Source organism: Amphiura filiformis, chromosome 6 (assembly GCF_039555335.1).
Source record: "Amphiura filiformis chromosome 6, Afil_fr2py, whole genome shotgun sequence".
NCBI classification, from domain to species: Eukaryota; Metazoa; Echinodermata; class Ophiuroidea; order Amphilepidida; family Amphiuridae; genus Amphiura; species Amphiura filiformis.
This window is the reverse complement of record NC_092633.1, coordinates 39663109-40206170: the sequence shown is the minus strand read 5'-3', so window position 1 is coordinate 40206170 and position 543062 is coordinate 39663109. Positions and strand designations below refer to the sequence as shown.

At 35.5% G+C, this 543062-nt stretch overlaps 5 protein-coding genes across 6 annotated transcripts; 2 read left to right on the top strand and 3 right to left on the bottom strand.

The window, feature by feature from the left end:
• Positions 1 to 14798: 14798 nt before the first annotated feature.
• Positions 14799 to 29395, bottom strand: LOC140155413 (ribosome biogenesis protein SLX9 homolog). 2 transcript variants are annotated; one of them, XR_011859379.1, is made up of 6 exons: positions 29216 to 29395; positions 21983 to 22190; positions 21131 to 21290; positions 20427 to 20483; positions 15794 to 16017; positions 14799 to 15741 (listed from the first exon to the last, which is right to left on the bottom strand). XR_011859379.1 is itself a non-coding variant. In XM_072178255.1 (5 exons), exons 1-5 carry the CDS (start codon positions 29303 to 29305, stop codon positions 15882 to 15884), a joined length of 651 nt encoding a protein of 216 aa, XP_072034356.1. In that variant the 5' UTR covers positions 29306 to 29395; the 3' UTR covers positions 14799 to 15881. The 2 variants fall into 2 exon arrangements, 1 of the variants encoding a protein (XP_072034356.1); XM_072178255.1 differs by having other exon boundaries at positions 14799 to 16017.
• A 128-nt stretch (positions 29396 to 29523) lies between these two features.
• On the top strand, positions 29524 to 42219 carry LOC140155410 (uncharacterized). Its single transcript, XM_072178253.1, is given in 10 exon segments — positions 29524 to 29749; positions 31358 to 31562; positions 32944 to 33112; positions 34028 to 34201; positions 34611 to 34687; positions 36227 to 36340; positions 38974 to 39045; positions 39048 to 39149; positions 39325 to 39418; positions 39947 to 42219. Coding segments are annotated over 9 exon segments (1248 nt in total). The 5' UTR covers positions 29524 to 29749; positions 31358 to 31364; the 3' UTR covers positions 40195 to 42219.
• A 528-nt stretch (positions 42220 to 42747) lies between these two features.
• On the bottom strand, positions 42748 to 50031 carry LOC140155412 (transmembrane protein 53-A-like). Its single transcript, XM_072178254.1, has 2 exons — positions 49486 to 50031; positions 42748 to 45136 (listed from the first exon to the last, which is right to left on the bottom strand). Exons 1-2 carry the CDS (start codon positions 49624 to 49626, stop codon positions 44237 to 44239), a joined length of 1041 nt encoding a protein of 346 aa, XP_072034355.1. The 5' UTR covers positions 49627 to 50031; the 3' UTR covers positions 42748 to 44236.
• A 5260-nt stretch (positions 50032 to 55291) lies between these two features.
• On the top strand, positions 55292 to 68794 carry LOC140155409 (SEC14-like protein 2). Its single transcript, XM_072178252.1, has 11 exons — positions 55292 to 55403; positions 56219 to 56262; positions 59289 to 59351; positions 59613 to 59709; positions 63162 to 63256; positions 63537 to 63635; positions 64247 to 64391; positions 64976 to 65082; positions 65834 to 65979; positions 66780 to 66931; positions 68371 to 68794. Exons 1-11 carry the CDS (start codon positions 55325 to 55327, stop codon positions 68517 to 68519), a joined length of 1176 nt encoding a protein of 391 aa, XP_072034353.1. The 5' UTR covers positions 55292 to 55324; the 3' UTR covers positions 68520 to 68794.
• Positions 68795 to 77826: 9032 nt separating this feature from the next.
• Positions 77827 to 372825, bottom strand: LOC140154521 (prolyl endopeptidase FAP-like). Its single transcript, XM_072177091.1, has 20 exons — positions 371899 to 372825; positions 370494 to 370538; positions 127562 to 127676; positions 106263 to 106355; positions 105069 to 105163; positions 104205 to 104332; positions 102792 to 102882; positions 101508 to 101628; positions 100737 to 100992; positions 99466 to 99628; positions 97166 to 97273; positions 95632 to 95688; positions 91683 to 91819; positions 89945 to 90487; positions 89092 to 89158; positions 88746 to 88845; positions 88019 to 88083; positions 87389 to 87461; positions 86477 to 86550; positions 77827 to 81256 (listed from the first exon to the last, which is right to left on the bottom strand). Exons 1-20 carry the CDS (start codon positions 372148 to 372150, stop codon positions 81134 to 81136), a joined length of 2706 nt encoding a protein of 901 aa, XP_072033192.1. The 5' UTR covers positions 372151 to 372825; the 3' UTR covers positions 77827 to 81133.
• Positions 372826 to 543062: the final 170237 nt, after the last annotated feature.

Sequence of the window (543062 nt, the reverse complement as noted above, 5' to 3'; positions counted from 1 at the left end):
CATTTAACATGCAAGGCATATGTTCAATCCAAGTCATGTTTTTAAGGTTGGCGATATTGCCTCTTTACATGAGGAGATCTGTTAACAATGACAGATGAAGATTAGATTTAAACGAATAGTTATACAACTCGAGCGCAAGAAATATTTTTAATATAATAGACACCACCGTGTTTGTTACAGCACAGTCGTCAAATATGTTTGAAAAAATATAATAAATTTAGCAAAAGAGATTGACATTTAATTAGTGGGTTGCAAAAGATATAGAATATATTATACAAATATTTACTGCTAATGAGGGTTCTGGTGGAATCTATTGGTCCCCGAGGTAAACTGGAGACTGTCGGCCTTCTATTTTAGTAAATTTTAGTTAAATACCAGTAACCACTGGGTATAAGCCCACCCTCCTAGATGGGCAATTTCACTTCAAAAATGGGGTGGGCTTATAACCGGGAGGGGCTAGTAGTTTAATTTAAAAATAAGAACAATCTGCCCCATTTGAATATGCCCAAAGTACCAGTAATTTCTATCATCTATATCATTTTTTAAAATTATAAGTATGGAATGTTCATTTTTAACTGATATTTTTTTTATATATGTTCTAGAATGTGAAAGAAAAGCATTTACATGATTTAAGAACTAAGCCAAAATTACCACTGGGCTTATACCCGAGTGCACCCTTGTTCTCAGAATGGTTTGAAAAATAGGGGGTGGGCTTATAGCCGAAGGTGGGCTTATACCCGAGTGGTTACGGTAGTAGGCTCACAGTCTCCAGTTCACCAAGGGGGCCAATAGATTCCAAAAGATCCCAAATATAGAGCAGTAAATATTTGTTTTATATCCTTTATTAAAGGAGTATTTCGTGATCCTAGCATCCTCTATTTATGTCATTTTTCATTAGATATCCATGAAAAAAACCCATTCCCAAAATTTCAGTTGCTTCCGATTTTGCGTTCGCGAGTTATGCATGAATATGTGTATTACACGGCTCCATAGACAATATGTTGTAATTTCGTTCTGGTGCACCAGAACGAAATTCAAATTTCACGATATCTTTGCTAAACGAATTAATCTGCAAGAAATATTTTGTACATAAACATTATGTAGCCAGAGGTTTCCAGTGATATAAAAATCTCAACTTTTTTTGAGAAAAGTGGGGGATGAGGCTGTGGATCACGAAATGCCCCTTTAATATATTCTTTGTTCATTGATTGGTTACAATATTAGAAACATAAGGCCTCTATCATAGACATAGGCCTAAACATACATGTAGGCTAGGCCTAGTCAAGGCTAGGCTGGCCTTGCTTTGTTTTGATTGAATGCACATGCACGCAGCATGCATACAGTTGAGTGGCTAAAAAAAGCTTACCGTGAAAATGCTGTAACCTCTGCAATACCGCCGTGAAATGAGTAACCATATTAAGATACTGATCCTGATGTAACTCGGATTATGCCTGATGAAACTGCTGTATTCTCTGCAGTTTTGTGCTGCTTGTGTGCTTCGCAAAACGACATGACTTGCTACACATTAATACCCCGGGCCGGTACTGAAATTCCAGCGAGTTGTACCGACCACTATTAGAACTGCGACGTAGAAATGAAGTTGTACGCGCTCAGAGAGGAAATAGTACTTCCAATAGTACCTGATTCCCTCATCAATCAGCTTTTTGACTATTTTGCAAAATAGTTCATACTATTTTTGGTCACATGATACTAGTTTAAGCAATTAAAAGAACAATCTCGAATATATTAATGAAGGATATAAATCAAGATATAGAATTTCTTACAATCTTATCGATATCTATATTCAATATTGGCTATGTAATGACATTTTATTAGATTAATTGCACACAGTCTGAAAATCAATACTGAATTTTATTAATCAATATAGGGCCTATATTATAGGCCTACTGTGAATATAGCAGATTAAAGTATAGGTGACCCCGGAGTGACGTTATGCCTGCCACTTCCACATACTTGTGCATAATACGGAAGGTCGATTTGTGCCCATAAATGTTTAGGCCTATGTTAAACTGTATGTTATACAAATTGTACAGCTATCATTTCTACCCTATGACGAACCGACATACCTGTAAATCCAATAGCCCACAAAAAACTGGTCATCGCTGGTATTTTTCATGAAGAAAAACGACACTTTTTTACGCGAACATGTCCAAAACACGCCAGCTGATGTACAAGCCTCCCCACGCATGTACATAAACAAGCCGTGTGTTCATTGTTTAATTGTCACCTGCAGCTGTTCGCAAGAAAACTTTCTGCATAAAATTACCTGGGGTCGTTATCAGGCCTGAGACACACTGGCGCTAGGTTGATGACAGTCACTATGAGTTACTAATGTCGGCACATGCAGAAAATGCGCGATGGGTCGCCATTTTGTGACTCGTGCAAACTAACACAAACAAATTATTGGACTTAATAATCTTTTCAAGTTTTAATAAAACGTGCATCTATCATGATAATATTACATTTTATTATTTTATTATTTGAATTACATAAGCTATGTCAATTTTGTGTCCATGTTAATTTTTATATGGATTTACCTGTGTTGATTTTAAACTGTTGTGAACGTGGAGCTACGCAAATTGGCAGGCGATTACCCACCATGCAATGCGAATACACGGAAACGATCCAGTTTAGGATGCATCGCAGTTCCTGTTGTGTAAACCAGGCGTAAACCGCCCATCCAACCTGATCGTGTGCACAGGATTTGTGCTGGAGGCTAGTTAATGCGCACAACCAATGCGCAGAAGAAGACCTTGATACTAGGCGGAGCTTACGTTTCACAAGAATGATTGACAGCTGTGAGTAAGTGAAATTCTGTTCTGTGATTGGTACAAAAATATGGTTCTCGTATAAATGAATATATTATCCATGGCTTCAAAATTAGGAACCGTTTCTTCCACAGAGCCCTATATAGGGCTCTATAGTCTCTACTCATCATACACGATCGTAGAAGATCTGGCCAGCGACGGCGCTTGCCAATCAGGCTAGCTATTTGTACGGCGTGGCCTCTCATCCTTTTATTATCTCTGGTCTTGTCACGCTGGTAGATTCGCCCACCTGTGATTACTGACCTGGATCTGACAGAAGATTGTGGAATTTACGATTTTCAGCAGCAGGATTTTATGAAACTGCCAATATTTGCAAGTATTCTGAAGGATCGGTAATAATTAAAATATTTTTCATGGTGTCGGTAGTGCAAGTTGAAGTTAGTGAATTTGTGGTTTTGTATGTTATGTGCAAGAGTGTTTTCAGGAAGCGTAAATAGGCAGGCCGTTATGCTAAGCTCTCCATGTTATATGCAAGTTCGGCGACGAACTGGACACATCACACGGTAGTGTGATGTGTCCAGCCTGGATATAGAGTGACGTCACAAGCCGTTGACCTCCGTTGACAACAAATCCGATTCAGAAGTCAAATTTGTAGTTTTCTGTGGTTTGTCCCTTTTCAAATCGGCCAAAATACTACCATTTCTATAACTTCTTGACATGGGCCTCCAGCCAACAACAAAAATAAAGACTCTCCTCTACATGTTCATGTGTTCAGCTTCACATAAAATGCAATTTTCCCCAAGTATTTAACCTTGATTTTACTGAAATCGGCCGAGAAATTTGCTCGATTCAAGGTCAAAACAGAACGTAAACAACTCAATGAGCTCTGCTACAAGTCTTCAAGTAGTCGCTCAGCTGAACGATCTATTGTGGGTTGAAAAGCGTAAGTGTAGCCGACTGTAGCGTCATGTAAAATAAGTACCCGGATGACCGGGGTGACCTATAGCAATGATAGCATTGAATTTAGCTTTCATCAAAAATGTGTAATTTGCAATCATTTTTGGGGCAACGATTTCTTCATACTGACGGCTAAGTGTGTATGTAGGTATCCTAGGTGAATTCAAATTTGCCATCAAACTGCATCATTTTATATATCAAATTAAAGCCCTTGAGTAAACAAAGCCAAAACTGAAAACCATTTTTTCATAGCACTTTCCGTAGCAAAGTTACATCTTGTCAAAGATTGACTTTCATCAAAAAGTTTCAGCTAGCAAAATTCCCCAAAACGACATTTCGGGGGTGTTTCTAGATCTTAATTTCATTATGATAACAGCTTTTTTTTAATGGAACTGCTATCCAAATCCCTCTAAAATTCCATGTGCGAGTGACTTATCACCATAAAGAATCATATATTTGGGTCAAGTGAAGTATAGAAAACATATTTATGTACGTGTCCTTCTTCGAACAGTTGTTTTAAATTTCTATGTAAATATGCATTGACATTGTCGGCGAATTTGACTGACTAGCAAACGTGTTAACTAAGGTTTGCCTGGGTTACCTAGTGTATGTGAATGCACATTAAACACATATAAACACACACACAGAGCACCTGTTGGAACTCCCGTCGCCCCAACTGCAAGTGCAATAAGCCCTTTCGCAAATTCAGAATCGTGATGCATTGTGGGTAATATTTGCCGATTTTATGGAGATAAACACGAGGAGGCTGCAGTGCATTTCCAATGGCGGCGAACTTTGCACTTCCTTCAAAAACATATTTTTGTAAAACATTTTTTATTCATTCCTACATATGTTAATATTTCCTGTGAAATACAAATATAAATTTCCTGCGAAGACCAAACTGTCAGCGAAATTCCAGGACAAAACATTTTTATGCAAACGGCAAAGTTCACCCCATTGAAAATGTACAATAGCCTCATCGTGTTTATCTCCAATTTTATCGGCAAATATTACCCATGATGCACCATGATCTGAATTTGCGAAAGGGCTTATGCCATTGAATAAATAATGTTGTTTTTCGGACGAATGGACCATATTTTTCTCATAAAATTTGGGTCACGGGTAAAAAATTTTGGGAAGCCCTGATATAAGTCTCAGAACTTAGTCTATTCTGTACTCACCCGTCAACGCCCTGTTCACTTGTAAAATTAGTTAAATTACTGGATTTTTATCGACAGAAATTGCCCTGAACTCTTCCAAATTTGGCGACAACAGCTAGAGAAAGCCCGAATAAACATTTAAACAGCTCGTATGAAAACATGAAAACGAAATGTAGCGCCCTCCTCTGATGTTGGTATTTAGGTCGAAACTTTTATCCAATCAAAATGCTCTCTTCTTTTCTTCTTCTTCTTCTTTTTTTTTTTTTTTTTCACTCGGTCATTTCTGCAATCTCAAAGTTTAAAAAAAATTGCTAGAAATAAAAAGCAAAGAAGGTCCACTCCCAAAAATCGTATTAAATAACTTCAATATAAAAATGACGAATCCTTGAAAAACATCACATGATGAATGTTAGTAAAACCCGGCTTTCGCCCGGTGCGACCTTCACTAAGATTGCTTTAAAGGGCTACCAATTTGAAATCTACCCGGAATCTACCCCTGTAGAAGAGTAAGAAAAGTCTTCTACAGCTGAGATTAGTATACTAGTCTCAGTTCTACAGAGGGAAAATGTTTTTCGAATTTTAATGGCTAGGGTTAGCAGTTAGCTATAGAAGCCTATACGCCCCTGATATAGCTTTAGCTATATCTTCCATAACTGGAATATTTCAAATGGAGGTTACCCAACTGTCTATTCTATTTGAAACACATCCTCCCTCTGCTGTTCATGGCGCATGTTTCAATTTACAAAAACAAATATCCTATACGATTCTACATAATTCATTGCCTCACCAAAGTTGACTTTATTCTTTATCTTTTCTTTATAATTATAATGGCACACAGTGGTACTGGTATGGGCAAGGTTAACTTACATACTTAGGAGAGATAATGTCCGATTTGTTCGATCAAAGATAATACTTTATTCAAATAAGTAATACCCTCATGTTCTGTAAGTCTGCTATAACGATTTCATTTTTGAGTAGGTCCTAATTGGTCCCCCGTCCTTATGGGGCGCCGAATTGACCAATTCGGGATTGATTCTGCGCCTCCTCCTATAGCGATGAAAGTCAAAATTTTTACATGTTTTAGCACAAAATCATTTGCAAGATCATATTCAACTTCATTATAACCAAAATTAATAGGCCCTATTTGTGCACATTTTCGCACGCTCCGCGCGCATTTATTTGAAAAATTGGGGGAGGGGCGCCATTATGTATCCTTAGCTCTGGGTGCCACAACATCTAGCTACGCAACTGGACACTTCTCATGCTTGTACCCACAAAACATTTTTACAGAAAGTGTTTAAATGTTGGGCTATGAAGGGTATATGGGAGCGTGCGGGTAAACCCTTTTAATAACATCCAACAACATTTTCGAAACGTTCTAACATATTCTAACATAGAATTTAGTAATGAAACTGCATGTGGACAAAATATTTTGCAAACACGCTTGTCCAAGATATTCAATTTTGTAATAACATTTTGACAACATTTTAAAAATGTCGTTGTCCCAAGTTTGTTGTATAGGCTTGGTGGCTTTTCATATAAACGTTTTAAAAATGTGACAACCTTTACACAATTCGACATTTAAATGTTATTAAAACGTTTTGACCACAACCAAAACATATGTTTATAACATTTACACAAGAAGAGTCTTTAAAACAGGCAAAGTCCACGTATCAGGTGTCTAGTAGGCCTAATTTGTTCTAACTTTCAATTTTCGATCTAATGGATGATTTTCAAACTATACGCTCAGCATGGTCACATACGGGCGACTTGCCCATTTCGCATATGCCATTGCATATACCGACGGGCAGTACATACAACAATATTTTCAACGTCTTGCGTGCGGTAGGCGCCTCCTCCTATAGCGATGAAAGTCAAAATTTTTACATGTTTTAGCACAAAATCATTTGCAAGATTATATTCAACTTCATTATAACCAAAATTAATAGGCCCTATTTGTGCACATTTTCGCACGCTCCGCGCGCATTTATTTGAAAAATTGGGGGAGGGGCGCCATTATGTATCCTTAGCTCTGGGCGCCACAACATCTAGCTACGCAACTGGACACTTGTCATGCTTGTACCCACAAAACATTTTTACAGAAAGTGTTTAAATGTTGGGCTATGAAGGGTATATGGGAGCGTGCGGGTAAACCCTTTTAATAACATCCAACAACATTTTCGAAACGTTCTAACATATTCTAACATATAATTTAGTAATGAAACTGCATGTGGACAAAATATTTTGCAAACACGCTTGTCCAAGATATTCAATTTTGCAATAACATTTTGACAACATTTTAAAAATGTCGTTGTCCCAAGTTTGTTGTATAGGCTTGGTGGCTTTTCATATAAACGTTTTAAAAATGTGACAACCTTTACACAATTCGACATTTAAATGTTATTAAAACGTTTTGACCACAACCAAAACATATGTTTATAACATTTACACAAGAAGAGTCTTTAAAACAGGCAAAGTCCACGTATCAGGTGTCTAGTAGGCCTAATTTGTTCTAACTTTCAATTTTCGATCTAATGGATGATTTTCAAACTATACGCTCAGCATGGTCACATACGGGCGACTTGCCCATTTCGCATATGCCATTGCATATACGGGCAGTACATACAACAATATTTTCAACGTCTTGCGTGCGGTAGGCGGAGAAGATTGTGTCAAAGATTGTAAATCGCAGCCTCTTATTGTTCGGGGAAACAAATCAATCGGACAATCTGCGCGTATGTACCGCACATATAGGCTTATATGAAGTCAGATTGTCGCACCTGACTGTTTCTCTATTATACACTTCTAGTGCCCGTTTCTATTCATCGTTATGTATTCTTCTCCCGTGCATTATTTTCGCGAACTACCCTTCACAGCCCAAATTATATAAACCTGCACGCTAAACAATGCATTATCTAAAACCTGCACGCTAAACAATAGATTCTAGATAATACGTGCACGCTCAAATACTAGAAATACTACTTTCACATAACCATATAGTAGAGTTAGGTGACGCTTTCGACACAGAGGTCACATAACTATATAATTGTCTGTTCGATATATATACCATCAACTCAGTACGAATATACATTCTGTGGTGTTAAAATGGTATAGTTACAAACGGTGTTCTATAATAGGGTACAATTACCGAATAGGGTGCAACTCGCTAGACTTGAGTCCAGTCCTCGTTTACGGAGTTTAGGGTTAGGGTTGGGGTAGGGCAGTCTTGTAATAAGACTAGTAGAGTTGCACCCTATTATGCAAATAACGTTGTCATACATTATGATTAATGACCTCAAATAAATCAAACATCAAATGAGAATAATCGAGCTTCTATTAATTAAAAAGGGCCAAAAACAGGTGGATCATAATTATACAAGATGACACCATTGCAAAATATTCAGCATTTTACAAATGAAATACATGTAGGCCTATATCTAAAATAACATAGCCGGGCACGGGTTACACACACTAGCGCATAATATCATGATCATGCTTTATAATACCATATGCCTTCAAACACATGTGTTTGAAGGCCTATGATAATACTGAACAAATTGTTAAATCCCAATGTCGTGTGTTTTAATATAAGTAGATTTTAAAGTTCAAATTATAGAGCTATAAAGTCCAGTTGATATTCACCGTAGTACTAGTCGGACATCTAAATCGATCGTTTCCAGATGAACTGGTTCAGTGCTCTAAATGATCACAACATAAAGTCAATTGGTTACAAACCATGCGTGAATAAGTTACTAAAGTATGACGTATGGCGCAATCGATACCATTGATAGCTAACTTATACAGGAATTGATTTTCTTTACCAGTTAAATGCTACGTAGCTGGTCAATCTCCTGACGGTGTTTTTAAAATGTAAGATATTTTCCATAATATTAAAACTAATATAATGAATGCAGCAATTAATATTGCCTATTGTTTTAATAGGCCTACACTCAAAGTGTATGACGGATAATGTACTCGTAGCAAATGCATTCGTCAAGATAATTGCACTTGCCATGGAGTTATTGCATTTAGCTCTTGAGCCTATCGGCTCTCGAGCTAAATGCAATAACTCCACGGCGCGTGCGATTATCTTGACGAATGCATTGCACTCAGTTCATTATCCTTATCATAATGATTTCTTATACAAACAATATTTTTGGATCTTATTAATAGTAGGGCCTACTTAAACTTTCCATCGTATGTTCAGTAATCTTGATTCTTTATGGAAGCTTTATTCTTTCCATGATTCTATTTAATTACAATTATTGTAAAACGGACACAGTGCATTTTCTGTTTCGTCTGTGCGTTCATTTCGTACGTGCAAACTGTTTGATATTGCTAGATACGCGACATCGCTCCGTCCCACAGGAGAGTTTATTTATTAAGATATAAAATAATCCAGAAAGCAGGTCACAGACCTGATACGCCTGGGCAACCATGGTAACAAATAAAAAACGTATAACATCAACAGAGAAAGCAAAAACAAGAGCGAAAAAGTGGTCATTTTTGAATAGTTGGACGGGCGTACGATCATGGCGTGTGGAAATCGCAACATCTCAATTAAAAGGGCATTTCGTGATCCACAGCCTCACCCTAGGATTCAGGCTAGCCTCACCCGCCCCCCAATCGGAATCAAGTGACATTTTGGGAATAAGCTTTTTTCGTGAATATTTACTGAAAAATGCCATAAAAAGAGGATGCTAGAGGATCACGAAATCCTCCTTTAATAATCATATAGGATTCTAGAGTAATAATATTACTAATAATATACTACAACCCTGGATTAAACCGCTACGCCAACGTAAATGATGATTGTCAACTTAGTCCTCAACAATTTTTGTCACAGTTACATTTTCATAACTAGCTTACAGAAGCGTGCTGCATGCTTGTGGATCATGTGGATCTTCAAATACCGTATAGTTACCTTCCACCTTCTTGCACGTGCATCACGGCCGGAAGAACATCATCCCTGGATAGGTCAAACTATACATTTTCTGAATCCTTAGTATCATCATGATCAGTGGCGTAGCATGAGGCATCCTATGGGGGAACCGACCATTAGGGGGGGGGGGCACCGCGCCTGATTGGAGGCACAAACCGTTCAGGCAATTATTTACCTATGGGATTTTCTAAATTTCATAAAATAGATTGCTGGGGCACGTGCCCCCTGTGCCCCTATGATGCTACGCCACTGCTTAGGATCATCAACCCTTAGAACATTTTGTGTGATTTAAACAAACTTTGAGCAGTTTTGACGGCATTTTCAAACGCACACTACAATTTGTGGTAGAATTTCTCATACATAAATGAACTTACCTGCGCAATTGGCGGCAAACAGTAGCACCAAAAATGGTAGAATCCAACTAGCACACGAAACCTTCATGATTAAAATAATGCGTTAACAAATCAATAATATTTAATAACTTATATAGTCAATGGATTTTTAATCATTCAGTTCCTCATTTTGTTAGGTGTCCCAACCAAACCTTGAGTGATGCAGGTTTGCACCCTTGACGCATCAGTTTCAAAGCTGGAATAAATTGATACGGCTGTTTGAAATTTCGTCAATCTATAGGGCGGTGGCCCCTGAGGTAGGCGCAAATCGACATAATTCTGTTGACTTAAAAGTTTAATTGATAATGATTCTCTATTTAGCTTGAGTCCAAGATGCCAAAACAAATAAGACACCAAAATAAATAAGACACTGATTTAATCTTGTCGCGTTTTCTTTCGCCCATATTGTATTTATTGAGAAATTAAATATTAACAATTACAGATTGTTTTTACTAGTAGCATGCATATACACTTAATAAACATGATTAAAACTATGTACCATGGTTACAAAACTAGCAATAACATGATACACATACATGAACTATGAAATTACATTATATCATTATCTTTAGCCTTCAAAAGTCTTTGCACATGATCTTGCAGATTAATGTGCCGCTTGCAATTTTGAAAACATACCATATCCCGCGACCATTTCACACTCCAGACTCTAGACCTATCTTACTTAAAATTACATTATCATATAGGCAGTGTTAGAACCCAGCAAATACAAAACGTTTTCGACATCATTCGCAAAAGGTTATAAAAGGTTGTCAGAAAACGTTTAAATGTCGGGTTATATAAAGGGTATATTAAGAGCATAAAACGTTTTCATAACCTTAAAAACATTTTTCGATAATCTACTGCTCAGCAAACAAAAATGTTTTACAGAAAACGTCGGGTTATATAAAGGGTATAAAAACGTTTTAATAACATTCCAAAAACATTCTTGAAAACTTGATACAAAACATTCTACGCAGAATGTTATTTTGGGGTTGAAAAAATATTTTGCGAAAATTGTTTGCCCAAAATATTTGCAATAACGTTTTAAAAACGTTTTCATGACCTTTATATAACCCGACATTTAAATGTTATTAAAAGGTTTTGAAAAATACATTTTAAGAACATTTCTGTGTTTGCTGGGTTCAAATATTTTAACATAATATTATTTAAGTATTGACAAAATATTTGGCAAAATGTTTGCAATAATAGTTTAAAATAACATTTTTGAAAACATTTAAAAATATTGTTGTAGTGTGTTTTCATACAAAACGTTTTAAAACGTTATCATGACCTTTATATAACCCGACATTTTAATGTTATTAAAACGTTTTACCTAAACCAAAAGCCAAAATAATTAATTTATCCCAGCTATAAGTTCAACGGAGAAGAGCAGTGTAGCAACAGTAGCATACTTCTGGAAGGGTACGAGTTCATATACGAGGGGCAGTCAGTATGTTTTAAGAGTTGACTCGTGACGTCATTTGCCATGAAAACAATCCACATATGACGTCACGAGTCAACTCTTAAAACATACTGACTGCCCCTCGTATGTATAATATACATTATCTAATATACATTGTATATTGTTCTCATTGACGTATATAATTGACGGCTCACTATAGAATTTCGCGTTCACTTCGACTTCTAGAGGCTTTAATGGCAGATTGGTTTTGAATAGATAATCCGCTATAATTCCTCTAGACGTTGAAGGTTGTGCTGTTGAACCGCATTTCGCAAACTCTCTATTGCCTTCAAATAGATGTGAGCTAGGAGGTACATCTATTGCCAAACAAATTCTGGAAACGCTAAAGAAAGAAAGACATGTCTCTATCCACTGGAACTTCGTCAATTTCACAGCAGTCTTGGGCCATTAGGCGCGAAGCTCTTTGGATGAATACCCGAGAGCAATTATTGGTGTTGATCATGTCAAACTAGTTGATCTCATCGAAGTCATGTAGTAAGACCAAGTGTGATATGATTGTCAATGGAAAGATATGAAAATTTAATATGAGTAATTTAAAATTGGAGTAGGGGTAAGACAAGGATGCCTATTGTCACCAACCTTCATCCTTTTTCTGGAATGTGTCATGAAAAGATATGAAAGAATTACAACATTTCCATGATCATATGAAACTCTGCACGGAATTTCGACAGAGTGTACCAAGCGTTCCAAGGACTTTTTTAGTAGATTTTATGCCATCTTTAAACGCATATAGTGAGCCGTAAACTATACACGTCAATTTAAGAACAATAGTTTCCTCATAGACTACAAAATTACCTCTCATGATGTATTATACTTAAAAACACGCCACATGTTATTGAAAATTACTGATTGAATTAGGTTAAAATAATTTTCTGTTCCAAATGTCAAGTTTGGCGTGTGCTCTTGACGTACAAAAATTCAGTTTGCGAATAGCTTCAACGGCAATGGGATTAAGTTCCTATATAAATGGTCTGGTTTTTACTGGAGTGAGCAGTGTAGCAAATCATACATCTGGAAGAGTATACCAGGTTCATATATTTTTTATTTTTGTTCATGTCCATAGGTTGTGTCTGGTAAGAAAGGGGTAGGGAGGAGAGGGAGGGCATTGGAAGGGGACAGGATGGTGCAGTGGCAGTAGCCAAGGGGGTGGACAGCTCCCATACCATGGGGCATCTTGTCCTCTTATTTGCCCCCCCCCCCTGTTGAATGCTAACAGCCGTGATATACGTTTTAGGCCTGTTTTGCCCATTTTCTGTCAAGGTTCCCCGTTTGAATGTTGCCTCCTTACGCCCCATTAATTCCAAAAGTGACACAAATGCTCCAGTCCATCATTCTATGCCAATAAACAAACTCTCTCGTTTCATGTCACCAGGTAATTCATAGCCCAAATTACATTAAGGTGTGGGATTGTAACTATCAAAATTATCCTGACAAATATCTAAATAGCTTAAGCCTTTAGATATTAGCCATCATTTTTATATAGCCATTTCAGATACTTGGATATTATTTAAAGATATTATGGATAATAGTTGCACCTAATCGCTATTGATATTTAGATAATTTGAATATTATCAAAGCTATAGTGGATATTTTTATATTTTAGATATTTGGATATTTTAAATAATTTGGATATTATCATGGCTAATTTATGATAATTTGATATTTCAGATAATGAATATTTTAGATAATTAGGATATTATTATGGATAATTTGAATCCTTTCTATTGCAAAAAAAGAATTTTCTTTGTTCCTATATAAATGGTCTAGTTTTTACTGGAGTGAGCAGTGTAGCAAATCATACATCTGGAAGAGTATACCAGGTTCATATATTTTTGAATATAGAACTTGTCAATAGGTTGTGTCTGGTAAGAAAGGGTAGGGAGGAGAGGGAGGGCATTGGAAGGGACAGGATGGTGCAGTGGCAGTAGCCAAGGGGGTGGACAGCTCCCATACCATGGGGCATCTTGTCCTCTTATTTGCCCCCCCCCCCGTTGAATGCTAACAGCCGTGATATACGTTTTAGGCCTGTTTTGCCCATTTTCTGTCAAGGTTCCCCGTTTGAATGTTGCCTCCTTATGCCCCATTAATTCCAAAAGTGACACAAATGCTCCAGTCCATCATTCTATGCCAATAAACAAACTCTCTCGTTTCATGTCACCAGGTATTTCATAGCCCAAATTACATTAAGGTGTGGGATTGTAACTATCAAAATTATCCTGACAAATATCTAAATAGCTTAAGCCTTTAGATATTAGCCATCATTTTTTATATAGCCATTTCAGATACTTGGATATTATTAAAAGATATTATGGATAATAGTTGCACCTAATCGCTATTGATATTTAGATAATTTGAATATTATCAAAGCTATAGTGGATATTTTTGTATTTTAGATATTTGGATATTTTAAATAATTTGGATATTATCATGGCTAATTTATGATAATTTGATATTTCAGATAATGAATATTTTAGATAATTAGGATATTATTATGGATAATTTGAATCCTTTCTATTGCAAAAAAAAGAATTTTCTTTGTTCTTCTGTATTATTCACTCGTGAGTGATTTGAGCATCAATTAATTATTTTGTGCTCAAATCTAGTAGCGATAATGTGGCAAACATACAAATTTGTTAAAACTTTAACTGAGTCGCTTCAATTCTCAGCCCACAAATGGGAATTACCTGTAACCTGTTATTTATCCTGAGTAATTTCAAACGGAAACATCAGTTTGATGATATATTTTATTCAACTTTCAAAATGAACAATAAGTTACAGATCTGTTTCAAAACAAGGTTGCAATGTTCATTCTTGAAGTTGTGTTTCCTTTCTACCTTCTTATCATAATATACACAAAGCCACATATCACTGCATGATATCATGCACCACCCATAAACAAAAAACATTACCAGAACATTTCATATCCAGTCAGTAAGGTCAACATCATCCCTTAGTCATGTTTGATTTGCTCCACAGTAACGCCCTAAATTTGTCTTGAATAATTTCTACTTTTCGCAGGATTGTAATGCCCAATGGTGTACTAAAAAACCATGTGAAAGACTAAGCCTGAAGTTCTTTAATTACAATAAAGTTTAGAGTTTTTGTAATAAAACCGGGACAAAAACAAAACCGGGGATCTCTGGTTTTATTTGACAATAAGCCCAATCGCCATTGTAACTTCTGGTTTTTGAGAGCAGTTTTGGGACACTTTGACTTCTGACATATCGGGGAAATTGCTGTAATCCTGCACCATCTGACCCAGAGAGAGAGAGAGAGAGAATTTATTATTGTCATAATGTTATCATTAAATATATTTAAATAATTAATTTATTCAATAATAATGTTTTTTTGGGTTTGTTTTCATTCTTGTAAAACATTTTAGATTATATTTTGTACGCACAAAAAACAATTTTTCTGAATTTTTCCAATAGGTCTGAGGGCAAAGTGTCCCAAAACTGCAAAAACTGTCCCACAGTTGGTTTGCCATTTTTTCTTTATCTTTCGACAGCCATGGTGTTACTGTCTATGATTTATTAAATATTTTCACATAAAAGAAAGATGGCTGATTTTATGATATTATTTTTTTGCCAATTGGTTTTCTTTAATTTCTTTAATCATTGTCTTCTTCCAATTTGTGATGCAATTGTTATACACTAGTATTTCTGCAAGCTACCTTATCTTGCTGTTAAGTCAATTTGCACACAACAGGCGCTGTTTATATTGTAACAGCCATCTTAATTATTGCTGAGTCAAGTTTGAGTCGTTCTTATTGCAAGAACTGATGAAAAAATATCAGATCCTATGATTTTCATAAAAAATGTCTGCTTTACCTTTAGAGATAAACATGTACTTTAGTTTGTTATTTCATGTTAAATTATGCATACATGTGCCCCACCATGAAGTCAAAATAAGGATATTCTAAAAATCCTCATAAAATCAAGGCAGAGCCAGAAGTTAAAGCGATGTCCAGAAGATGTCCAAATGTACACGGTTTTGTTGTGATGCAAATGACAACAAAAATCAACGCAAGCACCCTGTAATTTTTCATCAGAACAATGCACGACCACAAAGTCAACAAATGCTCATCCTTGGCATTTTCTGGCAACAAATGGCAGCAGAGTCGCATATTTTGTAAAGTTTTTTAAGTTTTTGCATCTTTCATGTGTTATCATCCATCTCTTCCGCTTGTTCTTTCTGCATCTTATTCCGTAAGTGTTCATTGATGGTAGCTAGTGGGTTGACTTTAAATTTAGAATGTGACATAACCTGCTTAAAATTGGCTTGCTCTTGTATTCTGTAAAAGATAAAAAAAAAAAAAAATAGTATTAACATAAAAATAATATGATACACATTGGCTGAATACATATGTATTTACTGAGGAGTTATTAACATGACTTCTCTCTAGTCCGAAGGGTCGCTAGTCCGAAGGCTCTCTAGTCCAAAGGGTTGCTAGTCTGAAAACCAAATTAAGTTTGCTATTAAATCCAAGCTTCTAGTCCAAATATATAAAAGGGTTAGTGTTAGGGTTTAGGGTTAGTGTTTGGGTTAGCGAGTCTTATTCTATACTTGGACTAGATGTGGGCAATTCCATGTTAAAATGACATTTTTTCAAAAATATGAACTTTGCAATTGGCAATGATTGATGATATATTTTGATTATACACCCTTTAAAGTTAACAAAAAGAAATTTTCAAATGAATATCAGCTGCAGTATTTTTTTTTTCATTGATTTGAAAGATTTAATATATTTTCCTACATTTTGTTAATAGCAGATAGTCAAAAGTAATTAATTTTTTTTCTCATTAATATATGGAACAAAAACAATTCTTTTTTGTGATAGTGTTGTTTAATACATAAATTGTCAAAATAAAAATAAAAAATTAGGAAGCCGTGTTGGTAATGGTCAGGATGGCACGGCAAGTTGTATAATGTTAAGCATGTAACGCGAGTCACAAAAAGAACAACTTTTTAATGCAGTAAAAAATATAAAGGGTTATAAATGTTCCCTTTCATTTTCCTCCTGGTTTGGGTCATAACTCATAATTATTTCATAAGGTTTTTGGTTTGCTACAATTGTACCACTAGAGACAGACTATTCAAAAAGGTAACGCGAGTCACAATGTAACGCGAGTCACGATATTGTAACGCGAGTCACACATATTATACAGCTCTCTATACAGTAGGGCTAGAAAATAATCCATAAATAATCACTAAAACTTCTCCCTCCCAATTTTACCCTCCCCAGGACTCAAAATTATTGTACATCACTTAACAAATTGCAGGACTGGAAACTGTTTTTGAACCCATCTGTGAATTCAAATTCACAATTTGACTTTCCATTATAAACACCCATTATAAACACCCACTACCACCATTCCACCCTAGTTTCTCCACCTAACCCCAGAACAGAAGGTCATGTTTAAAGTTGAATTCCACAATATAAATTAAATAGAGCATGTTTAGAGCTTTCAAATTGGGCTGTGTTATCAAATAGTGAGTGTAACAGTCATGTAACGTGCGCTGAGTCACACACTAAGTTGGCCATTTTAAAAATACCAAACTCAAATGTACTTAATGTTTGCTTCTGTAGTATAGCTGCAGTAAAATGTAATTACTTAGTGGTATCAACTTTTGTGTGCAGCTTCTTGTTTGAGGAGAAATATTGAAAAAGTAAAAGCTCAATTTGGAAGGGGTAATTTTAGTAACAAAAGTTGCAACCATATTTTTGCCAATAAATGTTACATCGTTACATAGAGTTATTCACAAATTATACAAGTTTACTTGATTTGATACATGTAAAGAGAAGATGAATAAATCAAGTCTGGGGAATGTGTTCCACATTAATCAGCGGCGGCCTTTTATATTTTGCTACTAGGGGCTATGCAATAAGCAGACCTCCCCTCTCAGTCTGCCATAAATTGCTTGATCCTCTTCTCGGCCTGCCAAAAAATCCTTACCCCTCTTTGCACATATGGAAAATTTTAGGAACCCATTTTGCAAACCTTAAATGGTCTATATCAGTTTTGCATATACACCAGGCACAAAAAGAAACTTGTCAGTTACATGTATAGTCACCCTTGCTGTTCAACAACTTAATAATTTTGCATTATTCTGAAATATACATTTTGTTAGTTGGATTTTGCTTTCTCGTTTGACATCCTGTTCATGAAAATCGAGCAAGAATTGACCAAGATATGTGCCTCCAAACCCAAAAATCAAAAGTTGCAATTTTAACGATTCAATTGTGCCTGTTACACTGTGTGCTTAATTGATCAGCCCGTGGTGCTTGTGTACAACACAACGATGCATCCCATTGAAAATCATTGAAATTGCAACTTTTAATTTTTGGGGTTTGAGAGTTTGGAGGCACATGTCGTGGTCAATTCTTGTTCAATTTTTACGAACAAGGTGTCAAGTGTGAAAGCAAAGTCCAATTAACAAAATGTTTATTTCAGAATAATCCAAAATGATCAGGTTGTTGAACAGCAAGGATGACTATAACTGACAAGTTTCTTTTTGTGCCTGGTGTATATGAATGTTTCCATGCAGTTTTTCAATGCATTTTATGTAATAAATGTATATGAAAATTGTTGTTCTTATTCAAATTGCCAGTTTTTTTAAATTTCCATCATTGGCACCCATTACCACCACTCCCACCCCACCATACCACCACCCCACACCCCAGAGGAGAGGGTCCTTTTTAATGCTGAATTCCAGTATTTTTATAGTGCTCAAGTAAAACTGACCACAATGGAAATGAAATTGAGCATGTTTAAAGCTTTCAAAGTGGGTCCATGTAATCAAAATAGTGAGCGTAACGCGAGTCACGTAACGCGAGTCACACACCAACTTAGCTAAAGTTGGCCATTTTAAAAATACCAATCTCAAATATACTTGGTGTTTGTTTCTGTAATACAGCTGAGATATAAGGTATTTACTTAGTGGTATAAACTTTTGTCTGCAGCTGTTTGTTTGAGGAGAAATATTGAACAAGTAAAAGCCTAATTTTGAAGGCGTAATTTTTCGTAACGCGAGTCACAATCACATTTTTTGCTAATAAATTTTCATCTAGTTATTTACAAAATTAAAGTTTATGTGATTTGATACATTGGGTCAGTAAGTACATGTGGAAAGAAGATGAATAAACCAACTCCTTGTTCAATTGTATTTATATGACATTGAATGTGCTGATTTTATCAAAAATGTAACGCGAGTAACGTGGAATTGCCCACAACCTTATTAATTATTCGGACTAGCGAATCCTCGGACTAGAGAACCCGGAAAAAGTCAGCAAAATATGATTGGTAGGTATGTCCAAATCCGGGTCCAAATTTAAAATGCTCAGATTGTCGGCTTTAAAATGATATATCTCATATTTTGATTACTCAATCTTTTGCCCTTCCAACATACATCTTTAGTAACAAAATTCCTTTGTTTTCTATTGAATTTGGGCATGATTATTGGACTGTATCTCAAATAAAGCATAAAGTATGTGAGTACATCAATTTTACATTTTTATGCTATTGTGTTCCTAAATAGAAATTAAACTAGAAGGCTTTATATTTGTGTACAAATACAACTTTACCTGCATGTTATCAGTGCACAAACTTAGAGTCCTGAAGCTACATTATTTGCTGAGAAACTTGGCTGGCCTTTCGCTTTTAACATTTGGAGTCCTGGGGCCATATTACTTGACATATGGGGCTCATGTACACACGTTAAGGTACAATGCTCAAGTGCTATCAGGACAGCCCGTTTTAACATTTGGAGTCCTGGGCCTATACTGTATGGGGCTCATTTACACACATTGAGGTACAATGTATAATGCTCAAAAGCTATAGACACCAACTTGGAGCACTGTAGCTGCATTATCTACTGATAAACGGCCAGCCCTTTGTTAAACATTTGGGCCTCTGGGCCCCTAGTCTTTACAGGTTTGGATACATGGTGCCATATGTATGAGCCCTGGAATCCTTGTAGTTTAACAGCTAGCCTTGTCACTCTGGTGCCCCTTATCTTAACATCTGGACCCATAATAGATGACAATGGGAATCATATTCCAAAAGGACAAAATATTTTCCATGCAAATGTTACCATGGGTACAATTATTGACTAACACAAAAATATTAATTGCTTTAAAGTGTGGGAATTTATTTAAGAAATAAAGGGTAATGCTTTATCCTTTACACCCAAATAATGTGTCGAGGCAGTAAAAGCGTATATAATGGGTGCGGCGCTTGGCAACCCATTATTTAAACGCTTTTACTGCCGAGGACACATTTATATTTATGTAAAGGATAATGCTGCACCTTTATTTCTATTCTATTACCAGAAAATAGTGCGATTTAAAGAGAAAATATCATTTTTGGCACAAATATTTTAAGTTGTTTACTTCAAGGTGGAGCGCGTGACGCAGAAGTGACAGCGCCAGATCGCGGAAATATTGCACGCCAGTAACCAAGCGTAATGCTGTGCGTAGAATGTGTTATGGCGCTTTCGACCCATTATTGCAGAATAATGGGCTCTCATGTGACGCGCTTTCAACAAATCACAGTCGCGATTTTGAATAATGGGTTGTGGAGGTAATAGAATTTAAAATAAATGTATGGTGCCGTTTACCCAAACAAGCAAGCAAGCAAAAAAGCACACAAACAAACAAACACATAAATACATAAATAAAGGCAGGAAAATACAGCTACTCACAAAAGCTTTTTCCTATCATTGGTTTTCATGGTCTGCTTTTTCTTTTTCTTTTGAGATCTGGAAATATCAATAATAATTATTATAATAATGAGATCCATGTATTCAACTCAAGTTGCAGCAATCAAATACAACACTTCTGTTAGCTACAACCTTTAATTAAAGGCCCATTCAGTGATTTGCTCATCTGGAAGAGTGTAAAAATCGGCATAAATCAGATTTTGGCACCTTTCCAAATGTTATAGATGTAACATTTAAAAATATCAAAAATACCTTATGACAATTGTAATGACTTATTCTTCACTTTTAGACAATTTATACACAATTTTAATTTTTTGATACTTTCACATTCCTTGTATCAAAATATGACTGCTTTGTGTGTTAAAAAGCAAAAACTTTGCTTGACTAAATGGTAAAATAGGCAACAATCAATCCACATCAGTCAAAAAGTTTATAAGAGTTTATATTATACTTGAGCTACTTCCAAGTGACCATGCTGGTTTCATTTACAAAGGTAAGGTACATGTAAGGTAAAGGTCATGCTAGTATAAAGTTCACACTAGTCTGAAGTGTACCAACAATTTGAGAGAGACAAGAGCGGTATAGATCCTAGCCTAAGTATATATTGGCACTGCCAGGTTTAACATGCAAACCTCTGGCCATGAGTACTTCCTGTACCACTGTACCCTCCTCATTTTGAAACTCACCTGATTTGAGGTTGTTGCTTTTTTGAATCTCCGAGTCTTAAGACTTGAGATAACTCTGGCAATGCTTGAGATAGTGGATGCAAATCTCCTACAATGGCAACCTGTGATCTCTGCTGTGCGGCCTGTTTGGTCTTCTTAGCTTGCTTTATTGTCTCAATTTCTGAAAACAGTAAATATAGGATAAGAATGTTTGGAAGATCGGTATAGTAAATGTTGTATTCACAAGAATTATGTTTCTAGCTATGGGGAAAATGCTAACTAACTATATTTTATTTAAGGACAATGTTCAGTACATTTTAAGTAACTGTCTAAAATCTTAAAATTCCACACTTCATAGAACCCCATCAGTGGCGTAGCGTGGGTCATCACATTGGGGGCACCGGGTCTGATGGGGGGGGGGGGTTCACAAGCCATTTTTTGGTAATTTTCCTATGGGATTTTCTAAAATTTCAGTTCAATTGCCCCTGTGACTGCCCCTACATTGTATGATGCTACGCCACTGAACCCCATGGTGGGGATGTAACATGTATAAATACTACCTGGGGTCTGTTATCATCCTTTAGATCATTGAAAATACAATATACATGTAATACAATGTAAAGCAGACATTGCAGTTAATAAACCTACATACATGTTAGAAAGAGAGAGTAATAGAGAGAGTGACGGAAGGGACTAGGGAGAAAGGGTAGGAGAGAAGGGAAGAGAATAAGGAGGAAAGAGAAAGAAAGACAGAGACAGGGAGAAAAGAAGGAACAAGTGAGCAGGAGAGGAGCAATGAGAGAGGGGAGAAGTTTTGTAATTCCTTCTCTCAAAATACATACAACCATGTGGATATAGTCATAAAATACTTACTTTGCAGCCACCTTTCATGTCGGATTTTTTTCCTATCTTTCTTCTTTAACTGTCCTTCTTCATGTACGCTCTTCTTGGAGATGTATGTCATGCGATCATCTTCCTGTGCCTCTGGTAACTTCTGTCCTAGAAAGTTTAAATTGCTGGTATCTTCTGAGCTGAACAATGCCTCCGTTGGGAAGATGACATTGTAAGGTACAGGTAGTGTCTGAAAACCAATATATAAAAGTATGGGATAATTGAGATTATTTAATGGAATTCTTATCATATTTTGAAGGCATTATAAGTGGAGGGGAAGATCCGAGAAGCCGGGGTGTTAGCCGGTGAGTTCAGTTTATATTTTAAGGTAGGACGTATGACCATTCCAGGATTTGATGACCCCCTATTTTACAATTTGCAATTTTATCCCCTATTTTGCGCGAAATCAAGGAAAATTTGCCCCCAAATACCTCCCCTATTTTTGTCATTTTTGAGGATGCATTTTTATAACACCCACTTATCACGAGGAATCAAGGACATTTTTCTGAAATAAATACCCCTATTTTTACCATTCCAAGGACGCTTTTGAATTTCCCCCCTATTTCATGGGAAAATGAGGACAATTTTTTTCGGAAAAAATACCCTATTAATTTTTGTGTGGAACTATTAAAAAAACGGACAGAAAAAAATGGAAACTGTAGCGGTAAATCGCGGACGAAAGTCCTAGAAATACACCATATTTTTCATATCAAGGACAATTTTGCTCCAAAACACCCCTAATTTGGACAATCATGAACAATTTTTTCCTCGAAAATTCATGGACATTTCTTGAAAAGTACCCTAATTGGAACCATCATGGATACACTTCGTCAGTGAAGACTGAACCCACCGGGGTGTTAGTGGATTGAGAGGACTTCACAGTGGGAGTGTTCAGTTCATAACCCTTTTTGCACATTTTACACTGTTTTATACCCAAATTAAGGTGTTTACCAAATGTGTGCATATATTTAAACAGTAAGAACAAGGATTTGTTCCCTTTGAGTTGGGGGAGGGGTCAAAGAAAGAACTTTAATAAGAAGGAAATATTTAGTCCCTACTTCACTGGTTGCCGGTTAAGGAACGTATCACATTTAAGATCCTCCTTTACGTGTTCAAATGCATCAATGGAATTGCACCGGCATATCTTTCATCTTGCCTAGCCTTATACTGCCCAGTCCGGAGAGGGTTACGCTCATCTTCTGATATAACTCGCTTGGTTGAACATAGAATCCAGAATAGGACACTGAAATCTGCCGCTAGCAAGTCATTCTTTTACACAGCTCCGTCATTGTGGAATAAGTTACCCATTGCCATTCGCACTGCCAACTCACTTCCATCATTCAAGAAGGCTTTAAAATCACATTTGTATAATTAATCATGTTATTATGATCTCATGCATTTTGCTATCTTTATTGTATATATTTTGTTTCACATTTGCATTATTGTATTTTTCATTGTTGCTTGTTGCGCCGTGGTCTATATGAAATGGCGCATTATAAATGCCTAATGTATGTATGTATGTATGTATGTATTTAATATTATAGTCGGCTTCTTAACATGTATCTGCGTCTTGTTCACTTTCTTCAATCCTTCTACTTCCGGGGACCACTGTGCGTATTGTTCACACTAAACATATACTATTTTAACCCCCAATCAATGTTAATTTGAATGTATAGGATGAAGTGTGCGCGGAGTGAGAAAAAAATTACAATTCCATACTACATGTATGGCCAAAAATCAAGGTATAATACCAAATATTGCCTGTATTTTTATAGTAAGTCTACTTTATATAGACCAAGGAAGTATTTACCGAAATGTGTGGCGTGTGTGGGGGGGGCATTTGATATTGTGCCCCCCATCCCAAAATGTGGAGGATATTCCCCAGGATTGATGCCGGTGGTCCCAATCAATCATCACTTCTCAGGACCTTGCAAGCTCTTTTTCACAACTGAGAGCAGGTTGAAGCTGTGGTCCTTGTCCTTGACTGCTGCTGAAGCTCCCGGCTGAAGCTCCACCACTTCCGTCAAAGGGGATAACATAGATAAGCTATGTCTTAAATAGCAGACGACCAGTAGCGTAGCCAGCGGGGGCAGGGGGGGCAGGGGGGCAGACTGCCCCCCGGACAAAAAAGGAAAGAAAAAAGAAAAAGTGCCCCTCTGACCAAAGGGCAAAGGAAAAGAAAAAGGGCAAGGAGCCCCTTTTGCATCAAAATTCACCCGATCATGAGCCCAAATAGTGTAAAATACAAAAATTTTGCGCGCGCACATTATCACAATAAAGCAATTTTCGTCTCGATGATGGGCAAAAATAATGTCAAATTCAAATTTTTTAGTAGCTTACTGCTGCAAGATATCACCCTAATAAAGCCTTTTTTGGAAGCTCGAAAACATGTACAGTCTCTCTAAAAACAAAAATTTCATGTTGCAACTGCAATTTTTTTCAGCTGTGCCCCTGAATTTTTTTTTGCCCCCCCCTGACCAAGAAAGCTGGCTACGCCCCTGCAGACGACTCTCTGGTACATGTAGGCCTACATACAACCTAAAATGCGTGTTGATTTAAAGCAAAATGGAAATAAATGCGACAAAGAAATTTTCACTGGGTTTGCTTCCAAGTTATGAATTTATACAGACATGCCAACTTTGAAATCCAGATTTCCGTACTCAGAAGAACAAAAATCTGTATTTTGCACCCTAAAACCGTATTTTTTAAATATGTACCTTTTGCATACCTGCCAACCCCAGAAACTCCAAAAGTAGAACACATAATTGAGAGGGAGCACTTGTGCGACCGAAAGCACGAACGGCTCGGGTCCAGGGGCCCACTTTACAAATTTGCAATCAAATTTGGCAATACCAAAGAACCATTCCATCGAAGTAATAAATCAATACAGAAAGATGCTTCCTTTACGAGTTATCACTCATTGAAAGTGCTACTTTGCTATACTTTACATGGAAAGCGGCCATCCTAAAGTCGCATATTTCCTTAATTACATACCTGATCAAGCTGAATTCGGATATATGATGCACAGTTGAAAATTAATTTTTAAAAGATTTGGTGACCTCAGTCGACCTTTGACCCTGTATGTGAACTTTGACCTCACAAAATTGGATAAAGTATGTAGACCAAACAAATTGGGGTTTGTTACTTCTAATGTTGTTAGAAGCATGCTTTGTTAAAACTTTCAAGTTCAAAAAATCATTGATCATCATCATCTGAATCTGAATAAACAAAGTGGGAAAGCATCTTGTAGGCCTATACATATTTCTTTAATGTGCATGCATGGTGCCAAAGTCGGAAGTAAAAGGAGGTCAGAAACCTTCTTGTAGGTTTATTCTTTTGCACCAATAGAGCTAAAATAGTTAACTAAATACCTTCAGAAGACATAGCATTAGGTGGTTAATAAAAAAATATTAATGTGCATGAAAAATCTGCAAGTCAGAAGAAAATTATTTTGGAAACCATCTTGTAGGCCTATTAAATATTTCTTTAATGTGCATGCATGGTGCGAAAGTCGGAAGTAAAAGGAGGTTGGAAACCTTCTTTTATGCTTATTCTTTTGCACCAAAAGAGCTAAATATAGTTAACTAAATACCTTCAGAAGACATAGCATTAGGTGGATAATAAAAAACATTAATGTGCATGAAAAATCTGCAAGTCGGAAGAAAATTATTTCGGAAACCATCTTGTAGGCCTATTAAATAATAATTTTTTAATGTGCATGCATCACCGAAAGTCGAGAGAAAAACGATGTAGGCAACCACTTTAACAGACCAAGAAAGTGGTCAAATGATACCAGTAATTCAGTCGGTAGTCTAATCTTGCAGCTGTTTATCTTTTTAAGACACAACATTTTATTATTTTGGTCAAAATTCTGGAATACCGTATTTTTTTTTGGGTGACCGTACTACCGTATTTATCACGTTTTACCGTACAAAATACGGTGAAACCGTACAAGTTGGCATGTCTGTTTATATGTTTTACAAACAAAAATATATGTTTCCAATTGCTAAAACTGCTAAAAACACTGATACTTTGAAAATAATGAATTATTTAGGCATTTTTGAAAATTTGACGCTGGTATTTTTGGTCTCCAAAAAGTGACGCGGGCGGGGGACGATAAACTCGGAATCGACTTTCACGCGCCTAACAGGTAACTTTTATAGGTCATAGGGTAGAAACGATAGTTGTACAATTGTACGAAAATATACATTTTGTTATAGGCCTAAAATGTTTACAAAAATATATTGGTCCGTACGTTGTGCATGTATTCAGTTGTTCGACGTATAGTAACATTACTCATATAGGCTGATACCATTTCATGGTTCAGCAAAAATCATCGTCATTTTAGACTTAAGCTACCAATTCCTTATCCTCTTAAAAAAGTTTTTCCATCGCTAATTGTAAGAAAACGTCTACTTGCTCTGTCCACCGTGTTTGGACGTGCATGCGAACATCACGTACATCATTCGTGCTCAGTGCGTAAATAGCTCGCGAGCATACGCCGCATGTATATCCTACTCCCGTGTCGCACTTAACATTGGCTATGTGTACGCATGATCGTTCCCAATTTCGTGAAAAAAGGGGTTATTTTTTAACTATGTTCGCGGTTTTTAAAAAATAGGGTTGTTTTTGACGACGGTGTACTCGAAATTAAAAAATAGGGTATATTTTTGTGAATCATGATAATGTTGAAATCCCAAGAAATCTTACCATTTCTCGCTCAATTTACTCGCGGATTTCACTTTTGTGAAATTTTTTGCCTTTCTAATATCCCGCCTAATATTCAGCAACACGCTTTCGACTCGGTTTTATTTGTTTCATGGTTTGTTTACACCGATTACGTCACTGGGGACTTACCCAGTTTGGCTGTTGATTTCAAGGGACTTTTTTCATCGGCTTTATTAATGACGCACCCGGCCTCCGGAGCCTTGACAAACTGGGGACTCACAAACCGGACCACAAACTCTTCGAAATGGCACCTGATCATAAAAGGAATTGTTCGTGGCAAATGCCAGAAATGCCGCGATTGTGACTAGTTTCTGCTAGAAGCCGGTTCGATTAAGTGTGCATATTGTGATTGCCCTCCGGACCATAAGTATTGGTCACATTCAAGCTTTATTTTGCAAAAAAAAAAAAAAAACGGGAGGAAAGATTACATTGTTGATAACTGTATGATCATAAAAACACATGATGCATCCTATTGGATGTATTTGTATATATTTTTCTGTTATTTTCCTCATTTATATATTAAAAGGACAACAGAGTTCTCCTCAGAAAAGAAAATGAATCAGAATAAGTGTTTTTGTGTGTGTTCTTGAAATGTTAAAAAAGGGGTACTTTTGTAAAAGTGTACTTGAAATGCAAAAAATAGGGGCATTTTTAAGGCTAAGTTGTAACGGTTTTAGTGTAAAATAGGGGTAACAAATGACGAAAATGTTCTTGAAACCGCGCAAAATAGGGGGGTATTTTTGACTTGGGGAACGATCATGCGTTACGCCTTCGAATGTTAAGTGACGACACCGGGATCCTACTCGCTAGCATCCACCGGTTCTAATGCGGCATGTTTACGACCGGAAATCAGGCATAAACGCTGATTTGTTTATGCCCGCCGATCGACTAATCACGCAAGCTGTTATATAGCGCGCATGTGTTAACTTGATAATATGTTGGAGTATTCGTCAGCAGCTTGGAGCCCATATGCCAGTGGTCAAGTGAATTCCTTAGAATCTGTGCAGCGTCAGGCGGCTCGGTTTGTCACTACTAACTACGAAAGGAGTCAAAAGGACAGCCAGCGTTACTGAGATGCTCCAGGACCTTCAGTGGGATTCTCTATCTACTCGTAGGCTGCTTCAACAATGTTCTATGTTTTATAAGATCAAATATGGACTTGTTAACATCCCCTTTCCGAGTTGTGTTATTCCATCCAACCGACCGGGAAGAGTCTCCAACATCTGCTGCTACCAAAACATCCAGACCAGGGTTAACTCCCACAGATTCTCCTACTTCGTGCGCATCATACCTATTTGGAATAGGCTTCCTACATCTGTGGTGATAGCTCCTTCACTTCACACTTTCCAGAGTTTGGCACTACCAATCCTGAGGGATATGCAGCCAAGCTCAACGCATCACAAAATCTAAGGAGCAGTGGTTTTTTACTTGCACCCCCTCAATGTATATTTTTTGAGCACGATTAGCACGTCAGCACAGCACAACTCCTTGGACAAGTTTTCAGCTTCTTCTGGAGTATACAATTCAAGATTCAAGATTCAAGATGTACAAGATACAAAACCAGCAAATTGCCATCAATGCATAACACCTGACCTGGACAGTCATCTGGTAGAGCCCTCCCCACTCCTGATGGGTTTTATACTGTAGTACATTTTTCATTTTTGTAGGATCTGTTGTGTCGCTGTAGTACATCCCTTGCAAAGGGAACCGTAAATAAATCAGCCGGTATTCAGTTATTCATTTTAAAGGAACTTAAACGATGCATTGATTTTGATACTTTCAAAGCTTCTCAGGGCAGAGTTAATCAACAATAGCTTTAATACACCATGATATTTCAGATCATTTGTCATGTATTGCCTGCAATGACATGAATGATAATGATTGACAATTTTACCAGTCATGACATTTAAATTACCGTACAGTATATATAGGTATCCTAGGTGAATTCAAATTTGCCATCAAATTGCATCGTTTTATATATCAAATTAAAGCCCTTGAGTAAACTAAGCCAAAACTGAAAACCTTTTTTCATAGCACTTTCCGTAGCAAAGTTACATCTTGTCAAAGATTGACTTTCATCAAAAAGATTCAGCTAGCAAAATTCCCCAAAAGCGGCATTTCGGGGTGTTTCTAGATCTTAGTCTCATGGCGATGGCAGCTTTTTTTAATGGAACTGCTATCAAAATCCCTCTAAAATTCCATGTGCGACTTGATTATCACCATAAAAAATCATATATTTGGGTCAAGTGAAGTATAGAAAACATATTTATGTAGGTTTCCTTCACCCACCTATTCTCGAAAAAAATTCAAATTTCTATGTAAATATGCATTGTGTTGGGGCCCCGGTCTCGGCGAATTCGCTGACTAGTAAATGTGTTAACTAAGGTTTGCCTAGCCCTAGGTTACCTACAGTATTATACATGAGTCCATGACAAAAACATGAAAAACGGCAGAGTTCTAGAACTAGGCTAGATGCCCTCGACTTACCCCCTCATTTTTACTCGATTCATTGTTGGTATTTTGCTTTCGTTTGGCGAGTAAATGAAACTTTTGTCTTTGTCGGCGTATTTTCCCCATGATTCTAGAAAAGTGTCTCTCCTACAGTAAGCTTACACAACACAATTCAACGCAAACACATGGGTTCACAGCAAGAACGTGAATTCTGTCCTAGTCCCAAAGTCTTTATCACGTGACTGTATACGGCTGCTATACGGAATCAATTACACATTTTGGGAAACTAGCCAAGATTCATGTTATTGATGTGCCAGAGGTCATAGGTCATTTAGGTCACTTTGTAAACATTGCATTTTTGCGATGTTGCAGAGATTGTTGCTCATCAGTCATGCAGTGTAAAACATTTGCATAGTTGACTGTTTCTGCATCTGCTTGCTTCCATTGTTTTCTGCTCTCCAGCGGCACGAACGAGAACCAAACAAGGAGGATTGATTACAAGCTCTGTACGATCTGTTTGTTTGTTGTGACTGAGTGAAGTGAACACTGGAGCTGGATGCAAAAATTTTAGTAAGCTTATGAATTTCACATGCATGACATGATGATAGTCTCATGTCAAAATTGAGTCATGATTTACGACAGAACAGCTTTTTTGAACTGCTATAAATTCCTTGTGTGATTCTCCTATCACAAAAATAAATTATATATTTGGGTCAAGTGAAGTATAGAGAACATATTTTATATGTAGTGTAGACTGCGGAACTCAGTCCTCAATGATCATGATGATAGTCAGTCATTTATCTTTTGGTCGTTATATGACTATCATTTGAGGGACTGAGTTGTTATAATATATCTTCCGAGGTGCAATTTCAGACAATAGCTGGGGATTAGTGGGGCAGAGGTTATCTATTGAATCCTTTCATGACCACTGAAGCATAGTCAAGTCTGCCAAGGACACTCGGCACAAATTGAAAGACCATCACAAAAGAATGCATGCATGTCAGGTCATCGACACCAATTTGGTGTTTGTTATGACACCAATTTGGTGTCTGTTATGCACCTCGAAATATGTACCTTAAAGTATGTATCTATATGTAGTGTAGGTTTCCTTGACCTATCGTTTAAGTTTTATTAAAAAATATATCCGTGTTTGGGCGTATTTTGAGCAAGGCCCAATACATGTGCTGACAGCCAAGTTGGTCACTTCTCGCTCAATGTTCAAATGTGACATGTACACCAATTACAGTCTCGAAATGGTCTAATTTTTAGCCGACCGCAATTCCGAAACAGTTAGTGATATAGTTAAAAATGCGATCCCCAACCCTTTGGTTACCTTTGGACAAATTTGTTGAAGTCTCCGTGTCTGAAATTCCCCGGTACAAACATCGAAAATGTTGCATAATTTCTTAGTCCCGGTGATGAATACTATATCCGCATCGCTGTTTAGCCAGCAGCCATTCATACATGAATATGCATATCTCTGACCTCTGTAAGGTCAAGCATGTCGCGAAACAATGGTATAACAATATAAATCATGGGTCTGTCTCTGTACATGTATATTTGATTCTTGAGGCATGCACTTGCCCACCAAAACAAGAGTTTCTGGGTCCTGGGCAAGTTGGGTGCAGCGTTCGAAATAAGCATGTATCGCGCGGTACATTTTGCTCCCCAAGGTAAAAAAATAATAATTTGAAAACTGGTTGGTTAGCAATTGTCGCAAGAACACTTCTGTGATTGTCTGCTCACACACTCTGTGTTGATCTTTATTTTCCCTTTACTGGTATCTTTCTATTACAGGTACTTAATGCATGTTGGCTATAGGATCATTAACACAAGCAGACTGCAGCCAGGAGCAATTTGTTTCGAACATTGCTCCTGGTTCACTGGGATTTTACAAGAAACAGGAGCAATTTTCAAATATTAAATTCTTTTCTGCATATACAATACAGCATACCAGCACTACTGCATCAAGTGCAAAACTGTAACCAGGAGCAATTTATTTTAGAAAATTGCTCCTGGTTCATGTGAATTTTACAAGGACCAGGAGCAATTGGTGGCTTTACAAGAGCAAATTTGCTCCCCGCGCCTGCTTATTTCAAGGCTTGCCAGGTGGATGGGCAAAGGGAACTGAAGGAAAGTAAACACGATGATACTGATATTCCTTTTTATCTGTTACAGGTACTTGATGCAGGTTGGCTGTAGGGTCATTCACATCACACCAGGTAACCAAACCATCTCAAACCAGGTGACCAAATTATCTCAAAATGTCAAAAAGAAGAGTGCAATCAGTGGATGGAGAAAAGATCTGAAGGAAGTTAGTAAACAGGATGATACTGACATTCCTAGGGGTAAAGGAAATTCTTCTTTAAGACCAACACAAAAGGTAAGGTTCTGTACCACGACATCCAGAAAATATTTGAACTATTGGATGCAGGGGTTTAGCCAGAATCCAAAAACTGCACATCCACAGATTTAAATGGATGTTAAGACGAGATCGACCTGTGCTACCACATAGCAAATTGCAAACAACAAGTTTTGCTATAGTTACAACATTTGATGACCCTTCATCTTGATGCAATCACAAAAATACATACAAAATTGCCTCCTTAGACATTTGGATGCTTTTTTTGGAGGTAGGTCAGAGGGAAGCATGGCCTAGCGATGTTTGCACTCAATATTGAAACAAATGAAGCTGATACACAAGATGAATGGTATGGGTTCTATAATGAAGATTCCAAGGCTTGATTATAACGGGTGTTATTTCCGCCACATGTATGTGATTTTTCTTGGGAGGGGGAAAACATGCAAACTTTTGTTTTGATATAATATTATTTGTCTTTTAAGACCACAAGATATATTATAATGCAAATTTGACTTGATAATACTAATAAAAATAAAAAGAGATTTAATATAGAATTTAATTAAGATTCCTTGATTCATTTGATATTCAGATGTGCTCCACAGATTTTAGTTAAAAGAGCATTTAAGTGATCCACAGCCTCATCCCCCACTTTTCTCAAAAAAGTTGAGATTTTTATATCACTGGAATACTCTGGCTACATAATGTTTATGTACAAAATATTTCTATGGAGCAGTGTAATACACATAATCATGCATAACTCGCAAAATCGGAATCAACTGAAATTTTGGGAATATGCTTTTTTCGTGGATATGTACTGAAAAATGTCATAAAACGAGGATGCTAGGATCACAAAATACTCTTTTAAATGGCATTTTTTTATTATTTTTTTATTTTCACCAACTAGATAAATTTGAACCAAAAATGACCGAAAAATGCTCAATTAAAAAAAAAAAAAAAAAAAAAAAAAGCCAGATTGTTGCCCAAATTAAAAAAGAATTTTGGTGAAGTTGATCAAAATTCATAAAAATTAAAAAAACCTGTTCTAGATATTTATATCTAGTCTTTGAAAATTAATAAAAAAAACTATTTTTTTTTACTCAAATTGTTTTTTGTTCCATGGTCCAAAAATATTTTGGTCAAAGAAAACAAGTTTTTTTATAATTTTCTTGAAAGGACATACCACTGCCAAATACAGGTGTATTCAAACAAAGAACAGCAACTCAACAGTTGGAATGTCTTGTGACTTTACACTCTCATCTTGTGGGAGCAGGTCACATATTGTATGTGTATGTGTGTGGGAGGGTGGTTCTCATAATCATATTGTATGTCACTTCATACATGAGGCTTCCCTGCCTAGCTCTCAGATATAACAGTCAGTTTATTTTTGTTATTTTTTTAACAGCCTGGAACAGGAGCCTCCAGACAGGATGTCATATTAGGAACCATAATGGGGATCACACTACCACTGTCTCTGCTGGCTATGTGGTATATTACAATTCCACTTCTAGGCTACTGTACAGTGTCTTTATTAGGAGCAGAAACAGTGGAAACATTATTTTATGTCAAAGAAGGTGAGTTTATTGTTGGAAGAATGAATATTTTAACCCCATGAGAACTACCTGCCGTTTGGCCAAAAAGAAGTTTTCATTATCAATTGGACCAATCAGTAACATTAGAATAATTTCGCTACACAAAAAAATTGGGGTGAATTATTTGCAAAGCTCCATTCTGATTGGTGATTAAAGTGAAGATATCATGTAATTGACCATTCAGAGGCAATGTTAGATCGGCAGGTAGTGATCAGGGGGTTAAACAGTTTTCTCAACAAAATAGTGACTTACTTTAATATTTCATCAGTACACCTGGCACTTCATCAGAATTGTGACAAGAGAGGTAAAGCTAATCATGTGACTCACAGGAAAACCCGGAGTCACATGACTTGATGACCAGTTTGTAGACAGAGGTAGGTAGTGTCGTCCCTTGTCTTGCATGTGACTCCGGGTTTTCCTGTGAGTCACATGATTAGCTTTACCGCTCCTGTCACAATTCTGATGAAGTCCCACGGATGTGCACGTGATGATGAAATATTAAAGTAAGTCGCTATTTTGTTGAGCGAACTGTTTAAAATATTCATTCTACCATGATCAACCTCAACAGTTTAACCTACACAAATGAGTTCATTGTTGTATCATAACTTGACAGAATTATGCTAATGCTGTCTCGTAACATAATGAATATTGAATAATGAATATTGATAAACACATCCCAAAAAGTAATTACAAATGCTTTGTGTTTGCTGGGGACAGATCATTGGCATGTCACATGTATTATGTTGTCATTACTTTTCAAGACCACCTACTTGTATTGGGATCACAAACTTGTAGTTGCCTGCTCCGCAGCCGAAGGATGATGATGATGATGGTAAACTGCATTAAAATTGATCTGTATATAACTACTAACCAATCCATTGTATTATCCATTAACAGATATGATGAGCTACTTAACATCAGAATGTCCTCTATGGATAGCTGCAAAGGAAAGAGCATATTTAGAAAATAGATCGGACCAAGAAATTAGACGGGTGACCAATATTACACAGAGAGAATTCATAGAGATTGTAAAACAAGGAGAACCCATTGTTATAAGTGACGCCTTAAGAGGTAAGGAGTAACAGATTGTGGGATTTACGACAAGAATTCATAACAATTAGTGGGTTTTAGCGGGTTCGCCGTTTAGAAGTGTCAAGCTTTCGTCAGGAGTAGCTCTGACTTCTTCAGGACAAAGTACCAAAGAATGAGACATGTAGGCCGTCTCTTGTCTACTTATGGCTTTGAAAAGAGGCGTTCACTGAAGACTGCCCCTTATCAACAGAGAACAAGCAGATCTCTCCTATCTGCTAATTTTAAAGGTTTTGTTGGCCGTTCACTGAAGACTGCCCCTTGTCTAAAGTTTGTTTTCTGCAAGGCAGCTTTAGGGGGCAAACTTTGACAAATATTGGCTAAAATGTACAAAAAAAATGCAATAAATAATAAACAACACATTATCTTCAGTATTATTTTCTGTTTTCAGATTGGGAATCATTTGGGCTGTTTAACTGTGAGTATTTCATGGATAAATATCCTGAGGCTGAATATTTTGATTGGCAGGTAAGATGAAAGTAATTTTATATGACATACAAATGTAATTTATGTGACTTGCTACCACCAGGGATGTAAATCTTCAGGAAATTTCCTGATTTCAGGAAATTTTGCTTGGATCTTCCTGTACAAAGTATAGGAAATGCACATTTTCAGGAAATGTTACAGCAGTTTCAGGAAGTTATCAGTGCCTGTACCACGAAATGTTGCAAGTTGGGAGTTTTGAGACATTCCATCTGTTGAATTGATGTTCTTTGCTTTAAGACACCTGTAGTGGTAGTGATATGTTTTTTGTGAATTGGAACGAAAGTGAATACCAATTACAGCATATTATATCCCATTCACAAAGGACATACCACTGACTATATACAGGTATCTTCAAACAAAGAACAGCAACTCATCACTTGGAAGAAACCACCAACTTGCAACTTTACACTCATTTTGTGGGAACATGTCACAAGTGTGAAAATGTCAGAGGAGTTAGTTCTGTCACAGAGATCAAAGCAAAAACCATCATGTAAAAAGTGCACAAAAAATCCTAGACTAAAAAAACCAAAAATCAGTACTTTTACCCAGTTACAAGGTATGAGAGCCAACAAAGCACCCATATTGGGGGGTGTATGTGTATGTGTTTGCCGACAAACGAGGACACACACAAGATTTTTCACCCTAAACTGTGGACCTACTTCCAACCGAGGACTGTCCTCGGTCTCAAACTACTGCAAAAGACCTCAAATGCATGGTAGATGCTTTAAACGCTATTTGCCTGAAACCGAGGACCACACGTGTAAAAACTACCGTCCACAGGGTGATGGCTAAAATTCCGTTTCAGTATTATACACAAAAAATCCGCCATTTTAGTCCACGGTTAGGCGATGAAAACATCATACACACGTCCTCGGTTAGATAGCAAAACACAATGTCCACGTTTAGAGGCAAACACAGACAGGGGTGTGTGTGTGTGTATTGTGGCTCTGCAGGATTAGGATCCAGTCCACACTATCGTCATCGTGTTGTAATTTCCCAATTATGACACAATTATGATAACTGAATGATGAGAGCACACATGGTCAGTATTTCGTCATCGTGTTGTAATTTTCATCGGCAATTACGACATGATTCTTGTATGAAATGGCCCGATGATGGATATTCCATCAAACAAAATTATATAAGCCAATCATGATCCAATACTGCAACCATCAACACCTATATACAGGACTACTCAAGATGAAACAACATGTACATGCACATAAGGCTAATAAAGAAAACAGTTTGATTGGCGTAACCCGACCGACAAAAGAAAAATTTAATTAAAAAAAAAGAAACAAAAAAGTTCAAGGCCTTTATCATATATGCAATTTACCGCTTAAAATGTGTATAATTTTTTTGTTAATTGCCAACCGACCTACTCTTAATTTTTTTTTTTTTATGTTACGCCAATCAAACAATTTTTTTAGGCCTAACTGTCATCATTTGTTGGCTGTCTGTATGTAGAAGCATTATCATATTTGATGGCTGATATCAGGATGAATTGTTTTATTTGTACAGGGACAAAAACAACTCACTTTGGGTAACATCACACATCGAGAAGGTTTTAAAGGCATGGATTGCGCCAGTGGCTATATGGACATGAACTGGGAGTCCAATGACAAGTATGTCAAGGTAAGTAAAAACAAATCCAACTTATGACCCACTCTGACTGAGGGGTCTTGGTAGGAAGATGGGTATGGAGATGTGCAGCAGATTCGGTCAGCATTTGCAGACTCTTTGGTTTAAATTTGAGTAGTACATTTCAGAAACTTGGTTTAGAGAATGATTAAAGTTTAAAACTTTTGAACCAAACCCAAGAAAGTTATTCCTACCTCTCGTAATTTTCAGATGGTTACTCCATCTTTCATCAACAAGACTGTGATGTTGATGATCAGGTCGTGACCTTTTAACCTTAGACTTGATCACAGTCTGGTAGACTCCTGGAATTTTGAACGTGCCCTGTCTTTGTTGGCGATGGCTGGTTGACTTTGATTTCCACTGCTTCCTTGATGCCTAATTCAAACTACTTGTGGTCTCTGTCCAAGATCTTGACCTGGTCTAAGTCGACTCAATCTGATTTAGAGAAGTTGTGCTTTGCCAAAATTTTATAAATTATTTATTTATGAATGCTATTTTTTTTTGGCAAAATTTTCCACAATTTTTGCAAATTTACCTTCATTCAAGTTTTAGATTCAGATTCCTGATTATATTTCATAAAATACATGAATATTACATAATTAAAAGACATGAAAATAATACATATAAGATTGTTGTTTGGAATAAATGAAAATTTAGGACACTAGCGGGATACCAGCTTGTGTGGTCTCCGCTAGATGGGGCGTTCACCATAACTATTATTACTGAACAGGTAGAATCATTGAAAAGGTACATTTTATTTTTCTAAACCTGTCTCTTCTTACACTTTCTTTTTTAGTTTCTTTTGCTTAGCTTGTGATTTTCCGTTTCCATGTTATTTATTTATTTAACCTCGTTCCCATTATTTTCTAAATCTGTTCTTTCTTACATTTCCTTTAGCTTCTTTGTTTATTTGCTGCTTGTGATTTCCCGTTTCCATGTTTTTTATTTAATTCTGTTCTCATTATTTTAGCTTCTTTTATTCTTACATTTCCTGATTAGCTTCTTTCCTTCTTTGCTTTGTTCCCGTTTCATTTAGTTACTTTAACCCGTTGGCCTATTACTCGTACTTTTTTGTCCTCATTTTAATTTTATTTTTCTTTATAGTACCGCTTCATGTTGGTTATACAACAAACATCTTTTTCCCGTATTTATTAAGTCCTCTCATAACGTGTATGCGGACGTGTTCCCAGCAAACACAAAAGCGTTTTCGACATCATTCGCAAAAGGTTATAAAAGGTTGTCAGAAAACGTTTAGATGTCGGGTTATATAAAGGGCATATTAAGAGTATAAAACGTTTTAATAACCTTAAAAAACATTTTTTTATAATCTACTGCTCAGCAAACAAAAATGTTTTACAGAAAACGTTTAAATGTCGGGTTATATAAAGGGTATACAAATGTTTTAATAACATTCCAAAAACATTCTTGAAAACCTGATACAAAACATTCTAAACAGAATGTTATTTTGGGGTTGAAAAAATATTTTGCGAAAAATATTTTCAATAACGTTTTAAAAACGTTTTCATGACCTTTGTATAACCCGACATTTAAATGTTATTAAAAGGTTTTGAAAAAAACATTTTAAGAACATTTCTGTGTTTACTGGGTTCAAACATTTTAACATAATGTTATTTAAGTATTGACACAATATTTGGGGAAAATGTTTGTAAAAATAGTTTACAATAACATTTTTGAAAACATTTAAAATATTGTTGTATTGTGTTTTTTCATACAAAACGTTTTAAAAGCGTTATCATGACCTTTATATAACCCGACATTTTAATGTTATTAAAACGTTTTTACCTAAACCAAAAGCCAAAATATAACTTATTTAAAACGTTTTTGTGTTTGCTGGGTTCACCCGTTATCATAATCCTGTGACCCGTCCATGTACCTTTTTGTCCTTTATTTTTCCTTCTTTCCGTATTATCATGTCCACTGGTCTCTGGCTCGCAGTCGCGTGGCTCTGCGCCGTTTACGCGCCCATTGGCGGAGTGCGCATTACGCACGTGGCGCCGACTTCGCTGCCGACCAGCTGCAGTGACGCGTGGGCTGACAACTTATTTTCATAACAAAAAACCCGTTTTTACCCATATTTTCACTGTTTTTGCAGCCAATTCTTGACCGTTTTCAACCAAATATAGTTTAAACACGTTCCCGTCTATTCATCGATCTCCCGTATGAATTTGGCGACATTTGGATCGAAACTGACGGAGCCTTTATAGGCATACATAGATACATAGATAGATACATACAACATTCCCCTATTTATAGTAAGATGGGTTTCAAATCTACAATGTATGGACTCTCATCAATTTTCATGAGCCCCAGCTCAAATTTTACTGTCACACTTGTCCACATTTGCGACACTCTGTGACTCGCAAATTAAAAAGAGGTAATGCCATGGTCAGATGTTGAAGTCAGTATTGCATCCTTGATGCTGACTTTTGTGACAAAATAACATGGGCCAGCAGTGATTTTCATTGGCTTCCTGTCCGAGTGTCCGCCTTATTTCGAACACTACTGTCAAACGAGAAGGGAAGGAAGGAGAATGTTACCGACACAAATGGTGTAGCATTATTATGAATATGAAGATTACCTTGTATGTATTTTATGTGTGGCTGCAGGAATGGTTAAGTAAAATGAAGCTACCCTACTTCTACCCTGAAGATACAATCATGGAGAGTGCCTTCAATTATATCAAGGGAATAAGAGCCCACCAATGACTGGCTTCCTAGGAGTCCCTGGAACAGGCGTGTCACCACACATCGATGAGACTTGTGAGAATTTCATGACTGTACAGGTATGTGTATATGAATAGTTTCATCGCAAAATGCTATAAAAGCCATTTCTGACATTTGAGTTAAAGATCACCATCATCATTCAGTGTTCAAGATATTTTACATAATTATTATTATATAGAAGAATAACATAATGTCTTTCTATATTCAATTATCAATATTGTTATTATTTTGTAGCTTTCTGGTGTCAAACACTGGAGTTTATCATGGCCTGTGAGAGAGGGAGACAAACTTCAATGGTCTAAACCATTGGTAGTAACACTATACCCAGGTAAGAAAGTCAATGTAGTAACGATATTTCGAGGTAATATAAAGAAAATCAATGGTCTAAACCAGGCTTCCTCAATCAGAAGTCCCACATGATGAAATGTTTTTGAGTTGAATATTAATGAGCTTATTTGCTTCTTTTGCCTACATTTTCATTAATCCACTCTGTAGCTTAAATGCAATAACCAATCAACTTCAAATGTGGTATTGTGATAGTATATGGTGGCCTGATGTGCTGTATAGTTTTGTGTTATGTTATTTGCATATTTATGAATATTAATGAGCTTATTTGCATAATATTGCATATTATTTGTATTTACAAACCTTAGTTATTTAAATACCTTTGTTTGGGAGCCACCTTAAATACGAACCGCATAATTCTATTTAAGAATTTACAATTATTGTAGGTAATCAAGTATCTCCTTACTGGTGACTATATTACTAAAAGTTTTTACCATGGTACAGACAGCTTGTCTCCCCTCTTTGCGTAGTCCACTGCTAATATAGCCATAATATCATTCTTGTAATACAGGTGAAGCATTGATGTGGTATGTCAGCATGCGTCATCATACAGAAGTAATCCAAGACTGTTCGCTCAGTTTTAGCTTCACACTAAAACATCCACCACCAAAGGACTACTATGAAAGATTGATACAAGACTTCAAACGTGTGGAAAAGACCGAAAGGGATAACCTTTATATAGACACAGGAGTGGCCGACATAGATTTCATTGATACATGTAATTTGTTTGAGACGCAAGGAAATGTGTATATAACGTGAAAAATTGGTTTGGACGGCAGGTGTATCAGTCTTTCTTTGTGCAAGTATCATCAAGATTTTTTATTCACAAGATGCATGCATTGGATGTTAAAGATAGTGAAAGAAAATGGTTTGAAACATATCCCACCAAATGTACCCAATGTGTCTTTGTTAATGATTCCATTTCTGTGCCTTATGTTATATCATCTGAAGTTCCACAAGGCTCTATCCTTGGGCCACTTTTATTTCTTTTATTTATTAATGACATTCTAAATGATCTAAAACACTCAGTTGCTGATAATGCTTCGAAGATCTTAATACATTCTGTCAGTGGTTTGATCATGATTATCTTATGAAAGCAAATGTGAAAACAAAAAGTTTTGTTACTTGTACACCTGATAAAACGAGTAAAAGTGATCATGTTAAAGTGTTTATAAATAATTTTATTAATTTATTATTATGAATAATGTTGATATTGAAAATGTCACATGTTTTAAATATCTTGGGTGTTCAAATTTATGTTAACTTGAAATGGAAAGAGCAGATAAACAATATTTAGCATAAATTGTGTACAAGCATTGCAATCATGAGAAGTATTGAGCTTTTGCCCGTTTGTCCCACGAAGTTCACTGATTACTTTTTACCACACTATGGTTTTACCACATTGTGACTTTGTAATTATTATTTGGTCTAACTGCAGTGAATATTCATAAGCTTCAGAAACTTCTAAAACATGGCAAAGTATAGGCCTATAATATTAAGTGTATTAATCAGAACTCATGTAAACGACATGTTTTGTATTTTAGGATGGAATTTTAGAAAATTCCTTAGGAAAATTGCTGAAAAAATGGCTTGTACCCCTTCCACCACGTCAGGCATGTGTGGTGCCTCCAATCAAAACCGGTGCCCCCACCCATAGGATGACTCATGTTATGCCACTTTTTTAGTCTTAAGTATAAGAGACCACATAACTTATTCAACTGAATGTATTATGTTTAAAGTTACAAATGAAATAGCACCCTCCAACCTCAATGATTTGTTTAGACTAGTATCGTTTATTCTGTTAATACTAGAGGTAGTGTAAATGGTCATCTGTATGTTCTAAAGTGCAATACTAATTATGGTCAAAGTTCTTTCCAATACAAAGATGTTCATCAAGTCAACTCATTAATGCAATTCAAAAAGAAACTCTTAAGAAGACCTGAAATTGTAGTTCTACTGATTATGCAGCTCATACATCATTGTAAATGTGAAATGTTTTCGATACTTTGTATTTACTCATTGTACTTACCCAGTTACTCATTTTAATATTATAATTTGGGTTTTTTGTTCCCCTCAAACTGTACAATGCATTGATTGTAGTATAACTAGTATTTTTTAATGATTTTCTTAAACACTTCTGGTTATCACGACACAGTATTTAATTATAGGTTGAAGAATGCATATTACTTGTTGGGAGAGAAATAATGCATGGGCGGTGATGTTGATGCATCTAATGCATGAGCCCGAAGAAGGGGAGTGCATTAGACATCAACATCAGCGCATAAGTGCATTATTTTGTCTAATTCCTCGAGAAAAAAGTAATACATGTTCATTAACCTATTTCATACACAAGAAAAAACACACATGATTTTTGCTGTTTTTATAACAAAATTATCACTGAAATGTTGGAAAATACAAGCAAATATAAATGCATCAACTCGCAAGAAAAGTGAACATGTCCAAAAGCACTGCGTAGTACGCGCCCATGCATATATACACAATCAATGCATGGTTTGCATTTTTCTAACGCTTGCTCTGATTGGTTCTCGCTATCTAAGAGTGTATGAATGCTGTATAGGCTATATCTATGCAAACTCAATTCTTATCTGGTTTTTATAATAATGAATTATGTGTGTTTCAATGTTTTTGTATGTTTTTGTATGTATGTATGTCTCAGGGCCCTACTGAAAATCAACTTTGTAATATTTGTTGAGGAGTAGGTTACCCTGTTTAAATATTGTTGATAAATAAATAAATATACGGCAACATTCTGGTGCCAAATGACTAGCTTTGTTTTCAATATTTTGTTGCAAGGGGAGCCTAGGTAAGAGGTATGGGTTGTGCTTACCGGGGACAAACTAATTCATATCAAATCATCTCCATCATCATGTATCGTTTATGTTTCATACCAACAAAGCCCCCTCCCCTCAATATACGCGCCGTGTGATTATATGGTGACATGAAAGTATGCCACCTACGACACACTTATCTGAAGTAAGACTAAATCAGATTTCAAAGAGCATCAACTGCGGCCCACGGTGATAGATATCCGATAATAATTATGTTAGCACAATAGGCCATTATATACTTATGGCTATATACCCTAATAATACTGTGTCCTCCCAGCACAATAGCGTTGTGATTGCAGACAAGATCTGCTTCACTATTTAATCCCTTGATTTTTGGTTTCTGAACAAAAAAGAACCAAAACTTATAATTTGAAATGAGGGAATGTATGAACGGTGGAGTTAAATTAAACAACATCACCAAGACAAACTCCATACAAAGAACAAATACAACAGGACACGGTAATCCTATGACCTGCTTTGTGACATGTTATTGAGTTGTTCAGAAAGCTGAATATCATAACGATTAGCCTTCGTTTGTCATATGGACTGCACATTGAAGATGCAAAATAAAAGTCACTATATAATATATTATTCACAAGTATTGGTATTACGACATGCGGTATATACATCATTATATCCCGTTTGTTTCTCAAAAATTCATTAATATCTGACCCATTCATATGTACACAGGTTAGGCTAGGTGGGTGATACAAATATGCTTTTAAACGACATTACTAGTTACAATGCGACGTCGGACTCTTGCTGAGAATTTAGCCCAAGTCCCACGGCCTCCAAGAATTGATCTCCGTACACGAGTCGCCTCTGTAGCCAGTTTGGTTCCGAAGGAGTGGACCCAAATTGGCTGGCACTGCGTATGAGACTAAATGGAGGGGTAATTATGCTATACAAATTTCAAGTGTCATTGTTTTAATTAACTGGTATCGATCGAACTCATTCTTTTGTACACATGCACACCATGGATTTGTATGTCTTCTGGAGTGTACCTGGATGATAATTTTAACTAATGATCTTCCGTGCAAGCACTATATAGGCCTATGCACTTTATAAAACATTTTTACTTGATATGTAGCCTATACACCTATCCGACTTCGCCATTACTGCGGTGTCCCCGATGTAAAACTGCGGTGTCCCGAGGTCGGGGGTTCCATCCATTATTTATTGTGTATACAGAATTGTACCCGGGAATTGTACACAACAGTGATATTCAATACACAATCATGAGTATTGAATTACGAATTAAATCTCCCGCTCTGGTACATCTGTGTTGCCGTCAATAGAGGGCCAAATACAGTAAACGCTTCTCGGATTGGTGTATATAAAAATTCTATATACAGAATAATGCTGCCGGAAATTTCCGCAAAATGACCGCATCTTAAACAGTGCTTAGAAGAGCTAAGCACAAACAAGTTTGTATTCTGCATTCTTCGTAATATGCATAATGCCGAATATCAATTGAAATCGTTCATAGTGACCAACGGTGGGTGCCTTAATTAATTCCGACGCCGCCCTAGTAATAATACGAATAGGAGTGTGATTACGGACGGTACAGATGGATGTTCTTCGTCAATATGCGGTGAATAGAATATCCAGAAAACAATTTACATTAGTTCGCTGAAAGTCAAGTAATTTACAAATATAGTTCACAACGACAAAATACGGTTAAGAATAGACAGACTATACCAAATTGTGATGTCCCTTCGCGAATTATCGTTTTCGTTTTCACTGTACCGTAATTTTTGGAATATTGGCCGCACGGAGTATAGTATAAGGTCCGAAAAATCGGTAGATATCTTTAAACAATATTCATCCAAGAATTCAGGAACTCCCAATTTTCAAATCAACTCAAATCCCCGGGCTCAAATCTTCTTATTTCTGCGTGGTATACAAGTACGCATGGACAACAAGATTGAATGAAATTAAAAGTCTTGACTTTACTTATTCTTGTTTTTGACGCTGCTTAAGAAGCTCTGGATCGCCTGAACATATTCATCGTGATGCTTTTGCAGGTGAGCTACATGAGACGAACTTTTCCAGCACGTAACGTGCACATCTTTACCCAACGTGTCCCGCCAATGAGCCACTAACGCTTCGTTGTCTTTGGCCGTTCCAATTGGATCATCTTTAGAGAACACTACTAACGCGGGAGATTTGACTGGATTTTTCGTCAGCAGTTGGTTGATTTTCAAGATCGTGTCGAGAGTGTATTTGCGAGTAAACCAAAAGTACGTTTCGATAAGACGCTTCAAGAAAAAAGATGTGAAGGAATTTGCGGTAGCGGCGTCGTAGATCCCATCAAGTCCATCTTCTGAGAGTGCGCAGCTGTCGAACACCTGACCTAAGACACGATCTTTGATTGGTTTGTAAATGGTTGGTTCTTCATTCATGATTTGAAGCATCTCTGCATACACGTGGGCACTGACGGAAAAGGCATGGATGACTATTGGACGAGTGTCTGTGCAAAGGTAATCTAAAACTTCGCGTGCTAACAGACGGGCATTTGCGGGCCACATGAGGTGAATCGGTTTGGGTTTTATAACCAAGACATCGTACCCTCTTGACGTATAGATGTCAACGTATTTATTGACATGACGTGGTTGCGCCATGAGCCAAGAAAACATGACCACAACAGGGCGCAGAGAAGGCGGGATGTTTGACGTTTCTGATTGGCTGTCGTTGAATATGCTTCCATCTTCTAACCAATGATCATCGGTCTTTAATTCGAGGTTATCCGATATATAGGTGGTATTCAGTTCCAACAAGGATGATCCATCCAAATCGCCAACAACATCGAAGAAGTTAGATGCCGAGGATGATAGTCGATTTCTTTGGACCTGAAATTATAAAAGAGGGAAAGTAAAATTTAATTTGCTGTATGCATGTACTTCAAGAACGTTTTAACAGTGATTTCATCATTATCAAAGCTTTTGATGCACTGATGGCCAAATATCAAAATATGATACAAAAACAATGCTGGCTCCAATGGCAACAGACAGCAGAGGTGTATTACAAAAACGATAACACAGGTGAAACTTCAAGTTTTCAGCATTTAACTTATTGCACACAGGACATCCCATGCTTTCAACATTTTTATCTTCCCGACGCTAAACACGATACTATAGACAGTTTACGTAAACCATGCGATATAGCTAGACCATGGACCGCAACGATGTCGGTCGTATATAGGCCTATGCTAAAATTAAGCCTGTGGGCCGCACACCGAGCCCTGTGGAACACCCTTATGAGCCGGGTGTTCATCCGATAAATCTATATACAAATTAATGTCCGTTTCATTAAACGCGTAATTGTGACTCACTCAATGTGAACTAATCTGTCATAAACTCATGAGGTCATTATTCTATTCATGATTAAAAGTATAAGATTAACTACAAGTTAATCTCCAAAAAAGAGAGTGGATTACGTATTTAAAGGGCAGCTGACCTGCAGGTGGCCTACATTGTCTAGCTGACAAAGGGACACCTTAAGTGTATTTCGCAATCTTTAACATAAAGTACTTTAACATAACGTGCATGGGCAGTCTTAATTTGATGTATTTCTACCATGCATCATGATGACCCATATTTACAAATATATCGGCATCATTTCCTATAATGGGTATCACTCTAGACTTCCATAACACATGCAGGAAGGGTTTTAAAGAAAAGTGTTTATTCTGACAACGTAGGCCTAAATTAGAAAGGAAAATAGTTGACATGAACTATGATACAGCGGATGCAAAGTACAGCATTTTCAGTTTATTCACCTTTCATCATGTTCTCGCCCGCCCTTCATGATTATGACACGGACCATTACTATAGGGGGCCTACGTGACACATCTTAGGCCTATGATTCATGTTGAATGAGAAAAAACATTGTTTTCTACGAATGCGAATGCATGGGATTTGTTTTTAAGTTTGAATCATGAATAGGTCTTATCTCCGAGGCCTAAATGGATATTTTGTTGCAGAAAAGAGTGAGAAATTAACAACTTCCTGCCATATCTCAACTTCTCAGTTTTCAATGGTATATGCCAGTGTCATATCTCAAATGAGCGTCTCACTTTGCATGATTGCGTGCGTCATATTTGGCTTCCCGCCTACTGCTTGCATTAACCTTTTTGAACTGGTTTTGGCTGTCGATTTTGGCGTCGATTTATCAAAACATTGTGTGAAAAAAAATACTATTAGGGCCTATTAATATTATTATTTTATTATTATCATCTTTGTTTTTTTGGTTTTTTTTTGTTTTATTATGACTATGATGACTTATTGTTATGTTGTTGTGTACTTGAAGTTGTAAAGTTAACTATTAAAATACGTGTCAGAAATTTAGCTGAGGAGCGTTTACGCTCCCCAATTGCGTAAACGCTCTCCAAAATCTGCCGCACATAATATTATGATCCCCACATGATAATATAAAGAACACCGCGGCATACGCCTAATTATCATGATATTTGGAAAGTAGGCCTGCACGTGAACATACGTATTGGCTGGCCCCTGATTTCAATAACAGACCCTGCATGTATGATGTGTGTTACTGAACTTTCGTAAACGAAACAAATTATAAAGGTATTTTGCACTTTGTAAATGCAATCTTATACAAGTTGGTGACCTTGAACAGAAATACGTGCTTCGGTTTGCACCCGTAGGCGATCGACTTACCAATGCAATGCTTATACTTTCGATTTTCAGGTCTATGCTTATCGGTTTAAATACAAAAATACTAGTTTAAAGGTACAAACCGGATATTTTTCAAAATAAGTGGCATGCATATCCTTTAATGTCCTTTATGATATTTTGTCTAAAAAACTTACATGTAATTAAATGATATATGATTTGCACAAAAGAAAAGGCCAAGACAAAGCAAAGGTCACGTTTACAAAGCAATCGCGGCGTAATATGAACGGACATCAAGAGATTGCGATTGGCATCTTGATATAAACGCACGGAATAACGCACGATGGACGTTCAAAGTTGTTGTTCCGTACACCATTGATGATGAAAAAAAGTGTAAGGTCAGTCTTTGTTTCATTAGAATACATAATGCTATTTATATGACATCTACATGTATCTTTCAGCCAAGTAACTATCAAATCCCCTTAATATTCAAAACAAACTTATGTAGTGGCTTTAGCTTGTTATGTGTTGTTGAACAAATTATTTTATCACTACTAAGAACATCTGTCGCGTGAAATTGATTGTTTAGGGACCGTTCAATATTTACGCGGGTGGGGTGGTTTAAGGGAGGATTCTACATTTTTTGGGATCTTGAGTGGGGAATGTTAAAGCCACAGGGGCCTAATGTAGAATCTTTTAAAATGAGTTTGGTCAATTTGTTTTTCAAACTTGATTTTTTGACCTATGACCTTAAATCCCCCATATAATCCTACAGTTAAGTGGCTAAGATAGATAGTGAGTGAATTTTCTTTCAGTTTACCTCATTAGTTTGGCTGGACCAGAAACTTTCTCGTCATTTATAAGCAAAGTAAAAGTTGACCGAAATCTTATATTAAGGCTTTAAGTTTGCAATGGAGTAGGGGAAAACATTGGGGTCCGAAAATTTTGAGCGGACACAAGGGGAGAACGCAATTGTTTTTTGGTCGAAGTTGTCAAATGTCCCACACTCCCCTGGCATAAATATTGAGCGCTCCCTTAATAGTAACATTTGTTCATCGCCGTTTAATATTATCAAAGGATCAACAAAATACATAGGCATATTATATTATAACATCACCGATACCATCTGCCTTACTATACTAGAAGCGGAGATATGTGTTATAATTACTATGCTAATGAGATATTCCATTATACACATTATACCACTGTGGAAGATTGTCTAAAATAGGCCTAAATGATATAGGTAGCTCTATTGAAATTTATAGACCCACAGAGGAGGATGGTTTTAAATAGAATTGGTTAATATGTTTTATTAAAATTCCATTTGAATTTCATGTGCACGATATTCTAGTATCTTCCAGGGGTGTGGACTTTAAATGGATTAGCCTAATTAAACATCATCATCATCACCATCAATTATAATTAGATGCGGCAGCTGTGGGCATGATGCAATATCCGAAAAAATGAGAAAGAAGGTGTAGGCATGACGCAATATCCGAGAAAAGAAGTAACTAACACATCAAAGCATCGCTTTGTTTGCTTTTTAGCTGTTTTCGCCTGTTTTAAAACTCTTTTAAAAAACTCGTTTAAAATTCTGTTTAAACTCTTTCAAAAATCTCTTTAAAAAAAACTCTTTTAAAACATGTTTTAACTCTTTTACAAACATGTTTGAGATAATATGAAAACGCTTTTATATGGCGCCTTACGATCTCATTACTTAACAATTTTAAAGCTACCATCAAGAGCAATAAGATTATAAGAAATATATATATATATAAAGACTTTAAAGAAAAACGTTATCAAATTGGTAACCATGGTAACTTAACATGGTAAACATGTTAAATCAGGACTAAAACAATGATAATAATACCCAAGAATCAATTGTACTGATGTAAGATGTAAGTTAACACAGAATTTGGGTGGATTAAACCATAGATAGGTCTAATATGATTAAACTGTTCTTTTCTATAATTATGTAAAGAATTTATACCGGCGGTGATGTTCATCCATGCGCGTATTTTTTTTGGGGGGTTTGGGGCGCCAGCCCCGGGTGAAAGTAGGGGGGCGGCAAAAACGAAGGGGCGGCGGAAGAAGAAGGGCGGCAAAAAACAGGGGCGGCAAAAACGATGGGGGCGGCAAAACGAATTAGCAAAGAAAAAGGGCGCAAAAAATTGAAAAAGCATTTTTTTTTTTTTTTTGCTCTTCACTTTTTCAAACGACCGTGAAAAAAATTAGGTCAACCTTTTCGGGCTGTTAAGGAAGGGGCGGCAAAATTGTTTCTTCTTCAGCCCCCCGGGGTTGGGGCGGCCACGGTACGCCACTGTTCATCAGTGCTATTTCATGTGCAATAAATCACAACGTTGTATACTAGTACTCTACGTTAAAATGCGTATTAATGTAATTGGCGCGTAACCACACGACCTCTTTGGTACCTTAACCTTCATATTCAAATGTTGTTTTGTTAATGTATGTTTATTGTTGTTTGGCATGTTTTCATATGAATAAATAGACATGTTCACATGTAATTAATTCAAAAGTATAGCTTTGCCTTAACATGATATCCTTACCTTTTTGCCGTTGAGCTGATCGGAACCTCTGCAATAGAGATCGTAGAAAATAATGCATAAAACAGCAGCTGTCAAGATGGTATATGAACTTGCTGTCAATATGTCAGGCAAAAGACTCTCCTCTGCTGATGATGCCGCCATGATTTCAAGAGATGCAGTCAAATGTTACGTACTTGCATTAACCATGGAAATAACTACTTATTTCCATGCATTAACAAAGAAACGCGTTTGGTTCAATGAAAGTATATATTGCTACACGCAGTTTGAGAGTATGAAGCGTCACACAATCTGTAGTGTCTCAAATTTCACGTTTCTTTGTGAAATTTTACTACCACTTTTGTACCAGGTTGCTGTACCCTGTGAGAAACTGTCGAGAGCAGAGTTCAGAATGAAACGCACAAAAAGTAAGTAAAAACTGATGTGGCTTCTTCTAAAATTATAACGTTACGAGCTCGCGTTTAGGGTCATTACCCTCAGCTGCAAAAGATTTATGTAAGGCTGCTGGAAACAGTGGAAACTCACTTTCAAATGAAATGCTTATTTACATCTCTGTGATCCAGGCACCATGAAAATAATCACGCTGGAAACAGCTGATCGCTAATGTTTACATTGGTGTTTCTAGTATTTTCATATTGCAAAGACGACTACAGCTGTGAATTTAGATATTTTTAAGTACGCCAGCAAAAGTGATTTAATTCTTGAGCATAAAATACCAAATTAAGACGATATCTCTGAATAATTTTTTCAATATATAAAATCTAAGGTGTCACATTCGCAAGAGGATTTCACATTTATAAACACTGCTACCAATTTGTTTTCTGTGCGTGCTACTTTCTAGCATATAAATATACGCATGCGCAGGGAAAAGTGCATAATTTTGGACCAATAGCTAGTATCCTCCACCAGTCAGAGCAAATTAATGTATGCAGTTGCTATATACAATGTAGGCCTGGTCAACAATTATAGCAAATCATTAACATTCAACGATAATTAGCATCTCTTGTTAAAATCGAGATATTAAAATAATCAGCCAACCTACCCAGCAAACACAAAAACGTTTTAAAAATGTTTTAAATAAGTTATATTTTGGCTTTTGGTTTAGGTAAAACGTTTTAATAACATTAAAATGTCGGGTTATATAAAGGTCATGATAACGTTTTAAAACGTTTTGTATGAAAACACACTACAACAATATTTTTAAATGTTTTCAAAAATGTTATTGTTAAATTTGTTTGCAAACATTTTTGCCAAATATTGTGTCAATACTTAAATAATATTATGTTAAAATATTTGAACCCAGCAAACACAGAAATGTTCTTAAAATGTTTTTCTCCAAACCTTTTAATAACATTTAAATGTCGGGTTATATAAAGGTCATGAAAACGTTTTTAAAACGTTATTGAAAATATTTTGGTCAAACATTTTCGCAAAATATTTTTTCAACCCCAAAATAACATTCTGTTTAGAATGTTTTGTATCAAGTTTTCAAGAATGTTTTTGGAATGTTATTAAAACGTTTTTATACCCTTTATATAACCCAACATTTAAACGTTTTCTGTAAAACATTTTTGTTTGCTGAGCAGTAGATTATCAAAAATGTTTTTAAGGTTATGAAAACGTTTTATACTCTTAATATACCCTTTATATAACCCGACATTTAAACGTTTTCTGACAACCTTTTATAACCTTTTGCGAATAATGTCGAAAACGTTTTGTGTTTGCTGGGTATCAATGCCTCCTTTGTCATCAGGTAATATAAAAATTATGTAAGATGAAACATAGTGCATCATACACTTTCGTCTCTGATTGTATTATAATCATGATAATACAGCCTGGATAAAAATAATGTTTGCGGCCTACCCATCTCGGTTTGGATATTGAAGAACATTGTCTTCAAATTGCAATATTGGATCATTTTACATAAATCTAAACATTAGATACGATAGATCTTGTTTCATTTTGATGAGGCAATCTTGTCCATAAGCATTACTCACGAATTCTACGGGTTGGCTTCAGTAGGGTAGGGTTAGAGTTTATAGGGTTTGAATTAGGGTTAAGGTTAGATTTAGGGATATAAAAATTTCGTGATGCTTACTTCAGCAATAATTAAGCCTACAGATTAATTCAATGTAAAACTAAAAGAAGCTTTAAGAAATTTTTCAGTACATATCCACGAAAATTTTTTAGTTGATTCCGATTTTGCGTTTGCGAGTTATGCATGATTATGTGTATTACACTGCTCCATAGACAATGCGTTGTAATTTCTTTCTGGTGCACCAGAACGAAATTCAAATTTCACGATATCTTTGCAAAACGAATTAATCTGCAAGAAATATTTTGTACATAAACATTATGTAGCCAGAGGTTTCCAGTGATATAAAAATCTCAACTTGTTTTGAGAAAAGTGGGGGGATGAGGCTGTGGATCACGAAATGCCCTTTAAGGTTACTTAATGTTGTGGACGGAATCTTGGACCGAATGTATAAGTGTGGGTAGTTGTCCTCAACGTGATTTTTTTAAAACTATAAATGAAAAGGCCCATTCAGGGATCCCAGCGCACGGTAAGTATTTTTTTTTAATCAAAATTGTTTATAAAGCGCCTAAAAGTGAATGATAAGTCATTCAAATTGTCATTAGGTGTTTTTTAGATCATTAGGCATTCATTAGAATGAAAAATTTGGCAAAAAATGAAAAAAAAAACACACAAAAAAAACCCAGTAGGCTGATAGTTAAAAGCACATATCCTGCGTTGAAGCCCATTCAAATACATATAGCTAATTACGTATAGAAATTACATATTCGTGTAAAATGTCTTCTATTGTCTTTCAGTTTAATAGCAGGCCGGTATGTTAGTACATCTATGACATAACAAAGGTGCCATAACCTGAATTTTGATGATTTTTACGATCCTCCCATGTGCAAAACTGACTCTGAATGGGCCTTTAACGCGGTGACGTCGTCTTATAGGTATAGATAGCAATACATATTGATGAAGTAATGCTACTTAGTATACTCATTGGTGACGTCATCTTAGGTAGATAGTAACACGTATTAATGAAACAAGTACCGTCGGATCCGTAGCGGTCGCTGCGGGACAAGGAATTCAATTTTGCAGTGTTGGTGTCTTTAAAAAAATTTCAAAAAAAAAATAATAAAAAAAAAAAAGTCGGGAAAAAAATTATCGGAAAAAAAAAAAATTAAAAAAAAAAAATTTTGGAAAAAAAAAAATGTCGGAAAAAAAAATTTCAAAAAAAAAAATAAAAAAAAAAAGTCGGGAAAAAAAAAAAATTTCGGGAAAAAAAAAAAAAAAAAAAATTTCAAAAAAAAAAAAAAAAAAAAAAAAATTCAATTTCCTTAATTCTCTTCAAAAAAAATCCCAATTTCCCTTAATTCTCTTCAATTTCCCTTAACTTCCCTCAATTTCCCCTCATTTTCCCAAATTTCGGGACGAAACTCTTTTCCAGTATGGGGCCGGTATAGGCCCTCCCCCTCACCAAGTATCATAGCCATGCGACAAACAATGTAGACGTAACAGCATTTTTTAGCGTTTGTTACTAACAGACTAACGGACGGACGGACGAACAGACTAACAGACGGAGAGACATGGTGACTTATAGAGCTGCTACCCGCACCGCAGCTAAAAAAGTCATGCTATAAGTAGTATAGGCCTACTCATTGGTGACATCATCTTAGGTGAAGTCATGCTAAGTAGAAAGTATACTCATATTTGGTGACGTCATCTTAGGTAGATAGCAACACGTATTAATAAAGTCATGCTTAGTAGAAAGTATACTCATCAGTAGATAGTACTCATTGGTGATGTCATCTTTAGTAGACAGCAACACGTATTGATGAAGTCATTTTAAGTAGACACTCATTAATGGCGACGTCATCTTAGGTAGATGAGGTTTTATTGAACGATACAGAACGGACAAAATTAAGGTACTAGTTATTTTCACCCCCTGTATATCCTAAACAAAGACAGGTGTGTCGTAATTAGAACTACTGGCCTCTTAGTGGAATAAACTTTAAATTATTTGTTGAAATCGGTCAAGAAATGAAGACACGATTATTCAAAATACCAAGGAAGATGCAAGGAAGATTGCTCCATTGGATGCCCTATTGATTTGTATACACAAAGCGTTCTGAGAACTATTATAGCCGTGCTTTCCTTCCTTAGGGTTTAGGTCAACCGATTTCAAGAAATGAGGTGTAAAATCAGAGCTTAAGGGTACAGGTATTGGCTGTTGGTTTTAATTTTGATATATTTGCCTTTGTTTAGAATATAGGGGTGAACATACACCTAATTTCTTTCATCGGCTATCTGTACCTACTTTTTGCCGGGACTTTTTGTGCTCGGTGCACCAACCTGCATGCCATTGCCCACCCTTCATACAGGTATAATGCAGTATAGATATTCGAGGAGATAGAAACAGGACTTCAATTAATCAGCATTTGCTTAGCGATTAGATTATTTTAGTTACTGTTTTATCTCATAAAGCACTGCTTTGGACTCGACCTTTACCTTTACACAGTGTCTCGATAAAAAAATCTGTGAAGCACATACATGCACTATTATTTGCATCGTTATTCTATCGAGATGCTTGTTGTTTACGATGTATGTATATCAAAACGCTTGAGGTGTGTACAAAATGTATAATTAATTCGTGAATTAATAGGCCTGCTGTTACAATATGAGTGGACGAGTAGGGAATTTAAGTGCAAAACAACAGGAGAAATTAACTAAGGTAGGTGACATTTATACATGCTATATACAGTAATTCTTGTCGGCCGTGTCGGCGATGTGTATGAGCTATATAATTTCTAACGTTATCAAAATATGACGTTCCGAAAATGAGAAGTCTGACATGCTCTTGGATCGTGCACCCCTATGTAGCTGAAAAACAACATCAACAACAACAACAACAACATCAATTAAGGACAACAATTAGTATTTAGCTATAACAATAACAACATAAACAACATATAACCGCTTCAACAAATTGAGAAAACAACAGTAGACTTATAAAATATGTTAATGTGTCGAAATCGTTGTAATGTTGACGACGAGACCTCATGAGAGATGAGATTTTGGCTATCAGGGCCATCATCACGTTGAAGTTAGAATTTGGGCCTCAAACATGAACGTAAAAATAAAGAGAGGGGCACGGGTCCGGTGTGCCCATGCCTAAACACCATCACTTGTTAGAATTTGGACCTCAAACATGAACGTGAACGCTTTCATTACCTTTTTATATAACCCGACAATTAATGTTATTAAAACGTTTTTACCAAAACTAAAACACAACGTTTTAGAAACGTTTTGTGTTTGCGAAAGGCGGTTAATCTTTATATAAGGTCAAGTAAAAAATAAAACATGTTTCACGTCCGGGTTTTCGAAAAAAAAAGGAGGAAGAGGGGGCTTTTTATTTTCTATTTTTTAATCGCAAAATTGGTGTAAATACCCATACTTAGAGCTGTTTTAGCGTACATAGGGAACCTACAATAATGCCTGCAAAAAGGAGGAGGCCCTTCTTTATTTGTTGTTCTGAGAGTTACACCCTCTCTAATGATCACAGAACCTTCCTAAAATGTTTCTTGTATCTTAACAAGGCTATAGAAGGCATCTCAACTTCCTAGACATATTTTTTGAAAAGTTGTAACTGAATTTCAAAAAATAAAATATATTTGAGGAAACCTCAAAAAAGGAAGCGGGGAGGGACGTGAAACATGTTTATCTTTTTATTTGGCCTAACACCTTTTTGTACTTGTCGACACAATGTTTCGTTTGCTTTTTAGTCATTATCCAATACATTTGTGGTTTTTTTTCATTCTTATAATGACCAAGTTTAAGGAAAACCTTCAAGATGTCTTGGAAACAAAACATGACGACTACTGTCTTCTGAGATTCTTACGAGGTAGGCCTAAATGATAAATAAATAAGGTATAAATAAGGGATACCGGTAGGCCTGTTTCATAGGCCTATTCCTTATGCATTGAGGAACGGTTTTGTCCAATTTTGGTCAAGCTAAACCCAACCAGGAAAATTGTTTTCTCTTTTTAAAATAAATATTAAATACAAAATCTTGTTATAGATTTTAGGTATTTCTCAAAATATCTCAAGACCCATCGGACCAATACTGTGCTTGTTTGTACTCATTTTTATGCATTTTTCACACTGATTCCATATATGGTCATGAAAATGTGCAATTCTGAAATACTTTGAATTTTTAAAGAAAATGTGTAAGGCTTGTCGTCTGCAGTCGACACCCGCGCCGCGTGCGTGGAGAGTGTAAAGATGTTTTACTAACATTAAAAGAAAACTAAAAAATAGTGTATAATCTCAATTAGAGGTGTTTTTTTTATTTCAGTATAAATAATTGCAATCACTATTTTGTAAGCACAAAATTAATTTTTTTCGATAGGGTATAGTTCAGATGTACCAAAGTTTTTGTCAAAACTGGCCCACAGTGCATTCTAAATTGAATGCCGATATCGCTTATTGAACCCGAAAGAGTATCGTATATATAATTTGTTCGTAAAAACGTACAAGTGGCAGCAGTTAATTTTATCCGAACCCGGATATTTAATTAGAATTATATTTATAATTATATTTTTTCGTTATATTTATAATTATATTTATATATATTAAATTGTTTGAAGTAATCATAGTCATCGAAACCGAATACATATTGTTTATTTTCTTGTTAATATTATCCTTATTTTATTTCAGCTCGGGAGTTTGATTTACAAAAGAGTGAATATATGTTTCGTCAGGTAAGAATGCAACATGCCTAAATATCAGTGGTAGGCCTATTGACCATTCCTATAACTGGTACCGTAAAATGGGGTAACTTTGAGCACTTTTCAGAGTTTTTAAACCACTACTTCCAAACAAAACCAGTTCTATTTCTAATTATATCTTTTTTTATGACATTAGGGTTCCCTTCTACACCTTGAAGTTGAAAAAGATTTTTAAATAATTTTGTAAGGGTGTCCTAGGGGTTAAGAATAGCCTGACCAAAGTTACCCCGCATTTGGGGCAACTTTGGTCAGAGTATTACATCCCATGAAGAAAAAAAAATCAAAATAATTGATCTTCGCTGTATATGGACAAGTTGGTATTTTTTGTGACATTTGACCCCTTGAAAAATTAATCAAGCACACGTCCATGCTCATAAATATCGATTTTTATTTTTCTGAAAAAATGTAAAAAATGCTCATTTTTGGTCAAAAATCCTGATTTTTTCGTAAATTTCGAGGATATTGGACATGAGCGACTATTATTTCTTCCAAATATATTTCTTAACAATTTGACACCAAATATGACTAAAAACAATATTGCTGTATGAAAATATGACCATTTAAAAAAATATATTTGACCGACCAAAGTTACCCCGCTGACCGAAGTTACCCCATTTTACGGTACTTTCCTACCGTTGATGGGGTGTGCTTTGATATCATGCCCTTCTTGACCTCACTTTCGTTATTTTAAAATCACGTGATACCCTTCTTGACCTTGCTTTTGTTGTTTTATAATACGTGATATCGATGTAGGCCCTACATCCCATCAACGACAGGAAAGTGCCAATTATAGGAAGGGACTATAGCGATAGTGAGATGATGCTTCAATCAGGGATCCATCATGTGATCTGTTCTTACGAAACCCGCAGCATGTCGGCGAACCTTATTTTGAGGTAAAAGCCTCAATGGACCCGGTCTGATATCGGCTGTAGGCCTACTTATTTCAAGTACAAATGTTAATTATTTAATTAATTATTGCCTTTTGTTTTTTGCTAATCCATATTCTGTACTGTCCAATTAATTAACTGCTTAATTTCTCAGAAAAATTGCATTTCACCGACGCCCAAGATCCAAAGAGCTCTTGATAAGTCGTATCATATTTTCAAAATTATACGTTATCTAGTGCCATTTTAAAGCTAAGGTTATTTACATTAGTTAATAAACTAAAAAAAAAAATCCAAAAAAGTAATATTTTGACATGTTTCCTGGTTTGGAAGAAACATGTCCCAAGTTCAAAATTGTTTGGATAATTATACTTTTTGGAAGATTGTTACACTGCAAAAACAGTGGAAAGTGATGGCAAGAATGTTTTTAGAAACGCTACGTTTAGAATAGGCCTATCAATGGATGTCAGATGTTAAAAATATTGAACACCATAACTGACCAATGTTCAGAAATTTGACATTATGATATTTAGCTTCTAAACGTGTTTACAAAGTGATGGGCAAAATTGTGTTAAGAAAAGTGTTTAAGACACGGTTTCAGATTTGAAGCAGGTTTGACTGCCAAAAATGGCAAAATATAAAGTTTCAAAAAATATTGTTTTAAATATGTTTTCTAGACTGAAATTTTGTGCAGAATTCATTTCTGAAGTCAGAAATGCACAATCTGTCATTGTTTTCCTGATATGAGCATTACAGTAGAGGCATATGCTTTTGACGGAGCTAAAAATATGAGATCCATAAGTGACAACATCATCACAACATATCTGAACTCTATTGGCACACTTATAAAGGCTCTGCAAGGCTCACATCATGTTGTAGTGCAAGTCTGACATCTGATTGGTGCACACACATTGAATATAGGTCACATGATTGCGCAATATTACAGGTACTAATTGTTCCCGATTTTGCTCAAAAATGGGGTGGCGAGTAAATTTGATAAAAAAATTAGAACTCAAAAAATATGCATTTTAGCACAAGTTTGGTACTATATCCCTGTAGTACTGTATCATGGGAATAACTGATTAGTTTTTTAAACATGTCGCCCTCATATTTTTTTTTTTGCGATTTTTCGAAATGCCAAATTTTACGTAATTTACAGATGTCACAAATTGTTAAAAAAATTAGAAAAGAAAATTGAGAAGGAATGGAAAGATATTAATGTTATACCCAAGTAGGAACTTATACTGTGCATAACTGATTAGTTTTTCAAGCCTATAGCTCTTGTAGTTTTCTTGTAATCCCGATTTTTATAAATGGCGGGAATTTTTACACACATCAAAATTTTAAGGGGTAGGGGAAACATTTTTACATTTTGCAAGTTTTTCCCTTAGTTAAAATGAACAAAGTTAGGTATCAAATGGAAGCCCATTCAATACTGCATAGACTGGTAGGTCAACCATCACTGTAGCACCTTCCTATCAAGAGTTATGATTTTTCAAATAATTTTTTTTGCCGAAAACAGCTTATTTTGGCATGTCAATTGTCACGAGGCATGTCGTATTTGAATGATTCTGGCACGCAAATGATTAAGTCAATCACAAAACAAATACCTGAATCCATCAAATAGTACCCTCAGCTGATATGTTAACATTTTAAAGGGCCATATCTATGTATATTGTAGACTCTATGAGTATACAAAGTTGGCATGTGAAAATTGTTGTCACCCAAAACGTGCATTTTTCGGGCAAAATCGGCCACAAATCAACATTTTGTAGCAAAACGATGTACGATGCACGCGTTTTGACAAAGAAATCATGTTCTACAAACAACTTTACCCTAGAAAAGACACCTTAGAAATTAAACATAGCTATTTTCACTCTGGAGTGAATTTTTACACACTTTGGCAGTGAAACCTGCTTCAAATCTGAGACCATGTCTTAACCCCAAAAACTGTTTTTGCTGTGTACGGAAAGCCATATCGGATGAATCTACAGCATAAGTATATGGCTGGCATACGGGTTATACTTGCGTTTCTTAATAAATGGAGTGAAATACAAAAACATAAATTTTAATAAGCGTAATTTGATTTTTGTGTAATTTTGTATATTAATTTAGGACATTGAGTGGCGAGCAAAAACCAAGATAGACACACTAGTTGATGATTACAAAGCTCCAGAGGTATGGTCTATTTTATTTTATATAGCCTATTTATTTTTTGCTTCTGTATCAGAATAAATTTGAGCGTGTCGGTGCGTCAAGTTCATAATCATTTAGGCTCACGCTCTTAATTTATTTTTTATAAAATTAAAAGAACCATTTTTAGGTAAGTTATACACAGCTGAAGTCGTGATAGTATTGGGATACAACAATATCAAGGTGTAAACAAGAATATGTTCTTTTGGTAAATATGTCTATTGTATAATTATACTCTTAATACAGGTTTGTGAAAAATATTGGGCTGGTGGTGTTCTAGATGGTTATGACAAAGAACAAGGGCCCATATGGATTCTCCCGGCTGGTACTATTGACCCAAAAGGTATGACTAGTGTATGGTGGGTCACGATGTTTCTGTGAGTTGCATCATTTAAAGAAAGATGGAACATGACTTTGATCAGGGTGGGGTCATGTTCCACTTTATTATGTGTTTATACTGAACAAAGTATAAGCCTAAACAACTTATTAGGATCATAGACTTCAGAGACGTATACAGCTGTTCAAGGGGGGGGGGTGCAAATAATACCAATTCCGACGGCATTAAAAGAATGCAGATTTTTTAAGTTGCCTCAGGAAAAGCAACATTGAAAAGGTTACAAATACTGACTTTGGTCAGTATAGCTCTGGTCAGTATAGCTCCCCAAACCAATTTAATGGGGCAAATGCGAGCCAAAATGGAACTTTTGAAACGGACTTGGCCCATTAATTTTATTGGTTAACGGATAACGTTCGTTACGATATACCCTCACCGGCTCCAATACTGCACACTGTTTAACCAATGATAATATTTTGAAGGCCTATAGCTTAAAGATGAGTGATCTGATCGACAGTATACACCGACACCGCCTGGCTAATAATTATTTAGTGGAGCAGGGACACTAAAATGAATACACGGGATCGATACACGTGAATTGCTATGCACGATTTTGATATCAGACGAAAATCTTCGAATACTGGGTTAGAAATTGATGAATTTCTCCCGCAAATGAATTTTTCTCAAGAAACCAGATGTGGTCTCATACACTCGAAAATACGTGTTGAACAGATATGATAGTCGCTAGAATGCGCTTTGAAAATTGGCCGTGCGCTTTGAACTCAAAATCTGCCCATTTTATATTGCGTTGGTCCCATGATGCAGTCATGTCTACAGTAGAATTCATCTCGACCTTTGCAGGACTTAACCCCATTAAAAGCTATTAAACCAAGATAACACTCATTGAAACAGCTCAACTGATTAAATCGGATCTTCTCTGGTTGTGCACAAGTGACTGTTTTCATGTGCGATATCGCAATAAAGCTGGTATTCATAGCTTCAGTTGGGTAACCGATTATAAAGGAAACGAAAGGAAACAATGTTATGTGTGGCTTTGTTCACGAAATCAGACAATGACGTGCTTTTTGTAAACCAGCATTCTTGAAAATGAGCAACATAATGATTTTTGACTTAACACGGTTTGGAAATAATTTCTTCATATTTTTGGTGTTATCTGTCGTTTACATGTCCTTCCTAAAACACAAAAGTACGACCCTCTCCAAACACCTAAATTAGCTAAAAATTTAGGACATGTTACAAAACTATATTGTCTAGAATTTTAGAAGAGTACTTTTAATATTGGCCGGTTATTTTTCACACAGCGACGTTAACTAGGCAATGTACTATTACCTATAACATTAACTAAAACACCAAAGTACGAATATTTCCAAACATCTAAATTAGCTAAAATTTAGGACATGTTAAAAACTATATTTTCTAGAACTTTAGAAGAGTACTTTTAATATTGGCCGGTTATTTTTCACACAGCGACGTTAACTATTGTCTGTCCAAATAACTTAGACACCCGGTTTTTAGGATATATTTCGAAAAGTTTTCACTTTGGCAAAAAGTCATGAAAGAAAAGTGGCTAAACACGGTTAGACCTAACAGAAATTATTGGTAAAGCGATAAAAAATATTCTTCCTTGTCTACTTTTATTCAATTTTGACCAATTTACAGCAAGATATCTGGGTCCAGCCGAATATTCCTAATGACTTGAAACTTTTGATGGGATAATCTATTTACAGTAAGGGGTGTTTGAACATTGTAATCATGCATATTGATCAGTGATTCCACCCTTTTTTCGTTGTTCCTTTTACTAATTCACAAATGCATTCAACAAAAGCATGTTTGCAATCTACCGCGAGAGGTCGTCACATGCATAACAAATACACTATACGATCAAATAGGTTGATGACCATATTTGATTGAATGGACTACACTGTGCCATGATTACGGTGAAGGACACCGGTTCAAATCCTTTGTTTGGAGCCAATCAATAATTTCATGCACAACCTCTATAACTCAAAAGATGTCACAGTTGGGGCATTATAACAAATGATAGGGCAAGTTACTATGCGTCTGGAGTGTATTGTGAATTATACTCCTCACCAATAACATCAGAACATTCATATGGCATACAATTTGTATTTTCTTAGAATTGTGCCAAGCCAAAAGCATGCACAGAAGAAGATTCAAATACCGCGCCGAATTGTTGTAATTGGTTGAGGGACAGCTGGGATCACTGAGTTAATACACTAAGAATAAATATATGCCAATTAGAAACACTGTCTGCATTTTATGACCTGAATTATATTTTTCATTTTTATCAAATGTTTTTGGTGAGGAGTATAATTAATTTACTGCTCATCCATTCACTATCCAAAATCACCATACCTACAAATCTGTATAATGAGACCTTCCAAAATAATGGTACCCAACTTCTACCAGATTATTTTTAAAGTGTTGAGAAAAACCTTCCAATTTCAATAGAATTTCTGGTAAACTTTCACTCAATGCATTGGAAACACAAAAATCCCGTTAGGTCTCAGCGAATGTTAACACTTTTCTTTCATGACTTTCTTTGAAAGTGTATATTTTTTCAAATAAGTAACAAAAACTGGGTGTCTAAGTTAATTGGACAGACAATAGTCATATCCCCATACTGTTAACGTAGGGCTATTTGTAAAGGTCACGCGTCAATGGGAAAGAGCACTGTGTATTGTGTATAGGAAAACGGACAGTAACTGCAGTATGCTGTAAATAGTGTAATACCCTGTATTGACTACAGCGTGTAGTACAGCTGCACTCACTGTAGGCAGTATAAAAGTCGATGACCATTGACTTCAATGGGGTATACAAGCTTATTCACGCACAACCAAGATCAATTACCCAGCTATTGTGAGTAGCCTTAGTTATGTCCCTCGGCTAATTATTAATTCTAAAGAGCTTTAAAGGTTTGAACCAAATGGCTAATCGTGGCTGTGGATTTAACCTACCATGGCGATTCCTGCCATCACTCTAAATTTCAAGGATTTAAAATAAATCCCAAGGGACTGTAGTTAGGGACCAATCAAGTGTTAGATTTAAAATTAAATCTTTAAGATTTAAAATTAAATCTTTAAGATTTAAAATTCAAATCTATAAGATTAATTTTAAATCTAAAATTGATTGGTCCCTAACTACAGTCTTAAGGATTTATTTTTCAATCCTTGTAATTTAGAGTGTGAAGATATAGGGTCGATGACACTGTGATCATCCCCCCCCCCCAACTTTTTCCTATCAAAATTTAGATTTTGGCATCACAAGAATGCTCATTTTTTTCCTCATAATCCTAAAATATTTTCCGTTTAGATGTTATGAACGGAAAAGTGACATTTTGGTACAGACCTCAATGTGAGGTAAAATACAATGCAGACAAATCCGATCTACCTTTAATTTTTGTGATTCTCAATTTTCAGGACTATTGTATTCTTGTAAAACCAGAGATATATTGACCTTCTTATATATGCAAATCACCAAATTGGTAAGAAACAACGAGACCAGATGTAAACAGGTTGGTAAGATTAAAATACAAATTCTTCTCCTCTCAACAAAATATTGTTTGGAAATCCTGAACACATGGTTAGCATTCAAATATAGCCTAAGCTTCTTATAGATATTCATTCCTAGCTCTGTGCAATTGAGGTACATGTATATCTCTATCCGTCTTACGTCTTGTTGTATATCCCAGTAGCGTGAAGCTCCGCCAGTAATCATGATAATAATACGATCGGCATACGACATTGTAGGTGCTGGAATTAACAATGTATTTCGTATTATGTATGTATCTATAGGCATGCCCGCGTATAGACTGGGGTACTACTGTGATCTTTGATGCTGAAGGCATTGGACTTCGTCATTTATGGAAACCATTTATAGATGTCGTAACAGAGGTAATAATATGAGTAGATGCATTTAGTTCATCTTTCTCCATCCATTTAGCATATGGGCCCTAAAAGATCAGTGCAAATTCTGCTCCACCATGTTACGTACATTAAATCAGATTGATGAACCAGGAGAGTGACCCGTCCATGACGGAGGAATGTTAGCCGTGAATTACATGAAACATACATTAATAGGCCTATCAATAGCTTGTAGTTCGTTTCAAGAATATTAGGTTTTATATTTTCAATCCATGATGATATAGATAAATATGCGATTGAAGAGGGCTATTGATACAGGACATTTAAAAGTTAACTAGGATACAGTGAGTGTTGATTGTGTTAAATGTTGACTGTGTTAAATGCTATAATCTTGGTAAACATGCTGGAAACTTTAATTATAGAATAGAGGTTACTAACCATCATTGCCTCATCGAACTAAATAAAACTAATACAGCACATAACAACACTGCTTTTTGATCAATAGAACTGCTAAGTATATGATAGATAATCACTTTCGTGCAAATGCTTACTTTGGAGATAACCAAGACAGTTGACTAAGGGTCTGAATTAAAATGAACTTCATTTAGTCATTCAATTAATTATCCGTATCTTACTTGCAGATACTGTCTACAGGAGAACTGCATTATCCAGAGACGGGTAAAAGAATATTTATCATTAAAGCACCAGCCATTTTCCCTGTTGCATTTTCTCTCTGCAAACCGTTTTTGAAAGAGCACACAAAGGAGAAAATCAAGGTCCTTGGTGGTAAGTTAAAGAGCTTCTATCAGGGTTATTGGTGTATCAACACTGCTGCATAGGTTCCTGAACTGGGGGCTACTGGGGGATAATATTTCAAGTTTTGGTAATCTATGGCTAGGCTCTCCCTTTAAATTAGATTTTTTTATTAATGTAATGCAACGGTTGAATTGGGATCAACTTTACTGCCCCCACCTCAACCCTAAGTCCTAATCCTATAAATACTTATCCTAATCTTAAATAATTCTAACCCTAACCCAATAAATACTAACCCTAACTCTAAATCCTATAAATACTATAATCCTAACTCTAAATACTATAATACTAATCCTAACCCTAAATCCTAACCATATAAGTACTAATCCTAACCCTAAATTATAACCCTATAAATACCAATCCTAACCCTAAATTGGAACCATATAAATACTAATCCTTAATCCTAATCCTAACACTAAATCCTAATACCTTAGAGTTGTGGCAGTGATAATTAACTAGCATGGTACAAAATGTGTAAATGTAGGTGTTTTGCATTATTAATTACCTTTTGACTCGAGCAGTTGGCTCCTCTTACCCTCCTCTGATCTCAATTTCAGGTAACTGGAAAGAAGTGGTATTAGAGCACATTGATGCTGATGTTTTACCTGTTCATTGGGGAGGGACTAAGACTGACCCTGATGGAGATCCAAAATGTCCAAGTATGGTGAGTATGTCACCCCCAGAGGATAATGGGTGAGTAAGCCAGGATTCCTTTGAATCAAAGGCATTTGGAATCAGTTACTTGGTAAATAAGTAATATAGATTTGTTTTTTCTGTATTTTTTTTAAACAGGGTCTTTAATTATAATTATTATTTTTCACAAAATTTGTTTGTGGATTTTTTAGAGCCACCAAAACTTTTAAATTAGCAGATAGGTGAGGTCTGCTTGTGCTCTGTCGACAAAGGGCAGTCTTCAGTGAACAGCTCTTTTCAGAGCCACCAGTAGGCAAGGGGTGATCTACATGTCTCATTCTTAGGTATAGTGAGCTACATGTACTCCTGCTCCTGACCAAAACTTGAAAGTTTCAAATGGCGATCTTGCCATTCCCCTGTCATAAAAGCCTATCCCACAATTAATTTGTTTGGTTGTGTGGGGTTTTTTTTTTTTTTTTTTGGGGGCAGCATTTGCTTATTTAATAGATGCATAATTATGTAGGTGTGTACAAAAATGATGAGTACAAATTGACAAAACCAATTTTCTACTCACATCTGAAGCTTTCGTCTAAATGTATGTTTGATTGCAAGAACCTCTGCACCACTGGTTTTCCTGTTGGACTTGCTGGTAGTCTCTTTCCCATTTACTTAAGCACTGATGATTTCATTGCTTTAGAACCCATATCATCTCAGGCAAAGCATAAACTGCATCACATGTCAGGCTTTCATTGCAAGACTTTTATTGCTTATTTTGTTTTCAGATAAAACCAGGTGGAGAAGTTCCAAAGAGTTATTATAAAAATGTAGACCGCTTTGAAGATGACACCAAGTATATAACTAAAGATATCTCCCGTGGTGCTGTACATGAAGTTGCTTTTGATGTATCACAGAGGGGAAGTCTGCTGAGGTAGGGAGCAATTCAAGACTTAGCATATTAGTACTATAAGTACGTCATTTAGGGGTTTAGAACCACAAGGTCCTATCTGCATTTTTTTGGTGAAATTGAAATTTTGGTACCAAAATGATAATGGAAACATTTTGGCCACAAGGTCTTATCTGCAGTGATTTTGAACAAAAATGAAAAATGTGGCCATTTGTATAAGGCCCATTTTTTGCCATAGATTTGTGTATGCAGGGGTCTTGATTGTCCAGAGCCACAAGGTCATATCTGCACAAAATTAAAGAATTGCTGTTACATGTACCTCAAAAATGAATGTCTTATTTGCAGATAGGACCTTGCTGCACTAAACCAACTGAATGAACTATAGCAGATTCAACCCATCGTTGGACATTTTTCACACAAAATCAAATTCAGGCTACCGGGCGATCATGCATATCATGTATGACTGGCAGATGATTAACCGGCAGCCTGGATTTGTTGGAAAAGAACGTCCCATGATGGGTTGAATATGCTATAATAAAAACATGTTCCTTGGACAGACCAGACCAGACTGAACCCTAACTGAAGTCAAAATGGGTGACATTGACATAAGGGTGGTCATTTTCTTCTCTGGAGGGGATTCTAAATAAGTGCTTTAATAACAGTCAAATTTTAAGAGTTTTTGATTAAAGCCAGGGATCCCTGGTTTTATTCGCCAATTCCCCCATGGAGCAGTGCAAATACTGTGCAAATCTTGCTATCCGATCCCTTGACAAGTCTCTCTCTCTCTTTGTGTTTGCTGATATTAATCTGAATTTGCTTCACAGATACCTGTTTAAGAGCAATGGCCACGATATCAGTTTTGGTATAAACTATATTGATGCTGCTGGGAAAAGGACTTCCATTTTGGAGATCAAACGATATAACAGTCATATGGTACCTGAAGATGGGGAAATGGAGCTAGAAAGACCTGGAAAATGTAAGATGCTACTATTCGCTGTCGTAGTGCACATTAGTAACCATTGGTTACTGCTCCAAGACTGGGCTCATACACCTGTTCCGAATTTTGATATGCCATATGTTTTGTGTTGTGATAATTTTGAGTTCGTAACAAAGAAAGCGTGATCCAGTTGACCTAGCAATGGTCATATTCTAATGTGCACTACGACCCGGGACTATGACAGCTAATTATCTTGATGTACCCACCATTTCCACTTGAATGACATCAGTGACACACACACATTTCAATTCCATACACCCATGCACAACACCCCCCCCCACCCCCCTTCCCGGTAAAAGCAGGAGGCAGAAAAAGGAAGGAATTTAAAAATTGTGAAACATTCAAGACTTGAAGATGTTTAAGATTATTCCTATCACTCTGGTTTGGTGAGTGGTAGTGTTTGTATATGTTATCGGCAATCTTTGTGACTGATCTTGATGACATCAACATGGGTTGCTTGCTGATTGATCATCTGATGGTAGATCTGATTGAGTTTGTACACCCTTGTTTATAGTGGTGTTACCCTTACTCCTTATCCATATGGCCTCTTTGAGCCAGCGGGTTGTTTTGTTTGCCTCTTGGTCGATGACTTTGGCCTCTCCCACCTAAAAAAGCATGGTTTTTCAATATCCCTAAAAAACATTCCACCATCCGCAAAGCTCTCGTACACCCTAAGGACAAACGAGACCCACTCCAGACAGCTGAAGCAGTCTGCAAAATTTGTTGCAAGAGCTGCCCAAAAACTTTCAATAGGGAAACAGGCCGCTTATTGTTAACCAGATTATAGAACACAAGACTGAATCTGAAAAAGCTGGCGAGAAAACTTTCCTCAGAGTGCAGAGAAAAGCATCAACTTCAGAAACATACAAATCAGCCATAGCAGACTGAGCAGAACACACAGCAACATATAATCACATAATTGGATGGGAGGAGGCCAAAGTCATCGACCAAGAGGCAAACAAAACAACCCACTGGCTCAAAGAGGCCACCATGAATAAGGATGAGGGGCATACAAACTTAATCAGATCTATGATCATATCATCAAGCAAGCAACCCATGTGATATCAAGATCAGTCACAAAAATTGCCGATAACATGTAGAAATGAGTGAACGAGATTCCTGATAGGAATCAAAATATTTCTAGTTAGTACCCAATTTATGTGTTTTGGACAGATCTGTTTTGAGAACTTTCGCTTATCAATGACTTTTCTGAACGATCCTGATGAATCAGTTTAGAGAACATAAGTTCATGATATTTTTGCCAGAGATATGAAAATCTTTTTTGAAAAAGTGGGGGGATGAGGCTGTGGATTATAAAATGCCCTTTTAATTAGGTTTAAAATACATAATTGAAAATTAAAGGAAAAAAATCATCAATTTTGTGTCAAACTTATTTTTGTTTTTTGTTTTGTTTTCAGATATAATGGTATTTGACAATAGTTACAGCTGGACAAGGGGTAAAAGAATCAGCTATTGGTTGGAAATTGTGGAACCAAGTTTAGATTTGATGGAAGGAGATGACGACACAGACTTCCTACAAGCTGTCATCCAGGAGTCTGATCCATAAGCATACAAGCGTCCCTTACAAAATATCAAGCATTTTATGGGCTTGTATGAGCATAATTTACGGGTTCTTGCCAGCTACCAGCATTCTTACAGGACTGTTAGCTTTTCAGAATTGCTTGGTTGGAGTGAGATATTGTTTGCTGACTGAAATCGTTAATTGTTGACAATTTTGTAAGGGGCAAAATGTCCTTGCAGGAGCGAGGACATCAACATAAATTATTGAAAACTGCAGCTGCACCATTAATCATGCCAATAAATGTGACCCAATTTTGTACCCTGTGGAACTCAGCATGAGAGAGTTTACCATTTTGAAGTGGTAGAGTGACAAGAAACTCCCTGATGCTGTGAAGTGAGGAAGTCTCAACTCAATTTTACACTTATCTAAAACACATAGGGTCAGTTTCTTGAAGCATGGCTAGTGGCCAGGCTTCCTAAGCCATCCGGCTTAAAAGCCCAATTAGTCCTATACCAGTGCTCACAATTTCACACAGTAGGCCTACCCAGCAAACACAAAAACGTTTTTAAAACGTTTTAAATAAGTTATATTTTGGGTTTTGGTTTAGGTAAAAACGTTTTAATAACATTAAAATGTCGGGTTATATAAAGGTCATGAAATCGTTTTAAAACGTTTTGTATGAAAACACACTACAACAATATTTTTAAAATGTTTTTGAAATGTCATTGTAAACTATATTTGCAAACATTTTTGGCCAAATATTTTGTCAACACTTAAATAACATTATGTTAAAATATTTGCACCCAGCAAACACAGAAATGTTCTTAAAATGTTTTTTACAAAACGTTTTAATAACATTTAAATGTTGGGTTATATAAAGGTCGTGAAAACATTTAAAAAATGTTATTGTAAATATTTTGGGCAAACATATTTTGCAAAATATTTTTTCAACCCAAAAATAACATTCTGTTTAGAATGATTTGTACCATGTTTTCAAAAAGGAATGTTATTAAAACGTTTTTATACCCTTTATATAACCCAACATTTAAATGTTTTCTGTAATACATTTGTGTTTGCTGTGCAGTAAATTACCAACAAATGTTTTTTAATGTTATGAAAACGTTTTACACCATTAATGTACCCTTTATATAACCCGGCATTTAAACGTTTTCTGACCTTTTATAACCTTTTGCGAATGATGTCGAAAACGTTTTGTGTTTGCTGGGTACATCACCTATAAAGATAAACCAATCAAATGGATCCGCATGGGACTTGGTTGCTATACAACATTTTGACAACAATTTTAAAATGTTGTTGCAGTGTTCTTTCATATTTCTCCTCACTATAAAAAAGTTTCAAGCATCCTCTTTTGTTGCTAAAGCAGATGGCAAAATGGTCCACTAATTATGACACTTTGGCTATAGTCTTTTAAGATTATATTCAAGCAATTAAAATTGTTAAAAGATGCATATATGATTTCTACTCACTTTAAATCAGTTGTATGCTCATGTTAATAGACACATTTGTTTCTTAGGGGTCGTTTTGAGCATTATCTTTTGTTGGTATAGCTAGTGGCATAATGGTTCATTAATTATGACACTTTGGATATATGTGACATGATCAAGGGGAATGAGTCACATGTCGGCCCTGGTCAAAAATGAATTTTACACATGCGTCTAAAGAGGACATTTAGAGCTGAAAACAATATAAAACAAAAGAATTTTAACACTTTCTTTGTCAATATCTCAAAATCAATATTAGCGACATCCGACTCATTTCCCTTGATCGTGTCACATATAGTCTTTAAGATATATTAAATCAATTAAAATTGTTTGAAGATGCATATGTGATTTCCTCACTTTAAATCAGTTGTACTCCAATGTACACATTTGTTTCTTTGGGTTGTTTTAGCATCTGGCAAAATGGTCCACTAATTATGACACTTTGCTATAATGATCAGGCATCGGAGTGACACGCATTGGCTACATCGACGCTGGAATTTTTAAAAAAAAGCTTCTTTTTCTTTGGTGTGTGTATGGTCCATCCATCACATGTCACTTTGGTGATCTTCTGAAATGTCTAATGGCAGCACCCATGGCTACTTAACGAATTGCTTAATTTGGATTTGGTGACAGTGAATTGAATAATCTTTCATTTTGAAAGCATGTGAGAACCAGGCATGGAAACCCTGTCAAATTCTATAACCTTCCCACCATTTTCTATACATAAAAATGAAATAATCACAACAAAAACAATTTATATGATAGAAAAATATTATTATTCAAACCTGTAGAACAATGGAAAAGTACAATAATTTACAACTTCAGAAATATTCCTCTCAAAGTTTTCAATAATGAAGTCTGCAGTGGAAGATGTGCTCAAGAGTCATAGCTGCCATGTGCAGTTTTATAATAAATCAGGAAAATCATTATCAAAATTTATTTGACCACATTCTTGATCCAAATATTTCAGAGAAACCGTTTTTCCATCAGTGGTGTAATATTCAGATTAAAACTGCAAGTGCTGTTGACCAGCTATAGATTCTATTACCAACATTCTCGCAATTGCAGGATATCTTACAATTAAAGTGTAGAAGATTCAATTGCAAAAGTCGAAATCAAATCTTTACAATTGGACAAAATTCCAGCTTCAGCACTTCTTCCACTAGAGTTTTCAATTTCTCTTATGTTATACAGTAGGCCCATTCCATGTCAACTCCAGGGATGTGCACCGCAGCACCTCTTCAATTTTTTTCTTTTTCTGTGTGGTGGTAGATATTGATGAGAAAGTAAAATCCTGAAAATTTGAGCTTCATACTCCATTTCTTTTTCCCGTGGCATCAATTTGAAATTTAGGGGTCAGCGTAAAAATGTGTCAAGAACTTGAAGCCAATTGGAGGTCCATAAATGTATAAAGGAACCCTTTAAAACTTTGAAAAGTATGTATCCTGGGGTACTTTTTTGGTGTAGAATTCAAATCTGCTATCAAAAACTTGTAACTCCTTTACTTTAAATGATATATAGGCCCTCAAAATGCGACTTAGTCCAACCAGGACCAACTTTGGGGGTCAGAACTCCAAAAGTAAAAATAATTTTAGCGTCAATTTTTGGCCAGTCAGAGCCCTTTGGTAGGACATTACTCTTATCAATATTGAGCATATTAGAATACATTTAGCTGAGATATTACCCATGGAAAACCACTTTTTTTTGCATTTTGACCCCCCCTGAAAACCAATGTCAGACAATTTGCCCTACCATCAACTTCAGGTATGTTGAAGATATGTTCTTGGACAACATTTCTGAGAGATATTACTTTTCACAGTTCTTGATGGCTTCCTTTACACATTAGTAAACATCGTTTGCCTACTCCATAGAGTTGTACATTTTTTGATTTTGCATGACCCCCAACTCTATGGAGAAATTTCAAATTGATGCCACGGAAAACGAAATGGAGTATGAAGCTCAAATTTTCAGGATTTTACTTTCTCATCAATATCTACCACCACACAGAAAAGAAAAAATGAAGAGGTGCTGCGGTGCACATCCCTGGAGTTGACATGGAATGGGCCAGTAGTGGATCCAGGATATGAAAAATGGTCAATTTATCATCGGGGAGAGGGAGCTGAGAGGATAAATTTGGCTAAAATCATTAAAGTAGGCCGATTTTCCCTCCCCGGATCCGCTATTGTTATAAGTTAATAAAACTCATTAACAAGTATATAATATTTATAAATATGGCAAGAAACAATTATGCTTTTGAATTCTTTACAATATGTTGTCATCATGTCAGTTTGTTATAATACTATCTTATATTAAATACAATTTTGATGACAATTGGACAATGTGAAACAAATCAATTTGAATATATTAACGAGATGCTGTCAAAGAATGCATTCTGAAGATTCAGGTTGAATCTTTCTCAGAGGTTGTATGAAATTCAAATGTAGCTGCTTAATGTGTTCATTCTATTTGCAATTCATACCCCCCCCCCCCCTGTGGAAGATATTTCCAAAATCTTCCACAGGGGTAGTGTGGATTTTAAATAGAATAGCCCATTACTTCAAAGACTCATAAGGCTAAAAAAAGTTGTCTCATAGCCACTGGCAGTTAATTTTTTTCTTTTTAAAACAATTTAATTTAAATTAATTGTATGAAAATTTGTGAGCATCAAAGTCAAGTATATTTTCTTCAAAATATTTCTCAGAATTTCATGATTTTACAGCAAAAAAAATGAAATAAAAAATTTGCCATTTCAGCTGAAATGGACGTGCTAAGAAAATTGAACACATGTGGGGGCTTTGAGACATAACATTTTTTAGCCTTTTTATCATAGTGATATTGCATATTGCCAAATAATAGTTTTTTATAACCCATCCTTATACAACCTGTATAAGCACCTTATGCGAATCACAGAGCATGACAAAGTCATCGCATCGTAAAAAAATCTGTAGCATTGCCCACTTTAATCATAATACATAGGGGTATTGTTTTTTAATTATAATAGTTTGGATGCTATTGTCATCATGTGGTGATTACAATGATATATTATAACCATCTAAAATCAAATTTGTTAAACTTTGTTACTTTATGGCTTAACATATGTAATCACATAACAATCAATATAATAACAATTCTCACTATTGTTTTGATCTTGTTGGCATAATTAATTTTGATATTGTCATTCATGTCTAACTCAGGGAGATTCGTAAAATTCATTTGAATTATGAAATAACTTCATATGATGCCCTTCCCAGCAAACGCAAAACCTTTTACAGAAAACGTTTAAATGTTGGGTTATATAAAGTGTACAAAACGTTTTAATAACATTTGGAAAACATTTGTGAAAACTTGATGCAAAACATTATAATATAATATTATTAAGTGTTGACAAAATATTTAGCAAAAATGTTTACCAAAAATATTTTCCAGTAACAATTTGACAACACACGTTGCAGTGTTTTGTTTTGTTTTCATATAAAACATTTAAAAATTGTTTTCTTAACTTTATATAACCAAACATTTAAATGTTATTAAAACATTTCGACCAAAACCAAAAATGCTTTTGTAACAATAATTTTGTGTTGTTTGTAAAATGACAGGACGTACTTTTATTTTATTGACACTGATCAAAAGTTTCGTTTGTGGCACTAAGCCCAAGACCCTTTTTTGTATGCGGGTGATATACAATTTGATATACAACTGGCCTCCGGTGGGTTAACCCATTTTAAACACATTTTTGCCTCACAAAATCAAAACAAAACATCCTTCTGCCCTTATATTTCACAGGCTTAAGGAATCGGAGAGCAACGTTTGCACAGTATTTTTTGTGGGACCTGAGAGCACAGCACTTGCATAAAATGTGTATTATATCGCAAATTTCAAAAAATCAAAATTATTTGATATCATCAGGACATTCCTCATATTCAAAATACAATTCGATCAGTAGCATAGCCAGCGGGGTGGCAGAGTGCCCCCCTGACAAAAAATGAAAGAGAAAATCTGTAGGGCAAAGAAAAAAAGAAAAAAAGCGGCAAGGAGCCCTTTTCCACCAAAATTCACCCGATCATGGGCCAAAATAGTGTAAAACTAATTTTGAACCTAGAAGAGTACAGTCTCTCTAAAAACAAAACCAGTATATGTATTTTTTTTTCATCTGTGCCCAAAATTTTTATTTTGCCCCTCTGACCAAGAAAGCTGCTACGCCCCTGAATTCGATATGTCTGATGTGCTCTCAGGTCCCACAAAAAATATGTGAAAACATCATTATCCTTAATATGAAAAATATGGGTTTTCCACTGATACCCAAATCTCAAGTTCGATGAAGACGTGAGGATGAGGTTGTTGATCAATCCATCCTCATTGGGCTATATTTCAGTTGAAATCCATACACCTCCTATGGAAGACATGACCTTAATCTCCTACACAAGGAGAGTGAATCTCAAATGGGGTAACCTGGATGGGTGACTCTATTTGAATCTACACTCCCTCTGTGAGAGATTAAGATCATGTCTTCCATAGGGGGTGTATGGACTTCAACTGGAATTGCCCAATTACCCGTCAATTACAATAAGTAAAAAACAAACAAATACAATACTGTGGTAATATCTCTATACATAAATATCCAAATATACATAGTAAAAACAATATGCTAACTCTGCATGGAACTTCAATTGTGTAAACCTGTACTTAGTCTGTACTGAGCTCTACAAAATATATTCCAAAATGATAACCCCATGAGAACTACCTGCCGATTGGCCAAAAAGAAGTTTTCATTATCAATTGGCCCAATCAGCAACATTGTTAGAATAATTTCACCACACAAAAAATTGAGGTGAATTATTTGCAAAGCTCCATTCTTATTGGTGATTAAAGTGAAGAAATCACATAATTGATCAATCAGAGGCAATGCTAGATTGGCAGGTAGTGCTCAGGGGGTTAAGATAGTTTTATGTACATGATTAGTAGCAAAAGGTACAAAGTCAAAGAACAACCTGGGAGTACAACTTTGTAAGTTTAGACTACAAAGAAAAAAATGCTTTCATTGCTTAGAAGCATGATATGTGGTGTGATCAAGCAAAAGCAGAATCAGTCTCAAGTCACACATATTCAAGTTCAGTTTTTTATAGGATTGTTAACAACATTGCAAAACTACATTTTGCAGAAAACCCCATTGAATTTGGACAACCTGTTCAAAAGATATGAGCAGTTAAATCATTTCCGAAACAATCGGAAATACTTCTTTTGTTTGGCTATATCTCAAAATCAATATTTCCGACATCCGACCGATTTTGCTTGATCATATCACATATAAGCATGACATAAGCATGATGTAAGCACAACAACAAAATAAAAATAGTTGAGAAAGTACCGTAATGGTTTTTTTCCCAGATCTTGCTGCATTTGCACAACTTTAGGGCATTTCAACTGAAATGGTATAACTTGTCTCTGACTACAGGATAATACAATATTTTCAATGCATAAATAAATATATGCTCTAAGCAGTGTTCGAAATATGCCTCAAAAAGTTACCGGCCAGCCGGGCTTGACCTTAAAAAGTTACCGGCCAGCCGGGCCGGCAACTAGATGCCAGTCAGAAAAGTTACCGGCCAGGCCAAAAAGTTACAGGCCAATGGCCGGCTGACCGGCCCTATTCGAACGCTGGCTCTAAGGTAGTTAATTTGAAAATATCAACTGTTTAAGGAAAGAGAAAAAGTGCAAGATAAAAACTACAATAAAAAGTCACTTAAAGACAACTTGTGTCTTAAAAACATGTACAAGTCAGCCTGGCTTGGAAATAAAACTCTTCATATAAAAAGAATCAATAACTGTATAATGACATTTTGCTTTCCTATTTTTTATATATAATAACCCGCCATTGTAGGGCCTAGTATGACTTTGCTGAAGTACATGATATTGTTGGATTGGCCCTGTTCACATTGGAACCTTATTCTGGTATAAAATGAAACTCTCATGGTGTACCTCAGGGTTACATATCAGGACCAGTATTTAAAATTTTGTCAAAATTTGGGGACCAGTCAAATTTTATGGGGTCCAAACTCCAAAATTGTTCATGCAGCAAAACAATTCATGGGACACTACCTTGGTATTTGCTCCCGAATTTGGCACCTTCAGTTTAGTATCATGTGCCTTTGCTATATACCACTAATTTTCCAACATTTTGCCTAGTAATTGAGAGAAATCTGTAAATTCCCACAAAAGTCCATGCCAAATATGATGTATTGCAGAGTAAAAATTCTGACATGGCAGAGATGGCTGCCAGAGCGCAATGAAATGATTTCCACAGTCTGGATGGGGAAGTAAAAATAGTAAAGATTGCAAATTCACAATAAAAAATAGATGGTCACACTCATTCATTTGCCAAGCCTATACCCTTGCATAGTTTAATAACCAATCAGAAATACTCTCTGTACTATGGTTCTTGGAGTGTTTATTTGTGACATATCTTCTGAAGTGATCGTAAACAATGTTGAAATTTCTCATGCTTGAAAAACACAGTTTTTTTTACCAAAAACTATTACGTCCAGACATCTACAATAATATTACATGCTGTAAATTTAATGCGTTCCAGCCAGCAAAACTGTGTCCGTGACGCAAAAACATACTTAAGCATTAACCCTGATTAGGACCTATTTTGCAATTTGAGTGTAGGCCTACTCTCCTTGAGTACACAACCTCTTGTAGGCTACTCTTTTTGAGATAACAAAATTGGACAGTAATATTGGTTTTTAGTATCAATTTTGTACCTATTTTGTAATTTGAATGTACTCTCCTTGAGTACACAACCTCTTGTAGGCTACTCTTTTTTGAGATAACAAAATTGGACAGTAATATTGGTTTTTAGTATCAATCACTATTATTACCTAGAAATCATACACATTTGATCAAATTTGTTCTGAAGTAATTTCAGTATTTTACATGGAATGTAAAACTTAAGTGATTAAGACAAAATGAAAATAAAGGTTTGAAATAAATGCAAACTGAAAAATATGTGCATTGGCTTGTCAAGCATCTTTAGCTGCTATGCACAGGGGCATCCCCTTTTCAATTAATTGCCCAGTTGGTGCAATCAGTAAAGTGTCAGATTTATAATCAATGGAAAATGGAAGTAACATATTGCTGGTTCGAGTCCCACTGAGCTGAAGCTGTGCACAATTTTTGCTTCATGAAATTTTGAGCAGCAGCATCACTAGTACCCTTAAACAGGAACATAACCAGTAACAATTTATTACTCAATAATGAGTAGTATTACTCAAATGAGTATACTGAGTTTCCTCAATTGGGAGCAGTTTTTTTTAACTTACAGGTACAATTACTCAATTGAGAGTAGTATTACTCACTTGAGTCACATTACTCAATAATGAGTAGTATTACTCCAATGAGAGTAGTTTCTTTGACTGGAAGCAGTTTTTATTACAAGTACAATAATATTACTCAATTGGTAGTATTACACTTGAGTATAATATTACTCAATTGGCAGTAGTATTACTCACTTGAGAGTGATATTACTCTATCAGGAGTAGTATTACTCAATAAAGGGTAGATTCATGTATTCATCTAGGTGGCGTATCATCATTTGGTACAAATATTTCTTCTCTGGGTCTACGCTGCTTACCAAAGCATGTGCCTCGTCAGGGAAAAACTGTAGAAGAAAAACGTCCATGTAGAACATTTCCCAGCAAAAAGGAGATAAAACCAAACAAAAAAATTATTTTATGTACAGTAGACTTTTACGATGACAACTTTGATCTGAGATAACTGGTTTAAAATACTATTTTGTAGTGTTTCCAAATATTGTTTATCACACTAAAAACACAACTTTGTTTTGGTCATGTACATGTCATAATTATTAATAATCAAAAACAGTCTCAATCTGCCAGAATTTTTTGACAGATACATATAAATTCTTTACAATACTGTGATGAATGGAAAATAAATGTACCCCTAACCTTACTCTTAATATTACTCTATACTTTTAATATTCCTCTAGTGTATACAATTTCTATTTAGGCAAATCCAGTTGCCTTGCCAGTTTTACAACCATGCTTACAGTACAGTATATAATTACAGAGCTAAATGGTATGTTCGCAAGTTCTAAGTTCCCCTGTGACTTTTTAAAATAGCTCAAAAAGTTTTCTTACAAAATTAAATTTTTTTTACAAAAAATTACTGGTAGCCTATTTTGTTTTGAACACTTGGTCTAATTTACAATGTCTCACATTGTTGCCTTTGGTTAATACAATAGCTTGTGACATAAGAAAAGATGCAGTTTTGAAAGTTTTACTTTGGTCCATCGAAATCTCACAAAGCATGCAGAATGTAACCTGCAGTAGGTCAAGCTGACAGCATTGTTTGAAAGTTGAAGTTCAAAACTTCATCTTAACCCTAACATGCCTGAGTACTACAAAATACTACTTGATATATGCATTGTTCGTGCGTGCATCCCACATGGTGTGATGACGCAATCGCCCTAAGTGATATATAGGCACGGTTTCGTTGGCCAGCAAAGCCCAAGACTTGTGGCAAAGTGTCGCCGATCCAGTGCTTGGCATGCGAGGGGTCTCTCTACAACTTCCTTTCTTTGTTTTCTCTCTTTACTCCTTCTTTCTTTCCGTTCCCGTCGTCAAAAAGCCCCTGGCGGGTTAGGGTTAATGAGCCATTATGACCAAACACAAGGGTATGTGTTAGCAAGTTATTCTACAAAGGTTTAAAGTTTAGGGGAGAACGTAGAACTTGTGAACTCATAGATTCCAAGAAGTTTTACTTTACACTGAAAGCCGTTCTGCTTGGATAAATTAAACTCCAGTCATAAATTTACATGTATATATTGTTGACTGCCTAATTATTAATGTTATTCATTAGTGTTTGCTATATAATCTCTAGCGGGACATTTTCGCATATTTTTTTTTTCATGGTTTATTTCAGAACTGCAAATTTAAAAGCTAGTGAAAATATATTTGACCTATACATTTTAACCCCTTGAGAACTACCTGCCCATTGGCAAAAAAGAAGTTTTCATTATCAATTGGACCAATCAGCAACATTGTTAAAATAATTACACAACACAAAAAAATTGGGGTGAATTATTTACAAACCTCCATTCGGATTGGTGATTAAAGTGAAGATATCATGTAATTGACCAATCAGAGGCAATGTTAGATCAGCATGTAGTGCTCAGGGGGTTAAGGTGTTGATGTCTGAAACTGCGAAAACAAGAAACAGCAAAACTACCCAGAATAATTCAAATCACAAAAAATGAATACTGCCAAAACGTCCTGCTATACAATATTTTTCCAGAAGATGATCTTCCAGATTCAAGTTAAATCACTTCACTTCTTATAGACCTACATTTATACATTACATAATTATGACACAAAATTTATGATACATAACTTATAAATACCAGAAAGAGAACAACATGAAAGGAACTACAAATATATATCTATATACATATGCATATTTCAAATGTTGTTAATTTATAATAATCATAATATAATATGGAGAATGTATGTAATATGTATAATAAATATACACAAAATGGAAAAGATTTGGTAAAAATGAAAATTCAGAGAAACGAAGGAGAGGGAAGGGAAGTTAATAAACCTTGTAAAAAGAGTTGAGATAATTCACTGCAGAATTTGTGAAAAATGTCTCTACAATCTTCTAAATGTCATTCAAATAAGATTAGTTTTGTCTTAAAGCTGAGTGATTGATAAATTTTAAATATTTAAGTCAATTTTTGACAATTTGTGACATTTATTTACTGTTATCCAATCCATATTTTCATCGGGATTTTCATATTTAAAATATTACCACTTTGATTTTACATTGTAACTCCTCCATGATTAATTTCCTTACCAAGCGAAAAAAATTCTACATAACAAGCTTATGAACCGGTTTACACAGAGCCTGAAGTTGACTTTAATCTAATTTGAACTTGACTTGAGTGTCAACACGGCCCGTTATGTTTTGTACTCTACTTCAGAAGTACACAGACCCCTAATGACGACCTGGACCAACTTTTATTGAAATCAAACTCGACTTTTGCTGTATAAATGAACGAAATGATCATGCAATAAGAAGTCGAGTTCATAATGGTTATCAAAGCATAACAAATACGATTGACCAGCATCATTTGGTATGACCAGTAACTGGCCGCCGTGCTCCCTTACTTCAGGTATTACTAGCCCCAGGGCAAGGGGGTCTCCCTGGTTGCAGGTGTATATGGGGATGTGCTACAGTTTGGGGGCACCTTTTCAATTAATAGAAGTGTACAAGTTAAATAAATTCACATTTTTCAAATTAAATACAGTTCTCTTTGTAAACCCCATCAGAAAATAATTTATGCTAATCCTTAGTCCCAATATGAATTCAATGTCACATTTTAAACTCCTCTCTGTGTAAACGGGTGTTTACCATTTGTCTTATACGTCTATCAAATTGATCTGTAAAATAATAAACTTGACTTTTCTTCAACTTCAAGTATTTAAATAAAACTTAAAAAACACAAAATAGGGAAACAGATAATACATGAATTATAGAAAAAAACACTTGAATATTGAGAAGTTCAAGAGAACGGTAAAAGATGGCAGAAATCTGGCTGGTTTCTAATGTAATAGAGTAAACAAATGACAGAAAGAACATACAGAAAAATAAGAATATAAAATAGAAACTATAGTATGTTAAGTCATACCAACTGATATATTCTATAGTAGCCTATACATAGCAAGGCATTACTACATATTACACCATAGATAGTAGAGAAGAGATGTTATACTTAATGCAGGCGTAAAGATGAATTTGATGTTATCAGAATATTATCGGAACTTCTGCGCTACACCACTTCCACCACAACGACAGTGCACATCACCATCCTACTAGCTACCACCCATATCATTAACCAAAGTTGAAGACACAGCAAGTTAAAAATTAGCTTGGCCTGGTCGAGAGACCACCTTAAAGAGTTAGTTGTTAGGATACACACCTGTACAGGGTGCGTCATGTCGCGAATCAAACAGGGTGTCAGTCAGCATGTTATTATTGCATGGCGGCATTTTGTGTTAAATCATTATTGGGAAGAAATTACATCATAGATGTAGATGCAGCAGCTTAGAGATATAAAATTTGTACGAGATTTTTCCGTCAAGCATCGAGTTTGTATCTGTTGTTGGAGACAAGGCGTCTCCATAGAAACTCTGACATGAGTTGATATAGCTCTAGTTGGACATGCTCGTTTTCCAGTAAATGTTGTTGCTCTGTGTAATACTGCAGAAATGGATAAACAGTGTGGCCATGGTTATAATTCAATTTTTGTTCATTTGTAGAAGACATCTCAATTTTTTTTTTTTTTTTCCACATGACCATCGTGCCACCATATTTGTTACAAAAGGATGCAGTCTAATACAGAGAGATGACAGGGCGACGGACTAAGTGTGATTAACAATGTCTCCGCTGCTGCGTCACGATTCAACACTGACTTTCTAGTACACTACACTACATATGAAGGAAACTAAACACTACTTGGATTAAACATCAGTTGTCATGACAACAGGGTCAAAGGTTAGTCTGAAAATGTTATGTCAGAGTTCAACACAGGCCAAGATGACACAAATGTTAGAGGTGCATGACCACAAAAGGATGTCAACACAGGAGACTACTCTAGAGTTGAGAGGTCAGAGGTTACTACTCGGAGTTCAAAGGTCACGGGAATCTAGTCTTAGGTGAAAGATTTAGACAGCCCTCCACAAATTGGACCATTAGTTCATATAAGTGGTGTTTAACGTGCACATTATCCAGCGAGTGTCTTTTATCAGTAAAATACTGTAGAAAGAGAGAAAATTTGACTGTTGTTTTAGTATTGAATTGGGTACATAGCTGCCATGTTGAATATAGGAATATTTAATATTTTTAACAAGTTTTTCATTTTTTGGATATCACATGTTTTCATCATATATTTAAATTATAAAATTGCCAATAGATTTTATGTTTGAATTAAAACTACATAGCAGCCATGGTGAAGATAGTCAAAATGTCTGGTAATTTCAAATATCCTACAAGCTACAAATAGCTTGACATAAAACAACCTGAAATATTCATAAAATCCCTGCCTGAAAATTTCACTTCAGAGCTAATGCTCCATTATTCCCACTGAATCAAAATACTTGTTTTATCTTAATTTTGAGCCAAACTTATAAATTGAAATTACCAAATTTCATTGTTAGCTGAAAAATAGATATAAAATCGTGGATAGGTAGCTGATAGTGTATATGCGGGTTTGGGAGCTGATTGCGATAGGATACACTGGTATAGACATAGAAAGCTTTGAGATTACATGCTTTTGGAAGGACTTGATGATTGGTTTGTTGTTATAGAGGCTGATATTGAAGTCAAAATATTACAAATTCCTTTGGAAAAGGGAGAAAACAGTAAAGAATGTCCCTGTCACTGTATCGTCACATAATACCCCAAATCACATGACTTCACAACCATCTCAATCTGATAGAACCTAAATCTGTAGAAGAACCATCTGGGAGACATGATCCACGAATCCTCCTTCCAAGGAGCACCACACATATTTCTTGAAACTTTGGCATAACTATAGAGTACCCTCTGCACCAAATTTGTTAGGGTTAGTGTTTAGGGTTAAGGTAAGTGTCAAGGGTTAGGATTAGTGGCAGGGTGCAGTGATATTCTACAGTTATTCTGAAATTTACTTCTTGCATAATTTCATAAACATCTTAGATAATTATGCAGCTTTGTAGATACCCAAAACAGAACACCGTTGGTTTTGTCCAAGCAACATAAAATAAAATATGTGATAGACTACTATTAGTCCTAGATTCAGATTTCAACTATTCCTCCATTAATTCAGATGCTGGTATACTGCAGCTAATAGAAATATATGGCCCAATGTCAAAAGGATGAAGTTGTAAATGCAACATGAACATCCCTTCACCAATGAAAAAGTAATATCCTAGGAATTCCCAAATTACCATGGCAACCTAGCAATCCTATTCATCAACCATAAGAACCTACCAGATACCAGATTCTCAAACAAAAGATGACACAAATGTTACTGTTATCCTTAAAGAACTCATCCGAATATTTGGTAGAGAAATGTAGTTTTATACCGATACCAATACTGAGGTGAGCTTTTTGGGCTATTCCATTTAAAATCCACACTGCCCCTGTGAGCTCCTGTGGAAGATTATGGAAATATCTTCCACAGAGGGAGTATGAATTTCAAATGAAATTAACACATTAGCAGCTCCATTTGAAACTCACTCTCCCTCAGAGGAAGATTCTGGTTGAGTATTTCTCAGAGGGTGTATGAAATTTAAATGGAGCTGCCTAATGTGCTCATTCCATTTGAATGCATACTCCCCCTGTGGGAGATATTTCCCAAATCTTCCACAGGGGTAGTGTGGATTTTAAGTGGAATAGCCCAATTTCTGATACCACGAACAAAGATGAGAGGGCATAACATCTTAGCAACATGCATGATCTGCTTCTTGCTAAACCTTGGATATTATATATATGAAATTTTGACATAATACCACATGATAAAGAAATCATGGTAAAATGAGTAGTTTTTTGGAGTCGGCAATAATTCTGTATAAACCATCAAAGTAAGGCTCTCATCTTTGCTTGTGTCAGCATAGAACTTCTTATGGTACTAAAAGGTCAATTAAGAGAGTAAAAGATAGGAAAGATTGTAAGGAAAAGTATAGAGAGTCAAACATCAAGAATATCCAGAAAATGTGATCCAAGACTTGGCATATCAAATATGCTTGTACTGGGTTAGGACAATGATATTTATGAGAATTATTATAACCAATAACAATGCATCTTTTGGGTTTACAACACCGTATGAAAAACTTAAGCAAGAGTTTTGAAGCTGGGGAATAATATGTTGAAAATAGGTTTCTGGAAAGTTTTGTTGTATAATGCAACTGGTATGTTAAAACAATTTCTCATAAAAATCAAATTTCAGAAGAAGCTTGCGATGTCCAAAATATAAAAACATTACGCCGTGATGGCAACATTCAGGTTTAACTCATAAGCAGCATGCAAAACGAAATCATTAGCAGCATGCAGTTATAGGCCAGATTTCATAAAGCAAGTCTTATTAACCATGGCACTGTTTCTCAAAGGCCCCAAAATATTTGTTGTCTTTGTGTCATTTCGTCCAAAGCCTCTGAATCCAAGTGCAAGATCTTGCTAAGTCATTATGGATGTGTCATCATTATGTGGGCCTGTTTCACAAAGACCTGTTCTATATCTTTTGTCTGGTCCCTATCATAAGTCCATCATAACATTACTGTGTGCCAGATTCAAAAGTGTAAATGAATTCCACTCCCTGATTTCAAAAAGAGAAATATCTGGTCTTCCAAGAATGTCATGAAGAATACTACTGAGTATTGACCCAGTCATACATTCTTCATCTTCACTGAAGCCTATTGAGGGTTTAGTGTAAGAAGGCTCTATCTCCATTATAGCTGCCAAGTATTATATTTTTAGTTTTGTGTATAATATAGAATGCAGAAATTGTCCAATGTCTATAGGGCAGCTATTACCAATGAGGGCCTTCCTTCATGCATTAACCCATCAATATGAAATCTTGATTGTAGAAATCTGCCCTGTGACCTGCTACAACAAAATAAACGTCAAGTTGTGGTAGTTTCGAGACATCCTGGCTGCTGCGATGGTATTCTTTGTTTCAAGCACCTGTTCAAGCCAATAGTACGTCCTTTGTGAATGGGGGTACAATGGGCCATTCACAAAGGACACACAACTGACTTTTACAGGTGTGCGACAAACAAAGAACACCAACTCAGCAACCAGGATGCAGGGGCGTAGCCAGCTTTCTTGGTCAGGGGGGGGGGCAAAATAAAATTTGGGGGAAAAAAAAAAAAAAATTGCAGTTGCATCATACAATACATAGAGACTGTATGTCTTGAGCTTCACGAAAAGGGCCTTATTGGGATGATGGTATTTTACACTATTTTCGCCCATTATCCGGCTAAAAAGAGGCTTTATTGTTACAATGTAACAAAGGCGTAAGCGCTGAAAAATTTTGTATTTTACACTATTTTGGCCCTGAATTTTGCTAGAAAAGGGCTCCTTGCCCATTTTCTTTTCCTTTGCCCTCCTGATTTTCTCTTTCATTTTTTTTGTCAGAGGGGCACTTTTTCTTTCATTTTTTTTGTCAGGGGGGCACTCTGCCCCCCCTGCCCCCCCGCTGGCTACGCTACTGCCAGGATGTCTCGAAACTACCAACTTGCAACTTTATGTTTAGGTCACATATAGCATGCAATTGATATAACATAAATGATGTGCATGCCATGCATTTCTTCATCTAACTTTACATAATGCTAATACAAACTACTTTACAGTACAAGTGCATTACATATACAATTTTACCATAGCATATGAGCCTTTCTTGTACACATTACACAATATGTTTTCACAGTCTTGGAATAGTCTATAATGCTTTTGTCACAACAGTGTAAACTAGTGTCATTTTAGACTCAACCAGGCCTGTACGAACAATTTTTTGGGGTGGGGGTGCAGGACTTTCAAAAACTGGATATTTTTGAAAATCCACAGAGGTCCACTATTTTTATTTAATAAAAAGGGTCCCACGGTGAGAGAAAAAACTAACAAAATGTCCACTTTTTGCAATGAGACTTTCAAAAAGTCCAAAAAAGAATAATTTTGAGTGGTGCAAATTTGTAAAAAGTTGACCTAACCGGTAAACCCCCTCAAAATTACCCTAATTGGACTTTTGAATGCCTCATTGCCAAAAAGTGGTCATTACATTAATTTTCCTCTCACTTTGGACCTTTTTATTTGAATAAATTACAAAAAGTGGACATCTGTGGATTATTGGGATGTTGGGGTGCTCCCCTGCTTGCATGCCTGGACTCAACACAAATCATTAGTGTTTTCAGAAAAGTTATTGAATGGTGATCAGAACACTAACATGCAGGAGCTTATATTTTTGCAAAAGGCCCTATATAAACTGATATCTATATCTTCATTTCAATGAAAATTGGCTGATTCTTTTAATCTATTTTAAGACCAGTGCCATTCTTAAAACACCACGATTTGATGATGTCCTGGACATGCTGGATGATGTTTAACATAAACAGACTTTCAAATTTGGTTTAGAAAATACTTAAATATTAAACTTAAATCTTTGAAATTAAATAAAGCATAATTATCAACAAACTTAAAATTGGTTTACAGTACTTAAACACATTGTACAGATTTTAATTTACTCAAATGAATAGCCATATACATGTAGTCAGCAAATTATCAAAAATCCTGCTTTAATAAACTAAAAGTAAATAAACTGATGGACTTTTCAGGTGGTTTGAAATTGTTTGTTTTCATGCATGTTTGCAACACAGTGTGAATACATTATAGACCTGCTGTGTTTTTTTGTTTTTTTTGGGGGGTTGCATTGGTATTCGTACTTACCTGTACTTGGTGCTGAATTTCTTCCTCAACTAACGCCCGCACTAAATCAGCTGAATTCTGAAAATGGACATTATCTAGAGAGGAAAAGAAAAGATTAAAAAAGATATTGATGCAAAATATACTTGTATCATGACAATGCTATGCAATATTTTTTGCCTCAAATATGCCCTGATGGTCACACAAAAATATCATACATTGCTCCTTAAATAGTTTGAAAACCAATTCCAGATTTGTGAGCTTAGAGAGAGAGCATTACACCATATTACTTGTGCCTATCCCAGCATGGGAAGGCGAGTTGGCGCAGTGGTTGTTCCCTTGCCTTGCACCACCGAATCTCAGGTTCAAGCCCTGGTCATGCCCAAGGACTGTATGTGCACTTGGTTGATCTCAATCCATGCTCGTGTTCACAGGTTTTCTCCGGAATCTCTGGTTTCCTCCTGCTTCAATATCAGCTTGGTTTGGTTATCAAAAACTTCCTTCACAATTGAAATTTGGGGAGCTTCATAGGTAATTGGTGGATGTTACAATCCAAGTCAGGATAGGAAATGCACTTCTGCTGCAACCGTCCTAGTCAGGCCCGTAGCCCCCCCCCCCCATTTGCAAAAGTATACAAAAAGTTCCAAAATTTAAGAATTTGCAAGCGTAGTGAGCCAAAAAAGGGGATTTTTAAAGCCTTTTTGGTCAAAAAATGTCCAAATTTAGGAAAGAAAGTCCACTTTTCACAAAATCTCCCCCTGGAATAAAGTCCACTTTTTCAAAATCAGCACCCCCACAAAAATCCTGGCTACAGGCCTGGTCCTAGTTGATGCGATCTGATTCTGATGATTCACCAGTGACAGCGAAATTTCAGTGCTTTGAATCCTCTGAAAAATGCGCTATATAAATCCAAAATTTATTTATTTATGCACTTACCATCAGCTGTGCCGTGTATAAGTAATAATCTGGAGTTATGCATATTGCTAACTTTGTCTGAAACATTGGAATTCTGGAAAGAAAACACAACCACAAATACTGATACATTAAGACTAGCAAAGAATGAAACAGAGTGGAGCTGAATTTGTTTTACCTGCACCACTGGAAATATTTTCAATTTTAGAGTAAGAGATTATTGCTATAATGTATTTCACAGCCATATATCAAAAACTTGTTATGTAAAGGTTGCAGAAACCTGAAAAACATTGAAACGCTAATTATGAAATATTAAGAGCCAACCTTTAAATACGAACATCCAAAAGTTCTGTCACTCTATCTGCAGATGATAACTAACTTTTTTTTTCACGCCCTAATAAAATTAATACCTGTGCAAAATGTTTACCAAAAATACATCACAGGCTACTATGACCAACTGACCACCAAGTTTATTGCAAATTAATTGATTATTAGTACAGTGTAGATTCGCAATTTATACTTTATATTTCAAGAAAAGGAATTTATTTACTAACAAACAAAAAATATGTAGAAAATACCAAATATTATTAAGAACTAACATGATCATACATCACCAAGGATATTGTTTACATGATCAGAAGCTAGCCAACTTACTATATATGCTTGTAAATTATCGAGTTTTTCTGGAGTGCCCATGTACCGTTCTGTATAAATGGAATCTGTTCAATAAGAAATAAAGACATAAAACAATTTTCCATTTAGATCAAGTAGCATAGACACTGACACTTGAAGAAGTAGGAGATATAATCTCATAACATGCAGTGCTCATCATCATTACATAATTATCTACTTAAGAGATGGTGGCTCTGAAAAGAGTCCTTTATAGTAGGTTCCACTTTGTTACTGAAGATTGGTGGCTCTGAAAAGAGCCGTTCCAGCAACCTTCCACTACTAATGTTATTCATTACATAATTATTTAATTAAAAGATTTATAGTAGGTACTGCTTTATTACTGAAGATTGGTGGCTCTGGAAAGAGCCATTCTAGATACCTGCCCCTAGTACTGTTATTCTAGCACAAATGAGACTTTTTAAGCCTGCCTTGGGCAATTTGCTAAAAGCATTTTTCTATGTTAAATAGCTGTTCAAACGAAGAAAGAAAGATACACTTCATAAAATGAGCAAATAGATCATTCCTATAATTGGCACTTACCTGCCGCAGATATTATGTAATACAAAATAACAAAAGCGAGGACAAAAAGGATGTGATATCAATGTCTACACCATCAACAGCAGGAAAGTGCAAATTATAGGAATGGTCTGTAGTAATACAAGTTGTTCTCTACCGGCAGCATACATTTTATTGTGTTATTCTTACGTACCATAATATCTCCAATCTGTAACTGGTGCAACCGCAATGCCACATTTGAATAATCCAGAGCCTCTACCCAGCACTGACGTAGCAGCGAATCCACCATACGACTATCAAATAATAAAATATACATACAGATGTCAAGTAAGCTCTTCGAATATCAAAAATCACAGAATATCTCACCCAAACTTTCTGACTTTTTATTTGATCAGTTCATCAGTGTCTGGCATCAGTGGATAACATAAGTTGCCTTGCTTGTTTACTGAAAATATACGATGGGAAACTAAGAATGAACTTTACCACGCCTTACTCAGATTTAACTTTGCCACGCCTAACTCATTTGTGTGAGTACTTACCCATCCCCATATTGCTATCTTATTGCGATCAATCTTCCCTGCTCTGGTTTTGTTCTCAATTAGGTACCTGGAGAAAAGAAGAAACATTATTCCACCAATCAACAATATCTGACTGTCCACCTTGAAACACTCATAAAGTCGGCCTGGTCAATTTTGTTTTATTTTGTGTTCAGAAAATGTAATATCATAAGCTTTAAACTGATATATCATTTGACTTCAAATGACATCCAGAAGCGGGGTTACGGTTTGTTGAACTTTGCTCCTTTAGCAAAAGAGTATCTATTTTTTGCTACATGTCTCTTTTTTCCACATTGCTGGTAATAACGATCATAATTGGCGGTCACTTCAAATCATCACCAAATCAACAAGAGGAATGTCCTCTTATTGTTATTTGTTGGTTTTAACACATACCTAGACAAAATACAATAATTTGTAACCCAATTAACTTGGCTACTAAAATTTGTTACACTCTTCAGAGGATGGTATTGCTCTGAAAATTTGTTGTTCCTAGTGATATTGCGATACCTCCGATGACATCACAGATGTAAATGATGTCAAACAAGAAGATGTTGTGGCACCCCTTGATTCCAGAGGGTCAGCGGGCTGTCCCAGAGAGGGTCAAGGTCTTACTCTTTGTCATGGTTCAGTTCAGGTCTTTTAGTTCTAATATGAATTGCTTCCAAGACCATACAAAGGAAGTCCTTTGACTCACTCTCCAACACCTTTTTGCTTTCCCAATCAATCTAGTGTACGTCCTTTGCTCCTGTCATCTACCCCTGTGACGTCATCGGCATCTCAACATCACTAGCAACAACAAATCTTCATAGAAATATGACAATTTGTTAACACTTACTGGACACCCTTAATCTGGTCTTCTATTTCCACTGTTCCAAGTTTCTTGTAGACAGAATACAGGTTGTCTTCTCCATAAAATCCTGCTCCGCGGCCATCTATGCTTGCCACTATCATGTAATATCTACTGGACAAGTATGCATTCCATCCTAACTCAAAGATGTTATTAACACTTTGAGATCCTGGTCCACCATACACATCTATTAACAATGGATGTTTTCTGTTCGGATCAATGTCTCCCAAATCCGGTCCTGGGAAATATCTCTGTATGTGGAGAGTCCTTCCATCGTCCGTTTTAACTGTGTCTATGACTTTGACTGGGTATGATTTTTGTTTAAGAAGTTCAGAGAGTTCGTTGTTAGATTCAGCCATGTAAATATCTCCAGTCTGTACATTGTGGAGCGTGGTTTGAGGTATGCCAGGACCGAGACATGCGAGTCTGTACCATGTGAGGTCTTTGCTGAAGGTCACATCAAAGTATGTGCAGTCTTCACGGACATTGCAGGACAGGCAGATCCTGTGGTATGGTTCATCTATGGACACACTGGAATGACAAAACAAGAAAAGATATTATATTCCAACAATTTTTCCTATATCTTTGTACAGTAGCCAACCGTTGTTAAGCGGTGATGAATCCACACTAACAGTAGCATATACGCATAACGCAAGTTCACAGAAGTGCATATCGCCTTACATGTGAGCGTGAAAAGTTTGTCATGCCTGTAACTTGTGTGCTTATATAAACTTACATGTTGAATTCTTTATTTTGGAGGAAGCAGCTAAATATTGCCATTTTATTTTGTAGTTTCAACAGAGAAATCATTGATCTTCTTTGTAATATTGAGTGGTAATGACTAACTGACAGTGGCGTAGCCAGGGGGACAAAGTGGGCAGCCCCCACCCTCCCAAGTCTTTCCCCCTCTTTTGCCCCCCTGTGGAATGCTGGCTTCACTGATATATGATTTTTAGTCCTTTTTGTACTTTTCCCCCTTAAAGTTGGCTTGCCCCCCCCCCCCACCTTTGCACACCCTCTGAAAAAGTGCTGGCTACACCACTGCTAACTGACATTCCTTATGAAATAAAGTAGAAGATCTTTAGCTTGTTTTCGTCATTGAAAGGGATTCAATCATGTTTCACAGTTGTTCACCACTGTTTAACAAGTCAAACTTGTGTCGGGTGCATCAGCGTGGTCAGTGGCATAGATTTCTTTTTGACATGGGGGGGGGATGGGGTTGGAAAAAATTTCTTGAAGTAATGTGAATCCAGCAGCTTTTGGCGACAAAATAAGTTAATTTGCACAAATGCATGCAAAGCGTGTGAAAAATTTTGCAACATTGAATCTAAACTGGTGATATATGTTTCAAAAAGTGGATTAAATTTGCACGAAGCGTGCAAAAATTTGCACGATTGGAGCTAAAATGGCCTAATATGAGAATAAATTACAGATTTGCCCCAGTCTTAGACAGACACCTGTCCAACCACTAGAGACACCATACCCTCTGATCCCATGGCAGCAATATATATGAAGCTATGAATCTAAGACTGCTCATTTTTCTAGATTCAATTAAAATAATTTTGGTTCATATGTGTGACATTTCATTCTCCAATCCAACTCTATGCTACTGACATTTCCAATAAGATGGATTTGGATTTCCAAAATGGAGACTATATTCATTCTCCATTCTAACTCTATGCTACTGACATTTTCAAACAGACGAACAAAGAAACAAACTACTCACTTATACAAGTGTCTGTCATGGGGTGATGTTTCTGTGCTGACATAATACACAATTCTCCGGTCTTCATCATAACCCAATATTTCAGTGACTTCCCACATGCCCCCAGTTAAGAATATCCTGTCGTCTGCTATTCCACCCTTGAAAAATAACAACCAAAATAACATTACATGATAAATTTGACAAAATAATTATATTTTTCATTTTGGACTTTTCTAAAGCCATGGTAAGAAGTTAATATATAGGATGATGACTTGGATGCTATCTATATGCAAAGAGAAATGTGTCATTGTTGGGGCAAAGAAATAGAAATATAGAACATGATGCATTATGGGTTAAATATACTACTAGCAATGCATCATGGTATAGAATATACATATGGTTAGTTAGTATGCACTATAATGAAAAAAATAGATTATTTAGTAGTATCATTAGTAGAAGTAAATTGGTTAAAATAAATGAGTAATATTTGAATGGGCTATTCAGTTGAAATCCATACACCCCTATGGAGACATGACCTTAATCTCCCACACAGGAGTTTGAATTTCAAATGGGGATACCTGAATGTGATGCTGACTCCATTTGAAATCTCCACCCCTATGAGAGAGATTAAGGTCATGTCTTCCAATGGGTGTATGGATCTAAACTGGACTAGCCCAACACACATCTTGAAATGGAAACAACAAATTGATATAACCTTTCCTATAGTTGTTTAATTTTGCCTTTTTTTCAAGAAGCAACAAACAACCTTTTGCATCTAATAATTTTTGGAAATTTTGAAAATAAAATACTACAGTTGAACAAAATTGAAATATTCCATGTATTTGGAAGATGTTGGTGACAAGCTGGAAACATTGACATCATATGATATTACTTCAAAAAACAAATTTGCAAAAACCTGAAAGAGTTTGAAATGATGCGTTACTTAATAGGTTAATAACTACTTGTTGGAAGTGAAATTGTACAAAATAATGCAAGCGTGCAGAGATGTTGATGCATCTAATGCACAAGCCCTATGGAGGAGTGCATTAGACGCATCAACATTGAGCAATTTCTTGAGCAACAATACCCAGTTATTAACCTATACATGTGAAAAAAATCTTGTGATTTTTGCTCTTTTTACAAACTGTTACTAAAAAATGTTGGAAAATGTGAGCAAATATAAATACATCTGAACCCACAAGCAAAATGAATCAATCCAACGTGACACAAACGCATACAAAAGTGGAGTACACGCCCATGCAATAATACACAATTAATACACTCATGGCATTTTGCTCTGATTGGTTCTTGCTTTCTAAGGATCGATAAAAAATAAAATCATTGATGTATTAATTCAGATACACCTACATACACACCCCACTATATGGTTTATAGTAATGTCAACTGAATGGACGTATTAGCATAGATAGTTTGGGTGCTGACAAAAGCAAATTTTGTTGATGACCTGATCTGAGAGTCAGAAAATTTTGCCAAAAATAGGTAAAAAACATATCTGGTATCTGATATTCAGAGGAAATCAGGTTATATGCATATTAAAGCCAAAAAATATACAGCTTATAATATGAAACTGTTTTTCTTCTTTTTTCAAACCTGATTTTTGGGGGCATATTTGTAATGTTTACAAATGTCCCAACTTACACCTAAATGGAATCAGCCAAATTAGTTGTAAACAGAGCAATTTTGACATTAGTAATATTAATACAGTATTTTTGAGTAAAAAATAACAAAATTTAAAATGTCACGGAATTTGTACATCATGGCTTTAACTTGATATCATCAAGTCGTGATTACATTTAATCAACATGTAGTATATCAATTTTGTGTGCTGTAAAATGATGTCAAGCTCTTTAACATGACATTTCACATTCTTTGATAGTAACATGCATTTTTGGCTGTCACACATGCGCATACACACCTTTGTGAAACCACCCCAAACAGGGATGTTGTTTTGGACTATGCAAATGAGGACATATAATATTACTTCTTGACTTTACTAGATGTTACGCAAATCATAAAATCATATTTTTATGACAATTAACTATCAAATGAAGATTTATTTTCAGCAGATCACCGAAAGGGGACACACAATTTAAATGTTTTATTTCTATTACTTGCAACCCATTGTAGATATTAACAAAACAGGATATACCCTGGTTGGAATGTTGGGTATCTACATCCCTGTTTGGGGGCGATTACATATGTACACACACACCTCACATTTGGGTGTTAGCTAGCCACCCGTCCACTTGGACAGGCAGTTTGCTCCTGGTACAGGCAAAATTAATGCCTGCTAAATACTTAAAATAATGCTTGAATATTCAAGTTCTGTTAAAGGCCCTTTCAGTGATTTCACAGGAACATTAAAAAAAATGGAAATTTGTCAGAGAAATAAAGAATAAGTCTACAGAATTTCATTAAACCACTTTTCCCTGAATACATCGACAAATTAGTCAAAAACAGAAGTTTTAGAAAGGTTTTCTACTTCAACTCAGATCGACTCGAGAAAATCGAGATTTTCAGTACAGTGCGCCACCAATCGACTGGAAAAACTTCCTAGTCCAGTGTTTCTAACACGGGGAAGTAGAGTCTAAATTGATTTAAAAAGACGCTTAATTTTTGTAGTAGAAAACAAAATAAGCAATTAAAGGTAAACTAACGGTCAATTCAAATATGAAAAACAGTAAAAATTGTGTATTTTGTTTAAAATAGTAGCTACTGATGTAATAAGTAGTAGAAACAATACACAACGCGTGTTGGTACGTGGAGAGTGAGCTTCTTTCGATCTAGAGTCGGACTTGTTGTACTGTCAGTATCAAAAGTCCAGAATCATGCAAATGCTTTATTTTGTCTAAAATACACGGCTTTCGACCGAACCACTAGCAGGCTATGTTAGCACATCTATGCCAATTACAAAGGTACCAAAATCTGAATTTTGATGATTTTTACGATCGTCCGGATGAGCAAATCACTGAATGGGCCTTTAACTCAAATCAAGACCAGACTAACAAATGAAGGTTATAGCAATAGCTGTTTGAACTGACTGAACCCCCAGACTGAACTTCTGCCCCAGAGGTCTGGTTTATGTTTTCAGTGACAAATTTTGGACAGGTAGTTTTTAAATGAATTAAACGTTTGGCATAATGTCAGAAAACTTTGACAAAGCAAAAATATGTGAAAGAAATACAATGGATGTTTACAGCTGACAGTTGTATTATAGTCAGAGATTTGCATAAAAAGAAGTAAAGATAAAATTTATGTTCAAAATGAACATTAGCTATATATATTGTCCACTGACATGCTAACAGTGGCAAAGGGAGGGGGCAGCTGATTCACTGGCTTTGAAGATCAACTGCTAGTGATTGCATATAAAATCAGCTTATTGTGCCGAAGATAGAAGATTTGAGCAAAGGATATAAGAGAATAGGGTAAGTGTGCACTATAATAGTTTAGCATCACTCAGGTACATTTGCAGATAACTTTGAGTAGGTAAGCCATGTTGGAGAATGTCTAAGAAATTCCAGCAGCATGTGACCTACATAAAGGCCTGCGATTGGTCAGTTCACTAAAGAGATGGACAAAGATTTAGGCCAGGCAGAGGGCAGCAGGAAGATACTATGTCAGGATTGGGGTAGATCGTCCTTTGGGAAGTTGGGGCTAATAGGGAAATAGAGAATTATGTATCTAAATTCCACTTAATCAGGCAATATCGCTTGCTGTGTGAGTAAATAGTGGGTCAATTCATAGTGAGAGACAAGGCTTATCCAGCAGCATTCAACAATATCAAGATCAGATAGTTTTATAAGACTGCAAAGAGCATGAGCAGTGGCTATACGATGCGTAATTTGTGATCATACATGTTATCATAGTCATGACAAGCCATAATTATATTATAGAAATGCAAAGTGTTTTTGTTTTCAGTAGCAGGGTTATCAGTTATTTTGCAACGTACTTTCCTGTCTTCCTTGGTGCCTTCCGTCGCGATGGGATCAGACTCATTGGGATAAACCTGCAAAATAATAATTTAGTCATTTATAATAAAAAAAATAAAAAAGGGTCAGTGTGTACTTGACAAATCATGATGTGAATGAGAAATTAAGTTGAGTGCCAAGAATAAAATACAGTAAATGCAAGAAATATGAGAAATGGGCATGTCATATTTGATTAGTATCACTGTTGAAGCAACCGATATTTGCAAATATTCAAAAATAAAAGCATACATAAATACATGTACCAAATGCTACATACGAGCTCGTATGGGCCTTCAATCAATTCCCTGGGACACTTGTTCGCTCACACAGTCAAGTAAAACCACCCATATGATATTTGTTAATTGTATGGATTCCAACCTATTTCAAACCCCCTCCTGCCCCCCCCCCCCCACCAAGCAATGTTGGAGCAAACATTTACCCATTTCAAAATTGAGGCATTTGGTATACAACATTGAATAAAGAGAGTGTCATTGAACTGTGCAAGTGTCCCAGCAATGTTGCTGTTTCAGAATTCTTCCATGGTAGAGGGGTGTACCTATCAATGTGCGAAAGAAATATAGCTCCTCTAAAAGATGTTCATCGCCCCCACAAAAATATCCAAATCAAAATATTCATTTTCTAATTAACATGGCTAAAATTTGGACAATAACTTTCTATGTGACAAGGCTCTATGGTGTCACAATTTGAAAAGTAGCAAACTGATAAAATGCAGATCATAAGCCTAATGTGATAGCTCATACTTTCATGTTGTTTTGAAGAAACCCTGACAAACATGGTAAAAACACTGGTTAAATCAAAAGGAAAGTCTCATTTTGTTTGAGTGGTCATAAGTTTGAGCACAGTAAATTGAAAGCAATAAAATTGATATGAACGTTTGGAGAATTTTGCTAGCTGCAGTATGGTGTCACACTTGACTAAAAATCAAAAAATTCATTTATGAATTTGCTGTGATTCAAAAAGTTGCAGTATCATTTACCCTGTGGTGAAAGGATACATTTGAATGGGTGCCAATCATGCATAATGCTCTCCAAATTGAAAACACCACTATCAAGGCTTGTTCATACCAATCCATGACACACGCTGACTGCCCCTCCTTCTAGTGAGTGGAACAAGCTAGGCTATATGCCATTTCACACAGCGTAATCTGTTTGAATTTATTCTTTCTATAGGCAATGAATATTTCCAGGGTCCATTTAATTAAACTTTTAACCCTTCAGTATCTCAAGTAACCATTAAAAAAGTTACTGAATACCTAATACTAGACGTAACTTAAAGAAGGGTTCCTGTAGTAAATCTCTATTACTTGCAAAGGGTACCATTTGTAAGTAAGTTTAGTGAAATGAAACTTACGACTGGCGTCATAAGTTACTGAACAATTTCGAGACTTTCAAAGCTTCATAAGTTTAGTGAAATGGACCCCAGGATTGATTTCAAACTTTGACATCTTTTCTATGTTGCAACCTATTTCTAGTAGCATTCAATCTAATGACTTACATTGAGTTTGTTTAATGCGATGTGGAAGTAGTTGCCTACACCGGTCACTCTGTTTGGGTAGATGTAAACATAGTTGTCACCTGACTTGCCAAATACTGGAGATCCTCTCTGCGTTTAAAACAATAGATGAAACATGTTATAAAATTACTGACAGACCTAGAAAAATTTACTTCCCAGCTAACAAAACAAAACAATAAGAACTGCCGGGCCAAGAAAATGGCATTCGATTGACAAATTAATTGTTTTTCCCCCTTTTAAAAAAAAAATCGCTTAAAATTAACTGATCTCTTAGCATTTATACTATATTCACATATTCACAAAATGTCAGCTTTCTTGTGTGATATACGTGAGTATATGTTATGAAATCTTAATTTGTCTTACACTTATATTCTGCATGTTCTTTATTCATCATTTTTTTTCTGCTTAGCTCTACATGAATGTATGAAAGAGGGTGGGTGTATGTAGGTAATTGTTTTTTATTAGATAAATTAGGAAACTTAGGCTAAGGTTAAGGGGGTGTTTGTTCAGGTCTTTTTTGGCCTTCTGAGCATCTCCTCATTCAAATGTGTTGTATTGCTGTTATTGTATTGTTGTATTTCGAATGAAATAAAGATTGATTGATTGATTGATATACCAAATTTTACAATAGTACCAATATATCATTATTTTTTTTTTACTTGCAAAATTCCTTCCAAATGCAAAACTTCCCTACAAATGCCAAAATTCCTTTCAAATGCCAAATTTCCCTATATTATGCCAAAATTCCATACAAATGCCAAACAGCCTTCCAAACACCAAATGTCCCAACAAATGCCAAAATTCCTTCCAAATGCCAAACTTCCGTACAAATGCCAAATTTCCCTGAAAGAGCTTCATGGGTTTTGCATATTTTATTACAGGCAAGATTACTAACATCATTCATTAGAGTTTTAATTTGTTTAAATTTTACAATGCACTAATTCCTAAAGCAAATTTACATCAGGAATCTTGTTACGGCTAGTTTTCAACGTGTACCTGCCCACCTACCAAAGTCAGAAAGAGGGACATTGAGGACAAAACCCTGTATATGTACACAAATCAAGAACAGACAAATTCAAAGAGCTGAGGTATGTGATACTTTCAGAATTCAGGGAAGGTTTTACAGGTCTAAATTTATCACAACTGAAGAAAATGCTATAGCAAAATTTTAAAGTGAAATTTGCATCATTTTCTGCTGTTCTTACATTTGAATTTGCCATCACTGACATTTTCAGAAAAAAAGACTGTCCCTCTTTTTCACTTTGAGAAACCCCAAAAGAGGGACAGTCCTCCAAAAGGGACAGTTGACAGGTCTGCTACCATGAAAATCCACAAACAAAATACTGTAAATTTAACCATATTCATTTCATGGAAAATCTTTTTTTTGCATAAATCTTGTTGGTTCACCCCAGTATTTTACCAAATCCTTAAAATAATGTGATGAATCTGAACTCCTTGCAAAATTGATGACATTAAATTTAAATTGTTTCCTACAGAATCAACTTCCAGTTTTCCATATTGGAACCTATTTCAATGTGTGTGTACATCCATGTCAAAAGGATGCACTTGTCAGCTGCTACATGTGTCTAACTTCACAGAATAACACAGCCTAATCTCAAGTGGAGGTAACTTCAAATTTATCCCCAAGTCACATGGTTTAGGAATACAGCTAGGGAACATTCCTAAACCATGCTACTTGGAGATGATTTGAAGTGACCTCCAGGAGTGACGAGTCTGGTAATTATTCCCATAAGAGATACATGTAGCAGCTGACATGTGCATCCTTTTGATGTTCACATAATGTGACCTGCTCTGACAAAACCAGGAACAAGTCAAATTTTTGACATTTTCATGATTTGAATAAAAATGTAAGCACCAGACCATAAGCTTCAAAATGATACCAAAATTATATAAATAGCATCAATACTTTTCAAGATATGGATAATTTTGTAAATGATACCTTAATATTTGTGCCAAATTGCTATTCTGAATAATGGGCCAATTAGTTTCATGCCGTACACAGGATGGAATAGGGATTATCATAGTTCAACTGTTAATTATTGATTAAATAAACAAATCTCTATCCCCAAGTCACTTTCAAAGATTTGAAAGTCTACTCAGTCCCACAGTCAAATAGTCAAATACCATGAAATTAAAATTCCAAAATTTCATTTTTATGGGAATGTCATCTTTAAAGGCCTATAACTCAAACCATATATGGTGACTTGTTCCTGGTTTTGTCAGAACTGGTCACATAATCTATATAAAACAAATAAACTTACCAGTACAACCCATCCATTGTGGGTTTTGTAATCATGGTTCATGAGGCAAGCTCCTGTGTCAAACTGACATATCGTTGTTACAGAGTAGTTCTGTGGCCTGTTCACCCATACCACTGCTATTAATGTCTTTTTTACCCATGTTACTGATTGGTAGTAATAGTCACTGTATCAGGAAAAATGTTATTGTAATAATTATAAGTCAATTTGATTAACTATACAACTATACTAGAGAATAGGCCTACATAAAACCCTCAGATCTATATTATGCTAGCAAGCAAAACCATGTACATGTGTAACTGACTTTCACAATATCAAAATCAGGGTTCACAGTTTGTTCTTCGACACAACTGCTTTACACTGGACCAGCTGCTATGAATCACAATTTGAATCTAAGCATTTCAACTGTTATGTTGGTAAGGTTGGTGGAAAAATTAACACGTATACTGGTTCCCCAAAATTTCCTGTTTCCCTGATATTTTCCTGATATACTGTAGAAATCCATCTACAAGCATGTGCCTCCTTAGGAGGGGTTTTTTAACGATAAAGACAAAAGACAGACACCTTCCACAAAAACATTATTTTGAGTATGAGCAACTAGGCCTATTACTAATACAATCTATTCTATTGAATACAGGGCCGTAGCAAGTGGGAAGCGGCCGGGATGCCATAGCACTTACTTTTTGAGAAATTTGTTATGTTTTTCTTTATATCTTTATTTCAATTTGGGCATATATTTGTAATTTGGCACCCCATATTTGTGATGGCACCCACATTTTTCAACCTTGCTACGGCCTTGATTGAATAGATCAACCAATATTATAATGTTATCGTGAAGGGTGTTTGCCTTTCGTCTCTTTCACAAAAAAACCCACTTATTTAGAGGCATATATGCTTGTAGACAGAATTCTATGGTATTTCAGCAAAGTTTTGTTTCAAGCAGGGATGTAAGTAGCTGTTTAAAAAACACCCTGAAACGGTGAGAGTGAAGCGAGCAAGCTGAATGCTTGATCGCACCACTATCATTTTAGCGAATGCTTGGGTTTGGGGAATAAGCTATGAGGGTATCACCTCCCTAAATTTGTCTGTTTTGCTCTTTTCATGATGAAATATCATCATCCAATTCCGGAATTGTAAAAAAAAAAAATCCGGAAAAATCTGGATTCCGGATTAGGATGTGGAAAAAAAAAATGGAAATCCATAAAAATGGAAAACGTACATCCCTGTTCAAGAAATTCCCCTAAATACCTGGAATGAATAAATAGTAAACTTACCTGTCAGCTAGCCCATCAGGAGGTTTCAGTTCAACTTTTGGTTGATCTGTATCGGTTAAACTTTGCACATATAATTTGAATGTTGGATTGGTCTCCCCTGCCTTAGGGTATGGATATTGCTGAATCTTGCTATAGATATTATTGTTATAATCTGGATACCATGCCCGCCTCACGTTGGTGTCGTTAAAAACGCCAAAGACAATGTGCGTGTTCTCTTGACTCCAATAAATGGCGTTGTTGCTGGACAGCATTTCCTCTGTAGGTTAATATTAGAAATAAATTGATTGAAAATATATTTAATTCCTATTAAAATTATAATTGTTTCTATTTGTTTTGGTTCCTAAAGTGAATCAATACAAATTTGAGTCAGGAAGACTGTGACATTAATAATTGGAATTAAGGCCCAAAACAATTGTTTGATTGGTGTAACATAAAAAAGGATAGGTAGGGAGAGGTTTTTTAAAGCTGTAAATTGCATTTGATAAAAGGCATTTGAACTTTTTTTCTTCTTTTTTTAAAAATTAAATTAAATTTTTCTAAAAAAATGTTTTGCAAAAAAAAAAAAAAAGTCAGGGTCAGGGCTACTTTTAGGGTTGGTCAGGTTGCGCCAATCAAACAAAGCACATCAAATGACGACATCTCAGGTGTACTCGCAAAGGCTTATGGGATTTACCAAAAAGGTCAATCAGGAACTAACACCATTGAATATGTCCAAGTATTTAACATTCAGTCCTCCAAAGGACTAGACATCCTCATGGTCCATGTACATACCTTCATAAACCCAATCAGGAATGCCATTGAATATGTTCATATCTTCTCCTGTGTCCGTCAACTGGACTATATCATGCCCCAAGGCTTTTTGGTAATAAATATTATTGCCATATACAAATATCTGGAGTAAAAACAGAAAAACAATACTAGTTACAGGTAATTCACAGTACAGGAGTCTTTTTATCTTTTTAATTAAGGCTGCATGTCTACAGACCTCGACAATATTTGTTGTGCTGCGAAATTGGATTCAACAATTGTGTTACAATGCAATGTCATATTTTAGAGGGGCGAATATGACTTGCACTTAATTTTAAGAATGATACATCACAATTGTGTGCTACATTTTGAAATTGCATTGTAACAAGTACAACTGAGGTGCAAATTGCACTCAAATTAGCTAGATTGGAATTATGGCTTATACCAACATACATACGAGGGGGTATCCAAAAGTTTTTGACATCACCAAGAAGCGAAGGAGCTATATCGATAAAAATTTGTCAGTGTAATTACTGGTCCTTATGTACATTATGGTCCAAAAATGGTCTCATAAGTATTTTTTTTTTTTTTTTTTACAGGTGGCTAGATGGGCAGTAGGCGCATAACCTTTTCATGATAAGATCCTCCACTTTCTTGAATTTCTTCACTGTGGCGCATCATCCGAAAGTGATGGGCGCTTCCACTTCTTGGCTCATCTGTGAGGGACATGTGGCCAGTTTGGAAATTCCTTTTTCAAAAAGCAACAGTGCCATATGATGGCCAATCATCACCGTAGATAGCTTTCATTTCATCATAGATTTTCTGAGCATTGTAGGCCTAACCCTTCAAATGCAGGAACTTAATCACGCTGCGTGCCTCAATTTTCACTATTTTACAGGTTCTGCGCTTAATGATCATTTAGTGGGACCTTTAAAAAAGGTAAACATACTTATGAGACCATTTTTGGACCATAATGTACATAAGGACCAGTAATTACACTGACAAAATTTTATCGATATAGCTCCTTCGCTTCTGGTTGATGTCAAAAACTTTTGGATACCCCCTCGTACATAGCTGTCTGCATGAGATGCTTGGTTGATCCCTAGTATTTATGTAATATCAGTTAATTGTCTATTGCTAATTGAGCAAAATATTTTAGTCTTTATGTGTAATGCAAAACTTTTAGTCAATTGATAATTCATGAATGGAGCATTCAGGGCGATCCCAAAATAATGGCATAATATTTTAATATTATGCCATTATTTTTAAAATCTGATGCTCCATATTATATGTTCTTCAATAACTCACCAATCCTGTGCCAGCTGGATCCCACGATGCATACTGCAGTTCCACGTCGCCATCCCCAGCATCTGGAGGCTTCAACACCCGTATTTCTTCTCTGAAAAAAAAAGGTAACAACATCAGTAATTTTCTAGATGTGATGCAATTTTGTTTTCCATCGATGGTTCATTATCTACACGATGGTGTTTTTTTATGGTAAATAAAGTTAGAATCAGTGTCAAAATAGGTGTAATATTTTACATTAAAAATGCAGAAAAATCTTAATGACAAATACATTTTCAACCAAAAAATATCTTAGTCAGTGCTTCTTTAAAAAAAATATACAACTATGTTAAAGTATAGAGAAGAGTATTACACAGGGTTCCCGCACCTTGAAGCCTTTAAAATTAAAGGACTTTTCAAGGACTTTCAGGGTCCAAAAGCATGATTTTTCAAGGACTTACTACAACACAAAAAGCTGCATAGGCCTATTAATAGCCGTGTTCAGACGGGCTTAGGGGTAAGTTCGTGTTAAGCTAACACGAAGCTACCTCTAAGGTAACATCGTGTTAGCGACCGTCTGAACAAGTATCGTGTTAACTACCTCAAGCTTAACACGGAAGATTTACCACAGAGAAATCTCTGTGGTAGCGCTAACACGGCGATCGTTCCGTGTTAGTGCCCGTATGAACAAGATTCTGGGGTAAGCTTGACCTTATGGATACAACACTTACAATTTACGCAGTATTTTAAATTTCTTAACATTATAAATTCACAATAATTTATCTCCGTTTCTCACCGAGAATGAACATATGAAAGAAGCACCACAAAAAAAAAAAAAAAAAAAAAAAAAAACCTAACAAAACAAAACATTAAACTGGTCAAAAGAAGCAACGGAAGAGCTGATATTAGTGTGTTGAAAGACAAAGAAATTGAGTGGAGAAGAAAATAACAGCTAAAAAACATGTGTAGGACATAATTGCCCTGAAACTATTAAAGAGACATCGGCTTCCACAGTGTACTTGCAGTATAGCAAACGGCCATAAAACTTCCAGGAAATTCCTATATTTACCACGAAGTAAAAGACCGAGCCGTGCAGTTAACACGGAGTGCTTAGAGTTAAAGACCACGAGGAAGGACCGTGTGGACAAGTATCCGTGTTAAGTCATGACCTTGCACTACCTCCGTATTACGGTAACACGGAGGTAAGCTCCCGTGTGATCATGCCTAATGAAAGTAACAGCTCCTCTCCACTCTCCAAATTTTGTCAAAATTATACTTTAGGTAAAATTCTAATATTCAAGGACTTTCAAGGACCTTGTGCAAATTTCCAGGACTTTCAAGGCCTTGAAAAGGTGTTTTCAAATTCAAGGACTTTCAAGGACCGTGGGAACCTTGATTACATGTACTTCTTTCTGTCTGATATAATGCATCACTTACTCTTGTATCACATTGTATATTTTGTAGACAGCAGTGAAACTATGTCTATATAACTTCTTGACATTGCAGGCTAGAAGCAGATAATCTAGGTTTGCATTGGCCCAGAATTTAGATGCTCCTGTTGCCTCCTGTGGTAATTAAAAAACAAAATACAATCATAGTTAAACTAAGAAGTATATGCTTGTTATCTGTGCTTAAGTCTCTCCATGCAGGTGTCCTAGTATTGGTTCAGTGGTTCTTAAGATAGATCTTGGTATTTTGAGAAAATATTTCAAAACTTGGGAGTTTTTATGTTGAATCCTATGGTGAGCACACAGAGCATTAAGATAAAAATCACAGAGTAGGACTTGTTTTTGAGTTCAAATTCAAGATGGCAGCACCCAAATTATGTATATCAGTATACATGCATTTTTTGCAAGATTATAATTTACTTAGTTGGAATTGGTTTTGTCCATGCAATTTAAAAATTGTGATGGGCAGCAAATTGCAGTTTTGCTTACCACTGTCCTTTTATCTATAAGTGTAATAGTCTTATTCTGTTCCTAATCTTACCACAGTGCTATTATCTATAAGTGTGATAGTCTCATTCTGTTCATAATCTTACCACTGTCCTATTATCTATAAGTGTGATAGTCTCATTCTGTTCATAATCTTACCACTGTCCTATTATCTATAAGTGCGATAGTGTCATTCTGTTCATAATCTTACCACAGTGCTATTATCTATAAGTGCGATAGTCTCATTATGTTCCTAATCTTACCACAGTGCTATTATCTATAAGTGTGATAGACTCATTCTGTTCCTAATCTTACCACTGTCCTGTTATCTATAAGTGTAATAGTCTCATTCTGTTCATAATCTTACCACTGTTCTATTGTCTATAAGTGTAGTAGTCTCATTCTGTTCTAGATCTACTTTGAACAGGTTATTGTCTTCACCGTGCACGTATATATATACTCCTGAAAAGCAAAATGAATAGAATTTTAAGTCCAAAATTTTTGTAAAAAAAGGAATAAAAACAGCATTAGCAATTATAGGGTAGGTGACATATCAACCATGTAACCAATTTGGAAGATTTTGGTTGGGTTAACAATCATAAACAGAAAATATGGGATTTGCAGTCATAACCTATGACTACAAAGTCTAGGAGATCAAGTGCTAAAATTCACTTTACACATTGACAAGAACCAATCAGTGACAACTCCAAAAAGAGTTAGTATTAAAAAATCCATTTCAGCATAAATCCTGAATGGGTATGAAATTGGCATCACCTCTATCATTCTGGAGTTCTGCAAACAGGTGATTGGGCTATTCCATTTCAAATTCACACTACCCCTGTGGAAGATTTAGCTTAAAGTCTTCCAAAGAGGGAGTATAAGTTTCGAATAGAATAGAAAATTGGGTATTAAACTTCCATTTGAAATACTCACTCCAATTGTGGAAAATATAGGTAAAGCCATTATACAGAGGGTATATGAGTTTCAAATTGATTAATTCTGACCAATTACATTTAAAAAACATACACCCCCTGTAGAAGATAATTCCAAAATCTTCCACAGGTGTAGTGTGGATTTTAAATGGAATAGCCCATTGTGTGTTTCTGTTCCTTACAAGTTGAGGTGTCAATGAAAGAAGGCTGTAACTGTAATAGCTGCTAGGTGTCATATTTTATAGATTTGTACAATAAAGAATGCAGTAAATGTCAAATGTTTATTAGGCAGATATTGCAGATAGGGCATTTTTGTAAACCCTATTAATGAGCAAATACATGACGTCACTGGGCGGGAAAAACCTCATATGTACTTTTTGCCCTTGAACATGGATGAACCAAACCATTCAATATAAAGTCTATACCTACAAGCTTTTATCCATGTTCAAGGGCCAAAAGTAAATATGTGGTATTTCCTGCATGTACTTTTGACCCTTGAATATGGATGAAGCAACCTCTTCAATATAAAGTCTACACTTACAAGGCTTTATCCATGTTCAAGGGCCAAAAGTACATATGAGGTTTTCCCGCCTAGTAACGATGAGCTGACATGAACACATTTAGCTTACCTGTTATCCATTCTATATCGTATGTTTTTGGTTTAAATCGGGGATCAAATATATCTTCAAACGTGAACTTTTCTACCGTACTTAGATCTGAATCTACAGGTGCAAAGAAATAAATCAAATCAAATATAAAAATAAGTTAAATAAATGAACAATCAAATGGCAATATGGCAAATTTATTTACATTTTCTTTTGACAAAGGTGAACAGAATAAAGTACATAACTTGATGATATTTATTAGACAGGCTAGATTTCAAAACATCATAGAAATTAAACAAAGGAGAAGCTGGATTACAGCAGCTGCCATTTTGGTTTGTCACCTATGGGGACCAAATAATAATAATTGTAATAACTTGTGTCTTTGGTTTGTGCATATCAGTGCTTAGTGCATTGTGGGTAAAGTCACATTCCATGCACCCTTACAGTAACATAAAAATTGGCCGGTTATACATAATTTTACTTTTTATGGGGGACTATGCCATTTCATTTGAGCCTCTCTAGATCCACTACATGTACTGCAGAATGGTAAAAAAAGAAGCTCTGTCACTGTGATGATATGAATCTTGCATTGTGAAATCTACCTTTACATATATTATTTGTATTACAACTGCAATTAACACTGCTCTTACAACAATTATATGTGACCCAATCTGATCCACTCATGCTACAGTTGGAAATTTTGACAATTGAGTTACTACAATTACTAACTTGCTCAGTATCTACAATAACTGATGTTGGATCCCCAGGTCTTTTGAATACTTGGTTGCAAAGTTATAGACCTTTTATATGTCCATTTTCTTTTCTTTTTTTCTCCTCACTTTTTGCTTTTTCATTATTGCCGACTTTAGCCTGATTGGGTCTGGTCACATATATACAGTAGGAATGGTTGCAACTACATGGACAACTTTTGTTATTCTGAAGGAACCTTATTCTGAATGTGGTGTCAATGGTATTACGTTTTCAGAATAAAACACCTTGGAATAGGAAGTTGTCATCACTCCTATACTGGGTTTTCTTTGGTGATGTCAGCAATGTTTAGTGCACATTTCACTGGGTGATGGATCACTTGAAGTGCTTGGACACATGTAGGGTAGTCAGGTGGTGTGCGCGTGTGTGTGTGAAAAATCTACTTCGACACGATGACATTGCTGACTACACTAGTGAAAACGCGGTATACCACGTGTATACTATTATACAGCTGGTATTTTGAGCTACTGGCGGAAGGGGTCATCTCCCCTACCCTATTAGTAAACCTGTAATAGAATATGTGACCTATTACAGGTTTACTAATAGGGGTAGGGGAGATGACCCCCTCCAAGTCTCATTAATTGAATAAATGTAATCAATCTTTTACTTAATTTGCTGGAGTTACAACTTCTTTACACATGCATACATTTTCATAGTCATTTTAGCTCTTATTTACAAACTTAGCAAAAATCTTCTTTTTTTTCACAATCTTGCATCAAGCACATAACAATAACCTATAAAACATGCCTTGCAAATGTCATTACATACTTATGACCTCTCTATTTCTATACATACCATGCACTGCAAACTGTGTGAATAACAATTGTTTGCCCATGATTTTGAGACAATTATTTTCAAAGACGTTTTTAAAACAAAGTCTTGCATACCGGCAAATGGTTAAAGAGGGGATCTACTGTAGTTTATTTGGTTTAACTAAGTAGACCTAAACCAGGAGCACCTAAACCTAGTTATACTTACCATAATCATCCGTATAGTCCCACCCCTTTTATATACAAAATTGGGATGTGGGACTATACTCACATTTAGAGAAAATATTTTTCGGATTTGGAGTGTCCCTGGACCTAGAGCTAAATGCTAGGATCATCCATTGAAAATATTTTTTTTTCAAAACAAAATTAAGCTGGCTGCCAACTTTTACGCATACTTGCCGGTTAGAACACAATTTTTCCAAAATAGAACCTGGATAAACATATATCACGATGATGCACACATTGTTATGTGAGGAGTGACTTTGTTTTAGTATAACATATCACATTCCAAAACCAAACACACACAAATTAAAAATTATAAAATTACAGTCCATCGCTGAGCGACAAACGATGTTATTTTACCAATAGAGTAGGATGCTTCTCCCAATGCGACAACACACGCTCTACCCCATTGGCTAAAAATAATTTCTATCGTTCTGCGATGTAGTATAAATTCATCTTAATAATTAAGATGTTATTGAATTTGAAGTTAATAATAACATTGAAGTTAGAATTTGTTTTATGTTTCGAAAAAGGGCAAACAAGTGTCATTTGTATAATTATCTTTATGCTTGCTCTACAATTAGCCTTTTTCAAGTATGGCGGGCACAAAAGGAAATGACATTATCTTTTTCCAGCTAAGAAAGCATACAAAAGATTACCAATATCGAAGTACACCCTCTACTTTTACGCCCTCCATATTATCAGTACGTAAGGCTAAGCCAATAGAAATTTTACATCAACCAAAATTTTACATCAACCAAGCTAGGCCTGCATATAAAAATGTGATTATGCACTTGCACAAGCATGCATTGTGTATATGTGCAAGGGTCAAAAGGTCACATGTCAAAGGTTGCAGCGTCTCAAATGTTGTTTTTTGGTGCAAAGTGATTTTTGAAGTTATGGAGAGGATGGATAGGTTGATTTAAATATATTTCAAATGCTGTAATAACCAATAATAGGATTTTGGAAAAGAAAAGTAAGTAAATATATGTGTAAACAGTAAACCAGATTTTGTTGTTGAAAAAAAAGTACACTTTTAAGTTAGCTAAAGTCTTCCACAGAGGAAGACATGAAAGTGTTCAGAAAGATAGTAGGTATATTTTCAAAATGATAACATACCATCCCTATAAACATATCCAGGATGAAATTCTCTGTAAAAAAATATCACCAACAAATTCATGCTATTGGTATATGGTATGATAACTTCTTGTTAACAAAGAAATTATTTCAAAACTCAAAACAGAACAATAATGGCAACTGTTATACCCTTTCTTTAGATATACACATAAAACATTATTTCAATATTAAAACAATAAAACCTTTATAAAATGTGTGCTTATTTATTAACATCACATTCAGATAACAGTGTTCTTAATGATACAAGGCCAAGCCCCTCAGTGGCCCTCTCATGGACTAAGCTATTACAGATCATATAGCTCTCTTCTTGAAGATAAGTAAAAGAATCCAAGAGCAGAAATATTTGGTGTCAAACCACATTTGTATAAATTTATTTGCGTAGCAAAATTAAACACGAATTTTCGGTCATAGACCTTCTTGAAGATAGCTCTCTTCTTCATCCGGGTGGTTCATGGTAGAATTATTAGTTATAAAATTCCAGATGTTTCGAAAACTGACAGTTGATACAGTTGATGTTGACTGCCTCTTAGCAACCATCTCAGTGATTTTCTCTTAAAGACAAAATAACTTCCAAGACAACTTCTATTTATTATGCAACCAAATTAATCCTAAATAGCTAGTTGATTTACAGGAATCATTTCAAAGTCTACTATTTATATGTGCATTGTTTCTCTTTTTGAATGAAGAGTTTATGCCTCCGTGGAGGGTCCTTGTCTCATTGTGTTCTTCTTAAATGTGTTTTTTAAACTTCATTTTTAAAAAGCACACATACCTAATTCGGTTTATTTTCCCCACCTGGGGTGTTTGAGTATACCCAACTTGAACTTGAAAATAAAATTGCCATTTTTGTTATTGTTGTTAAAATTGCAAGATTGTAATATGGACACCTCACTCCAAAAATGGCACATACTTAAAAACCTCAGTACAGTAGGCCCTGGCTTTACATGTAGGTTTGCCTGTACGTTGGGTTTATTTGCCCAAGATGAAAATTTAACTACAGTCTGCGATATACCTAAATGATATGCTAATTATCATCAAACTTTATACATTTTGCTATTCTTAATTTGTCATTGATGACTATAAATTGTTAACTATCATTACAGGAGCTTCCAACCCAAAATAGTTGAAAGCATGGACCAAAAGGTGATCAGCGGACCACATGCATCACCCAATTTCACTATGAAGACATTGACACAAAGTTTTTAATCTTTGACCATACACCTGACCCAGGGGCGTACCGGAGCTACTAAGCAAAGGGGGCAACATTCCCAAATCATCTCGCTGACATGCTACTGAAATGACTTTAACAAATGCACATGAATCAAAATGAGGACAACTGTGGCTTAAAGCCTGGCCAAAGGAAGATACAACTTTTGGTCAATTTTGTTCTTGTATTTCAAGCCAGGAGGCACCTTCCTCTATCCCACTTCCTCATATGGTATTCCTCTGACCTGACCTTTGACCATATCAGTTTATTAAAATCCCAGCACATTCTTTACAAAATCACAGTGCCAGCTTTCATATCCATATGATACCCTGCTTCCACTAATTGTTATTGCTTTGTGTTTGGATTATTTCTGAGGAATCATAAATTAATTCAAATGAAGACACCCACGGATACATCAGACCTTTTATATACCAAGGGTACACCACCTACCCAAACTAATGTGGACATTGGTGTCAACGGCAAATTACAATTTATATTTTGCATTTGACCGATTCCCTATTTGTGTCCCCATTTGGGTGGTAAAAAGTCAGACCATAATCCATGGCTGCAGGTGTTTATAAATGCTCACCCACCCACCACACCCTACCCCTCCCCCTACACAGACACACACCCTCACACATTCCCACACGCTGGTATGATGCATAAACTGTGGACTAAGCTTATAGCCACAAAACTTACTTGTGTCAGATTTGGTCAGATGGTACTCTAGAAAAAAGATGTTCTATGGTATTGCCCATGTATATCACCTGAACACATGCTTCTTACCTTGCTCTTTATCATGATTGGGTATTATTTTCTACCATTTAACAGAGTATAATTACTCATTGCAATTTTTACCCAAGGATGATGGGATGATTGTGCTATGCCATGGACCCCTTCCCTGGTACATCATTACAATTACTGTATTCGTTCCAATAAGCGCCCATGCCCCAATAAGTCCCCATCCAGTGTATTTTCAATTTGCTAAAGGGTACCATTAATGTTGAAGTGACAGATAGATGTTGATACAGTGAAATAGTTGCAGGACTACAAGTCCTGCGTAAACTTGGCATACATTTTTTGCATCAGTAAAGCTACTAGAACGTCTCAGGACCCTTTTATAACATATGTAAATTTGTCTCTAATAAACGCCCCTTGTGAAAAAATTAGGTAAATGAGGTAAAAAAATAAGCCCCCACCCAAAATGACTTTGTTAAGCGCCCTGGGCGCTTATTGGAATGAATACGGCACACCCAGGCAACAGTGAACAAGGTCTATGACAGAATCACTTTTAAATGCATTTTAGTCTAGTCTATTAAGAGTCGAGGAGCCTGCGTGTCCACAGTTATGTGAAGTATGTGTATCAAAAACAAGTCCACATTTGACGCATCTTACCAACATGCGCACACTCACCCCAACACATCCCCCCTACTTGTAAATACCTCCAAACGAGGACTTCATTTAACCGAGGACTCACACACCCGTTCTTAATCGACACACCATGGACCTCACACACGCACACCAGACCACTTACTATCCAACCGTGGCCCGTTCTGTTTTAAATGCATTTTACATTATTTGCAATGTCCTGATTATATCCAGCAGACCGAGGATGTCCACGGTCAGAGGTGTGTCCTCATTTGTGATGTGTGTATCCATATGCAAGTCCTCATTTGGAGGTATTTACAAATGCACCCCACACACTCACAACACAAATACAACACACACACACAACAAGCATGCTGAATCACTTACAAGTGTCACCATAAAATGGTTTAGGCGACACATTTTATTGACAAAAAATATTCTTATTTTAACACGGCAAACACAGCATTCAAACATGTCAATAAAAAATTGCAACAATGGATCCATTTAAAGCAAACTTCAAACACTTGAACATTCTACCATGCTAAAGGGTTGCTGCAAAGAGATCCATTCTAAAATGAATCCTTACAAAAGGGGGGCTAAAAGGCTTTGGGTTGATTTAGTACTTATAGCGCTTAAAATTCATTGTCATTCCCATGCAAAAATTTGATGGAACGTATTAGTAGCTAGACTGAATGGTTTAGTCATCAGTGATGTGAGTAAGTTAATTATACCATCAACGATGTTAAATAATCACCACTGAATGTTAAACAGGCTCTTCTATTTAAAATCCACACTCCCCCTGTGGAAGATTTTGGAAATATCTTCCACAGGGGGAGTATGAGTTTCAAATGTAATGAGCATATTAGGCAGCTTCATTTGAATTTCATACACTCTCTGGGAAAGATTCAACCTGAACCTTCCCTTGAGGGAGAGCGAGTTTCAAATGGAGCTGCTAATGTATTAATTCCATTTGAAATTCATACTCCCCTGTGGTAGATATTTCCAAAATCTTCCACAGGGGTAGTGTGGATTTTAAATGGAACAGCCCAATCCACAAGTTAATACTTTCTTCACCAAAGTCATTATTACATATAAATATCAAAAAGTTGTTCACAAAATTTGTCAAAACAAATTTAGACATTGTAATTCAAAACACAAAGACAATAATTATTAAGAAATATTTAAAACAAATTTATTATTTTTTTTTTTTGCTTTTGCAAGATTTTGTGATTTTGTTTACTTTTGTAGAAATTTTATTCAAAATAATTCCAGTGATTCTGCCAGTAGTTCATTACTGACCAGGACTACTGATCAATCAATCAATCAATCAATCAATCAATCAATTAATCAATCAATCATTCAATCAATTCAATTGACTAACTTATTTTATTCCATCCCATTCAGTCTGGCTTTATTTCTGATCAAAAATAGCTTAATCATAGCATTATTTTTCTTATTGCAAATGGATGAATCAAACAGCATACAAGCTAACAACTTGCATCTCAAAACAGCAGTCAAAAACCAGAGTTACTGTGCAAAAACCTGTCATAGGTTGCCCGCAAACCAAGTGTTTCTATAAAATGGTGGTAGCAATTCTAGTTTTAATAAAAACTTTGACAAAATATAGTTAGTAATGTGTACTTACGCATACATCAAAAGCAAGTTGATCAAGACGAGAAATGTGACGGCATCAGTGGTTGAAAGAAATCGATAAATATGACAATTTTATTTGGGTAACTTGTAAAAATTTACATTTTTGAAATGGTGACAAACTCCTTCAAATGGCAAGGAATTCATGTTTTCACACAAGATGATATGATTTGTTTTTGAAATGATACATTTTGTGTAAAATGATGGAAGGACACATTGGAAGCAGATGATGACTTGAATTCACTATGAATAACTCAAGGCTGTGCGATGTAATACTGTTCAATGTATACTAGGTACTGGTGGGATGATAACATACAAAAAGTACGACCTTACAATGTACATCTTCTCTTATTTAGCCATTTCTTAAAATTACATATATCAAGTATCTTAATACATCTTTCCGGCTATGTATTTCAACATACAATAATTTATATAATTATTAAACATACATAAATACAAAAACATGCAATAGTTTGAATGTCACTATGTTCCAGTATATGATGCGTAGGCTTCTTCCCTTGTTTTACACCTGATTGCAGTGGCATAACTACCGGGGGCAGAGGGGGGCAACGTGCCCCAGGCGCTACCCTTAGGGGGGCGCAAAATTGACCAATTCAGCATCGATTCTGTGCCCCTCCAACGATGAAAGTCAAAATTGTCAGCACAAAATCAATTGAAAGAACATTTCAAGACTTTTAAGATTTTTAGTGGTAGGCCTTATTTGTCCAAAAAAAATGTTTCAAGAATTGCCCGCGTCTAACATATTCGGGGTAGGGCGCAAATTTTGTTTCTTGCCCCAGGCGCTACCAAACCTAGTTACGCCACTGCCTGATTGGTTAATGGTTCATGACTCCACTGCCCAGTGTCAGTCTACATTTGCTATCAATAGTACATTTGTCAAGAATTAAGCTAATCTATTTATAGTCCACACTCCCCATAGAAGATTTTGGAAATATCTCCCACAGGGGGAGTATGAATTTCAAATGGAATTAGCACATATTAACCAACTCTATTTGAAACTCACCTTCCCTCTTTGGAAGATTCATGTTGAATCTTTATCAGATGGTACATGAAATTCAAATGGAGCTGCCTAATGTGTTCATTCCATTTGAAATTCATACTCCCCGGTGGAAGATATTTCCAAAATCTTCCACAGGGGTAGTGTAGATTTTAAATGGAATAGTCCATTGATGTTAGGCTTATGTGACTTTAATAATGGGAATACAAGAATCATTCTAGAAGATAATTATGCAGATCTGTATATAATAATAACATTTTATCCTTAAGACTCGTGAAAGATTATGTTAAAACCTTTTTCATCATAATATAGATATACCACTACTAATCAGGTAAAAAGGGCAGATGTTTGTTATACTATTAAATACCATACTTTAATATGAATCCAAATCTCTCATCTGTAGGAAATTAAACTTATTGCCCCCATATTTCGTAAGTAAAAAGAAGAGATCTAAAGCCCTCCTAATACTTTGCTTCCACTTGTATTGCGATTATTACTTCTGTGGATAGAGTAGTTTATCTATATGTACCAAGGATCAATGCAGATTAACCCTGATCTATGTGAAAATCTTTCTCTCTGCCATTTCATTTAATAGTAAATTTGATGTAAACATTAGCATATCATCTGAACTGATCCAGAATAAATTGCATAGATATAACCCCGGTCACACAGAAAAGCAATTGGAACCAACGGAATGAATACAATAACCTGGCAATGACTGCAATATCATAGTGAAGCAATCATAATATCTATAGCTTTGCCCCGCTTCCTATATGACACTGAATGATGTATTACAAAATACATACACAGTGATAGATCATGATATGTAATCTGGATGCCAAATACCGATTGCCTGGTACATAAGTAATCAAGTATACAGACCTCTATTTTGCAATTTAAGCCACACAGGATGGACTGGTTTTACTCCTGATTCTAGAAAAATAGAGCACTAATTTTTTAGAACTAAGGGATCGGATAGCAATGAATGCACAGTATTTTTTGTGGGACCTGAGAGCACATCAGATATGTCGAATTATATTCTGAAAACCAGCAATGTCCTTCTGACATAAAATAATTTTGATTTTGTTAAATTTGCGATATAATACACATTTTTTTGACATATAACAGTTCTCGAAGTAAACTTCATAAATCTAATGATATGTACTGAAAGTGTATGTAGATGGGAGGAAAAGCCAACCATCACTTGAAAATGTTGACCTTTTGTATTAAAAATATACAATTTTCCCCAAAGACCTAAAATTAAAAAAATAGGACAATATTTAGGATGCCACTGCTACTGTCTCAAAGTTTGGAAATATAAAAGTGAATCAATCCTGTTTAGGTGTTTGGCCAACATAAAATGGTCTCATCAATATTTTAAGACCAAAATCAGTGTTGCCAAAGTCACAGTTTTTCAGGCTACTTTGAATTTCACTGCACTTAAAGTTGGACTTGTCCTTTATTAAAAATCAATAATTCAAATGGTAAAAATACAATTTGGGTGTAAATTAAGCTACTTTCATGTCTAAAGAAAGCCTGTAGTACTAGAGATCCGAATTTGGTGCACCATCTTTAGGATGATAATGACGAAGATGAATATTTGGTACATTAAAAGAGATACAACTGGTGTCATGTCAGGAACCGGCAACACCATGTATTAAAGTGGCTAACAGAAGGTGGCAAAATGTAGTATAGCAATTCTGTCCATGGTGACCTTGAAATGTTGAAACTGAATTAATAATAACGTAATCAGTGGCGAGGTGTCAAGTTGTTACAATTATAACAAACTTGGAAGAAGGTCCCATCTGTAATAGCTGCCAGGGGTCATATGTGTACAATACAGAATGCAATAATTGTCAAATGGTTATAGGGCAGCTATTGCAGATAGGTCCATTGCAGCAATAAACCCAGGAAATGTCCTCTATGTGGGGATTAACTATCTACTTGTTCTATATAAAGTACGGTAGACAAGCTACATCAGACTGCTGTGTGATTATGTTGGATGTTGCTTTCTACAGAATGATTTATACCGGGAAAGTTGATTTTTTTGGTGTATAAAGAGCACTGCTATTGGTAATATTGTTATGAATTCTAATATCTAAAATGCGTGCCAAATTGGGTGTATTTCCTATAAAAGAATGTAGGATTTCTTCAATATATTGCACAGTTCGGCTGGACGATGGTGATAAAGGATCCATGTGTTATGATGATGATGATGCCTTTTCTCTGTTAATTACACACATGCGGTTTTCGTCCATTTTCAGTAACAGCAATGTCACACCAAAACGAATCAAGCTATTTCCATGAAAGTCACAGAATAAGTAGAAGATATGTTTGTCATTGTATTGCACTTATTAAAATTAGATACACTGTTGACTATATATTTTTGATATTTTGTTCAAACACAGTATAAATCATTCTGGGACACCCTGTATTATATCTATCAACTGAAGACAGCTTATATCAGATGGTGTTGATGTTGGTATTTACTGAAGATAGCTTATATCACATTTAGTGTTTATGTTGCTATCTACTGAAGATAGCTTACATTACATTACGTTGCTGTTGCTATCTGCTAAAGATAGCTCATATCAGATAGTGCTGATATTGCTATCTACTGAAGATAGCTTATATCAGATAGCGTTGATGTTGCTAGCTACTGTAGATTGCTTATATCATAGAGAATGTTGAATGTTGCTATCTACTGAAGATACTTTATATCAGATGGTGTTTTTGTTGATATCTACTGAAGATAGCTCATATTACATTATGCTGATGTTGCTATCTACTAAAGATAGCTTATATCAGACAGTGCTGATATTGCTATCTACTGAAGATAGCTTATATTAGATAGTGTTGATGTTGCTATCTACTGAAGATATCCTGCTTCCTTTTCAAGAAGCACACATTAGAATATTTTGATGTTATTGTCTATTAGAGATAGCTTTGTTTTGATTTTTAAGCCCATTTTTAACATTGGATTATTAGGATTATTTGGATCATAAAAAGATCAATAAATCAGTACAAGCTACAATATGTAGACAGTATGCTTAATTCCAAGTGATTGTAAGTTTTCTAATAAAATATATAACTTTCTCTATTAGTTGGTCTTTTACTGGTGAAGATTACTCCTATGAGGGAATATATTAAATGTACAACATAACAAAATGCAATATATCTACCACCTACACCTCCATTCACTTCAGTGCATAACTGTGTATGTGAAATCTAGCGATAGATGTATTGTGTGAAAATAATAAGAATTAGAATATAATATTTTTATGTGGAATTATATGTCGTGTGAATATAGAGAATATATAACTGTGACTACTAACAGCATGCAAGATCATGTGTTGTCAAAAATGTATGAAATAATATCCTTCTAGAAAACATACAAATATACCATTTCTATCAATCTTAAATTTATGCTCTACACAAATTCCTCACGTTTCATTTAAGTATTGTTTTACCTGTTTTGTTTATTATTATTTATTTATTGTTTATAAATACATACTTATGACATTAGAACATGTCATTAATGATAAATATAAATAACATTTAGTTACAAGTACAAAATAAGTGTTCCTGATGAATGAATTTGGGCTTAATTAAAAGCTACTTTTGATCTAGAAACTAGAGCAGGGTTGCCAAACCCACGATTTGGTAGCCCAATTGGGTGACTTGTGAAGATTTTCCCACGACTTTTGACAATTTCCTGTCCCATAGAAACCAATGGTTAAGAAAAAATTTGGGCGACTTTTCAACTTTGGCTCCCGCGACTTCCGATAGTTTCCTGCCCCATAGAAACCAATGGTAACGAGAAAAATTGGGTGACTTTTCGATTTTTTGACCCGCGATTCGGGCTGAAATCTTTTGGCAACCCTGAACTAGAGTACCGTGTTATAACACTGACAATGTTATTAACAAGGAATCTCTTGTGCAAATAGATGCATGGATGAGATGAGGCAAGCATGTAACTCAAGCTGAATCTATTTGATGACATCGGCAGATGTTTTATACCAGATGACATGAATTGATGCATGCATGGAAATGGCGATGACAACGATGAATAGATGGACTGACTGGTGAGCAAATAGGCTGTCATTTGGTTGGTTGGTTGAAATGGATCACACTCACTGCCCAATACTTGTTGGTCATTATTGAGTGACCGATGAGCTTGAGTGACCGATGAGGGGATATGCTTTTACATGAGCATGAGAAAATAAAACACTTCACATGAAGCCATTGCTCACTGATTGTTATTGAGTGACAATGTATTGTTCATGCATCTATAGAACAGTACCCGGTAGGTAAAGAAGCCACTCTTTTGAAATATTGTTACTCAATAACTTTCTAAGAGCAATGACACAACATGTATCCTTGGCAATAATTCAATACTCAACCAAAAATTTACCCAGTATCATCAGTAGGTAACTTTCACAAATCATTGGTTTAGTCTTAAATTATGAGTTGTCCTGAAAGTAAGAGGAAATGTCAGCAAATTTGGTCAAATTTTGCCAAATGTTGTCAAGTTTGGAATAAAATCGTCAAGTTTGGAATCAAATCGGGTTGACAATGGGCAATTTCAGTTGAAATCCATACTCCCCCTACATAAGACACAACTTTCAACTGGAATATCCCAATGATATATACCATTTTGTCGTGTCAACTATAGACATCGCACAAAAATGATTATTTAAACCACAACTGAAAGCTGAAACAAAATAATTCCTTTATAAAAACATGTATCGAGAATGGTCAATAGGAAAGATATGAAATATTCAAACACTCACCAGTTCCGCTTGAGAAAGAGGGGGGTGCTGAGGCATCACCATAAAACAATGGAATATATGGTGACACCTAACACCACTCTCACTCAAGTAGAACTGGCGAGTGTGCGAGTAAAAACACAATTTCAATAATTAAACTCCTGTATGAAACATCCATATGAAGATATTTGACCAGGCCTGCAAGGTCACAAAAAACAACCCTGTTTTACGGCTTGACTGACCTAGATTTTATGCGTTTTGGGAGATTTTTTTCAAGCCAAAGTTTTAAGCTTTCACTGATATTTTAGGGTCATTTTTCAGGGTCATTTAAGCCTCCAGACCCTACTTGAAAAGTCCATCTGCCCATAAAACAGGGTTTTGAAAAAGTTGACATTTTTTCCAGGGGGGAAATTTTGTAAAATGTAGACATTCTTCCCAAAATTTGGGCCCTTTTGACCAAAAAAAAGTACAAAAGACTCTGAATATTTTTTTTTTGCTTGCTATGGACGGTTGCAAATTGTATTTTGGGGGACTTTTGTATACTTTTGAAAGTTTGGGGTGTGCAGTCTCACCCCTGCATCCACCCTGCATACATGCCTGATTTCACCTGAAACCTGTGAAATTGAACAACCCGTTATTGTTTATCAAGCCTTACACATAAAAGTGCCTGCAAAAATTTCTTGTACATTTGCAATTTGTGTGTTTTGCATTTGGACAAGCTTATTATGAGATAGTGCTGATATTGCTATCTACTAAAGATAGCTTATATCAACGGCAATATATTGGACAAGCATTAGGCATTATTATATGATTAAATTGAACTCATAAAACTATTCAACTGGACTCGCACCATCTTGTCTCAGGTCAATGACCAATTGCCGCCAGACAAACAGACGGCCTGAAGATGCCCCTAGGATAAAGTGGGGTACCATAGCCACTCAAAAATGTGAGTCCAGTTGAATAGTTTTATGACTTCAATTTAATATTTAATTATATCTGGATGAATGGCATCTATCACAAACATGACAGAAGTGCTTGCAAAAATGATTATTTCTTTTACATTTTGTAATGGCCATATTATGTTTTACATTTTGATAACCAATAACATATGACAAATATTTGTCCATTCGTACACTGCTGAAATATAAAATGATATAAACCAGTTAACAATGATAAACATAAAATGGGCAGAACACACAACATGTATCAACAATGAAATATAGGCTTCTCGGAAATTGACAGAAAAGAAATTTGACAAGAAAATTATGAAAGATAAAGGAGAATGGAAATGAAATGAAAATTACTGCTGTAGACCTACATTATTCCTGTGTTGTTTTTTATTTGGATGCAACATGAGTTTGTACAAGTAGTATTTTTCTTTCTTAATTTTTAACAGCTGTACAGTGTTTCTCTATAGATGAATCCAATTTCACCCATTCCTATACCTTAATGGCTGCCAAAGTTGGGTCCCCGTCGGCTCTATCTCACCTAAAATGTGAAATAATGCGGCATTGGAGGGTATTTAAAACTGCATTCTATCACCCGTGTTACACATAGACAAAAGAATGATGACAGTTTACAACACAAAATAATCTAACATCGATTTTTAAGCAGCTTTTTGGTGTTGCGGGGACCCAAAGATGGCCGACCAAATCCTGACCATGACTTGGCTCGTTGGATTCGTCTATAAAGCATTTGTATTATGCAATTTGCAAATCAACTAAGCTTTATTTATTTAAAGCTTGAAACAGCTACCTTGGTATCATAAATAAATGATCCGAAGTCTTTTATAATATGCACTGCTGTTAAGAAACTACAGTATAGTTTTGTCTGTTAAACTGTTAGCTCATGGGCTTTTTAATATTTTAGCAGCCCTCTGTTTGTATGCCAATGGCCACATTACATTATAAGTCATTTTGATGATTTTTATATTTTTAAATTTTCTACATAACCATTTTTGTAATAATGAAATATTTTGTGAAATATTCTTTTGAAATGCATTCCTGGCATTAAGAAGATGATATTTTTCAAGTTAAAATAAATTTTAATTAATTGCGCACTTGGTGATGTACATTGTATGCCACAAGTATACTGTGAAAATAGCATTGAAGTGATGAAGTAATAGTATGTATGTATGGTAGCAAGACTACCAATTTCTGATAGGTGTTTAGTATGTGTTTGGGTAATATCCATCGTCGGCGCGAACATAATATATACTTGCTCAACTCATGCATGATTTACTCAAATTGTCTTCAATTCAATATCACCGTATATTGGCCTATTCCGGTTGAAATCCATACACCTCCTATGGAAGACATGACCTTAATCTTCAGCACAGGGAGTGTGAATTTCAAATGGGGTTACCGAAATGGGCGACTCCATTTGAAATCAACACCCCCTGTGTGGGAGACTACTAAGGTCATGTCTTCCATAGGGGGAGTATGGATGTCAACTGGAATAGCCCATTGCTTGGTTATACAAGATGAAAAGAAAGAGTTAACCTTTGGGGTTAAGCCATCATTCCCAGCATGCATCACTTTCATTTGGCATTAATTCCCGCCAATGTATATGTATACTTTTATATGCAATAGGCCTACTATTACCCAAAAGGGGGCAAATGTCTACCATATTTAATATTGACTTCACGACATTATTAACTTACACATGGTAAACAGTTAGATTTTGCTGAACTTCAACCGCATGAATAGTTTAAGGAATGTGAGTGTTCAAGTTGTATATAGCATCTTTTTTCCATAGTGTTTAGCTATTCCAGGTTTTGTGGGTATTAAAGTTGATTCTTTATTACTTCCGTGGTCCGTGCTGTGCGCCAAGCGTAGACGAGCGTACACACAGAAGAAATAAACAATCACGCTGATTGGCTGATCAACGGACTTGACAACAAGCCGGTTAACCCATTGGTCGTCGGCGTGGCGCGTAGTAGGCAGAGATGTCAACAAGTCATTTTTTGCAAGTCAAGTCCAAGTCACAAGTCCTTTTGTCCAAGTCCCAAGTAAGTCAAGTCATTTTGAAAAAGTTGCAAGTCAAGTCAAGTCACAAGTCATAAAATCACAAGTCAAGTCGCAAGTAAGTCACAATTTGTCACAAGTCACTACAAGTCTATTCACCAGTTGGTCATGTGATTTGTTGATGGGTATTCAATATGGCGGAAATCAAATTTGAGTTTCGGAGTACAGTACTACTAGTCTGATGCACTATAATCACTATAATAGTGATAATTCGGATAATTCATAAATGTAAATTGTAGGCCTAATAATATTCATAAATTCTAGGGTACATCCATAAATTTCAATTTACAGGAAAGTAACCTCAGACTTGCGTTGGTGACAAGTCATTTTTGTCAAGTCCAAGTCTAAGTCCAAGTCATTTTGTCTAAGTCACAAGTAAGTCAAGTCATTTTGCAAAAGTTGCAAGTCAAGTCACAAGTCCCAAAAATAGTGACTTGAGTCAGACTCGAGTCCAAGTCACACGACTCAAGTCTACATCTCTGGTAGTAGGCGACCTTGTGATGTCCTTGTCACTTCTACGCGATCGCAATTCACCAGTGCATACCCGGACCACGGAAGTAATAAACAATTAACTTTAGTTCAATTCAGCATGCATATTTTGTTCTTTAAACTATTATGGTTGAATATGGTTGGAATTCCTAACTTTTCCAGGTTGGTTGGTTCAAATGGAATAGTCAAATGTAGCATTTTGTTCCAAATTACCAAGTACAACTGATTTACAGCAAGAGATGCTTTAAGGCAAGTCAGATAGCAGAAGCAATCATTTTTCCAGTTTAAGTCATTTTACTCAAAAAACTACAGAGTAATATCAATACATTGATCTTATAGGAAATGAGTCAAGGAAGCCAATAATTACATTTATATTTCCATAGGTCTTGAGTTAAGGCCAATATTATATCGAAACATTAACTTTACAACATTATCCCTTCTCAAGAAAAATCATGTGCATGGACAGACCTGACACCTCATATATCAAGCCTTGTAATCTCCTTGATAGAATCCATATCATTCCTCTTGTGTGTCAGCTTTATTTGCCTCAATATTTGAGTGCAAACACTACTAGGTCATGCTCCCCTCCAACCTGCCTTAAAAGCATCATGGGAAAATATTTGTAATATAATTTACACCCGATATGAACCATTGTATCATGGGATAGCGCTGTGGGAAATCTGCTAAGATGAGTTGCCCACGGCAACACCAAGATGTAGCAAGTATTTTGGGAAGAAGATAAATTGTATTTTATATATACCTACATCTGCATTCAATTTAGTCAACTTAATTGGCATCTTGCTTGCATTAAAATGAAGATTCATTGGAAACATTTATATCCCTTGTGTAAGCTGGCATTACATTTTTAAATTAAATCATTCAAGTACGGAAATGTTCATACATGGAAAACGAAATTGCATTTTGAAAATGTTATCTTAATCTTAACGGAATTACGGGTGCTGGCTTTTTTTTCTAGCTGATAAAGGCTGCACAAGAAATATGCCATTTAACAAAAAGACTATATTACTGAATTTCAGTTGCCCTTCAGAATAATAATTTTGAATACTGTGAAACATTAAATGTGTATGAAAATTTCACAAATTTCATAGGCTTTTAAGGAAAACGTAAGATTTCATGTCGCAGAAACATGGGTTCTCTCCAAAATTCAAAATTTTAATGCTGCAAAATTATAATGCTTTACAATAGTCATAGTAATGCAGAATAAGATTATGTCTTTCAGCTAAAATCATTTTATAAATGAATTTTGGACAGATTAGCTAAAACCATCTCAATCATCCTCACATACATGCAAAAAATGAGAATAGGGTTTTCAATCAACTTTATTGTTTGATTAGCTTGTTCATTTCAAAAGCTCTGATTGATTTTCACATGAGTTCTGAATGTAGAATTCTAACATTTTCATAGTTTTAGGGTTTTTTATGACTTTATTATGACTTATATTTTTATGACTTAGCCACGATTGTGTCTTTTTCTTTCCTATTTCTTCCTTCCTTTTTTCTTCATGTTAATCACTAAAATTGACCTAGCTTTGGCTGAAGACATGACCTCAATCTGCCACACAGGGAGAGTGAATTTCAAATGGGGTTATCTGAATGGGTAACTCCTACACCCCCTGTGTAGGAGATTAAGGTCATATTTTCTAGAGGGGGTGTATGGATTTCAACTGGAATAGCCCATATGATCATCATCAGATCAAATAAATTTACAAGTGCATGATGACAAAATATGTCAAAAATGATCAAATTTCATAAAATATTTGCATATCTTGGAAATCAATGATTGCATATATGGGAATGCCTGAGGAGAATTGACCATCGCCAACTAGACACGTTACCACGGGACGTTACCATAATAATGTGATATTTTCTTGCTTCTGTCCTTATTCAATGAAGTGCATTGCTGTCATATATTTTGTTTAATTTGTTACGCTTCATGAGGAATAAGGTGATCCTATTTGAAATCTACACCCCTCTGTAGGAGATTTAAGATCATGTCTCTGTAGGGGATGTATGGATTTCAACTGGAATCATATATATATATAATTATATAAAGCAGGATTGCTGGAAAGAAAAATACCATATAAATGCACAGAAATAATTGAATAAATGTGACATGATCAAAGGAAATGAATATAGGCATAATGTCAAATATATTCATTTTTTCCATTTTTAGTTTTTCATCAGTTATTAGCCCTTCAAAAATAACATAATTATGTGTTGATGTAAACCACGTGAAAATAACTTCTGGTTACCAAGTTATTATCAGTTACTGAAAACTTTAAGAGATATCATGATTTGAGTACAGCAACAACTCAAAATCAATATGTGCTATTACAGTTGAAATCCATATACCCCTATGGAAGATGTGACAAAGGGTGCAAATTTCCAATGGAGTCATTCATACTCCCTGTGCAGAAGATTAAGGTTATGTCTTCCATAGGGGGGTGTATGGATTACAACTGGAATAGCTCACTCCCCTGTGTCACAAATGTTCATTAAGTGGAAAGTAAAAGGTTATTGAAATAATGACGTTTTTCAAAGTTGAAAATCTTTTAAAAACCAGATTGTCTCAGCATCAATGAATGCTTTGTATGGAGTTTCTTCAAATCCTGAAGAATCTTGTCAGTAGATTGTCTCCACTTTCTACTACGCTGCTTTGTCTGGAGTTTCTTCAAATCCTGAAGAATCTCGTCAGTAGATTGTCTCCACTTTCTACTACGCTGCTTTGTCTGGAGTTTCTTCAAATCCTGAGGAATCTCTTCAGTAGATTGTCTCCACTTTCTACTACGCTGCTTTGTCTGGAGTTTCTTCAAATCCTGAGGAATCTCGTCAGTAGATTGTCTCCACTTTCTACTACGCTTTATGTAGAGTAATTTATGCTTATTTGAAGTATCTTTTTGGCTTGATTGTTTTTGTCAGTGGATTATTTCATTTATTAATATTATTTTAAAGTAAATTTTGGCTGACTTTTCAATAATTACCAGCTTATATAGGGATTTAAAGATTTAATTCATTGATAGAGTTGGCATTGTTTCTTCTGTTGGAGATTTCTGTTTATTTAATAATTGCGTTATTAATATTGTTTTCCAATTCAATCCTCTGTTTGATCCAAAGAGGTATCTGTATTTGCTTAAGATGAAATTTGGTTAAATGTGATACAGAAGTCAATTCTTGCATGTCCAGCCTATATGGTTGGCTTGTTGTACACATTTTTCCAATAATTCTTGTATTGTGTTATTAATAATATTTATTGGAAGATAAATAATTCAGTAAGGTTATCTCTATTTATATTATGTCTTAATTGCTATGAAAGTGCTATGAAATCTATCATTATTTATCTCAATTATATTTATGTATATGAATATAAAATTGTTGAATGGTCATAAATAGCTTAATAAATGGTCCTCATGATCGGGAGGGCAATGCGGAGTCTAATCATTGCTTTGGTGTTGTGTTTTCCTGATGTCTCGAGACAATGAGTTTTTTAATTAACATAGTGTGAGAAGATGGGAAAAGATGAAGATACAATAATCACATGATGAATAATAGATATCAATGCTACAAATGAAAGGAAGACAAAGTACTTAAACCATTTAGAGTATCAATTAAGTAACACATTCATGAATAAGATATATCTGTGCTAGGGTTGGGCAATATCAAATCTGATATACAATGTACATTAATATGTTTTTTTAAAGTTTATAACCCGCCGTCTAAAGTTATGCCATACAGTTTGTCCACTCTGAAGTACAAAGTGACAACGCTCACAGATACATCGCAAAACAGTGCACAGTGCTGCGCTCTGCTGAGGTATGTGTGCCTTTAAAGTCGGCATAATGTGTGCGTCCGCGCTGGTACTTTGTACTTCAGAGTAGACTAGATTGCACTGACTTTTCTTATTAACTATTGCAGTGTCAAATATAATGCATGTAATTTGAAATATGATGTCATGGTAATCTGATGATCAAAGTATAAAGTATTCTGATTGGTTGATCACACAAGAGTAACAGCCAATCATCAAAGTCACATGAATCATGTGCAAATTACCCTAGTCTTACTAGAGCTGGGTAGAACTAGCTCTGTTCGCAAAATGTGATGCCCCAATAGCATGCAAACAGGTATCAGAGTCACCCCAACACAGAACCTCTGCAATGGGGGCGTCAGATGGTGCATGGGGAAAATGCCCCAGTAATAACTCTTGCCTCCAGTAAAAACCCAAAATTACAAAAATGTCCACTTTTTGCAGCAATTTTATGCACATTTTGTTGATTTTGCCCCTGAATTTCACTTTTCCCCAATGACCCCCTCCCAAAAAAAAAAATTCCTGACACCGCCACTGAGCCTTTGTGAGGTTGTATTTACCTCTTGAACTTTGGTATTGCCCAAGCCTAAAGCGCTCCACAGACTCCGAGTATTGTACGTACAATATTGTATGTACCATATATACGTTATTTAATCTATTGCCATTCTATTTCCAGTAATATTTAAGTTCTAACGAATGTTTGATTACGAAAAATCGATAATATGTTACATACAATATCTAGCAGAAATATATTATCGATTTTTCGTCATCAAACATTCGTTAGAACTTAAACATGGCTGGAAATAGAATGGCAATAGATTAAATAACGTATATATGTTACATACAATATTGTACGTACGATAAAAAGTCTGAATACTGCTTAATACAGTTTAAGCAATGTCCTCTAATAAACCCACTAATGGTATCTTACCGACCAAATCAATCAACTACTTTAATTGATAGGAGACAGTATGCAGTATCTCAGTTGTGGTGAAATTAGAAGAAATTGCTTCATTATCATAATAAATCAATGTTTTATTTTATGTGTTCTATAAAGGAAGTGTGTGATGTACCCACCTGGCGTTATTAAATAAATAGCTACAACAATAAGCCCACAGATAGCTGTGATTACTAGCAGCGAAATGACAATGCCTTTCCAGTTTTTCGATTCTGAAGAACCACCAACCAATTCCTGTATCAACAAAAAATATAAAGAAATAGTCATTAGTTTATCATCATCGTTATGATCATCATTCATCAATCATAATCATCATCACTGTACTTTGTTTGGCTTATAATAGAGGCCTTGCATGTGACGTATCATCCCGTAAATATGGCGGACTACTCAAATGCATTCAACAAAAGCATGATTGCAATCTACCGTGACAGTTCGTCTCACACACATAACCCTGCACTACGATCAAATAGGTTGATGACAACATTTGATTGAATGGACTGCACTCGCCATAACTACGGTGAAGGACACCGGTCAAATCCTTTGTTTGGAGCCAATCGATAATTTCATGCAGGGCCTCTATTGGCAATTATTTTTGTTACAATGCAGGTAAATAAAGTCCCAACACACGCTAGTGTAAATTCACACAAACGTGCACCAGTCATACATTACGCATATAGGTGCTGTGCTTGTGCTACTCTATTGATTCTACAAATCCACAATGTAAAGCCTACATATATACTATATACTATATTACCTATATATTTATTTATAAACGTATATAACCACCAATTTTAATATAGGTTTTCTCAGTTAATTTAACACATTTTTCGTTATATTTAATATCCCGTTAAGTTTGAATTCGTCCATAAAATTTTGAAATGTCTATTTGTAAACTTAAATTTCGTCTTTGATCAAATAAATTCATATTTTGATCAAAAAGATTCATACAATGTTCATTTGATTCCGTCCTAGAGCGCATTGAAATCGTCTCACCTGCTGCATGGACAATACTTGCACAAATATAATTCGTCTTTGTTCATTAATTTTCATGCTTTGATCAAAGCAATTCGTCCTCCATAAATGCATTGTAGGCTTTCATTAATTACATCTTAGATTTTAACCACTGGTATTGAGTTCTCACTAGTGTTATTTCGATTCAGAAAATGAATTCCAATTCAATTCAGATTCACTATCTTATATATAATATTATATAAAATTATTTTGATGCAATTTCAATTCAGTTCTTCTTTACTTTAAATCATTTTGATTCAATTCCAATTCAATGCATTGAAATTAACTGCTAACCAATTTCAATTCCAATGTACAGCATTTGAATTCAATTCCAATTTACAGCATTTGAATTCAATTCATATTCAAATTCAATTCTTATTACCAACACTGATATATTTTACCGGGCATTTGGCTAAAAACAGTTCAGGGAGAAAGTTCATTGTAACTGATAAGCTGACAATACAAGTGAAATGGTAGAATCAAATACATGTTGTATGCATTTTCGATTCATTGAATTGAAATGAACAAAAAATACATTTCGATTCAATACATTGAATTGAAATGAAAGAATAAAAACATTGAATTGAAATGAATTTAATTAAATTCAAATGAAACAAAAAAAAAACATTTCGATTCACTTCACTGAATTGAAATGAAAAATGGCCTAAATCAAATTCAATTCCTATTCCAATGCATTGAAATAACACTAGTTCACCTTGCTGATACAAATCCGAACAGATGTGTCTAAATGTATTCTGACCAAATAACAGTTATCACAATAATGTGGGAGTGAGACAAAGAGGACCATACAACCACGTTTGAAATATATAATGATATAAAAATTAGAAAGAAACAATAAACAAAAACAACAACAACAACAACAACAACAACAACAACAACAAAAAGAAAGAAAAAGAAAAGAAAGAAATAACAAAAGAAAGAAAACAAAATAAAGAAAATAAAGAAACATGAAATACATATAAAAATGGAAAGTTAAACAGAAAGAATGAAAGAGAGAACGACAGAAAAAAAAATGAAAATATGCAGGCCTACTTCTACATGCTTTATGTTAAAGACGAAATTAAATGACCCGAATATGAAAAGATTTGATCAAAGACGAAATATATTTACACATTAAGTTGATAAGCCCTACATTGGACGAAATTTAAATACATTTGGACCAAATTAAATGCACATTGTATGAATACGCTTGATCAAAATATGAATATATTTGACCAAAGACGAAATTTAAGTTTACAAAATAATAGACATTTCAAAATTTTATGGACGAATTCAAACTTAACGGGATATTAAATATAACGAAAAATGTGTTAAATCAACTGAGAAAACCTATACATAATCCACACAAAACTTTCTTACAGTTGGTATTTCGCAAGTTTACTATAGACATTTGAAATACCACTTTCAAATAAATTACATTATGTAACAAATATATATAGGAGCGTGCCACGGGAATGGAACCATTCTAAAATTATTCAGTAAGACATGTTACATAACAAAAGAACTGATTACATTATTCAGTAAGACATGTTACATAACAATAGAACTGATTACATTATAATTCTTTTATTGGCAGATGAAGTTTGATAATAAATAATACAGTATGACATGTCACAACATGATCACATGACGTCAATGTGACACTTTATGTTGAGCCTTGCCCTCAGGGTGCACAACACATTTATATAATGATGTATGCATAACACATTTGTAATAACCCTTTTTGTAATGCTAATGTAATATTCAAAATGGCTCTCAAATCTATATTTATTTACTTAAGGGTAGACGAGGTATTGTTGGTTGAAGCAGCCAAAAAAATAAATTTTCAATATCTAAATCAGTAAATTATTGAAAAATAACACTTTGATGTTTTGCAAAAGTTCATTCTACAAGAACCACCGAACCTACAAAAGTATATCTGTGATAGTTGAATTCTTCTACACACTCGCTATGAATTGATCAATGCAATTTTTGTCAAAGCTCACTACCAATCACAAGATGCTTGTGAACTACCAAATCGCAACAATTTAAAATAGTTTCTAACCTTAAGGTGGATTGCAAAATTATTATCATAAATTATGATATGAAACAGAAATCATTTTCAAGCTGATTAAAGAGTTTAACTTCAACACTACACTATTTTTCGCTTAAACTCTTTAATCATTTTATCTACCACTACGTATGAATACCCACTCGTACATTTTCAAGCTATTTATTACTACCCCCGAAATATTTTCAAACAGTTTCAGGTATTTTTACTTTCACTTTTTTTAATTTTAATTACTGCGTATCACTTCAATATTAATTAATATTTAAAGCAATATGGAAACTGACTCCTAAAGAGAAAATTGAAATTATTGTCTGTTAAATTGAATACTTCCAATTAATCAAATTTCATTTTTGTACTCGGTTGGTGAAATAAGCAACGACATCTCATTTCCATACAGATTATACCAGTCGAGGCTTGAAACGTAAAACCAAATATATACGGCCTTGGGTAGTCGAGGTATCAGGTTTGAAGGAATGCAATAGATGTAATTAATTATAACCCCAACCTGGCCTATACATGTTTTCCACTACCCCCTTAATTACATGTGGTGTGTTTTTTCTGATAAACCCATCATATGAAAATTTGTTCGGAATTTAAAAAAATAAACTTTAATTTTTGTTTTGTTATATAATTATTTATTTTTAATCATTGATATTACCAATGTTGCAAGCATAAGTGACCCCAACTACATGTAGTTCAGGCTTGTAACCATGGGGGCTGGGCAGTTGCCCCCACCCTCCCAAAATGCCAAAGTCCCTTTGACCCAAAAAGTCCCATTTGCAAGTGTAGCAAGTGAAAAAATTGTATTTTTTATGCCTTTTTTTTTGTCAGAAATGGTCCAAATTTTGAAAAAAAATCCACTTTTTCAAAAGCAGCCCTCACCCAAAAATAAATCCTGGAGTGCGGGTCTGGTGTAGTTTCATCTGTTGGTTTGTTCCCTAACCAATGGGTTTTGATGTATATTATGATCATCCAGTCATTTAATCAGAAGGTAAATTATGCATAAAATACTGGAATGGCCTATCGAATTTTGCAAGTTATGATCCAGTCTCATTGGATTTCATCTGGCAACTACAAAGATGTTACGGTATTAATTGTAACCGGGTATGATCATGTGTGGTTTTATTGCAATGGTTTTGACTCCAGCTGTTATCCAAATCTGAGTTCTGGCTGTCACAAAGTTTATTATTTAAAATGTTTATATTAATATGTTTTTAAATGTGTTTGATTTGAAAAACCACCAAACCATGCACAATTCTTGCGTTTCACAATACGATGCTCCTCCGAAAATGAGTCGACATCTAAAGCCCACGTTATACGAATACAATACAGGAACATGCATCATTGTGGGTTTAAATGTCATTATAATGATGTTACATGCGAATGCACACTAAAACAACAATTTACAACTATAGTAGATCCATTTTCTATCTATTGGTCACAGGGAATCCTTCGTGGAGCTGTTTTCAACATATTTATTATCACACTTGCGTGAAAATTCAATAGCAGCTAAAACGGCGATGTCGACTCTGGAGTCGAAAATTTGACTGCCAAAAGTAACCGCTGGCGGCGTATCATATTGTGTAACTCGAGAATTACGCACTCTTAAAGGCTCTGTAACCCACCTTTGCACAATATTTTTAATATTTTGCTAAAAAATTTGTATTATATCAAAAATTTCAAAAAATCCAAAATTATATGATATCAGAAGGACATTCCTCATATTCAGAATGCAATTTGGTAAGTCTGATGTGCTCGCAGGTTCTACAAAAAAATACTGTACAAAGGTGGGTGACCAAGTCCTAAGGGATCAAAAATGAGCGTTTATTGCGTTTCGACAGTATTTTTTGTCGGACATGAGAGCACCTCAGACCTATCGAATTGCATTCTGAATACTGAAGCATGTCTTTCTGATATCAAATAATTTTCATTTTTGAAAATCACAATATAATACAAATTTTATGACAAATTATAAAAATTTGATATTTTTCAAATTTTTGATATATAACAGTCATCGAAGTAAATTATATAAATCTAATGATATATTCTTAAAGTGTATGTAGCAGGGAGGAAAAGCCGACGGTCAATTGAAAATTTTGACCTTTCATATTGAAGATATGGATTTTTTCCCCAAAAGACCTAATTTTTTCGGTGTTTTGGGGAAAAAATCCATATCTTCAATATGAAAGGTCAAAATTTTCAATTGATCGCCGGCTTTTCATCCCACCTACATACACTTTAAGTATAAATCATCAGATTTATAAAGTTTACTTCAAGTACTGTTAAATATCAAAATATCAATTTTAATGATTTGCCATAAAATGTGTATTAAATTGCGAATTTCAAAAATCAAAATTATTTGATATCAGAATGACATTCTTCGTATTCAGAATGCAATTCGATATGTCTGATGTGCTCTAATGTCCCAAAATAAATACTGTCCAAACGCTCATACCCCACCCCTTAAGGTACCAAAATGAAATGAAATGAGCACACTATTAATAATGTAACAACTGCTGATGGACTTCTCACAAAATATAATTGATCTAATCCTCTTCTATATGACACACAGTTGTTCCTTTTCACAAGCATACTGTGAACACTGATGACAATGCTAAAACTTGACAACACTGATGACCTTTACTGGGCAAAAATAGATCACCAGATCAATCACCAAAGATCAATGACCACTAAAGCCGCTGTACCTAGAATTTCCTTTTATAATAAATTCCCACCCGCTAGTCACACTTTTTATCGCTTATAAGCACTATAAAAGTTGCTGGCAAAGCAGTTTGGAATAGAAGGTGTCCTTCCAGCCTCTTGGGTAGTCTCCTCTGTTGGACTAGAGCGGTTCATGAACCATAGCTGAACTATGGGTATGAAAACTAGTATTTGAATAAATATTTGACACTATAAAATATGGAAACTAGTATTTTCATATAAATATCAGTATCAACAAAAAAACATCAAAGCCACAGGAAACAAATTTTTAAACTTGAATAGCTCAATGCTGCTCTAAAACCAGGAGGAAACCAGACAATACAGGACAGGAATATGGGAAGAAGTTCAATTTTAGAAAGCAGGAGGAAAGCCAGAGTACCTATAGAAAACCTGTGAGGATGTGCATTGATCAGCAACCATGCTCACTTCCAGGGGTAGTGCGAGCTCAAAAATGTTAAGGGTACAGTTGATTTTTTCCGGACACTTTAAGCCCTGCAAACCCCAAATTTAAGGGGTCCAGGGACAATCTAAGGGGTCCTGTCCGTATGCGCAAACCAGGAATATGTGGTAACTTGTCAAGGTTGATGTTATTGTTATTGCGTTATCATTATATTTAGCGATTATTTTTATGATTTTTGAACGCTATATTCCAAAGATTTCTTAGGTTTTCTGTGTCATAATTGGTTCCTTTTTTGTATCGACAATGACATAATGTTTTATGAGCAACACGGCAATGAATTACATGATAATAGCTTCCATGCATTGTAAAATTTAAGGGGTCCATGAAGTTTTGACCGGACCCGTTGGTCAGTTTCAACTTGTAATTTAAGGGGTCCGAAGGAAAAAATAAGGGGTCGTGGATGCACAAGAATGCGACTCCTGCTCACTTCTGAAAAATTTGAGTCAGAAATTCCCCTGGACAAGGAGCTTGCTGCTAATTGTCTCATTGTACTAAACTTGGGAAGCATGCTTTTTTTAGCACTGCGGAGGGCAAACCCAGGCTGCTGTGGTGAGAGGTGAGTGTTTTGACCACCACACCAACCTGTCATGCTAAAGGCAAAAGGGGAAAATAGAGAGGGACAGAGAGACAGCAAATAAAAGAGAAGCAGACAAGAGGGATGACACAAGGAGACAAAGAGATATGATGGTTTATATAAAATCATACCTTGCGGGGATGTTGCATTACAATTATCTCTTGCTCTCATATTTCATTAGAGTAAGTCAGTGTCCTGACTTCCATTAGCCAAACTTCTGTTATTTCTATCTTGATTGAATACTTAAGGGCTCGGTCACCCACCTTTGCAAAGCATTTTTTGTGGGACCTGAGAGCACATCAGACACACCAAATTGCATTTTGAATATGAGGGATGTCCTTCTGATTTCATATAATTTTGATCTTTTGTATTGAAGATATACATCAAAAGACCTAAATTTGTACTATGTAGGTCTTTTGGGAAACTTTCTGTATATCTTCAATTCGAAAGGTCAAAATTTTCACATGATGGTTGGCTTTTCATCATTGCTACATACACTTTAAGTACATAGCATTAGATTTATGAAGTTGACTTCAAGGACTGTATTAACTTTTAAAAGTGTCAATTTTTAATAATTTGCTATAAAATTTGTATTATATCGCAAATTTTTAAAAAAATCAAAATAATTTGATATCAGAAGGACATTCCTCATATTCACAAATTTGGTGTGTCTGATGTGCTCTCAGGTCCCACAAAAATACTGTGCAAAGGTGGATGATTAAGCCCTTAAGCAATCATCACAACAGAAATTTCCTAATGACCTCATTGATGACAATTATTACTTGACCACTAACGCTACTAGTTAAATCACTACTAAATCACTATGGCACTTAAAACCTTAAATAAGAAACATTTATTAGGGTCTTCTGTTGTAAAATAGCATATTTTTTGGAATTTTCCTCATCACTATTATTATCCTCATTCTCATTGTAGGCAAAAGACGGTAACATTGTTAAGGGTCTTCCGTTGTAAAATAGCATATTTTTTTGGAATTTTCCTCATCAACATTATCCTCATTCTCATTGTAGCCAAAGGCAGTGACATTGTTTAAAAATCTCTTTGTATATTAAAACCTTTTTCCATAATAACCCCTTTTACCATATTTAGACAGGAAAGTCTTCCAAGCACCGTCCTCAAACCCTCTTCAATGCAGGACATCAGTGTCACAAGTGCCGGTGTTTTAATTTCCGAATACCGGACCAGAGGATACTTCACAGGATTTGCATGCTCTTGAGGACACAGAAATATCAATGACCATCTTTTAATTTAGCTCCTTGTAACACTATGGACCACAAGAGCCTCATCCCAATGGCGTAGTCCAATAACCTCAATTACATAATCATAGTGCAAAATTTGACCTCAAGTTGCAGAGTATGAGTTTTTGTACCCAAATCTACAAAGGTCATTCAATGAATGTACAAATGTATTGGGGTTTAAGAACTGTTCCTCTGATAGATGAGCATGTTGTGGATCCTAGTAAAAGGGCTCCGATAGCGACATTTGAACAGTATTTTTGTGGGATCTGAGAGCACATCAGACACACCAAATTGCATTCTGAATACAAGGAATTTCCTTCTCTGATAACAAATTATTTCAAAGTATATGACCACCTATAATTAAAGACAGAGATAAAAAGAATTTATCACGTCTGATGTCACTGTCAATTCCCGGTGGGTTCAGTCTTCACTGACGATGTGTACGCATGATGGCTCCAATTAGGGGTACTTTTCAAGAAATGTCTGCGGAATTTTCGAGGACAAAATTGTTCATGATTGTCCAAATTAGGGGTGTTTTGGAGCAAAATTGTCCTTGAAATGAAAAATAGGGTGTATTTCTAAGACTTTCCTCCGCGTTTTACCGCTACAGTTTTTGTGGTTTTGTATTTTTTCTGTCCGTTTTTTTAGTAGTTCCACACAAAAATTGATAGGGTATTTTTTCCGAAAAAAATTGTCCTCATTTCCCCGTAAAATAGGGCAAAAATTCAAAAGCGTCCTTGAAATGATAACAATAGGGGTATTTATTTCGGAAAAAATGTCCTCGATTCCTCGTGATAAGGGGGTGAAATAAAAATGCGTCCTCAAAATGATAAAAATAGGGGAGGTATTTGGGGCAAATTTTCCTTGATTTCGCAAAAAATAGGGGTAAAATTGCTGCAAATGTCCTCGATTCCCCATGAAATAGGGGGTCATTTTCAAATCCTGGAACGGTCATACGTCCTACCTTGAAATACAAACTGAACCCACCGGGTGTCAATTACGATACTTGATTGGTTTACACAGGTTAATCATCGCGTAAAGGAAGACCGATCTATCTGGTGCTGATCGGAGAAAAGGAATAGCAGACAATGGCGAAAAATTACGTACTTTTACAAGGCAAAAAGCAGCTTTTCTAGGCATTGTGGACATGGTGCCTTCGGTTAAGAAAGTTTCCTACTATAAAGACCTAACTTTTGAGATGGTTTGCATGTCGAAAGGTGCAAAATTAACAATATGGCGCCCGCTTATAAATCCGCGTTCAGGAAGTCATCATCACGACACTTGTAAACAAACCGTGCTCGAGTTTGATTGACAGATGACGCCAGACGCGATAAATTCTCTTTATCTTTGTCTTTCATTATAATCTTCAACATGAGTACCATAATGCCTTTTCATTTGTAAATGAAAAGCAATTATTTGAAAAGCAATTATTTGGACCAGGCACCAATTCATCCTCACAATATTATATCAAAAGGTCTGTGACCCTATCGACAGCCTCATCCTTCCCTCATTTTTATTCATCAAAAGTGAGAATTTGTTATCAGAAGGAAGCTCATATTTTTCTCATTACCCCAGTGAAATTAAACGCCCGAGATACATTTCGTTTAAATGGTGTGAACAAAACCATAGTGACTGATTTGTGGTTACCACACCGGAAGTGTATATACTATTCTATTAGGCATTTTTTTACATATAAAAATATCAAAAGTGCTACAGCAAATGCAACTCAAAATTTGAAAAATGGGACCACACCTCTTTAATATAGTCTGTATATTCTCCTTTCCACATTAATTTGTGAAAATAAAAAACAATTTTAAAATAACAGCAGTTACATTATTTATAGCAATAGAGCTTACGAACCCCAAACAGATCTGATTGCAGTTTATTAATAAGTCATAAATTTTCATGAAATATTTTTCTCAAAAAATATTCATTGCTTATACTGTCTATGTCTTTTAAAATAACACAGTATAAATTTGCATTTCGCATGATGTGGGTAACTCAAGGTCACAAGATTCTTGAGTTATATATGTTCATTCTTTTGGAAACTCAAAGTCAGCCAACCGAGAATGAACTCATGATAGCGGAGCAGAGAAAGCATTAATTGATACCAGAGTGCAGTCAATAATGATTCATTAATGAAAATACCACTTAACGAGAACCAATAAATACACCGGGGAAGATAACAGCTTCATGCAAAGTCTTGATGACAGTACAGATTCCTAAATAGGGTTATTCCATTTAAAATCCACACTACCCCTGTGGAAGATTGAGCTAAAGTCTCCCAAAGAGGGAGTAAGAGTTTTGAATAGAATAGATAATTGGGTAGCTTCCATTTGAAATACTCACTCCAGTTGTGGATGATAGAGGTAAAACCATAATACAGGGGGAGCATGAGTTTCAAAATGATTAATGACATTTGAAAAACATACTCCCTCTGTGGAAGATATTTCCAAAATTTTCCACAGGGGTAGTGCAGATTTCAACTGGAATAGCCCATTTATTTAGAAATCCCATTTAGGGAGCTCTTCCTATGAGATACAAATATCAAATTAACTAAATTGTAATGATAATATGATACGATGGACAAAAGCATCTCAAAGGAATGCCATTGACAAAAAGCTATTAAAGCTTTATACAAAGGTTATGACTATTATCATCATTGTTAATACTCTGTGTGCTATAGCTATTATAGGCTTCAACATAAAAAAGTTTTGACCTAACAATATCAGCAGTAGACAGCTACTTCATCAATACCAATATCAGCAGCAAATAGCTACTTCATCAATAACAATATCAGCAATAGATAGCTACTTCATCAATACCAATATCAGCAGTAGATAGCTACTTCATCAATACCAATATCAGCAGTAGATAGCAGCTGCTGAATAAGTTTTGTACATTATCTCCTGGCTTAATGCTCTGCATGTTAGACTTCAACATAAGGTCCATATGCACAAAACAGGTTAGACCAGGTCTAACTAGTGCTGTAATCGATTGTCGTAAGTATCGATAGTCGGAAAATACATAGACTTCCGACATGTCGAAACACTCAATGTCAGTATCGATACACAAACGACATGGCACACATGCTTAGATTATCTCAAATCAGGTCTCAAATTACTGTCAAATACTCAAATTACCGTCTCCCAATTTAGTTTTAGCTGTTAGGCTTCAATACACTTGTTGTTAACTTGTTTCTGGAACTTACTGATAATAAAATTGGTAAACTCAAATCCGTGTTTCAAACTGCGTGAGTATCGATAATAGTATCGACATGTCGGATGTTTGCCTCCCGACATATCGATACCCAGAAAGCTTATCGATTACAGCACTAGGTCTAACTTGTTTTGTGCATATGGACCAAAAAGTTCTGAGATATTTTCTCAAAATATCATGAGCTATCTCAAGAACCACTGAACCAATTCTAGGCTTGTTTGTACTCATTTTAATGCATTTAAAAAAAAAAATTTAAACTTGTCGTCTGCAGTCGACACCCACGGGGAGAGATAAAGATGGAACTGCTTTATTTATAAAAGGCAAGCTATTAACAGTATCATATGAATGAGGTACTTGTTTATCTAATTTAGTATCACATAAATCTTTTGTTAGGTAATATTTTTTCTTTGGTTAAATATTTTTCCAACCAGAACCACTTTGATCAAAATCGGAGCATTTTTTTATTTTTTACCCCTGTGAACAATGATGGAGACCAAAATTTAACATTTGACATTTATGCCTATAACTCAAGAACTGTACATCAGAGATAGGATTCAGAAGTAAAGAAGACCTAATAATGAGAGGAATACAATTAGATAGTTTTATCCATATTCACCCAATTTTGAAATTTGAGCCCTGCGTAATTTAGCGGCCATTTTGGAAATATGCAAATTAACATTTTTGTCCTAAATATCCTTTGTCCTTTTTGCATATTTTGTTCAGAAGGTTGTAAGAGTCACTAGCAAGCAAAGAACATCTGTGTTCATATTTGTTTGTTTAGGTGCACCCATTATTTTACTTAAATTGACTCATCTACTATGCCACTTGCAATGAGACAACAGTCTTACGTTGCTTTATCATGTAACATTGTGTGATAAATGGATAGCCATCATTGCATAGTAATTCCATCATCCCCCGCATTATCCATTCAGTCCACCTGGGTTCTACCATAATTATGCTCATTAAGCACACACCAATGTTTTTATGAATAAAGGAACCATAGTAATGTGTTATGACAATATGGTATACACAGGGGCTTGCACTTTTCAAAAGCATTCTTGCAATTTTCACAACACTAAGTAGATTTATAATTAGGTCAGCACATTTTATGCACCTGAAGTAAAAGACTGAAGTTCATCGTTATATAAATGTTGAATTCTGAGTTCATTTCCATTTTTCTAGACAATTAACCAGCTGGATTAAACAGATCAATTCTGTAGAATACCACCTACAAGCACAGATGCCTCTAAATGAGTGTTTTGGGTTGGGTTTTTTTGACAAAAGGCAGACACCCTCCACACACGACGACCGATCTGGGAATCTTGTTCGCACTGCCCTCTATACAAGTAATTGAATAATTTTTCACTATGAACCATCAACAACTGTACCGTTTAGTATTGATTATTCCCCAATTCTGACCCATCTATTGTTAACCCGGCCATCCGTTATTTGTTTAACAATGAACTTTATTAAAAATCGATACAGCATCTCCTCGCTATATCTACAGTGCATAGGCGTACACGCATCGTGGCATTTTAATATCGAGACATTAGCGTGGTCATTTCTTGCATGATTTATATATTATATTAATTTTTTTCACTTAAAAAAGTATCAAATCACGGAATATAATTTTTGCTTCTTTTGCTATATAAAACATACACATTTCTTCCTTAAGAATCACGCAAGCAACGAACAAGCAGACATGTTTTTAATGTTTTAATGTCAAAATTCAGTGCATAATACGGCCCATAATTATCGTTGAAATTCACTACTTTCATTTCATTTCCGACCAAATGTGTTTCTAGTTTTAATGAGCACGACAGTCAATGTTTATGGTATTGAAATAAAAAGTTTGGATTATTATTGGTATAAATCTAAATTTCTTGTTTGAAAACAGTCAATATATCCATTATTTGTGTAAAAAATATGTCATATATAAAACATCGTATCTCGCTTATTTTTAGGTCGATTTAACTCAGGTTTTTTGCAATTAATTTATATGACTGTAAAATAAAATTTAGAAACACAAGCTGGCCTGGTAGTCTCATACCTAGACAGAACAACCTGTATTTTGTATCAATCCCAAGCGGGATGACGTCACCACGAGGAACTAAATGGACGTGACTAATCGGCAAACTAGCGTTGCATGATGGGTAATTTCTGGTTCGGTGAACATGAACAAGACTGCACAGTGTCAACGGCGATCGGCCCTCGTGCACAATCACTTGCAGTCTGAGCAACCATATTACTGATACAGGTGGCTGTACAAACATGTATTATTATAAGACCAATCTTATGTAATGTTTTAGTGGAGGGTGTCTAGGAAAAGAGAGTTTGATTATCCCTAACACCCATTGTGATTTTTGATGAAAGGAAAGAATGAAGGGAAAAAAGAGAGAAGATGAAAAAAGATGTTGCTTGTTACCCAGTCAGGATTCGAACACAAGACCCCTTTCATGCCAAGAATCTAATCAAGGACCAGTAGCCATGAGTGTTTCACTGGCCCAGCCAACAAAACCGGGTATATATATGACTTACAGTGATTGCATCATCTGACTTATCTCATCACATGGGATGCATGCATATTGCATACACAGTTGATTCGTGCTGTAAGATTTTGTAAATTTATAGCCATTATGCTTAAAGGCAATTTATAAACTACCCAGAACACATTTCAAAATGGCCAATGTTTTCAAAAATGACCAAAACTTAGTAGAAATGCATAGTGTTTCAAAAAGAACACTTCCCTCGTGTGCCAATCTCATTTTCAATGAGCCATATCACAGCACACAGCCTTAAAGTGAAATTGCTTAGCACACCAGGTCACCACTACCTTAAGCAGACATATGGTTTTTCTTTAGTTTATAAATAATGAAGTAAAGTACTCTGTATTCAGCACATGCATAGTGTAATAAAAACCTACTGAAATAACAACATTAAGAATTAAACTAATGCTTCAGCTTTACGCTGAGAAATCTACATACACATCACTAGGATCCACAACATGCTCATCTATCAGAGCTCAGTTCTATAATCCCAATACATTTGCACATTCATTGAATGACCTTTGAAAATTTGGGTACAAAAACTCATACTCTGCAGCTTGAGGCCAAATTTTTCACTTCGATTGTTTAATTGATGTTATTGAATTATGCCATTGAGATGAGGTCATTGTGGTCCATAGTGCATGCACTTTATTATGTGATCAGTAACAAAATCGTGGGCTGATATTTTAGCATTTTGAGTAAAGAATAATAAAATAAAAATCGTACATTATGATTACTGATTTTTCATTTAAATTTTCACAAACTTAAAAGCATAATGATATCAAAACATTTACTGTCATTAATTTCACTTTCTTATTAAGGGATCTGATAGCAACGTTTGCACAGTAATTTTTGTGGGACACAAGAGCACACCAGCCATATCAAATTGCATTCTGAATACAAGATATGTTCTGATATCAAATAATTTTGATTTTTTGAAATTTGTTATATGATACAAGTTTTATGTCAAATTACGGTATTAAATTTATTTTTATTATTGATATTTAACAGTCCTCGGAAAATTTGTATCTTCAATACGAAAGGTCAAAATTTTCAAATGATGGTCGGCTTTTCCTCCCAGCTACATACACTTTAAGTATATACATATCATTAGATTTATAAAGTTTATAAAGGACTGTTAAATATCAAAAATATCAATTTTTAATAATATGCCATAAAATTTGTATTATATCACATATGTCAAAAAATCAAATTATTTGATATCAGAAGGACATTCCTCATATTCAGAATGCAATTTGATATGTCTGATGTACTCTCATGTCTCACAAAAAATACTGCGCAAAACATTGCTATCCGTTCCTTAAATGTCTTACAAACTTAAATGAGATTCTGCAATCTCAGTGGTAATGACATTGGTATTACACTTTCCCATAATTTTTCCTGGTGTAGAAACTACTGTTATAAAATATTTGTTGAAACAGTAGTTGTCATCTGTGACTTGGAGGCTAGTAATTTGGCAAATGGAAGTGAATATACAACTCTGGGTATGCCTGCATGATTCCTATTAACAAAATTGGAAGTGCCACAGCCCTGTTTTCTTTTTCAATATTTGACACACCTAATTTGATACACAAATTTTAAAATTGTTATTGCTCCACTTGCCTGGCAAGTAAAAAAAAACTATATACTGATCTAATATATGGTCTACCATTTTGAGGAATATGTGTGCTGCATCGCAGCAAAAGACTTTGCAGGTGAAGTCAATTTTGAGTTCAGTATATCTGCTTTGAAAGCATTTTGCAAGCTGTAAAATGACAACTCACTTGCTAAAATTTATCAAGGCATTCATATTTTATAAGTGAAAAAGCATTATTTTTCCCCTATATTTTTCTGTCTATTTTAATCTATATCTTGAAAAGCATGCACTTTGCTGCAAAGCCCCCCCTTTTGATACGCTGCATCACACATCACAAATTGGTACACTTTATTATACAATATGACATTTATACATGAGGGTTTATCCTTAAAAAATGTTGACAAATGGTAAAAATGTTTATTTCTGAATGGTCAAGTCAAGTCATAGTCAAGCCATAGCCAAGTCATAGTCAAGTCACAATCAAGTCAAGTAAAATCAAGTCACATAAAACTTTATTAGATTCAAGAGGAAATTTCAGTCAAGTAAAGTCAAATCAAGTCAAGTATATAATTCTTCATTAGAAATTTCACTCTTGAGTGCTTACCAGATTATCACAAAACAGCGGTATGTAAAATGAAGATTCCTCAATTACATTTGACTAATAAAATGCACCCTGTTAATAAATAGAGTTGTAAAGTCTGATTGCCTGCGGAACCAAGGAGGAGAGATATCGCCAATCATTATTCGAAAATCATTATTCGATTTTTGATTAATTAGTCATTTAATTAGTAATCAATTAGTAATTTGTGTAATTGACTAATTAAATCACAATAAATCTCAAAGTCATAATTAACAATTAGTCATGTAATTTCTTATTCTTCACAAATTATAAGTGAAATGTGAAATGCTATTTCTGTTCATTTAGCATTACAAATACATCATTTCAGCAGTATTTTTTCTTGAATAACAAAATTATATCTTGTATGACTAATTTTAATTAGTCAAATTTGACTTTTTTTTTGACTAATTCATTTTTACAGTGTAGCTAATGTGATAAACAAAAAGTGCCTCCCATGGAAATGGAATGACTTATTGGGAACTAATGAGTTCGGGTCAAATGAGTATTAATTAATCCACTCAGATGTCAGCCCTCGTTATTAACTCTTGTTATTAACTCTTCAAGTAAATTTGAAAAGCAATATGTTCAGATGAGTACAAACTGCATTAGTTAGTATGTTTTTTCCTAGATGTAGGCCTCTTTACCCTAACCTGACTGAAGCTCACTAAAGCTCACAATGAAAAGCACTGTGCATGCATGCATACTATGTGATGCCATGACACAATCAGCCTAAGTCATATACCCAGGGAATCGCTGGCCGGGCCTGTGGAACCTCCGTGGCTACAAGTCAGTGACCTTCTGTGTGGCATGCATGGGGTCGGAGGTTTGAATCCCAGGTGACTTCTTTCTTTATATCCTCTCCTTTTTAGTTTCTTATTTCCCTTCCGATAGCAATAAAACCATGGGTTGGGTTAGGGTTAATCTAAGTTTTCCACGATATGGAAAACAGAAAAAAAAATCACGGAATCAGGAGCAGAAAATGGAAATAGATGTAATCATAAAATATTGTAAAAACACCCAAATGGATCACCGTTCAACAGATCGGGCTATTCCATTTAAATTCCACACTACCCCTGTGCAAGATTTTTGAAATATTTTCCACAGAGGGAATATGAATTTCAAATGGAATGAACATATTAGGAAGCTCTATTTGAAACTCGCCCCCTCCTCTTCAGGTAGAATATTTCTTAGAGAGTAGCCTATATGAAATTCAAATGGAGCTGCCTAATGTGCTTATTCCATTTGAAATTTATACTCCCCCTGTAATCTTCCACAGGGGTAGTGTGGATTTTAAATGGAATCGCACATTTAACAGGATACTTGAGTTTGGTTTTGAATAGTAATGTTCCCCAAAGAATCTGAAAGTGAACAAATAATTTATTCCTACACATTTTCCACAAAAATCTGACCCATTCTTAGACTGTAGGCTAAGATTGTTGGTTTTTGGGCCAAAGTTAATACAGTTTTGAGAAAGTGTTACATATCTGGGTTTGGTGGAGCAGATTGAAATGGATCTCAGCGTACCATGTAGATGACCTCATTATTTATTTTGATGGTAAGTAAACCATGAAGTGTAAACTACAACGATAATGTACAATGAGGATTGGCCTGAGGACTTCATTAGGGGCTGTTAACGAATCACTTGCTAATTAGTTTTGCTCTGACTACAATATACGCTGATATACAGAAGCATAAAAGTATCAGGAGTATTCTGTTGTTCTTGATGTAAAATGATAAAGTTTTGTGTATTAAAAAGAAACAATTTAGGCCTAGGCCTATACAGGCCCGTACGCGGGGGTGGGGGTGCACCCCCCCATTTGGAAAAAGTATACAAAAAGTCGCGATCCAAAAAAATCAGTTTTTTTATGCTTTTTTGGAAAGGTCCAAATTTTGGGAAGAAAATCCACTTTTCACAAAATCATCCACCCCCCCCCCTTGGAAAAAAGTCCACTTTTTCAAAATCAGCACCCCAAATGAAATCCTGTATACGGGCCTGGGTCTATAGCTTATTTGAAAACTCTGAAAACAAAGTAGTAAGTTGACAAGTTTATTAAAAGTTCTGTTAGGTACACTACAAGATTACAATTGCAGCCACCTGCACAGATACACTGTCACTAAGATACCTGACTGGCGTACACAGTACCTATACAGAGTATCAATAATATATTGATTCAGATAATGAAAATCTGCTTCGACCAACAATACCTTGTATACCCTTAAACCCATATTCACATTCATGCTGCACCCTTAATATATGATATATCAGGGCATGTTTGACAAATATCATGAATATGACCTTGTGAAGGGGTAATTGTGTTTACTTTATTGATTATTGACCCAGCACCTGAAATGATAACTGTCTCCTCTCTAAACTGAGAAGTTAACTGCCCTGTGAAAAACCATGGAAGTATGGAAAAACAAAACAAATTTCACTTGATAATTTCAATTTTATGTCACTTAGCATCCAGAATGGTATAACATTATTGTGCAAAGTGTAAAGATAATAACAATGAAGCAAACATCAAAATAATGTCAAATAAGATTGTCAAAAAAGATGGTCAGAAAAGGTGGTCAGAAAAGCTAGTCAGAAAAGGTGGTCAGGTTATGGAAATTCCCCCCAATGGAGGCTCATTTTGGTCGGAACAAGTCTTACAGAATGTGAAAATTGAAGTACGGGTTTCGTTACAGTATTTACAACCTTTAGTTTTTAATTCTTCCACTTTGGATGCATATAGCCTTGCTTTTGGGCTCTGTTGCTTTACTATCCAGAGAGTTGCTTGCGCTATATGCTCATCTGAATGTCTCATGCTGTGCTCTTGACTGCTCATGCTTTGTGCTCTAACTGCGGCTAAGAAGCATATAGCAAGTTTTCAGTAAAGTAAATGCCCTAACTGCCAAGTATGTCTTGATGGATTTGGCCTAAGATAATAAGTCTCAGCCAATATCTCTGTCAGCATCCTGGGGTCAGCATATATTCCTGCACATATAGCCCCATACATAAAAGACTAATAATAACATAGCTTTTCTCAAGACAACACCACCTGGGGTCTAACCACATCGATATATCATCATCAGATAGTTAATGACTACCTAGAATGGCCCCTATAATAACACTATCAAGTTCAGAGATAATTACCAATGAAAACAATGAGATGATCAACCTATTAATTGCTGGTTGCTATGTGAATGGACGAACTAGCAATAGAAATCTAGTATTATATTATACTGAGGTATTATCATCTGATATTGAGCTGTTGCCCCCTTCCCAATCGTCGTACCACTATGAGTAACTCTCGTACCAGCCCTGGAGATAATCATCAAATGACACAATAGATGTATAGCTGCTTCAGTATTTTTCTATTATTATAACCATATCTTTACTATAAAGCATTATTATATGAAGGGCAAACTCATTAGTACAAATCAATATATAAAAGCCTAAATGAACCCATCTATACCTCTATGCCTTCAGCTTACATTAAGTTTACCTAAATCTGGAGAGACCCAGCAAACACAAAATGTTGTTGGGTTATATAAAGGGTATAAAATATTTTAATAATGTTCCAGACACATTTTTAAAAACTTCATGCGCAACATTGTACCATAATGTTAATTAAGAGTTGACAAAAGATATTGTAAAAATGTTTGCCCAAAACTATTTTACAATAACATTTTGACAATATTTTAAAAATGTTGTCATATAGTGTTTTTTCATGTAGAACTTTTTACATTTTTATGACCTATATTTAACCTTACATGTGCAAATTAGAGGGTGGCTAGACTATAAAATATTTACCCCCAAATGAAATAAGGCACATTTTACTCAAAAGTTTTTGCTGGCATATCCGTCAGGAGTATCTCCATTTATTTGTAAACCAGACTTGGATTTAACATCCAATAAAATACGGACCCAAAGGGTACCGTTCCAATACATCAAACTTGGCTTAACTTTTCAAGAGAAAATTTCTCAAGAGAAGTTTACATACATTTATTGAGTCAATCCTTTAATATAAATTCCTTTGAAAAGTGCATATACATTAATCCTACTTTCCTGAAGCCGGAAACATTCAGGAAAGTAATCTGGATATTTGACATATTTCGTTCAACTTCTCATGCACTATTTCTCAAATTTATTAATTACTTAATTATTACTATTTGTAAACACTTATGCAATTACCTATGGTGATCCAATTATTTTCATATAATTGGATTCAAGATAAAATTTGTGGCCCTGTCCCTTTTTTACCGCCACAATTTTTGACCTGGATAGTCTTACTTTCCCCGTAAATACAGAGTCTGTTCCCATCTACACACAGTGTCCGCTCACCCATAAGATACGGGACCCTCCCAGGAATTTCCCGAGCCAATTCCTAAATTACTCACCCGTAAGATACGGGGCCCTCCCGGTAATTTCCCGAGCCCATGCCTACATTACTTATCCGTAAAGTACAGAGCCTCTCCGAACAAAGTGTGGCCCAACTTCTCACAGAGAAGTTAACCCAACTTAATTCCTTGTATAAGATCACGGGCCCTCCAGGGAATTTCCCGGGCCCTTTTGCACACACACAAGTGTGGCCCAATTCTTCTCTTATCATAGAGAAGTGTCCGCTCTCCCGTAAGATCCGACACCCTCCCAGGAATTTCCCGAGCCAATTCCTAAATTACTCACCCGTAAGATACGGGGCCCTCCCGATAATTTCCCGAGCCCATGCCTACATTACTTATCCGTAAAGTACGGAGCCTCTCCGAACAAAGTGTGGCCCAACTTCTCACAGAGAAGTTAACCCAACTTAATTCCTTGTATAGAGAAGATACGGCCCTCCAGGAATTTCCCGGGCCCTTTTGCACACACACAAGTGTGGCCCAATCTTCTCTTATCATAGAGAAGTTAACCAAAATTAATTCCTTGAAAGTTACATAAATGAATGCAATGAAGAAATGAATGAATGAATGAAAATGAATGAGTTGAATATGAGTTAATTCCTTGTACAATACATAAATGCATGAAAGAAATAAATGAATGAAAATGAATTAATGAATGAATATGGGGCCCCCAGGGTATTACCCCGAGCCCTTTTGCACACACGCAAGTGTGGCCCCACTTCTTGTGTCGCAAAGAAGTTAACACAAATTCCTCGTAAGATACGGGCCCTCCCGGAATTTCCTTGGCCCTTTGCTCACATGCAAGTGTAGCCCAACTTCTCTTTTGCAGAAGTTAACCCAAATTAATTCCTCGTGAAGATACGGGGCCCTCCAGGGAATTTCCTTGGCCCTTTGCACACACACACACAAGTGTGGCCCAACTCTTCTTCTTGCAGAGAAGTTAATCCAAATTAATTTCTTGTAAGATACAGGGCCCTCCAGGGTATTCTCGAGCCCTTTCCACACTCGGCAAGTGTGGCCCAACTTCTTAAAAAGAAGTTAACAGCAATGTATTAACCGGCTAGCTACAGAGCCCTTTTTAAAGGGATTTCCTGAATGCCTAGATCTGTATACCCAAATGCGCCTAACCTCTCTAGAGAAGTTAAAATGTGCACTTCTTGAATCCTCTCCCTTGGTCAGCTACCGCCCTCTTCCTGGTAATTTGCCCATGCCCCGTAGCTACCATTAAAATGCAGACTGCAATACCCCTTAGGTCTATGTACCTCTATATCCCGTCCGATATGGAAGCCTTCCTAGCCAACTACTGCTCCTAAGTAACTGTCCACAAAGGTATTGAATACTGGGATATGACCTAATTTTTTGGGTGTGGTGGGTGGGAAAATTTTCTTCACATTGGAGACCAAACCTACTCCTTTCCATGACAGATAGCAAATGTGTCTAGTCCCTGACCAACTGGGCAGTATCACAAGGCTATTGACCACTTCCCATTGGCTACTTCAAACAATAGTCACTAAACCCATTGGCTCTTGCATAAAGCCATTACTATGCAACCAATCAATAAATCAATCATATTGATTTGTCCAAGCACAAGCTTGGACCAGGGTTAGTCTATTTCACAGGGGGTAAATTTGTTTATTGTATAGATACAATAAACTTTATTAACAGCAAAAGTAGGCAAAATAAAAGTACCTTGAACATTTATGCATGGATTTTAGCAACATATTGGCAAAAAATACATATTAATGAGCCTTTCCAGTCCAGTCATTTTAGCTCATTAACTATATTGATTATTCATAAAGACAATAAGAGATAAAAAATTGATGTATTATGAAGACCATATGTTCAATTTCCTTCAACCAAAAGGCATATTGATCAAAAAACTTTGCCCTACTCTATTAATCTGCTTAAAACATGCTCAGAGCATTTCCTAATTTCCAGAAATATCCTCATATACCACCTTAAGGAACTCATTCATGGGAGCAGATCAGCTGGGTGATTTTCCATTGAAAAGTTTAAGGTATAAGCCTGCCCCGATGGATTGTAGATCAACCACTCTGGGTCAACCTCCATTTGCCATGTCAAAAAGAAGTTTCTACCCAGCCCATGCTTGAGGTAAAAATGTGTCCTATAAATTTTAATTTAAAAGTGATTTTAATGTGAGATTTTTTAAGGTAATTTTAACTTAAAAGTGATTTTAATGCGAGATTTTTCAAGGTAATTTTAACTTTAAAGTGATTTTAATGTGAGATTTTTCAAGGTTATTTTAATTTAAAAGTGATTTTAATGTGAGATTTTTCAAGGTAGCTTTTCCTTCAAACAAAAGGCATATTGATTAGTGTTAGCAGCCATCTGAACAAGTATCGTGCCCGGGTATCGTGTTAACAAACACAAAGCTTAACACGTAAGATTTACCACTAAGAAATCTCTGTGGTACATGTAGCACACTAGCACGAAGTGATCGCTGCAGCTAATACGGAGTACTTAGAGTTAACGACCACGAGGAGGGACCGTGTGGACAAGTATTAGCATTAAATGATGACTTTGTACTACCTCTGTGTTACGCTTGGGAGGTAAACTCCCGTCTGAACAAGCCTCATGTCTTACTGTCATTACCACATATTAACCCAGTTGCATGCTTGATTATATTGATTGCCACATTACTGCAGGAATTTTGTGGCATATATTGTGGCATATATTTATGATCTCAACAACAGAAAGCAAGCTCTTCGTTTAACCGGGTCATAATCAATTATAGCCCTGTAAGCTTCTAGTTAGCAATTTATAACGCCTTCAGTATCTATCTTCCCTAAAATGAAATCAAAATGACAAATATAAAAGATCAAAAATATAAATCCAGCAAATGGAGTTATTCAGCGTATGAAATGAGTCGTAATCCAGTCGTCTAGACCCGTCTAGACTGCCAAGTTGCTCCATGGACCAACACGAAATCTTCTACTGTGCTTTAAGGCAATCTGCCAGCTGAGACGTTCTCAGGTATACCAATTTTGTTGTTTTATGGATGAAGCAGACTTATAAGAATAATTTAATCAAATCAAATTTCCAATGAAGTCTCCAGTATCACTAAAAATTTGTCATGTTTATTGGTATTTTCATAATTATCATTATCATCATCATCATCATCATTGTTGTTTTTATTTGAAGTACAATTCTCTTTAAGCAACTTTCAGAGATTGGTCGAGGACCCAAAAAAATCTGTACAATTTTCTCAACTCGTCATAAAATGGTTGATAAATCGGGGAAATATCTTTAAACCATATATTTTTTTACAAAATCGACATAATATGAAGATAACTGCCATCTTTGAGATCATAAGGGTTTTCCATGTCTGCATTGTGGGATACCAGTCATGCCGATTTCGACACCCAGTGTTTATCTCAGTACACCCACTTCCTAATTCATGTACCAATGTGATGACAGCTGATAGCTGTGATGTGCCCGGTTGTATCGCAAACCCACAATTCACAGCACGAATAGCTGCGAATCTGATGCCGGACTTATGCCTGGGCATAGGGTTTGAAGTTTTGCCTCTATAGATTAGAAAACAAAGCATTTTGCTTATTCCTATAATGGGTTAGTTACTACACTAGTAAACATTCTGAAACTGCAAGAAAAAGAACATGCGTGGGGAATAGTGTAGTTTGGGATTGACCGATCTCTGAGTGCCCCTTTAATATAAAAGTAAAATTCAAGTAATTGTATAAACAAAAGAGAGGTTCATGTAACATCCAGCTAATAATGTCAATTGATATAATGCACATGTGTATCATCAGTTGACTCTATCATAGCTTATGATATAGGAAACATAGTGTGCTACATGTTCCTTATTACATTTCCTGATTTCAGGATGTACTTTTGAAATCCGGTAATTATTTATTGGTACACCTTGTATAAAATAGTCATAATTATTGAATATTAAAATGAAAAACTACCAAAATGTGTACACCTGATGGAGTGGCAATATAAGGGTCAGTATTGTCAGATTGTTTAACTAAAAATTGTTCCTTGGATAAAAACTATTGTTTTAATGCTAGGCTAGATATCACTTATGAAGGCAATGATGACCCAAAATTCAAAACTCTCTGACCATGCCACATAATGGGTTAATAGCATAAATGTAATTAACCAGTGCATACTGATATATGAATATAATGAAATTATTAACTTTCACTGGTTCAATTTCTGCACTCCAAACTGTAAGTCTGCTTATAGGATATTTACTGTTCTGAAAATGTGTACAAAAGAAAACTTTGTTCATATATCAGAAGTTTTGGTGGTTCTTTGTTGACTAGAAATAAAAAACTGGACCATCTCTGGTTTTATTGGTGTTATACATTCACAGAATTCTGAATACCCTATCTTGACAGTAGATCCACAAAAAAAGCTTATCCCCAAAATTTCAGTTGATTCCAATATTGCTTTAGTTAGTTATAGACAATGTGTTGTAATTTTGTTCTGGTGTACCAGAATGTAATTCAAATTTCACAATATTTTTGCTATACGAATTAATCTGTAAGAAATATTTCATACATAAACATTATGTAGCCAAAGGTTTCCAGTGGTATAAAAATCTCACTTTTTTTTAAATAGAAAAGTGGAGGAATGATGCTGTGGATCACAAAATGCCCTTTTAATTCCTCAAAATCTGTGTAAGAGTTGATTCTATCATAGCTTAGATATGGTTGCAATTACATCATTTTAGATACCAAATTCTTGCAGGACAATGAATCCCTACCTCTAAATCTCTTGATTGTCTTCTATTATCTCTCGAATCTCCTTTCTCCGACTGCGCCTTGATATGCTGTGCAATTACAAACATTATTCCGGTCCTTTGTACGACAGTATCACCATATCATCCACAGTAACATTTAGTAGCAAATCCAGATATGTAACAGAACTACATCACAGCAGTTTAATCACAAAACAAGTTCAAAAGTAAATCCTAGCTCTCCAAGCCATTTGTCATCATCCGTACAATATTGCTATATTCCAAGCTTAGAACCATGATCCCAGCATTACTGCACTCAAACACTGACTAAATGCCGCTAGTTACTGCATCCCCCACTTATGGCTCTCAACTGGGGGCTCAGTCAACAATACACTTAATTATGAAAATTAATTTGCCAAGACCAAGCTGTTTGTTCTTCTACCGCTATGCTTTACCTTTCGTTGCCCTCGGTAGTTGTAGATATATATCAGTAACAAAAAAAAGTAGACAGGTTATTAAGTGTTGAAATTAAAATGTAGCATATCAAAGCTGGCACCAGGGCATCTCTCTCTCTCATCCACACCGTGTCTCTCTCCACCGGTATAATGTGTGCTCCTTTCCTCATGCAAGCTGACTGGTATATTGCAGTGGAAATTGGCAGTGCATAATTGAACTTCACATTTCAAGGTGGACAATCTAGAGTGTGTGTGTGTGCTGTGTTTTTGATCATGTCACATGTAATATTGCAAGTGACATCGGGCCATTCCATTTACAATCTACATTCCCCCTGTGGAAGATTTAGCTAAAGTCTTCCACAGAGGGAGTATGGGTTTTGAATAAAATAGACAATTGGGTAACTTCTATTTGAAATACTCAATCTAAAGATATAGGTAAAGCCATAATACAGGGGTAGTATGGGTTTCAATATGATTAACCCTGACCAATTACATTTGAAAAACATACTCCCCCTGTGGAAGATATTTCCAAAATCTTCCACAGGGGTAGTGTGTATTTTTAATGGAATAGCGCATTGCAAGTGACATTATATGGTTTTGTGTACTAGTTAATGACCAATGCCAGACTGGGTGTTGGTTATCTGTATAGATTATCAATATCACTCAATTAAGGCAACATGCAATGTATAAACTAACCAATTAATACCTGTATAGTAGTTAGGCTTGCCGATGTATTCTAATGAATAATCCTATAAGTAAACCAAATAGATTTATATATTATATATAATTATGTATAGCATGTATTGCACATTTTAATATAGTAATATAAACAAAATGGTAAGAACACCTGATGCAAATGCCTACATATAACCACATTGATATTAATTAATCTGAAAATTATGCGTATGACAAATTAACAACTTGATATGAACATCCTGTATAGTAGTTAGGCTTGCCAATGTATTTGAATGAATAATCCTATAAGTAAACCAAATAGATTTATATTATATATATATATTTATAGCATGTGTTGCAAATTTTTAAATAGTATATTTTTTTTGTAAGAACACCTGATGGAAATGCCTGCACATTGATATTAATTAATCTGAAAATTATGCATATGACAAATTAACAACTTGATATAAACATTGATTTTCATGCCTCATAATAATGCAATATGGCACAGCAATTACTGGTGTCATAGTAGCGCTATTTGTTCTCCGTATTTATTACAATCATTATTATTGAAAGAAAATACAGATCAAACCCATGTTTCCATAGCAATAGAGCAATAAGGCAATGGACACATAGTTTGCCTGTCACAAGGGAGCCTATTTGATGTTTTGATGAAAATAAAGGAAAATTGTATTACAAAACTACCACCACCCAGACATGTTCATATTGATTTGTTTATCTTCATTCTTATAAAAGGCTATGCCTATGTTTGAAATCAGTAGCTGCTTAACCCCCTCCATGCTGGTGTCGACTGCAGACAAGTTTAACAAAAATTCAAAATTTTAGAATTGTATATTTCCTATATTTGGAATCAGCATGAAAAATGCATTAAAATGAGTACAAACAAGTCTAGTATTGGTTCAGTGGTTCTTAAGATAGCTCTTGCTATTTTGAGAAAATATCTCAGAAATTGGGCTTCTTGGTCCATATGCACAAAACAAGTAAGACCTGTCTCACTTGTTTTGTGGGTACGGACCTTTATGTTGAAGCCTATGGCTAGCACGTACAGCATTAAGCCAGTTGTTATCTACTGCTGATATTGTTATTGATGAAGTAAACCAAATAGATTTATATATTATATATATTTATAGCATGTGTTGCAAATTTGAAAATAGTGTAATAAAAATGATAAGAACACCTGATGCAAATGCCTACATATAACCACATTGATATTAATTAATCTGAAAATTATGCGTATGACAAATTAACAACTTGATATGAACATCCTGTATAGTAGTTAGGCTTGCCAATGTATTTGAATGAATAATCCTATAAGTAAACCAAATAGATTTATATTATATATATATATATTTATAGCATGTGTTGCAAATTTTTAAATAGTATATTTTTTTTTGTAAGAACACCTGATGGAAATGCCTGCACATTGATATTAATTAATCTGAAAATTATGCATATGACAAATTAACAACTTGATATAAACATTGATTTTCATGCCTCATAATAATGCAATATGGCACAGCAATTACTGGTGTCATAGTAGCGCTATTTGTTCTCAGTATTTATTACAATCATTATTGTTGAAAGAAAATACATTAAACCCATGTTTCCATAGCAATAGAGCAATAAGGCAATGGACACATAGTTTCCCTGTCACAAGGGAGCCTACTTGATGTTTTGATGAAAATAAAGGAAAATTGTATTACAAAACTACCACCATCCAGACATGTTCATATTGATTTGTTTATCTTCATTCTTATAAAAGGCTATGCCTATGTTTGAAATCAGTAGCTGCTTAACCCCCTCCATGCTGATGTCAACTGCAGACAAGTTTAACAAAAATTCAAAATTTTAGTATTGTATATTTCCTATATTTGGAATCAGCATGAAAAATGCATTAAAATGAGTACAAACAAGCCTACTATTGGTTCAGTGGTTCTTAAGATAGCGCTTGCTATTTTGAGAAAATATCTCAGAAATTGGGCTTCTTTGTCCATATGCACAAAACAAGTTAGATCTGTCTAACTTGTTTTGTGGATACGGACCTTTATGTTGAAGCATATGGCTAGCACGTTGAGCATTAAGCCAGTTGCTATCTACTGCTGATATTGTTATTGATGAAGTAGCTATATCTATTACTGATATTGGTATTGATGAAGTAGCTATCTACTGCTGATATTGTTATTGATGAAGTAGCTATATCTATTACTGATATTGGTATTGATGAAGTAGCTATCTACTGCTGATATGGGTATTGATGAAGTAGCTATATCTATTACTGATATTGGTATTGATGAAATAGCTATCTACAGCTGATATTGTTATTGATGAAGTTGTGATCTATTGCGGATATTGTTATTGATGAAGTAGCGATCTAATGCTGATATTGTTATTGATGAAGTCGTGATCTACTGCTGATATTTTTGTTGATGAAGTAGCTATCTGTTGCTGATATTGATATTGCTGAAATAGTGTTCTACTGCTGATATAATTGATATTGATGAAGTAGCTGTCTATTTCTGACATTGGTATTGATGAAGTAGCTATCTACTGCTGATATTGGTATTGATGAAGTAGCTACCTACTGCTGATATTGGTATTGATGAAGTAGATATCTGCTGCTGATTTTTTTATTGATGAAGTAGCTATCTACTGCTGACAGTGGTATTGATGAAGTAGCTATTATTACTGTATTGATATTGCTGTTGGTGAGATAGCTATCTAATGCTGATATAATTGCTGGTATTGATGAAGTAGCTGTCTACTGCTGATATTGGTATTGATGAAGTAGATATCTGCTGCTGATATTTTTTATTGATGAAGTAGCTATCTACTGCTGACAGTGGTATTGATGAAGTAGCTATCTACTGCTGATATTGTTATTGATGAAGTAACTATCTATTGCTGATATTGGTATTGATGAAGTAGCTATCTACTTCTGACATTGTTATTGATGAAGTAGCGATCTACTGCTGATATTGTTGTTGATGAAGTAGTGACCTACTGCTGATCTTACTGTTGGTGAAATAGCTATCTATTGCTGATATAGATTTTATTGATGTAGTAGCTGTCTACTGCTAATATTGGTATTGATGAAGTAGCTATCTACTGCTGATAGTAGAATTGATGAAGTATTGCTGATATTGGTACTGATGAACTAGCTGTCTATAATTGCTGATATTGGTATTGATGAAGTAGCTATCTATAATTGCTGATATAAATTGGTATTGATGAAATAGCTATCTACTGCTGATAGTGATATTGATGAATTAGCTATCTACTGTTGATATTGGCATTGATGAATTGGGTATCTACTATTGATATTGGTATTGATGAAGTAGCTATCTGCTGCTGACATTGGAGTTGGTGAAGTAGCACTCTACTCATGGGTGTTGATGAAGTAGCTATCCAAAGTTGTTATAAAATACATAGCTATCTACTGCTAATAAGAGAATTGGTGAAATTACCATCTACTGCATATACGGGTGTATAGCTATCTACCTCTGATATTGGTAATGATGAAGTAGGTATCTATTGCCGATACTGGTATTGCTGAAGATGCTATCTGCTGCTGATATTAATAAGGTAGATATCTACTGATGATACTGCTTTTGGTTGATGAAATAGCTGTCTATTGATATGTGTTGAAGAATAGGTAGTGTACTGCTGATATGGGTGTTGTTGAAATAACTTTCTACTACAGATATGTGTGCACAGAAGTAGTAGTAATCTACTGATGACTGGTGCGTAGCCAGGATTTATTTGGGGGCTGATTAAACAAAAAGTGGACATATCTTTGACCATGCAAGAAAGTATAAAGAACCTAATTTTTCCACTCACTACGCTCACAAATGGCCAAATTTGGACCATTTTTTACCTAAAAAGCATAGAAAATGGGTTGTTTTTTCGCTCACTATATGCTAGCACACTACCTACCCTGAGCACTTCCACCCCCTGCCTATGCCCTGACTGTTGACATTGATCTCAACAAAGAAATGATTATGCTGATGTATGGAAGTTGACAACATATGTATCTTCTGAAGTGGATGGGTGTTCATGAAGACACTATTTGTACCTTCATGTCTGAATTGATTAAGCAGCAGTAGCTGTTAACACCTAAGCTGCTAACACCTACTTTCTTTCATGAATATTAAAGTAGATGTGCTAGATGAATGCTTGAATATATTTGTAAAGATAAAGTAACCTAATTTATGTATGCTTTGTTCAACTGGAGTCAGAATTAATGTTTGCAGGTGAACTTAATTTGACTCCAATTTTCAATTTTCTGCTGGCCCAAAGGGCCAGTGAAATGGCAAATCTACTGGCCCTGCAATAAATTTACTGGCCCAGCTTTTTCTGTATTTTCTACTGCAAAAAGTGCAAAATAAATAAGCATGTTGCAATGCAAGACATGACCTTAATCTTCCACACAGGGAGTGTGAATATAAAATGGGTTATCTGATTGGGTGACTCCATTTTGAAATTCACACTCCCTGTGTGGGAGGTTAAGGTCATGTCTTTCCATAGGGGTGTATGGATTCCAACTGGAATAGCCCAATTTGAACAATCTTACTTATCAGCATACAGCAGATGTGCTCAACATTTGAATTTCACCTCATTTTAAAGAAAACATTAAAGGAAATTGAATTCTGTGAAATGAAAACAAAAATGATACCAAAAGTCATAACTTTTGAAATACTAGAATTCTTAAAACATGAATTATGCAGGTGAAATAAATAACACACTTTGTTTCACCATTCCCTTCAGCTGATATGACCTGCTTAGAGAGCGTTAATGCTCTGCATGCTGGCCATAGGATTCAACATAAAAAGTCAAAGTTTTGTGATATTTTCTCAAAATATCAAGAGCTATCTCAAGAACCACTGAACCAATACTAGGCTTGTTTGTACTCATTTTAATGCATTTTTCATGGTGATTCCAAATATGGTAATAGAAATGTACAATTCTGAAATATTTGAATTTTAAACAAATTGAAACTTGTCGTCTGCAGTCGACACCCACGTGGAGAGAATTAAAGGCCCATTCAATGATTTGCTCATCCGGACGATCGTAAAATTCATCAAAATTCAGATTTTGGTATACCTTTGTCATTGGCATAGATGTGGTAACATAGGCTGCTAGTGGTTCAGCCGAAAGCTATGTAGTTCAGACAAAATAAGACATTTTCCACAAATCTGTAATTTAGATACTCACAGTATATAAATTAGCTACATGTATTTGAATGGGGCTTCAACTTCGTCAATACTACGTTTTCTTCTTTTTTTTTGTGCCAAACTTTTCATTTCAAAAATATCAAATGACAATTTGAATGACTTGTCCTTCACCTTTATGCAATTAAAAAACAATTTTAATTTTTTTACACTTGCGATGAAATCAATGAATGGGTCTTTAATAGTTCAATTTCGGGACACTCCATGATTTTGTTCTCACTTTCTACAATCTATGATGAAGTGATTCAGTCAGAGCAGACACTTCCCATAATGCATTTCTTCCCTGTACCAATTCACTATTCAGTGCAACATGGGTCGATAGTAAAAGAAATTCCTAAATTGCAAGATCTTGATGAGTTCAATAGTCTTAATAGTTCAATTTCATGATGCTCAATATTTTTTTCTCTCTTTCTACAATCTATAAAGTGGCTCAGTCAAAGCAGATATTTACACTTCCCATAATGCATTTCTTCCCTGTACTGATTTGCTACTCAGTGCAACATGGGCCGATAGTAAAAAAATACCTCAATTGCAAGATTTGGATGAGTTCAATAGTCTTTTAAGAGTTCAATTTCATGACACTCAATGATTTTTGTTCTCACTTTCTACAATCTATGAAGTGGCTCAGTCAAAGCAGATATTTACACTTCCCATAATGCATTTCTTCCCTGTACCGATTCACTATTCAGTGCAACATGGGTCGATGCAGAAAGCTGAATTAAGTTATCCCAGAAGATACCACAATAGGAATTGCTTTATTCCGTATTGGAGGTAACTTAATTTTTGACCAAGATTCTGCTCGCTGCTGGGTCGATAGTGACAAAAAATATCTCAATTGCAAGATTTGGACGAGCTCTGTTAATTGAGGTATACTTTGTCACTATCGACCCATGTTATACCGAGTAGCGAATCAGTACAGGGAAGAAATGCATCATGGGAAGTGTAAGATATCTTCTCAGGGAGTGCCTGTTATGTTGTTATAAAGGCCTTGCACCTTTGTGTTATCATGGTTATGGTTTCCTGTAAAAGATTTGCATCTACTATTTCCATGGTTATATTAATTCAGTGGCATTTAATTTTATACCAAAACTCATTAAATAAATCTAATTACATACACCACGCACACAAAGACTGAAGACATTAGTGCAACATAAAGCAGCGTAATAACAGCCTCAACTATAGGTAATATGAAGACTATGCCTTATAAAATACAAAATAAATATTGCAAATGTCATAGTAGTACGTCCATGACATTTAATTCAAGTGCATTTTCTATGACTAATGTAAATTACAGATGAACAAGTACTTAAGAAATCAACTGCTTAGTAAGCACAACATATATAAGTGATTCCAATAAAGAGCAGTAAGCTTATTACTTCTAGCTGTATATTAACCCCCTGGCCAATACTGGTCATCTAACAGCATTTCTGATTGGTTGATGACTTGAAATGCTCATTTTAATTGCCAATTATGACTAGGCTTTAAACTATTTTTGGTCAAACTTGATGACAAAGATGATCTTATTAATACCCTTCTTGATTGGTTCAAAATTGGACACAATATTCATTTTGGCCAATCGGCAGGTAGTTCTCATGGGGTTAATAATATTATAAGATAAGATCAACATACAGGAGCCATATTTTGCTCCTTATAGCTCCTTCACATCCTAGATGGTGCATGGGTATCATTGTGATTTTTTCACAATGCAGAATATTAATTATTATATTAGTTCAGTGTCGCGTCAATATGATACGGGTAATTATCATGTGCTCAGTGTCATACTGGGTTAAAACTTGGTAATTCCTGTGCTTTTTCTTGACAAGAAAAAATGTTACATGTGGGTTTCAGGACTCCTTCTAGATTCCTTTTCCCATCTCATAAATACCAATGCATGTACATGGTACAATAAGGACCACCCTAACAAACATGTTTATTCTAAATATTTTAATATTATTTAAATTTTGGGTTATATAGAGCTTGTACATATGACGTATCATACCGTAAATATGGCAGACCACTCAAAATCCATTCAACAAAGGCATTGCAATCTACCACAACAGTTCATCTCACACACATATAAAAAATGCACTACGATCAAATAGGTTGATGACAAGATTTGATTGAATGGACTGCACCAGTCAACAGTTAAATAATATTTCATCACATTTTCAAAAATGTTTTAAGAATGTTATTAAAACATTTTTATACCCAACCCAGCATTTAAACCTTTTCTGTAAAATGTTGCGTGTTTACTGGGACTCAGAGGTGGCATTTTACAACAGCCAAGATGTATTTATAGTCTACTATAGACTTCCAAATGCAAACGATTAGACAAAAAACACAGCCCATAGCATTTTTCTAATCGCTGGATGGAACTGCGTGTAAATTGAAATTAAAAATAAATATTTCAGGGCACGAATTAGCTCAAGTTAGTGTGACTAGTCATGCAAATGAGAGACTAAGGTATCTGATTATTTTTGATGGCTTTGCCAGCTGTAAAAATATTTTATTACCTTACACAGAAGAAAACAAGCCCACTACTCATGAAAAATAAAAAAACAACAGAATAAATTTTGTAAAAATGTATTTTTTAGCCTATTTTGTTTTCTGCTGTTGTCTCCCATTGTTAAATATGTTTACATGCAATTGTTAAAGGTGGGTAACCTGATTGACAGCCTCCCCCCCCCCCACTTTACCCCATCAAAATGCAGATTTTGGTATCAGGTGAAAGCTCATATTTTCTCATTAAAATATTGAAATTAGGCATTCCAAATCTGTAGATTTCCGAAGAAATCATCAAAAACTGTCGAATTAGTCTCAACTGTGGTATACCACGTTTGAGATTAATTCAACCGTTTTTTGGATGATATCTTCGGAAATACGCCGATTTATAACTCATAATTTCAACATGTTAAAAAGTAAAAAGAAAAATAGAATCTTTTATTTGATATCAATTTATTACATGATCATGATGATTATCAGTAATAAAAACACCGTAGACTACCAGTATCACACTGTATAAGTGTCAGTAATTCTATAAGGAATTACCGGTAGTCACATTTACAAGGAGCATTTACGTGTTCTTTTTGCATGAATGCTTAAAAGGGACAACATTTTATGTTATACACAAGTTTTAAAGAATTTGATTTTCCAAATTTATTGAGTCACCTTCCTTTAAATATGTTTACATGCACTTCTCAACTGCTACCAACAGTAGCGAGTGAAGCATTAAAATTTAAGGGGAGCAAACATATTTTGTTCCAGTTTTACTGGAACATTTGTGTGTGAAACGCACAAAAAAATGTCAATGTCAGACTATTTTAGACCAAAAATGAAGGTTAATTTTGTTATTTGATGAGCCAGTGCATGCAAAGCAGGTCTAGAATGTGATGAGAATATAATATAGAGATAAAATTTCTGAACGGGACTTATTTACTAGAAAGAACAAATTAGCCACTATGTAATGAAATAAAAATATAGTGAAAAATATGTAAAACATGGCTTATGCAGTAGAAAGAGATGATAAATCAAAATGAGATGCTATCTTCAGTAGATAGCAAAGAAAAAAAATGGAATAAAATCAAAAACTTTCCTAATACATATTTTGCATGTGTTAAAAAAGTCATTCCGCCTAGTGCTGAGCTATTAAAAATTGTTAAACAAGAAAGAGATGAAGGTCCTGAACATGGTGAGGCTATAAATATGGATATAAAATTTATAAACATGATTGATGTAATAGAAAGAAATAACTAGCTGCTAGGTTATGAAATGAAAATATAGAGAGAAAAATTAAAAGCATGATTTCTGCAGTAGAAAGAGATGATGAATCTGAATGAGACACTTAATGCTATCTTCAGTAGATAGCCAAAAATACATGAAAAATCAAAATATTATTCCTAATACACATCTAAAAACAATCGGGCTAGTGCTGAGCTATTAAAAAAAAAATAGAGTATTGGTTCATTGACTGAGGAATATCCTGAGGGGCGTAGCGCCAAAAGATACTGGGGGTAGGGGCTCCCAGGGGCTCAGTCCCCTCCCCAATAATTTGGGTGCAGGTGGTCAAATACCCGTTCACCCTCCTCATAATTTCAGGTGAAGAAAAAAACTGTGATAAGATACCAGAAAAATTGCCAATTTTGACCAAATGTTGTGACTCAGAGGAAGGAACCCCCAGAACAGGTCATCAATAAAATTGTTAGTTTTGTCACCCCCCGCATAAGATCTTCCAGAGCCAATTTGATGGATGGATGGATGGATGGGAAACTGGAAGGATCAATATGCCACCAGCTAAATAATAATGTATAGCTATAGATGGCTCTTAACAAGTACACATGTGACCCGCTCCCACAAAACCAGACATAAGTCACTAATTTTGAAAATTAAGTCTTTGATGTCATCATTTAATACAGGTCTTCAGCTTTTATTTGATATCAAAATTATGTTTTTGGGATATATGGACCTCATTCTATGGTCTTTCAATGGAAAGGGGGAAGCGACACATAAAGAAAAGACAAATGCAAGAAAAATGGCTTTAAAGTTGTAAAATGACATGTTAAGGACTTGGTTTGGCTCAGAAAATGCTAGATAAGGGTGCCTTAGACGTAAAAAATATTTTTTTGTTAATGGTAGGTTAAAATAAACATATTAAGGAATCAAAAAATAATAAAAACTGAAAAACTAAATCTGCAAGGTTTTTCACCCCTTTCCCAACTTTGACTTGCCGTATCTCAAAATGGCTGAGTGCGACTTATGGCGGGTTTTGTCAGAGCGGGTCACATATGTGGGTGGATGATTGTGGATGAGGATGTGGAAATGACTTAGGGCTGCATAATACCTACTGACTACCACAAGATGAACTGATGGATAGATGGATGGGAAGTAGGATGCATCAAATTTTTACCGGCTAAATAATAATGCATGGCTCATGTATAGTTGGCTCTTAACAGGAATACGTATCCAAATATTATCGTACTAGAGGTGTACTCCGTTGAAAAAATATGTTAACAATATTTTGATTTTGAAAAACAACAACCCTGTTTGGTTTTGATAGTTCCTATAATTTAAGGATGCTATGATAGCCTACAGGGACAGGGATATGATGTGTGTCCTGGCTAGGATTGGTACTCCTCCAATATATCATCTGTCTCAATGCCAACTACTAATCAAATTCATGCATATATCAAACACAAACCACAGCCCTACAGGTCCAAGCAAAATGTTTAGATTTTTCACAATACCCAACTGATGCAAAGTCATTAACCTCGTTCATAACCAATCAATTTGTTTGATTCCATCTGTCTAATATTATCATAATATTTCAAACAAAAGACAATTGTATTTAACTTTATCCTTCATTTTCCCTTAAAACATAGAATAGCCAATATGCTAGCGAACTAATTACAAAACGTATAATCATATACCATGTATCACGTTTATGTTTTGGTGAATGAATTTTGGAATAAGTTGGGCATATAACAAGATTTTGATATGGGATCATGAGTGGTCTAAATTTCCAGAAATAGGGTTACATCCCAACATCCAGTTGGGAATCCCTGACTAAGGCATAATTCGCCGTTGTAGTGCACGTTAGTAACCATTGGTTACTGCTCCAAGCCTGGGCACACACACCTGTTCCGAATTTTGATATGCCATTCGCTACTTGCACGGTTCCGCCATTATGCTCTATGTGCGGGAGAGCCTCGAACTGGCAGCATACATGAAAGGAAGAATTATGTAACCTTACACAGAACGTTATGACTAGTTCAATTCCCATTCATGTATGCTGCCAGTTCGAGGCTCTCCCCCGCACATAGTGCATAATGGCGGAACCGTGCAAGTAGCTAATAGGCTTTGTGTTGTGATCATTTTGATCAGTGGTTCGTAACAAAGAAAGCGTGATCCAGTTGACCTGGCAACGGTCATATTGTAACGTGCACTACGGCAGCGAATATACTGAAACACAAACTGGCCATGCAGTGGGCCAAATTGAAATGGTTTACAGATTGGATTATATCAATCATCTGACCGGATCTGCATCTGACCTATGACACATGCAATGGGCTATTCCAGTTAAAATCCACACTACCCCTGTGGAAGAGTTTGGAAATATCTTTCACAGGGGGAGTATGAATTTTGAATGGAATTAACACATCGGGCAGCTCCATTTAAATTTCATACACCCTCTAAGAAAGATGCAACCTATATCTTCACCAGAGGGAGAGCGAGTTTCAAATGGAGCTGCCTAATGTACTAATTCCATTTGAAATTCATACTCCCCCTGTGGCAGATGTTTCCCAAATCTTCCACAGGGGTCGTGTGGATTTCAAATGGAATAGGCCAATCCTGATCTAGAACATCTAATTCTACTGACTACCACAAGATGAACTGATGGATAGATGGATGGGAAGTAGGATGCATCAAATTTTTACCGGCTAAATAATAATGCATGTCTCATGTATAGTTGGCTCTTAACAGGAATACGTATCCAAATATTATCGTACTAGAGGTGTACTCCGTTGAAAAAATATGTTAACAATATTTTGATTTTGAAAAACAACAACCCTGTTTGGTTTTGATAGTTCCTATAATTTAAGGATGCTATGATAGCCTACAGGGACAGGGATATGATGTGTGTCCTGGCTAGGATTGGTACTCCTCCAATATATCATCTGTCTCAATGCCAACTACTAATCAAATTCATGCATATATCAAACACAAACCACAGCCCTACAGGTCCAAGCAAAATGTTTAGATTTTTCACAATACCCAACTGATGCAAAGTCATTAACCTCGTTCATAACCAATCAATTTGTTTGATTCCATCTGTCTAATATTATCATAATTTTTCAAACAAAAGACAATTGTATTTAACTTTATCCTTCATTTTCCCTTAAAACATAGAATAGCCAATATGCTAGCGAACCAATTACAAAACGTATGATCATATACCATGTATCACGTTTATGTTTTGGTGAATGAATTTTGATATGGGATCATGAGTGGTCTAAATTTCCAGAAATAGGGTTACATCCCAACATCCAGTTGGGAATCCCTGACTAAGGCATAATTCGCCGTTGTAGTGCACGTTAGTAACCATTGGTTACTGCTCCAAGCCTGGGCACACACACCTGTTCCGATTTTGATATGCCATTAAGCTACTTAGCTGTTCGCCATTATATGCTCTATGTGCGGGAGAGCCTCGAACTGGCAGCATACATGAAAGGAAGAATTATGTAACCTTACACAGAACGTTATGACTAGTTCAATTCCCATTCATGTATGCTGCCAGTTCGAGGCTCTCCCCGCACATAGTGCATAATGGCGGAACCGTGCAAGTAGCGAATAGGCTTTGTGTTGTGATCATTTTGATCAGTGGTTCGTAACAAAGAAAGCGTGATCCAGTTGACCTGGCAACGGTCATATTGTAACGTGCACTACGGCAGCGAATATACTGAAACACAAACTGGCCATGCAGTGGGCCAAATTGAAATGGTTTACAGATTGGATTATATCAATCATCTGACCGGATCTGCATCTGACCTATGACACATGCAATGGGCTATTCAGTTAAAATCCACACTACCCCTGTGGAAGAGTTTAGAAATATCTTCCACAGGGGAGTATGAATTTTGAATGGAATTAACACATCGGGCAGCTCCATTTAAATTTCATACACCCTCTAAGAAAGATGCAACCTAATCTTCACCAGAGGGAGAGCGAGTTTCAAATGGAGCTGCCTAATGTACTAATTCCATTTGAAATTCATACTCCCCCTGTGGCAGATGTTTCCCAAATCTTCCACAGGGGTCGTGTGGATTTCAAATGGAATAGGCCAATCCTGATCTAGAACATCTAATTCTAAAAGTACAAATTCCAAAATTTTGTATTTTTATTCTCCATAAATTCAAATCACTACCCTTATCCATATTCAGTTTCCAACCATGTGGATCTTCGTTAATTACTCTATTTTGTCAGTATCAAAATACAGTTTGTGTGTGCGTTATTTCCCTTCCACTTCTTCACACTTAGCTAAAGCTAGATTCCCCTTGACAGTATGGCAATGTGTGGATCCATATCAAATATTGACATGTCACCGTTATTTAGCTTCCAGCCCAATAAGCTATTAGTAGATTAGAATCAATAGTTGATGCTACTCATTAAGTATGCATGCATTAATTCAACGATAATTAGACGACGACCCAGCCATTTATTAGCTTTTGTTACCCTAATTATCTTTGGAAAGTGCTACTGGTCTTTTTGATGAAATCCTATATAAGCAGACATAATCAGCCACAATTTACGTTTTGAAAGCAGCAATTGAGCATTAGTCCTGGTATATTGTTCCCATTAATCAAATAATTATTTGATAATAATTATATTTTGTAATGTTAAAAAGCTTTTGACATCATATCATTATTTAAATAATACCAATGACAGATATATATATTTGCAATATTTATCTACATAGGGCCTATCTGATTCAACTCATGAGAGCTGCCTATCCATCAGGAACTGCTGAATTGTTCTTGAGGTTACAAACAGTAATGACACATAATATTCATTACAAAGTGATCATTTTGTGGTAATTAACAAAATTATCATTTTTCTTGCTATCCCTGAAAAATGACACATACTTGATCAGCTTGTCATAAGCGAGAATTATTCAGTTTTGTTACTGCTGCAGTCAAAATAAAATCCCACCTGACCTTATACCTGCGTTAAATTCACAAAAGTGCCCGTCAGTCACACAATGCCCAAAGCGAACTTTGCGTAAGTGCTGCACCCAGCTGTGTTTATGCCATTCTATATCAATCCACAATGCTATGGGGGGCAAGACTTTACACAGGGGGTGGCTGTCCCCCCTTTGCGCTCCCCCTTTGCTACGCCACTGTTCCAGTGCTGTTACTGAAATGTTTTTCTGACAACACATTACAAATGCCACTATCCACATAATGATTTTCACCTGGGATTTTTATGGCAAATCAGTCCAAATTAAATTCTGTTGCATGATCTGTTCCATCTGCCCAAAAGAGACACACATTCGGTTGCTATCATCTAATTGACATGGTTGCAGTTCTTATTTCTAAATAAGAACTTATTAAGAAAATGTTCTTATTTTTTTAAATAAGAACAAAGGTTCTTATTTCTACTTCCCATTTCAGTCTGAATTTTTAAATTTCACAATTCCCATGTCTTTGGCCTGGCTCAGTCTGTTCATGTCACGTTATAAAAAAACAAACAGCAACATGCAGCCTTAAGCCCCCTGAAATTCATATGCATAAATTTTCACCAAAATTATTTTCCCTTCAAAATTTTTGATATTTTCAGCTAATTTTGTTGAGAACCTTGTGCTGACAAGGCTGGGAGGCTAACTAAGCCAGTGTATGTTAATATTCAGTGGATATATAGAGGGGGTAATTACTCTGGCAGTCTTCCGTCGCAATTCCATGATATGGCTTTCATTTTGAAACCTTCATTTTATGCAACTGCTTGGAAACATGCACACTGTATGCTGCCACCAATTGTTTATACATAGACTCGGATTTGCAATTTATTATTGAGGACACTATTACAGTACATTCACTGATTACCAAATGCCAAGGGAAGATAGTGCGCTGTCTTCCATCACAATTCATTTCATGCTATCGATCTTAAAGCCATAATGTACGACTTCCAAACATAATGAAATGATATTATTAATAACTATCAGGAAGGGTGTGAAAGAATCCTCACAGGCTATTTTGACCATTTAACAGGGATTTAACATGTGGTAAGTATCACATTATATCAAAAGTGCTCTGTTGACATACAAATAAAACAAATTTGGCCAATTTAATTTAGGTGTAAGTTGGGATTTTTAGGTACTCATGCTAGATCCAGGGTTCCTGGATATAGTATCCAGTATCACAGTATCCAGTGGAAAAATAACCAGTGTTTTGATTATATGAATCCTGTGCCATATTGGGGGATATTTTGCTATACTCATACAGATATCACATTTACAAAATCAAGCTAAATCATCTGATTACAGTAATTGTAAAACTTGCTATCTACTGAAGATAGCACACGTGCTCTGTGTGCAATCTGCTATCTACTGAAGATAGCACACATACTTGTGTGCAACCTCCTATCTACTGAAAATAGCATGCATGGTCTGTGTGCAATCTGCTATCTACTGAAGATTGCACAATTTGTGTGCAACCTGCTAGGCTGCTATCTACTGAAGATAGCACACATGCTCTGTGTTTTATCTGATAGTATATGTGTTTCGTAGTAACTTACTATCTACTGAAGATAGCACACATGCTCTGTGTTTTATCTGATAGTATATGTGTTTCGTAGTAACTTACTATCTACTGAAGATAACACACATGAATTTTAGTTCGTTATAGAATATATCACAAATGTGTTAGTAAAACTTGTTTAGCATAATTTTACCAAGATTGTGATTTATATTCACTTTCAATTATATCATGAATACAAAATGAATGAAAAACAATTTTCTAAATCCAACTTTTTAATCTCCTGATTGACCATATTTTCTTGACAAAATCAATTGTTTAATTCAATAGTGCACCACACATTATGATTATAATAAAACATCAATTCAAGAACCAATTTTAACGCTTGCATAATGTGCTTCATCCGTGAATTTATTTGTGCTCCCAGCTTCCATAGCAGCAACATCCACTATTATTGCATATTATTATGATTACACACAAGATCCACATAAGGATGTTGTGTTATCTGTATATTTCAACAGTTGAGGGGGTGGTTTTATTTCTATGCAATGCCGATACAGCATTTAAGGTTGAAGGGAGACCTCATTTATACAATATATATACAATGCTGTTGTGCAAATAAGTACAATAAATAACCAGGGTGGCACAATAGACTGGTTCTATTTTGGAAAAATTGTGTTTTGTGTGCAGCTTATTTACTGAAGATAGCACACATACTTTGAGTGCAACCTGCTATCTACTGAAGATAGCACACATACTTTGAGTGCAACCTGCTATCTACTGAAGATAGCACACATATGCTGTGTGTTTTATCTGATAGTGCATGTTTTGTAGGAACTTGCTATGGATAGCATACATAATTTGTATTAGGTTTAAATTTGTTACAGAATATATTACATACAAAAAAACTGCTATCTACTGAAGATAGCACACATGCTTTGTAGTTGCTATCTACTGAAGATAGCACACATGCTTTGTAGTTGCTATCTACTGAAGATAGCACACATGTTTTAGTAACTTGATATATATTGTAAATTGTTTAGCATAGGATTATTGCGATCGTGATTTATATTTACTTTCAATTCCATTATGAATAAAAATGAATAAAAAACAATCTTCTAAATACAATTTTCCCACAACAACAAATCTCCTTTTCAATATTGTCTCGACAAAATAAATTGTTTAATTCAATAGTGCACCACACATTATGATTATTATAATAAAACATCAATTCAAGAGCCAATTTTAATGCTTGCATAATGTACTTCATCCATGAATTTATTTGGGCTCCCAGCTTCCGTAGCAGTAACATCCACATATTATTGCATATTATTATGATTCCACACAAGATCCACATCAGGATGTTGTGTTGTCTGTATATTTCAACAGATGAGGGGGTGGTTTCATTTCTATTTAGCACTGACACAACATTTAGGTTGGTTTCTTTCTATGCAGCACTGATACAACGTTTAGATTGAAGGGAGACCTCATTCATCCAATATATATACAATGCTGTTGTGCAAATAAGTACAATAAATAACCAGGGTGGCACAATAGACTGGTTCTATTTTGGAAAAATTGTGTTTTGTGTGCAGCTTATTTACTGAAGATAGCACACATACTTTGTGTGCAACCTGCTATCTACTGAAGATAGCACACATATGCTGTGTGTTTTAGTAACTTGCTATGGATAGCATACATAATTTGTATTAGATTTTTATTCGTTATAGAAAATATCATATACAAAAAACTGTTATCTACTGAAGATAGCACACTACAAAGCATGTGTGCTATCTACTGAAGATAGCACACATGTTTTAGTAACTTGATATATATTGTAAATTGTTTAGCATAGGATTATTGCGATCGTGATTTATATTTACTTTCAATTCCATTATGAATAAAAATGAATAAAAACAATCTTCTAAATACAATTTTCCCACAGACAACAAATCTCCTTTTCAATATTGTCTCGACAAAATCAATTGTTTAATTCAATAGTGCACCGGACATTATGATTATAATAAAACATCAATTCAAGAGCCAATTTTAACGCTTGCATAATGTGCTTCATCCGTGAATTTATTTGGGCTCCCAGCTTCCATAGCAGTAACATCCACATATTATTGCATATTATTATGATTCCACACAAGATCCACATCAGGATGTTGTGTTGTCTGTATATTTCAACAGATGAGGGGGTGGTTTAATTTCTATGCAATGCCGATACAGCAGTAAGGTTGAAGGGAGACCTCATTTATACAATGCTGTTGTGCAAATGCAGTACAACAAATAACATGCAGGGATGCATTGACTAAGTTAACTATCATAGTCGTAGCTATAATTAGTGGTAGTTGCAATTTTCAACTATAAATTGCTGGTAGTTTACCATCTATTATGTCATCAAAAGCATTTATAACAAATATATAAACATAAAATTCATGTACATATTATACCAGTTAAATTAAGTTTTCAGCTTTGGGACTTGGTATAATTAAAGAGGTTGACATTTAAAACCTATATACCAAAAATTGTAAAATGGCCTAAAACCTGATGCGTCACTATGTGATGAACACAACAATACCACCTGTCTGAGTAAATGGTTTGTTAACATTCATTTCTTAATTCTTCCATGGTCCAGGTATGTGCTGGTGATCAGCAATCACGTATATAGAAGAGGTGAGGTCTCATCCCCTTTTGGCCAATTGTCTTGTTGTCATGACCGATGTACAACCAATCAGTGTAATTGTTTATCACTTATGTATTCGCACCACAGAATTAGAGAACGAGAACCGGGACTCCCTATACCGCCACGTACAATCGCGCCGTCAGCTATGGAGAGAAAATTTGGGGTATTCGGGTCCTTGCCGACGGTGCACGGAGACGAACAAACAAAATTCTGCGTTTCATCTAAAGCGTCTTGGTACTCGCGTGCAGGTCGCACCAAGTGCGTCTCTTAAATGCGCCTATCATCCATGTTGCGCTTGCATGACAACGAATGCCTCGAGTGCATTCCGAGGGAAACTGAATACCCCCAATTTTTGCTCCATGCCTGTAACAAGATGGCGATCGAGTCCCGATTCTCTTTCTCTAATTCTGTTGTTCCCACTCGTGTATGCTCGATGCACAGCACACAACATGGAAGAATGAAAAATTAACTTTAAACCAAAGCAAAACTAACTTCAACCCCTACCCTAATTCTGCAAGTCAAACATTTCACAAATGTTTATTTGATGAGATGCCCTAATTTGAAATTGGCATAGTGTGCTAAAAATGTACATAATCCCAAGAACTAGTTCAGTACTTGCTTCTTTAAAGCCGCAATGTACGATCTTTTAAAATGAGACAAATGTTTTACAAATCTGATTTTGTTGGCATATTTGTAGTGTTTACACATGTCACAACTTAAACCTAATTGGATTCAGCCAAATTCATTGTGTTCTTAGCACAACAGAGCAAGTTTGAATTCAAATCATAATTATGACTTTAAATCCCGCATAGAACACCACAGTTAAGCAGCAAAAAATAGTAAGCGAGTTTTCTTTCATTTTACCTCATTAGATTGGCTTAAGGGATCTAAAATGAGCGTTTATTATGTTTACGACAGTATTTTTTGTGGGACATGAGAGCACCTCAGACCTATCGAATTGCATTCTGAATACTGAAGCATGTCTTTCTGATATCAAATAATTTTCATTTTTGAAAATCACAATATAATACAAATTTTATGACAAATTATAAAAATTTGATATTTTTCAAATTTTGATATATAACAGTCCTCAAAGTAAATTATATAAATCTAATGATATATTCTTAAAGTGTATGTAGCAGGGAGGAAAGCTGACGGTCAATTGAAAATTTTGACCTTTCATATTGAAGATATAGATTTTTTTCCCAAAAAGACCTAATTTTTTTTTTTTTTTTTTTTAAAAAATTTATATCTTCAATACGAAAGGTCAACATTTTCAATTGATCGTCGACATTTCATCCCACCTACATACGTTAAGTATAAATCATCAGATTTATAAAGTTTACTTCAGTACTGTTAAATATCAAAAATATCAATTTTAATGATTTGCCATAAAATGTGTATTAAATTGCAATTTCAAAAACCAAAATTATTTGATATCAGAATGACATTCTTCGTATTCAGAATGCAATTCGATATGTCTGATGTGCTCTAATGTCCCAAAATAAATACTGTCCAAACGCTCATACCCCATCCCTTAAAATAACCAGAAAAAAACTTTCCTGACAGGTGTTACTGATAATATTTGGCAAAGAATTAAAATTGGACTGTATCGTATAAGGCTTTAATGTCCCATGAAATTGTAGCCAGAATTTAGCACAAAAACTGAGTACCTTAGACATGAGCATTGAAGCTTCAAATCATTGACACATATTCACTTGTAGCTTTCACTGCTTGAGGGCAACTAAGCACTCCAAATGAATTAAAGATTTGGTCATCCTGACATCCTGTGATGACTATAGATAATGGTCACTATCGGCGACGTAAGTGTATCACCGGATATTCTCATCAAGCAAAATAAGAACAAAGCATTAAAACCTGATGTTAAGTTACCGGCTGATTTAACATTTAAATTCTTATGTTTATCATTGTTTTTCAACTATTACTATGTAATAAAATGTGACCATTGTAAGTCATATTTCAATGGAAGTTTGACCTAACTTCAACTGATATGATGTTCATTCTCATAGTAGCAAGATCTCAATATTGAAACTGCTGACTTTGTGTTCTTATTTTGTTGATTTGGTCAGATTTCTGGCCGAGACATCTAGTTCTGTTCGTACTTGGCATAACAGAACCATTGATGCCACTTTCAAGAAAATAGAGTAAGTAAAATGTGGCTTGGTTTTAAATATCTAATAGGTCGCATCAAAAACAATACACACATTTTATCTTGATACATCTTGCTGATCAAATTACACCTATAGTATACTCAGTGAATCCTTTACTATTCACCTTGCTGTTTTCAACTACTATCAACAAAACTCATCTACAATGCCGTAAAACCTCATCTACAAGCATATAGATTGTTTTTAATGAAAGCTAAATTAATACGAATCAGCTATAAATATGACTATACAATACATTGGTTTTACAATAGTACTTATTTGTATGTGCTTGTATCGGTAATTTATTTGCTCAAACTCCATAATATTATAAGTTTGTCGACAGATGCCACCTGGATTAATTTAGCTTTAATCAAAAGCACTCTATATGCTTGTAGACGAGGTTTTACGGTAGTTTATAACATATAACATATATATCACATTCTCTTGCCTTCATTGTTTCTCTCTCGTCTCTGATCTCCCTCACTCTCTCTCTTCCATTCCCTCTCCCCCTCACTCCTTTCTCTCTCTTCCTCTCATCTGTCTCACATTTTTTGTCACTAAGTGTTTATCTTTCTGCGTTTCTGTGTGTATAGCTATCTCTTATTCCTTTTTTGTCTTCCTGCTCTCTACTGTGATACAAGCTCCGATAAATCACTTGTACGATTGCCCGGGGCAATCAAAAATACTTTCGGGCAAGCTAAATCATCAGGCACCCTGCCCAGCCAGGCAATTGTAAAATTATTGTGCAATTGCGGCATTATTGCGTTCATATTTTACTTGAATTAATAAGCAATGCAGATCGACAAACAAACAGTACAAAATATATTTCCTGATAAAGCCAGCAACTTAATTTTAAAATAATTTCCACTGTTATTGATCCCAGGCTATTCCCCGAAGCATACTTGTAGTAGTATTATGATAACACTGTAATTTTTAGGCAATTTTAGCTATTACAATACTGCAACTTGTTAATGGTTTTCTTTCTAAATATTCCGGCATAATCGGGCAAGCAAAAGTTGACCTAAGCGTGCCCGATTGGGCAATTAAAAATAAAAAAATTATCAGAGCCTGCTGTGATATCATGTTTAAGAAGACCCATATTGGGCTATTCCAGTTGAAATCCACACTACCCTTGTGGAAGATTTTGGAAATATCTTCCACAGGGGGGAGTATGTTTTTCAAATGTAATTGGGCAGGGTTTTTCATTTTAAAACCCATACTACCCCTGTATCATAGCTTTACTCATATCTTCCACAACTGGAGTGAGTATTTCAAATGGAAGTTATCCAATTCTTTATTCTATTCAAAACTCACTCTGTGGAAGACTTTAGCTAAATCTTCCACAGGGGCAGTGTGGACTTTAAATGGAATAGCCCATTGATGTTCATGATCTACTGGAAAGGGCCATCATGTTTATGTTTTATTGTCTCCATCCACCTGGTTATATAATATAATAATATTAACCATCCCGACTAGTTTAGTGAACCCTACATCTACTACCCCAAACTCTCTCTTCCTCATCTCTATTCCTCTCTCTTACCCTTCCCATATGTTTAGTTGTCTCTTTCTTCATGTACTTATCTCAAAACAGTACTGCACTGACACATGCAATGTCTACAATTCAGAGGCAAAAAGGTTGCCAATAGCAACAATTTCCATGGCAACTCACAGAATTGCTCATAGATTTACATCTATTACACAAGTCAAATCAGTCCTGCATGCTTGTTTTAGTGTCTATGATTTAATCAGCTGCAATACTTGTAATCGTTTAGATCACAATCGTTGCATTGTGTACTGACTTCACGAATACACCTGCACAAACTGTTGATCATATACCTATTCTTTATTATTTCATAAAATTCTCAAAATCCCTACAAAGAATGTCAATCAATATGTGCATTTGGGATATGCTGTTAAATTTCAAATGGGGTTACCTGAATGAGTGACTCAATTTGAAATCTACACTCCCTGTGTGGAAGATTGAGGTCATGTCTTCCATAGGGGGTGTATGGATTTCTGGAATAGCCAATTTGGGTGAGCCTTTAATCTGCCATGACATTATTCATAGTTCTGTTTTGTGAGCATTTCACAAAAATGCTGTATTTTCAAGTCAGAAAACTGAATTTTATGTAAGCCAATAGGTATGGGCATGTGGAAAAATATTGCTTAAAGTAAACTGTATAAATCTAATGCATCTGGGATGGAAGGTCGACCATCATTTTTTGAAACTTCATGTATATCTTCAATACGATACAAGGTCAAAATTTTCATATAATGGTTGGCTTTTCATCCCAGCTACATACAATTTAAGTGCATATCATTAGATTTATAAAGTCTACTGTTAGGACTGCTAAATGTAAAAAATGTCAATTTTTAATAATTTGCCATACAATTTGTATTATCGTAAATTAAAAAAAAAATCAAAATTATTGTATATCAACAGTTCATTCCCCCTATTTAGAATGCAATTTGGTGTGTCTGATGTGCTCTCATGTCCCACAATAAATACTGGGCAAAGGTGGGTGACTGAGCCTTTGAAAACGCAGTATTCCAACTGCTATCTTCAGTAGATAGCAATAAATTGCTTATAAATTATCTTCAGAAGATAGTTATATATATCACAATAAAATTATGCTAAATATGTACTACGTATCTTCAGTAGATAGCAATTTATTGCACAATAAAGTGCCTTTCAAAACACAGTTATTCCAACTGCTATCTTCAGTAGATAGCAATAATATTGCTTGTAAAATATCTTCAGAAGATAGTTTATATCACAATAAAATTATGCCAAATACATACTATATATCTTCAGTAGATATCCATTTATTGCACAATAAAGTCATATCAACTGTTAGTTTCAAGAAATCACACAACTTGCTAGCTAATGCAAAATAATGTTGTATAAACTAGTTATCTTCAAACATAGTAATTGAAATCACATTTAACATACTACATACCATCTTCAGTAATTAGCAATTAATTTCAAACTAAATTCATATCAAATACTATCTTTAGTGATAGTGATAACTTGTTTGTGCAATAAAGTCATATAAACTGTCAACTTCAAAAGATATTGGTTGATATTACAATGAAATTATGCTAAAATACTATCTTCAGTAGATAGCAATTAATTTCACAATAAAGTCATGTCAACTATATTACCTTCAGAAGCTAAGAGATTAAGTCATGCTTATATAGCCATTTTAATAGAGCCAGATGGCAAGATATTTCTCAGTAAATAGTATCTTCAGTACAATTAATCTAATTATTAGTAAATAGCAATTTTACTACACATTTCCAAACTCATTGTTAAAATATTTTTACTACCAAACCTTTATTTCTATGCTTTTACCACAACATATCACTTTTTCCTCCAAATGTTTTAAGTTGTTTACATCAAGATAAAGTGTGAACACATATCAACAGCACAGGTGACAGTGCATATTGCAGAAAAATTGTACACGTAACCTTGCGTAATGCTCTGCATAGAATGTGGATGCTTTACCACATTCCAGACACATTCCGAACACATGATTTCATATATAGGTCTTTCATGTGATGTGTTTACACTAATCACAGTGAATGATTTTAGTAAATAGTTGGTGGAGGTAATAGAAATTAGAATACTAAATCATTTCATACAACTGTATACAGGGTGTATCAAAATGATTGGTACACATCAGCTTTGTTGAATGAAACACTTGCTTCTTCCACATCAGATCCTCTTGAAATGACTACAAATAACAGTTTTATGACCTTTTATAACATATATCTACAAATAAGGTGGATGTGAAACTGCATTTTGATGTGGGAGTCTTGGCCATGCTCAGTGGATATTGATGGGTACCAATCACTTTGATACACCCTGTATTATTGTCAGTATATTGCGCCTTATTTCACAATCAAATCATACCAACTGTCACATGCAGTAATCAATTCATTTGTGGATCAGTTGTGCAGTATTTTTTTATACAGACATATTTACAATGTTGCTTTAATGACTTAACAAATATCAACTTTCATTTCACATGTTAACAACATGAAATAATTGTTTGTCAAAATCGAGGTGTTAGAAAGTACTTCCCAGACTATTTCACAGATATGAATCTTTTATTTTTTTGTGTTGGGTTGGTGAATGGTGATGCCTCGTATCAAAGGGCAGGCTGTATCCTGCTCAGCTCAGTATCATGAAATATAATCATGAGTCTGCAGTTCCTAAATCATCTCCCATCCCTGCTATCACACTGAAAGTGTGCATTTGTAAAAATAAATGTCATTTAGTAAATCAGAACTACATAACACTCGCATATACAATGAATTCTATCTAAAGTTCACTGGCACATTTTGATATGCATTCATAATCATAGGCAAAGAAAAAATATTAAATCACAAAAACTTTCTATACTAAATTGGTATTTCCATAAGTGGCTTTCTATTTAACTTGACAGCCTGACATTCAGAGAGCAAAATCTCAAATTTCCTTTTGAAATTGAAAAGACAGTTTCCTCAAGCAGAGAGCAATTGAGTGTAAATAAACATCTTAATGGTTCAAATTGCCACCACGGGCCTCTCAATTTCTACCTCTTCTCAGAGCAATTAACTGTGTGTGTTATCACTTTTACCCTTAAAATACATGTACTCTCTTTAATATCCCTTTAATATGCAATAAATAAATCAGAAACAAAGTTATCATAATTTAATATAATAAATATTTTAAATAAACTAAATCAAATTAATAATATAAAAGTGCCAAAAACGAGGTGTTTCTAGATGTAAGCATACTTTTGCAGCTAATGGCAGCATATAGGCCCTATATTGTAGTTGCGCAGAAATTATATCATTACAGGGATAGATTTTACATTTGGTTCATTAATTTAATTATAATTAATGATATTAAAACAAGTAACATTTGTTGAGAGAGGATGCCTATTTTTGATTTTACATAAATCACTTGAATATTTACCTTCATTGCATTTTAAATAAAACATTAAATAATTACAGATTAAAATCATTAAAACTTGATTACCCCAAGACAGAGAAATTGAAAACACTCGGACGCAAAATTTGCATGCATGTTGGCAATCAGACACGACAACCATTTATTGACTTTTGTTTAAGACCCGCACTTTCAGTACCTACAACAAATAAACAAACAAACAAACAAACAAATTCTCAGCCGATAATTGCCAAATATATAATAGGAGATTCTCTAATCGAGCGAATTACCCAACCCAAGACTCTAGCGAACAACGACCAAAGGCGCAGAAAATCTCAGCCGATAATTGCCAAATATATAATAGGAGATTCTCTAATCGAGCTTAATTACCCAACCCAAGACTCTAGCGAAACAACGACCAAAGGCGCAGAAAATCTCGCTTTAGCAAAACCAAATGTGATCCAAACTTGCACTCTGGTGGCCGCCACCCGAGGCTAAATTCTGAGCGCTTGACCCCGAACCCGTGGATTATTCATCAAATATCATGGCTGGAAACTCAACAATAAATTATGGTACTGGTGCATACAGATCCCACGCTCCCAAGTGGAATTCCTGAGACTCTTCAACAGGTGGTCTACCTGAAGTTACAAGGGATCAAGTCTTAATGTTAGCATTCTATGACATATACATATATCATAATAAATAAATACAGAAAAGATAATTCAAAACCAAGTCTTTGACCTTATAAAAGACTACTTTACTGTTTTTGATGACACCGGACCTGTGCCTGCATGTAACAATACGATTGTCAATTCCTGTACATATATATAGTTTTGACGACTTACTTTCCCTCTTGAACTATCATTCTAAAAAGTTTGATACAGAACAATTATATAAATTTTATGTAGCAACATATTGAACACATGATCTAATTAAACAGTGTACATTGTAAATATGAAGATCTGAGAAAGGGAAATTAATTGCAAGTCACATGTAATTTTAATGATCGGCGTCAACTCTTTATTCCTCCTCCTTATCTACAGGGAGCATAATTCTTGATTTTTCTTTTAAACTTACAGACAGTTAAATGCTTTAATTAGCTATTATTTAACACACTACCATGTAGTAGATAAAATATATCTGTATTTATACAGGTCATTATCTCATTACTGTCACACATAATTATATTTTACTTCCTTCTCACATGTCCACACAGGGCGCGGTGGGTGGGAAGATTTTTGTTGTTGTCGTGTCCAATACAAAACCAACAGTGAATAAAACCACCTAATCACGCCCGAATCCCGCTGAAGGCGGCAAATCCCATTGGTTCCCGGGTCGAGCCAAACAATACAAATTTATCTGCATGACAATGATTGACATCTGACCCGTAAACAATAACATGGATTGGTCCATTTCTCAGCAAGGGTAAATTGAGTTTAACTTGTTGCACTGTGTTAAACTTTATTACCCCAAGACAGAGAAATTGAAAACACTCGGACGCAAAATTTGCATGCATGTTGGCAATCAGACACGACAACCATTTATTGACTTTTGTTTAAGACCCGCACCAGTACCTACAACAAATAAACAAACAAACAAACAAACAAATTCTCAGCCGAATTGCCAAATATATAATAGGAGATTCTCTAATCGAGCGAATTACCCAACCCAAGACTCTAGCGAAACAACGACCAAAGGCGCAAAAATCTCAGCCGATAATTGCCAAATATATAATAGGAGATTCTCTAATCGAGCGAATTACCCAACCCAAGACTCTAGCGAAACAACGACCAAAGGCGCAGAAAATCTCGTGTTAGCAAAACCAAATGTGATCCAAACTTGCACTCTGGTGGCCGCCACCCGAGGCTAAATTCTGAGCGTTTGACCCCGAACCCGTGGATTATTCATCAAATATCATGGCTGGAAACTCAACAATAAATTATGGTACTGGTGCATACAGATCCCACGCTCCCAAGTGGAATTCCTGAGACTCTTCAACAGGTGGTCTACCTGAAGTTACAAGGGATCAAGTCTTAATGTTAGCATTCTATGACATATACATATATCATAATAAATAAATACAGAAAAGATAATTCAAAACCCCACACAAGGGACTTATTTTATAAGGAACTTGGTTAATTCCCCTTAAACTTGTTTGTTCACTTTGCTGCACGGATATCATTACCTAAACCTCCTCTATCGCTCCTGGATGATACACAATGGAATGAGGCACATATTTAAAAGTTGACTAGCGCATTTGAGAGCGTCTGTTTGAAAACCAGAAACTACATGGTGATATATCTGCCTATGTTTGATAATGCTACTGATAACTAAATGGAACCTCAATGAAGGATTTTATTGTTGGCACCTTGAAATATAAATCACAGTTTGGCTCTGTGCCACTAATTGCTGATTAGCATAAAACAGCACTATAATTTCTTTGCTGGATATTGACTGTAATCCATATAATTCTCCACAATAACACTACTAAATTATGCTGGCTCTATATGCCGCAAGATACATTGTATCGTCACAATAGGATATTGAAAGAAATCAACGCGATAACTAGCCGGCTGCGCAACCTCACAAAAAAACTAGAAAAAATGAGGGCATAGTACTTGGCCCCAGAGTCTAGCTATCCCATGCCAACCTGGAGTTGATTCCTACTTCCCTTTAACAGACTTAATCAAACAAATACAAGCACGATTTCAAATGTGCAACAGAATATGTGTTGTTGAGATATAAACCGCACCTGACGTGATGTACTCAACCACTTCTACCCTCGTAGTCATACTATTACGTAACGCAAAGCACATCAATATAATATCAGAGGGCTCACCACTGTATAAATTGTTTCTTGTACAATTTTACTTACAATGTAGTCAATTTTTTAAAAATCCAGATATTAGTGATATTCCAAGTCCCATGAGATTCATTTGTCCAATGGAAATTTCCCATGTTGTCCCCTAAAGTTTTCGTCCAACTCTGCGAAATTGTATAAAATTTTTGTATATGTTGTCCACTACCAATGCGGTTGGATGAATTTACGACTCTTTAAGTTGATTCTTCTTTCTTCAAATATATGAAGATGTTGATTTGATCTTTTGATGATCAACATCACAATGGTTAACTTTCTTTCATACTTTTAGTTACCAATTGAAAAATCTTTTCGCTCTATCTCGGGCAGAAATCGAGTTATTCTGTTGTGTAGTGAAAATAGGCCTTGTGATCCGAGTAGGGCACCTTGCACTGGCCAGTACACTTACGCACAACCGCACATACAGAACCCAGTGATTGGGTTGTTTAATTCCATTTTAAGCGTCAGAAATATTGGACCAATGTGGCTAACAGCATTCTGCCTGATGTCTTGCTTTATTTTATTCTATTTCAGCACTCTCGATGTACATGCAACCCTTTGTTCCTGAGTTGCCTTACCAAAGCGCCGGTCATGGCTAAATCCTGCACAACCCATCTTCCAAATTTCCACTACTCGACATCGAAGGAATGCTCAAATTAACATTTCCCATGCAAAGTTCAACTGTGGTTGATCAAACGATGCTATTATATACACCAAGAGAAGCCCTAAAGTATTAAATTTTTCGTTAGCTGGACTCCGAACTTCAGAACTTATTTGGTTCAATAGACTTCTGACAGTACAATTTGTGTAAAAGATGCATGCTCTCCCTTGTATTGCTCGTGCGTAAGTTCAGTTTCGCAGATGACACAAAATTTTCAATATGCTTCACTGTGCATGTCAAAGTCTACTGTCGCCTCACACAAAGTCTAGTCGTCACTAGCAATTATATGGGTGTCCAGGTGTACATGTACATACAGGCCAGGCTTGTTTCTTACCACCAGCATCAAAGTGTCATTGGTATCGCCTGCAATATAAATAAAAGAAAAAAAAAGAAAGAAATGGGAACCAACCTGCCAGCACATCTATACTAATTACCCTGTGTAACTTGAATAAACCTCCTCGATTTTGTTTGTGATCCAACACAAGTTATCAGGAGACAGATGAATATTTAATTTGTATTAATTTCTTTCCCTGACCATTTTTATGAACCATCGTGTTATGTGGATAAGCATGACAATTTATTTGTGCGATCTACTCTCATACAAATTTAACCCTTTCAAAATATGACATTTACTAATTACTAATTCCAGAAACTGAAGCAATCTTTGCCTTAATTACCCTTAATCCACAATAAAAATGCTTTGACACAATATATCCTTGTCATTGTATCACAAATGCAAGGGATGAGGGAACACATTTTCCCAATTTTCACATAATCCGCTTTTACTTACTTGACCTCAAGAATTTTTTATCCCCGCTTTTCATGAAATCCTTTCTACATTAATTAGTTCTTTGACCCTGCTTAACGATTTTTCCTAATTAGATATCTTTATATTGGTTTCATGACCATCCAATTTATTTTACTTTACTTTAAATTGACCCCCTTGTGGCCAACAGAGCGATGACCAATGTATTTGCGGCACTCATAACTACTCCTCCTTAAATCACCATCCAAATATTTGACCTGAGATTTACCACAAGATTATTAAACTATCCAAGATCCTTCTTCACCAAGTTTTATAATCTAAAATCTACCGTTGAACTTCTGAACTTCACATTACTAATACCATCAAGTTCTATAAAGACTCAAGAGCTCGTCCACATTCCCGTTGAGCCTGTGATAAAAGCCTAACAAGGGATGCAAGGTTAAAAAGGTATGCAACTATGATCAAAATCCTCACACAGACCGTAACACACATGATAAACCCTGGTCTTTCATTATTATTTATTTATTTATTTATTTATTTATTCAATCCAAATCCAATTTTCAATCCAAATCCAATCCAAAGGAAAGAGCATTGCAATTATTTATTTATTTATTTTTTTTTTTTTTTTCTTCTCCATTTTCAATCCACATCCAATTTTCAATCCAAATCCAAATTCAATCCAAAGAAAAGAGCATTGCAATTATTTATTTATTTATTTATTTATTTATTTTTAATCCAATTTTAAATCCAAATTCAATCCAAATCCAAAGAAAAGAATATTACAATTCCAGTCCAATCAAATTTCCAATCCAAAATTCAATCCAAATTCAATGCAAAGAAAAGAGCGTTGCAATGTTATTTATTTATTTATTTATTTTTTCCAATTTTCAATCCACATCCAATTTTAAATCCAACTTCAATCCAAAGCCAAAGAAAAGAACATTACAATTCCAGTCCAATCAAATTTCCAATCCAAATCCAAAAACCAATTTTCAATCCAAATTCAATCCTAAAAAAAGAGCATTGCATATATTTATTTATTTATTTATTTATTTTTTTTTTTTTCAATTTTAAATTCACATCCAATTTTTAAATCCAACTTCAATCCAAATCCAAAGAAAAGAACATTACAATTCCAGTCCAATCAAATTTCCAATCCAAATCCAAAATCCAAGTATTCAATAACAAGTCTCGTCTAGGGACATATCGGGGCTATCCTTGGTTTTCGATACATTTGTCTACAACCCGTGACTAAAATTAGACCTACACTATATGACCACTTTATGGATGAAACTAGGTTACCTTTTAAGTAAGGCATTATGCCACAATCAAACCAAATTCAACCAAACAAACAAAACTAATGCATTACCGACTCTGTCATGTAAATTATATACGCTTTTATGCAGAGTAAGCTTAGACATAATCGTCCATTATGAAGGTAAATATCCAAGGGTAAATATACTCATGATACCCTTCCTTTCAATAAGCCACAAAAACCTGGCCTGCTAATGTTATACTAACAATTATCACCTAAAATATGCTTGCATTAACATAAAAAGGTGAAATCACACCTAGAAATTGTCTAAAATTTTACCACAAACGCCTGTCACGCAAAATTCGCCAGGGGGTGACGGGCTGTCTTTACCCCATTTTGACTGAACGAGGGAGACGGGAAATTGCACAAGGATTTTTCCAGATTTTTATGGCTAAAATAAATTGCCTTTGTGAACTATTTTGCTACAAGTGGCGTTAAATATTATCATCTGTATACCTTATATTTTGCTACTTAAAACTATTATCATTATTAGGGATTTCCCAACCCAAACACGTAATCGTTGACCGACATTATCATCGTCTTACCCCGGCGCCTTACATCTTCCCTTTTGTTATTCTATTTTTATTGATTTTGTTATTTACAAGTAGGAAGATAAAATTCACCATCTGTAATTTCTCTACTTATGATTTTCCAGCTTTTAATACGTAAATTGTAAGCCAAATGATCCCAACATTTTTGAGTTTTAACTATAAAAGGGATCCCTTGAATGAAAACCACATTAATTTCAAGAAAACTGACAATATTTCTTGGCACTGCTTGAACTGAATTCGCACCAAATTAAAATACGACTGTCAACTTTACCCTAAAAACATATCCGATGGTGAAAAAAAAAACCTACTTAAATGAACCGACGCAATCAAAAACGATAGTTTAATTTGCTTAAATTTTGCCATCCCGAATTCGAGCTGCCAAACTGATTCGACAATTGCTGTAACTTTGGTAATATTTGTCCAAATTCGCCGGGTAAAAACTATGGCTCAAATGTATACGATGACACCGGAAAAATTCGCCATTGATTTGCAATGGGAAGTCATTGTTTGCCAATCGGGATATCGATTGAATCGCCCATGTCAAATTCTCAAGGACCCTGACGTCATAATGAGCGTGTCTTTTATTACGCCTTGCCTTATTTGGATAATGGCTACATGTGCATTGTAAAACCCTGCCCCTACATAACAATTACACCTCATGAATTATTCATAGAACCACACTTGGTAAACAAACATTAATATTATGCGTAGCCACAGGACTATTGCAAAGTTTTGGAGCACTTTTCGTGTGCAAGAAAACACCATTAAATATTATTTAGATGCATTTAAATACAATTTCGACTCCGCATTATACATAAATTAAATAAATTTATTCTCACCCGATATTTCTCCGCCTAATCAGAAATTACTCAACCACAAATTTCATGAAGTCTTGAAGATGACTGCTTTGCGTGCATGTTGTGCTGTTCAGTGGGATTCGTCTACCGTAATTTTCCGGGAATTTTCCACGACGATTGTATAGAATACTGACTTCGCTAGCTCACAAAACGTGCACAAAATGTTGATATTACTACCTGTATCAATATTTTTACATCCAAGTTTTAGCACTGCATGCCAGCGCTTCTCGCCACCAATTATACATAGCGCAGCATTAAATTCGAACCTGAATCCTGATTATATTGTTGTGCAGTAAGCAGAAACAAGGTAGAAAAATCAGCGTGTCCTTGTTATTGATGCAGTAAACGTGCACATTTTAAGCTTCCCAAAGCTTGATTTTATCATCAATCAGTCAGTTGTTTATGTCTTATGAAGTTGCTGTTGATTTCTAAGAATCGGTAGCCAAAGATTTTTGTTGTTGTCGTGTCCAATACAAAACCAACAGTGAATAAAACCACCTAATCACGCCTCGAATCCCGCTGAAGGCGGTAAATCCCATTGGTTCCCGGGTCGAGCCAAACAATACAAATTTATCTGCATGACAATGATTGACATCTGACCCGGTAAACAATAACATGGATTGGTCCATTTCTCAGCAAGGGTAAATTGAGTTTAACTTGTTGCACTGTGTTAAACTTTATTCTGCAATTAGTATGAAGTAGCTTGTAACAAAACAAATTTGAATTCTAAGCGCTCCGCCATTTTGGCTGCATAATACAATCTTTAATAAAATGCAACAACTTGCTGAAACCAAAACACTATATTCAACATCATGAAATCAGATAGACAGCGTATGCTACTTGATTTAGGTGAAACATTTATTGAATTCAATTACTTTAAACCTTACATCAAATCTGAATATACCTATAGATAACAATAATTCCCATACCAAAACAACATAAATGGCTGTGACTTGTCTGCTATTCATACAATAACGTTATCAAAAAAACGATAGAAACTTGCAAGCTTGAAACTGATTTGAAGTGAGTTTGTTCTTAATACGATACATTTGTAGGGACAGGAGTACAGGTGCCATGTAAATATACAATTATCCTGGACAATAATTCCCATATCCCCAAACAACGTAAAATGGCTGTGACTTGTCTGCTATTCTAATACAATAACGCTATCAAAAAACCGATAGAAATTTGCGAGCTTGAAACTGATTTGAAGTGAGTTTGTTCTTAATACGATACATTTGTAGGGACAGGAGTACAGGTGCCATGTAAATATACATTTATCCTGGACAATAATTCCCATATCCCCAAACAACGTAAAATGGCTCCGATGAGTGTGCTATTCTAATACAATAACGCTATCAAAAAACCGATTGAAACTTGCAAGCTTGAGACTGATTCAAAGTGATTTTGTCCTTAATATGATACATTTATAGGGACAGGAGTACAGGTGCCATGTAAATTGAACACAATTGTATACACAAGAGGGATCACTGTAAGATAAACAACAGGAGGATTCTATCTCTACCCATGATGCAACAGGTGATATCAGGTAACATGCTACAGGTGCTATATCAATTACAACCACATATCCTATAAAGGAGAAAATGGTGTATGCTTAACTCTGAAGGGAAATTTGCCATATTGGAATATTACACTTGGGCACCATTGGAATTTACTAGTAATCAAATCGTCGCTTGGATGACATAGTGACGAATCACGAAATGGCCATTTTGAAATAATTGCATTCAAATTTGTGCAACTTTTACCCGCTTGTCATACATGTCCCCTTTTTGAACGGATATGAAAAAATAGATATTTAAGTTAATGTATAATATACATTGTTGTTGTTCACCAATTAATTGTAATTAATCATTAAACTTATATACGCCAGTATGTCAAATTTTTTTTAATGGTTCTGCATTATAAATTGACATACTACACGTTATACATCAAGTTATGTCGAATCATCGTTGAATTCATATCCACATAAGCCACACAGCCGTGATATACCAAAATAGTAGCGTATGTCACATATTTATGACATGGTGACATATGTCACTGATATGACACTATGTCGTCCAAAACATGGGGATGTTGTACACAGTTATCCCATTGAGAGATATATGCCAAAGCTAATTAGTGATAATATCTAATTAATAGAGCCTAATACATAGATTATGAAACTTAACTTATCTCATTTTGTCAAAAATGGCCGATACGCCGGTATGTCACCGAGCGACAAAATATCGTATGAGCAAAGATCCTTATTTTTAGGATCTTTGGTATGAGCCAGCATGCAGTGTTGCTTGATATAAAAACAGTCTGCAGTAATATTATTTTTAATAAATAGAGTAAAAGTTATAAGGGTCTTTAAATTTTGCTTGTATGTGCATTGCATCGTGGTCTAGCAATATTTATGCCATCTGATGATAATACACTAGCTGATTCTGTGCTACCTTGCTCATCTATATTCTGCCATACCTAATTTATCATGTTCTTATTTTCTTAGGGTAAAAATCTCCGAGAACATTGTAAATGAGTAGCGGTTATACATCAAAGCAAATTGAAGCACCGGACAACCTCTGAGGAGACCTCTGAAACAGAAAACTGCCTCCGAGGTGCAGGGATTTATCCCATCACATGTGAAAGGTCTTAACTATAAAAGCTTATTTACTGATGTTATTCATGGATATCACCATTAATTCAAATTGAATAGCGATAATATAACAACAAGAAATATCAAATGTCAAGTGAGTTTTTGTGACTAGAATATATTCTGAAATGTTATCAAAGATTTCAATTTTTTTGTTTTGTCATCATAAAGCATATCTGAAAAAAAAAAGACTTGATTCAACTCAACATAATACTCAGTTTTGTAAATCAGATAAGTCTAACACACAATTCTGAGTTTATTCTTAGTGTAAGAGAGCACGAAATACTAATAGGATTGGAGTTAGGGTTAGTGTTAGGATTTAGGGTTAGGGTAAGGGTTATGATAAAGGTTAGGGTTAGGATTAGAGTTAGGATTTGTTTGGTGCTCTCTTACACAAAGGATACACCCAATTCTGTGATAAAAACAAAGTTTTCAATTTTACATGACCACTACCAGACACCATAAGAACAGGCAACAATGGCAGTAGAAAGAACATAGCAAATAAGAAAAATCAGTAGAATCATACCTAGAAATCACATACTTAAAGCCTTAATGTACGATCTTTTTAAATTTGTAGATTTTTCTTTTTTTCTTCCAAAATGATAATATGCAATCATTATGAAAGTTCCCAATACATTTGGATGCGATAAACATTGGGATTTTGCAAAGAAACAACATCATAAACTTCACCTCTATCACTCGAAACATCTCGCACTATTTGGATTAAGACAGCGAGTGCGGCCTCAGAGTTAGTCTCCTGACAAGCCAGTTTGGTTACGCTCCCTCCACATGTGGAGGGAGCGTAACTAAACTAGTTTTGTAGGAGATTACGGTTTATGATCGTAAAAAATCATAATCTAAAAAATTATGATTTTATGTCGGACCAACAGAAAATCATCCCGCTTTTATTACAAATAGGGCGAATTTGACAGTTTGCTCATAGATTTAAGTTAGAACATGTGTAAGTATTCCAAATATGCCAAAAAATCGGGTTTGAAAAACATAAAGGTAAATTCTGAAAAAAGATGGTACATTAAGGCTTTAACTTCATACCAGATTTGCACACCTTACGCAATTTGAGAGAGTGAGAGACCTAATACCACAGTGACTACATATTAGTCTACAATAATATTTCTCTTTACAACTCAACTCAAATCATGAGGGAAATAAAGTCTGAGAGGTGATGAGATTGTGAATCTTGTACAAATAAAACTATTATGAATTTGTGCTGTGTGGTCATATATAATAAGCAGTGAATGAAAGATGAGCAATGTACAGGTTGCTATAGCACTCTCATCTGGAACTATTCGCCTGGTAACTGAATCATGCACCTTTTGGAATTGATAGTATACATGCCATAGACTTTGTGTTGCGATCATTTCAATCGTGGTGCAGAACTCAAAGGCGTGATCCAGTTGACATGGTGATAATTGGATTACACGTAACACTTTGCTGGCGAATATTGAGCTATGGTCCTGCAGGCTTTAAATACACCTTGTTAAATAACTTCCTTTGCTCCTCATCATAATCCTATATAGAATGGTCATGATAGTCCTGTCCATCAAGCTTACTATGGTCCTGAATAAGAAGGGGTGGATCTAGGGAAGGGGGATCAGGTCAGGTACCTGCCCCCTCCTCTAAAAAATAAGGAAAATAATTTGCTGGTGAATTTGACCAAACTTTTTGCAAAATTTTCCAACTCCGATACCTGTCAAGATTTGCTGTAAAATGTGAGCTAGCAAAACAAGCTATAGCCCAATGTAATCGAGTTGTTGTCTGTTATTAATGTTTGTATCCTTATATTAATTAACATCTTATGTAATGACAAATCCAGTCGCATCCATGCAGGTTATCTAGGGTCATCATATAATATGGTAGGCAAATATATACCTTGACATTAACACAGAGACAACGATATTAATACATAGCGCCATGTCTCAGAATTCTGCGAGCCCAGTATGTGAGGAAATTTGAGAGAATTACATGATAGCCGAGCTCCAATTTATTAAGACATAAGATGCAGAACATAAGTGTACATGTAAGCACATTCCTGTAGTGCACAGAAAACATCAACCAATTCCATGAATTGTGCTTGAGCAGGTGCACAGCAATGCAAGCCATGTGAAATGCTGCAATATGATGCACACACATACTGACTATATGTAACTTTTCAAGAAAAAACAGAACCTTTAAATTATTGACATCACATATACGGTTACCTTATTGAAATATTTTCTTTTCTCCTACAGCAACTTGACAGGAAAACACATCATGTAATAGGAGCTGTGGTAATATCATCAAGAAACCAGAGACTACATTCCACAGACAGACTAAGATTTTGTTGGAGGGATTGGATCACTGCAAGTGGAAACCACATGATTTTGGGAGCTAATTTTAAATAAATTGTACAGGTTTTATTTTTGCTCTTTTGGAGTTGCAGGGAGGTGGTGATGCATCCCCCATAAATTTGTAAAATACATGTCTGCTTTGTCTGTACAAAATAGCAAAATTGGGCCAAAATTTTCAAAAATTTGAATAAATATATCCCAAATCATGAACTCTGAAATAAAATTGGTTAAAAATAGGATCCAAATATCAATTGCAAAGGGGATAAAGGTCTACTTTTGTTTGGTCAGAAAGAAGATTTCTTTTGGTCTGTCCACATAGTCTCTGTCCAACTCGACTTGTGCTCCTTCGTCACTATATGTTTAATGATGGAGCACAAGCTGGCTGGAACTGAGACTAGTATTAGAAGTTCTTGAATGCTGTGCTCAAAACTTGGCCTATACGGTATGTATATTTATATACTATAAATAGGCTTAGGCCAAAAAAAATTGTATGATTGGCGTAACCCGACCTACCCTAAAATTAGGCCTGACCCTAGACATTTTTTTTGCAAAAATAAATAAATTTTTAAAAAGTAAATAAAAAATTAGATAAAAAAGAGAAGACAAAAGTTCTAAGACTTATCAAATGCAATTTACAGCTTTAAAAGTTTACAAAAATCCCTACCTACCTAGCCTAATTTGTTTATGCTACGCTAATCAAACAATTTTTTTTGGCCTTAGTAAGAGTCAAAACCTCTGCATATCTAACTGGCTCTATTTATACTTGACTGTTAGTATATTTGTTCTGTCTCTACCTAAGTAACTGGAGCTACGATATACCTGCCAGTACATCCAATGCAGCATGCTTCAATAAATAAATGATGATACACATAATCTTCATGATCACAGTGATATAGCTGATGGCTGCATCAGTAGAAATCATACACTTACATTTCAGTGATGTTTGCCGAAGCTCATTAATATGCATAAGCTTCTCAACTGAAGCCTGATATATCATGATGATTATTTTGTATGTTTAATCCACAGAACAGGGCAACAACCTCGTGATTTTCTCCATTGGAGTTTAAAGGAGAAATTCTACATTATGAAAATGAATTCCATTAGTAATTATGCAATGCCCTGGCTTGTGAACATGGTTTTATTTCAATGTTATCAAATTAATGATTATCAATTTGTAACCATTTAGGAACAAGTGAACTGAGACATAATCATCAGTAACATCCGACATGTTTTGTAAAAGATATTTCTAAAAAACATGTGACACCAGTGGTGGTGCCAGTAAGGGTTTTTTTTGCCCCCAACTCTTGCTTTTCCTCCAGTTGGCTCCAACCCTGTTAGGACAAACAAATACAGCAAATCCAATATTTTGGGCCATAATTGCCTGATTTTAACAGAATGTTCAAATTTGTGGCCCTCTGCCCATATTTCACTTTGTTTCCCCTTTACTCTATGAGCAAATTCAAAAGTTACAGTTTGCTCCATTGCATGCCCTATTGATTTGTACACAAAGTGTTCTTGAACAAGAACTATCAATTTTGTTCCTTTCTTTTAAGATTTTAGATCACCATTTCTTTAATTCTCAACCAATTTCAACAAACAAAGTCTTAAATCGGAGCTAAAGTAAACAGGTATTGGCTGCTTGTTTTAATTTTGACATATTTGTCTTTGTTTAGGACATACAGGGGTGAACATAACTGGTACCATAATTGTTTTGCGCACTGTATATGACTCAGTATAGGGAAATATTTGCTGGTTCTGTCAACAGTGGTGTGATTTAATAGTTCTTTTTATTTAGTTATTTATTTCAATCCCCAGGTCAAAAACCCTACAGCATATGCAGCTGCATGAGTGGTCATTTTATCAAGCCAATTACCTTCACCAGGTGCCTGATGTGTACTGACATGATAATGCAGGAAAATGGTTAGAGATGTTCAGCGAAGCAACCACCAAAAGAACGCATTTACTGAGAAGTCTGCCACAATACCATTGACATCTGGGCTATTCCAGTTGAAATCCATATACCCCCTATGGAAGACATGACCTTAATCTTCCAGGGAGTGTGAATTTTAAATGGGATTACAGGAATGGGTGACTCTGTTTGAAATTCACACTCCCTGTGTGGAAGATTAAGGTCATGTTTTCCACAGGGGGTGTATAGATTTTAAATGGAACAGCCCAAATGGGTATTCCAAGATGCATTGATGCATCTGTAACCATCCCTATAAGATGTGTGTGTCTACTTAAAGCTTTAAACTAATGTATTCGTTTCTTGTATCTGTCCCTTTGCAACAGCAGAAATTTTTGCGCCAAACTTCAATGTAAGGAAACTTAGAATAGCAAACTAAAATACAAGGAAAACAAGTTCATGAGGAAAATATTCAAAAATGTTTGCAAACACACATTTTACAATAATATGTTTATAATGATGTTGCATTGTTTTTCATATAAAACATTTTAAAAACAATTTACTGAACTTCATATAACCGAGCATTTAAATGCAATTAAAATGTTTTGACCACAACAAAAACATGTTTGAAACACATTTATAACATTTAAAAAATATTTTTATGGTTGCTGGGAGGTAGTCCATAAATTGTCTATGAATTTAATTTTGTCAATTTCGTTAGAGTTCAGATTCTCAAATTCAATCTTACATCACTTTTATCCATTGCTGGGAGGTAGTCCATTAATTTTCTAGGAATTTAAGGGAAGGGGTATGACCGGGGGGTATGAACGTTTGGGCAGTATTTATTGTGGGACATTAGAGCACATCAGACATATCGAATCGCATTCTGAATACGAAGAATGTCCTTCTGATATCAAATAATTTTGATTTTTTATGGCAAATCATTAAAAATTGATATTTTTGATATTTAACAGTACTCGAAGTAAACTTTATAAATCTGATGATTTATATTTGAAGTGTATGTAGGTGGGATGAAAAGCCGACGATCAATTGAAAATTTTGACCTTTTCAGTATTGAAGATATGGATTTTTTCCCAAAACACACACAAAAAAAGGTCTTTTGGGAAAAAATCCATATCTTCAATATGAAAGGTCAAAATTTTCAATTGATCGTCGGCTTTTCCTCCCAGCTACATACACTTTAAGAATATATCATTAAATTTATCAAATTTACTTCGAGGACTGTTATGTCTCAAAAATGTGAAAAATATCAAATTTTATTAATTTGTCATATAATTTGTATTATATCGTAAATTTCATAAAATGAAAATTATTTGATATCAGAAAGACATTCTTCGTATATTCAGAATGCAATTCGATATGTCTGATGTGCTCTCATGTCCCACAAAAAATACTGTCGAAACGCTCATTCCAGTTCCCTTAATTTTGCCAATTTCACAAGGAGTTCAGATTCACAAGGCGATCAGATTTCACAAGGAGTTCAGATTCTCAAATTTGAATCATTACAAGACACGGTATTTTTTTATGGTAGTGGACTAAAAATGCTGAAAAATAATTTCCATAGTATCTGATGACTTTTGACAAATAAAATCACATTTTTTCAAAATTTTTAATTTAAAATTAAAAGTTTTCAATTTAAAATTAAAATTTATTTTTTTTTAATTCAAAATTCATTAATATCAAATCAATTGAAAAATTTGTATCAGTAACTGTAATTTATAGCACTGCTCTGAATGTTCTGTTTTGGCAGTAATCTTGATCTTGCTGCAGTCCCTAAATCGTTATCACATGACTGAATATAAAGCATATCACACATTTGAGGCTACTAGGGCAATATCCATGTTATTGCTCTGGCCTGTTTTACACATCACCTCATCATGAAAGGGAATTTTGGATTATGCGTACTACCATATTATACCTCCTGGCTATATCAATTCATGGTTAACTTACTTGCAATGGTAGTCTGAATGTGTGATTTAAAAAAAATATCTACGATGACTTGTCGTAATTTTCTCGGTCGATAAACAAATGGTTACACAAAAATGGCAAATTTTCAGTCACTATATTTTGCCATTTCTTTTTGCATATATTATACTTTAGAGAAAAATTATGCAACTTTATGATGATTTGCCCCAGATTCAGGTAGAGTATTACGAGGGTATCGTCTCTACATATCTCTGTATATTATCGTCTTCTCCAAGTAATAAATTGCAAGGCTCTAGGATACAACTACTCATTGATGTATTATTAGATAGGCTATTTCTAGTGTGTTCAATAAACACACTCACTATGCCGTCTTTCATACCATGCACTATTTTGTAATTCCATGAGGCAATTTGGAATAGGTTGAAATTTACATTCATTGTATCTTGAATTGTCGTTCTCATTATAGCAAGCATCTCATGGACATGTTCGTCTCTAGAAGGCAAAGTTCAGCAATTTAGAAGGTTTGCATGTATTCATGGTATTTTGAATTGTCAGTCTCATTCAAGGCAGTTAAGCCTATGCCCCACATCATTACGCCTCCGGTTTTTAGGCAGCACTGAACGGGCACTGAACCAGCAATCAGAAAAAAACATGAGTATCACCAAATTTGTTCTTAAATCTTCTTGGCTGAAGGCATGAATTTTTGCACCACATACGTTGAAGTTCACTTTTTGATGTGCAAACTGTCTAAATGACTACACGGAAGCACACATACGTATTACGTGTGAACGCGTAAAACATGTCATCCCTGGTCACTTGTCCAGCGCATCTGCCTGGTTTACTTTGCTCGAGCAACATGAAGTAAACTACGGTGATAAAAATGATGAAACATGATTAAATCCCCAAGTCTCTTACCTTTAGCAAGACAATAATGTCAGCACATCTATGCTTGTATTTCAATGTCCGGCACAAAATTCACAAAAATAACTTTCTGCCAAAATGGCAGGTTTTAAATACAGCAATACCGATACAAAGGAAATGCTAACAGGTATATACATTAAAACTATCTATGTGATGCGATCAAGCAAAATCAGTCTGAACTTGGAAATATTAAATTTTCAGTTTCTCATAGGATAGTAAAAACCATTAACAAAGCTGCATTTGACAGAAAGCCCCATTGAAATTGAACAACCAGTTCCAAAGATATGAGCAATTAAAAGTTTCCAAAACAACAGGAAACAAAAGGAAATATTGTCTTTGTGTGACTATATCTCAAAATCAATATTTCCAAGTTCCGACTGATTTTGCTTGATTGCATCACATACATCTCTCTCTCTATATATATACACTTATATATACAGATACATATTAAAACTATCTATATATCTATCTATATATATACACTTACCTGTTAGCCGAAAGAATAAATTAGGTACCAAAGCCACAGGATATAACATGAAAAGAAACAAAAGAAGAATAAACATGAATTAGTTATGTGCTGAGTCTATAATTATCTTCAAAACACTTTACTAAGAAACCTCCCATGGGGGATGTTTTACAGGAGGTGCCAGGAGGAGGCGACTTCCTGAATTCCCCTGTTTTTTAAAAGCTGAACTGGCTAGTATTGCAGATGTCCTGTAGCTAGCTATCACAGGTGCTACTTCAAGTTGACAATATTATCTTCAGTATATATGGCATAGGTATAGTTTGATCAACTCGTGATTGGCGGGAATTGTTAGGCTTTTACCACTACGCAGAAAAGTAGACCCATGTTAAGAGTGATGTAGTCAGCCTATCTGATCTATTTTGTATGTGTTAAATAAAGTAGATAAGTATAGGACTCTGAATTAATAATTTGTGATACGTCTGGCGAGATGTCACAAGACAACTCTCAAAATAAAATATGTTGATATTTAATCCACTATGTTATAAGGCCCGCCAATTACGAGCTGATCAAACTATAGGGTTAAATGATATCGTCTCAACATAGGCAAAAGAGACCACTATCTGTAGATAGTACAGAAGTATTAAACAGGTAATTCCTACTAAAATGATTTCCTCAACATATCACTCCTACATTTTCAATAGATAACAGTGTTTTTTTTTCTATAGTCCCAACTAAATATTATTAGGGACTGAAGGAAGAGTGCTATCTTTAGTAGACAGCAATCAGCAGTAGACTCATAATTACATAATAGTCAAAAGTTAATAGGCCCTACTAATTTCAAAAGATAGCATTAAGTAGCAATACATACTATCTTCAGTAGATAACAAACAGCAGTAGACTCATAATTATGTAATAACCAGTAGTTAATATTAACTTAAAAAGATAACATAAGCAGCAATACATGCTATCTTCAGTAGATAGCAATTAGCAATACCAATAGTAGGGTGATATAGGGTTTTTGTAACCGCAAAAGCAGAGCTCCTATGTCCCTCCCAAAAGTGTAAGCAAACTCCAGGAGGGGGTAAATCCATAATACAGTGGTCAAGTATGAAAAATGAAGTTAACAAGTGCTGGTGCAAACTCTAGATAAAAAAATTGAAGAATATGCCAACACGAATCAAACCCGCAACCTTCTGTGTGCTAGTTAAATGCCAAAACCATTACGACTATTGGCACTCCCTGATAAACTAAGCTGAAACTAGTAGCTTATGTATAACAGTCAGGAAACACATGCACAACATGCAACACAATATACATTGGAACATGAAATCAAAATAATGATGATCAAATTGATCATATTTAGACAAATAAAATCAATGCATAAACCAACCACATACAGGTGATGGTGATCCTTCTGATGATACAATAATGGCCATCCTCCACAAATATTTACCAACATCCAACAACCATCCCAGTCAGATCCATGATACCATGTGATTTAATAATCTGTGATTAACACAATGCGTAAAGCCACTTCCATGGCGGCCATGTTGATACGTTCTTACAAAGGCCTATTGCACTTCTGTATAAACCATAATACAGTATACTCCGTGTGTAGATCCAGTTTATAGGTTCTATGCCCTGTGATTGTTTAAACCTTGCAATGATTGGAAGGGAATTTTATGACATAACCTAACCAACACTATGCATGATAAAAATATGCAAATGGAGTAATTTGTCATCAAAAATCAGCTATGGTTTTTTCACTTATAAATCCTGCTTATTTAATTTCTTACCATATGCTGAAAATATTATCTAAATTAGGCCTACTACCCCAGAGATACAAACATTTTTATTTGGAAGAAAATAATAAAATACACAAGTTATTGAAAGATTCTTTTGTCTACGCCTGAAAACTAATGCCAGCGACAAACGACCCATTTTGCATAGTCATGTCATTTATCAGAATGATGAAAATTTACAGATGGTTTTATCATTTGTAAAGCAAGGAGCTGTCAATTTGGTAAAGTATATGACACTTGGGGATCGGAAGTATGATTTACATGTATGAACCTATACTTGGGGATCTTTGGGAACACCTTACTACAAGGTGTAATGGTGGTGCTGGTTTTGGAAGTTTGCTATGGGGGAAGGCACCGGCTTGTATGCTTCTCTAATTAATGAAGGACTAATCCACTAAGCTAGATACTTTCCCCTGTATTTTCCTTGATCAAAATATGTAAATTATAAGCAGGCACAATGTAAGTAACACATTTAGTTTTTTTATCTTTGACTAAAATTTTCTGGAAAAAGGACTGAGGTGTACTTGTGTATTGAATAGTGTGTGAATTGTATCTACTCTTACTTTCTAATTCCTCAGTTTTGCATGCACCTATAAAAATCACCACATCCAGACCTTTATGAAGCAATTTTTATGTGGTACCCCAGTAATTGTTATATTCTGATACATTGTGCAACTAGCTCTGCAACATTAATGATCCATACTTGCTAATTCACACTCCATGTGCCACTCGATGGGCTGATCTTTATTAGCCTCTAACAAGATGAAAATATTGCAATTATCTTCCTTAGATAAATCAACCATTACGACTGACAGATTTGCCTAAGTAGTTAAAATAGCATTATGATTTTGTTCTCTTAGATAGCCGACTAGCATAGCATTAGAGTTGCCTGCATTGTGATTTTATTCAGTTATTTCAATTTAAATGGTGTTTGCATATACGACATAGTTCATTTTATTGAAATCAAACATTGCCACTGACTTTATCAAAAAGAAACTCAAATAGTCAATATTAACAAAAATCTCATTACTATTAGATATCACATCTTACTTAAAAGTCATACTGATTTTCAAGTAAAATAAAATAAAACTCTAAATCATGTTATCATTACGGCTATGTGCTATCCCAGCAAAAACAAAAATGTTCTTAAAGCGTTTATTCAAAACGTTTTAATAACATTAAAATGTCCGGTTATATAAAGGTCATGAATACATTTTTAAAACGTTATTGTAAAATATTTTGAGCAAACATTTTAGCAAGATATTTTGTCCACAGTTAAATAACATTTCATTACAAAATGTTTTGCATCACAATTTACAAAAATGTTCTCTGAATGTTATTAAAATGTGTTTATACCCTTTATATAACCAGACATTTAAACATTTTCTGTAAAACATTGTGTGTTTGCTGGGATAATACTAATTTAATACCTCTTTACGATATGATCCTCCGGTTGTGTGCAGAATTATTGCCATGTTGACTAAAGCATGAAAGCAAAGTACAACTCCAGTAACACGACTATACCAGTAACTATTCCAAAGTCATTTCCATTAATCTATGACCCATCAATGTCATATAATCACAGTTATAATATTTATCCTCCGATGTCAATATCTAAAAATACAGCTACCGTAAAGCCACCAACTGTTGTAATACGTAACAAGCTTTCAGAACACCTATTGAGCCGCCCATTTAGTCTATGTCTGGTAGGCACTGTGCAAACATCCCTACCATTAAGATGTGGACTTTCTTAGTCAATCAAACACCAATTAATACGCAAGGTCATCACTACAGCTTTTTTTTATGTTGTACTTATTCCATAGACCCTGGTCGTCATTTCAGTCACTGCTTATTTTACATGTCATTTAATTTAATTTGGTTATCTATCAATCAATCCATTAAGCACAGTAAACTAATAATCATGTGACTTATAGTGGAAATAAAAAGTCAGGTTTACTGGTAATTCAGCTTAATGTAAAAACTGATGTTATGAATACATTAAAGGGTCATCAAATGTAATTTGTGAGATCATATACTTTCTTTTACTCTAAAGTTCTAAACAAAATTCTGATAGTTGTAAGATATTCCAATCTCACGCATAATATCTCAAAGACTAAAGAATTAAATACTCCTCGTTCTCTCTCACTCTCTTCTATTACCCCTGCTCTCTCTACCTCTCTCTTAGCAACTCTTTCACAACTGGTACATGACAAACAGTTCTATCCTTGGTAGATAACAGCTATCTTCAGTGGATAACAACTGTCTAAGCTATCTTCAGTAGATAGCACATATATACCTACATTATTTTCAATAGATAGCACAATATATGTCATCCCCACTATCTTTAGTAGATAGCATTATATATATCTTATCTTCAGTAGATAGCAAAACTATATGTATCCATCCACTATCTTCAGTAGATAGCATAATATTACATCTACATGTACGCTATCTTTATTAGATGGCACAATATGTTTGTGCTCTCTTCAGTAGACAGCTCATATATGTCTATGTTATCTCCAGTATAGACAGCACAATTATGTCCATGCTATCTTCATTAGATAGCACAATATGTCACCCCACTATCCTCAGTATACAGTACAATAGTACATCTATGCTATCTACAGTAGATATCACAATGTGTGTCTCCATCCACTATCTTCAATAGCTAGCACAATACATCTGTGCTATCTTCATAAGATAGCACACTGTGTCTATGCTATCTTCAGTAGACAGCACAACATATGTCTATGATATCTCTAGTAAACAGCAAATATATGTATAAGCTATCTTCATTTACAACACAATATATGTCTATGCTATCTTCAGTAGACAGCACTTTAGTACTTGTCTTAATTCTTCATCATGTCAATGTGTGCTAGCATTTTGTGATATCATAGTTGAAGTTGATCAATTGGACAGAATTAGCATATAATAAGCTAAATATTAGCCTATAATAAAGGCCAATTAAATCATAGGAATTTGTATATCATGTACTTCCCAATATCACAGTGATGAAGCATCACTAAAATAACCACGCATGACAGGTGCATAATGTGACCCAACCTACCAATTTGAGGCATTTGCAAATAAAATCCATATTTAGTTATGGCCAAAAGAAGTACCCAACTTATTTTGATATTTCATTGTTTTCAACACCATTACAATGATTCTATCTCAAGAACCGTAACTCCAATTACAATGCAATCGACACCATTTTTCTAGCCATTTAATGGGCAAGAATGACAAACAAAAATATATAACTTGATTTAACTCATCAAGTGACACATTTTTCCTTGACTTGTAACATGTCGTCGTAATTGTTGCATGATAAAACCAATTCAATCTTATTAGTAGCATCAGAATTGTCATAACTGTGTTCAAATTAGGAGGCCACGCCTTGACCTCTTGTACATACTATACTACTTGCTACAGTAAAGGAGGCCATCTATCTTCATATAATCAAAAAGGCAAACAGTCAGGGTCATTGTTGGATAAATTTTGTTATAGCAAAAGTTCTGCAAAACTGGCTACCATGTAATCTTATTTTTATGGCTTGCTTTTATTTACACTTTCAACAGAGAGCAAAGCATCTCACTCTAGCAGTTGCTTAAGACATGCTGTTTTTATCTCATAATCACAAATCCTTGGGAGCATTTTTTATAATTAATACTTGTACTGATAAAACTTTCTGATTAACTTATCAAAATGGAAGCCGTGATATAACAATTTTGCACTTTTAAGACTTATTTGAATTCCATGTGCAGTTTGTTGCTGTCACTCTCCTATCCCTATATGCGTGTTATAACTTTGTACAGACACGGTTACAGTATTTTGAAAAGACCCTTCGTAATGCCCGATTTGTCGCTGATTACATTAGAAACAGGAAGTGGGGCTCTGATTGGCTAATTGAAACAACGTCATCATCACATCGACATCCCATTCGTCGAACAGGCATGACCTAGTTCTTTTTACACAATGCAGTCAGCCAGTGCGATAGGTCTTTGCACAATTCTGTAACAAATTTATACCACCAAGTAGCATTTTCCTGAGAATAAGCTTGTCATATCAAACCTGTCTATATATACAGGCATGCAAAGTACATGTGACCAGCTCCAACAAAACCCAGAACAAGTCGCCAGGCATGTTTTTGAGTTGTAGGCCTTTAAAGATGACATTCCCATAAAAAAAAATCAAATTTTGGAATTCTTAGTTTCATGGTATTTGACCTTGGGACTGAGTGGACTTTCAAATCTTTGAAAGTACTTATTAAAAGGAGGATTATTTAATCAATAATTGACAGTTGAACTTTGCTAATTCCTATTGTAAGGCAGAAAACTAATTAGCACATTGATGAGACTAGCAAATATCAAGGTATCATTTACAAAATTATCCATATCTTGGAAAATTGATGCTATGTATATATTTTTGGTATCATTTTGAAGTTTATTGTCTCGTGCTTACATTTTTATTCAACTCATGAAATGTCAAAATATGTTCCTGGTTTTCTCGGATCACATTATATGCAATAGCTGCCACATATATATATATATATATAATAAGTCAAGTTCTTGAAGTACTGTATTGAAATCTCGTAGATAATAAGTAAAAACAGTACCAGTTTGTTGTAAAAAACATTGGTTTATATAAACAACTCATGGTCCTTTATCAATGTCAAAATGCGATTATTCCTGGTTTTAAGCTCGGAACGGGTCACATATATAAAATAAGCTGCCATAGATGCATATATATATATATATATAAATAAGTCGTAAGTTCCTTGTGGCTGTATAGCTGATAGAGCGGTTCTCAGCAGCAAGATCGATCTTGGTTGGAGCCTCTAGATGCAATGAACTTTGATGTCAGCAATGGTGCACATAGATGGATGGTTGAAATGCCGTGCTACTGGGAAGCCGTCAAGATTGATTCTGATTGATCTTAGATGTTCCGTAAATCTATCGGTGAAACATGCCGTCGTCTTGCTGACAGATTTACGGAACATCTAAGATCAATCAGAATCAATCTTGACGGCTTCCCAGTAGCACGGCATTTCAACCATCCATCTATGTGCACCATTGCTGACATCAAAGTTGGCGCGCCATTGCATCTAGAGGCTCCAACTAAGATCGCCTTGCTGCTGAGAACCGCCTCATCTTTAAGCTGGGAACGCTACAGCCACAAGGACTTAATACCAAATTTGAAATGTTTAATTTATAATTTATCTTTTCAGCATTATATATTTTTTTATTTAACTCAGCATCTATCACAGCAAACTTATCTCCCGCTGCGTGTTGATTTAACTTTTATGCCTTTGCTGTCACGCTGGTGCACAAGTTTTTTTTTGTCTCTGGGAAGCAGTCACGCATCCGCTGCTTATTTGGTCTGCTTAACAACGCACGCTTATATATTGTTTTGTTTTGTTTCGCTTTCAAATATTTGGCATCACTTGATAAAGGACCATTGGTCCTAAACGTCGTGTGTTTATATTAAACCATTGTGTGTTTTTTACAACAAACTGGTACTGTTTTTACTTATTATCTACGACTCTATATATATATATATATATATAATATAGAATGCAGACCTTGTCAAATAGGCAGCTATTACAGATATGGCCTTCTTGTACAACCCAATTGAATTATACAACTCATTAATCAGAGTCCTTGGATGCATTCAAATTACATGTCTTTAATACAATCATTCATTTAGAAATAGATGGTCATCATTTAATTGACTTTACAATGAATGCAATTCTTGCCAGTTGTACGTCTTGCACGTACTCAACTTGCATTTTGTCTTGAAATTTGACATATTTGAAAGTAGGCCTATATATAGTGCCTTATGACAGGGTATATTTAGGAATCGACATCTCTGCCCAGGGTGTGATGAATTTAGGCTATTCCAGTTGAAATCCATACACCCCCTATGGGAGACATGACCTTAATCTTCCACACAGGGAGTGTGAATTTCATATGGGTCAGCTGAATGGGCAACTCCATTTGAAATCTACACCCCCTGTATGGGAGATTATGTTGTCAAGTCCTAAATAGAGGGTGTATGGATTTTAACTGGAATAGTCTGTTACTACCTATGATTAATCAATCAGCTGATATCTAGGGCTGCTTAAAGCTCAGGAATGTTAAATTTTGTTTTTCCTAAAATGCTAATGTTGATATAGATATGCTGTTATCTGATGTACTCAACAAAGTGTTCATAGAAGAGCTGTAGAAAGTGAAAATTTTTGCAGAACATTAATTTTTGCATTTTTCACTCTCAATACAGCTATTGCAAAAATAAAAGTGAGCAAAAGAGTTCTTTAAAAGTATAAGATCTATGTAAGAAAACTCAAAATTGTGAATTAAAAAATAAGTGAATTAGTTAAAAATCTGCAAAGTGCACAAAATTACACACATTTAAGTTACCACTTTAACTCTCTCCACATGGGTATCATCGACTGCAGACGACAAGTTTAAAATTTTGTTTAAAAATTCAAAAATTTCAGAATTGTAAATGTCCATGACTATATTTGGAATCAGCGTGAAAATTGCATTAAAATGAGTTCAAACAAGCCTAGTATTGGTTCAGTGGTTCTTGAAATAGCTCTTGATATTTTGAGAAAATATCTTAAAACTCAGACTTCTTATGCTGCGGCCTATGGCTATAGCATGCAGAACATTAACACTAACAGTATGAATAAACAGCTATATACAACATATGCCATACGAAACAAAATTAGGCAAATTAGATGTTACAGAGTTCAAACCTATACATTTCTACAAAAGTGCCGCTTCAGCTGCTTGAGAGCAAACATGTCTAGATTTAAACACATACTAAAACATGCTGAACTGAGGGGGTCTTGAAGACTGGAATATATGTTACTAGGAAGTTTGCAAGTTAATGCATGTACCTGGTGGTATTGCATCCACCCTGCAAACTTTGGCTTTTGCTACCGAGCAAACTACTGAAAATCCAATATTTTGGGCAATATTTGCTGAATTTTAGGCAAAAGTTTCAGATTGTCCCCCCTTCTAAAAACACTTTGCCCCAGAAAACAAATGATAGAGCTGCCACTGCATCATCTTCTTAAAATTGAAAACGAAGACCTGTAGGCCTACCTCACCAGATACAAGGGTCACATCAGATGTAAGAGATTATACCCAAAGAGCAGTGGCTCAAAATTGCCCATGTGTAACTCTATAGTAAATCCACTTATTAGTTTGTAGCTCAGAGTGGACAAAAAGTGTATCTTCTGCATTTTTGACAAAAGCTCAAAATCAAAATCAAATGATAATTTGAGTCTTTGTGTATTACAAAGGTTTGGACACCTGGTGCTTAGCGGCAAGAGCGCACATTTATGGCAAAATGTGCTACATGAAGAATGCAAACAGTCACTCACTTTGAATCAAAGTTTGCTGGGCGAAATTATCCAGAGGTACACTATTTGCCCTCCACGGTTCTATCTCGATGAGTGTAACTGGAGCCATTCAAAGGGAGGGGGGACTGAGTCTACTTGTGTAGGGGAGGCATCATGTCTTAATGCTAAATTTGATGCAACGACACTGCAGGCTAAAATCTCAAGTGAATTTGTCTGTGTTGGATTTCTAGGTCTGAACATAAAGATATACTACATGTTATACAAATGGTAGATTTCAAAAGAAGCCAGTAATACAAATTTGCCCCATTGCATGACATTGTATAAAGCTCCATTTTTATCTCAGCCTTGGACTTAATAGAAAATGTCAAGTTTTCAAAGTGTAAATGTTTACATTCAAAATAATATTACCATACCAATTATTCATATGAACAATTCAAATTAGACAATTTAGATCTGCTAAATACAACCATATAAAAATTCAGTTATCCAGTTGATGAATATCCTCATCCACCTACCTTTTTCTCATCTCGCGTGCTACTCTTAGCAATCGGCGCCCAACCGCCGCTTGATTTTGGTTCCATGTTTGTCACGTACAGAAATCTCAATACAATGGCAGACACTTGAATGCTGTGAAATACTTTCTTAAAGAACGACATACACCGCATGGCATTACATCTATCGCATATGTCGTGGTATTTCTCATTGCTGCATATCTGACTACCTCACTCTCTATACTAATTCCAAATCTATTGCGTATTCTGCCTCCAGTCAGCACATTCTCTAAAACATCTTGCCAATTTCCCCTTTTAAGCTTAACAAAAAAAAAATGTGTCATTCATTCTAGCACCCAGTTGCATTAACCACCACCCAGTACTTCATCTTAACATTGGCGCATACACCATACAATTGATGCAATGATATTGACGGCAAATTTAACAACAAAATCTTCATTTGTGAATAATATATCGGACTACACTACAAGCAATGGATTTCTTCAGTTCTTAACATTCCCGTAAGACATTTTGGAAAACAAAAACCAGAGAACAAGTTTGGGGTTGATTTGTGCATGACACCAGAAACTAAATTGCCTGAGTTGATTTGCCCGCATCAAGTCTTCATAGGCATAGACTGTTGTTTGTAGAACACCGCTCACAGCTATCCGGTCCACTTAGTCACATACAAGATATACGATGAGGCAATATTCAATTCATTGTCTCTCATTATTTCTTTCTTTCAATGACATTAAAAATGTGTAACTTCAGTTATGCAAGTGGAATTTAATTTTAAAAAATATAGGCCTAATATCGAAAAAGAATGTATATCAAATTAATGATTTTCTGATTTTACATACAATGTTTCATGATTTATCCATTTTCATAATCAAATTTTGTGCACATGAAATATTATTGAGTATAAACTATCTGTCTAGAATCAGTTTTTGTGCCCAAAGAAGATATCTAACCCTTCCCAGAATCCTTTGCAACATGATATATCTCCTCATTACATCAAATGACACTCTTATTTCTTTGTACAGGCTCCCTTGTTTTCATGTTGTGAATAGACTGGATCATGGGTCGATAGTCAAGAAATAAACATATATTGCAAGATCTGGATGTCCTCTGCAGGGTCCTCTGTTCATTGGTGTACTTTTTGTCACTATCGAACCATGCTGCACTGGATAGCAAATCAGTAGACAATTGAAATGGAAGAAATGCAATGTGGGAAGTGTAAAATGTCTTCTCTGCTTTGTACCTATCACACCGATGCATCAACTATTTTCTTTCCTGAGGAAATTTGTCAGGGAACAAACAACAATGAAATCTACTTGTGGTTATCTATACTCTGTTCACTACATCACAAATACATCACGCCATCAAACATTGTCAGCATCTTATACTATCATTGACAGGGCAGTAGTAAGCGGGCGCCAGGGATGCCATGACCGCCCACTTTTTGAGAAATTTGTTATGTTTTTCTTTGTATCTTTATTTCAATTTGGGCATATAATGTATTTTGGCCGCTCCACATCTATGATGGCCACCCCATATTTTTCAACCTTGCTACGGCCCTGATCATTGATGTAAGTTAACATTGATATTTCATCAATTTTTCAATTCTGTATATCATATTTTATTGTGAATGTATTATATAAGTCATTTCGCAGTCACAGAGAAAGATGATACTGCAGTAGCAACCTTAGTAACCTCGGATATAAAATCTGAGTCTTGTGACTCTGAGGTTATGATTAGCCTTACGAAAACAAACTGTAGAGATGCACATTATAAATATTGGATATTTTGACTAGAAACACTACGATGGGCTATTCCAGATCAAATACATACACCCCCTATGGAAGATATGATCTTAGTCTTCCACACAGGGAGTATGAATTACAAATGGGGTTACCTAAATGGGTGACTCTATTGTGACGGTGAGATTAAGGCCATGTCTTCCATATGGTGTATATGGATTTAAGCCCCATTTTGACTAGAAACACTACAATAACCTAGGCAGGGGGTGTATGTATTTCAAGTGGAATAGCCCACTAGGCAGGAAACAACCAAATATGGCTGTAAACCAAGAAACAGGTGATCTGAATGAATGTACATTTTCAGAAGCTGGTGATCGATAGACAGGAAACACTGCAAACATGTCTTACAATCTGACTGGCGTTTTGACCAATCCATCACAATTTGACATCAATGTAACCTATTGCAATAAACCTATTCCAGGGTATCTTTAATGGGCTATTACTGTTGAAATCCATACACCCCCTGACATGACCTGAATGAATGAAGCAAGTGTACATTGTCACAAGCTGGTGATCGATAGACAGGAAACACTGCAAACATGTCTTACAATCTGACTGGCGTTTTGACCAATCCATCACAATTTGACATCAATGTAACCTATTGCAATAAACCTATTCCAGGGTATCTTTAATGGGCTATTACTGTTGAAATCCATACACCCCCTGACATATGACCTGAATGAATGAAGCAAGTGTACATTGTCACAAGCTGGTGATCGATAGACAGGAAACACTGCAAACATGTCTTACAATCTGACTGGCGTTTTGACCAATCCATCACAATTTGACATCAATGTAGCCTATTGCAATACACCTATTCCAGGGTATCTTTAATTTCTTCTTCTAAATGCTATTGGACAGAACAAATAAAGATGACCTTTAAATAGCAACGACCTGTTTTACCAACAGGCTTTATTGAGGGAGTTAAATAGAAACGACCTGATTTTCATCTTGTTATGAATACATTGCAGGTCTGCTTTTGATTGCAAATATGACTATAGTTGTTTTGACAGCAATATATTCCTATTTATGTTGTCTGTATGCAGGATTAAAGGCACTATATATAAGTGATTTACTTAATCAGAAAATCTAATAACAAATCATGAAAATTCAGATATTCTTATTTTGGTAACAAATTATAGGGGTGCTTAAATACACAGCTACTGATGAGAGCGAAATTCAACAATCCTTCCTATACCTTTGTACAGGAGGCAACCATTATAACTCTTCCAGATTTGGCAGAGTAAGCCCTAAATTGTTCATGGTGACTTTAATAAAGACCGAGGGAATTTACTTTTACACACATGAACTACGGTACATCTGATTGGACAATTTTTGTCACCAGGAGGCAAATAATTTTAATAACAAAACAATTTCTACAGTTTTTTTAAATTAATGAAGATTGGTGAAAAATACTACTAATTATATATCCATTGATAATGTTATATATTTTACTTACTTTTTACTCTATATCAAGAAATAATGGTCTATTAAAGGATGCTCTATTTAATTGCATAGTGGGATACCATGTTGCCTGCGCAGGCAACAGGCAGTCAGACAAAGTTGATAGAACTTTGTATATTTTAGCATTGTTGTTTACTTTCTTTCTCAAGTATTTCATACCCGGGGATTTCATATGAAAACAATTATTTAGATTAATTCTTCACTTTCAAGCTATCCCTATAAATTTCAGATATTTGTACGAAATACATCATTCATGTAATCGTGTAGACACATTGTCTCCCTGGACCCATGTAGACTATTATACATACATCAAATTTATTCATTACGTCAATGTTTCATATTATATGCATGTGACAAGTGAGAAACTTCAAAATACTTTGAAGCTTGAGTAACAGTAAGATATTACACTTCACTTAAACTAGAAGGTTCCTTTTCTTTCAGTCGGTGTTATTCCATCTATTGCACTTACCCACTTCTCACATCTGTCAAAGGGGACACCCTCATGAAATCCCTATTGGTTTGTACAGGGGATTTCAGTTCAAGTCAAATTTTCTCAGCACAGAAAATACCAATTTGCATTGTATTTGATAATTATTTAAAGTTGATTTCCCTGATAAGAATTCAAAATTTTGGAATTGTTTCATCAAGAGGTATTTATTTTATGGCATGTTTTGTGACTTCCCCTATTGAGTGCAATGGCAAGTGTCCCCTTCGTGTCAGGGGAGAGAGATGGAACAGCTAAATCTCAGCAAAAGCAACCAATGGGAAGAAGCGATCTATCACAAGTGACGTCATGCCGACTGACAGAATGATCAAAACAAGCTTAATAAATCATAACAAACAAGATCTATGGCTCAATTACTCTTCACCTTTGGTAACAAATTGGATTTATGTAACTGATCTTGACCAATTCAGCCCAAACAGCCTACATGTCTGTAGTGGATTTGTGTAACTGACCAAACAGCCTATGTACGGTCTATGGATCCTGATCAAGGTAGGCCCAAACAGCCTACATTGTTGTCTATTGTCTATTTTTCTTTTTCAATTTATATTAATATCAGAAAATGAAATGGAAAAGGTTGTGGGTAAATATTGTAATATCTACTTGACATTGATTTTCCCACCGAGCCGGTGTACTCCTGTGTTGTCCTAAACTTGTGATCTTTACACTTCAGTGCTTTAAAATAGAACTGGCTCAGTTCCTCTGATCCCGACACCCGATAGCGGCGCAAGAATCGAGCGTGAAGCGAGACTGAGCGCGCACGAGCGGTGGTTTAGGAGTTGGATTGTCATCTGCAGAGTACAGTAATGAGCACGTAACTAGTGCTACTTTAAAACAAACAAAAAGCCCCAGGTCATCATTGTGTTGACATTTTTGTCATTTGTGGATTCAACCTTCTTCTCTTAATTGATAATAATGTCTTTTTTACAATAAAGTTCCATGTATGAGAAAATCATGCTTGAAATTACTTATTTTTTTCATTGAAAACCTGTGTTATAGAGAGTAAGTGATATTGAATCTATTAATAGACATGATAGATGGACTTAAAATATGCGATCTCATGATAAGTTGCCACTCCTCCACATGGTCAAGCCAGTTATCTGATGAGATAATGTGATTGATAGCCTCAGTATATAGTTACATGATACTAACACAATATTGAATGGAAGCAAAAAAGTAGTTCACATCTTGACCTGGCTTAGAATGGTGGCACTCTGGACTTGACTTAACAATAACAAGCGTTTGCATCCTCTTACATTCTTGATGGTGCTGGAGAAGATATAAAGCAGATATCTACACCAAGTGGCTGAAAGAGCACAGTTAGGCTTTTACCACTATGCTGAAAAATGGACCCACATTAAGAGTGATATAGTTGACCTGCCTGGTCTATATTGTATGTGTTAAATAAATTAGACAAACTATAGGACTTTAATTAATAATTTGTGATACTTCTGACGAGTAATAATTTGTGATACTTCAGACGAGTTGTCATAAGACAATTCTTGAAAGAATATATATTGATATTAATCTGCAATGATTACAAGCTGTTCAACAACTCCTGCTATACCTTTGTAGAGGAGTCCACTGTTGTTAATCTGTGATGAATCCACACTTGTACAGTAGCGTATACGCGAACGCAAGCGAGAATATGCATTACGTAAATTCGTCATGCCTAGAACATCTAATTCTGTGGCGCATACACACTTACCATCTGCATGGTTTACCTCACTCGGGCAGCTAAAGCCCTCGCGAAGTAAACCACGCAGACGAAGTGGACGCATCGTTGTTAAATGGTGATGAACGGTGAAACATGATTGAATCCTTAAATCAAACTGTAGTAAGAAATGTATCCTTAGTTGTTTGTTTAAAGCTCTACGTGCTAGGCTCCAATATAAAAACTCACAAGTTTTGAGATATTTTCTCAAAATATCAAGAGCTACCTTAACCCTAACACTGGACCCTGCTTTTTGGGATCGGAAGTCAAAGAAGATCCGAAAAAGTCAAGGAGAAGAAGAATTTTTGACTTGGCACCCCCGGGATTCGAACCTATGACCCCTCGCATGCCATCCGCACGATCACGGACCGGTAGCTACACGGTTATTGCTGCCCGGCCAGCAATTCCGTACGCATATAACACTTAGGCTGATTGCGTCATCGCAGACCCTGGGATTCATGCATGCGCAGAATTTTTCATCGTAAGATTTTGTAAGATTTTTGGGTGTTAGGGTTAAGAACCATTGAACCAATACTAAGCTTGTTGGTACTCATTTTAATGCATTTTTCATGCTGATTCCAAATATGGTCATGAAAATTTACAACTCTGAAATTTTTCTAATTAGAAAAAATTGTCGTCTGCAGTCGATACCCACATGGAAAAAGTTAAAAAGAAAGTGGTCAACAAAGAAAGAAAATCAGCTACATTACATGTCCATAAGCTGAATATTTTATCTGGAAAATCAAGAACCAAGAAATAAACAGTGTGCAAAATGTAACAATTGTGAAAAAAAAAATCAACCATGCAAGCCCCGCTTGAGCGTAACAAAATCCATCTAGTGATTAAAAACCCGCAGTGTTTGGATGCTTTCTGCCCATGCTTGGAGGCTTAATCTAGGTTTTAATCCATTGGTAGCCCCAGTTACATGGCTCTAACACAATTTGCCTATAATACGGAATAATCTCCCTGCCTGAGGGGTGGACGTGAAGAGAAAGATTGGAGACTCTCCTCCCAGTTCACTCAAGTTTTTGATCTAAATATCTTCTTGCCATTGTATGGAAGGTCAGATAGATAGAATTAGTGTCTCCATTTACTGGAGGTTGGATTTTCAATTACTACTGCTGACATTTATGAACAAATCATATATCTTGGGGGAAAATATTGCTGCAAGGTTTTCTTCTTCTTTTGAATATTACATCAGGATGATCACAAAATATAGCTACTGAAGATGATACATGTTTAATATTTATATATTTCTACATTGTTTTATTCTATTTTAATTAGGTTATTATTCAAAATTAAAGTAATGATGTAACATTTCCATTAGAATATATTTGTATTTCTTTTACACAAAATGTTAATTTTCAACGTCAGATATATCCCCTTTCAGTAAATAGCAGTCCCTGGTATGGGACCAGCAGTCAGTGGTATCTTCAGTAGATAGCTGACTCTGGTATGTTATCTTCAGTAGATAGCAGCCTCTGATATGCTATCTTCAGTAGATAGTAGTCTTTGATATGCTATCTTCAGTAGATAGCAGCCTCTGGTATGCAATCTTCAGTAGATAGCAGCCTCTGATATGCCATCTTCGGTAGATAGCAGCCTTTGATATGCTTTCTTCGGTAGATAGCAGTCTTTGATATGCTTTCTTCAGTAGATAGCAGCCTCTGATATGCTATCTTCGGTAGATTGCAGCCTCTGGTATGCTGTCTTCAGTGGATAGCAGCCTCTGGTATGATATATTCTGTAGATATCAGCCATTGGTATGCTATATTTAGTAGATAACAGCCTTTGATATGCTATCTTCAGTAGAGAGCAGCCCCTGGTATGTGATCATTGGTAGATTATGTAGATAGAAGTCTCTAGTACGATATCTGCAGTAGGTAGCAGCCTCTAAACAGACACTGTGTTCAAGGAGAATCTGATGTTTAGAGACGCAAAGGTAGGTTTACTCTTGTCTTATTTGTATCTGTAGAGTTTAACTGACAAACTTGCTTTGCACTCTGAAGTGATAATGCATAGTGTGTTGTGATAATGCTTACCCCTCTTCCTTGACACCTGTTAAAGCTCTTGCTGGTAAGTCTACCTCATTTAAGAACCATACAGGATCATAATATAGGAACAGATAGATAGATAGATAAAGTATTAACAAAAACATAAGACAATGTTTGGTATGAGATATACCGGTCTAAGAGACACTTTTGGCCAAACAGCAAAACTCGTTATGGAGGTGTTGTGAAGGACAATAATTGGTCATGCATGTGTAATATGTACAAGAGGCGCTTGGGGAAATTGTTTAAAGATCTCATCTTTAATTACATACAATGCCTGAATCTATTACATGATGAAGAAAATGTACTTAACTTGTTGAAGTTTGTATCAATATTTTTTATCACATTAAACAAGCATCAATTCGCTACAACATCCATACAAATTGGATTTACAAGTTTCTGGAAAGCACAAAATAAAGACAAAATTGAGCACATAATTTGTGCGACAAATACCAATTTTTTCTTGACGATGGCACATAATGTCTAGCAACATATTTGGTGGGCATCTTGCATCCAACGATTGACATGACATAAATGAGATCAAAATCAATGCCAGATATCCTGTCTCCAGAGCCTTATAGCATTAATGTCTATCAAAGGCCGGCAATGTATAGTTTGCCATTCACAACTAAAATATAACCAAACCATGAGCTTTTTTTATCGAATATGTTATCTTAACAACCATTGAACGAATACAACACATTTTAGATCACACTCAAGTATTCTCCATGTATATTTCAAATTTTGTAATGAAGGTGTACAGTTCTAAAATGTTTTGAAAACGTATGACCTTTACTTTGATCTTAGCATCCATAGTGATAGGGTTAACATTAAATGGCATGTTGAGAACGTGATGATCAATTCTTTGATGCCTGCATCTATAAGCTATTGCTATTAAGGTCCTGCATTGATTTATGTCAGCTTACAGCCTTGCACTAAGGGATGAGTTTATAACCTTAATGGCAATTTAACATCACCATTGATGTCACTGTTGTCATCCTCTTCATCATCACTGTCATCTTCATCATCACTGTCATCTCCATCATCATCAAAATCATTGCTGCCATAATCACCTTCATTACTAACATTGTAGTTTTCATCATGATCAACATACAGCAGTAGCAACACCAAATGCATTCATTACAAATGTATTATACTGTATATTTGTCCTCAGAGGGTCTTATGCTACGTGCACAACGAGAAAAAACACAGCACACAGCGAAATTTGTTACTACCCAATTAACTTTTTTATTTTGGATTTGCAGTCAGAGCACCACACTGATGCACACACATGTAGGAATATCTACAAAAATTTCCCATTGATGGGGAACCAAAAGGTGGGAACGGAGTCTGGACATATTATTTTATGATTTGGATGGTGGATCCCACCTGGGGCACCACACCTCCAAATATTTTCCGGACACGACCATTGAAACAAACAAAAAAGAAAAGGTCCAGACCCTGATCCCCCTGAAAAACATGCCATACCTGGCTGAGCACAAGGCTGCAAGGTATCTTGCCAGCCCACCCCCACATCCGGAACGGGGTCTGCGCAAAGACCTGGCCAGCAGCCCCAGACACCAGCAGTCGGGGAACGACCCACCAAACCCTCCCCAGCTACATAACTGGGTGGGTTGGGAGGGATTTTCAAACGAACTTGACTGCTTCAGCCGAAAAAGTGAGGAGGGAAGGAACAAAAAGCGCGAAAAACCGGACGCTCGCTAACACGAGATACATACATACATACATACATACATACATAAAGGTATTTATAAAGCGTCTTTAAAATTTATCAAAGCACTGAACAAGGAGAGAAAGGATGGAAAAAAAAAGGAAACACAGCAGAACAAGAAAGAAGCTAACTGAAAAGGTGAGTTTTCAGTTTCTTATTGAAAACTGGAATTGATGGAGACTCCCTGATTGCTTTAGGGAGTTTGTTCCATTCCCTCGGGCCAGAGACAGAGACAGAGAAGGTATTTAAACCAGATCCGATTGGCCTGAACCAGGCCAAGTCGTAAGGCAGCCAATCAAAATCGCTGATGGAAAAATAATAAACCCCGCCGCAGTTACTACCTCACAAGGGTGACATTACTGATATGGCTGGGGCTGGGACAATTAAACGAGATGCCTTACTCCCCCCGAAACAGCAAGAAAAATCCCACCCAAAACTAACCCAAAAAGGGGAAACCCCATGAAGCCAAAAACGCTTTTGAATAGACAAGCTATTAAAAACCGCATGTAACATAACATCCAAAAATATTTGTTGCTTAAGTCAAAATGTATAACTATACAACTGACATTGATATAATGTTCTCCTTCATTATACTGTTTTCTTCTTAACATTGATTCCAGCTTATTAAAAGCTTATTGTTACAGCTGCCTCTGCAATTACAAAAACAGGACCAAATCCTGCAATTTTGGTATTCAATCTTAATTCAATGTTTCTTAATAAGCTTAATTGTAATGAATGATTTACTGCTGAGCTTAAGAAATTGCAAGTTTTGTATCAGTATATACTATTTCCGGCTGATATGTCACATATTGGGACAAAAACAGAACCAAATCTAGCAATTCAGGTATTTAATCTTAATTCAATAAGCTTAATTACAATGAATTACTTAATACTGAGCATAAGGAACCTTTAGTTTTATTTTAGTTCTCTATTTCCGGCTGATGATGTCACATATTGCATTCTCCATCATCCCATAATGAAATTGATAACTTTCTGATCTAAGGTATATGAAAGTGTCAACTTCATGTTGTGAAGAGGTTATTAATCTGTGATTAATTTTTAATACATCACAATTTCAAAAGATTCTCTTTGTTTTTGTTGTTTTATTCACTACTGTCAAGTTTCTTGTACCTTAACCTGCACACTGATGAAAATAATGTTTTGCTGCATATTCTCGGAGAAATATCTTACACTTCCCACAATGCATTTCTTCCATTGTGATATTCTGTACTGATTTGCTGTCTAGTGAAACATGGGTCAATTGTAACCTCAATGAACAGAGCACATCCAGATTTTGCAAAATTTTTCTCGACTACCGACCCATGTTTAGCCAGTCTATTCTCAACATGAAAACAAAGGGAAGTAATTCTGTAGGTCCGTGTCACGTCACTTCCGGTTGATGATGTTCGAGTGAAAACAAGTCCCTGATTCGATTTTTGTTGATGATTTCTGTCATTGGTGTAATGTAAATTTCGATCGCAAATAGTCAGTGGAATCAAACAACCGTTTCTAAGTCTTCAGAGTGAAAGAAACTTACTTGATTTACCGTTTATATACTGACAAACTTAAAATTAAATTCCATGGTCGAGTGTCGTTTTTTACCGAAATTTAATATCACTCCAACAACATCGCTATGTAGCCTCCTTCATAGTCGGTTTCTGTTGTTCATAACAAACCGTGAGCCACATGCAGTTTGGGCCCGGATGTCCGACCGACAGAATAGGATTGTCATTTGATGTAAGGAGGTGATGCATCACGATGCAAAGGATTCTGGGAAGAGTAAGGTATCTTCTCTTGCATGTTTAGAAGAGGAAATTATTACCAAATGAATGTTGCGTGAAAAATCCCACTTTTGTGCAGCAATTATGATTCCAGATTGCACCTGTTAACTGGCTTAGTTTGTAATGTAATCACTAAAATGAGTTAATTATGAGGAGAAAAATCATCTCTATTTTCAATCAAATTCTTGTCTCTGTAATACTATCATGGTGTAATATCATTACAAGGGGTTTAGTGCATAGACCCTATCTGCAATAGCTGCCCTGTAAACATTTGACCATTTCTGCATTCTATATTGTATACTTATGATACATGGCAGCTAATATTGTGGGGTTAGTACAAGAAGGTGCTATCTGCAATAGCTGCCTTATAGACATTTGACAATTTCTCTTCATTCTATATTGTACATATATCCAGTGTTCGAATTAAGGAAAAATAAATGGTTGTCCCACGGACAACTAGATTACAATTTCTGGTTGTCCGTCTCAAGTTTTTGGTTGTCTGTAGGCCTACAACAGTGACAAAGGCTACAGATTTATGGTTGTCCGGTGGACAACCGAATCAGTATTCTTGGTTGTCCGGTGACTTTTTTAGTTGGCCCGGGCGAACGGACAACCAAAATTTCGAACGCTGCATATATCGTCGGCTTCATTCTATAGTGTGGCGTAAGGTGAGCACCGGGAGTAAACAACTTAAAGAAAACCGGGTTTGAAGAAATACCAATATAAAATTGAGTTGTGTAAATCAGACATTCATTATATTTTGTACCTGAAGTGAAATTTCAGTAGTAAAATAAACATATTTTTATCCTTATATAACTTTTAAAAGAAATAAAGACACATTATTATACTGGCAAATTGAAACCAACAAGTAAACAGTATGTAAAACATACAAACCACATGTCCCTAACCTTGTCATCCCTATGGCGTTACTTTATGTCAGCTTCATTTCATAGTGACGTAAGGTGATATGCCAGTATGCAGTGCAATGTTTTTCATTCTGCCGATATTTCTCATTTTTTTTACTATTATAATAGGTGTATAAAAAGTGGCTGCGAGTCCTGGGTGATATCTACTGACATGGAAAATAAGATCAACGCTTTTGGTACATCATGTTAGAGGATAATGCTGAACATCAAGCGCACTGACCATGTTAGTAATGAAAGAGTCTACCATCACCAACACTGTGCCTCTTATCAACTCTGTCAGATCACAACAACTACGATTCCAGGGACATATCCTGAGGATGCAGGAAGATGAACCATGCAGAAGATATGCTCTCTACACCCCATTACATGGTAAAAGAAGACCTGGAAGGCAAAGAACTGTTGGGTGATTTCGACAACTTTCTACTGTCAGATGCCATCTTTGGCTTCAGATCGTAGTACATGGAGAAACTTTGTAGTCGCCTGCTTTGCAGCCGAATGAAATGAAATTACAGGAGTAACACAAAATTTCACTTTGTAACCATATGGCAAATTTATTATAATTAGCCAATTTTGGCTGCTAAGACTTAGCAATGGTGTGCGCAAAGGGGGGGGGGGGCAGGTGGGCCACGGCCCCCAACTTTTGTTGGTCATTCGGGGGAAATCAGTCATTTCCGCTGAAATGACCGATTTCGCCCGCACCATACACTCCTAATCAGACTCTATTCGGGGGAACCGAACAATCTGGCCCCCCAACTTTCAATGTGCTGTGCACGCCACTGAGACTTAGCAAAATGAAAAAGAAAATCATTAAAAACACATGTGCCAATATCAGAAAAAAATGACCAAAAATCATATGTCATCTGGCAGCTTTTGCAGATGGCGCTTTCTAGCCTTTTTTTCACTAATCAAATTATAATTGCAGCATTACCAATCAAGCATTAACTACTTTGCAAAGCAAATCATACATCAATAAAATCTTGAAATTTCATTTAATTTCATCTTAAATTTAGTTATGTATGCTAGTACCTTTCATAAGCATGCTGATAGCAGCCCTTGTAGTGTATGCATGCATATATTCGCAACGGGATTAGGTTCATGTGTGTGATTCGAAAAATTCTTGCAGATTGATTCATTTAGCAAATATATTGTCAAATTTGAATTTAAGTTCTGATTAACAGAACAGAATTACAACACAGTGGCATATGGAGCAGTGTAATGAACACTGTAATTTTGGGACTAAGCTTTTTTCGTATGTGTATCTACTGAAAAATATGTGTATCAACTTTGTCAATATTTTTTTTCAAATGTTTCACTCCAAAAACACCAAATAACAATTTGAATGACTTATCCTTCACTTTTAAGCATTTTATAAACAATTTAATTTTTTGTACATTTGCACTGGGATCACTGAATGGATATTTAAGTATACACCAAGATGTTATGTAATTTTGTACACAAGCACAATATTTCACGATTGTTTTTTTCTCCTCACCGCAGTATAATTATCCAAATCATAAAAGGGGGTAATTTCATTTTGTCACTGCCGCATTGGAAAATTTTATTAAATTTAAAAAGCTACCGGCACTAGACAACATTTGCTATGGTTATTTGGGTTTTTATAAATGCTGATCAGGTTAAGAGAGCATTAACCAAGTTACCAAGCATAACATCGTTGGAAAACTATGTTAATCTCATAATATTTCATTAGGTATTCTTTATCATTTAGTGGCCTGATTATAAATAATATTGTAAGTAGTTTTTCTTATGATATAAAACTACTCTGTGTCATTAAATATATGAGTAGAATTTCAGTCATGGAAACAACGTCATGAGGTATCATTTGCTAAAGTTTGGATTTCAAAATGCTCAAAAGTATCTTAGAAAAGTATAAATCATTTTTGCAAAAAATTTACAAACAAATTATGGTTGGTTTTTTTTAGGTTATATAAGGGAAAAAATAAAAAAATAAAAATGTGACCCGAGATTGTTGTGATTTTTCGGTCGGTCGGGAAAGGACAAACAAACAATTTTTTTTGGCGTAACCGAATATTTAATGTTATTTGATTTTGAACACTTTAACTTTTGAAAAATGGTTTTCACATTTCAAAGCATATACCTTTGCTGAGCTTTATAATAAATTATAATTTCACAGACACATGTCAATAAAATAAATTTTGGATTTATAAAGCGCCTTTCTCCCGATCTTAGAGGACTCAAAGTGCTGTAATTTCGCTGCAATGGTGAATCATCACAATCAGGTCACATCAACTAGGCCAGTTGCTGCCGAACGGCAGCACACCTATCCGCATTTAGATTGTAACATCCACCAATTATCTGTGCAGCTCCCCAAATTCCATTGGGTGAAGGAAGTTTTTGATAACCAAACAACTAATCACCGATTTTTGCGATACAGGAGGAAATCGGAGATCCTGGAGAAAACCTGCGAGAGCGAGCATGGGATCGGGATAAACCAAGTGCACATGAGTCCTTGGGCCGCGCCGGGCTTGAACCCGGGACCTCAGTGGTGCATAGCGAGGAACTACCGCTGCTTAACTTCGCCCTCCCAGGGAACTACCACTGCGCTTAACTTCGCACCTCAATGGTGCTATAGAGCTCATATAATAAGGGCATTATGCAATGAAGGTAGTTCAATGCCCTGGTCAGGATTAAATTGTGTTTTCTGATTACTTTTCTACAACTCTACTTTCTTGTTAGAGCTCCTCATAATTTTAATTGCATTCATTTAAACAGTTCCATTTCCTCTAAAGTGGGGGAGCCACAGGTCTAGATTACCCAGACTGTTCAAAAACTTTTGGCTCCCTTAGCTACAATAATAAGTAACCCTAACATTTTCCACCAACTTGGTACATTTCCCCCGACTAACTAACAAAGTGGGGGCCATGGCATACACCACCGATTCAGTCAGTGTTTTCTAACAGATTGAATTCATAACCATTTTCCATAGTTCATTATATTTCAAAGAGCATTCACGCCTATGTACTTTGTTATATCATCAATCATTCTTGCCATGTCCTTCTCCGAGTCAAGGAGCTACCAAAGAGAAGGTAGTTCAATGCCCTGGTCAGGATTGAATTGTGTTTTCTGATTACTTTTCTACAACTCTACTTTCTTGTTAGAGCTCCTCATAAGTTTAATTGCATTCATTTAAACAGTTCCATTTCCTCTAAAGTAGGGGAGCCACAGGTCTAGATTCCCCAGACTGTTCAAAAACTTTTGGCTCGCTTAGCTACAATAATAAGTAACCTTAACATTTTCCACCAACTTGGTACATTTCCCCCGACTAACTAACAAAGTGGGGGCCATGGCATATACCGCTGATTCAGTCAATGTTTTCTAACAGATTGAATTCATAACCATTTTCCATAGTTCATTATATTTCAAAGAGCATTCATGCCTATGTACTTTGTTATATAATCAATCATTCTTTCCATGTCCTTCTCCGAGTCAAGGAGCTACTTCTGAACAACTGTAATTCAAGAGGCATCTTACATTGGATCACCTTACATCAAATATAAATATTTTCAACATTTCAATAAGAAGAAGCAAAAACCCAACCCACTTTTATGGGATGAATCCGGGCCCAGGCTGAATAATGCATTTTGACATTTACAGACTTCAAAGCTAAAGTGTCTACACCCATCTCTCATGTTTGCAATGTTATTCCATTTAACATCCATACTCCCCATGTGGAAGATTTTGGAAATATCTTCCACAGTGGGAGTATGAATTTCAAATGGAATTAACAAATTAGCAGCTCCATTTGAAACTCACTCTCCTTCACAGAGAGATTCAGGTTGAACCTTTCTCAGAGGGTGTATGAAATTCAAATGGAGCTGCCTAATGTGCTCATTCCATTTGAAATTCATACTCCCCCTGTGGCAGATATTTCCAAAATCTTCCACAGGGGGAGTGTGGATTTTAAATGGAATAGCGAATGTATAGAAGTGTTCATGCAAGATTTGTGTGAATATCACATCAATGTCATTTTTTCCCAAACATGAAAAATTCTTCGAATAAATTGTTGAGTTATTTTCAGTGGAAAATATTTTACAAGTTGACTGTTCATAGTGGGATCAAAACGGACAGAGCCTTTCATGCACACCTATAGTAGCATAGCCGGGGGTTGCCCCTGAAAAAATGAAAGATTCCCCAAACAAAAATGAAAGAAGATATTGGGAAGTTGACGGAAAAGACAAGTCCAGGTCTGAATTAGGGATCTTGAATTAAAAGGCAAAAATAGAAGAAAAAGAAGGGTGATGGAAAAAAGGACAAAAGCTCCCCAAAATCGCCTGGTGCATCTTCTGTGCTGCCTGGATTTGTTCAACCAAAGGTGCACTGCCCTTATAGCCTAAAGGTTCATCAAGCTGAAGTTTTAATCACCTAATTAAAGCAATACCCATCACTTAAGAAGTTCATTAGCCTGAAAATGCAATAAGGTCCATCAGGTGCATGAAGTATATGAATCCATAGGGAATGACTAAATTGGACTGTTTCATTTCAAATTCACACTCCCCCTGTAGAAGATGTTGGAAACATCTTATACAGGGGAGTATGTGTTTCAAATGGAATGAACACATTAGGCAGCTCCATTTGAATTTCATACACCCTGTGATAAAGATTCAATCTCAATTGTCCACAGACGGAGGGTGAGTTTAAAATAGAGTTGCTTAATGTGCTAATACCATTTGAAATTCATACTCCAAAATTTTCCACAGGGGGAGTGTGTACTAAATGGATTAGCCATTGAATAACTTAAAAAATTGTTGAATAAATTTGTTGATACCAATGACCTTGTTTTGAACAGATCAGTAAATCAATTTAAACTTTTTAAATAATTTAATCAAAAATTCAGCCCCATGTACATAATGTTTTTTCAAGTGGAAAATGACACAAATTTAGTCTTGATATATGTGACACGATCTGGTCCATGGGGCCAAAGAAGGCACTTTTGAAAATTGAGTTACTGTAATTATTACATTATACATACAATAGGCTATCATTTTTTGATGTCTGGTTTCTTATGTATTTTATTGTTTTTTACTCCATAGTTTTGCCTTTAACTCAGTTTCAAATTTGCCGCCTTTGGCCCCATGGACCAGATCGTGTCACATATTATTGGTTTTACTCAAGAACCGCAAGACCTATGAAAATATTATGTGATTACTGGTTTCCTTGACTCATTTCTGATAGGACCAATGATAAGAAGAAGTACACTGCACTTGTTTAATTAAAGGAGTATTTCGTGATCCAAGCATCCTCTTTTTATGACAATTTTCAGTAGATATCAACGAAAAAAGCTTATTCCAAAAATTTCGGTTGATTCCAATTTTGTGTTTTACACTGCTCCATAGACAATGTGTTGTAATTTTCGTTCTGGTACACCAGAACGTTATTCAAATTTCACGATATTTTTGCTAAATTAATTAATCTGCAAGAATTTTTGTGTATATACACATTATGTAGCCAGAGGCTTCCAGTAGTATAAAAATCTCTTTTTTTTTATAGAAAAGTTCGGGATGATGCTGTGGATCACGAAATGCCATTTTAAATGGACAAAATTAGACAAATATGACTCCTGTCATACCACCTGCCTAAGAAGGTGAGAGTAACAGGTAGGTACACACTATGAACCATAATAGCCTCATCTAAAGTGCCTCAGTTCAATTATTACCATTCAACAATCATAGCATACTATTTGACCTCAGGTGTGGAGTATGAGTTTTTGTATCCAACGCATCCAAATGTTATTCTTTGAGTGTAGGAGCATATTGGGGTTTACGGAACTGTGTCCTAGAGATAGTAACGTTGGAGATCCTAGTGACAGTGCATTATATGCATAAGCTTGCTTCACATAATAAACTGCATATGAAATACATGATAGTAATAAATGTGTATGAATGAACGGAGCAGTCCAAAAGGACAGATAGCCACTATGAATATAAGAGTGCAATCTTATTATTGAATCATTGCTAAGTGAGTTAGGCTAACAGCTAGCCCTAGATGACACAAAATGATGCATAAAAAAGAAAATAGCTGCTCTAAGCATAGATCATCTAAATGCTCTAGGTGAGTTAGACTAAGAGCTGTCCCTATCACTGTATTTGAAACCAAATTGATGACCAAAGAAAATAGCTGCTCTAAGTGAGTTGGAGCACTATAGATGAAACCAAACTGATGCACAAAGAAAATAGCTGCTCTAAGTGACTTAAGCTAAGAGTTTGCCCTAACACTGTAGATGAAATTATGTACAAAGAAAATAACTGCTCTGGTGAGTTGGGTTAAGTGCTAGCCCGTGTAATGTACATAAAATCAAACTGATGCACAAACAAAATAGCTGCTATTTGTTTATCAAACCAGGAATCTGTCAACAAAGAATACAAATAATGTCCTTTAGTTAGCTGCAGGTCTTCTGTCAAAATATAGCGACAAACAATTTGTTATTCCATTTTGTCACATTTTATGAATGGCAACACCTGTTGAGCTAAAAGTACAAAATTATCACTGTCTCATTCATATATTTGAGATGCAGCAACAAGGTGCCAGTAATTTATCATAAATTATCATAAATATTGACAGTATCCATCTGCCATGCCATGCCGCATTGGTCTTTTCCATACTATCCCTGTGGAAGATTTTGGAAATATCTTCCACAGGGGGGGTACATTTTTCAAATGTAACTGGTCAGGGTTACTCATGTTGAAACCCACACTACCCTTCTATGTAGCTTTACCTATATCTTCCACAACTGGAGTGAGTATTTGAAATGGAAGTTACCCAATTGTCTGTTCTATTCAAAACCCATACTCCCTCTGTGGAAGACTTTGGGTAAAAGTGGGAGTGTGCATTACAAATGGAATAGCCCATTACATTAATTGACAAAACCCTTTTTTACTGATAAGTTTTTTATTTTCTACATTTTTTATATTTAATTGCTTGCTTGTCATTTCATTTTCAAACAGGTTGAATTTAATGTTAGGGGTAGGATTATATACATTACAAGATGTATAACCCTGCAAAACCCTAAATCCTAACCTTATAAATCCTAATCCTACACCTAACACTAAATTAATTTTTCAAGGGGTGGGTGGGGGAGGGGGAATGGGTAAATGTTTAAAGGCTTATACAGTGATTTGCTCATCCGGAAGATCGTAAAAATCATCAAAATTCAGATTCTGGCACCTTTGTTAGTATCATAGATGTGCTAACATAGCCTACTAGTGGTAAAGGCAAAAGCCAGACGGGCAGGCAGGTAAATAGCACTTGAGATCTTTTCAACTGTTTCGCTGTGATCACTGAATAAGCCTTTAATTATTGCACCCTTCTTGTAAACTTAACAATTCAGAAAGCAGCAATTTTCTTACACCAAATATAATATTTGTTACCCCAGTTTTCTATAATATGCTTATATCATATGCAGCTGTACATGATGTCCTGGAGTCAAGTCAAGTTGCTACTCAAATCAATGCCTGTGATAAATCGATTTACAATTTGCAGGTTTTTTCCACAGGGCATGCAAGCTGAAATAAAAATGCAATTTCAGATTAAAATTTATCCAATTCCAAAAACCTACTATAGTCAGAAACCATCAACCTTGAAAATATTACACAATAATGCAATTACTAGTATGATTTTTATTTAACAAAGCTGATTGCAAATATTCCTATGGTCCATATGATACATCATATATTTCATATTGTCAAATAATCTTTATTCAAATGTTGCAAAAATTTACCGAGACAAATATCACAAAGAATAAGTGTTTGTTGGCAATCGGTTAGAAAGTTTACAATTTTATTGGGGAGATTAGAAAATGACATTTGAGTGCCAAAATTTAAGGCCGGAGAGATTGCGCAGGAAGATCAAATGAGAGAAAATTTCACTTTTTTTTGATAGATTTGAAAAGAAAAAGGTTGGCAAAAAGGAAAATAGAAGACATTGTGTGAGCACTACACAGCCATATTAAGCTTAAATGCAAATGAAGTGATGGCGAACCTGGTGAAAAATTATGATTATTTATATAATTCCCGTCAATCATGCCACTGTTTTTCCACAAATGAAGTGAGTTGGTGAATCAAATTCAGGATCCAGAAATTTATTACAAATCAAACAATTTTACACAAAAGATGCTGAATTTAGTTTAAACTATTTCAGATGATGATTGTATATGGACAACCATTGTGTGAATGTAGAAAACAAACTTTTGAATAAAATTGAGGGCACAAGTCATATGGAACCTCACTATGCCCCTTTGAAGATGATTACATACGTCAAAATCCGAGTAACAGCTGGCAATATTAACATGATGCTCAAAATGCACAAATAAACACAAAACAACAGTTGGTCAAAGTACCATAATTATTATTACATAGACCCAAAGCACTGTTACAAATAAACATATTCCATATAAATGTAATATAGACCACTTCAATAAATTATATCAACATGGACAAAAAACAGCTTTCAGTGTAAAATTGATAAAGCTGAATTTAATTTCTTGTACAATAAATTTGAAAAACTGAATACCTTGATACAAATTGTATAAATGTCTTAATTAAGCAAATATTAACTTCCACTAGCAGATTTTATACCAGGCAATCTCACACCACATCTGAAACCTATTGTAGAGTATACCTTAATCTAACCCAAAAATCAATCACTTAATTCAACCCTATTTCACTCCAATAATTCCAACAATCTTAATTAAGAGAGCAATAAATTGGTATTTTTGATTGACCGACCTCTTTAAGAAGTATGCGGCAAGCATTTCCACTCCATCCATCCCTGCGAAATGATCGCTACGATTTGTTTTCCCTCACGAGCAGTTATGCACATTTGATTTAATAAGTGCTACCTAATAGAACGACACTCACCGAGGGACTCCGGTAATTCCAATTATGTGATAGACTTGCTCTTTATAAGAGTCCCATTGCAAATTAAATAATATCTTCATAATATAAACCTTTACTACCATTGAAAATAAGTGTCATGTGCAATAGTCTGATAAATCTGCGGGTTAAATCATGGGTTATATTTTTAAATCTTGACAATTTGATGCAAGAATACTAGTCTATATAATATGCATCTTTAAGGGTAGCAACTATTTTAAACTGAACATTGCGATTTGGTAGTGGTAGTGAGCTTTGGCAAAAATTGCATTGATCATTTCATAGCAAGTGTGTAGAAGAATTCAAATATCACAGATATACTTTGTAGATCCTGTGGTTTTTGAGTTACGTTGTAAAGAGGGCTGAAACAACAACACTTTTGTAAAACGTACATAACTCATTAAAACAATAAATCAAGCAAGTTTTCAAAGTATATGATTTGTAAAATGAACTTTTGTAAAACATCAAAGTGTTATTTTTCAATAATATATTGATTTACATAATGAAAATCAATTTTTTTTGGCTGCTTCATGAAATGTTATACATTTACAGCAGCTCATTCATATCTGTGTGGATTGGGGTGGGGGGGTGGGTGGGTGTGGGACTGCATATGCTCGGATACAAGGGGGTATGTGTATGTAGCTGTGCACATCATTGTTTGTGCATGTGAATATTTCAATAGAAATAAATATGTGTGATACATAACAATGGAGCCAAAAAGTGACACATTAGCAGGGCTTGATTTACCACTGGGTACAATGGGCCTGGGCCCAAAATCTGGGTGGGGTTGTGGCCAAAGTTTTTAGAGGAAATGATAATAACAAAAAATAAAAACAAAATAAAAAGAAAGAGGAAGAGGAAGCTGGAATAAGTTGTAATGTACATCTTCCCTTTGCCTAGTTTTAGGCCACACTTGTCCTATAATTCATCTCTATTATAAAAAAATTTGCAAACTTTGCACACATACACAAGCAACTTGAAGCAAGAATTATTGAAAAAAATAAGGTTACAGTGGTGGTATGGGGGAGTATCACTTTGATCCAAAAAGCCAGGGGCTAATCATGTTGCCATGCCCATGGGCTACAGCAAAAGATAAATCTGGCCCTACACATTAGAAGAAGCAACATTCATTTAGTAACACAAGTCAACCATTGCACTTTTCCATGGATTAATGATGCCAATCAGATGAGATGTCTGAAGATGATAGCGAGGGATTAATTCAAATAGCTGCCTGGTGTCACACTTTTAGATTGTATACAATATAGAATGCAGAAATCATCAAATGTCTATAGGGCAGCTATTTGTAGATATGGATTTCTTTGCACCCACCCATCATTTTGCAGTTAGTTGTTGTTGGGAGAAAATTAATAAATGAGAGTTTGGTCTAAAAACCTCAATATTAGGTAACGAAAAAACACCAAAACCTGTTACACTGGCCCAACCGACCCAGATTTTTGCATGTTGGGGACATTTTGTGTTTGTTTTTACTATATGCATGTAAAATCAATGTTATGGCAAAAGTTGATTGATTTTGAGTGAAAACAAATTTGAGCAAAACAAAATGAAAAAAAAAATGTGCAAATTTTATTCAGATTTGGTTGATTTTTAGGATCATTTGAAAAAAATTCCACAAGTAGAACAGAGAACAGGGTGTTTTCTTCATTGCCTTATCATTTTACAGAAATAACTCCATCTTTTTTAGGAATCAAGATCCACCTAATCCTGGGAGGCGGGGGTTCTCAACTTTGGTTTTGGGTGGGGATGTGTGGCTGAGATTCCAAAAAACTACCCAACTTTAAACCAAATTTGATGAAAAACTGACCCGGAAATGGATGGAGTGCTAAAAATGCATCCTGAATCTGCCGCACATACCTGTACCCTCATTTCCACCCACTAAGAACCTCCTTTCCCCTAGACCTAATCCTGTCAGATGACTCCAAGAAGCATCCCAAAATATGCTACACATCTCACATGACTCTATCAAGCCATTACATTTGTCACTCTAGCGATAAATTTGATACAACTATCTCTCCCAAGAGCAGAAACATCAACAAATTGGTGCAAATATACAGTGTATAATGTATCTCATCACAGAAGGCTATTCTAGCTGAAGCCCATACACCCCTATGGTAGACATGACCTTAATCTCCCACACAGGGGGTGTAGATTTTAAATGGAATCATCCATTCAGGTATATACCCCATTTAAAATCCACACTCCCTGTGTGGAAGATTAAGGTCATGTCGTCAACAGGGGGAGTATGGATTTCAACTGGAATAGCCTAAATGACACAGACTAGAAGCACACCATTATCGCTTGATATCATTTTACACAGTGGAATATTTTCACACATTTTGTGCTTTTTATAGTGCCTAAGTTCTGTGCATGTATTGAATTAATACGGCTAGCACATTCAACAATGTATGATGTTGAAAGAAAACATTTACGTATGGATCTTTTATTTTAAAATAGTTTTAAATTCACAGATTCATCGTACCAAAAAATACCAACCTTCTATAAAAATTACTGCTCTAGTAAATTGAAGAGAAAACAAAATGAAGCCAAATTCGTACTTTCACTTCATTATTGCATTCTAAGTTGACCCATATCCAAAAGGGATATTTAATATTGTGAAGTAGTGTTGGCAGTATTTCAGCCCAAATTATGGGTCAAGTCATCTAAAAGTCACACAATTATTCTCTTAACCATTGCTTTCTATTGGACAGTATACCATAACGAAAGTAACGAGAGACAATGTCAAAAAGTCACCCAATTTTGTTCCTATGTTTCAGGAAATGGTCAAAGGTTGTGGGAAAATCTTCAAAAGTCACCTAATTGGGCTACAAATTTGCAGGTTTGGTAACCCTGTTGTGAAATAACGAAGCACTACCTCATATAATAGTGTTTTGTACTGCGACACAATGTACAACTTCCTGTCTTGTCGTGTCAATAGTTGGAGTGAAAGAACAAGTGTTTTCTTTCTTTGCCCCTTATCAGATGGGCATATATTAATATAGTGTGACACGATCCAGGTGGTGGTCGCAGTGGATTCTCTAAATTCAGTAAATTTTCATCGTCAACCGTGTATTTTAATGGGATTATTTCGAAATTTTAAAACGCTTGAAATATCACAAACAAATAGGCCTATGTTAATAAATAATATAAATACAAGCTAAAACCATTGAATAAGTTCATCAGGTTTGTAGATTAAATAAACAAGAGACATTTTTGTGTGACAAAACCAAGTGAAATTTAACTCACTACAAGCTAAAACCGTTGGGGTTCGATAATGAACCCCACAAAACTAACCGAGTATATGGAAAATGCCATACGGCCGGGCGGTTTCACAAGTTGTCGGCTCTATCATGCCAGTCGCCGCCTGACACAATCTAGTCCATGTGTGGCACATTTGAAATTGTGATAAAGGCAAAAATACGGAGTACAAAAACAAGAAAATACACAAGAAAATAAAACTTTAGAACCAAATATGCTAGTCCTTTGGTGTTTTCATTACATGATAGCCTAATATTTGTACAACATAATAATTATAGTAACTCAATTTCCGAAAATGCCCCCTTTGGCCTCTTTGGACCAGATCGTCACATATACAACCAAGAAAAGAATTATAAGGTAGCATTTATTTTTACTCCTGTATATCCTAAACAAAGGCAGATGTATCTTAATTAGAACCATCAGCAAATAGCTGCATCTTTAAGCTCGGATTTAAGACCTCATTCATTGAAATTGGTCATGAAATAAAGACAGTAATATAAAATCCCAAGAAAGATGTCAATTTTCAAAGTTGCAGATTGCCCCAAATGGATGTCCTATATTGATTTGTACACAAAACATTCTTGAACAAGAGAACTACATATAGCGCTGTAGTTTCTATTGATTAGAATATTAAAATGCTTTCGATTTTGTTAATTTATGCTACTTCCTTGGGATTTCAATCACTGTTTCTTTAATTCTAAACTGATTTCAACAAATGAGGACTTTAATCAAAGTTAAAGGGTACAGCGGCTGCTGGTTTTTTAATTTTGATATATTTTTCCTTGTTTAGGATATACAGTGGTGAACATAACTGGTGCATGAATTCTCGCTATTCACAATAAGGGCGCCGCCAGCGGTTTGCGATGTAATCGTGATGTATCATGGGAAAAGGTCGACACCCAAGTCCGCGCAATACGAATATAACCATGCTATTACATAGGAACACGTGACAATATTTTTTAGTTTGTCAATATAACAGTATTACACGTAAATCGATAGAGAAAAATTAATTGTGCACATTTCAAATCACATTATTAAGTATTATTGAGTATCGATTCGCGTGTAACACCTTTATTTTGACAAACTAAAAAATATTGTCACATGTTCCTATGTAATAGCATGGTAATATTCAGATTATGCGCGGACTTGGATGTCGAATTTTTCCCATGATACATCACGATTACATCGCAAATCGCTGTGGCGCATGCTCTTATTGTGAATAGCGAGAATTCTTTTGCTTTCTGTATGCCTATATTATTATTAATTGACAGGAAGTACCACTATTACAGGTGTAGCGTCATTATGAGAGGTATATCACCACTATGAGAGAGGCACAGAGTAAATGATGTGAGAGAGTACTTGGTGAAACAAACTTGTTGATACTATAAAAATGTCAACAGAATTAATTAGCATGAACAAAATTTGTTTTAGTAAAACAAGGGGACTGTCTACTGAAGATAGCATTTAATGCTATCTTCAGTAGACAGTCCCTCTGTTTGACTAAAATATTAAATGTAGTCACTGGTTAAAATATTGCATAACACAGATAATGATATGCTTGGTATAAGCCAGGGACAGACTTAGGTTTCAGTTTTCTACTGGGCCTTCGGGCCAGTGAAATGGCAAATCTAGTGGCCCTGCAATAAATTTACTGGCCCAGCTTTTTCAATATGTTCTACTGCAAAAAAAAAAACCCAACTTTTGTTGGTGCTTTTTTGGGGGAAAAATCTATATCAATTTTTAATCATTTGTCATCATACAATGTGTATCATATCGCAAATATCAAAAAATCTAAATTATTTGATATTCCTCGCTTTCAAAATGCAATTCGATATGTCTGATGTGCTCTCAGGTCCCACAAAAAATATGTGGAAACATCACTATCCGAGCCCTTAAAGTCAAGCAAACCTTAACATTTTAATTTGTTTTGTACTGAATGTACTCAATGTAGAGAGTGTAGTCACTAACACAAGTTCAGTCAGTAGTCCTGCCTTTTTTAGTTCCAAAAGTTTCAAACTAGGTGGTATTTGCAGTATCGCTATCATCACCAGATATAATTATGTAGTGCATGGAAGAGCTAAGTAGTACATAGGCCTACTATCATCGTAAAAAGCGGCCGTATATTTCCAACTTGCTAGCAATGCAAGAATAAGAATATAAATATTATACAAAAAAAAACATTGAATAAAGATTTTCAAGTGACAGGCAGAGCAGACAACTGTAAATATGACCATCACTGATATCTTGTCTCGTAAGTGTTATATCAGGCTCAAAAATCTAGTGGCCCGCCGGGCCAGCATTGTTGGAAGTTTACTGGCCCGACACAAAATCCACTGGCCCCGGGCCACCGGGCCACTGCTTAAATCCGTCCCTGGTATAAGCTTTGTCAAATATCCTTTTCAGTAGATGACACATTACTAATTAACATAAAATGGTCTTTGCAAGAAATACTGCTATCTTCAGTAGATAGCTATTATTACTTTAACCATTGACCTGTCTTACAATGATTGAAGTCACTATTATTGCAGTGTTTAATTTAAAAGTACTTTACCCTGTCTATGAGATGATATTGTTATCTTCAGTAGACAGCAACTGCCAACATTGTTATATACTAGCGGGACACCCACGCTACGTGCGGGTCCCCGCTAGGTGAGTAAGTGGGAGCGTTCACTAAAACAGGAGGAATTACTGAACAGGTAGAATCATTGAAAAGGTAAATTTTATTTATCTGAACCTGACCCTCCTTAAGCCTACGTTTCCATTTTAACTTCTTTCTTTCTTTTTAGTTCTTTATGGGCCAATTTTGTTCCATTTAAAAAAAAATTCTGCTGCTAAGCTTGCGATTTTCCGTTATCATGTTTTTTTATTTATTCAATCCCGTTCCCGTTATTTTCTAAATCTGTCCTTTCTTACAATTCCCTTTTAGCTTCTTTTTTATTTGCTGCATAGCTTGTGATTTCCCATTTTCATGTTATTTATTTAATTCTGTCCTCAGTTTAATAGCTTTTTTATTGGTCAGTGGGCACGGTGGCTCAGTGGTTACGGCCTTGGACTCATAATCTGAGAGCTTGCTTGACGTGCGTGGGTTCGAGTCCCCGGCCACCGTGTTGCGCCCTTGGGCAAGGCGCTTTGTCACGCTTGCCTCACCCCACCCAGGTGCAATGGGAAGCTGTTAGGGGTAGTCACAGTCGTTGTACTGATGAACCCTGCACCATTTGTAGGCAGCAAACGTGGTTCCGACATATTCTAATAACGGCGGAATAAATGTAAAGCGCTTTGAGGCTGTTTACGGCATAAAGCGCTATATAAATATCTATACATTTATACATTTAAACTTCCTGATCTTATTATAGCTTTTTTTCCCCTTACATTTCCTGAAGAGTTTCTTTCTTTCCTTCTTTAGCCTATTTTATTCCCGGTTTCATTTTGTGACTAAGTATGACTATAACCCACATACTCGTACAGCCTGTTTGTCCTCATTTTGTTTTCTTTTTTATTTATAGTAGGTCTACCTCATCATGTTGTTTGTACTTTTTAACACACATCTTTTTCCCGTATTTATTACGCTACGGTCGTTCACCCGTAATATCATTCATTACGTGACTCTGCGTCGTTTACGTGTGCCATGGCGTAGTGCTGCGTTACCAGCTGGTATCGCTGCGCTTACGCGAGCGGCGTTGGCATTAGATACGCCGATGCGACGCGCGCAGGGCTAGCTTAGTAACTGACTCCTTTTTTTGTTTACCTTGGATAGCAACGGACCACATTTTCACTGATTTTGAGGCCAGTTCTTGACCGTTTTCAACCAAATTTTTGCATAACCGTCTCGGTAAGTTCCTCGATCTCCCGTATGAATTTGGCGACATTTGGATTGAAACTGACGGAGCCTTTATACATGATACATAGATAGATACATAGATAGATAGATACATACATACAACATTATCCTATTTATAGGAAGATAGTGCAGTCTATCTTTTACTTCAAATTAATGTGCCAAGTCTAAAACAACTGTTAAAATCTTCAGTGGACAGTCAACTGCTTCCACTATTGACCTGTATTGGGCTGTTCCAGTTGAAATTCATACACCCTATGGAAGTCATGAGTCTTATCTTCCACACAGGGTGTGTGGATTTCAAATAGGGTTTACCTGGATGATGACTCCATTTGAAATCTGTGTGGGGATTAAGGTTAGCAACTATTTTAAACTGTTGCAATTTGGTAGTTCACAGCATCTTGTGAATGGTAGTGAGCTTTGGCAAAAATTGCATTGATCATTTCATAGCGAGTGTGTAGAAGAATTCAAATATCACAGATATACCTTTGTAGGTCCTGTGGTTCTTGAGTTATGTTGTAAAGAGGGCTGAAACAACAACACTTTGCTAAAACGTACATAACTCATTACCAACAATAAATCAAGCAAGTTTTCAAAATATATGATTTGTAGAATAAACTTTTGCAAAACATCAAAGTGCTTTTTTTTGGCTGCTTCGACCAACAATACCTAGTCTATCCTTAACATCATATCTTATGTAGGAGGAGTACGGATTTCAACTGAAATATCCTATTGCAATGTCTGATAAACATACATTATTTTATTTGTTTGTTTACTATATACAATGTCTAATGTTGCGATTGTCAGTAAATAGCTAAAAACTACTTGCAACATTTTCTGATATAAGTATTGCAGTATATAATTTACACATAGTGTGCAATGTGTTAGATTTGGAAGATAAAGACTTGTAAAATAACATGCCATGTTTAAATTAAATATATTGTTATTGTTAATGGTTATCTAACCACTTTCAACATTGCCTGGTATAAATATAGCTGCATTTCATTTATAAACACTGTGCCATGTCTAAATCAAATATTGCTATCTTCAGTAGATAGCATATGATCTCTCATTAAACAAATGTTAAATTAATTCATCAGACAAGATGCAATTTCATCATCTATGATTGCTCCAAATAGGTGAACATACTGAACAGTTGAGTCAGAAAGCCTTGCTCTGCGATAAATAATATTACCACCAGTGTAAAAAAGTAACACACTTTACTTCTTGGAATCAACTAACCATTTTGTTTGCGAATTTTTGGAATTTACCATTTCCTTCCATAACATAAAATAGCATAGGTGCTGCATTCAAAAGGGTGTATCCAATTTTGTGTTGAATCACACTATTACAAATCTTGCTTTATAGATTGGAAAACAAAAGTGTAGCCCAGAAATTTAAATATGATATTGAAGCACCTGCAAAGCCTTGGGACAAGACTAACTTATCTGCCAAGTCTTGAACCAAGACTAACCTTCATCTGCCAAGCCTCGGGCCAAGACTAGTCTTCCTTGATCCTCCTTATACTAAATGATGCTTGTGTAAATTAAGCACAGATTAAAATGGGTCTGTTTTAATTCTATAATGGCTGGTACCATAGATTAAGTTCTGTTATAAGTGGTAATTTTTTGTTAAGTGGTAATTTTTAAATGGTAATATTCTCAAATATAATTTGTTAATCAGGCTATGACAACAGTACAGTAAATCCTAAATCTGATGGTAAAGTTCATAATTAGCATTTGATTATTGTAAGATAATTGAAGCAAGATGGAGATGTATACATGCAATATTGATGTGATATTAAGATGACGTGATATTTTAAGCTTGAAAAGTTGCTCTCTGTTGATGTTACAGCCATAATTCATCTTCTATCAAAGGCCACACAACATCCATACACCAATGAATCTTGTACAACAAATTTAAGCTATGTCTGAATATGCCGACAAGTAGTGATGTGTGCATACCTCCAAATTATCTCATGTGTCTGTGTCATGTGGGATCACACCACTAAATCAAGTTCCTATTCTTTTATGTGTTAAAAGGTACCTAAGAATTCATAATTTTCTCATGGTTAAAACGTCATCATTCATTCAAAACACAATTTTTCTAAAAGTTTATGATATATTCTACCATAAAACCACCATTTTTTTGGTAGTTGGGTGGCTCGATTTTTCGCAGCGCTGCATCGAACATGATGTAAACCATACCAAACTTTACAGTACAGCGCCTCTATGCTGTGACATCATTTGGTGAATGGAACCAAAAAACCTTCCTAAAATTTTAGAATTGTAATATTTGTATGCTTAGATAATAGATACTTAGAAAAACATATACAGAGCACAACTATCACAAAAAATGGGCACATCAGCCCCGGGGGGTTCACTCCCATTGTGGCCTGTACACCATCCGCGATAATGAAAACGCGTAAAAAGGGTAGTTTTTTTTTTTTTTTTAGCAATACGCGTACCGTAACGCGTTTAGGGTGTCAAAAACATGAAAAATTGGAAAAAAGGGTAGCAAAATTGAAATTGCTAACACGCGAAAATGAAATTTAGGGTATGAAATTTGATGCAAGGAATAAAATCCTTGTTTAGGGTTTCTTTTTATCCAAGGGTTAAATCCTTGTTTAGGGTGCTTTTCAAAAGTTGATTATCGCGGATGGTGTACAGGCCACAATTGGAGTGACCCCCCCGGGACATCAGCCTTAATTCCAAACTTTTTTTCCCATTTTAATGCAGCAGGTATGACTGAAGAATAACCAGTGAATGGAAACACTGGTTATTCTTCAGTCAGATAGGGTTGGAGCTGATCTGGTGGCGTGATCTCATGTGTGGCAATTTCACTACACATGCATGTACACAGAATCAAAGATTGTACTCAAATTGCATGCAACCAGTCTACTGACATGATGTTTTTATCAAAAAGTCCAACCTAAACATGTAAACGCTAATGTCTGTATTTCAAATAATGTATAAAGCTGCTGAGGAGATAAACCAATTCATAGTAGTAAATACTAAATAGTCACATGTAGACATCAATTGGTTACAGTGTACCATACATGGGTATTGGACCTGCCCAATGCTTTTCTAAAACAGACTTCCATTCCTGAGCTTCCATTGCTCCCCAGGTATGTATTGCCTGTGATAACATCAACTGCCATTCCTCCATCATAACCACAAACTGTGAAATTGGCATATTAGCGATTCAGGAAATAGAAATAACATTAAAATGTGAGAAGCTTTAAGGCCAAGTAAAAAAAGAAACAAGTTTCTCGTCCGGACTTTTTCAAAAAAGGAGGAGGCAGGGCTTTACTATTTACTATTTTTCAATTTTTTGCTATTTTTTCCAAGATGGCCGCCATGCTAAATATGGCTGTACAATGTATATTTAATCACCGATATTGTGCTATTTGAGTATACTGATGCAAGTATGACAAAATAAATGAGTTGTATCATTTTTAGCCAACTTGCTAAGCATATTTCAAAATTCAGAAACAGTGAAAATGTACATTTGTTCACCTTCACAATAGGCATATTCGATATACTAAATTTCCTGGTTTACATCGGTTTGAAATCAATACGAAACCAATACCGAACATTTTTTTTTTAATTTTAAATGTTTTTCCTACCCTTACAAAACTCTAACCCACTTCAAACCTTACTACATATACACCCACCCAAGCCCAACTAACCTTTAACCTAATCCAAAACCCTTGCCCTTACCCCAAAGGGAATTAGGGGAGAAATTGATTTCACCCGAAAATCGGACCTATATTTAATGTTTTAAAATGCATAAATGTGGTAACGTTTTAATTACTTTATTTTGCCTCATTTCATCGAAATTGTTATTTTTATCGCTAACAAAATAAAAGAGAAACCTTTCAAATAATTTTGAAAATTTTTAATTTTTCCTAAAATTTTAAAAATACCAAAAAAATACATTCGAGTGCAAAAGCTTTTTTCTTATGGGTAAGAATTTTTTCTTACATGGAACAGCTTTTTCTTGCAGGTTAGAAATGTGATAAATAGGTCATCATAATAAAAAATGCATGCATGGGCCTATTTATCAAATTTCTAACCTGCAAGAAAAAATCTGTTGAATGTAAGAAAAAAATTCTTACCCAGAAGAAAAAAGCTTTTGCACTTGAATGTATTTTTTGTGTATTTTTAGAATTTTAGAATTTTTTTAAATTTCCAAAATGTGAACGGTTTCTCCTTCCTATAATTATAGCCATAAAAAGTGCCATTTTGATGAGATGAGGCTAAAAATAAAGTAATTGAAACTTTATTAAAATATTCATGCATTTACTAAGTTTAAAAGCGAAATATAGGTCCGATTTTGGGGTGAAATCAATTTCACCCCTAATTCTCTTTGGGGGTTGGGGTAAGGGTGTTTGGCTAGTTGGGCTTGGGTGGGTTTGTATACATGTAGTAAGGTTTGGGGTGCGTTACAGTCTGTGCAAGGGTAGGAAAAACAGTTTAAAACTTTTAAAAAAAAAAAAAAAAAAAAAAAATAAAAAAATAAAAAAAATCGATTTTTTTTTTTTTTTTTTTTTTTTTTTTTTTTGAATAGTAAATAGTAAATAAAAGGAGGCGGCGGCCAAAAAGGAGTGGGGCGGGGACGAGAAACATGTATTTTATTTTACTTGGCCTAAGTGCAATAGAGAGTAAGGCAGTCAAGGAACAAATTGTCCCCAAGTGCTGCCTGTCTGTATATGTCTGTTTGGATAGGTGCAATATATCCAACTCTAACTGAAAACCTATACAGGAGTGGACTCGGTAGGAATGACTATGAGGGAATATTGAAAGGCAAATTGCATAGCAAAATAATATTCAAACCCATTGATATTGCCTATATACTTATCATCTCCACCGACATAGTACAACAAGTCCCTATTTGTAATAGCTGCCATATACATGGACATATGACAATGTGTGTATTCCATATTGTACACATATGACACATAGTCAGGGCCAGATTTACCATTGGGCCAGATGGGCCCAGGCCCAGGGCCCCCCCAAATGGCCCTGTGCATGTTCCTTTTTAGCCCCAAAACCACCCTGTTTTGAACCAAAATATGGTAAACTTAATGGAAAAACAAACAAAAATATGGTAAACTTGCAAATTTCCGCACGCACTGGCTCATTGCATAGCAAATTAACATTAATTTTGGATTATAATTGTCTGTAATTGAAATTTTATCACATGCTTCACACGCAAATGTAATTGTAATATCGAAACAAAATATGCCCCTCTACCTCTAAATTTGTAAGCTTTTGCCGCTTCTGTCGATCTTATAGTAGGGTCCCCTATTCGTAAACCAAAACTGGACCACTTGAGTGTACATGCCTTCCTCACGGTGAGTTTGGGGCCTCCAAATTTTGGCCTGGCCCAGGGCCCCCAAAAAGGTAAATCCGGCCCTGCACATAGTAGCTATTGCAGATAAGACATTCTTGCACCAATCCCTCAATTTTATTCTACTATTTGTTTAGTTTCAAGCCAAATATGGAAGTACAGTTCGTTGGCTTGTAATGAGTGTTTGCAGCAGTCAATGAACTTAGGAAATTACACTTGATGTTTTACAACTAAAAATCTCTCATTCGACAGATTAGAAGTATTAATTCTTCTGATTGAAAAGTGATCAAATGCAACTACTAATAATCAATCCTTCTGATTGGTCTGTGATCATTTACATTACATCTTTCTTGAAATGCTCAGTAACGACATATTCTGGGTTAAATTTGCAATGGCTTTCAGGATAGGTTTACACCTATCCACACTCAGATTGTAACATCCACCAATTATCTGTGCAGCTCCCCAAATTCCATTGGGTGAAGGAAGTTTTTTATAATCAAAGCAGGAGGAAACCGGAGATCCTGAAGAAAACCTGCATATAAGAGTGAGCATAGATCGGGATTAACCATATACACATACAGTCCTTGGGCACGACCAGGGCTTGAACCCAGTACTCCAGTGGTGCAAGGCGAGGGAACAACCGCTGCGCCAACTCACTCCCACCTCTGATTGGTCAGTGATTGGCTCTAACAACCCTTCTGATTGACCAATTGGTGCTAACAAACGTTTTCATTGGTCAGACACCCCTTCATAGCGCTTTAAAAAGTCTTCATCAAGACTATAATCTGATTATTTGAAGACTAAAAGCTTATATTTGAAGACTATAAGCTTACTATTTGAATGAAGCAAAAGGGGATTTTAACTTATAAACGAAAATAGCCTAAACGTGACAAAACTGACAAATCCTTTGGTAAATAGCAGGAATTAGGTCACGCTCCTCTTACGTAGGTTAAGCTTGCTAGTTGCTCCCACATTTTCACATCATATTTTGGCTGTATATTATCATTGTAACATCCTTAGCACAGACAGGCCTGCCGTCTTTAGAAAAGACGAGAAGTCAAAATATTTTCAAATATTTCAGAAATCAAATATATCATGATCTAATGTGAAACCTTCATTAAAAAAGTATCCAAATGAATAAACACATGCCTAGTATTGGCTCAACAGAAATCAACTTTAAATGTTTTGAAGAAAAGACAAATAATTGCACCTCCGTGGAATATTCTGCACATGTCCGTGTGTGCAAACTATTCCAAACATAGGAAACATGCCAAAATATTTGATGAGCAGAGATAAGAGAAAAGAAACTGGATATACGTCTATGCTGGAGATGCAGGGAATACAAGGTACCTCTGTATAAACACACCGGAATAAATCAACTCAGTGAATTGATACGATAACAAGATATATTTGGTGCTACACAGCAACACATTCCCAGCACCCGTAACTATATCAAGTGCATGCCAATTGGGCAATTCCAGTTGAAATCCATACAGCCCCTACGGAAGACGTGGTCTTAATCTTCCACACAGGGAGTGTGGATTTCAAATGGGGTTTACCAAAATGGGCGACTCCATTTGATATGCACACCCTATGTGTAGGAGATTAAGGTTATGTGTTCCATAGGGGGTGTATGGATTTCAACTGGAATACCTCATTGATTGATATAACTATAGTAGCTTATTCAGTGGAGACTGTTGATTAGCTGCATTTGTGTCCTTTATCCTCTGAGAACTACATAATTTCCAATTGGCGACATCATCCTTGCCTACGTAATTGTACTATTACTATGCTAAAAAGAACTAAATTCTGTGTATATAGTAATTGGTAGATCAGTCAGTTGTCTGATGATCACTATTTAGCATATAACTCCCGAGTAACAATACTAAAAGACTGATGTGTGTATATTATATGCTATAGTTATAGTATTCATTAAAAATACCTTGTCCACAGTTATTGAATTTCCATGAAGAAAAACAACTTATTGTGCAGTTAGATGCCATACAAAATTCGCAAACAAATTAAAAAATTGCAAACAAATTTCAAGTAAGTTTAATGTTTTTGTACAAATCAGTATTGCAAAATGAAATACCAACTTAACTCAATTATTTGACAGCAGCCTCTAACATTTTCAAAAGCCCAGAAACTATATACTATGTTTCATACAGAACTGATACTTTATAGCCCAGTGCTCCTGCGTTGGGCTATAACAGCTAATGTCAACTACAAGATTGCAAACTTCTTGGTGCCAATTTATGATTTGCATTCCTCTTTTAGAAGATACTGCAATATATCATAACACATTACAATGTTGTGATACATTGCAAAGAGTCATAACCCAATGCAATGTATCACAACATATTGCAATGTATCATAATATATTAAAATGTACATAACACATTGTAATGTATCATAACACATTGCAATATATCATAACACATTGCAATGTATCATAGCACATTGCAATACATCATAACACATTGCAATGTATCATAATACATTACATTGCATCATAACACATTGCAATGTATCATAACACATTGCAATACATCATAACACATTGCAATGTATCATAACACATTGCAATATATCATAACACATTGTAATGTATCATAACACATTGCAATATATCATAACACATTGCAATGTATCATAGCACATTGCAATACATCATAACACATTGCAATGTATCATAATACATTACATTGCATCATAACACATTGCAATGTATCATAACACATTGCACATTAACACATTGCAATGTATCATAGCACATTGCAATACATCATAACACATTGCAATGTATCATAACACATTGTATCATTCATAACACATGATTGGGATCCCCTCCAAACAACAGGTGCATCAACTTGAATATAATGTGATGCAATCAAGCAAAATGAGGTTTTCCAATAAAATTGACTTGGTACTTTTCACAAAGGAATTGTACAATCTTTAGGTATTCTCCTAGCTGTATCCTATGACATGGCAACCCGATATCGCTCATTCTACAAAATCCGGTGCCAATCCACTGTAAAAATTGAAAAAAATAAAGTTGTTCAAAAAGACCTGCTTTTTGTGTTTTTTAAGAGCAAATGTATCACTACTTTCAGATGTAAAAGATTGTCAACACCACTTGTATATTTTTCTTTCAGGACTTCATGATGTTTTTAACACTAAAACTCAATGTAATGTGAGCTACGTTACCGGCTACAAAATGGACTGGTTTTACTTAATCCAAGGTCATAAAAAGCAAACGAAAGATCACTTGAGTGAAATGTAACACCGATTTCACCATTTCATAGAAGTTTTGAAGATGCATAAATGAGTGCGTAACGTAGCTCACAGTAACGTAGTTCACGGGTTTTAATGTTTTTGATGTGATTTGCGAGCGTTAGAATGTTATGTCGGTTAATTCTAATATAAATGGGGTTCGATCACTGGTACCTATCACATATTATTAGGAAGTACTTGTTATACAAGTGCATACTATGGAATTCTGGTAACGTAGCTCACCAATCTTAACATGGTCGGTCGAAATTTCAATGTTTACAACATTTCTATGCTAAAAATGCTACAGCATCACGATTTTTACTGTTATTTTTTAAAACCTATGAGTGTTTCCTTTCAAAAACCGTAAACTACATTGATACCTCTGTTTTACGTCTTTCCAATAACGTGTGTTAAAAAGGGGTAATGTAGCTCACAGCGTTTTCGTGGAAAGTGCAATTTATTTTAGAATTACACAAAGACGTTTTAATCACTAAAAAATAATGTTGATATGCAATATGAGGACGCCTTATCTAATTAAAAAACAACAAATATGTAAAGATATCGCATTTATTCAAAGAAAATATTAAGGATCAGATTTGACACTTGAGCAGTGGAAACGCAATTTTAGCGATTTTCGAGCCTTTGCAAGGGTTAATCAGGCTGAAGAAAGCATTTAAAGTATGGACAACTATATATGTCCGTGTAGATCTCGTTTAGTTCTACCAGAAAAACAACATATTTGATGCCCTAAATGCTCGACAAAGTATTTGTGGACCAAAGAATGGAAAAAGGGCTATTGGCACCGGATTTTGTAGAATGAGCGATATATTCCAAGGATTGAACATTAGTATAGCTTCTTTGGAAATATAAACATATAAAGGATTTAGGCTAACTAATGCTCATGTTGTGGCAGTGACGTACATGGCGGATGGGGGAAATTGCCCCTTGACAACTCAAAGAAAAAGAAATATTCATTGTTCTTAGTAGGGCCTAAACACATTCAGCAAACACCTTGATTTGAGTACAAAATACTGTATACAACTTTCACTTCATATAATATGAAACTGAAAATTTTTGCATGCTGCATGTACAGAATCTGCAGATAGATCCCTGTAACATTGGGCCAAGGCTAATGCTCACTGGGCATTTTTTTTCTTTGCCCCTACCAACTAAAATTCAAGGCACCCCACTAAGTTGTGGTGCATGAGTTTTAGTACCCAGATTTTCAAAGGTCATTCTATGACTATGAAAGTGTCTTTGGGGTTAAAGAACTCTGCACTGACAGATGAGTATATTTGTGATCTGATAGTGTGTCTCATCCCAAATTGAGAGCAACGCCATGTTGGATGTCGCAGTGGTAGTTTTGAATCTTGCTCATTATACATATACAAATGCGTAGATGTGCAGTTTGTCTGTATGCTGGTGATGCAACTGTGTAAATGCACTGTCACTGCAACATCCAACATGGAGTAGAACTTGATTTCAATCGGATTGCGATGTCCAAACAGCGAGCATGTTAGCACGAGCAGAGGTGCTTAGCACCGATACTGAGGCGCATAGCACCGATACTAGACACGTAGCACCAAGGCGTGAAGAGGCACAGAGCGCTGACAGAGAGGCAGAAGGCCTGCCCAGTCAGATTGCTAGTGGATATGGCAGTAGCCGGGGGCAGTAGCAGTGGCCAGAGTAGTTGCAGTGGGTCTATACTAGAGCTAACATGGTGTTATTCCTAACTTGAGATGAGACACACTATAGACCAACTTACAGGTGAACAACCCTTATCATACCCATTCTCATGAATTAATTAATGTAAAATAAAAACATCAAGAAAGGAAACCCACATGAGACTCGTCCCATTTGGCTGACTGGTGACAAAATGGTAATTTCTGAACTAATTCTACTAGAATTTAATCACCAGTAAAGGATATGCTCCATTTACTCACACCATATGGCAGGAGTATAAGCAAGATTTTTTGCAAGATTTTCTTGACAGATATTTCAAATAGCCATAGCGCCATTTCATCTTAATTGGTTCGTGTTAAGAAAGATATACATTGGCAGATATAGCAATAACATCATTTTGTCTAAATTAGGTTGTGTTAGGAAAATATGTTTTCCTTTTTGGATCATTCTTCCCTCAGAAAAAAAAATCAGACTGTGGGAAAGAGTTTTGATACTTGAAAAAAATATTACTTGAGGGCTCCAACATTTCCTTTCAAATAATATTAGTAATTTCGACATTATTTATTACAACAAGACTTTAGCGCAAAAGAGAGAGTTATGAAAATATGTGATGCAATCAAGCAAAATCAGTCAGAACTCGGAAATATTAAATTTTCAGATTCTTATAGGATAGTAAAAAGCATTTACAAAGCTGCATTTTGCAGGAAACCCCATTGAAATCGAACAACCAGTTCCAAAGATATATGAGCAATTATAGAGTTTCCAAAACAAAAGGAAATATTTTCTTTGTTTGACTATATCTCAAAATCAAATTGTACTGTCTACTGAAGATAGCGTTATGCACAATTTTTAAATTGTACTATCTACTGAAGATAGCATTATGCACAATATCTAAATTGTGCTAGCTACTGAAGACAGCATTATGCAAAATATTTATATTGTGCTATCTACTGAAGATAGCATTATGCACAATATTTATATTGTGCTATCTACTGAAGATAGCATTATGCACAATATTTATATTGTGCTTTCATTGTGTAAATTCATTCCAGTTTTCAGAAAGAAACTGAAAACTCACCTTTTCAGTTAGCTTCATTCTTGTTCCTTCTGTGTTTCTTTTTTATTCCATCCTTTCTCTCCTTGTTCAGCGCTTTGATAAATGTTAAAGGCGCTTTATAAATATCTTTATGTATGTATGTATGTATGTATGCTTTCTACTGATAATAGCATTGTGCACAGTATCTTAATTGTGCTATCTACTGAAGATGGTGTTATGCACAATGTTTATATTGTGCTGTCTACTGAAGATAGCATTATGCACAATATTTATATTGTGCTGTCTACTGACTGAAGATAGCAATATGCACAATATTTAAATTGTGCTATCTACTGAAAAAAGCATTATGCACAGTATTTTAATTGTGCTATCTACTGAAGATAGCATTATGCACAATATTTAAATTGTGCAGTCTACTGAAGATGGTGTTATGCACAATATTTATATTGTGTTGTCTACTGAAGATAGCATTATGCACAATATTTATATTGTGCTATCTACTGAAGATAGCATTATGCACAATATTTATATTGTGCTTTCATTGTGTAAATTCATTCCAGTTTTCAGAAAGAGAAACTGAAAACTCACCTTTTCAGTTAGCTTCTTTCTTGTTCCTTCTGTGTTTCTTTTTTATTCCATCCTTTCTCTCCTTGTTCAGCGCTTTGATAAAATTTAAAGGCGCTTTATAAATATCTTTATGTATGTATGTATGCTTTCTACTGAAAATAGCATTGTGCACAGTATTTTAATTGTGCTATCTACTGAAGATGGTGTTATGCACAATATTTACATTGTGCTGTCTACTGAAGATAGCATTATGCACAATATTTATATTGTGCTGTCTACTGAAGATAGCAATATGCACAGTATTTTAATTGTGCTATCTACTGAAGATGGTGTTATGCACAATATTTATATTGTGCTATCTACTGAAAATAGCATTATGCACAGTATTTTAATTGTGCTATCTACTGAAGATGGTGTTATGCACAATATTTATATTGTGCTGTCTACTGAAGATAGCATTATGCACAATATTTATATTGTGCTATCTACTGAAGATAGCATAGCATTGTACATAATATTTAAATTGTGCTATCTACTGAAGATATTGTTATGCACAATATTTAAATTGCAGTCTACTGAAGATAGCGATATGCACAATATTCCAATTGTACTATCTACTGAAGGAAATATTTTTTTTGTTTGACTATATCTCAAAATCAAATTGTACTGTCTACTGAAGATAGCGTTATGCACAATATTCAAATTGTACTATCTACTGAAGATAGCATTATGCACAATATTGAAATTGTGCTGTCTACTGCAGATAGCATTATATACATTATTTATATTGTGCTGTCAACTGAAGGTAACATTATGCACAATATTTATATTGTGCTGTCTAATGAAGATAGCATAGCATTGTACACAATATTTAAATTGTGCTATCTACTGAAGATATTGTTATGCACAATATTTAAATTGCACTATCTACTGAAGATAGCATTATGCACAATATTTTAATTGTGCTATCTACTGTTTTTCCTCCTTTTCCATTTATTTTGTTTCCTGTCCTCTTTTTTCTTTTCTGTTCGATTACTGCATGCCAAACATATTTCATTATTAACAAGGTGACAAATATCACTTATAGTGTTGCATGCCACCCATCGTCTATAATCAACAAGGCACTAGATATCACTTAAAGGAGCTATTATTGTATGCCATCCATCGTCTATAATCAACAGGGCACTAAATATCACTTAAAGGAGCTATTACTGCATGCCACCCATCGTCTATAATTAACAGGGCACTAGATATCACTTAAAGGAGCTATTATTGTATGCCACCCATCTTCTATAATCAACAAGATACTAGATATCACTTAAAGGAGCTATTATTGTATGCCACGCATCGTCTATAATCAACAAGGCACTAGATATCACTTAAAGGAGCTATTACTGCGTGCCACCCATCGTCCATAATCAACAAGGCACTCAAGCTGTATCAAAATGATTGGTACCCATCAATTTTCATTGATAATGGATGAGCCTGACACATCAAAATTCAATATATGATCCAACAAAATTGTAGATTAATTGTAACATGTCAAGCTATACATTCTGAACATTTCAAAAGTATTCAATTTTGTATTTGGTACAGGCAGGCTCTTCAATAAACACCAAAATTGATAGGTACCAATCATTTTGATACACCTTATATCACTTAAAGGAGCTATTACTGCATGCCACCCATCGTCGATCATCAACAAGGCAATAGATATCGCTAGACAGGCAACACAGTGAGTTGTTCATGAAATTCAAATACAAATTGACCTCAATGCACCCAATTATAAAAGCACTGAAACTAAAGAAGCTGACGTGTTAAGCTACTGTCCACTGTAATATCTTATTGGCTACTAATAATTTTCATCAGTCTTAAGGACATCACCGAGATATACAGTTTCTGTAAGGTGATGGAACCGTATACCTCTGAACACACAGCTGTCAAAAGTAAATAATAATGTTGGTATGGTGGCTATTAAGGGCTCGATCACCCACCTTTGCACAGTATTTTTATGGGACTTGAGCTGTTAGCACATCAGACACACCAAATTGTATTTTGAATTTGAGGAATGTCCTTCTATAAGCTTATGCCTATAAATGAGGATTTTTTTATTAACAGATGAACGTACGGCAGACAACCTCCACAAAAATATTACAATACATTGGTCTTACAATAATTCATGTTTGTATAGCGACCTGCATCCGAAATATAGTTGCTCAAACTCCAATGTTTTTGTGGAGGTTGTCTGCCTTTTGTCAAAAAAACCCTCATTTTTAGAGATTATGCTTGTAGATGATATTCTATGGTATTCTTGCATGTTCCAAAAGTGCAAAAATCTGAATTACAATGAATCTGAGGGTGCTCTAATCCCTGCTAATCCATTTAAGTTAGGTCCAACTGACATATTGGTGCAAATAGAGCATGACAAAGTAGTGTAATAGCTACACCATATCTCTTTTGATATTAGATCTTATTGCCTGGCATATGTTCAATTCAGACCATATATTCTTATAGTGTATTCTAATAAGAATTAGGTAAGTTTGTAGGTTAAGCCTCTAAGAAGGTACACAAGAGTGCACTCACATCTAAAATTAGGCCAAGAAAAGAAAAAAGTGTTAGTTTGGCCTCAACCGACAGACCCTAATTTTGACAAATGGGAAAAATACCGACCCTAATTTCTGAAAATCCAGAAACACTTTATTTCCTGTCTATATTTTTGCATTCTAATTAACCCAAAAACATGTTTTCAAACAAAATTCCTCACTTAAAACCTGCTTTAACATGCACAGGGTGTCCCAGAATGATTTATACCTGGAAAGTTACTATTGGTAGTATTGTTTTAAATTATAAAATAAACATATATTTAGCTTTCTTAGGAATTTTAGATTTTAGAAATTGGATGTTTCTAATTGCATAAAAATGGTGAATTCCAAGTTTTGACAAAACTACCTATTTTGAAAACCTGTGAAATTACTAACCGTTCAGCACAGTCATTAACTTCATTCATAACCGTCACTTTTCACCTTTTTAATTCCATCTGCATCACATTTTCTTCCTTTGAATTTGAAAATAACTTTATTTATCTTTCTTTTTCCCTGTAAAAAAAATTGAATAACCGATTAAGGGCTGGGGTATGAACGTTTGGACAGTATTTATTGTGGGACATTAGAGCACATCAGACATATCGAATTGCATTCTGAATACCCCACTTTGTGATTTTTGTGATAAATTTCCTGAATCAATCATTCACATCTTTTGTGAATGTGAACATGTCAAACCTATTTGGGATAAATTTGTTCAAGTTATTCAAGATAAACACGATATTGATTTTTCCATTTCAAATTTTGATATGATCTTTGGGATTAGTAAAGATAATTTCATTACATACTTATTTTTATGTATAAAATACTATATTTATGTTTGCAAATTTCAAAAAAAGAAGCTTAATTTTTTGAGTTTTATTAAAAACAACAGAGAGACCGAGTATTTTATTGCCAAAAAAAGGGGAAAACTTTCTGCCCATTTCAAAAAATGGAGGTTTGACTTTTAATTTTTCTTTTGGTACCATATGTAGTGTATGTAGTGTACATGTATTGTATCTTATTTGATTTTTAAAGACTGGTTTTCAGATAACATGATTCTTTGTGTAATACTCGTGTATTTTGTTTAAGTTTCAAATGTAGTAACACTTAATTATTAATGCTGCTTTGTAATTCTTTGTGATTTTTAATGATTTTTTGTGATTCTTCTTAATTGTTCTTTCGTTTATAAAAACAAAATAAAAGCATTGGCACTTTGTGCTCAGTGGAAAAAAAAAGAGAAAAAAAAGAATGTCATTCTGATATCAAATAATTTTGATTTTTTTAAATTCTCAATTTAATACACATTTTATGGCAAATCATTAAAAATTGATATTTTTTGATAGTGTATGTAGGTGGGATGAAAAGCCGACGATCAATTGAAAATTTTGACCTTTCGTATTGAAGATATGGATTTTTTCCCAAAACACCAAACAAAATTAGGTCTTTTTGGGAAAAAAATCCATATCTTCAATATGAAAGGTCAAAATTTTCAATTGACCGTCGGCTTTTCCTCCCTGCTACATACACTTTAAGAATATGTCATTAGATTTATATAATTTACTTGAGTACTGTTATATATCAAAATTTGAAAAATATCAAATTTTTATAATTTGTCATAAAATTTGTATTATATTGTCATTTTCAAAAAATGAAAATTATTTGATATCAGAAAGACATGCTTCATATTCAGAATGCAATTCGATAGGTCTGAGGTGCTCTCATGTTCCACAAAAAATACTGTCGAAATGCAATAAACGCTCATTTTAGATCCCTTAAGGAAATACCACTAACGACCAATGACACTATAGCGCACAATCATACAATGACTAAATACAGTGGCCAGCGTCCGCGTAAATTGTTCGAACGCATAACACACCACACAACACCGTCATCATACTTTTGTACTACATTACGAGATGCAATCATTATACTTTTTCAATGACCTGCAATTGCATTCGCATATTGAAAATTTATTATCTGTGATTGGATTAAACACATCACATATATTCATGAGGTTATGGATGCACTTCATTCATCCCCTTGCAAGTGCCATTCCACCTTAGCTTCAAATAGTAGGGCACTTTGATATGATGACACAATTCAGAATATTATTTTCAAGACATGGCATCCATGCAAAATTAAGAAATGTTTATTTCTTAAATCATAGCCCAATTGGGTTATTCCATATTAAGTCCACACTCCCCCTGCAGATTTAGCTAAAGCCTATATAGGTAAAGCCATAATACAGGGGGAGTATACTTTCAAAATGATTAACCCTGACCAATTACATTTGAAAAACATACTCCCCTGTGGAAAATATTTCCAAAATCTTCCACAGGGATAGTGTGGATTTTAAATGGAATAGCCCATAGTGGAACAAAACTTAAACAAACTTACAAAATCAAATATCACTCTTATTTCAGAAGAAAATAACACTGGCTCATACATCAGCTTGATATTTTCTGTTTGTCTAAATTAAATTTTAAAACTACCAACTTTGAACTAAAGATGTGACAGAGATGACAAACCATTAATTATTTTATGATCTCAACTCTCAAGACACAAGACCATTTGAACTTAACACACAAACCCATTTGATCACATGCATCTCAATTAAGATTATCATGCACTTACAAATTAATTGATCAGTTCTTGCTACAGGCAACTGTTGGCATACTTATTTGTAGTTTTCAGGTGCTCTCCCCGGGTACTCTCCCTTTGCCTTTGGCGGTGCGCTAATCTCAGTTGCAGTTTTCAGGTACTTGCGCTTCGCTTTCGGCGGTGCACTAATCTCAGGTACTTGCACTTTGCCTTTGGCAGTGTGCTTATCACTATGTCGCAGATGAGCTTCAACGTAAACTGATGTGGGTTCCTATCGCAATTAGGTTGATTTATGACATGGCAACCTTGGATGACAATTCTAATAGGAAACTCATTGATTTGATCGCATCTAATTGGATTCATTACTATCGTTAGGAGTGAGTTGCAATTAGTACATTCACTTGTTGATCAGTCATATTAGTTTGTTTGTTGATGTCTGCATTGTTTTCTTCTTCAGGTTGATTTACGACATGGAAATCTTGAATGACAATTCTACATAGTAAACTCTTTGGTCCGTATGCACAATAGAGTTAGACTGGGTCTATATAAAGTTAGACCTGGTCTAAGTGGAATTTAATACCAGGAGAAAGGACATTATCCTTTACATTTTCTTAAGTTCTTTTGTATTATTTTTGAACTTTGCATTTAAATCTTTAAAATTTGCTAGCTACTTTATGAAGGAAATAAGAGTAAAGGTCCATTCCTGGTAGAACTAAATTCTGCTTAGACCAGGTCTAACTTTAGACCCGGTCTAACTCTTTTGTGCATACGGACCTTTGATTTTATCACAGTGGATTCATTTGAAGTGATGAGTTGCAATTAGTACATTCACTTGTTGATCAGTCCAATTGGTTTGTTTGTTTGTTGATGTCTGCATTGTTTCTTCCTCTGACATGGGTTACTATCTCATACAGGTTGATTTATGATACAGAAATCTGATGACAATTCTATATAGTAAACTCTTTGATTTTATCACATCTCATTGGATTCATAAGGATTTGCAATTAATACATTTACTTGTTGCTGGTTCATCTTGTTTTTGTTTTTTGTTTTATTTGCTGTCTGTGTTTTGTATTCTCTATCTGTTAGTCTTGTCTTCCACTCATCTCACTAGCTGCAACATCACTGATCCTCTTCTTACTCTGTACAATGTATGTCCATTGATACCTCTGTTTGTCTGGATGTCTCCCGGTATGTTTCAATGTCTCTGTTTGGTTGCAGTTTCTCTGTCCTTTCTCCTGAATCACATAAGTTTGCTGAATGTGTCTTTACCCTTCTATTGTCATGCTCCCTTTGCCTGCCCACTTGATTTTGGTTTATTTCTTTGCCAAGGGCAAAAAAAGACAATTTTTCCCAAACTGTAAGTTGTTTGATTTGCTTTGATTTGTTTGGGTTTTGACAACCCTGGATAACCCAAGAAAGCCTCTATTGAAGCTTATTTCCATTGGGGTCCATTTGAACACCGGACGGGTTGGGAACAGTCAGGGGTTAACACCCTACTCTTTTCGAAACTGGCTACTGAGATACATGTACAGGTATGGCTCTCTGTACACGGGACCGACGGCTTAACGTCCCCTCCGAAGGACGGAAGACTTTCATAATTCATTTACCCAATTCTAAATGAACCATGGGGAGAGCGGAAATCTGAATTTAATCTACAGAAGTTGCCAATTAATTTCAGACTTTTTTTCCAAGTCAATATCCCAGCAAATCGCCACCGCCGGGAATCGAACCCGGGACCTCACGCACTAAAGGCAAGTACCCTAACCATTGCGCCACGCTCAAATAGTTGCTTTAACTATAGCGGGTAATTGCAAAATCGTTCCTGACACATTGGGTAGGTAGGTGCGTATCAGGTGTGGGGTGAGCACACATGAGGTGTGTGTGCGATAGGTGTTTTAGTGTATGATAAGATGCTTATTTTTATTTACAGATTCTCACCTGAAATGTTGCCATGCAGTTACCATGGTTACCACATTACATCATAGTCTACATCATGGTCTAGAAATCTGATATGTTCATATGAATTAAAAATGGGCTATAACAGATCCCATATACTCCCTAAGGAAGACATGACCTTAATCTCTCACACAGGGAGTGTAGATTTCAAATGGAGTTTGTCTGGAAGATTACGGTGTGGAAGATTAAGGTGGTACTACACCGGTCAATTTTGTGACTAATTTTGCATTTTTCTCAAAAGATAACTACACACTGGTAACAAAAGTTATGTAAATTAGAGGGGCAAAGAATCCAATTACTTCACTGAAATTTCAGTGATTCAAGACAAGTGGTTCATTATATATGTTAAGAAATGAGGTACATTCTAGCTGTACCTCTTTTCTTATCATAAATAACGTACCGCTTGTCTTGAGTCACTGAAATTCCAGTGTTGTAACTGGATTCTGTGCCCCTATAATATACATAAGTTTTGTTACCAGTGTGTTATTATTTTTTGAGAAAAATGCAAAAATAGTCACAAATTTATCAAAGGGTGTAGTACCACCTTAAGGCCATGTCTACCATATGTGTATGGATTTTAACTGAATAACCCAATGAAACTAAACCACACACAAACACCAAATTTAACAAAATGTAGATTTGTAGAATAGACTTAAAATGAAGTGTTTTCATAAAATATGTATTGTTCAAGAATGGAGAGGACAATTTTAAAAATTCAAAAAGTATATGAAAGTTATAAAATTGAATATTCATACGTAGTGGTATAAATTAAATTAGAAGAATTTTTTGACTTCAACACTACTTAAAATTTGATCGCTTACCAGGAATGTGTTCATAGTACCAACTCATCAGAGCCATACAACTGAGGGCGCGGTTGGTGAGTGCGGTAAAATCGCTCCCGATGGCGATCAAATTTAAGTAGTGTTAAAGTAAAAAATGCTTCTAATTTATATGAAAGTTGTTTTATTACTTAATTACCTACAATATTCACACTGTTTGGTTTGGGTGTTAATACACTCCAAAATAATAATTTCTGTTACCCATCACCATGCAAGGTCAAGAAAATATTACCACATTCAAGAATCTTCTTAAGACCCACCTTTTTCCCACTGTATAGCTCTTTTCCTGTCTTATCTTTCCTCTTTTAGCGCTTTGTCTACTTTGTAAAAGGTGCTTTATAAGTGTTTATGTTTATGTTCATACAGTTCTTTCAGAGACACCTCATACTTATACAGATGTCACATAAGACAATTTATATTGCCAGCAATTTTCCTTAAAATAAGGAAAAGATAAGTCTAAATAATCAGTTTTAGGCTAATGAAATGAAATGATTAGTTTTCTGTCACATTTTTTTCAGTGAAATAATATTATGAGGTCATGATTTTATTAACCATTATTTTGGAAAATTGTATTATTGTCAAAACTTTCATTTATATGGTTATTACCTATATTGTTGATGAAAGACCATCTCAAAACAGGTATTAATGCTTAGATCATCATTACAGACATTTTGCAACAGATTGAGAAAAGATTTGAATTTGTTTTTATTAAAATGAAAAGAAATTTGCAATTTTTGTAAGCACTAGAAATTTCCATTATTTACTTTATCTTCTACCCTTACAACTAAGAAAAACTGCTGATTATGATCAGCAAGGGATATCAGACATTTTGAGAGTTTCAATTTTGATTATTTCCATCTCAATTTTCAGATAGCCTAATTGACTTTTTTTATGAAAATAATAAAAATGTTGGTCAAATTGAAAAGGTGATGATTCATTGGCCTTATCCAAATATAAATAGCCAATAGCAATTAGAAAATGAGAACAACCTCATTGATTGGTTATTATTGTTACACAATTAACACAATGGCACTATTTAACAGCAAACAAGTCTTTATTGCTTTCCTTTTATTCAAATAATCAAAACAAATTAACACAAAACTTGACGTATTTGTCATGCATCAACTGAAGATATGAATTCACATCAAGATTTCACACACATTTGTAATAAATCAATGCAGCACAGTGACGCACACAACATATAATACTAATGCAGGCATGAAGTAAGACACTGACGATGGAAGCCATAGTTTTATCACAAATACACTTAAAATGGACCAAAATAGCACAAAATGACGAGCGATTGAGGTGCACACGCTCCTACCTTATCTACCTTATCATCGTCTTTTCTGAATGCATCAAGATTTATTCCCATGTTTAATTAGCAGGTATTTCCGTAATATAATATAAATCCACAGCAAATATGGTGTGTACAAACAATCTGATATATATTCCAAAAATAAGGTGCTGACTTAAGTACAAAATAGCCGTTGGTTAAAGCGTAATATGTGAGGTCGATTCCAAGATATGTGACTTTCTCCTTAGAGCAATATATAGTGCTCGCATACATGTGTTGTTGTAAACAATATGTGTGTGTGAGAGATAGAGTGAACGGGAGTAAGGTTGCTAGCTTACTTGTTCACAAGCTTTTCAAAGTATCCTCTAGCTTAAGATGCATAAAATCCCTATCAGTTGTTTCCTGTATTTACATATTGACCAGTTAGAATTCTCTAAATCTACAAATTTGTGGTGCAGGACTCATCTTTTAGTAGTAGATGATAACAAGTGTTATGGTTATGATAAAAAATATTTTTAAGTAGCAATAATCTTGACAGGCAGACGATGCCAAGCTGATATTGTCAATTTGTTTTAGCATTTGACACTAACCAGATTGCTGATTGCAAATGAAGAGTTCAGTAAAATACATATTTAAGATAAAAATTATATTCTGCAATAATACAAGTATGTCATTTGGAAAATATCTCATCAAGCTCAAGGCGAGATTCCAAAATCAGAAACAACAAAGTCAATTTTTGCCGATAATAATTCATGATATGATCTGGCCAAGAAGCAATTTGACAGAAATTCCTTCCTAAAATACAATATGTATATTGCAACAAAGAAGATAGATTAACTTCCAAGCTGTATCTACTGTTATGTAATGCGCTTGTTACCTTGTAGGAAGGGATTTTGGTACAAACTAACTTCCGGTAGCGAAAACCAGTATCCACATTTTATTCTGATGGGGTTTTCAAAATGTGATAGTAAAACAGCAAGAAAGTGGAGGGAATGGTCAAATAATAAGTTGTATGACCTTTTCAGTAAAATACAAGTAAATACAAGCTTGTGTGCTATCTTCAGTAGATAGCAGGCTACTACAAAGCTTGTGTGCTATCTTCAGTAGATAGCAGGCTACTACAAAGCATGTAAGCTATCTTCAGTAGATAGTAACATTTAATGTGCTATCTTCAGTAGATAATAGTAGGTTAGTATAAAATATGTGTGCTATCTTCAGTAGATAGTAATTTTTATGTGTGCTGTCTTCATAAGTTAGTAGGTTACTACAAATCATGTATGCTATCTTCAGTAGACAGTAATTTTTATGTGTGCTGTCTTCAGAACATAGTAGGTTACTATAAAGCATGTGTGCTATCTTCAGTATATCATAATATTTATGTGCTATCTTCAGTAGATAGTTGGTTACTACAAACCATGTGTGCTATCTCCAGTAGATAGTAGTTTTTTATGTGTGCTATCTTCCGTAGATGGTATGTGTTCTATGTGTGTAATGGTCAGTAGAGAGTAAGTTCATAAAGTATGTGTGATATCTTCAGTATTTAGTAGTTTTTTATGTGTTCTTAAAGTATGTGTGATATCTTCAGTATTTAGTAGTTTTTTATGTGTGCTATCTTCTGTAGATAGCAAGGGAATATGTTTACAACTTCCATAGACAACAAGCTTTTATTGACAAATGACCCAATCTGATTGGCTAGCATCACAAGTGAATTTCTTTACATTTATTCCATCTTTTTGAAACAGACATTATAAATAAATGCAAAAAAGTTATTGCCAAATCGGACACAATTTTTGTTACAACTAAAAGTGTCTCTTTTTGTACAATCCAAAATTTAGTAACATACCTAACATGGCAACAGGTTTTATTAATAATGCAAGATTCTTATGCAAAGAAATTTGCCACTATAAGCTGTTGCACATCAAACACACTTTGCTATAACAAATTAAAATGTGTCTGTTTTTAGCAATATCCCATCTTGAGTGATAAACCTAACACCAATCTGGCAACCTAAATTCGGAAGGACAAGCTTAAATTATCTTACACAATGGGAATTCACCTGTAGCAGCTGTGCAAATGAACCATGTTTGATACATTTTCTGCAATAAATAAGTAGCATGTCTTTGTAAAATCCCAATTTGAGTAAGAAACCCTACAATCTGGCAACAAAGTTAATGAATGATGGGCGAGCATGTAAGAATGACAAGACAAATTGCCAGTGTCATAGTAACTGAACGCACTGTAACACACATTATTTTTACAGGCAATTTAGTTCCATAACATGTGGTGAGACTTCAATTTGCAAGATTAAATTGTCAAAATAACTATTAATAAGGGTATTTGATTGAGGAAGTATTCATTTATATAAGGTATAATGGTGACCAAACTAAGCTACTGTCACATATATTTAATTTATTATAATTTGAAAGCTAAAATGTCTCAATAATGTGTTCTCCAAAATTATCAGATCACCTTGTAAAATAAAACTAATATTCACTCATCATTTCTTTCATTACATTTAAAATCCACACTCCCCCTGTGGAAGATTTTTGGAAATATCTTCCACAGGGGGTATGAATTTCAAGCGGAATGAATGCATAGGCAGCTCCATTCAAAACTTACAATCCCTCAGTGAAAGATTCAGGTTGAATCTTTCTCAGAGGGTGTATGAAATTCAAAGAGCTGCCTAATGTGTTCATTCCAATTGAAATCTCATACTCCCCCTGTGGAAGTTATTTCCAAAAATCATCCACAGGGGTAGTGTGTATTTGAAAAGGAATAGCCCAATTTAAGTGCATAGCAATGAAATAAGATGCATGATTTTAAAGTGACTGGCATAAATTATACATTGAAGATCAAAATTACAGAATATGATATGTTCAAATATTAAATATTCCAAAAGTTTATTCTGAAATTAAAATGACTATATATATATATATATATATATATAACTGAATTTTGTCAGAGCCCACTCCCTTTCAGAGTCACAACTCTTCAATTCCATTATTGCCTGATTTCTAAGTGCCGTTATCACAATTTTACGGATTATTATCTCAACTAAAAACCTTGTGAATAGGATTATGCATACAGCGCGTCTCACGTGCCCCCAACAGAGATAAATCGTGACTTCCACACCTTGAATCAAATGTGACACGATCGAGGGAAATGAGTCGCATGTCGCTAATATTGATTTTGAGATATTGGCAAAGAAAGTGTTTAAATTCTTTTGTTTTATATTGTTTTCTGCGATTGATAAATTGATGTTACTTCATGAAAAGTTGTATTAACATGGGGTTTTCGGTTTCTAAAAGCTCTAAATGTCCTCTTTAAAATCAAATGTAAAACTCATTTTCGACCAGGGTTGACATGTGACTTATTCCCCTTGATCATGTCACATATAACAACATTGAAAAATACATGAAATAAACCAAATTGATATTGCAAAGCTAGTCAAAATACGAATATAAGGATTATGTATTTCATATCAGAAATGTGGCTGCTCTTGAATAATTCAAAACTATGCTCAAGACATATCTTTTTCCACAACATTGTTACCTTTGTTTTCCATATTTGATCATGTTTGCTGGGTTGTGTTTTTTATGTTGTTGTTGCCACAGGAAAAGGCACATTATAAATAAAGTAAATTAAGTTAAGTTAAATATATCAAAGCCATATGAATATAAGGATTATGTATTTAATATATTAAAGCCATATAATAAAATTTACATAAAATTAGATTTGTATTTTCTATTCCACAAAATATTAGCTTTTACTGTCAGATGTCCCCTTTTTAATTTTGAGCTGAAAAGGAAATTAAAATCATTATTCCAGCACCGATGTTGTCAATGCCTGTCACTCCGTCATTCACGCCGAGGTCGGTCCTTTGATGTGTTATGACCATCCCGTATGCCACTATACATGTACAATGCATGAGTTTTATGTTCATTGCGTGTACTTGTTAGACTAATATTTCGATCGTGTGAATCAAACGATGGGACACATCATTTTATTTTAAATCTCAGATTTGTTCACAAATAAAGAATCTAAGGGACGAAATCAAAACTAAATCCGCAGTCAACCGCCTGTTCCGGGTGGTTCCGTCCAGTTGCTTTTGCTCTAAACAATGGAAACTGGATGGAACCGCCCGGAACCAGCAGTTGACCACCGGTCGAGTTTTGATTTCATCCCTAAAGACATGATTTTTGCAGGATATGTTAGTTCATTAATGTACATTACATTCCTGTAAAAACCAGCATTTTGATAAAAAACTTGAGGGTGTTCTCCTCAGCAAATGTTACAATATGACTTTAATATAAAACTATATACGAGATATATAACTGATTGATAGTGACAAGCCTGCTGCATATTATTCATGCATGATAGGAAGCGTCTTGCAGTCGTATTTTTGGTTATTTATTCAAAGAAATTGAGGTCATAGAGCTAGTGATTAGTTTCTTGTTGCACCATCTGCATGTTAAAAGTGATTTATCATGACTGGAGAATGCTGCTTTCTGTCTGGTATAAGATTAGTTATTGGATGACTTTCTTTACTCAAAAACTATAAACAAAATATTTGAGTGATAAGATAATATCAGTGTGCCAAGTAGGTTATTATGTGTGATGTCTTCAGTAGATAGCAAGGTATCATGACAAAATGTGTTACATCTTCAGTATAGTAGGTTTTCATGGGTGCAGACTTTAATTTGAAAATTATTATACTTAGTTAAATTCAAATTTGTTCAGACTTTAAGTTTATTTATCATTCCATCTGTAAACATGTAATTATAATTGATAAGCACCCAGCAAACACAAAAATGCTTTTAAGACATTATAAATATGTTTTCGTTTTTGATCAAAACATTTTTTCTTGTTTGGATAGGCCTATATATATTAAAGGTCATCAAAATGTTTTTAAAAAGTTTTGTATGAGAAAAAAAGACCACAACAGCATTAAAAAGAACTGTCAAAATGTTGTAAAATATTTTCTGGCAAACATTTTTACATAGGCCTATGTGCTATCTTCTGTAGATAGCAATTTAATAAAACATTATATGCTACTGTTCATACAAAGCATATGCTATCTCCAGTTGATAGCAAGGATTAATATATACAAAGCATGTGTGCTATCTCAATATAGTAGGAAGTTTTACTATGTTTACATTTACTATGTGTGCTATCTTCAGAAGACAGCAAATTATAACAAAGCATGCATGCTATCCTCTGTTGATAACAAGTTTTGACATGTACTGTCATCAGAATATAGCATTTACCTATAACTTTGTAAAATGAATGTTTACAGATAAAAGTTTAGAAGGCGTTGTTTAAGAATTACACAACAATACGTTTATAAGTGTATTGTTCATAACAATTATCATCACACCAACATGTTTATACTGCTGATATTCTTATAGTTTGCACGTGGATCGTACCCAGAGGTGTACCCTGATATCATCATGGTGCAAAAACTCATCCTGACACTTAGTGATATCAATGGCTATAGAATAAATTGTTCAACCAAAGTATGAATGGAAATACATACCGTAAAACCCTGTCTACAAGCATATAGTGTGCTTCTGATGAAAGCTACATTAATCCAGTCGCCATTATGGAGTTTGAGCAAATAAATTACGGATGCAAGCATATGCAAACAAGTATTATTTTAAGACCGATCTATTGTATTCGTATATTAACGCTTGCTTCGAATTAATTAAGCTTTTATAAGAAACACTATATATGCTTGTAGACGGGGTTTTACGGTAGTACAACATTGGTTATTGTTGGCACTATCTTACAAGCATATCCCAAATCTGTTTAACATTGACATTTTCACCAGGAATGGAGGCATTTTATAGTAGGGATCTACTAAGGGATCTACTATAGTCTTGATTCAAGCCTGCTTGCGTCCATCCAGCCACATACTGTATGTTACTCTGTGGTGTTGTGTACAAGTTATTGGTAGTGTGCGCCAGAAAACGACAGTGACAGATTCCCTAGCAATGGGTTTTAAAGATACTGCTAAAGATATGGTCCTGATCAATCTGTATTGAATGTTTAATGCTTTACTTTTTGAGCATTTGTATACCTTTGCATACAATTATAAGAAACAGCCACAACTAATCATTTTTATTCCCACAAGAGTCAAGATGCCTTCTTTGCAGTAGGCCTATCGGTCTATTTTACTGGAACTATCAAGTGTACACCAAATACAGAAGGGTTTAGTGTAGCTCTCCCCTAATTGGTCAGGAGTTGTGTATATATAGGAGACGTGCTGCATGTAACGACGGTCTTGACTGGCACTGTTTTGATATACATGGGTATGATAGTATGGAAAGGGGGAAAGCAAAGCAAAGTAAGTATTTTTAAATACTCATTGGTCAAACCGGGGTAAAAAAGATAGCAGTTTGAAAGGGCTAAAACCCAGGAGCTTTCCATCTTTCTTACACAATCAGAGAATGGGATGATGGTATGTGTTTTGTAAATTGACAGTGGTCCCAGGACAGCCGTCTATATGCAGAGGGCATGCACTGCTGGTTGGGGTATGCTAGCTGCAGTATCAGAGCAAGTCTTGAACAAGACTAGGGATTTACAACAAAAAAAATGCTTCTTACCATGCTTACAAAACATGCTCTTCAAAATGTATGTCATAGTCAATGTTTTGTTTTCCTTTTCTTTCACCACACAACCTGCTTAATTGTGAATGCTCTTTGGAAGTCTTTACTTCAGGATGTGCTACCTTTCATTATACTACAGTGAATTCACTTTACTGGGTTACTCTTAGCCCTCTCTGCACAATTGTCAATTCAAGACAAGATCCAAATTTTCTTACAAAATTAAAAAAATTCAGAATTGTACATTTTCATGACCATATTTAGAATCAGCATGAAAAATGCATTCAAATGAGTACAAACAAGCCTAGTATTGGTTCAGTGGTTCTTGAGATAGCTCTTGATATTTCGAGAAAATATCTTCCAACTTGGGACTTTTTATGTTGAAGCATATGGCCAGGATGCAGAGAATTAAGACCTTGTTAACTGTATGATGGGAAGTAGGTTGCACTCTTTTCAAGTGTTTTCAAACTTAATGTGCCTTGCAATGCATCTTAATGAAATCTACTTGCTTTGCTTGTATCGCGTACATAAACACTCTCAGGATTGCGACCAATTTTCAGATCGATATGCAGAGAGATCCACATCAAGGGATGGCAAGCTGCACACAAGTAGCCCAATTCCAGTCAAAGTGATTAAAAAGCACCCAATTGGTGTCACTGACTATTTTGTCAGCAACATTGTGACCCGTTTGCCGGGACTTTATCTGGAATTAGGCCAAGAAAAAAAAATTGTTTGCTTGCCCTCAATTGAATTTTAACAATTGGGTCGGTCGGTCGGGATTGCTTTTTTTTTTTTTTTTTTTTTTTTTAAATTACTAACCAACTCTACTGTTTGTAATTAATTAAGGCTCAAAATATGAAAAATCAGACAATTTTGGTGTCAAAATGAATCAACTAACATTACAAAACAACTAAAATGTTGAACAAAAACTCTAAAATACATTTTTTTTACATCTTCAGAATGAAAAAATTTGAAGAAAAAAAAAAACTTTTTCAGGAATTTCCAAAATTAGGGTCGGTATTCTTTTGTACAGTAAATAGAAAAAAACAACTTTTTTCTGATTTCCAAAATTAGGGTCGGTCGGTTGAGGGCAAGCAAACAACTTTTTTTTTTTTGGCCTTACCATGATGTGACCAAACCATAGGTCAAGTCGCTGCATACTCTGAGGACGACACCATTGCATTGTTACTGAAAAATCCTTGATGAGTCCAGAATTTGATTTATATTGTTGTCAAAGTTCTACATGTTCTTTATGTATTATAGTGTTTCTTCACATGAAACCAGAAAACATGATTCTTTTGATCTTTTTCTAGCACTACTTAAAACAGATCCTAATCGCCATGTGGAATAATAGATACCCAGCAAGCACAAAATGTTTTTGATATTATTCGCAAAAGGTTAGAAAGTTGCCTGAAACCGTTTTGTCTGGTTATATAAGGTACAAAACATTTTCATATTACATTCAAAGACATTTTTGAAAACTTACTGTACACAGCAGAGCAACACTGAATAAACACATGAACACTTTAATGTCTAAGGTTTGTACAGTGAGGGTATAGAGGTGTTAATTTATTTATTATTGTGTTATTAAGTGTGCTTTTTGACACTATCTTGTGTTAATAACATAAACATCTTCATATTTTCACACATTTTTGTGTTAATAAATTAACACCCCTATACCTTCACTGTAGCTGTACAAAGCTCAGCCATTAAAGTGTTCAAGTACTTATAAAGTGTTGCTCTGATGTTTTGCAGTGTGCAAAATATTCTAACATAATGTTATATAAGTGTTGATAAAATATTTGGCAAAAACATGTTTGCAAATTTTTGTTTACAATACGCTGGCGAAGTTACGTAATAATCGGATTAACTACCATAGCAATAGGTGAAAACAATTTTTGAATATACCGCGCTGCACTGATATTCACGCGGTACCTCTGCATTGAACCATACCACGCTGATCACTTGCACCTGTAAGATTAGTATCTTTAAAAAGACCAGTATTGTATTCAATCTATGACTGCAGACATACACAGGTGATGAGTGTAACCTGCTTGTAGTGCAGCGCGGTATGTTGAAAATTGTTTTCACCTATCGCTATGGTAATTAATCCGATTAATTACGTAACTTCGCCAGCGTATACACATTAACATTTTAAAAATTTTGTTTTCATACAACACAATTTTAAAAACGTTTTCATGACCTTTATCAAAACCAAAACCCAAAACTATAACCTATTTAAAATGCTTTAAAACCCTGTTGTGTTTGCTGGGTAGGTACATACAGATATGAAGTGATATTTGAATGATTGTCTGCCCCCACACACACTATTCTTTTCAAAAAATAAATAATGCAATCCCAAATAAATTAGCTTTTAAGTGTCTGTTGCGTCTTGGGATGTTATCCTGATGTTATCGATGGTGTAGAATTCCCCTCCGCAGTCATCCTCCCTTTAGGGAGATGCAACTCATCTCTGAGATGGGTTTAGTCAAGTAAATAAAGGTTGCCGAACACTTTGAAATCACCTAGGCAGCAACTATTACAATCATAGTTTGAAAACTATCACTATTATGTATTGGATGGATGTTTACAACAGAAAAATATGCACTAATGCGAGCGAAACCCAATTACAAAATTGAATTTTAAAAATAGAACTTTTTCTGGGAACTATGACGTATTGATGCAATAATAAGGTAATTTTCCGCGGCTTTAGAGGTATTCAGTTGCAAGCTGTATGACTAATGTAATGCCGCAAACACTTTATAATGAGATCTGACCTTTTGTACACATCTTGCGGATATTTGCAGACTACAAACTCTTGTCAATGTTAATTTACGGTAACATATTTGGTGAGTTGTTGTTCATGAATGTTCTCTGTTGTGGCTATACAAGCATTGGGCTATTCAATTTAAAATCCACACTACTACTGTGGAGGATTTTGGAAATATCTTCCACAAGGGGAGTATGAATTTCAAATGGAATGAACACATTAGGCAGCTCCATTTGAAACTTCCCTTCCCTCTGTGGAAGATTCAACATGTTTGCAATTTCTTTACAATAGCATTGACATATTAAAAATGTTGTTGCAGTGTGTTTTCATACAACACATTTTAAAGACATTTATTACATAACCTATATCAAAACCAAAACACAAAATATAACACTTAAAAAACGTTTTGTGATTGTTGGGTATACATACAGATATGAAGTGATACCCACATCATTAATATGTGATATTTGAATGATTGTCTGCCCCCACACACACTATTCTTTTCAAAAAATAAATAATGCAATCCCAAATAAATTAGCTTTTAAGTGTCTGTTGCGTCTTGGGATGTTATCCTGATGTTATCGATGGTGTAGAATTCCTCTCCGCAGTCATCCTCCCTTTAGGGAGATGCAACTCATCTCTGAGATGGGTTTAGTCAAGTAAATAAAGGTTGCCGAACACTTTTAAATCACCTAGGCAGCAACTATAACAATCATAGTTTGAAAACTATCACTATTATGTATTGGATGGATGTTTACCACAGAAAAATGGGTACTAATGCGAGTGAAACCCAATTACAAAATTGAATTTTAAAAATAGAACTTTTTCTGGGAAATATGACGTATTGATGCAATAAGGTAACTTTACATGGCTTTGGAGCGATTCAGTTGCAAGCTGTATAACTAACGTAATGCTGCAAACACTTTATAATGAGATCTGACCTATTGTACGCATCTTGCGGATATTTGCAGACTACAAACTCTTGTCAATGTTAATTTACGGTAACATATTTGGTGAGTTGTTGTTCATGAATGTTCTCTGTTGTGGCATACAAGCATATTCCATTTAAAATCCACACTACCCCTATGGAAGATTTTGGAGATATCTTCCACAGGGGAGTATAATTCAAATGGAATGAACACATAACAACTCCATTTGAAACTCACCTTCCCTCTGTAAAAGATTCAACATGTTTGCAATTTTTATAGCATTTGACATATTCAAAATGTTGTTGCAGTGTGTTTTCATACAACACATTTTAAAGACATTTATTACATAACCTATATCAAAACCAAAACACAAAATATAACACTTAAAAACGTTTTGTGATTGTTGGGTACATACAGATATGAAGTGATACCCACATCATTAATATGCAAGTGATATTTGAATGATTGTCTGCCCCCACACACACTATTCTTTTAAGAAAATAAATAATGCAATCCCAAATAAATTAGCTTTTAAGTGTCTGTTGCGTCTTGGGATGTTATCCTGATGTTATCGTTGGTGTAGAATTCCTCTCCGCAGTCATCCTCCCTTTAGGGAGATGCAACTCATCTCTGAGATGGGTTTAGTCAAGTAAATAAAGGTTGCCGAATACTTTTAAATCACCTAGGCAGCAACTATAACAATCATAGTTTGAAAACTATCACTATTATGTATTGGATGGATGTTTACAACAGAAAAATATGCACTATTAAATGCGAGCGAAACCCAATTACAAAATTGAATTTTAAAAATAGAACTTTTTCTGGGAAATATGACGTATTGATGCAATAAGGTAACTTTACGCGGCTTTAGAGGTATTCAGTTGCAAGCTGTATAACTAACGTAATGCTGCAAACACTTTATAATGAGATCTGACCTATTGTACGCATCTTGCGGATATTTGCAGACTACAAACTCTTGTCAATGTTAATTTACGGTAACATATTTGGTGAGTTGTTGTTCATGAATGTTCTCTGTTGTGGCTATACAAGCATTGGGCTATTCAATTTAAAATCCACACTACTACTGTGGAGGATTTTGGAAATATCTTCCACGGGGGGAGTATGAAGTTCAAATGGAATGAACACATTAGGCCACTCCATTTAAAACTCACCCTCCCTCTGTGGAAGATTCAGATTGAATCTTTCTCAGGGAAGATGCTGTGGATCACAAAATGCCCTTTTAATATGCTCCTGTCACCAGGCGTGTAGTAAGGTGACAAAAAATTTGGCAAAGTTACGCAACGCTGCAAAAAAGTTTTTTTTAATTGCAAAACTGTGCAAAAAAGTGGGGTGCCCCACTTGTGACGCACCTGCCTGTCACCCCTGCTCAGAATTGACAACAATTTTCTCTTAGTCTGATAGTGTGATAGAAAACAGTATGCCCTGATAAGTTGCACTTGGCATAAGTCACGTTTCACATTTGTACATTTACTTATGTGGCAGTCAGATACCCTTCAGTTAATTGTGTAATCACGATTCAAGTAAGACTTTCCAAGTTCACTACGCCAGGAGTGGAGGCACTGATCTTTGGGTGCAGTATGGATTGACAAACCTGGGGGTTCAAGGAACTCAACTCTTTATTTCTGAGGCTGGTTTCAGGGAAGTAATTGTATGAATCGTGATCGCTTGAAATGGCGCTTAATAAATGCCCATGTAATATATATAATATAATATGTGTGAGATCTTGGAAGCAGAATCTGCTGAAATCAGGCACTACAGGTTAAAACTATCCATACTTTTGTTGCTTAATAGGAAAAAAAGGGATTATGTATTAAACAAAATGTTTGGCAAAAACAAAAGGGGCTCAAAGAACTAAAGCATGTTGCAATTTTGACCCTCAGAAACCAAGAAGAAGTGGAAACTCATAACAGAACAACTATAATCATTAAAAAGAAGTTCCCATATACCAGTGGTTTTGAAATAGGGTAAGGGCCAAAGTAAATTCACAAGACATAATAAACAAATCTTCAATCATGAAAAACAATAGTTCACACATTTGTCTTCATGATGAGACACTCCTCACTTATACCACACTTCCAAACCTGCTCATCAATCAATGTTGATGTTTTCTTCTTTTTTTATTTACCTTTTTTTATTTTTTCATTTTTTTTGCAAAAAAAAAAGAAGAAAAGAAGTTAGGGTAGGGCCTAATTTTTTGGAGTAGGTAGGGTTACGCCAATCAAACAATTTTTTAGCCCTATTTTATGCCCCCCTCTAATAAGTGCCCCACTATTTTTTCAACAAAACTGTCCGTAAATGCAGTATAAACACCATATTTCACAATATCAATGTGGCACCAGGCCATTGTTATTGACAATGTTTACAGTATTTGTAAAATCCCATATTTTTTGGAGCATCACAGCACTGTCAAATAGTAAGCGATGTTAAGGTGGCTGTGTACTCTCAGACATGCATGTAGTAAAAGTGCAATAACTTTGTAATTATTCAAGCAAAAACATATAAAAGTATACATTTTTATGAAGGCAAGACATCAATAAATCTTAATATAAATACAGATTTGGGGTAAAAACAACAATTTTGAAGAAAATCAAAAAAAAGTGAGTTTTTTGTTTTTTATTGAAAAAAAAAAAAAAAAAAAAAACACTCTTTCCAAAATATTTTATTTTGTTTTTAGCTCAATCTTGAGGCTCCATTCCAAAAACGTTTTTTTTATTTTTTTGATTTTTTCTTTATTTTTTGATATATTGACAATATAAGACTTCTAAATGATCTTTTTATAATTACTAAACGCCTCTTTGCACAAAATGATGCCCAAAATCGGAAATAGACCAAAATATAAAAAAATGAGAAAACCGTTTCTTGAGTCGATCATGCTTTTTTACGATGATCATATTTGCTTACCTATAGATGCTGTATTTATTGAGTTATCGTAGTACCTAAATCGTCATTTTACCGAGAAAATGAACATTGAAATAATGGCCGTTGAAGTTTAAAGTGGTCACATTTTGCACTTTCATCGAATCTCACAGGAGAATCGACAGTTTTCGTTTTTGAAACTTATATTACGTAAACATCGGGTAAATCCACAGCCCCTTGAGAAGTTTGAGCGAAATCTATTCATAACTTGATATTTAAATCGGGGGAAAGAACTTGAAAAAACCCACATTTTATCAGCTAAAACGGAGCCATTTGACCACTAGGTTTTTGTGAAATCAGTGCTTCTGTGGTGTTTCCATAAGATGCGCCCGCATGCAGATAAGCGTCAGCGTATTTGTGCGTTAACAAATTGCGCGATACGCAACGCGATGAGTTGTTGTTGGCGTGTACCTTGCTGGTACAACAAAGATTTTCTTTCCTTTTCAATTTCAAACACGAGTGGAATAGTGAAATAAAATCCTTAAAATATTGCAGTTGGAGTTTACAAATCTGGATTTTCATTCCTTGTATTTATAAAAAACATAACAAGGTACAAACATATCATAAAAACTCAATTTTGAGAAAGAAACAATGGCTAGAGTACACAGCCGCGTTAATGGGAATTATTACCTCTAATAAATGCCCCCTTTTGCATGTTTTGAAAAATGCAACACCTTGGGGGCATTAATTATAGAGAATATGGTACATCCAAAAGTTTACCTACTCTGAGACCCAAGCAAACCAAATTGGACAACTCTGCAGACGTAACAACAGATATTTTTACATAAGCACGTAACCGGCTAGACTTTGATGGATATTTTTTCCCCACAGCTTTTTTTACTTCATAATTTGCATAACTTTTCACCAGCTAACTTGTGATTTGTTTCCCAATGGTTGCTAACTGTCTGGGTTTTATTTATATCTGTTGTATGTAGCAGTAAATATTTTATTTACCAGAATAAAGAGTTGTGTCCAGATCTTGAAGCTATTACACTCCAAAAATTTACCTGTCAGGAAAAAAAATTTAAAATTGGGGTATTTTGCATGCAATTTTTTTAATTTCATTATCTAAATCAATGAATATATTATTGAAACATAAAACTTTGATGTTTTGCAAAAGTTCATTCTACAAATCATATACTTTGAAAACTTGCTTGATTTATTGTTGTGAATGAGTTATGTACGTTTTTACAAAAGTGTTGTTGTTTAGCTATCTTTACACTATAACTCAAGAACCACAGGACCTACAAAATATTGACATTTTTTTTGATTTTGTAGATAAATTATGGTAATGTTTTTATGTTTTGATGATCGGCCCTATTTTGCCTCTTTTTATAGTTTGTTTTCTTTGTTAAGTGTATTTTTGTAGTCTCTGATCAAATGCATTTTAGTTGTTTATTTCCTTCTTAACACTTACACAGTTAAGTTGTACGAGGGGTGGTCAATATGTAATGAAAGTTGACATTTGACTCCATATATTGATTATTTTGATGAAATTTCTTAATTATCACATAATGACTGAACCTTTGTCTTTCAAACCACACATGTATTATACCACATACTTGACTATGCAACATCATTTATAGCATAAAATCAATAATTAAACTACAGACACTGCACAATCACCAAAAGACCCTAAGAAGCAATATAATTCTGAAAAAAAAGTGTGAAAAATGCAGAAGCAGTTATTAACAATTACATTAATTATCTCCAAAATAAAGCAAATGAAAATATAATACCTAGACAGGTGTAAGGACCCTCGAGGGTCAGTGGCAGCGCCAGAAATTTTTTTTGTGGGGCGGGGCATTGAGGGGGCAAAGGCAAAATTTCAGGGGGGAAAAATCAACAAATTGTGCGCAAAATGTTGCAATTTTTGTAATTTTGGGTTTTACTGGGGAAACAGGGAGGCAAGACTGGGGCATTTTCCCCTCATGCCCCCCCCCCCTGGCAGCCCGTGGCGCTGCCACTGTCGAGGGTCCTTATACCTCACTCAAGTTTCCAGCCAGTCTGAACAAGACTAATGACATCTAAAAACTAGATACATTCCAAAATGAGATGGACACAAGAACCTAAATACGCAACTTTCATTGCCGACCACAGCGCAACTTCAGATGTAACATCACCCAACCAGATTTTGGGGGTAAAGTCTGACACAAAATACCATAATTTTTTGGTCATCAACCAGAACATTGACCGCCTGAAGATGTCAGTCAAAAACCTACTCCAATGACTGTGGGACTTTGAATTTGGTCAGGGTGATAATGATCTGCTCTGGTGAAAGGTACTAAAAAGTGATCCATCTCAAGACATAAAGAGGTCCTGTTCAGGATCCAACCCTGGGGATCCAACATTCCCCTTCACTTGCGAGAGACCTCTGCAATTTATTATTGTGATACCTCTGCTGGGCTTTCACCATGATTTTGAAACCCTTATGGATAATCCTTCTTAGTATACAGGGAATATGACACCCTTTTAATGTAAAATGACACCATTTCCAGTTTTCTGTCAGAAAACTTGACCCAATCAAGGACCTCCCCTAATCTCTCCAAATGATCCATGTCAGAAATCATTTAACATGTTTAAAAGCAGCCCAATATTGCCAGCTAGGCATGAATTCTGGCAATACTGTATAATTCTCTGTGGCATTCAATAATGTATACAACTGACAGTTTGTACTTTACCTGCCACATGAACTATGAATAGACTATGAATAGGGATGAATATGTTGATCTTTGGTTTATAGACGAATCTAACGAGCCAATTGATGGACCCCGTTTACATAGAGAGAAGTCGACTTCAATTGCGACATCGAATTCAGATTGCAACTTACGATTAGCATAAATTATTTCTTGACAGGGTGTTTACACGGTAGTCAAGTTCAAAACAAATTGTGAATTAGACTTTTATGGCATTTGCGCATGCTTCAAATTACCATTATGAGGTCAACTTCATATTATGTGTTCGTTTACACTGCCTTTACAAGTTCGTGAAGTCGACTTTGAATTCGACAAATGTTGCTCCGGGAAGTCGAGTTCAAAGTCATCTAAAGTCAACTCTGTCACAGTCAGGTTCTGTGTAAACGGGGTCATAGTCAGAATTCATTTGGTCATTACTGGGTCCCCTTCGCACAATGGTGTTGTGACTGCCAAATTGGGTGAATTAAAGCCGCTTAAAAATTTGGTCATTACTGGGTCCCCTTCGCACAATGGTGTTGTGACTGCCTAATTGGGTGAATTAAAGCCGCTTAAAAATTGATGTTACATTATATTGTGTTGTAAACTTTCATCATTCTTTTGTCTATGTGTAACATGGGTGATGGAATGCAGTTTAGAATCCCAGCCAAGGATGTATCATTTCACATTTCTGGTGGGATAGACTCAGTGGGGACCCAGCTATGGCTGCCATTGAGGTGTAGGAATGCATGAAATTGTATTTGTCTATACCGGAATTTCTTCGAACACAGTAATACGCTTTCTTCGAACACAGTAATACGCTTATTGCATAGCAATAGATATCGAGTTTGTTATTTCAATAAGCATATTGCATTGTGGGAAGGAATTTCGAAACAAACCAGGATACTGCCTTCACATCATGCCCAGTATCCCAGTGTCTATGTAAGCCATCATTGTAGAGAAGATATCTTACACTTCCCACAATGCATTTCTCCCCTGTACTGATTTGCTACAGGATTTGCTATTCAGTGCAAGATGGGTCAATAGTGACAAGAAATAGCTGAATTGCAAGATCTGAATAATATTAAGCTCTGTTAATTGTGGTATTTTTTATCACTATCGACCCATATTACCCCAGGGAAGTGTTGCACCAAATAGCAAATTAATACAGGGAAGAAATGCATTGTGGGAAGTGTAAAATATCTTCCGAGTTCCATGTGTGATTTAGCACAATTCAACAGTGCATCATGGGAAGGCCTACATGATTTTCTGCAGTGCAATTTATCCTGCCACATCAATAATGAATTGGACAACTTCAAAAAGTCATACATTTTCATCTGAGCCAAATATACATCAATAACCTATCGTTTTCATACTAGTGATCCGCACATTACTCAAGTTGAAATATATACACCAGGCACAAAAAGAAACTCGTCAGTTATATTCATCCTTGCTGTTCAATAACTTGATAATTTTGGATTATTCTGAAATATACATTTTGTTAATTGGACTTTTCTTTCTCATTTGACACCCTGTTCGTGAAAAACGAACAAGAATTGACCAAGATATGCGCCTCCAAAGCCTCAAACGCCAAAATCAAAAGTTGCATTTTCAACGATTTTCAATGGGAACGCATCGTTGTATTGCACACAAGCACCACGGGCCAATCAATAAAGCATACAGTGTAACAGGCACAATTGAATCGTTAAAATTGCAACTTTTCATTTTGGGGTTTGAGAGTTTGGAGGCGCATATCTTGGTCAATTCTTGCTCAATGTTCACGAACAGGGTGTCAAATGAGACAGAAAAGTCCAGTTAACAAAATGTATATTTCAGAATAATCCAAAATTATCAAGTTATTGAACAGCAAGGATGAATATAACTGACGAGTTTCTTTTTTGTGCCTGGTGTATGTGTTACCATATCATGTGGATAAAAAGGACTTTGTAAACCTAACTGGTACTCAGTGATATGTATGGAGAAGAACAATGCTATTTTATTTATATGGATGGGTTCTGGGTATAAATTAGTAGGAATGTTTACATACATGTTCTTCAGTCTCGTAGTTATCATTACTCATGTCAAAACATGAATGATGATTCCATTTCCATGGTGATCTTATGAGTGAAGTTTAAGAGATATTGTTCAATAGCTGTATATTAAAAGGGCATTTCGTGATCCACAGTATCATCCAACACTTTTCTAAAAAAAAAGTTGAGATTTTTATATCACTGGAAACCTCTGGCTACATGTTTATATGTTTAATGTTTATATACAAAACATTTCTTGCAGATTAATTCGTTAAGCAAGGATATTGTGAAATTTGAATTTCGTTCTGGTATAACAGAACGAAATTACAACACATTGTTTATGGAGCAGTGTAAAGGTTGCGGGTTCGAACCCTGGCGGTGCCTAGTACGCTCTTGTGAAAATTGAGTTAGCTTGAAATTCCCCTGGACAAGGAACTCACTGCTAATTTGTCTCGTTGTAACCCGTCTGAAACTCGGGAGCTGATCCTGGTTGCGATGGTTATTTGTGGAATGTCTAGGGTGTGCGCTCTTGAAGCAGCAAAGTCCCTGAATGGTTGTTTAATGGTTTATGGAATGATGTGGGGCCATAGTGGTCAGCGACAACCTGTAAAGTGTGCTGAGGCTTGTGGATCAACGTCTAGGCGTTGTGCCTGTGCGTAGCGCACTATAAATCACTGCGCTTTTTCTTTTTTTTTTTTTTTTAATTCACATCATCATGCATAACTTGCAAACACAAAAAGCGGAATCAACTGAAATTTTGGAATAAGCTTTTTTTTGTGGCTATCTACTGAAAAATGTCATAAAAAGAGAACGCTAGGATCACGAAATACTCCTTTAAGTTGCCAATGTAACCAACATTAACATAGCACTAAAGTCAGGAGTGTATCCAGTAGTGTATCTATCGGCCCAAAAATCCTGGGTTTTGACTGCTCAGTGCCAGAACACAGAAGTGGGTAAGTGCAATAGCTGCCATGTGTAGCTGACATGTGTAGATGAGTACAATATATTGTGTGCAAATTGCCAAATTGTCTCAGGGCAGCTATAGCACTTACCAACCTCCATGGCAACACCATTTTCACACATTTTGGTGCCATCTGAATTTGTACACAATTTTATTTCTGCCACATGATTGTCCTCCTCGAATGCTAAAATATGGAATAATAACAAATTGACTGTTCAGTGTCATAAGTGGGTAAGTGCAATAGCTGCCCTGTGAACATTTGGCAATTTACACACAGTATGTTGTACTCATCTACGCGTGGCAGCTACACATGGCAGCTATTGTACTTACCCACTTCTGGCACTGAGCAGTCGAAATTACCAACAAAAACTCTTCAACAAATCCTCTCCTATAAAATTTGTTTTGTGTATTAAGCCAACCCTGACTCTCCCAGCAATAACTATGTGCCTCGCAAAGCTGATCATTTAGTTTATAAAGTATTATGTTTCTTTACCATTAGATATTATGCTTGTATCTTATCACATTGACATAGAGTTTATACAAACAATGCCGGTAAGTTGTAAGGAGTGCCTGCATACACACTGCAGGATCTACACCTTTTGTATAATGTTCAAATTTGATTCAAAATGGCAAAGTTTTGACAAACAAACACTTCAATATCCCATGCATGACTTGGGGCCCATGAGGCGGTGCCAAGGTGGCATGTATACAATATTCTCTTGCAGCACGATATCGAGTCACAGATATTTACCGCTACTAATGCAAACAATGAAAATATAATCTGCCATGCTTTTTTTAAAATATAATTTTAGGTCTTTTGGAAACTTCATGTGATAAGGTCAAAATTTTCATATGATGGTCATCTTTTCATCCCAGATACATACACTGTAAGTACATATCATCAGATATATAAAGTTTACTTTGAGGACTGTTAAATGTTAAAAAAGTAAATTTTCAATAATTTGCCACAAAATTTGTATTATATCGTGAATTAAAAAAAAAATAAATTTGATATCATCACAACATTCCTTGTATTCAGAATGCAATTTGGTGTGTCCGATGCGATCTCAGGTCCCATAAAAATACCGTGTAAAGGTGAGTGACTGAGCCCTTAAAGGACCCATTCAGTGATCCCAGCGCAAGTAAAATAAAAAATAAAATTGTTTATAAATTGCTTAAAAGTGAAGGATAAGTCATTGAAATTGTCATTTGATATTTTTAAAATGAACAATTTGGCAAAAAGACCAAGGAAAAGGTAGTATTGACAAAGTTGAAGCCCATTTAAATACATGTAGCTAATTTATATACTGACGGTATATAAATTACAGATTACATGTAAATGCCTTTATTTTGTCTCAAATACACGGCTTTCTGCTGAACCACTATCAGGCTATGTTAGCACATCTATGACGATGACAAAGGTACCAAAAACTGAATTTTGATGATTTTTACGATCGTCCGGAGGAGCAAATCACTGAATGGACCTGTAAGTGAGTTATTTTTTTTAACATGCAAAAGACAAAACAAAATTCACTTACCTGCGTCATCATCAAGTTACAGCACAGCATTAAAGAAAACAGATAAAACAACAAATGGTTAGATACACAAACAACAATTATAATCTCACCGATGGTATAGACCATTCGACATGTGACATCATTGCCCGCCAGTATGTACACGAATTATGGCAATTTCTATTGTTCTTTGCCCTGCAGTGTGCGTACGCATCATATTTTGCTCAGGGCACTTGCAATTTAAATCACCCACCACATTTCATATAGTACAAGAAAGCCATTGAACAGTGTGGCGGTTCATTCAAGCATATCGATAGACCAGTCCCTCACCTTTTTTGATAAACTATGAAGTCAATTGGTCTATATAAAATGTTACAATTCACTAATTCACTCTAAAATCATCTTTGAATCTACTTTCATTTTATTTCAAATAGGTACAAAGGTATCAATTAATTTTCTACCTAATTAAAGGGTGATAATTGGTATATTGTGTAAATTACTGATCTGTCATCCCATCAACTTGCATTTAAATTACCACAAATAATCACTTTCTACAAAGTTCATATCAATTGTTCAGTGCCAGAAGTGGGTAAGTCCAATAGCTGCCCTATGAACATTCAGCAATTTACACATAGTATATTATACTCATCTATACATGGCAGCTATTGCCCTTACCTATTTCTGGCACTGAGCAGTCGATATACAAGTTTAGTTTCAAATATATATTAACTTAAATATTGCAAGTGAATTACAAATATGTCGTCATTCTCTCCACACACATGGGTGTCGACAGCAGACGACAAGTTTTATTTTATTTTATTCAATTCCAATATTTCAGAATGCTAAATTCTCATAACCATACGAGGGGGTATCCAAAAGTTTTTGACATCACCCAGAAGGAAAAGAGCTATATTGATGAAATTTTGTCAGTGTAATCACTGGTCCTTATGTACATTATGGTCCAAAAATGGTCTCCTAAGTATGTTTACTTTCTTTACAGGTGGCGCTAGATGGGCAGTAGGCGCATAACCTGCAAAATGGTGACAATTGAGGCACGCAGCGTGATAAGTTCCTGCATTTGGAGGGTTAGGCCTACAATGCTCAGAAAATCTATGATGAAATAAAAGCTATCTACGGTGATGATTGCCCATCATATGGCACTGTTGCTTTTTGAAAAAGAAATTTCCAAACTGGCCACATGTCCCTCACAGATGAGCCAAGAAGTGAACGTTAATCATTTACGGATGGATGACGCGCCACAGTGAAGAAACTCAAGAAAGTGGAGGATCTTATCATGAAAAGGTTATCGCCTACTGCCCATCATTACGCCACCTGTAAAAATTAAACATACTTAGGAGACCATTTTGGACCATAATGTACATAGGGACCAGTGATTACACTGACAAAATTTCATCAATAGGGGAAAGTGGGGTAATGCCGGACTGTGGGGAATCCCGGACACGTCGATTGCAGCTAAACGGAGAAGGGTGACGCTATTACACTACCTTAGGGTATTAGCTACCTCAAGTTGTACCTCACGTGTACTGCTACCAGCGCTTTGGGTCTCGTCTTTCTTTGTGAAAATTACGAAAAAAACAGAAATTGTCATTTTTGACTTTTTATCTGAAAAGTGATTTATTAGCTGGGTGACAGTTAATGCGACAAGGGACACAGATGAAGTATGGATGGAAATTATGTTTGATACTTGATTGTTAGCTGGATGTATGAATTCTGATATCTTAAAATGGATTAGTAGAACAAGCACTGAAAAATAAATCGAGACCGTGAGGGGTAATCCCGGACACACATGCGTCTCTATACAGATGGGGTAATGCCGGACACTTGTTATTTTGAAAATATAGACAACAACAACAGCCCCCATAGTTGTATGCTTGAGGTAACAGAAGTACCTAATACATTCGAGTGGTTTATCATAATACTCCACTTTCCCTCTTAGCAACAATCATGTGTCTGGGATTACACCGTGTCCGGCATTACCCCATCATTTTTTCAATTTTGTTTTTAATTATAACTTATTAACTATAGATGTTGAGTTATTAAAAACTGGTTACTAGTTAGAACATTACTCCTACTTTGCATTGATATGATTTTCACTGATGAACTTTATTTAATCTTGTACCTGTGTAGTCTTAACGAAAGGTGCCCGGGATTACCCCACTTTCCCCTATAGCTCTTTTCCTTCTGGGTGATGTCAAAAACTTTTGGATACCCCCTCGTATTTGGAATCAGCATGAAAAATGCATCAAAATGAGTACAAACAATGCTTGTATTGGTTCAGTGGTTCGTAAGATAGCTCTTGATATTTTGATAAAATATCTCAAAACTTTGACCCCTTATGTTGAATGCATTGGCAAGCACGCAGAGCATTAAAGCTATTTTCTATATAATATCCACAAAAATATTGCATTTTTTAAATTTGAAAATGTTGAACCATAACCATAACAAACCCCCATCACATTTTACAGTATAAACTGAACTTCAAAAATGACTGCAATACTGAAAACATTATAATCATTGGCTATGTGTCAGACAACAAGTGCTTGTGGCAGTGATAACTGTTATTAAATAAGAGACTTTTCAATATTTGAAAATACAATCAAATTTGCTACAAAGTAAGTAATGCAATATAGCAGACTGAGGTGTGCTGCTTCAATTCATTCATGATATGTGATAAACCAATCAAATGAGGCATGTGTTGGCAATGTATTTGTGGTACAGGTCAAAGTATGCATAATGGAAGTAACAAAATGATTTTTGCTAAAACGCACACATTGATGTCCATTATTATTATTTTTTATTTTATTATATATATTTTTGACATGAAATAAAAATACAATGAAGAGAAGTCTAGTCTCTGTTTAGTGAATTTTATATCAGATATCACTGGAAAAAATATTTCATCAAAAATTAAACTGTATTCTTTTGAGATGTAAATAAGTTTGAATATGCATGAAATCATGATCCAAACCTTAATTTTCTAATATTTCAACATGTGTTACCAGGAAACCCATTGCTATATAAATTTGTCAAGAAAATTGGACTCAGACTGTGGTAAAAACCCACTCATTTAGCGGCATAGATGCTTGTATATGGAATTCTACAGACGGTATCTAATATATCTATTGGCCAGATTGCGGCCACATTTTACAAGGAATCTGCAGTGTTTATCACATTTACCAAAGATTTTAAAATGTGGCTACAATGATGCAAAATTTGGTGCGTTTTGTCAGAAAAATGACAATCATTGCGAAAAAAACACCCATCAATATACCAAAATTGGCCAAGAAAATGGGGTCCTTATATACCAGATTGCAAAAAAATATAATCCCATGTTTTTGGCACATCCCTGTATGGTCATTTGGGCTATTCCAGTCGAAACCCATACACTCTATGCTTCCAAACAGGGAGTGAAAATGGGGTTACCTGATTTGAAAGATATCTATTTGAAATATACACTCCCTGTGTGGGAGATTCAGATCATAGGGTGATGGATTTGAACTGGAAAAGCCATTGCAGTTACGTTTGGTTGATGATTCCATCTGTTAGTTCCTCAATAAATTCTTACAATTACATACAGCAAGTTTTCATTACAGTGATAGTGCAGTATGTTGTCAACCCTATAGTCAATTGTCAATGTATCCAGGGGCCTTTATACTTGTCTAGCCCATCTTCAACCCAGGTCTTCAACAAGCTTAGATAACTCACAGGAGATTCTATAACCATCCCATAATCCTTTGCTTAAATGTTGCAATGACTTGTCAAAATATTTTCACAAACTGAAGAAGTTAGTTGCTATCTACCCCTGATAGCACTGCACTTATTTAACCAAACCTAGCAGGAATCTGAGACTTATATAGTATACCTGATATACTTGTCTCAGGCAGGAATGGGTACAGCCACAATGGGTATCAAATTCACATTATTTCACTACAACTTTTTGAATAGGTGTCAAATTTGTTTTACGCCATGACAAAATTCCAAATAGATGAATAGGAGGACTTTGAAGTTGCATCCAGAGCAGCTCAGAAAGGCAGTGGCGTAGTGTGGGTCATCATATTGGGGAGGGGGCACCGACCACACACTAAAAACTACGGGGTTATATTTTCCGTGGTCATTTTGAATTGACCACGTTTGGGGTTGTTTTGACCCTTCAAGGGGGTTGTACTGTTTTAATTTGACCACATTCACGAGGTCATTTTAGCCACGACGAGCGTGGTCAAAAACTTAGTGGTCATTTTGCCGATACCGTCGCGCATTGATATTAGTTTCAATCTTCAATAAATGAGTTTAAACATGAGCTGCAATTAATGTTTGTTGATTAATAAATAAAACTAATTTTTTGACCGAAGTTACCCAATTTGTCAACTTTATAATGACTTGCATTTGAACTATTTGCACACACGGTGTGCATCGGCTCACGTGGTCACATCAGCGCCATATTTGTTCTGATTGTGCAGCTCAGCGGATTGTCGTGTGTGCTTGTCTGCATGATGGAATATGAAAAGTTAGTTGAAAAGTGAGACTGCAAGGATGCATAGACCCTTGTCTATGCACGCAGATTCATTCAATATCATGCTGTCGTGGCTGGTGTCTTGGCTGCAGTTGTTATAAGCTTATATCATGTAAGCTTATAATACGTGAACTGTCATAAGCGATGACTGACTGTGTGTGAGTGTGATACACAGATGCATTTTGCAGTTTGCTGTTTATGTAATGCTTTCTCTGTGCAGAAACACACTTATGTCCTGGTGGGACCAGCATGACCATAGGCCTACTAAAAAATCCAAACAACCCCTAAATGTGGTTATTGAGTAACCCTATAAAACAACCCTTTCAAATGGGTCATTTCATTTGACCCCGAAATGAGGTCATTAAGTAACCCAATAAGGCAACCCTTTTGAAGGGGTCATTTCATTTGACCCCGAAATGTGGTAATATTTTGACCCCAATGGGGTTACTATTTGACCCAAATACGTAGTCATTGCAATGACCCGACCAATGGGGTCAAAATGACCCGTTAGTGGTATGGTGTTTAGTTGATAACTATGCTGGGGTCAAAAATGACCCTGTTTGGGTCATTTTTTGACCCCGTAGTTTTAAGTGTGCATGATTGGGGGACACCGGGTCTGATTGGGGGGCACGAGCCATTTTTGGCAATTTTCCTTTAAAATTTTACAATCGATTGGGGGGCACATGTGCCCCTATGATGCTATGTCACTGCAGAAAGGGAGTTGCCAGATCTGTACATATAACATTGTGTTGCTATATTTAGAAAGTGTGTCTGTCCTCTGGCTATCCCACTGATGTTGCCTTATCCCTTACCATCAGTCCTTGTGGCTTGCATCATATTAACAGGTTTTTAAATGTGTGTTGAGCATTTGCTTAGAAATACAAAGGTAGATGGGATTGCTGTCAATCATTCCCTAGTTGACTCTCATCAAAACAACAACTCAATTCATAATAGCCTTACTTGTACATCTTACTTGCGCACTAGAGAGAACAGCGCCACCCACTCAATCACTCACTAGGTACGCATGTTCTCAGAATGCCAAGGTATACATGGAGTCAACAACTAAGTGAGAAATTTGTCACCGTATGCAATTCATTCAAGCATACTAACATGCATCTCCCTCATTGTTGCAATTTAAGGTGCAGCTCTTGATTAGAGGTTAATGACTTCCATCAGTTGTTTTGACAGTCTGCTTTGACTATTTTATAAATATGTATTTATAAATAAGCATGTGATCCATGGGCACGACATATCAAGACCAGCAAGCGTGACCAAATCCTCATGCCATTGACCACTATATATAGAAAAAGATAGGAACTCTTTAGATAAATATCATCAAATTTAAGTATTAATTGAATAGCAAAATTTTCCACATAGAGGGATTCCGAATTTGTAATGTGTTATCAAAAACAACATTTTGAAAGTTATTACCTGTGATTGGATTAAACACATCACTTATTTATATTCATGAGGTTTATGAATAAAGGTCTCATGCACAGAATTGTCACTTGTAAATTCATGAATAATTTGTAAATTCTTTGAAATGGCTGTTATACAAATTTGAAATATTCCTCCCCTTAACCCCCCCACGTTACCACAGTAAAAAACGCAAAATTACAAAAATTGCCACTTTTTGCAGCAATTTTGCACAAAATTGGTTGATTTTGCCCCCTGAAATTCACTTTTCCCCAATCCCCCCAAAAAAAAACCAACTGGTGCACCTACTGATAGGGAAAAAAATGGGAATTAATGAGATATGATTGCACTAGGCTGTAGTGCTGTAATAAATCAGCAACATTTAGCATACCAAACAGCAATCAATTTATAGTAACTTAAAAGGGCATTTCGTGATCCACAGCCTCATCCCCCCACTTTTCTCAAAAAAAGTTGAGATTTTTATATCACTGAAAACCTTTGGCTATATAATGTTTATGTACCAAAAATTTCTTACAGATTAATTCGTTTAGCAACAATATCGTCAAATTTGAATTTCGTTCTGGTATACCAGAACGAAAATACAACAGTGGCCTATGGAGCAGTGTAATACACTTAATCATGCATAAACTCGCAAACGCAAAATCGGAATCAACTGATATTTTGGGCGGATTTTGGGAATAAGCTTTTTGTGGATATCTACTGAAAAATGTCATAAAAGAGGTTAATTACCAGGATCACAAAATCCTCCTTTAAGTATTGAAAATCATAAACAATTGAAACAAAAGGGTTTGCTGAACCTTCACAAAACAGTCAGAGTGTACATGTTTTTATGCTAGTCCTGAATCCTGATCAATATTTTAGGTTAGAGTTAAAAACCACATTACTGTTTGCGGTTAAATTTGATTTTGAGTGTTCAATTTCTATCTACAAGCAATTACATTTTACATTACATACATTTTAAATATTTGTATAGCGCTGCTACATTTAGAACATAGCGCTCAAAACAAAAAACAAAGCAAAAGAAGAACATGAAGAAAAAATAAATGAGAACTGCCTGTGAAGGCTACAACATCTATGGAAACAAATGTGACTTTAGAACCCTCTTGAAAATACCCACTGATTGTGATTCCCTGATACCAATTGGCAGTCTATTCCAGGTGAGAGGCGCAACATAGGAGAAAGTCCTGCGTTCAGCTGACATAAGGGTCTTGATTGTGTTGTGCTCAGTTAGGAGGGTGGTGTCAGCACAGTATTTTTGTGGGACATGAGAGCATATCAGACATATCGAAATGCATTCTGAATATAAGAATTTACCTCCTGATGATATCAAATAATTTTGATTTTTTGGAATTAGCGATATAATACATATTTTATGTAGGCCTATAATATGTACTTAAAGTGTATGTAGCTGGGAGGAAAAGCTGATGATTGATCATTTGAAAATTTGTGAAAAGTCAAAATGTTAAAAATGATCGTTGGCATTTCCTCCCAGCTATATTGATCAATTTTACCTTGAGGACTGTTAAATGTCAAAAATATCAATGTTGAACCTATCCTAGTATTACCCCCACAAAAGTGGTATATTTGAGTGGTGTGGAGGTATCATAACGCAGGCCAGCACGCGCAGGGCAGTGCATAGACTTCTCCGTAGTCCACTTGCCAATTAATTGTGCACTACTCTGGCTATTACATTTAAGCTTAAAACTCTGATTTAAATAATGAGTGCACAATTGATAGATTTGCACAACTGATCTTTTCAGTCGCCGTACGCCCTCTGATTGTTAGCTTCCCAAGTGGACTACTGACTTGGCCTTGAGAGTTAGGCCAATTTCTGGCCTAACTAAAATTGGTGATGATGTAATGCATCTTTAAAAATGAATCTGGCTTGATTGATTGGTCGCCCAGATCTCGTTATTGTTTAAATCCTCCCGGCGTACTGGTACCATTATAACTATACATGGTACACAACTATCTAGGGAATCTTGCGCGCTTTTGTGCTGGTGGATGAGCGTATGCATCTAGCGCGTATTGTACCACCATGCTTAGTCTTGTGGTTAGATTTTATTGATAAACAAGTATGATTGACAGTGTGTGAGTCCCGGGGTAAAGTTCTGCTTAAAAGTGAAAGTCCATAGTCGGTTTTTCGGATAATAGACTGGCAGATTCTAAAATTAGAATTGTTCAGTATTGAAGTGTCATTATAATTATGCCATTATGATATGTTGCATTCAATAATATAAGCCTCACGTAGGGCCTATACTTTACTTTTACTGTCACAAATATAATTATATAGCCTAAACTTTTTCATAACCATTTTATACTAGTATTTTGATGTAGGCCTACTAAATATCAGTATAATTTCGAGTTCAACTGAATGCGTTCATCATGATTAATAACATTTTTATTTATCAAAAATCGACTATGGCATAGTCTAGGCAGTGCAGGGAAACACAATCAAACACTTTTGGCCTCATATGACTTCAAATTCTGGGACCCCAAGATTATTGGGAAGAAAAAAAACCACCCCAATTTAGATGTGTCACACAAACCTAACGTGTTCCTGCTGACTATGAATGCTTTTCATATTTTTGAGGAAGCCCTCTATCTTGTGTATCTATCATGAGAACGACACCGCTAGCTCATTGTTCAACGATAGATGACGTTCTTTCCAGCATCCATGAGGTACCTCACCAGCTCACTATGTTTAACAGCACCATAAGAAGAGGGCAGTACACTACTATCTGCATTGGTGAAAGGCATCACAGATGATAGGGGTTGTGTCTGTTGGATTGAATTGATTTTCTTTTGAAGGAAATCACAAAACACGTAAAGTTGACAAATGAACGCATAAAGCCGATAAATGTCATTTTAGAGTTAGAGGCCCTCAACATCTGCCTTAATGGCTCAGATAGCAACGTTGCATTCTGAATACAAAGAATGTCCTTCTGATATCAAATAATTTTTATCTTTTGAATTCGCTATATAATACAAACTTTATGGCAAATTATTAAACATTGATGTTTTTGACATTTAACGGTCCTCAAAGTAAAATTTATAAATCTAATGATATTTACTTTTAAATGTATGAAGCTTAGAGGAAATTTCCAACAATCATTTCAAAATTTTGACTTTTTGTATTCAAGATATACATTTTTCCCCCAAAAGACCAAATTTGTTTTGGAAAAATGTGTATCTTCAATACGACAGGTCAAAATTTTCAAATGATCATCGGCTTTTCCTTCCAGACTGTTAAATATCCCCAAATGTTAAATAAAAAAATTTACAATAAAATGTGTATTATATCGTCAATGTCTGATGTGCTCTCATGTCCCATAAAAATACTGTGCAAACGTGCTATCCGATCCCTTAAAATGCTAGTTTGAAATTGACATCTTACTTTAAAAATACCAAGGTACATTTTTTTTAACGGTGTTCAAAAGTAGCTCATATTTTCTTATTCTTTTCTTTACATTTGACCAGTAATATTTGCCTATTATCTGAAATTTTAAAAATTGATAAATCTGAACTGCTAAACTCTTCCAATATTATATGCGCGATAAGGTTAAGTCATGTTAGAGCAAGGCTCACATGCGGAGGTGCTCATCTTTTTTCCCTTGACTTTGGGCAAGACTCCCTTAATTAACTTGTTGTGGGGGGGGGGGGTACCACTCCTCCCGATACCTTTCCAGTACTATATTACCATAAATAATGTTCACCTAATGGCTCCTTTGCATTGGGGTAAATTTCATGTACAAATAGAGAGCTCCCTCCTCTGAAAATTCCTACAAGAATTAAGGGTACGTGCCCATTTTTCTGGTGGGATTTTTACGGGAGGGCGCCTTTAGAGTGCAAATCCTTGCAGTTACGTTATGCTGGCTGCACTGGCTTTTAGATTGTGCCTAAAATTCGGTTAGGTCAAGCCAGCCCATAACGCCATTAGGCAAATGTTTATGGTATGCTGGTACCCATTTATACACCTATGTGATAATAGAGGATTTTTCTGAGATTGTATTGCTATAAGGCAAACATCAGCTTCTTTGCCATATTTTCATATTAAAGAAAGCAATTACATTACTTCCTGTGGACCTAGAATTTAGAGATTCTGATGTCATATTTGAGTACTCTGCATACAAAGATTTAATACAGTAGTGAGTGTGTACTTGTACATGTCTAAAGCTCCTTTTAGCAATGCCATATAAATGTTAAATAATTCTATCACATGAATGCTGATCAAATTCAACACACTCAATTCTGATGTTACTCCCTGCATATCAATAGCTTTACAAATTGACATCCATGTTGACTTACAAGTGCGCCAAACAGTGAGCTGTAAGTATGAAAAGATCACACGTCACATGCATGAAAATTTAACCAATTCAGCTGCAACTAGCAGGGATTGACACAATGTTCACACACTGATACAAATGCTTTATTTGGTGATAGGCAATTAAAGAATTTTATAATGTGCACCTATTTCATGCTGCGATAATGTGGTTTTGTTGCTTGAGCAAATATTGCATTTTAGCCAATGCGAGGTTTTGTAGTGAAATGGAATAAGCACATGGGGCGACTCACATACCTGGGACTAACCCCCTCCCCTTTCAGACTCCTCTGCTGCTCCCCAAACCCCCTATCTCAGATTCAGAGGCTCATATAATACCCCACCAATTGCAGCTCCTGCAAAAAGTTCATGCTCAATTCATAACAATTTTGACATATTAATTTTAAAGCCATATTTTAGCATATGCTGAGAGGACACCCTCAATATTTTTTAAATTATGGTTTTTACATGATTGTAATGTACTTCAGCAAACCCTGCAAAAATCAAGACTTTTTAGGTGCTGTAGTTTCGTCAAAATCCTAGATTTTGAATAAAGCATCTGAACAAGACGATGGAAATATTAGTCAAACACATATGTGATGTTCATTATACAGTACGTATACACGAAGTGCAGGACGGTCATACACACACATCAAAGAATCAAAGATAACACGACCGACAGAGAAACACACATTATAAGCGCTGGTAGTTAATTCCAATTTTCTTTGTTTTACCTCAGTTGTTCGGCTCTAAATTAAAAGGGGACATATCTGGCAATAAAAACTAACACTTTATGGAAAAGAAATACTATTCTATTTTTATAGAAATGTTACAATATGTGACATGATCAAGGGAAATGAGTCGGATGTCGCTATATTGATTTTGAGATATTGGCAAAGAAAGTGTTAAAATTCTTTTGTTTTATAATGTTTTCAGCAATTGATAAGTTGACGTAACTTCACAAAGAAAAGTCATATCAACATGAGGTTTTCAGTTTCTGAAAGCTCTAAATGTCATCTTTAGAAACATGTGTAAAACTCATTTTCGACCAGGGCCGACATGTGATCATGTCACATATGGCTTCAAGCTCCCAGCATCCTATTCAAGCAGTTAACAAACCAATTTTAAGACCATACCTTTTAAGGGCTGGGGTATGAACGTTTGGACAGTATTTATTTTGGGACATTAGAGCACATCAGACATATCGAATTGCATTCTGAATACGAAGAATGTCCTTCTGATATGTAATAATTTTGATTTTTTGAAATTCGCAATTTAATACACATTTTATGGCAAATCATTAAAAATTGATATTTTTGATATTTAAGAGTACTTGAAGTAAACTTTACAAATCTGATGATTTATACTTTAAGTGTATGTAGGTGGGATGAAAAGCCGACGATCAATTGAAAATTTTGACCTTTCTTATTGGAGATATGGATTTTTTTTCCAAAACACCAAAAAAAAAAAAGGTCTTTTTGGGAAAAAATCCATATCTTCAATATGAAAGGTCAAAATTTTCAATTGACCGTCGGCTTTTCCTCCCACCTACATACACTTTAAGAATATATCATTAGATTTATATAATTTACTTCGAGGACTGTTATATATCAAAAATTTGAAAAATATTAAATTTTTATAATTTGTCATAAAATTTGTATTATATTGTGATTTTCAAAAATGAAAATTATTTGATATCAGAAAGACATGCTTCAGTATTCAGAATGCAATTCGATAGGTCTGAGGTGCTCTCATGTCCCTCAAAAAATACTGTCGAAACGCAATAAACGCTCATTCTAGATCCCTTAAGGGCCTTCAATTCCCAATACCTTACTTATCTTACTGCTACTGCTATCTACTGAAGATAGCATTATCAACAAAATGATGTGCCTTAGAGGCCGCATAAAGGTGCATATATGCATGATTGTAATAGAGTGTGTTTTACAAGTGTCTTATTATTATTACTATTATCTATAGTAGTAAAATTATTAAGTGATATACTGCATAAAACATACAACATCCAAAAAGGAATACTAATTGCATTTTAATAATTGAGCACCAACAAGTGCTAATTTTACTATTTTTATGAGGTATCAGATGATTAAATAGGAAAATAATACTGTGTAGAAGATAAAAGGTGTTTTTTTAGTAAAAATTCTTATTGACCTAGATTTGTTGTATACTAGTATAATTGGGTAACTTCTGCATCAAATTTTATGAAATATTGATGATGTTCTATTTATTGCAATCAGGTACAAGAGAAGGAAATATGTGACCCATCACATCGAAACACGGCAGTTGTCGTCAAAAATGAACTTGTAGGTCTCTTTACCAGACTAAAGGACTGCTTTTAAGCTTTAAAATGACACCTCTTCCATTGATGTCGTATGTAGAATGGTGATTTTATGTGACAAATGGAATTCAAAATCCTTATTATTTTCTTTATTTTTCGGGACACATTTTCTTTATTATCTTTAAATGTGGGTTTTCGACAACTGCCGTGTTTCGATGTGATGGGTCACATATTTCATATCAATTTCTAAATGCTCTTTAAGCAAAGTCATTGTTCATTGAAATTACAACTATATGACAAAAAGTGTTTTTAGCGAGAAGTGTTAGCTTTCTTTGATATATAAATACTTTTCTGATTGGAGGAAACTATCGGGGTTTTGACAAAACCAATCACAGATGCCGTATTTTCCACTAGTCACCGGCTAAAAGCTCAGACTGTGTAGAGACAATGCATTGGTAGACTCACTATGCTTGGACAAATTTGTGTAACTCTGTAGCAAAACCAAAGTTCCGATATGAAAGCTATAATGTAACATTTCCATATAAAATACTTGTAGATTTGTATGTCTTTTCCACAAAATGTTAGTTTTCACTGTCAGATATGTCCCCTTTTATTATTTTGACCCAAACAGATTAGGCAAAACAAAGAAAATTGATATTTGTGACCATCCATCTCAAACCGCTCGTAAAGTCGGCAAATTGTATTTCGAGTTACAGTGCAAAATGTGCACAAAGGCTGTATTCATAATGTACCTAATGTTTATCCTACATGTTTCTCATTTTAGTCCAGTCAAACACCAATCTTTAATCCTATTGTTGAAGACGATAATAAGCTTATACTTATGTATAGAATAAATAAATAGCTTTAGTCTTTGTTTGCTTTGGCTAAATCCTGTTCAAGTGGTGGGTTAACCAACAATTAACAATGAGAGGACATTCCTGAACCTCGTTGACTTGGGGATGATTTAAAGTGACCGCCAATTATGACCCATTTGATATTTAATACCAGCAATGTAGAAAAAGAGAAATAATGTAGCACCAAAATAATGTACCCTTTTACTGAAGGAGCCAAGTTTAACAAGCCATAACTCTGCTTCTGGATATTGTTTGAAGTCAAATGATATATCATTGTAAAGCTTATGATTTATATTTCCTAAACATGGAAGAAAACAAATTTGACAAGGGGCCGATTTTACGAGCGTTTCGCCCATGGACGGTCACATTTAATACCAGTGCATATGTTGCCAATGCTTGTCACACTGCTTAGCGTGACTGAGTTCGGTCCTTTTGTCGTATGTCCTTCCCACACTCTGTGAATGTACAGTGCTATGGGATCTTGTATGTGTTGGGCTAATACTGTGATCGTAATAATTAAATGATGTACTCTGTAGTTATATTCAAAATCTCAGACTTTGTCACAACTAATACAGCATCTTAAGCCTTGATTTTTTTATCAGGGTATGTAAGTTTACTAAATTTTCATTACAATCACGTAAAAATCAGAATTTTGGAAAAACACTGAGGGCATCATGCTCTGCAAAATGTTACAATATGTTGTTAACTACTGTTCTTCTTCCTGTGTAAAATGCTCAAGATATCTGTCCCCAGGTTGAACATGAACAACCTGTTAAGACATCTCTCATAACTCACACTAGCTTACCCCTTTGTGTACCTCCTATGCACCATGCATATAGAATGAACAAAATGCAGCAAATGTTCATCTTCATTTAGTATCATAGCATCTATGCAGTAAGAGTTACTGTTATATGATCCACATCATGAGTAAGGGTGATACCCTAACAGCCCCTGCCTGTCAAATCTATTTTATCGTACACTATGATTTGAAGGTAACAGGTATAGTAGGTGTGCAACACTCTGTGTTCGGCAAGTATTTGCACTCTAAAATACGACATGATCAGGTAGCGTGATTCCTTGTTGAGAAATTTGTCCCATTTTTCCTTCAGTATTCTTAATGCTCTGCATGCTAGCCATAGGCTTCAACATAAAAAGTAATATCACGAGCGATCTTAAGAACCTCTGAACCAATACTAGGCTTATTTGTACCCATTTTAATGCATTTTGCATGTTGATTCCAACTATGGTCATGTAAATGTGCAATTCTGACATTTTTGAATAAAAAAAAAAAAAACTTGTCATCTGCATTCAATGCCCGCGTGGAGAGAGTTAACTTATGATTTAATACAAAAAATAGGTACACCATTCATTCACACACTCTTAGAACCATGTAGCCAATCAGAAAAGCTGTTAGAAAACTACCAGCTCAGAATACTAATTCTCATGCTTGAAATGGGAATTCATTGCACCTACTGGCTGTGAATTTGATACACCATTAATGCTCTGACTACTAGTCATAGGCTTCAAAATAAAAAGTCTTGAGATATTCTCTCAAAATATCAAGAGCTATCTTAAGAACCACTGAACCAATACTAGGCTTGTTTGTACTCATTTTAATGCATTTTTCATGCCAATTTCAACTGTGGTGGAAAATATTTACATTTCAGAATTGTTTGGATTAAAAAAAATTGAAACTTGTTGTCTGCAGTCGACACCCATGTGGAGAGAGTTAAATGTTCTTCATCACATTTAATTGAATTTCAGTTCCATCTGAGTGGGTTCAAGGTACTGTTATATACAGTAATGTTTAAAAAATATGTGACAAAAGTACATCGTCCATTTAGAAGTCATGGGCAATATACTTAATGTACCTGGTGAATATATTCCACATGTCTCCTATTATTGTTATAGTGCCCCTGCAGTCCTACACTCTGTGAAGAGATAAGACTCAAGCTAATGATGAACAGCATTTATTGGTGTAAAAATGCTCATAGCAACTGAAGGCTTAACTTATTTATCAAGCGGACATTTTGCTATCTACTGAAGATAGCTTTGAACCCATAGATAGCTACAGATAGTTATACTAAGAAAGTATAGAGCCTACCACACTACCTACTAAAGATGTCTATACTAATGCAGCATATAGATCCAACATTGCTATCTACTGAAGATAGCATACTAACAAAGCATAGATCGAACATTACTATCTACTGAAGATAGCTTACTAATCAAGCATACAGCCACCATTGCTATATACTGAAGATAGCTTACTAATCAAGTATACAGCCATCATTGCTATATACTGAAGATAGCTTACTAATAAAGTATACAGCCACCATTGCTATCTACTGAAGATAGCTTACTAACAAAGCATAGAGCCAACATTGGTATCTGCTGAAGATAGCTTTATTAACAAAGTATAGAGCCTACCATGCTATCTACTGAAGATAGCTTTACTAATAAAGTGTAGAGCCAACACTACTATCTACTGAAGATAGCTTACTAACAAAGTGTAGAGCTTTTTAACAGAATTTATGACAAATGAAATGAGAATATTAATGACCATTTCAGAACATTACATTAATTGACAGGGAACATTATTTCTCCCTTTGACGCATTGTACTAGGCTTATTTGTACTCATTTTTATGTATTTTTCATGCCGATTCCAAATATGGTCATGAAAATTCACAATTCTGAAATTTCTGGATTTTAAAAACAAAATTTGAAATTTTTCATCTGCAGTCGACACCTACATGGAGAGAGTTAAGATATAATGCTCATTCTACAAAATCCGGTGCCAATAGCCTTTTTTTCCATTCTTTGGTCCACAAACACTTTGTCGAGCATTTAGGGCATCAAATATGTTGTTTTTCTGGTAGAACTCAGCAACGAGATCTACACGGACATATATAGTTTTCCATACTTTAAATGCTTTCTTCAGCCTGATTAACCCTTGCAAAGGCTCAAAAATTGCTAAAAATGCGTTTCCACTGCTCATGTGTCACATCTGACTCTGAATATCAACATTATTTTTTAGTGATTAAAACGTCTTTGTGTAATTCTAAAATAAATTGCACTTTCCACCAAAACGCTGTGAGCTATGTTACCCCTTTTTAACACGTTATTGGAAAGAAGTAAAACAGAGGTATCAATGTAATTTGCGGTTTTTGAAAGGAAACACTCATAGGTTTTTAAAAATCACAGTAAAAATCGTGATGCTGTAGCATTTTTGGCATAGAAATGTTGTAAACATTGAAATTTCGACCGACCATGTTAAGATTGGTGAGCTACATTACCAGGATTCTATAGTATGCACTTGTATTACATGTACTTCCTAATAATATGTGAAAGTTACCAGTGGTTGAACCCCATTTATATTAGAATTAACCGACATAACGTTCTAACGTTCGCAAATCACATTAAAAACATTAAAACCCGTGAACTACGTTACTGTGAGCTACGTTACACACTCATTTACGCATCTTCAAAACTTCTATGAAATGGTGAAATCGGTTTTACATTTCACTCAAGTGATCTTTAGTTTGCTTTTTATGACCTTGGATTGAGTAAAACCAGCCCATTTTGTAGTCGGTAACGTAGCTCACATTACATTGAGTTTTAGTATTAAAAAACATCATGACTTCCTGAAAGAAAAAAATATGCAAGTGGTGTTGGCAATTTTTTACATCTGAAAGTAGTGATACATTTACTCTTAAAAAACACAAAAAGCAGGTGTTTTTGAACAACTTTTATTTTTTCAATTTTTATAGTGGATTGGCACCTGATTTTGTAGAATGAGCGATATCTCAAACATAATTTTTCTGGTTCAAATTGAACATTGAATTGTTTAATTGTTTAAAGTCACCTGATAGGTTATTGCCATAGCTACTGGTCGCTGCATGCTCTTCCATCATTTATTAAAAAGAATGCTGCTGCTTATGATTCCAGCAGTAGCAGTAGCAGTTTTGAGAATGAACAAATATCACATTGCAACAATTGCTTTCTTTTAGAAGTCTTTGAGAAGCAATAATCAGGGCCCAATGCTTTTTCCCTGCGCAATTTCATTTGCCCCACGAAATTTGAGTTTTTCCGTGCAATTCTCTATGAGATGTAAACAAAAATGGTCATTTTGTTGAAATGTCAGCTTTTTTTAAGCGTGACAGTCATGTCAATCATTTGCGAATCTGTCTGGTACTTAGTTTTGCGTATTTATCATCATACTAAATGTTTGAATTTACGTATGTAACAAAACTTTTAGGCATATATTTATGTTGGAAAATCACACAAGTGCATGCAATACTAGTTTCACACAATCTCCGCGAAATTGGCTGGTTTTTTTTTGTTGCATTTCTGCGCAATTTGCTATTTATTTCCATGCAATTTGCTATTTTTTCCCGCGCAAATCATTTGTCCCTGGCATAATGCAGCAACAGAGCAGTTTGCTTTCCATTGAAAGATGTTGACTCGTTAAAAGGTCACATAAATTTGAGTTTGCACCCAACATACATACCAGATGAAAACAAAGCTAAGGGCATGTAGAATATGACTTGCAAATGACTAGGGAAATCCAGAAGTATGCCTTTTTGCTGATGCAAATTGCTAATATCCAGCATATTTTCCCCCTAGTGAACTAGCTAAATGTGCAAAGACATGTTTTTGCTTCAGGAACAACCTGAGTTGCCAAAACTTTTCAGCGTCAAGGCGCGGCGCATTGACTCGCCATGCCGCGGTAAAGGATTCTCAAATAGCCCAATTTTTAAGCTTCCAAAAAAAGCGCCCAATACCGTATATTTGGGCGGATTTACCCGAATTTAGAACGCAAAACACCCAATTGGGCGGAAAAACACTTGACTAGGAAGTTACTGATCGATCAATAAATGGTCACAAAATCCATTGTAATTACATTGGGATGGCTCATGGTGGTGTAATGTGTTATGTAAAAGAAAATTTATGTTTTAAAGAAAATGTTGATATTCATGATGATGAGGTAGAGGCAATTTTTATTGAAATCAACTTACCTAACACCAAACCTATTGCTGTAGGTACTGTTTACCGTCCTCCAGATTCTACTGTTGACTATATTGATAAATTGGATGTTTTGTTTCAAAAGTGCAATGATATTTATGATGATGTGTATATATTAGGTGATTTTAATTTGGATGTTCTAAAAAAGTGCGACTCTAAAAAAGTATCTAATCTTGCAAAAAAATGCCAAATGTCTCAGCTCATTAATGATTACACTAGAATTACTGATAAAAGTAGAACTATAATTGATTTGATCTTTGTGTCTCGTCCAGAATTGGTCCTTTAAGTCAGGTGTACATAGTCTAGGACTTAGTGATCATTCATTAATATATGTTGTTCAGTAAACACAAACAAATTAAATTGCCTCCAAGAACTGTCACATCAAGAAACTTCAAAATTTTGATGAATCACACTTTGTGAACACAATTCAGAATATTGATTGGGAACAAGTAAACTGTATTGATGATGTTGATGACGCTCTATCTAAGTGGCAATCATTGTTTAATGAAGCATGCGATGAACATGCACCTTTTAAAACAAAGCGTATAAAGGGGCATCTCCCTGTATGGGTAGACAGTAATTTTCTTAAATTGTGTAAGGATAGGGATTATTTTTATGTCAAGGCTCATAAAACCAATGACCCTAATGATTGGGAAAAGGCTAAGTCAGTTAGAAATAGAGTTAATAATATGAAATTTTATTTGAAGAAGAAGCACTTTGAAAGGGCAATTAATGATAATGTACATGATAGCAAAAAGTTATGGAAAACACTTAAAAAGTAATTCCAAGTAAAAAGGTAAGCCAAATGTGCCTCACATTATAAGCCAAAATGGGCATGGTAATATTGCTACAGGTAAAGATACTGCTGACTCATTTAATCAATTCTTCACCTCAGTTGGTGAAGAACTTAGTAAACAATTTGATAATATTGATATCATCTGCCCATGTAATGATGGGAAAAGTAGTATATTTCGATGTAACCATAGTGAGAGTTTTAAATTCTATTCTGTATCCTATGATTTTGTATATAACCAAATATGTAATATGGATAATAATAAGTCACCAGGTTTAGATAAATTCAATGTAAAACTGCTCAAATTGGCTGCACCTTATGTGTCAAAATTAGTGCTGTAATCGATTGTCGTAAGTATCGATAGTCGGAAAATACATAGACTTCCGACATGTCGAAACACTCAATGTCAGTATCGATACACAAACGACATGGCACACATGCTTAGATTATCTCAAATTGCGGATTTGCAATACCACTTTCGTTTGTTTGATGCATGATCCATGTAGTTTTAGCTGTTAGGCTTCAATACACTTGTTGTTAACTTGTTTCTGGAACTTACTGATAATAAAATTGGTAAACTCAAATCCGTGATTCAAACTGCGTGAGTATCGATAATAGTATCGACATGTCGGATGTTTGCCTCCCGACATATCGATACCCAGAAAGCTTATCGATTACAGCACTAGTCAAAATCACTTGCTCATATTTGTAACATTTCTTTAAACAGTTCCAAATTTCCTGATGAGTGGAAGAAAGCCAAAGTCACTCCAATTTTTAAATCTGGTGATAAGAATAACGTAAGCAATTACAGGCCGATTTCTGTCTTGCCAATTATTTCAAAGATTATTGAAAGAACTGTTCATAACCAATTATATGATTATCTTTGTAGTAGAAATATTCTTTCGGATTCTCAATCTGGTTTTAGATCCAATCATTCTACAACAACAACTTTACTAGATGTTCAAGATTATATTCTTAATAATATGGACAATGGTTTTGCAACAGGAGTTATATTTTTGGATTTAAAAAAGGCTTTTGATACGGTAAATCATGAAATTTTAATTAATAAACTTGCTGACTATGGTATTAAGGGTAATGAACTTGGTTGGTTTAAATCATACCTAAGTAATAGGGCTCAAGCTGTGCATGTGAATTCTTTTCTGTCAGATTTCAAAACTTATAATACTGGAATTCCTCAAGGCTCAATCTTGGGTCCTCTGCTATTTATAATTTTTGTTAATTGTTTACCTGATGTTGTAACTTGTAAGACAGTAATGTATGCAGATGATACTTCTCTTATGTGTAAAGCAAAAATGCTGATGACCTAAAAATGCAACTTGAATCTAACCTAAAACTGTTGCTAACTGGTTTAAAGCTAATAAGCTCACATTAAATACTGATAAAACAAAGTTTATGGTTTTGGAACTAATCATACGCTTAATCATTACAAGGACATAACTCTCACATTTGATGACAAAATTATTGAAAGAGTTGATGTTTTCAAATATCTTGGTATTAAGTTTGATAGTAATATGTCTTGGTCATCACACATTGATTATGTATCTGGAAATATCTCCAAGAGAATTGGTGTTGTAAAACGTGCTAAGTATTTCCTTCCTCATAAAACCTTAGTTATGCTCTCTAATGCTCTTGTAATTCCACATTTCGACTATGCCAGCAGTGTTTGGTCTAATTGTTCTGCAACCAATCAATATCAGCTTCAAGTGCTTCATAACAGATTAGCTAGAACAATTCTCTTTGCTGATATTAGAACACCAGTAGATGACATGTTAAATTCTTTAAATTGGATTAATCTTTGTGATAGATGGTCTAATCACATGATTATTCTTACCTTTAAATGTATCAAAAATATGTGTCCTGACTATTTATGTAATCAATTTGACTTTGTCCATAATGCTCATGATCACAAAACAAGGAGTCATTCTTCTAACACATTGATCATGCCTAAATATAATTCTAATAGTGGTAAACGTACATTTATTGTAAGAGCTGCAAATTTATGGAATAACTTACCACCATCATATCGTATAAACCTTGAAACTCTGTCTTTGCATCAATTCAAGACGAGCATCATTATTTCTGCTAAATCATAATCATTTATTATCATATTGTATGTATTTTTGATTTATATCGTTCATGTACTTGAGATGCATTATTTTCTTTCTTTCACATTATTATTCATGTTCTTGTATATATTTTAAACATCATGTTATTTTGTAAATATTCTGTAAAAATGTTGTAAATATTGTTGTATGAGGGCCTGCTTGGAAAGCAGTGCTTGCCACTGAAGTAGTTTAAATCCCTCAATAAAGATTTCACAAATCAAAATCAAAAAAAAAAATAATACAATTTGGAGCTTCAAAGACTCAAAACCTTTATAAATCGGCTAAATTGAAAGGAAAATACATCAAATTACTGCCGCGGCCTGAGACTGGCAAAGGTAGCCCAATTTTAGACAAGTAGCGGCATGCTTTTTTGAGTAGCGACAAGTGAGCGCCAAGTACATGTAGCCCAATTGTGCGCCTAAGGCGCTGCGTTGGCATCACTGGGAACAACCTGAATTGGGCTATTCCATTTAAAATCCATACTACTCCTGTGGAAGTATGAATTTCAAATGGAATAAATACATTAGTAGCTCCATTTGAAATGCACTCTCCCTCTGGAAAAGATTCGGGTTGAATCTTTTTCAGAGGGTATATGAATTTGAAATTCTGCCTAATGCGCTCATTCTATTTAAAATTCATACTCCCCCTGTGGAAGATACTTCCAAAATCTTCTACAGGGGTAGTGTGGATTTTAAATGGAATAGCTCATTTTTATTAGCTAGAGATGGACAAAGAAATGAATGGACACCAAATACAGAGTGTTGCAAAAAGGTTTTCATGGAGAAAATGAACCACATTTTGCAATGGTACAAAAAACTGATGCATTTTTTTTAGATGTTATTTCTTCAGTTATTAAAAAAAAAAAAGGAAGGTTTTATTTCAAACTCTAATTGTGACCCGCAGGTCAAATTGCTAGAATTGTACATTAAACACACCTAAACAGACACAATGCAATTTGCAGGCAGCAGCTTAATCAGCGCCAATATTGCAACATTGAAACAAACAACTATTATACAAACATCCAATCCAGCCCCCACCCACCCCCAGTAGGCAATGAGGATAAAGTGCCTTGCCCAAGGACACAACACGTTAGCACGAAGCGGGCTCGAACTCAAACTATGGATTATGAGTCGGGCGCCTTATCCACTTGGCCACACATGCTCCCCGAAATCGTGTGCTAAGTTTCAACTCCAACTCCATATTTTAACAGCAACTAAAGTTTAGAGCACAAGATGACATGGGTATCAAGGGTGACTTCATGCAAATTTGGAGGCTGATTACTTCTTTATCTATTTGTATGGTTAAGGTTTACAATCTATTCAATAAGTGGTTATTTTCAAAGCATTTTTTGTTTGATTTCATTAATTATATTCCAATGTATTCAAATTTGTTAATGTTCTGTGCATCTTGATTTGGCATGAAATTCAAATTGTACTAAACAGTCATCACAAATCCATATCTTGACTCAGGGTTGAGGTTTCTAATGGTTAGTTTATTAGCCCAAATCGATAATTCTCAAATTTGATCTGCCACTTCCGAAGACACCATTATTGCACTGCTCAATACAACTTCCTATGCAGTATTTGTTGCACATTCTATCTACCAGTTGAGGCCTGCAGAATGAGTATTAAGGGCAATAAACTCTTGGGAATTTGTCTTCTGGAAATACCTATATCATCCACGGGTGAAGACGACAGTCGGCCAGTTATTACTGCCTGAGGATGGTAACAGTTAGTTACCGAAAAATATTAGCAGTTAAATATCTATTTGCTTTCAGTTTCTGTTGAAAGTTTAACAATTTCTTGGTTAAATAAATATTAATAAATAAAATAAATATTAATTGTGTTTCTTTATTACTTTAATTTGGACACACAGTCTTAACTTTCATTTGTTGCCCCACTTTTTTGACCTTCTTATAGCCCTGCTCAAAAATGATGCCACACCTGATTAGTCAAGTAACAGTCCCATGACATCACAACTAATGCAGATGAGGCTTGAGTGATAGTCCCATGACGTCACAACTAAGGCAGATGAGCCCTGCATATAGAGCCTCTGTATTGGGTCATACATGCCAGACAGCCCCTTAAGCTTGATCATCCATGTGTCATTGACATACATTTGTAGACATTTGTGCTAAAAGGAAGATGGTTGAATTACGAAAAGATAAAGTTACAGGCATAAATGCTTGCATATGGATTTCTTGCCTTAGCTCTTGATTTATCCTTTCAGGAAGCATATTTATTCTGGAATTTTGTGTCGCAATAAAAAAAAAAGCACCTGTGCAACTTTAGCAAGCCTGCAAGCCTATTGGCTTTTGATACATCCACCAAACCAGTGACAGCAACAGAATTCTTTTTTAGGGGGGATAGGGGCAAAGTAACTGACTGACTGACTGACTGAACGAACGAGCAAACAAACAAATGAACGAACAAATTAACAAATAAATGTCAGAATGAATGTCAATGAATCAATGAATGAATCAATGAATTGAACGAACCAAGAAACAAACGAATGTAGGCTCAGAGGGAACAAGCACTAAATTCTCCAATCTATGTATTTAATAATCTATGGCCGTCCCAAATGAAGACACTCTTATGCTCTGGCTTAAAATGTATGTTAAGGTTTATTCTGACCAATCCTGGATGGTCAGTGAAATTTTTTCACTGGCTGTCATTTATGTATGTGTTGACTTGAGTTAAAAACCTTTCTCATATCTGAGAAGTAAGTTTAGTAATTAGTAATTGCTGTTATCACTTTGCAAACATGTTTAAATACTAAACACGTTTTAAGTATTGATTATTTAGTAACTGTATACTGATGTTTACAAAATTAACATAAGGCCAAAAAAAAAAAAAAAGGTTCATCTCAAAGCTTGCGCGCGCGTTTGTAAAATCCCACGATTTGACAAAAAACAAATGCGGAATTTTTTTTATTTCAAAAAAAAATTTTGTTATAGTTTTTTCGCATTTTGCATTTGTTTTTAAATTTCTCCTGAGCTTTGAGACAAACCTTTTTTTTTTTTTGCCTAATGTGATATGATCTGCTCCATGGGGCCAAAGGAGGCATTTGTGTAAATTAAGTTACTATATAATTACTACCTTATACAAACATTAGGCTATCAAATACTGAACACACCAAAGGTTTAGCAAACTTGATTCTAAAGTTATGAAGTTTTGTGATGTCTATTTTCTTAGGTATTTTATTGTATTTTACTCCATACTTTTGCCTTTATCTCAATTTCAAATTTGCCACCTTTGGCCCCCCATGGAGCAGATTGCGTCACATATTGATATTTAGAAAACTAACATATGTGTACATCCATATCAAAACGATGCACTTGTCGGCTGCTACATGTGTCTCATTTCACATAATAGCTAGGAATAAATACCAGACTCATATCAAGTGCAGGTCACTTCAAATCATCCCCAAGTCAAATTGTATAAGAAATGTTATCTGTATTCCTAAACCATGTGACTTGGGATGATTTGAAGTGACCTCCACTTCGGAGATGAGTCTGGTATTTATTCCTAGCTATTATGTAAAATGAGACACATGTAGCAGCCGACAAGTGCATCGTTTTGATATGGATGTACACATATAATGTTCAGCTTCTAGCCCTCTCTGCAAATTGCAAGAATATATTCAATTGCTAAACACAATTCTTGAAATAAACCTCAAAAAATAATAATAATTGCATCTTCTTTTAAGATGACACACATTAATTTGTGCACTTGCAGCTGCATCTTTATCATGCCATCAATCAGAAGCTTTTCTGTTTTCAAAATATATTTCTAAGTAATTTAATGGCATCAAGAAGTTAAAAAAATTGAGGTCAAAGAATACTTTGCGCCTGCCAATTCCATATGATACACCAAAAGGCAAAACCCTGAGAGCGCCTTTTATTCAATAACCTTACTGCACGTACCCAGCCAATTCTGTGTTATTTTGTCTTGAATAACCATTAGGGGAGTAATAAATGCCACATTGGACTATATGCAATACAACGTTTTGACTGCCACGTTAGACTTACTGCTATACAACGTTTTGCCCGCATTATCAACATTAACACTGGCAAACAATGTCTTGCGCACGAACCGCAAACACTAACGAGTTAAATTGAATGCTGTCTATGGATCTGTTCAAACAAACTGATTATAAGGATGACTTGAGATATTATAAAATCATGTTTAATTGCCAAAGGGGATGGTTCTATCAGTCTTCTCACCTTGCAAGATGGGCGTCTCATATCCTGCTTTATACTAGGGGTATGCCTGTAACATTGTGGCAACATAATGCATGCATGTTAGGTTGTAATAAAGCACCTGAATTAGTATTGCTTTGCTTAGCCAATAAGCTTACACTCTCTTTGATGTTTTTAGGGACTTCTACTAGTTTCTTCTGAGTCATTGATTTAGGAATGCAATGTCATTTAAAATGTGATATTTCTTGGTGGATCTAGTTGCATGGGCAGGCAACTTACAAATGAAAAGCACAAGATGTAAGTTTTATCAAATTAGAAACAATACACTATGGACCACAATGGCCTCATCCCAATGGCATAGTTCAATAACCTCAATTAAACAATCATAGTGCAAAACTTGACCTCAAGTTTCGAGTATGAGTTTTTGTACCCAAATTTTCAAAGGTCATTCAATGAATGTGCAAATGTATTGCGGTTACATAACTGTGCCTTGATAGATGAGCATGTTGTGGATCCTAGTGATAGCTTGGGCTCTGTAACTCCATATGCAATTTGATGCCTGCTACATCTGATGATCCATGGCTTGTTTTTAGTTTGAGTGACTTCTATTACAAGCAGGTTCAACACACAGGTTGTATCAAAATTATTCTCACATTTTGTGGTGTTTTTAAAAAGCACGGCTCTTCTAAACACACCATTGAATCCACTTGAATTGACCAGCGATATCTGTTATTTAAATATCTGATCATGCCACTGTTTTCCATGTTAAATATTTCAAGGTCACCCCTAAACAAGATTCAACCTACATGCAAAAGTAAAGATTTGAGCAAAAAAAGCCTTTTTGTGGACTCAAATTGAGAAAAAAATGGCAAAATTAAACATGATCAGAAAAGCCACCAATAACCTTGGAAATCTACTCAAGACTGACTCAAAATAATCTGCTTGTCTACTCTCAAAACACAAGTTTAGTTGCTCTCAAGTTGTAAAATCACATTCTTCTCGTAAGAGACACTTGAAAGACAATGAAAATATAATTATCCTTCTACGGTGCAATCAAAACACTTGGCAAAAGGATTGAATGAGAGACAACAAATTGACGCAATATTATTAGACTTCTCCAAAGCCTTCGATGTTGTGCCACATAAGCGCCTCCTTCATAAGTTATCTCATTACGGGATAGGTGGTAACACCTTGGCATGGATTGAGGACTTCTTATCCAATCGCTCCCAGCGTGTTCTACTTCTTATCCAATCGCTCCCAGCGTGTTCCACTTGTTTAGTTTGAAGTATGACTATGCTATCTAGATGAACATCAGTGTATTCCCTGGGCCTCAAGGAAGAACAGATGATTACTTGTGTTTATAACTGATTGAATGTCCCAGGTTAAAGAAGAAATAAACAAACAAGTGAACAAGCACTCTCTCTCTCTCTGTCAGGTGGCGCTGTATAGCGCTGCTGTGGTCTTCACAAGAGTATGCCATCTCACTCGATCTGATGCCAAGTGCGTTGCACCTTGCATTCCTTGGTTAGAAACCAGCTTCACATCATTAGTCCAAGATGTTGGTGGGCGTCCTCTTCCTCGTTGCCTTCCATAGCCCCTTGCAAAATCTGTTTTCTACACCTCCATGTTTCCTGACAATATGGCCAAAGTACTTCAGCTTTCTCTCCATTATGCCGCTTCTGATGGTTAGACTTGTACCAATCTTGTCGAGGATCCAGGAATTTGTTCTCCTGTCTTTCCATATCACTCGTAGAAGCCTCCTGTAACACCACATCTCAAAAGCATCTACTCTTTTCCTATCATTCTTGGTCATAGCCCAAGACTCGCAAGTAAACACGCACAATAATTTAATGATAGTATATTTGTGACACAATCACCCACAATGAATAGCTTGTCTCTAAAGCAGCAGTCACCAAGTGGCATGCCACTGAGCTTCATGCCTATGAAAGCCAATGTTCAGCTCTGTGTGTGCTCATTAACCAAAAATTGTATCCTGTTCTTATATGTCAGAGCGGCAACTCACGAATTCAACTCCTAGTGATCTGCCGCTTTGGGCAAAGCAGTGGAGTGATCGATATATGGTCTTGTCACTGGTCACCACTGGTGCTGCTATAGGCTGATTGTGATAATCGTGTATGACGTAAAAATCACTGTCAGAGCAGCATGACGTCAGTATTAAACCAGCATTATTATACAGCTTGTAAACAGAGCAAGAGTGTTAAATATAAAAAGAAGCCTTTGATATAATTCATCATACACTCATTAACCCCATGAGAAAAAAAAAATGGAGTATATTAGTTGCAAAACTCCATTCTGATTGGTGATTAAAATGAAGATATCATGTAATTGACCAATCAGAGGCAATGTTAAATCGGCAGGTAGTTAAGCAGTGACACTGACACAGTTTTGCCTCAGAGTTCTACCCAGTATTGAAAAAGTATGGATGTGATACAACAGTAAGAGAAGAAGAACAGGGGCCTGGGGAGATGAGATGGGGGCATGCAGCTGCTCTACTATCATGTACATTGGGGATAAAAGAACTATATGAAGAGCTTATTTCCAAACCGTGTTAAGTCCACCCACCTTCAAAATTGAGATTTTGATGAAAATGGGTAGTGAGTAACTAGGGCTATCCAGCAATGTGTGTGTTTTTTTCCAAAACTAGTCAAGTTCAAATATTGACACACAAAGTATCGATTTTTTCCAAAACGTGTTAAGTCCAATCCAGTTTTGTAGCAAACTGTGTTAAGTCCACGAACACTGCCCTTGTGGGCAGCTTGTAGGCAAGTAGCACGGCATAGGGCTTCCAATAGTTTATCGCCAAAGTTCTGCATGATTGATAACACTGCCTTGCTTTGCGTCTTCGTTCTTGTTTGGTCCTGACACTAGTATACCTGAATTTGGTCTGCATAAAAAGTTGTTGTTGTTTTTTGGGTGTTTTTTTAATATTAGTAGGCCTAGTGTGTATGGGATTTCTTAAATATTTGATAGATATCTCCAGAAAGACATGAACAGGGTGGGAAGGGGGAGAGGGAGAGGTTGTGATGGTAGAATTAATGTTAGAAGATGGTGGTAGAGTTAGTTTTTGATATCATTGTTTTGTATGATTATCAAAATGTGCTACTAAATTCAAGGTATTACTTTTAAAGTTAAAGGTGTAAAAAACTTACGACTGTCAATATGAGATTAGGGTGGCAGCATGGCGAGTACCCGCTAGTCCGAAGGACCGCTAGTCCGAAGGTTTGCTAGTCCGAAGGTTCGCTAGTCCGAACACGTATTTCAATGGAGGGCGTGACGGTCGCTAGTCCGAATTGCAAAAAAAGGTTCGCTAGTCCGAAAAAAAGGTTAAGCTAGTCCGAAGGTTCGCTAGTCCGAAGGTTCGCTAGTCCGAAGGTTCGCTAGTCCGAAGGTTCGCTAGTCCGAATTTATTAAAAGGTTCGCTAGTCCGAATTGTTAATCAGGTTCGCTAATCCGAATCAAAAAAAGGTGCTCTAGTCCGAATTTTAAATAAGGTCCGCTAGTCCGAATTTTATATAAGGTTCGCTAGTCCGAATGATAAATAAGGCCCGCTAGTCCGAATTCTAAATAAGGTCCGCTAGTCCGAATTTTCTTTAAAGAACCTGATCAGCGCCACCATACACGGTCTCAAAATTTATTGGAGGTGTTTGATCAAATATAGCGTGTTACCTGAGTAGGTGCACACAGGTTCACAACATTGTTCATGTTTTGCATTGTTTCTTTAAAAGTAATGATGGCAAGTACATAAAAGTATATACATTTTCAGAAAGGAAACAATGCAAGTAACCCAATAAGTTTCCAAATCGATGAAAACTGTATATTTATGTTCTAAAGACACAAAAAGTATACATGGTATAGATGCTGTTTTTCTAAAGTATTTGAATATTTATTCCTTTTAAAAATTACTGATGTAGGTTTTGCAGAATGAATGAAATTGCAATCAAATATACACCATCGCCTCAATAGTAATGGATATAATTCAAAACAACAACGAGAGCTAGGCCTATTATGAATGTCTAAAATACAAACTTTTCTATTTATTTTATTTCTTCATTGATTACTTTATCTATAAATCCTTCTTCCTTTAATTTATTTTTTTTCTTTCTTTCTTTCTTTCTTTCTTTCTTTCTTTCTTTCTTTCTTTCTTTCTTTCTTTCTTTCTTTCTTTCTTTCTTTCTTTCTTTCTTTCTTTCTTTCTTTCTTTCTTTCTTTCTTTCTTTCTTTCTTTCTTTCTTTCTTTCTTTTCTTTCTTTCTTAAATTCGGACTAGCGGACCTTATTTAAAATTCGGACTAGCGAACCTTATTTATAATTCGGACTAGTGAACCCTAAATCAAATTCAAATTAGCGGACATGATTTTAAATTCGGACTAGCGAACCTTATATATAATTCGGACTAGCGAGCCTTATTTAAAATTGGGACTAGCGAACCTTGTTAAAAATTCGCACTAGCGGACCTTATTTAGAATTCGAATAGAGAACCTTCGGACTAGCGGACCTTCGGACTAGCGAACCTTCGGACTAGCGAACCTTCGGACTGGCGGGCCTTCGGACTAGCGGGCTGTAACCGGCAGCATGGGGGGAGGGGAAAATTGTGATAATGTGATAAAACAAGTGGATATTTCAGGTCATCACTTATTGGCAGTGAAATGATGTTTATTCAATTCTGAGAAATACAGTACAACTAAGTTTTGAATTTTGAACGATTTTAAACGTCAAATTTTGGTAAAAATATGGACGGGAGGAGGGGGTTCAAGATGCAAGATGTTTTGTGGCAAAATTGTGTTTTGTAGTAGAGAAAATCATATTTTGTATGTTTGTAATAAATTTGTTATCTTTTAAGACTAGTTTGAGAAAAATATGGCTAGTTCTGTGTTACAAATACTGTGTTTTGTGTCAAAATGTGTTAAGTCCATGCCAGAAATTGCGTTTTGTGTCAAAAGCGTGTTAAGTCCATGCTATTTTTAAAACAAATTAATTCATTAAAAAAAATTAAAAGTCTCTAGATTTTAACTTAACATGTTTTTATGGTCCTATATATGTCATCCTTCACTTCACTGTAATTTTATAGAAATCAAACTTTTTTTCATTGCCATAAAGAAAATTCCTGATTTTCTTCAAAGTGAATCTTGTGGACTTAACACGGTTTGGAAATAAGCTCTTCATATGTGGAATCTTTTGTGCCTGACAATGCATGTTAAAACTGATTAAAACTTCAGGGTGATTTTATCAAATGCCCTAGACACACGCAAACAGCATCCAACCAATTAGAATCATTACATTGTTTTCTTGCCAATTATATAATTGGAAGAAGTAGACATGGAGGGGACATTGCAAGAAGGGTCTATCAGTAATAGCTGCCATATAGAATTTTGAAAATGTCTGCATTCTATATTGTATATACATCTAACAATATGACAGTTGGCAGCTATTGCAGATAGCTTTACACTGCATCTTGTTGATAAGATGCTGTTGTTGGACATCACTCAACATCCAAACACAGGAACCTGAAACCTCTGGAGGTACACCTTTTCAAATCATAAACATTGACTTATGGAAATTACAGTAAAATAATGCAATGGAGCACTATTTTGCATCTTTTAAAAAATCTTATTGATAAGGTGCTGTTGCAAGGTTGTTGGACATCTTACTAAACATCCAAACACAGGAACCTGAACCCTCTCAAGGTATATCTTTTCAAATCATAAACATTGACTTATGGAAATGACAGGAATAATGCAATAAATCATTATTTTACATCTTCCCACACACAGGAACCTGAACCCTCTTGAGGTACTTTTTTCAAACCATAAACATTGACTTTAATAAAGAAATTACAGGAAAATAATGCAATGAAGCATTATTTTGCAGCTTTTCTTTATCTTATTGATAAGATGCTGTTGTTGGACATCATTCAACATCCATTCATATGAACCTAAATCCTCTTGAGGTACATTTTTCAAACCATAAACATTGAATGAAAATGACAGTAAAATAATGCAATGAAGCAAGTATTTTGCATCTTATCTTTATTTTATCGATAAGATGCTGTTGTTGGACATCACCCAAAATCTATACACAGGAACCTGAACCTCTTGAGGTAAATTGTGCAAACCATCAACATTAACTTATGGAAATGTCAGGAATAATGCAATGAAGTGTTATTATGCATCTTTCCTTTATCTTATTGATAAGAGATGCTGTCGGACATCAATCAACATTCACACACAGGAACCTGAAACCTCTCGAGGTACATTTTTCAAACCATCAACATTGACTTATGGAAATGAAGGGAATAATGCAATGATGCATCATTTTGCATCTTTTCTTCATCTTTTATTAATAAGATGTTGTTGGACATAGCCCAACATCCATACACAGGAACTTCAAACCTCTCAAGATGCATCTTTTCAACCTAGAGGTTAGATTGAAATTTCAACGTTGATACAACATTGAAATTTCAACCTAATTTCAACCAACTTTCAATGCAAAAATTAAGGAGGTTGAAGTCAGGTTGAAGTCCATTTGCAAATACAACATGATTTCAACCTGATTTTGACATCAAAATTGATTTTGACGTCGAAATTTCAACATGATTTCAACATCAGGCGTGCCCACTGGGTTGTTTCTCTATTTTAAGATATTATATTTGCATGTAACACCTGAAATATTGTGAGGCCGATTTTACACAGCTATATGTATTACCACACTATAATCCATCTCATCTCAAATTGAGTGGTTACGCTATGTTGGATTTCGCAGTGGCAGATTCGAATTGCGCACAATAATCGATTCCTGCGGGGTGTATACACATGCGTAGAAGGGTGACATGTCCATACGCTGGCGGCGCAACCATGTAAAAGCACTAATTTGAATCTGCCTCTGGAAAATCCAACATGGCATTACTCTCAACTTGAGGTAAGACATTATTTTGTATTATTTCTGTATTTTGCTAAGGTAGATTAGGGGGAATGTTGTTAAACAACAGTAATCTGGAGGCCCCATAACAGGGTGTAAATCCCATTATTCCAGTAATTCCTCAAAATTTTCTGTAAGTATGTTCATCGGGAAGTACATAAACCTGAAATATCTTGAGGCTAATTCTACACAGCTGTATTACCATTACTATCATCATTTAATGACAGGAAAAATGAAGTGTTATGATTTTGCATATTTTCTGTATGTTAATGTTAAGATGATAGGGGAAGATTGTTGAACAACCTCACTTGCGCAATTGCATTCCCTAAAACAGGTCATCAATAAAATTCACTGAGGCTTTGAGTTTTAAAACATTTAGGAGTGTGATAAACAGCACTCTTCAAACTTCTGAGGAGTGCTATTTTGAGAATGAGAAGTGTGTTTATGAATAAACAGGTTTTTTTTATTCATTTATTTTTTTTGATGATTATGCTTACATGCGATGTAAGCTTAAAGATTAAGGAGTATGATCAATTGCACTCCTTATAATCATTTAAGGAGTGCGGAGGAATGTGATCGCACTCACACTCCTCAAACTCAAAGCCTGAAAATTTGGTTTTGTCAGTCTTCCCCCATGTTGAAAATCTTCCAGAGCCACTGAAATTGTGATCAATTAATACTATGTATGACTGCCTTTTTTTTGACACCTGAAATTTTGCAATGTGAAGAAATTTGAGCCAAAAGATACTAATAAAGGCCTCTGATGCAAAATTTAAATTAAAATGCGAGTATTTCTGGCAATATGAAGGCTGTCACAAACCAGAATGATGGATTTGACTGGGGAATATGCATAGCTCCAATGGATTATTTTAATCAAATTAGATGGAATTAATGCTTTGGGATATTTTGAAAAAGAAATTGCTGCAAATTGTTCATAATTGAAGCAATAACTACAATGTCAAAGGAGAGTGCTGGCAACATATTTCTAGTTCTAATGGATTTTATCTGAGCTAGATAATAACAGGCAGACTTCTATGTAATCCCCGACATTTTTATTTATTTCTATATAGAATTACCCCAAATGAAGGTATTGAGACAATGACAAAAATTGCATGGAAAATTGTTTACTGTAGGTTTAGACAATTCTGAGATATATGAAAGAGAAAATTGGAGAAAATCAAATTACAGATGGAATTAATGCTTTGGGATATGTTGAAAAACAAATTGCTGCAAATTGTTAATAATTGAAGTAATAACTACAATGTCAACAATTTTGCAAATTCTAATGGATTTTTTCTGAGCAATGGATAATAACAGGCAATCCACACAATTGTATTTTTATACATTTCCTTAGAATTACCCTAAATAAAGGTATCGAGATAACAAAAATTACATTGAAAATTGTTTACTGTAGGAGGTATAGCCACTCCTGAAATATGTCAAAATGCATCCATCAAATTTGAAAGTGCACCAATGTTTTGAACTTTTCATTGTTCAACATCTCTATTCGCTGTTGTAGTCAATATGTCATACCTTATATTAGTGTTTCACACTTGGTTTGCATATCTGTTAGTAACCTATTGACTTTGTGTTGTGATCATTTTGATCATGGTTCCAAACACAGATAGCATCAGTGGCGTAGTGTGGGTCATCACATGGGGGGGGGGCACTGACCATGATGGTGGGGGCGGCAACAGATCTGATCGGGGGACACAAGCCGTTTTTCGGCAATTTTCCTATAGGATATTTTTAAAATTTCAGATCGATTGGGGGGCACGTGCCCCTGCGCCCCTATGACGCTATGCCATTGGATAGCATGAACCAGTTGACCTGGCAAGATTGCTTGCATGTCACACTATGCGATGGCCAATGGGCAAATGATGATCGCATGTTTAATTGAAGTATACACATGGGCATCAGGTGGCCATCATATGCATATCACATGACCATTGGATGCAAGCCACCTGGTACTCAGAAGGGTATCACAATACACACATAACGGATTCCCATATTCAATATGATATTACCTCAATATTTTAAGTATACCAATAAATGATATTAAGAATTAATAACAAGGATTATCAAGTGAATTTAAATATAACACTTACCTGAGTGTTTGACGACAGAAATGTATAAATGGAGCCAGGCAAAATGTGGAATAGAAAAGAACAGAAAAATATTTGAGTCTCAGTCAATACTGGTTTATACATAAAATGTTTAGTACAAGAATTACATATATTCCATCTTTGATCTATAAAACACTAGTCTATAATATGAGGATCAGGGTCATAGCATAACTACGCAAAACTATAGGGATACACCACTATAGGGTTATTTCAGATTTGAACAAGACATGTGCCTCACTCCACTGTGGTGTAATAATGGGTAGCTGTCAACTGAAACTCATTTTCATGTTCAGAAATACAAAAACTTGTACTCATAGTCATACTGTATTACGCAGAGAGCACTTTGTGATAATGGTAAATACATGTAGGCAGACATACATACTGTGTACTATGTTTGCCGCCAACCAAGGACATTTTGTATTGCTATCTAGCCGTTGATGTGTGTATTCTGTTTTTATCACCTAACCGTGGACTAATGGCAGATGTTTTAGTGTGTATGATATGAAACGGAATTTTAGCCATCAACTGCTGACTGTATTTTTTACACATATGGTCCTCGATTTTGAGCAAGTATCGCTCAAATGCATTTAGCATGCATTTGAGGTCCATTGCAGCAGTTTGAGACTGAGGACTCTCCTCGGTTGCAGGTAAGTCCGCAGTTTAGAGTGAAAAATCTTGTGTGTGGCCTTGTTTGCAGGCAAACACATACACACCCCACCCATACCCACCCCACCCCCCGGGGGGGCACTCAACTTAAATTTTGGTAGGGGTGTGCGGCGCGGAGCGCCGAACTTTGGGAACTAAGAACTGATTTTCGGGCAAAATAAGGGCTTGAAGAACTGAAATTAGGGCCAAATTATAGGCTGTTGAGCTAAAATTTCTAAATTATTTCCAAATTTGAGCTTAAAGAGCTACAATTGTCTGAGTTTGAGGCTTAAAGAACTGGAGCAGATCAAAATGTGGGGCTTAAGGAACTGCCGGAGAGCCTGAAAAAGGGACCCTTGAGCGCCGCACATACCCGTACCACCTTAACATGTGAGTGCCCCCCCCCGGGCCCACCCCACCCAAACCTTTAACATCAATATTACTCACCCTTGAAACCTCTTTACACATAGCAATATGATCTGGCAACACCTAAAGGAAACTCTACACCAAACTAATTTCTTGTCCTTCTCTGTTCATGTATTTCTTTGTAGGAAACAATTCCATAGTGTAAATGTAAGGTGTAATTACAAAGTGTGAATAAAGGGAATGGCTTTTATTTGAGACGAGACCCACAGATGGGGTGACAATCAATGAGTGACTATAGTATAATGTTGGTAATGGCTTCATGTTGGCTAGCCATGGTCTGCACATGGCTAGAATATGTTGGGTACAAAAACCAGTACCCCACATCAACTTTGGGAATGATTGTTGAATATAAAGTATCATGAGGGTGAAAGTTCATTCGATGCTGAGGCAGTGGTTACAACAATGCTGGACATATGACGAATCATTTTTAACATATGCGATGCGTGTTTGTTACTACAGCTTTAGTCTCCTCCACCTTCACAACATGCTATGTGGAGTGACTGGAATCACACTGATGGCGGAGGAGAAGGTCTATTGCCACTTGGTCTAATACCATTTCGTCTAATTCCCGTTTAGTCTATATTCAATTGGTCTATTACCAGAAAGGCTAATTGCCACGTAGTCTAATAATCATATTGTCTAATGTCCATTTAGTCTAATATTGTTTGGTCTAATAACCGGTATGTCTACTAACCATATAGTCTAATAACCATTTGGTCTAATATTTCTTTAATAACCATTTGGTCTAATACCCATTTGGTCTAATAACCGTTAGGTCTAATACTCGTATGGTCTAATAACCAGTTAGTCTAATACCATTTCGTCTATTTATTAAAAAACTAAATGCTTGTAAGACTAAATGGTTTGTAGACCAAATGGGTATTAGACCAAATGGCTATTAGACCTATTGATTATAGACCAAATGGGTATTAGACTAAATGGTTGTTAGACTAAATAGTTTTAGACTTATTGGTTATTAGACTAAATGGTTATCGGACCAAATGGTTATCGGACCAAATGGTTAAAGGACCAAATGATTATTGGACATAGTGGATATACACCAAATGGGTTTAGACGAAATGGATGTAGACGAAATGGATATTAGACGAAATGGCATTAGACCAAATGGCAAATCCCCGAGGAGAATACTAACTGGTCACACTGTCTAATTCTATCAAGCATATAATACCTCAAACATCAGCATCATATATTCCATCAATTTACTACAGAATATATTGTATGCTGAACATATAATTTTAAATTGTAAACTTGTTAACTTATATATTTTTTTAAAAGTTCACAATAGGAAGCAAAATGGCCACTGGCCACCTATTAATTACCTAGACTTAAAACACATCATCCCAAATTGTCACATGATTTCAGTCACTTATCCCATATATAGAAACCCTGAGAGTATATCAAACTATAGAGTGAGGTCACTTTGCCCAGCAATTTGGTGGATGGTGATTCACATGACAATAAAATAATAGAAGACAGAGCTGATTTGCCCATTCTTTGTAATGAGACCAACACATTGAACTTGAAACTCGGCCAGTATTAAACATTGTTGGAAAGCAGGCGTGATCCATTCACACATGTTATTGTAATCATGTAATAATGTGATTATTTTATGGGTGAGTGTACATGTAATAACATCATTAAATCTGTGCAGCTTATGTAAGGATTACAGGGTGTATCAAAATGGTTGGTACCCATCAGTTTCCAGTGATTATGGACAAGACTACCACATCAAAATGCAACATAGGAGCTACTTTATTTATAGATGAATGTTATGAATGGTTATAATACTTATAAATCCTGGGCATTTCAAGAGGCCTGATCCAATGTTGCATATTGAAGAAGCATGCTCGTTAATAAACATAAAAAACTGATGGGTACCGATCATTTTGAAACAGCCTGTATAATTTTTTTCATTTTTTTTGATTGGAAAAATCTGTTACACAAATTATTTGGGAATATGCAGCAATCGCAACAATACATAAAATAGCATACTGATCAAGCTTGATGTTTTATCCTTGAATTCTATGAAGTCTCTCTTGTGAACAAGAAATCACACAATATAAGCAGTAAGCACTTAAGTTTGATGTTATCAGTTTACCATATTGATACCTCCAGTGTATTTCTGGAGAAAATTGAGAAATCTTTTTTCTCTTACCCCCTTCCCCTGAGAATGAATGCCTTTCTGTCAGCAATCATGTGTGGTAGCATGCAAAATGTTGCAATTTTACCCTATTTTTGTCCCAAACAAAAAGATTTTCTGACTAAAAAAGGAAGATGTATACAAGGCAATTATTGCTTTATTTTTACATCTATTAGGATTATCAGGGGGATGTCCACACCCCCTCCCCACCCCTTCTGCTGCCTATGACTGTGTAGACTTTGACACTTTGCGAGAATCAACACGGTCAAACATTTTCATATGAATCTTTGCAAGAATCAATTAAAAGCCACCTATTCATTGCTATCTTCAGTAGATAGCTGTTAAGATCCACACAGCTGTTCATTGCTATCTTCAGTAGATAGCTGTTAAGATCCATGCAGCTGTTCATTGCTATCTTCAGTAGATAGCTGTTAAGATCCATGCAGCTGTTCATTGCTATCTTCAGTAGATAGCTGTTAAGATCCACACAGCTGTTCATTGCTATCTTCAGTAGATAACTGTTAAGATCCACGCAGCTGTTCATTGCTATCTTCAGTAGATAGCCGTTAAGATCCATGCAGCTGTTCATTGCTATCTTCAGTAGATAGCCATTAAGATCCACGCAGCTGTTCATTGCTATCTTCAGTAGATAGCTATTACGATCCATGCTGCCAAATGTTCAACTTGGTCTACAGCGATGTGAAAGTAACTCAGAAACCTTGATTCCAGTTTTGATTAAAATGTCAACACTTTATTGATTAATTGTGCAAAATATCAGATAAAAACAAAGAATTATTTTGATTGATGGCATCAAATTTAGGGGAAAATCAAAATGGAGCCAACAAACAACTTACATTGCCTCATGGCCATCATTTACATGGTTTGATCATGCATTTATATGCCAACCAAATTATATACTGACTTACGTAGATATGCGTACAAATGTAAGTTTGTAATTTTTTTTCACATGTAAATGTCCATATTTCAAATCCCATGAGTCTTATTTTAATGGACTTTCATCCTAATGTAGCTTACATTGAGATAAATAATTCAAGGCAAAAATGGAATTTGAATTTGCTTGGCATAAGACTTATGTTGCTTTGTAGAATCAGTAATGGTAGCACAACAATAACCCATAGACTTTGCAATGAAACATTAACCAGTCTTATCTCCAAAAAGCAGTAGTCCCAGGATACTTTCAACATTAATATTTCAAAACCTTACTTAAAAGCATATTCAGTGATTTGCTCATCCGAAAGATCGTAAAACTTCATCAAAATTCATATTTCAGTGACTTTGTCAGTGTCATAGATGTGCTAACATAGCCTGCTAGTGGTAAAGCCGAAAGCTGTGCATTAAAGACAAAATGAGATATGAATGTGTAATTTCTCTACTTTTAAGTAGGGAAATTAGCTACATGTTTTTGAACAGGGCTTCATCTTTATCAATACTACAGGTTTCCTTTTTTTTTCTAAAATTTTTCATTTCAAAAATACCTAATGACAATTTGGATAATCTATCTGTCACTTTCAAGCAATTTATAAACATTGTTTTACACTTTTGTTGATATCTCTGAATGGGCCTTTAAGATAGCTCCTTCATGCATCAAGATCAGATTTATTTTAATTACTGTTTCCAATATAGAGATTGCAAATGACATTTGAAGAAATGGTCCGGCAAAAAATGCTTTGGGGAATGCGTCCATTAACAGGCGGCATACTTTACAATGTGTAAAAATATAATGGGCAATTTACCTAGATTTAGTCGCATCAAAATACTGTATTATTTGTACTAAAGTCTGCACAAAAAGTAACGCACCTGTTATAAATATGCCTATAGCTTCAGAACTAATAATTGTTTTCACAATATTTCAACATAAAAAGAAGGATGATTTATTTACGCGCATTTTGATATACCCGAATTTAAAAGTTGCAGCTATTTGTATTGATTTGAAGTCAGGGCGAAGATAATGGCGGGCTTTATGTGCTACAGTGCTTGCATATAGCCATTAATCGCTGTAAACTGCAACTTTTGAATTCGGGTAGTTTTCTTTAAAAGCACCACTGTTTTGTTAATATTGAACGACATTTGACAAAATGGGGTATCAAAATGCGCGTAAATAAATCATGCTTCTCTCTATGTTGAAATATTGTGAAAACAATAATTAGTTCTGAAGCTATAGGCATATTTAACAGCTGCGTTACTTTTTGTGCAGACTTTACATAGTTAACTCTCTCAAAGTGGGTGTTGACTGCAGATGACAAGTTTCAAAATTTCTTTCCATAAATTTCAGAATTGTACGTTTTTATGACCATATTTGGCATCAGCATGAAAAATGCATTAAAATGAGTACAAACAAGCCTAGTATTTGTTCATTGATTATTGAGATAGCTCTTGATATTTTGAGAAAATATCTCAGAACTTGGATTTGTTATGCTGAAGCCTATGGCTAGCACGCAGATCATTAATGCATGTGATGTCTACCTCTTTTGGAGCAACAAATGTGATTACAAAATGGGTCATGTATAAGATGCATAAAAATTTTCTTCTATCAATTATTTACCCATTTGAAGGCTTACACACTAAAAACTACGGGGTTATATTTTCCGTGGTCATTTTGAATTGACCACGTTTGGGGTTGTTTTGACCCTTCAAGGGGTTGTACTGTTTTAATTTGACCACATTCACGAGGTCATTTTAGCCACGACGAACGTGGTCAAAAACTTAGTGGTCATTTTGCCGATACCGTCAGTTTCAATCTTCCGCTTTGAAAATCTCAATTGATAAATGAGTTTAAACATGAGCTGCAATTAATGTTTGTTGATTAATAAATAAAACTAATTTTTTGACCGAAGTTACCCAATTTGTCAACTTTATAATGACTTGCAGTTCGGAACTATTTGCACACACGGTGTGCATCGGTTCACGTGGTCACATCAGCGCCATATTTGTTCTGATTGTGCAGCTCAACGGATTGTCGTGTGTGCTTGTCTGCATGATGGAATATGAAAAGTTAGTTGAAAAGTGAGACTGCAAGGATGCATAGACCCTTGTCTATGCACGCAGATTCATTCCAATTTCATGCTGTCGTGGCTGGTGTCTTGGCTGCAGTTGTTATAAGCTTATATCATGTAAGCTTATAATACGTGAACTGTCATAGGCGATGACTGACTGTGTGTGAGTGTGATACACAGATGCATTTTGCAGTTTGCTGTTTATGTAATGCTTTCTCTGTGCAGAAACACACTTATGTCCTGGTGGGACCAGCATGACCATAGGCCTACTAAAAAATCCAAACAACCCCTAAATGTGGTTATTGAGTAACCCTATAAAACAACCCTTTCAAATGGGTCATTTCATTTGACCCCGAAATGAGGTCATTAAGTAACCCAATAAGGCAACCCTTTTGAAGGGTCATTTCATTTGACCCCGAAATGTGGTAATATTTTGACCCCAATGGGGTTACTATTTGACCCAAATACGTAGTCATTGCAATGACCCCGACGGGGTCAAAATGACCCCGTTAGTGGTATGGTGTTTAGTTGATAACTATGCTGGGGTCAAAAATGACCCCGTTTGGGTCATTTTTTGACCCCGTAGTTTTAAGTGTGTAGACTGACTGAAATATTTACCACTTTTGGTTTCTGCAATATGGCACTTTTCATGCTGCTAAACACAAGATAATTTAACCCAATTGTTGACTATAGCATGTATATCTAGACTAAGTAGTGCTAAGTGTCAACATAATGTCTGATGTTGTTATATCAAATCACGTATTGGTTTGGGAACATTATATATGCTTTTATTTGTAGCAATACATCTCTCTTTATAAAGTGCATAAGAAATGCTTCTTTCAGAGTCAAACAGCTTCTCTTACAGTGTATCTTAACATATTTATAAAATTTCACCAGAAATTGATCATTCCCATCAATGTTAACGCCTCCATTTGTCATATATCTTTACAGACCCCATAATCATCTTTCTTAATTTCAAGTCATCTGTTCTTGTGAAAATACATTTGTGATGCGATCAAGCAAAATGAGTCGGATGTCGGGAATATTGATTTTGAGATATATCCAATAATAGTATTCAACTTTCTTTGTATTTTATTGTTCTGAGCAATACTAAAATGGCAACCATAAGTCTAATTATAATGGGGTTTTCAGCAAAATAAAGCTCTGAGAATAGCTCAGGTAATGGGATTGAAAACTGAATTTTGATTTTGATCGACATCAGACTCATTTTGCTTGATCGCATCACATTTTTGCAAAGAGTTAGGCCTAAAAAAATTGTTTGATTGGCGTAACATGAAAAAAAAAACCACACATTTTAAGCTGAAAATCACAAATTTTTTTTTAAATTTTTTTATTTTAATCTTTTTTTAATTTTTTAAATTTATTTTTTGCAAAAAAAAGTAAGAAAAAAAGTCTAGGGTCGGGCCTATTTTTAGGGTCGGTCGGGTTACGCCAATCAAACAATTTTTTTTTAGGCCTTAATACCACATGTTTCAGCTCCTCTATGTCCCTGTTCTTAGTTTGGAGAATTCTGCAGATCTGATTTCAAAAAGCTACATGTGTAGATTTCACACCACCAAATAGAAATACGTTTGGTTGCCCTTAATTTATTGCCTGTTTCCATTCCCAGAAAAAAAGCATTAAAATCAGCAGAAATTTGCATGATTTTAACTAAATTTTGATTGGCTATATTTAGTAATGTTAAATCCTGCTAGTGTACCACAAATAATGTTCAAAACATTTTTTATGCCAAAAATGCTACAGCATCAAGATTTTTACTGTGATTTTTAAAAACCTGTAAGTGTTTCCTTTCAAAAACTTCTGTTTTACTTCTTTCAAATAACTTGTGTTAAAAAGGGACAACGTAGCTCACAGCTTTTTTTGGGAAAGTGCAATTTATTTTAGAATTACACAAAGATGTTTTAATCTCTAAAATATATTGTTGAGAAACAATATGATTCTGTGTTATCTAATTAAAAAACAGCAATTGTGTAAAGAAATCACATTTATTCAAAGAAAATAAAGGATCAGATTTGAAACTTGAGTAGTGGAAACATATTTTTAGCCATTTTTGAGCCTTTGCAAGGGTTAATATGGCTGAAGCAAGCATTCAAAGTATGGAAACTACAAGCTGTATCAAAATGATTGGTACCCATCAGTTTTCATTGATAATGGATGAACCTGACACATTAAAATTCAACATAAGATCCAAATAATTTGTAGATCAATTGTAAAGCAAGTCATATTCTGGACATTTCAAGAGTATCCAATGTTGCATTTGGAAGAGGCAGGCTTTTCAATAAACATCAAACTTGATGGGTACCAATCATTTTGATACACCCTGTATATATACGTCCATGTATAGATCTCATTGAGTTCAACCAGAAAAACAACATAATTGATGCCCTAAATGCTTGACAAAGTGTTTGTGAACCAAAGAATGGGAAAACGGCTATTGGCACCGGATTTTGTAGAATGAGCGATATATTCTAACACTTTACAACACAGTGATGTCAAAACCTGCAATATTCTAACCCAGTTTTACATGAATTACCTGTGAAGAATTACTAGCATACATCAAGGAGCAATTTCATATTCCTTTGCATTTCTGGGTTATATAACCACTACATCGTATGCAGCATACCAGGTGAACAGCGCACTTCAATCTAAATGTGAAAATTAACTCAAATGACTTGTGGAGTGGAACATTTGCAAATTACTACCATTGTTAAAGGTCACACAAGATGGCCTCCATTAAGCAGTATACAACATATAATAACAGCATAATAAGCTTTAGTTTGAGATTCCTAGGAATGGTGTATAATGTACCAAAAGCTTTTTATTTTAATGAATAAAGTGCCAATCTTCACTTGCCTAATTGAGTTGAATGCATCAACCATCTACTTTTGTTGTTTTCTTTATTATTGATTAAAAAATCTGAAGTAACTTTGAGAGTGAGCACTTGCAGCAAGATACCGATACACTTCACATATCATGAACCTGTCTACAGTCCATGATCAAACAGTCTTGTCAGAACTTTATGCACATTCATAATATGATCACCTGTCTGGTTAATAATATTAATGATAATGAGAACTTCTATTTTGAAACTATAAATTAAACAAAACATTGTAGAAGCTACGTCAGAAAATAAATTAAATATAATAAGTTCAAAAATATGATGCAGTAAGGGTTTTTTTCAGTGCAGTCTTTTCTCATTGAATTCCAATCTTTCTTCCAAGAAGGCAGCTTCCGACTTATTCATTGCATGGGGGAAGCAATTACTGGAGGGAGCAATTTTGCCTTGTAATTTGGTTGATTCACAATACCATACACCTCCAACAGTTGCTGGGGGAGACCAAAATATGCAGTGCATCATGGGAAAAAGTCAACATCCATAGCTCACATAAGGCCCATGAAAGTCAATTCCGAGTTTATCGTCCCTTTTTTTTCCCAGGTTGGTGAGGTGACTTTTCATTTTTCATTTTCATTATTTCATCAGATTTCATTATTGACCTAAAGTGCGTGTTGATTTAAAGCCACACTCATACATGTTATTTATAAACATGTTTTTATATGGGTAGGGACTAGAAAAGTTAGAAAAGAGCCTGGTTTTGGTTCCAAGTTATAAATTTATATGTTTTACAAACAAAAATATATGTTTCCAATTGCTAAAACTGGTGAAAACACTGATACTTTGAAAATAATGAATTATTTTGGCATTTTTGACAATTTGACGCTGGTGTTTTTGGTGTCCAAAAAGTGACGCTGGCGGGGACGATAAACTCGGAATCGACTTTCACGCTACCTAATATGAATATAACACAGAAACGTATGTCATTGTGTTTTTTACAAGTAAATGCGCATTAAAACAGCAATTTACAGATAATAGTAAATACATTTTCTATCTATTGATCACACAGAATTCTTTGTGGAGTTGTTGCCAACATTACTACCAAAAAACGTTTCAAAACGTAAAAAGGGGCCAAAGTTTAAAAAAATCTTTCCTGTGTGGCTTTTCACCCTTTTTTAAACTTGGTCCCATTCAGTATAGTAGTAATTTCTTTTATTATATTGCGTGTTCATAGAGAGTAGTGGATTATTATATATACTTAGCAAATTGACTGTCTGTCAACTTGCATATAGGCCCTACATCTGTACATGAGGCGTAGAATCGCACAAGACGATGAAGAATTTAACAAAGTGAGTATTTGCTACTTATGCTTAAATCAAAATACATTATAACGTCTTTACGGAAAAACTTCAATCACGCACGAACATTAATTCATTTACTCTACAAAATTAACTATGACAACTAAGAAAACAAACAAGTAGCCTAAAGATGACTTCATATGGGTCTTTCATAAATTTCATAAATGGGACCAAGTTTAAAAAAGGGTGAAAAGCCACACAGGAAAGATTTTTTTAAACTTTGGCCCCTTTTACGCTTTTGAAACGTTTTTGGTAGATATTAATTCTTTTTTTTATTTATTTTGTTAATGGTTCTTTGTAGCCCTGCTGGGCAAACTAGTTGGATATCCATATTTCGGGATGAGTGGTTTTTGAAGCTTCGAGGGCAAACTAATTGGATATCCATATTTCATGGTTCGTGGTTCTTTTTAACCCTGCAAGGCAAACTAGTTCGATATCTTCATTTCATGGTTAGTGGTTTTGATTTATCCATAACCACCCCAATCAGCTGCATGGGGTAAGAATTATTTAAAAAATAATAGCTGAACCCAATAGTTCAGCGTGGACTGGAAACGACATATTGATGACTATATATAGAGTGTATTCAATAAACCCAAGCAGAACGAGAGCTGCTAAGTAACCGTTATCCATAACCATAAACACATGCATGATCAGACAACGAGTGTTCAATTTCCTCATAGCTTCCCACGTTGTACACACGTCAGTCGAATTTGGCGGTGTTGGTTTGTTAGCCCTCAAAGCTATAACATCGTTCACTTTTTGTTGAACTTTGTATGTGGGCCTCACTGTAATAACATAAAGATCAGTCTGATCAGTGTGATATCATTTCAAGAGGTCACTTCACATGATTAAGCTAAACAGCCTAATTCGGCCCTGATTTGGTAAAATGATCTAACTTGAAATTAAAATCGCTGTTTCGAGAAAAAGAGCTTTAAAGTTTGAACACTGGACGTTTTTCTTTTTGAATAAAATAAATTATGAAACAGATCTAATGTCTTAGAAAATATATAAAGTCACTGGCTTTCTCCAAACCTCAGGTTCAGATCACTAGCGTTGGTTGAAGGAACAACATACAATCAATCAATCAATTTATACATACTATATGCCATTACGGCAACCTTGCTGGCCCTGATAGCATTGGACTTAATGTCCAATTTTCTGCATTCAAACTTTAATTTCCTTTCTTTCTCCCCTTCTTTCTTTCTCTCTTTCTTTCTTACCTCCTTTCTTTCGTTTTTTTTTCTTTCTATCATAGGCCTACTTTCATTATTCCTTTCCTTTTTAGTTCTTTTTCTTTTCTTTATTTCTTTCTTCTCTTTTCATTTTCCTTCCTTGCTTTTTTTCCTTCCTTTCATTCTTTCTTTCTTCCTTCCTTTCTTTCTCTCCTTCTTTCTTTCTTTCTTTCTTTCTTTCTTCCTCTTTTTTCTTTCTTTTTTCTTTCGTTCTTTCTTTCTTTCTTTCTCTCTTTCTTTCTTTCTTTCTTATTTTCTTTCTTTCTTTCATAGGCCTACTTTCATTCTTTCCTTTCCTTTTTCCTTTCTTTATTTCTTTCTTCTCATTTCTTTTCCTTCCTTTCTTTCTTTCCTCCTTTCTTTTTTTCTTTCTTTCTATTTTCTCTTTTTTTTTTTTTTTTTACTTTTTTTCTTTATTTTCATCAGTCTCTCTTCCTCTTTCTTTGCATTTTATTTAATATCTAGAGTTTGTCTCATGACTGCTTTCGCTCAAGCTTCTTTAATTTATGCGTGTTGCGCCATTTCTAATCTTGCACCTTTTAACATCGCGCGTTTCTCATTTTTATTTTCCGCTACTGCAGAGACATTCTCTATTTTGCTTACTTTGATAAAGTACTTTTGTACGAAATGTCAGTGTATAATTTTATATTAAAACATCGCTGAACAACACGATGTTCCAAAGGTTAATGAACGAGAATGAAAAGTACAGATTAACTTTATCATGTTTGTCTCCCTATGCATGAGTGCGTATATTTATGGCCTTTACAATATTTCCTTATGTTCTTGTTAGGTATGGGGTATTATTAAAATAAAAAATAGTTATATTAAATGAAATCCTGGCATAAATAAATCGTCTTCATTCAATTGTGTTCTCTCTAAAGCAAGTAGAAATAGCTTGTACACTTTCAACATGGGAACACGTTTTGGCGTATCTATAATTAGTAAAAGATGTAGCTCAGCGGCCAGCCAACAAAAAGAAAATGTCTATAGTAGGCCCTTAGCTGGCCCTATACGTGAAACAAGATTTTCTCTCTGAATTGGCCGTATTTTACGTGTAAGAAAATCAATCGCATTATCGTGTTCACTCAAAAATTTAGAAAATAAATGGGTACTTCTGGGTTGGGTATCTATAGATTGTATAGAATTTAAGTATGATATATTTTCGATGGTAAATATATTTCACTTTCAAAGTTTGTAGTTCCGAATTGCAATTTCTGAATATTATATAAAAGGTGAGAATAAGACTATAAATGTAAGAGTATGGGATAATTTTGATTGTTAATAAATGCGAAACGCCGGTTGGTAGACATCAGCAATATCAGGGATTGCCTGATTCCTGCAGTAGCTTTTATGAATAGAATACAATAGTGGATACAATAGCGGATACAATAGCGGAACAATAGAGCTCTCTTACGGGCAAATAAACCTCGTCGCGTTGTGCTAAATTTCACTTCTTCTTTTTCATGAACTAACCGTTATTTTTTTAAACTTGTGGCAAAACTTCGACCGAAGTTTTTAATTATTATCACACTCGCGTAGAAAATCCAATGGTGGCTAGATGGCAATGTCGACCCTGGATGTCAAAAATTTGGACTGGTAAGAGCAACCACTAGCAGCTCATCGTATTGTGAAAAGAATTTAGCTGGTGCCTCCACTTTTCTCTTTAAACTTCATTACAATTTTGAAATTTTGAAACTTAATGCAATTGAAATGTCCCTATGCATACATTTCAATTTTGCATGTACACAATGCACATATTAGATTTCCAATTTTAAATATAAGCAATCAAATATGTTTTCTAAAGATATGAACAGATTGCTCCACCTTAAGGGTAGACGAGGTGTTGTTGGTCGAAGCAACCAAAAAAAATCGATTTTCATTCTCTAAATCAATAAATTATTGACAAATAACAGCTTGATGTTTTGCAAAATTTCATTCTACAAATTATATAATTTGAAAACTTGCTTAATTTATTGTTGTTAATGAGTTATGTACATTTTACAAAAGTGTTGTTGTTTCAGCCCTCTTTACAACATAACTCAAGAACCACAGGACCCACAAAATTATTTCTGTGATATTTGAATTCTTCTACACGCTCGCAAGGAAATGAGCAATGCAATTTTTGCCAAAGCTCATTACCATTCGCAAGATGTTGTGAACTACCAAATCGCAACACTTTAAAATAGTGTATTACCTTAAATAGGACTAAGGGGGCTGGCATTTTCTTCGGAAGTGGGGGTCACAAAAATACAGGGGGGTCATAGAATTTTCAGACCAAAAATAGGGGGGGTTATAATTTTTTTAACACCCAAAGTAGGGGGGTTATAGAATTATTAAGGGCTGATGACTCAAAATTTTCGCGCGCTGCGCGCGCATTCTTTAACTTCGTAATCGTAATGTGCTTACAATCTATGCAAATTTTTTACACACCCGCGCGCCTTCTTTACACTTACAATAAAAATTTTAACGCGCTCCACACACTTTCTTCACTTTTAAGTTTTCACGCGCTCCGCGCCTTAGTTCCGGCAATGAATAATTTTTCTTGAGTCTGTGTAGTTGGAAGGGGGGTCATAAAATTTTTCGACCAGCGATAGGGGGTCGTAAAAAAATTTGCCAGCGATAGGGGGGGTCATAAAAAAATTGACTCCGGTCACCGACATATTTGTGACCCCCCCCCTTCCGAAGAAAATGCCAGCCCCCTAACTTCATAATGATTTTTATATTTCAGTGCCAGAGACTGAAAAATGATGTTTTGATAATTTCATGGTATGTACCAATCAATAACCAGGTGATATACAACCCCGGATACAACGCACTCCCGACGACCACGCATTTCAATCCGCTTTCACTAAGCACGGTCGTATTATGTGATGTCATCAACCAATATGGGGCATTTGTCAAGCAACATCTATTTTAAATTCTTTATTCAATATTTGTACCAATTTCATAGGATATCATGCGCTGTAAACTGTGTCTAAAATGGAGTCATTGTTCTTGAGGTATGATAAGTGCATGATGATAAATCAATAGAATACAAAAGAAATTAAAAATTGCTTTTGTTCATTTCTCAAAATCAATTGTAGCATCATGTAACTTATTTGATTTGCTTATGTTACATCTACTCAATTCCAGATGTTCACACATTCATCATCAGCTATTCTCCTAGGAGAGCTGGATCACACTTAATGCTCTGCGTGCTAGCCATAGGCTTTAACATTATACAAAAGTCCAAGTTTTGAGATATTTTCTCAAAATATCAAGAGCTATTCTTAAAAACCACTGAACCAATACTGATATACCAATAATGTTTGTACTCAATTTTATGCATTTTTCATGGTGATTCCAAATATGGGCATGAAAATTTACAATTCTGGAATTTTTGAATTTTGAAAATTGTCGCCTGCCGTCGACACCCACGTGGAAAGAATTAGAGTGAAATGAATGGGGGCAAAAAGAGGTAGTGCATGTAATGAAAATGTTCTCTGTGGAGCATATGCTTAACACTGTAGTTGTCATTGAATAAAAGCTAGTCCACAGCCATTAAAAGTATGATTACTTAGGAGTTTACCTGGGTTTTGTGTATTTGTGACTTGTAAATTCATGTGAAAAAACACCATTTTTTATAAATTATCATTTCCATTCAAATGGTGTCCCAGACAGTGATGAAAATAAATAAATAAAATAAAATGTATTTTGTGGGTGACTGACTGTACTTTTTGAGCCATGAGAAATCCTAACCAAATAATTAATTTCCACAGCCTAAACACATTGAGGGTTTAGTGCAAGAAATGCCTGCCTGTAATAGCTGCCTTATAAACAATTTGACAATGTGTGCATTCTATCTTGTGTATAATTGTCACAAACAGCTCACGGATGTATCCTGCACCTTCTCGAGCCACATCCGGTCCTGCCAGGACTCGAACCCACGACCATGGGATTAAAAGGCTAGCGCCCTAGTGTATAGACCAAAGGACTTCCCCGTCAAGTCTATAACAATAACACACTTATCAATGGCGTGTCCAGGGGGGGCTTTGGGTGCTGAAACCCCCCGCACTTTGTTAAAAATCATGTAAAATCAGCCGTTTTTTGGCAATTTTAGCCATTAAACCCCCCGCATAACTCAGAAATCCCCTCTGAGCCCCCTGCAGGAAAACATCCTGGACACTACGATGCTTATACCCCGGGCTTATACCTCTGTGACAATAATTATGACACCTGGCAGCTATTGCAGATAGGCCTGTCTTACAGTACACCCTGGACATCAGTGAACATCCTGGAACTGAACTTACGACATTTATAACACAGTCCATATCACCATAGGTCATAGAGCCTTTTAAGGCCAATCGTGCAATACACTTTCCAAGATATATGAAGATAACACAACTAAGGCTCTAACTGTATTCCTTTTGGCCTGTCCCAAACCTATAAATGGATTTGTCTGGGGGTGTGTACTTGTTGCACTACACTACTTATTGCTGCCATTTCCAGCACATTAAACAAACAAGCTATTCCCTACAGACAATTTGCCTAGCATAATACATTGCTGTGGGCTATGCTATCCCTCGTTTCATCTTTTCTGTTTCGGGAGCTCTATTGTTCAGAAACGAAAACGCAAGGGATTAAGTAGGATGGTGTGTAAGTTGACTTCATTGTTACGTTTGGGGCATCATGCTTCTCATTTGAAGAGGTAATAATAGGTGCTGTCAATCACACTTATGTCTGTCAATAAAGGTTGGATAAGTCAATTATATGCAACACTGGCGTCTCAAGTGGGCAATCTTACTCAGGTTAGGCCTACATCAGATCCGAACGCAAATTCGGTGTCATTATGGTCCATGTTACTATGACATTTAAAAAAAGGATCCCTGCCTCTTCTCCTCTCGCTTTCTTCTCTTTCTAGTCTGTCTGTCTCTCCCCTCCCCAACTCTGATCTGTGCCATCTTTTGAATTATGTGGATATCTGAATTATATTGGATGTTGTATTTCCTTTACCCTTCTCCCCCTCTCACTGTTTTAGCAGTAGGCCTATGATCAACGTGGAAAAATCAAAATAAACGGAATAAACTCCTCTGCTCACCCCCTCTCTTCTCTCCTCTCCTCTCCTCTCCTCTCCTCCACCAGATCATCTCCTCGTCTCATCATCCCCACTCTCTCAAATAATATACATTTAAAATAGATTTGAGTCTGGCAATTTTGCCTGAAGCAATTATCAGATTACCAATTTCAATGAAAGAAATCCTATTAGTTTCACTTCAACGCACTTCTCTGGTGTTGCATATTACCAAGTTTTAAGGTGTATTTGGGACGAAAATAATTCCCCGTTTAATCGCTACATAATCATATGACCGATTTTTTTATGCGCGATTGCACGAACAAGTATATGTAATTCTTGGCAACACTGATTATTATTGATTAATTTATATTAATCATGTTAATGTATATTTCTACGCTGGGCTGTTTTCACAATCTACTCCCGCTTAGGCTGGAGTACCTATACACCCAAACGCAAGTCAATTGAAGCGGTACAATTTATCACGAATTTACGACCGTAAAATTTAGACACTTCTTTTGTCTAGATTAGCATCAACCCTCTCATCTCACGTTTTTCATGTCAGAAATTAACATAACTCCCGAAACCGAAACAGAAGTGATCTTCGTTCAACTTTTCTGTAGTCAACAAAAGACTAGAATAAAAGGATTGTTCACACGTACCATGCTAACACTTCAAAATAACAATGGGATCCGAAACCGAAACCGGAAACCGAAACCGAAACAGAAAAGATGAAAGGACCCCTAATATGCTCTGCAAAAACATCAACATTCAAATAATTATATACCTTCTATCCAGAGAAGATATCTTACACTTCCCACAATGCATTTCTTCAATTTCATTTTTCTGTACTGATTTGTTACCTAGTGCAACATGGGTCGATAGGGACGAAAAGTACCTCAATGAACAGAGCACATCCAGATCTTGCAAAATGTGTTTATTTTTTGACTATCGACCCATGTTTAGCCAGTCTATTCTCAAAATGAAAACAATGGAAACCTGTACAAAGCTATAGGAGTGCCATATGATGCAATGAGGTGATGCGTCATGTTGCAAAGGATTCTGGGAAGGGTACGATATCTTCTCTGCCTTCTATCCACTCGGGATTTATTTCAAGTGAAACTGCACCAGAATCGAGCATGTTTTGTAAATATTATATTCTTCAAAGTATGATCTTGAAAACATAAAATTCTAATGTTTCTGAATAAAATCATTGAGCAGTGAACATCCTGGAACTGAACTTAGGGACATTTACAACACAGTCCATATCACCATAGGTCATAGAGCCTTTTAAGGCCAATCGTGCAATACACTTTCCAAGATATATGAAGATAACACAACTAAGGCCTCTTAACTGTATTCCTTTTGGCCTGTCCCAAACCTATAAATGGATTTGTCTGGGGGTGTATACTTGTTGCACTACACTACTTATTGCTGCTATTTCCAGCACATTAAACAAACAAGCTATTCCCTACAGACAATTTGCCTGGCATAATACATTGCCTATTGCTGTGGGCTATGCTATATGTGCTCTGCAAAAACATCAACATTCAAATATATACCTTCTATCCAGAGAAGATATCTTACACTTCCCACAATGCATTTCTTCAATATCATTTTTCTGTACTGATTTGCTATCTAGTGCAACATAGGTTGATAGTGATGAAAAGTACCTCAATGAACAGAGCACATCCAGATCTTGCAAAATGTGTTTATTTATTGACTATCGATTCAAGTTTACCCAGTTTATTCTCAACATGAAAACAATGGGATCCTGTACAAAGTGTCATATGATGTAATGAGGTGATGCATCATGTTGCAAAGGATTCTGGGAAGGGTAAGATATCTTCTTTGCCTTCTATCCACTCAGGATTTATTTCAAGTGAAACTGCACCAGAATCGAGCATGTTTTGTAATTATTATATTCTTCAAAGTATGATCTTGAAAACATAAAATTCTAATGTTTCTGAATAAAATCATTGAGCATGATATGTACAATCAATATCCCTATGCATCAGGCTGTTCCAGCTGAAATTCATACACCCCCTATGGAATACATGACCGTCATCTTGGGAACAAGACACCAAAATAAACAGAGGGACTCTTGAAGATGTTTTAAATGTTAAAGCCTTTCCCTCTCAAACAAAAAATTGACAGACCAAGGGAGTATTTGTCAAACAGGGTTACCTGAATGGATGATTTCATTTGAATTCTACACCTTGGTGTAAGAGATTAAGGTCACATCTTCCATACAGGGTGTATTGGATTTCAACTGGAATAGCCCATTGCAAGGGTTAATGTTAGGCAAGAGAGGTCATGTATTTGGTGAATCCTCTAAGGCTAGACCGTATACGGTGAAAGGCTTACGTCATATGAAATAGAAGCCATACATTGATTTGCAAGTGCATATACAGTGAAATTGGAAATCACTACAAGATTTCAAATAGCATTTTATATAAATCAAATCAGGCAGGCAGATTTAGTATGTGTCACAAATCACAATCTGGTCCATTTAAGGTTACACAAAGAGACGTATAAAAAACGTATAAAAGACGTATAAAGTTGTTCTCTAAAACAGAGTTTTCTCAGTAATCAAATATCGCAGCGAGTGAAATGTTGGTGCATTGGATGTAGCTTAACATTTTTGTGTGTGTTATATACAAATTATTAGAATAAATTTTAAAATCCTTCGCTTAAAGCATTTTTACCCACCATGTTCACAAGATCAAAAACACGTTCCATGAGGTTTTTTTCTTATGTTCGCTCCGTATAAATCCACACCGATCGAGCGATTGTTTTCTTCTTTTTCGTATTGTATTACAAATCGATCAAAGAAATAATGTTGCCATGGGGAAGAACCAAATACAGTACCGATTAAATTTTAAAAGCCCGCTTTGGGGGAAAATTTTGGAGAATTTGCTTGAGAAAAAGCTGGTTTGTGAAATTATCGATATCTTGATTACGAGACGTTAATTTAGACATCTGAATACCTACATTATTTCTCAACATTCTGCCAATTGCTATTCCATTTGATTTTCACTCCAAATTGAAGCTAGTTTTGCAAAAACGAGGTTTTCCTCCATCAGTTCGTTCAAAATTTCAGCGCCGACATGCGTGTTTATTCTAAGAGCCATAATGCGGACGCGATTGTAATCATATGTAATTGCATCCAATTATAGTTATATCATCCGCTTTGAGAACAATCAATCTGTGTAAGTTGATCTGTGGCCTAGTGGATAGAGCGTTGGACTGTGAATCTAATATGAACTATTTTTGTGGGTTCGAGTCTCCGTGTGGCTGAATTTTCTTTTTTTTTCTCTTTTCTCATTTTTACTTCCTTTCTTTCCTCTTTTCTTTCTCCCTTTCTTTTATCATTTCTTTTTTTTCATTTCTTTCTTTCTTTCTTTCTTTTTCTTTTTCGTTCATTTTCTTTCTCTCTCTTTTCTTTCTCTTTTCACTATTTCTTTATTCTTTCTTGCTCCTTTCTTTTTAGTTTTATTTGATTGATTCGCTGAGTGCAGTGAATCGTGATTGATTGTTTTTCACTTTGTAGGCCTGCTAAGTCTGTCTTGTTGATTTTCATCCCAAATTCGATTTACAAATAATTGCTTTTTGATATTGTTGTTGTTGCCTACCCTTACATTGTAATCAGGGGAATAGCAGCATTGATTTCATTAAAGATATCAAGGCTATAAATTCAAAATCAACACATTTTCCAGGGCGTAGCTTGACGAAGTGCCCCCAATCAATTTTAAAATTTATAAAATCCTTGTGAAAATTGCCGAAAATGGCTTGTGACACCCCCACCCTCCGCATCCGAGCTCCGGGCACGAGCTAAGCCAAGTTTCATAGCCTTTTCATGTCTTGACCGTGGATCGATATTCTATTGTAAGTAGGCTCTCACGTCCCGCACGCTTGTTCATTTTCTGCATGGCTGTTTCTGTTATGAACTTACGCCCTCTGAAATCAAGCGCATGAAAAACTCTCGGCTAACCTTAAGGAGGCATTTTTGACAAATGAGTTACTATAATTATTACCTCAAACATTAGGCTATCATATACTGAAAATACCAAAGGTCTAGCATACTTGGTTCTAAAGTTATGAAGTTTTGTGATGTCTATTTTCTTATGTATTTTATTTATTTTTTACTCCATGTTTTTGTGGAGTATCTTCGGTAGATAGCAAAATAAATAAGTATCTTCAGTAGATAGCAAAATAAATAAGTATCTTCAGTATATAGCAAAATATGTGAGTATCTTCAGTAGATAGCAAAATAAATAAATGAGTATCTTCAGTAGATAGCAAAAATAAATAAGTGAGTATCTTCAGCAGAGCAAAAATGAATATGTGAGTATCTTCAGTAGATAGCAAAATAAATATCTGCAGTAGATAGCAAAAATGAATAAGTATCTTCGGTAGATAGCAAAAAATAAACAAGTATATTCAGTAGATAGCAAAAATAAAGTGAGTATCTTTAGTAGATAGCAAAAAATGAGTATCTTCAGTTGATAGTTTTTCTTTTCTTTTAATTTTTCTATTTTACATAAACACCACAAAATGACCATTATAGTTATATATTTTAATCAATGCACAATACAGTCTGAAGTGTCTGTCAAACACATAAAGTCAGTGAAATGTAGTATCGCAATTTTGCACCACACTTTGAAAGTTGTATCGCAACAGGTAATTTTTGGTGATGCGATGCAGCTTATTTATTACAAATGTTTCCTCTTTTTCTTTCTTTCTATCTTCCTTCTTTCCTTCCCCCTCGCCAAAAAGCACCTGGGGCATTAGTGTTAAAGCATAAAAAAAGCTCTATAACTTGGTTAAAGAATAAAAATAATAATTTTTTTATGACACATGCCTGTTTGATGGGACTGGTCACACTACTCATTCATAAGGACAGCATCATGGTCAAAATTGCATTAATAAGTAACAAGTTTATTACTCCAATACTGGTGATTAAGCAATTTCTCATCAAGTTTTAATACCCATCGGTGAACCCCCTGGCATGATTCTTTATATGCATGTCACTGTCACTTCAGACCTCTTCAGAGTTGACCTGTGATCCCCTGGTATGGTTCTTTATATGCATGTCACTTCAAAATGTCTCAAATAAAATATCTTATTATGAATCTTAAATCTTTGGACTGACTTCTATGTAGAGTCGTACAAGGTCTTATGTTATGGTAGTCCCATAATCATTTTAGTTCAAACATTAGCATCAAACTATGAACGATCAGTACAGATTGGTCAAACTTAATTTCTTTAATTATTAAACTTACAGGCCCATTCAGTGATTTGTTCATTCGGAAAAGAATAAAAATCAAAATTCAGTTTTGTGCAGATTTGTTACTATAATACATAGCTTGCTTGCTACATAGTGGTTAAGCTGAAAGCTGCATGTATTTAAGACAAAATTGGCACATGTTACATGAAACTGTAATATCTCAACAACTTTTTACTGCAAGATGCCATTACCACTTTGGCTTCAAATCGTAGTACATGGAGAAACTTTGTAGTCACCTGCTTTGCAGCCGAATGAAATGAAAATGAATATCTCTACTTAGGTGGAGAAACAATTAGCTGTGTATTGAATGGAGTTTCAACTTTGTAAATAATATTATTTCCTTTCTTTTTTGCCAAATTTTTCCTTTCCAAAATACCTAATAAAAATTTAATGTCTTATCCTTCAATTCATACACCCTTTCTATTTTTTACACTTTTGCCGGGATCACTGAAGTGGACTTTTAAAATGATGACAACACATTAAACCATAATGTAAATTGCTGGTGCACAAGAAATATATATTATATTAATGAATATGTAAGCTTGCACCTGCTTGTTACACTCAAAAACCATTTATCAGTTATACAAGCTAAGATTTCTGAAATGTGATCATCATTACTGAGGTAGACATTACAAACACTTAACAGGGAAGAAAGTAATATGACCATCGACCTCTTATGCGAAATGATCCTTGTAGTCATAGACAACACTTTGAGCTTAGTTATGTAGGATACAGTGGCAACACTATGGGGGCAAGGGGGCATTTGCCCCTCCTCAAATATTTGTCTTAATCCTCCACTTTTAACCCAAATTATGAACGGTTTCACTTTTTTCAGCAATTTTGCACAAAATTGGTTAATCCCCCCTCCCTTGAAATTCACTGTGACCCCCCCCTGAAAAAAAAATTCCTGGTGCTGTTACTGGTAGAATAGCCAGCCATTTGGCAATAGAGTTTTTATTCAAGAATGGAAAGGCATCTATAACTGAAAAAATAGCAAATACAGCAAATATATCACAGCTAATTGACAGAATTGCTATCTTCAGTAGATAGTAAACTTCTCTTTAAAAAGGTAACAACATCTCACTGAATTCTTCCAAATGGAAGACTCTTATATTTATTTATGAATTAATGACAATTTAATAATGTTACATAGAGGCTATATGCAACAAACGTGACAAATCTTCTGTAGATAGTCAATTTTTATTTCAGCTTAATGCTCTATATCATAAGTCACTATCAATATCATCCTTAATTTCTACCAGATTAATATATTTCCTCACAGCAGTGGTGGCACTACAAAAAAGATGGGGATAGTCATTTATTGTTATATAACTCATACAAAGATTCTTATCATTTAATTGGTCAATTACTATTGATTATTCTTGCTATTTATAAAAAAAAGACTATTGTACTCTGCACCCGTGCAATAGTCCTTTTTCCATTGCACTCGCGCAGTTACCATGGCAATGCTGACAGCTGTGAGCGTATACCGTGCACGGAGACTACCCTGACTCGCCAACTATAGGTATGGTTGTCGCTTCTAAAATAAATACAGTTTGTAATATTTTTTTTATTTATTTTGTTTTCTGGTGATTTTTAAAATTAATATGTAAATGCTTCTTACCCCTCTTCTTAATAACACGGTCTGTCAATTTTTTGTTTGAGAGGGAAAGGCATTAACGTTTAAAACATCTTCAAGAGTCCCTCTGTTTATTTTGGTGTCTTGTTCCCAACACTTTGTACATTTTGTGACGTCCATTACATAAAGTGTTTTCTTACCTCCCACAGAAAGTAAATAACATAAGTAAATACTGCATTAAGCTAAAAAAAAGAAGTTACGTCTCAAAGTCGCCGTGCACATTCGTTTTTCTTAGCGCGTCCATGTCAGCTGAAATGGCAAATTCATTTTTTATTTACTTTTTTTAGTTGTTTTTATAGTTTTTGCCATAAAATCATGAAATTCTGAGACAAATTTAGAAGAAAGTTACTCGCATTGTTTAGGTATAAAGCAATTGATATTTGTACTTAAATTGTGTAAATCAACCACAATTTTATACTGTGTACTTTTGAACACTCAAATAATGACATCTTAATTCAAAATTGAGTTTTACAAATATCGTAAAAAAATAAAAATTGACAAATTCTGCATTCGTTTTTAAACTGCCATGGGCTTTGAGACATAACAATTTTTTATTTTAGGCTTACTGGTCGTAATTCAAGAACAGCAAGACCATGGCAAAGCAGTTTTTAAAGATCCATACCAGCAAAGATCAAGGATATTAAGCATAGATCATGACCCCAAGTCTATTTTTACTCCTGATTCTATTTATACCCAAGTACTAAATCGTTGTACCATGATCAGGTCAAAGCGTATGCTTATCATCTCATTTTACATGGTACACATGATACTTTACCCACAATCCCTAGTAATTCTATTATACCCATAATTCCCTAGTAATAATTGTCGTAGCGTGATCAGGTCAAAAGCGTGCTCTTATCATCTCATATTACATGTCACACCTGATACTGATCCCTGATTTAATAACATCATTATGCGCACCGTAAATAATATGATAACATCATTATGCGCACCATAAATAATATTAAATGGGAGCAGTGCCTCGGGTTTATTTTTTATTACAAATTCTGAAATTACCACAATAATAGCAAATTAGAATGAGATATAGATGTCATTATGATAAATGGGTATTATTAATATAAAACAAGAAAGTGAGAGAAATATTGTTAATTACATTTCGAAGTGTATGATTACCCAGCAGACACTAAATGCTGTACAGAAAACATTTAAATGTTGGGTTATATAAGCCTATAAAATGTTTTAACAACATTCAAACACATTAATTTTTTGAAAACTTGCTGCAAAACATTCTAACATAATGTTATTTAAGTGTTGACAAAATGTTTTGCAAATTTGAAATATGTTTGCTCAAAAGTATTTTACAATAACATTTTTTATAACACTTTCAATAAAATGTTTTTGTTAGTGTTTTTCATAACAAATGTTTTAAGAAAGTCTACATGATCATTAAAAACCTGACATTTTAATGTTATTAAAACATTTTGACCAAACTCAAAACATGTTTCTTACGTTTTAAACATATTTTGGTGTTTGCTGTGTTTGGGATTTAATTTCAAAATATTTTGGTGTTTGCCATACCTGGGTACCTGTATATATAAATCCATATATAATTGGGGTTCTCATTCTGCTGGACCCCCACAGGTACCCAGCAAATACAAAACTGTTTTTGAAATGTTATAAACAGGCTATAAACATGTGTTAGTTTTGGTCAAAACATTTTAATCATATTTTTAAAATATTGTCAAAATGTTATTGTCAAATATTTTTGGCAAACATTTTTGCAAAATATTTTTGGCAAACATTTTTGCAAAATATTTTGTCAACACTTAAATAACATTATGTTGAAGTTCAAATTTTTTTTTAATTTGATTGAAATGTGTTATATACTTTATATATCCTTTACAAAACCCAACATTCAAACATTTTCATTTTGTGTTTGCCGTGCAGGACCGCCAACATTTATGGTGTTTGTTATATATATTTTTAATGACATTTTATCATTACCTGAAGCTGTAATCTGGGATTTTAGTTTTTTGTATAGCTTCACACCGTAACCTGCAGCGAACATGACACATACACCTAAAACACCAGCGTTGTGTCGTAATTTTTTCAAGCTTTTCAGTCCACTGTTTGGTTAGTGGCCTCAGTGACTGACTTTACAAATGCATATATTCATACTGACCATTCGCTGAATGCTAGGTCATGGTATACCCAATAGGAAATAAACATTCCAGCAATCTACATAAAGCTCAACCAAGATCGATTCACATCAAAGCATATCAAACTGCATCACCTATTATGCCTGGCATTGCCATAGCAATTGACTGTCCCATCTTTTGAGTAATTTGTTATCAATTTTTAAATCTTATCTTTGGCCATCCCTATATTCCTGATGACTGCTCCAAAATTTTCACCTTACTACAGGGTGTCCCAGAATGATTTGTACCGTGTTTGCAAAAATAACTAAAAATAGAAGACGGGCAGTGTATCTATTTCTGATACCAGCATTATAATGTTGGACATGTCTCCTACTTATTCTGTTAATTTCAGCACGCTACCTTTATTTGTTTTGGCGTGGCATGCAATAATGTAAAATCGATGAAAAACGACTCGCATACCTTTGAAAAATGGCACGATACGATTAAATGAAGAACGTGGGATGTTTGGCACAGCATTTCGACGACAACTACTGTTGGGGTTGCGCCTTAAAGCTTGCCGGACAGCTGCAATGTTCGCTATAGTTCTTACAGTCTTACTAGCACCTGAAGCTTCACTCTGCCGATTCCTGACAGTTCCGTGCTCGTCAAACTTCTTTACGTTATGCACTATCGCCTAATGAATCATCTTTATGCGTCTCAACATAGCTGCCGGTTTGCCAGTAAGTTTTTGAAAGAAATCCACGCTGCTGTACAGTAAATTGAGGAGCCGTCTTTTCTGTACCACGACCAGTTCGATCTCTGCAAGCATTTCAAATGACATGGACCTCACACCACAATAACTATATTTAAAACTACCGCCAAAGAGAGAATGGGATTATTCCATATAATGATTGCTTCGTAACGTCATAAATAATAGATAGATATCGGCTATTTAGTGGAAATATGAACAGGGCACAACTAAAATACCTGCATAACTTTTTCCAAATAACTTTGTGCTGAACGGTTAGTAATGTTACAGATTTTCAAAATAGGTTGCGTTGTCAAAACTTAGAATTCACCATTTTTACGCAATCTTCTATAACTTCTACTAGAAACGTCCAATTTTTAAAATCTAAAAAATCTGAGAAAGCTAAATATATGTAGAACTTGCAATGCAAAACAATATGACCATTCAGCATGCCCTTCATACCTAAAAAATTCCATCTGTCCCGGTATAGATCATTCTGGGACACCCTGTATATACATCCTTTATGCACAGGGCTACACATAATTTAATTGTAAAGTGAAAGGTTTTCAAAGATTGCCAAAATATCTTCTTTTTTTCCATTTTTTTTAAAATATCCATCAAAATAAAACATCAAACATCGCCCCATTGTCTTCCTGGATCGCTAGAAATAAAACAGCCCGAGTTTCAAGTCACTTAAGCTACTAATGGTTAGCTGTAAATCAAAGGAAAACAAATAGCTGGAACTAGAAAAGCTGTATTATGCATCTTAGTGTATTAAATCATAATTGTCAGCAATAAGTTTGTAACAGACTTCAACAAGTGTAAATTGAATGACTTGTTTGGGGAAAATATAAGTTTAAAAAATCCGCATTCCACATTAGATTTTCAAACTTTGGTGAGCTTTGAGACAAACTATTATGTCACGATGGCCTTGTTACGAGTACATTATGGCTTTAAAAAGCAAATGCATAGGAAAAACATTGTTAAAATGTGATGTGATCTGCTCCATGACCTTATACAAACAGTAGGCTATCATATACTGAAAACACCAAAGGTTTAGCATACTTGGTTCTAAAGCTCTGAAGTGTCTATTTTGTTATATATTTTATTGTTTGTTTTTTACTCCATATTTTTGACTTTATCTGTTTCAAATTTGCTGCCTTTAGCCTCCATGGACCAGATCTTGTCCCAAATAAAAGCAATATCTGCTTTAATCATTTCATAATCTGAATTGTCCCCCAATTGGGCCCCATCTTTTCAGTGCTAGTTACAAGAAAGCACAAGAGACAATTTTCCCCTATGCAGACCTACTGACCACTCATTATGAACAGGATGACCACAAGAATACAAAAGACGGTCTGGTCCGAGTCAGTAAATCACATGTATAATTCACCCCCTGGTTAAAATCAGGTGCTGATATCACAAGCGATTACTCCAGGAGATTACTCCCATAAATTCCACCAGATGAGGGTTTTAATAACCTATTGCTTTTTGCATCTTGCATGCAATGGTCAAGTACAATAAGACTTTGATGATTAAAAGGTATTTTCATTTTAAATTGGATATTCTTCCCCCTGGCGTAACCAGCAGTGGGGCATGGGGGTAAAGTGCCCCTTATATTTTTTTACTTGCATTTCTTGAGATATTTGTTTTATATTGCAGGAATTTAATATAATACAAAAGGAATGAACATTTCATGTGGCCATATCTCAAAAATCAATTCTGGCAACAAATTTGTAATTTTTGTTTTAAACTTCACTATTATAATAATCATATTATATTAATCATCTTTATCACAACAACCTTATGAATCATTCACTGAATTAAAACAAAAATATCAGCAGTATTAAATATAAAAAATATTTGCTTAAAGATATTTTCTTGTACAAGTTTGGTTGATTGCTGCATGCGAAAAGGGGTTGATAACTTGTTATATATGATTCTGGACATTTTCATTTCAATTATTTAGTTTTAGTTTAAAAGAAATGCAATTCTGTGTCTGTGCTTCAACCTTAATTTAACTTAATTCAGCTGAGATGTTGTTCAGACATTTTTTATTTTCTCCTCCAGCAACTGAGACAGGTGCATACCACTCAATTCATGCACACCCACATTTCCCTCTTTTATCTAGGCTACGTAAAAGAAAATAGGAAACTGAATCTGTGCAATAAGCACCCTTCAAGATGATGTTTTTTTATGATCTAAAACAATCAGTATTATACTGATTCAATTCCAATATGGCTATACCATTTCAAATCTACACTACCCCTGTTCAAGATTTTAAAAATATTTTCCAAAGAGGGAGTATAAATTTTAAATGGAATTAACACATTAGCAGCTCCATTTGAAACCCACTCTCCTTCATGTGAAGATTCAGGTTGAATCTTTCTCAGAGGGTGTATTAAAGTCAAATGGCGCTGCCTAATATGCTCATTCCATTTGAAATTCACACTCCCTCTATGGCAGTTATTTCTAAAATCTTCCACAGTTGTAGTGTCAATTTTAATGGAATAGCCCAATAGAAAAGAAATAGGACAACTGTACACATGCTGTTGTCATCTCTCTAGACAATGTTGGCATTAAGACTTGTTCCTGTAACCAAAGGGGTTGAAAGGATATTAAAAGACACAGGTGGGCTTCACACACAAAAATAGATGAGAGCTTTAAATTTTGGGACAATTTTCATTATATCCTGTTATCATTGTCATTGGTCATCATCATCATCAGTAACATCATCATCATCATCAGTAGCATCATCATCATCATCATCAGTAGCACCATCATCATCATCATCAGTAGCACCATCATCATCATCATCATCATCATCAGTAGCATCATCATCATCATCATCAGTAGCACCATCATCATCATCAGTAGCATCATCATCATCATCATCATCATCAGTAGCACCATCATCATTATCATCATCATCAGTAGCATCATCATCATCATCATCATCATCATCATCATCATCTGCATCTTCATCATCAATTACCATGCTCATTATCATCCTCATCAAGTACTCTTTTTGACTAACTAGTCAACAGGTCTGACTAAGATAGTATCACAAACAATCAAAATGATTCGGCTAATGTAAATCTACCACATAGGAAGCAAGAAAGAAACATTCAATATCCCTCATCATCCATACAGCCCCGCATGCAGATTTAACCATTCCGTTCCATGTTTCCCTTACTACATGCCTCATTGTTAATGCTCTGTGTGCTAGCCATAGCCTTCAACATAAAAAGTCCAATTTTTGAGATATTTTCTCAAAATATCAAGAGCTATCTTCAGAACCACTGAACCAATACTAGGCTTGTTTGTACTCATTTTAATGCATTTTTCATGCTGATTCTAAATATGGTCATGAAAATGTACAATTCCAAAAAATTTTAAATTTTAACTTTTTTTTTAAAACTTGTCGTCTGCAGTCGACACACGCATGAAGAGAGTTAAATGTCATGATGACTGAGACATAAACATTACAAGTAAACACTAGACATATGGATTTCCCTCTATTATGTCGCTTATAGATAGACAGATTGCTAAAAGGAAACAATGACATTTAGTGCAGACAAACTATATAACCATGATAACAGAACATTATAGAAAAGCAAAGTAAAAATAGCGGTAACAGCTGGAAATTTGTATATAGACGCACACAATTGAAATTATATAATGACCTCACAAAAAGTAACTAGGCCCAGTAACTAGGCCGTTACAGATATGCCTTTAGCTTTAGAACTGATAATAATTTAACATAGAAAGAAAGGAGGTTTATGTATACGCATTTTGATACCCCATTAGCCCAACTTCATTCAATATTAACAACGTATTTTTAAAGAAAAGATTCCCGAATTTAAAAGTTGCAGTAAATTGTATTGATTTGAATTCAGATAATGGTGGGTTTTACATGGCACAATGCTTGCGTTTTATAATCATTGATCACTGTAAGTGCAACTTTTTTTTAAAATCCTTCCATTTATTTTAAGACAAGAAAGACATTTTTTAATCAAAACAACAGACAAGTCCCATTGCTATCCTCCAATCAAATGGGCTATTCCATTGAAAATCTTCACTCCCCCTGTGGAAGATTTCGAAAATATCTTCCACAAGGGGAGTGTGGATTTTAAACGGAATGAACATATTAGGCAACTCTATTTGAATTCCACACACCCTCTAAGAAAGATTTAACCTGAATCTTGGGTGAGTTTCAAATTAGCTGCCTAATGTGCTCATTCCATTTGAAATTCATACTCCCCTGGAAGATATTTCCAAAATCTTCCACTGGTATAGTGTGAATTTTAAATGGAATAGCCCCAATGAGAATTTCCACCAAACCACAAATTTCCATCAAACCTCCAATTTGATTACCCATGGCTCGATATATCAGCATTCAGTTGTATAATATGTTTAGCCTTATATGTAATCACATTATGACTTGACCTACAATGATTCACTTATCTCACTTGAATTTGGTTTGACAAACAGCATACAAGCAAGCAACATTTTATGCATCTGATAAGGTTCTTCCCCACCCTCAAAAGAGACAGGATCATGGTAAATGCGAGCTCAAAAATTTAAAGGGTCAATTTTTTTGTACCCTTTAAGCCCTTAATTTAAGGGTCCAATTAGAATTTGAAAGGGTCCAAAGTTCTGAATTTTAAAAATGGTCAAATGCTGATTTAAAGTCCACAAAATAACTAGCCCACATAATATGTCGGTCAAAACTTCCTGGTAACTTGTCAAGATCAATGTTATTGCCTTGTTATTGTATTGACCAGTTATTTTCATATTTTGGAACTCTGTATTCAGAAGATTAGTGTATGCAATAGGAATGAAAAGCCGACCATCATATGAAAATTTTGACCTTTTGTATTTAAGATATACATGAAGTTTCCCAAAAGACTTTAAACTTTTAGGTCTCAGTTGAATTTCAAAAATATTTCAAAAATATCAGAAGGACAATCATCATATTTGGTGTGTCTGATGTGCTCTAAGGTCCCACAAAAATACTGTGCAGAGGTGGGGGACAGAGCCCTTAAAAGAATACTTACATTTTGCAAAACCTGTGTTCCTGACTCTTTTGTTCTTTCCAGGAAAAACCTTTTAAGTAACCTTTCATCAACTTTTCTAAAAACAGTCCACATCTGTCCATGTAAATTATTGGCATTCAGTCCCCAACCTTAAACCTATTCAGACAGTGCATGCATATGCCTGATTATATAGTGTTCAATAACTGTTCATAGCCTTTTCTTATCAAAATAGCAAGCAATTTGACTATTTGGTTTTCTGCCGTTGAGTTGATGGGACAATACATCTAGATTGCACACAGACATGTCTGTGAATCTCAATTGAGGCATTATGTAGAGTCACTATGGGTAGGGGGAAGAAAAGGGGGAATTATTGTACAATGTTACCTACACTTGATGTATGAAGAAAGCATGCAGAATTAATGCTCTGCATACATGCTAGCCATAGGCTTCAACATAAAATGTTTTTGAGATATTTTCTCAAAATATCAAGAGCCATCTAAAGAACCACTGAACCAATACTAGACTTGTTTGTACTCATTTTAATGCATTTTTCATACTGATTCCAGATATGGTCATGAAAATTTATAATTCTGAAATTTTTGAAAATTTTTGAAAATTTGAAATTTGTCGTCTGCCGTCGACACCTGCGGGAGAGAGTTAATACATAATACAATGATAAAATTATGTAGGCTGGGCTATAAAATAAGGAAGACTTCAATGCTCTCTTTTATTTTATACATGAACATGCAGCAAAACAGATCCATGCAGAATATGTAGGTTAACGATGTTCTTACACAGTTATTACAAAAATATATGTACAAAAACATCATGTGTATTCATAGAGTGTCTAGCTAGAATCTAATTATCCATGTGGGTATTCCTGGGGTATTATTTGATTTTTATTATTTCACAGTATTTTTATAGCCTTTTGAAAGTTTCAAACATCTATAATAAATTACTGAGTTTGGCGACTTTGTAAGGCTAAAAACTTCTACGTTTTACATTATTTCGAAAACGGATTTTTGCGTTATGTAGAGTAAAGTTGTCCGCACCCCAATAAAACGTCCAATTTTGTTTTTGTTTACGTTAAGGGTGTCAAATTATGTTAATTAGTTTCAAAGGCACTAGCAAGCAACCTGCGAGCTAAGCACTGAGTAAAGGCCGGTCACACTATGACGGACAATAAGCAACGAAAGGTGACGAACGTGAAAATCACAAAATGTTGACGGCAAAGCGACGACAAAAAGAGGAAAAACAAGATTCGGTGACGAGTGGGAACGACCTTTAGCGACAACACGACGGCAATCAATAATAATCAAAAATATTAATACCGATATCAATAATAATCAAAAATATTACACATATCAATAATATTCAAAAATATTACACATATCAATAATAATCAAAACTATTAATATCTTTATCAATAATAATCAAAAATATTACCATCAATATCAATAATAATCAAAAATATTACACATATCAATAATAATATAAAAAACCAATATAAATATCAATAATAATCAAAAATAGTAAAATCAATATAAATAATAATCTAAACTTTTAATATCTATATCAATAATAATCAAAATATTAACATCAATATCAATAATAATAAATTCAAAATTGCAATTAAGCAGCTTAACGTCGCTTGTCGTTCACCCCTATTCGTCATAGTGTGACCGGCCTTAAACACTGAGTAAACAGTCACAATACACTACAATACAGTCATGCTGTTTAACATGAACACCCGCAAAATCCTATGTCTGATCTGATCAATGCTGAGATTGGGTCACTCATACCATTACACAGGAGAATCTGACTTGAGTAATTAACATGCATTGTTTATTCAACTAATTTGTCAACATTATCATGCCAGTGTTCAAACTAGAACCTATTGTCAACAGTTAAATGTTTGTTTATTGAATTAGGAGTCTCCAAATCACCCAAATTAAACAGGGTTGCCAAACTGTGAATTAGTAGCCCAAATGGGTGACTTTTTAAGATCCCCAACTTTTGACAATTTCCTGTCCCATAGAGACAGATGGTTAAGAAAAATGGGTGACTTTTTAGCAATGCAGGTACAAAAGTCTGGTTAGGCTCACCGTAACTCACAGGTTAGCGGCATAATCAGTGAATTAGGTCAAAGTCTCCAAATCACCCAAATTAAACAGGGTTGCCAAACTGTGATTTAGTAGCCCAAATGGGTGACTTTTGAAGATTCCCCCCCAACTTTTGACAATTTCCTGTCCCATAGAGACAGATGGTTAAGAAAAATGGGTGACTTTTTTAATAGCAACGCAGGTACAAGTCTGGTAAGCATGGTAAGGCTCACCGTAACTCACAGGTTATCAGCATAATCAGTGTCTGTGCAAAATACTTTGCCAATGTTGAAAGTAAGTGTTCTACAAAATTGTACATTTATTTTGATTATTCCGAGACTGCACCTCAAATTGCCCTGCACCAGGTGAAACTAAATTAACATCTATTGTTTATTCAACCAATTTGTCAACATGGTCACTGAACTTACCAATTCAAAAACTCAGTAATTTATTATAGATACCTTAAAGGAGTATTTCGTGATCCTAGCATCCTCTATTTATGTCATTTTTCATTAGATATCCACGAAAAAAACCTATATATTCCCAAAATTTCAGTTGATTCCGATTTTGCATTCGTGAGTTATGCATGATTATGTGTATTACACTGCTCATAGACAATGCGTTGTAATTTCGTTCTGGTGCACCAGAACGAAATTCAAATTTCACGATATCTTTGCTAAATGAATTAATCTGCAAGAAATATTTTGTACATAAACATTATGTAGTAAGAGGTTTCCAGTGATGTAAAAATCTCAACTTTTTTTGAGAAAAGTGGGGGGATGAGGCTGTGGATCACGAAATGCCCTTTTAAGCAATCACACAATATTATATAATACCAGGGACTGTGTATGAACACCTAATTAGTCACACATCAATAATGTCAACATTTACTGAGGTCATGATCCAATTGCCTATTTGCATGCCTTATCAAACCACTGAATTTTACCATGCTATGTTATATGAAACAGAGTGTAAGGATATGTGAATAAAATTGTTTCATCTGCACAGTGGTGTAGCCAGGACTTTTTCAGAGAGAGAGAGGGGAGAAGGCAAATTTCATGGGGGGGCAAATTGTCACAAATGGGCTAAGAAGTAACAGGTACAACAAAATTTATCCAAAATGGGCTAACAAATAAAAAGTACAACAAAATGCATACAAATCTTAAATATCCGTAGCCAGCATACCATAGGGGCCCAAGAGGGAAGTTAATAAAATTGTGTTCATCTGCTCAGTGATGTAGCCAGGACTTTTGCAGGGGGCAGCAAGGTACATTTCAAGGTTGGGGATGGACAAACTTGGACGAAAATGGTAACAAATGGGCTAAAAGGTACAACAAATTTGTCCAAAATGGGCAAAAAATTAATGTATTTACAAATGCATAAAATTTTAAATATCAGGGGCAGGGCCCAGCATCCCACAGGGCAAGACTTCTCACGGTGGATATGATATGGTGGCAAGAAGACTTCCATCATGATCTAATTGCAATTTCAAGCCATTGATTTATATGGAAAAGATACTAAATATTATATTTCTAAATGATAATCTCCTCTCATACCATTAATCACATTAAATAAAACATTTACATGTACAAAAAATATACAAAATTTACCAACCGCGAAAGACTCTGACCGCAAAAGACGGGTGACTGCTAGTAAACTAGAATTTTGCAGTTCTCGAGTTGCACATATCTCTAAGCAAAGCATCGGCTGTAATGCCTCCACTTTAACATGCATCATTTCAACCTGAGAGATTTCACTTGGAGCTGGGGGTGGGGGGATTTAAAAAAAAAAGGAATTACAAATAAAAAAACACTAATAACATAAAAAATAAATTGATGTATCTGAGCTACCAAAACATATTTTGTGATTAAACCTAATTTGAAGACAGCTTTATAATTGCCACCCCTCCAGCAAATTCCATTACAATACGCCTTACAGTTCCGAGAAATTGCACTTGCAAGCTCGGACGGACAGACGGAATGACGGACGAACAGAAGGATGGACAGACAACCAGAAAACATAATACCTCTAGTGGAGGCATAAGAAAACCTGTTGCTGTTTAACCCTAGAGCCCACAGGGTGGTTTGGTCAGAGGTGCCATGTATATTACTTGCCCGCCTCGTCCTACTGAATGTGCACTTCAGAATCAGGTTCCTTCCTTCTTCCTCAAGAATACTGAGACAAGTACAGCCATGTGGTGCATATTCAGAATACTAAATCTGAATTGGGAACAGTCAGGTGTGGGGCCATCTGCTGGGTAATCGACTACTGATTGAATTTGGTCTTACATAGAACATGAGAAAAAGAAATTGTTCTGAATCATAATATTGTTCTGTCCTTCTGAGGGCATGTTACACCATTGAGCCCATATACAGAAAATCACATCGACACATATTCATTCTAGGTTGAATGTTCTTGAGATTTCTAGAGATAGTCTTAAAGGTGCTTGACCAGGATGACAGCCTCATCCTCCCACTTTGCCACATCAAAATGAATATTTTGGTATCAGATGAAAACTCAATTTTTTCTTATAACCCCAGTCAAACTTTAGGCTGGGAATATATTTCAGTGGTATGAACAAAAACAAGTTTGGTTACCACGCTGGAAGTTGTGTAGGCCTGCTAGCTATTCTATGGGCCACTAGGATACACATTTTGGCTTCTAGAATCCAAATCGCTAGAGCAATACTACTCCTGGTTGAAGGTGTGTGGGGATGTGCCACAGTTTTGGGGTGCCTTTTCAGCAATTTTTGTTTATCAATGGGTAGGTGTTCAGGGGAGACAAATGTGCCCATTGGTGCATTTGGGCTAAAGTGCTCTTAGAATCACCAAATTTGGGCAAAAATGGGTACTTTTTGTGAAAAAGTACAAAGTAGTTATAGAGAAAGGCAGCATCGAAGGCTGTGTGGCACAGTCCCGTACAAATTTTTTGAAGAACCACCCTCGGAGGTCTCAATGTGTGGTAGAAAATGCAATGTGTTACAATATGGTCATGCAGCTTTAAATTATAGCAAATCATACAACTACATCCCGGAACCAAATTCAGAGCATTGATGCAATACATGAAAAGTTGTCAAGTAAGATGGTGAATAATGTGCCTCCCCATACAATCTGACATCCACTTGATTAACTATGACAGTAACACACTACCACACATAAATTGAGGGTTAAGAACCAGAAAACCTTAACTCACAATACAAACCATTGTGAGTTACGCCTTCCTGGTTCTAAACCCTCAAAATGTCAGAAACGCTTTACAACTTTTTTTACAATAAACAAAGACAGACGAAATATAATATGCCTTTGAGGGAAACAAAAAGTAGAATTTGCTGGTGTTGAATCTCTTTCTTCGCCTATTATCCCACTTATTAACTTTGACAGAATGGAGCCGCTAAATCTAATAAGAACTATATCTTGTCAGGCTTGGAGGTAGAAATTAGAGGAAAGACTTGTGCTATTTTCAGAGTCAAATCTATACAACGCAGTGACAGCGTTATTATTTCTGGTTTAATGAGATAAGAAGACGGTATAAATGAGATGATTTTCAGGAAATTCAAGAAAGAATAGAAGGTATAATGTAAGAGGCAGGTGAGGACTGAGATTGAGGCTCTGAAAAAACACCCGCAGCAAGTATGTCGAGATTTGTAATGTAGAGTCTTAACATGCTTAAAACAACACCTGAATAATGATGCGAAATCCACATACAAGATAAGATAGAAGAATGTGTGATATGCCAAGTGATGACAGAATTAAGTCACAGTGTAAGCTAGTGTAAGGAAAAAAAGAGGCATAAGAAAACAACACACAATGGACGATGTAAAATATTCATTAGATTAGAAAAAAATAAACATAGATCACTAAAAAGTATGTGTTAACATACTTTTTAGCGATCTGTTTATTCTTTTAAAGGATCAAGAAAGTGAATGAGAGGAGACACAGGACATGGAGAGAGCAGAGAGGGAGACGGATAGAGATAGGACACACAGACACACACACCCAGACAGACAGACGGACAGAGAGGGCCTGTCTAGATTAAAGAGAGACAGACAGACAGTTACCCCGACAGACAGAGTCTGTTTAGACTTAAGAGAGACAAAGAAAGATAGCAAAGTGTTATTTAAAGATATCGAAAGTGAACAAGAGGAAACATGGGACATGGAGACAGCAGACAGACATACAGACAGACAGAGACATAGTAAATATATAACAAGAAAAGCAAATACAAAGAGAGACAGGTGCAGATAAAACAAAATGAGGAGAGTAAAAGAGAAAGTACAGAAAGAGACAAAGAAGCAGAGATAATAAGAAAAGACAAAGAAGGGAGAAAAGAAAAGCAGAGAAATAAAAGAGAGAGAATGTAAAGAGAAGGCAGTAGAGAGATAAGATTATACTGCAATTGTTTTAGGCAAGAGGGATTACGATGGATGTGGTAAATTTATCAAATTTCCAATCAACAGAGATGTTTATTTGTCGATGCAAGAAGATGATAATTCTGCACCTTGAGATGGTTATCAACAAGAAATGCTGATTGAAGTAGCTAGGGATGAATTATACTTAGTTATGAGGCATCACTGTAATTCATATCCAGAGGCATCCTCATAGCAGACGATTGTATGTAAATTCATTCGCTGATAGGCCTTATGGCAAAATGTAAGCATGTTGGCTATTCCACTTGAAATACATACACCCTTATGGAAGACATAACCTTAATCTTCCACACAGGGAGTGTGAATTTCACATGGGGTTACCTAAAATGGGTGACTCCATTTGAAATCTATACCCCCTGTACAGGAGATTAAGGTTATGTCTTCCATAGGGGTGGGATATCAAATGGAATAGCCCAATTTTGTTAAGTCTCAGCAAAAAAGTTGTAAGTGCAATACTGTAACACATGATGTTAATTTCAACTGACTTATGCAGAGCATCCATTTCGATCTTGTTTTACTTATTAGTCGGTCACCTTGGACATGGTTTATATGGTAAGCAAGTTGTTCTAGGAAGCATTTTGAGAGCCACTATCCCCCAGACTCCTTGACATTTAAAAGAGTAATACAAAAAGCTATTAATGATACAACTTTCTATGGGCTGCGTGACTAGCATTACAACTAAAGCATTTTATGTGGCTTTACATATTGCATTGTTATTGTGGAAAAAATAAAACATTTTGTCAAATACTCTCAAATATTTTACCTCAAGTATACTCCAAAAACACCTCACCAATTAGCAGGCAGATTACACATATGCCCACATATCCTGAATGCACACATTACCCATCCTAATAAACCACACACAATGTAGCAGACAGATTACACATATGCCCACATATCCTGAATACACAGATTACCCCTCCTAATAAACCACACACAATGTAGCAGACAGATTACACATATGCCCACATATCCTGAATGCACACATTAGCTATCTTAATAAACCACACACAATGCAGCAGACAGATTACACATATGCCACGTATCCTGAATACACACATTACCCATCTTAATAAACCACACACAATGTAGCAGACAGATTACACATATGCCCACATATCCTGAATACACACATTACCCATCCTAATAAACCACACACAATGTAGCAGACAGATTACACATATGCCCACATATCCTGAATGCACACATTAGCTATCTTAATAAACCACACACAATGTAGCAGACAGATTACACATATGCCCACATATCCTGAATACACAGATTACCCCTCCTAATAAACCACACACAATGTAGCAGACAGATTACACATATGCCCACATATCCTGAATGCACACATTAGCTATCTTAATAAACCACACACAATGTAGCAGACAGATTACACATATGCCCACATATCCTGAATACACAGATTACCCCTCCTAATAAACCACACACAAAAACAATGTAGCAGACAGATTACACATATGCCCACATATCCTGAATGCACACATTAGCTATCTTAATAAACCACACACAATGCAGCAAACAGATTACACATATGCCCACATATCCTGAATGCACACATTATCTATCTTAATAAACCACACACAATGTAGCAGACAGATTACACATATGCCCACATATCCTGAATGCACACATTAGCTATCTTAATAAACCACACACAATGCAGCAAACAGATTACACATATGCCCACATATCCTGAATACACAGATTACCCCTCCTAATAAACCACACACAATGTAGCAGACAGATTACACATATGCCTACATATCCTGAATACACACATTACACATCCTAATAAACCACACACAATGTAGCAGACAGATTACACATATGCCCACATATCCTGAATACACACATTACCCATCCTAATAAACCACACACAATGTAGCAGACAGATTACACATATGCCTACATATCCTGAATACACACATTACCCATCCTAATAAACCACACACACCCCAGCAGACAGATTACACATATGCCCACATATCCTGAATACACACATTACCCCTCCTAATAAACCACACAAATGTAGCAAACAGATTACACATATGCCCACATATCCTGAATACACACATTACCCTTCCTAATTAACCACACAAATGTAGCAGACAGATTACACATATGCCCACATATCTTGAATGCACACATTACCCCTCCTAATAACCCACACAAAATATAGCAGACAGATTACACATATGCCCACATATCCTGAATACACACATCACCCCTCCTAATAACCCACACAAAATATAGCAGACAGATTACACATATGCCCACATATCCTGAATGCACACATATTACCCCTCCTAATAAACCACACACAATCATGCAATGCAGCAGACAGATTACACATATGCCCACATATCCTGAATGCACACATTATCTATCTTAATAAACCACACACAATATAGCAGACAGATTACACATATGCCCACATATCCTGAATACACACTACCCCTCCTAATAAACTACACACAATGATATAGCAGACAGATTACACATATGCCCACATATCCTGAATGCGCACATTACCCATCCTAATAAACCACACACAATATAGCAGACAGATTACAGATATGCCCACATATCCTGAATACACACATTACCCCTCCTAATAAACCACACACAATGTAGCAGACAGATTACAGATATGCCCACATATCCTGAATACACACATTACCCCTCCTAATAAACCACACACATTACCCCTCCTAATAAACCACGCACAATATAGCAGACAGATTACACATATGCCCACATATCCTGAATACACACATTACCCATCCTAATAAACCACACACAATGTAGCAGACAGATTACACGTATGCCCACATATCCTGAATGCACACATTACCCATCCTAATAAACCACACACATTACCCCTCCTAATAAACCACGCACAATATAGCAGACAGATTACACATATGCCCACATATCCTGAATGCGCACATTACCCCTCCTAATAAACCATACACAATGTAGCAGACAGATTACAGATATGCCCACATATCCTGAATACACACATTACCCCTCCTAATAAACCACGCACAATATAGCAGACAGATTACACATATGCCCACATATCCTGAATACACACATTACCCATCCTAATAAACCACACACAATGTAGCAGACAGATTACACGTATGCCCACATATCCTGAATGCACACATTACCCATCCTAATAAACCATACATAATGTAGCAGACAGATTACACATATGCCTACATATCTAGAATACACACATTACCCATCCTAATAAACCACACACAATGTAGCAGACAGATTACACATATGCCCACATATCCTGAATACACACATTACCCCTCCTAATAAACCACACACAATGTAGCAGACAGATTACACATATGCCCACATATCCTGAATGCACACATTAGCTATCTTAATAAACCACACACAATGTAGCAGACAGATTATACATATGCCCACATATCCTGAATACACAGATATTACCCATCCTAATAAACCACACACAATGTAGCAGACAGATTACACATATGCCCACATATCCTGAATGCACACATTAGCTATCTTAATAAACCACACACAATGTAGCAGACAGATTATACATATGCCCACATATCCTGAATACACAGATTACCCCTCCTAATAAACCACACACAATGTAGCAGACAGATTACACATATGCCCACATATCCTGAATACACACATTACCCCTCCTAATAAACCACACAATGTAGCAGACAGATTACACATATGCCCACATATCCTGAATACACACATTACCCCTCCTAATAAACCACACAATGTAGCAGACAGATTACACATATGCCCACATATCTTGAATGCACACATTACCCCTCCTAATAAACCACACACAATCATGCAATGCAGCAGACAGATTACACATATGCCCACATATCCTGAATGCACACATTACCCCTCCTAATAAACCACACAATGTAGCAGACAGATTACACATATGCCCACATATCTTGAATGCACACATTACCCCTCCTAATAAACCACACACAATCATGCAATGTAGCAGACAGATTACACATATGCCCACATATCTTGAATGCACACATTACCCCTCCTAATAAACCACACACAATCATGCAATGCAGCAGACAGATTACACATAGGCCCACATATCCTGAATGCGCACATTACCCATCCTAATAAACCACACACAATGCAGCAGACAGATTACACATATGCCCACATATCCTGAATACACACATTACCCCTCCTAATAAACCACACAATGTAGCAGACAGATTACACATACAGGTAACACAACTTCTAAGTTCCCCCTAATACTTTTGAAAATAAGTCGAATAATATTTTACAAAATGTAAAAATGTAAAAAGATATGTATAGCCCTGTTTGTTTTACCCCTGTGGACCAATTTATAGCATCACACATCATTGCGTTCAGTCACAATGGTCAATTATGTAAGAAAAGAGGCCGTTTTAAAAGTTGCACCTGAGCCCATAGCAGTCAGGTTTTCTGTATTTAGGGATTCAATCATGTGTCACCGTTGTTCATCACCGATTAACAACGGTGCGTCTGCGTCGTTTGCTGGTTTACTTCGCGAGGACAGCTTTAGCTTTAGCTTTAGCTTTAGCTTTAGCTGCCCTCGCGAAAAATAAACCACGCAGACTACGCAGACGCATCGTTGTTACTCGATGATGAACAACGGCGAAACATGATCGAATCCCTTTCAACAACGAAAACAAGCTAACGGTCGTCTAATTCACACGATTATTTCATGAGGAATGACCAGTTTAGTCATTGTCACTAAACACAAGAAGATCGATGCTTTCCTGATGATAGCAGCAAAAGAACTACAGAATAAAAGAGCAGTATTTAGCCACTTCCTCCAAATTAATGAAAACATCATGCAGCGCACACAAGTTCCAAGTATGGCAAATTTCTGGCGCGTGATCGGCGTATCTGCGCTTCAATAACTTATGCGTTCACAGTATACGCTACTGGCAAATTGTGGATTCATCACGGATTAACAACGATTGGCGCCTAGGTATAGGAAAAATTGTTGAACAAACACGTGTGAATAGGCCTGGCCTGCTGAATTGTTTGAGAGTTGACTCCTATGGACTCAAATGCAACTTTTAACACAGTTTAAAACGTTCTCTTTTTTTACAAAATGAACCATTGTGACTGAACGCAATGACGTGTGACGCTATAATTTGTTCCATAGGTGTAAAACAAATAAGGCTACACATGTCTTTTTACAAGTTTGCATTTTGTCAAATATTTTTTGATTTATTTAAAAAAGTATTTAGGGGGAACTTACAACTTGTGCTATGGGCTCAGGTGCAACTTTTAAAACGGCCTCTTTTCTTACATAATTAACCATTGTGACTGAACGCAATGAAGTGTGACGCTATAAATTGGTCCACATGGGTAAAACAAAGAGGGCTATACATATCTTTTTAAAATTTTACATTTTATAAAATATTTTTCGACTTATTATAAAAACTATTAGGGGGGAACTTAGAAGTTGTGTTACCTGTATGCCCACATATCCTGAATACACACATTACCCCTCCTAATAAACCACACAATGTAGCAGACAGATTACACATAGGCCCACATATCCTGAATGCGCACATTACCCATCCTAATAAACCACACACAATGCAGCAGACAGATTACACATATGCCCACATATCCTGAATACACACATTACCCCTCCTAATAAACCACACAATGTAGCAGACAGATTACACATATGCCCACATATCCTGAATACACACATTACCCCTCCTAATAAACCACACAATGTAGCAGACAGATTACACATAGGCCCACATATCCTGAATGCGCACATTACCCATCCTAATAAACCACACACAATGCAGCAGACAGATTACACATATGCCCACATATCCTGAATACACACATTACCCCTCCTAATAAACCACACAATGTAGCAGACAGATTACACATATGCCCACATATCCTGAATACACACATTACCCCTCCTAATAAACCACACAAATGTAGCAGACAGATTACACATATGCCCACATATCTTGAATGCACACATTACCCATCCTAATAAACCACACACAATGCAGCAGACAGATTACACATATGCCCACATATCCTGAATACACACATTACCCATCCTAATAAACCACACACAATGTAGCAGATTACACATATGCCACATATCTTGAATACACACATTACCCCTCCTAATAAACCACACAATGTAGCAGACAGATTACACATATGCCCACATTTACTGAATACACACATTACCCCTCCTAATAAACCACACACATTACCCCTCCTAATAAACCACACACAATATAGCAGACAGATTACATATATGCCCACATATCCTGAATACACACATTACCCATCCTAATAAACCACACACAATGTAGCAGACAGATTACATGTATGCCCACATATCCTGAATACACACATTACCCATCCTAATAAACCACACACAATGTAGCAGACAGATTACACGTATGCCCACATATCCTGAATACACACATTACCCATCCTAATAAACCACACACAATATAGCAGACAGATTACAGATATGCCTACATATCCTGAATGCACACAATACCCATCCTAATAAACCACACACAATGTAGCAGACATATTACACATATGACCACATATCCTGAATGCACACATTACCCCTCCTAATAAACCACACACAATGTAGCAGACAGATTACACATATGCCACATATCCTGAATACACATATTGCCCCTCCTAATAAACCACACACAATATAGCAGACAGATTACACATATGCCCACATATCCTGAATACACACATTACCCATCCTAATAAACCACACACAATGTAGCAGACATATTACACATATGCCCACATATCCTGAATGCACACATTACCCCTCCTAATAAACCACACACAATGTAGCAGACAGATTACACATACGCCACATATCCTGAATACACATATTGCCCCTCCTAATAAACCACACACAATGTAGCAGACAGATTACACATATGCCCACATATCCTGAATACACACATTACCCCTCCTAATAAACCACACACAATGTAGCAGATTACACATATGCCCACATGTCCGGAATACACACATTACCCCTCCTAATAAACCACACACAATGTAGCAGACAGATTACACATATGCCACGTATCCTGAATACACACATTACCCATCCTAATAAACCACACACAATGTAGCAGACAGATTACACATATGCCCACATATCCTGAATGCACACATTACCCATCCTAATAAACCACACACAATGTAGCAGACAGATTACACATATGCCACGTATCCTGAATACACATATTACCCCTCCTAATAAACCACGCACAATGTAGCAGACAGATTACACATATGCCCACATATCCTGAATGCACACATTACCCTCCTAATAAACCATACAAATGTAGCAGACAGATTACACATATGCCTACATATCTAGAATACACACATTACCCATCCTAATAAACCACACACAATGTAGCAGACAGATTACACATATGCCCACATATCCTGAATACACACATTACCCTCCTAATAAACCACACACAATGTAGCAGACAGATTACACATATGCCCACATATCCTGAATGCACACATTAGCTATCTTAATAAACCACACACAATGTAGCAGACAGATTACACATATGCCCACATATCCTGAATACACACATTACCCATCCTAATAAACCATACAAATGTAGCAGACAGATTACACATTAGCCCACATATCTAGAATACACACATTTCCGTGATTACCCCTCCAAATAAACAAAAGTAGCAGACATTACACATTTGCCTCTATGTCTCATAAGTCATTACCATAAATGTTTCACAATGGAATTCAATAAATCAATTGTAAATTGCATTGCGGGACAAGAGATATGGATATTACTCCTGAATGCACACATTACCCATCCTAATAAACCACACACAATGTAGCAGATATATTACACATATGCCCACATATCCTGAATGCACACATTACCCCTCCTAATAAACCACACACAATGTAGCAGACAGATTACACATATGCCACATATCCTGAATACACATATTGCCCCTCCTAATAAACCACACACAATATAGCAGACAGATTACACATATGCCCACATATCCTGAATACACACATTACCCATCCTAATAAACCACACACAATGTAGCAGACATATTACACATATGTCCACATATCCTGAATGCACACATTACCCTCCTAATAAACCACACACAATGTAGCAGACAGATTACACATATGCCACATATCCTGAATACACATATTGCCCCTCCTAATAAACCACACACAATGTAGCAGACAGATTACACATATGCCCACATATCCTGAATGCACACATTACCCTCCTAATAAACCACACACAATGTAGCAGACAGATTACACATATGCCACGTATCCTGAATACACATATTACCCCTCCTAATAAACCACACACAATGTAGCAGACAGATTACACATATGCCCACATATCCTGAATGCACACATTACCCATCCTAATAAACCACACACAATGTAGCAGACAGATTACACATATGCCCACATATCCTGAATGCACACATTACCCCTCCTAATAAACCACACACAATGTAGCAGATTACACATATGCCCACATATCCGGAATACACACATTACCCTCCTAATAAACCACACACAATGTAGCAGACAGATTACACATATGCCACGTATCCTGAATACACACATTACCCATCCTAATAAACCACACACAATGTAGCAGACAGATTACACATATGCCCACATATCCTGAATGCACACATTACCCTCCTAATAAACCACACACAATGTAGCAGACAGATTACACATATGCCACGTATCCTGAATACACATATTACCCCTCCTAATAAACCACGCACAATGTAGCAGACAGATTACACATATGCCCACATATCCTGAATGCACACATTACCCCTCCTAATAAACCATACAAATGTAGCAGACAGATTACACATATGCCTACATATCTAGAATACACACATTACCCATCCTAATAAACCACACACAATGTAGCAGACAGATTACACATATGCCCACATATCCTGAATACACACATTACCCTCCTAATAAACCACACACAATGTAGCAGACAGATTACACATATGCCCACATATCCTGAATACACACATTACCCCTCCTAATAAACCACACACAATGTAGCAGACAGATTACACATATGCCCACATATCCTGAATGCACACATTAGCTATCTTAATAAACCACACACAATGTAGCAGACAGATTACACATATGCCCACATATCCTGAATACACACATTACCCATCCTAATAAACCATACAAACGTAGCAGACAGATTACACATTAGCCCACATATCTAGAATACACACATTTCCGTGATTACCCCTCCAAATAAACAAAAGTAGCAGACATTACACATTTGCCTCTATGTCTCATAAGTCATTACCATAAATGTTTCACAATGGAATTCAATAAATCAATTGTAAATTGCATTGCGGGACAAGAGATATGGGTATTACTTAGCTCTGTTATGGCAATTTCCTCATTTTGTTATTTCATGTTCATTTTCTATTGTATGCTTAGCAGGTAAGCTATACTCTATCCAAAGGGACCTCAACCTTTAATTTAAGAACAGGCATATTTTTGTTCAAAATGGTTCTCCTAATGAAGATAATATTGAAAATAATAAAGGCAAGAATTTTGTTTAATGAAAGCTGGGTCATGTAGGTGGAATTTCTTATCCGTGTGTGTAACAGTCTTAAATTTCAACCATGAGCTATCTTCAGTAGATAGCACATGATATAAAATAGGTATGCCTCATCTGCAGGTAAGTCTCCATGGTTAATTTCACTCCAGGCTATTAAATCTTGGGAGTATTCATGTATGATATAACCTTGTGCAATTTTTGCTCTTGCAACTGATTTAAATTCAGCTAAAAGCAAAATATGTAAATGAAGGAAATTATATATAACATGTGACCTGCTACCGTGAAATGAGTGTTAAGTCGAAAGTCGGTAGTTTTGTGGAACAGTAATGTTCCACTGTTCCAATGTTCCAATGTTCCGTAAGTAATCACTTTGATTCACAGACCAACTGTGAACAATTATCACGGTCAATGTAACTAATTGATTCATTTGATTACAACTTATTATTGGCAAGTACATCTTTTGATCACACTCCATTTGATTTAGTGCTCTTCTCTTGTCTCACCAATTCAGCAATAGTGGGCTGTTCCAGTTGAAATCCTTTACACCAGCTAATGTGAATTTCAATTGCGGTTCCTTGAATGGGTGGCTCCATTTGAAATCTACACTCCCTGTTTGGTAGACTAAGGTCATGTATTTCATAGGGATGTATGATTTCAACTGGAATAGCCCATTATTAATGTATGTAAATGGCTAGGAACATGTCATCTAAATTGATGATATCCGCTTAAGATGTCCTCTACTCTCTGACCAGCTAGCCATGATAAATGAGGGATGTAGCAGAGAGGAAATTAACTACCAGGTTACGTACGGTATAGTGCAAATTATGTTCACGCTTTGGCAATTTGTATCTGTTTCACTTGTCTTTAAATTTGTGATTTAAAGGGGCATTTTGTGGTCCACAGCCTCAACCTCCCATTTTTCTAAAAATAGGTTTAGAATTTTATACCATCAGAAACCTTTGGCTACAGAATAAATATTTTTTGGAGATTCTTTAGCTTTGCAAAAATATTGTCACATGTGTATATTCTGTCAACAGAACAAAATTATAACACAGTGGCCTATGGAGCAGTGTCAGAATCAACTTAAATTTTGGGAATAAGCTTTTTTTGTGGATATCTACTGAAACATACACAGTGGCGTACCGTGGCCGCCCCAACCCCGGGGGGCTGAAGAAAATTCAATTTTGCCGCCCCTTCCTCAACAGCCCGAAAAGGTTGACCCAAATTTTTTTCGGTCGTTTGAAAAAGTGAATAGCAAAAAAAAAGGGTTTCATAGCGCCCTAAAAGCAACACATTTTCAACAATTTTTATGCTTTATCAAATTTTCCGCCCTTTGTTATTTACTAATTCTTTTTGCCGCCCTGTTCATTTTGCCGCCCTGTTTTTGCCCCCCCCCTTTTTCTTCCGCCGCCCTTCATATTTGCCACCCCCTGCTTTTACCCCGGGGGGCTGGCGCCCCCAAAGCCCCCCCAAAATATGCGCATGATACAATAAAAAGAGGGTGCTAGAATCACAATATACTCCTTTGAACTTTCCTTATATAAATGACCTATCACAAAAGGAATATGTTCATGCCATATTATTTTGATGGTAGCAGCTGACAACATCAAAAGCATAAAAATAAATGCAGCATAAAAATTTCCACTTCAACAGTATAGTACCATTCACTCACAACATATCGAGGGCTTAGAGCAAGAATCCCTTGGTATATCCCAATGTCTCATGGCACAGTTCTGTAACCTCTATATGCTTGTATACTCATAGAGTGACCTTTGAATGTCATGGGAACAATGTTATTCTCCTCCACCACTTGAGTTCAATATTCAGCTATCATATTTCACATCACCAAATAATGTCCCTTAAAGCCTACCATCCTGATCCATGGTGTTTTTTACATTCAGAATACTATGTTGATACATTAAAAACCAAACATATTTGGCATTTTCATCAATTAATTATCAAAAAATGGGCAAGCATGCATACCAACTCATGTATTTTATGCTTCCAAATTACTTCTAATAACTAAAGAAAAACTCAACACAAGAGCCACTTTAAAAACAATGAAAAAGTTCATTGAACAATAAAAAAAACCTAATATCAAATATTGCACTTATAAACAATGCACGTAGCTGTAAAATTAACTGTAAAAAGCAAAATGAAAAGTACACCATCAAATTCTACATAATAATCTTGACACTGATTTTCATAATAAATTTATACCTTATTTACATCACAGATATTCAAGTTGCATTATAGGAATTCAACTCTACACGGCGCTGCATATTTGATGAGCTAAGGCTTGACATCATGCTTGCACGATGACGAAATACCTCTACGCGTTATATATCGTCATTGTTGTTCTTTGTGCATCTTCCTGCCATGCATAAGAGACATGGGAAAGAAGATTGAATGGCCTTCCTATGGGCTTCAATTTGAGTAAAAACCCATGGGGTAAACTGCAGGTTTTTATCATCCAGAAAATCGGATTGAAAATGTCAATGTATTCTGAACTGGGAAGTCAATTTATTTCATTTATTTTCATTGTCTTCTGTGCCTGTGGACTGAATGCTTTTGTATGTGGTATTTTAAGAAAATACAACTTCACTTCAGATGATGTAAAAACTATAACTGGGTGTTTTGGTGTGATCTATCTATCTATCTCTTTCTAAGTTTCATCAATTATAAATATTTAGGACTATGATTAGATTAATTTTCCTTTTAAGGGGGTCGGTCACCCACCTTTGCACAGTATTTTTGTGGGACCTGAGAGCACATTAGACACACTAAATTGCATTCTGAATATGAGGAATGTCCTTCTGATATCAAATAATTTTTATTTTTTGAAATTTGTGATATAATACAAATTTTATGGTAAATAAATAAAAAATTTTTACATTTAACAGCCCTCAAAGTTTAAAGTGTATGTAACTGGGATGAAAAGCAAGCAATCAATTGAAAATTTTGACCTTTCATATTGAAGATATACATAAAGTTTCCCAAAAGACCTAAAATTTTGTAGGTCTTTTATGAAATTTCATCCAACTATCAGCTGGAAACCAAGGAAATAATAAAACCTTTTTATTAATCAGTATTTGGTAGTTCATGATAAGCAATCAGACTTGTGAACAGGGGGGGACTCGGGTCATACATTTTATCAGTAATATTTGTTAATTTGTTCTGTTGTGGTAAAACTGATTTCAAATTCCAAGGGTTCCAATCATACAACACGGGCGACATCACTTAAAACTACATCAATTTGCTTATATCTTAATAATTATTATGTTATCAAAAAATTTATAAAAACATAGACCCAGATCATGTCACACAATCCTCCCTATCTTTTTTCATAGATTCCTATTAAGTGTCCCTCATAATAGATTCTATTAAAATTTGAATTTTGAGAGTGTACACACATTCAAAATTATCCCAATTTGGCTCCATATCAGCATATATGGCAACACTGGAAGCAACAGGAATAGACACGATTTTAATGACATCGATGCAGGTGTTGTTCTTTGCCATATCACAATTTGTAATAAAAAGACAGACAGTTTTAACAAGTTTGTTTTATTCAAGTAACGCCATCAGCATGTTATATTCACATGCTTTACACTGCCTTATGTGTTTTGTCTATTAGCAGAATCAGCTGCTGTAACCTGGCTAGAGGCTGCTTGTAATAAAACGATGATATTTTAATTAGCGATCAAAATAATCTCATCAACTTAACATTAACTACATGCATTGTGTATCAAAGTAACATCAATAAAAAATACATCAAAAGAGCAAAAACAAATGACAAAATTGCAACAATGGCATAAAGATAGAACATCACACATTTCTTTTGAGGGTGCCTGAACACACGAGTGATGCAGTCATTACTGACATAAAATGTGATCAAATAAGATTCATGACTTGCATCAATATAGCTTTAACATTTATACTGCAGTCCTCTTGGAGTTACTGTGTTTTCCGCATATATTATTATCATTATTTTGAATATATCTACATTTCTTTGAAGGACACAGGGTAAAGATACATTATCCTCACAAATCAGTGACATAGGGTGAGATATCCTATGGGGGGATCAACCATGATTGGTGGGTACATCAGGCCAGACAAGGGGCACCAGGCCTGACGGAAAGGGGGGAACAAGCCATTTTAGTTTGGGATTTTCTACATTTTTAAATCAATTGGGGGCATATGAGCTCCTGTGCCCCTATGATGCTAAACCACTGTCACAAGTTATTCAATTGTACAAAAATGAATAGCTAAAATGTCATCTAACATGTTTTTTTATGGAAATGGTTTTACAATATGTGCACGCTTTAACTTTGTAGGCCGACATATCCTCTGTGCACCTTTCCTGCTCTGTGGTTTATACGTTACAATGTTTTTCTTTCATTGTATTTTCAAGTAATGAAAAATAAAGTAAATGGTCAAATGAATAAATAAATAAAAAGTGCTAGAACAATTATAGCATTATAGTGTCTTACAGTACAGTGCTATGAAAAACAAAAACAAAAAAATATCTATATAGGGGACATTTTCTTCTAGAAAGTATGAAAAATGACTGGCACAAGATGTATTTTCCATAGACTTCAGATCTGGCTTAGATGCCTCATCCATCATTCACTTGGCCTATACTGACGTCATAAAATACCCATTAGTCTTGCACAAACATGGAACTTCCTTCATTCTTAACTGTCAAAATATTTGAATATCTTCAAATGGGGGGAGGTAAATGGTTTATAAATAGATGATTTTTTTGCACAAAGTTCAATATCTTCATGGTACCAATCCATATTAGCTTTTTAAAATATAGCATCCAACATCTGTATCTGATCCATCTTCCATGCTATCTCGATTGCCTATGTGGCCCTGCCTGAAGGGGGGGGGGGGGACCCAGTTTGGGCCAATAGGTATTCCAGTGTTTTGATGATAGAGACCCCCATGTAAGCTAGAAAATATCATTATGTAAAACTCAGACCATATACCTTTAATGCTCTCCAAGCTGGCCGTGAAAGACTTCAACATAAAAAGTCCCAAGTTTTGAGATATTTTCTCAAAATATCATGAGCTATCTCAGGAACCACTGAACCAATACTCTGCTTGTTTGTACTCATTTTAACACATTTTTCATGCTGATTCCAAATATGGTCATGAAAAGTTACAATTCTGAAATATATAATTTTTTCAAAAATTTGTCGGCTGCAGTCGACACACGCTTGGAGAGTGTTAATATGGCTGCACTAAGCTTACCTGTTGTAATGTTACAACACTTTATTCTGCAGACGTAACATTAAATATGCAGCCAAGCGATGCACCGATACTATTTTGACAAATAACAAAATGTTGCTATAGGTCTATGGGGATAGACATGCATTATTTAATTTGTTGTTCTCTGAAAGACAAAAACGGTATTTGCAAAGAGGCCTTCATTAGGGAATCCAAGGAGGGACCTCGGTTCCTGAGAAATCTGCATAAATCAGACAAAATAACCTTATTTGGCATACTAATTGCAGGTGACAATTAGGGGATCCATTGAGGTGATATAATATGAGGTAAGACTGCACAAGATTTGTCAAATCACCTTATTTGGCATAATTGCAAGTTGCAAAACAGGACCATTGATTTTATCGTGTTTGGAATTCAAGATTTCTATAATTACCTTATTTGGCATACTATATTGCAGATGACAATTTGGGGATCCATGAAGGTGATATAATATGAGGTAAAACCTGTCGGACATAATTACCTTATTTGGCATACCAATTGCTCAGTGGCGTGCGCAAAGAGGGGGGGCAGGGGGCCACGGCCTCCCCCCCACTTTTGTTGGTCATTCGGGGGAAATCAGTCATTTCCCCCGAAATGACTGATTTTGCCCGCACCTTACACTCCTAATCAGACTCCATTTGGGGGAACCGAACAACCTGGCCCCCCCCACTTTCAATGTGCAATTGCTAGTGGCAATATGGAACCCTTGATTTGATTTTACCATGTTTAGAATTCAAGATTTCTCACTGTCTGTAAAACTGTTCTTGATATTCAACCCCATAAAAGGTCATGACAACAATTAAGGGGCTGTGCAATAATTATGAGCCCCCGAAATTTCCGAATGGCTTGCCAAAAATCGCTTGCCCCCCCCTCTCGGCCCGCCAAAAATCGCATGCCCCCCCTCTCTGCCCGCCAAAAATTCTTTGCCCCCCCCCCCTTGAACATGCCAAATTTTGGGATCCCAAATTCAAACTTGAAATGGTCTAGATGTATGTTATGGCCTAGCGAGGAGGAAAATTTGCATATTTAAGCGTTTCCGTGCCGTTTTCCTAAGCCATTTTAAAGGCGCCCGTGAATCTTGTGCCAAAAATCGCTTGCCCCCCTCTCGGCTTGCCAAAAATTGCTTGCCCCCCCCTTTCGCTCGCCAAAATTTCTTGCCCCCCCCCAATTTTACCCTCCCCAGGGCTCATAATTATTGCACAGCCCCTAACAACCATTCCCAGCAAACACATAACTTTTATATATGTGTTATCATTTTGGTATGATTTCCTTTTCTAGAGGATCTCTATTTGAGGGGGATTTTACCCATGATGCATTGCATATAAAATGATTCGAACTTGATATCTAGGAAGAGGTTATTTTTTCCAGCGACAGAAAGTTGCCCAATTTTGTATAATTCTGTGTAAATACCGTCTTGTCTCATGAACATTTGTTTGTAAACATTCTTATAGTTGGAAAAATTTGTCAGATGTGCAAGCCATACAAGTCTACGGTGATTTTGAGCAATGCTTTCCATCTTACAATACAAGCTATGGTAATTTCAATAAAGAATGACTATGAGTCAAAACTTTGTTGATCCGGAAGTGCACAAAATAAGGGTTTCAGTGCTGAAGTTGCAGCTTTCTTAAAGGTCAATAAGTGTTAAAGTCTATTGTCTGCAGCAGCCAATGGAAATTACCTGAAGAGAAATAGGCACATATTCATTCTGTCACAGGAGGAGTAAGTCATCAGAGGGAACACAGGATCAATAGAAGCAGTGAATTGGTCAATTTGATGACCAGGGCATTTGCCCTCCCATGCCCCTAGCTATGCCACACACCGTCGACATCCCTATACCTTCGTGTTAAAAATTGCCGTGGTAGTACGATAAATCCTCACGTTTTTCAACAACTACGCATGGTGATTTTGAGCTATTTTGTTTGAGATAGGCCGTGCGACTCAGGCTATGCATACAATTTGAGATTTTGAGAGCCGGCCACACTGTTTCTATTCTATGTGTTTTACGATTTTCGCATGATCAGTATATGGCTGGCCGTAACCGCCTGGCGTGGAGCTGCTACGCAGTAGCTTACTTTTAAACTTCATGGCGAGCTAAATTGACCAATCATGTTAGATCTTTTCATTACGCGAGCCAGTTGATGCATCATCGTTCCAGAGAGAAAACTCTTGCCAAAATTAATGTTTACTATGTGGATTTTAAATGAATCGAATGTAAATAAACCACAAACAGTTGTACAGGATCAATACCATTGTTTGATTAGTGTATAGTCAATGTTACCTTGCATGCATGTGCCATGTGTGTGGCGTGTTTGTTTGTTTGTCTACTGTGTCAGGCCAGGATCACTGACACCCACGGTACTGATACTGTCATACTATCACGGTGATCATATTGTTGAATGTTGTTGACTTTAAAATAATCATGATGCAGTCATGTCTACAGTAGAATTCACCACGACCTTTGAAGGACTTAAACCCCATTAAAAGCTATTAAACCAAGATAACACTCAATGAAAACAGCTCAACTATGTTACATCAGATCTTCTCTTGTTAAATACACACTGCACTTGTGTCTGTTTTACCTGTGCAATGAACAATGAGCTGGTATTATAGTTTCAGTTGGGTGAATGATTATAAAGCGACCGCAAGGTAACAATACTGTCTGGGCTTTTGTTTACGAAATGAGACAATAGTCTGCTTATTGTTAACCAGCGTTCTTGAAAATGAGAAGCATAATGGTTTGCAGACTTAACACGGTTTAGAAATAATTTGTTCATATTTTTTGGTGTTATCTGTCGTTTACATATCCTTCCTAAAACACAAAAGTACCAATATTTCCAAACACCTAAATTAGCTAAAAATTTAGGAAATGTTACAAAACTATATTTTCTAGAATTTCAGAGAATACTTTAAATATTGACTGGTTATTTTTTACACAGTGACGTCATATAGGCAATGGCATAATACTTCTAACATACACTAGGTCACGCGTCAATGGTGAGCGCACTGAGTATTGTGTATAGGAAAAGCGGGCAGTACCGTAACTACAGTATGTATGGCCTACTACTAGTATATAAAGCCGCCATAAGATGTACAAATCAGCCTGAATTGTGTGCATGGTTTACCACCACTCTGCCTAGCTATATAGTTGTGTACAATACTGTATGAGTTTCTTGTGAGTGCATGTCCATCTTAATAATAAGTCGGTTCGTACTTTTCATAAATTACTTTTTGAATCATAACTATCGTGACCGAGGATATCTTGCAACTACGTGAAGCTCGTCTGGCAAATTCTTAATGACTAAATTAAGCTTCACGTAATGAGTAAGTCGTACTTGATTGGTCAGTTTTACCTCCGAGTAATGAAAAACTCTAACATGATTGGTCAATTTGGCTCCACGGAACAAAAAGTCAGCTACGCGTAGCAGCTCCACGTTGTGGCGGTTGCGGCCTACCATATCAGTATCCCATATGATATTTCTATTGTAAGAAAATTTTATTTGTTGTCACGTAAATCACAGGTTTCGTTTAAATGTACTAACTGGAAATTAAATGTACTAATTAGTGAGGACCGGTATTTTTGCTGTGGATATGTTTAACTGCAATTTGCGGGTAAAAAATTTGAAATCCTGGGTAAAAATTTTGATAATATTCAACTCTTTGAGAAAATTATTTTATAAAGGAATGCTGGTAAAGCCAGGTGCAATACAATGTACATTATTGACACACTATCACGCTCGTTATATTCGTCAATAATAGAATAATCGATTTCAATCGAATTGAATGCATGAGTTTGTAGTTGACTACTGAGCGACCTAAGCGATCGATTGCTAGCCAATCAGATAGAACTCCTTTTCTTGCGTTCAGTGAAATACCACTCGCCTGTCGCTCACTACCACTCGCCCGTCGCTCACCAACGGAGTATTAAATTTATATTTATCGTATAGGACGTCGACGGTGTGTGCCACTACTCTAAATTACATGTCCTGCTACTCCGGCTACATAACGCTTGGAGGTAGTCAATACGACATTGTCGTCAAGCTTGCAGTCATTGGCACCGAGAACTTGTATTGTTTGTGATGCTGATCGATCACGAAGTTGGGGTGATGGCTACACAATCTCAGCACCTCAGTACCCAAAAGGCGGCTTCCATAAGACATATGTGCATCAATACGACATTGTGGTCAAACTTGCAGTCATTGGCACCGAGAACTTAGTGTTTGTGATGCTGATCGATCATGAAGTTGGGGTGATGGCTAAACCATGTGAATGCAGGATCAATAGGAGCAGTGAATTGGTTGATTTGGTGACCAGGGTATGTGCCCTCCCATGCCCCTAGCTATGCCACATAACCCTTGGAGGTAGTCAATACGACATTGTCGTCAAGCTTGTGGTGATTGACACAGAGAACTTGTAGTGTCTATGATACTGATCGATCGCGAAGTTGGGGTGATGGCTACACAATCTCAGCACCCCAGTACCTAAACGGCGGCTTCCATGTGCGTCAAATTTTGTAATTCACAGCGTTTTATTTTCAGGCTCCGTACCGTGTAACTTGGCTGGTCCACGTTTCAGAGTCAGAGCATTGGATCCATTACATGTATGGTTCTTGCATTAGTATAAAGCTCATAATACAAAGCATTTCTCACCTATTACTCTAAATACTTCAATGGAAAATGATTTCTATTCTACGCATATTTATAAAAATAACATCAAACCATGAAAGAAATATTATGAATGTATTGATTTATAAACTAGAAAGGTGGGATAAATCTAAGAATATAAGGCTTGGCTATGATGTATAAACCATGCAGAACATAAGGAAACATGCAATGACATAGTCAAATGTAAGTTTTTAAATGCTGGCGAAAAATTATAAAATAATTGCAAATTGTATGAAATATTTCCGTAATTTGATGAAACTTAAAAAAGGAAAGAAAAAAAACTTCAAACCAGGCTGATCTGTATTCTAATTGAGTAACTGTGGTTAGTAATATTATTACCTAATGTAGTGCGGTCTTTGCCTGTACACTTTTGCAGATCTGTAATTTTAATATTTTGTGGTTTTACCAAACTCTTCAATAGCACCAATAAACCGATTCCTCTTCAATGAACTAATTCCTCTGTAGCTGATAGCACGAAGGGCTATATTCCCCGGGCTATTCCAGATGAAATCCGCATATGGAAGACGTTACTGAATCTTCTACACATAGAGTGTGAATTTCAAATGGGTTACCTGAATGGGTAACTTAATTTGAAATCTGCACCCACATGAGTGGAAGATATATATAAGGCCATGTCTTCCATAGAAAGTGTATGGATTTAAATTGGAACAGCCAGATGTAGCACATTTGTACTCCCTTGGTGTAGATCCCCGAATGGAATCTATAAATGAAAACCTGAGCGCAAGAAGACCGTAAGTCCACTTGGCCCCTCAACATGTATACACTAAAGTTGCGTATAGTTTCGTATAGTTTGACAATGTTTTATACATGTTCAGGGGCCAAAACAAATCTTTCACAACCTTTCATGATGTTTTCACCCTGGAACATGTATTAAACATTATAAAACCCTAAGACACTATACGTAACTTTAGTGTATACACATGTTGAGGGGCCAAGTGGACTTACGGTCTTCTTGCGCTCGGGTCTTCAAATGCCCTAGAAATTTGCAATTAAGTGAAAAGCCTAGCAGCAAATTGATATGCTCTGAATCTATTCCCTGATTAATGATTTACAACTACTACCAAAACACAGGCAGGTTGGATTCTATGAATATAATATTCCCTATACCCCCTATAATCAACAAATTGACAGAGAGAAACTATAAGGTTCTGGTAAGTGGTTTTGGGTAAATTCATGTTTGACATTTAACTAACATCCAGGATATATAACAAGGTGTATGGGGGAACTCATCTTCTCGTAATGGTGTTCAAATCTATTGAATACCATAGAGATAACCTGCTATCCTAAGTGCAGGGGCTATTAGAGGACCGCTATATATACAGTACAAGATTCCTATTTGGGGCCGTCTGCACAGGTACACCATCGCCAAGGTATCTGACTGGTACACACAGAGTACCTACATAGTACCACTACTGCTGCACAGGACCCACCAGCAGTGGTACTGCACTGGTATTACACTGGGTACTCCACTGGTACTGCACAGTACCAGTCAAGTACCTTGGCGACGGTGTACCTGTGCAGGCGGCCCCAAATAGGAATCTTGTAGTGTATCTAGTACCTGCTAACCTAAGTGCAGGGGTGGTAAGAGGACCTCTATATATTTTATAGTATATAAAATATTTATAACTAAACCTATGTGAAGGGTCTAATTAAGCTCAGATCCGAGAAAGAGATAAACCAGTATTTTTTTTAAATATTTAGAACATAACATCAATATGTATCAGAAAAATACATTCTTGATATTAAACAATTTCTAAAAGTACCAATGAAAAGTACATAGACCTAAAAAAAATTAAATTACATAATTCAAAATAAATTTTGAACAGAAGATGAAAATGAAGTGCGTCTGATTTCAAAGAACAAATCAAATTTAATTTCCCCCTTCATAAATTTTAAGCTTACTCTTTCTCAATTACAGACTTTACAAAGTAGCCATTTTGCTATTCAAACCCCAAGCCTCATATGGACAATTTCTTAAATCTGCCATCCAATGGTAAAACACTCTATCTTCAAGCAAATAACATAATATTTTCAAAACTGTTATGGAGGGCAGAAATGTGTCAATAGCACAGTTACCATGGTAACTGCACATTGGGTTTGAAATTGTCCAATTAAAGCTTACATCCAAGTATCAGAATGGCTGCCATGAGAATAAAGTCAAGTCTATTTACATTATGGATCTGGCCCTCAAACTAAAATGGATTTGACAGTGGCAGCACCAGGGTGGGGTTTTTTCAGGGGTAGGGGGCTGAAATAAATTTCAAAGAAATCTCAAGGGGGAGTAAAAATCTGAATCTTAAAATTGGGAATATTTTGTTCAGAAAGTATAAATACTTCTAATTCTGCATGTAACTGGTGGAATATGGTGGGAGGGGGAATATGGTGGGAGGGGGACCAAGATTGTCCATGCCCCTGGTGCCACCACTGACAATGGAATGAATGTGTCAACGCTTACTTCCTCATCCTCAAACTCTTCGACATTTTGCATTTGCTGCCTAGGCTGTGGATGTATAAACATAAATTAACACAAATAAAACAAATTGAAAATAATAAAAATAACAATGAAAAGTGGCAAATATAGCAATGAAATGTGTGGAAAATTTGTGCAAATCATAAAAATAATAGCCTTTTTAAGCTTATCATGAGCATGATTTGATCAAATCATATCATAAATGATATATACCAGCATGAAACATGAAAGAAAAAGAAACCTGTATTTTTTTTACGAATCAAAAGTTATGTCTTTAAATTGCCTTTAGTCACAAACTGTTAGGGATGAAATCAAAACTCGACCGCCGGTTGACAACTAGTCGAGTTTTGATTTCATCCCTTAACCTTTTTTTTAATATACAAAATTAACTCATGAGTGTATACAGAAACAAAGTTACTTGCTTCCCAATTCCTCATAATGGATAAATAATGGATGTTGTACCAGAAAGCTTGCAAATGGTTTGCTAGCAGACTTCAAACCTGCTGAAAAATTCTCATACGGCCTAAAAAAATTATATTGCCCTTTTCGACCGACCCTAAAATCTGAAGGAAAAAAACAGTGTCACATTTTTTGTGTTTTATTATTTTTATTTCATATTTGAATTCTCATATGTTTGGTATAAATTCACAAAATGTTTTGCCTGTTTGTAATTCGCACAACACTACTTTGATATATTAATAAACCGAGCCTGACAAACCTGATATATCACTGTTTACCATCGTAATTTATGGTGAACTTTCATTTTTGAATATTGTATGTGGCAATCTTTTTAAATACTGACAGACCGACCTTGACTTTGGAGCTGTAAGGGCAATACAAACTTTTTAGGCCTGATTGTGACATAATCAATCCACTCAAGCAAAAGATGACAATGTTGAAAATTGACATATTATCATAACCAACCATCTGAAATGGGTTATTCCATTTGAAATCCAGAAATCCATACCCCCATGGAAGACATAACTTTAATCTTCCAAACAGGGAGTGTGAATTTCAAATGAAATGAGTCACTCCCATTTGAAATCTACACCCCCTGTGTGGGAAGATTAAGGTCATATCTTCCATGGGATGTGTATGGATTTCAACTTTTCCCAAGTTTTAAAATGCCAGTTTTCTCATATATTTTCATGTTTTTGATAACATTCTAATTTTACAATTCCCATCTTTGGCCTGAGCAGATCAGATCATGTCACAAGTTGAGCATGTCATCCATGGACAGGAAAAACCTCCTCTGTGTCTTTTGCCCCTGAACATGTTTAAAGCAAAACCTCCTATGTAATCTCTTTGCAGTTTTATTTTAAACATGTTCAAGGGCCAAAGACACCTAGGAGGTTTTTCATGCCCAACGACAATATATTACAAAACTCACCACCTTCTTCGATGGTCCTTGCGGAACAGTTTTCACAATAGCCGCAGCTTTGGTCTGCGTTGGAGTTGGGGTGTTACCACCGCTTCCGCCAGCCGCTCTGGCCGCCTCAGCTTTCAATCTTTGCTGAACAAGTTGAGCTGAGCCGCCGGGAAGCCTGCCGGCCTTGTCCAACTTCTTCAAAATCTCGTCTTCGCTGATAGCCTTCAGCTTGTTCATCTTCTCCATCATCTCGGGGTCCATGTAGATCGCCATTCTGTAAGTTTATCGTCGTACAACTATCCGTATCCAAATTATCACTAGGATTATCTAAATAATAGTAGATATCACATGTAGTAGGGATCGAAGATTGTAATTCTTGCTCAATATTCAATCCACTACTAATATTACCACTGTTCACAAATAATTAAGATGCAAAACTGGAGTTTGTGCTATGATTGGAAGCTTATACTCTACACATTAGTAGAATTCATGAACTGTACACATGAAGAGGGAAATTTCAAAAAGTCTAACCAATATCAGTTTGTCAATGTCAATCTATTCTCCACTTTTGTTATACTAAGAATTACATTGGCATCAAATGTTCTGAGAGAACTATCAAAAAAGGTTTGTGCATAATATGACTTCTAATAAGGCAGTAAATTGCTATCTACAGAGATGAATACTCAAGATGAAGAGGAATACGACGATAGTTGATGTAATCATAAACGATGGAGTAGCCTTGCTTGGATGACGTCACTCCGTGCACCGGCTACAAATAATCTGATCAATGTTTCATCAACAAGTTACTATGCAAGTCAGAAAGTGTTTCTTGGCGTGGCCTTGATATTGATGTCATGCAGACAACAAATTAATCAAGAAAATGGCTTCCATCCATCTACTTGCAACGGGATTCAGCATGCAATCAGTGTCATCGCAAAGATAGCCTGTGTATGTATGTCTAAATTAGAAAGAGGTAGAATATATAGAAAGTCCTGTTAACAGAACAGATGGCTGCATATTAGATTTAATAATAATGTTTGTATTCAGAAGTTTATTGCTCCGCTACATCTATATGTAATTAAATGTGCTGCTTTAAAATCAGCTTGGTGTTGAGAGAATCAAATACTGATAGGTTTATCAAAATACAATCAAAATATTGGAGTGAATCAAGAAGAATTATTTTACAAGATTGCGGTAAATCGCAAGAGACTAAAAATCAATGATACAGAACGTGTGCATATAGAGAGAAGTTGCTATCTTCAGTAGACGAACAAATATAAACAGTGTGACAGAGTCAATATATCCGACACAAAAAAAGCTTCCACGATGAGACGACTCGTCAAGTTGATTATCTAGGATCCATATGCATGGTAGTCGTAGAACCTGGATAGACTGTCATAAGTAAACAAAGGTGCCTCGTTCAGTCGGTCAAGTTGATTACATCATGCAAGTAGACAAAATTAAATTTTTCTTCCCGTTAGGATGAAATTTCCATTGCATTAGTGATCAATATTTTCACAAAATGATGGATGGAGCTATCTTGTTTAACATATGCACAACTAGGTATGTAATATGCACAGCCAAAAGCTTAGAATGTATGAGTAGGTATTACATTCCAATAGGAATTACCAATTCCCATCAGATCCTCCTTGCTCCTAGCAATCGCATGTACACAAAATGTCACCAGCAAATGCTATTATCTACACACTAGCAGGCAGCAGTCCAGTTGTTTTTTCACCACCAGAGGCAGATATAACGATATCAAATTGGTTGTATGATTATCAGTAGGTGTTGCATAGCATCATATGCTATTTACAAAAATATACATCAACTGTGATCATGCTGCTCCTTACAAAGTCTGCATATAATCCGACTGTTAGCTATGCATATGTCCAAGTCGCACAGATGCAGTTGAAAGTTCACAACTCGTTTCCTTACCAGATCAAATTAAAAGCTTCAATTCAATGCTCACTGTTTTATAACTGCAAATGGTTGAATTAATTCGATAGTAATCCAATACCTTTGTTTGCAGCAGTCGCAGCGTACCACATGAATAAACTCTGTATAGTTTATTCACGGCACAAATCGTACCTTTACTGGATACCTGAAGATATTCCACTCTAATTAGATCCTAACACAGCAACTGGTTAATTACGTCCTATCTACATCCGATACGGTTTCAAAGATAGCAAGTTTTACCACACACACACAAATGTAGATGACATACTGTTGATTATAGCATAGAATTGTTCTGCTCCTACTATATTATATATACACAGCTGCATGAGACAATATGCACTGATATGAAAATGAGTTCTCTTTAATGCTGACTGGTATTGGCAGTTCTTGCTATCACGTTTCCTATCATATCATTACCATGCCCAGATGTTAGCATGAGATATTTGGCTTCAAAATCTTGCCTGTCTGGCTGTTTGAAAAGAACTTAAATTTCTTCCCACATATATGTATTTACAGGTTGTTCGTTGGGAGAAACATACCACCACAATGTTTATCCAGCTCGACTCTTGCTTGTAAAATATCGACGGCGGGTACCTCTAGTTAGGCATGGGCAGAATTGTAAACCAGGAGGCCTCACGCATGCATTAAAGTCTGCGGTTATCCATACAATCTACTAGAGCACAGAGTGAGACACTGTTTTCTAGATATATAGATCTTTGTTTCCTGTCTGCCTGTAGTGAGCAATATGTGATTTAATCTTTCACATCAATGCCATCTTCCTTGCATCTACCGGAGGAGAAACTTCTGATGACCTCAGCCAGCTTTTGCCATGCATCCTCAAGGCAAAAGTCAATGTTGCCTGATAGTAGATCTCACTAAATTCATATCACAACTACGATGTGAAGATGTTAATTATCCTCAAGTGCCTTTGGCATCAAGAAAGACAAAAAAAAAGTGCTCCTGGTGTGTATAGTAAATACCCTGCAGCTCTCCTACTGTGGCAGTTGGTAGATAATATTACACCAAATATGTTATTAAAACTTGAGCAATGTAATACGAGGCTAAAGTCGCCATACAATCTTATATACGTACAAAAGATGCAATGCCATGTGTGTAAGCACTTGGTTAAAGCCACACTCACAGGCAGCCAAATCTATCCAAGTTATGACTCCACATGTGCGCTAGAGTTGTCAGTGTGACTATGCAGAGATAGAACAATACCTGCTGGCAGCTCAACACAGGTACGTGTGTGTGTGATAAGCTCGTGTGCGTGTGTCAGTCTGCTTATAATGGGCAGCATACCATAGCTTCAAGTCTTGACTCTTGTACTTCTTTAATCTCAGGTCTGCATTACAAATCAGTATGGGGGCTATATCCATCTCATCCTATGCCAGCGCCAATCCAATTCTTCAATTCATTGAACGAACAAGTTCAACTTACTGAATATGCTTGTTTGCAATTTCCTTCATATACTTTAAAGTCAATTTGAATATAACGAAATGTTTCTGAATAAATTCCTTGGTACAGTTTATTCCTGCATTCGGTAATTATCCACAAAAGGTTAATGTATAAAAGTGCAGCAATACCAGGTGTATCTTACCTATGAGGCTCTACTTGAAAGTTTACTGCACTGACAATGTTGTATGTGCATATGGATTTGGGTATCACTTGCTATATCACATTCACCATCTACTATTATTTGGCGGCCATGATGGGATGATGAAGGTAGCAAAGGAAGAAACCGATCTCCACAATGAATAATGTATGGTAGTTTGCGCGACATCTGGTTTTGTGTCGTTGGATTCTATGGGTAATTATTTTTAGTAGTATCGGACGAGTGATATATGGGTTGTGTCTTGCCAACTCATTGCTACTTAATTCAGCGGTAAATGTTTATTATTATCAGTTGAGCAGATACAACAGTAGTAATGTACCAATATCTCCTTTGACCAATTCATACATAGATATGCTAACTGCGGTACTAAAGATTAGAAATACACTGGTATCCCTCTGTACAAAGCAAGATTGTCCACAATTCAATTATTTCCACTAGTAAATGATCATGTCAATGCGCTGGTGCAACTGTTAAACAATTCACAGACTGTCTTCTACAAGTTATCTCCGGTTGTAGATACATGAAATAGTGATGCCTCTTCAACCAATTTACCTTATCAGCAAAGTCAAATTATTGTTATGAGAATGTGATAAGCCTCGCACCACAACCATTGTACGATGTTGATTCCAGTTGTGTAAGACCAAGTACACACCAATGTCTCTCATCACCAATATTATCTTGCGAGTTGGTACATTGATTCCAATTGCATAAGACCGGTAATTCACTTATGCTCCTCTCATCTGATTCATCTTCTTCTCTATACATTATTACAACCCATGCATCATCCTAGTTGCCAAGAGATACATCCTTATCTACCTCGTCACATAGCTGGTAGTCATAAGAGCAGGCCCACACAGCAAGCTGGACTAGTGAATGAGTGAGGAGTAATTAGCACTCAGCGTTAATGACGCTACTGTCTAAGTTAATTGATTGTTACAGTTCATTAATTAAATGCCATTTTGTTACATCACACGCAACCTTAACAGGGCAGATTTTAAATTGACTTCTATCGAGTTTATTATTCTCTGTGTTAATGAACTATAATAAGGATAGCTCTCTAGAGCTTATTATCTCTTCTAACCAAAAACATCTACCTCTACTTTAAACAAATCCAATCTACAACATACAGGTATACCACAAGTTAATGAGAATTATAGCAGCACTGTCTCTGCACCTCGTAAAAGAGATTGAGATTTTAAACCCATGATAATTAAACTATAGACATATCAACATATTTTACAGTAGCAAAGCTATAGCCTATACGGTGATACTGAAATTGGGATATTTATTTGTAAAAATATCATTGATTTTGTTATTGCAATAGCTTAATATGTTTTCTGCATTGTTATTATGAAAGCTCAAACATTATTGTTAATTTAATAGAAGATACCTGCTACTGATAAAGAAGAAAGGTGCTATTAATATTGATAAAATGGCTATCTACTGCTGATAGATGAAGTAGCTATCTACTGCTGCTGTTGGTATAGATGAAATAGCTGTCTACTGCTGATATTGGTATTGATGAAGTACATACCTACTGCTGATGTTGGTACAGATGAAGTAGCTGGCTACTGCTGATATTGGTATTGATGAAAATAGAGATCTACTGCTGATATTGATATGGATGATATAGCTACCTACTGCTGATATTGGTATTGATGAAGTATCTACCTACTGTTGATACTGGTATTGGTGACATAGCTATCTACTGCTGATACTGGTATTGATGAAGTAGCTGTCTACTACTGATATTGGTATTGATGAAGTAGCTATCTAATACTGATATTGATATTGATGAAGTAGCTACCTACTGCTGATATTGGTATTCATGAAGTAGCTATCTACTGCTGATACTGGTATTGATGAAGTGCCTATCTACTGCTAATATTGGTATAGATGAAGTAGCTATCTACTGCTGATATTGATATTGATGAAGTAGCTACCTACTGCTGATACTGGTATTGATGATGTAGCTATCTACTGATGATACCGATATTGATGAAGTAGCCATCTACTGCTGATACTGGTATTGATGAAGTAGCTATCTACTGCTGATATTGGTATTGATGAAGTAGCTATCTACTGCTGATATTGGTATTAATGAAATAGCTATCTACTGCTGATACTGGTATTGATGAAGTAGCTAACTACTGCTGATACTGGTATTGATGAAGTAGCTGTCTACTACTGATATTGGTATTGATGAAGTAGCTATCTAATACTGATATTGATATTGATGAAGTAGCTACCTACTGCTGATATTGGTATTCATGAAGTAGCTATCTACTGCTGATACTGGTATTGATGAAGTGCCTATCTACTGCTAATATTGGTATAAATGAAGTAGCTATCTACTGCTGATATTGATATTGATGAAGTAGCTATCTACTGATGATACCGATATTGATGAAGTAGCCATCTACTGCTGATACTGGTATTGATGAAGTAGCTATCTACTGCTGATATTGGTATTGATGAAGTAGCTATCTACTGCTGATACTGGTATTGATGAAGTAGCTAACTACTGCTGATACTGGTATTGATGAAGTAGCTATCTACTGCTGATACTGGTTTGATGAAGTAGCTGTCTACTGCTGATATTGGTATTGATGAAGTAGCTAACTACTGCTGATACTGGTATTGATGAAGTAACCAGGGCTCGAAAAAATGTTAATTTCCCGGGAAACAAGCTAAATTTCCCACAATTTATAGCATGTTTTTATATACAAAAAAAGACACAATTTCCCTCCAAATACCAGAATTTCCTTCCAAACACCAACATTTCCTGGGAATTAGCTTCCCGAATTCCCCACTTTTTCGAGCCATGGAAGTAACTAACTACTGCTGATACTGGTATTGATGAAGTAGCTATCTACTGCTGATATTGGTATTGATGAAGTAGCTAACTACTGCTGATACTGGTATTGATGAAGTAGCTAACTACTGCTGATACTGGTATTGATGAAGTAGCTAACTACTGCTGATACTGGTATTGATGAAGTAGCTGTCTACAGCTGATATTGGTATTGATGAAGTAGCTAACTACTGCTGATACTGGTATTGATGAAGTAGCTAACTACTGCTGATACTGGTATTGATGAAGTAGCTATCTACTGCTGATACTGGTATTGATGAAGTAGCTAACTACTGCTGATACTGGTATTGATGAAGTAGCTAACTACTGCTGATACTGGTATTGATGAAGTAGCTAACTACTGCTGATACTGGTATTGATGAAGTAGCTATCTACTGCTGATATTGGTATTGATGAAGTAGCTAACTACTGCTGATACTGGTATTGATGAAGTAGCTATCTACTGCTGATATTGGTATTGATGAAGTAGCTAACTACTGCTGATACTGGTATTGATGAAGTAACTATCTACTGCTGATACTGGTATTGATGAAGTAGCTAACTACTGCTGATACTGGTATTGATGAAGTAGCTAACTACTGCTGATATTGGTATTGATGAAGTAGCTAACTACTGCTGATACTGGTATTGATGAAGTAGCTAACTACTGCTGATACTGGTATTGATGAAGTAGCTAACTACTGCTGATACTGGTATTGATGAAGTAGCTAACTACTGCTGATATTGGTATTGATGAAGTAGCTAACTACTGCTGATATTGGTATTGATGAAGTAGCTATCTACTGCTGATACTGGTATTGATGAAGTAGCTAACTACTGCTGATATTGGTATTGATGAAGTAGCTAACTACTGCTGATATTGGTATTGATGAAGTAACTATCTACTGCTGATACTGGTATTGATGAAGTAGCTAACTACTGCTGATACTGGTATTGATGAAGTAGCTAACTACTGCTGATATTGGTATTGATGAAGTAGCTAACTACTGCTGATACTGGTATTGATGAAGTAGCTATCTACTGCTGATACTGGTATTGATGAAGTAGCTAACTACTGCTGATACTGGTATTGATGAAGTAGCTAACTACTGCTGATATTGTTACTGATGAAGTAGCTAACTACTGCTGATACTGGTATTGATGAAGTAGCTAACTACTGCTGATACTGGTATTGATGAAGTAGCTAACTACTGCTGATACTGGTATTGATGAAGTAGCTAACTACTGCTGATATTGGTATTGATGAAGTAGCTAACTACTGCTGATATTGGTATTGATGAAGTAGCTAACTACTGCTGATATTGGTATTGATGAAGTAGCTAACTACTGCTGATACTGGTATTGATGAAGTAGCTAACTACTGCTGATACTGGTATTGATGAAGTAGCTATCTACTGCTGATACTGGTATTGATGAAGTAGCTATCTACTGCTGATACTGGTATTGATGAAGTAGCTAACTACTGCTGATACTGGTTTTGATGAAGTAGCTAACTACTGCTGATACTGGTATTGATGAAGTAGCTATCTACTGCTGATACTGGTATTGATGAAGAGTAGCTCTCCACTGCTGATACTGGTATTGATGAAGTAGCTAACTACTGCTGATATTGGTATTGATGAAGTAGCTATCTACTGCTGATACTGGTATTGATGAAGTAGCTATCTACTGCTGATACTGGTATTGATGAAGTAGCTATCTACTGCTGATACTGGTATTGATGAAGTAGCTAACTACTGCTGATACTGGTATTGATGAAGTAGCTAACTACTGCTGATACTGGTATTGATGAAGTAGCTATCTACTGCTGATACTGGTATTGATGAAGTAGCTATCTACTGCTGATACTGGTATTGATGAAGTAGCTATCTACTGCTGATACTGGTATTGATGAAGTAGCTAACTACTGCTGATACTGGTATTGATGAAGTAGCTATCTACTGCTGATACTGGTATTGATATATTAGTGGAACAGCTATTTAATACTACTAATTTGATTTTGATGAAGTAGTGTATTGCTGATTCTATTGCTTGAGCTCTACATTGTTGTTATCCTTGGGAACTATGCTAAATGACAAACACCATATGACAACCTAATAAAAGGTTTATCCCTGACTTTTATTTGTAAAACAACAGTTGATTGATTATGTTATCTGTTTAGGGTGAAATATCTCAATTAATCATTCATTAGAAAATATGTTGTTTATTCTATTGTAATTTTCATTGAATACATTTTTTTTATGAAAGGGGAGCGTGATTTGGAAAAATAAACATTTCATGCATTTTTTTCTTCTCTTGTATCTGTGTGTGTCTGTGATATTACAGCAGTAGCTGAAGTTCGATTTATTTTTAATTGATAAATTGGTTACTGATTTTTATATTTCTTCTTTTTCACACATCATAATAATCTATGACTAATCCATGACCGTTTGATCCCTACGACATGACCATTTGATCCCTACGAACTCTAGAAATAATGGACCCAGATACATCATCTACGGATCTCCTCTTCTCCATCTTGGATATTTTCATTATTTCTAAACAGAATTCATCCCACATTATTTAATCCATGTCTACGACATGACCATTTGATCCCCAGGAACTCTAGAAACACTAGACCTAGATACATCATCCATGGATCCAATTATCACTTCTTGCAGACAGAAAGGTTAAGAATTACAGTGACTTCAATACAGTGGTTTTAAAGGTACTTTCATCACATATAAAATGGTTTAAAAACACATAGTCTTAGAGGTGCATATTGTAAAGGTATTATCATACATAATCTGAACTAAATTGTATAAAAAATCTGAACTAAATTATAAATAAATAAATTGTTTGGGGCTCTAGCAAACGGACGAATGAAAATTTTGAGAGAGAAAGAGCCAGGACTCAGCATGGATTGAACCCCGGTCACTGGATTACCGGTCCAGAGTCTAACCACCGTACTACCTGAGTTCACAGTTGGTACTTTTAGCTCAGGCAATCTCAACTTAAGTCCCCCCGGCCATGTGTCTCAGCGGCCAATTATGATAAAATTGCCGCCTCCTTCATTATTTTATATAAATAAACTTTACTTTGAAAATGCTGCCAAATAAAAAGTAATAGCTGAGTATATAAAAAGTACAATAGTTATTGTTGTTGTTTTTCTCACTGTTATTGCAGCTGCTACTGCTATTGTTATAGCTGAAAAATGCACCATTACTATGTCTTAAAGTCATAGCATTACAGGTCAGTGTCTGACATTTAATGGCAATAAGCCACTTGATCAAAATATTCCTAAGGAAGAAGTAACAATGCTTGGTTGCACTTTCCCTGCATTAATCCCATCCATCTTCTTCAGACCACACATAAGACTGATGAACTAAGTTCTATTAGTTATGCTCACTTTACTCATCAAGGGTTAAAAGCAAAGTCAAGGTATTTGATGGATCAGCGGCAGACAGTTGTGCTGTATGCATAGGTGGCGGAAGCAGGGGAGACAGCCCTCTATATTTTTGTAAGGGGGATGATGTCCCCGCTAAAAATCATATTATAGACGGAAAAATAAAGCAAAAATTGCCAGGCTCAGTAAAACCGGAACAAAATATGCTCATCCTGCGACCCCCCTAAATTTGAATGCTTCTGCTGCCACTGGATGTGTGTATATTAATTTGGTTGTGGTGTACATGAGTTCACTTACTGCAGAGTGCATGCACATACACCCCTCACAACCAATCACACAAACGGCAGCTATAGTCCGTATACCTTCCCTGAGTCAGTAAAGTCAAATAAAATTTCGATATTTTCTCAAAAACTGTTGATTTTTGCAAGAATCTGTTATGCGAGTTGAATTCCTTGCATCATTTCCATTCTGAAAATGTATACTTTTATACACTTCTTATCATTACATTTAGAGATACAATAAAAACAATATATCTAAATTACTGACTTGGGGAATTTACAGACTTTAATGGAGATATGTCTTTCTTTTGCTTAGCCATCGATTTACTCATAGTTATTGTTAATGAAGCAGCTGGGGTCATTTTCATATTACGCTTAAAAGGAAAATGTTTCATAACAATATGCATGAGTACAAAGTAATGCAGCAATGCAGCACAGGAGTATATAAGACTAACAAAAAAAATCAAGCAAAATGAGTCAGATATTGTGTGAATGAAGTTTCAGATCAAACCAAAAATGCAATTTATATTTCTATTATTTAGACTAGTAAAAGGGACAGTAGCCTATCCTTATTTCAACAATTCAATTTTCAAATATTTGTTTAATTGTGCAGAAAAGTCAAGACATGATTTTTCCTGCATCCTCTTTGCGTTTAACCTGTTCCTGCTCTCCCCTCCTGACAAAGTGGGGACGTGACCAAAAATTGGGTCCCCCATAGATTCTAGCAATTTTTGATGCCACCAAATGCCACTTTTTGTTGCCACTAGTTGATAGAATGAGCACCCCCATTTCAATTTGACATACCCTGTCTCTCACCCTGATATATGCTTCCTTAAGTAGTTGGAGAGACCAAATTCTCTCACAAATAGTGGGGACTAGCACTTTTCACCTGCTTTTTGAGGCCATTTTGGATGTCCCCACATTTTTCTAACACGCCTATCATCCTCTCTCTATATTTATGTAAAACAACCACATAAGTAATGAAATGTGTGTTGTTGCGATGCTTGGTATTTAGCTCATAATGGACACTCATCAGTCAATTAATTAAACAGACACATAAAACAAAAGTGTTTTCAGTTATAAATTTAACTTTATTTTACAGAACGTTCCCTAATCAGTCATGATTGATATTCAGACATATTAAAACAAACAGTAGCATCAGTGTATATTATTGAAACTGTCTCAATATTTCATAATCGCATGTGATGAATGGATGTGACTGCAGTGCATAATTAAAGCTTGGCGATGACATGTTTGTGAAACTCTGTAAATCATTCATCATTGAACGGTGTCATCTGAAATGTCAGACTTGTGATCAGAGTATGATTATTTTAAAGTAGGGTATGATCCTGTGAGTGAAGAAGGTGATGACATGCTCTAGATAAACAGAGGATACACATACAAGTGTTTTCTGAGTAAATTGATAGAAAGATTATTGTATATGCTTATTCAGTGGGAATGGTATAGTTCATAGACACATAATTTTGGGCGATTTTGGGTGTTGTGTATCAAGCTGTAGAGGACCTTATATCATCACAAGTGTTGATAACGTATAACACGCTTATAGAGGTTCGTGTACATGTAATGCATAAGCTTTTCTGCATTTTTCTGTATGTTCATCTTCATTAATCCAAACAGCATAAATCAGCAATAACTGACCACGTAGCACAAAACAATCATGTCACTGACTGGGAGGGGGCCAAATTACTTGATAGAGACTCAAATACTTTCACAAGGAGACTCAGGGAGGCGATCCAAATCAGTAAGAAAGGCAAGAAATCACTCAACCATGATGATGGAACATACTTTCAAGATCATGTATGACCCACTGCTACAATCAATATCCTTCCAGGTAACAAGGATGTGCCGTTGGCAACCAAATTTCATGGGAAAAGCAGTGGAACAGTTCATCTGTGATTAAGCCATCAGACAAGAAAGCTCAGTTTCATGAGTAAAAATGTTTGGATTTGGCTAACAAAAAATTTACCAGCTCTAAAATAATTGGTCAGATCCATACTTTTTACCCTTCCATTGCAATGTCCTCCCTCAACATGAAAATTTATTTGAAATTCACTGAAAAATTCCCTGTCATCAGACTTGGCGCTGACACACCCTAGGTGATTTTGTTATCCAGGGAGCAAATGTTTTACAAGCACAAACTACAAGAAACACTGTTATTTAATAAGCCTTTTCTTTTTCTTATTTTTTGTTGGAAACAAACACAATATATGTAACTTAAATGTGATGCGATCTACTTAAATAAAATCGAGCCTAATGTTGATCACAATCAAAATTTAGTTTTCAATTTCATTACATAAACCATGTTTAGAGCTGCTGCCAAGACTCGTCATAATTAGATTATGGCCATTTTAGTGTTGCTCAGAACAATAAAATACAAAAGAAGATGAATATTATTATTGGCTCCAGTGGTGTACCCAGGCTACTCCTACCGGGGGAGGGGCTGGAGAAAAGGTGAATTTTGTCACCCCCTTCTGCAGCCCGAAATGGTTGACCCAATATTTTTTGGATGGTTTGAAAAAGTGAAGAAAAAAAAAATTGTATATTTTCATTTGTTTCATAATTTTGAAACATTTTTTACAATTTGTCCACCCTTCTTTAATTATTCTTTTTGCAGCCCTTTCTTCTTCTTTCACCTTTTCCTTTTTGCCGCCCCCTGCTTTTACCCCGGGGGGTTCGTGACTCCAAAGCCCCCCTCAATATACGTGAATGGGCTCTATCTCAAATCAATAATCCCGGCATCCAACTCATTTTTCTTGATCGCATCACAAATTGCAATAAACATTGTGAGACAAATCAGGCCACATACTTCAGAGCTTTTGATATTGTGAGTAATTGAGAAGTATATATGTGGAACCCAGGGGGTTCGCTCAAATACTAAAGAGGTACCCATGTTACTCACAGCTTCACAAAATTTGGCATATTCAGGGGTAGCAAATTTCACCCCTTTGGTGTAAGATATTAGAAATTTTACCCCCTAAATGGCATAAGACACTAAAACGGACCCCTAAATGGCGTACACATAATTTTTCTAACTTAATATGATGAATACTATTAGGGAACACACTGGAACTACATCGATTCATTTTCTTTGTTTTGGTCTATTACTTAACTTGTTTACCCAAGTACCATCTCCAGAACCATCTACTTCACCTTATGGCAAACACTCTGGCAATAAGTGACCCTGAACGTCAAAGACAGGTTGAAATTACTACACTTAACATCGAAGATTACCCTTAAAAGGTACCGGTACCCCATTAAAGACGTCATCGACTCCAGCAGGTCAAAATTCTCCCCTTTTTTGATGTTTTTTGTGATGAGCATGCGTATCAAATAATATCCCAAGTGAACCCTCCTGGATGTGGAACAAGTACTTCGACTGCTCAGTGCCAGAAGTGGGTAAGTGCAATAGCTGCCCTGAGAACATTTGGCAATTTACAGTATATTGTACTCATCTACACATGGCAGCTATATACACATGGCAGCTATTGCACTTACAAACTTCTGGCACTGAGCAGTTGACTTATTGATTCCTAGCCTGGCTATATGCTTTGTGCAAATGAGGCTATTTGCACGGAGAGCATGTATCAGTTACTAAGGCTATTTATATTACACTTTTGACTACATCTATCATACAGAACCATTCATTTATTTCATTTGACTGCAGAGCAGGTGACTACAAAGTTTCTCTAAGCATGGTCCATATAGCTAGTAAGGTGCATCTGGTTGTAAAAAGTTGTTGCAATCAGTCCTTTGTCACCTGTCCTAGTCTCCTTTTCCTATGTGATGGAACATAAAGAGCATATCTTCTACAGGGCTCCTACACTTGCAGTAATTAATGAGTTCCCACTTCAAGGCAAACAATTATTGGAACTAATACAGGGGCTCAATTATTGTCTTCTATTAAGGCATAATCAAACCTTTGCTAACACATATGATGACCAGGACATTTGCTATGACATCCTGTCATGTACCATCACTAAAGCTGTATGAGACACCCTTCTTATTCATTCACCCTTCTTATTCATTCAAAATGCATGATTATCTTTATCACACAGAGTGAGATGGACATCAACAAAACTTGACAATGAGGGGGCTATACAAACTTGAACTTAAAACCACAATATAATTATACAGATTTACACGCAACTTATGAAAGCTTTTATATCAGTAAATAGTTAGAATAGAGTTTCTGCTTTAAATCAATGAATTGATCTTCTATGTGATTTAATTAAATTGTCTTCTATTAACCCATGGTTTTTTGCTATCGGAAGGGAAAGGGCGAAATGAAAAAAGAGAGATGAACAAAGTAGTAGGCAGTGTTCGAAATTTTGGTTGTCCGGTTGCCCGGGACAACTAAAAAAGTCGCCGGACAACCAAAGATACTGATTCTGTTGTCCGCCGGACAACCATAAATTTGTAGCCAAAACTCACCTTTGTATGTGTATCTTTAAATATTCCAAGATCGGACAACCAAAAACTTAGACGGACAACCATAAATTGTAACCTGGTTGTACGTGGGACAACCAATTATTTTTCCTTAATTCGAACACTGGTGGTAGGGATTTGAACCAAGCAGAAAATTATAAATTATAAATGTGTTATGAGGGCGCTCCATATTGTAATCATGACTAAGTTACAAGGGGACAATTGTTGTGAAGATTGAGTTAAGCAAAAAAAATCAAAACCTAAAAAAAAAACTTCGGCAATTTGTTAAGAGGATGACGATGTGTAAATTGCATAAGAAAAATCCCAATTCAATCTGGTTGATATGTGCCACATTGTTCTTGATTGCCTGACATATTGTACCATTTAACACATGATCACATTATCAGCACATGAAAAGAAATCAATTAAACATCCAAGGACAAAACAAGTATAGCAATTAGACAAAACTATACATTATCTGTACATGAATAGAAATCAATTAAACATCCAAGGACAAAACAAGTATAGCAATTAGACAAAACTATGTTTAGGAAACATTTAAAGCTTGCTTTTGATGTTTAGAAATTAAATCAATTATGTCTACTCTATAAAGGGAAACTCAATTACGTGTAGGCTTTAGTTGGATTTAATGATCATATTGATGCCAGGCATATTGCTTGTCTACACAATCAAGAGTAAAAGGCTGTTTATACGACTTTTGCACTAACATTATAGCCCCATGTTACATCAAAAAAATAGGTCAAGGTTAACATGATTGAATGGGCTTTGACCTTTTTGCCCGTTTACCATAGGGAAACAACTGAGATATGGCAAACCATTCTTTGGTTAAAATGTTTTTCCAAGTGGAATAATTTGAGATCACTTTGATCAAAACCGGAGCTTTTTTTAAACTCCTGTGGACAATGGTGAAGACCAAAATTTGACATTTGACCTTTATGCATATAACCCACGAACTGTACATTGGATCATAGGTCAAACTATACTTTTTCTGAATCCCAATAATGAGAGGAATACAATTAGATTTTTTAACCATATTTGCCTAATTTTGAAATTTGAGCCATGCATTAGCAGCCATTTTTATTTTATGCAAATTAGCATTTTTCCCCTATTCCCTTTTTTGGATATGCTGTTCAGGAGTGTGTTTTAGAGTCACTAGCAAACAAAAACATTGGTGTTCCAATTTTGTCTAGGTGCACTTATTATTTTCCTTAAATTGACTCATCTACACAGTTATAAAGCTTATATCAGAAGACAAACTTGTTGAAAACAAACAAATAAAGTTACCAATAAAAAGTGACACTTATTCACAGTCTGTTATGTATAAATTTCACAAAGCGTACACAGCTGGAATACAATTTTGCTGCATTGGTAAAATATGTCCATACTTGTTCAAGATTAAGACAACATAAAAGTTAACTGATTTTGATGGCACGGACAACACGTAACATGATTATCATGAATAATGTTACAAATTATTGCAATGATTTTCAGAGCAAACACATCATGTACCATAAATACATCATGCACAAAGAATTAATGCCATATACTGTCACAATTCTGCTTATGGCAACAGACATGATAAAAATATTTTTACTGGTACATTGTACTATTTATAGTACTCTTCAAACACTCTTGCCTATAATATGTTCCTCCAAATAAACTTTCACAAACAGTGATGTCATGACATGGATAACCTTTTACAATAAGTAGTTTAGTGGCTAGATTTTCTGATTGACAAATCCAAAATTACTCACTGTTCATCCTGGCTGATGGCTTCTTCAGAATGACCATATTTGGTGATTGTTGCATCCTAGCTCATTCTGTTGAAGCCATCAACCATCAGAATGGTCATTCAGTAGAAGCCATCGGGCAAGATGGTGAAAGTCTAAAAAACAGCAAGTAATTTGGATTTGACAATCAGAAAATCTAACCAACTTTACAACAATCTACAATCCTACAAATGCATCTATTTGATGAATGGTTATAAGTTGTTTCAAGTTGAAATAAATAAATCTACTTTGAAATATAATGATGTAGCGTATTATTTTGCTTTCTATTTACTTTGAAATAGTCTCCACACAGGCATCCAGAGTTTTTTCTCTAGCTTATCTGCCTATTGATGTTATGTTTCCATTGTGATTTCATGTGCTTGTGTGTAATGTGTGTAATTCCCCATATTTATAGATTTTTTTTTCCAAAGTATTAAATTTAACTAATACTTACCACAAGTTTAACTTTCCTGCCCACCTGTTTGACCTGATGACAGCTTAGTAGATTAGGATTAGTGGATAATCTCATCAGTGGTCTACTCATAGATCTGCTTTCTAACTTCTTGATAATCTTCTCCTCGCTTGGAGCACCAGTTTTGCTCAAACGAGTTATCAAATCGTCATCAATATCCAAGTACACCATTTTGCAAGTACTTTTCCCCAATGAATCAATCCAGAATAAAAAAATATGGCTGACACAAAGACCAAATTTTAGATGAGTTCCTCTTCAAATTGGAGCACTAGTCTTGCTTAAACACATTATCAAATCATAATTGTTGTCCAGATCCACCGTTTTGCCATTTGGAGGCTTTTCTGCTCAATAGTTTACTGCATCAATCAAAAACAACATATTATGGCTGAAAAAAAGACTAAACTTTCTAAATCCAGATGACTTTCCCCTCTGAAGAACCAATGCTGCTTACACAAGAGGTAAATCATTGTAATGTCCAATCATGACATTGTTAGCTTACTTGACCAATTCCGTTCCTGATTTGAGAAAGTTCTTGTTTTTCATTGGTGATCATCTCCGCCCATCACTCATCAAAAGTATTATGATACATAGCTTCCATTATGATTTACATATCATGAGCTTGCGATATCTCAAAACAAAAAATCTAGCCGGATCATCAAATAACAAAATCCAACTGAAGTCTAACATGCAGACAGACGTATGTCGTCAGATCATCGTACAAAATCCCCAAATAAGGTTGACAGGTCTTCGTTGAAATGACGCCAACTCAAACATTAATCTATTTTCTTTGACATAATCAAATTCAGATTTGTTTTTGACTCGATATTCGTCACTTACACATAAATTTGGACTTTGTCTTGTGTTTGCGAAACGCTGGAATGAGCTACGTCTTGCTATAGTTTACTATAATAGCTGCCTCTTGCTTTTTTCGAACCATTATTAATTAAACTTCCTGAGTCTGTGGATGGTATCTTTGCAGTGGTGAAAGCCAGGTTTTCAGAACAGGGGGCAAGGGGGGGGGCACAAACATAATGTACCAAAGTTTAGGCCTATCTACCAATACTATCCTTCAATATGGAAAGGTAATAAAGGGAAGGTCATATCCCAGATTTTCAAAACGTGTGTACACAAAATTGTCTATTGTTAACCCCAATTTGTTGTCACCAAGGCCTGTCATGTACCAGAGGGCTTAAAAGGTACTGATGGTCCATGATTGGGGGGGGGGGGTTGGCACTGGCTTCTAAGCCCCCCCCTTCGAATGGCTACACCACTCTATGATGAGACACCTGTAAGAATCATTGATTTGTAAAGTACAATTTTTACATTAACCACCTGAGCACTACATGCCGATCTAACATTGCCTCTGATTGGTCAATTACATGATAGGCCTATCTTCATTTTAATCACCAATCAGAATGGAGCTTTGCAAATAATTCACCCCAATTTTTTCTAACAATTTTGCTGATTGGTTCAATTGATAATGAAAACTTCTTTTTGACCAATAGGCAGGTAGTTCTCATGCACGGTTGTTTGATGTATATAGAAATGGCTTCATTATTAACTAAATGCAAACTATAGATGGCGCTATTTATACTAAATCATATTTCTTTATTTGCAAGGGGTAGGAGATTAATACTGACATTAAAACACCTGGAATAGGTGAATGAAGCAACAAGGAAATTTTATAAACATATTTTATCAAACAATAAAAGGAATTATTTGTATTAAAAGCTTGAAAGAGTAATTTCCAGTAACTAAATAGCGCCGCCAATTTTGTCATTAATAGATACATTTTATATCCAAAAAAGCTTTAAAAATGCTATAAAAGTGAATAATTTTGTAAAAGAGGGGAAATTAAAGTTGAGAATGACTCAAAAGCATCTGTATACATTAGCATGCTACAATTTCAGCTGTTTAAGACTAACTTTTGGTTGTACATGATGTTTTGTTTGAAAAACTAATAAATGATCCCATCAAACAACCGTGCATGGGGTTAATATGGATTGGGTTTAAACATAGCTACATGCAACTAAAATGCGGCAGCCTTTATGCGTACAACCATATTGCACTCTCTCACACACACTTATGCCTCTATAAAGCACCCTGGCATTTCAAAAATTGAGGATTTTTCCACCACTCTAAGTAGATTTATGTACTAAACATCAATCACACATGTTTTGATTCTACAGTAACTGTAGGCGAAAAAGAAGACAGCCACTTTAAGCTTACAAGATTGGACAATTTTCAGCATAAACATGTATCAAAAGAATTGCATTATCAAAACAGCATGAGTGCCTTTTTTGATTTAGGCAATGTGTTGCTCTGTTGACATTCATCTCTATATGTTGTATATATTGTATCTTGCTTTCAATTATTGTAAAACTTTTTATTTGTTTAATCCTTGAGGCCTGTCTAGAAGCTCCTAGAATGAAAAGGGTTATTATGAAAGCTTCCTAAATATGGCTTAAAAGCTTGTTTGGCCGTCTACATCATCCATTATGATTTACTTAATGACTTGCATACTAGTATTTCCTTTATGCATGCTATTAATCTGTGTATGTTCAATGTTGTCATATCAAGATGACTTGGCCATAAATTCAAATCGTTCATGGTTGGTGCAGAGTCCAATATTTTCTTTTTCTGATGAAAAATTGAGAATAAGTCCTAATGTTAAAATTCACACCTGGTTTCCTTGAATTAAAAAGAAAAATTGCAACTAAGTCCCAGGTTAAAGAAGAAATCAAACAAAACAAAAACAACTCTAAGAGGTCAAGTATTTAAATCATAAATGCAAAATAAAAGACAACATATTTTCTTCAGTCAATCTTTATTTTTTGGATTTTTTTTATCTAATTTTTTTTCAATTTACCTCTCTGTACCATTTAGAGTGCACCAGTATAGTAGTAATTATTGCACATGACATTAGCCCTATGCAAGACACGTATCTGGTACTCGATGGCACAGTTTACCTAAAACACAAAAATATGAAATCAATAAATATAGAGCCAGCAGGACTTAGCATGCCTACTAATGACGACAACAGAATATATGGTGTTCTTAATTATTGACATGATATAACTGAGTAAGCTTACAAGGGATTGTAGAAACAAACACCTCAGGGTTTGGTGGGAGAGGGAAGGACACCTGGGTATGGTCAATGATGGAAAATTATTGGCCTCGTTATTACTTATTATTAGGCAGGATTTTATTTACTATGACGTATGAAGTTGTCTTACCTGAGGTATCAGTATCTTCATTAACAATATTATCTCATTTGCCATCATCATCATCATCGTTATCATCATCATCATCATCGCCATCATCATCATCATCGTCATCATCATCATCATCATTTATCATTTAATTCAATAATTTGCCCATTGTGCAGGTAACAATACACTAAATTCCTCATTAAAATTACAAATTGCTATCTACTGAAAATAGCTGAACATTACAAATTTGCTATCTACTGAAGATAGCTGAACATGTAAAGTGCGGAGAACATATTGCTTACTACGAAAGACTGCAGGACATGTTTTAACATTGAAAGATAGCTATAGATAGCTGAACATTACAAATTGCTATCTACTGAAGATAGCTGAACATGTAAAGTGAGGAGAACATATTATATTGCTAACTACGAAAGATTGTTGACATGTTTTAACATTTAAAATATTGAGACCACTCAAAGTGTAGCAAAGATATTGCTATCTATACTGAAGATAGCTGAACATATACCCAGCAAAAAACAAGCCATTACACAGAAAACATTCCAATGTTGGGTTATATAAAGGGTATAAAAACGTTTTAATAACATTTTAAAAATCTGGCATTTTTGAAATCTTGATGCAAAACATTCTAACATAATCTAACATAAGTGTTGACAATAATATCTTGTAAAAATGTTTGCCCAAATATATTTAACAATAACATTTTAAAATGTTGTTGCATTGTTTCATATAAAACATTTTAAAATGTTTTCATGGCCTTTATATAACCTGACATTTTATTATTATTAACATATGAATAAAAAAAAAATTTAAAAAAATTAACATATGAATAAGCCCAAAATGCATGTTTATAATGTTTAAAGAATATTTTGTGTTTGCTGGGTAAACAATATTCCTATCTTGTGCAGATGGCTGAACATATAGACCACTTGACATGTGACGTCATTGCCCGGCAGTATGCGCACGCATTATGACACTTTCCATTGTTCTTTGCCCTGCAGTGTGCGTGCGCATCGTAGTTTGCTCAGGGCATGTGTATTTTAAATCTCCCACCACATTTCATATAGTACAAAAAAGCCATTGAACAGTGAAGCGATTCGTCCGAGCATATCGAAAGACCAATCCCTCGCCTTTGTTGATAAACACTGATGTCAAGTGGTCTATATAGTAATCTGTGGAAAACATGTTGCTATCTACTGAAGACAGTGACACATATAAAGTTTGAAGAATATATTGCTATCTAATGAAGATAGCTGAACATCTAAAGATTGGAAACTACATTGCTATCTACTGAAGATGGGCAGCAAAAAGTGGAAACGACATTGCTGTCAACTAATATCTGGGTTTATTTAAAAAAACTTTTAAAATGTTTTACTCTAAAGCACTTCAGGCTTAGTCTTCCACATGGTATTTTAGTACACCATAGTATTCCAATGTTGGGTTATATAAAGGGTATAAAAACGTTTTAATAACATTTTTAAAATCTGGCATTTTGAAATCTTGATGCAAAACATTCTAACATAATCTAACATAAGTGTTGACAATAATATCTTGTAAAATGTTTGCCCAAATATATTTAACAATAACATTTTGACAACATTTTTAAAATGTTGTTGCATTGTTTCATATAAAACATTTTAAAATGTTTTCATGGCCTTTATATAACCTGACATTTTATTATTATTAACATATGTATAAGCCCAAAATGCATGTTTATAATGTTTAAAGAATATTTGTGTTTGCTGGGTAAACAATATTCCTATCTTGTGCAGATGGCTGAACATATATAGTAATCTGTGGAAAACATGTTGCTATCTACTGAAGACAGTGACACATATAAAGTTTGAAGAATATATTGCTATCGAATGAAGATAGCTGAACATCTAAAGATTGGAAACTACATTGCTATATACTGAAGATGGGCAGCAAAAAGTGGAAACGACATTGCTGTCAACTAATATCTGGGTTTATTAAAAAAAACTTTAAAAATGTTTTACTCTAAAGCACTTCAGGCTTAGTCTTCCACATGGTATTTTAGTACACCATAGTATTCCAATGTTGGGTTATATAAAGGGTATAAAAACGTTTTAATAACATTTTTAAAATCTGGCATTTTTGAAATCTTGATGCAAAACATTCTAACATAATCTAACATAAGTGTTGACAATAATATCTTGTAAAAATGTTTGCCCAAATATATTTAACAATAACATTTTGACAACATTTTTAAAATGTTGTGGCATTGTTTCATATAAAACATTTTAAAATGTTTTCATGGCCTTTATATAACCTGACATTTTATTATTATTAACATATGTATAAGCCCAAAATGCATGTTTATAATGTTTAAAGAATATTTTGTGTTTGCTGGGTAAACAATATTCCTATCTTGTGCAGATGGCTGAACATATATAGTAATCTGTGGAAAACATGTTGCTATCTACTGAAGACAGTGACACATAATAGTTTGAAGAATATATTGCTATCTAATGAAGATAGCTGAACATCTAAAGATTGGAAACTACATTGCTATATACTGAAGATGGGCAGCAAAAAGTGGAAACGACATTGCTGTCAACTAATATCTGGGTTTATTAAAAAAAAATTTAAAAATGTTTTACTCTAAAGCACTTCAGGCTTAGTCTTTCACATGGTATTTTAATACACCATTGGGCATTTCATGCAAAAAGTAGGAATTCAAGCAACATTGAAGGTGTTACTATGGAGCAAATTACATATTATGAAATTAACTTCAAAAATGAGCCAAACCAATCGCCACCTATGTACTTTTCTCATCTGCCTTAACAACACCTAAAGAGACACCTGTATCCAGCATAAATCATATGCATTTCAATTATTTCCTAACATCACATATCCTATATAATCACATGACCTTCACACACAAAATTTAGTGAAATCTGAGCATGTTTTATTTCTGACCCTTGTATAACCCTATTTTCTGGGGTTATTTTGAGGGTCATACACTCAAAATAACGCTTGCTCACCACTTTTTTTTTTCTTTTTTTTTTTTTTTGATTTAGCCAGTCCAAATTAGAAAAGATACCTAGCTTGTCAACTTTTACTATCAAATGCCTTGTGAAATCTGAATGATTGAAGATATTAAAATGTTGCCTAGTCTATATAATCAAATAAAATCCAAAAGTTTGAGTGAAAAATGAATCTAACAGTGAACAATAGCGCGGGAAATTGTGTTGACACATGTTCAACTCTCTCCACACAGGTGTTAACTGCTGAAAACAAATTTCATTTTTGTATTAATTCAAAAATTTCAGAATTGTCAATTTTCATGACCATATTTGGAATCAGCATGTAAAATTCATTAAAATGAGTACAAACAAGCCTAGTATTGGTTCAGTAATTCTTAGATAGCTCTTGATATTTTGAGAAAATATCTCAAAATTTTGAACGTTTTATGTTGAAGCCTATGGCTAGCACGCAGAGCATTAAATAATCAGATTGCATCTCTGATAATTATTGACGCTATCCAAGGAATCCCTATCATGTAGAGATAGCAAGATAATGACAAAATAATTGACAAGTACTGAAAAACACATTGGTTTGCACCATAAAAATAAACTGTCAGATACTGATCCTTCCACATTTTTGAATAATTTCACCACACACAAAAAAAAATTGGGGTGAATTTTTTGCAAAGCTCCATTCTGATTGGTGATTAAAATGAAGATATCATGTAATTGACCAATCAGAGGCAATGTTAGATCGGCAGGTAGTTCTCACTTGTGCTCAGGGGGTTAATATATAATACATTTCAGTTCATTTTGATGAGTTTTCAGCCTAAGGTTTAAAGCAAAAGGAACCTAATGTTGCACGTATGTGCATGATATGATATGCTGAATTCAATTCAATTAATGATGAATGTGGCAGCATATAATGTTTCACCCTAGCAGGGTGTAAGACAATGTGAGAAAATGTATGCTGGGGTCAGAAATAAGTAATGCAAGCCATGAAGCTCAGGAAAACCGACAAAATAATTGAGAGAGAGAGAGAGCAAAAGACAGAGTAGAGAGTTGGCAGTCATGACTAGGTTAGCTTACCCAAGTACCAACTAAAAACTCAAGTAAAGTGGTATTAGATATCGACCAGGTTCAATCCCCTCTGAATCCTGATTTGATTATTTGCCAGTTTACCCAAGCTTCATAAAAGTCAATTTAACTACTTTGGTTTTGAAAAATGAACATTGTAATCTGATTTTCTGCAAACATGATAAATCTGTACGGAATGAAGTCAATTTATGCTCAATCACTTTTTGCCAAAACAAAAATGCACATAGCTTTCAAAATGGGTTGACATGTAGGCCTACATTTAAGAAAGCATCTGATCACTATTCAAAAAGCTCTTGCAAATTTCGAGATAGAGAAGATTTTCATATTCTGAAATTACTTTGAGCAACATAAAAAGTACAGAAACCTCATAAACAAAGAGCTAAAAAATATCATTTTGGATTAAATTATATTGACTGCATTTTTGTTAATTTGCATGACATTCCTTCACAATATTGGCATCTTTTCATCAAACCTACCAGCAAATCATATCCTATTACCTCAACTTATATAATTAGAATTCATAGATTAAATTGTTTCATATCCGCTGGGTATCATTTTGTGCAAATAAGCACTATTCTTTGCCTCCACACAATATCTACTCTCATTTTATCGCAGACAATTTGTGGAATATTGTTCTTGATTTGATAACCCAATTGTCATGATAGAACTGGAACTGATGCACTATTCCATGATATCTACAGCTTCCCTTGTGATATATTACTGTTACCTCAATTTAATTTTCCTGAAATGGGCTATTCAATTTGAAATCTGCATAACCCCTAAGACTCGATCTTGATCTCCCACACAGGGAGTGTGAATTTTAAAAGGAATGAGTTGAATGGGTGACTCCATTTTGAAATCTACACCCCTGTGTGGGAGATTGAGGTCATGTCTTCTATAAGGGGTGTATGAATTTCAAATTGAATAGCCCAATGCAGCTGAAAAAGTACCTGTTTAATGTGGATTTGAAGATAATAGTTTAGACAATTTCAGTTGGATATTATTTTAATTTGTCGCCACGCTACAAAATTTTGTTAGGTAAAATCAGTTTTTGATGAAATATGTCGGATCCGGAATGGTTTGCACTGATTATTTTTGATGAAATTCCAAACTCTTTCAGTTGGAGGGGGGGGGGGTGGATTCCTACAGGAATAGCCCATTCTAAAATGTCATATTAGTACCATAAAGCTGTATCTTCTGTAGCTGCCTTGAGTTAAGAAAACTTTGCATCAATATTTTAAGACATCAAATCTAGTTATTGGATCTTGAGTTGTTCCTTGGACCTCGAGTTGTTCCCTGGTTCATTGACCTTTGACACTATTTTTAGTCAACTTGCAAATCAGGTAGTGGTCGCAATGCATTCTCTAAATTCAGTGAATTTCCAACGTCAACCGTGTAATTGAATGGGATTATTTTGAAATTTTAAAATGCTTAAAATATCACAAACAAATAGGCCTATGTTAATAAATAATATAAATACAAGCTAAAACCGTTGGGGTTCCATAATGAACCCCATAAAACTAACCGAGTATATGGAAAATGCCATACGGCCGGGCGGTTTCACAAAAATTAAGTTGCCGGCTCTATCATGCCACTCGCCACCTGTTGCAAATAGTGTAAATGGTCAATGACTCGTAAGTATACGCCGTAGAAGTGAGGTAGTTCAGCCTATATCGCCCCACACTACAATGTTCATGCGGTACCGGTGCATTGAACCATAGATGTCAAAGAAATGCTAATCATTCTCACGTACCTGTCAGATTAGTATCATTGAAAAGAGCGGTATTGTATTCAAACTATGATTGCAGGCATACACAGGTGATGAGTGCAACCTGCCTGTAGTGCAGCACAGTACATTCAACAATTATATTCATCCATTACTATGGTAGTTAATCCGATTATGACGTCACTTCTAGACGTATAGAACATGTGTCAATTATTTTAATATTCTTGTCCCGGTGTAATTTCAAAAATTGACACCAAGCAACCATTGAATACATGCACTCTTCTTGCACAATGCTGAGAAATTGCTTCAATCAGTTAATTCATTCCTACAATGGATGACGACTATAATTGAAATTTCAAATAAAAGAGATTTTTTTTAATGTTCATATTCCAGACTGTGCCATGTTTGCATGTTGCTTAAAGAATATCCAGTACCTCAGGGCTGTCTCTCCATACTAGGTTGCTGCACCTGTAATGTAAGGTAGAGGCCCCAGTTTCAAGAAATAGTTAGCGCTAATATTCAAACCTTGTCAAGTTTATTGCATGTGATCTACAGTTACAAGGTCTGCATTTCAATTTTAAAGTGCAGTGAAACCTGGGAAACTGTTAACAGAGCATACTGTGAAAAAGTCAGCTTTTGATATAAAAGTGACATAATTATGAATAATTTGTTTTATTTTTTTGCTTTATTACTGAATACAAAGCTACGAGTAGGCCTATATAGCTTAATATTTATACCAAATGTAAAAGTACATCACCTGCAGTACATGACGTAATGCAGACTATGGATAAAGATGTTGCACAATGTGAGCTACCTTTTGTTACAAAAATATTTTTGTTAAAAGAATGTTAATATTGATGTTGTAGACTGGGAAAATGCAGCGCTTGTCTTAAGATTGACGCTATAATGATAAAGACAGCCTAACTCTCTCCACACGGGGACTGCAGATGACAAGTTTCCAAATTTTTTTAAAATTCAAAAAATTTCAGAATTGTAAAATGTCATGGCCATATTTGAAATCAGCAGGAAAAATGCATTAAAATGAGTACAAACAAGCCTAGTATCGGTTCAGAGGTTCTTACGAACGCTCTTGATATTTTGAGAAAATATCTCAAAACTTGAGACTTTTTATGTGGAAGCCTATGGCTACATGTAGCATGCCGAGCATTAAGTATTGCAAGGATGAGGCCCAAGTACACCTGCATGATTAATGCTCTAATCCACACATGCAGACACAGCGCTCGGTATCGCTTCCTGCATATAAGAATCCTAGTGTGCCCCTTTAAGATTGATGCGTATGGAGACAGCTGCCTGGCACTATCTGGTTGCATGTAGTTTACTCATCCATCGTTTCCTTAGAGGATCCATTATTAGGAAAAGTGAGAGGACTTGAAAGAGGAAGCTACTTATAGCATCATCATGTAAACAGATGGTAGAAAGGATGTTGACAACATATTCTATAAAAGGAAACTTTCAGGTTTTTATTTTTGCACTTTTGTGGTTAATTTCAAAATTTAAAAGCAATCCCAAATATATCTTGCCCTAGGCCTTAGAGCCATATTGCAACATTTGCTGAGGAGAACACCCTTAATATTTTTCAAATTTCTGTTTTATACATGATTGTAATGTACTTTATTAAACTAACATACCCTCCAAAAATCAAGACTTTAGGTGCTGTAGTTTTGTCAAAATCCAAGATTTTGAATAAAACGCAGGAACTGTTGTTTAATTATTAGGCCTATTATGACATTTAGTCAAACGCGTACATGATATTCATAACACAGAGTCACCGTACATACATGTTGTGTGGGATACACTCATCAAAGGATCGTGCCGTAGCACAACCGACAGAGTGACATGCATTGGTTGATAATAAATTTCCAAATTTCTTTGCTTTACCTCAGTTGTTCAGCTCAAAATTAAAAGGGGACATATCAGACAGCAAAAGCTAACATTTTATGGAAAAAAGTACTGATCTATTTTTTATGGAAATGTTACAATATGGCTTTAATGTAGCTGTTTGAAATTGTGAATACAAGACTGAATCATAAACCATGTATTGTGAAAAACAATATAAAACCGCTAAAATATGCAGCTGTACAGTATGGCCATGATGAGTGTGTCTTATCAGTCACGTTTGAATGCAATTGGTTTGTAAACGTTTAGCTTCTTCTGAATTCTGCATATTTTTCTTGTTAATCCATGGTCCATTTTGCTCAACCATATCACAGAAGTCATCAGTTTCCATCATTTAAAATAAATAATAAATCCACTTCACCCATCATGTTGTTTTGATATTATTCTCAGTAGCCAGTATTCATGCATGTCCCTTATAGCTTACCTCCCCCCTGGGTTTTATCATTACAGTCCTGGAAGAAAAGTAGATATTACTCATTTCTTCACTTGGCAATTGGAAATGTAGTATCATAAAATAATTATCTTATTATTACAATATTTCAACATTTCAGGCTTTTATAATTTGCTTTATTATGTATCAAACAAAGAAAAAGCTATAAAAGTTTGCTTCAATCCTAATATCAAAGCCAATAACATCGATCTTTGAAATACTACTTCTGTATTCACATAACAGGCTTTTAAACCACATGCTATTACTATTTCAAACATTCCCTTTGAACATATCATACTTCCATTATATACTAGAAAAGAAGGAAAAAGGAAATAGCTTTTTACACCAGGAGCTTTTTGTTCCTTCAATAGTGCTTTTAAATCATTTGGAACAATGCCTACATCACGGAGGTCTCTCTTTTAAATGTCAAATTTATTAGTGGTATTACTGCTGGTGAAATACATGTAGAATTATCAGTGGCGTAGCCAGGTTGCGGTATTTTTTTGTAGTTAACATTTGCGTCGCATACATTATGTATGTAAATATATAAGGTTAGATAGTTTTATAACACAAGTTTATTGCCATTATTATTTCATCTTATTTAACAAAAAGAAAAGAAATTTATCAGAATTAAAATTCTACCAGGGTTCGAACCAACAACCTATGGATCCATAGTCCAGAGACTATACCACTGTGCTGCGAGTCGTTCTGCCAGAAAGGCATCTGTAAATCATACTTACTGATTAATATTTCTATACATATTACCAATGAATATGCATATAAGTTTCCTAACCTAACCCTTACCCAATAAGCGGGACACCACATACATACAGTTGCTTAAACAGGCTCCCTATTCAAAAGTTAACTACAATAAAATAATTTGCAGCCCGGTTTATGGATTGGGGCACAAACTTGTTAACCAACTGATATTGCGACTTTTTGACCTCAATTTTTACTAGAGGCCACAAGAATCTAAAATGAAGTTGGGCCAATACCAAAATGTTTGGTGGTGTAGCACTGAGAATAATATAAAAACACATAAGTGGAGTAAATTTATTATTTATTTTAAATGACCAAAACTGGTGATTTCTGTGATATGGTTGAGCAAAATGGATCATGAATTTGATCAGAATCAGGTCACACTGGAAACATGTTTGAGATTTAAAAACTAAATGGGTCATATTTAAAACATGGCAGGAGCTGAAAGCTCTCAATAGGTAATTTTGCACCATGAAGCTTAGTTGAATGTAAATGCTATTAGGCCAAAAAAAAAAAAAAAGTTTGTCTCAAAGCTTGCGCGCGCGTTTGTAAAATCGCACAATTTGACAAAAAAGAAATGCAGAAATTTTTTTTATTTCAATTTTTTTTTTTTAGTTTTTTCCAGAAAAAATCGGCAAAATCAGACTTTTTTCTCAAAATACCATGAAAAAAGTTGGGAATAAAAAAAAAAAATTTAAAAAATCGCATTTCGCATTTGTTTTTAAATTTTTTTTTTTGGCCTTATCAACAAAGCCTTAACTATAATCTATTTTGTGCTGTGTTCAGAAGAAGGTATTATAAATTTACAACATTCAACATTGCATGCTACCATTAGTAGATACAATAACATTTTGCAAATTTACAAACGTTTAATATTATTGCATGCTATCTTTGGTGGATAGCATTTCGTATTGCAGATCACTTCTGTAACATTATTGCATACGATAACATTTCATATGTTTTGAAGTTTCTGAACTGCCCCTATTGCTTTCCCTATTCTGAGTTTTATGTCATCTGTGCAGGATCCCTGTTGGCTGATTGTTCCTCCCAGGTAGGTGAACTTTTCAACCTGGACAAGTTGTTTCTCATCTATATTGATGTTGATTTGCTTTGGTACTCTGCTAATGACCTGGACTTCAGTTTTGGCTATGTTGATTTTGCATCCGAATATTGAACTGCTGTCGTGAACAAGATTGACAAGTGTTTGGAGGTCTTCTTCCTTCTCCGCAATAAGTGCAATGTCATCAGCAAATCGTAGGTTGGTGATGATCTGGCCTTGGACAGTAACCCCTTTGTTGCTTTCGTGAAGGGCGTATTGCATTACTAGTTCCAGCAAGATGTTAAATAGTTGTGGAGATATTACGCAGCCTTGACGCACTCCTACCAGTGTCTTGAACCAATCTGTTAGATCGCCATTTACTCTTACCGCACTTATTGATTTCTGATATAGGGCCTTCAAGAGTCTTATGATTTTGCTGGAGAAGCCGAGGGCCTTCCAAAGCCCTTCTTGCCACACAGAGTCGAAGGCTTTCTCAAAATCGATGTAGCAGCAGTAAAGGTCTTTCTTCTTCTCAAGGTACTTTTCCATTATCTGTCGAAGTGTGAAGAGCTGGTCGATGGTTGATCTCCCAGGTCTGAATCCTGTAACATTATTGCATACGATAACATTTTGAAAATTTACAAATTTAATGTTGTTGCATGCTAACTTCAATAGAAAGCATTTTCTTAAGTTACAAATATTAAATTCTATTGTTTGCTATCTTCAGAACATAGCATTTTGTAAAGTTACAAATAATAATGCTGTTGTTTGCTATCTTCAGTAGATAGCATTTTGTAAAGTTATTAATAATAACTCTATAGTTTACCATCTTCAGTAGATAGCATTTAGTAAAGTTACAAATATTAAACTACTGTTGCTATCTTCAGTAGATAGCATTTTGTAAAGTTACAAATATTAAATGCTATTGTTTGCTATCTTCAGTAGATAGCATTTTGTATTGAAGATCGCTTCTGCAACATTATTGCATACGATAACATTTTGCAAATTTACAAATATTTAATGTTGTTGCATGCAATCTTCAATAAAAAGCATTTTCTTAAGTTACAAATATTAAATTCTATTGTTTGCTATCTTCAGTAGATAGCATTTTGTAAAGTTACAAATATTAAACTCTATTGTTTGCTATCTTCAGTAGATAGCATTTTGTAAAGTTACAAATATTAAATGCTATTGTTTGATATCTTCAGTAGATAGGATGTTGTAAAGTTACAAATATAAAATTCTATTGTTTGCTATCTTCAGTAGATAGCATTTTGTGAAGTTACAAATATTAAACGCTATTGTTTACCATCTTCAGTACATAGAATTTTGTAAAGTTACAAATAATAACTCTATTGTTTGCCATCTTCAGTAGATAGCATTTTGTAAAGTTACAAATATTAAATTTTATTGTTTGCTATCTTCAGTAGATAGCATGTTGTAAAGTTACAAATATAAAACTCTATTGTTTGATATCTTCAGTAGATAGCATTTTGTAAAGTTACAAATATTAAACGATATTGTTTGCTATCTTCAGTAGATAGCATTTTGTAAAGTTACAAATATTAAATTTTATTGTTTGCTATCTTCAGTAGATAGCATGTTGTAAAATTACAAATATTAAACTCTATTGTTTGCTATCTTCAGTAGATAGCATTTTGTAAAGTTACAAATATTAAATTTTATTGTTTGCTATCTTCAGTAGATAGCATGTTGTAAAATTACAAATATTAAATTCTATTGTTTGCTATCTTCAGTAGATAGCATTTTGTAAAGTTACAAATATTAAATGCTATTGTTTGATATCTTCAGTAGATAGCATTTTGTGAAGTTACAAATATTAAACGCTATTGTTTACCATCTTCAGTACATAGCATTTTGTAAAGTTACAAATAATAACTCTATTGTTTGCTATCTTCAGTAGATAGCATTTTGTAAAGTTACAAATATTAAATTTTATAGTTTGCTATCTTTGGTAGATAGCATTTTGTAAAGTTACAAATATTAAATGCTATTGTTTGCTATCTTCAGTAGATAGCATGTTGTAAAGTTACAAATATTACATTTTATTGTTTGCTATCTTCAGTAGATAGCATTTTGTAAAGGTGCAAATATTAAATTTTATTGATTGTTATCTTCGGTAGATTGAGCATTTTGTAAAGTTACAAATATTAAATGCTATTGTTTGCTATCTTCAGTAGATAGCATGTTGTAAAGTTACAAATATAAAACTCTATTGGTTTGATATCTTCAGTAGGTAGCATTTTGTAAAGTTACAAATATTAAACGCTATTGTTTGCTATCTTCAGTACATAGCATTTTGTAAAGTTACAAATAATAACTCTATTCTTTGCTATCTTAGATAGCATGTTGTAAAGTTACAAATATTAAATGCTATAGTTTACCATCTTCAGTAGATAGCATTTTGTAAAGTTACAAATAATCACACTATTGTTTGCTATCTTCGGTAGATAGCATTTTGTAAACTGACAAATAATAACTTAAACTTGTTTGCTATCTTCAGTAGATAGCATTGTGTGAAGTTACAAATAATAACTCTATTGTTTGTTATCTTTGGTAGATAGTATTTTGTAAAGTTACAAATATTAAATGCTATTGTTTGCTATCTTCAGTAGCATTTTGTAAAGTTACTAATAATAACTCTATAGTTTACCATCTTCAGTATTTATTTAGTAAAGTTACAAATATTAAACTACTGTTGCTATCTTCAGTAGATAGCATTTAGTAAAGTTACAAATATTAAACTACTGTTGCTATCTTCAGTAGATAGCATTTTGTAAAGTTACAAATAACAACTGTATTGTTTGCTATCTTCAGTAGATAGCATTTTGTTACTCAACCTTCTAAGCCTTTTACGTGCTCTCTACAGCAAAATGGCAAGTTGTTTTTCGTCAATACAATTTTAGCACACACAAACGTAAATGTGGCTATCACTTAGATAAGCCTTGCTTTCAATCAGTTTTATCACTGAGCAATGATGGCTCCCTTTATCTCTCCTGCTACATCAGGAACAGGGAAAACTACCCAGCAGATAGCATTTATCATGAGGGCAGTAGACAAAATACATATCTATGCCAGGCGTTACTTGACATGGTATTCTTTTCCACCGATTTATCTTACAAATCATAAAACATGCAGGTGTTATTAATGTTTAATTAATATCAATGAAGACTTGATGCATGACATGGTTTAAAATACTCAAAGCTATGTAATGTTTTCAGTGTGGTCCTGCAGATTTCATGCCCCCTACGATAAATTTGCGGGTTCATACTGGTCTATCAAATGTCTAACTGTGACAGACACAGGTCTCTGACTGGGACAGACTCAGGTCTATTATAACACCCCTGCATATTTTTAGCAGCAGTTGACAGATGCTTGCATGCTTAAAAGTGTCGCCCCCTTCAATTAAATGCTCCCACCATTTTTTCAACCAAGATGTTTCAAAAATGGTGATATTTCCATGCTATCTTGTTTAGTATGCTTACCAATGTGCACACATGGTTGGTAATGGTGTTGGTAATGGCGTCGGTAATTGGCAAATATCTGGTCGTAAACCGGAAGTGAACCAGAAATTTTGTTCCTAAGTTCATAGTTCGTCATTTCAGCGCAAGTTTAAGCTTACCTAATGATTTTAACAGGAATTATCATTCTAAAAATAACCTCTAATAAACGCCCCACTTTGGGAAAATGTAATGCCACTTGGGGCGAATATTAGAGGAAATATGGTATATGAAATATGATTTAGATTCCACCAAGAAACCTACATGATGACAGCACATTATCATGGAAAACACTTCATGCAACATTTTTATTTCCTTCTCTTCTGAAATTAGTTTAATATCTCAAGATCAAATGATCACCATTACCCTAACAAAAGTACTAATCCTAACCCAAGCAAATCCCCAATAAATCAAGGGTGTGAAGGATTTATTTTTGCAACAAGAATAATTTGTTTCACATCCCTCAGTAGTTGAATTCTCTATGAGGGCAGCATACATCATTGCAGCTCATGTTGGCTTCATGATGAACTAAAGAATGATATTTTCATGGCATTTTGGAGAGAATCTTTGTTTGTGCAACATGAAATTGGTAGGAATTGAAATCCCGAATAGGATGCAACTTGCTAGACTTGAGTCCAGTCCTTGTTTATGGAGTTTAGGGTTAGGGTTTAGGGTTGGGGTAGGGCCGTCTTGTAATAAGACTAGTAGAGTTGCACCCTATTTGGTAATTGCTCCAAATATTTGTGTGCATGAAATTTTGCAATCAACTGCAGTTGCAGAATTTGCTAAGTTTTCATGCACACAAATATTTTATTCTTTTTTAGTTTCAGATAGACAAATCTGGCCTATTTTAAATTATATCACTCATACATACATTCTACACAGTTCATTGATTGATTGTCTTTGATCATTTTACTATAATGAAAGACAAAAGATAAAAAGACTAGTTTGCGTCTGACGTCTTCTGTCAATTAAACTCAAGCACGGTTTGTTTACAAGTGTTGTGATGATATGAGTTGCTAAACACAGGGGTAAAACCGGGCGCCTTATTGTTAATTTTGCACCTTCAAACATACAAATCATCTAAAAAGTTAGGTATTTATAGCAGGAAACATTCTTTTGCAAAGGCACCATGTCAACAATGTCTAGAAAAGTTGCTTTTTGCCTTGTAAAAGTACGTAATTTTTCACCATTTACTGCTATTCCTTTTCTTCGATCGGCACCAGATAAATCGACCTTCCTTGTACGCGCTATTAACCAATCAAGGATCGTAGAGCATTTGATTGCCAGTGATGTCAGACGCAAACTAGTCTTTTTATCTTTGTCTTTCATTATATTAGCCTATTCTAAGTGTTTTTTACCATCAGTGCCTCAGACAAATATAACTAAATTCGCAGCACAGTGCTGCACCGTAGTAGGCCTACCCGTGAACCAAGCCATGCACCGACTCTTCCTCATAGATTTAGAGAATCTGGCAGTGTATCTGTATCATTTAATTATTCATCAGTCCACCATCAAATCCTGTGGTGTCTTTTCATACTTGAATATTTTACACACATCCACTTTACATCAATCTTGCCAGCGGTGTGTGTTTCTAAGTCATGTCTCACTGGAAATCAAAGTTGCATCTAAAAAGATTGACCCACTTCTCTATAGCCAGTCTCATGCCCTGGTAACGAGATCAATTATGGATTGGTATAGTCGGTAATAGCTACATACACTATTTTGCAAAGGCCTTTTGCACTGGCCTGGCCGATTGATTGCGTAAATAGAACTAGGTTACGTCTGTGTCACGCGGTGCTACGCAGATTGTTCAATGAATGAGGTGCTGATATGATGAAGACCTGATTCAATTATAGTCAATCAGAACCCAACTTCATGTTTATGCCGTTTGTGGCCCTTATTTCCAAAAATTGACCAAATTTTGACTTGACTACCAGTTAGAACAAAAGGATTAGGACTTAGGTATCATTTGGCAAAACAGGATAGGCCTTAATAGTTTTTAATCCAAAAATATTTGAGCTGTTTTTTTCTGGAATTGAGAGTAAGTGATTACAAAAGTATCTCAATACATCAATGAACAACATTAAAGGCCCATTCAGTGATTTGCTCATCCGGACGATCGTAAAAATCATCCAAATTCAGATTTTGGTACCTTTGTCATTGTCATAGATGTGCTAACATAGCCTGCGAGTGGTTCAGCCGAAAGCCGTTTATTTAAGACAAAATAAGACATTTTACATTTAATGTGTAATTTAGATACTGACAGTATCTAAATTAGCTACATGTATTTGAATGGGCCTTCAACTTCATCAGTACTGCTGTTTTCTTCGTTTTTGCCAAATTTGTCATTTCAAAAATACCAAATGACAATTTGAATGACTTATCCTACACTTTAAGCATTTTATAAACAATTTTAATTTTTTTACACTTGCGCTGGGATCACTGAATGGGTCTTTAATTCTCTCCACGCAGGTGTCCACTGCACACAACAAGTTTCATTTTGTTCAATTCAAAAATTTCAAAATTGTAAATTGTCATGACAATATTTGAAATCAGCATGAAAAATGCATCAAAATTAGTACAAACAAGCCTAGTATTGGTTCAGTGGTTCTTAAGATAGCTCTTGATATTTTGAGAAAATATATCAAAACTTGGGCTTTTTATGTTGAAGCCTATGGCTAGCAATGCAGAGCATTAAGACAAAAAATACACAGGGACCCCTTTGGTTATATCCCCCATTGCATATAGACAATACACGAAAAATACACTTGATATAGCTGCAGGGGAGTACATCATTTAGAATACGACCCATATATTACTAGTTGTGTTCACATTGTCAGACGTATGCCTGGCAGAACATGGTCGCGCAAGTTGCGACTAGGAGTAGCAGTAGGTGCTGCCAGGAGTAGTGGCAGTGTGAACGATGGTCAGCGTAAGTTCCGCCAGGCATACGTCCGACGATTTACTCCTGACAAAAGTCAGGAGTATCGAGCTGGGTGCAACCTCCACCAGGTGTAAGTTGCAATGTGAATGCTGCTACGCCTGGCACCCGGTGTAAGTTTGACCTTTTGTTGGTCGGAAGTAAGAAATTACATATTGCATGGTTGAAAAAGGTCACATAAACACCAGAAGCTACCAGAAGTGGTAGCTGATGTCTACACCAACCAGAAGTTATAATGCTTGGTGGAACTGGTCGGTGTAGCACTAGGAGTAGGCTAGGTCAGACACGCGGTAGAGTAGGGAAAATATTTGTGAAATTCTTATCAATGTTAGCGTAAGTTTACGCCGGGTGCAACTCAAAATGTGAACATGACTACTACAATTTTACCAGGGCTCAAAAAATAAGAGTTATATTCAACAGATATTCACTTGAGACAGGTGCTTCAATAATAGTCTATTTCAAGTGCTCATGTCTATTAATGGTTTTAGTGCGACTTCAATATGCTACTCAAAACAAAAGTATCATTCAATTTTTAATATAAAGTGCTATAATTTCAAATTGAATCTTATTGCCCTTACTGCATTAGCTCTCTAACAGCTAAAGGTAAAAAATCACTTCCAAACTAAATGCTGTGTAATCTAGCACTTTCACTTCTTTTAATGAGAATCAACATCGCTTAGGCACCAGAAACATTTTTTTTAAATCTTTGAATCAACCGATGCTGTTTCGATGCTTGTTATTAATGAACTAATTAATCGGAATTAATGCTAATTTTACACTTTTAAATATCAATACAGGCAAAGATTGATATGTTTTCACAATTAATGGTCAATTCGTCGGCTGTATTCCAAAGTGGCGTATAGTGATTTTTGGTCATTTTTTTGAAAATTGGCACATATGTTTTTAATGATGTTCTCTTTCATTTTTTCTAAGTCTCATCAGTCATAATTAGCTAATTAATTAGTAATTAATTAATTAAATGTGGCGTATAGTTACAAAGTGACATTTTTTGTATTCCATAGTGGCGTATCGACCATACGCCACTTTTTATACACATTTTATAATTATGAAATATCGGCAAAAATGAAAAACATCGTATGTCATAGTGGCGTACGCGTATCGGACCTATACGCCACTATGGAATACTGAACGACGAAAAGTAACGCCATAGGGATTACACGCGACCGAGGTGGCGTCGGTTAACGTAAGGTTAGGGTATTGCGTTTTGTTCGTTTTCCATAGTGACGAATAGTTTTATTGTCAGTTTGCCAGCAATAGTATGTATTTATTTCTTTTGAAAAATATATAACAATAAAATCTATTTAGTTTACTACAGAAATTTCACATCATTTACAAAATATAATGAATGTCTGATTTACACAACTCGATTTTAAATTGGCATTTCTTCAAACCCGATTTTCTCGAAAAGTTGTTTATTCAGCGGTGCCCCACTATACGCCACTATGGAATACGGACGACTGAATTAGTTGACTTCATAAATGATAAAGATCGACCAAGCATTGATGTTTGATCAAAAGATTGCAGTAATTTGTTTCTATTGCCTTACTGTATTGTTTGTATTACTTTCCCACTCTAATAAACATCTCCCCTCCAATTTTTCAATAAATGGACAAAATTGCAAACATTTCTATACCATGTCGTGTGAGTATGCTTAAAACTTGCATCAGTCATGTCATTGACAATCGCATAATTACATGGACAAAACCTATTGTGTTTTAAACTTCCGTCCATTTCATTGCCTAATTTAAATGGTAGCATTTCATTAATTTCATCAGATTCCTATTTGATGATGCACTTACAGATGTAATTTTGTTGTATTTTATACTGCAAAAATATCATGTTCCTTGCAATTCTGTGTGTGCCACCATCTTGAATTTATACCCATCTTGAATTTTGAAGATTTTTCCCTGAAAGTTCACTTCTAATAAATGCCCCTGTTGGGAAAAACGCAGCAACCCCTGGTGCATTTACTACAAAAATATAGTATGACTCATGCTTGAAGACAACATAAATCATACATAAATAAAACAACTTCCACAGCAGGCGGGGGGCACTGGTCATTGACCAGGGGGTATCATCGTGGCCAAAGATTCAAGTAAAAGGGTCTTTTTTCATGACCAGGCACTGTACTTACGTATCGTGAATAGGGTATCTAAAACAAGGAAATTTGAGAAAAAGGGTAGGCCTATACCTTGTACAATAAATCAGTGTTTGGGGTCCTTTGAGACAAATGTAGTATGGAATAAAGGTTAAAGGTTATGAACTTTTGAATTTGTGTTTTTCCAGTTATCATGAAGGGTTTTAGAGTCAAAATATGACTCATTTACTTGCTTCTAATGGGGGCAAAAATAATGTAAATAGTTATTTAGGGTACAAAATTGCACTTGTCATACTTGTTTAGGGGTGCATTTTCAGACCTCGTAAATACTTGTTTAGGGTGCTATTTGAGACTTTGTGGCCATGCATGATACCCCCTTGTCAATGACCAGTGCCCCCGGTACAGCAGGCTGATAACAACAACAATTACTTCCATCTTGCATATCTCAGCCCAATATACATTACCTCACTGAATATTGAACAAATACTTGTTAATGTCACATCAACGACAAAATAATTGATAAAATAGACATATTTTGTCTACACGGTCACGTTTATCCCCACACTACCCCCCGGCGCTAACGTCAACCCGATAATACTTATACTCTATGGTCTATAAAGCTTCTTTAATTTGACACTAATATGGCGCTTTAAAATTTTTAGCTTTTTATATTGGAAATCAGAGCTAAGAGTGTTTCTAAAAACTGTAATCTGTGGTTTCTAGTATGTAGAAAATCCTAAATTCCATTTAATGAATGACAGTTATAGTTTGTTCTTAGCAAACATAAAGAAAAGCAAAAATGAAATTTTGTGTTCCAGAAAGAGAATGTACCGTAAAATGGGGTAACTTTGGGCACTTTTCAGAGTTTTTAAACCACTGCTTCCAAACAAAACCAATTATATTTCTAATTAACTCTTTTTTGTGACATTAGGGTTCCCTTCTACACCTTGAAGTTGAAAAAGATTTTTTAATAATTTTGTAAGGGTGCCCTAGGGGTTCAAATGACCTGACCAAAGTTACCCCGCCTTTGGGGCAACTTTGGTCATAGTATTACATTCCATGAAGGAAAAAAAAATCAAAAAATTGATCTTAAGCTGAATATGGGCAAGTTGTTGTTTTTGTGACATTTGACACCTTGCAAAATTAATCAAACACACATCCTTGCTCACAAATATCGATTTTTATTTTTTCTGAAACAAATGTAAAAAAATGCTGATTTTTGGTCAAAAATCCTGATTTTTCGTAAATTTCAAGGAAATTACACATGAGCGACTATTATTTCTTCCAAACATATTTCTTAACAAATTGACACCAAATATGACTAAAAACAATATTGCTGTACTGCGAAAATATGACCATTTAAAAAATATATTTGACCGACCAAAGTTACCCCGCTGACCGAAGTTACCCCATTTTACGGTATGGCCTCATTATTACATCTGCACCATGGCCTTCAATTTTAAGATACCCGAGCACCAGATTCTTTCTGAATACGAACAAAAGTGTACTTACCTGCAGCCATAGATGATTGCAGAAGTTGATAACACAGCACATGAAAAGAAGAAAAGAAGATATAAGAAAATCATTCAAATGTGTTTTATATGCATTTATTTATAAACACTTCGGCTGTATTGTGAGTTCTTTGGAACTTTCTAATAAATTACAGTATTATGATGTTACTTTTCAGTATGCTATTGTGCACAGTAAAAAATATTTTAAACAACTGTATAAAATATTTAAACAACACTGTTTACGCCGGTCACTCTAACAACTTCTGTTCAAAGTTTAAACAACCTTGAGTTGTTTAAACTTCAAACATCCAATTGTTTAAAATTGTAAACAATTTTTTAAACAACAGTTTTTAAACATCTGGGTTGTTTAACTTTAGTTGCTTAAATGTACACAGTTGTATTTTAAACAACAACTGTTTAAAACAAACAGTTGTTTAAAGCTGTTTATGGCTGTTGTTTAAAACAATTGTTTAAAACATACATAGTTAAACTTGTTGTTTAAAAGTTTTAAACATTTTTGTTTGTTGAAATCAATTTACTTGGGAGAATGGGCAAGAAGAACTGACTGCACATCAGCCCCATGCATCTTTGCATGAGCAGTGTGAATGTGATACATTCAGAGGTAAGTGTTTGGTTTAAATATTGTTTGATGTGGTTAAGCTTACGTTGTACTTACCACGGCTGCATACTACTGCACATCTTGCATCATTTAGCATGTACAACACACAACTGTGTGTTCATATAATACTCTATCACATCAAACAATATTTAAACCAAACACATACCTCTGAATGTATCAATTAGGTCTGGCATTTCCCACTTTTGGAGCAAGTCAATTACATAGTCATCCGCCATGATGATGAATCTGACCCTGATTTCAAGGAAGGAAACCCCTCTTTTGCAAAATTCGATCTTTTTTAAACAACGTTGTTTAAAAGTTCCTTTTTTGGTATTATTTATGAATTAAACACACTGTTTAAAATTCAAGGACTGTCTTTTAAACAATGTTGTTCAAAGTTTGAACAACATCGTTTTAAACAGCGACATTTTAAACAGTGTTTTTGCTGTGTGGATGGCTAGCATTCCAGCCAGAAACCAAGTTGCTCCAACAAAAATATCTTGTAGAAACACACAAAACAGTCCAAACTAAGGCATATGTGTAGCTTTAAACCTAAAAGAAGATAGTGACACTACTTGAACATATCGTAGCCTGGGAATGAACCCAGACTGACTGAGATTTATCAGTAGCACCAAGATACCAATATCAGTGGTGTAGCTGGGATTTTTTCAGGGAGCAAGTCTATGTTGGGGACTGTGCCCATCTTCGTTCCCAAAACCGACAAGCAACAAAATTGTTTAAATAATTTTGAGCTGTATGCTTGTTTAACCTGTTTAACCTTACCCTTCCCAGAATCCTTGCAACATGATGCATTACCTCATTACACCAAATGGCATTCCTAATACTTTGTACAGGTTTTTCATGTTGAGAACAGACTGGCTATAATATGGGTCGATAGTCAAGAAATAAACATATTTTGCAAGATCTGGAATGTACTTTGTTCATTGAGGTACATTTCGTCACTATCAACCCATGTTGTACAAGATAGCAAATCAGTACATAAAATTGAAATGAAAGAATTGCATGATACAATACAATGCAATGCAATGCAATGCAATGCAATGCAATGCAATGCAATGCAATGCAATGCAATGCAATGCAATACAATACAATACAATACAATACAATACAAAGAGCATTTGCACCATTTCCAAAAGGCTCAGAGCGCTTACAAAATACCTTAATACTACTACTACAAATGAAGGTGCATCTTAAAATACAAAGTACAATATCAATAAGAGCATGTGGGGAAGTTTTAAGCGCTTGGGAAGTGTAAGATATATCTTCTCTGTGTCTAAGCCGTCCCCCTAATTCACTTCTGAAATCCATTATTTACTTTGTCTATATTGCTTTGATGGATTCTTAACATGTTAAATAGTGCAACCCCATCTATAATAGCTGCCAGGTGCCAAATTCTTATAGATACGTATAATATATAATACAAAAATTGTCAAATATCTGTAGGGCAGCTATTGCAGATAGGGCATTCTTTCCCTAAATCCTTAACATGCTAAATGGTGCATCTTGCAGCAGGAACCTTCCTGTTCTCTTAATGTTGAAGGAATTGGGTCTAATGCTTTATGTGTAGCCAACATTTTTAATAGTGCTAGTCTGCACGGAAGTCACACTAAATATGCCAGTAGACTGATGTTGCAGGATTTTGCATTTTACAATACCTTATATATCTGAATCCCAGAAATATACCTCCAGGTCCCTGGGCATGCAAATGAAGTACATACTAAAGACTGCACACAAAGTAGTGCAGCTGTTATGAATACGCATATAGCTTCATAACTATTAATCTTATTCACAATATTGTAATATAGCGAGACGGGTGGTTTCTTTACGCATATTTATACCCCGTATGTCCAATATGGTTCATTATTATGTTTTCAGGGTTATTAGGAGTTAAGAAAGCCTAATAATGATAATATTGGATGGCTTATTTCGCATGATACCATAACATATCGGATTAAGTCATACAAATATCGAACTACGCCGTTGGCTCGTCCGATATTTTTATGACTCATCCGATATGTTATGGTATCATGCTCAGCCATCCAATATTATATCAATATTAACAACACAGTAGTGTTTTTGAAGAAAAAACCTGAATTCAAAAGTTGTAGTTGAATTGAATTTGGATTCAGTGCACAGATAATGGTGGGTGTTACCAGCTTAGCAGCTTAGTTGTGTTTTGAACTGGGTCGCATTTCCAATTCATTTTGTAGATGAAATTAAATTCTTGACCTCATGACAGATATAAAAATTCTTACTTTTTTTCCAGCTTCAAACAAAATGCCAAAATCTTAAGGGATCTAGAATGAGCGTTTATGGCGTTTCGACAGTATTTTTTGTGGGACATGAGAGCACCTCAGATGTATCAATTGCATTCTGAATACTGAAACATGTCTTTCTGATATCAAATAATTTTCATTTTTGAAATTCACGATATAATACAAATTTTATGACAAATTATTAAACTTTGATATTTTTCAAATTTTTGATATATAACAGTCCTCGAAATAAATTTTATAAATCTAATGATATATTCTTAAAGTGTATGTAGCTGGGAGGAAAAGCCGACGATCAATTGAAAATTTTGACCTTTTATATTGAAGATATGGATTTTTTTCCCAAAAGACCTATTTATTTATGGTGTTTGGGGAAAAAAAATCCATATCTTCAATACGAAAGGTCAAAATTTTCAATTGATCGTCGGCTTTTAATCCCACCTACATACACTTTAAGTATAAATCATTAGATTTATAAAGTTTACTTCAAGTACTGTTAAATATCAAAATATCAATTTTTAATGATTTGCCATAAAATGTGTATTACATTGCAATTTCAAAAATCAAAATTATTTGATATCAGAAGGACATTCTTCGTATTCAGAATGCAATTCGATATGTCTGATGTGCTCTAATGTCCCACAATAAATACTGTCAAACGCTCATACCCCTTCCCTTAATTTCATGTAATTATATGGTGTTCTAGCTGGTCAAATCACTGAATGCAGTTGTGTTCAATATATGGAATAAAATATGATTACAAAATCCTTCAAATTCATGGTCAAGAAGATGGTCAAGTGAAATTAAATTAAGTGACAATCAACTCTCTGTCAGCACATTCTAATATGGATTTGGACAAATATGGCAAGGTGACGGTAGGTACATGGGTCATCCAGTGTCTATCATCAAGATAAATTAGGCCAATGTAAAAAGTGATTTTCAGATAAGCAAAAATGAAAGGTACACTTTAAGCTTTTTACTGTCTAAGGAACATTATCACATTATATGAACAGGCTTTAGTACACCTACACATTGACATCGCAGCACCTGCTGCTCCATCCACACCCTCGGGGGCCACTTGTATTCCAAGATGGATATCATGCTCATGGATGAACTTACAGGAGGATTTCGTGATCCTAGCATCCTCTTTTTATGACATTTTTCAGTAGATATCTACGAAAAAAGCTTATTCCCAAAATTTCAGTTGATTCCGATTTTGCGTTTGCGAGATATGCATGATTATGTGTATTACACTGCTCCATAGGCCACTGTTGTAATTTCGTTCTGGTATACCAGAACGAAATTCAAATTTGGCGATATTTTTGCTAAACGAATTAAACTGCAAGATATATTTGGTACATAAACATTATGTAACCAGAGGTATCCAGTGGTATAAAAATCTCAACTTTTTTTGAGAAAAGTGGGGGGATGAGGCTGTGGATCACGAAATGCCCCTTTAATGAAGAATCATGGACCCCAAACAAGAATTTTACTGGGGCTTCCATAAACACATATTTTGGTTGTGTTTACCACACAAAAACATTAAAAACCATCATTGTTTTGCAATGTTTTGATGTTTCTTGCCCAGGTTTCTTTCAAACATGCCATTTTTTCTGATTTTCAATGTTTTTGACATGCTAAATTGTGCACTTTTTGCTTTTTCATGTTCAAGGTCCTGTCAAACATACCCTTTTTTCTGATTTTTGATGTTTCTGAAGCCCTAAACAATGCACACGCTTATATCATTTGGCTGTGAAAAACTACCATTTATTTTATTCATGTTTTTTTTTTTTTCTTTTCACAAGCATAATATTTCCTTGAAATACAAGTGCACCCTCCCCTCCCCGTCCACATCCACTGACTGTACTTAGGCTATGAACATCCAAGTAGCAGCGGGACAAGATAAGATTGAAACTGACTGCAAGATACATGTGTTGCTCTCTGTGCACAAGACTGGCAGTTTAACGTCCCCTCCAAAGGACAGGGTTCTCTCATGGTTCATTTATTCCATTCTAAATGTACCATGGGGAGAGCAAAAAAACACCTTATGCACCAAAGTTGAGTACCCGAACCATTGGGCCATGCTAAATGGTTTGTAAGGTGATGTGTCTTGGGCCAGAGTGATCAGGTAATTCCTGTAAAGTGTGCTGAGCCCGGGTGCTGAGGCCTGTGGGTTTATTATGTCTGTACCACAGTGTGCGTAGCGCACAATAAATGTGCTTTAAAAAGATATTGGTCAATACATACCAAGCTGACCATCATGGCTGGCCATGTGATGCTGATGGGAACGGAATACAACAGGTCATTTACACTGACCACACTGACCATAAACACAAGAGAAATGTAAGAAATTGCCCCTGACATGTAATCTATCCATTGCAGAAAGCAATCAACATATGTTGCTTTGTGTTATTCTGGGTTGCATTTTATAACCACTTTGTACTCTAAAATCCCTCTGAAAAGAAATATCTCACTATGTCACTGAAAACACCCTCTTTTTGTTATCATATTCCAAATTAATTTTTGATGATGTAGACCCATAACTCCATCTTGCAGCCTAAAATTAGAACTAAAACTTGAATAAGGCTAGGCTGGTGTAATCTCTATCAAATATGGTCCCATGGAAACAGAATGTCAGTGCAATCACTATTTTGATTAATTTTGCCTCAAAGTGCAGGCACAGATAATGAGATCATTACTGGTTCGTTTATTATACATCCACAAGCAATTTGAGCCCGACACAGTTTCCCAGTTTTTCATGAATTTTCATATACCTAGAGAAATCAACTGGTACATTTTCTGCTCAGTACACATACTTTAAGCCTATAAATCCAATTTAAATATCACTATAATTTGCACTAAGGTGACAAAAAAAACCCTGTTCCACAGGACCGACTGACCCAGATTTTAAGAAATAGAGAAAAAATGAAAGAAAACCAACCTGCGAAACCAACTTACTATCTTGGCTGCTTAGGGGCTATGCAATAATTATGAGCCTCTATAGGGGGAGGTAAAAATGCTTGCCCCCACCCCTCTGGGCTTGCCAAAAAATCTTTGCCCACCCCTTTCTACAGACCAAATTTTCAGGATCCCATTGCGAACCGAATGGTTTAGATATATTGTGAGAGTAGCGAGCAGGAAAATTTGCATATTAAAGCATTTACGTACTGTTTTCTTAAGCCTTTTCAGAGCATTTTATTTAAAAGGTGCCCCTTGCATGTGTTCCAAAAATTGCTTGCCCCCTTTTGGCTGGCCAGCCCCTTCCCTCAACTTTACCAAACCCAGGTCTAATAATTATAACACAGCCCATTCACTGCAGAGCTCTATGGGGATTATTAAGGCAATAATTCAAAATTGCTGTTGTCCAAATTTGGCTGATTCCAATAAAGTTTAAAATTGGGACCACAGTGCGAGCATTACAAATATGCCAACAAATCAGGTTTGAAAAAATGTGACCAAATTAATTTTAAAAAGATTGTATACCGTAATGTCTGTAATAAACGCCTCAGTGGCGTTGCATTTTTCCAAAAGAGGGTATTTATTAGAAGTGAACTTTTAGTGAAAAAAAAATTAAAAATTGGGTTCAATTTCGCGATGGTGCTCCTGTAGAAAAAAAGGAGGGATTTACAACTATACTAATACTACTACTATACGAGGGGGTATCAAAAAGTTTTAGAAATCATCCAGAAGTGAAAGAGCTATATCAATGAAATTTTGTCAGTGCAATCACTGGTCCTTATGTACACTATGGTGCAAAAATGGTCTCATAAGTAAGTTTACTTTTTTACAGGCGACGCTAGATGCTAATAACCTGCTGCCCCAGTTACTGCGCATAAACTGCAAGATTGAGGAAATTGAGGCAAGCAGCATTATTAAGATCCTGCATTTGAAGGGTTGTAGTGCCTAGAAATCGATGATGAAATGGAAGTTATCTTCGGTGGTGATTGTGATATTGTCACTGTTGCTTTTTGGAAAATAAATCTTTATTTCATCACAGATTTTCTGGGCACTGTAACCCTTAAAATGGAACTTAATCATGCTACATGCCTCAATTTTCTCCATTTTGCTGGTTATGCGGTTACATAGGCAGGCACTGACATCTAGTGTCTGTAAAAAAATAAACATTCTTATTAGACCATTTTTGCATCATAGTGTACATAAGGACCAGTGATTGCACTGACAAAATTTCATTGATATAGCTCTTTCACTTCTGGGCGCATTTCTAAAACTTTTGATACCCCTCGATATGGTGGTGCCCACAGAACTGCAAGGAAATGACTTTTTTTTGGAAATACAACAAAATTACACCAATAAGTGTATTATCAAGCAAGAATCTGGTGAAATTCTACCATAATTAGGCAATGAAATGGATGGAAGTTTCAGTCATAATAGGTTTTGTCCATTTAGCAATCGTCACTGACACGACTGATGCAAGTTTTAAGCTTACTCACATGATATGGCATTTATTGACAAATTGGAGGGGGGTTTATTAGAGGGGGAACATTTATTACAGACAATAGGGTATTATAGCTTTATAGAGCTCAATGGAGGATTTATTATCAAAATTAAGACAATATTCAATAATAATACAAAGTTCACATTTCCATACAAATAAAACAAATTTGGGTGTGGCCAGTTATGTAAGCTGGAACATGCATTTACATTACAAAATGTCACAAATTCAGCATTGAAAAGATCCTACATTATTTATGGCTTTATAAAGCCATGATGTAAAAAGTCGGTCTAAGTGTAGTCTGCTTGGCACTAGTCTACTGTCTGTGTTGATATAACTGTCAATATATATTTTCTGCATCAGTTAAGTATAACATTTTCATATATGTAAACCAATCAAGCACAAAACATGCATGCCATAGAGAATCAACCGCAGGTCTATTATATACACTATCAGTGATTTGCTCAAGCCAGCCCTGGCAAAATATAGGAATAATATTGGAACATTTTGAATGAAAATATAAGAACAAATATAGGAAAGAGGAAGTCAAATTAAGTGGGTATCAGAGATTGGTAACTATTGTTAAGGGGGAAAGTTCAAAAGATACTTTCATTTTTGAATGATGTGTGCATCATTTTAGACTGGTATAATGTATACAAATAATATACTGGGCCAAAAATAGATGCCGGTAAAATCTAATCACTGACCTGCTGAAAAATGTATGACAACTGTGCATGAAGGGAGCAGAAATTTGAAATTTTACATAAAATTCACTAGTGCAAGTGGAAAAAACATGTTCATTTCCCAAGTTCAGACAAATATAGGAATTATGGGACATTTTGTAGTAACAATATAGGAAAATGCAGGAAGAGTTCTGTTTTGAAACATTTTCAATCAAAAAGGTGGACTCTTCTAAAGAAAAGTGGACCTTTTGTTGGATTAGGGGAGTGCATCACACACACTGCAACACACCTGGCTAAAGCCATACACGCAGTTGATTTTGGAACATGCTCATCACATAAGACGTATGTGTTACTTACAACACATTGGACAAATTCCAGGCCAAAAAACAGAAAAACCTGAGGCCCTTATACTATGCGTACAACTCACAGTAGCTAATAAGAGCTTTGAATAGAAACAGGACGTGTTTATCCAGACACTTTACACAAGGTTCATTACTAGTCTCGGAATCCTTTGCCCTTTGGGAAGCCACTATTTTAAGAACAGTATGCAACATGGAGAGATATTAGGTAGCACATCAAAATTTCAATACACCGCTCGTGTAACAGGTGTGGCATAGTAAACCCACTTTCCTTATCACACTTTTTGGCGCTGCTGTCTTTAAACCAATCTCCTTATGTAATCTTCTTTTTAAAATAAAAATTGCACTTTTGTATGAAGGTTAAATTTTAAAACCTGCATTACTGCCACTTTTTGTACTTCAAAGATGATCGCACTATAATCAAATCAAATTGATTTATTTTTCATCTTGTACAATGCAATGTTATAGAAAATTTTAGATACTGAAGATAGCTTTGCTTACAAAAGGTGGATGCCACATTGCATGCTAGCTATCTACTGAAGATAGCTTTGCTTATCAAGGGTGGATGGCACATTGCTATCTACTGAAGACAGCATTGCTTACCAAGGGTGGATGGCACTTTTTATCTATACTGAAGATAGCTTTGCTTACAAAGATTGGATGGCACATTGCTATCTACTGAAGATAGCGCATATAAATGGTGGGTGGCACATTGCTATCTACTGAAGACAGCATTGCTTACCAAGGGTGGATGGCACTTTTTATCTATACTGAAGATAGTTTTGCTTACAAACAGTGGATGTCACTTGCTATCTACTGAAGATAGCTTTAAAACAACGGGTGGGTGGCACATTGCTATCTACTGAAGATAGTTTTGCTTACAAACGGTGGGTGGCACATTGCTATCTACTGAAGATAGTTTTGCTTACAAACGGTGGATGGCACATTGCTATCATTACTTTGCTATCTACTGACAATAACTTTGCTTCCAAAGGGTGGATGGCACATTGCTATCTACTGAAGATAGTTTTGTTTACATAGGGTGGAAAGCATGTTGATCTACTGAAGATAGTTTTGTTTATAAAACTGAAGATAGCATTACATACACAGGGTGTAGAACATTCTGAAGATAGCTAAAATTCTGACTCAATTCAAATGTTTGATTTACAAATCAAATTGTAACTCACAGTAGAACTTAATATTTTACAGGCGGCATAGTGATGTTCGAGGCTGGCAAAAATACAAGGCCGACAGCCCATTCAAAATACATGGTTAGCAGTTACAAATTGAAAAACAACATACTTACAGTAGGGTACTTTGTCGAACCTCAGCGGTTTTAGAGTAAGATAATGTTGCTTTGACACCACACAACAAATTTAGAATTGTTTGTGAAGATTTCATGATTATGTGTTAATCCAATGGCGACGTCAAAACAGACTTCTCCGTAGTCCACTTGCCCATTTTGCATACTCTGGCTATTACATTTAAGCATAAAACTCTGATTTATATTGATTTGTGTGCAACTGATAGATTTTCACATCTGTATCTGATATTTTCAGTCACCGCACTCCCTCTGTTTGTTAGCTTCCCAAGTGGAGTACTGACTTTGCCTTGCGGTGAAGATTTTTAACACGGGACTCTATGGAGAGTTAGGCCAATTTCTGGCCTAACTAAAATTGGCCATGATGTAATGCATCTTTAAATGGATCTGCCTTGTGATTGGTCGCCCATATCTCGCTATGGTTTAAATCTTCCGGCCCGCGCCATTACCATTAACTACACCATACACAACTATCTGTGGTATTTATGGCGCTTTTGTGTTGACGCCAAAGTTAATCTCTCATCAAACATCTAGCACGTCTTGTACTATACCATGCTTAGTACTTGTGGTTAATGGACTGATAAACAAGTATGCTTGACAGTGTGTTTTTAGAGAGCAAAGTCCCGGGTAAAGTTCTGCTTAAAATTCAAAGTCCATAGTCGGATTTTCGCAATAAACTGGTAGATTCCAAAATCAGAATTGTTCAGTATTAAAGTGAGCCATTATAATTATGCAAGATAATGTTGCATTCAATTACTTTTATTGTTACTAATCATCTGATATTTTTAACTCTTTATGACCATTTTACAATTGAATACTTTAATTTTAATAAACATCAGTATAATTTAGAGTTCAACGAAATGGGTTCATCATGACTAATAATAACATACTTTTAATAAAATTTGACTATGGCAATAGTCTACGTCAAAAATAGCGATATCGCATCCACCATCATCTGATATTTTAAATGTTTAAATGTCTCCAAAACATTTACACATTTAGGATAGCATAGGTTGTGCCCAAGAAAACATTTTGTGTCCACATACAATGTTTGATCACAAGGAAGATAACATTCACTTCTAAACCTAATTTGTAGCCGATTTCTCAGCACAAAATTGAAATTTCAAACATTTCACCATAAATCTTGAAACAAAACAAAAAAGAAATAAAATAAACCAAAAGTACATCTCTGGGTTTTAGTATACCAACAGGAAGAAAATATTCCTTGCTTTTTTCTGATTGAAAAATTCTTAAGCTTATCCATTGGTGTGTCATTCATAATCAAAGTATCCAGCAACACCTTCACATGCATCACCTAGAATTTGGTCTCAGTTCTGTGCAACTCTTCATTCAGGATATTCACCTCTTTCCTCTCCCCAGACTTGCAAATACTCTACCACCCAAGGCAAGAAACTCATATCCTTAAAGGGGCTTTTCGTGATCCACAGCCTCATCCCCCACTTTTTTCAAAAAAAGTTGAGATTTTTATACCACTGGAAACCTCTGGCTATATAATGTTTATGTACCAAAAATTTCTTGCAGATTAATTCGTTTAGCAAAAACATCGTCAAATTTGAATTTCGTTCTGGTATACCAGAACGAAATTCCACACAGTGGCCGATGGAGCAGTGTAATACACATAATCATGCATAACTCGCAAACGCAAAATCAGAATCAACTGAAATTTTGGGAATAAGCTTTTTTCGTGAATATCTACTGACAAATGTCATAAAAAGAGGATGCTAGGATCACGAAATCCTCCTTTAATGCTCTGTGTGCTGGCCATAGGTTTCGAGTCCAAGTTTTAAAATATTTTCTCAAAATATTAAGAGCTATCTTAAGAACCACTGAACCAATACTAGGCTTGTTTGTACTCATTTTAATGCATTTTTCATGCTGATTCCAAATATGGGCATGACAAGTTACAATTCTGATATTGTGAATTTTTGTTTTTAAAACTTGTCATCTGCAGTAGACACCAGCATGGAGAGAGTAACATGGTCTTACTCATGCTCAAATAAAACCAACTCAAAATTGTTTCTTGATGTAATATTTGTCTGCAAACAGTGTGGGCGTTTTTATTACCTAGCTGGGGGGTTTACACCCCCCAGCTAGGTATTGTAATCGTTCGGGTTCTTCCGCTGGCAACAAACCACTGTAATCTTCCCGTTTTCTTCCGCTGGCAACTAAGTGAAATTGCACATGTTTTTTACCTAGCTGGGGGGTTTACACCCCCAGCTAGGTATTGTAATCGTTCGGGTTCTTCCGCTGGAAACAAACCACTGTGAAACCCTGACTTGATGCTATGTAAGAATTATTTGACTTGTGAAGATATGGTTTGGCCTTTTTGAATCATTGTTTTTAGCTGCGGGTAGCAGCTGCGGGTAGCAGCTCTATTAATAAGTCACCATGTCTCTCCGTCTGTTAGTCCGTCCGTCCGTTAGTCCGTTAGTAACAAACGCTAAAAAATGCTGTTACGTCTACATTGTTTGTCGCATGGCTATGATTTGGTGAGGGGAGGGCCTATACCGCCCCATACTGGAAAAGAGTTTTGTCCCAAATTTGGGAAAATGAGGGAAATTGAGGAAGTTAAGGGAAATTGAAGAGAATTAAGGAAATTGGGATTTTTTGGAAGAGAATGAAGGAAATAGAAATTTTTGTTCTTTTTTTCCGAATTTTTTTTTTTGAAATTGTTTTTTCGAAATAATTTTTTTTCCTAATTTTTTTTTTTTCGAAATTTTTTTTTTTGAAATTTTTTTCGAAAATTTTTTTTTTTGTGAATTTTTTTTTCGAAATTTTTGTTTTTCCCGAATTTTTTTTTTTCGGATTTTTTTTTTTTTTAATTTTTTTTTTTTCCCGAAATTTTTTTTTTTTTTATTTTTTTTTTTTTTGAAATTTTTTTTTTGAAATTTTTTTTTTTCGAAATTTTTTTTTTTTGAAATTTTTTTTTTTTTTTTTTTTTCCAAATTTTTTTTTTTTCGAAATTTTTTTTTTTTTTTTTTGAAATTTTTTTTCCGAAAATTTTTTTTTTTTTCCTAATTTTTTTTTTTCCAAATTTTTTTTCAAATTTTTTTTTCCGAAATTTTTTTTTTCCGAATTTTTTTTTCCCGAATTTTTTTTTCCCGAATTTTTTTATCAAACTCAGTGACAATAAACTTGATGAGAAGAGTAACATTTTGGAATATTTTGCATGGATCAGGTCAAAGGTCAGCTGGGGTCAAATCTTGAATTTCAATATCTGGACATCTGTAAGGGTATCGGGCTCAATCTCGGCGACAACCTCATGACCAGGGGAACATGTTGGAACATTTTGCAGGGGGCAGGTCAAAGGTCAGCTGGGGTCAAATCTTCGAATTTCAATATCTGGACATCTGTAAGGGTACGGGCAAGGATTCTCGAGTACTAATATACTATAGGATAAGCCACTCGTTTGCGCAAATGAAGTCATTCATTCAGCCTATGCGCCTTCATGCATGTGATGGCCTAGCTGGGCCCGGTACGTGTAGGAGTGTATAACGTACCTGTGGAAGAGATGATGCAATGTTTACGTCATCGTTTCCAAAAAAATTAAATGGCGAAAAACGGCGAACATTTGGTCGAATCTTTCTATTACTATAATATCGTGAAAAACCAAATAGCTGAGGAGTTAGCTCAATATGCTAGGAAAATATTCTGTTCGAGGACCCTATGACGAGACTGGCTAAATAAGCTGTATTTTTGCTGGAAGGGGTCCGAAAAATTGGCAGTCGATGGGCGCCATCTTGGATAAATTTGGTGTACTGAAAATGCCCAGCAACTGTCAATCAAATACTGAACTTGTCAATTGAATATAGGATAAGTCTGTTCCACCGTGGCAGAAGTACGCTGCGTTGTTGTGCGAACCGTCTTGTAAATTTTAGGCTAAGGTGCCTGAGCGTTACCAGGGCGTTACTAGGTGTACTGAAAAAGCCTAGCAACTGTCACTCAAACTGCCGATGTGTCAATTAAGTTGCCGTAAAGTGACTTCAATTTTTATACAGGGTTTGAATACGAGTGTCACAGCCCTGGTACGGGGCTCAATCTCGGCGACAACCTCATGACCAGGGGAACATGTTGGAACATTTTGCAGGGGGCAGGTCAAAGGTCAGCTGGGGTCAAATCTTCAATTTCAATATCTGGACATCTGTAAGAGTACAGGGCTCAATCTCGTGACAACCTCATGACCTGTGGAACATATTGGAACATTTTGCACGGTCAGCTCAAAAGACATCATTCTGGGGCCAAATCTTAGAATTGCGTTATCTGGACATCTGTAAGAGGTACAGGGCTCAAACTCGGTGACAACTCATGACCAGGGGTGAATTATGGAACATCTTGCAGGGGTCTGGTCAAAGGTCATCTGGGTCAAATCTTAGAATTGCATTTTCTGGACATCTGTGAGGAGTACCGGACTCAAATCTCGGTGACAACAAGCCTCATGACAGGGGAACATTTTTGGAACATTTTGCAGGGGTCAGATACCTCCACAACACCAACATGCCCCAGCTAGGTTTGTGGTCTATGACCACCATTTGCCTCTAGTTATGTTACATTTTCATCAATAAACAGTGCACAACCCCTCATGCACTACGCATATCAACATGCGCTATTAAGTCTAGCGAGTTCAAGTGGTAATGTTATCAGTCAACAATTCACTAAAACTTTGAATGCAGTTTCTTGCAATCTTTTAAGGGATCGGATAGCAACATTTGAGCACTATATTTTGCGGGACATGAGAGCACATCAGACATAGGGTCACATGCTTATAAATATAGTCAAAGCATGGAGGTAGAACGCTGATTAATTGAATTTTATCCACTGCAGAGCCCTAGCCCAATAATTCTGGCCAGGTAACTTTTTTACTTGAGTGACATGTAGGGCCAGAGACACTTTACATTCAAAATATGGGCTCAATCGATCCAATGCTATATCACACTTGGACAAAAGCTTCACTATATACCTTAAATTTAACACATGACATAACCTATTTAGGGTCAAACGTCACACATGGGCAATTTTGGCTAAATGTGTGATTTTGACCAAATATGCTACTTGTCCTACACATTACATGGTATAGTAAAGAAAATGGCCATTGGCATTGGCTATAGCCATGGTCTATGGGGTAAACACAAGTTTGAGGTTAAAGGTCATTAATGCCCCGTGTATAGGAGTTTAAGGTCACATCTTCCATAGGGGTTGTATGAATTTCCAACTGGAATAGCCGACGTAAAAATTGATAACCAACTGTTGCATTATCAATGCTTTGAATTGAAAATTGATTTCCTGAAAAGTATCTCAATTTCCTGAATTTTAATTTAAAAATTAAAATTTAATTTAAAATTAATTTAAAATTTAAGGATTTAAAAATCCTTAAAACTTTTAATGTAAAGGTTGACAGCTAGAATTTCTATGGTGTATTCATCCCATGACCTCAGGTACATTTCTCCCACAGTAAAAACATTATTATATCAGTATATAATTTTCACAGCAAGCATATCGCTCATTCTACAAAATCCGGTGCCAATCCACTATAAAAATTGAAAAAATAAAAGTTGTTCAAAAAGACCTGCTTTTTGTGTTTTTTAAGAGTAAATGTATCACTACTTTCAGATGTAAAAATTGCCAACACCACTTGCATATTTTTCTTTCAGGAAGTCATGATGTTTTTTAACACTAAAACTCAATGTAATGTGAGCTACGTTACCGACTACAAAATGGGCTGGTTTTACTCAATCCAAGGTCATAAAAAGCAAACTAAAGATCACTTCAGTGAATTGTAAAACAGGTTTCACCATTTCATAGAAGTTTTGAAGATGCGTAAATGAGTGTGTAACATAGCTCACAGTAACGTATAGTTCACTTGTTTTTAATGTTTTTAATGTGATTTGCGAACGTTAGAACGTTATGTCGGTTAATTCTAATATAAATGGGGTTCGACCACTGGTAGCTTTCACATATTATTAGGAAGTACATGTAATACATGTGCATACTATAGAATCCTGGTAACGTAGCTCACCAATCTTAACATGGTCGGTCGAAATTTCAACGTTTACAACATTTCTATGCCAAAAATGCAACAGCATCACGATTTTTACTGTGATTTTTAAAAACCTATGAGTGTTTCCTTTCAAAAACCGCAAATTACATTGATACCTCTGTTTTACTTCTTTCCAATAACGTGTGTTAAAAAGGGGTAACGTAGCTCACAGCGTTTTGGTGGAAAGTGCAATTTATTTTAGAATTACACAAAGACGTTTTAATCACTAAAAAATAATGTTGATAAACAATATGATGGTGCGTTATCTAATTGAAAAACAACAAATATGTAAAGAAATCGCATTTATTCAAAGAAAATATTCAGGGTTAGATGTGACACTGGAGCAGTGGAAACGCATTTGTAGCGATTTTTGAGCCTTTGCAAAGGTTAATCAGGCTGAAGAAAGCATTTAAAGTATGGAAAACTATATATGTCCGTGTAGATCTCGTTGAGTTCTACCAGAAAAACAACATGTTTGATGCCCTAAATGCTCGACAAAGTGTTTGTGGACCAAAGAATGGAATAAAGGCTATTGGCACCGGATTTTGTAGAATGAGCGATATGTTCACTACAGGTTTTACTATTATCTAGAAACCCTAGACTCTGGTTATGTTTATCTGTTGCTGTTGTTTTTTAAATTGTTTCTTTGCACTAAAAACAACAGCATAAATTAGTTTCATATATTCACACACGGAAACTTTATGAAGTGAAAATAAGTAAAAATAAAATAGGATACAAATTATCATGGTCAGTGCATGGTCCAGAAAATGCCCACAGGCAGTCTATCTGGCCTGGCACAATTTAACTCCTTGCATGAAGCAGGTATAAATTGTGTTCAAGAATTTACTATGAGTTTAATAACATGAACCGAGATAAAATTATTACTATAAAGAAGGTAATATGAAGAGAAAGAATAACTGATAAGATATATTAGCCCTTCATGGGATAAGATACCAGTGGTGAATTTTACCACAAATATGTGCCAAAGGTGCAGAGGTTCAGTGAGGAAGGGCAAGGGTTATTACACATGGCTTGGTTGGAGCCAAGTTGGGTTGGAGCTCCCCTGCTGACAGTGGAATGTAAAAATAAGATCAGAGAAAGAAAATTTATTACCCCCTTTTACTGGCTAATCAAGGGTAAAATTTTTCAAACTCTTTAAGGATACGTCGACCTAATGATCTCTTCCTCGATTTCACTTGACTTCTCTCTCTCTATTTTACTTCCCAAACTTCCCTGGTATTCAATTATTGCTTGTTATTTGATATGGATCAAATTAAACAGTAGTCATTTAGGTTAGTGTGTAATTTGATTTATATGAAAGTAATTTCTGGTAGATCTGATGACCCAGACAGACCATAATCAGAAAATACTTTATCTGAAAGTGCTTTCATCCTGAAGTCGAGTAGTCATGCCTTTTAGCCTACAAACTAAATGTCTTCTCATAATTACAGTACATCACATGTCAGACAGTCCTGATAAAAACCTATCATTTTAATAACATTAAAGGCCCATTCAGTGATTTGCTCATTCAAATTTGGCATCTTTGTTATTGCTATCTACTGAAGATAGTTTTGCTTACATAGATCAGAAAATACTTTATCCGAAAGTGCTTTCATCTTCAAGTCGAGTAGTCATGCCTTTTAGCCTACATACTAAATGTCTTCTCATAATTACAGTACATCACATGTCAGACAGTCCTGATAAAAACCTATCATTTTAATAACATTAAAGGCCCATTCAGTGATTTGCTCATTCAAATTTGGCATCTTTGTTAGTGTCATAGATGTGCTAACGTAGCCTGCTAGTGTTAAACTGAAAGCTGTGTTTTAAAGAGAATGTATAGACATTTTACATGAATGTGAAATTCCTCTAGAAATTAGCTACATGTTTAAATGGGGCTTTAACTTTATCAAGGCTAATGTTTTCCATGTTATTTTGCCAATTTTTTCATTTCAAAAATACATTTCAAATCCTTCACTTTTAGGCAATTCATAAACAATTTAAATTTTTTTACACCTTTGCTAGGATCACTGAATGGGCCTTTTAAGCTTGGCTAGGTTCTGTCAATTGTACACTAATTGAGAATATTCAAGCCTCAACTCTAATTCCAACACTATCACAGTATCATACATTAAGGATACGATACACGATTTACCAACAAGTGACTCATTTCGGAATGCGATCATGAATTTTGAAGAAAAAAAGTTTCCACAGGCTTCAATGGGACTCGAACCAGCGATTCAAAACTTCCTTTGATTACGCGTCTAGCAATTTACCGCTCGGCCACGGTGACAGTTGAGCGGAGGAGTGTAATAATAAAACGTAAATCTCATAATGTCATTTTTAGCCTTTTGTTTACTAAATAGTGACGCGTTTTGTAAAGATAGATTGGCCGTTTTATGCACAATAGCACAAACATTTGGAAAAGGTTTCAAACAAATAATAAAGACACTGATACGATGATGAAATTGCGTAAGTCAGAAGATATCTGCGTCGTAATGTTTTTTTTTTTGGTTTTAGGAATTTGACCTTGAAATTTATGACTTCATGACATTATCATTCAAGTCATCAAAAGATATTTCAACAATATATGGGCTCATTCTTTCTCTAGAGTGTTTTGTACATGTATATATGTGAAATAGCTTCAACAATGGTTCGCTGCATAATGGTAAAAACAGCCTTGACCTGAAAAAGAGCGAGAGGTGCCATATTTATGAATTCAGGCTAAATTTAGAATTGGTATATAAAACGTTTGTTTTTTGATCAATTACAAAAAATTAATTTTTGTCATAAACAAATTGTGTCAGGCGTGAATTACACTACAGTTTTTATTCACAGGAGTGAACTACTCCACTTTCATGGTGTCAGTTGCAGTGGCGTGCGCAGCACATTGAAAGTGGGGGGCAGGTTGTTCGGTTCCTCCGAATGGAGTCTGATTAGGAGTGTAAGGTGCTGGCAAAATCAGTCATTTCGGGTGAAATGACTGATTTCCCCCGAATGACCAACAAAAGTGGGGAGCAGTGGCCCCTGCCCCCCCTCCCCCCTTGGCGCACGCCACTGGTCAGTTGTTTAGTTGCCGGGTTTAGCTGGCTTTGTCATTTTGTGTTAATTCATTTTTGGCAGTGTTCTTGGCCATATGTGACCAAGTTTTACAATTTTGAAATTACCTATAATACTTGTATGTAAATAATGTAATCAACAAGCATTTACTTCCTATGGCAGGGCATAACCCTTTCCCTAATTCAGCTAATGTATGTTTGTTTTATAATGCTTTACATTTTTTACCAAATACTATCTCCATATGCTAACCACACTTCTTTTGCTACCTTTGATTGGTTACTCAGCTGATTATATCATGCAATTGACCAATCAGGCACTCTGTAATTTAGATTTATATTTGTTATACATATATGAAACAGTTTTTAACTTTGATCTTTGGTCAGTAACTTCACACAGTCTCTCTCTGAACAATTCACACCATGCATTATAAAAATGCATATATACAAATCTCTTGGTAGGATATCTTTGGTCAATAACTTCACTATGTCTCTCTCCAAACAATCCAACCCAATCCCATACATATACAAATCTCTTGGTAGGATATCTTTGGTTAATAACTTCACCATGTCTCTCTCTAAACAATTCAAACCAATCCTATAAATATGGTCCCTATATAGTTACAAATCTTACAACCCTACACCAAAATAAAAACTTCACACATTTCTTGAAGCATTCACCTGTGAAAAACATTAAAACACTTTCTATCCCTTTGATCTCTAATACATACACTTAGCCTTTCCATTTCTTTCGGGCATAAAATGTTAGACATGTGCGTTAATCATGCAAGCAGGGAAAGACAGATTGCACAGCAATGGTAATGGGACGTGTGAAAAGCAGGCGATGATTGTTAGTCGATTGCTGTCGTTAAAGTAATGCACCGTTAAAATCTTAATGTCTGCTTCAACGCTTTTTTTTTTCTCTTAGTATGTGCGTGTAGAATGTTAGGGTCTTTGTGGCTGTTGTATGTGTGGATATGCATGTATGTTTCACTCGGATGTTTCAGAGCTCAAATTTGCACCTGCCAGTTGGCCTTTCAGTTTTAGATTCACTATGGACCACAAAGACCTCATCCCAAAGGCATAGTTCAATAACCTCAATTAAATAATCATAGTGCAAAATTTGACCTCAAGTTGCAGAGTATGAGTTTTTGTACCCAAATTTTCAAAGGTCATTCAATGAATGTACAAATGTATTGGGGATAAAGAACTGTGCCATGATAGATGAGCATGTGGATCCTAGTGATTTGCCAAACAAGTTGTCAAGAGTCATCATTTGCTGCCCTGGGGGTACGTACGCTGTGCACTTCACTAACATTTACAATGCATCATAAGGCTTAAACCCATCATAACTCATCCATAGGATTTACATATTACAATGGTTTTGACTTTACATAGGTTAAATGACTTATATACAATACCATCAGGGATTGCACTATAAGTTGATTCACCTGAAGTTCAGAAGTGACAACAATGCTTTTTCGCCATTGCACCATATGCATACTGACAAACCGCCCATGTATGCGTGCGTGTACACTCAGCACATTTAAATTTATACCCGATTCAATACTGCAACAAGTGAAATATGGACATATGTCACTACTGAACTTTTACAGGGTTTGAAAGTGAGGGGTTTTGAAAACCCCTTAACCCCCCTTATTTAAGGGGTTTTATTAATTGACAACAGTGACAAATCTGCAACCCTAAAATAGCATTATGTATACTATACTTGCACACAGAATTCATCATATGGTATTCCCCTTGAATGAATTGGAGTTGAATTTCTTTGGGTTTTTAATCTTTATTTTGAAGATTTGTTATGCTGATTCTTGAAAAAATGATTCTTGAAAATCAGATTTTCGATGAATAGTTTGTCATTTAATTAGTGTTTCAATTAGTAATCAATTAGTAATGGACGTAAATGACAAATTAAATCATGATAAATCGCAAAGCCATAAATTTGCCATTAGTCATGCAATTTCTTATTCTTTACAAGTTGAATATTATAAGTCATGAAAATGTGTTGAAATCAGGCGTGGATTCAGGGGGGCCTCCTCCCCCCCAAAAAAGAGGAAAGGCGAGAAGAGAAGAGAAAAGAGGAAAAAAGGAGAAAAAAAGAAGAGAAAAGGGAGAAAAGGAGAAGGGAAAAGGTTAAATTGCAGGTATAGTAGGCCCATGCCTAAATCGCAGTTGGGTTAATCTATATATATATAAGCTATATGATTATTTTGCTTGAAGGCGGGTCCTCTGCCCAAAAGCATGTGAAAATTACGGCGGGCCCGCCGATACAAGTCAAAACCTGTCCACAAATGGCTTCAATTAGGCTGTCTTTTTGCAAATTTTAGGCTTTTTCAAACTAAATTTTTACACAATAATAGTGACAAAATGGTCCACCAAATGGCTTCAATTGGGTCTCCATTTTCCAAAAGTTTCCAACTTCTAAGGGCGGCACATCCCCCCTCAGACACCCCCCTGCATCGCGCAAGCGCTCTGGGATGGCCGCTTTGCGGCCATTACTTAATTTTTTTTTTTTCTAAACTTGGCCCCCCCCCTGACTGCTCTGGATCCGCCACTGTTTGAAATGATGCAAATTAATGTGAAATGATATTACTGTTCTTTTAGCATTGTAAATACATCATTTCAGCATTATTTTCCTTGAATTAAAAAATTATATCTTGTATGACTAATTTTAGTTAGTCAAAATTAGTCAAATTAGACCTTTTTTGACTAACTTAAGTTTAACAGTGTATCAATCATATCGCTCATTCTACAAAATCCGGTGCCAATCCACTAAAAAAATTGAAAAAATAAAAGTTGTTCAAAAAGACCTGCTTTTTGTGTTTTTTTTCAGTAAATGTATCACTACTTTCAGATGTAAAAAAATGCCAACACCACTTGCATATTTTTCTTTCAGGAAGTCATGATGTTTTTTAACACTAAAACTCAATGTAATGTGAGCTACGTTACCGACTATAAAATGGGCTGGTTTTACTCAATCCAAGGTCATAAAAAGCAAATTAAAGATCACTTGAGTGAAATGTAAAACAGATTTCACCATTCCATAGAAGTTTTGAAGATGCGTAAATGAGTGTGTAACGTAGCTCACAGTAACGTAGTTCACTGGTTTTAATGTTTTTAATGTGATTTGCGAACGTTAGAACGTTATGTCGGTTAATTCTAATATAAATGGGGTTCGACCACTGGTAGCTTTCACATATTATTAGGAAGTACATGTAATACAAGTGCATACTATAGAATTCTGGTAACGTAGCTCACCAATCTTAACATGGTCGGTCGAAATTTCAATGTTTACAACATTTCTATGCCAAAAATGCTACAGCATCACGATATTTACTGTGATTTTTAAAAACCTGTAAGTGTTTCCTTTCAAAAACCGCAAATTACATTGATACCTCTGTTTTACTTCTTTCCAATAACGTGTGTTAAAAAGGAGTAACGTAGCGTTTTGGTGGAAAGTGCAATTTATTTTAGAATTACACAAAGACATTTTAATCACTAAAAAATAATGTTGATAAACAATATGATGGTGCGTTATCTAATTAAAAATCAACAAATATGTAAAGAAATCGCATTTATTCAAAGAAAATATTCAGGGTTAGATGTGACACTTGAGCTGTGGAAATGCATTTTTAGCGATTTTTGAGCCTTTGCAAGGGTTAATCAGGCTGAAGAAAGCATTTAAAGTATGAAAAACTATATATGTCCGTGTAGATCTCGTTGAGTTCTACCAGAAAAACAACATATTTGATGCCCTAAATGCTCGACAAAGTTTTTGTGGACCAAAGAATGGAAAAAAGGCTATTGGCACCGGATTTTGTAGAATGAGCGATATACCTGTACATGTACGTAGCTCACAGTTAGTTTCGAGAAGAGTGGGTGTTAACCTCTAACTGGCCCAACCTGTTCCATCCTGGTGTTCTAGGGGACCCAAATGGAAATAAGCTTCACAAGAGGTTTTCTTGGGTTATCCAGGGTTGTCAAACCCAAACAATTCAAATCATATTAAAAAGTATCAAACAGAAAACTCAGTAATTCTCTAGCCTCTAACCATCTCTTCCTGTACTACTTAAGTTTGTGAACTATTTACGGGAAGTAAGAACTAAGAGTGGCGGCTTTCAACACTCACCAAGGAAAGGAGGGCACTTTATCATATTATTACCTTTTTATAAACTGAAACTGGGGCTTCCTTTAAAAAATATAGCAGCAATAACCACAGGCAAACTACTAATAATCACAGATAATCAGTTATGCAGGAACCTGAAACTTGACAAATCAAATTTGATATAAAAAATATCATGTTTTCAAAACATGAATAGAAACTTAAATCTAGAGTGATTTAATATCCTGAAACTCTCGGAATAATTGATGGGAGATTTAACATGTTGACGTCACAACCAACTGATGATCTGGGCATGAATCAGTTGCTATGGTAATGTTATCCTCCATAGCAACGTCTCTTTTATCCCTTGGCATTCAAAATCATAGCATATTTTGTAGAAAGTCTTTTCTAAACTGCATGTTTCTACGGATAAGAAAACTGTGATACAATTATTTAACCGAATAAAATTTCCATGATTGGAAAATAACAATTGTAACATTCATTTTTCATGAAATAATTAAATCCTTTCAATGTCTCTATATGAAAAAATTAAAATCCCAGCAAACATGAAAATGTTACAAATTCTTGTCAGTTGTTAATTTCACAAAATATTGTCATGCATGCAAAAACTGTTTTTCTAGTTATTTTAAAAGCACTTTAATGTTGCATGGTCATGGCCTAATGAATGTAATTCAATGTCAGTACGGAAGATAAAGGTCATGTCTTCCATCTTGTCCATACAGGGTGTATGGATTTCAGCTGGAACAGCCCACTGGAAACAGCCAAACAGATATGTCTTGGAAACTGCATGGGCTCAACATGGCTGCATATCCATTTTAGTATTGATTAATATAGCCGACACCAAACCACATTTCTTGAGCACATCAAATTTATCATTAATTATGCAATCTATTAGGTCTTCAATTTGTCTTTTTGAGTGTGAGTAATGGCTACTCCATCAACTCTCCCCGTGTGGGTGTCGTCTGCAGGCGACAAGTTTCAATTTTCTTTTAATTCAAAAATTTCAGAATTGTACATTTTCATCATCATATTTGGAATAAGCACGAAAAATTACAAACAAGCCTAGTATTGGTTCAGTGGTTCTTAAGATAGCTTTTGATATTTTGAAAAAATATATCAAGTCTTTTTTATGTTGAAGCCTCTGGCCAGCATGCAGAGTATGTATATATTATTACATTTTAAAGATGCACACAGGGTCCCCTTTGGGTGGGGAATTTGAGTTTCTCAAAGACCTGTCACTTCAAGGATAATAGAAATATCATTTTGACTATATTGTTTAACATAATAAAGACATATACATGAAATTATTCATAATATGGAAAGGAAATTATGAAAGGAATTTAACTGTATCTTTTAAATTAGGAAAAAATACCAAAAAGGTCCAAATTTAACCTGCCACATTTTTGATCCACCATAACTAGTTACACTTACAGTAACATTGTTATAGAGTCTAAAATCTAACAATTATGTTTTCATTTTTTGAAATTTTACTTATTTTTCAAAATATTTACCAAAATATGTCAAACTTTGCATTTTCACCAATTTTGGAATATTTTTAGCCATAAAACAAATTTGAGGAAAATGAGAGAGTAGGCCTAGTTATCAGACTTTTGTTGCTTGTGTTTTTGACCTTTTTCAAAAATAGGTCATTTGTTCAAACTTTCGAAGAAGTCCGTCCTGTCAACCAGCCTTCTCAAAACTTGTTTCTTAGCATAGGGTGGGGGATTATCCCAAAACGGGGCAGACATGCATGGTACTCTTATCATTCAGATTTAGGCAAGGTGCATATCATAAAATACATGGGAATGAACTTCTTTTTTTGTCAACAAACATTGGTTATAAGATAAAAATTACTTGACCCAGATTGAATAACCAGTTTTTGTTGAAGCAAATATTCGGCATTGAATATAGAGTATGCATTGGCCCTAAAGGTGTATACATTATAGGGTGCTGATGCTGTATCAACATTAGTAACATCATCACAATTATACAGCACCTCAACTAACTTCAGGCTATGTTATATAAGTGGCAATTCATGAATGAACTTGGCATTATTTCTGTGTCATGGCATAAACTTGCATGAACATTTTAATTACATATGCAAAGTTCTGAAGCGATTTCATATTAGGCCAAAAAAAATTGTTTGTTTGTCCATAGAGGCTTATGAAACAGTTGGGTCGGTAGGTTGGATTTTTTTTATTTTTTTTTAGACATTGCACTTGAAACGGACAATTTGAAGACTGGTAAATAAGTCAAAACACACAGTACTGGTTTAACTCTTGAGATGGTTCTGCATGTTATACTGTTCATTTTCTTTGCATTTTCTTTCTTTAATTTATACTAACCACTGTTTTATACGGTGTCCCATCGATGCCATACAAAAAAAAAAAAAAAAAAAAAAAAAAATTATAAAAAAAAAAAAAAAAAAAAAAAAAAAAAAAAATGCTCAATTTGTGGCCTTTCCAGAACCTTTGTCAGGTATAAAAGGGTTCGTTATTGCATTTCTAGAACCATTTTAGGTTATGTGTAAAACCATTTAAGATTACATAATTATATACAAAACAGACCAAGAAACCTTTTAGGTTCTACTTAGAACCACCTTTCTGAGAGAGCAGCCTGGTGTAGTGTGCACCATCTATAGGAGATGGCAGCATTCACACAATGTAATATGTGTACATCCATATCAAAACGATGCACTTGTCGGCTGCTACATGTGTCTCATTTCACATAATAACTAGGAATAAATACCAGACTCATATCAAGTGCAGGTCACTTCAAATTATCCCCAAGTCAAATTGTATAAGAAATGTTATCTGTATTCCTAAACCATGTGACTTGGGACGATTTGAAGTGACCTCCACTTCGGAGATGAGTCTGGTATTTATTCCTAGTTATTATGTGAAATGAGACACATGTAGCAGCCGACAAGTGCATCGTTTTGATATGGATGTACACATAAGCAACTGATGAGCTATCTTCAGTAGATAGCAACATTCATACAATTTACTATATGAGCTATATGCAGTAGTAATGTAATATGAGCTATCTTCAGTAGATAGCAACATTCATACAATTTACTATATGAGCTATCTGCAGTAGTAATGTAATATGAGCTATCTTCAGTAGATAGCAGCATTCACACAATGTAATATAAGCTATCTTCAGTAGATAGCAACATTCACACAATTTAAAATAAGCTATCTTCAGTAGATAGCAGCATTCACACAATGTAATATGCACTATCAGATAGCAGCATTCACTCAATGTGATATGCGCTATAGCAGCATTCACACAATGTAATATGCACTATCTTCAGTAAATAGCAGCATTCACACAATGTGATATGCGCTATCTTCAGTAGACAACAGCATTCACACAATATGATATGTGCTATCTTCAGTAAATAGCAGCATTCACACAATGTAATATGCGCTATCTTCAGTAGATAGAAGCATTCACACAATGAAATATCCGCTATCTTCAGTAAATAGCAGCATTCACACAATGTAATATGCGCTATCTTCAGTAGATAGAAGCATTCACACAATGAAATATCCGCTATCTTCAGTAGATAGAAGCATTCACACAATGTAATATGAGCTATCTTCAGTAGATAGAAGCATTCACACGATGTAATATGCGCTATCTTCAGTAGATAGCAGCATTCACACAATATGATATGCGCTATCTTCAGTAGATAGCAGCATTCACACAAGTTTAATTCGAGGGTTAAGAACAACCTTTAAAGAACTTTTCATGTTATCTTGCCAGCAAGTCTACTGTCAGTCACCTTCTCCTTCTAGAACCTGATCACTTCTAGGCCAGCAGCGCAATCACTGTAAACACTCTTATTTTTGTGTTCAGAATTTTTCGCGAGTTGGGGATTTTTGGAAATTGTGCGAGTTATTTATTTCGCAGTATTTATTTAAATGCAAACTAACTATTTTCGTGTGTTGTTATTTTCATGCCTGTACATCCATTCATGAAATACACAAAAGTAAAACCCACATGAAAATAAGTGTATACACTAGTCCATCAGTGCCTATTCTTTCATTGTTTATCTACAAAGTTGTGACTTGTTAAAACTCTTAGGTTTTGAAATGACAAAATCATGAGCATTATAAATAACCTTGTACAACCTGACAACCCATCACATTTGATCCCTTTTTAAACAATTTCAAAAAGCTCCTAGCACGTGTACATGTAACTACAGTCTTGTTCACAAAGGCTTTACTTTCTAAAATAGCTTGTTACATATAAGATATCTTACATGTAAACTGTAAAATCATCAAAAGTAAGCTTGCAAAGTACCTATATACTTGCGAGTGTGTTAGACGAGACCATTATTTTGGCGTAAAATTCGGCTTTGCCTCGTTCTGCTTAAAATAAGGATGTTGCCCATGTTATATGAGACACATGACAACAGCTAAAACCAATAGCTTTATTCTGTAATTGTGAAATTTTTTGTTCATTTTCATACTCTCTGAGCTGTTTTGCCTTTATCACATGACTTTGAAATGAAGAGCCCAGGCCCCAGATGCAAAGCTGATAAACACCATTTACAAACTTTTTTGCAGACCACCGGCATCTGCCCTTTAATGCCTGTAATGTTAAGATTTGATTGACACCCTCACCAAAAAGCACACACAAAACCCTCCTTTAAAAAATCAAATAGTATATTTGTGAACTATGATTAAAAAAAACAGCACATATTTTATTATTATGTTCTTTATATTTAACAAGTTATATTTGCCTATATCTTAAATTGAGGAAAACAGATATATCAGTTTTTGCAACTGTACTCATGCAATGGGCTATTCCATTTAAAATCCACACTACCCCTGTGAAAGATTTCCGAAATATCTTCCACAGGGGGAGTATAAATTTCAAATGGATTGAACACATTAGGCAACTCCATTTTAATTTCATACACCCTCTGAGAAAGATTCAACCTGAATCTAGCACAGACAAATTGTGATTTTCAAATTGAGTTGGTTAATTTGTAATTCCATTTGAAATTCATACTCCTCCTGTGGAAGATATTTTCAAAATCTTCCGTTTTAAATGGAATGGCCAAATACAGTTATTTGTCAAGACCAAAAGCAAAATGTTTTTCCAGAAACCTTCTGGCTTTCTCAAAGCGTGGATGATGTTATTGATTCATCTGCTTGGAGCGGGAACACTTGGCCGAATGTTTTTGTTTTTCCGGAAGTGTTACTGCTATCTCCAATGTTTGTCTTGAATACAGGATCAATAACATCATCAACGCTTTGAGAAAGCCAGAAGGTTTCTGGGAGATTTGTCAGCAGAAAAAAGTAGGTTGAATTTGGTCTTGATAAAGGAACTCAAAATTTGTTGATTAATTAACAGCTGCCCCCTTTTCCTGCTGGCCACCATCATGATATTTAAGACAGGTCTTTTTTGTACTTTTTGCCCATTTTTGTCAAATTTTGCCCTCAATGAATGTTGCCTTGCCTGCCCCATGGCCCCACAATCCTACTGAATTTCTTCAAATACAGTTGTGTTACTAACGTTTAATGTTAAATACTACACAGCAAGCCAGGACTTTTTTCATAATCCTGTCGGCAATTCAAATAACCTTCTGTATTTTAATTGCACAAAGTTGGAAAACCTTTAATGCGCAGTGAAGAATCATTGATAATATAACACGATCCTTCATCCAGCCTCTGGGTACCCTACGAGGGTCAAGCCTTTACAATAACACAAGCAATTTGGCAAATCCTATCTCAGCCCCGATTTTAAATACAGTGGGTGTAAAACACTTGGGGTATTTGAGCTACAAATAGGCCTTTACATTGGTTTTCTTTTTAATATTACACATATGAAAGTTGCAGGTTCAAGATTGTTTAATCAGCTTCCAATAAGAAACGTAGGCATGGTAAATTGAGATTGTTCCAATATGGGTTTAGCCCATCTACCTCCTTGCAATGTCTTGTCAAAGGAAAGAGCTATACTGCTGGCATAGCTGCTTTTAAAGTTCATATCTAGCTAGACCAACACACATGGCAGTACACCCCGGGGTGTGTTTGCCGCCAACCGAGGACAGTGTGTATTGCTATCTAACTGCGGACGTGTGTATCGTGTTTTCATCGCCTAACCGTGGACTAAAATGGAGGATTTGTATGATACGAAACGGAATTTTAGCCATCAACTGCTGACTGTACTTTTTACACACATAGTCCGCGGTTTTGAGCAAGTATCGCTCAAATGCATGCTAAAGTCTATTGCAGCAGTTTGAGATCAACAACTGTCCTCAGTTGCAGGTAAATCCACAATTTAGAGTGAAAAATCTTGTGTGTGTCCTCGTTTGCAGGCAAATACTGACACACCCCTACACACAGAGCAGCTTTTACACTTCCAACATCCACACATAAAGTAAATCCATTACCCACTTCAAATCAGACCAGCATCCTCTAGCATTTATTGTATCTGTTCTGGGCCAGGCAGGCAACGATCCATACAAACATACGCACACAGACATCTTTGCATACGTATACACGTACCCAAGGGCATATATGTAAAAAGTATGTTCCTAGGGTTGAATATTTGCATAGTGTGTCTTCTGGGTTTAGTTTGTTAATGATTTGGGAGGAATAACCTCATTTCTGGTGCAAGTGATTTGTTCATCTTTAGAGCTGAACAATACTGGATGATGTAAAAATAATGATGGTTGATGAAAAATAACAACAAAATATAACACTTGAATGGGAAAACTTATTCAGGTATAGCTACAGTTTGATAAGTTGCAAGGCAAAATGATCTATACCTATCTCACACAGGCGAGACGCAGCTTTTAACTTTATAAAACAACAACCAACTCTTTGAAATGGAATTTGTGCTACATTGGTTTGGATTTTACATCACAAATGCCCCTGTTTCTCAGATATTTTGTAAAACAGAAGATATAAGGCTATTATACACACAGTATTCTGGCACAAAATTTGGTGTTCTGTTTGATAATTTTTTTAATGAAAATCAATGTTTATGATGCATTTGATTCCATGTTTATTCTGCTTCCAATACTTTGAAACTGGGTTCATTTCACATTACAAAAACAGTTTCATTACCATTATTATCATGTCGGGTATCTACCAGGTTTTAATGTGCATCCCCCCCAGGACTCTACCAAACCAACTTTTTTAGCTTCCCTTTATGGTCCTATAACACATTCAAGATGTTAACAAAAAATCTTTCCCGGCACTCCGGCCATATTCAAGGTTAAAGGTCAACACAGGGGTCAAATTTCAAAGTTGCTCAAATCTGGTTAACAAGCACACCAAATTATTCCTCTCATTGCAAGGATTCAGAAAAAGTATAGTTTGACCTACCTGCGACATACCGTTCTTGAGTTATAAGCAAAAAGGTGAAATTTTTTGGCGGTGGTCAGTTTTTTTTGGCCACATAGGGGCAAAAAATTAAAAATGCTCCGATTTGAACGAAATTGGTCTCAAATTGCTTGTTATGTAAAAATAAGTCAAATAAGGAATAGTTGTAACCATGTAGGATGTTTCGTTACCTAGGAAACGTCACAACATAGGTTGTGGTCAATAGGCTGTAATGGGAGATTGACCTTTATGGCCAATTTTGTCAATAACGAAGCATTTTAGACAGTGCAAACAATTCCTTTTTGACTTGCTTTTTGCATGACGAGCAATTTGAGACCATTTATGTTGAAATCGAGTATTTTAATTTTTGGCCCCTGTGTGGCCAAAAAACTGACCGCCGCTCAAAATTCGACCTTTTTGCTTATAACTCAAGAACGGTAAGTCGCAGGTAGGTCAAACTATACTTTTTCTGAATCCTTGCAATGAGAGGAATAATTTGGTGTGCTTGTTAACCAGATTTGAGCAACTTTGAAATTTGACCCCTATGTTGACCTTTAACCTTGCATATGGCCGGAGTGCCGGGAAATATTTTTTGTTAACATCTTGAATGTGTTATAGGACCATAAAAGGAAGCTAAAAAAGTTGGTTTGGTAGAGTCCTGGGGGGGATGCACATTAAAACCTGGTAGATACCGGACTTTTATAAACATAAACTAAACTTGAAACTAAAGATGATTAAACTACAAATATTTAGAGAATATTGTTTTACACCCAGCCATGCAGTTATAGTTTTGATATAGCACAAGTGACACCATTGTTTTGAGGAGAGACAGATCCCAATCTAAAGTTTGTTTGGCTTATAGGCCTAATTGGCGAAAAAAATAAGACTCATAATATCATGTAATCATGTACAGTATTGATATAGAATGACATGCACACAGTTGAGCGCAGCACTTCCCCTAGTTGCGTGCAGTGGCGGCGCCAGGAATTTATTTTCGGGGTGGGCATAGTGAATTTCCGCAAAATTGCCGCAAAAAGTGGAAATTTACGTGATTTTGGGGGTTTTGCCTCAAAAGTGGGGGGCAAGAAAAAATATTTGGGGGCAATGCCCCTTGACCCCGTAGCGCCGCCACTGGTTGCGTGTTGTGTATTGCGTGACTGGCACACACTTATGTTGGGACTTATTAACACATTGCGCAGTAACAAAAACAGAGAAAGTTTTGCCAATTATAAGTGGAACAAACTCTAGTAAGTTTGAAGGCTTAGTGCAAAATAACCCCATTTGCTAAATATTTTGTTACATCTGGATGTGCTATTTATTGAGGTATATTTCATCATAGCAATCAGTACAGAAAATTTGAAATGGAAGAAATGCATTATGGGAAGTGTAAGATATCCTCTCTGTTCTGGCACTAACCCCATGATTTCTAAGGTTTATTTTGTAGCATGACTTTTCATACCCTGGTTTTCATATACAACCTGATTTGCTAACAATTTATACTGTATGACACTCTACCTATACTACTTTCATGTTATCATAACACCCAGCCCCCCCCAAAAAAAAGCGTAGTGATTTATAGTGCGCTACGCACAGGCACAACGCCTAAACGTTGATCCACAAGCCTCAGCACACTTTACAGGTTGTCGCTGACCACTACGGCCCATCATCATTCCATAAACCATTAAACAACTATTCAGGGACTTTGCTGCTTCAAGAGCGCACACCCTAGACATTCCACAAATAGCCATCGCAACCAGGATCAGCTCCCGAGTTTCGTGACGGGTTACAACGAGACAATTAGCAGTAAGTTCCTTGTCCAAGGGAATTTCAAGCTAACTCAATTTTTTCACGAGAGCGTAATAGGCACCGCCAGGGTTCGAACCCGCAACCTCTCGCACCATAGTCGAACGCCTTATCGATTGAGCTAACTTGACTACTAACTTACCATTCAATGGGAGCAAGATGCTGTTGATCTTCGCTGAGAGTGCAAGTGCTGGTAACCTCTCCTCTCCTGGGTTATCATGCTTTTTCATGTGCCGGTCACATCACCAAATGTGTTTTGTACGATATCTTATTTTGTATTTTACTTTGTACATTTTATATTACTTGCTACTGTATTGATTTTAAAAACAATTTGCCTATACTTAATTGCTTTCTATATTATCATGTTATAGTAATATTATTGTATTTTGTGTATATTATCATGTTGTATCACGTGTAAGTTTAAGTTATTTTTGGTAGTTTTTTAAGGTTTTGCATTGTTTTCTCTGTAAAGCACCTTGAGGCTTTTCTGCATAGGGCGCTATATTAAATCTTTGTTTATTATTATTATTATCAAGTAAAGTCTGCACAAAAAGTAACTCAGCTGTTATAAATACGCCTATAGATTCAGACCTAATAATTGTTTTCACAATATTTCAACATAGAGAGAAGGGTGATTTATTTACACGCATTTTGATACCTCATTCGTCAAATGTCGTTCAATATTAACAACACAGTAGTGCTTTTACAGAAAAATACCCGAATTTAAAAGTTGCAGTTTACAGCGATCAATGGTTATAATGCCAGCACTGTAAACACGTAAAGCCCGCCATTATCTTCGCGCTTACTTTAAATCAATACAAATAACTGCAACTTTTAAATTGGTGTATTTTCCTTTCAAAACACTGCTGTATTGTCAATATTGATATAATATTGGATGGCTAAGCATGATACCATAACATATCGGATGAGTCATAAAAATATTGGACGAGCCAACGGCGAGTTCGATATTTGTATGACGAATCCGATATGTTATGGTATCATGCGAAATAAGCCATCTAATATTATCATTATTAGGCTTTCTTAACTCCTAATAACCCTGAAAACATAATAATGAACAAAATTGGACAAATGGGGTATCAAAATGCGCGTAAATAAATCATCCCTCTTTTTATGTTGAAATAATGTGAAAAAAATCATTAGGTCTGAATCTACACGCGTATTTATAACAGCTCAGTTACTTTTTGTGCAGACTTTATTTGTGATGTGCACTTAAAACTCAAGATATTATTACTAAACAAATTTTACTTGAACATAATCAAACACAGAGTATAAGATATCCCCCAATATATTTATTTGGAAATTGACTTACCTAATTGAGGTGTTACCAATGATAGTAGAGTTCATGTTGCACAGACACATGAAAAAAAGAAGAGAAAACAAAGAGAAAATTAGGTTATCTATATAATATTTGTAACATGATCAAGGGAATGTCAGCAATTTTCAATAAGCAGTTTTTTACATCATGTTCTGGCAGTTTTCAAATGCTACATTTTGATGCAAACCCCATCAAAATCAGACATCTGGTTACCGAGTTAGGAGCAATTTACCAATGGCTGAAAACAATATAAAACAAAAGAATTTGAACACTGTTTTTGCCAATATCTCAAAAACAATATTAGCGACATCCAACTCATTCCCCTTGTTCATGTCACATTTTTGCAAAGAAGAGGAACAGTAAACGTAAGTGAAAATGCCTTACATAATGCCATTCCTAATTAGTTTACCCTTTCAAAGGTTTCCAAAGTTACATAGGGCCCAAATTGCCTATATAACTGTAAGTCAAATTTAATAAATCATGTGCTTATCATCCCAGCCCACATCCTCTATGACTGTTTTTGACATCAAAACATATTTTGCTTGGCCTAGCTGACAGAGCCAAAGTGCATGTTTCCTTGTCTTGAAGCTCTTTTCTGTTTTCACATGGGCCTGACAAGACCCACTAAGGGACATTCTGTTAAGTAAGGTCAACATATACCCATCACTGACTGGCTTATCTTATGTGTGGATACCAATAGCAAGCAAATTTAGCTTTTAAGGGTACACGATGTATTGTTGGTCGATTTTCATTATGTAAATCAATATATTATTGACAAATAATGCTTTCATGTTTTGCAAAAGTTCATTCTACAAATAATATACTTTGAAAACTTGCTTGATTTATTGTTGTCAATAAGTTATATACATTTTACAAAAGTGTTACGGTTTCAGCCCTTTTTACAACATAACTCAAGAACCACAGGACCTACAAAAGTAGATATTCGAATACGTCTACACACTCGCTATGAAATGATCAATGCAATTTTTGCCAAAGCTCACTACCATTCGCAAGATACTGTGAACTACCAAATTGCAACAGTTTAAAATAGTTGCTAACCTTAATACAGCCTTTTACAGGCCCATAGCCAGGGGGTGTGTACATTGCAAAAGTATACAAAAAGTCCAAACATTTAAGAAATTGCAAGCGTAGCGAGCCTAAGAATTTGATTTAAAGAAGTTTTTTGGTCAAAAAAGGTCTAAATTTGGGGAAGAAACTCCACTTTTCACAGAATTGCCCTCCCCCTTGGTAAAAAGTCCACTTTTTCAAAATTAACACCCCCCACAAAAATCCTGGCTACAGGCTTGGCCTTTTATGACCCTACATCTTAATCCATACTTATACCCTATATCAGCACAATTATTTTTACCTTTTTGGCCACAGAGTAATTATTTATCTTTTATTCCTGTTCTATGAGAGAAAATACCACAACTGAAAGAGAAATTCAACATAGAGCTTCGTAATGGTGCATACTGCTGTAAATCTAACAAGCAACCACATGTTATATTCTGTGTACAATTCAAAACCCTTTTAAAAGATTTGAAAACTCAAGAAATACATTTCTGGATATGCAGTTTTCAATAACATAATCCAGTCGTGGTACCATACAGTCCGTATGGCAAAAAAATCCTGCATACGGGCCTGTCTTAGACCTAGACATTCACATATCATGATCACTTAAACAGGCCATTTGAAGCTATCAAGAGTAACTCCAGATAATTGCATGACACTGGACAGTACCTCAAAAAGTAACCCTACATCAAGTTTCCTGCAACTACCTAATCTCCAACTCATAATCATGTATTTAGACTTAGACACATTCACATGTCATGACCCTCCTATCTCATAATCATGTATTTAGACCTACATGTTCACATATTATGACCCTGGTATCTCACAACCATCTATTTAGACCTAGATGTTGGCATATCATGACCTTTTTAAACAAGCCATTTGAAGCCGGCGAGTGTTCTCGAATAAATTCTGTTAAATGCCAGACAACATTCAGCCCGTAGACAGTCTCTGATGAATAAACATCGGAGAGTACAATTTAGCCAGCTTAAGCACAATATAATTAACTCATAAATGCCTGAGTATGTACTCTAGCTATAAACCATGATGCTTGTGGATCATTAATGGTTTAAACAAAACTTATCCCTTTCAAATACAGCAAACAAAATGTCATCTGCTTTGATTTTTGCATGTAACATTATTTTTCCATGCCAAATGATATAAAAGGTATATAAGTGGAGCAAAATGTTTTCATAACATTCAAAACCATTTTTGAAAAATTACTGCAAAATATTCTTAAATAATTTTATTTAAGTGTTGACAAAATATTTAGGAAAAAATATTTTACAATAACATTTTTACAACATTTAAAAAATGTTGCTATGTTTTGCATTTGCTGGGTACTTGATTGCCGTCATATTTATCGCTAAAACCAAAAAAATAAAAAAATAAATAGATTTGACTCTGGTCATCAGTGGCCAGTGCGTATAAAATCAGACAGAAAGCCGGTTTTTTCTTGGTTTAAAAAAAACAATTTGTAAAGACACTATAAAGCAAGATCATCTAAAAATCTTAATTGAAATATCATTCAGAAAAAACCAAAACAAACACATACCGCATTGTATTTCCAACCTCCTGAGACCAGAGACTAACCTTTAATCTTTCAAAAAGGATTGAAAGGAATCTTGGACATACGCATTTTTATCAAAATAATGATTCCTTCAGTTGGAAGTGAAAAGTACACCGTAATTTGCAGCAAATCAATAGCCCTTGTTTACTAAACGACTCTTTTACAAGGTCAGTTACTTCAAAGAATGAAATCAATGCTCTGGTTGGGTTGAAAATAATACACATGAGGCGAGTGTCGGCTTGTTTGTATAGGAAGGACTGCAATCAACAAAAACACTACAGCACATTACTGTAGTCGCTAACAGTGACTTATATGGAATCCAGATGCAACATATATCTTACCACTGAGTGTATGTTTCTTTGCAAGAAGTAGGAACAAGTTAAACTGAAGATATGCAACTCGTTCCTATAAAACCTGGGACATGTCGGCAAACATACATAATATGAGATAAAGGCCTTTAAAAGGTGCATACAAATAATTGTCAAATATATCGGAAATAGAGCTTTGAGTGGCTTTGGATGTGATATCCATATTATTTACCAAATCACACAACTATTTCAGAATTATTTAATCAATAACTGCCTGCTGACTATTGCTGTGAGTTGTGATATAGTAATTACTTGATATATCTCAGAATTGTTTCAGGCACATCTTCAATAGACTTTGCTATCTTCAGTAGATAGCATCGCACATAACTAGCTATCAAGATTAGATTGTATCGACAACATTTGCTATCTTCAGTAGATAGCATCACACATAACTAGCTATCTAGAGTATATTGTATCGACAACAACTGCTATCTTCAGTAGATAGCATCACACATGACTAGCTATCTACATATCATTTGCTACCTTCATTAGATAGCATCACTCTTGACTAGCAATGAATCTAGAGTATTTTGCATTGACAGCATTTGCTATCTTCAGTAGATAGCATCTCACATGCCTAGCTACCTACATTAGATTGTATTGACATAGCAATTGCTATTTTCAGTAGATAGCTAATCACATGAGATTAGCTATTTAAAGAGTGTATTGTATTGACAGCATTTGCTATCTTCGGTAGATAGCATCTCACATGCCTAGCTACCTACATTAGATTGTATTGACACAGCAATTGCTATTTTAAGTAGATAGCTAATCACATGAGATTAGCTATCTAAAGAGTGTATTGTATTGACAGCATTTGCTATCTTCAGTAGATCGTATTGCACATAACTAGCCATTAGATTGTCTTGGCATTTGCTATCTTCAATAGATAACATAACACATGATTAGCTATCTCGAGTATAATTTTACTGTATATTGTATTGACAGCATTTGCTATCTTCAGTAGATATCATCACATATGACCAGACACCTACATTAGATTGTATTGAAATAGAATTTTGCTATCTTCAGTAGATAACATCATACAAGTAGATTATATTGTATTTTGTATTGACAGCATTTGCTATCATCAGTAGATAGCATCACACATGATTGATTAAAAATCTACATTCTAGATTGTATTGACATAACATTGTCCTATCTTCAGTAGATAACATCCAATTTATGAATATTATCAATCATCCAGGTAGATCAAATAGTTGTACTATACTGTAGCCATCAAAAATAGTAAGTCCAGTTGAATAGAATTTTAATTTAGTACAACATCCAATTTACTTTCAAAGCAAATTTAAAGAATAACTTAATAAACTCAATTGAGAATTGATTGTTTATTCTCAATAGTCATAAAAATATGTTTGTTGATTCATGTGCAAAACACATTTTCCACTGCCTTAAATGATATGAAAAACAAATTTATCCACAATCAGAAAAAATTATTTATTTCGAACCGACAGGACACAAATGTATTAAAAAACTTGAGTGTTGTCACTGCTTCCCATTGAACCTGACTGATCTCAATCTCAGCTTCCTGACAGCATCAATTGTGCAAGACATATAAAAACTATGCCATGAGCACTAACGTTGGCGTGACAAATGATGGCTTTCTAGAGCATAAGCTTGTTTGAGATGTATTACAACACACTACAAGGATTGGATAAATGAGAACATAAATATAAAGGGAACAAGCCTGATTCCTCTTAATGCTCTGTAAGCTTCAACATTAAAAGTCCAAATTTTGAGATATTATCTCAAAATATCAAGCGCTATCTCAAGTACCACTGAGCCAATACTAGGCTTGTTTGTACTAATTTTTATGCATTTTTCATACTGATTCCAAATAAGGTTATAAAAATTTACAATTCTGGAATTGTTTTCATTTAAAGAAATTCGGAACTTGTTGTCTGCAGTCGGCACCCGTGCAGAGAGAGTTAAGTGCCTTTATTTCTGTATTTTGGTTTTTGTCACAGCATGACAAAGATGCTTTGGCCATGTTAACTTTTCAAAAATCTTCTATCAGTATCATATAATGAAGAAGTTGACATATTTGTGCTATCGAATGCTTTATGGAGTTCAAACATGTTTAATCAATGTGGCATGTAAACATCAACAATAAATATAATTGCAGCTATTTTTAGGAATACAAAGTACCTTTGCTGTTTAAAAACATTTGCAAGTGCATAATGTATGCATTGTTCTTTATATTTAAATTAAAACTATTAAAGCCTTTCAGTGTTAAGGTATTACATAAAATATGCCAGCCTACAAAGATTGTAGAAAAACAATGTGGTCTAAATTTATGGAAAACAACGATTTTAAACAGATTGAATTTCTGATAGAAAACAAGTTGAGAAAGAAATCTCATCTTACCAATCACTTCAATATCTTTAGGCAACCAAGGCCTACATATCAATTTTCAGTTTTTGGTCTCATTTTGATCGGCTAATGCATAGAGCCCTTGGTTAAAAGCTTCTAGGGAAGCACCAATTTGCCGTGCATTGAATGTGCAAAGCTTATGGAAATCAATGCAGAATAAATCTCTGTAAGTTGAACTCTTGGTATTCTATTCCTCTGCACTTGGGAATTCCGTGTTTTGTCTAGTCCTTTACTCTAAATATCCTCGGAGGAAGACATTCAAAACATCTCAAAAATTTAGATTTCAACATAAAACCCATTTTCAATGATGCATTACTAATATAGATCAATGTTTGCAAGTATTTGGAACAAGTGGGGCAATAGGCTTAAAGGGATGCAATTGGAGCAACTTTTGTTTAGTATTCGCTGTCGAAGTGATGTAATAAATCGAATTAACTACAATAGCAATAGATGAATACAATTTTGACTATATTGCCCTGCACTACAAGCAGGTTGCACTCATCACCTGTGTATGTCTGCAATCATAGATTGAATACAATTCCACTCTTTTCAAAGATACTTATCTTACAGGTGCAAGTGATCAGAATGATATGGTTCAATACATAGATACCCCGTGAACGTTGTAGTGCAGGGCGATATAGTCAAAAATTGTATTCATCTATTGCTATAGAAGTTAATCCGATTATTACGTCACTTCGACAGCGAATAGATTGAAAATAATTTCTAAAATGTATTTGTTTACTTTTATTCTATATCCATTTCAATAAGATATATAATTCTAATTACTTGGAAGTCCTGTGATGTATTACAAAATATCAATCAACGTTATTACATCATCATCACTATTCCTATTGATGCTGTATATATCAGTACAATCATGTATAATGCCCGTTCTGACAAAACCAGGTACAAAACGCATTTTTGATATTTCATGATTTGAATACAAATGTAAGAACTAGATAATAAGCTTTAAAATGATATCAAAATTATATACATAGCATCAATACTTTTCAAGATAATTTTGTAAATGATACCTTGATATTTTTGCCAAATTGCTATTCTGAGTAATGGGCTAATTAGTTTCCTGCCTTACACAGGATTGAAAAGGGATTATCATAATTCATTTGTTAATTATTGATTAAATAAACCTTGTTTTAATAAGTAAAATTTGTCTGCTTTCCGTATCAAAGGAAACTTATGGCTCTAACTAAATTGAGTACAATCAAGCATAGTATTGGTTCAGCACTTCTTGAGATAACTCTTGATATTTTGAGAAAATATCCCAGAGCTCGGGACTTTAACGTTTCAGTCTATGGTCAGCAAGCAAAGCATAAAGTGTGTCGCTTATCCACATGACCACAGGAGACGGACAGAAATTTGATATTTAAGTGGCCACTCAACAGTTTTTCCCCTCCTTGAAAGCACTGAAAATATACTTTCTAAGTGCTTTATTCTGAGACATAAAATAATACTCTCTTAGTGGTTTTATGCTGAGGCATAGATTAAATCAAAGTAAATGCGTACATCAACAAATCTGGTATAACCTTTTCTCTCTCCCTCTCTGGCTTTCTGTATGTGGAGTGTCTGCCACTCTGTATGTCCGTATTTCTATTGGTCTACAATTGATTGCTACCAATTTATCCCTCTGTATTTGTCTCTGTCGAAGTCAAATGTGAGTCACCATCTAAAGTCGGATTCAGATTCCATATAGGTTTTTACGATCTCAGCGGTGAAAATTCTCATCGCATGGTGGAATTTTCATCAGTTGAACTTTGTCCAACTTTTTCACTCTCTCTTTCGAGTTACGATATTTCAGCCGTGCAAACTTGTGATTGGCGGCTGGAAAATCAAGGTTGTTGGACTGATCTTAAAAAAAATGCAGAATCCATATCGCAATATATCCTTGCAGTACACTTAATTTCATTGCATGATTGTGCAGTGTAAATAAGTATTGTGAGATGTTGCGATGAGGAGTCTGAAAGGCATGGGGGGCAAAGTGAATTCCGGGGCAAAATCAACAAATTGCCGCAAAAGTGGAAATTTACATAATTTTTGGGGCTTGCCTCACAAGTGGGGGAGACAAAATATTTAGGGGGGGCACATGCCCCCTTGCCCTCCCCTCCCCCGTAGTGCCGCCACTGCTCTCTGTATTGCCTCTAAAGTATGTATCATCATCTGAAGGTCTCTTTCTCTGTCTGTCTGTGTGTCTGGCTGTCTCATTCCTCCCCCTTTCTCCCTTCAAGTCTTATAGATCCATAATTATTTTCTTTAGGCAGGGTACTTTAGATCAATAAAACTGCTAAATAAGGCAAACCTGACACACTTTAAAGATAATAGCCTTATTACAGGTGAAAATCTTTAATCCAATTTCAAATTATACCCCGGCTTTGCATCACCATGTGGAGAATCGTGCTGTAACACAAACCACAGGGATTAAGTAGCTAAACATGTGGGGTGTTTTGAAGTTTAACTTCAGATAAATAATGCAGCCAAGCAAGTTCAAAATTAAATTGCCAAAGAAGAAGAAAAACAAAGCTGTGTATATTCTTGCACAGTGACAATTATCTCCTATTCATGACCTGAAGAATTTCAATTCTTAAATGCCTGTTAAGGGGTCGGTCACCCACCTTTGCGCAGTATTTTTTGTGGTGCCCCGAGAGCACATCAGACACATCAAATTGCATTCTGAATATGAGGAATGTGCTTACGAAGAATGTGCTTCTTAAAGTAAATAATTTTTTTTATATTTTGAAATTCTCGATATAATTCAAATTTTATGGCAAATTATTAAAAATTGATGTTATTTATATTTTTGATATTTAACAACAGTCCTTGAAGTAAACTTTATAAATCTAATGACATGTACGTAATTAAAGTGTATGTAGCTGGGATAAAAAAATGTTCATCATATGAAAATTGCGACCTTTTGTATTAAAGATATAAATTTCTCCCCAAAAGACCTTAAACAATTTGGTTGTTTTGGGAAACTTTCCACATATCTTTACGCCGACTGCTACTAAACATCATTTGTATAGAATCTTTCTTGCTTTGCCTGCTTGTATGTATTTTACCTGCTATGTGAATAAAGATTGATTGCACACCTTCAAAATAAAAATCACTCGCACTTTTTAGGATAACGAAGCAGACTCTGACAACTTTAGACATAAATAACCATGTACCATATACTACATCAATATAGTGCCTTATCATCATGTAAAATGAAGCCAGGGAAATGAAACAGTGGTGTGCAAAGGGGGGGCAGGGGGGGCAGCCCCCCTTTTTGTTGTCATTCGGGGAACATGAAAACGCCAAAATTTGCCCCCTCAAAATAGGATTCCTCAGCCTTTTAAAATGCTAAAACCCCACACCGGGGGCACTGCCCCAGGACCCCCACCAGGGGCTTTACCCCTCAACCCCACCAGGCCATTCGGGGAATTGAACAACCTGCCCCCCTTTAAATGTGCTGTGCACGCCACTGAAATGAAACTGTGTTTTTCTTGCTGGCTAATATGCATCTGCCGGCCAGGTCTTATTTTAAGATGGCTGCCAGTTAACTAGGTCTTATTCAATAAATCCAAGTTCCCAATAAATCTCAGTCTCAATTGAATACATATTACCACGGATTAATTCCAAGACACTGCTTACATAGACGTCTCATCTATATCTTCTGCAATCAAGCCTACTTCCTATTAAAAGTCTACGCATCGCATTAAGTGAATGTTTCACTACATTATACAAACAGCTCTTCAATCCAGACACACCGTAATAGCGTACTCACACTGAATAGCAAAATATCTCAAGATTTCACTAATTTGGTATTGTAGTGATAATACATCTAAACACCAAGTTAGTACAGATTTGTTGTGTTCACATTGTCGGACGTACGCCCGGTGGAACTTGGTCGGCGCAAGTTGCTAGGAGTATCGGTATAGGAGCTGCCAGGAGTAGTGGCAGTGTGAACGATGGTCAACATAAGTTCCGCCAGGCGTACGTCCGACGATTTTACTCCTGACAAAAGTCAGGAGTAGCGAGCTGAGTGTAACTTCCACCAGGCGTAAGTCGCAATATGAACGTTGCTACTCCTGGCGCCCAGTGTAAGTTTGACCTTTTGTTGGTCCGAACTAAGACATTACATATTGCGTGGTTGAAAAAGGTCACAGAAACACTGGAAGTGGTAGCCGCCCGGGGGTGGTTGCATGCCGATGTTTACGCCGACCAGAAGTGAATGCTAGGAGTAGGCTAGGTGTGGACATGTGGTAGGAGTAGCGAAAATATTTGTGGACTATTTATCAATGTTAGCATAAGTTTACTCCGGGTGTAACTCAAAATGTGAACCCGACTAAAGAGTGGCAAAATGGGAGGAGAGAATTACCGATCACCCACCAACATTGAATATTCCTGTTGGCGAAGAACTACCATCTGGTGCAGATGAAGTTGGGTTGAATGGAAATGTCTCAATAAGTTTACAGAATGGTCGACTGCAGATCGGCCAGATAACGCTTTTTCAATGGGAAATGAACTTTGCTGCTTGGATGATGTCACAATGAGGTTAGCATTTATTCCGTATTGAAAAACGTGTTCCGACGGATCTGCACTCGACCGGCCTCTAAGGTCTGGTGTAGGAAGATGCAAAGTCAACCTCAGCAAAAGGGGTTATCAAAAGAATGTATATGTAACCTGTGATTGTGGAACAAAACCACAAACAATGGAACAGTTGATAGTGTTGCTATCAACTGGGGGAAACATGCACAACTGTCTTAGCAGTTTACAATGAGAATGCTGAAAATGTGTGCAGCACTGGCTGAAACACATTTAATCTTGTGCCATGGACACGCCAAAGAAGTCCAGTATGAGAGACTTACACATTAGCATTATGAAGACGGATAAAAGCCATGCATTTTTCTAGGAAATATGAACTTAAGTATTTCATATTTCTCTGTAAGTAAATGATTAAGGATGCTCTACTTCTAGAGCACTATGTATGTTTCTTTTTCCACTTGAGATTGTCTAAATATATTCATCATCAAATGAATCAGCCTCAAGCAAAATGCTCCATCGTTGAACATTTTCATTACAAGGGACACCAAATCTCAACAACTTGTTCATTCCTTCCATCAATTTGGCGGCTATAATATCACTCTCAGTGTAATCTTTTCCCAACTATTTTCTAATTGTACATGTGTGATCCTATCAAAATACCATGCTGTGAGTTTTCAAAATCTTAATTTATCAAAGTGCCCCATTGCAGGTTATTTTACATTTTCACAGAACCTTTTGATGGAATTATACTTTTGAAAATAACACATTTAGTACCTTAAGGGATCTAAAATGAGCGTTTATTGCGTTTCGACAGTATTTTTTGTAGGACATGAGAGCACCTCAGACCTATCGAATTGCATTCTGAATACGGAGCATGTCTTTCTGATATCAAATAATTTTCATTTTTTGAAAATCACAATATAATACAAATTTTATGACAAATTATAAAAATTTGATATTTTTTCAAATTTTTGATATATAACAGTCCTCGAAGTAAATTATATAAATCTAATGATATATTCTTAAAGTGTATGTAGCAGGGAGGAAAAGCCGATGGTCAATTGAAAATTTTGACCTTTCATATTGAAGATATGGATTTTTTCCCAAAAAGACCTAATTTTTTTGGTGTTTTGGGAAAAAATTCCATATCTTTTCATCCCACCTGCATACACTTTAAGTATAAATCATTAGATTTATAAAGTTTACTTCAAGTACTGTTAAATATCAAAAATATCAATTTTAATGATTTGCCATAAAATGTGTATTAAATTGCGAATTTCAAAAATCAAAATTATTTGATATCAGAATGACATTCTTCAGTATTCAAAATGCAATTCGATATGTCTGATGTGCTCTAATGTCCCACAATAAATACTGTCCAAACGTTCATACCCCAGCCCTTAAGGGAGCGGATAGCGATAAAATTTGTATATCGTAAATTTTTAAAAAAATCACAATTGTTTGATATCAGAAGGACATTCCTTGTATTCTGAATGCAATTCAATATGTCTGATGTGCTCTCATACCCCACAAAAAATATTTTGCAAACATTGCTATCTGATCCCTTAACCCTAACCCGCCTGAATACTACAAAATACTACTTGATATATGCGCTGTTCGTGCGTGCATCCCACGTGGTGTGATGACACAATCGCCCTAAGTGAGGCACGGTTTCGCTGGCCAGCGAAGCCCAAGACCCGTGGCAAAGTGTCGCCGACTGAGTGCTTGGCATGCGAGGGGTCTCGGGTTCGAATCCCACCCAGAGCAAACAACTTCTTTCCTTCTTTTCTCTCTTTATTCTTTCCTTCTTTCACTTCCCGTCGCCAAAAAGCCCTTAGGCGGTTAGGGTTAACATGTACAGATGGAAGCAAATAGGCCATGTTTGAGCTACAGCTACTCTAAATAAGGATTTCATAAAACATTCTGTATATTAGTTTCAAAATTATAATTAATGATAAAAATGACAGGCTGAACAAACAGGCTAAAAATAAAATGAACATATGTAAATATGGCTCTGCACTTTACAAATACCTAGCCCATCTCTTTCATCAAATGTCAATCAAATATTGAGAACAATTTTAACTGTTATTGACTTTTTGAATAAAGCCATTATTATCATTTATTATTTCCCAGCAAAAGGAGAGCAAAAAGGTAAAAAAATATGATCAAATAATCCGGTCATTACAATACTGTCAATTTAAATCACTCTATGCATCTATAGGCTAATTTATCACTGACACAATTTAATCTTGCTTGTCCATGCAAATATACAAAACGATACAGAATGCAAGTATACCAAATTAATGTGCAGATAAAGTCATAGCAGATAAAGTCATAGCAGATCCATATGGGGTGTTTAGGGGGGCTGTACTCCCATATCAAGGAAAATCATACCACTTTTGATATAAAATTGGATTTATTGAGCCACATTTATTGATCAAGCTATGAGTTTTAAAATATTGGAAGAGACATAGCCAAGTCCAATATTTTAAAACTCCTAGTGAGAATATTTGGGCGTAAATCATCCATTTTAGCTCAATTTTATCATTATTATGTTTTGGATCCAATATATTTTCACACACATGGATTCATCAAAACATAATAATGACAGAAACGTGTGATTTGATTATCAATTGTGTGACATGGCTGAGTTTAATCAACGGTATGGTCTGACTATAGCCTGCTACTCCTAAATCAATTTCAACACTAAATTAGTTTAACTATACCAGACACTGCAAGCTCTAGATATGCTAGTCTTTGACATTATGGGTGGGGTAAACAAACATTTTGAAACAGTATGTTTATGCAAAGATGTCATATTGGTAATATAATGTGCATCAATGTGGAGTTGTTAAACACATGTGGAAAAGTGGCACTATTTTTAACATGATAAAATGTCTATTTCTTTGGTGTCAAGCCTAAATCCTTTCCTAACCTCCCAATGGGCATAATTATCAATGCGTCATCTTGTTAGATATTGCTATCTTTAGTAGACAGCGCATGTTTTTACTGTCACATAAAGCTACCTTCAGTAGATAGCACATTTTTTATGTTGAATATTGTTATCTTATATAAGTGAATAACATACATTTTACTCTCAGACATTGCTATCTTCAATAAATAACATACATTTTCAGTAGATACCACACATTTTTGCTGTTGGTTATCTTGAGTAGATAACACATTTTACTCTCAGCTATTGTTATCTACAGTAGATAACACACATTTTTGATGTTGAATATTGTTATCTTCAGTAGATAACACACATTTTTGATGTTGAATATTGTTATCTTCAGTAAATAACACACATTTTTAATGTTGAATATTATTGTTAGCTACTGCTATCTTCAATAAATACACATCTTCGATGTTGAATATTGCTATTTTCAGTAGATAACATACGGTACATTTTACTCTCAGACATTGCTATCTTCAGTAATTAACACACTTTTTTAATGTTGAATATTGCTATCTTCATTAGATAACATAAATTTTACTGTCAGACATTGCTATCTTCAGTAGATAACAAACATTTTTGATTATGAATATTGCTATCTTCAGTAGTATTTTAAGTAGTCTGAAGTAGTTGGTTAAGGTTGAGTAGACTGAAGTAGTTAGTAAAAGGTTGAGTAGACTGAAGTAGTTAGTAAAAGGTTGAGTAGACTGAAGTAGTTGGTGAAGGTTGAGTACACACTAAAAACTATGGGGTTATATTTTCCGTGGTCATTTTGAATTGACCACGTTTGGGGTTGTTTTGACCCTTCAAGGGGGTTGAACTGTTTTAATTTGACCACATTCACGAGGTCATTTTAGCCACGACGAACGTGGTCAAAAACTTAGTGGTCATTTTGCCGATACCGTCACGCATTGATATCAGTTTCAATCTTCCGCTTTGAAAATCTCAATTCATAAATGAGTTTAAACATGAGCTGCAATTAATGTTTTTTCATTGATAAATTAAACTAATTTTTTGACCGAAGTTGTCCAATTTGTCAACTTTATAATGACTTGCATTTCGGAACTATTTGCACACACGGTGTGCATCGGCTTCCCATGTCACATCACCGCCATATTTGTTCTCATTGTGCAGCTCAGCGGAATGTCGTGTGTACTTGTCTGCATGATGGAATATGAAAAGTTACTTGAAAAGTGAGACTGCAAGGATGCATAGACCCAGCGTTCGAAATTTTGGTTGTCCGGTTGCCCGGGACAACTAAAAAAGTCGCCGGACAACCAAAAATATTGATTCGGTTGTCCGCCGGACAACCATAAATCTAGCCAAAAGTCACATTTGTAGGCCTACGGACAACCAAAAACTTAGACGGACAACCAGAAATTATAATCTGGTTGTCCGTGGGACAACCATTTATTTTTCCTAAATACGAACACTGCATAGACCCTTGTCTATGCACGCAGATTCATTCCAATTTCATGCTGTCGTGGCCGGGTGTCTTGGCTGTAGTTGTTATAAGCTTATATCATGTAAGCTTATAATGCGTGAACTGTCATAGGCGATGACTGACTGCGTGTGAGTGTGATACACGGATGCATTTTGCAGTTTGCTGTTTATGTAATGCTTGCTCTGTGCAGAAACACACTTATCACAATCACAATCCAAACAACCCCTAAATGTGGTTATTGAGTAACCCTATTATAAACAACCCTTTCAAATGGGTCATTTCATTTGACCCCTAAATGAGGTCATTAAACCCAATAAGGCAACCCTTTTGAAGGGGTCATTTCATTTGACCCCGAAATGTGGTAATATTTTGACCCCAATGGGGTTACTATTTGACCCAAACACGTAGTCATTGCAATGACCCTGACCAATGGGGTCAAAATGACCCTGTCCGTAGTATGGTGTTTAGTTGATAACTATGCTGGGGTCAAAAATGACCCCGATTGGGTCATTTTTTGACCCTGTAGTTTTAAGTGTGTAGACTGAAGTAGTTGGTGAAGGTTCAGTGGACTGAAATATGTTTGTGCTAGGATCATGTAACCAGTCTTACCTTGAATGGCATCTTCCAGCATCTATATGGCCCACCTTTCAGTCTTCTTCATGGGGATTGTTTGGTGAAGTAGGGACAAGGCTACACTTGCTGGTTGTCCAATAAACACCAACAATTCCTAGCCTACAAAGAGCATGGACTGAGCAGGAAGTGGTCAGATAGTAGAGTCCGAAGTTTTCCGTTATACGGAAAATGGAATCGGAGGTACAACACAGAAAATGACACTTTTGTATGACGTGACAAAAATTGTTAAAAAATAAGAGAAATAAATGTTAAAAACAATCTTGGGTTGTGTGTGTCAAGTTTTATGAATACTGTTTAATAATACCGAAATAAAGGTATATTACCAAAGCATGAACCCCCTATCCATCCAAACATTGTAACAGTCGGACTATTATATATTGTGAGAATATTCCAATCAGAGCATATTGATCGCGACATTGAACACTTTATTGTGACATTAATATCATTCATGATCATTGTTTATACATTTTAAGCTTTGATTCATAAAACATGGCTTTACAAATTTGACAACATGGATTACAACACGGAAAATGGATTTTAGAAAACGGTAAACTTCGGACTCTAGTCTATAGTTTAGCTGCTGGCCCTGGGTTGCTGGCCCACCACCCAGATGGAATACTGAGTTTCAAGGGCCTAAACTCCCAATGACAGGTGACACTCAGCTAACAGTCCTATCGATGCAAAGTGTAAAAACACGTGAATTACTTTCCAGCTAAATTCTTTGTAATTGAACTGACTAGCACATACTTTGCCTGCATAGTCTCCTGCACATTATGCAAATCACAAGAGAAATGAAAAACATGTTCCATGCAATGAGTTTTCACCTGCCACTCTGCCAATGCTTGTGATTTCTATCAAAAGACAAGCAGCTTTAATGCAAAAACTAGGCCATTTATGTATGCAATACAAATCTCTAGCCATATTACACCATATATACTTACTTTTCATTTCCTGACGTAAGGAGGATTACTATTTTTATACAGGATCGGGAAATGCAGTATTGAATTTCATATAGGCTATCCCTTGTCTTTAATAGAGGAACTATAATTATAGTGGCTACTAAATTTTAAGGAAATTTTTGTTTTTGTCTGAGATAAATCCCAATGCACCCAGTTAACCACCATGGATTTTCTCCCTTCTACCTAAAATTCTGATTTGACAGATTATATGGCAGTTTTAGTCTAGACAAACTGCATAAATTCTTTTAGCTGACAAATGTATTGAATACAGACCACTGCAGTGTGTTAGAATAGCAATGCATCCAATCAAAATTTTACCTTATGTCCAGGTAAAACTGAGCGATATAAGCCATCATACCAAATTGAATTGAAATTGACCAAATTTTACAGACAAAACCTATGGGAATGAAGTTCACAGCCAATGATTTGTGAATTTTCAAGTCACAAATCCTCATATTACCCTTGCTCAGGGAACATGCTAACTCAAGCACATGTCCTGTAGACGAATCTCATGAGCCAAGTGATGGTCAGAATTTAGTCGGCCATGACTGGGTCCCCGGCGCACCAAACTGGTGTTGTGACTGCCCAATTAGGCGGATTAAGGGGGTTCGAAACGATGTTTCTGGAAAACAGAAACTGAATTTAGAACCATTTGAATAGATTGAATAAGTTAAGATAAATACACTGAGCAAAATGGTTTTTGTTCGAAGGAAATTGAGTTTCTTTGTATTCTATTGTTTTTGCCAATATATTGATGAAGTTAATGAGGAAAATTGGCGAAATGTGCTCATGAATATTCATGTTTGCCAATATTATACCAATATCTTATGAATAAACCTTCATACTACTTTTATTTTATATGATTTTGACATGAAACTTTGCCAGTGTGTTTCTATGGCCTAAAACATTACCATGTGATTTTCCCTCCCATCTAATTTGCATATTTGCATAATTAATTAGCATTATACTTAAGGCTAATTAATTATGCAAATATGCAAATTAGATTTATGGAAAATCACATGTTAAAGGTTTAGGTCATAGAGACACATTGGCAAAGTTTCAGGTCAAAATTTAAAGGTAAAAGTAGTATGAAGGTTTATTCATAAAATATTGGGAAAATATTGGCAAAATTAATATTAATGAGCACATTTTGCCAATTTTCTTCATTAACTTCATCAATATATTAACAAAAAACAATAGAATACAAAGAATCTTTCAACAACAATATCTCAAAACTGTTTGTCCGATTTGGCTCAAATTTTAGAATTAAGATTATTTTGCATATCTCTCTGCAACAAGTCTATTTTAATCTCAATCAGAGCAACTTGATTTTGCCTTTCGTACCACCTTAAAGCCGCTTAAAAACATGTTATGTTGTATTGTGTTGTAAACTTTCATCATTCTATTGTCTATGTGTAACACGGGTGATAAAATGCAGTTTAAAATCCCCGCCAAGGATGCATCATTTCATATTTTAGGTGGGATATACACTACGGGGACCCAGCTATGGCTGCTATTGAGGTGTAGGAACGTGTGAAATGAGATTCGTCTATATGGGAGTAAATGTTTACCTGTGGTAACTTTTTGTGACTACTATTTTCCCGCAACTTTCAATTAGTTTTGCCCCTGATGACATGAATTTGCGCACGTTGACAGACCACTGCTAGGTGTCAAACTGCATTTGAAATCTACATCCCATTAGTCTGTGCTAAAGACTGTGTACTTATCTATGCCCGTGCAACGGGGCATAGATATTGTATTTGTTCTGTTTAGTTTTCTCCTTTTCCTTCTCCTTCTTCTCCTTCTTCTCACGCTTCCTTTGCACTCCTCTAGCTCAGAAACTAAAGTAGCCTAGGGGCCCATACTTGGTACAATGATGGCCCATGACCCCTAAAAGTTTCCTAGGGTACCCCCGACCAGCGTATAAATTGCACAGATTGCGATATTGTCTAGAATCACTGATGAGTTATTGCAGTACTGAATGACGACACATGTGAGTTGGTAATTTCTAATTCTAGGGCCAAGGGATCGGTAAGAAATGCTTCAAGGGTGGTGTGTAGAGATATGCCATCGGTGAAATATGAGGCCGTAGAAGAAAAATTTGCGTGGGGATAGGCATACGTCCCGTGAAGCGTGCCTCTCGTCAGCGCTTTGCCATGGGTGGTCTTGAGTCGTCGGGCGCCAACTGAAGGCAATTAGTGGACACTTATTACACTGTGATGGAAAACAATTATCCATAATATGAAGACCCAATTGAAGCAGTTTGTAGTCCATTTCTCATAGTAGCGTAGGCTACCTTGACTTTGACGAGGGGGGGGTGAGTGAGAGGCAAAGAAAATTGCCTCATAGGCGCTGGGTTTATTTCACGTGAAGCGCCCGCATAGAAATTTGCAATTTACACTATTTTTTACCCAAGGTGTTTATCAAAATCGTGGCCTATTTAAACAAAAAATGACTAAAGAATTCCCTTTCTGTTGGGATCATAGGCCTACTGATAATATTTTTCGGCTTCGTCGTGTGTATCTGCGTCTTTTTCACTTCTATCAATCTTTATACTCAGGCTAGGCCTATCCCGGATAGTAGGCCTAGGCCTATCACAGTCTCCTGAAAGTTGGACGTCCTCCTCCGCGCGATCGGTCCTCAGCAATAATTACAATATTTATGCAGATGCTACTGTTTTTACACAAATAATCTTTGATTGAAACCCCAATAGGCCTAGGTAGGCCTACCCTAAAATTTATATCGTGGTAATGATGCACAAAATTAAAATCTTTTAATTTTGTGTAATATTGTAGGCCTATGAAAAACCCAGACCTACTATCCGGGATAGGCCTAGCCTGAGTATGTGTTTTAGAGAGAGTGATGTCTGATGGGGTATAAGAGAGAATGAAGGCTTGGTAAGGTATTAGAGAGAGTGTGGGCCATTCCGGTGGTGTTTTAGAGCGAGTGAGTGTCTGGTGGAGTATAAGAGAGAGTGAGGGTCTGGTAGGGTATTAGAGAGAGTCTGGGCGAGTCTGGTGGTGTTTTAGAGAGAGTGAGTGTATAGTGAAGTATAAGAGAGAGTGAAGGCTTGGTGGGGTATTAGAGAGAGTATGGGTCAGCCTAGTGGTGGTTTAGAGCGAGTGAGTCTGGTGGAGTATAAGAGAGAGTGAGGGTCCGGAGGGTTATTAGAGAAAGTGTGGGCCAGTCTGGTGGTGTTGTAGAGCTAGTGTCTAGTGAAGTATAAGAGAGTGAGGGTCTGGTGGGGTATTAGAGAGAGTGTGGTCCTGACTGGTCCAGTCTAGTGGTGTTTTAGAGAGTTTGATGGTCTGATGGGGTATAAAAGAGAGTGAAGGCTTGGTGGGGTATTAGAGAGAGTATGGGTCAGCCTGTTGGTGTTTTAGAGCGAGTGGGTGTCTGGTGGAGTATAAGAGAGAGTGAAGGCTTGGTGGGGTATTAGAGAGAGTATGGGTCAGCCTGTTGGTGTTTTAGAGCGAGTGAGTGTCTGGTGGAGTATAAGAGAGAGTGATGGCTGGGTGGGGTATTAGAGAGAGTTTGGGTCAGCCTGGTGGTGTTTTAGAGCGAGTGAGTGTCTGGTGGCGTGTAAGAGAGAGTGAGGGTCTGGTGGGGTATTAGAGAGAGTTTGGGTCAGCCTGGTGGTGTTTTAGAGCGAGTGAGTGTCTGGTGGAGTATAAGAGAGAGGGTCTGGTGGGGTATTAGAGAGAATGTGGTCCAGTCTGGTGGTGTTTTAGAGAGATTGATGGTCTGATGAGGTATAAGAGAAAGTGACGGCTTGGTAGGGTATTAGAGAGAGTATGGGTCAGCCTGGTGGTGTTTTAGAGAGAGTGAGTGTATAGTGGAGTATAAGAGAGAGTGAAGGCTTAGTGGGGTATTAGAGAGAGTATGGGTCAGCCTGTTGGTGTTTTAGAGCGTGTGAGTGTCTGGTGGAGTATAAGAGAGAGTGGGGGTCTGGTGGGGCATTAGAGAGAGTATGGGTCAGCCTGATGGTGTTTTAGAGCGAGTGAGTGTCTGGTGGAGTATAAGAGAGAGTCTTGGTCTGGTGGGGTATTAGAGAGAGTGTGGTCCAGTCTGGTGGTGTTTTAGAGCGAGTGAGTGTCTGGTGGAGTATAAGAGAGTGATGGTATGGTGGGGTGTTAGAGAGAGTGTGGGCCACGGGCATAGATATTCGTGTTTGGTCAAACACAACTGTGGTTTCTAGTTATATTACCCATAGAGAGAGAAACTACTGGGAACCACACACTCTTGGAAACCATAGTGGCAGTTTGCAGCTCGCATTTGGGGTTACTGTGATGTAAGGGACCATTAAACTCGATCACAAGTACTTGCTGCTTTGCGGCTTGCTGTCACGCCTTTGCCACTCACTCCCCCTTTGATTGCTAGTAGTCTTTGACAAAGACTAACATCCCATGTGCGGGAGATTAAGGTCATGTCTTCCATAGGGGGTGTATGGGTTTTAACTGGAATAGCCCAAAACCGAATCTGCCCTGAAGCCAAGCCAATCTGACTCTGATTACATTCCTGATTTTAAACTGAATCCTAGTGCACTTTTCATTTCATATGACAGCTTTTACTTAATTTATTTGTATCAATTCATGTTGATGTGGATTCAATTTTTTGACATGAATAGACCCTTTTGAAATTGATTTTTCACTCCAGCTGCAATTGCAATGCTAACTGTGCGTTTGAATGTCTGAAAGAATTTCATCATTTTTGACAAAACCCCGCTTGAATATGAGGTCTCTATTTTAAATTGATTTGCAGAACTGTCTCCCCATTGATCAAATAAATATTGTACTGGGAAGTTCCACCTTGAAATATCAGCAAGTACATGCTACCTGCAAATTACTACACACAAGGTCAATCTTAAATTACAAACATAAAAATACACAGCAGTACCAGACAATGATTAACATGCTGTAGAAAACAAATTTGATTAAAATCAATTCTAACAGACATAGACTGACAGTAAACAATAAAAGTTGATATCCTGCTCTTCTCTATGAATAAACAAGAAAAAGAGTGACACCTAACTAACAAAATAATACCAAAAGTGATCATCTTACTGATACTAATCATGTAAAAAAAACAGTACTACAATTACTACTATTATTCTCTTGGTCGGACTGACGTCACAAAGGAGAAATAGCCTTGTAAAACCAGTGTGCGCATGTGCAGCGCATGTGCAGTTCCCTTTCTCGAGCTGGTTGCTATGGGCGCGCTTGTGCAAAGGGGACGAAGGGGACAATGTTCCCGGATGTCCGACCGAGTGAATACTTGCAGTAGTGCAGCAAGCGGGGAGGCAGAGAGAACCCCTCCCTTCCCCCGACAAAAAATGAAAGAGAAAAGTGCCCCTCTGACAAAAAAAATGAAAGAGAAAATCAGGAAGGCAAAGGAAAAGAAAAGGGACAAGGAGCTCATTTTCCACCAAAATTCACCTTGATCATGGGCCAAAATAGTGTACTGGTAACATTTTTGTGTGTTTCATGCTCACAATGTACCAATTTTGGTGCTACATGCGCACATTGTCTTGATAAACCCTTTTTTGGAAGCTTGAAGACTTTACATGTACAGTAACTCAAAAAAATGTATCCCACCGTAAATGCCGGGTCAATATGATACACCCACACCCGGCAAATTCTTTTTTGTCTTTGCCCCCCATGTTCAAATTACCCCCCCCTTCCACCAAGAAAGCTGGCTACACCCCAGCCCTATCTTGATCAGATAAGCCAGCACTACAATTGCAAACAATTGTTGTTCAAAATATCCTGTTTTTGTATTCAATACCTTTCCTCCTTTAAGATGGTACTCTATTCAGAAATTCCACCTAAATTTGACTTACAGCTCCTACTACATGATTAAGTTCATGTTGAATAAAACAAAAATGATATTGAATATTTGTTTTTGCCATACCTCCAAATCAATATTAATTACACAAACTGGTTTTGCTTGATCGCATCACTTAACAAAATGTAAGTCAATCATGCAATACGCTTCCTATTCCATCTTGGAGTAATAAATCCTGGGAAGTGTACATTTCACTAGATAGACGCGCTACAGTCTGGAACAAACTTTCGTCTGATAATCATATCAATGTGAATTAAATTGTACAGTAGACTAGTCAACAAAAGTACTAAAATGGGTGCAAATGTTTTTGCTTGCTGGTGACTCTAAACACCATCTTGAACAACATATCCAACACACGAGAAAAAGGGAAAAAGGGGAAATGGTAATTTGCATATATTCCAAAATGGCTGCTAATGCAGGGTTCAAATTTCAAAACTGGGCGAATATGGGTAAAAACCATCTAATTGTATTCCTCTCATTATTAAGAAATCTCAGATGTACGGTTTTTCATCATTGTCCACAAGTAAAGAACCTTATTTGTAATTAGTAACATTGAACCTTAGGAATAAAGGACTTTTTTGTAATTAGTGATAGCGAACCTTAGCAATAGCTGAAACCATGTACCACTATGTGGGAGGGCGAGTTAGTGCAGCGGTAATTCCCTCGCTTTGCACCACTGAGGTCCCGGATTCAAGCCCCGGCGCGGCCCAAGGACTCATGTGCACTTGGTTTATCCCAATTCCATGCTCGCTCTTGCAGGTTTTCTCTCTGGGATCTCCGGTTTCCTCCTGTATCGCAAAAATCGGTGATTAGTTGTTTGGTTATCAAAAACTTCCTTCACCCAATGGAATTTGGGGAGCTGCACAGATAATTGGTGGATGTTACAATCTAAATGCGGATAGGTGTGCACCGCTCGGCAGCAACCTAGTTGATGCGATCTGATTGTGATGATTCACCATTGCAGCGAAATTACAGCGCTTTGAGTCCTCTAAGATCTGGAGAAAGGCGCTTTATAAATCCAAAATTTATTTTATTTTATATGTGGTTGGGATTAATGCAATGTTGTCATTTAAGGCATGTCTTATCCTCTCAATTTCATGCAAAATCAGGAATAGAATAAACATAAGTGTTTTATGCCAACCATTAAACATGCCTAACAACCTCACTGAGAAGACAAAATTAATAAAAATAATTCTTAAAAAATAAATAAAAAAATGTTTTAAGGCATGGCAATACCTATTCATAAATTCTAATTGTAATCATATTGACTACTACTGACCCAGTTTAGTGTGTATGTTATGAGCAATGTAGTCTGACTATGAGACATGCTAATTAAAATAGGTCTGTGGGCTGTATACAAGCTACACCAGACATGAATTGGTTCACCTAGTAGTTCAGTAGTGATGTCAATGCATTTTTGTGATTGCGTTACAACAGTACCAAAACAACTCCCTTGTACGCATGTACACTTTGTGCGATATTTGCGGAATTTGATACTGCAACCAGCAAAATACACACCTATGTCACTACTAATCTTGTGAACCATGTTTAGACACCATACGTGGAACTATGGAAAATTACACCATAATGCGGGTGTTAAAGACTTATGTCCATACATAACCCCTGGGACATAAGTGTTATCTAACGGCAAACATTTCATTCCAGTATTAGTTTAATTTAAGAAAAATATGTTGTCGAATGACATGCATGATTGGTTGAAAACCAGTGTGTGACGATTGTAGTATATAGAAAAAATGTCGGAATATCACATTTTTAAAAATGTTACACCTTATTGTTTTGTTATATTTTGAGGAAACACAAAATACCGAATGTTGGGTATTAACAAATCATTTAAATCATACCTTATATCAATTATGTTAATGAACACCTATAGTTTGTCTCATCTCAAGTTGAGCGTATCACCATGTTTGGATTTCACAGTGGCAGATTTGAATTGTGTGTGCTAACCTAACCCTATCGGGGTATATACACAAAAGGGTGATTTGTTCATAGGCTAGTGACGCAACCGCTTTTATACACTGGATCAAACCTGTTACTGCAAAATCCAACATGGCATTACTTGCGACAAGAGACTCTATGGTTAATATTGCTAATCACCCCTCCCCATTTGATATGACACATTGGAAGCTTAAGTTAAGTAACGGGCAACAGGTAAATAATGAAACAACTTTTGTGTGATTTGGCATATGGATGCGAACATATAGGGTGAGTTTCTCAACAGGTGTCTTATATTGTATACTGTACTGTATTATATTTGTTGTCATAGCTTTCCTTTAATCAGGTCATAGCGTGTGTGTGCAATGTGGAATTAATGATGTTATTGATGACCCTATGTTGTTACATGTACAATGTAATTAAAGTACAGGTATGATACTGTTATCTGCGGTAGATGATTACTAGACCTGAACCAGCAATATTCAGTATAGCTCTTATGAGAGTAGCACTATTATTTATTACTAATACTGTTATCTGCGGTAGATTAATACTAGAGCTGAACTGGCAATATTCAGTATAGCTCTTATGAGAGTAGCACCATTATTTATTACTAAACCTAAATCTGTTATCTTCAGTAGATAGCTCAAGCTTTTGCGTGTATAACTTAGTATTTATTACTTAGCTTGAATCTGCTATCTTCATTATATAGCATTCATGGGTGGAGTATCATCAACATTTATTACTAAATCTAAACCTGCTATATTCAGTAGATACGAGTGTAGTATAAACATTTTTTGCTAAACCTAAACCTGCTATCTTCAGTAGATAGCACGCATGAATGAAGTATCAACATTTATTACTAAACATAAACCTGCTATCTTCAGTAGATAGCACTTACGAGTGTAGTATCAACATTTATTACTAAACCGAAACCTGCTATCTTCAGTAGATAGCATTCATGAGTGTAGTAACAATATTTATTATCAAACTAAACATGCTATCTCCAGTAGATAACACTTACGAGTATCAACATTTATTACTAAACCTAAACTTCCTAATCGGTGATGAACAATGGTGAAACATGATTGAATCCTTAAGTCAAACGCGTATAGCATTCATGAGTGGAGTATCATCAACATCTATTACCTGCTATCTTCAGTAGATACGAGTGTAGTATAAACATTTTTTGCTAAACCTAAACCTGCTATCTTCAGTAGATAGCACTTACGAGTGTAGTATAAACATATTTTACTAAACCTGCTATCTTCAGTAGATAGCACTCATGAGTGTAGTATCCACATTTATCACTAAACCTAAACCTGCTATCTTCAGTAGATAGCACTCATGAGTGAGGTAACAATATTTATTATCAAACTTAAACATGCTATCTTCAGTAGATAACACGTACGAGTATCAACATTTATTACAAAACCTAAACTTGCTAATCGGTGATGAACAATGGTGAAGCATGATTGAATCCCTAAGTCAAGCGCGTAAGCGATGCTCATAACACAGTACACGTACATGGCTTTTCCTTCCAGCTACATACACTTTAAGTACATATCATTATATAGTTTATTAAGTTTACTTTGAGGACTATTAGATATCAAAAATATAAATTTTTAATAATTTTCAATAAAATTGGTATTATATTGCAAATTTCACAACAATTAAAATTATTTGATATCAGAAGGGCATTCCTCATATTCAGAATATGATTTGGTGTGCCTGATGTGATCTCAGGTCCCACAAAAGCACTGCAAACTGTATTTTATTTGTAGACATAGTTTTCCTTTAATCAGATCAGGTCATAGCATCTGTGGCAGTGTGGAATTAATGATGTTATTTATGACCATATGTGGTTACATGTAGAATGCAATTAAAGTACATATATCAATGTTTATTACTAATACTGTTAACTCCGGTAGATTATTACTAGACCTGAACCGGCAATATTCAGTATAGCTCTTATGAGAGTAGCACCAATATTTATTACTAAACCTAAACCTGTTATCTTCAGTAGATAGCTCAAGATTTTGAGTGTACAACTTAGTATTTATTACTTAGCTTGAATATGCTATCTTCAGTATATAGCATTCATGGGTGAAGTATCAACATTTATTACTAAACCTAAACCTGCTATCTTCAGTAGATAGCACTTACGAGTGTAGTATCTATATTTATCATCAAAACTAACCCTAAAACAAAATGTATTCGTATAAACCTGCTATCTTCAGTAAATATATAGCACTTATGGGTGAAGTATTAACATTTATAACTAAAACTAAACCTGCTATATTCACTTGATAGCACTCATGAGTGTAGTATCAACATTTATTACTAAACCTAAACCTGCTATTTTCAGTAGATAGCACTCATGAGTGTAGTATCAACATTTATTACTAAACCTAAACCTGCTATTTTCAGTAGATAGCACTCATGAGTGTAGTATCAAAATTTATTACTAAACCTAAACCTGCTATCTTCAGTAGATAGCACTCATGAGTGTAGTATCAACATTTATTACTAAACCTAAACCTGCTATCTTCAGTAGATAGCACTCATGAGTGTAGTATCAACATTTATTACTAAACCTAAACCTGCTATCTTCAGTAGATAGCACTCATGAATGTAGTATCAACATTTATTACTAAACCTAAACCTGCTATCTTCAGTAGATAGCACTCATGAGTGTAGTATCAACATTTATTACTAAATCTAAACATGCTATCTTCAGTAGATAGCACTCATGAATGTAGTATCAACATTTATTACTAAACCTAAACCTGCTATCTTCAGTAGATAGCACTCATGAATGTAGTATCAACATTTATTACTAAACCTAAACCTGCTATCTTCAGTAGATAGCACTTATGGGTGAAGTATCAACATTTATAACTAAAACTAAACCTGCTATCTTCAGTAGATAGCACTCATGAATGTAGTATCACCATTTATTACTAAAACTAAACCTGCTATCTTCAGTAGATAGCACTTATGGGTGAAGTATCAACATTTATAACTAAAACTAAACCTGCTATCTTCAGTAGATAGCACTTATGGGTGAAGTATCAACATTTATAACTAAAACTAAACCTGCTATCTTCAGTAGATAGCACTTATGAGTGTAGTATCAACATTTATTACTAAACCTAAACCTGCTATCTTCAGTAGACAATTTTCAATGGCTTCTACCTGTCATGCAAACAGGTGAAATATCTGACATTTTGAGCAGTTATTTAGCATGCTTCATTCACATATTTGATTAATTAGGCAAAATAAAGAAGAAAGTAATGTCCTATGATTTTAGGACTTAGTATTAAGCCCTACAGCCTCAAGACAAGCTTCAGCGCTATGTGTATTTTCTAACCTCAATCCTATACATAGGCATATAAATAACTTCTAAAATAGACACGAGTCTCATCCACAAACAACTAGCTCTAGTTAGAGCCACAGCAAAAACACCATCAGTCTAGTAGACAAATAACCAGCGGAAATTTCAACTTGCGCTCGATACGAGCGTGAAATTTCTTGGGCATTGCGTTCGGAGAGATCATGGCTTCTGCTAACAGCTTGCTATACTTCATGTGAGAATTAAATTACTCTTCATACTGTGACTATAATAACACATTTAAAAACAATATTGAAATTAAATTTCATAGTATAATGTGAAATTTAATAATCATTATAATCATAACATTCACAATTATGAAAATTAGTGTGAGAATAATAATTATGACGCCATATCATATTACATGCATTTTGATTTAATTAAGTGGGAATTGTCTCATAAAAAGAAAATATTCTTTATCGAGGAAAGCACTTTGCATATTCTATCCAAATATTACACTTATCTTAAGCACATAGTAACTTGATATGATATACTGTTGCATATGTACTTTATATAGACATCCAGTTGCTGTTACACAATTACCAGTTGCATAATTTAGTCTTCAGTTTATTTCAAAAAAAGTTTTTCATTCATTTTGATTGAATTTGGTTATTTATTTTCTCTTAAATAAGCATCTATCATAGGCACATTCATTTCTATATTTTCATGCATGTATTATTTATAATATTCACATACATGTGATTCATAAGAAGTTCGTTAACCCATATTAAAGTCATGTGACCTATTATAATGTCATGTTAAATGAGATGCAGCAGGTGGCCTATTACACTGAATTCATCAACTCTGTTGAATGCCTACCAGCATATTCAGCTCCTGGTTAATATTTTATGGTACTAAAAATGAGACTATGTATCTTGGTTACAATTAACCAGTGGCATAACCAGGAATTTAGTGTGAGAGAGCAAAGCCAAATTTTACGTAATTCGTCCACATTTAAGGGTAAAGGCCAGATTTTTGCCCCCATTAACGGGCAAAGCCAGATTTTCGTCCACATTTGTTAATTTTTTGTCCCATTTTTGGCAATTTTAAGGACATTTTGCTCTTTACCGTCCCCAATGCATTTTGTCCCTGAAAATTTTCTGAGGTTATGCCACTGCTATTAGCGCCACTTTCATTGAAATGATAGGCACCTTCAGGCTATGTGTTTCATAACCTAGCAGTGTAGCCAGGGGACGGGTGGAGGGGAGGGGAGGTGAATCCCTGTAATAAGTCTTGCCCCCCTCTTTCCCCTTATGGGATGCCAACCACTGTGATATTAAGATTTATATGCATTTGTTTGCCCATTTTTTTGACCATTTTCATCAAATTTCCCCCTTGAAGTTACCTTGCCCCCTTTTTCCCTCTCCCCAATAAAAAAGTACTGGCTACACCACTGCATGCACCAGGAATATAATGAGGTAAATGTACAGGTACTGTATGAATTTTTGCTTCCCACCTATCTCATCAAAATACAGATTTTAGTATAAGTGAAAGCTCATATTTTTGACAGCCCTGTCAATAATTGGTAGCCCCTATACATTTCCCCTGAGTAGATACATTTCCTTAGACTAGGTACATTTCCACCGACTGACTGACAAAAGTGGGGGCCATGTAAATTTCCTGAGAATAGGTACATTTCCCAGAATGGGTGCATCCCCCCTCCCCCGACTGAATGAAAAAGTGGGGAGCATGCCACCCACTATACACTGTATAGTAACTCTCCAGGGCTTCAAGTGGCCCCTTGCAAATTATATAGGGATAAAAATAGGGAAATTAAAAAAATGTAATAGAATGTATAATGAACAGGTCTAGTGTGGGCATCAGGATTAATGGAATTTAGATGTAAAACTTCAAAAAAGTTGAAGGGCAAAAATGCAACTTGAAATTGTAGAAATTGTAGAAATAGAAAGACCCTCAGGAAAAAAATCTGGGTGAAAACATATGGATTATAAGTCTTTTAAAAAACTATATAGGGAAAAATAGGGAAATCTTTAAAAATATAGTAAATTAGGAAATATAGGGCTGCTTGAAGCCCTGTTAAACTCTAAACCCCGCTTTAAACTTGGAATAATGTTTGGGAGATGGGTCTTAATGTGATGTATTTTTTATTTATTTAATCATCCTTATTAACCAAAAGAAGAAGAACATATAACCCCAAGATCAACTGAGATCCATACCGATCTCAGGCAAGTATCAAAGTATTCAAATTGGATTACCCACTTTCAAGGCTATAAGAAAGTAAGCAAACTCCTGTATTTTAGTGGATTTCAAAAATAGTAATGATACATATATCTATAAGAGGAAAAACATTCAATACTGAAATCATCCAATATCACGATGATTTGAATAATATTTCATTGAGCAAGATAAGATGACAGGCACGTATGCTATTCTTGTCAATCAATGCACTAAATCTTGACTCAATCTAATTTTATCCTACTGACTAAAGCAGTATTCAGACTTTTTATTGTACGTACAATATTGTATGCAACATATCTACGTTATTTAATCTATTGCCATTATATTTCCAGTAATGTTTAAGTTCTAACGAATGTTTGATGACGTAAAATCGATAATATATTTCTACTAGATATTACATGTAACATATTATCGATTTTTTGTCATCAAACATTCGTTAGAACTTAAACATTACTGGAAATAGAATGACAATAGATTAAATAACGTAGATATGTTGCATACAATATTGTACGTACAATACTCGGAGTCTGTGGAGCGCTTTTAGGTTATGCACATGTTTACTTAATCCTTACTTAATCCACATTGATTCAAACCATTATAGATTTGTGCCACAACATAGAACACCCACATCAATGGTGTAAAGAAGTAGTAGACTGAATAAGGCTAGCTTCAGACTCCGTATTGTATGCATAATATTGTATGTACAATACTTTTCGTGACGCCAAAAAGTATTACACGTGCAATTAATATACGTGCCACGCATTTGAGTTGAATCAGATTAAATAACGCGCTATAACCCTGACGGTTCATTGTTTGCTAAATCCAAGCGAGGTCACCAGAAAATCTATGCAAGAGAAATTTCTACTGCTGCTGATGAAAAATCCTAGAGTATACGTTTGGAGGTTTTTTCTGCACTTTACCAGTAGCCCTAATAAATTCATAAAACAATAAAAATCAAATAAAGATTTAGGGCAAATGTTTTTACTCACTGCTCATCTGATCCACTTTCCCAGGAAACTAAATACCGATACTCCTTAGTTTTTCCCTGACTTTCCAGACATAATTATGAGTAAATATCAAATTTAATGTTTACAAAACAATCAAATATATATACATTCTTTTGCATTTTGTACATAAATATTGATATCAATAATGTAGGCCTACAAACATTAAAAAAGGGGGCCTAAGAGTATGTCTGTTTTTAATCATATACTAATTCCGCCATGCCCAAACATATCTGATTATGAAATCGTGTAATGGAACCCAAATTCCAATCAAAAATAAAAACAAATTTGTTATCAAATACACTAGGCCTATACATTGTATTATAGGAATTTAATAGATGGTTCATTTTAATAAATAAATAGATTAACACGGGTAATGGACAAGAAATATTTGGCAATACCGGATTTACCAGAGAGCCAGTGGATAAAGAAATTAATTAAAATTAAAACAAATTAAATGAGAAAATGAAAGCAAGGACATTTGGCGAAGTATTGTTTTAGAATTCGAAGGAGTCCTAAATGTTATCCTGACCCCAGGACACTGATTAATGTAAATTCGACCCATAGTTATTTTATCTACTTTTGCCAGCATTCAACCTGTTCAATGTGATTTATGCCTATTTTAAATAAAATTTCGAAATCTGACGTATCAACGTTGTATCGTGCACAAATTATGATTCGAGACTATTTCATTTGACACGGTTGTATGGATTTCAGAAGATCGGTCCTATAATAGATATCGATCAGAGAATTACAGCAAGAGGCTTTGAGGATGCCGTAATCCTCTTGACCATCAACCAATCAGAGAGACATATTTCAGAAATATATTCGTAGGTTTGAAACTCTTTCAACTCTGAAATATATATTTCAAGTAATCTCGCTTTCACACTTTGGCTTGCAATAAAGCCACGAAAAGGCGGTAATGTTAATATACGATTTCAGTCAAATATTGGTGCAAATATACGATTTCGGTCAACTATTTGGCTATCCTTTGCCCAAAATTATGAAATGTTTATTAGTAACAACAACTCTTAGGAGGGTTTTCGAGTAATTTTAGCGAAATAATGAGGTTAAATAAAAGAAAACCCACTTACAATTTTGGGCGCTTTAACTGTGGTGTTCTAGGGAATTAAAATATCACAATTAACATGTTTAATTCAAAATCGTTGTCCTACAAGCACATGTTCAGATTGTGTGAACATTACAAATACAAACAATAAGGTTGAAAAATAAATAGCCATTTAAAAATGATTTTAAAAGATCGCTCTATTTTGTAGCTTTATGACACTGAATAGGCCAAATATCTGCCTCTGACGAAAAAAAATGTTTTCCATGCTGATTTGTTTTTGTAACAAGTACCGTATGTCATTTCAAAAAGAAAGAAAAAAAGGCGGATAAACTCAACGCATTACTAATACAGGGTGTCCCAGAAAAAATTACCGGGCAAATGAATTTGGACGTAATTCGAGAAATAGACATCAAAATCCAATCACTTAAAAATCAGCGTATAGCCCATCTTATTCTGCATCTTATATGTCAATTTTACTACAATCGGTTGACTGATTGCGAAGAAATGAGCGATTACATAACGCATGCGTCCAATTCACTTCATTCCAAGTTTGAAAGAAAGGTCATTCAACACAATGCGCACTAGTGGTTAACTGTCAATGGGCCGGCTTCATAATTTGTTCTGTGAAATGCTTTTTGTTCTTTTTAAACATTCTATTTCTTGCAAAACATTTAATTAGGTTTCGCTCAAATTTGAAAACCTGCACGATATTGAAAATGAAAGCTTGCATGTAAGATGATGCTCGGTACTTGTTGTAAATATCTTTTTTCGTTAACGTTGATATCAATGTTGCATAAAGAATTATTGCATAAAGTATTCCAGGTGGCTTAAACAAATTCTCACAAACATTAATGGTTTTGAAAAAAAAAAAAAATTGTAATGCAAAGTTTAAATCTTTTAAAACTTCAATATTAATGTTGCATGGTATCAAAAACCACATGTAAAACTGTGAGCACTTAATCATTGTCATTCTAGGCTCAAATGTTCTTTGGAAAGTTAAAATATAACATAGTTAAGCAACCTGAAGAATTAAAGTTGGAAAGCTTCCAATTGCAGAAATCAAACTGTTATTCATCTTCAGTGAAAGCATGAATAACATAACACCGTCAATTATAAAATATATAATGTGAACTCAATTTATTGAGACATGCAATCTTTAGGAAGCGGTGAGCGAGTCTGAAAAAAGCGACTGTTGATCAAACTTGGAATGAACTGTATTGATGCGCGATTATGTAATCGTTAATTTCGTCAACCAGTTAACCGAATCAAATAAAAACTTCACATGTGATGCACAATAAAATAGGCTATGCGCTTCATTTTAAATTTTTGACTCTGATGTCTATTTCGACTTACGCTCAATTTCATTCACTCGGTAATTTTTTCTGGGACACCCTGTACGCCTATAATTAATGAATGAAAAAGTATAGAAGGCGTTGCATCCGGTTCTGATGAGGGGGAGGGGCACAAGTCGCTTTCGCAGTTTTCCTATGGGATTTTCTAATATTTCAGATCAATGGGGGGCTTCCGTGCCCCTAACGCCACGGTTACTGCATTAACACGCTTATGGATGTATTGTGATGATCATAAGTAGGCCTATCATAACATGCCTCAACGAGATGTAAAAAGGTGTTGCAAATTCATAACACAGCGTGTTATAATGTAACGAATGCTATGCTAAAACTTTACAAATTAACAAAAATATCAGTATCAATAAAATCAGAACCAGAATAAATACAAAGGCCTACAAATAATACTTTTAAACTATCTAAATCAATATATGACTAAATATCAGTATAAATGAATCTCTAAATCAATTAATCAATCAGTTATCAATCAATCAATAAATAAATAAATAAATAAATAAATAGGCCTAAATAGGTAAATCTATAAATAAATAAATAAGATCTGAATGTGCCATTTATATTATTATTACAATTTTAATATTATTAATATTAGTATTAATACGACGTATTATTAACTTTAAAAAGGTGCCCATTGATTATATAATAATTCAAGTACAGTTAATTTAAGACATTAAAAGATGTTCATCATTCCGTGCACTCACTAAATTTAGAACTCTTAGAAATTTGGCAACTCCGTATCAATTAAGCAACCTATGATTGTAGCAAAATATATATTTTCCCGGTACATACTATTTATTGCACGCGGTAATACTTTTTGATCGTCATTTAAAAGTATTGTACATACAATATTGTACGCATAATACGGAGTCTGAAGCGCTTAACAAGGTCTCCATTAACTCTCTCCAAGCAGGTGTCAACTGCAGATGACAAGTTTTAATTTTTTTTTAAATTAAAAAAGTTTGGAATTGCACATTTTCATGATCATATTTAGAAACAGCATGAAAAATTAAGTAAAATGAGTACAAACAAGCCTAGTATTGGAATAGCTCTCGTTATTTTTAGAAAATATTTCAAAACTTTCAAAGACTTTTTATGTTGAAGCCTATGGCTAGCATGCAGAGCATTAACATGCCAAAAAGATGTGTATGTGCTAAGTGAAAAGTCAAGTGTACTTGCAAACAAGTGCAAAACTGTATGGGACACTTCTTCATATTTAGTGAACGAGGTTAAATAAAACTTGACCATCCATGTGAAGTTCACCTTATGATATTTAAATTATATAGAATTCAATCTAGTTTGTATCACCCTGCCACCACCAACTAATATTGGAGTAAACAAGCAGCCCATTTTAAAATTGAGGTATCTAATATACAACATTGAATAAGGAAAGCACCTAATTTTTGCATTTGATTGTGGTCCCAATCCTATCAGTTAAAAGCAGTGGCGGCATCAGGAATTTTTTTTTGGGGGGGCATTGGGTGATGGAAAAGTGAATTTCAAGGTGTGCAAAATCATCAAATTTTGTGCAAAATTGCTGCAAAAAGTGGAAATTTACATAATTTTGTGTGTTTTGCCTCAAAAGTGGGGGGAGGGGCAAACTGGGGAGCATGAAAAATATTTGGGGGAGAGTAAATCTCCCTTCAGTAGCACCGCCACTGGTTAAAAGTGAACTGGATTTAGTACACCATATGAATAGATCCCATGCATGTCATGCTCTAAAAGTACTACACTTGATACATGACAAGGAATTTCTCCATATGAAGACAATTTGAGTTCAGATTAATGTCCAAAAATAACCTGCATTATTTCCATATCTACAAAACAAGCTTAATGCCATTCAGGTTGAATGTACTCTCTATTTCAAGTTTAAATGTCATACGATCTGGTCAATGGAGGCCAAAGGAGGCATTTTTGAAAATAGAATTCCTATAATTATTACCGGTACATTATACAAATGATAGGCTGTTTATTACGGACACGGTGGCTCAGTGGTTACGGCCTTGGACTCATAATCTGAGAGCTTGCTCGATGTGCGTGGGTTCGAGTCCCCGTCCCACCACCGTGTTACGCCCTTGGGCAAGGCGCTTTACCTCGCTTGCCTCACCCCACCCAGGTGCAATGGGAAGCTGTTAGTGTTAGTCACAGTCGTTGTACTGATGAACCCTGCGCCATTTGTAGGCTGCAAACGTGGTTCCGGCATAATCTAATGACGGCGGAATAAATGTAAAGCGCTTTGAGGCTGTTTACGGCATAAAGCGCTATATAAATATCTACATTTATTTTACTTTTTTTATTACTGAAAACATCTAAGGTTTAGCATAATTGGTTCTGAAGTTATGAAGTTTTGTGATGTCTGTTTGCTTATGAATTTTATTATTGTTTATTCCTTTTTTTACCTTTATCTCAATTTCAAATTTGGCGCCTTTGGCCTCCATGGACCAGATCATGTCACAAATATGGTCATAATATAATATATATTTATCAGTTATTAGTAAATTTTGCAATATGTTCGGTAGGTTATCTATATTCTGCTACTTGTCAAGATAGTGTTAATAATATGTCATCCCAATTGACTTCAACATCAAAACATGTATATAACTTTACATTGATCTCTGCCAATGTCTCTGCTAGAGTTCTGTCTGTTGTTTTTCATTTTATGTACCAATCTGAAGCTATGTTATTTCACACAATTTATAATAAATTTTGTTATCATGTATTGTTGTTTTATTCCATCAAAATTAGCAGAATATCTTTGCCATCACTTCACTTCACAAGGCAGACATCGAGGGGTCAGAGCCAAAAGGCCGTAAGTGCATTTTTGGCCAAAATAATCCTTGCAACACTGGGCACCTTTTGATTTTATAGTCATAGTTAAGCTATAGCCAGAAAAAATGTTGTCAGCAAAATGTAGCGCCCTAAGTGCAACATTATGCATGAAATGTGTGAGAGCCAGAAGGCCCTAAGTACAAAAATACCTGTATCTCAAAATGGCATTTTTGCATGGCTGTTTGGTACAACAATTGGCATCTTGTGATTGTATACCATAAACAAGTTATAGCCACATTAACTGTTATCAGTGAAAATGTAAAGCCCTGAGTACAACACTATGCACGTAATGTGTGAGAGCCAGAAGGCCTTAAGTACAAGAACACCTGTATCATTACAGGTCATTTTTGTACTTGGGACCTTTTGGCTCTGATCCCTCAGTTAGGAATTACTGTTTATATCATAGACTGCTATTCAAAATCATAACAGTAAGGCCACATTTAATTTATATTTCCCACCAAGTACATCTTTTTGGTTTTTGACCTCCAAAGACCCCTTATGACCATTGACCCTCATCTCAAATTTATACAGTAACTTGTACTCACCACCGTAATTCCACCGCCACCACCACCACCGCCACCCTTGGCTGATGCATTTCCCGCACTATACATCTTGGCAAGTTCTACTGTTAACTTGTTGTGTAGTACAGATTTCAATACCCAATAGGTCCACTGGATTTTTGGATTATCAAGGCTGAGCTCAAGAAACGGCATCACTCGTAGCCCACTCAAGAGCCACAGACCACATCCGCGGTTGCAATGGCTACACTAGATGCACATATAGTTCATGATCATCAATATATGATCATTAACATCAGATAATAGAGCTGTTAATCAAGTAATTAGGATCCTTTCACAAAGCTAATAAGCTAATCAAACAAGATCCAATCTGTTTCACAGAGATACCAGATTTACACAAGAACACATTTCCTATAATAGAAAGCGGAGAGGGTTTTAAGCACATCCAGGATAGAATTCCATGTGAGTATCTTCTTTTCCTGGTAAACTCCTATGATCAGTTAGTGTAATTATTTGCCCAACTTATCAACAGCTTCATCATATCTGACAAAAATGTAATTAAGCAAGCCTTTGATATTTCATTGCTGCTTATGCACACTCAAGTAAGCTTACAACATCACAGGTATATTGTATCAATAAGGTGACCACTAAGTGAATCTATCAATTTGAAACCTCTCAAAAAATGTTCATCTCTCCTTTTATATCCATTCAGACAGTTTGTTCAGATGCAATTTAATATCACTGTGAGTGCAATTTTATTCTGGTTCAGCAAATGCTCAGGTTTGAATATCAACGCAAAAGATTTCACAAGCCAGTCTTATATAAGCTATGCTGTGACGTCAAATATTCCCCAATGCTATCAATTGGCAGTTTGAATTGCACAATTTTGAAGTTTCAATTACCATTCAAACCACACTGATAAGGTTAGATACAACTGTTAGGTTTTCTCTGTCATAATTATAGTATCCTCCGCTGTAAACAAGTCGAGTTGAAATAAAATGCCAATTATGAGTTACCATGGAAACCAATGTTGCTAGTTAATGATAACACAAGTATTTCATTGGTAATTTGCACAAGTACAGCATGGATACAACATTAGAAGTATGTTGTCTGCTTGGTGCTGGCTATCGCTAAGGCGTCTTCTTGACGTGATGAAAATTCAGTGTCCACAGGACTGTGACAAAATTGACTTCATACGATTGCAAACAACTCACCATATATATTCTCAAAAAAATTATGATTGGTATTCCATGATTATGATTATACAATTATTACAAAATTTTATTGTTTTACTTCTCAAAATATTGACTTGCCAAAAGTACTTCCGAATACTGCAGATGAGATAACAGAGTCACTTGTTTATGATTCTTGCGACAGTCAAGCAAGTGAAAGTATTGTAAACTATGCCATGTTTTTTAACTTACTTTCCAAAAAACATTTTAAAAGATCTCTCAACATCTTCACTGAGTGCTATCCTATTGTAAGATAGTTAATAATAATAAGAATAATCTGTAAAGTGTGCTGAGGCTTGTGGATCAACGCTCTAGGCGTTGTGCCTGTGCGTAGCGCACTATAAATCACTAAGCTTTTTTTCTTTTTTTTTAAATATGGAACACAATGTGACATTATCCGAGAGACAACGCCAAAATATCCGATCGTTGTGATCAAGTCATTTCCAAAACTCATCACACCTGTTCCTTTAAATTACAATCAAACACCCATCCAGTAATTTGCTTCAGTTTGTCACTTTTCTAATGCAATCACAGCACACGATGACGGCAGTTACTAAACCACATGTATTACGACACCTTTATGATCAGTAAATCTGATGATACTATACTATTCCATCATCAAAAATCACAGAAGTAATCTTCCACCAGATCAATAGACAAAAATAGAGAAAAATTCAATTTTTTTCTGTTCCTTATCTCACTCTCAAAATCTCTACACTGCAGACACATCTGCTGCACTGGGCACACCTTGGTGTGATAACGTACGTACGGATGTAACTCACTATAACTTCCTAAAATTAGTTTCTCACTTCAATATACGTACACGTCGACGCTCACCAAATCACCGCGTCGCCTTTTATCAGACAGACTTTTCGCAGCTTTTGACCAGAAAGATGAGAAATCTATTTCTTGTTGTTGTCTCCACAACAGATTAGAGTAACATTTGATTCACCACCACCTTGCTCCAAGCTAACATATGCAAGCACACACGCAGTCAGTTTCATCATCTAGGCACAGCGTGGATCACATTAGTTTCCATACACTCAATCCACTAAGTTTCAGTGATGCATACACAGAGGGAGTTTCCCATCTTAAGAGCTGTTACAGGTCACTCAACACCATTACACACATCATTTAAACACCTTTTCTCTCTCTTTGCTCAGATTGTTTTTCGCAGGTAACAGTTATAAAAGCTCTCAATGACGACTGATTTTTAATAGCATTGTAGGCATTTCATGGCAAAATGCTGTTATGCTAATAAGGCCACATGGCTTACGTGTGTGAGTTGCTCACTGACAAGAGAGAGCTCTGGTGATTTCAATCTGGCTGGCTGGCTGGCTGTAGGGTTACTGCGGTCTGCTTGAAAACTGTCAGACCCGACACTCCCATTGTAAGCTTTCATTCTCCCCATGCAATTTTTTTTATCCAAATAACATTACTGTGTGAAAATAAAATTAGAATTGCACAACACTAAAATGCAGTATATTTGCTTAGGCTATGGTGCTAAAAGGAGATTTAATAAAAAAGTTGCCTGTAAAATTGGTGTTTATTTACCGGAACTGAAGCTACACTGTGTGTTGTTGCTTAATATAGATAGCGTGAATATTGATTGGGAATTGATTTTTGTCTTTTATTTTAGTGACAGTTTGTGAGAGAGAGAACTGTGGGTTGGTTTTATGAGTACTAATGTGGTAATATTAATGCTCTGCGTGCTAGCCATACCCTTCAACATAAAAAGTCCAAGTTTTGAGATATTTTCTCAAAATATCAAGAGCTAGCTTAAGAACCACTGAACTAATACAAAGCTTGTTTGTACTCATTTTAATGCATTTTTCATGCTGATTCCAAAGATGGGCATGAAAATGTACAATTTTAAAGAAAAGTTGTAACTTGTCGTCTCCAGTTGACCCCTGTGTGGAGAGGGTTAGCAATTCGCTGTATTCTCCACCTGCACGGACTCAGTCAGGCTTATCATTAACAACTGGATATTTACTAGGCATATTAGTTCTCATTATGTATCTATTGTATGCATATAGATATCAAAATACATACCAGATATTCTTTAATGAACGCCAAAGTTTCAAGGAAAAAATACCGAAAAAAATGTTAGGTAAGCTTTAAAATCATGCCAAAATGACAAACTATGACCTGGTTCACTGCTGGGTTTGAGAAATCTACTTGTGTGCGGATCATGTAAGCTTACTTACAGGAGATAGCATGAAAATTTCAGCATTTTTTGTAACATTTTGGTTTTTAAAAATGAGGCATTTCAGATTAGAGAATATACAGTATGAAATTTTCCTTGTTGGAATTTGTTAATAAATGGTTGAAACTGTGATGTACTTTCTTCATGTACTCAGGCATTGATCAAACTGAAATTAACCAATATTAGGTATATTTGTACTCATGTGAGTGTAGTCTCACTTTTATTTAACTTACAAAGCTTACAAGAAAATGAGGAACTGCGCAAAATGAGAAACTGCATTATGATGTTAGTTGTTATATAGTATAATATAATGGCACTACACCAAACATGGTTTTCTACCTGCTATCTTCAGTAGATAGCATTATAATCTAATGCAGTATCTTCAGTAGATAGATGCCAGAACACTGCTATCTACTATAGATATATTATGCTGAAAAACTTTCTGGGTTTAGATGGCAATATGTTAGAAGACTGCTATCTACTAATAGATAACATATTAAATAATGCTATCTACATTAGACAGCAATATGTCAACTGACAATTTTGTGTTAAGTCCACCAGAGACCAATGTGGTACAATACTAAACAGGTTTTTTGAATGTTATCTTCAGTAGATAGCATTATATCTTAATGCTGTATCTTCAGCAGATAGTATGTTCATGATTTTAGAAGACTGTTATCTACTAGAGATGACAATAGATGTTAATAATGTTATCTACATAGATAGTAATATGTCACCTACCAGTCTTATGCTGAAAAGCTTACTGGGTTTAAATAGCAATATATGAGTGAACTGCTATCTACCATAGATAACAATATATTGTAATAATGCTATCTTCATTAGACAGCAAGATGCCACTTGATAGCAGTTTTTTTAAGTCCACCAGAGACCAAGGTGGAACTATTATACTAAACATGTTTTTTGAATGCTATCTTCAGTAGATAGCATTATATCTTATTCTTATTCAATGGGTGCGTCTTGTAAAGAATTCACGTAATTTGATTGGTTTTCTGGTGTATAATATCTCACAATAGCTGATAGTGATATTTGTCAGCGCCTGCTCCACTCCGCAACGTCGGCACGCTGGCGGGTCGGGAATGATCGCGCGATAAGGCGTTCGCGTAATACACGTCGCGAGAACTAAGAACGCGATTCGGGCGGCTTAGATGTTCGTGATGGTTTCGCTCATTTAAAACAACGGGATGTCCTCACAAAAGTAACTTTATTTTTTTCTGAAAAAGGCAGTTTTTCTTGCAAAATTACATTAAAACTGAATAAGAATGAGAATAAATGATAGATTTTGTCTTTTGCCTATCAATATCGTGTCATAATGGATGGGCTGACCAATATTTTTATCGTAGTGGATACCGGCTGCGCCGGCATCCACTACTCAAAATATTGGCCAGCCCATCCATTATGACATGATATTGGATAGGCAAAAGACAAAATCCTATCATTTATTCTCTAAATGCTGCTTCTTCAGCAGATAGTATGTTCATAATGTTAGAAGACTGTTATCTACTAACGATAACAATAGTTGTTAATAATGTTATCTACATAAGACAGTAATATGCCACCAGACACCAAGGTGGATATACTAAACATGGTTTTTTTAATGCTATCTTCAGTAGATAGCATTATATCTCAATGCTGTATCTTCAGCAGATAGTATGTTCATGATTTTAGAAGACTGTTATCTACTAGAGATAACAATAGAGATTAATAATGTTATCTACATTGATGATGTCACCTGTCAGGTAAAAAAAAGCAATATTTGAGTGAACTGCTATATTGTAATAATGCTATCTACATTAGATAGCAACATGCAATCATTCAAATAACATTCCACACTTGCAATGTGTGTGAGATGACTGGGGCAATTCTACCTGTAAATATTAACATATAGTGTAAACATTTCCATTGTACATTAGCCACATATTATTTACAGATAATTGGTGCAGGGATGCAAATTGTGCGGGAGCGGGGAGCACCGCTCCTAGGAAATGACAGTCAAAATTGAGGAAATAATGCCTTGGGAAGAAAAAGGAAAGAAGAAAAAGGAGGGAGAGAGAAGAAAGAAAAGAGGAGAAGGGGAAAAGAGGAAAGAAAAAGAAGAGGAGGGAGGTACAAGATGACGTAGAGGCAAACAGATCTCAGCAAAAGATAACAAGTTAATAGGGGAGGGCTATGAGGGATAAAAGCTACTGAATCGAAGAGAGGAAATCTTTAAAAGACACTGGTTGTGCAAAAGAGGAATTCACATGATTGGTCAAGAAATAGGAGCAAAAAATGAAAAAGGTGTTCTTGTTAGAATATGGAAATGGGTTATAATGCATATGAGGAAGAGAAGGTATTCGATGTAATTTAACAGGAAATAAAACAAGGTGGGTGAAGGCAGGTGGAACCAGGGTACATATCTGAGGAAATTTATAGAGAGGCGGCAATGAGGATTTTATGGGAACATATAAAAAGTCATTAAGGAATTCAGTGTATCAATTCTAATGCCAGTGAGAAGAGAACAAACTGGAAAATATTGAGGAAATTTAAAAAGAACAAGCATAAATAAGTGAACAAGTTAGAGGAAATGGGGGAGGAAATGGGGGTGAAGGAAAGGAAAAGGGGGAAAGGAGCCTCTGTCCCACCAAAATTGACCCCAAACTAGTGTAAAATTCCAAATTTTTGTCACGTTGTACTCATAAAGCATTTTTTGAAGCTCGAAGACTTAACAAATAGAATCGCTCTAAAAATACACACTATGTTTAAAACACTATCATATTTCGAAAGCAGAATAAAGCTATTTTATGTCTGGTATGATTGAGGAAATCTTGAGCCTAAAAACCTTGCTCCTGAGGAAGAAATCACAATTTGCACCCCTGAATTGGTGCTTGGTTGTGAGCTCATTCATTCTAATTAATTAGGATCAATTAATGACTTTCCTTTGGCGCTATTTACATGTAACTCAAATAAGTCTAGATCAGTTCATACCTCATTCATTCTAATTAGGATCAATTAATGACTTTCCTTTGGCGCTATTTACATGTAACTCAAATAAGTCTAGATCAGTTCATACCTCATTCATTCTAATTAGGATCAATTAATGACTTTCCTTTGGCGCTATTTACATGTAACTCAAATAAGTCTAGATCAGTTCATACCTCATTCATTCTAATTAGGATCAATTAATGACTTTCCCTTGGGGCTATTTACATAATAACATATTGATTCAAATAAGTCTAGATCAGTTCACAACTATGTTGTCTATATAATACCTACAAAAGATTATGCTAAGATCAGATCTGGGTCAGATTAATTTGGCATAATCTTATGAACTAAAAAGTCACTAAACATAGGATAATTTTTATTTAAAAAAACCCGGTTCTAGGTACAGGATAGAAATTTGTATTTGGGGTGCCCTAATTTTCCAGAATGATTACATTCTCCCCTTTTGGATACATTTTATAGGATATATAAAAACTGTATATTATGTCAAATTAATCTGACCCAGATCTGATCTAACAATAATCTTTGTAGGTATTATATAGACAACACAGTTGTGAACTGATGTAGCTTACCGCTTTTGTGATGTAAATATATTATTGTCCCTTTCAGCCTAGTTTCATCCTCAAGTCCCAATACCATCATTAGTTTGTTTACCATATTTCAAATAGGGAACCACACCTTGCATCCAATATATGCTGCTCTCTATCTCCCCTGCTCGAATTTGTGTGTTTTGTTTATTTTGGGTTTTTTTAAGTGAAGGTTGATTATTAGAAGAGATCTGGATCTGTCTAGACCATAACACATCACCACAAAACGCTCGTATTACACATCATGTGTAACAGTGTCTATGTTGTAGCTTTGGGCATGACAGCTCAATGGTATCATATCAACAGTGCTATTATCACCTGTGGATAATGATCATCATTTACTTTTCACAGTCATGGATACCGGGTGGTTATTTTGATTGTCATCTTTGTAGGCATTGACTTTCAGGGTCAAATGATTGATTGATTTAATTAAAGTACCCTATTACACTTATTACTAAGAACAATGGACTTAATTGACCTTGTGAATGACAGTTGGCATATCAATTTCATTAGCTTTGGCATTCTATACAGCTAGATAATTATAATAGATTTTCTTTTCCAATGCAATATTATATTAGTTTACATAATATAATGGTTTTGATTTTTAGGTTGAATTTATATTCAACTCATTTGAACTATATTATGCCTTGAAAACAGGGCATGCAAAAAAAGTAATACATTTACCCAATGTATTGACTTACTTATTGACTTACTAATGGATTATTTAATTTATGCACATTATATTTGTTTGTTTAATTACAAATTTATCATTTAATTGTGTGTACATTATGAATTAATAGATCAAAATGCCAAATTTAAATATTTATTAAATAACCTGCTAGTTTCATTATATCACAAGTGACTAATTAATACGGTAATGAAGACAAATAAGAAAGAAACAAGTCCATCAAGTATCACTTACGACTAATCGTAAATGTAGCAATAATTCAAACTATCGTAACATCCCGACACGTCTCTGACCTTTTCACTCATACTTATACCCAATTAGTCACTGTAAGCACCGCTATTTACAGTTCGCACAGCCAAGAGAAAAATCTTCTTAGCCACACCATCAATAATTACTTCCTATAAACAATGATTAAATACATGCTATAGGGCTAGATTGGGTTAACTGTGACAGCCAAAGCATGGTGGCTTCTAAACCATGTAGGTCTCGCCAGTATAGCTACGTAATACAACCACCAAGAATCTTGCTATTCCTGAGGTTATCCCGGGAATTAGAATGAACTTATAGCTGATAATTTGTCACCGGAAATAGCACTCTGTCTGACAAACATGAAGTGTGCTAGACTTGGTCAGCCACTAATAACCTTCCACCGTCGAGTCCCCAGTGTACACAGTTTATCAGTGTGAACTCCTGAGTAATAGTATGAGTGTAAGCTTGGACTATCTTTAATACAGTATTATGAGGGTGAGATTTTTTTACTCTTTGCAATAATTTTATTTGTTACCCATAGACACGAGAAATGAATATGAGACGCACCACTTAATTTGCCACACATATCAGCATCAAACCGAATCAAGAATTTATTTTCGCTAATATTTCTACATAAACAAACAACGATAAGCATTATCAATTACATAAGTATATAAAGGTTCCAGCAAGCCACATACATGTAAACAAACATACAAACATAACAAATTGCCACGGAGCTGTGTGATGCTACGCAGATCTACCTAGGGAAATCCTTTAGTATTTTAAGGCAAACATAATTGCTAGGGTGCATTGTATAAAGAAGGTTGCTCAGCAGATAAAATATAAATACCGGTATATAATATAATTTATATAACCGACTGCCACGGACCTGTGTGATGTTACGCAGTTCTACCTAGGGAAATCCTTTGGCATTCTAAGGCAAACATAATTCTTTTTGATGAGGTATCTAAAAGTAATAATTATGCTAAAAGCTAGGGTGAATTACTCTAAAAATTTGTAAGAGAATAGCTTCATACAAAAACAAATCAAATAAAGTTGCAAGAGCAAAAGCTAGGTGAATTACTCTAAAATTTTGTAAGAGAATAGCTTCATACAAAAACAAAGCAAATAAAGTTGCAAGAGCAAAAGCTAGGGTGAATTACTCTAAAATTTGTAAGGAGCAGCTGCTTACAAATAACATCAAAAGCTAAGGTGCATTACAATACAATATATATAAGTTTAGCAAAAGCTGGCAAATATGAAACAATGGCTGCCGAACCTTCAGAAATACATCAAATTAAGAAAATATGCAGAAAAAGCAGAGGAATTACTCCCATTCACTATCATTGACGCTATATAGGCTAAAATACCCACCTACTCATAAACCATGCCATATTTAGCACTAACGCTAATGCTTTTGAAAAACATTGTAATTAGGCAAATTGTAACATGCAATGACTGGATCTCAAAAGAGATTCCTGGCCATCTTTGAATTAATGGCAACAAATTCGCAATTGTGGCTGCTCAACCACTGACTTTAAGGATTTGTAAGCGACTGAACAACAAACATACTGCTTATGTTGAAATGCACAGAAAGGAACCAGCAGAAAGGTTGGTCCTCTTTTGAAACACTAAAACTCAATTTAAGACATGATGTGCCAATCAACTTTTCTTTTTCCAGCACATAAAATCATTACATATACTACTCATAGAAGTACATGCTAATCAAAGAACAGTTGCTGATTAATTTTTAAACCAATATTACGGTAATCAATATTATCAAACCATTTCGATAATGAAATAAATATTTCAGCTTAACAACATGTGTACTAAAATTATACTGTACTGTTTACCAAGTCTCACAGACATTTACATGTACATGTACATCATTCCCAAAAAACACATCCAATTCCAATATGACCAAATAAAATAATACATGTACTTCTCATGGGAGAAGCACATGTATACAGTCTATGAAAGGTTGTAGACTAATATTATATCAGAATTTCAAAATCTTTAAATGATTTTCAGCTTAATTATACCATATGTACACGATTTGTAGTTGTACTAAAACTCAATCACTTACATGATCCCCCCCATTGATCCACTTTCCTCATGGCAGATTGATGATTAACTTAGTGGAATAAAAGTATCATTTTAATTGTACATTTTTCGCTTAATATTCTAAGCTGTCTATATTACATGCATGAACAGTACCAACTAGTTTGATTTTTTAGCTTGGATTTATACCTTTACAAATGTATTTCAAATTACCTTCCCCAGAGCAATACTCCACCACTTCAAAGCTTTCCTCAACCTTACTTTCCTATTTAGGGAGTGGTGGGTGGGAAAATAAATTTCTCGATCCGAATTTGATGAAAGCTGAATGTGATATGAACCAAAAGCAAACCCGCATCAACATTAGGTCTACTCCCATTGGTTCATGGCTAGGCCATAACGGGCCTTACGATTGGACGTGGTATGATGCACTCGTAAACCATAACAACAAATAACCTCACGGTTCAAAACACAATGACCTTACATCAACAGTCATTACGCAGCAACCATTTCTCTGCATGGGTAAACTGGTTTCTTCCAGACAAGCTTTCAGAAACGTTATTACCCATAGACACGAGAAATGAATATGAGACGCACCACTTAATTTGCCACACATATCAGCATCAAACTGAATCAAGAATTTATTTTCGCTTAATATTTCTACATAAACAAACAACGATAAGCATTATCAATTACATAAGTATATAAAGGTTCCAGCAAGCCACATACATGTAAACAAACATACAAACATAACAAATTGCCACGGAGCTGTGTGATGCTACGCAGATCTACCTAGGGAAATCCTTTAGTATTTTAAGGCAAACATAATTGCTAGGGTGCATTGTATAAAGAAGGTTGCTCAGCAGATAAAATATAAATACCGGTATATAATATAATTTATATAACCGACTGCCACGGACCTGTGTGATGTTACGCAGTTCTACCTAGGGAAATCTTTGGCATTCTAAGGCAAACATAATTCTTTTTGATGAGGTATCTAAAAGTAATAATTATGCTAAAAAGCTAGGGTGAATTACTCTAAAATTTGTAAGAGAATAGCTTCATACAAAAACAAATCAAATAAAGTTGCAAGAGCAAAAGCTAGGGTGAATTACTCTAAAATTTTGTAAGAGAATAGCTTCATACAAAAACAAAGCAAATAAAGTTGCAAGAGCAAAAGCTAGGGTGAATTACTCTAAAAATTTGTAAGGAGCAGCTGCTTACAAATAACATCAAAAGCTAAGGTGCATTACAATACAATATATATATAAGTTTAGCAAAAGCTGGCAAATATGAAACAATGGCTGCCGAACCTTCAGAAATACATCAAATTAAGAAAATATGCAGAAAAAGCAGAGGGAATTACTCCCAACGAGTTACTAGTCATGACATGCTAGGAACTCGCCCAAACCCTCCCTCCTCCCCCCGTTTGTGTTTGTTAAATTTTCTTATAACTAATGCAATTTATGACTCTGGAACTCATTTGCTAGCCCTGATCAATGGATTACGACTTAATTACAATTCTATATTATTACACCTTTCCCTTTAACCGATATAGTAATCCTTCTTCATAATGAAACACAACTTTCACGAAAAATTCATGACTGGATAGTACATGTATTAACTATTTTGATTTGTGAAATCTTTATCATGTTCATTGAGGACTTTACACAACTTTCACGAAAAATTCATGACTGGATAGTACATGTATTAACTATTTTGATTTGTGAAATCTTTATCATGTTCATTGAGGACTTTTAACTACTTGTTACTTTAACTACTTGTTACTTCAATGGCTAGCACTCATAAAGTAACATTTTTATCACCTGATTTAATACAGGAAATTGACAAATAATGTGATATTTACAAATTTATATAAACTCATCAAATAATAAATGGGAAAGAAAATAACTATATTTCAAGTACCGTATATAATTGATATAACTCTTCATGTATATAATTACATGCAAACATGATCCTAAGAATGATTATAATTCCACAGTACAAGTAATGATGCTTGTTTTGAATTGAATCAAATGGTGGTAACTATTTTAACTACCATACCCGATCATTCCACCTTCTGAGGAAACAAATAATTTAAGATAAATGGTCCTAACCTGGACCCTGCCGAAATCTTTATTGATGAGTTAGATGGCTAATACTGCTTTCCAAGCAGGCCCTCGTGCATAACATGAGATAATTTTTCCAAGATTTATCCAGAAAATTTACAAAATAACCTGATACATTGTATATACAAATTTATATAAAATCATAATAATAACTGGCCAAGAAAAGAAGAAAATAAATCTATTTCAAGTAAATCTATAAATAAATGTATACCACCATAAGTACATTATGTATGTAGTGATGCTTGTCTAATGTCTTGTTTACACAATTCTTGAGCCTGACCACTTCTATGATAATAGTATAATATTTTCATCTCCTTCTCCTTGTTCAGTTCGGCAATCAGCAATTCTGCAAATCAGCGGCATCCGGTATTTTATGCAGTAGAAAATCAATTTGAGCAGTTCAATCTTTAACCGTAATGATTATTTATTATAACGTACATTCCATAAACAAACCGCTGTAAGAATCGTTGGTGTTTGTAGATAGACTACGACTTCATCCCAAATTGATAGTACTGGTAGATGACGGATGATGGAACCAATTGTTGTAAGTTTGACACAAGCTCTCTTTTGACTAGGAGAGCAAGAACGACAGTGTCCTGCTTCATCGCTTTTAATAATAATAATATCGATAGTAAGTATTTGGTAATGTTAACATTGGTCTTTTATTCCTGCACACGCATACTCATTCTGCCTTTTCTTCTTCAACTGCTGCTGCATTAATGCCCATTCAGAAAATATCAATTTTTAATTGTCTTCCAATATCATATAATATTCCGAATATGTGCGTATTTGAGCTAATTCCGAATGCATGCATTTTATGGCTGCATCTTTCCGTCCTGGACATCCAATTATGATTCAAGTTCCAGCGTTTCGTACTTCATCCTTTAGCGCCTCAGCCCAATCTGCAATTCAAAAATACAAAGAAGAGAACTAATTGTGCCAATAAACCCTTACTGTACGAATGAGCAAACAGTATGGCCCTATTCTTTTTCACTGCATGATTGTGCCTTGCAATTGGAATAGGACTTAATTATTATATTTGTCCTTTGACCCCAATACTCCATCGAAATTGAGATTTTTGTACCCACTGAAACTTTAACGCCCGAGATAGAAAAAAAAAGAAAAGAAATTGATACCGAAACGTAAATCCGATGTATAATACCCAAAGTGTATCCATTAATACTCTCACTATGGGCCGCCTATTATGTAGGCCCCTAATTGTTATTTGCTTCTCATAATTGTCCAACCGCACCTGGGCAAAACGTCTCAATTTATAGAGACTTACATGTGTATTCTGTAATTAATGTAGCCTTAATTTATCATTATGTAAAAACGGATCCTGTAAAAACAAAACAAATATATCCAAATGACAATATTATGAATAATTCACAATGTTATGACTACTGATCAACCAACCCTAACCAGAAGAGCACCTTTGGCTTGACTGATAGCCATACCTCACCCGACAGGTAGACTCTGCTTGCTAATTAAAGACTCGTTTGAAATAAAAATTAAAGATCTAAAGCATTTAGTTTACGAAATGAATAACATTGAATAGCCACTGTTGTACTCACTGGCCCGTGGGAGGAAAGTACACGCATCAATGATCAACAACTACCAATCTTTATTTATTCCCTGCAACTACGATGACTCAAATTAATTTCATTGAGATCTAATCAAATATCAATATTCCTGACCCGATAACATGACACCAAGTATATTCATCATTAATTTTAAATTGTGATAATTACATGTATGACAGAGCGCCCACAAAAACAAGATGTTTTAGCTTGTTGATCATCAAAAGACCAATCCACCGTATCTAAAATGCATGCAAATTGATTAATTGCTGATATTTAAATTATAAAGCAATGAAATTCTATTCTAAATTTTATTTTATTAACTAATTAATTTATTTATTTAACCCAATCCTCCCTACATTATTTTAAATATAGTAATTAAATTAAAACTTCTCACCTAATGACTCGTCCATTCTGGAGTTGTACAATGTATTTGCATCGCAAATTGCGACCCGTCTTCGCCCCACCATGTACCATAGCCGTCGTTGCGATGCCACGCCCACTTTATGAATTGAATACATTGTCCCTGTACTGGTGCCGCTGTTACCATGGTTTCAAAGTCATACATCTTCAACCTCCGTGCGCTGATGATTTGTTTTGACTGATCAGTATATCACAGCATTGCACAGATTATACTAAAATGCAGCAAACCTTTTACGAGCGCGACTACCGTGATGTTGCAAATTCGGCGCTAACAACGCGTACGGCGCACAGTTCATTCATAAATTTCCACTCAGCAACAATATATCGCCTTAGCAGCCAATCAGAGACAAGTGCGTTCAACGCAGTATATACGCGATGTATCCATACAATACGCGCTCGTCTAAGGTTTTCTGCATTTTAGTATAGATTGTTTACCTCGCCTCAATCACAATCGGCGATGATCCATTGTATATCAACAAGTTCACAACAGCACGAAATATCATTCGTTGTACCCTTAGTCCTCGCTTTTGCCCTCGAAGGTTCTTTATCAGCCGATTTTTAATAATTACTAGTCCATATCTTCCAAAAGTACATGCATTTTTGGTAGATTTTCTGCACTTCTGTGTGAAGTTCGAAAATGCTTTTTCCCGGACTTTCTTAACTCCAATTTCACTCGCATGTCCAATGACATTAATGATGCCATTTCATTCATAAAATTTATTAGTTCCGCGCCACGTTGCTATTGCCTTTCTCATCTGATTGCCAGAGTTCAAGCATATAAATCGCCGTCTTCGCAGCCTCGAAAGTATTTCATAAAGCCGATTTTTGAATTATTACTGGTCCATATCCTCCAAAAGTATGTGCATTTTTCGTAGATTTTTTTGCACATGAATTTCAAGATATTATTTTTTCTTCCTCAAATTTTCATTATGCGCATGTCCGCATGTCCAATGTCCTTGACGATGCCATTTCATTCATAAAAATTGTTGCGTGAAAATCAAAACCTCGATTGCAATTTGTGTTTATGCAGAATCAGATTTTTGATAAATGTTTTGTTTCCCGCGCCATGTAGCTATTACCTGTGTCATCTGATTTCCATAGTCCCGCATATAAATTGCCGTCTTCGCGAGGAATGTCCCCGAAAATACAGCTACAATAATCCATGATTTGTTTATAGTTATACATGATTAAATTACGTCATAAAATCTGGCATCTTCGTAACTTGCTCTGTTAATTTTTTCCACTTCCTCTTGCGGCCTTCTCCATCACGAACGATGAATGATGAAAAATTACCCCAATCTCCGCCAATATTTAGAAGGATAAACCTGTCATAATTATTTGTCCCGGTTATTGTAGAAGATATCGCCATACGCAATGAATGCCAATGATACGATGCACCAAAGTTAATTGACAATTGGCCCATGAATAATTTAGTAAGCTTAAGTAGAAATATCGGAAAATAAATTTCTCGATCCGAATTTGATGAAAGCTGAATGTGATATGAACCAAAAGCAAACCCGCATCAACATTAGGTCTACTCCCATTGGTTCATGGCTAGGCCATAACGGGCCTTACGATTGGACGTGGTATGATGCACTCGTAAACCATAACAACAAATAACCTCACGGTTCAAAACACAATGACCTTACATCAACAGTCATTACGGAAGCAACCATTTCTCTGCATGGGTAAACTGGTTTCTTCCAGACAAGCTTTCAGAAACGTTATTATGTCGCTCACATGGTCTTGATTTAATTTTCTTTACGCAAATATGAGGGTTTTTGGACGAAAGGGACAAGAGCCAGACACTCTTCACAATAACATTATTTGGAGTTTGAAGAACTATATTACGGATACAGGCGGCTGTACAAACACATATTATTGTAAGACCAATCTATTGTTATGTGTTTGTGGAGGGTATCTGCCTTTCATCTCTTTCGTCAAAAAAAACTTGTTTAGAGGCATATATGCCCGGGCATATATACTTGTAGACAGAATTCTACAGTATAACTATTTTTGTCTCATAAAAGTTAATACTCACATAATACTCCTCAAATCCAACAATATATTGAGTCATGGTATTCCAATGTCCTGGGATTTTATCTCCAGTGTCAAATTAGTAGATACCAAGTATGTGTATTACCAACGTCAACAGGTGTTCTGCTCATCTAGGCATCTAATCCAACCTCCAAGTGGAGTCAAACTCTATCAAAATTATGTCTCAAGCCAATTATCCATGGTCAAACTTGTTTGACTGGACTCTGATGTCACAATTAACCACCTGTTTTTAGTGATTGATCGCTTGTTATATTTTGCAATGAACACTATCAAACTTCTTTGATTGGATTCAATTAACCAATACTGTATATTTATACTCATGAGAGTGTAATTTCACTTTGATTTAAATTGACTACGCTTGTAAGAAAATGAGGAATTGCACAAAATGAGAAACTGCATAAAAACGTTAGTTGTTATTACCACAAAATGATCATTTTTGTGAAATCATTTTTGGAAGGTTGGAGCTTCAGTGATCAACAGCATTCTTTTAATTTTCAAATCAATACTAAAAAGGGTTTTCTACCTGCTATCTTTAGTAGATAGCATTATATCTTAATGTTGTATCTTCATAGCAATGTGTTAGAAGACTGTTATCTACTATAGTTAACAATATATTTTAATGCTATCTACATTAGATAGTAATATGCTTTCGCAAGTCTTATGCTGAAAAGCTTTCTGGGTTTAGATAGTAAGATCTAAGAAAACTGCTATCTACTATTATAGATAACATAATGCTTTTTACATTAGACAGTAATATGTCACCTGACAATTCTCTTTTAAGTCCACAAGAGACCAAGGTAGCATTATACTAAACATATTTATTCTATCTTCAGTAGATAGCATTATAGAGTTTTGGAATTAAATCTAATACTGGAACTTACTTTTTGCAACTATTGCGACGTTGCGTCTGGAACCACCAGACTTCATCAGGCAACTGACCCGTTGGACTGGTCACGTGATAGGCGGCTAGGTATCGACCCGATGGCCCGGTCCCATGCATGAGATAAATTGAAGCGGAGTCCCCTTTCTTGTTCAGTGACGGTTGCTCAATGCGTTCCCAAATGGCTTCTTTTATGCCTCTCCTATGCCATTGTTCCTCCTTATCAAGAATAACGACTTCCTCGTTCTTAATTGAGTGTCCAGTGTCCTTTAAATGGAGGTAAACAGCAGAGTTTTGCGCTTCGTTGGTACTTGGTCTCCTATGTTGACCAATACGGGTTTTTAACGCCTGTTTGGTTTCTCTAACATTAAGCCGCAGAGCAATCGGTATCACCGCACACAACCCCGTACACTAAGTTTGAGCGTTTGTCCTTCGGTTGCTTATCCTTCATATTCACAAGTTTCCCGCGAAGCGTGTTAACTGGTTTGAAGGATGTTGAAATTCCAAAGGATTTGAAGTGGTTCTTCACACGTTCGAGATTCCCCGAAATATATGGTATAGTTACGCTGGCTCTGTTGGTTTGACCACTGCACTTTTCGCGCCTCCGGTCTTTGGCTCTTTACTCTTGGTGGCTTTGAGAAAGGCCCAGTCTGGATAACCATGTTATTAAGGGCTGTTTTGATGTGGTCCTTTTCCTCGGGAACTTGTTCAGAGTCACTTATGATGGTATCAGCTCTATATTGGAGAGTTCGAATTACTCCTAACTTGTGTACGAGTGGATGGTGGGAACCAAACTGAAGGTAATGGTCAGTATGTGTGGGTTTCCTATACACCTTAGATGTCAGGGTACCATCGCTTTGAACAGATATCAAGCAGTCGAGAAATGCAAGGGTATTGTCTTTGCACAGTTCTTGGGTGAAATTTTATGTTGTCATCCACGCTATTGATGTATTCGAAGAACCCGTCGAGCTCGCTACGGTTGAGTATAACAAAAGTGTCGTCGACAAAACGCAACCAAACCCTCGGTTTTGTACCGGCACGACTTCAAGGCCTGTTGTTCAAGCTTTCCATACACAAATTCACCACTATTGGTGAAACGGGGGAGCCCATAGCACAGCCATGTTGTTGTTTGAAGTATTTCCCCTTGTATGAGAAGTAGGTTGTGTTCAAACAAATTTCAACCAGTTCGACGATTTGTTTAACCTTCAAGTTTGTCCTTTCACTTAGTGTATTATCACTCTCCAAACACTCTTTCACAACTTTGAGGACAAAGTCAGGTGGTATGCATGTGAAAAGAGCAGTTACATCGATACCTAGCCGTCTATCACATGACCAGTCCAACGGGTCAGTTGCCTGATGAAGTCTGGTGGTTCCAGACGCAACGTCGCAATAGTTGCAAAAAGTAAGTTCCAGTATTAGATTTAATTCCAAAACTCTGTTTGAAACTACTGGATGACTGAGAACATTCACTCATTTAGATAGCATTATATCTTAATGCTGTATCTTCAGCAGATACTAATATGTCCATGATGTTAGAAGACTGTTATCTACTATAAAGAAATATAATTATTTTAATAGTGTTATCTACATTAGATAGTAATATGTCACCTGCCAGTCTTATGTTGAAAAGCTTTGTGGGTTTAAGGTTAGCAACTATTTCAAACTGTTGCGATTTGGTAGTTCACAGCATCTTGCGAATGGTAGTGAGCTTTGACAAAAACTGCATTGATCATTTCATAGGGTGTGTGTAGAAGAATTCAAATATCAGATATACTTTTGTAGGTCCTGTGGTTCTTTAGTTATGTTGTAAAGAGGGCTAAAACAACAACAGTTTTGTAAAATGTACATTATACATACCTCATTAACAACAATAATTCAAGCAAGATTTCAAAGTATATGAATGAAGTTTTAGGAAAACATCAAATTGTTATTTTTCAATAGGCTGCTTCGACCAACAATACCTTGTCTACCCTTAAATGGCAATATTTGAGTGAACTGCTATCTTCCATAGATAACCCTATATTGTAATAATGCTATCTACATTAGACAGCAACATGTAACATGACATTTATCTTAGAGCATAACACATCACCACAAAACGCTCACATTACACACCCTGTGTAACTGTGTCTGTGATGTGGCTTTGGGCATTCCAGCTGTATTACAGCTCAATGGTATCATATGTAGTATTGTCTCCTGTGGATAATGATCATCATTACACTGTCATTTTTCACAGTCAAGGATACCCGGTGGGTTGTTTTGATTGTCATCTTTGAAGGTATTGACTTACAGGGTCAAATGATTGATTGATTTAATTAAAGTAGCCTATTACACCTATTACTAAGAACAATGGACTTAATTGACCTTGTGAATGACAGTTGGCATATCAATTTCATTAGCTTTGGCATTCTGTACAGCTAGGTAATTATAATAGATTTTTAATAGATCTTTTCAAATGCAATATCAATTTACGTAATATAATGGTTTTAATTTTTAGGTTGAAATTATATTAAACTCAGGGCATGCAGAAAAACGTAATACAAGTCCATCAAGCATCACTTACGACTAATCTTAAATATAACAATAATTCAAACTATTGTAACATCCCGACACGTCTCTGACCTTTTCACTCATACTTATACCCAATTAGTCACTGTAAGCACCGTTATTTACAGTTCGCACAGCCGAGAGAAAATCTTATTAGCCACACCATCAATAATTACTTCCTATAAACAATGATTAAATACGTGCTATAGGGCTAGATTAGGTTAACTGTGACAGCCAAAGCATGGTAGCTTTTAAACCATGTAGGTCTTGCTAGTATAGCTACATAATACAACCACCAAGAATCTTGCTATTCCTGAGGTTATCCCGGGAATTAGAATGAAATTATAGCCGATAATTTGTCACCGGAAATAGCACTCTGTCTGACAAACATGAAGTGTGCTAGACTTGGGCAGCCACTAATAACCTTCCACCATATACTCCCCAGTGTACACAGTTTATCAGTGTAAACTCCTGAGTAATAGTATGAGTGTAAGCTAGGACTATCTTTAATACAGGATATGAGGCTGAGATTTGTTACTCTTTGCAATAATTTTATTTGTTATGTGTCATTCACATGGTCTTGATTTAATTTTCTTTACGCAAATACAAGGGTTTTTTGACGAAAGAGACAAGCGCCAGACACTCTTCGCAATAACATTATTTGGAGTTTGAACAACTATATTACTGATACAGGCGGCTGTACAAACACATATTATTGTAAGACCAATCTATTGTAATGTGTTTGTGGAGGGTATCTGCCTTTCATCTCTTTCGTCAAAAAAAAGAAGCCTTGTTTAGAGGCTTATATGCTTGTAGAAGGAATACAGTATTACTATTGTTGACTCATGAAAGTTAATACTCACATAATACTCCTCAAATCCAATGATATATTGAGTCATGGTATTCCAATGTCTTAGGATTTTTATCTCCAGTGTCAAATTAGTAGATACCAAGTATGTGTATTGCCAACATCAACAGGAGTACTAATCATTTAGGCAACTAATCCAACCTCCAAGTGGAGTCAAACTCTATTATTTTATGTCTCAAGCCAATTATCCATGGTCAAACTTGTTTGACTGGACTCTGATGTCACAATTAACCACCTGTTTTTAGTGATTAATCGCTTGTTATATTTTGCAATGAACACTATCAAATGTCTTTGATTGGATTCAATTAACCAATACTGTATACAGGGGAAAGAAGATTTACGCATCGCACACTAGCACAATTAAACATGAAATTATATTTGTGCTCATGTGAGTGTAATTTCACTTTGATTCGACTAAGCTTACAAGAAAATTAGAAACTGCACAAAATGAGAAACTGCGTAAAAATGTTAGTTGTTATAGCCAAAAAATGATATTTTTGTGAAATAATTTTTGGATGGTTGGAGCTTCAGTGATCACCAACATTCATTTATTAAATTTTCAAATCTATAAGAGACCAATATGATACTATATACGTACACTAAACAGGGTTTTCTATCTGCTATCTTCAGTAGATAGCATTTGAATATCTTAATGCCATGTCTTCATAGCAATATGTTAGAAGACTGCTATCTACTATAGTTAACAATATATTTTAATAATGCTATCTACATTAGATAGCAATATGTCATCTGCCAGTCTTATGCTGAAAAGCTTTCTGGGCTTAGATAGTAATTGAGGGAGTCTCTCTCAATTCCAGTGACTGCTATCTACTATAGATAATATATTTAATAATGCTATCTACATTAGACAACAATATGCCGGGGGTAATATGCCACCTGACAATTCTCTTTGTAAGGCCACAAGAGACCAAGGTGGCATTATACTAAACATATTTATGCTATCTTCAGTAGATAGCACTATATCTTAATGCTGTATCTTCAGCAGATAGTAATAATATGTTCATGATTTTAGAAGACTTTTATCCACTATAGATAACACAAAATATGTTAATAGTGTCAGCTACATTAGATAGTAATATGTCACCTGCTAGTCTTATGCTGAAAAGCTTTGTGGTTAAGAGAAATAATTGTTAAAAATACAGTTCAGTTGTGTGTGTCAATTTTTATGATAAAAAATACTGTTTAATAATACCAAAATAAAGGTATATGACCAGGCATGAACTCCCTATCCATCCAAACATCGTAACAGTCGGCCTATTATTGTGAGAATATTCCAATCAGAGCATATTGATCGCGATATTGAACACTTTATTGTGACATTAATATCATTTGTAATCATTGTTTATACATTTTAAGATTTATTCATAAAACACGGATTTACAAATGTTACAATACGGATTACAACACGGAAAATGGATTTTGGAAATGGTAAACTTCGGACTCTAGTTTAAGGTTAGCAACTATTTCAAACTGTTGCGATTTGGTAGTTCACAGCATCTTGCAAATGGTAGTGAGCTTTGGCAAAAACTGCATTGATCATTTCATCGCAAGTGTGTAGAAGAATTCAAATATCAGATATACTTTTGTAGGTCCTGTGGTTCTTTAGTTATGTTGTAAAGAGGGCTAAAACAACAACAGTTTTGTAAAATGTACATTATACATACCTCATTAACAACAATAATTCAAGCAAGATTTCAAAGTATATGAATGAAGTTTTGCAAAACATCAAATTGTTATTTTTCAATAGGCTGCTTTGACCAACAATACCTTGTCTACCCTTAAATGGCAATATTTGAGTGAACTGCTATCTTCCATAGATAACCCTATATTGTAATAATGCTATCTACATTAGACAGCAACATGTAACATGACATTTATCTTAGAGCATAATACATCACCACAAATTGCTCACATTTCACACCCTGTGTAACTGTGTCTGTGATGTGGCTTTGGGCATTCCAGCTGTATTACAGCTCAATGGTATCATATGTAGTATTGTCTCCTGTGGATAATGATCATCATTACACTGTCATTTTTCACAGTCAAGGATACCTGATGGGTTGTTTTGATTGTCATCTTTGAACGCATTGACTTTCAGGGTCAAATGATTGATTGATTTAATTAAAGTAGCCTATTACACCTATTACTAAGAACAATGGACTTAATTGACCTTGTGAATGACAGTTAGCATATCAATTTCATTAGCTTTGGCATTCTGTACAACTAGGTAATTATAATAGATTTTTAATAGATCTTTTCAAATGCAATATCAATTTACGTAATATAATGGTTTTAATTTTTAGGTTGAAATTATATTAAACTCAGGGCATGCACAAAAAAATCAAAAGTAATACAAGTCCATCAAGTATCACTTACGACTAGTCGTAAATGTAACAATAATTCAAACTATTGTAACATCCCGACACATCTCTGACCTTTTCACTCATACTTATACCCAATTAGTCACTGTAAGCACCGTTATTTACAGTTCGCAGCGGAGAGAAAATCTTCTTAGCCACGCCATCAATAATTACTTCCTATAAACAATGATTAAATACGTGCTATAGAGCTAGATTAGGTTAACTGTGACAGACATGGCATGGTGGCTTCTAAACCATGTGGGTCTCGCTAGTATAGCTACATAATACAACCACCAAGAATCTTGCTATTCCTGAGGTTATCCCGGGAATTAGAATGAACTTATAGCCGATAATTTATCACCGGAAATGGCACTCTGTCTGATAAACATGAAGTGGGCTAGACTTGGACAGCCACTAATAATCTTCCGCCATCTACTCCCCAGTGTACACAGTATTAGTGCAAGCTTGGACTATCTTTAATACAGGATATGATGCTGAGATTTGTTACTCTTTGCAATAATTTTATTTGTTATGTGTCATTCACATATAGTCTTCATTTAATTTTCTTTAATATTCATCTGATTTGTTAGATGTGGAGGAAAATGTATGGCATAAGTTCAGATCCCTAAGGAGTTATCTGTCCTAGGCCCTGTCAATTGTTATCTCTGGTAGATGGTACTAGATTCCCCAAGGAGCTATGCCAGGCCCTATCTATATGGTATGGCACTAGATTCCCAAAGAGTTATCTATCCCAGGCTCCATGATCAATTGCTATGGTAGATGGTATTGTGACAGAATTCTGTTATCTATATAATAAGAATCACGCTATCTACATAACAATAAAGCTATCTACAGTAGACAGCAATTTATTAGGTTGCTATTATCTAAAGTAGATAGTGATAGACTATCTACCACAGGTCATATATAGCAACATATTTTAATGCTGATAGTGCTATCATCAATAGTCTGTTGTGTTGATACTTATTATCTTTCAATGAAAATTGTCTAGGGAAGGAATAGTGCCCATTTTCCTGAAATTTTATGTTCATTTTAAGTTCAGATTTCCCAAACGGGAAATATACCATATTTCCGGAAGGGAAGATAGTACTAGATTCTCCAAGGCATTATCTATCCCAATTGCTATCTATGGAAGACAGTACTATGATTCCCCAAGGAATTATCTATGCCAGGCTGCCCTTATAATTGCTATCTATATGGTATGGTACTAGATTCCCAAAGGAGTTCCCAGGCTCTATCAATTGATATCAATTGAAAAATGTCATAAAAAGAGGATGCTAGGATCACGAAATACTCCTTTAAGGGTACTTCCACATGTTAGGGTCTATAATATGTGACCCCTCGGCACAACTGAGCCCGGATGTCGCCAGTGCCACTATTGAGATATGCTCCATCGAACTTAACAATAAACAATAGGAAACAAAGGATTTATTGACTGTTTTATTGATTTTCACTACTTAAATGTCAAGTACTATAGACATGATATACATCATTTTAAAGCTAATTTTAAGCAGAATATTTTGGTTGAATATCTCAAAAAATGATGATTGGCGACTTCAGGGCTCAGTTGTGCCGAGGGGTCACATATGTGTAAAGAACAATGTTATCTGTATACAAGTAATTATCTACAATAATAAAATAATTCCATGGTTTTATGTGGTATGATCAAACAAAATCAGTCTGAAGTCAGACATTCAATTTTCAGTTTCTTATAGGATTGTAAACAACATTTACAAAGCTACATTATGCAGAAAACCCCAATGAATTTGGACAACCAGTTCAAAAGATACATGCACAGCATTACATTGGTCAGGTGAAGTACTGTTGATGAGAGCCTCATGAACCATCCCAGCGTGCAGTATACAAGTCTATATTACTTGTTCACTTTTTGTTTATCCATTTCTTACAGCCATCATTCATGTGCAATAACACCGTATGGTCCGAGGGATGTTGAATGTGATCTCAATACACAACATCTCCTGACACTTGGATGCAGTATACGATAAACTTGTTATTAGGCTAATAAATGCTACCATGCCAAGTAAAAAGAGAGTTGCTATTACTTGTTTTACTTGGATAACAAAACCACCTGTCTGCATCTCAAGTAAAACTACATTTTGTTGTTTTATTTACCCTCTCCATGCGAAGTGTCGATTGCAGATGAAAAGTTCCAAATTTTCTCTAAATTCAGAAATGTCAGAATTGTACATCTTCATGACCATATTTGGAGTCAGAATGAAAATTGCATTAAAATGAGTACAAACAAGCCTAGTATTAGTTCAGTGGTTCTTCAGATAGCTCTTTAAATTTTGACAAAATATCACAAAACCTGGACTTTTTATATTGAAGGCTATGGCTAGCATGCAGAGCATTATAACAATACCTCACTTTATTTTAAGCCTATCAACGGAAATTGTTTTTGGCCCACACTGCAAACCTGACAGGGAGCAGATACACATTTTTTGTCTTCAAAATTTGAAACAATGTCTCCTGCATCCAGGTATGCATATTTAACATAGAGAAGATACATTCTATTTGCCAATGAACACATAAATGTGCCAAAAACATAACTATATTTGCCAATATATTCTATATGAGGGGGGAGGGCTGTCGCACACCCTATACCTGTCTCTCTAGTGATGGCCCTGCCTATTCAAAATACCTGTCACCCCATCAGTGTAGGCCTATACTCAAAGGCCATAGATGTTGTGATTTTTGCCAAAATGAAACTTTGATTCAAAAGAATTTTAATATCACAATTGGGCTATTCCAGTTGAAATCAATACACCCCTTATGGAAGACATGACCTTAATATTTCACACAGGGAGTGTGAATTTCAAATGGGGTCACCCCCTGTGTGGGAGATTAGGTCATGTCTTCCATGGGGGTGTAGGGCAGGGTGTAGGGGTTTCTACTGGAATAACCCAATGGGACAAAGCTAGGGAAAATGCTTATTTGGTGCACCCTATTTCCCCAGAGAGTAAACACTGCCCCCAACCAAGCAAAAAAGACAGTATCTGATATGTTATAAATTAGCAGATATGACGTTTTCACTTGAGAAGACAAAGTAGGTCAATTTATAAGATGTATGTCGATCTCTTAATGGTCGCATGGCTTGATGTTTTTTGTCTGACATGCAGCCCATAAAAATATGCGATCGGTGCTACACAAGATAAAGGGATATTCTCTGCATTTTGTAAAATTGTCCTCAAAACTCTTGCAGAGCATAAATATCTTCAAATTTATACTGATATATTGAGATCTTATAATTGATGTGTAGCTGCTTCTAAAGATGAAAAATAAGACACAAATTTTCTCAAATTTTTGAAATAATTATGACCTTAGGCCTAAACTGTTTTTATACATATCTGCAATTTTGTCAAAATTGGAAAATGGTCAAATTTTCATCCTTTTGACCCATATTTTTTTTTAATTTGAGAAACCATTTCTAAGTTTGTATATTTAGAACTTAAATATTAATTTTTTTTATCATTTTGTAAGTTTAGGGTATGTTGTTATGGTGGATGAATAAAAATTGGCATGGAAAATTTTGCAGAAATCTGCCGTAGTAGTTGGATTCCTTGCATCATTTCATTTCTGAAAATGTAACCTTTATGTACCTATCATCATTACTTTTAAAGACACAATACAAAATAATGTCTAAATTTCCCATTTAGAGTGATCCTGCGTTCCCCCTTAAACAATGTGACTCGTAATCAGTAGCTGAGCCAAGGGGAGCAGTTGCCCTGCTGTGAGAAATCTTGCCCCACTTGCCTCCCCCACCTCCTGTGGGATAATCTTTTTTTTAATCTTAAGATTTTTTGGTCTTTTTTATATTTTTTGTCCATTTCAACCATTTTTGTCAAATTTTGCTCTCCCCCTTTGTATTTACCACCACCCCTTTAAAATTTACACTGCCCTACTTTACCCCCATTAAAAAAGTCCTATCTATGCCACCCAGACTTTGAGTCAAAAATGTATAAAACAGACACAATTTCCTACAGCATATTAGGACACATGGTTAGAGTAGACAGTAGTGGTGCTGTCTGAGAGTTAGTCATGATTTCGCATAAAATGTCTCAATTACAATGTATATGAAGATGGATTGTTCTGTAATAATGCTCTGTGTGCTAGCCATAGGCTTCAACATAAAAAGTCAAAGTTTTGAGATATTTTCTCAAAATATCAAGAACTATCTCAAGAACCACTGAATCAATACCAGGCTTGTTTGTACTCATTTCAATGCATTTTTCATGCTGATTCCAAATAATTGTCATGAAGATGTACAATTCTGAAACTTGTGATTTTTTTTTTTTAATTGAAACTTTTCATCTACAGACATCCGTGTGGGGAGAGTTAAGTTCCCGATTAAGTTTTTCAATGTTTTTTTTTGTACATTGTGAGGCAATCACGTTATGGGAAGCATTAATGCATTGTCATACACAGATTACTCTGCTAAGTTAGGATAACAAAATTAGCCTTGGGATACTTTGAATAATATTTTAATTAGTTGTTTATAGCGTAAGTCATTAGAAATCTAAACTCACACACCTGTATTTCAAGTTTTATAACACCCACATAAAAAAACAAGTGAAAAGGGCTTATTTTTATGACTGGGCGCGAAACGAAAGTATCTCGCTTAGGGTATCAAAAACAGCAAAAATATGGGAAACGGGTACCTATAATTGCACAGATGTTACTCGGAAAGGGTAGCTAAACTCGGCACCAAGATGCCAAAAATCAGATGAACTCAGTAACATTCTGGGTTAAATTGTACTCCAAAACTCCACAAAACGTGTACTTTTTCACATGTGAGGTTTTTCTTCAGGCATCTTTACTGATCACTACTCACCATGGGCATCAATCCCAGATGGATTTTTGGCAAAATGACCATTTTTTTGTTCTTTTCAGCCCCTTTTTGACAAATTACCGGTAGGTGAAATGTCCTCCCCCACCTTTCAAGCCGGATTGGCGCTAATGCTACTCACAACTCACAACTCATACAGGAACTCGTAACAGTGTAATGCTTGCTTAGGGTAAGAAAACAACCGTGTAGTACTTGCGTTGGGTCCATTTTACATTAATGAAAAATACTTGCTTTGGGTACTTTTTGAAAGTCCTTGTACGCAAGTGATTTTGGTATTTTACACTATTTTAGCCCATAATCGGGCTGAATTTTGGTGAGAAACGGGCTCCTTGCCACTTTTCTTTTCCTTTGCCCTCCTGATTTTCTCTTTCCATTTTTGTCAGGGGCACTTTCCTTTTAATTTTTGTCAGGGGTACTCTTATTTTTAGGATTACAAAATGGACTACCTGTGATACACCATTTAGGATATATTTTAGAAGGTCTCAGATGCTAGTGGGCCCACTTTTGTGTGAGAGTAAGCTCCTCAGGATAAGAGAATAGTACACTACAGTGCAGAATGTAATAGTAATACAGAACTATCATTAGGTGTTGACTTATAATAAGTGTGTTTTTCACATTTTTTTTTAACTAATGCTAAAAACCATCCCTTTAACTCTATGGCACCATTGGTCATACTGATACATATATCCAAGTCGGCATTGATCGCATTTGATGTAAGCTTAGAGAAATGAATGCATCACAGAACTCATTATTGAAGTAAGCTCAATAAATGTCGCCGTGCAGCTCAAGCAAATAAAACATCTCATCTTGCATGCATGCATGCATACATGCATGAGCAGGAATTATGTTCAAGTTGTTCCAAGAATAGATCGCTATTTTGAACAGTATGTCATTTCAAAAGGTTTAAGTAATAGTAGCCAATAACAACTTAAAGCCATGATGTACAATTTCTGTCAAACTTTAATTTTGGTTTTCTTTACCAAAAATGATGAAACAGTATTAGTAATAACTATCTAGAAGAGTATCTATCCAAATAATGAGGTAAAGTGAAAGACACCCAACATAAATTAAACATATGAAGCTGAGACTGAATACTACCATTTTCGATAAGTTCCAGAGAGATGCAAGCAAATGAGCAATAATCTTGGCACTGTACCACATATATTGTAATGTAGGCCCCTATGCTAATAAAATCACAATTTAAAGCCATATTGGTAACATTTTCATAAATATAGACCTGTAATTCTTTTCCACAAAATGTTTGTTTTTACTGTCAGATATATGTCCCTTTTAATTTTAAGCTCAATAATAAGGTAAAGCAATTTTGGTTAATGATGGGTGGGTTTTCAGTGAAAACCAATGCACCCAATTAGGCACATTTGCAAAAGTGCCCATGAAAGCACCCAATTTTGGCAATTTGGGTTCTTTTTATGAATAATTAGTATCCTAATGGGTTGCAAAACAGCAAAAAAAGTAGGTTTTATAGAGAAAGTTGGCATCTATTAAAAATCTGTGTGGCATATCCCCATACAAAATTTTTGAAGACCCACCCCTGTTTTTTAATTTTATCTGTAAGATACAATTCATTCCAACTGATTGCATCTGCCATCTGCCTTTTACCACACCTCATTTGTCCTCCCACCAGCAGGTATTTTCTAACATACGGTTACTATGACAACTGGAAATAAGGTGTTAGAGTCATATCATTTTGACTTAATTGAGACTGTCACAAAAGTGCATTGCGTGATTTCTTTAACCTTGTTCAATACTCTGTGAGTAGGTTTTGTATATACATGCAATATTGTCAGCCTACTACAATAAGTCATTTTTTGTAATTTCGAGAACTTATGGTTCAAACATGCCTTTAAACATATTTGCGACACACTCTGCTCCATGGGGGACAAAGGAGGCATTTTTGAAAATTGAGTTACTATAATTATTAACTTGTAGTAATATTATGCTTTCATATACTGCATACAGATTTTAAAACATCTTTTTATAAGCTATCAGTAATTTCAAATAATTGAACTTTAAATTACTGTTATACAAAATAGTATCTACAAATTTGTCAGGCATATGTTTCAAAGGATAAGCAAAATATAAAATGTCAGGATTCTTATACAAAGTATCTTTGTACACATATACTGGATTAAAGCAAATTTATAATGGTATTTAACCTTCAATGCAAATAAATTTATGCTATCTTCAGAAGATAGCAATGACATTAGTGAAATAGTACCTTAAATACCTTGTGCAGTACAATGCCACTAAACAAAACTGGGAAGTGCAGATATTGGTCTCTATGGATCCACAATTTGTAGATATATGTTTTGTCCTCATCAATATATTTAAGACTCTCATCTGTATTACAAACTAACACTAATATAATTACAATAAACCTATATGCTTTCTAGAATCAAATATTCCATTCCACCTTTACCAAACAATATCGGTAGCGTTGCACTATTTTGGTCTGCATATGTGATAAGTCTAATAAGGCCTTCAAAAACTTTGTATTGCCCTTAAAGCTGTGAAGCCAGCCAGGGTTGGTTGATCTGAATTTTTAAAAAAATATTCTGATGGCTGACTGAGTACCTTAAAAAATAAAATTCACATGACATTTTGCTGTTTAAATGACCTGTAAATGACACAATAGCTTGTAAATTTCCTCGCACCTGCCTATCTATAATAATGGGAAGCTGACATTAATGATTACAAAATGACTAACTCTTGGTCTGTTTCATATGGGAACATTCTCAAATGAGCATTTTCATGCTCTTGTGTGTAATTAGCAACAGACTTCAACATAAAAAAAGTTTTGAGATATTTTTTCAAAATATCAATTCTCAAAATATCAAGTGCTAGCTTAAGAACCACTGAAGCAATACTAGGCTTGTTTGTACTCATTTTAATGCATTTTACATGCTGATTCCAAATATGGTCATAAAAAGTAACAATTATGAAATTCTTGAATTGGAAAACAATTGAAACTTGTCGCCTGCCGTCAACACCCGCATGGAGAGAGTTAATGGCTATGGCGCAGACATGGCTCTGCCAATTTTGACAGTATGTAAATTATGCAAAAACAAAATGGACCCAGTCCGACTATAGAAGACACCCACAACTACTGCACTACAGAAAAAAAGCCCTAGTCATGACTCCATCGGTTTGAAAACGTCAACATGGCTGAGAATATCTTAAAGGAGTATTTTGTGATCCTAGCATCCTCTTTTTATGACATTTTTCAGTAGGTATCCATGAAAAATGCTTATTTTCAAAATTTCAGTTGATTCCAATGCTGCATTTATGATTATGTGTATAATACTGTTCCATAGGCCACTGTATTAATTTTGTAATTCAAATTTGACCATATTTTTGCTAAACAAATTAATCTGCAAGACATTTTTGTACATAAATATTATGCAGCCAGAGGTTTCCAGAAGTATACAAATCTCAACTTTTTTTTAAAGAAATTGGGGGATGAGGCTTTGAATTATGAAATCCCCCTTTAATTAAAATTATATTGCATAAGAAAAATTCAGATGGTTTGGTGCCTGTATATTTTAGACAACTAACTTATACACTTGCGCACCAGCCGCACCCCCTAATACACCGGCAACCTGGGATGCACACACATGCGTCTGAGAAAACACCATACAACCAGGGAGACACACGTTTAATTTTTTACTATCCAACCAGGCCACATTTGAGAAATCACCATGCAACTGGGGACTGTCCTATACCAGGTAGCTGCGGACTCATGTTTATATGATTTAACATGCAATTTGGGCCAATCAGGCACGTCCTGGCAACTGGGGACGTCCACAGTTCCTGTGGGTCTGCGTTTTAACTATGGTTTTTCATGTTTATGTCCCCGGTTGGTGGGTGCTTACAAACACTGTATATTGAAGCTTATTGACACCCCAATAGTGTAATGATGATATCATTCTATAGCATTTTTCACTGATTCACCTTGTACACTCAAAGTGTAATGATGCTATCACTCAAGCATTTCTTTCTCTTTTAAATCTTAAAAGTTATTTACATGTCAGTGCTAATCAATCAAGTTTATTGTCCAGTGCTTCTCTGACTAAATCTCTCTCAACTTACACCACCCTTAATGGTCAAGATGAAACATAAATAGATAATGAGATGACATGATCCGTACACCATTTGACTTGTTATTGGATGAAGATGCTTTCTCCCTTCATAAGAACAGTTCAAGTGAAAGGTTGGATTAGATTACCACTTTGAAGCATTAAGGGGAATCTATTGCATAAATAAAAGTGACTGGTCCCTTCATAGGAAGCAGTTCAAGTGAAATAGGCAAAGGTTGGAAGTAAGATTACTACTTCTAAGCATCACATAATAAAAGTGACTGGTCCCTTTGTAGGACGCAGTTCAAGTGAAATAAGTAAAGGTTGGAAGTAGGATTACTACTTCTATGCATTAGGGAGAATCTATTGGGTCAGTCCATGTGAAAACAGATTGAGTGTACACCCACCCTCTTGGATTTTGCTCTCCTTTGGCTCAGGGGTACCTTTCATGGATCCCTAGGTGAGGTCACAAGAAAAAAAAATAAATTCCATTTCGTTTGCGAATGGCGGGCAATCAAAGTTTGGCGACCTCGACCAAAATTGGGAATTTAAGGGGTCCAAATGACAAAGTGCTCTCTTTGAGGGCACTTTCTTCTTAATTGAATCAGTTGTGATCCTCTTTTTGAATGTGGTCACTCACTGGCTGTGTCTGAAATACCTAATGCCAAAAAGATAGATTTGAATTTCGTTGGGATTTCAGAGGGGGTCAAAATCAGCACTTCGTACTGTTCAATCAAATTATCTTGATTTTGAAGGACCCATGATAATGTCACAGTGCACTTATAGGTCCTAATTATGTTCAGAATGGATTAACCATATGCCAATGTCTATGAGCAATTCAAAAAGAGAAATTTCTAGACCCCCTACAGAATTTTAGGCCCCTAAAGTGGTTCAGCCACAAATGGCGCTTAAAATCGGCAAATTTTGACACCTAATAACTTTAGGTGTACACCAGATATGAATTTCTAGTTTTTGCATCTGAAAGAATGTAGTCTAATGTTACTAGGAACATAAGATTTGTTTTGTATTTTTTGTGTTTTGATACTAAGTTGAAAAAAAAAAAAATCCCAATTTTTGACTAATAATGTACAGGTTATGGGTACAAAATGTCAATTTCAACATACCCTTTTTTCTATTTTTGATCACTTTATAGCAAATTGTCTTATTTATCCTGTTATTACATAGTTAACAACGTCCGATTTTGGTGTCTAATTATGTTTTCTTGCATGAGAAATACAACTACGCAACTTTAAAAACTGTACAAGGAACCAATGACCTCCTTATTACAATATGGATGCTTTTGGCAGCCATGTTGCAAAAGAGGGTCATCGGTTCCTTGTATAGTTTATTAATTTGCTTAGTTGTATTTCTCATGCAAGCTTATATATATACATTACCAAGCGTTGTTAACTATGGTTAGAAATCAAAAGGTCGTTGACCTATGCACATTTTTCGTCATAGCGCCCTCCTGAGAGGTCTGACACATAACAAACTATACATTTTTTTTTCCTCATGACCATACGAGTAATTTGATATATTACTTGACATAATTGGGAGCATTCTGAAAATTTGACCCCCATAACCTGTACTTTGCATGCGCATCGTTGCCAGGAAGTGCATTTTTGACCCCCTTAAAAATCCATACAGAGGATTAGAAAGTAGTTTTTTCTTATTACTTGACTCAAGAGCAACTTGAAATTTCAGGATAAATAATACAAATGGCTATAAAGTGATCAAAAATATAAAAAACTATCATACTAAAATTGGCATTTTGTACCGTATCCTGTATGCATGGTATGTTAGGCAAAAATGACTATTTTTGAAAGCGTCAACTTAATACTAAAACACAAAAATACAAAACAAATCTTATGTTCCTAGTAACATTAAACTAAATTCTTTCAGATGCAAAAGACTAGAAATTCATATCTGGTGTACACCTAAAGTTATTAGGGGTCAAAATTTGCCGATTTTAAGCGCCATTTGTGGCTGAACCACTTTAGGGGTGGCCTAAAATTCTGTAGGGGTCTAGAAATTTCTCTTTTTTGAATTGCTCATAGACATTGGCATATGGTTAATCCATTCTGAACATAATTAGGACCTATAAGTGCACTGTGACATTATCATGGGTCCTTCAAAATCAAGATAATTTGATTGAACAGTACGAAGTGCTGATTTTGACCCCTCTGAAATCCCAAATCGAAATTCGAAATCTATCTTTTTGGCATTAGGTATTTCAGACACAGCCAGTGAGTGACCACATTCAAAAAGAGGATCACAACTGATTCAATTAAGAAGAAAGTGCCCCTCAAAGAGAGCACTTTGTCATTTGGACCCCTTAAATTCCCAATTTTGGTTGAGGTCGCCAAACTTTGATTGCCCGCCATTCGCAAACGAAATGGAATTTAAATTTTTTTCTTGTGACCTCACCTAGGGATCCATGAAAGGTACCCCTGAGCCAAAGGAGAGCAAAATCCAAGAGGGTGGGTGTACACTCAATCTGTTTTCACATGGACTGACCCTATTGCATAAATTAGAGTGACTGATCCCTTCATAGGAAGCAGTTGAAGTGAAATGGGCAAAGGTCTGCAGTAGGATTACTACTTCTGAGCATTAGGAGGAATTGGTTGCATATTTATGAGCTTAACACCATTTTGGACTGAAATGTTGGAGCGAAAGTAATTTGTCTCTTGCTTGTGATTTACATGTTGATTATCTTGCCAGACAGTGGATGAAAGTGTGGATTATTCCCACTTGGTCCAATCCCATTTGGTCCAATCCCACTTAGTCCAATCCCATTTGGTCCAAATCCCACTTGGTCCAGTCCCACTAAGTCCAGTCTCACTTAGTCCATGTCCCGCTTAGGCCATGTCCCACTTAGTCCATGTCCCACTTAGCCATGTCCCACTTAGGTCATTCCCACTAGGTCCATGTCCCACTTAGGCCATGTCCCACTAGGGCCATGTCCCACTTAGGCCATGTCCCACTAGGGCCATGTCCCACTTAGGCCATGTCCCACTAGGGCCATGTCCCACTTAGGCCATGTCCCACTTAGGCCATGTCCCACTTAGGCCATGTCCCACTAGGGCCATGTCCCACTAGGGCCATGTCCCACTTAGGCCATGTCCCACTAGGGCCATGTCCCACTAGGGCCATGTCCCACTTAGGCCATGTCCCACTAGGGCCATGTCCCACTTAGGCCATGTCCCACTAGGGCCATGTCCCACTTAGGCCATGTCCCAGTTAGGCCATGTCCCATTTAGGCCATGTCCCACTTAGGCCATGTCCCACTAGGGCCAACAAGGCATAGTACTATAGGGAAAGATGAATCTTGCTATGGTACCTTTCAGATACAATACCGTAAAATTGGTTGTGCAACTGCGCCAAATTCCTTTTTCTTTTTTTTGCACTTTGCTCATAAGGCATGCCCATGCAGCTCTCATACACCTGATGAAATATGTTAATGTTGACTCTGAAATTGAATTTCATTATTTGATTTAACATTGATGCAATGTTGGAATCTCTGGTCAGACATAAAGACATTAAGTTTAATTGACAAAGTTTTTATGAGTAACATATAATAAGATAAACAAACATTACACTATATCCCACAATGCCCCACATAAATTAGCATGAACTTGCTATGTGTTCATGGTGTTCATATTTTTGTTTTATGCTAAACACAATTGTACAGTTCTACTGAATGCTGGGAAATCATTCGGGACCTTGATTAAATTTAGCATTTATGTTTTGTTTATATATTAAAAATGGGGAGCAAGAAATTTTTACGAGCCAAGAGGGGGGGGGCGATTTTTGGTACACATTCTTGAGGTGCCTTTTAAATAAAACTATCTAAATGTGCAAATTTTCCTGCTTGCTAGACCATTTAAGGTTTGCAAATTGGGATTCCAAAAATTTGACATGTAGGGGAGGCAAAGATTTTTCGGCGGGCCGAGAGGGGCAAGCAATTTTTGAAGAGCCGTTTGGAAATTCCCCCCCCCTGGCTCATAATTATTGCACAACCCCTAAATGGAAGCACGTCATAGGTTTGATATGAAAACCTTTATCAAAGTGATTAAAAAGCAATTTTCGGAATTTCGTTATGATGTTAGGCCTTCTTAACAATTCAGCTTTATTTCACTTTTCATTCGATCAAAATCGCACATCGTGTTCAAAAATTGCAGATAAAAAACTTTCAACAGATGACGCTCCAACAAATGCCATAATTAGCATTTATACTATATTCGCACATGCATTTCATTTTTCAAAAGTGTTATTTAAAAGGGCATTTCGTGATCCACAGCATCATCCCCCCACTTTTCTCCAAAAAAGTTGAGATTTTTATATCCGGCTGGAAACCTCTGGCTAGATAATGTTTTTGCAGATTAATTCGTTTTGCAAAGATATCGTTAAATTCGAATTTCGTTCTGGTATACCAGAAAGAAATTACAACACATTGTCTATGGATCAGTGTAATACACATAATCATGCATAACTCGCATAAGCGCAAAATCGGAATCAACTGAAATTTTGGGAATAGGCCTAATTTTTTTTTTTTTTTTTTTTTTTCTACTGAAAAAAAGAGGATGCTAGGATCACGAAAATACTCCTTTAAGTAATCAATTAAGTAATCAATTAAGTAATCAATTAAGTAATAAATTAATTACAGGCCAAAATAATAATACACATAATTAGGAACAAAGATCATCCTTTATGGGTCATTTCAATTCTTATTCTCCGTCATCATGTTGGCCTACAGTCACTTCTACTTCAATCACCATATCCTTACATTTGGCTTGTTTGTCCTCTGTTTCTTTCTCTCTTCCTTCCTCTGTCTTCATCCGGACGCCCTTCATCCATCCATTCTAATGTCCGTATGCACAAAAGCGTTAGACGGTTTAGACCGGGTCTAAAGTTAGTTCCATCAGTAATGGTCCTTTACTCTTTTCGAGCAATTGCTTAAGATTTTAATGCAATGTTAAAAAAAAAAAAAAAAAATCTTGAGCAAATATAAAGGAATAGGTCCTGATGGAACTGAATTCAATTTAGACCCTGTTTAACTCTTTTGTGCATACATTTGTACAGACCTAAATCTTTTCATGTTCATGTACATTTATAAGGCCTATATATATTATGGGTCCAAATGTGACATGGCCCAAGACAAGGCCCTAGTGGAACATGGTCTAGGTGGGCCGGGACATGGCCTAATGGGACAGAGATTCCAACATTGCATCAATGTTAAATCAATAATGAAATTCAATTTCAGAGTCAACATTAACATATTTCATCAGGTGTCTGAGAGCTGGGCATGCCTTATGAGCAAAGTGAAAAAAAAAAAAAAAGGAATTTTCAACCAATTGCACAACCAATTTTACGGAATTGTATCTGAAAGGTACCATATCAAGATTTATCTTTCCCTATAGTACCATGCCTTGTTGGCCCTAGTGGGACATGGCCCTTGTGGGACATGGCCCTAGTGGGACATGGCCTAAGTGGGACATGGCCTAAGTGGGACATGGCCCTAGTGGGACATGGCCCTAGTGGGACATGGCCCTAGTGGGACATGGCCCTAGTGGGACATGGCCTAAGTGGGACATGGCCCTAGTGGGACATGGCCCTAGTGGGACATGGCCCTAGTGGGACATGGCCTAAGTGGGACATGGCCCTAGTGGGACATGGCCTAAGTGGGACATGGCCCTAGTGGGACATGGCCCTAGTGGGACATGGCCCTAGTGGGACATGGCCCTAGTGGGACATGGCCTAAGTGGGACATGGCCCTAGTGGGATTGGACCAAGTGGGATTGGACCAAATGGGATTGGACCAAGTGGGAACTGGACCAAGTGGGAATGGACCAAGTGGGATTGGACTAAATGGGATTGGACTAAGTGGGATTGGACCAAATGGGATTGGACCAAGTGGGAATAGCCCGAAAGTGTTATCTAATCTCGGATACATGGGTTGACATCGACATCAAGAGAGTTGACATCAACATCACAAGGGGATGTTTTTGGATTTCTTTTGTAAAGTGACAGCAGTGGGGGAGGGGTAGTTTCCTAAAACATGTGCACATTTTGTCACCCCTTCTCAAAGTTACCTCCCCAGAAACACACTAAATATAACTGCACAAAAAACTAATTTGGGCAAATATCTGTGCATCTTTAGGTACATCGTCATATCCCCCTCCCCCATTTTACTTTGCCCCCCCCCCAACAAAAACCCGCCCCTATGCATTAGAGAAAATGTATTGCATATTTATGAGTATTCACACCATTTTGGATTGAAATGGTAGAGAGAAAGTAATTTGTCTCTTGCTAATTACCTACATGGTGATTTATCGTAACAGACAGGTTAAGTGTTTTCTTAAATCATGTGAGGTGACATCCATGTTGGTAGAATGTGGTTCTGACTAAAGGGCTGTGCAATAATTATGAGCACTGAGGGAGGGTAAAATTGAGGGAGGCAAAATAATTTGGCGCCATAAGGGGGAAGCAATTTTGGCACACATTCATGGGGTATACCTTTCAAATAAAATGCTATAAAAAGGCTCAGGAAAACAGGACCATTTAAGGTTTGCAAATTGGGATCCCAAAAAATTGGCATATGCAATGGGGAGGGGGGATTTGTTTGCAGGCCGAGAGGGGGAAATCAATTAGAAGAGAAGGGGGCTTTTTGACAAACCATTTTGGGAAATTTTGCAATAATGCACTTGGCTGAATGCCGATGTGTCTAATGCACCCCCTGATGCATCATGAATTTCTCTCTCAACAAGTGAAACATATTTATTAACCTACAATTAGCACATTATGGGTTGATTTCAAAAATCTTATTCAGTAAATCCCTAACTATTATTATTGAACATTGTAAACAACAATTACCATTACTTTTGATCTGGAACAATTGTAGCATATAGGTTAATAACAAATAATTATACGTAACATTTACTTATGACAAGATCTGGTCCATGGAGGCCAAAGGTGGCAAATTTGAAATTAAGATAAGGACAAAAATATGGAGAAAAAAACCAATAAAATACATAAGAAAATAGACATCACAAAACTTCATAACTTTAGAACCATGTACGGGTTTATCCTTAACCCTAACCCTACCCGTGGTTTTTTGGCTATCGGAAGGGAAAGAAGGAACGAAAAAGGAGAGAAGATGAAGAAGAAAGTCACTTGGCACCCCCGGGATTCGAACCTCGGACCCCTCGCATGCCACGCAGAAGATCCCCAGCATGTAGCTACACAGGTGGCGTTGGCCCGACCAGCGATTCCCTGGGTATATATGACTTGGTCTGATTAAGTCATCAAGTCCCGTGGAATGCATGCACGCAGAGTGATTTTAATAGTGAGCTTTAGTGAGTCCTAGTTGGGTTAGGGTTAATGTAAGAGAGAATGAAATACTAATAGGATTAGAGTTAGGGTTAGAGTTAGGGTTAGGATTAGGGTTAGGGTTAGGGTTAGGATTAGAGTTGGGATTTGTTTGGTATTCTCTTACATGAAGAATACACCCATGTATGCTAGGCCTTTTTGTGTTTTCAATATATGATAGCCTAATGTTTGTATTTTAAGGTAAATTATAGCAACTCAATTTTCAAAAATGCCTCCTTTGGCCTCCATGGACCAGATCATGTCCCATATAAAAGTGCTGTACATTTTGTTTTGTTCTTGCACATCTACTCCATTCACTGTATGTCTTCTTTTCCACCTTTATATTATGACTACGTTGATGGATTGGAAATCAATCACATCATCGAAAACTCTGATTAACTCTAAATATAGCCTCGATCACTTCATCTAAACCCAGGACAGTACCGTACTCATCGAGTATTGCCATTTCATAGCACCAAAATTACCAATTTGATAGCTGCCAAGTATGCAATATGTGACAAGATCTGGTCTATGGGGGCCAAAGGAGGCATTTTTGAAAATTAACAAACAATAGGCTATCATTTACTGAAAACACCAAAGGTCTAGCATACTTGGTTCTAAAGTTTTGAAGTTTTTTGATGTCTATTTTCTTATGTATTTTATTGTTTTTTTGACTCCATATATTTACTATTTTCTTATGTATTTTATTGCTTTTTGACTCCATATATTTAACTTTATCTCAGTTTCAAATTTGCCGCCTTTTGGCCCCATGGACCAGATCATGTCACATCATATCTTAAAGCCATATTATAACATTTCCATAAGAAATAGAATTGTATGTTTTTGGTATAAAATATTAAGATTTCAGATATGTTAGTTTACTAAAGTACATAACAATTGTGTAAAAAATAGAAATCTGAAAAATAACCAGGGCGTCCTCCTCAGCAAATGTTATAATATGGCTTTAACCAAAGGTTAATAAATATTGTCCAATTAGGTTACTAATATTTGTCCTACAGCTGGATACGGTGTCTTAGCCACTGACCATCAGATTGAAGTATTGCAAAAGTTAATGTAAACCCCATTGGGCACCATATCCACACCCATGGCAATACCCAATAGGACATTACATCGTAATTCACCCACATATTCTCATTGCCTATTTAGAAAGGTGTGTCTGATCTATTTTATGCTTTCATACTGGCAAGCATGACATACAGTTATAAGATATTACAGCTGCAATCAAACTCAAGAATGACGCATGGTTGCTCTCATTAGCCATTTCCAAGCTAGTTGGGGTTAAATTTGTTTAAAAGTAAGCCAAATTGGGTTTTTTTAACCAAAATGTTCACATATTTATTTATCATTAGACTTTATAAAGAAATAATATATGATAGCATTGCTATCTTCTGAAGACATCAGCAAGTATTTGATGCTGTATTTGCTATCTTCTGAAGAAACAATTCAACTAAACTTTGCATGACAGAGTAAGCACTGAACTGAGCAATATCTGCTGTGGAAAACAAGCATTGTGAATATAGAATGCTATATAGAATGGTTCCTTTATGAAGACACCATTTCACAAAACAAGAACTAAATGTTACATTCAGTTTAAAAAACAATACATATTTATATAACATGCAGTAACATAAGATCCTAGCACTTAGACAGAAAGTGTCACTTCAATCATATCTTAGCTATCTACTGAAGATAGCATTTGTCAAGTAACTTGTCATGTTGCTCAATTGCTTATTTGTTCACATATTATTTCTAGTTCTCACATTTATTGCTTTCTACTAAAGACTCAACTTCCTACACATGAATGTTGTCAAAACTCAATTCTCTATGCATTTAAAACAGCATCAAACCTAAACTGTGTTTTCCATTATCAAAACAATAATATAAGTTCTTTTTCAATGCATTATTATATTTCTTAACATTTAACTCACAGTATGCAGTAGTATTTATCTTTGTGCTGATTTTAGGTTAAGAAATTGAGTATTAGTTGTAATAGAAAAAAGAAAAATCAATATATCCAAGAATACAACACCATAATTGGGGAATGCAATGGGCTTTTCCAGTTAAACTCACATATGCCCTATGGAAGACATGACCTTAATTTCCACACAGGAAGTGTAAATTTCAAATAGAGCCATCCATTCAGGTAATTCCATTTGAAATTCACACTCCCTATGTGGAAGATTTATATGATCATGTCTAACATACAGGGTGTATGAATTTCAAATGGAATTGCCCAACAAGACACCATCAATCACCAACTGGATGCCCGGTTGAAGGAGACCTTTGATAAGTAACAGAAATGGTTAAGATGTTCAATGGCTCTGCACGACTATATTCTTGCCTACTACAGAAATGTAATATGATAACAAAATATTTTATAAAAAGCTGTACTGATTTGATTACATCTACAAAAAATATGACATTTGTTATCATAACAATGATAATAAAATCTGACAAATTTAAGATTTTTTTCAAAACACACCTTGCAAAGTGTAGATCTTTCTTCCCACACAAACTGCTTTAACACACCCAAGTAAAAGTCATTGCATAATCCCCGCGGCTATGAATTCCAGCCGGATATTTAGATAGCAAACAGACAAATACAGAATAAATTTGAATTGAGATACCCGAGGGGGAAATACTTTAAACAATTTGACATCTAGTGAGCAGAATGCTATGCTCCATCTCAACAGCTGCTGCACATTTGTAATGATTTCTCTGAAACTATTTTTACCACAAAAAGTAGTTGCTGGTTTTGAACAGGTTTTGAAATACATTCCAGAAAGGACAAGGTCTGTCTCAAGAACTACTGAACCAATACTAGGCATGTTTGTACTCATTTGAATGAATCCATATCGTTTCCTTGTTACGATAATTGCCTAAGTCATTTTTTGTAAGTTTGAGAACAAGTACGAAAAATGGTTCAAGTTCATTTGTTTTCCATCATGACACCAAAGCACATTAAAAAAACACCAAAATATATCAAAACAAAAGATAACAAGCTAATAGCCTCAAACTGTTGCACCCCCCCTGTACAAAGCAATCAATAAAAACATTATTTAAAAATATTAATTTAAAAGCAAATAATAAACATGAAATCACACTCACAATCGTCATAAGCATGGGAAAAAATGGCTAGAAAAAATTTAAGCATGCATTTAGACATATTTATTCACCAATATTTACACAAGAACAAATGATAATGAGACAAATTAAAAGGAATAATCAGAAATGATCAGGGTGATTACATAACTGATGCATGCCATATTTTGTACTTGTTCTTAAAATTACAAAAAATGCATGACTTAGGCAATCAACAAAGCAGGGTGACAATATCTAGGTAGATGTCAAATACAAGCATGAATGTTTATCAATTTTACCAACTATATGGATCGTATCTTCAACTTTACCTACTTGTGTGAACAAACAAAAACAGTTTGAATCCAACTACATGATTGCGTACTACTAAGACATTGTAAGAAGGTATATTGCTGATCGAGATCGATGAGCAAAAGTGATGCATGCTAGGAAGGAAAAAAAAAGGAAAAGGGCTCAAATTCTCGATCTTGGGTGACAAATTTTATAGCTTTTGAGCCCTTTTCATTTCCAGTCCATTCATTCATTCATATTTATTCGGCAAAATCGACAAGAATAATAAATATAATCAATCACAAATTATCACAAATTTAGCATACATGAAATACATGGATACAAGCAAAGACACCAAAAAGCCGAAATGCCAGGATAACCCATAAAGTCTAGCTGCAAATGTGTAAACTTATTTCCAATGGGGTCCTACATAAAGACAAGACGGTGCCTGGGATGGAGGACAAAACAAGCAAAAGGACAGAAAGGAACAGGTTACACAAATGCAGCGGACTCATATTTGTGTCAATAATAGCTTTGATTTGGGATGGTAAATTGTTCCAATCAAGTGTGGATTGATAGAAAAAAGACTTTTTGGTGTAAGATCCTATTCTCGGGACATGGAAATTTGAAGCACTTTATAGACCTAGTGGTATAATTATGAACATGAGATATTTGCCCATCGATCTCGATCAGCAATATACCTTAGAGAAAAGCTGATTTGATAGTCCTAGATATTTACCTCCAAATCACATGACACTTAGGACAAGCAACTTGCAGCACTTGTCACAAACAACTCAATACGATGTCACTGCACTAAAGTAACCATGTGACAGTTCTTGAATCAATTTTGTTGTGAATAGATGTAGGTCATCTTTGTCTGCCATCCAAAGCAAGGAGATAATCCAATTCAAAAAAAAATCTTGTAAATTAAAAATAAGCACACCTCTTGTAATGAAGTTCAATGAACACCTGGTTTTAAAATTTAAATATAATCATTAAGGCAAAAAAAACCACCACCAATTTAGCGCTTCAGCTGCTTAGCTTGCGTAAAAACGAGGTGAAACGTTTCAAAATTGGCAAAGCTCGAAAAATTATTCATGCAAAAATTTACACTTTTACTGTATTTAAATGTTCATGCTGCTAACATATTACCACAAAATAGAACACAGTTTTTGGTCATTACTAAAAGATCAAATTTTAAGACAAGAGGCTCATTTTGCTTAACGCGGCTGTGTACTCAAGACGTTGTTTCTTTCGCAAAATTGAGCTTTTTTGATATTTGTTACTTTGTTATGTTTTTTATAAATACATGGAAAGAAAATCCAGATTTATAAACTCCAACTGCGCTATTTTATGGATTTTATTCACTATTTCATTCGTGTTTGCAATTTTAAAAGAGAGAAAATCTTTGTTGTATCAGCGGGGGTGACACGCTTGGCAACAACGCATCGCGCTATGTATCGCAATTTGTTAACGCACAGATACGCTACGCATACGCGCCGCTTATCTGCATGCGTGGCGCATCCTTTGGAAACACTAATTTCAAGTCGTCAAATGGCTCCGTTTTAGCTGATAAAATGTGGGTTTTTTCAAGTTCTTTTCCTCGATTTGAATATCAAGTTATGAATGGATTTCGCTCAAACTTCTCAACGGGCTGTGGATTTACCCGATGTTCACATAATATAAGGTAGAAAAACGAAAACTGCCGCATTCTCCTGCGAGATTCGATGAAAGGGCAAAATGTTTGTTTTTTTGTTTGTTTGTTTTATTTCTTCTTTAACCTGGGACACTCAATCAGTTGAAAACACAATTAATCATCTGTTCTTCCTTGAGGCCCAGGGATCAATACAACATTTACATAACATAATTATTAAGGTTTTAAAAATACTACATACATTCAAATACACGATAATATTGCAAATTTTGATAAATACAATGCTTACAAAATAAATCAAATTACAATGTGACTTTACAACATGTTTAAAATACTATTAATATTACATACATAGGCAAAGCATATAGAATAAAGGATCAAATATTAAACATTAAAACTACTTAAAAGATAAAACACTACAAAAATCAACCTATGAACCAGCATAGCTATAAAACAATAATAATTATAATATTATTCAAAACAATCGATTGCACCAAATACAAACTAAATGTGACCACTTTAAACTTTAACGGACCATTATTTCAATGTTCATTTTCTCGGTAAAATGACGATTTAGGTACACGATAACTCAATAAATACAGCATCTATAGGTAAGCAAATATGATCATCGTAAAAAGCATGATCGACTCAAGAAACGGTTTTCTCATTTTTTATAATTTGGTCTATTTCCGATTTTAGGCATCATTTTGTGCAAATAGGCGTTTGTGAATTTTAAAAAGTTCAATTTGATGCCTTATATGGTCAATATCTCAAAAACTAAGGCCAATATCAAAAAAATAAAAAACCGTTTTTGGAATGGAGCCTCAAGATTGAGCTAAAAACAAAATAAAATATTTTGGAAAGAGTGTTTTTTGTTATGATGTACCTAACAAATATTGCCAAAAACTCACTTTTTGTGATTTTCTTCATAATTGTTGTTTTTACCCCAAATCTGTATTTATATTAAGATTTATTGATGTCTTGCCTTTATAAAAATGTATACTTTTATATGTCTTACGCGAATAATTACAAAGTTATTGCACTTTTACTACATGCATGTCTGAGAGTACACAGCCACCTTAACATCACTATTAAAATGGAAGAATTACACATAAGTGGGTACATATATCACATTACTCGGACTCTATAGTAAAATCAAGTCACCGACCTCACATTATATTCACTCCAATTCATATTCATAATAGATTCCAATCAATATGAAATCAACACAGTTTATTCCATATGTGAGTGATATGGGCAAAATGAATCCAATGTCAATAGTATTCAATTTGGACTTTTTCTATTAAACTATACTTGACATGTTGTTACTAATATATATGACTGAAAATTGCCTCAAAGTTTAACTAATAGTTCTTATGATACAAAACATTTTGCATCCTCAAAACATTACTCGGTGGTCACTCGATAGTTGGCCCAACAATAACAAAAATATTCTTGATCCTGCACACAGCTCAAAGAGTTTGCCATGATTTGCCATGGATAGGTTCTGTAAATTTAGTCCATTGACTAAGATAAGTGACCATTGTTGAGGAGAAGGCCCATAGAGTACATTGTATAATCAATATTTTTGACAAAAGGAGTTGTCCTTGTCAATTTTAGCCATGTACTTTTGATTATTTACATAGCTTCTCCAAATCACTGTGTATACATCCATCCCAAAATCTGATTGCTATTATTATATGGGTGAATGGACAACAAAAGAATTGGTTTCTCCAGAGGGCCTGTACTTAAGCACTTTTTGGAACTGGCCGGTGACTAAATCTTTATTGGGCGAATTAAGGTGTGTCCACCAGTAATGAACAAAAGCAAACAAAAGACCCTGTCTTCTTGTCTTGATCATAACTCAAAATCAAACCCACCATCTCCAATGATCCAATCCCTGAGGCTGATCTCATGTACATGAAAATATGTCCCCTAAGTTTCTCTTCACATTTGTTGAGTAGACAATGACACCTTACTAAAAAGTGAGGTTAGACTTTTCATAACCTGGCTTGCATGCAAATTAGATAAAGTGTATATCGAAAAATCGCTTGCAAGAAACAAGCAGGATTTTCACTCAAAAAGAGAGTGAATTCATAACCGATCAACAAGCCGTGGGTGGCTTTTCACTCAGGAAAGAGTGAACTTCGCTCGAAATGGTTGACTTTGTGCCATGAAACTGCTATCACTCAAAGATATCAAGCTGTATTTTAGCCCACTTTGACCGGAGTGAAAATTCAAAGATGAACGAGTGAACAGTTTTGGCTCTTTGAGAATGAATTCCAGCTCTGGAGTTAAATATGTTTGCTCCTAAATCTTGATATTCAAAGGGTATTTAATTCAAAAATTCTACAAAATGTCATCTTTTAGATAAGTTATGTACAACCGGCTCATCTGACAGGTGTATTTATACATGTTGAACATCCTGGAAGTTTTTCTACTGAGCCATAAAATATTGATATATAAATCACCGGTCTATGACAGTCTTTATGTAATATTCATTGCAATGTGTAATTTCATACTTGTAAACTTATTTATTTATAAGCAGTCTCATTTGATATGGAGTTAATGATTACAATAGTGGATGGAGGAACAGATATTAAAGGGGCACTTTAATAAAAAAAAAGCGCAGCGATTTATAGTGCGCTACGCACAGGCACAACACCTAGACGTTGATCCACAAGCCTCAGCAAACTTACAGGTTGTCGCTGACCACTATGGTCCCACATCATTCCATAAACCATTATCAACAAATCAGGGACTTCGCTGCTAAAAGAGCGCACACCCAAGACATCCACAAATAACCTTCGCAACCAGGATCCCAGAGTTTCGTACGGGTTACAACAAGACAATTAGCAGTAAGTTCCTTGTCCAGGGAATTTCAAGCTTAACTCAATTTTTCCACGAGCGCGTACTAGGCAACGCCAGGGTTCGAACCAGCAACCTCTCGCACCATAGTCGAACGCCTAATCGATTGAGCTAACTTGACTGCTAACTTAATAGTGGCTCAAGGAGCAGATATTAAAGGGATGAACAAAGAATGTTTTGGCTCGATCCGCTCCAGTCAAATCATCAGCATGCATAAATAGGACAAACTGATTCAGCTCATTCATAAATCTAATATATTAATGAAAGTGTTAATGATTATACCAGCATCAACTGCCCAACTTTTGCATGTTAACCATGCTTTATTCCTAGTATCAACTGCCCACCTTTTACATGTTACCATGCTTTATTCCCAGCATCAACTCCCCACTTTTTTTACATGTTAACCATACTTCATTCCTGGCATGAACTGCCCATCTTTTGCATGTTAATCATGCTTTATTCTAACATCAACTGCCTACCTTTCAGTTTTACATGTTACTTAAACATGCTTTATTCCTAGAATCAATTGCCCATCTTATTCATGTTAACCATGCTTTATCAGCTTCAACTGTCCACCTTTTACATTTTACAGCTTTACTTGCACAGAATAAAAGTTTGTACATACTTGTCTTCGTGTTGCATGTACAATTTTGTATTCATCAGATTGCTTTCACATTTGCTCTTTCCAAGGTTAGTGCATATAAAGTTTATGTTGGTTCAAAAAACTTCTTGGGTACTCTAGCATATTACTGTTTATTATCTGTGCATGGTTTTAGAATCGGGACTATGGATCAATAGTCTGTGGGTTCAAACCCCATGGGGGAACATTGCTTCCATGAAATAAAGTTGAACAAATTGTTTGAATATGTTTTTTGTTTCATTTATTTTGTGATACCTAGCATCATCCCCCACTTTTTTTTTAAGTTGAGATTTTTATAAAACTGGAAACCTCTGGCTACATAATGTTACAAAATATTTTTTGTAGATTAATTCATTTAGCAAAAATATTGTGAAATTTACAACACATTGTCTATGGAGCAGTGTAATACACATAATTATTATGCATAACTTGCTAACGCAAAATCGGAATCAACTGAAATTTTGGGAATGAGCTTTTTCTCTGATATCTACTGAAAATGTCATATAAACATTGTAAAAGAGGATGATATGATCATGAAATACTCCTTTAAAAGTAACATAAATGATCAAGCAACCAAGATCAAGCATACCGGTATACATCTGCTGTATGTAGCATTGCATATGTTGACTATGAGCTACTATGATAAAATATTGCATACTCATACTGATTACCATCCAATCCAGCTTGATCCTATATGATAATGTCAATCAAGAAGCAGAGAAACATATTGCAATTAAAAATCGCTTCCATAACTTGAATTTACAGAAAACTGCTAGAGTAGCTAAATGCATCATTATTGAGAGCCTTTTTCAATTTAAACGATAACATCATGCCTCGCAGCCCAGCACATCTTCCCTATCACACTTAAGCTGCACAATAAGTATGTTGTATGACTACATAACTGCTCTTTTCAATGCGCAAATTGCAAATATTTCTATTCAGCCATGAAAGTCAAGATTTCTTATCACAAAGGTAACTGTACTATTCTCAGGGTGAGCATACTGGTCTGGTTTTGCTGGGAGAAGTAAGAATATAGAAGGTTGCTAAACCCAGGGGCGGCGCCAGGGTATTTTGATAGGGGGGGGCAACATTTTTTTGGAAATTTGATATGCGGCGCTTGGAAAATTTTCAAAATGAAAGCACAAATGAAGCCATTTGATGCACCATTGATATTCAAAGGGTATTTAATTCAAAAATTCTACAAAATGTCATCTTTTTAGATAAGTTATGTACAACCGGCTCATCAGACAGGTGTATTTATACATGTTGAACATCCTGGAAGTTTTTCTACTGAGCCATAAAATATTGATATATATATCACCGGTCTATGACAGTCTTTATGTAATATTCATTGCAATGTGTAATTTCATACTTGTAAACTTATTTATTTATAAGCAGTCTCATTTGATATGGAGTTAATGATTACAATAGTGGATGGAGGAACAGATATTAAAGGGGCACTTTAATTTAAAAAAGCGCAGCGATTTATAGTGCGCTACGCACAGGCACAACACCTAGACGTTGATCCACAAGCCTCTGCAAACTTACAGGTTGTCGCTGACCACTATGGTCCCACATCATTCCATAAACCATTAACAACAAATCAGGGACTTCGCTGCTAAAAGAGCGCACACCCAAGACATCCACAAATAACCTTCGCAACCAGGATCCCAGAGTTTCGTACGGGTTACAACAAGACAATTAGCAGTAAGTTCCTTGTCCAGGGAATTTCAAGCTTAACTCAATTTTTCCACGAGCGCGTACTAGGCACCGCCAGGGTTCGAACCAGCAACCTCTCGCACCATAGTCGAACGCCTAATCGTTGAGCTAACTTGACTGCTAACTTAATAGTGGCTCAAGGAGCAGATATTAAAGGATGAACAAAGAATGTTTTGGCTCGATCCGCTCCAGTCAAATCATCAGCATGCATAAATAGGACAAACTGATTCAGCTCATTCATAAATCTAATATATTAATGAAAGTGTTAATGATTATACCAGCATCAACTGCCCAACTTTTGCATGTTAACCATGCTTTATTCCTAGTATCAACTGCCCACCTTTTACATGTTACCATGCTTTATTCCCAGCATCAACTCCCCACTTTTTTTACATGTTAACCATACTTCATTCCTGGCATGAACTGCCCATCTTTTGCATGTTAATCATGCTTTATTCTAACATCAACTGCCTACCTTTTAGTTTTACATGTTACTTAAACATGCTTTATTCCTAGAATCAATTGCCCATCTTATTCATGTGAACCATGCTTTATCAGCTTCAACTGTCCACCTTTTACATTTTACAGCTTTACTTGCACAGAATAAAAGTTTGTACATACTTGTCTTCGTGTTGCATGTACAATTTTGTATTCATCAGATTGCTTTCACATTTGCTCTTTCCAAGGTTAGTGTATATAAAGTTTATGTTGGTTCAAAAAACTTCTTGGGTACTCTAGCATATTACTGTTTATTATCTGTGCATGGTTTTAGAATCGGGACTATGGATCAATAGTCTGTGGGTTCAAACCCCATGGGGGAACATTGCTTCCGTGAAATAAAGTTGAACAAATTGTTTGAATATGTTTTTTGTTTCATTTATTTTGTGATACCTAGCATCATCCCCCACTTTTTTTTTAAGTTGAGATTTTTATAAAACTGGAAACCTCTGGCTACATAATGTTACAAAATATTTTTTGTAGATTAATTCATTTAGCAAAAATATTGTGAAATTTACAACACATTGTCTATGGAGCAGTGTAATACACATAATTATTATGCATAACTTGCTAACGCAAAATCGGAATCAACTGAAATTTTGGGAATGAGCTTTTTTCTCTGATATCTGCTGAAAATGTCATATAAAACAGGATATGATCATGAAATACTCCTTTAAAAGTAACATAAATGATCAAGCAACCGAGAATCAGCATTATAAGAACACACCTGCTGTATGTAGCATTGCATATGTTGACTATGAGCTACTATGATCAAATATTGCATACTCATATTGATTACCATCCAATCCAGCTTGATCCTATATGATAATGTCAATCAAGAAGCAGAGAAACATATTGCAATTAAAAATCGCTTCCATAACTTGAATTTAGAGAAAACTGCTAGAGTAGCTAAATGCATCATTATTAAGAGCCTTTTTCAATTTAAACGATAACATCGTGCCTTGCAGCCCAGCACATCTTCCCTATCACACTTAGTTGCACAATAAGTATGTTGTATGACTACATAACTGCTCTTTTCAATGCGCAAATTGCAAATATTTCTATTCAGCCATGAAAGTCAAGATTTCTTATCACAAAGGTAACTGTACTATTCTCAGGGTGAGCATATTGGTCTGGTTTTGTTGGGAGAAGGTAAGTATATTTGGGATTGCTAGACCCGCAATTATACTTGGTAGCCCAATTGGCCGACTTTTGAAGTTTGTCCCGCAAATTTTGAGCATTTCTTGTCCTTTAAAAACCTATGGTTATCTAGGCAAGGCTCCTGCGACTTTCAGTAATTTCCTGACACATATGAAGAGCTTGGTTCCAAACCATGTTGAGGCCAGAATAAGGGGAGACACGTTCTTCCACGCCCAAATTTGAGATTTCTTGATACTTATGAACACCAAGATGTATTCTTTCACTTGAAACTGATCAAATACACCATGTTAATATTTGCTCACTATTTTTGCTTGCTTTATTTCACTCTTTTTAACTCTTAAAAGTTACATGGCTCAAGACAAGTTAGTAAATTAGTGGGAAATAGTGAGTCAGGAATGTGCAAATGAGAAATATTGTGATTACGCAAGCCATTTGCGTCGAGCGTATGTCCAACACAGTCAATATATATTTCTAAACTCTCTGAAAGCTACAGGGTATCTCAGAAAGAACTGTACTATTGGAAATTATTAGTTGTTAGTTTTTGAATGCTTGCCCAAACCAAACAACTCTTATAGTGTATAAAAAGATGGCATTCGTATATATTTTCTAAATTTTGCAAACTGACCATTCTTGAAATGCACAAATTATATAAATCAATATACCTCACATTAAATCAGTTGTAGCATTCAATAATCCAGTGGTAGGTCACAACCCTTTTGGTGGCCACAGCCTCTTCCAAAAGGTAATTGTGGGACTTGCCTGAAAGATGTTTTCAAAAATATATCTCTGTGCATTAAAGTGCAGAGTATTGGTCAAAGGATATTTAACACATTTTAGCATTAAAACTGCACATTTCTGCATGCTTTACGCACATTTGTCCCGGTAAAGTTATCCTGTGAGCCAGTTAGCAAAACAACTTGGAAATTGTGCCCCCGCTGATAAGTTTCGGTAGCATCATTTATGTTATGCTTAGGCTGTGCTATATTTTACTCATGAAATTTGTGTCACTTGAAAAAAAGCTCTGCAATAATCTGTATTGGATAATCACTTAGTGCACGTTCATTTAGACTCATGGAATGGGTTCAAAAATAAAGGCATGAATTTTAGGTCAAGAAAGGTCAAGAACTTTCTAATTACAACATATGTGATAGCTGCTTTATTACACATTAACAATTCAGACCTGTTTAGTATGAGTCTTGACAACACTATACAGTTCTATTAGAGACACCCTATATTGCTTTCAATCTGATAAAAATGTTACTTACCTGAATTGAGTAATATCCATGTTGTGGTAAAGTCATCAGGATGAATCCAAATGATCACAAGGTGACAGCAAAAATGCAAGAAAAAGAAAAGAAGACAAAATTATTAACCAATGTAATCCATTTATTTAACATTTATTATAGAATAGCCAAACATACCAATGCTATCTTCAGTAGATACCACCTAACATTTATTATATAGTAACAAAACATGCCCGTGCTATCTTCAGTAGATAGCATCCAACATTTATTTTATAATAGCCAAACATACCAGTGCTATCTTCAGTAGATAGCACCTAACATTTATTTTATGATAGCCAACCATACCAGTGCTATCTTCAGTAGATAGCACCTAACATTTATTTTATGATAGCCAAACATACCAGTGCTATCTTCAGTAGATAGCAACTAACATTTATTTTATGATAGCCAAACATACCAGTGCTATCTTCAGTAGATAGCACCTAACATTTATTTTATGATAGCCAAACATACCAGTGCTATCTTCAGTAGATAGCACCTAACATTTATTTTATGATAGCCAAACATACCAGTGCTATCTTCAGTAGACAGCATCAAACATTTACTATATAATAGCGAAGCCCCTAACATTTATTTTATGATAGCCAAACATACCAGTGCTTTCTTCAGTAGGTAGCATCCAACACTTATTTCATAATAACCAAACATACCATTGCTTTCTTCAGTAGATAGCATCCAACATTTATTTTATAATAGCCAAACATACCAGTGCTTTCTTCAGTAGATAGCATCCAACATTTACTTTATAATAGCAAAACATACCAGTGCTATCTTCAGTAGATAGCATCCAACACTTATTATATAATAGCCAAACATACTAGTGCTATCTTCAGTAGATAGCACTTAACATTTATTATATAATAGCTAAACATACCAATGCTATCTTCAGTATATAGCACCTAACATTTATTTCATAATAACGAAACATACCAATGCTATCTTCAGTAGATAACATCCAATATTTATTTCATAATAACCAAACATACCAGTGCAATCTTCAGTAGATAGCATCCAACATTTATTACATAATAGCTAAACATGCCAGTGCTATCTTCTGTAGAGAGCATCCAAAATTTATTTTATGATAGCCAAACATGCCAGTGCTATCTTCAGTAGATAGCATAAAACATTTATTATACAGGGTGTCCCAGAATGATTTGTACCGTGTTTGCGAAAATAACTAAAAATAGAAGACGGGCAGTGTATATATTTTTGATACCAGCATTATAATGTTGGACATGTCTCCTACTTATTCTGTTAATTTCAGCACGCTACCTTTATTTGTTTTGGCGTGGCATGCAATAATGTAAAATCGATGAAAAACGACTCGCATACCTTTGAAAAATGGCACGATACGATTAAATGAAGAACATGGGATGTTTGGCACAGCATTTCGACGACAACTACTGTTGGGGTTGGGCCCCGGTTGGGCCTTAAAGCTTGCGGACAGCGGCAATGTTCGCTCAAGTTCTTACAGTCTTACGAGCACCTGAAGCTTCACTCTGCCGATTCCTGACAGTTCCATGCTCGTCAAACTTCTTTACGTTATACACTATCGTCTAATTAATCTTCTTTGCGTCTCAACATAGCTGCCGGTTTGCCAGTAAGTTTTTGAAAGAAATCCACGTTGCTGCACAATAAATTGAGGAGCCGTCTTTTCTGTACCACAAGCAGTTCGATCTCTGCAAGCATTTCAAATGACATGGACATCACACCACAATAACTATATTTAAAACTACCGCCAAAGAGAGAATGGGATTAGGCCACATCCTTAATTCCATATAATGCTTGCTTCGTAACGTCATAAATAATAGATAGATATCGGCTATTAAGTGGAAATATGAACAGGGCACAACCAAAATACCTGCATAACTTTTTCTAAATAACTTTGTGCTGAACGGTTAGTAATGTTACAGATTTTCAAAATAGGTTGCGTTGTCAAAACTTAGAATTCACCATTTTACGCAATCTTCTATAACATCTACTAGAAACATCAAATTTTTAAAATCTAAAAAATCTGAGAAAGCTAAATATATGTATAACTTAAAATGCAAAACAATATGACCATTCAACATGCCCTTCATACCTAAAAAATTCCATCTTTCCCGGTACAGATCATTCTGGGACACCCTGTATAATAGTGAAACATGCCAGTGCTATCTTCTGTAGATAGCATCCAAAATTTATTATATAATAGGCAAACATACCAGTGCTATCATTTGTAGATAGCATCCAACATTTATTTTATAATAACCAAACATACCAGGGATATCTTCAGTAGATATCATCTAACATTTATTATTTAATAACCAAACACATTCTATACAATAATTGATCAGTTAAATTGGTCACTTTGGGTCATAACAGTTCATGTTTTGGTTATTCCTTCATTCCTTTTTAGGTTTTAATTATTGTTCTTAATCATGTTAATTGTTTTTTAAATATGTGCATACTTTTTAACCAGTGTAATTTATATATTTGCTTTCCATGTTTAAATTTGTATCATGTGTTATTATCATGTTTATTGTAAAGCGCTTTGAGATATTATATTGTACTGCGCTATATAAGAATTAAATTATTATTATGTAATTTTACACAAAATTAGGGTTAGGGTTAGAGTTAGTTTAGGGTTAGAATTAGGGTTAGGATTAGGGTTAGGGTTAGGATTAGGGTTATGATTAGGATTAGGCTTAGGGTTAGGGTTAGGGTTAGGATTAGGGTTAGAATTAGGATTAGCTTACACGAAATAATTACATGAAGGATCGACCCATGTTTTCATTAAAAATATTGAAATTTTTAGTCACTCCTGTAACTGTGCATTTAATTGGCTTATAGTTATACAAGCATGTAACCATGTCTGCTGGCATTATGTAATACGTAAAACATGTTCCCCGATTTTAATGAAATTGCCATTATTGAGTGACATAATCATCATTGTGACAAGGGTATTTGGAAAATGTGAGTAAAAATAACTGAATTATACTGCAACTATGAGCCTCATAATGGCAGATGTGTCATGTGGGAGTCTGGTCTGTCACACAACCATATCCTGCTAATGGGCTATTCCATTTAAAATCCACACTCCCCTGTGGAAGATTTTGAAATATCTACCACAGGGGAGTATGAATTCAAATGGAATGAGCACATTATGCAGCTCCATTTGAAACTCACCCTCCCTCTGTGGAAGATTCAAGTTGAATCGTTCTCAGAGGGGGTATGAAATTTCAAATGGAACTGCCTAATGTGCTCATTCTATTTGAAATTCATACTCCCCCTGTGGCAGGTATTTCCAAAATCTTCCACATGGGGAGTATGGATTTTGAATGGCATAGCCCAATAACAGTGAGCATGGCGAGTGATCCCTACAGATTGATCTTCTAAATATTGTTACTTAGCACAGCAGCTGGCAAACACTCATTGATGTAAATCCAACATCATCAAGGGATATAAAAGGCTTATAAAAAGCAATACCCCTGTCAATTTACTTCATGATGAACCAACTCATCCGGAATCAATTCCCTAATTCCCCAGAATTCCTTAGTTTCTTAAGATTGTTATTCTATAAATCGTTACTTATCGCAACAGCCAGTAAACATGCAATTATCAAGGGAAATATAAGACTATAAAGCCACACCTTAAGTTACTTCAATATAAACCAACTCATCACATATCAATTCCCTGATGATGAACTATTAATTAACATGGAACCATGCATCAAAAACTAACCAAAATACCCTGGAAAATTACTTCATGCATAAGCCTAATACTAATAAAGTTGAAATCCATTGCTGATTAAAGGAGTGTTTTGTGATTCTTGCATCCTCTTTTTTATGGTATGTTTCAGAAGATAACCACACAAAAAAGCTTCAAATTTCAGTTGATTCCAATTTTGCATTTGCCATGTTTGTGTATGGTTATGTGTATTACTTAGGCTTCATATGGCACTTTGTTGTAAGTTTGTTATGTTAGTTGATAGAACATAAGTACATAATATTTTCAACTCTCCCCATGTGGATGTTAACTGCAGACGACAAGTTTCATATTTTAATTAAAACATTTCCGAATTGTACATTGTCATGACCATATTTGGAATCAGCATACAAAATGCATTAAAATGAGTACAAACAAGCCTAGTATTGGTTTGGTTCAGAGGATCTTGAGGTAGCTCTTGATATTTACAGAAAATATCTTAAAACTGTTTATGTTGAAGCCTATGGCTACCACGCAGAGCATATATACTTTTATGCAAACCTCTTGCTAACTTTTTAAGAGTCGCCTTTAAAAGAGCTATAGCACACCAGACCTTAGTATGACACTATTGTGAATTGCGGCTTCAGTTGCAAGTGACTTTTACATTGAATACACTTTTTGATAATCTTTTGAGATATCTCCATAGAACTTGGCGATTACCATAGCAACCTCAGATTAAATGGTTTTAAGTAAAAGACTGACCAATCCTCCTGAGGGCTGCGGTACCCATCAATGTTTCACTTCCAGGATAACATTAAACATCTCTTTCATGTCAAAAAGGTGGTGACGGTGGATGACATTATAAAAGCTTTTACCGAAATATGTATACATATCTTGATTTCTTTTTTTTAAATCCCTGCTTTATGCAGGACAATAAGCACTGACAAATTGGCAAAGGATACCATTATAGGAGAGCGTAATATCCGGCATGGAAGGCCAGAAGGCATATCCGGCATGAGAAAGCCAAATAGGAAACATGGCAGAGAAGACTTCATTTATGTATCAAATATCCATATATTTTGCGGTTTCTTGTTATTTCCTGAGATGAGGGATTACCGTACTTGCCCGGGTACTTTCAATGCGGTATTCTAACTGCGATATTATCAAGTACACTGAGGATGTTTTCAAGCAAAATCATGTGCATTTATCCTACACTTCATTTTTAAGCTTTCCTTCCAGTTGGCTATTCCAGTTGAAATCCATACACCCCCTGTGGAAGATATGACCTTAATCTCCTACACAGAATTTCAAATGGGATTACCTGAATGGTTCACTCCATTTGAAATCTGCACCCTCCCTGTGTAGGAGATTAAGGTAATGTCTTCCATAGGGGGTGTATGGATTTCAACCGGAATAGCCTAATATGCTGAAAATCCTCTCAATATTGGATACCGGTATATTTCCTGATCGCAGAAAATTGACAGGAGATGGAACTGACACTTCAAGCAAACTACCGGTACTAAGGGCTCATATTGAAATACCCTACCACGCTTTCACACCGAAAGAAGGCAGGATTACCCTCGCTAAGCGCGCGCCTCAGGAAAGCTCGGAAATAAAACGGATTATAAAGATGGATTATATGCATCAGTGATACACCCTGCCTTTTGAAGTGGTCCATGACGAATGGGAAGAAAACAAACTGACTATGGCTCATCGCACAACCCAGGAAAGCGCGCTCCTAATTTAAGTGGCTAATTGCAGTGTTATAATCACACAGGATTTTAACAAAAGAAGGCTAGCATAAGAAAGCTGCAGGATGGCGCACACCTTCCTGTGTAAGGGAATTTCAATATGAGCCCTAAAGCTTCTTTGGCCATATCACAAGATGTTTAAAGAAAAAAAAATGTCATAAGGAATGGTTGCAGGCATGAGCATTGATCCGGGGGAGGGGGGACAGTGGGGACATTGTTTGTTTGTTTGTTCTTTACAACCACTCTTTGACAATTCAGACCATTTGTCCCACGCACATTTCAAGCCGAATTGGCGCTAATGGTTGCAGGCTAACGAAGATGAGGAAGGCCAGCAGCAGGATCGATGGATGGATGGCATATAAAATAGAGGATTAGTATAAGTATCACAGAAGACTTGCCGCCAACCAATGAATATGGAAAGCACTTGTTGAAACCACAAAATCACTATATTTGGCACAATGGTGCACAGTGTGACTACATAGAGTAAGAGTGCAATATTTACATTTGCATGTTGCTAAACAATAGTAAAATACACAAGAATTTTGACTCTTCTCTATAATTAACCCATATCAAAATCAATTGTTATCATTAAATGTAGCTCATTTGATCAAATCACAAGTAATCTAGCAGGTGATACTAATCGTCCGACCGACCGTCTCGGCAGTCCCGACCTTAGAACTTTTTTTTTTGAAAAAAGGGGTTTTTTTGCGATTTTCCAAAAATGGCATGTATTTTTCGTCTGAAAAACCGATGATTTAAAAGAAACGTTGTAAAATACCATATCTTGCATGTTTACGTGTCCGGCTGTACCTGACTGTCGGGTTCCGCAATTTCATATACCACCTCAGCGTCTAAGCTCTAATACAATTTGCTATCCACCTGCACATTTCGGACGGCGCATCTAGGGATGAGTTTATTTACAGGCAAAATATGGTAAAAGTAGATAAAATTTGAAAACAGTTGTACCAGATATTCATTTCTTGTTTATAAATATTTATATTCATGATATTTGTTCGTATCGACTAGGAAGTAACATTGCACAATTTTTTTCAACATGTTTGTTGAGGCTACTTTTATTAAGAGCACAAATCGCTCGGTATAAATATGATTTCACTTTAAACATGACGGACACAACACGAGTAGCGCTAGCTGTACAGGTGAAGCAAGGGACCGAACACGCTGATTAATATGATAGTTTTGAAAAGCAGAAAACACTACATGTAGGAGAATTGTACACTTCATTAAACGTAGGAGCTACAATTGTTTAAGGTGCAAGTGGCGAGCACAGATGCTGGACCATGGTGTGATGTTGCTGCTACGGAAATGCTTGAACCATTAATTGCATTCGCCGATTCGGTATTCGCCATGTATGTTTCTGGGAAACGGGGAAAAAATATAATAATTTCCCGAATAATTTTTTTTTTCCCTAAGTGTCTTTGAAAAAAGCGGTATTGTATTCAATCTATGATATACACAGACATGACAGGTGATGAGTGCAGCCTACTTGTAGTGCAGGGCAATACATTCAAAAATTGTTTACATCTATCGCTATGGTAATTAATCCTGTTACATCACTTCAACAGTGAATATCTAAAGTAAAAACATTATTCTCTGCTTTCTTACAATTCACCATCTATCTATAAGGTCATTGTCACATAGACTTATATGTGATGCAAATTTTGTAGGATTTCATTACAACTCGTCATGACATTGAGCCAAAATCTCACCCAAACTCATCTGAAATTCCACCCACAAATCTGATTTAGCATCACTCTTGGAATTTTGTATGTGTTTCACCAAGGCTGAGTGGCTGACTTCTACCTCCCCTCACTCATGTCTCTCCTCTTTGTTTCTTCATTTTTTTCCTCTATTTTCTCCTTCCATGTGCATTATCCCTATATCTTATGTCTGTACTCTGTATGCATTTACGTAGCCAGGCAAACGAGGACACACACAAGGATACACACATGTCAAATGAGGACACCCAGTGACCGTGGACGTCCTCCGTGATTTAAATATATCCAAGACATCGCAAATAACGTAAAAATGCATTTAAAACGGGTCCACCTATGGGTGGTATAGGACAGGCCACGGTTAGATAGTAAGTGGTCTGGTGTGTGTGAGTGAGGTCCACGGTATGGCGAATAAGAACTGATGTGTGAGTCGATCCTCGGTTAGTATGTTTTAAATCAAGTGAAAAATGAGGTCCTTGTTTTACTGCCTACGCGAGTGGGGGTGTGTGGGTGTGTGTCTGTCCATGTCCATCTCGTTGTCTCTATCAATCCATGTTCTTTAAAATCCATATTATTGTTGTACAGAAAACTGTAAAATGACATGACAATTAATGAAACTTGTACACAATCTCACTCCCATAATGAAAATCAAGGTCAGCATATGAGCCATAAGGCACTCCTACCAAACCACCTATGCATTGTTGGCGTTTTTTCCCCCACATATACGGGGTCCTAAAAAGCCTACGTTTATGCCATGCTATTTAATACACTACTGACTGACACATACACCCCTACACAACCACACTGTGACTGATTAAGGCATAAATATGTACATTTGCCTAAGAATAGAATTTGGTTATTTTTTTACAGTGGCTAATTTTTACCTTTCTGATTTCTTACTTTGACTTATGGAGAGCCTCCCCAATTTCCCCTGATGCTACCACTGCACACATGCCCTTTCATGGGCATATAACACAGCACCTTTACATTACTTTTAGGATGCAAGAAGAGCGGGTGTAATTGCTGCAACAGGCATGTCCACACATACAGATGCAGAATTTAGAATGAATGTCTAGGTGCAAATCTGCTTTGTTTGCCAAATTTTGCTGATAATTATGTCTGATTATTGACAGCTTCATACCAGGGACGAGACACTTCGATCATTTTTGGAGGACAAGAGGGGATATGCGCATGTACCAGCTTGATGCCATTTTGTGACCACCTCGTGCAGTCTGACGTATTTAAAATATCAGATCAATGCCATGAAAATATTTTTCTAATTTAAGGTAGGAATTGAGGCATTTGCTTTAAATAAATTGAGTGCATTTGTGCAAAAGTGCCTTGTGCTTTTTGTGAAAATTGGTATACTGATGGGTCGCAAAAACAGCAAAAAGTAGGTATAGAGAAAGTCAGCATCCAAAGTCCTGTGTAGCACATCCCTGAACAAAATTATCTGATATTTTAGATTAGGCCTTTTGTTTTTGACAATTTCATCAAATTTTGTCCCACTTCTATTGCCTCCCTCTAGAAAATACCTGGCTACCCATGATTTTCTGAATTTTTACAATTTATACATGGCATTGTTACATTAACCTTTTTGAGACCATCAGACTATCAGTAGAATCAAACCCTTTTGGGATACTTTATGGATATCCATAGCAACTGAAGATAAACCAATTCTTAAACTTCGTGACACTGTGCAGGTGGTAGCCTACTTCACAAAGTAGGACTCAGAATCTGATGTCTCTTTATGATCAACATCACTATTATCAGAGATGTAAGTGAGGTAATGATCCACTTCCTGAAAATCATGCGAGCCGAAGGTGAGGTGCGCAATGGGGGTCCATTTATATTGGGCAGAACCCCTGG

Excerpts from the sequence above, each read along its gene's own strand:
- LOC140155413 (XM_072178255.1), bottom strand. The coding sequence starts at position 29,305 with ATGGGGAAAATACGCCGACAAAGACAAAAGTTTCATTTACTCGCCAAA. Across the intron at positions 21,291-21,982 it reads ACATGAAAGGTGGCTGCAAA|AAATTGAGACAATAAAGCAA; the intron begins GTAAGTATTTTA and ends TACTGTTTTCAG. Across the intron at positions 16,018-20,426 it reads AATGATAGGAAAAAGCTTTT|AATACAAGAGCAAGCCAATT; the intron begins GTGAGTAGCTGT and ends TATCTTTTACAG.
- LOC140155412 (XM_072178254.1), bottom strand. The coding sequence starts at position 49,626 with ATGGCGGCATCATCAGCAGAGGAGAGTCTTTTGCCTGACATATTGACA. Across the intron at positions 45,137-49,485 it reads ATCAGCTCAACGGCAAAAAG|GTCCAAAGAAATCGACTATC; the intron begins GTAAGGATATCA and ends TTATAATTTCAG.
- LOC140155409 (XM_072178252.1), top strand. The coding sequence starts at position 55,325 with ATGACCAAGTTTAAGGAAAACCTTCAAGATGTCTTGGAAACAAAACAT. Across the intron at positions 64,392-64,975 it reads GAAAATCAAGGTCCTTGGTG|GTAACTGGAAAGAAGTGGTA; the intron begins GTAAGTTAAAGA and ends TCTCAATTTCAG. Across the intron at positions 65,083-65,833 it reads ATCCAAAATGTCCAAGTATG|ATAAAACCAGGTGGAGAAGT; the intron begins GTGAGTATGTCA and ends TTTTGTTTTCAG.
- LOC140154521 (XM_072177091.1), bottom strand. The coding sequence starts at position 372,150 with ATGGCGATCTACATGGACCCCGAGATGATGGAGAAGATGAACAAGCTG. Across the intron at positions 100,993-101,507 it reads TCCTGATTGGGTTTATGAAG|AGGAAATGCTGTCCAGCAAC; the intron begins GTATGTACATGG and ends ATTAACCTACAG. Across the intron at positions 89,159-89,944 it reads GACCAGATTAAGGGTGTCCA|GTACCTAATTGAGAACAAAA; the intron begins GTAAGTGTTAAC and ends TCTTTTCTCCAG.